This window comes from Bos indicus x Bos taurus, chromosome 15 (assembly GCF_003369695.1).
Source record: "Bos indicus x Bos taurus breed Angus x Brahman F1 hybrid chromosome 15, Bos_hybrid_MaternalHap_v2.0, whole genome shotgun sequence".
Classification (NCBI taxonomy): Eukaryota; Metazoa; Chordata; class Mammalia; order Artiodactyla; family Bovidae; genus Bos; species Bos indicus x Bos taurus.
Window position 1 is genome coordinate 40,142,921 of NC_040090.1, and position 537,033 is coordinate 40,679,953.

General features: G+C 42.7%; 8 protein-coding genes, 1 long non-coding RNA gene, 2 other non-coding genes and 1 pseudogene across 22 annotated transcripts; 4 read left to right on the forward strand and 8 right to left on the reverse strand.

Annotated features, from left to right (window-relative positions):
- Window positions 1-215: 215 nt before the first annotated feature.
- STK33 (serine/threonine kinase 33) lies at window positions 216-193,318 on the reverse strand. Of its 7 annotated transcripts, none has more exons than XM_027563209.1 (13): window positions 193,185-193,318; window positions 90,380-90,774; window positions 89,178-89,291; window positions 86,366-86,479; window positions 79,250-79,354; window positions 60,442-60,580; window positions 57,709-57,797; window positions 55,781-55,865; window positions 43,232-43,307; window positions 38,467-38,579; window positions 37,936-38,021; window positions 16,675-16,872; window positions 216-1,038 (listed from the first exon to the last, which is right to left on the reverse strand). In XM_027563209.1, exons 2-13 carry the CDS (start codon window positions 90,602-90,604, stop codon window positions 829-831), a joined length of 1,554 nt encoding a protein of 517 aa, XP_027419010.1. In that variant the 5' UTR covers window positions 90,605-90,774; window positions 193,185-193,318; the 3' UTR covers window positions 216-828. The 7 variants fall into 7 exon arrangements, with proteins under 7 accessions (XP_027419010.1, XP_027419008.1, XP_027419007.1 ...); XM_027563207.1 differs by lacking the exon at window positions 193,185-193,318 and adding an exon at window positions 188,703-188,995; XM_027563206.1 differs by lacking the exon at window positions 193,185-193,318 and adding an exon at window positions 188,377-188,598.
- A 12,261-nt stretch (window positions 193,319-205,579) lies between these two features.
- TRIM66 (tripartite motif containing 66) lies at window positions 205,580-249,120 on the reverse strand. 2 transcript variants are annotated; one of them, XM_027563214.1, is made up of 21 exons: window positions 248,068-249,120; window positions 247,366-247,534; window positions 240,997-241,100; window positions 239,143-239,290; window positions 238,067-238,199; window positions 237,628-237,744; window positions 235,851-235,965; window positions 235,167-235,313; window positions 232,643-232,760; window positions 230,284-231,197; window positions 228,427-228,588; window positions 216,737-217,270; window positions 216,385-216,577; window positions 214,918-214,978; window positions 214,303-214,477; window positions 213,700-213,989; window positions 213,102-213,228; window positions 212,710-212,784; window positions 212,196-212,348; window positions 211,563-211,781; window positions 205,580-210,847 (listed from the first exon to the last, which is right to left on the reverse strand). In XM_027563214.1, exons 3-21 carry the CDS (start codon window positions 241,003-241,005, stop codon window positions 210,788-210,790), a joined length of 3,750 nt encoding a protein of 1,249 aa, XP_027419015.1. In that variant the 5' UTR covers window positions 241,006-241,100; window positions 247,366-247,534; window positions 248,068-249,120; the 3' UTR covers window positions 205,580-210,787. The 2 variants fall into 2 exon arrangements, with proteins under 2 accessions (XP_027419015.1, XP_027419016.1); XM_027563215.1 differs by lacking the exon at window positions 248,068-249,120 and adding an exon at window positions 247,109-247,143 and having other exon boundaries at window positions 247,366-248,061.
- Window positions 249,121-254,128: 5,008 nt separating this feature from the next.
- On the reverse strand, window positions 254,129-269,656 carry LOC113905646. Its single transcript, XR_003514698.1, has 4 exons — window positions 267,130-269,656; window positions 259,302-259,423; window positions 255,978-256,053; window positions 254,129-254,487 (listed from the first exon to the last, which is right to left on the reverse strand). It is a non-coding gene; the product is annotated as an uncharacterized LOC113905646 (long non-coding RNA).
- Window positions 269,657-269,752: 96 nt separating this feature from the next.
- On the forward strand, window positions 269,753-272,587 carry RPL27A (ribosomal protein L27a). The gene is made up of 5 exons (XM_027563216.1): window positions 269,753-269,839; window positions 270,236-270,299; window positions 270,724-270,799; window positions 271,384-271,558; window positions 272,411-272,587. The coding sequence occupies exons 1-5, from the start codon at window positions 269,837-269,839 to the stop codon at window positions 272,537-272,539; spliced, it is 447 nt and encodes a 148-aa protein (XP_027419017.1). The 5' UTR covers window positions 269,753-269,836; the 3' UTR covers window positions 272,540-272,587.
- LOC113906120 lies at window positions 270,970-271,099 on the forward strand. Its single transcript, XR_003514806.1, has one exon. It is a non-coding gene; the product is annotated as a small nucleolar RNA SNORA3/SNORA45 family (small nucleolar RNA).
- LOC113906067 lies at window positions 272,183-272,311 on the forward strand. Its single transcript, XR_003514762.1, has one exon. It is a non-coding gene; the product is annotated as a small nucleolar RNA SNORA3/SNORA45 family (small nucleolar RNA).
- Window positions 272,588-281,536: 8,949 nt separating the features above from the next.
- Window positions 281,537-452,491, reverse strand: ST5 (suppression of tumorigenicity 5). 3 transcript variants are annotated; one of them, XM_027563218.1, is made up of 21 exons: window positions 452,217-452,491; window positions 408,367-408,455; window positions 345,545-345,649; window positions 319,584-320,843; window positions 315,499-315,635; window positions 304,428-304,579; window positions 302,898-303,113; window positions 301,865-301,961; window positions 301,177-301,221; window positions 300,012-300,196; window positions 298,833-298,942; window positions 298,571-298,640; window positions 295,490-295,567; window positions 294,827-294,967; window positions 291,159-291,307; window positions 287,319-287,496; window positions 287,012-287,053; window positions 285,348-285,459; window positions 283,767-284,006; window positions 282,858-282,944; window positions 281,537-282,311 (listed from the first exon to the last, which is right to left on the reverse strand). In XM_027563218.1, the coding sequence occupies exons 3-21, from the start codon at window positions 345,622-345,624 to the stop codon at window positions 282,277-282,279; spliced, it is 3,414 nt and encodes a 1,137-aa protein (XP_027419019.1). In that variant the 5' UTR covers window positions 345,625-345,649; window positions 408,367-408,455; window positions 452,217-452,491; the 3' UTR covers window positions 281,537-282,276. The 3 variants fall into 3 exon arrangements, with proteins under 3 accessions (XP_027419019.1, XP_027419020.1, XP_027419018.1); XM_027563219.1 differs by lacking the exons at window positions 408,367-408,455; window positions 452,217-452,491 and adding an exon at window positions 408,019-408,182; XM_027563217.1 differs by lacking the exons at window positions 408,367-408,455; window positions 452,217-452,491 and adding an exon at window positions 407,584-407,827.
- A 22,720-nt stretch (window positions 452,492-475,211) lies between these two features.
- On the forward strand, window positions 475,212-482,748 carry AKIP1 (A-kinase interacting protein 1). Its single transcript, XM_027563222.1, has 6 exons — window positions 475,212-475,280; window positions 475,492-475,719; window positions 476,193-476,273; window positions 478,546-478,650; window positions 480,518-480,589; window positions 482,321-482,748. Exons 2-6 carry the CDS (start codon window positions 475,498-475,500, stop codon window positions 482,462-482,464), a joined length of 624 nt encoding a protein of 207 aa, XP_027419023.1. The 5' UTR covers window positions 475,212-475,280; window positions 475,492-475,497; the 3' UTR covers window positions 482,465-482,748.
- C15H11orf16 (chromosome 15 C11orf16 homolog) lies at window positions 482,741-492,697 on the reverse strand. 2 transcript variants are annotated; one of them, XM_027563220.1, is made up of 8 exons: window positions 492,589-492,697; window positions 492,078-492,225; window positions 491,769-491,952; window positions 490,258-490,414; window positions 488,044-488,278; window positions 486,756-487,415; window positions 483,577-483,795; window positions 482,741-483,090 (listed from the first exon to the last, which is right to left on the reverse strand). In XM_027563220.1, the coding sequence occupies exons 3-8, from the start codon at window positions 491,933-491,935 to the stop codon at window positions 483,083-483,085; spliced, it is 1,446 nt and encodes a 481-aa protein (XP_027419021.1). In that variant the 5' UTR covers window positions 491,936-491,952; window positions 492,078-492,225; window positions 492,589-492,697; the 3' UTR covers window positions 482,741-483,082. The 2 variants fall into 2 exon arrangements, with proteins under 2 accessions (XP_027419021.1, XP_027419022.1); XM_027563221.1 differs by having other exon boundaries at window positions 492,078-492,238; window positions 492,589-492,673.
- A 2,838-nt stretch (window positions 492,698-495,535) lies between these two features.
- Window positions 495,536-496,148, reverse strand: ASCL3 (achaete-scute family bHLH transcription factor 3). The gene has a single exon (XM_027562145.1). The coding sequence runs from the start codon at window positions 496,146-496,148 to the stop codon at window positions 495,603-495,605; it is 546 nt and encodes a 181-aa protein (XP_027417946.1). The 3' UTR covers window positions 495,536-495,602.
- An 8,797-nt stretch (window positions 496,149-504,945) lies between these two features.
- On the reverse strand, window positions 504,946-505,515 carry LOC113905651 (annotated as a pseudogene).
- Window positions 505,516-508,653: 3,138 nt separating this feature from the next.
- On the reverse strand, window positions 508,654-527,317 carry TMEM9B (TMEM9 domain family member B). Of its 2 annotated transcripts, none has more exons than XM_027563223.1 (6): window positions 527,254-527,317; window positions 526,532-526,761; window positions 523,014-523,105; window positions 516,643-516,751; window positions 514,370-514,504; window positions 508,654-509,946 (listed from the first exon to the last, which is right to left on the reverse strand). In XM_027563223.1, exons 2-6 carry the CDS (start codon window positions 526,634-526,636, stop codon window positions 509,791-509,793), a joined length of 597 nt encoding a protein of 198 aa, XP_027419024.1. In that variant the 5' UTR covers window positions 526,637-526,761; window positions 527,254-527,317; the 3' UTR covers window positions 508,654-509,790. The 2 variants fall into 2 exon arrangements, with proteins under 2 accessions (XP_027419024.1, XP_027419025.1); XM_027563224.1 differs by lacking the exon at window positions 527,254-527,317 and adding an exon at window positions 523,323-523,428 and having other exon boundaries at window positions 526,532-526,732.
- Between the last annotated feature and the right edge of the window lie 9,716 nt (window positions 527,318-537,033).

The following is a 537,033-nucleotide window of genomic DNA, read 5'->3' on the forward strand; positions in this document are numbered from 1 at the left end:
AGGGTTGCAAAGAGTTGAATATGACTGAACAACAGAGCACGCACAGAGAAACCTTTAATACTAAGAGAAATCACGTACCTCCCCCCATGTCCTGCCTCATGACCTTCCTCAAAGATGTGTGCTTACCTTTGCAGCAGCAGATCAAGCTCAAAATATGCTTTTCAGGGCCTAGAGGACCTGATTATAGTTACCTCTTATTAATATAAAAATTAACGTGCACGGTAACATCTGGTTTTTTATTGATTAAATCAATACACTGGGAATTTAGCAGCAAGTTAATGGCAAATAGTTACAAAATCTATTTTTCTACATTTAAAATAAGCTGTCTTAAACAATCTACAGCAATCTAAAATCACAAGGACACACGTGAATGGCTGAAGCACTTCTGCTGTTATGCCTATGGCAAGTTTATTAGTAATTTCCTAACAAATCTCCGAGTGCAAAGTGCACATAATCATTTGGAGCCTCTACTACCATATTTCACTCTCAGTTTCCCCTAAAAATAATTGTGCCTAAACGTACGAATCTTAAGTAAAACTGGGCAAGTGTGCCCACAGCTTTGCTTTGAGGGGATCCCCTCCTCTAAACAACTCTTGAAAACACCTTGAGTTGATTTCAGCCACACTTGCCATCAAGTCTGTTGGTGTCCGTCCTTCAATACCACGCTGCTTTGGAGTTGAGGAGCTTCAATTCTAAACGGGTACAAACACTTGGCAGGGCTCAGTGCAGCTAAAAGGCTAAAAGCTCAGCACAGTACTGTCCTTTCCCCTCCTGCCCCTTCATTCTTAGTGCTAGAAAGAGCAGCTCTGTTTCTGCACTACAGCATTGTTAGGGCTTCTTTTTGGGTCTAGGCAGGGCAATGGATTTAGCAGTGCCTTTGGCTGCTGTTCCTTGGCTTGACGTCACAGGTGGTTTCTCTACTTCTCCCTTGAGCTCAACTGGAGGGAGTCTGCTACCTACAGAACTTGTAAAACTCGTGTCAATGTTGTCTATATTTTCCTTCTTACTGGGCACAGGAGTCTTTTCATAAGCAGTGGGCTAGAAATAAAAGAAAAGGCCTGGATTAATGTTCAGACACAAAGCAATATACATCAGTTCAAAGAAGCAGCGGCTACAAAGTTGCCCAGGATGTACAGGCTGAGCTCTCTTCGGATATGAGGTACAACCTAATCACATTGTGAAACTGTCATTAAATGCCAAAGACAGCTCCAGTAGCTCCTTCAAGAACACTGAATTCTTTAGTGTTTGGGGTAAAACAAACTACGGGCACAACTTCAAATCTACTGCCCTACAAAATGGAAGTAGATACCTGGTACCATTCATACAGGGAAGTCCATCTGATACCATTCAAACAGGGAAGTCACTCCTCTTTACAGACTTCTAGACGAGCCTTCCGTGACCGGCGCGTCGTGACTACCCTAACTTGGTATGAGGTTGCTGCGTGTGGCCCACGCCTCACATGTTCACCCTCTTCTGCCTTGATTCCAGGGCCTGGCTTCTAACCTCAGTCACACCACTTGTGCAGGAATGAAGACTTCTTGGAGTCTTGACACCTCACACTTAAATGAGGAAAATGATATTTGCACATTTACCACATGGGCTTATGATGAGAATGAACTACTGTGGTGGCCATGGAAGTGCTTGGTGAGCTTTAAAGCACGAAACAAGTAAAAGAATTTTAATAGGCAATTGTGTTTTCTCAGGTCACTTCACCCCACAGTAGAGGAAATGGTCTCTAATCCTGCTGTCGTAAGGGAAGCAAAGTCCATTTTCACCTTCGACGCATTTTAAAAGTGATCACTTCTCATTAAAAGAAGTTGGGCATAGAGTTCTTAGAGCAGATGTCTCAGGAGACCTACACAAGCAGAATGGGGGACGAGACACAGGGGTACAGATGCAGCAACCGCTTATGTACATAGAATGATCTGGAAAAGGCTTGTAACCTTAATACTCTGGCTAACTGAAATTATACATAAGAGTTAATAATCAGGTTAACAATTTTCAAAGAATGTGAAAAGGTTACACATAACACAAAACAAATAAACCTCCTGTGTATGTGTTGTTAGATTTTGTTTTTTTTAATCACTCTTATGACACAAGTGACCATGTTCTATACATGGTTGTAGGCACTTCATATATATTTGTCCAGTGAATAAGTGACCTCCCAGGGCTGCAGCAAAACCTCAGGTCGCTTACAGATTTTTGGTACCTATATTTCAAGAAAGAGAAACTTTACCAGATGTTTGCTTGTTGCAGACAGCCCTTAAATATGTGCCTCTTCAGACCATCACTCATGTATGACTTTAATAATAGTACATGTTAATCCTTAAGTTGGTAATTTTTGCACATTGAAAAAGTAATTTGTATAAATTTGGACATGTAAAAAGGTCCTTTTCTGTTTAGATTCATTTTCTCAAGAAAATTTCTGGATTACTTCTCTGTGTAATCTTTCACAGAGAAGGCAATGGCACCCACTCCAGTACTCTTGCCTGGAAAATCCCATGGACGGAGGAGCCTGGTGGGCTGCAGTCCATGGGGTCGCTAAGAGTCGGACACGACTGAGCAACTTCACTTTCACTTTCCACTTTCATGCCTTGGAGAAGGAAATGGCAACCCACTCCAGTGTTCTTGCCTGGAGAATCCCAGGGATGGGGGAGCCTGGTGGGCTGCCGTCTATGGGGTCGCACAGAGTCGGACACGACTGAAGCGACTTAGCAGCAGCAGCAGCGTTCAGTAATACAGGTTGTGTCTTCTCCTTGAAAACTCCTTACGCTTGGGAACAGGCTAAGAGTATAACACCCATGATGTTCTAGGGACAGGCTGAAGAAAAGTTGCTTTGTTTAAAAAATACAGAACTGGTCCCTAGCTTGGGCATTAAATTCATAAAATTTTAAGTCACTTGGACATACAAATCCTTTTAAAAGGTGAGTCTGAGTTTAACCTCTTTTTGACATTTCCACCTCTTGAGTTATCATCTAAGTAGTTGAAGAAATGCTTTTCAATGTGTCCACTGCAACTAATAATCTACAGAACAGAAATAGAGACAGTCATTTTCCCTTTAATGTGTTCATACTCATATCTGGTTTAACATTTTCATCCTTCTTCATTTTCCATTTGTTAATGTACTCGAGTCATTAAAGTAGACTCAGAAGCTGAAGTCATCAGGAAGAAATACTCAGAAACAGCCTCCATGGGCAGGATTAGTGATATAAATATTGTCTCTCTCTTTTTTTTTTTTCAGAAACACTAGAGGTTCTGGTTTCTTTGGATAAGATATCTTAAGATAATTCCCAGAATTTCCTGGCAAAGTGGAAGGAAAAAGGAAACTAAACCAAAATGTTTGGTTGCTTCAGGGTAGGAACATGGTATGTCTCAATTTCATTTAGAGCAAGATGAGAAAATGATATTACTCAGCCACCTTTATCTATTTTACTTATATATAATTTTAGTAAATTATTTTTTTAAAAGGTGGTACATCCCCATGATTTAATATCCATAGCATTCAAAATCTCCTCCTTGCTCCCCAGTTAACTCAGCTCTGCCTCCCACTGGAGACAATGAATAACTGTCAATTTACAGTGCACATTCCCAAAGAAATTTTATGGAACTTCAAGCAAGTATTAGGTGGAACCAAATGGAATTGGTCGTTATTTTTTCAGTCAAAACAGCTTAATAAAGGAGATTTTATATGGTTTAATCTAATCTGTATATCAATGTACTTTCTTCTCACTCTTTAAAACAAATGGGTAGCCCACTGTAGACAGTCTTTAAACCTCGATATTTTTAAACTAACAATAGTCTTGAACATCATTCCATGTCAATACATAAAAGAGTGCTCACTCTTCTTTCAGCACATGCGGTGTCCTCATGTTTGAATGCACCATAGTGTATTTAGCCAGCTTCTTGCTAATGGACATTCAGGTTGTTTCTAATCTTAACTGGTAAAAAGAATGCTTCTCTGAATAATCTGGCACTTGCATCATTGTGCACATGTAAGGATATCTACAGGATATATATTTTAGAAGTAGAACTTCTGGGTCAAAAGTTGTATGGATTTGTAATTTTAAGAGACATAATCATATTGCCTTCTGTTGTAGTTGTACCAACATATACACTTACAGAAACATTATGAGTACCTACTTTCTTATTTCTTTTTCAATTTGGTATCAAAAACTGATGAAAACTAATACAGTCAACCATAATTTGGGGTTATTATGACCCTATTTTTATGTTTTTGTTTTGCTTGGTTTTTTAATTGAAGTGTAGTTAATTTGGGCTTCCCTGGTGGCTCAGTGGTAAAGAACTGCTTGCAATAGAGGAGATGTGGGTTCGATCCCTGGGTCAGGAAGATCCTCTGGAGAAGGAACTGGCAAGCCACTCCAGTATTCTTGCCTGGGAAATCCCATGGACAGAGGAGCCTGGTGGGCTGCAGTCCATGGGGTCACAAACAGAGTCAGACACAAATTAGCAATTAAACAATAGTTAATTTACAATGCTAGGTTAGTTTCACATATACAGCAAAGTGATTCAGTTCTATATATATTCTTTTTCAGATTCTTTTCCTTTATAGGTTACTATAAGATATTGAGAACAGTTTCCAGTACTATACAATAGGTACTTTTTGCTTACCTATTAGTATGAATATATTAATCAAAACCTCCTAATTTATCTCTTCCCCTGCTCCTGGTATCCCCTTTGGTAACCCCAAGTTTGTTTTCTATGTCTGTGAGTTTATTTGTGTTTTGTAAATAAGTCCATCTGTATCATTTTGTAGATTCCACATATAAAAAATATTATATTATGATATTTGTCTTTCTCTGATTTACTTCATTTAATATGATAATCTCTAGGTTCATCCATATTGCTACAAATGGTATTATTTCATTTTTTATAGCTGAGTAATATTCCATTATATACATATATATATATATATATATGCCACATCTTATTTATTCATTCATCTGCTGATGGACGTTTAGGTTGCTTCCATGTGTTGGCTATTTTAAATCATGCTGTTATGAACAAAGGGTGCATGTATCTTTTTTAATTACTGTTTTCTCCGCAAATATGCCCAGGAGTGGGATTGCAGGATCATATGGTAACTCTAGTTTTTTAAGAAACCTCCATAGTGGCTACACCAATTTACATTCCCACAAACTGGGAAGGTTCCTTTTTATCCACATTGTCTCCAGCATTTATTGTTTGTAGATTTTTAAATGATGGCCATCTGACTAGTGTGTTTTTGTAGCTTTAATTTGCATTTCTCTAACAATTAGTGATACTGAGTATCTTTTCATGTGACTTTGGTCATCTATATGTCTTCTTTGGAGAAATGTCTACTTTTTGATTAGGTTCTTTGATTTTTGGATATTAAGCTGTATGAGCTGTTTGTATATTTTGGAAGTTAATCCCTTGTTGGTAGCATTATTTGAAAATATTTTTATTCAACCATATTTTAACTGAGCTTCAAAATCAGCCTGAAACTGGCTACATGGAAACAAATCACAATGTTTGTTTATTCTTTACTCCCTGGTAACATCAATGCAAATCTATTACCTTTATGCAAATATTTATTGCAAATGCTTAAAAGCTTTTGTGTGGTTTGTGTGTACCTTGTAAAATGTAATGTGTGTATGTACTTTACCATTTCTCTTTGCTAATCTGAAGTTACATTAAATTTAGGATGCCATTGTTTAGGAATCAGAATCATTAGAGCTTTCCTAAAGACTGAGCCTTCCTTCTTAAACATCCCTTCACTGAAACTGTTCTCTGATGCTAACAAAAACATGATGCAAGCTGGTCCACATGGTGCTCTTCAGGCCAAGCTATAGATTTCTTCACCAAAAGCCAAGCCTCTCATCTCCTTGGAATATAAATAACCAGGGCAAATTCCAACTTCCATGCTTTTCTCTAGGATTTTTTGAAGGTTTCTTTTGTAGGTTATAGGTTATCTAAAATTTAAGTTTCTCTTTTTCTTCTCTCATAGTTGATGGGATTCTTCAGGAATCTATGCTGTAACTGATGCAATTTTATAGTTTTGTATGTTTTGTAAATAATAGAACAGAGAAATGGAAAGTGAAATTTCTATAGCCAAGGCCAGAAGTTACTAAGATCTTCCAGGTCGTGAAAGGTGCATAGAAGGTGATGAGCTCCCATAAGATTATACAAAGGGGGAGAAAGATGAGAGAGGAATCTCCATATTCATTTCTAGGGGGAAAGAGTCTATCTAAATGATCATTATTAGATTGTTGGTCATAATTATTAGTCCAAAAGAACATCTAAAAAGCACTATAGATTGTTCTCCAAGAGAGGATCTAAAATTCATTGCAAACTGCTCTAAAGATACTAGTGTGCCATACCACTGCACAGTGACCAAAAGAACCTGGCTATCATCAGAAAGTATCTTAGAAATCAAAGAAAAAATTCTTCTATCCTTAGTTATCATGAAGAATTCACACCTGAAATTCTGCAACCAGTCTGAATAGATACAAAGGGACCAGAGAAGGTTTACATACAGGCTATTGATGTGATAATGGATGGAAGTTTCTTTATAAGTTATTCAATCTAAATTCATAATGAATAAGAGGAAATATGCTGTCTAGCACTGTGGAGCTAGACAGCGTCTCGAGTGCTACAGTCAGGATGGTTACAACAGGAGCTCATCTAAGCAGCATTTCAATTGTTCCTCATCTTTGGTGAACTCTCACTGTTCAGGACTGCTGAAGAACAGTCATTCCTACTCGAGGTAGAATGATGGATAAGATAACCTTATATGGTTCCCCCCACCCAAGTTCCATTTTTCAGTAATCCAGCACCAAGGGCCCGATTTCTCCAGATCATATTATTAAACTTGAAAAGGGGGCTCCATGTGTGCAAAGTGACATACATAACAAGAAAACTGGGCTAAGTGCACGTATTTCATTATTCACTGGCATAACTTTAACCTGATAAACTCATCTGGTTATAATACATGCAAAACCTGTAAGCTCTAGGCATATCCTTGAAGTTAATACCAGTACACGATTACTAGAAACTGTTACCATTTCACTGAATTTTGAGTAAAATACATGCTATTTAAGTAAAGTGGTTTATCACCATAGCAACCATTTCTAGAGTCACACATTCAAATTATAGGCCTGCTCAAGGTCCAAGTGACAGAATATTTTGATATACGTTTTCAGCTATACTTTTACTCTCTCTCACGTTCCTGTGCTTTTCAAAAGGAAGAAGGAAGGGAAAGAAAAGCAAAGGGAAGAAGAGAAATTGAATTCCAAATGTGTGTCAATATATTTCTTATATAAGGCTACTCACGTAAATAGCAAAGCTAGTGGAGGTGATGGAATTCTAGCTGAGCTATGTCTAATCCTAAAAGATGATGCTGTTAAATGCTCTACTCCGTATGCCAGCAAATGTGAAAACTCAGCAGTGGCCACAGGACTGGAAAAGGTGAGTTTTCATTCCAATCCCAAAGAAGAGCAATGCTAAAGAATGTTCAAACTACAGTACAACTGAGCTCATTTCACATGCTAGCAAGGTAATGCTCAAAATCCTTCAAGCAAGGCCTCAGTAGTATGTGAACCAGGAATTTCCAGATGTACAAGTTGGATTTAGAAAAGACAGAGGAACCAGAGATCAAACTGCCAACATCTGATGGATCATAGAAAAAGCAAAGGAATTCCAGAAAAGCATTTACTTCTTCATTGACTACACTAAAGCCTTTGACTGTGTGGATCACAACAAACTGTGGAAAATTTTTAAAGAGGCGGGAATACCAGACTATCTTACCTATCTCCTGAGAAACCTGTATGCAGATCAAGAAGCAACAGTTAGAACCAGACATGGAACAACAGCCTGGTTTAAAATTAGGAAAGAAGTGTGTCAAGGCTGTATATTGTCACCCTGCTTTTTTAACTTCTATGCAGAGTACATCATGCAAAGTGCTGGGCTGGATGAAGCACAAGCTAGAATTGAGACTGCCAGGAGAAATATCAATAACCTAGATATGCAGATGACATAACACTAATAGTAGAAAGCAAAGAGGAACTAAAGAGCTTCTTGATGAACATGAAAGAGGAGAGTGAAAAAGCTAGCTTAAAACTCAGCATTCAAAAAACTAAGACCATGGCACCCAGTCCCATCACTTCATGGCAAATAGATGGGGAAACAATGGAAACAGTGACAGACTATTTTCTTGGGCTCCAAAATCACTGCAGATGGTGGCTGCAACCATGAAATTAAAAAATGCTTGCTCCTTGGAAGAAAGGCTATGACCAACCTAGACAGCCTATTAAAAAGTAGAGACATCATTTTGCTGACAAAGGTCCGTCTAGTCAAAGCCATGGTTTTTTCAGTAGTCATGTATGGATGTGAGAGCTGGTCCATAAAGAAGGCTGAGTGCCAAAGAACTGATGTTTTCGAATTGTGGTGTTAGAGAAGACTCTTAAGAGTCCCTTGGACAGCAAAGAGATCAAACCAGTCAATCCCAAAGCAAATCAACCCTGAATATTTATTAGAAGTACTGATGCTGAAGCTAAAGCTCCAATACTCTGGCCACCTGACACAAAGAACCAACTCACAGGAAAAGACCCTGATTCTGGGAAAGATTGAGGGCAGGAGGAGAAAGGGATGACAAAGGACGAGATGGTTGGATAGCATCACTGACTCAATGGACATGAGTTTGAGCAAACTCCAGAAAACAGTGAAGGACAGGGAAGCCTGGTCTGTTACAGTTCGTGGGATTGCAAAGTGTGAGACACAACCGAGCAACTAACACTTTCACTTTTCATAGTAAGATATGCTGGTAAAAATGTTCTCATCTTTTACACAGTTGAAAACTTTTTAAAATTTTATGTTTATCGTTGAAGGAAAATATCACCAGATATAGAATTCCAAGTTGACAGGTTTCTTGTTTTATATTATTTTCCACTTAGCAGTTTAACAATGTTCCATTATTTTCTCGCTTCCGTTATTTCTGTTGATATGTCAAAATTGCTCCTTTGATGGCAATGTGCCTCCTCCCTCTACTCCAGATGCTTTCACAATTTTCTCTCTCTGATCTAAAGAACTAATGGGCAGCATTCAAAGCAACCACAGACGCCAAAGAGTAGTGAGGGAATTCCTAAAGCAGATAGCCAGAGAAAGAGAATCTTATATTCCATTCACCTAAGATAAATGAACCAACCTAAGATTTGGACTGCTAAGAAACAATTTTCAGTTTTTATCCAATCAACTAATTACCTGCTAAAACAGAAATTTCAACACTTTTTGAAGGAACACAGTTGAATTCAGAGTTAATACAACACAACATTTCCAATGTCCAGGATACAATCCAAAATTCTTAACAGAAATAACAATCAATAGAGACAGATTCTGAGATGAACCCAAATATTGGAATTAGCAAACAAGTGATTATCATTACTATTATCAATGATGTAAAGTGAAAAATTATATGATAAATAAAATAGGTCTCCATAGAAAAACAGAAATAATAATAAAAAATACCCAAATAAGAATTTTAGGACAAAATATGGTATCTGAAATTAAGTGTCAAACCAGACAGATTTAACAGGGAAATGGACACAACTGAGAAAAGAGAAAACCTGAAGATAGATCAATAGAATGCATCCAATTTAAAGAACAGATTGAGAAAAATGAACACAGCCTTGGAGGCTTACTGAACAATATCAAATGCTCTAACTAACATATGAGCAATTAAGAGTATCAGAAAAAAGAGATTACAAAATTTCCCAAACTTAGCAAAAGACAGAAATACAGATCCAAGAAGTTCAGCAAATCCCAAGCAAGATAAATGTGAAGAACATGTCTAAGCAATATGACTGTCAAACTGCTGAAAACCAAAGATAAAGAGAGAATCCTGAAAACATTCAGAGAAAAGCGACACATTACATACAGGAAAAGAACACTTCAAATTACCAGTGACTTCTTATCAGAGAATCCGACGCCAGAAGGCAGAAGAATAACATCTTTAAAGTGTGGACCAAAATTACCTGTCAAACCAGAACTCTGTAAACAGAGAAAATGTCCTTCAAAAATTAAGACAAAATAAAGACATCTTTAGATAAAAGAAAACTGAGAGCAGACATTCAATACAAGAAATGCAAAGGAAGTTCATCAGGTTGAAGAGAAACAATATTAGATGGAAGCACAGCTTTTCTTAAAGGAAAGAAGATCATCAGAAATGGTAAGTATGTGGGTAAATATAAAAGACAACTTTCCTTTTAATTTCTTGGAAATAAGACTATTCAAAGCAAAAGTTAAAACACTGTTTTGTAGGGTTGATAATTACATGTATGTAATACATGAGACAATTATAGCACAAAGGTAGGATAAGAGATGAATGGATCCAAATGAATACATTTGAAATTGAAGCAGTGTTTTTACAACCCAACCCAATGGGTTCGTTCTCCATTGGGAAAAATATACATAGCATATACTAACAGTTATAATCTCTAAGGGGAGCTGAGCAAAAGCCAGGTTTGGGAGAGCAGGGAAATGATTTGAAAAGATTCACTAATATGTCCCTTCAATCATGGAAGTCTGGCTAAATCCGTTGTGAAACCCAAGCCTTACACAGGAGATTCTAATGGGAAGAGAAGTAGGGACAAAAGCCTTTTTGTTTATGGAAGCCTATGAATCCAAAATAGCAAGTGGCTTTGCTAGCAGCATTAGATCAAAGAACAACAGGCCAAAATTCATGTTAGCACAATTAATTATTTGTACCTATATTAGTCAGCTATTGCTACAGCTATGCTACTGTGTTTGGGAGGTCTCTAGGTCCTATGCTTCACTATGAAGACCCCAAAACCAGCATAGAGCTTATTCATTGCTATGATTATTACAGTGAAAGGATGCAGAGCACTATTAGGAAGTGAAAGACCCTTGAGAAGTCCAGGGGAAACTATGTTCAAGCTTCTAAGAGTCCTCTCCCAGGAGTCACACAGGATGCACTTAATTACCCCAGCAACAAGTTGTGACAACACATGTGAAAGGCTGCCAACCAAGGAAGCTCAGAGACTCAACACCCAGCGTTTTTATTGTGAGCTGGCCATGGGGGCATTCTCTGCCTAGCACCTACCAAAATCCCAGACTTCCAGAGGGAAAGCACGTCGGCATTAACTGTATTGTTTGTAAGGTTTAGGCACAATTAATCATTCTTATCAGTTAATAGTAGCTGTCCCAAAATCTAAGTTCCCAAAAGCCAGCCAAGGGCCAACCTTGAAAGCAGGCCTTTTCAAGGCTAGCAGCTTAGGCTTGCTATGTTAACTCTTTTCTATACAACTACATAACAAAGAACTAGAAAAGTCTCAGTATGTTAAAACAATGAACATTAATTTTCACTTGGTGGTGCTAGGCTGGACTTCAGGTTTTGTATTGAGTTCCAAGTCTGTTCCACAGACCTTCATAATTCCAAGAACTGTGGCTTCTGTAGTCATGTTCTTCTCATGGCAGTGGCTGAAATAAGAGCAAGCTAAATCATGCAAACACTTTTATGGTCTCTGCTTATATCACAACTCAACATTCTGTTTGCTAAAGTCAGTAATATAGCCAAGACCAACATTAGTGAGATGAGAAAATACCCATCTACTCTAATAGGGAGAAAAGGGTAGGAATGTACATATTCCTTACAGAGAGGTTTTAAATAATTGGGAAAAACAATCCAATCTACCACAGTACCTTAGGGATCTTGCCAAACTGAGAGGGCAAGTGAGGCTGGAAGCATCACCTGATCACCTTTGAAAATGATATTTCTTAGTTTGTTCATTAGTTTAGGCCCACACCTCTGCCCAAAGGAGCCTTAAAGCAGACAAGAAAGAACAGGCGATTTTAGCAATATTCTATGCAAGCTCTTTAAAGTGAAGTGAGAGTGTCCGTCTCTCAGTCACGTCCAGCTCTTTAAGACCCCATGGATTGCAGCCTGTCAGTCCATGGGATTCTCCAGACAAAAATACTGGAGTGGGTTGCCATTCTCTTCTGCAGGGGATCTTCTCAACCTAGGATCAAACCTAGGTCTCCTGCATTGCAGGCAGATTCTTTACCATCTGAGCCACATGGAAGCCATGCACGCTCTTTAGCAAAATAATAATAAAATTAATAATAGCTAACATTAATGCATGCTTACCATATGTCAAGAGTATTATATGCATGATTTCATTTACCCCTTGGTTGATGTCATTATTATTCCCATGTTAGATATGAGGAAACAGAGGCCAAGAGACTTGCCCAAGGTCCTAAAGCTTGTAGGTGGTGAAGCCAGGATTTGAATCCAGGCAGCCCAGATCTAGAGCCTGTGCTTTAACCAGTAGGACACTGTAAATGGGATGCTTTGGCACACACGCCAGATTACAGTGCTTCAGCAATGGAGTACAAAAGTGTGCCCAAACATGGAAGCACCACAAAACTTGTACATGATTCACAGGGGTTCAGGGAACTAAGATTTAATTTGTAAGAACAGAAATTTTTATCCTACACTACTAAAATACTAAGAAAACTTGACTTTTTCCTCACAGCAACAGGTCAATATAACACAAAGTTCAACTGTTTAATTTCAATTTTATTTAAATTCAAATATTCTTTGTCTTTGAAGAACTGCTAATGAACACATTGCATTGCTCAAAATAACCTTTCAAAGTTGCTAAAACACCTTGCCTTTCTATTTTCTAGACTGGATTTAAAAAAATCTGAAACATGTACCATTTCCTTGATTTTATAAAGTCCATGTTTTCAGTCAAGAAAAATGATCACAAAAATTTTCCGTTTTCACTAAATAAGTATATTCAAGACTGTGTTCAATAAACAAATTAACAGCTAAGAAGTTTCTTCTTTATTAAGCGAGAACTCTATAATGCAAATATACTTTTGTTACATGCAGAGTTGCTAGTCACTCCCTCTATGGTTGTGGGGCTGTGCATTTTAATTACAGACCTTCATTTCTCTTCGATTGTGTTTTGAGCTTAATGAACAATGAAAGTAGTGTACTGCTTATCAGAAATCACTAAGGACTGAATGCGAAAAGGCGTGTTCCTGCAATAAGCAATAGTCTGCCAAGTGTCTCATTTGAAGATGAGTCAATGCTGCTATAGGAGTTAGACTCTTGGGTCTGCCTGATAGAGTAGATTAAGAACCCATTGTGGGGAATTTAGAGGGTTCCCAATAACACAAAACACTTCCTAGATGTACTCAGACTGTAAAATACAAGATATATAAGAGAGAACATTTCTATCTTCAAAAAAATACACCTACCAAAAACAAACTAAAGGTTGAAAATGAAAATTAAAAAATGGACATTGCCAAATGCCAACTATTTGAAAATAAGTTTGAGATGGTAAAGTATAATATCTTCACCCAAACATGAACAATGAGGAGACACACACTGTATTTTTCCATAATGCCCGGGGCATTTGGAACTAAGGAAGAGTTACCCAGAGAAAGAGGAAGGTGCTTAGTTCAAGTGTTTTTGTTTTTGTTTTTAAATAATTCCTCACTTTTTCTGCTAGTTTTCCAAGTACTTTGCCACTTTTCTAAAAAGTGTTATTACTCTCATTTGTGAGAATTACAAAATCAGGAGCTCTAAATGGATTTACCAGATTCTCCAGAAGAGAAAACAGTGATACAATGGAAAGAAGGATCTGTGGCAATCTGCATTTACAGTAGAGCCAAATTTCAAATATTTTAATGGAAAAAGAATCATATACATCTCTTTATAGTAAGTATAAATATTTATCATATCAAATTATCCATATAATCTAACTTTAACAAATGAATTTTTCCCATGGGAAATATTTCAATATTATTAGAATGCTTTTTAATAAAATTAAAGTTTCACTCTTAAGGATATTAGTTACTATATGAATCCTGCATGGACTCAAGACTAAATGGCCAATGCTATTTTCAGTTATCACTTTAGATCTTATACTCTACTATTTGCTGTTAATGAAGATTTGGGGGGGAAAAGAAGTAATTTCTTAAACTCAACTTCAATGTAATTAACAAAGTGCATATTTATTCATAAAAATCCATGAAAAAACTTAATATACAAGAGAAGACTTTCTTTTAAGGGGTAACACTCTTCAGAAAAATTCCCAAATAAGGTGTAAGGTATTCCTCCCAAGATGTCACAGCCAAAACCTAAGCACAGGAAAGTCCTTAAAGGACGTCCGGGGCAGACTCCTACCCATTTATGTAGAAATTCCTGGCACAGCATTTATGCTGCTGCTGCTGCTAAGTCGCCTCAGTCGTGTCCGATTCTGTGCGACCCCAGAGGGCAGCCCACTAGGCTCCTCTGTCCCTGGGATTCTCCAGGCCAAGAACACTGGAGTGGGTTGCCATTTCCTTCTCCAATGCATGAAAGTGAAAAGTGAAAGTGAAGTCACTCAGTCGTGCCCGACTCAGCGACCCCATGGACTGGAGCCTACCAGACTCCTCCATCCATGGGATTTTCCAGGCAAGAGTACTGGAGTGGGGTGCCACTGCCTTCTCCACAGCATTTATAACAAGTAGTTTTCCAGAGTCTGCATGAATGCTTTCAATGGCTGAAAGGTGAGGTTTACTATCCACAGTCCCGCCTGTGCTACTGCAGGTGAGCTCTGATTGTGGAAAAGTTCTTGATGATAAGTAGAAATGTATATTCTTAAATTTTCAATTCACTGAGTCTAGTTCTAGCATCCATAAGCACCTCAAATTCCAGTCCTTCTGTTGCCTAATTGGAAGTAGCTGAGAACACCACATTGAGAACATTACGACAAGTGTTATCCCTCTACTCTGACTCAAAGAGAGCGTAGGAGGAGGGCAGAGCCGTGACAGAGCAATGAAAAAGGAGATGGAAGACAACCAAACATTTGGTTTACAAGGATATTTTATGTTCAGATTCAGTGAACATTGATATAATCCAAGACTACAAAAGATAATGTGTGTATGCATGTGTATGTATGAATGTGTTTGTATATATGTGAGTGTGTGTGTATATACATATATATATATATATATATATATATATATACACACACTTTTATACATGCATATATGTAGATATATACACATATACAAGCTTCCCTGGTGGCTCAGTTGGTAAAGAATCCATCTGCAATACAGGAGACTGCCTGCAAGAGACCTGGGTTTGATCCCTGGGTCAGGAAGATCCTCTGGAGAAGGAAAAGGCAACCCACTCCAGTAATCTTGGTTGGGGTATCCCATGGACAACGGAGCCTGGTGGTTCCATGGGGTCACAAGAGTCAGACATGACTTAGCAACTAAAACATCACTACCATGTGTGAGTATATTGTTGATGCACATGTGTAATACGCAATGTATGCGTATGAGAGTGTGTGAGTGTACGTGTGTATGTATATATGTGTGAGTATGTTTGTGTGTGTGCACATGTATGTATGTATAAAATTCCAAGTCAGCTAACAAGAAATTTTTCAAATTATGTTCAATGAGGAAATGCAAACATGGCTTTTAGGATATTATTTTTAACAAGAATACCAAATACACACAGCTGCTAAGCACTGCAGGAGTTGTTGACAGACGGGAGAGGGTGAAAGGGATTTAGTAACCTTATGTTTACATTACATAAAAATATGGCTATTTCAAAATGTCTAAATAATTAAATGTTAAGCCTATTATCTAGACATTTGCTATCAACTAGATGAAGAAATTCCCAATGAGTAAATAAAAATCAACCAGATCACTCTCCTGGGCCTCTTTCCTCAAGTTTCTGACAGAATTCGTGGCAGGACAGGTACAGGCAGCCATGCAGTACCTTCCTGACTGTGGGTCAGGATTCACCCTCCAGGCCCTCTCTCCACTCTGCCCGTCTCTAGGTCTCAGAGAACTGAAAAGCAGCAACTCCTCATAAGAAGTGGGGTGCCCGGTCGTAAATCTGGCCCCCAGTGGCAAGATGTTCCATCATTAAAGAAGAGCTCAAACATGCTGATTAGACTTCAAGACGAGAATGAGAACAAACACAGAAAATTTTCCTCAAACACAGAAACAAGAGAAAAGAGGATGTGGGTAAATTGTCAGGATATTGAGTTGGTAGAATGCAATCTAGAATTAACCAAATGTTACTAGATTTTATTCACCAAAAAGAATAAAACTATATCTAATAAAGTAAAATAATAAGCCTATAAAACAATTTTAGGTATCATAAAATTGGAAATGACTAACTAATGTAATAGTAATTTTTGAAGTAATACATAAACCCATTCCAAATTGTATAGCCTGGTAAAATACATACATAATCCATTGTGACCCATTAGCCAACTCTGGCACACCACCTGTCTCTGTAAAGTTTCGCTGGAACACTCATTTGCTGTCTATGCCTGTGTTCATGCTACAACATCAGCGTTGAGAAGTTGTGACAGAGACTACTATGGCCTACAAAGCCTAAAATATTCACTATTTGTTATAGGAAAAGTTTGCAGACCCCTCCCCTATATAATCACGGCTCTTAAAATAAGCATCTAGGCCACATCACTAAATCATGCTAGTTTTAAGCTTTACTTTCTTTATCATGCAGGTCTCTTTTGTTACAAACCATTACAATCCAACAACAAAAAAAGAGTTGCAAAAATGTTCCAAGTGTTGTGAAGGTATTTCACAGTTTGGAGAAATGAAACAATTGTTTTTCCTACATGTTTTGTTGGTTCTTCCTACCTGTTTTCCTTCCTCTTCATCTGAAGAGTTACTGACATCAGGGACATTTCGGCTGGGTTGGTAAACTTTCGACTCCTCTTGTCCAGACCTGCTGTCTCTTTGGTCTGTTGTGCTTTCCTCATCACTTTCTGGGTTATTTTTCCATTCTTTCATCATTTCTAACACATTGGTTGGTCTCGCTGAAGAAACTGTATTGCCCTAATATTAAATGATGAAGTTTTGGTGTTATAAACAGTTTAAAAAATTGAAGACTCTTACATATTTTAGTAATATAATCTCACAAATTCACTAAGTCACACAGAAAAATTATAATGTTGAATAAATAGCAAAACTTCTGATGCCCTGCTCCTTGAACTGACATGTCTCAAACCTCTTCATTAATACTTTTTACAATATACCAAAATTTAGGGGTGGGAGAATATTCAGTTTTAAAAGAATAATACAGCATGCTTGTGCAAAAGAACACTAGATAGGGCAAGTCCCTGGAATCCAAAGACCCCCTTACAGCTCTGTTCTTAGAAAATTAATAGAGAAACTGAAAGAATGAAAGAAGTTGTCCAAAGTCTACGAGATCCAACACTAAGCATAAGCCTGTGTGTACGTGTGTGTGAGTCGCTCAGTCATGTCCGACTCTGCGACCCCATAGACTGTAGCCCACCAGACTCCTCTGACCATGGAACTCTCCAGGCCAGAATACTGGAATGGGTTGCCATTTCCTTCTCTAGGGGATCTTCCCTACCCAGGGATTGAACCTGGGTCTCCTGCATTGCAGGCAGATTCTTTACCCTCTGAGTTACCAGGGAAGCCCTAAGGGTAAGTCTATATAACATCAAAATGTCTAGGTAAAAAAATCTAAGTTCAGCTGATTAGTCTGGTATTGTATCCAAGAATAAAGATGTTTGACTTGAAAGCTCTTAGTTGACTGGAAGATTTAGATATAATGTGATCATTTGATTATAATGTAGTCTATGCACTGTTTAATTCCAGATGTGAGTAGCTCATACCAAAATTAACCATTTAGTATTAGCTATATTTTTCTCAAATAAAATATTCCATCTAATGCCAGGAAATGCATGAATGTAGTCTCACAGGGCTCCTGCTGGACTAGGTATGCCTTAAATATTTTTGCTCCTAATGCAGACTAGTAGAGAAAGTCTGGACAAGAAGTTTGGATCACATTTAGATTAAAAACAGGAAGTTTAGGCATGAGCACGACTATGGCGTGATTCTAAATTAATTTGACATGTGAATGGACTGAAGCATTAAGCAACAGGGATACAGAGTAGTATACAGCCAAGCACTTTAAGGGCAGCCATCTGAGTACACTGTGGAGGATTTGCAGAGCTTAATAAATTCAGGGTTAAAGACACAGACAAATACAAAGCATGGAATAGTAGTAACTAAATGCGGATCATTATGCAATTCACTCCCTGTAGTTCTTCAACGTTATCCTTTTTAAAGAAGATCTATATTCTTACCACTTTCACGGCATCCTACTTTTGGTTGCACTTCTGCAGCCTCTACCCATTTACTCCCAGAATACCCTTACCATGCCTTCTGCCAACTCCTAGCCTACACTTCTTTCGAGGCTTAAGTTCTCTTAATATCCCAGAACTTCCAAAGGTGTCATCAACTTAAATGAAGCACAGATGAAGACTCAGACCAAAAAGGAATTGAAATTGTTTAGAACAGTAGATAGTCTCAGAGCTCTCATCTGAATGATTTCTGATTTCCAGGGTTCTGTCAACAGCCCTGCTTTACCCCAATGATTCATCTGGCCTCTATTATAACTTCCTGGCTTCACTGCAACCTTGAACACTAATCACAGTGTCCAGGCTCCTAGAATACCGGTACACACAACTTTGCCTTGAACGTCAGTCTCTCATTAGAAAACAGAGATAATCTCACACATCTAGGTCTGTAATCCTAGTCCTCAACTGCCCTTCCCTGATAAACTCTCCACAAGTTAACTCTCTGGATCCACAATAGTTATTGATGGTGCTTACCCAACATTCCTGTCTTCAAGGCACATATTAGAATCTTGCCTCTCTACTTCTTTTGGGACATGACAATATGACTTGTTTTGACCAGTGAAAACGTGATTTGAAATAGTGCATATCACTTCTAGATAGAAACTCTGAAAGCTTGTGGTTTAATACCTGCATTAGTAACAATAGAAGCACAGAGAGAGTTCCCTCAGCCTGGGTCCCTGGGTGAAGACAAAGTGAAACAGAACTTGCTTCCCTCATCCAAGCCAATGTGCCATGGAAGGCGTCAAGAACACTGAGATTTGGGAGTCATTTGTTACCACAGCATAATCTAGCCTGTCTTGATATAGGTAGATAGAAGATTAAAATTTACATTCTGTGAGTCACCTCCAAAAAGCCCAAAAGAATGAGCTCACTGTACAATCAGCATACCCAACAAAACTGTAATTACTACAGAAATCATATGCAATCAGTACCATGTGATAGCCAATTTATTTAGGCAGTATTGGCTTTGCACAGCCCTGATATGCATGAATTTCAGTCATCATTAATTAAATAGTGTCAGTCACCCAGCAACACAGTTCACATTTTAGTCACTATGGTATAATAACTATCATTGCATAAAGTTCAAACTTCACTGCGAGCTCTTCAATACACAATCACCATGTAAATTACAGATATGTACAGTCATGTAAATTACATGATATTTACACCATGTAAATTACAGATATGTACAGTCATGTCTATTGGTGACTGGACACCATCCATCTGTTCACACACAGACAGCAATCCGTGCAGTTGTGTTGCCTCCTTGTCTCCCAGGTAATTTGCCAACAAAGATGAAATTGCAACAAAGAAACTAAAGTGATAATACTGGAAGTAAAATCTGAATCAAATGTAAATGGAGTAATAGAAGAAATAGCTGACCATGAGAATGTTGACACTGTCACTGAAAGAATCCAAGTGTGCAACCAAAGGAACTTAGTAAGGCAAACTTAGCAGCATAAATGAGGAAGGATGAAGATACTTCAGAGAATATGGTGCCCACAAAAAACAAATTTAAAGAATTTTCAGAGATATTTCATGACATTGGAAAGACAAAGGATACCATGTTACAAGCTAATCCAAGCTTGTAAAACACTATGACAATTTGCCAAGGCATAAAAAAGATATTTCCCTCTGTATTATAAGAAGGTAAGCATTCTTTAAACTAATCTTGATAAGTTTTTAACTAAAAAATAAGATACTTTAATTCTCAATATTTCTAATGTTTTAAATTACAGTGCAAAATAATAGCTTTACTTTTGTCTCATTCCCTATATTTATTTATAACTAACAGGGAGTTTTTTAATATTTAACAAAAAATTTAAAGGGTATGGATCATAATTTTTCTGATTATTAAAATCATTTTTCACAGCTTCAATATACACTATTTTTATGGTTCTGCACTACTGTGCAAAGCAAGAACTACCTGTACTATCTTGAACCTGCATTTCTAGCAATCTTTCAAATGCTTGGTCTACATATATATACACACACACACACACCCCGCCCCGCCAAGAGCTTGGTGACTGACACGCTACAAGTCTAAAGTAGAGCACCTTTGTATTCAAAGAAATGATCCTATTTCTTATTTCAAAGAGACTGGGGAGAAGAGCAAAAGATTCAGAATAGGAACATTATCCCCTCATAAACACTCTACTATTTATAAAATTTTAACTATTTGCTTCCTATATTTGCTTGTGATAGCAAACAGGGCACAAACAGTGGTTTGGACTCCACACTTTCCCTCTTGCCTAAAGTCCATCCAATAACTTACTAGACTGCCTGCTTCCTGCTTGCTAGCAGTTGAAGGAAAAATTGCATCAAATATTTGCACTGATCAGATGAATAAGTGGCCCAGGGCTGCGTGTCATGAGCCTTCTAGGCTGAAGAGAAACTATATATGAATCAACCAAATAAAAATCGGTATGATTTTAGGCTAGACACTGCAGATTGGGGAGATACCTCACCATCAGAACAGTAACTTCTGAACTCCCTTTATTGGCTGTGTTCGGGAGTCACGCCCCGAACTCATCAACCATGAAACAGCGAATGGCAGGAACGCAGCAGTAATAGGCTGATAATCTGAGGCTATCATTAGTAGAAAACCAACCTTTTGGTTAACAAATTTCTACTTGTTTAGCTAACAGCTTGAGATTATTTTATTTTGAAAAGCTAGAAAGCTGAACACTCATAGAGGAGAAATTTGGTCAAATACCAATATTTGGACTTAATACCTGAGGAGGCAGGTCCTACAGATACAGACCCAGGCATACATCCTCATCTAACAAAATCTGCCTTTTCAAGGATAGAGCCTATTAGTATTTTGTAAATAATAAAGATTTAACATGTATTTTTAAATGAATGAATATTATGTATGAGTTGGGTTAAGATGGTATAAAACATAAAATAAGCTAAGCTAAAAGGAAACATTCTGGGACTTCATAGTCTTTATTTTCTACTTTTCATCAATAGCTAGAACACTTTACTTCGTAATGTTCTGAGGGATAAAATCTTTTCAGGAGGAAAATGGAATGCTGCTGCCGCTGCTTAGTTGCTCAGTCGTGTCTGACTCCTTGCACTCCTGTGCACTGCACACTGCGAGGCTCCTCCGTCCATGCGATTCTCCAGGCAAGAATACTGGAGCAGACTGCCATTCCCTTCTCCAGGAGACCTTCCCAAGCCAGGGATTGAGCCCAGGTCCTCCCACATTTCAGGCATATTCTTTACCACCAGGAAAATGGAATAGTCACTTTATAAAAAAGCACATAAAAGGGATGCTCAACTTTACAAAATTAATAAAGTCCAAATAAAAACAATGAGTTACCAATTTATACCTAATAGATGGACATAAATTTAAGTTTGATGATTCTCTTGGTGAGGGTGTGGGGAAACAGGTTTCTCATTTACTTGCTTTTTATGGGAGGATTAGTCAGTAATAAACCATCAAAATGTGTAAAGCACACTCTCACAGATCAGTAGTTCAAGTTTTAAGAATTTATCCTATATGCTGACATAGTATACAAACATATATTTACAAGAACATTTGTTGCACCGTTGTTTGTAATAGAAAAGACCTGAAACAGTTTAAATATTTCATATTCAGAAGAGAAAAATAATAGTGTATCCATGGTTTTGGATACAATGCTGCTTTTAAAAAATAAGGAAATCGTCCCAAAATACATTCAATGAAAAAGAAAAGTTCGCGTAATATAAATCCATTTGTGAAAAGTGGATACAAAAAAATATACAGAATGTATTTAAAAGAACACATAAGAGATTTAACAATGGTTATCTTTAATAAGAGGGAATGAGGGAATAGAGGGAGGAAGTTATTTTTCCTGCTTTGTTTACCATTTAAATCATTTACCAAGGGTAATGGCAACTATTATATGACTAATAATTAATATAAATTATATAAGAAAAGAAATACTGTAAGTCATAGGACTCACAGCACCCAATCAAATCACTGAACATGCCCTAATGGGTCTCAGTAAGTCCAAGGCAGCAGTGGAGAAAGGTAATAATGGATCATTAAAGTCAGCAAGTGCACCACTGAAAAGTTTTCCTAACAGTCACCTCAGTGATTTTGTTTTTACAAGTAGAACAAATAATGAAAATAGACAAGGTTGGTGTTGATACTCCTGCTCTTTAAGAGGAAACAGCCTGAGAAATTGAGTGAGTGGGTGAGTGAGTGAAGTCGCTCAGTCGTGTCCGACTCTTTGCGACCCCGTGGACTGTAGCCCCCCAGGCTCCTCCGTCCGTGGGATTCTCCAGGCAAGAATACTGGAGTGGGTTGCCATACCAAAAGTGCATTTCCAATTGTCTGCCAAGAATTTCTAGCTAGAGGTGCTGCTGAGCCTTTAATACTGTAATGTATACTTGAAAGCTGCTAAAAGGATAGATCTTTAAAGTTTCTATCACAATAAAAATATTAATCTATGCAAGGTGATGGATGTATTAACTAAACTTATTGTGATAATCATTTCATAATATATATATAAAATCATTGTTGTACATCTTAAATTTATATAATGTTATATGTCAATTATATCTCAATAAAGCTAGAAAAATGAAAACAGACTCAACATATTCCAAACCAACATTCTTCAGACTGGAGTATGTAGTGTGTAAGAAGACTTCATATGGCCTGTGGGGGCAGGGATAGTTTGCAGGGAATCAGTTTCAAGACCCTCAATTTCTTTTTTTTAATTTTATTTTACTTTTTAACTTTACAATATTGTACTGGATGCCTGGGGCTGGTGCACTGGGAAGACCCTCAATTTCTAATGATCTCTTTTTTTTCATAAGACACCTGCTTGAGTAAGGATATGCAGTAATTCTTTTCATAAGTCACCTTCTTATAATGCTTGTTACTATACGTACATTTATTTGTGTGTGTATGTGACAAAGACTTACATCTAAAATATGTAACCAACTTCTATAAATCAATACATTTAAAAAAGAAATAGAAAATGGGAGAGAGACTTGAATAGACATTTTGTAAAAAAAAAAAAAAAAGATATTCAAAAGGAAAATTAGCATAAATAAATTAGCATAAACATGAAACATGACCAATTTCATTTGTCATTTGGGAAACACAGATTAAAACTACAATGAGATACCATTATATATCTACCAAAGTATCTAAATTAAAAATACTAACAATACCAAGCACTGGAGACGATGGGGAGCAACACTAGAACTCTCACACTATTGCTGGTGAGTGGCACAAAGTGAACTTAGGAAAAAGGAACAAAAGAACTTTCTGGTGGGGGTAGAAATGTTCTGTATTTTGTTCTGGGCAGTGGTTACACAAAAGTATACATATAAAAAAATTCATCAGCTAAACTCTTAAAATCTGTCTATTCTATAGTAAGTAAATTATATCTTAACAAAACTATGATTATTTTAAAAGTAAATTTCATAGCTTCATAGATATTATTACATGTGGCTCAACCATTTCACAGTTGTAAAATATTCCATTGTCAGACTATACCACAATTTATTCATTTTCTAGGAAGAGGGAATTTGGGGTGACTCTGGGGTTTTGCTCCTATAAACACTTCTACAAACATTACCGTGTATGTCTCCAAGGGTATATATGTAGAAGAACTCCTTGGGTATATTCTTAGAAATTAAATTTATTGGTATAGAGTATGTGAATGGTTAACTTTAATAGATAATGTTTTTCAAAACATTTTCAAACCGTTTTCCTAAGTAGTTGTACCAGTGTACTCTCACCAGCAATGATTTAGAGAGACTCTTTACCTGCATCTCTTCCAAACCCTATTACTGTCAGACTTTTTAATTTTTAGTTTTATCTCACTGAAGTCCTGATTTGTATTTCCCTGATCACAAATGTAACTGAGCATCTTGTTGCTCGTTCATCAGCCAAATGCAGGTCCTTGTTTGTAAAGATGTCTGGTCCTGTCCAGTTGCTTGTCCATTTCCTACTAGGCGGTTGGTCTACTTTGTATTGATTTGTAAGAAACACTGAGATTTCATGATATTGATTTTTTCTTGGTTATTTGGGTTACAAAAGCCTTCTCCTAGTCTATAATCTATCAGTTTTCCCTAAAAGGCTGTTTTATGAATAGAAGTTCTAAAGATTAATATAAGTCAAGTTTATTCCTCATTCCTTTTATGTTAATGACTTTGGTATCTTGTTTATAAAATCCTTTTCTACACACTCCAAGTTCCAAAAGGGTTTCACCTATATTTACACTAAAAGTTAAATATAAATTTGTATTATTTAAGTCCTTGACTGATTAGAAGTTGACTTTTGTCTACCATGTGAGATAGGAACCCAATTTCTTTTTCTTCATATGGACAGCCATTTATCTGAACTCCAGTTGTTGAATAATCTCTCCTTTTTTCCACTGACGCATCATACTACCACTGTCATAAATGTTCCAGACGTGTATGGATATGTTTCCACACTTTCTATTTTATTCTACTGGTCAATTTGTTTACTACTATATCATTATCACACTGTGCTAACTAAATAGTCTTAATTTCTGTTACAGCAAAATACTCAAAAAAGCCTTGGCTATTTTTGACCCTTTATACTTCACTATAAATTTTAGGGTTGCAAAAAGAGGAATTTTGATTGGATTTGCTTTGTATATGTACATCAATATGAGGAAATAAATTTTTATGATATTTAGTCTCCTGATGTAAATAATGGTATATATTTACACTTGAATTTTTCTTCAATGTTTTCCCATAAAATTTCATAACTTTCCTCAAAGAAGTCTTACAAATCTAATGCTGCATTTCTAGAAATTATAAATTTGTGAATACAGTTTTACATGTCTTCATTTTTTTTGCATTTTATATTGTTGGTTGCTAGTGAAAATAAGTGCAGTTGACTTTGTATATCAATCTCATTTTCCCCAGTTTTACTGAGGTATGATTAGTATATAGAGCTTCCAGGTGGCACACTGGTAAAGAATCCTCATGCCAATGCAGGAAGCGCAAGAGATGTGGGTTTGATCCCTGGGTCAGGATGATTCCCTGGAGTAGGAAATGGCAACCTGCTCCAGTATTCTTGCCTGCAGGATTCCATGGACAAAGGAGCCTGGTGGGCCACCGCCCATGGGTCACAAAGAGCTGGACATGACTGAATGAGTACACACACACAGTTGGTATACAACACTGTGTACGTTTAAGGTGTACAATGTATTGATTTGACACTCCTATTTATTGATGTATATCAGACTTAAAGAAGAAAGTAGGGAAAACCACTAGACCATTCAGGTATAACCTAAATCAAATCCCTTATGATTATACAGTGGAAGTGACAAATAGATTTAAGGGCCTAGATCTGATAGATAGAGTGCCTGATGAACTATGGAATGAGGTTCGTGACATTGCACAGGAGACAGGGATCAAACCCATCCCCACGGAAAAGAAATGCAAAAAAGCAAAATGGCTGTCTGGGGAGGCCTTACAAATAGCTGTGAAAAGAAGAGAAGAGAAAAGCAAAGGAGAAAAGGAAAGATATAAACATCTGAATGCAGAGTTCCAAAGAATAGCAAGAAGAGATTAAGAAAGCCTTCTTCAGTGATCAATGTAAAGAAATAGAGGAAAAACAACAGAATGGGAAAGACTAGGGATCTCTTCAAGAAAATCAGAGATACCAAAGGAACATTTCCTGCAAAGATGGGCTCGATAAAGGACAGAAATGGTATGGACCTAACAGAAGCAGAAGATATTAAGAAGAGATGGCAAGAATACACAGAAAAACTGTACAAAAAAGATCTTCACGACCCAGATAATCACGATGGTGTGATCACTGACCTACAGCCAGACATCCTGGAATGTGAAGTCAAGTGGGCCTTAGGAAGCATCACTACGAACAAAGCTAGTGGAGGTGATAGAATTACAGTAGAGCTATTCCAAATCCTGAAAGATGATGCTGTGAAAGTGCTGCACTCAATATGCCAGCAAATTTGGAAAACTCAGCAGTGGCCACAGGACTGGAAAAGGTCAGTTTTCATTCCAATCCCAAAGAAAGGCAATGCCAAAGAATGCTCAAACTACCGCACAATTGCACTCATCTCACACACTAGTAAAGTAATGCTCAAAATTCTCCAAGCCAGGCTTCAGCAATATGTGAACCGTGAACTTCCTGATGTTCAAGCTGGTTTTAGAAAAGGCAGAGGTACCAGAGATCAAATTGCCAACATCCGCTGGATCATGGAAAAAGCAAGAGAGTTCCATAAAAGCATCTATTTCTGCTTTATTGACTATGCCAACGCCTTTGACTGTGTGGATCACAGTAAACTGTGGAAAATTCTGAAAGAGATGGGAATACCAGACCACCTGATCCGCCTCTTGAGAAATTTGTATGCAGGTCAGGAAGCAACAGTTAGAACTGGACATGGAACAACAGACTGGTTCCAAATAGGAAAAGGAATACTCCTTTTCCTGTATATTGTCACCCTGCTTATTTAACTTCTATGCAGAGTACATCATGAGAAATGCTGGACTTGAAGAAACACAAGCTGGAATCAAGATTGCCGGGAGAAATATCAATAACCTCAGATATGCAAATGACACCACCCTTATGGCAGAAAGTGAAGAGGAACTAAAAAGCCTCTTGATGAAAGTGAATGTGGAGAGTGAAAAAGTTGGCTTAAAGCTCAACATTCAGAAAACGAAGATCATGGCATCCAGTCCCATCACTTCATGGGAAATAGATGGGGAAACAATGGAAACAGTGGCTGACTTTATTTTTTGGGGCTCCAAAATCACTGCAGATGGTGACTGCAGCCATGAAATTAAAAGACGCTTACTCCTTGGAAGGAAAGTTATGACCAACCTAGATGGCATATTCAAAAGCAGAGACATTACTTTGCCAGCAAAGGTCCATTTAGTCAAGGCTATGGTTTTTCCTGTGGTCACGTATGGATGTGTGAGTTGGACTGTGAAGAAGGCTGAGCACCAAAGAATTGATGCTTTTGAACTTTGGTGTTGGAGAAGACTCTTGAGAGTCCCTTGGACTGCAAGGAGATCCAACCAGTCCATTCTGAAGGAGATCAGCCCTGGGATTTCTTTGGAGGGAATGATGCTAAAGCTGAAACTCCAGTACTTTGGCCACCTCATGCGAAGAGTTGACTCATTGGAAAAGACTGATGCTGGGAGGGATTGGGGGCAAGAGAAGGGGACAACAGAAGATGGGATGGCTGGATGGCATCACTGACTCGATGGACGTGGGTCTCAGTGAACTCCGGGAGTTGGTGATGGACAGGGAGGCCTGGCGTGCTGCGATTCATGGGGTCGCAAGGAGTCGGACACGACTGAGCGACTGATCTGATCTGATCTGATCTGACCACCCTTAAATCCAGCTATCTTTCTCAGCTCTCTTATTATTATAAGAGTTTGTCTAGTCATTTGTATATTACTGCAAATAATAAAAGTTTTATCTCTGCTTTCCAATTCTCATGACTTTATTTTCCTTGTCTTAGACAAAGATCAACAATATTCAAAAAACTACTAGAAGCTGACTTCCTTGACTTAGCTCTTTATTTAAAGAAAATGCTTCTCCCATTTCCCATTTAAAATATTTGCTGTAATCTTTTATCAGGTTAAGGACATTTTCTTTCATTCCTAATTATGAATGTATGTTGGGTCTTACTTCAAGACAAGTGCTTTCTTTGAAATGATGATATCTTTTCTCCTTTAATATATTAATGTAGGAATTTATATTTATAGATTTTTTTTTCTGAAATTAAACCATCATTGTATTTTAGGGAAAATCCAACATGATTATGACCTATTTATAAGCACAGTTGAATCCAATTTCCTAATATTTTGTTTAAGGTTTTAGATCTATATAAATAAACAAAATGGATCTTTTTCATAGGCTTGCTTTTCACTGGTCTAATTTTGTTATACTAGAATATACAGAATTAATACGCTGCCTAAGTTTTTAGATTTATTAATAAACAGTTGGTGGTGCTATTCTTGTATCTTTTTAATCTTTATCCTTTAAATTTTTGCCTTATCTGCAGCTGTATTCCTTTTTTCCTGTGAAATATTATTTCTGATTTCTTTCTTTCTTTTTTTTGCCAAAGGTTTATCTATTTGTTGATTCTATTGGTGTCAAAGAAAAAAAAGAGAGAAAGACCAAAGAAGAGGACACAGTATATTCATAATAACCCAGATTTAAAATGTGAGATCATATACACATGATAAGCATTGAGAAAGGAGAGAGAACATTGGTACATGAGAGGGGGCTAAACTGGAAGATGCAGACAACAGATTTTCAAAGCCGTAAAGGATTAAAGAAAAATGTATAGAGTGGGACAAGTTGTAATAAACTTCAAAGTTTATTACAAACTTATTCTATTTCAAAGAATCAAATGTTGGTCTTAGTGATCTTCTCTTTTCTACCTTTGCTTTCTATTTATTTTCAACCTTAGGTTTATTTTTCCTACTATTTATTTGTATATATTCTGTTGGGATATTTTCCCAAAATTTTAAGTTGGATATGTAGTTCCCTTTTAGCCTTTCTTCTTCCCAATATACATACATTAGGTGATATTAATAAATTTCTGCTGAAACTTTTTTACTGTATCCACAGGTTTTGATATGCTGTGTTTTCATTACCATTCAGTTCTAGAAATTAAAAACTTTTTCTCATTAGGATCTATTTTTTTAACCCATGACTTATCTAGAAGCATGTGATTTAATTTCCAAATATATGCAGTATTTAATCTCATTTTGATTAACTTTCAACTTAATTGTATATTGTTAGAGAACATAATCTATGAAATTTATGAAGGCTTGCTTCCTTCCTGGTTAGATTAATCTTGGTAAATGTTCCTTCCATGTGTGGTTAAGAAAAATGTATATTCCCTAATTGTTAGATGCAGAATTGTATGTGTCCACCAAAATAAGCTTGTTAATTGTATTGTTAAATATCCTTACTTCTGTTTTCATATGCTTCACATATTAGTAATTGAGAGAAGTGCATTAAAATCTCCCACTATGGTGGTGAATTTGCCAATTTCTCCATTGAATTTTGTCAATTTTTGATATATATTTTTGAGGTTACCTTATTAGTTGCATGTGTTTAAACTTCTACATTTTGTTTGGATTGAACTGTTATCATTATACAGTAATCTTCATTATCTCTAATGATGATGATTTGTTTGTTGCAAGGTAGATTTAATTGATATTAATTCAGTTACTCAGGCTTTTTTTGGTTAGTGTTTGCCTAGTGTGTTCTTTTCCACTCTTTTTCTTTCAATATTTCTGTGCCCTTATGCTTCAAATGTGCTTCCTGTAAATAGCACTTAGCTAGAAATTTAAAACTTCAACCTGACATTATGTCTTTTAACAGGTACTTCTAACCCATTAACTTATTTGAAGTTGTTTCTACTATTCAAGTTTATTACAACTTGTCCCACTCTATACATTTTTCTTTAATCCTTTACGGCTTTGAAAATCTGTTATCTACATCTTCCAGTTTAGCCCCCTCTCATGTACCAATGTTCTCTCTCCTTTCTCAATGCTTATCATGTGTATATGATCTCACATTTTAAATCTGGGTTATTATGAATATACTGTGTCCTCTTCTTTGGTCTTTCTCTCTTTTTTTTCTTTGACACCAACAGACTTTACCAAGGTATTTAAAGACTCTTGGTACACACAGCTCTTACAGTGTCTACTGAGTTTCTTTGACCTTTTTAACTATTTCTACAAGTGTTTTAAATCTATGACTTATGTGGCAAACCTGAGGCTTTGTATACTTAACAATATTTTTTATCATTGCCTTTCACTTGAATGACAATGTCAAAGGATATAAAATTCTAAGTTTAAATGTTTTTCCTTTAATACATTTAGAATTATTACTCCATTTACACGTGCATCCAATAATGCTGCTAAAAAGTAAGGTGTCAAGGTTATTCTTGTTCTTTTTATGATATTGCTCTTCCTCTCTGGGAACATTGAGAATTTTCTGTTTTTGATGTTCTTAGATCTTATTACATCTATTTTGTCAGTTTTTCCTTCTCTCTCCTATCTGGTGGTCTATCATTATTTAAAGCTGAAGTCTTTTTTCTTTAATTCTGATGAATTATCTCTATTATTTCTAAAAGATTTCCTTCTCCCCATTTTCACTTTTTTGCCTGAGATTACTATTATATGAATCTTGTAACTTTTACTTTCAACTCCACATAGCTTCATTTTTGCTAAAGTTTTCAGTATGTTTATCTTCATCTGTTCCCATCTATAAAGTTCCATTAAAGTTACATAATCTGATCATCTAGTTTTTTAAATTCACTCTTCATTTGCACCCACTTCACTACTTATCCTACATAACTGTATGTCTGTCAACTATTACACCTAAATGGTTCTGTTTTACCATTTCATTTCTTGCTTCATATTATTAACATCTTCACTTATCTCTTTTGGCATGTGCACTTTGTTGACTTCTAAAGTCTGGGTCTGCCTATTCTAAACTCTCCTAATGGTGTGTGAAATATGGCCTGTGAGCTCACACTCCTTGGGGTGTACTAGCTCCTCAGGAAAACAGACCAGAACCAGATCTTCAGCCCCAGGAGCTCAAAATTCTAGGGACTAAAAATCTGCCCCCACCAAGCAACTCAACTTAGGATTTCATAATCAACCTTCTCTTCCAAGGAGAAGTCACCTTAGGAGGAGGCACTTCTAAAACTATAATCTACCTATCCTAGGGGGTGGAGGCCAACAGGTAAGTCATTGGTTTAGATCCAGTAATTCCCACCCATTTTCCTTAGCTTCTCACTCAAGCAGGGCATCAGCACTGCTCTGATTTTATTACTTCTGATCCCTGTGAGAGAACAGGCACCAGTGTCCCAAGGCAAAGAGCGAGGCAAAGGGGGAACTTGGGTTGTCTTTGTCTTCCTATTTTTACTTCCTGTCCTGGTTGTAGTCTCACCCACCATACATGCCATCTCAAAATAGCCCTTTATCTTCCTAGGGGTATCCCTATTCTCTGAATCCTGTTACCATGAGGTTTCTCTCTAAAGTTACTCTAGGTTTAATCCTCAGAAAAGATGCAGTTGTTCAGTCGCTCAGCTGTGTCCAACTCTTTGCAACCCCATGGACTGCAGCATGCCAAGCTTCCCTGTCCTTCACCATCTCCTGGAGCTTGCTCAAACTCATGTCCATTGAGTTGGTGATGCCATCCAACCATCTTGTCCTCTGTTGTCCCCTTCTCCTCTTGCCTTCAATCTTTCCCAGGATCAGGGTCTTTTCAAATGAGTTAGTTCTTCGCATCAGAAGGCCAAAGGATTGGAGCTTCAGCTTCAGCACCAATCCTTCCAATGAATATTCAGCACTGATTTCCTTTAGGATTGACTGGTTTGATTTCCTTGCAGTCCAAGGGACTCTCAAGAGTCTTCTCTAACAACACAGTTCAAAAGCATCAATTCTTTGGCACTCAGCTTTCTTTATAGTCCAACTCTCACATCCATACATGACTACTGGAAAAACCATAGCTTTGACTAGATAGATCTTTGTCAGCAAAGTAACGTCTCTGCTTTTGAATACGCTGTCTAGGTTTGTCACAGCTTTTCTTCCAAGGAGCAAGTGTCTTTTAATTTCATGGTTGCAGTCACCACCATCTGCAGTGATTTTGGAGCCCAAGAAAATAAAGTCTGTCAATGTTTTCACTGTTTTCCCATCTGTTTTCCATGAACTGATGGGACTGGATGCCATGATCTTAGTTTTCTGAATGCTGAGTTTTAAGCCAGCTTTTACACTCTCCTCTTTCACCTTCATCAAGAGGCTCTTTAGTTCCTCTTCACTTTCTGCCATTAAAGTGTTAAAGTGGTATCATGTACATTTCTAAGACTGTTACTATTTCCCCCAGCAATCTTGATTCCAGTTTGTGATTCATCCAGCCTGGCATTTCACATGATGTACTCTGCACAGAAGTTAAATAATCTGGGTGACAATTTACGGCCTTAATGTACTCCTTTCCCAATTTTGAACCAGTCTATTGTTCCAAATCCATTTCTAACTGTTGCTCCTTGTCCTACATACAAGTTTCTCACTTAAGCAGTTTTTATAATCCACTAAAAGGAATAATAGCTCTCTTCTTAAAAACCTAATAGTACTACTACTACACTACTTACTTTATATAAATACATGTTTTATATATTAAATATAGTATATAATATACATATAATATAAATAAAAGTATATAATAATATTTAGAGAACATTTATATATTTTATAGTATATAATTTATTACATACCACATATCATATAGAGAGTACATTTTTATATGCTTATTTTAAATATATATATATTAAGTGAAGTGAAACTTTCTTAGTCATGTCCAACTCTTTGTGACCCCCATAGACTGTAGCCCACCAGGCTTCTCTATCCATGAGGTTTCCCAGGCAAGAATACTGGAGTGGGTTGCCATTTCCTTCTCCAGGGGATCTTCATGACCCAGGGATTGAACCCAGGTCTCCTGTATTGCAGGCGGACTTTTGCACACACACATATCAAATACGCATTCTCTGCCTGTGTTTTTTCTTCAATCCCTCCACTAGAGTGTGGGTAACCTATAGGAAAGGACTACGTCAGACTCATTCTTGTGTCCTCCACAGTACATAGTAGTTATTCAATAAATATTTGTTTGAATTATTAAGTATGTACCAATCATTGAATATTGAGTAAATGCCCAAGGTTCCTGGTTCATGAGCTTCTTTTTAACATAATTTTTTTTTAAAAAAACTTCATTAAAGAGGGCTTCAAAATCATATTCATATACATAAGATAATTCATAATTTAAGAGTAACTAAATATATAATATAAAGTTTAGAGCCTTAATATATTTAGGATGAAAATATATGGTAGCAAAAAAAATACCCAATAATTAGGTATCAGAAAATTTCAATTCTTTTCCATAAAGTGTAGGCTAAAGGTCAAAAACTAATGACTAAAACCTGAATAACAGTTTGTAAATTAGTGAACGAAGACCTGTTCATACATAGGAAAGAGTGTTCTGAAATTAGACCCTACACTTCATTATAAGAGCTTTGTAAAGTCTGACTATAAAGCAAAGCACACTGTAATTCATGGTGAATTACTCAAGGGAGAGACTGTTTTAATCATCTTTGTACCCTTATAGTACCTTATGAATTAAAATAAAAAAGCACTTGTTAAAATCAACATAGACATTTAAATGACGCCCTAGAAAAAGTGCTCCACAAGAGAAGCCAGCATATGAGAAGCACCACACCACAACAGAGTACCCCCTGCCCTCCACAGCTAGACGAATCCCTCGTGGAGCAGCAGAGACCCAGCACCGCCAAAAAGAATAAATAAATAAATGGTATTCATATAGTTGCAAAATAAATGAGTACGAAATGGGTAAGGAAGGCACAGTGTGGGGAATATAGTCAGTAACTATGTAATATCTTTGTACGGTGATGTATCGTAACTAACTTATCATTTTGAAATGTGAGGAAATATCCAATCAGTATGTTGTGTAACAGGAACTAACATAGCATCGTAGGTCAATTATACTTCAAAAACAAATTCATAGAAAGAGAGAGATTAAACTTGTGGTTACACGAGGCCAGGAATACGGAAGTAGGAATTGGATAGCTACAGTCAAAGACACAAATTCCCTGTTATAAGGTAAATAAGTACTAGGCAAGTAAAATTCCCAGTTTTAAGATACATAAGTACTAGGAATGTAATATACAGCATGATAAATATAATTAATACAGCTCTATGTTATATATGAAAGTTGATAGAGTAAATCCTGGGTTCTAATCACCAGGAAATACATTTTTTTCCAATTTCTTTCATTTTGTACCTATGTGGCTTCATTAAATTTATTGTGATGACCATTTCATGACACATGTAAGGCAAGTCACTATGCTATGCCCCTCAAACTTAAAAAACTGAAGGAAAAAAAAAAAGAATGGACTAAGGTTAACATCCATGTGTCAATATTGGCTCACTAGTTATGATAAACGTACTATAGTAATACAAGATCTCAACATTAGGGGAAACAAGGTGAGTGGTATATTGGAAGTCTTTGTATTATCTTCGCAGCTTTTTCATAAACCTAAAACTATTCTAAAATAAAAGGTTTATATAAAAAAATATAAATGACTGTTGTCCCATTTAAAATGAGCCACTCTGCAAGACTGATACACTATAATGATAATTTCCTTCTTTCAAAGAGCATGCAATTGTTCTCTACTATCTATGGCAGGAAGTTAAAACTCTTTAGTCTGGGATTCAAGGGCCCTCACAATTTTCCTTCCTTTTCTAAAAGTCTCATTTCCCACTTGTTTCCTGTAGGCGTCTTATCTGCCAGTCAAATTAAACTTCCTGATTTCACACTCGCTTGCCTCTGTACCTCTCTGGTCATTTGGCAATCTCTTATGCCATTTATCATTTTCTTCCTTGCATTATATCTTATACATAGCTTGTTTCCCTTATTATATTGTAAATTCCTCATGTCAGAGACTGGGTCCTATATGTCTTTAACTGAATTTTATTACCTAGCACAAGGCATGGTACATGGCAGGCACCAAAAAAAAAAAAAAAAAATCTGTTGAAGGAATCATTGAATAATACCAACAGAGCTCAATCTGGAAACCGCTTTTTGACAAGCCATAGAAGAAAAATGTTTCATTAATTTATAGCAAGGTTCTTAAATATAAGCAGGCATTGAAAGTACCAGGGAAACGTTAAATGTGCAAATTCTTGGTGTTAGTCGTTATCAGGGGATTGAATACCAAGGGGCAACTGTAACTATCTAACAAGGAATGAACTCCTGAACTACTGTTGAGAATAAAGAGGGCAAAAAGGTAGAAAAAGATAAAGAGGATAGCAGGCATACTCCTGGCAATGGGGTCATCATCAAACTCTCCCTTTGTAGGAAAGTCACTTATTGGCTGTTTTTCCTTGCATCTGACCTTGGACTTTTGAAATCAGGATGACAATATCTGTTTAAGACCCACTGACTTAAATGTACATAGGGAAGCAATGATTATTTTTCTCAGAATACTTTTCAGATGTGTACCGTATTTCAAAACGCACAATATATAGAGTAAACCATGGAAACTTTTTATCCAATAAAGCTCTTTGAAAAGAATGTCACTGTTTGTCCGGTATTGGAAGACAAGCTCTGGTTATAAAGTGGTAAGGCACTGAGAGAACTAACATGTCCTCTTTAGATTATTTCAAACAGAGGACACGAATTATAGGAAGCAAGACTTCAAGTGGTTAAGAAGAAAAGAGTTTTGCCTTTCAGAAGTTTACAAAATGCCAGTATTCTAAACTTCATATACTGAACTCCTCAGGATAGTCCGATATAGTACACGCTATCTGTCACTTCTCTATCCATTTGGCAAAGACTACATAGAGACAAATTGTTACAGAGGCTCAAAAATGGAGACTTCTGGAAAAATGACCAAAGCCAGAAATAAAGTTTCACTAATTAGAAAACAAATAATTAAATGGCCAAACCCGAATGTTGTGTGATGCTGAAAAGAGATAGATTTCTAAAGCACACCATCTGTTTTACAGTTTTTTATTTTGCTCTACTACAAATCTACTCAGCTGTTTTGCAATGATCTAGCTGCTAACTCATTTGCACAATTACTTTAGGCCAGAAATACTTATTGCACAGAATCATTTGAGAGTTCAACACATTCATAGAAGAGGGCAGTTATAAACCATTTTTGAGTGAAGGCAATTTTTTAGCCCTTAAAGACAACAAATTATTCCAATAAATGATTAGAAATTCCCAAAGGAAAATCACAGTGGTATCACTATAAATTTATGGTATCTAAAATCTATCAAGGACTCCAGGGTCACCATCAATCCCTCTGTTGGCTATTCTAATGAAAACTCATTCTCATCTTTACCTCTAGGCAGCATTTATCTGGGGGCTGACTGTTCTTGCTTTCTCAAACACTTTTCTTACTCAACTTTCTTGGCAGTACCCTCCTAACTTTCCTCTTTCCTCATTAGCTATTCCTTTTCAGCCTCCATTGCTAGCTTCTACTCTTCTAAATGTTGCAGTGTCTAAAAGCAGACTGCTGAGGCCTCTTGTCCTTTCTAACCGCATTTTCTTCCTAATTCATCTCTTCAACACAATGGCTTTATATGGCATCTGTATACTCAGGATTCACAGATTTATATCTCCAGTTCATTCTTCTCCAGTTCCAGGCTCATACTTTCGATGATCTATTGGAAATCGCATCTCAAATTTATCATGGCCAATGTGGAACTCTTGACTCACCACTCTTCCCCCAGGAAAAAAATGTTTCTCCTGCAGTCTTCCACATCTCGGTAAATGGCACTACCATCCAACCAGCTGTTAAAGCAAAATCTAAAATTCATCCTTGATTCCTCCCTTATCCTCATCCCTTATCTAATCCATCACCAAATATTAACAAATATATCTAAAAATATATCACATTTATTTCTCTTCAATTCTATTGCTACCACCTTGTCTAAGCCACCATCATTTCTCAACAATACTACTGTAATATAAGCATATCATGTATTATCTCCAATATCTAACACAGTGTCTAATAAGTAAAAGATGTAAAATATTCCTATGTCTCTGGAATCCCAGTTTCCATTTTCAGGCATTTTCTGACATACCTACAGACTTATTCATTCACTGAATCATCTACTCATTCAGCCATTATTTACTGAGTACTGTACTAATTGGCATTAGGCTTAACTGCACATTTCACAGTATCTCAAATATGACAGTCATTTGTTTCCTGTTCATCTAAAAATGTCTGGAGGTAGGCAGTCAAGGGCTGGTGTGGCAGCTCTATACGCTAAGAGCCCTGGTTCCTAGAATCATGTTGCTCTCGTATCCTGTTTATATTCCACTTTATTATCTAATATGGCTACTCAAACTCCATCCATCGCAGCTGCACTGCAGTCACTAGAAAAGAAGATGGATGTGAGGAATGCCATACTCCCTCCATTTAAGGGCACTTCCCAGAGATTACTCTTACCTGCACTTAGATCTCATTGACCAGCACTGTAACTAGCAAAGATAGGGGATAACTAGTAAAGAAGACTAGATAAGAATGTTACCAGTGAAAAGTCAGGATCCTCATGACCACAGAAGAAAGAGAGAATAATTATTGAGAGGTAATAGCATCCTCTTCCAAAGTTCCTGTTGTGACCAGGTAATGTTCTGGGTAACAGGGATACGAAGATCACTTAAGACAGGGTTACTGCTCGAGGCATTAGTGTAATGGGGGAAAGCAATATGCAAATGAATAATGACTCAAGATTTCAAGCCAGGCAACAGCCACTGTTAGGAGACCTTGGCTTTTCTGAGTCCCTGTAGATTCTCTGCATCCAAAGAGCTGAAAGAGAAGTAGACAGTTCCAGGGCTTTACATCACTAAACTATACAGACTGCGTCAACAGTCCACATCTTTAACAAAGGAAATTTCTCAGCTCTATTCTACTGGACTTGATACAATAGAAAAGTTCATTTAAACCTCTATAAACACATATAAACAACTGTGGTAGTAATTTTAACAGTTTGAAAATACCCATTTCAGAAATGTGTCAGCACTCAATAACTTTTTTAACTTGTCAGAAGATGAAACTAAATGACTGTTTTAAGACTATATATAGACTATAAGGCCAGATGAAAAGAAATAAGCAATGGTAGCGTGCCAACATTTTTTTAAAAAGGCAGTAGTATTGAAACTTACTGTTAACCACTGGTTATCTAGTAGTTCCTTAGCTGTGATTCTGTGAGCAGGGTCTACTTTCATAAGTTGTTTCAAAACACTTTTAGCTGCAAATAAAGGAAAAAATCCTATCTTATATATCTTAACTATAATTAATATCACATATTTTCCAATTTTAGGATTAAGTCTGTATGACACGAAGGAAACATATCAGTTATAGAATAAATATCATCAGTACATATGGCTAATACTAAACAAAGTTTAAGGCTGAAAGTGAGGTTTTATTGCCTGGATAACCTGGTTTATAGTCTTCAGTAAAAATTAGCTATTTGATCAGAAAATTTCCTCTTCAGTGTTTAGTATACATTTTCTGTTTTTAAGTTTCAACTATAAAAGTCACAGTGAAGATAGCACTATTTCCACAAGTAAATGGTTTTTATTTCTACAAGTAAATTTAATGGCTACTCAGAGATTTAAAGTATCTAAATTACTGGCTGGCTTTCTTATATTATGCATATTTGCTTTAATAAATAATAGCACATCTATACTTACCACAATCACTTATGGAATTCCAGATTGAATTTTTAAAATGTAGTTCTCCCTTTTTTATCAATTCAAAAAGCTTCTCTTCTGAGCTTGCCATAAAGGGTGCTTTCCCACATAATCTACAGCAAAGGCAATCATTCTGTTTAGATTCTTTTAAACAATCAAAATAAGGCTATTAAAAATTAAGTTTCCATAGAACTTGAAAGCAGTGGTGCTTCATATTTAAGTAAAGGAGAGGAAGAGGTGGGAACTTCTCTGGATTTAGAAATGGAAAAAAAGGGGTTTTGGGAGATTAGTGCTAGGCTCTTCTATCCATTGGAACTTCCACATGTGCAAAGCTCTTTCAGGTGGGAAAACACTAAGCTTAAATGGGGTTAAAATACAAAAAGGTGTGTGAGTTTAGGTGCACAGTAATAGTGGTGGAGAACAGAGGAGAGACACTTCAATGTGAGGAAGGGTAAGGCTATGCCTTAAGGTACACTGGACTTAACAGGAAGATACACTGAGTCATCACAGTCTAATGAGATTACTTCTTCTAGTGACAGTGGAAGACTTTTATCCATGGTAAAATGTTACACAAAGACTGGTGATGACGGTAAGAATGATCCTGAGGCCTACTGGCTCTGAGTCAAAATAAAAAAATCCATTAAAATAGCCACAACTCTTCAAAAATTATATACAAAATGAAGAAAATCTGAAGGAGGAAAACCAGATGATGAATTTGACCCATGAGTAGCGTGCATAAACATGGACTTATTGTAAATTTCATAGTACAGGACTATGAGTCTTTAGAACCTTTTAAAGGAAGTACTATGCTATACTTTTGGAGAAGGAAATGGCAACCCACTCCAGTATTCTTGCCTGGAAAATACCATGGATGGAGGAACCTGGTAGGCTACAGTCCATGGGATCGCAAAGTCGGACACAACTGAGCAACTTCACAGTCACATGCTATACTTTACAAAGAGCACGGCAAGCCTATGCGTCAATAGGTGATCCAGTCCAAAACTATGTGCTTAAAAGTTGCAAATGTTAGCCATCATCTTTATTGTCAATCCCAACATCTGAGGGACATCCTGTAGACAACAACCAGATTCTCCCAATGACAACCAGACAGAAGTTGGACCTGGACTCATCACAGAGGCAATTCTAACTCTCTATGTCTATTCTTTAGCTCTCAGGATTATATTTTTCCACTTTATTACTGAAAGAATAAAATGGTATAATTCCATTACACTTTCCAAATGCTGGTCTTTTATGTACATAAGTATAATGATTTCTAGGTCTCTTAACAGATTTTTACTGATTTTTTAGTTACATTTTTCTTAAGTTTCTTTAAAAATCTTTCCCATTAATATTTTTCAAATAAGTCTGAAAGTGAAGTCGCTCAGTCATGCCCGACTCTTTGCAACCCCATGGACAGTAGCCTGCACCAAGCTCCTCCATCCACGGGATTTTCAAGGCAAGAGTACTGGAGTGGGTTGCCATTTCCTTCTCCGGGGAATCTTCCCAACCCAGGGATCAAACCCAGGTCTCTCGCATTGTAGACAGAGGCTTTACCTTCTGAGCCATCAGGGAAGTCAAATAAGTCTAAATTTAATAAATATTCTACATGATAATGATTATGATAATAAGGATTTTTCCAGTGTGGAGGGTGAGTCATTTTCATGTAGCTTATCAAACTAGGCTGGACAACAGAGCTTTTCATTTACCAATAGGTTCTTGTTAAGCGATAAATATTAAATTGTTCCGCAAACTCTCATTTTAATACTTTCTCTTTCTCCAGCTCATTCTAACCCTTTTCTCTGTGATTCAATTTGCTTTACTATTATTTAGTTTTTAAATGCCATTCAAAAAAAGTCAGAAAAATGGTCTTATGGGCAATTACTATCTATTATAACAAGTACAGGCCAACAAAAGCCCAGCTCATTGAGTCTGTTAACAACCAGTGGTATGTACATTCACCGATTTCTTAGCTGCTCCTACACTGCCTAACATGCAACTATAGCTCAAGGGCTATGTTTTAAAAATTTCACTTTTTTCTGTCCTTTACAATTTTACTTACACAAAATGTATCTAATGGTTGGTCAATCAGCAGCACATGAAATTTTATGACAGCAATTTTCTGCACATCCAGAAAAGAGAATCCAAGACATGAAAAATGCCTCTTAAGGCCTTCCGATTATTTTCTGTTTCACAGGAATCAAAACAGCAAAAGATGGTGCCCATAAAGAGCATTTATATTAATTTCACCTTGAGAAAGTATGCTATCATTGTCCAATTAAGTAGCAATGAATCAGGGGTAACTGATAAACAAGAAACCCCTCCCCGCCCCCAGAGAAGGTAATATGTTTGTGCCCTTGGTGAAGGAAATGATCTATAAGACCATTGGGCTCAGGTAGATTAATGAACAGGCACAGATTAAGTAAGAGTCTGCTGCTGCTGCTGCTGCTGCTAAGTTGCTTCATTCGTGTCTGACTCTGTGCGACCCCATAAACGGCAGCCCACCAGGCTCCGCCGTCCCTGGGATTCTCCAGGCAAGAACACTGGAGTGGGTTGCCATTTCCTTCTCCAATGCATGAAAGTGAAAAGTGAAAGTGAAGTTGCTCAGTCGTGTCGGACTCTTAGCGACCCCATGGACTGCAGCCCACCAGGCTCCTCCCTCCATGGGATTTTCCAGACAAGAGTACTGGTGTGGGGTGCCACTGCCTTCTCTGAAGTAAGAATCTACTGTAAAGGAAAAAAAGATGTCTTTATTATGATATGCAGTCATGCTCAGAAGCAGAAAAATTAAAATTACATCTTTAAGTAGGAGGAAAAAATTTAAGACATGTAATACACCAAGTTCAAATCAAGAAGGCAGCAAAACCCACGATTGGTATAATAATAGATTACATATATATGTTATATTTGACTTGTGTTGTCTAGAAGTCATGAGAGAATAAAATACTAATTTTAAATAGCTATATTTTAATTTAAAACTAAGGCTCAGAGTTTTAATATAATCCTAAGCAGCACAAAACAATGATCAAAAATTTTGTGAATACATTTATACTTTATGCAGTCTAAGCAGTGATGTGTTGAGTATCTGAGTTACAGCTACAATCACAACATCCAATTTCTACTGCCTGTGTATTTCATTTCACAGGACTGTGAAAATGTAACTACTGTGATGTCAATATTTAGAAACGATCTGGAAGAGGTAGTGCACAGTGAAATCTTCAATGTGACCATAAAACTAATGCTGCATCAACATAAAAATGTTCATACTCACCAAGAAGCAGAACAATGACCACTAACTTTTCAGAACACTCTCAGACAATTCACTTTAATTCAATATAAAAAACGTATATTGAGCACTGACTACATGTCTACTATGGTGCCAGATACCAGGGATGCAAAGATGAATCAGATCTCTGTCCTTCATGGAATTTAGAGCAAGAAAAACAGAGACAATACATATAATACAATAATTGTATTACATTATAATATAGATTTTAGAAGTATAATGAGAACACAGAAAAGTGAAAAATTAATTCTATCAAACTTATACATGTGCAAACTTGCCTGATTAAATATTATTGTCTTGTTTTTCTTTCAATGTTACTGTTTTGCATGCACCTTTGTATTAATATGTTGCCTTAAATCTCATGGAGTAAGGGGAAGTATATACATAATGAACATACTAACTCTGCTGGGGCAGAGTAGGACTCAGGGAAATAGAAGTTGCTAATGTATGAGCTGGACACACCCAGGAAAGAGGTTAGTACAGAAGAAAAATGAACACTGAGGCAGAATGGATTACATGAGCAAAGACCCAGAGGCATGAAACGCAGGGCACCTGAGTCATAAGGAGCAGCCTCGAGTGGATACCAGAAGAGGGTAAGTGCTTGGGGACACACATGCAGACCAAGGTTGGAAAGGCACGCTGGAGCCAGGCTGTGAAAGCTTTGCATCACGCCATGTGGGGATGCGCTGACAGTTTCCTATAGCAAGGGAGAATCAACGGAGGCTGTTAGTCAGGAAAGCAGTATAACCAGATTTGTGATTTAGAAAGACAACCCTGACAACTGTATGAAGGATGAACCACAAGAAGGAGAACAGACAAAAAGACACTATAATCTTCTAGAAAGGGGTCATAAGGAGAAATTATACAAGTGAAGAGAAATTGAATAATATGTGAGGACGCCTCAAAGGAAAAATACAGGCCATGGGGTCTGACTGAATCTTGGGAGAGAGACAAAAGAGAGAACAAGAAAGACCAATGTTTTCAGTAGCATGAAGAGAAGTAGGAATCACAGAATACTCCCTAGACCCTGGACTGAACCTTTATCTGGTTACTGCCTGCTGCCTGAACATGCCCTGTCCACAGGGGAGCCCGAGTGCCAAGTCCACGACCTTCCCTCTACCTGATGCTCTATGTTAATCTACCTGATACTCTATAAGTGAATCTCAAGAAAAGACGAACAAGCTTTTGGTTTGTAGCAAAGGATCAGAGAGGTGTTGAGGCAAGTTTTTCACTTTGCTCAGTGCATTGCAGCATTTATAGATCAATGAAAAGCAAAGTTGAAACTTACAAGTTGATTGTATTAAAAAAATACCTAATAGATGGACCTGGCAATGGATAAGACAGCTTTTATAATAACTTCCCAGTTGTTTCTTCCGTTGCTTTCTTGACATCATACTGTTTCACTGTAAATTAAAATCTATGTAATTCCATTGTTAGGGGACATCCATTCATTTTAAATTGTACATTTAGCAGGCTACTTACAAAATGTACATTATGACACCTATGCTCCAAATGTCACACTGCTGGCTATAGTCGTGGGCATTGATAACTTCAGGGGCTGCCAAAGAAGCAGAAATAAAATAATATTAATAATACAATAAATGACTTTTAAATGCTTAAACACAAAGCATGAAAAATGTGCTGATGTGATGTAATTTATTCCCCCATAGGGAAAAAGAGAACCAACAGCAGATGTTGAATGAATAATGTACAGGCCTTAACAATTGATGTCGCTGTAGCCTCCCTCCTGTCATTTAGCTTCTAACGGAATGACGGCACACACTGCACAGCGACACGTACAACTTTTTATCTCTTTCAAATTGTTAAGAAATGATCTTGCAAAGATCATGGAGTTATAGTAGAAGGCAACAATATCTTAGTCTTTGCCAAAAATAGCTTTGAAAACATGCCTGAAGTAGATACAATTTAAAGCAAGCCCAAAATGTGGAAATCTGGGTTTACAGAGAAACTAAGATAAACAGCTATAAATCACTTCAGCAAAATAACAGTAGTGATAGTAACTTCATAGCACTCCTATGACAGTATGAGTTATCTTCCGCATTTTCTAAATGAGAAAACTAAGACAAAGAGAGCACGCCTATAATATAACTCAATCAAAGAGCCAATTGGTCACAGGGGAGGCCTAGGGTCCAGGTATTTCTGCCTCCTCAACCCTGAGCTTCTTACTTACAATGTGCCCATGATTGCCGTTACTGTTGTTCAGTTGCTCAGTGATGTCTGTCTCTTTTGTGACCCCATGGACTGTAGCCCACCAGGCTTCTCTGACCATGGGATTTCCCAGGCAGAATACTGGAATGGGTTGCCATTTCCTTCTCCAGGGGATTTTCCTGACCCAGGGATGGAACTCAAGTCTCCTGTATTACACGTGGTTTCTTTATTTCTAAACCACCTGGGAAGCCCTATGAAAGGATGTTGCATGTTGTCAAACACTTTTTCCGCATCTATTGAGATGATAGGGTCCCTTTAAACAATCTTCGCAAAGTAGAACTTTATTTTATTTTGAGGTAGCACATCTTTTAATGATTCAGTTCAGTTCAGTCGCTCAGTCATGTCTGACTCTTTGTGACCCCATGAAGTGCAGCACGCCAGGCCTCCCTGTCCATCACCAACTCCCGGAGTCCACCAAACCTATGTCCATTGAGTCGGTGATGCCATCCAACCATCTTATCCTCTGTAGTCCCCTTCTCCTCCTTCCCTCAATCTTTCCCAGCATCAGGGTCTTTTCAAATGAGTCAACTCTTTGCATGAGATGGCCAAAGTATTGGAGTTTCAGCTTCAATATCAGTCCTTCCAATGAACACCCAGGACTGATCTCCTTTAGGATGGATTGGTTGGATCTCCTTGCAGTCCAAGGGACTCTCAAGAGTCTTCTCCAACACCACAGGTCAAAAGCATCAATTCTTCGGCGCTTAGCTTTCTTTATAGTCCAACTCTCACATCCATACATGACTACTCGAAAAACCATAGCCTTGACTAGATGGACCTTTGTTGGCAAAGTAATGTGTCTGCTTTTTTAATATGCTGTCTAGGTTGGTCATAACTTTCCTTCCAAGGAGTAAGTGTCTTTTAATTTCATGGCTGCAGTCACCATCTGCAGTGATTTTTGAGCCCAAAAAAATAAAGTCAGCCACTGTTTCCACTGTTTTCCCATCTATTTCCCATGAAGTGATGGGACCAGATGCCAAGATCTTAGTTTTCTGAATGCTGAGCTTTAAGCCAACTTTTTCACTCTCCTCTTTCACTTTCATCAAGAGGCTCTTTACTTCTTCACTTTTTGCCATAAGGCTGGTGTCATCTGCATATCTGAGGTTATTGATATTTCTCCCGTAAATCTTGATTCCAGCTTGTGTTTCTTCCAGCCCAGCGTTTCTCATGATGTACTCTGCATATAAGTTAAATAAGCAGGGTGACAATATACAGCCTTGACGTACTCCTTTTCCTATTTGGAACCAGTCTGTTGTTCCATGTCCAGTTCTAACTGTTGCTTCCTGACCTGCATATAGGTTTCTCAAGAGGTAGGTCAGGTGGTCTGGTATTCCCATCTCTTGCAGAATTTTCCAGTTTATTGTGATCCACACAGTCAAAGGCTTTGGCATAGTCAATAAAGCAGAAATAGATGTTTTTCTGGAACTCTCTTGCTTTTTCGATGATCCAGTGGATGTTGGCAATTTGATCTCTGGTTCCTCTGCCTTTTCTAAAACCAGCTTGAACATTAGGAAGTTCATGGTTCACGTATTGCTGAAGCCTGACTTGGAGAATTTTCAGCATCACTTTACTAGCGTGTGAGATGAGTGCAATTGTTGCAGTAGTGAGCATTCATTGGCATTGCCTTTCTTTGGGATTGGAATGAAAACTGACCTTTTCCAGTCCTGTAGCCACTGCTGAGTTTTCCAAATTTGCTGGCATATTGAGTGCAGCACTTTCACAGCATCATCTTTCAGGATTTGAAATAGCTCAACTGGAATTCCATCACCTCCACTAGCTTTGTTCGTAGTGATGCTTCCTAAGGCCCACTTGACTTCACATTCCAGGATGTCTGGCTCTAGGTAAGTGATTACAGCATCGTGATTATCTGGGTCGTGATGGTCTTTTAATGATTAGATTTTTAAATAATGGCTGGGTTTTTAAAAAGTTGAATATGCTTGTTATTCCAGGAATATGTCTATTACACCTCTACAGTTAGGGAGCACCCCGGAGGGCCAACAGTAAGTTAATATGTAGCTTCACTCCCACATTGTTTAAGGGTCAACTGTGTGTATTTGAATAGAAATTTAAAATTTACAAAGTACTTTTGCATCAATGATGCTATTCGTATAAATTATGTTAAGAATCATGTGAGATGGGTATCAGGCATTTGACTCACTTTGCCAGTGAGGAAATTAAGGTCCAGATACACATATTAAGTGACTCACCTAAAGTAACACAGTTACAGAGCATCTCCCATGCAAAAGGTGTTTTCACTTTAGAAAACCGTTTCAATCACCCCTCCCAACACACACACACACACAATGTGTCTGTAACCAGTAAAAGCAAATGAAATTTCATTTCCTCTAACTATTTTAAAGGAACTAAAAAGCAACAACAAAAAAAAAAGGAGCTGAAAGGTAAATAGAAGAATGAGAAAAGACTCAACTATAGATAATTAACAAACTAAGTAATTTGTCTTCAAATCACTTAAAATTAACTAATTAACATTTTCCTTTAAGCAATTACTTGTATTCTTTAAGCCTCCTTAAACTTTTAAAATACTGAATCATAAACATTCAAGTTGCTCTATGGCCATGTGTCTATGACAAGGGCCGATTCCATGATCTAATTCCCTGACAGATTTCCACATAGCTCTACCACTCAGTGGGGGCCTGGAATTCAGAGCCCTCATCGTTCCAGAGTCATCTTAATTACCAGGGGCATTTCTACGGGCACTGTCATCACAGCTCTCACAGGGAGGCAGAGGCCAGAGCAACTGTGCCAAAGAGCCACTTAGGAAGTCAGCAAAGCCCCACAAACCATCTGTCTTCTCTCTTGTTCTCTCACTTGTTATCAGTGTAGACAACTAATAAGCAGGCATAAAACTCAGGACGCTTGGATATATTTTCCCCATGTAACTACAGACCAGATGTCTTTTGCCAACAGGAGGATATGAACAGAATCTAAAGTAGCCTCCTCCCAAATAAGATAAAACAACTTAGAAACTTTATGCATCAAATAGACAAACAATGAACCAGGCATACTCCTCAGGAATAAAAATGAATAAACTACTGATATAACAACATGGCTAAGTCTCAAAATCATTACATGGAACAGAAGAAGATAGACACAAAAGAATATATACTTATGATTCAATTTTTATAAATTCTAGACAAGCAAAACTAATCTAAGGCAATGGAAATCCTCAGTGGTTGCTAAGGTTTGGGTGGGGGATTGACTGAGAGGGACACAAAGGAAATTTCTGGGGTGATGGAAATATTCTATATCTTCACTGAGATGGTAATTGTACAAGTATATATATTTGTCAAAACTCATTAAACTTTACACTTAAAATCTGTGTATTTTATTATATACAAATTATGTTTCCATAAAGAATATTTTTATGAAATCTACTAAAAGTACAAAAAAAATCTACTAAAGCCCTACATTAGTGAGTGACTTTAATAACTCTCTTAGAAATCAACAGAGGAAGCAAGCAAAATTAATAATATGGACTAGTGGCTGAGATGACAGAACTGAAGACTATGAGCTCATCACCTCCCACGAACATACCAAAATTACTACTTACAGAGCAACTATCTATAGGGATGACCTGAAAACTAGCAGAAAAGAATTTTCCACAATTAAGACATAAAGTAGGAAGTACAAGAATATGGGAAGGAGAGGAGGAGACATCCTACAGTTAGAACCTACATTTCCAGGTCACTGAAACACTAACAGGAGGAATGTCACAATCTCAGAATTCCTCCACAAGGAGTGAGGACTCTTAGCCCCACATCAGGCTCCCCAGTCTAGGGGTTCTGCACCAGGAATATAAGCCCCCAGAACACCTGGCTTTGACAACCAGCAAGGCTTATATCCAGGAGAGCTGGAGTGCTAGAGGAAACAACAGACTTTGCTCTTCAAGAGTGCACACAATATCTCACACTCCGAAACCCAGCTCAGAGGCAGTAGTTTGAAAAACAGGTCAGACCCAGTTGCTGATCTTGGAAAACCTCCCAGGAAGGGAGGAAGCAGCTAGGACTCCCCCAGGGGACTGGCAGCAGCCATTGTGGGGAGTTCATTCTATCACATGGACACTGGTGCTGGTAAGCATCATTTTGGTTTCCTCCCTCTAGCTTATTAGTGCCAGGACCTGCCCCACCCACCAGCAGGCACAAACCAGCCCTACGCCCCCTAGTAGACAGTTGCCAAGACCTGGCCCACCCACCAGCAAACTAGCACTGCCCTTTACCATGCAGCCATATAGGCACCAAGCCTTGTACACCAGCAGGCCAATAGCGGGTGCAAGTATGGCCTACACAGGCCATGCAGTTAACCCCGCAGTAAGCCTACCTCACCTTCTAGCAAGCCCAGAGTCACTATGTGGCACAGCCTCAAAGCCAAGCAGGTTGGGGGCCAGTCCCATCTACCAGTGTGTCCACAGTAGTCAGCCCCACCAAAAAAGGGTGCATGCAGCCCACAAAGGGGACACCCCTAGAACATACAACTCCAGTGATCAGAGGGGAGCCCCTGGTGGTCCCCACAGGACATCGCCTATATAAGGCACCATTTCTCCAAGATCAGAAGATACAACCAACATACCTAACACATAGAAATTAGACACAAAGAATTGGGCAAAACGAAAAGAAAAGAAACTGAAAAAGCACAAAGACATGAAGTATAAATAACATACTACTAAACAACCAATGGGCCACTGAAGAAATGAAAGAGGAAATCAAAAATACCTAAAGAGAAATAAAAATGGAAACACAATGATCTATAATTTATGGGACACAGCAAAAGTAGTTCTAATAGAGAAGTTTATAGAGATACAAGCCTTACCTCAGCAAACAAGAAAAACTTCAAATAAACAATCTAACATTATATCTAAAGGAACTAGAAAAAGAAGAACAAAGAAAACCTGAAATTAATAGAAGGAAAGAGAAAAAAAAAGATCAGATCAGAAATAAAAGAGACAGAGACTAAAAAGATATTGAAAAGATCACTGAAAGAGACAGACTTAGAGCTAAGAGCTAGTTCTTTAAAAAGATAAGCAAAATTGATAAACCTTTAGCAAGACTCATTAAGAAAAAAGACACAAAATCAGAATGAAATAGAAATTACAACCAATACCACAGAAATACAAAGGATCATAAGAGATTACTATGACCAATTATATACCAATGAAATGGACAATTTAGAGGGAAGAGATAAATTTCTTGAAATACACAATCTCCTAAGACTGAATCAGGAAAAAACAGAAACAGATCAATTACCAGTGATAAAACTGGATCAGTAACTTAAAAATTCCCAAAAAATAAAAGTCCAATACCAGATAGCTCCACAGGTAAATTCTAAAAAGCATTTAAGAAAAGTTAACACCTATCCTTATCAAACTATTACAAAAAGTTAAAAAGGAAGGAATACTTCCAAACTCATTTTACAAGGCCAGCATCAGCCTGTTATCAAAACTAGATAAAGATACCACAAAAAAAGAAAATTATAAGCCAATATCACTGATGAACACAGATGCAAAAAACTTCAAAAAAATCTTAGCAAACTAAAAGAACCACACACCATGATTAAGTAGAATTTAGTCCAGTAACTCAAGGATGGTTCAATATCTTCAAATCAATGAATGTGATACACTACATTAACAAATGAAGGGTAACAATCGTATGATCATCCCTATAGATGCAGAAAAAGCTTTTGACAAAATTTGACATCCATTTATGACAAAAACTCTCCAGAAAGTTGGTATAGAGGGAACATACCTCAACATAATAAAGGCCATAATGACAAACCCACAGTGAACATCATACTCAATGGTAAAGAACCAAAAGCATTTATCTGTTCCTTCTACATGGTAAAAATTCTTATCCTCTGTGAACAGGAACAAGATAAGGATATCTACTCTTTTCACTCAACAAAGTAGTGGAAGTCCTAGCCATAGCAATTAGATAAGAAAAAGTAAAAAGAATCCAAATTGGAAAGGAAGAAGTAAAACTGTCACTGTTCGCAGATGACATGATATTATATACAAAAAATCCTAAAGATGCCAACAGAGAACTATTAGAATAAATGAATACAGTAAAATAGCAAGATATAGAATATGTAGATATTTATTCTATATACTAACAACAAATTTCCAGAAAAAAATTAAGAAAACAATCCCACATATGGATCAATGCAACAGAACAGGGAGCCCAGAAATAAACCTACATACCTATGGTCAATTAACTGTCAACAAAGTGGGCAAGAACACACAATAGAAAAAAGACAATCTCTTCAACAGTGGTGCTGGGAAAGTTGGACAGCCACATGCAAATCAATGAATTTATAACACATCTTCACACCATACAAAAAAAAAATAAATAAACTCAAAATGGCTTAAAGTCTGAAATATAAGACACAACACCATAAAATTCCTAGAAGAGAACATAAGCAAAACATTCTCTAACATAAATCATACCAATGTGTTCTTAGGTCAATTTCCCAAGGCAATAGAAATAAAAGGAAAAATAAACATATGAGATCTGCTGCTGCTGCTGCTGCTGCTAAGTCACTTCAGTCATGTCCGACTCTGTGCGATCCTATAGATGGCAGCCCACCAGGCTCCCCCGTCCCTGGGATTCTCCAGGCAAGAACACTGGAGTGGGTTGCCATTTCCTCCTCCAATGCATGAAAGTGAAAAGTGAAAGGGAAGTCGCTCGGTCGTGTCTGACTCTTCACGACCCCATGGACTGCAGCCTACCAGGCTCCTCCGTCCATGGGATTTTCCAGGCAAAAGTACTGGAGTGGGGTGCCATCGCCTTCTCCCATATGAGATCTACTCAAACTTAAAAGTTCCCGTACAGCAAACAAAATGAAAAGATAACCTACAGACTGGGAGGAAAAAACTGAAGACAACACAAACAAATGGAAAGATAAATTTTGCTAATGGGCTTGAAGAATTAAAATTATTTAAATGACCATACATATCAACTATATTTCAATAAAATTAATAAAATAAAAAGTTTGAATCACAAAAGTCTCATGTTTGGTTTTATAAACACACACATACAAACACTTTTATGCTTGACAAACCAGGAGTATATAGTCGTCCCTCGGCTTCTGTAGTGGACTGGTTTCAGGATTCAGCCCCTAACCCTTTAGCGCCCAGGCTGTCAGATACCAAAATTCATGGATGCATAAGTCCCTTATAAAAATTGGCTTAATATTTGAATGTAACCTACCCATATAGTCCCATATACTTTAAATCATCTCTAGATTAACATATAATACCTAACACAATATAAATGCTATGTAAATAGTTGCCACTGTGTAATAAATTCAAGTTTTGCTTTTTAGAGCTTTCTGGAAATTTTTTCCTCAAATACTTTGGATCATTGGTTAGTTGAATCTGCAGGTGTAGAACCCACAGATAAAGAGGGCTGAGGGTACATGCTTTCAAAATATCCAAACTAATGTTTGCAAAAATGAACCTTGTGTTCAACCACAGAGAAAATTCCTTGAAGTTGAAATCTTTTAACTCACAATTACCTAATAAAATGAAGAAAATCAGATAGAAAACCAAAAGGTTAGATAAATTAACACAATCATATAAGTATCAAACACATTCCACAGAAAATTCTAAAAGCACTTCAAAGTAATTTTTGGATTAAAGAAGAAGACTAAAATCATAGACTATTAAGAAATTAATAACAATTAGAACACTGTATAATAAAAGAAACAGTTAAAGGAGTACTCAGAGGAAAATATACAGCCTTAAATGCATTTATTAGAAAATAAGACTGAAAATAAACATTTAACTTAGGAAGTTTAAAAATAAACCAAAAGTAAGTGGAAAGAAGGAATTAAGAAAAATAAAAGCAGAAATCAATGAAAATCAAATACCACTAGACTTAAGCTGGAGTTTTGAAAGCTCAATAAATAGTCCTGCCACTAATAAATTTGATCAAGAAAAAATGGTTAGTATTATTACAAGAACTAAAATTGAGCATAAGTGCCATGTACTGTGCTAAGCACTTTACATTTAATTCTATGCCAATCTAATAAAAAGATATTATTATTACCATCCTAAAGTACATCTTCTACCCTTTTCTGTTTTATTTTTCTTCCTTAGCACTTCTCGCTAACATACCAGATATTTTTTTAATCTTTTTTATTAATGTTTGCACCAACACACATTTTCTTGTTTTGTTCACTATTATATTTCCAACCCCTAGAACAGTGTCTGACACAAAATAGATCCTTCATTTTTTTTTTATAGAAGGGTGGCATAATCCCTATTATACAAAAGTAGAAACCATGACAAAGTTGTTTGTACAGGGCTAACCAGAAAGCAAGTGGCAGAGTTAGAGTCCCAAGTTAGCCAGTGATGTCAGAGGCCATACTGCTAATATTAAATTATATTGCCTTCTTAATAAATATTAAGAATTAATATGGAGCCAAAACCACAGATCTAAGAATTACAAGTGAATGTAATATGCATCTTTATACCAATAAAATTTAAAATCACAATGAACAATTTTCTGAAAAATATAAATTATCAAAATGATTCAAAATGTGAAAAACTTAAATAACCTAATATAAATTAAAAATAATAGGGATTTCCCTGGTGGTCTAGCGGTTAGAAAGTCACCTGCCAATGCAGTGGCGCAAGTTTGATTCTTGGTCTGGGAAGGTCCCACATGCTGTGGAGCAACTTGGCTCACAAGCTGAGTGCCTGCAGCCCATGTTCTGCAATAAGAGAAGCCCATACACTGCAACAAAGAGTAACTCCTGCTCGCTGCAACTAGAGAAAGTTTGCGTGCAGCAACAAAGAACCAGAACAGCCAAAATAAATAAATAAACAAAAACTTAAAAAAAGAAAATAATAGAAATTTTATCCCCACAGGGTACCATGACCAAAAATTTTAAGGGGAAATCTCATCAAATAATTAATGAGTAGGTAATTTCTATTATTTAAATGGTTCATGAACATACAAAAAATGAAAATATTTTATTTTTAAAATGAGGATAGTATAATCCTAACATCAAAAAACATAAGGGCAGCAGGAAAGAAAGCTACACTCAAAGTTCTGAACTAAAGTGGTAACAAACTGAATTATTTGTTGTCGTTCAGTTACTTAGTCCTGTCCAACTCTTTGCCACCCCAAGGACTGCAGCACACCAGGCTTCCCTGTCCTTCACTATCTCCCAGAATTTGTTCAAACTCATGTCCACTGAGTTGATGACACCACCCAACCATCTCATCCTCTGTCACTTCCTTCCTCTTCTGCCCTCAATCTTTCCCAGCATCAGGATCTTTGCCAATGAGTTGCCTCTTCCCATCAGGTGGCCAAAGTATGGAGCTTCAGCTTCAGCATGACTCCTTCCAGTGAAAATTCAGGATTGATTTCCTTTAGGATAGACTGGTTGGATTTCCTTGAAGTCCAAGGGAATCTCAAGAGTCTTCTCCAACACCACAGTTCTAAAGCATCAATTCTTTGGCACTCAGCTTTCTTTATGGTCCAGCTCTCACATCCTTACATGACTACTGGAAAAACCATAGCCTTGACTAGACAGACCTTTGTTGGCAAAGTAATGTCTCTGCTTTTGAATATGCTATCTAGGTTGGTCATAACTTTCCTTGCAAGGAGTAAGCGTCTTTTAATTTCATGGCTGTAGTCACCATCTGCAGTGATTTTGGAGCCCCCAAAAATAAAGTCTGACACTGTTTCTACTGTTTCCCCATCTATTTCCCATGGAGTGATGGGACCAGATGCCACGATCTTCATTTTCTGAATGTTGAGTTTTAAACCAACTCTTTCACTCTCCTCTTTCACCTTCATTAAGAGACTTTTTAGTTCCTCTTCACCTTCTGCCATAAGGGTGGTGCATCTGAATATCTGAGGTTATTGATATTTCTCCCAGCAATCTTAATTCCAGCTTGAGCTTCATCCAGCCTGGCGTTTCACATGATGCACTCCGCATTTAAGTTAAATACGCAAGATGACAATATACAGTGTTGATGTACTCCTTTCCTGATTTTGAACCAGTCTGTTGTTTCATGTCCAGTTCTAACTATTGCTTCTTGACCTGCATACAGATTTCTCAGGAGGCAGGTAAGGCGGTCTGGTATTCCCATCTCTTTAAGAATTTTCCACAGTTTGTTGTGATCCATACTGTTATGATCAAACTGAATATAGCAGTATATCAAACCAAGTGAGGTTTAATCCAAAGGTACAAGGATGGTTCAACATTTCTATTAATGCAATTATTTCTTTAATAAATTTAAAAAGTATATGATCATCTCAATAGATACAAATTTGAATAGGCATTTCATCTATGTCTATTGTAAGATATATGAATGACTAATAAGTACATGAAAAGATGTTCAACATCATTGGTCGTTAAGGTAATGAAAATTAAAAATCACAATGAGATGCTACTTCCTACCCATCAGAATGGCTATAATTACAAAGATAAGTAATACAGTTAGAAAGGATGTGAAGAAACTGGAACTCTTACACATTGCTAGTGGGAAGGTAAAATCTTATAGTACTTTGGAAAATTGTTTGGTAATTTCTTAAAAAGTATAAACATAAATAATATATGATTCATCAATTTCACTTCTTTGTAGCTACCCAGGGAAAATGAAACCATGAGTTCAGTTCAGTCACTCAGTCGTGTCTGACTCTTTGCGACCCCACGAATCGCAGCATGCCAGGCCTCCCTGTCCATCACCAACTCCTGGAGTTCACTCAGACTCACGTCCATCGAGTCAGTGATGCCATCCAGCCATCTCATCCTCTGTCGTCCCCCTCTCCTCCTGCCCCCAATCCCTCCCAGCATCAGAGTCTTTTCCAATGAGTCAACTCTTCGCATGAGGTGGCCAAAGTACTGGAGTTTCAGCTTGAGCATCATTCCTTCCAAAGAAATATATGCCCACATAAAAACTTGAACACAAATGTCCATAAGCAGGATTATTCATAATAGCTCCAAACTGGAAACAATCTACATGTGCATCAACTAATAAACAGATAAACAAAGCATTGCATATCTATACAATGGACAACTGTTTACTAACGGAACAGACTACACATATGTGCTGCAATAGGGATGTACCTCAAAAACATCATGCTAAGTGAAAAAAAACCAGGTGTATAAGCCTAGATGTTGTATGATTCCATTTATATGAAATATCCAGAAACAGAAAACCTAGAGAGACAAAGATCAGTGGTTACCTGGGATTGGGATGGGAATGAGATTGAGAGCAAATGGGCATGAGGCAACTGCTAGAGGCAGAACTGCTTAAATTGGACTGTGGAGGTGCTGTAAAACTCTGTGAATGTATGAAAAATCACCCAATGGCACATTTTTTTGGGTATCTAAATTATACTTCAAGAATGCTGTTAAAAATCACATTTACAAAAATGAGAAACTGTTGGTTTATGAAATATATTTAATCAGGACTCTATGAAAAACTACTGGATGGCAATGAAATTGGATAAAAAATGGAAAGAAGCAAAACACATGCATTATTTTAGCATGAATTAACAAAATGATAATTAGGTTTGGGTGTATGATTACCTAAGAGACATAAACAGTTATAAGAAGAGCCCAGAGAAATGATGAACACTATAATCTCCAAAGATAAGAACTATGAAAAATTTGTGACAACAACTAAAATACTTTCACTTTCAAGAAAAGAAAAGGTAGCTTGATCAGGGCCATTAGTTATGATGCAGAATCAAACTGCTCAAATTTTAATCCACACAAGTTGTTCTACTTTTCTCTATAGGAAAAAAAATCATTTAAAGCCTCCTAACTTACCCATATAGATGGGTGTCCCACATGTGGTTTGCAGCATGACCTCACTCCTTCCATGCTTCTTCACTGCTAGGCCAAAATCGGTCACCTTCAAGAAGAAATTCACAGAGTCACCAGTTTTCCAGACCCAAAGTTCACACATTCTGCCAACAGGATTTTCACTACACTGTATTGCATTTAATTCAGGAATTCTTGAGGACAGAGGGGCTTTCCTTGCATTACTAATAAGGACCTTGCTTCCCCTTCCCACCCACCCCTCCTTGTGAAAAAGAAACCTAGTCAAGAGAAACTTGGTTTTTCAAATTTTGAAAAAACACCCATAATGTTGATTATTCACTCCTTCTAATTTAAATTCAACAGTTCAACATAGGGAGTTACTCTTCCAAGAAGGCATTTAACATTTTTTAAAATGAAATTTATCTTTATAAAGTTATTTCATTGTAAAACACATTCTGGCCTTGGTAAGTTTATTATCTATTTTTCTGATGCTCAAGCTATGTTTCAGTTTAAAGCACTGTTATAAATGCAAATCATTATTCTTGTCAGCACTCACAGAAACTCCTCCTTTTTATAATTATTTATAAAATATTTTCTCTAGTCAATGCTATCTTTTCTTTACTATTATTTCCTCTGTGTTTCTAGAGTATACTAATTTAAAAATTATTACACTATTAAAAACTACGAGAAGCAAATTAACAGGAAAAAAAAATACACACTATAACTACAAATACACGGGAGGCCTACTGCTGCAACTGCAGGCTTTCTGCTCAAGTCTAAGTCTTGTCATTAAACATTTGCTTATTAAATATTCAGTGTGTGCCCTTTGGTATTGTCTCCCACGTTGGAACAGCCTTGGGCTGAAAGCAGAAAAAACAGGCACATTTACTGACCACACAACCAAAGATGAGATTGTGGTCCACAGACACTGAATGTAAAGTTTTCAGTACCTTACAGAGTAAGAAAATGTTCCTATCAACAATGTGATATCACTATTTCTCTAAAGAGACTAATAAATTTCTCCAGGAGTGTTCACAATGACCCTACTTGGAGCATCATGCTACATTATCTTTCTCCACAGAAAATGTATACAGGTATCAAATATATAAAAGTTCTCATGACCCAATTCAGTTCTTTGGAGGGCATTTATTCCTTCATGCACCAAATATTAATTGAGCACGTATTATATTTTAGGCATTATTCCTGGTACCAACAGTGAATAAGACACACACAGAATTCCTGCACTCATAGACCTTATAATAGAAACATCTAAGAATATTTATTTGAGTATAACAACAATACTGTTAATCCTATTTATGTTATAAATGCAACAGAGCAAGTTATTCAAAGACAACATTTTATTCCCAAATTAATACATTCATATATTTTGAAAGCAACCACTTTTAAAATGCTAATAAATAATGTATTCGATCATTTATTTGACATTAAAGAACACTTAATTTGAATAAAGTCTTCAAGAATAAATACTTGGCATACTAACTGTGCTTAGAACATAAATATTAATACCCAAGAAAATTTTAAATGAGAAACACAGACTTTAGCATTAATTTAGTATCAAAGGCACAGCCAAGGTGTACTTTTTCTCTAAATTTGTAACACATTTACATCAAATTACCAGGCATAGTTTTGAAATTAATTAGAATTCAGAGCATCTGTTTGTTTGCTATTAACTAATGATTCAGAACTATCCAAATGAATATCTACTTTAAAAAATTCAGTAGCACTACTTAACTTGTAAAATTATTCTTGTCAGTCACAACCTCTTTTGTGAAATTTTAATTTTTTTAGCACAGGCTGCTTATTTTTGGCTGTTAAAAAGCTTCTGAAATGTATCTAAAAAAGAGGATGTACGTTGCCACTTTGATATCAAACTATTTATAGGCAAACATTTACCACAATTTCTAATATCTTACCTTTATGTTTAAGTTCATTTCATTGTTAGCATCAATAAAGCTGCTTTTAACCATTATGTTCTCCAGTTTCAGATCTCTATGTACTATATCTACCAAGAAAATAAACAACAAATCAAATGAAATGGATAATGAAAAAATAATTAGAGTGGACACAAATAGAACTTGACCAGTTAACATCTACTGTTGAAAAAGGAGATCACTCCTGGGTGTTCATTGGAGGGACTGATGTTGAAGCTGAAACTCCAATCCTTTGGCCATCTGATGCGGAGAGCTGACTCATTTGAAAAGACCCTGATGCTGGGAAAGATTGATCCCTTTTCTCCACGTTTCTAACCTTAAGGAGCCACTTTCTTTGACTCCCTGACCTCTTCCCCAACCCCCTGCTGCTCCAGCTGGCCACTCTTCATGAATGGCCTGGTGAGTGTGAAAGAGGATCATGTCCAAGGTTAGCTATTTCCTGTAGGAGGAAGCTTTCCCATGTCCTTGACTCTTCAAAGAGAGGATTACCTCTTTACTTCTATTCATATGTTATTGTCAGCATAAACATTTAACATACTGCAACTTGGCTACGTGTATACAAACTATATTTTTTTCAATATATTTTCTGCACCATCAGTCCCACTTTTCTACTCTTTATACATTAAAGTTAAAAATAAAAACCCGTGAGACACAAAATCTCCAGTTGAACATGTCAGGGCTCAGGCAGGACTTTTATGTACATGCAAATACTCTCATGTACCAAATATTTCCTTTGCAAATAACTGATCCAGTCCATATCCATTGTAATCATTCCCCTAAACTTAAAAAGCTATAGGTATAATTTCCGGGGAAACGTGGCTGGATGAGCCCTGGACTGTCTACTACTCCTAGTTGTTTACAGTTCTCTTCCACACCCAACCTGTGTTTGGAATTTCTATTGTTCTCCTTATCTCTTCTTACATAAACACCACAAAACTTTAACTAATATATCTTCATAATGTGGTTTGACACTTGGCAGGGCAAGTCTCTCTGCTGCCTCCACTGTTCTTTTTAATTGTTTTTTTTACTATTCTCATCACTCTCAAAATAATTTTATCAAGTTCCATGATAAATCCTGTTAAGATTTAGTTTGAAATATACTGACTTTATATATTAGAACTGAAATTAGCAAAATATCAAGTCTTTGGTTTTCTGCTCTTGCAAAAATCCTCGCTCTCTGCGGAAAGCCCTCCCTTTTCCACCTGAGTTTGTATTCCTCAGCTCAAGTTTTGCTTCCTCTGTGAATTCTTGCTTGACTTTCCGAATCAAATGAGGCACTTAGTACACCTGTGCTCCATGCTCTCTATATGGCTCTCAGAAATCATCATATTGTTTTCTGTACTCCATTTGAAAACAAATCATCAATTTCTTTTCTGTACTCCAGCAGGTGCCTTGTGTTTGAACCTCTGTAAACTCTAGGACCAACCTCAATGCTGTAGGTGCTTAAGGAACATCTGTTGAATGAGCCCCTAGGTTCCAGCACTAGCTCTGCACACCCAACCATGTCCCCTGACCTCTCTGGAACAAAGTTTTTTTTATCTCTTTTGAACTGTGGTGTTGGAGAAGACTCTTGAGAGTCCCTTGGGCTGCAAAGAGATCTAACCAGTCAATCCTAAAGGAAATCAGTCTTGGGTGTTCATTGTAAGGACTGATGCTGAAGCTGAAACTCCAATACTTTGGCCACCTGATGCGATGAATCTACTCTTTGGAAAAGACTCTGATGCTGGGAAAGATTGAGGGCAGGAGGAGAAGGGGATGACAGAGGATGAGATGGTTGGATGGCATCACCAATGCAATGGACGCGAGTTTGAGTAAGCTCCTGGAGTTGGTGATGGACAGGGAAGCCTGGTGTGCTGCAGTCCATGGGGTTGCAAAGAATCAGACATGACTGAGCAATTGAACTGAACCGAACTGATAAAATGAGAAGCTTCTAAAGTCACATGTAAGCCAAACTAACACTGAAGGGGGAAAAAAAAAAAAAAAGCAGGAGCATGAGGAAAAACAGTAGCAATAATACCAAAGAATAGTAAAGCAATTAGAAGAATTAGAATGATATTTAAATGTGGATATTAAAGTAGTGAAACAACTCCCCTGTGGTACTCTACTGGTGGATCATACATTTGTCAAAACCCATAGAATGTACAATACCAAGAGCGAACACCAATGTAAACTACGGACTTTGGGTGATAACGATGTGTCAGTGCAAGTTTATCAACTGTAACAAGTGTAACCCCTCTGATAGGGGATGCTAATAATGGGGAAGGATCTGCATGCATGGACAGAGGTATTTGGGAATCTCTGTAACTTCTCAATTTTGCTGTGAACCTAAAACTGCTCTAATAATTAAGTCTAAAAATTTGTTAAATGCCTAGTATATGCAGGTTTTTAACATTATTATTAATATATGAGTTTTAAGAAATTTCACTTCTATTGATTTTCTATTTTGGATTTAATAATATTAGCTTCTTTTCAAGTTGTTGAATAGAAATGTTCATAATTTCCTTCTTATCCATGGACAATGTAATTGCATACCTGTCTTGTTTCTAATTAAATTATATCAATAAAGTTACAAGGGAAAAAATTTAATTTTTAAAATCAAATTTTCTGTATCAGTAGGCATTACTTCTGTGACTATGAATCCTGGATACAATCACCCTTAAACAAAAGTGCTATCTGCCTGCATGGAGTCAACGAGCTGGGTGATCCTCTTCTTACCCTTGTTGTGAAGATAGGCTATAGCTGAGGCGAGACTTTGAATGATCCACCTTGTCTCATTCTCTGAGAAATGACCTTTCCTTTCCAGAATTTCTTTGAGTTCTCCATCCTCACAAAGCTCCATCACAAGATACATTTTCTGACATAAATATAAAGAGAGAGATCACAAATTATTTAGTTGGGTATGTTTAAATGTTATATACTGTAAACAGAGAGTAGAAATATCATTATAATCTTAATCACTCTATTCATTTAACATAGTTGCTATCTGTCATGTACAAGGTACTCTGTAAGATACCAGAGGGGACAAAAGTGGAAGTATTAGTCACTCAGTCATGTCTGACTCTTTCCAACCCCATGGACTGTAGCTCGTCAGGCTACTCTGTCCATGAAATTCTCCAGGCAAGAATACTGAAGTGGGTAGCCATTCCCTTCTCCAGGGGATCTTCTTGACCCAACAATCAAACCCGGGTCTCCTACATTGCAGAAGCCACCAGGGAAGCTCTACTAGAGGAAAAAGCAAGCATAAAACATACTCTTTATCTCCAAGGAGCTCAGAGTATGGTTCTAATCACAATGTCATGTGATAAGTGCTAACAGAAGAGGACTGTCCAAAATGTGATGAGGTTACAGAGGAGGGAGCGAGCCTAAAGAATGCTCACTGTGAAGAGGCACCATTTCAGGCAGGTCTGGATGATTGAACAGGGATTTATGGGTAGAAAATATGGGCAAGAACAGGCATAGCACACAGCATTTGCAGACTCCAAAGCTGGAAAAAACACTGGCAGTTAAAGAATAACACATATCTCAGTGTTAATAGCATTTTGGTAAGTCAGAGAAGACTGGAGTGGTGAGGGGTGAGGCCAGAAAGAACAGGTTGGTGCCAGGCTGTAAAGAGTCCTGGATGTCACACAAAGGAGCTTGGATTTTTTCCCCCATATGCAATAAGTAGCCACTGAAGATTTTTTTTTTTTTAATTTTTACCCACTCTGTGATCTCCAACCAGGGATCGAACCTGTACCCCCTACAGTGGGATCTCAGTGTCTTAACCACTGGACAACCAGGGAAGTCCCACCATTGAAGATTTTGAAGCTTATGTTTGGAGTGGAGGAAGTGTATGTGCTATTATCAATTCTGCATTTCTAAATGAACACTCCACTCCAGCAGCAATGCAGAGAAGAACTCAACAAACTTCTTTTCTGTGAAAGCCAGATACAGATAGTAAGTATTTTTGGCTTCACAGGCCATACAACCTCTTCCGTAGCCACTCAGCTCTGCTGTCACAGCATAAAAGCACCCATAAACAATACAACAAAACTTTATTTATGGACTTTGAAATTTAGTTTCATATAATTTTCACATGTCATGAAATACTACTATTTTAACCTTTCTTTCCAACCATTAAAAAATGTAAAAAACCTAACTTACAGGCTATAAAAAAAAAACAGGCTGCACTCCAGACTGGCTCACATGCTGTGTATACTGACCTCTGTTCATAAAAGGGTAGATGTGAGGAGCAGAAAGAAGAAAAGAAGAAAACAATGTGAAAATACGCAGAGGGAGAAATAGTGGAACTTAGTGACTAATGGGGTATAAATGGCAAAAGCCACAAATGAAATGCCTCTTCCATATTTGCTGTATCTGTGGATGTTTCTTATACTCACTTTAAGTATTCCAATAGTCAGGTCATCTATTGAGTCAGAAAGATTCCCAGTCAACTAAAATGCATGCCTTTTTCATACCTGTGGGCAGCTGCTATTCAGACACAGACCAGCCTCCATGTCTCCATTTCGTCCTGTGCCACTACATTTTCATTGTTGTTTGTAAGATTCTGGGACCTGATCCTATTCTATTACCACTCCTGATGCAACTTCAGTTCAGTCAGCAAGCAGGAAAGCAAGAGGAAAAGGCTAACAACCTTTCTTCCTATAGTCAAAATTCTGACTCACTAAACCTTAGGATGCTTTAGAATTTCAAAAGTAACTACAGAATTCTGTAAAGTCTAACGCAAAAATAAGCTTTTGAACTAGGCCATAGTTTTTCCACTGACAGCGTGGCAGAGATCATGAAATGAAACGGTAAGTGAATTATTTGGAAGGCAAAGTTACATTAGCAGTGCTTACAATACAAATTGATCAATTTAAAACAGGTAAGCTGATAAAAGTTATTATCAATAAAGGTTTTTCAGAAGTCTTTCTGTAACTATTAAAAAATAATTGTGTAGGCCTGGAGAATATGTGGACTCACAAGAAACGCTACATAGTTAACGGATGATCAGTATTACTACCTTAGCCTAACCAGTCAGTTAACAATTTCCTTTAATCTTTAAGATAGCTTCAACTGGAAGTCTAGGCATTTGTGTGAGCTGGGAAGATGGGGAGACAGATCTGACTTTTGTGAATCAAAGGCAAACAGTAGGTAAAAAATAAAATCACAGATGATGGTTTCCTGTGCCTTCGAATTATTCTACATTTGGACTCCCACTTATGTTCCAAAATGAAGGAACAGACCAGACTTGTCCTCCCTCCTGAAACAACCTAAAAAATGGATAAAATAAATGAAATAACAATTTTCAGACATTAGTCATCAGGCAGCACAAGGCAGTGATCCCTGACAGAGGGGAAACCTATGAGACAAGCCCCACGATTATCCTAGCTTACTGTCTAGACAGAGTTTCCAAGCTACAGAGAAGGGAAAGAAAACCCAAGCAGAGCTCAACAGTCTACATGAACTGAGGAGATGGTGCTGAGAGTCCAGGAAGGCCAAGACAACTAAACTCCACAGGCGAGATTGCCAAAGAGGGGAAGGCTGTACACAGAGAAAGCACTATAGATTTGCAGGTGGCTGCCGATCCCACCCTCAACTCTTCAGCAAAGTACTAACTAGCACATACGTATCAAGAATCTAACCAGAGGAAAACAAGATGGTGGAGGAGTAGGTGGACGTGGAGTACATTTCTCTCCACAGATACATCAGGAATACACCTTCAGACACAGAAGTGCATGCAGAACACCAGCTGAGATTGGACAGGAGTACCTGACCAGCGACCCATGTAAAACTCGGTAGAATGAAGGAACCAAGGGGAAAAACAGGAGTGTTAGTAGGACCGGACCTGCCTTTGGCGGGTGGGGGAATTGAAGCAGGGGTCCGATCCCCACATTGGGGCAATTGTCTGAGTCAGAGGAGAAACATTTAAGGCTGAGTGAAACATCTGATCTGTGGCAGCCTAAATGGAATGAGAATCAGACAGTTCTTGCTGCAACCATACCTGCCCTGGACAGGGATGCAGACCCCCTGGAAGGTGCACTGGCTGGGAGATGGAGTTTAAGAATTGTGGAGCAATCCCTGGGTGAGGGCAGCTGTTGACTGTGGAGAGACAGATCAGGGGATGTGAGGGAGGAGACTGTGCTGGAAAATGCCTGCAGAGTAAAGCTGGGCAGCCATGGAAGCAAGGCGATACTGCTGAGTCATGCATAGGGGGTGGAGCCATCACCATAGCCTCTCTTCCCCTACAGGCCAGCACTGGCAGCTGAACAACAGAGGGGCTGGCCCAGCAAATGCCTGAGGCACTGAACTACAGAGTAGGGCCCCACTCAGGATGCCCCTTTAAGTTCCCGACGTGGTGATCTACAGAGTAGGACCCCAACCACGAGGGCCCCTCTATGTGCCTGATGCGTGAACAACAGAGAAGGACCCCAGGCAAGGAAGCCCTCTAAGTGCCTGAACCGGAAGAGGCCTTCTGATTGCCGCCCACAAGAGGCACAAAAAAAGATTCTGATAGGGCTGTAACTGCTGCAGAGGAAGCAGTCCGTGTCCCTGCACACTCGGTGCCTCCAGGGTCCCCCCAAGCCAAGCAGTTGTGTCACCTTCACGCTCAGCTCTCACTGGGGCAGAGCTGCCACAGGCAAAAAATGTCTCGCGCCTATGCATGCAGGGTCGCTTCAGTAATGTCCGACTTTTTGCAACCCTGTAGACTGTGGCTTACCAGGCTTCTCTGTCAGGAAGGTGGGTTCTCCAGGCAAGAATACTGGAGCTATTGGCCAATACTGGTTGCCATAACCTTCTAGAGCACTATATTTCCTGCTGCCCTAGCCACCAACTCCCCTGAGTACCTGGTGCTGCCAGAATCCTTGCGATGCTGCAGGGAGCTGCACCATCTCCACATGTGGCCCTCACAGGGGCAAACCCAAGTCCTCCAGGGCAGCCTCAGGAGCAAACCCCAGTGGATGGCCCATATGCAGAGGTGGAAATAAAACCACAATTGAAACTAAGAAAGAAGACCCAAAGCTTTCCCACCAGCTGTACAAGCTACAGATTAAATCCACATGATCAACTAGACAGACTGTCTCTATGGAATATATAAAAGGTCATTGAGAGCTCCCACAAAAGAAAACACACCAGTTCTGATAGCTGTGGACATTGGAGGCAAGAACAGAGGAGGAGAACCCAATTAGAATCTGAGCTGCCCCCGCAGCAGGTCCAGAGATCAGCAGTGTTAGAGGGCATCCTAGGGAGGTGAGGTAGACTGTGACTCCCAGCGAGGGAAAGGAATCTGACAGCAGTGACTCAAGAAAAACATTTATTATTCTTATGTTTTGACTTGTTCTGTAGATTCTTCTGGGGTTTTTTTCCTTTTTCCCCCCCTCCTCTGTTGTAGTTGTCGATTTTATTGGCACTATGAAATCTAATTAAGCTTTTGCGCTTTTTCTTTTTATTCTTTTTTTTTTTCTCAGTCACATTTTTTCTTGTTATAAACCTCTGCCTCTACGTTGGGCTTTTGCAGTTCTGGGGAGTTTTCTTCTTTTTTTTTCTTTTCTTTTCTCTTCTTTTAATTTTTTAAACCTATTATTAAAAAAATAGATAAAAAATTTAAAAAAACCTATTATTATTTTTTCTACATTTATTCCTTTGTTTGCTTTTCCTGTTCTTTTCCCCCTGCAGTTAATCTTTAATATATATAAATCTTCTATATCTACCTGTATTTAACTTTGCATATCTATTCTTTCTTTTCGTTCTTTCCTTTCCTCTCAACATATTTGTTAGTTTTATTTTCATTACTTTATTTCCCAGTTGGCACCTTGCTTTAGTTTTGTTTTCCACTTTGTACTTTAGTTAGTTTTGTTCAGGTAGACATAATTTTTGGTTCCCTTTGTTCGCCAGGTCAATCTATTATACTTTACTTTTGTTGGACTGTTTTGATTTTGCTTATGGGTGTATATGTATTTGTGTATATTCAGTCACACTTTTTATTGTTGTTATAAACCTCTGCATCTTTGTCGGGCTTTTGCAGTTCTGTGGGGTTTTCCTTTTTTTTTTTCTTCTGTTTTTTTTTTTTTTTTTCCCTCTCTTTTTTATAATTTTAACTTTTAATTTTTTTAAACCCATTATATTTTTTCTACATTTATTCCTTTGTTTGCCTTTCCTACTGTTCTTTTCCCCTTGCAGTTAATCTTTAATGTATATAAATCTTCTTCATCTACCTCTATTTAACTTTGTATATCTATTCTTTCTTTCTTTTCTTCTTTCCTTTCCTCTCAATATATTTATTAGTTTTGTTTTCATTGCTTTATTCCCCACTTGGCACCTTGCTTTAGTTTTGTTTTCCAGTTTGTGCTTTAGTTAGTTTTGTTCTTAACTGGTAAATATAATTTTTGGTTTCTTTTGTTCACCGGGTCAATCTATTGTATTTTATTTTTGTGGACTGTTTTCACTTTGTTCATGGGTATATATGTATATGTGTATATTTCATTATTTTAATTATTATTTGCCTGAATTTGTAACTGCCATTTGTCTGAGGCTCATCTTTGGTTTCTCATTTTTTGGATATTTGTTTCAATCTCACTTGATGCCATAACAAACCACTTGTGAAACCTTCGCTCCTGACCAGAGATCAAGACCTGAGCCTCTGCAGTGGGAGCACTGACTCCAAGACCCTAGACTACCAGAGAACTAACCCTACTAGCGGGTATCAAATAGTGAGAACTCACACAAAGGAAACCACTGGAATACAAGACCCAGCATCACCGAACCACCAGTAGCACCCTGTGCAGGATACCTCATGTAAACAACAAACAAAACAAAAATACAAACCCATAAATCAGCAGACAGGATTACCACCTCACTCAGCCTTGCCCATTAGAGGAAAAACAAACAAGCAAAAACTTAGCACAAATCTGATCCTATAGGAAGCTTACACAAACCACTGGACCAACCTTAAGTGTTCGTGTTAGTTGCTCAGACATGCCCGACTCTTTGCGACCCCATGGACTACAGCCCACCAGGCTCCTCTGTCCATGAGATTTTCCAGGCAAGGATAGTGGAGTGGGTTGTCATTTCTTTCTCCAGGGGATCTTCCCAACCCAGGGATCGAACCTGGATTTCCTGCACTGCAGGGAGATTCTTTACCGACTGAACTACAAGGGAAGCCCCTTAAAAGGGCAGAAACCAAAAGGAAGAAAGAATTCAATCTTGAAGCCTGGGAAAAAGAGAACTCAAACACAATAAGTTAAAAAATAATAATAATGATGAAAAGGAAATACTAAGGACTTCCCTGTAGCTCAAACGGTAAAGAATCTGCCTGCAATGCAGGAGAACAAGGTTCGATTCCTGGGTCAGGAAGATCCTGCCTTGCGGGCTACAGTTCATGGGGTTGCAAAGAGTCAGACACGACTGAGTGACTAACACACACACACAGAGAAATACTACCCAAATGAAGGAACAAACTAGAAACACAGAAGTCCAAATAAATGAAGAGGAAAGAAGCAACCTACCTGAAAAAGAATTCAGAATAATGATAGTAAATATGATAAAAATCGTTGAAAATAAAATGGAGACAATGCAAGAATTAATTAACAAAGACCTAGAAGAATTAAAGAATAAACATGCAGAGACAAACAACCAATTACTGAAATTAACAATACTCTATGGGACTAACAGGAAAACTTGGCCTTGGAGCACAGAATGAAGCAGGGCAAAGGCTAGTAGAGTTTTGCCAAGAGAACACACTGGTCATAGCAAACACTCTCTTCCAACAACATAAGAGAAGAGTCTACACATGGACATCACCCAGTGGTCAACACTGAAATCAGATTGATTATATTCTTTGCAGCCAAAGATGGAGAAGCTCTATACAGTCAGCAAAAATAAGACTGGGAGCTGACTGTGGCTCAGATCATAACTCCTTATGGCCAAATCCAGACTTAAATTGAAGAAAGTAGGGAAAACCACTAGACCATTCAGGTATGACCTAAATCAAATCCCTTATGATTATACAGTGGAAGTGAGAAATAGATTTAAGGGATAAGATCTGATAGACAGAGTGCCTGAAGAACTATGGACAGAGGTTCGTGACATTGTACAGGAGACAGGGATCAAACCCATCCCCAAGGAAAAAAATGCAAAAAAGCAATCTGGCTGTCTGAGGAGGCCTTACAAATAACAGTGAAAATAAGAGAAGCGAAAAGCAAAGGAGAAAAGGAAAGATATAAACATCTGAATACAGAGTTCCAAAGAATAGCAAGGAGAGATAAGAAAGCCCTGCTCAGTGATCAATGCAAAGAAATAGAGGAAAACAATAGAATGGGAAAGACTAGATCTCTTTAAGAAAATTAGAGATGCCAAGGGAACATTTCATGCAAAGATGGGCTCGATAAAGGACAGAAATGGTATGGACCTAACAGAAGCAGAAGATATTAAGAAGAGGTGGCAAGAATACACAGAAGAACTGTATAAAAAAAGATCTTCATGACCAAGATAATCACGATAGTATGATCACTCACCTAGAGCCAGACATCCTGGAATGTGAAGTCAAGTGGGCCTTAGAAAGCATCACTATGAACAAAGCTAATGGAGATGATGGAATTCCAGTTGAGCTATTTCAAATCCTGGAAGATGATGCTGTGAAAGTGCTACACTCAATATGCCAGCAAATTTGGAAAACTCAGCAGTGGCCATAGGACTGGAAAAGGTCAGTTTTCATTCCAATCCCAAAGAAAGACAATGCCAAAGAATGCTCAAACTATCGCACAATTGCACTCATCTCACATGCTAGTAAAGTAATGCTCAAAATTCTCCAAGCCAGGCTTCAGCAATATGTGAACTGTGAACTTCCAGATGTTCAAGCTGGCGTTAGGAAAGACAAAGGAACCAGAGATCAAATTGCCAACATCTGCTGGATCATCTAAAAAGCAAGAGAGTTCCAGAAAAACATCTATTTCTGCTTTATTGACTATGCCAAAGCCTTTGACTGTGTGGATCACAATAAACTGTGGAAAATGCTGAAAGAGATGGGAATACCAGACCACCTGACCTGCCTCTTGAGAAACCTATATGCAGGTCAGGAAGCAACAGTTAGAACTGGACATGGAACAACAGACTGGTTCCAAATAGGAAAAGGAGCATGTGAAGGCTGTATATTGTCACCCTGCTTATTTAACTTATATGCAGAGTACATCATGAGAAACACTGGGCTGGAAGAAGCACAAGCTGGAATCAAGATTGCTGGGAGAAATACCAATAACCTCAGATATGCAGATGACACCACCCTTATGGCAGAAAGTGAAGAGGAACTAAAAAGTCTCTTGATGAAAGTGAAAGTGGAGAGTGAAAAAGTTGGCTTAAAGCTCAACATTCAGAAAACTAAGATCATGGTATCTGGTCCTATCACTTCATGGGAAATAGATGGGGAAACAGTGGAAACAGTGTCAGACTTTATTTTTTTGGGCTCCAAAATCACTGCAGATGGTGATTGCAGCCATGAAATGAAAAGACGCTTACTCCTTGGAAGGAAAGTTATGACCAACCTCGATAGCATATTGAAAAGCAGAGATATTACTTTGCCAACAAAGGTCTGTCTAGTCAAGGTTATGGTTTTTCTGGTGGTCATGTATGGATGTGAGAGTTGGACTGTGAAGAAAGCTGAGCACCAAAGAATTGATGCTTTTGACCTGTGGTGTTGGAGAAGACTCTTGAGAGTCCCTTGGACTGCAAGGAGATCCAACCAGTCCATCCTAAAGGAGATCAGTCCTGGATGTTTATTGGAAGGACTGATGCTGAAGCTGAAACTCCAATACTTTGGCCACCTCATGCAAATAATTGACTCATTGGAAAAGACCCTGATGTTGGGAGGGACTGGGGGCAGGAGGAGAAGGGGACGACAGAGGATGAGATGGCTGGATGGCATCACTGACTCAATGGACATGAGTTTGAGTGAACTCCAGGAGTTGGTGATGGACAGGGAGGTCTGGCATGCTGAGATTCATAGGGTCAGAAAGAGTCAGACACAACTGAACAACTGAACTGAACTGAGAAGGAATCAATAGCAGAATCTGAAGCAGAAGAACGAATCAGTGAGCTGGAAGATAAAATGGTGGAAATAACTTCTGAGGAGCAGAATAAAATGACAAGAATGAAAAGAACTGAGGATAGTCTCAGAGACCTTTGGGACAATATCAAATACAGCAATATTCAAATTATAGGGGTCCCAGAAGAAGAACAGAGAAGGCAATGGCACCCCACTCTAGTACTCTTGCCTGGAAAATCCCATGGACAGAGGAGCCTGGTGGGCTGCAGTCCATGGGGTCGCTAAGAGTCGGACACGACGGAGCGACTTTGCTTTCACTTTTCACTTTCATGCATTGGAGAAGGAAATGGCAACCCACTCCAGTGTTCCTGCCTGGAGAATCCCAGGGACAGGGGAGCCTGGTGGGCTGCTGTCTATAGGGTCGCACAGAGTCGGATACGACTGAAGTGACTTTGCAGCAGCAGAAGAAGCAGAGAAAAATAAAGGGTATGAGAAAATTATTGAAGAGATTATAATTGAAAATCTCCCCAACATGGAAAAGGAAATAGCCAATCAAGTCCAAGAAGCACAAAGAGTCCCATACAGGATAAACCCAAGGAGAAACATGCCAAGACACATACTAATCAAATTAACAAAGACTAAACACAAAGAAGGAATATTAAAAGCAGCAAGGGAAAAGCAAAAAGTAACATACAAAGGAAACCCCATATGCTTAATAGCTGATCTTTTCAGCAGAAACTCTGCAGGCCAGAAGGGAATGGCAGGATATATTTAAAATACTGAAAGGGAAAAATCTACATCCAAGGTTACTGTACCCCGCAAGGATCTCATTCAAAATTGATGGAGAAATAAAAAGCTTTTCAGACAAGCAAAAGTTAAGAGAACTCAGTACCACCAAACCAGCTTTATAAAAAACATTAAATGGACTTATATAGTCAAGAAATACAAAAGAAGAAAAAAGATCTACAAAATCACCCCCAAACAATTAAGAAAATGCAATACGAACATATATATCAATAATTACTTTAAATGTAAATAGATTAAATGCTCCAACCAAAAGACACAGACTGGCTGAATGAATACAAAAACAAGAACCATATATATGCTGTCTACAAGAAACCCACTTTAGCCCTCAAGACACATAAGGACTGAAAATGTGAGGATGGAAAAATATATTTCATGCAAATAGGAAGCAAAAGAAAGCTGGAGTAGCAATCCTCATATCAGACAAAATAGACCTTAAAATAAAGAAGATTACAAGAGATAAGGAAGAACACTACATAATGATCAAGGGATCAATCCAAGAGGAAGACATAACAATTGTAAATATCTATGCATCCAACATAGGAGCACCTCAATACATAAGACAAACACATAAAAGGAGAAATTGACAGTAACACAATAACAGTAGGAGACTTTAACACCCCACTTACACCAATGGACAGATCATCAAAACAGAAAATTAATAAGGAAACACAAGTCTTTTTTTTTTTTTTTAATTTTAATTGGAGGCTAATTACATTACAATTTTGTAGTTTTTTTTTTCCATACATTGACATGAATCAGCCATGGGTTTACATGTGTTCCCCATCCTGAACCCCCCTCCCACCTCCCTCCCCATCCCATCCCTTAGGTCATCCCAGTGCACCAGCCCTGAGCACCCCGTCTCGTGCATCGAACCTGGACTGGCGATCTGTTTCACATATGATCATATACACATTTCAATGCTATTCTCTCAGATCATCCCACCCTTGCCTTCTCCCACAGAGTCAAAAAAAACTGTTCTATACATCTGTGTCTCTTTTGCTGTCTTGCATATAGGGTTATCGATAACCATTTTTCTAAATTCCATATATATGCATTAGTATGGCATCTGGTCCCATCACTTCATGGGAAATAGATGGGGAAACAGTGGAAACAGTGTCAGACTTTATTTTGGGGGGCTCCAAAATCACTGCAGATAGTGATTGCAGCCATGAAATTAAAAGACGCTTACTCCTTGGAAGGAAAGTTATGACCAACCTAGATAGCATATTCAAAAAACAGAGACATTACTTTGCCAACAAAGGTCCGTCTAGTCAAGGCTATGGTTTTTCCAGTAGTCGTATATGGATGTGAGAGTTGGACTGTGAAGAAAGCTGAGTGCTGAAGAATTGATGCTTTTGAACTGTGGTGTTGGAGAGGACTCTAGAGAGTCCCTTGGACTGCAAGGAGATCCAACCAGTCCATTATAAAGATCAGTCCTGGGTGTTCTTTGGAAGGAATGATGCTAAAGCTGAAACTCCAGTCCTTTGGCCACCTCATGCAAAGAGTTGACTCATTGGAAAAGACTCTGATGCTGGGAGGGATGGGGGGCAGGAGGAGAAGGGGACGACAGAGGATGAGATGGCTGGATGGCATCACTGACTCGATGGACATGAGTCTGAGTGAACTCTGGGAGTTGGTGATGGACAGGGAGGCCTGGTGTGCTCCAATTCATGGGGTCGCAGAGTCGGACACGACTGAGCAACTGAACTGAACTGAACTGAATACTGTATTGGTGTTTTTCTTTCTGACTTACTTCACTCTTACTTCCAGTTTCATCCACCTCATTAGAACTGATTCAAATGTGTTCTTTTTAATGGCTGAGCAATATTCCATTGTGTATATGTACCACACTTTTCTTATCCATTTGTCTGTGATAGACATCTAGGTTGCTTCCATGTCCTGGCTATTATAAACAGTGCTGCGATGAACATTGGGGTACACGTGTCTCTTTCAATTCTGGTTTCCTCAGTGTGTATGCCCAGCAGTGGGATTGCTGGGTCATTTGGCAGTTCTATTTCAAGCTTTTTAAGAAATCTCCACACTGTTCTCCATAGTGGTTGTACTAGTTTGCATTCCCACCAACAGTGTAAGAGGGTTCCCTTTTCTCCACACCCTCTCCAGCATTTATTCTTTGTAGATTTTTGGATCGCAGCCATTCTGACCGGCATGAGATGGTACTTCATTGTGGTGTTGATTTGCATTTCTCTGATAATGAGTGATGTTGAGCATCTTTTCATGTGTTTGTTAGCCATCTGTATGTCTTCTTTGGAGAAATGTCTGTTTAATTCTTTGGCCCAACTTTTGATTGGGTCATTTATTTTTCTGGAATTGAGCTACAGGAGTTGCTTGTGTATTTTTGAGATTAATTCTTTGTCAGTTGCTTCGTTTGCTATTATTTTCTCCCATTCTGAAGGCTTATAGTTTCCTTCATTATGCAAAAGCTTTTAAGTTTAATTAGGTCCCATTTATGTATTTTTGCTTTTATTTCCATTACTCTGGGAGGTGGGTCATAGAGGATCCTACTGTGATTTATGTCGGACAGTGTTTTGCCTATGTTTTCCTAGAGGAGTTTTATAGTTTCTGGTCTTATGTTTAGATCTTTAATCCATTTTGAGTTTATTTTTGTGTATGGTGTTAGAAAGTGTTATAGTTTCATTCTTTTACAAGTGGTTGACCAGTTTTCCCAGGAAACACAAGTCTTAGATGATACATTAGATGAGATGGATCTCATTGATACCTTCAGGACATTCCATCCAAATGCAGAAGAATACACGTTCTTCTCAGGTGCACATGGAACATTCTCCAGGATAGACCGCATCCTGGGTCACAAATCAAGCCTCAGTAAATTTAAGAAAATTGAAATCATATCAAGCATCTTCTCCAACCACAACACTATGAGACTAGATATCAACTACAAGAAAAAAACTGTAAGAAACACAAACACATGGAGATTAAACAACATATTTCTAAATAACCAACAGATTACTGGAGAAATCAAAAGGAAAATCAAAAAATTTCTAGAAACAAATGACAATGAAAACACAACAACTCAAAATCTACGGGATGCAGCAAAAGCAGTCCTAAGAGGGAAGGTTATAGCAATACAGTCCTACCTCAAGAAACAAGAAAAACATCAATAGACAACCTAACTTTATATCTAAAACAAGTGGAAAAAAGTAAACAAAAAAAAAACTCCTAAATTAGTAGAAAGAAAGAAATCATAAAAATCCAAGCAGAAATAAATGAAAAAGAAATGAAAGAAACAATGGTAAAGATTAATGAAACTAAAAGCTGGTTCTTTGTGAAGATAAACAAAATTGACAAACCTTTAGCCAGACTCATCAAGAAAAAAAGAAGAATCAAATCAACAAAATTAGAAGTGAAAAAGGAGAGGTTACAACAGACAATGCAGAAATACAAAGGATTATAAGAGACTATTATGAACAACTATATGGCAATAAAATGGATAACCTGGAAGACATGGACAGATTCTTAGAAAAGTTCAACCCTCTAAGACTGAACCAGGAAGAAATAGAAATTATGAACAACCCAATTACAAGCACTGAAACTGAAGCTGTGATCAAAATCTCCCCAAAAAAACAAAAGCCCAGAACCAGATGGCTTCACATGAGAATTCTATCAAACATTTAGAGAGGAGCTAACGCCTATCCTTCTAAAACTCTTTGAAAAAGTTGCAGAGGAAGGAACACTTCCAAACTCATTCTACGAGGCCACCATTACCCTGATACCAAAACCAGACAAAGACAACACAAAAAAAGAAACCTACTGGCCAATATCACTGATGAACACAGGTGCAAAAATCCTCAACAAAATTTTAGCAAACAGAATTCAGCAACACATCTAAAAGCTCATACACCATGATCAAGTTGGGTTTATTCCAGGGATACAAGGATTCTTCAATATACGCAAATCAATCAGTATGATACACCATATTAACAAATTAAAAGATAAAAACCATAGGATAATCTCAATAGATGAAGAAAAAGCCTTGGACAAAATTCAGCACCCATTATGTTTAAAACTCTTCAAAAAATGGGTATAGAAGGAACCTACCTCAACATAGTAAAGGCCATATATGATAAGCCTACAGCAAACATTATTCTCAGTGGTGAAAAGCTGAAAGCATCCCCCTAAGAGCAGGAACAAGACAGGGTGTCCACTTTTGCCACTGTTATTCAACATAGTTCTGGAAGCCCTAGCTACAGCAACCAGAGAGGAAAAAGAAATAAAAGGAATCCAACCAGAAAAGAAGAAGTAAAGCTCTCACTGTTTGCAGATGACAAGATACTGTACATGGAAAACCCTAAAGATAGTATCAGAAAATTACTGGAGCTAATCAGTTAATTTAGCAAAATTTACAGGATACAAAATCAATACATAGAAATCACTTGCATTTCTATAAACTAACAATGAAAAATCAGAAAGAGAAATTAAGGAATCAATCTCATGTACCACTGCAACAAAAAGAATTAAACATCTAGGAATAAACTTACCTACGGAGACAAAAGAACTGAACACAGAAGATTATAAGACACTGATGAAAGAAATAAAAGATGACATAAACAGATGGAGAGATATTCCATGTTCCTGGCTAGGAAGAATCAATATTGTGAAAACGGCTATACTATCAAATGCAACCTACAGATTCAATGTGATCCCTATCAAATTACCAATGGTATTTTTCATAGAACTAGAACAAAAAATTTCATAATTCATATGGAAACACAAAAGACCCCAAATAGTGAAAGCAGTCTTGAGAAAGAATGGAATTGGAGGAATCAACCTTCCTGACTTCAGCTACAATCATCAAGACAGTATGGTACCGGCACAAAAACAGAAATATAGACCAATGGAACAAGATAGAAAGCCCAGAAATAAACCCATGCACCTCTGGGTACCTTATTTTTGACAAAAGAGGCAAGAATATACAATGGGGCAAAGACAGCCTCTTCAATAAATGGTGCTGGGAAAACTGGACAGCTACATGTAAAAGAATGAAATTAGAACACTTCCTAATACCATACACAAAGATAAGCTCAAAATGGATTAAAGACATAAACATAAGACCAGAAACTATGAAACTCTTAGAGGAAAACATAGGTAGAACACTCAATGACATAAATCAAAGCAAGATCCTCTACGACCGACCTCCTAGAGTAACAGAAATAAAAACAAAAGTAAATAAGCAGGCTTGATTAAACTTAAAAGCTTTTGCACAGCAAAGGAAACTATAAGCAAGGTAAAAAGACAACCCTCAGAATGGGAGAAAATAATAGCAAACGAAACAAGTGACAAAGGATTAATTTCCAAAATATACAAGCAGAACATACAACTCAATGCCAGAAAAACAAACAACAAAAAGTGGGAAAAAGACCTAAATAGACATTTCTCCAAAGAAGACACACAAATGGCTAACAAACACATGAAAAGATGCTCAACATCACTCATTATTAGAGAAATACAAATCAAAACTACAATGAGAGATCACCTCACACTGGTCAGAATGGCCATCATCAAAAAGTCTACAAACAATAAATGCTGGAGAGGGTGTGGAGAAAAGGGAATGCTCCTATACTGTTGGTGGGAATGTAAATTGATACATCCACTATGGAAAACGGTATGGAGATTCGTTAAAAAACTAGAAATAAAACCACCATATGACCCAGCAATCCCACTCCTGGGCATATACCCTGAGGAAACCAAAACCGAAAAAGACATATGTATCCCCTTGTTCTTTGCAGCACTATTTACAATAGCTAGGACATGCAGACAACCTAGATGTTCATCAACAGATGAATGGATAAAGAAGTTGTGGTACATATACACATGGAATATTACTCAACCATAAAAAGGAACACATCTGAGTCAGTTTTGATAAGGTGGATGAACCTAGAACCTATTACACAGAGTGAAGTGAGTCAGAAAGAGAAAGGTAAATATCATATTCTAATGCACATATACGGAATCTAGAAAAATGGTACTGAAGAATTTATTTACAGGGCAGCAATGGAGAAACAGCCAATAGACTTATGGACATGGGGAGCGGGGAGGAGAGGGATGAGATGCATGGAAAGAGTATCATGGAAACTTACATCAGCATATGTAAAATAGATAGCCAATGGGAATTTGCTGTATGGCTCAGGAAATTCAAACAGGGGCTCTGTATCAACCTAGAGGGGTGGGATGGGGAGATGGGAGGGAGGTTCCAAAGGGAGGGGATATTTCCCTGGAGAAGGAAATGGCAACCCACTCCAGTATTCTTGCCTGGAGAATCCCATGGATGGAGGAGCCTGGTGGGGTACAGTCCACAGGGTCACAAAGAGTCAGACACAACTGAGTGACTTCACTTTCACTTTCACTTTCATGGCTGATTCATGCTGAGGTTTGACAAAAAGCAACAAAAACTCTGTAAAGCAAGTATCCTTCAATAAAAAGTTAATTAAAAAAAAAAAGAATCTACCCAAAGCTGGGGAAAGTACCATGCAAAAATATCAGAGGGAACAACGACTGAAGCCTCCACAAGGCCAGGAAGAGTTCCTATTTCCACTAGCCAGTGTGGAAAATCTCATAATTCATGGGACACTGGGCAGAGTACTTAGAAGGGTCTTACCTCATTACTTAGGGAAAAATTAGCCCAGACCAAAGGCTCTGTGGTGCCACCAAACAGTTTAAATTAAGCTTCAAAAGTATCAAACTATTTCTAAATAACTCTGTCTTGAATAAAGCTCAAGAATAGCTGTAAGAATATAAAAGATTAGCCAGCATCCAATCAAAAATGAACAGGCATAAAAAGAAGCAGGAAAATACAACTCATAATGAAATGGGGGAAATCAATCACTTAAAATGGACCTAAAAATGGCACACATGATATAATTAATAGAAAAGGGCAGTAAAAGTTATTATAACTATATTTAAAGAAGAAGGAGGAAATAGTGAGCACATTATGTAGAAACATGGAAGATACAAAAATGACCCAAATCAAATTTCCACTAGAAAGTATAAACAGCATATATGATGTTACAGAAAAAAAGGTTATAGAATCTGACAATATCACAATAGAAACTCTACTAAATTCAATAAGGAGAGAACAAAGATTGAAAAAAAATGAATAGAGAATCAGTAAGCTTTGGAAAATATCAAACAATCTCATGTGTACTTGAAAGCCCTTCAAGGCAAAAAAAAATAATGGCCAAAATGTTCCTAAATTTTATGAAAACCATAAACTCACAGATCCAAGAAGCTCCATGAACCCCAAGCCAAGAAACATGAACACAGCTACACTAAGGCACAACACAATCAAACTAGTTAAAACCAGTGATAAAGGGCAAAACTATTCTAAGAAGATGTGAGGATAAAATAAGTCACAACTCTAAGACTAAAAAACCAGAGAAGGCTTTTGGCATCATTGCCATTTATGACCTCCTGTAAAGGTAACTGTCATCTCTAATAGTTATCAAGCACTCCTAATGAATCAAGCACAATGCATAACCCAAATTGACTACTGCTGCCTTAGAAACTGGCAAAGGAAACAAAGAACAATAGCTAACATTCAATGAGACATATGCTTTATACTCATTTTCCCACTTAATCCCTCCACAACTAAATGTGGTTGATACTATTAACCCTGAATATTCATTGGAAGGACTGATGCTGAAGCTGAAGCTCCATTACTTTGGCCACCTGATGTGAAGAGCCAACTCACTGAAAAAGGCCCTGATCCTGGGAAAGACTGAAGGCAGGAGGAGAAGGGGGCAACACAGGATGAGACAGTTGAATGGCACCACCAACTCAATGGACGTGACTTTGAGCAAACTCCAGGAAATAGTGAAGGAGAGGCAAGCCTGGCATGCTGCAGTCCATGAGGTTTCAAAGAGTTGGACATGACTTAACTGAAAAACAACTATCGTTAAACCTATCTTACAGATGAGGAAACTCAATTAGAGAGGTTGAGTAATTTGTCCATGGTCTCACAACTAAAAAGTGGTAGATCCAGGATTAAATTGTACAGGCACTCTGACCTAACACACCTAACCGCTATATCATACCACCTCCTAGCAGAGAAACACCCAAGCTCATGGGCAATAAACAACTTTTGCAGAATGGCAAACAACCATACCAACTCTACTATGAACTTAACCTTGCCGAATTATGACACTATTCCAAGGGACTCTAATACAGAGCCAAGGGCCATAGCAAAAAGGAAAGCCACTTCTAAGGAAGCTCTGATCACTCTGGGTTATATCTGAAGTTGTTTCATTTTTTCCCCAACATGCCACCAGAAATATCACTGAAGATGTCAATCTAATCATCAGACACCTAACTATACAATCAACAATAAAACGTCCTCCAGAATGCTTTTCATCAATCTCCACTAGCAGAGTGGTGTAACAGAGTCATGCCAAAGACATGAGCCACTGTGTCCCAAAGAGACTACTTCTCAAGGAGACGATATTAATTTTGTAAAAATAACAACTTTCAGAATGCAGCACCTGATAAAGCTTTGCCTTTAACTATAGTCTGCCAGGCTCCTCTGTTCATGGAATTCTCCAGGTAAGAATATTGCAATGGGTTGCCATTTGCTTCTCCAGGAGATCTTCCCAACCCAGGGATTGAACCCGGGTCTCCCACATTCCAGACAGATTCTTTACCCTCTGAGCCACCAAGGAAGCCCAGCTTTACCTTAGGTGTCTCAAACACTTGTTCCAAATGTATGATGTGTTCATGTTTCACACTTTTTAGGATGTCCACTTCCCGTTCAAGTAACTTCACAGCAGAGCTTCCAGCCTTAGATGATGAGGAAATACAGATTTCATGTAAGAATTTCATTACCGCAAAAGTTAGAGTTATTTTATATTTTTATAAATATATTTTATTTATAAATATAAAAATATTTATATTTTTTCCTATATTTTTTCAGAAAGTTCCTTTTCCAAAAGATAATATGCAACCTATCTGCATGATAAGATTAATATATACCCTTTCTTTCCTTTGCCCAATTTTAAGAGATAATTCAGCCTCAAATCATATCTGTTTCTTGGACGGTTTCTATAAATTAGCTAACAACATGGTCTCTGTCATATCACAAAATTATTGCAGCTCTTAATATGCTTTTTGGTATTTCCTTCAAAATTATGTTGATCTTTTGATGGTAGCATAATAAAAACAAAATCTACTTTCTAGGGATGTCAATTAGAAAATGGATATAAGGCATCTGTCTCATTAAATGTCAGTTATTGATAAAATGCTTTTATCTTGCTTTGTCTCCATTACATTTATATACATATCAAAAGGAAACAATAGGCAACTGAGATTTTATACTTAGTCCTGCATTATATCACTTCCTAGTCCCCCAGCCTCAAAAATTTGATAGCGAGAGAAAGAGAGAGAATGCACAATGAAGATGGAGATGGAGATGGAGATTTTTGCCTTCAGACCAACCTAACTCCAAATTACCTCCTTAGGTGAAATCCTTAACCATACCTGAGCAGACCGTCAGGTGTGGGTACAAGTAACTGATTGTCTACACCATCATCTAGGATACTCCGGAAGCGCTTTCTCCACCTTTGCCAGCACTACCACCACCCCAATCATCATCCCTTTTGATATCTAAATTACCGTAATCATTCAAGAATAAACACTGTCCTCATTCACATAAAAATATCCCTGAAAGGAATAACAAAGCTCTTACTCCTCCCTCCTTCCTTCTAACCCACCCCCTCCCCCAAAGTTAGAAGAGACACAATAGTTCCTGAAGGACTTGGAAAGAGATTGATCGTAAGGCAAATTTTACCTAGTTAAAATTTTACCTACTGTCATCCCTGCTTCTAAGTATCTTTACCCTTTAAACATTACCATCTCAAGAGTGATAGGAAACTGCCCACTACTGTGCTCCACCCATAGAGGATGAATCGTAGAGGAGAAATAACTTTATAGTTATCAAGAGAAATAGTGACGTCGAGGAATAAATTCCTGTCGAGACTAGACATGGACAGATGTCACAATTTCTCCTAATAATTCATCTCAAGCCTATTCCTACTTCCCACCACAAATGGTTTATCTATATTTAATGCAGTAATATATTGTCCAATTCATATACTGACTATATAATTTTATTTTACTATCTTGTTGTCCTGAAAAGTCTCAGCATCAATATCTATGTGCAAGATTATGAATTCCTAGAGTTGCAAGCAACTGACTATATAACCCTGAAACCTAAGCCTAACCCTATCTGACACCAAAGAAACAAAGGAATTCCCATTTAGTTAATCCTAGGGATTTCTGGAAGGACTCTGGATCTCCCCTTATTAAGATTTAATGTTACTTTATTAAACTTTAGGGGGAAATGATATGTAATTTCCTATAGAAAATTAAAGAATACATATAACCTACTATTTCATTTTGTAAATATAATACCACAGACCCAAGAAAAAAACACCATGGTAATGTTGCCTTTTATTTTTCCTCAAGCACAGAAATTGTTTTCAAGTTGATGAAATGATCAGTTATAAAGTTTGAGGACTTAGATTCTCCCTTAAAGAGAAGCCCACTCCATTCTTCACTCCAGTGCAATCTAAAGTGAGAAATACAGTGGATACAAGGTAAACAGTACAGAAGAGAGCTGGAGAGAAACTGATTCAAATGGAAAGAGCTGGTAGGATGAATAAACAGAGCTGGCTATCAATGAGGAAATAATGAATGAAAGGAAAGGAGAGGATCAGTTCAGTTCAGTAGCTCAGTCGTGTCCGATTCTTTGCGACCCCATGAATCGCAGCACGCCAGGCCTCTCTGTCCATCACCAATTCCCGGAGTTCACCCGAACTCATGTCCATAGAGCCGGTGATGCCATCCAGCCATCTCATCCTCTGTCGTCCCCTTCTCCTCCGGCCCCCAATCCCTCCCAGCATCAGGGTCTTTTCCAATGAGTCAACTCTTCACATGAGGTGGCCAAAGTATTGGAGTTTCAGCTTCAGCATCAGTCCTTCCAATGAACACCCAGGACTGATCTCCTTTAGGATGGACTGGTTGGACAGGGCAAAGTATATCAGAACCACATCAGGAGAGACTATCAGGACCTACTACTCACTAAGAAGACAATGCTAGCCCACAACCCTACATCTACATATACTGATAATCAGCCCTCATCTTCAACTGACTCTGGTAAAAGAAAGAAAGTGAAAGTCACTCAGTCATGCCCCACTCTTTGCAACCCCATGGACTATACAGTCCATGGAATTCTCTAGGCCAGAAGACTGGAGTGAGTAGCCTTTCCCTGGAGTGGGTAGCATATCCCTTGGGTATGGCTGGGTGCAGCAGACTTGGGTATTGCATAAGCCCTCTTGGAGGAGGTGGCCATTAACCCCACCAAAGAGCCGCCAGAACTTACACAGGACTGTAGAAATAGACTCTTGGAGGGCACAAAGAGAACCTTGTGCACACCAGGACCAAGGAAAAAGGGGCAGTGACCCCACAAGAGACTGATCCAGACTTGTCCAGGATGTCCAGGACTCTCTGGCAGAGGCGTGGGTTAGTGGTGGCCTGCTGCAGGGTTGGGGGCACTGAGTGTAGCAGTACATGCACAGGACCTTTTGAAGGAAGTTGCCATTATCTTCATTACCTCCACCATGGTTTGGTGCCAGGTAAATAACAGGGAAGTGAAGTTGGACTGTGAAGAAAGCTGAGTGCCAAAGAATTGATGCTTTTGAACTGTGGTGTTGGAGAAGACTCTTGAGAGTCCCTTGGACTGCAAGGAGATCCAACCAGTCCATTCTGAAGGAGATCAGCCCTGGGATTTCTTTGGAAGGAATGATGCTAAAGCTGAAACTCCAGTACTTTGGCCACCTCATGTGAAGAGTTGACTCATTGGAAAAGACTCTGATGCTGGGAGGGATTGGGGGCAGGAGGAGAAGGGGACGACAGAGGATGAGATGGCTGGATGCCATCACCGACTCTACGGACATGAGTTCGGGTGAACTCCGGGAGTTGGTGATGGACAGGGAGGCCTGGCATGCTGCGATTCATGGGGTTGCAAAGAGTTGGACACAACTGAGCAACTGAACTAAACTGAAATGAACTGAAATAACAGGGAGGGAACACAGCTTCACCCATCAATAGAAAATTGGATTAAAGATTTACTGAGCATGGCCTCACCCATCAGAACAAAACCCAGTTTCCCCCTCAGTCAGTCCCTCCCATCAGGAAGCTTCCATAAGCCTCTTAACCTTCTCCATCAGAGGGCAGACAGACTGAAAACCACAATCACAGAAAACTAACCAATCTGATCACATGGACCACAACCTTGTCTAACTCAGTGAAACTATGAGCCATGCCATGTAGGGTCATCCAAGATGGATTGGTCATTGTGGAGAGTTCTAACAAAATGTGGTCCACTGGAGAAGGGAATGGCAAACCACTTCAGTATTCTTGCCTTGAGAACCCCATGAACAGTATGAAAAGGCAAAAAGATAGGACACTGAAAGATGAACTCCCCAGGTCGGTAGATGCCCAATATGCTACTGGAGGTCAGCAGAGAAATAACTCCAGACAGAATGAAGAGATGGAGCCAAAGCAAAAACAACATCCAGTTGTGGATGTGACTGGTGATGGAAGTAAAGTCTGATGCTGTAAAGAGCAATATTGCATAAGAATCTAGAATGTTAGGTCCATGAATCAAGGCAAATTGGAAGTGGTCAAACAGGAGATGGCAAGAGTAAACAGTGACATTTTAAGAATCAGTGAACTAAAATGGACTGGAATGGATGAATTCAACTCAGGTGACCATTATATCTACTTCTGTGGGCAAGAATGCCTTAGAAGAAATGGAGTAGCCATCATAGTCAACAAGAGAGTCCAAAATGCAGTACTTGGATGCAATCTCAAAAATGACAGAATGATCTCTGTTCGTTTCCAAGGCAAACCATTCAATATCACGGTAATCCAAGTCTATGCCCTGACCAGTAACGCTGAAGTTGAATGATTCTATGAAGACCTTTTTAGAACTAACACCCAAAAAAGATGTCCCTTTCCTTATAGGGGACTGGAATGCAAAAGCAGGAAATCAAGAAACACCTGTAGTAACAGGCAAATTTGGCCTTGGAGTACAGAATGAAGCAGAGCAAAGGTTAATAGAGTTTTGCCAAGAGAACACACTAGTCATAGCAAACACCCTCTTCCAACAACACAAGAGAAGACTCTACACCTGGACATCACCAGATGGTCAATACCGAAATCAGATTGATTATAGTCTTTGCAGCCAAAGATGGAGAAGCTCTCTACAGTCAGCAAAAACAAGACTGGGAGCTGACTGGGGCTCAGATCATGAACTCCTTATTGCCAAATTCAGACTTCAATTCAAGCAAGTAGGGAAAACCACTAGACCATTCAGGTATGACCTAAATCAAATCCCTTACAATTATACAGTGGAAGTGAGAAATAGACTCAAGGATTAGAACTGATAGTGCCTGAAGAACTATGGACAGAGGTTCATGACATTGTACAGGAGGCAGGGATGAAGACCATCCGCATGGAAAAGAAATGCAAAAAAGCAAAATGGCTGTCTGAGTAGGCCTTACAAATGGCTGTGAAAAGAAGAGAAGTGAAAAGCAACGGAGAAAAGGAAAGATATAAGCATCTGAATGCAGAGTTCCAAAGAATAGCAAGGAGAGATAAGAAAGCTTTCCTCAGTGATCAGTGCAAAGAAATGAGAAGAAAACAACAGAATGGGAAAGACTAGAGATCTCTTCAAGAAAATCAGAGATACCAAGGGAACATTTCATGCAAAGATGGGCTCAATAAAGGACAGAAATGGTATGGACCTAACAGAACCAGAAGATATTAGGAAGAGGTGGCAAGAACACACAGAAGAACTACACAAAAAAGATCTTCATGACCCAGATAATCACGATGGTGTGATCACTGACCTAGAGCCAGACATCCTGGAATGTGAAGTCAAGTGGGTCTTAGGAAGCATCACTATGAACAAAGCTAGTGGAGGTAATGGAATTCCAGCTGAGCTACTTCAAATCCAAAAAGATGATGCTGTGAAAATGCTGCACTCAATATGCCAGCAAATATGGAAAATGCAGCAGTGGCCACAAGACTGGAAAATGTCAGTTTTCATTCCAATCCCAAAGAAAGGCAATGCCAAAGAACATTCAAACTACCACACAATTACACTCATCTCACAGGCTAGCAAACTAATGCTCAAAATTCTCCATGCAAGGCTTCAGCAGTACGTGAACTGTGAACTTCCAGATGTTCAAGCTGGATTTAGAAAAGACAGAGGAACCACAGATCAAATTGCCAACATCTGTTGGATCATCGAAAAGGCAAGAGAGTTCCAGGAAATCATCTATTTCTGCTGTATTGACTATGCCAAAGCCTTTGACTGTGTGGATCACAACAAACTGTGGAAAATTCTGAAAGAGATGGGAATACCAGACCACCTGACCTGCCTCTTGAGAAATCTTTACACAGGCCAGGAAGCAACAGTTAGAACTAGACATGGAACAACAGACTGGTTCCAAATAGGGAAAGGAGTACATCGAGGCTGAGTATTGTCACCTGCTTATTTAACTTATAGGCAGAGTACATCATGCAAAATGCCGGGCTGGGTAAAGCACATGCTAGAATCAAGATTGCCAGGAGAAATATCAATAACCTCAGATATGCAGATGAAGCCACCCTTATGGCAGAAAGTGAAGAACTAAAGAGCCTCTTGAAAGTGAAAGAGAAGAGTGAAAACGTTGGCTTAAAATTCAACACTCAGAAACTATGATCATGGCATCTGGTCCCATCACTTCATGGCACATAGGTGGGGAAACAATGGAAACAGTGACAGACTTTATTTTTCAGGGCTCCAAAATCACAGCAGATGGTGACTGAAACCATGAAATTAAAAGACTCTTGCTCCTTGGAAGGAAAGTTATGACCAACCTAGACAGCATATTAAAAAGCAGACACATTACTTTGCCAACAAAGGTCCATCTAGTCAAAGCTATGGTTTTTCCAGTAGTCATGTATGCATGTGAGAGTTGGAGTATAGAGAAAGCTGAGTGCCGAAGAATTGATGCTTTTGAACTGTGGTGTTGGAGGAGACTCTTGAGAGTCCCTTGGACTGTATGGCATATCCAACCAGTCCATCCTAAAGGAAATCAGTCCTGAATATTCATTGGAAGGACTGATGCTGAAGCTGAAACTCCAATACTTTGGCTACCTGATACCAAGAGCTGACTCATTTGAAAATACCCTGATGCTGGGAAAGATTGAAGGCGGGAGAAAGGGACAACAGAGGATGAGATGGTTGGATGGTATCACCTACTCAATGGACATGAGTTTGAGTATACTCCAGGAGTTGGTGACGGACAGGGAGGTATGGCATGCTGCAAGCAGCCCATGTGGTCGCAAAGAGTCGGATATGACTGAGTGACTGAACTGAACTGAAGCCTTTCCCTTCTACAAGGGATCTCCCCAATCGAACCCTGGTCTCCCGCATTGCAGGCAGATTCTTTACAAGCTGAGCCACAGGGAAGCCCAGGAATATTGGAATGAGTGGCCTATCCCTTCTCCAGAAGATCTTCCCAACCCAGGAATTGAACGGGGGTCTCCTGCATTGCAGGTGGATTCTTTACCAACTGAGCTATGAGGGAAGCCCAGAAGGCTAGAGAAATACCCACATTTCTCCAGGGCAACAGCCCAGGGTCTGTCCCTAAGGGTCAGATGTATTCGTGTGAAAAATTGTACTACCTACCCGACCTTGCAGTAGAACTGCACCCTCAGTATGATGCTAAGAAGCCTTACCTTTTCTTTGTTCACTTTTTTAATTGCCCACTTAGTTTCTCTTTCCTTGTCTATGGCTTCAATGACCATTCCAAAGCTCCCTTGTCCCAATATTCTTCCAAAGGTATAGATTTCCTAGATTAAAAAATAAGAGTTCTTTTGTCTTTCTCTGCCATTCATCAGGTATGACAAATGAACATATAATACTGACAGGCATCCACCCAAGGGAAGAGTGACTCTGCTCCAGGGTAAAATCAAATAGAAGGCACTGACACCACATATTTACTTCAGTATTAATAAACACATCTTAATTAAGCGAAAATAAGTTTTGATGAGTCTTATTAAATATCCTTTGGAGAAAAACCATAAAAATCCTAATGAGGAAATGTGAAAAACTTCAAATATATAAAAAATGAAACTCTCATAAACTATATTAAAGAAATGTCTTCACAAGAAAAAGAATGGAGTATTAATACATGTATACAAATATATTGATATATACTGTATATTTGTATAAAATAAGTTGTCCAAAAAATTATTGCCAAACTCTGAGAACTATACTATAAAATCAACACATATTAACCATTAGACAACTGCTTTCCTGTTCACCAGGTAACCTTTCTCTTCATTGTTTCTACTAAATAATCATTTTTGTTGTTTTATTTCTTTTTGTTTTAGGAAAGGGATTATATAAATCTTTTTTCATATTTAAAGTTTTTAATATAAATAAGCATTTAGAAAAAAATTAAAACCATCCATAGTAACATTATCCAAACCAAGGATCCTTCTGTTTATTACTTCACTCCTGCTTACAAAGACAGAATGCACTGGTCTTGACAATACCAGCATTCCATTTCACATTGTAAAATAACAAGCAGGTAACTCATTTACACTTTCAGTTCTTGTGAATTTGGTTGGAGAGAGTCAGTCTCCCTGATCTAAATCAACTGCAGGTCACTAACAAGAGTTTCTAGACCCATCATGCCCAGAGATTAGAACAGGAGAGAACCCCTGAGCTAATGTCACTGGGGGAAGTCTCTCTTGGAGACTTCTTAGAGCCTGCCTTAGAGATGCCAGGTTCCCCTGTGTGACCACTCTCATCTGCACCCTGCAACAGATAAACTACTGCTGGACTTCATATTTTCTCCTGCTTACATTCCTTTCTGACTTTTGTAAATGAAGATGGAGTATCCAACTAATTACTTACCTACTTCACAAAGGGCTTTTCTGCCTAACTCTGCACCATGGTGATTGTTCTTTTGACTTTTTTCAACATGTATGCATTGGTCCTCAAACTCTATTGTTACTCTCTTGCTTACAAATATTTGGACTCATTTTTTTCCTTCCAAGATGGTCTAGAAACACCTTATAAAGGTATTTCTTTTTTATCCTTTAAAAAGCCTGCCTGAAACCTTGCAGGCAAAATATTCATGCTTAGTGCATGAGGAAAAAGGAGAAGGAAGAAACGAAAGGGAGGAGAGAGAAGAAGAGAGGAAGCAAGGAGTGGAAAAAGACACAGGGCGAGAAGGGAAGACACAGAAAGGGAAAGAAAAAAGAAGAAAAGAAAAACGTTCAGCTTCAACATGCAGATTTTTCTTAGCTATCTTCTTGTGATACATACTTTGGGGGCTACAAAGATGAATAAAACATAATTCCTGTTTTCTTATCATTTGTCTCATGCCTGGCTCAATGGACATGAATTTGAACAAACTCTGGAAGATAGTGGAAGACAGAGACTGGCATGCTGCAGTCCAGCAGAATCAGACAGGACTTAGTGACTGCACAACAGCAACATCATTTGTAACTCAAGAGATACAATTTTTACTTAAGTCATACAGTCTTAAGTTAAAAGAAAAAATACAAAATGACATTGGGGCCAGAGACCAGAGCTAAAATTCTGGGAACATAAGGGAAAATGGCATGAAAAAGATGGCTCCTGAGAAGCATGTGGGAGAACAAAGGCAAAGAAAAGAAGGAAAATTGAGAATTTTTTCCATAATCCAATAAAGGAATGAATGAGTGAGCTGATAAATGAATACATTTTTCTTTTACAAAATCTCTTATGACTAAATTTAAAACAGTAAATTTGTGGATTTTTTTTTTTAATGCAGGTCTTTTGTAAGATTTTGTAAGACTTAACAAAATCTTTAACAGGGGAAGATTTAAGCTTTCAGGTCAGAATTTCTTAGCAAGTTTTTCTGATCACTTCAAGTAAATTGCTAAATATTTTTTAAAACAATTGTTCAAAGTAATTTAATATCAATGGAATTTTCCTCTTGTAGTTGTTCCTATTGTAGTTCCTTCAATCTAGCATTAAAGGAACACATTTTAATTTCTAAGATGGTATTAAATTTAAGTCATATTTGCATATAAGAACTAGAATCCTGGGAAGAATAACATTGGTATTCACTCAATCACAAGCTGAAGAAAAATGGGCAAGTCCACAAGGGAAATTTTGGCCTCCCTACTGGTCATCAAAGAAGTGAACAGCCAAACCATCTAAGTTATCTGGTCTCTCTCTTTCTCTCAAATAGGTCTATATAAAGATTTCACAACTGCCCTCAGCAACCGGCAAGACTTGGAGACCAAATGCTCTCATTTTATCTAATAAATGTCCTCCACTTAATTATGCAAGTCAAGTTACATCTCTATGAACAGAAAAAATAATTAGTTCACATTTTCTTTAGTAAAGACTTCAACAATCTTAAAAATGGTTGTTTCTTCTTTTCTTTTCTTTCCTTAGAGACTTACTTTTTAAATCACCTTTGTCATGAACATTGACTTAAAAGAAATCTGAAAAATTTCTAGTAGCTTCAGTTTGCCCTCTATATACCTGAATAGCAGCTCCATTGTCCATCCTTATGTGAGGAACTTTTCCTTCTGTGAAGTTGCCCCGACCCCACTGTTGTTGAGATGGTTTTCTCTCTATATTTGAAGATTTTGAGGGCTTGAACCAAAAAGAAATTTTAATATTAACATTAAGATATAATATACTTGTTGACAAAGTAAGAACCCTAATTTAGATAATCTGAAAAATTTTAATATGTGTCAAGATATTTATTGTATACAAGACAGTTTATCACCTTTTTCAAATTCAAAGCCCTATATAATTCATTCACTCATTAGGCTAAAACAAGCCTTAAGAAGTTATTCAATCTAATCTCCTGAATCCAGGCAATTCTACATGATGATCTGCACAGAAGATAAATCAGGACTTAAAATCTTTAAAATCACAAGAGAAGGCAACTTCACAGTTTTCTCAATCACTCTTGTTTCAAGACATAACAATCATCTCAAATAGGTTATACACAAGAAATTACTGACCAGACATTCACAAAATATGCTTTGAATGAAAATAACATAGAAACAATTCACTCAGAGACATCTATATGGCAATAACTATACCATAATACAATTCAGAAATAACAGTTTAGAATGAAAACTTCGAAAAGGTATAAATTTGAGGACTGACAACCTAACTTTTCTTAAACTTACTGCTCTCTGTCTCTAAATTTATGCTCTATCAATGACAATCTTCCAGAGTGCCTCTTCTCTATAAAGACAAACATACCCAAACCAGTCCAACTGGGTATTCACAGATTGTAACTAAGGCAAATCAGTTCTGTAAGGTATATCTGATAGTCCATCTAGATAACCAGGAACTGTCCACCCTGTATTTAACCGTCATAAATCTCATTCTGCATCAGTTGAAGAAAATGCCCCCAAATTCAGGTTTAATTCAATTTGAAAACCAATCAATTTCCATATAAACCACTTTTTAAATAAAAGCTTGAATAACATTCCAAATTATTTATAATCCTGGGAAATTATTAATTTGGGGCAGTGGTTGGTTAACAGAATGAAAGAAATTATCAACCGATTTTTCTTACCTCTTCTGTAAGAAAGAAATTTACCTTAATAGTAAAGAAGGTAATGAATTAGCTGACAAGGGTCCATGAATAAGGATGAATGTAGGGATGGGATTAGGGAATGGGACATCAACTTGTGTTGGGATGTAGAATCTTTAATATTTACCGAATCTTTTCCAGAGGTAACATCTTTGCTGGCTCCTTTTTCTTTTCTTTTTTCTGGTGAGACTATAAATTCTGAGCTACCTGTGCTTGATGTCTGTGACATTTCCACCACTGACATTGGAGAAAGCTTTGTTTTACAAGAACATATACAGAGTGCATTTTTCTGAGAAGCAGATGAGCAGTGGGGGCACTTTGTGGATTTTTTACCACAGCTGCTATCAGCCATTTGCTTAACTCTGCAACAAAAGCAACTTTATTAAAAGAAAGATGTTTCCACTGTTTGAGGAAAAGAACCTGACCAAAAAGGAAAAGGTAGGCTGATGGTGAAAACTCTAACTTCCAAGTGGTGAGGTCCTTAGGTTAATGATGCACTCGACTTCCAGTCACACATGAGAGCTGCAGGAAGAAAAGAAATCTCCATTTAGAAAATTCTTTCTTATCCTATCACTCTCCTAGAAATCAAAGACAAACTAGCAACTGGCACCAAAAGCATCCTGCCTATACGTGAAAAGTTAATATTTACAACAAAATTAGAATACATTTCTACAAACCAATACATTCTCATCTTCCAGAATTGACTCCTTGAACTCCAGAAATTTATTTAACAGCCCAAAGAATCACCCTCTGAACTGCTAAAAAGTGTGGTCTAAGGAAATTTGGTGGGTTGATACAAATTTTTTAAAATAAAGTAGAATAAAATAGATAAATATATGAGAGCATTTTGCATAGCTCCTTGGTAAGGTTTGTGAAACTTTAAAAAAAATTACATAGTTATGAATGTATAGAACATGTGTATGTGTGTACACTTGGTCACAATATAAAATGCATTTCATAAGGTAGGTTGTGGTAAATAAAAAAGGCTTTAAAATACTTGTATAAAACATACATTACTGTGGTTTCAAAAGTAATGAGCCTCTGTCTACATATTATCAGAGTAAATCCATGCTGTTGTGTGCTCAGTCGCTAAGTCATGTCTGACTCTTTACACCCCATGTACTACATAGCCCACAGGCTTCTCTGTCCATGGGATTTCCCAGGCAAGAATACTGGAGTGGGTTGCCATTTCCTCTTCCAGGGGATCTTCTCAACCCAGGGATTGAGAACCTGTGTCTTCTTCATTGGTAGGCAGATTCTTTACCACTGAGTCACCTGGAATGCCCCAAATCCATACTATACACTTCACAAAGGAGTAGATAATTTGATTCTATAAAGCTATCTAGTGCTAAAAGTTCAAAGGCAATATCAGAAGTATCCTTATTTTTACTCTCAAATAGAAAAATAGGAACTAGTGTGTGGTACTTTTCCCTGAGTGAACCGGTATGCCCATCATTCTACCTAACCAGTTCCTGCAGCTATATGTATAGTGGCAAGTTGGAAATATGTGGGTTTAGGAATGAGAGAGGATGTGTTCTGCAGCACATGAAAAAGAAACTGAGAAACTTCCAGAAGTAACTGGGAGTACATCATCATGGTTCTCTGCCATCCTACTTCAGATATTACTTGAAAGTATATTTTGAAATCATAGATTGATAAGGCTGGGGCTATATAGAATATACCTTTGTTCTTTGAACTGGAATAAACTTGACCATAATAGGAGCTAGATATCTTTATTTCATTAAAGAAATACATTTCTAGCTTCAGTTATCTAAGACTGGTTTTCTAATCAGAAATAAGGGTTGACTTTGATCAAATCTTTACCTACCATGATTACCATATTTTTCTTATTTGATTTTTTGGTATGTTTTATGGTATTAAAAGCTTTCTTAATATTAAAGCACTCTTGTATTTTGGGTATGAACCCTACATGATCATGATGGATGATTCTTTCAATGTGCTGAAAAATTGAAATGTTTGTATTCTGACTTTTCACAGTTATATTCATAAGCTAAACTGGTCTCTAATTTTCCTTTTCACTCATCTTTATCAGGTTTTGATACAAGATTCTAGCAGTTTTATAAAATAAATTGGCTATCTTTCCATCTCACGATGCTTTGTAATAGTCTGTATAGCATGGGAATCTATAGGAAAATCTTCCAGGCCCAAAGGATTTTGTGAAAGATATTGCTAGTAGTTTATCCAATATTTATTCCCCCACTCTTCCTTATTAACAAAACCCTGATTCTGTCTGGGATAGCAATTAAAAATCCTCCATTTCTGCATATCCCTTGCAGTTGACTTATGGCCATGAACCTTACAGAATGCAAGCAAAGTTGTACTTAAGGAAAAACTTTTATTCTGAAAACTTTATTAAAAACAGAAAAAGAAAGGACAAAAAGTATACTACATGAGCAGTCAAATCAAAGAAAGAGAAAAACATGATTAAGAAACAAAATTTAAGATGAACAGAAATGAAAAAGAAATGTAGGCTCTGTTGAATTTTGCCTATAAGGCTCCAAATAAACTGAACCTTCACTCCCTCTCAGATTTCTCTCTCCATTCTCTCCCTTGCTCTAAACACACTGGTCTCCTTACTGTTCCTTGCGTATGCCAAGCACAGTGCCTTCTCATGGCTTTGGCCCTTGTTTCCTAGGCTAGGATGCGCCTTCCTCAGACATTTGCAAGGCTTGCTCCCTCACTTCATGGTGATTTCTGCTCATCTGAGAGACCTCTTCTAACCATCTCATCTGAAACAGCAGGCCATTCATTCTGTCCCCTTACTTTGCTTTATTTTTGTTCACAGCATTTATCATTTCACTTCGGAAGTTCTATATCAGAGTTCCTTCCTACTTTTAGGGAACAGATGATTTCCATATATGTAAATTGTTTCATGAGGCTTCCTCGAAGGCTCAGAGGGTAAAGAATCTGCCTGCGGTGCAGGAGAAACATGGTTAGATTCCTGGGTCTGGAAGATCCCCGGAGAAAGAAATGGCAACCTACTTCAGTATTCTTGCCTAAAAATTCCCATGGACAGAGGAGGCTGGCAGGCTACAGTCCAATGAGTCACAAAGGGTAGGACACAACTAAGGGACTAAGTACACAAATTGTTTCATAGCAATGAAAGCCATCCAATTCATTTCATTCAGTTAGAATAACCAAAATCAGATCATGGCAGTGATCTCAAAAAGGGAGGAGCTCTTATACACCAATCTTTTCTGTGAAGAGATGCAAAAATCCTAAATGGTGTGCCTGTATTTATCTTTATCCTAGTTTACAGCATATTCTAAGATTACTAGATAGAAATAAACAGACAGGTCAGCCCAATAAGTATGACCTTTCATCAAAGCAGTACAAAAAATCCTACGGATGTGATGAAAACCCATAGTGGTGAGCACTGGAAAAGATACATCAAGGGTATCCTTCAGACAGGCAGAGGGAAAAAAGAATGCAACTGATGCCAACACACACACACATTTTAACAAATGCTTGACCTTGTTTTCCAAGTATATGTAGCAAGACAAACAAAACTCAGGATGTACCTTTATGCACACTGAAAAATGATTTAACTTTAGGCCTTGGAAGAAAATGCTTTGCATTTCAGGTTAAATATATAAGCCTGTAACCATCAATGACTCAGAGCAGCAGAGTAGATCAGCAAATAACAGCCTTTCTGTTTAGAAAAAAAATAATGCTTTCTCTCTGCAGGTGTAGAAAAGTCCCATATCAGATATGTAAGGCATCATTTTATGCATGCATTAAGAATACTGATTTTATAGTACTTGTTATAAGAAACTGAAAGAAGTGTTCATAATGTAAAGGTTTATTTAAAATGTAGCTAAGTTCCTTCATTATAAACAGTACTCCTAAAAGCATTCTTACTAAATCCCTCAAGTTTTACTATATATATCCACAAACTTTCAAGAGAATCTTTAAATATTAAATTTCCCATTTCTAAGACAGTTTATTTTGTGGATTGAAAAATAGTTGTATTTTTCTTAGCTCAGTTCAGAAAGCATTTCCTTTCGTTTCTCCCTCAGTCTCTCAATGTCAAGTTATCATAGTATCACTGACACTGACATAGACTTCCAGGTACTTTCTCGCTCCACTTCTGACATATCCATTGCCCTAGAAGTATTTGGTAGCTATATTCAGAAAATATAAGAATTCCTGGAATTCACTGACAAGCTCCGTTTCTGCTTCCCAGCTTACCAACTATTACATTTGCCAAAGTAATGTTCTACTTTCTTACCCCAGCAAACGCTGAAACAATAGGTGGAATAGCTGTATGCAAAATTTCTTGAGAAGGATTGGATTTTGAATTTAATTTCTTTTTGGCTGGCTGAATTCTAATTATTTTAACTTAAAAACCAAAATAGAACAAACATTTACTCACGTTTATTTCTTTCTCACTTATGAATTGATCTGAAAGATTTGTTAGTAAAATAAATCTACTGTCCAGTGGGCCAAATGATGTCATTCATATTTTAGGGGCATAAAATGAATCAGGTATTGCAAACCTAGCGTATCTTTATGTAAATACAAAGATGAATAGCTCTTCTTATGTAGAACCATGGAATTACATGTAAACAGGACTTTGGCTAGAAAAACATATTAGGAAACCAAAGAAACTTCTAACATAATAGTTTCTTTGTGTCTCCAAAGACTGGACGTGCATGGGTATTAAACATAATGTAAATAAATACAATAAGGTCAAATAATGTCAGTGTTTAACAAACGTGAGCTTTCCTTTGGCTAAAGATTCTCATTTTATTTTCAAGAGTAAAACAAGTCAATGGAACAACTCTGATATGGAAACTCTCTGAGTTTTTATTTCAGCATAAAAAGGTCTCTTAACACACTGGCCCTAGAAGATACACTTACAGTAATTTCCTCGAAAATGAACACAAGAATGGTTTTATGAGATATAACTAGCTACAATTTTCTTCCCCAAAAGCAATTTTTGGCTTTCTTTGCTAAGACTATGTCTACAAGGAACCTAACAGTCAAGACAATTCAGTAAAAAATGTGTCCTATTCAAGTGAAGAAAAAAACCTTATGGATTGTCTGACATTATGCAGACCAAGCGGAATGACTTGTATATTCACTTTTCAACTACTTGTTTTCATAACATGCTTACAGAACCTAAAGAGGCCCAAATGAGCTTTCTAGGTCATAGTGTTGTTAAATGAGACCCGCACTTGTTTACTATCTCCATTAAGGTCAGAATTAGGGAAATTGGTCTATGTTGTCTTATAAAAGGATTTATGGTATGTTTAGATTTTATTTTATTTCAGACATTTAAAAATTCTGACATTTAACACCTAACGTATGCTATCAGATTTAAAATTTTTAATTTGCATAATAATCCTCATTGATTAAACTATAATCCGGAGGGACAGTCTTAAATGTGGTCCCCATGTTGACAGTTTAAGAACAGAGATTTTACAAAGAAAGTATGGTTTAGAGAAACTGGAGAGATTCCCCCATCCCTGCCAATTCTTTCCTGATGTTTTTCTTGTTGTTATCCAGTGTCTTTTCTCCATGTACATTAAAACTAATCTGAAGTCAGGGACTTTTATGCCAGCACAGCTGATCCTGTAAATAATGGACACTCAATGAAAATCTGTGAGTGTTCATTTTGTGGGGGAAGAGCCATAATCACAAATCACTTAGGCAGAAAATAAGCAGGTGTATAGAAAAGTCATCAAGAAATGAGGGGGTCGTGTGGAGGAGGGAATGTCAGAGCTCTCTTCATAGGTCTGCAGAGGGAATTAGAGTTCTCTGTGACTCAAAACAGTGCAAGCCAATATCAACCTGATACAAAGGGCTTCCTAACATTCAGAACTGTCTAAGTTAACAGGAAAGACTACCTCTGTCACTACAAGTGTCCAAGTAGAGGTTGGAAGGTCACCTGTAAGTAATCATAGATGATATTTAAACATAAACTAGGATGTCATAGAAAAAGCAAGGGAATTCCAGAAAAATATCTACTTCCATTTCATTGACTACACAAAAGCCTTTGACTGTGTGGATCACAACAAACTTGAACATTCTTACAGTGATGGGAATACCAGACCACCTTACCTGTCTCCTGAGAAACCTGAATGCAAGTCAAGGAGCAATAGTTAGAACTAGACATGGAACAACAGACTCGTTCAAAACTGGGAAAGGAGTACGTCCAGGCTGTATATTTTCCCCCTGCTTGTTTATGTGTACTGAGTGTGCTAGGTATACCATGCAGAGTACACCACGCAAAATGCTGGGCTGGATGACACACAAGCTGGAATCAAGACTTCCAGGAGAAATATCAACAACCTCAGATATGCAGACAATACCACTCTAATGACAGAAAGTGAAGAGGAACTAAAGAGCCTTTTGATGAGGGTGAAAGAGGAGAGTGAAAAAGCTAGCTTAAAACTCAACATTCAAAAAACAAAGATCGTGGCATCCAGTCCCATCACTTCATGGCAAATAGAAGGGGGAAAAGTGGAGACAGTGACAGCTTTTATTTTCTTGGGCTCCAAAATCACTGCAGATGGTGACTGAGGTCATGAAATTAAAAGACGCTTGCTCTTTGGAAGAAAAGCTATGACAAACCTAGACAGCATATTAAAAAGCAGAGACATCACTTTGCCAACAAAGGTGTGTATAGTCAAAGCTACGGTTTTTCCGGTAGTCATGTACAGATGTGACAGTTGGACCATAAAGAAGCTGAGTGCCAAAGAATTGATGCTTTTGAACTGTAGTGCTGGAGAAGACTACTGACAGTCCCTTGGACAGCAAGTAGATCAAACCAGTCAATCCTAAAGGAAATCAACCCTGAATATTCATTGGAAGGAGTGATGCTAAAGCTGAAGTTCCAACACTTTGGCCATCTGATGCAAAGAGCAGACTCATTGGAAAAGACCCTGATGCTGGGAAAGATTTAAGGCAAAAGGAGAAGGGGGCAGCAGAGGATGAGATGGTTGGATGGCATCACCGACTCAATGGACTTGAGTTTGAGCAAACTCCAAGAGATAGTGAAGGACAGGGTAGCCTGGCGTGCTGTAGTCCACAGGGTTGCAGAGTTGGACACGACTCAGTAACTGAACAAACAGGCAACCTACTTCTTGTAGCCAGATGTTTGAAGGCAAGAAAACTCCAGTCTATAACAAAATACCAACAATTCCATGATCTCTGTTTTTAAGATTTTTTATAAGTAATGTTAATTTAATAAAACAAAGCAACAACAAAAATACCTCTCTTGACTGTGAAAACATCCAGGGCAGGAACTATATTCTATTCACCTTGTCATCTTATATTCAGTAAAGATCTCCATTATTAAATAAGGATTATTGATTGAAAACTATTCAGTGATCGATAGAAACAGTGTTTCTGAACTCACAAATATAATATGCAATGTAGGTGCCTCGAGTAAGAGAGCCAGTGCTTATCATGTAAAAAAATAATATACCTGAAGACACCTCCTGGCCAAAAAACTAACTGCCAACCCTCACTCTACCTTGAAGCTCTCATTCTAGAGCAAAACACCAAAACCCCAATACCAAGCCTGATCCCAATCCTATACTCTAAATTGCCATCTACTTCTGACAGTTTTCCTATCAGACAAGATGTTACAACTACACTCCCAAATTTATGAATCTTAAGGATACACAGACACAAGTATTTACTTCAATGATATACCATATTGTAAAACTCTAAGGGTTTCAGCTGACTAAGTCCAGTCTTCAACAACTATAAAGCTTTGTTATAGAGAGTGACAAAGTTGGCTTAAAGCTCAACATTCAAAAAAACTAAGATCATGGCATCTGGTCCCATCACTTCATGGGAAATAGATGGGGAAACAGTGTCAGACTTTATTTTTTTGGGCTCCAAAATCACTGCAGATGGTGACTGCAGCCATGAAATGAAAAGACGCTTACTCCTTGGAAGGAAAGTTATGACCAACCTAGATAGCATATTCAAAAGCAGACACATTACTTTGCCAACAAAGGTCCGTCTAGTCAAGGCTATGGTTTTTCCAGTAGTCGTGTATGGATGTGAGAGTTGGACTATAAAGAAAGTTGAGCACCGAAGAAGTGATGCTTTTTTTTTTTTTTTTTTTATTCCTTTATTTCTCATGTGTTCCCCATCCTGAACCCTCCTCCCTCCTCCCTCCCCATACCATACCTCTGGGTCATCCCAGTGCACCAGCCCCAAGCATCCAGCATCATACATTGAACCTGGACTGGCATCTCGTTTCATACATGACATTTCACATGTTTCAATGCCATTCTCCCAAATCTTCCCACCCTCTCCCTCTCCCACAGAGTCCATAAGCCTGTTCTATACATCAGTGTCTCTTTTGCTGCCTCGTATACAGGGTTATCGTTACCATCTTTCTAAATTCCATATATATGCGTTAGTATACTGTATTGGTGTTTTTCCTTCTGGCTTACTTCACTCTGTATAATAGGCTCCAGTTTCATCCACCTCATTAGAACTGATTCAAATGCTTTTGAACTGTGGTGTTGGAGAAGACTCTTGAGAGTCCCTTGGACTGCAAGGAGATCCAACCAGTCCATCTGAAAGGAGACCAGTCCTCAGTGTTCATTGGAACGACTGATGCTGAGGCTGAAACTCCAATACTTTGGCCACCTCATGTGAAGAATTGACTCACTGGAAAAGACCTTGATGCTGGGAGGGACTAGGGGCAGGAGGAGAAGGGGACAACAGAGGATGAGATGGCTGGATGGAATCACCAACTCGATGCACTTGAGTTTGGGTGAACCCCAGGAGTTGGTGATGGGCAGGGAGGCCTGGTGTGCTGTGATTCGTGGGGTCGCAAAGAGTTGGACACAACTCAGTGACTGGACTGAACTGAATAAACCCTATTATTACTCAGATCCTCATATTCAATTTTAAAAAATCACTACTTTTTGACCGATTGTTTAACTAGCAATAACTGGCTTGTGCTTCTTTCATATAAAACATGCACGTCATCAGTTCAGTTCAGTCACTCAGTCATGTCCGACTCTTTGCAACCCCATGGACTGCAGCACACCAGGCTTCCCTGTCCATCATCAACTCCCAGAGCTTGCTCAAACTCATGTCCATTGAGTCAGTGATGCCATCCAACCATCTCATCCTCTGTCGTCCCCTTCTCCTCCTGCCCCCAACCCCTCCCAGCATCAGGATCTTTTCAAATGACTCAACTCTTCACATGAGGTGGCCAAAGTATTGGAGTTTCAGCTTCAACATCAATCCTTCCAATGAACATTCAGACTGATTTCCTTTAGGATGGACTGGTTCAATCTCCTTGTAGTTCAAGGGACTCTCAAGAGTCTTCTTCAACACCACAGTTCAAAAGCATCAATTCTTTGGTGCTCAGCTTTCTTTATAGTCCAACTCTCACATCCATACATGACTACCAGAAAAACCACAGTTTTGACTAGATGGACCTTTGTTAGCAAATTAATTTCTCTGGCTTTTTAGTATGCTATCTAGGTTGGTCATAACTTTTCTTCCAAGGAGCAAGTGTCTTTTGATTTCATGGCTGCAGTCACCATCCAGAGTGATCTTGAAGCCCTGAAAAATAAAGTCTGTTACTATTTCTATTGTTTCCCCATCTATCTGCCATGCCATCAGTTCAGTTCAGTTCAGTGCAGTCGCTCAGTCGTGTCTGACTCTTTGCAACCCCATGGATCGCAGCACGCCAGGCCTCCCTGTCCATCACCAACTCCCGGAGTTCCCTCAAACTCATGTCCAATGAGTCGGTGATGCCATCCAGCCATTTCATCCTCTGTTGTCCCCTTCTCCTCCTGCCCGCAATCCCGCCCAGCATTACAGTCTTTTCCAGTGAGTCAACTCTTTGCATGAGGTGGCCAAAGTAATGGATTTTCAGCTTTAGCATCATTCCTTCCAAAGAACACCCAGGACTACTGATCTCCATTAGAATGGACTGGTTGGATCTCCTTGCAGTCCAAGGGACTCTCAAGTGTCTTCTCCAACACCACAGTTCAAAAGCATCAATTCTTTGGTGCTCAGCTTTCTTCACAGTACAACTCTCACATCCACACATGACCACTGGAAAAACCATAGCCTTGACTAGACAGACCTTTGTTGGCAAAGTAATGTCTCTGCTTTTGAATATACTATCTAGGTTGGTCATAACTTTCCTTCCAAGGAGTAAGCGTCTTTTAATTTCATGGCTGCAATCACCATCTGCAGTGATTTTGGGGCCCCCAAAAATAAAGTCTGACACTGTTTCCACTGTTTCCCCATCTATTTCCCATAAAGTGGTGGGACCAGATGCCATTATCTCAGTTTTCTGAATTTTGAGTTTTAAGCCAACTTTTTCACTCTCCTCTTTCACTTTCATCAAGAGCCATTTTAGTTCCTCTTCACTTTCTGCCATAAGGGTGGTGTCATTTGCATATCTGAGGTTATTGATATTTCTCCCGGCAATCTTGATTCCAGCTTCTGCTTCTTCCAGCCCAGCATTACTCATGATGTACTCTGCATAGAAGTTAAATAAGCAGGGTGACAATATACAGCCTTCACGTGCTCCTTTTCCTATTTGGAACCAGTCTGTTGTTCCATGTCCAGTTCTAACTGTTGCTTCCTGACCTGCATATAGATTTCTCAAGAGGCAGGCCAGGTGGTCTGATATTCCCATCTCTTTCAGCATTTTCCACAGTTTATTGTGATCCACACAGTCAAAGGCTTTGGCATAGTCAATAAAGCAGAAATAGATGTTTTTCTGGAACTCTCTTGCTTTTTCCATGATCCAGCAGATGTTGGCAATTTGATCTCTGGTTCCTCTGCCTTTTCTAAAACCAGCTTGAACATCTGGAAATTCATGGCACACATACTGCTGAAGCCTGGCTTGGAGAATTTTGAGCATTACTTTACTAGCATGTGAGATGAGTGCAATTGTGCGGTAGTTTGAGCATTCTTTGGCATTGCCTTTCTTTGGGACTGGTATCAAAACTGACCTTTTCCAGTGCTGTGGCCACTGCGGAGTTTTCCAAATTTGCTGGCATATTGAGTGCAGTACTTTCACAGCATAATCTTTCAGGATTTGAAATAGCTCAACTGGAATTCCATCACCTCCACTATCTTTGTTCGTAGTGATGCTTTCTAAGGCCCACTTGACTTCACATTCTAGGATGTCTGACTCTAGGTGAGTGATCATACTATCATGATTATCTTGGTCGTGAAGATCTTTTCTGTACAGTTCTTCTGTGTATTCCTGACACCTCTTCTTAATATCTTCTGCTTCTGTTAGGTCCATACCATTTCTGTCCTTTATCAAGCCCATCTTTGCATGAAATGTACCCTTGGTATTTCTAATTTTCTTGAAGAGATCTCTAGTCTTTCCCATTCTGTTGTTTTCCTCTATTTCTTTGCACTGATTGCCGAGGAAGGCTTTCTTATCTTTCCTTGCTATTATTTGGAACTCTGCATTCAGATGCTTATATCTTTCCTTTTCTCCTTTGTTTTCACTTCTCTTCTTTTCACAGTTATTTGTAAGGCCTCCTCAGACAGCCATTTTGCTTTTTTGCATTTCTTTTCCATGCGGATGGTGTTGATCCCTGTCTACTGTACAATGTCATGAACCTCTATCCATAGTTCATCAGGCACTCTATCTATCAGATCTAGCCCCTTAAATCTATTTCTCACTTCCACTGTATAATCATAAGGGATTTTATTTAGGTCATACACCTGAATGGTCTAGTGGTTTTCCCTACTTTCTTCAATTTAAGTCTGAATTTGGCAATAAGGAGTTCATGATCTGAGCCATAGTCAGCTCCTGGTCTTGTTTTTGCTGACTGTATAGAGCTTCTCCATCTTTGGCTGCAAAGAATATAATCAATCTGATTTTGATGTTGACCATCGGGTGATGTCCATGTGTAGAATCTTCTCTTGTGTTGTTGAAAGAAGGTGTTTGCTATGACCAGTGCATTCTCTTGGCAAAACTCTATCAGCCTCTGCTCTGCTTCATTCCGTATTCCAAGGCCAAATTTGCCTGTTACTCCAGGTGTTTCTTGACTTCCTACTTTTGCATTCCAGTCCCCTTTAATGAAAAGGACATCTTTTTTGGGTGTTAGTTCTAAAAGGTCTTGTAGGTCTTCATAGAACCGTTCAACTTTAGCTTCTTCAGCATTACTGGTTGGGGCATAGGCTTGGATTACCGTGATATTGAATGGTTTGCCTTGGAAACGAACAGAGATCATTCTGTCATTTTTGAGGTTGCATCCAAGTACTGCATTTTGGACTCTTTTGTTGACCATGATGGCTACTGTCATAGATGAAACCAAAAAAATTCATGTGATATATATGTTGACTTTCTCAGGCTCCCTAGCCAAATCACCTCAAGTAAGGATACTTATTTTCGAGAAGAGACTGTTCTCTTCACTTCTAATGATGAGTCATTTATCTGCAGCACACAAACCCCAGACTTAGCCAGAACAAAAGCATTTAGAATGTTATATCTTGGTCATCAATGTGGCACGGCTGTTAATTTCAACAAAATAGCAAAGACAGGGGAAATAAGACCTAAAAGGCACTTACTGTTAAGGGTTCTGTAAGCCTAGCCAAGAAGAGTCTTCAGGGAGCAGTAATGAGTTAAGCAGTGAGCAAGAGAGGTCAAAGCAGGAGAACAGAACAACATAGAAGCCAGTCACCTAACCACGTATGCATGTATCCAGCGAACATTTTCTGAATACCTGTTATATACCAAGGATTGTTCTGGGCACAGGGAATAAAGAGATTATCACAGCATGGGCCTTAGTGATAATGATTATGATAAAGATAATGATCAGTATAGGCTTCCCAGGTGGCACAGTGGCAAAGAATCAGCCTGCTAACACAGGAGCCACAAGAAATGCAGGTTCAATCCCCAGGTCAGGAAGATCCCCTGGAGTAAGAACCCACCCCAGTATTCTTGCCTGGAAAATTCCATGGACAGAGGAGACTGGCAGGCTACAGTTCATGTGGTTGCAAAGAGTCAGACATGATTGAGCAGCTGAGCATACACACATACAATCATCAGTATATAAAAAGTACAAAAGTAATATAAAAGAGGGAGTTACCAGGGAAGTAATGTAATCAAGTGGGAAACAAAATTTAGAATGATAGAGATCAGGATTCAAATTTCACCTCTACTACTTACTAGCTCTGTACATATGGGGATATGTAAAGAGGAACTAATAGTAGTAACTCTCTTACATGATTATCGTGACAACTAACTAAATAACATTTGTACAGTGCCTATTAAACATTAAAAAATCTAAGATCATTGCATCTGGTCCCATCACATGGCAAATAGAAGGGGATAAAAGTGGAAGCAGTGACAGATCTTATTTTCTTGGGCTTCAAAATCACTGCAGCCATGAAATTAAAAGATGCTTGCTCCTTGGAAGAAGAGCTATGGACAAACCTAGAAGCATTATTAATAAGCAAAGACATCACTTTGCCAACAAAGATCCATCTAGTTAAAGCTATGATTTTTTCAGTAGTCATGTACAGATGCGAGTTGGACCATAAAGAAGGCTGAGTGCCAAAGAATTGATACTTTCAAATTGTGGTCCTAGGGAAGATTCGTAAGAGTCCCCTGGACTGTAAGGAGATCAAAGCATTCAACCCTAAAGGAAATCAACCCTGAATATTCATTGGAAGGACTGAAGCTGAAGCTCCAATGCTTTGGCCACCAAATACAAAGAGCCAACTCACTGGAAAAGACCCTGATGCTGGGGAAGATTGGTGGCAAAAGAAGTGGACCACAGAGGATGAGATGGTTAGATAGCATCACTGACTCAATGAACATGAGTTTGAGCAAACTCGGGAGATACTGAAGTACAGAGAAGCCTGGTGTGCTATAGTCCATGGGGTCTCAAAGAGTCAGACGTGACTTAGCAACTGAGCGACAACAAACAACATGAAAAGGGATGTATAGCTTTGTATTAACAGTAGAGTCCGACCTCGGGGAACATGATGGCTCCACCTCTATTCCTCTTTCTCAAGATTATTTTGGCTACTTGGGGTCTTCTGTCCTTCCATACAAATTTTTTAATTATTTGTGTAGTTCTGTGAAAAATGTATTTTAATAGAAATCGCACTGGACTTCTAGATTGCCTTGGGTAGTATGCTCATCTTATCAATATTAATTCTTCCAGTCTACGAGCATCTTAACAATATTAATTCTTCCAGTCTTTGAGTATTTCTTTCACTGCGTCATCTTCAATTTTTTTCATCAAAGTGTCTCACAGTTTCCCAAGTACAGGTCTTTTACCTCTTTAGATAGGCTGATTCCTAGGCATTTTATTATTTTTAATATGATGGCAAATTAAACTTCTTCCCTAAATCCTCTGATAGTTTGTTGTTAATATATAGAAACTCAACAGATTTCTATATATTAATTTTGGGTCCTGCAACTTTACCAAATTCATTGATGACCTCTAGTCGTTTTTTTGTGGCATCTTTAGGGTTTTCTGTGTAATATCATGTTATCTGCAAACAGTGACTGTTTTCTTCTTTCTTTCCAATTTGGATTCCTTTTATTTCTTGTTCTTGTCTGACTGCTATGACTAGCACTTCCAATGCTATGTTGAATAAAAGTGGCGACAGTAGGCATATTTGTCTTCCTGACCTTACAGGAAATTCTCTCAGGTATTCACCATTCAGTATGATGGTAAGTTTAATTAATTTTGGCCTTTATTATCTTGAAGTACGTTCCCTCTACACCCACTTTCTGGAGAGTTTTTAATCACAAATAAATGTTGAATTTTGTCAAAAGTTTTTTGCATCTATTAAACTAAGTCTTAAAGACTTAGGATGAACTGGAGAATTGCAATGAGTTGGAGTTCACTTGGTGAACAAGTCAAGGAAAGGCTTTCTAGACAGTGACACCTGCACACGCAAGGGCCCAAAACCTATGGTTCAAGAGGAGTAGAAGAAAGTGGTTTTCCATTTGAAGACAAGAACAATGGGAGACAGAAAGTCAGGCCTGTGCTAAGATAAAAAGAGAGAAGAAGCACTTTCAGGAAATACCAGGTTTAACACGAGTATCCTCACTGAAGAATAGGGGCTCCACTAGGCACAAAAGACAGACGAGGTAGAGCGGAACATGAGGTCCTCACTCTGAGAGAGCTGCCAGAAAGAAAGGACTGCTGCAAACAGCTTTAAGTGAGCACTTCCCACCTTGACACAAATTAGCCACACCAGCTAGTGACACTAATTAGTGACTGCCAACACTAATTTCTCCAGCAACATTTTAAGCACAGTCATGGATGAGACAGAGGACTTCAATGTATGCTATAAAGTTCTAAAGTACGCAGAATAAGTCCTAGATAGTACAATTAACCCAAACTTACTGCCATATGAACAAATAAGAAGCTAGTGACAAATTCACTAGAGTCAATGTTTCAATGTGATAGAATATATGGTTTATTTCTAATTAACTCCAAAGTAACAAAAAATATCAAGGGAAACTTCCCAGTATGACTTCCACAATAGAATATTAAGTTATTTATTTTACAGACATATATATACATCCCTACTCCAAATTCAGCACTATTGCAAACAAAGCTACATCAGTCCCAGAAAATAGAACAGCAGCATTCTACCATCTGGGGTCTAAAGACCCCAAACTTCTGAACTATTTATGAGCATTATCAGGAAACAATGGGAACAGTGACAGACTTTATTTACTTGGGCTCCAAAATCACTGCAGATGGTGACTGCAGCCATGACATTAAAAGATGTTTGCTCCTTAAAAGAAAAGCTATGACAAACCTAGACAGCATATTAAAAAGCAGAGACATTACTTTGCTGACAAAGATCCATCTAGTCAAAGCTATGATTTTTCCAGTAGTCATGTATGGATGTAAGAGTTGGACCATAAAGAAGGCTGAGCTCTGAAGAACTGATGCTTTTGAACTGATGCTTGAGTCTCCTAGACTGCAAGCAGATCAAACCAGTCAATCCTGAAGGAAATCAATCCTGAATATTCATTGGAAGGACTAATGTTGAAGCTGAAGCTCCAATACTTTGGCCTCCTGATGGGAAGAGCTGACTCACTGGGAAAGACCCTGAGGAGGGTCTTGAGGAGACATGGGAAGAAGGGCATGAGGAGAAGGGGACGACAGAGGATGAGATGGTTGGATGGCATCACTGACTCAATGGATATAAGTTTGAACAAGCTCCAGGAGATGGTGAAGAACAGGGAAGCTTAGTGTGCTGCAGTCCATGGATTTGCAAAGAATCAGACATGACTGATCTACTGAACAACAACAAAATCTCAGAAGTTTTCTCAGATAATGGTTCAATTTCACATGTACAGAATATTTCAAATGAAATTTGTTTGCCCTTGGTAATCAGAAAGAACCTGAGCTTTACTGTTAGACCAAGGTTCAAATTCCTCACCAGTGACTTAACCTATGTGGTCTCAACTTCCTTATATGCAAAATATATAGATGGTGTCTATATACCTACATGGCAGAATTGTTACAAGAATAGGATTAATGTATGTAAAGTCCTGACATATTGTAAGCTTTTAATAAGTTGAAGTTTTTATTATTATGAAATTCTGCCAAAACTCAATAGATGGTAGCATCAGAAAATTATTTTATCAGTCATAATTTCTCAATCTAATGCTCCAAATATTGTTCTACACAGTTTCCAATATACAAATGGTCATCTAATTAGCTCATAGCTAGTTTAGAATATAACCTTATGGGAGTTTGCTCTAGATGTGTTCAGCTTTATTGTAGAGGAAATGGCTTGCTGAACTAGCCCACAAGCAGCTTGTTAAATGTTAAATTCTGAATGCTACAGGCACTCAAATATTGCATTTATAAGAATTTTTTTAATATTATAATGTTGGACATCAAGAACATTTTAGCCTAGCCACGACCACAGTCTCTCAAAGTATTACTGCTCTGTTATTCCTTAATGACTGATCAAGAAGGAATAATATGTAATTGGTTAGGTTTTCAGAGAAAAAAGAGGTGTCTGCATCCACAGATTTATTTACTTGGTGAGTTTTCCAAACATTGCAATGGAGCTGTAAAAACAATGTGATTAAAATCGATAGAGCACATCATTTGCTGATACTGTTGCCCAAGAAAAGGCAATAAGCCTTAGGCATGTTATTACTAGATTACACAATTTCACTGACAGGTTCAAGATTTTTAAAAGCAACTGAGAATAAAGAGGATTTCTTTTTTGGAGCCATGGGATTTTTGTCTTCAATTAAAAGGAAACCATCATTTCTCTCTTTTTTTTATGATGAAGACTTAAAATGTCCTCTATAACATTTTAAATATAATATTAATACTAAACTTTTCCTTTGTTTCCTAAAATAAATTCAGATTAATGATCCTGATTAAAGCTAAACTGAGAGCTACTTTTGTTTAACAGTATCATATCCAACCACCCATCCACTTAACAAATACTAGAATAGTTCAGGAAATAGTGGTTATGGGGTTATTATTTCTTCAAAGTCCATACAGAAGTATATGAAAGTCCAAATATATGAACTTGGAAACCTCTTCTACAAAAACAATCAATGATTCTCTTTTCTATCTTGGTGATGAAATGATAAACTTTAAAACAGGCCTTCAAATTCAGAGAATGCTACATTTCAAAGCATGCTTTTTAATCAGATAGCAAAAGGTAGTCATATAGACATACATTCACTAGATAAAAAGTACTTTTACCCTGGTCAGATCTTCTACTATACTACAAACAGAAAATTGCAGAAGTTTTTGGTTGATTTGTAGAGAAAATTCCAAAACAGAAACATTCTTCTGTAGCATGGGAAAACTGATGATATCAACTATGTAGTTTTATCCTTATGATAAAAAAAAGTTGACTAGAAATATTGAGAGGATTTTAATCATGAATCCTGATAGGAAATACAAGGCTAGGTTCACAGAAATAAATAAACTTACCAGGTATTAGGCCCATTCTAGCTTTTACCAAGAAAACATTAAATTTCCAGGGGAGCTTAGATTTTTAGACATATCAAATGTAGATAATTTTTAAAAGAAAATCTATAAAGCACCATATACTTTCTTATCACTAATGTACATACTTACTTACCTACATACATAAATAAAAGCTTTATGTTCTAAAGTACATGAAAAGATGTTCAACATCACTAATCATCAAGGAAATGCAAATCAAAACTATTGATACATTAAGGTATCGCCTCACTCAGCTCCAAATGGTCATCATCAGAAAGCCCACAAATAACAAACGTTGAGAGGGTATGGAGCAACCCTTGTACACTGCTGGTGGGAAGGTAAATTGGTGCAGCCACTACTGAAAACAGTATTGGAGGTTCCTTAAAAAAAAATAAAAATAGAGCTATTATATGATACAGATAGTTCACTCTGGGGCATGTATCCAGAAAAGAAATATTCATGAAAATGAATTCAAAAAGCTGCATATACCCTAATATTCATAGTAGCATTATCTATAATATCCAAAACATAGAAGAAACCTAAATATCCATCAAGAGATGAAAGTATAAAGGATATGTGGCTACATATATACAATGGAATATTACTCAGCCATAAAAAGAATGAAACATTGCCATTTGCAGCAACATGGATGGATCCAGAGAATATCACACTGAGTGAATTAAGTCAAATACAAATATTATACCACTTAAACATGGAATCTAAAAAATAATACAAATGAATTTATTTACAAAATGGAAACAGATTCACAGACATAGAAAACAAACTTATGGTTACCAAAGGAGAAAGGGGGATAGGGAGAAATAAATTAGGAGTATGGGATTAACAGACACACAATACTACAAAAGGAATTGGTTTAAAAAAAAAAAAAACACAAAGATTTACTATAACTATATAGTAAATAGGGGATATTTAAACAAACAGTAAATATATAGGGAACTATATTCAATATAATTTACTATAGAAAAGAATCCTCATAGATAAATAGATAAAGATATCTGAATCACTTTGCTGTACTCCTAAAACTAATACAATATTGTGAATCAACTCTACTTCAATTTTTAAAAACAGCTCTATGTTCTAAACAGATAGCTATTGGAATAGACAGCTTTATTAACGAAATAATACAATTTTCCTTAGTTTCTCCTTCTCTCCTCCACATTCAACAATTCTATTTCTAAAACAGTTCTCAAATCCATTCAATTTTCTCTATTCCAAATGCCTACATCAGTATTATCCATTGCCTGGGTTACTATGCAAGAGCTTCCTAACTGGTCACCTTGATTTCAAATCAATCCTCTCATCCAAAGCATTTGCCATACTCTAGCCAAACTGTTCTTTCTAATATGTAAATCTTACCATGTTTCTTCCTAATAAAAATTGCTTCAGTATGATATGGCCTCAGTTTACCTCTTCAGGCTTAACTCATACTACTTCCTCAATGTAAAGTTTTCTAACATATAGAACTTCTTTCTTGTGATGTTATGCTTTCTCTAGGCCTTTCTACATGTACTCTCAGCCTGGAAATATTCTTTCCCATTCTCCCCTTCATTGTTATAATTTCTCCTCTTCTTGAAGATCTTAGCTTAGGCATCATCTCCTTTGAAATTTTCTTGATATCCTGAATCCCAGCTGAGTGCCTGCCTCTCTTTTGTGCACTGTACTTGCTCCATCATACTCTGAATTCCACATGGTCACTTACTTGTCTGTGTCCTTCACTATATCCAAAGTTCCCTGAAAGCAGGGCTGGTGTCTATATTGTTAGCTATTGTCTACCCAGTGAAGAAGTGACAAAAAGAAATATGCTTTTTATAAGGTGTATTCTACCTGCAGTATAGAAAATGTATGAAAGGCAGAACAATTTTGGGGATGGAAAGACAAGAAGGTATTATAACAGTTTAAGCAGGACAGAAATGAAGTCTTAATTAGGAAAGCAGCATCAGTGATGGGGAAAATAGATTCTACAGATATTTAGGAAGTAGAGTGATAGAACTTTATAACTGCTCTCCTATGACCATGGTGAGAGAAAGAGAAAAGTTAGAGAGGACACTGAGGTGGAGATGTCTAAGATGCAGTGGCTACATAAGTCCAAAGATAAAGAGACATCTAGATTTAAAACTTGTATTTAAGAATTATGTTGTGCAAGAGGCAACTGAAATCACGTATAGGTGAGATCACCCAGAAAGGATGTGTGGAATGAAAACATAAGAGAGTCAAGGACAGAACTTTCAAAAACATCAATATCTAAAGGATAATCAGAGGAAGAGCATCCCCTGAACAATGGAAAAGAATAACCATAGAGGCGAAAAAAAAAAAGTATTTTATGAAGGAAAGACTGTCAAAAGCCAAATGGCTCAAAACTTTTAAGAAAGATGAGGGCTGGAAAATCGTATTTAAAAATTAAGCTATGGGGTACTGTTGGCAAAAATGGCAGATTAGGGAACAAAATCCAAAATTTTGTTCATCCATAAAAGCAATGAAAAAGCTGAAAAAATTTTTAGAATAAACTTTTTCAGAGCTCTGGAAAAGCCTTCCAGCAATACAGGAAGTGTTTATCTTTAAATCAATAAATAGTGTATGTCAGTAAGAATCGCACATTTTGTGACATTTTAACTTCTCTTAGTTCTATCCTCCATTCTCATCTCTGCAATAGTCTTGAAAAATAACAGCCCACATTCCTGGTACATCCTCGTAGTCACTGAGTGGAGAAGAAGGGAACTGGAGCCCTTTTAAATCCTCATTCCCAATAAACTGTCATTATTTGACCTTCCTGTTGGTTCCCTGGAAGACCCCACTTATAAGTTAGTCTGTATTTGGCCTGACTCAAAACTCACCTCATACAGAAAACCTTCTCCCAAAGGGCAATTGTTGAGAACAATTACAAGCAAGTGTTTTAACTTCACAGCTGCCTGAGGAATTGGTTACTATATGGTGCAACAATAGACTAACCAAAAAAGCTTGAAAGGAACAGCTAGTAAATGTTAATCCATATAAGTTTTGAAAAGCTCCAACATAGTCTTGGGAATCTAGGAGACCACAAAGAGCCATGTATAAGGCTGTACCCAAACAAAATAAAGACTTCAGGAGGCCCTAAGCTCTCGTCTCTGGCTGACCTTGAGGTCCTGCATAAGCAGGAAATGAAGGGTAACAGCTGTCCCACACCTTGCTGTGTTGAAGGTACACCCCAATATAAACATAGAGCTCTCAGCAAAGACTGGTGATTTGTTTGTCACAGACATTTATGGAAAACTCTTCCAATCACTGGGTCACCACTAAGCTAAACAAGTAGAGACATCAGTGGCCACACAAAACAAATAACATAGACTTCACATAATTAGTTCTGAAAAATCACTAAACAAACTACTACAACAACAACCAAGGCAGCAAAAACACCCTGGGAATGGGAGAGTGTCTGATTTCTACAGTTGCTACGTTTTTAAAATGTTGAGTTTTCAACAAAAAATTATGAGCCATGCAAAAAAAAACTCTAGAAAGTATGGCCATGCAGAAGAACAAAAGCACTCAATATAAACTGGTCCTGAGGAGGCCATTTGTTATTAAACAAATACTTTAAGTGAGTTAATTTAAATATGTTCAAAGAGCTGAAGGAAACTATGTCTAAAGAACTAAAAGAAAGTATGAGGTTATCTGGCCAAATAGAGATTATCAATGAGATATATGAGTTACTTTTTAAAAACTCAAACAAATTCTGGATTTGAAAAGTACAATAATTGAAATGAATATTTCATTAGAGACACTCAATAGCAGATTTGAGCAGGCAGGAAAAAGAAACAATAAACTCAGCTGAAGATATGTCAATGAAGTTGATCTAGTTTGAGGAACAAAAGTTAAAAGAATAAGGAAAAATAAACATAGCCTCATAAACATGGGGAGATACCATCAACTGTGTCAATATATGCATAACAGGAGTCTCAGAAGAAAAGGAGAAACAGAAATGGGAAGAAAGAATATGTGAGGAAATAATGGTCAAAAACTTCCAAACTTGATTAAAAACATTAACGTCCACATCTAGAGGCTCAAAATACTCCAAATATAACAAACTCAAAAAGATCCACATCTTGACATATGTTAGCCAAACTGTCAAGAGACAAACAGAATTCAGAAAGAGAGAAGTGACTTATCACATTCAAGAAATGTTCAATAAGACTAACAGCTGTATTCTTATCAGAAACAGAATGAAGAAAATGGAATACCTGTGGCGGATTCATTTCGATATTTGGCAAAACTAATACAATATTGTAAAGTTTAAAAATAAAATAAAATTTAAAAAATAAAAAAAAAATAAAAAAGAAATTAATGAACAAGTGTTAATAAGTAGTTTTTCTATTTTTGAATACAATCAGTGTAAAAAAAAAAAAAGAAAATGGAATGACACATTTAAGGTTCTTGGGGAAAAAAAATCTATAAATCAAGAATTCTAAATCCAGCAAAAACTACCCTTCAAAAGTGAAATGAGTAGCCAAAGGCCAGTATTACATTAATAACAAAACAATCAAAGACATCACATACTTGCACATGCATGCACACACACACAACTAGAGATCAATATTCCTTATGATTGATGATAAGTGCAAAAATCTTCAACAAAGGACCAGCAGCATATACCACCAAAATACTAAATCAAACAACATATGAAAAGGATTACACAATACAATGAGAGGAGAGTTGTCCTAGGAATACAAGGTTGGTTTGACATATAAAAATCAATGTAATACACTATATTAATACAATACAGGGAAAATAAACATATGATCATCTCAATTCCTGCAGGAAAAAAAATTAACAAATTCCAATATTCTCTCAAGATAAAAAATTCAACAAATGAGGAACAGAAGGGAATTTTTTCAAACTGACAAAGGGAATCCAAAATACCCATAGCTAACATCATAGTTAATGGTGAAAGACTGAAAACTTGTCTCCCCAAATCAGGAACAAGTCAAGGATGTCTACCCTCACCACCCCTATTTAATACTGTACTGGAAGTTCTAGCCTGCTGCTACTGCCGCTAGGTCACGTCAGTCGTGTCCGACTCTGTGTGACCCCATAGACGGCAGCCCACCAGGCTCCCCTGTCCCTGGGATTCTCCAGGCAAGAACACTGGAGTGGGTTGCCATTTCCTTCTCCAATGCATGAAAGTGAAAAGTGAAAGTAAAGTCGCTCAGTCATGTCTGATTCTTCACGACCCCATGGACTGTAGCCCACCAGGCTCCTCCGTCCATGGGATTTTCCAGGCAAGAGTACTGGAGCGGGGTGCCATTGCCTTCTCCGGGAAGTTCTAGCCTTAAGAGTACTAAACATGAAAATAAAATAAAAAGTATCCAGATTAGAATGGGAAAAGTAAAAAATTATCTCTATTCGCAAATAACATGATCATGTATATAGAACATTCTAAGGAATACACATACACATACTCACTAATAAATGAGGGTAGCAAGGCTTCAGGATTTAAGATCAATATACGTAAATCAGTTGTATTTCTATACACCAAAAGTGAAAAATCAGAAAATAAAATTAAGAAGGTAATTCAATGCAATAATATTAAAAAACACAAGTAAATAACAAAATAAGTACAAGATCTGTATATGAAAACAAACAAACAAAAAAACTCTGTCAAAAGAAATTAAAGAAACAAAGGACACTGTCTATTGTAGACAGTGCTGTGATGAACACTGGGGTACACGTGTCTCTTTCAATTCTGGTTTCCTCGGTGTGTATGCCCAGCAGTGGGATTGCTGGGTCGTATGGCAATTCTATTTCCAGTTTTTTAAAGATGGGGAACATGTGTACACCCGTGGCGGATGCATGTTGATATATGGCAAAACCAATACAATATTGTAAAGTAAAAAAAATAAATAATAAAAATAAATAAATAAATAAAAGAAAGGACACTGTCTTCATGGCTGGAAAAACCTAATATTGTTAACATGGCAATATTCCACAAAACTGATCTGCCAATTCAGTGCAATCACTATCCTTTTCCAAGTGTCTTTTTCTTTTCTGCAGAAATTGACAATCCTAAAATTCATATGGAAATGCAAGGGATACAGAATAGCCAAAATAATCTTGGGAAAAAAGATCCTTTCAATATAAAAGGAAACAAATGGAATATATACAAATAATTTCAGTACAAGGCAGAAAACAAAAGTATAAAGCACAAGATGGAAAGAGCAAGCTTTTCCAACTTGGGTAATCAAAAACTCTAATTTATCAAAGAAGATATACAAATACCAGTAAGGACATGAATAGACACTCAATTTCTTTAGTCATTATTATAATGCAAATGAAAACCACAGTTTTGAGAAATGAAACCACAGTATCACCTCATACTCACCAGGAGGGCTACAGTTAAACAAACAAAACCAGACAATAAATGTTGGAGAGAATATGAAATAACTGAAATGCAAAATGGCATAGCTGGTGGGCATGTATCAACAAAATGGTATAGCCATGGAAAACAATTTAGTCGTTTCTCCAGAATTAAAGAGTTACCATGTTATTGTTGTCCAGTCACCTAGTCATGTCTGACTCTTTGTGACCCCATGGACTGCAGCATGCCAGGCTTCCCTGTCCCTCACCATCTCCTGGAGCTTGCTCAACTCATATCCACTGAGTTGGTGATGCCAGCCAGCCATCTCATCCTCTGATGCCCTTTTCTCCTTCTGCCCTCAATCTTTCCCAGCATCAGGGACTTTTCCAATGAGTTGTTTGTCTGCATCAGATGACCAAAATACTGGAGCTTCAGCATCAGCATCAGTCCTTCCAGTGAATATTCAGGGTTGATTTCCCTTAAGATTGACTGGTTTGATCTCCTTGCTGTTCAAGGGACTTTCAGGAGTCTTCTTCAGCACCACAGTTCGAAGGTATCATTCTTTGGCGTTCTGCCTTCTTTACCGTCCAGCTCTCACAACCATGCATGACCACTGGGGAGGCCATAGCCTTGACTATACGGACCTTTGTCGGCACAGTAATGTCTTTGCTTTTCAACACACTGTCTAGGTTTGTCATCACTTTCCTGCCAAGAAGCAATCGTCTTGTGATTTCATGGCTGCAGTCACCATCTGCAGTGATTTTTCAGCCCAAGAAGAGGAAACCTGTCACTGTTTCCATCTTTTCCCCTTCTATTTGCCATGCAGTAATGGGATCAAAAGCCATGATCTTGGTTTTTTCAATGTTTAGTCTTAAGCTGGCTCTTTCACTCTCCTCCTTCACCCTTATCAAGAGGCTCTTTAGTTCCTCTTTGATTTTTGCCATTAGAGAGTGGTAACATCCACATATCTGAGGTTTTGTTTTTTTTTTTTAATTAATTTTATTTTATTTTATGTCTCTCCTGCCTATCTTGATTCCAGCTTGTAACTCATCCAGCCTGACATTTCTCATGATGTGCTAAGCATACAGATTAAACAGTAACAGCAGACAGCCCTGTCATACTCCTTTCTCAATCTTGAGCCAATCAGTTGTTTCATACAGGGTCCTAACTGTTGCTTCTTGACCTGCATACAGGTTTCTCAGTGGACAGGTAAGATGGTCTGGGTATTCCCATCTCTCTAAGAGCTTTCCAGTTTGTCACAATTCACACAAAGGCTCTAGCATAGTCGATGAAACAGAAATAGATATTTTTCTGAAATTCTCTTGCTTTCTCTATAATCCAGCGAATGTTGGCAATCTGATCTCTGGTTTCTCTTCCTTTTCTAAACCCATTTTGGCCATCTTGAATTTCTTGGTTCACATACTACTGAAGCCTAGCATGCAAAATTTTAAGCATGACCTTATTAGCATGGGAGATGAGTGCAACTGTCCAATGATTAGCACATTCTTTGGTACTGCCCTTCTTGGGAATTGGGATGAGGACTGACCTTTTTCAGTCCTGTGGCCACTGCTGGGTCTTCCAGATTTGCTGACATAATGAATACAAAACTTTGATGGCATCATTCTTTAGGGATCTGAATAGTTCTGCTAGAATTTCGTCACATCCACTAGCTTTATTAACAGCCATGCTAGTTAAGGCCCACTTGACTTCACACTCCAGAATGCCTGGCTCTGGGTGACTAACCACACCATCACAGTAATCCGGTTCATTAAGATCTTTTTATACAATTCTTCCATGTCTTCTTTCCATCTCTTCTTGATCTCTTCAGTGTCTACTAGATCACTACCATTTTTATCCTTTATTGTGCCCATCTTTGGGTGGAATGCTCCCTTGATGTTTCCAATTTTTTTTGTAGCCAAAGATGGAGAAGCTGTATACAGTCAGCAAAAACAGGACCTGCAGCTGACTGTGGCTCAGATCATCAGCTTCTCAGAACAAAATTCAGGCTTACACTAAAGAAAACTGGGAAAAACAAGAGGCCAGCCAGGTATGACTTAAATCAAATCCCATATGAATGCACAGTAGAGGTAACAAACAAATCCAAGGGACTAGATCTACTTAACAGTGTGCCTGAAGAACTACAACAGAAGTTCATGATATTATACAGGAGGCAGCGAACAAAACCATCCCAAAGAAAAAGAAAAGCAAGAAGGAAAAGTGATTATCTGAGGAGGCTTTACAAATAGCAGAACGGAGAGAAGCAAAAAGCGAAGGAAAGAGGGAAAGGTATATCCAATTAAATACAGAATTCCAAAAAATAGCTAGAAGAGACAAGAAGGCCTTCTTCAGTGAATACAGCTTCGTATTAGAAGAAAACAACAAAAGGGGAAAGACCAGAGATCTCTTCAGGGAAGAGTCAGCATATCACCCAGCAACTCCTAGGTATAGATCCAGGAGAACTGAAAACACATTACACAAAAACTTATACATAATGTAACAAAGCAGCACTACTCACAGTGCCAGAAAAGTCAGAAACAATATGAATGTCCATCAACTGATGAATAAACAAAATGTGGTATGTGACATAGATATATAAAATTCAGCCACTGATACGTGTACAATGTGGATTAACCTTGAAAATAAAATGATAAATAAAAGAAGCCAGATTCAAAGACCATATATTAAATGACTCTATTGATAAGAAGTGTCCAGAAGAGGCAAATCCATACAGATAGAAAATAGAATAGTGTATGTCAGGACCCAGGGAAAGGGGAAAAGGTAGCAATGTGATGTGATTACTAATTGGTATGAGGTTCTTTGGGGGGAGAAGACATTCTCAAATTATAAGGTAGTGATGGTTGTACAACCATGGAGTAAAACACTTTAAACTGGTAAATTTTTCAAATATTAAGTTGTCCCTGAAAAGTTGCCTAGATTAAATTAAGTAAATTGATGGGGTCAGACTAAATATGAATTCTTAAAAGGCAAGGCATTTGGCCACTTATCTCAAGCTCTGTCACAAGGCATCAAAATACTAATTGAAAAGCAGGAATTCAGCCTATCTTATAGGTTTATCTAATTTCAGGGCCCAGTCATACAGAAAAAGACTATGTGCAGTCTTTTCTCTAGCAGCCTTACCCCAAGAAAGAGCCTTAGCAAAACCCTAGGCCAACTAGCCCTCTAGCTTAGGTCTCTGCCCATGAACAACGCTGTATTCTTTCATTACATCATGGACTGCCTAGGTTCAAGTCTTGGGCACTTACTAAATTTGTGTTTTTAATCTACTTAATCTACTTTTTTTTTATTTTATTTTATTTTTAAACTTTACAATATTGTATTAGTTTTGCCAAATATCGAAATGAATCCGCCACAGGTATACCTGTGTTGTACTTTAGTTTCCTCATCAGTAACTTGGGATAATAGAGCACATTTCATAGGTTATTATGAGGATTAAATGCTTATACTAGTGCCTAATGAATTATAAGCCCTCAACACACATTGTAGGGTAATGGAACAGGGCATGAGTCTAAATCATGACCAAATGCCTCACATTATGCCCCAGAAAAGATTCTTTGATAAGTTCTATCTATTCATTGGTAAGTTCTGTGGTAAAGAGAAAGGTAAAGGTAACAGTGAAGGAGGAAAAATAATGCATATCCATGTCAAACCCACAGTAGCAAATAATGTTTTTACATTAGGAACTAATACACACACATGTATACATACAATGAAATTAATTATTAATTGAAAATGCCCTTAATATTTATAATATACTCTATTTGTTATTCTTGTCTATCCTATTCCCAATTTTTAAAAACTCTTGTCACATCACCCTATTATCACTCTACTAAATTGATTTTCCCATCCAGTAATGGTCATGGTCCAAAGTTTGACCAAATTGGCATTGAAAAATATGAATCTTGACATGTGACCATCTAATTTTAACACTTTCCAATACTTTGGCCACCTAATGTGAAGAGTTGAGTCATTCGAAAAGACCCTGATGCTGGGAAAGATTGAAGGTGGGAGGAGAAGGGGATGACAGAGGATGAAATGGTTGGATGGCATCACTGACTCAATGGGCATGAGTTTGAGTGAACTCCAGGAGTTGGTGATGGACAGGGAGGCCTGGCGTGCTGTAATTCATGGGGTCTCAAAGAGTCAGACACGACTGAGCAACTGAACTGAATTGAACTGAATTTTAATACAAAGAACAATAAATTAAGGGCTCAATAAAGGTTGGTATTGTGGAAACACAAAAAAATTTAATAATTTGACTGGGTCACCTAGGATCCACTGCATACAACCATGGACTTGAATGGAAATTCAAACACTAGGAATTAAGAATTGGTCATAGTTAGTCTCCTGACTTGCCTCTTGAGAAACCTATATGCAGGTCAGGAAGCAACAGTTAGAACTGGACATGGAACAACAGACTGGTTCCAAATAGGAAAAGGAGCACGTCAAGGCTGTATATTGTCACCCTGCTTATTTAACTTCTATGCAGAGTACATCATGAGAAACGCTGGACTGGAAGAAACACAAGCCAGAATCAAGATTGCTGGGAGAAATACCAATAACCTCAGATATGCAGATGATACCACCCTTACGGCAGAAAGTGAAGAGGAACTAAAAAGCCTCTTGATGAAAGTGAAAGAGGAGACTGAAAATGTTGGCTTAAAGCTCAACATTCAGAAAACTGAGATAATGGCATCTGGTCCCATCACTTCATGGCAAATAGATGGGGAAACAGTGTAAACAGTGTCAGACTTTATTTTTTTGGGCTCCAAAATCACTGCAGATGGTGACTTTTGCCATGAAATGAAAAGACACTTACTCCTTGGAAGGAAAGTTATGACCAACTTAGATAGTATATTCAAAAGCAGAGACATTACTTTGCCAACAGAGGTCTGTCTAGTCAAGGCTATGGTTTTTCCAGTGGTCATGTATGGATGTGGGAGTTGGACTGTGAAGAAAGCTGAGCTCTGAAGAATTGATGCTTTTGAACTGTGGTGTTGGAGAAGACTCTTGAGAGTCCCTTGGACTGCAAGGAGATCCAACCAGTCCATTCTGAAGGAGATCAGCCCTGGGATTTCTTTGGAAGGAATGATGATAAAGCTGAAACTCCAGTACTTTGGCCACCTCATGCGAAGAGTTGACTCATTGGAGAAGACTCTGATGCTGGGAGGGATTGGGGGCAGGAGGAGAAGGGGACGACAGAGGATGAGATGGCTGGATGGCATCACCAACTCGACGGACGTGAGTCTGAGTGAACTCCAGGAGTTGGTGATGGACAGGGAGGCCTGGCGTGCTGTAATTAATGGGGTTGCAAAGAATCGGACACGACTGAGCAACTGAACTCAACTGAACTGAGTCTCCTTTATACTACTATTTTCCCAATGTGGGTGGAAGACAAGCTGCTAAAATATTCAGTACATTAACTAATGGCAAAGCTTAGACATAAACTTGACAGGTGTTATCTGATTTGTTAATTAGACAATGTTGTTGTTTCTCTTGTCCTTTTTCTCTCTTCTTCTAGGATAAGCGCCAAACACCATAGAGTTCTCAATGCCCTGTCACTAGTCCACTCACTGTTCAGAGCACCTGCCTTACCTCTACCCACATTTCCAAGGTCCTCGGGTTTTCTCCAGGCCCCAGTTTTACCTCAAGTCTGCCACACAGTTTCCCCATGACCCCACCACTATATGGCATTGGTGAGCAGCTTCATGGGCTTCCCGAGTGGCTCAGCAATAAAACAATCTGCCTGCAATGCAGGAGCTACAGGAGCCACAGGCTTGCTCCCTGGGTCAGGAGGGTCCCCTGGGGGAGAGCATGGCAACCCATTCCAGTATCCTTGCCTGGAGAATCCCATGCACAGAGGAGCCTGGTAGGCTACTCCATAAGGTCGCAAAGAGTTGGACACGACTGAAGCGACTTAGCACACGCATGCAAAACAGTTTCAAAACTTGGCCCAAATCTGTTCTATATGCTTTGGAAAGGCAAAAGGAGAAGTAGTAATTTATCACAAAAACATGTTTAATCTGCATTGAATGGGTAAATTACTGCTTAAGTCATTGATTTTACCATATCCAGATGCTGAAGGAGCTATCCAGTATCTAAATATGAGATTCACAGATGAATAGGCTTCTCAGAATTCAGCTTTGTATGTACTATATACTATATTTCAATATATCCAAAAATATATAGTCCATATAATAATAAAAAAGATATCATGGTAAATTTATGATCACAACTATAATCACTTTACTATTAATATTATCACAATGGCAATTATATCCATTTATTCAATCATTTATTTAATAATATTGATCAAGTGCTACTACCTGTGAGGAATTATGAGCCTTATAAAAGAAACAAAATAGTAAAGTCCTAGATCCTTTCAATCTTAAAAGAAATAATATGGCATATGTACAAATAGTTTCCATGCAAGATAGAAAACAAAGGTATAAAATACAAGACGGAAAGATATAAAATACAAGATGGCTCTTTCAACTTAGGTAATCAAAAACTAATTTATCAAACCCAAACTATGGTTTACTACAGTTTAGATCACGCTTAACAAATAACAATTAGTTGGTACACCTTTGAAACAAGAAAACAAAACTCTGCTTTTTAATACACTGTCTGGGTTTGTCACAGTTTTTCTTCCAAGGAGCAAGCATCCTTTAATTTCATGGCTGCAGTCACCATCTGCAGTGATTTTGGAGCCCAAGTAAATAAAGTCTGTCACTGTTTCCATTGTTTCCCCATCTATTTAATGTGAAGTGATAGGACTGAATGCCATGATCCTCATTTTTTGAATGTTGAATTTTAAGCCAGCTTTTTTACTCTCCTCTTTCACCTTCATCAAGAGGCTTTTCAGTTACTCTTCACTTTCTGCCATCAGAGTGGTGTCATCTGCATATCTGAGGTTGTTGATATTTCTCCCTGCAATCTTGATTCCAGCTTGTGCTTCATGCAGTCCAGCATTTTGCATGATGTACTCTGCACAGAAGTTAAATAATCAGGGTGACAATATTCAGCCTTGCCATACTCCTTTCCCAATTTTGAACCAGTCCATTGTTCCATGTCCAGTTCTAACTGTTGTTTCTTGACCTGTATACAGGTTTCTCAGGAGGCAGTTAAGGTGGTTTGGTATTCCCATCACTTTAAGAATTTTCTACAGTTTGTTGTGATCCACATAGTCAAAGACTTTAGCGTAGTCAAGGAAGCAGATTTTTTTTTCTGAAATTCTCTTGTTAGCTGCAGTTGATTTCCTTTCTTTATATTTACAGGAATATTTCATTCCAAAATTGTCAATGAAATCAACAGTCTAAACAGAACATTTGAACCATAAAATATACACAATATTGGGACAGAATTAAAATAAGTACATTATTTATTTATTAAGTATTTTCCACTAGGTCCTGAGGCTAGTGAAAGTGGGGACTAGAGAAGTGTGCTATGTCCCTCCTGCTCCCTAGGATGGAAGAAAGCCTTTGCATCCAAGGAGACAAGAACATGGGGAGCATCAAGGTACCGTGAAACACTAAACAAAGAATAAAATACTAATCATGAGCTGAAACAAATTACTAAACTATTTTTTGTTAATGCAACTCAAGTTTGAGAAGGTCAGGCCTGTGGAGACAGTAGAAGGAAAAGTATTTAAACTTCTCATGTGGGGAATCAAGAAGTACAAGCATCCTAAAGGAAAAGACAAACTTACTGGTAAAGAAGAAGAGAGGGTCTTGGTGTGGAAAACAGAATATTATTTTCTTGTAGTAGAGAAATATGTACTATATATGCTGGATAAATGAAAGACCCTTTCCTCCCTTAGCTAAGGAATAAAACTATTTGGAAATTTAGAAATATTTTCCAAAATGCTTTGATAAAAGGAAAAACAAAACTGAAATTACAGACTCTCAAGAAAACTATGAAGAGCAAAATGTTTCCTACCAAATTATGGGGAACAGGGAAAGTTATATTCAGAAGAAATTATATGGCTTCAAATGCTTTTCTTATAAAAGAAGAAAAATGAAAAAGAAAATTAGTGTTCACATTTAGCAACTAGGAAAAGAACAAATAAATAGAAAGTAGAAAGAAAAGATGAAAAGAGTAAAGCTTCAATTAATAAAACAAATATCTCAAATAGAAAATGAATAAATCTAAAAACTGATTCTTTAACATGATTAATAAGATAAAGAAATAAAGAAAAGCAAGATATGTATATGATTCAACTTGATCATGGTGTATGATCTTTTTTATGTGTTGTTGGATTCAATCTGCTAATATTGTGCTAAGGATTTTTGCATCTATAGTCTTCAAAAATATTGACCTGTAATTTCCTTTTTTAATAGTATCTTTGTCTGCTTTAGTATCAAGGTAATGATGGCTTCATAGAATGACTTTGGGTATGTCCCCTCCTCTTCAATCTTCTGGAAGAGTTTGAGAAAGGTATATGTTCTTCTTTCTATATTTGGTAGAATTCCCCTGTGAAAACATATAGTCCTGGACTCCTGTTTGCAGGGAGTTTGTTTTGTTTTGTTTTTCACAAATTATATTTCACTTCTAGTCATTGGTCTGTTCAAATTATCTGTTTCTTCTAGATTCAGTTTTAGCAGACCATATGCTTCCAGAAACATTTCTTCTACATTGTCCACTTTGTTGGCATATAACTGTTCATAATATTTTCTTACAGTATTTTTTTATTTCTGTGATATTGGCTGTAATTTCTCCTCTTTCATTTCTTATTTTATTTGGGTCCACTCTTCTTGGTGAGCCTGGCCAGAGGTTTGTCTATTTCACTTTTCCTTTCAAAAAAACAGCTCTTGGTTTTATTGATTTTTTTTCTATCTTTTTAATCTTTATTTTATTTATTTACTCTCTGATCTTTCTTATTGCCTTCCTTCTGCTAACTTTAGGTTTTGTTTGTTCATCTCAATAGACAAAGAAAAAGCACCTGATAAAATTAGCCATCCATTCATGATAAATATTAATACTCTAGCAAAAGTAGGTATAGAGGGAACATATCTCAAAATAATAGGAGCCATTTCTGACAAACCCACAGCCAACATAACACTCAATAGTGAAAAGCTGAAAGCCTTCCCACTAAATTCTGTAACAAGAAAAGGATGCCCATTCTTACCATTTCTATTCAACATTGTACTGGAAGTCCTAGCCACAGCAATTAGACAAGAAATAAAAGGTATCCAAATTGGAAGAGAAGAGGTAAAATTATCCTTATATGAAGATGACATGATACTCTATCAAAAACTATTAGAACTGATAAATGAATTCAGCAAGGTATCAGGATATGAGATTAATATACAGAAATCTGTTGCATTTCTTTATACTAACAATGAAATATCAGAAAGTATAAAAACAACCCCATTTAAAATCACACAAATACCTCAGAATAAACCTAACCAAGGAGGTGAAAGACTTATACACAGAGAACTAAACATTGATAAAGGACATCAAAGATGATTCAAGGAAGCAGAAAGATATCTCTTGTTCTTGGATTGGAATAATTTAGTTAAAATGGCCACACTACCCAAAGCAATACACAGATTTAACGTGATCCCTATCAAATGATATTTGTCACAGAACCAGAACAAGTAATCCTAAGGTGTATACAGAATGACAAAAGACTAGAATTGCTTTGGCAATTCTGATGAAATGTTTTTTCTAATGAAAAAACAAAGCTGGAGGCATAATGTTTCCAGACTTCAGATAGTACTACAATGCTACGGTAGTCAAAACAGCACAGCACTGTCACAAAAACAGATACATAGATCGATGGAACAGACTAGAGAGCCCAGGAATAAACACACACACCTCTGGTCAATTAATACTCAACAAAGGATGCCATAATATACAAAAGAGATAAGACAGTGGTGTTGGGAAAGTTGGATAGCCACATGTAAATCAATGAAGTTAGATCACTCCCTCACATCATCAGTTCAGTTCATTTCAGTTGCTTAGTTGTGTCCAGCTCTTAGCAGCCCCACGGACTGCAGCATGCCAAGCCTCCCTGTCCATCACCAACATCTGGAGCTTGCTCAAACTCATGTCCATCAAGTCAGTGATACTGTCCAACCATCTCATGCCTCACACCATACACAAAAGTCAGCTAAAATTAGCTTAAAGACGTAAATATAAGCCATGAAACCGTAAAACTCCTAGAAAAGAACATAGGTAAAACATTTTCCAACATAAATCATAGTGATGTTTTCTTAGGTCAGCACCCCAAGGTAATAGAAATAAAAGCAAAAAAAATTTTTAATGAGATCTAATCAAACTTATAAGTTTCTGCACACCAAAGGAAATCATAAACAAAATGAAAAGATAACCTATGGACTGGGAGAAAATATTTTGCAAATGATATGACCAACAAGGGCTTAATTTTTAAAATATACAAATAGCTCATACAGCTCAATAACAATAAAAAAAAATGGGCAGAAGACCTAACTAGATATTTCTCCAAAGAAGACATACAGATGATCAAAAGGCACATGAAAAGATGCCCAACATCACTAATCATTCAGTTCAGTTCAGTTGCTCAGTCGTGTCCGACTCTTTTCAACCCCATGAATTGCAGCACGCCAGGCCTCCTTGTCTATCACCAACTCCCGGAGTTCACTCAGACTCATGTCCATCAAATCAGTGATGCCATTCAGCCATCTCATCCTCTGTCGTCCCCTTCTCCTCCTGCCCCCAATCTTTCCCAGCATCAGGGTCTTTTCCAGTGAGTCAACTCTTCACATGAGGTGGCCAAAGTACTGGCGTTTCAGCCTCAGCATCAGTCCTTCCAATGAACACCCAGACTGGTCTCCTTTAGAATGGACTGGTTGGATCTCCTTGCAGTCCAAGGGACTCGCAAGAGCACTGTGGTGCTCTTCTCCAGAACCACAGTTCAAAAGCATCAATTCTTCGTTGCTCAGCTTTCTTCACAGTCCAACTCTCACATCCATACATGACCACTGGAAAAACCATAGCCTTGACTAGACGGACCTTTGTTGCTAATTATTAGAGAAACGCAAATCAAAACTACAGCAAGTTATCACCTCACTCCAGTCCAAATGGCCATCATCAAAAAGTCTACAAATAACAAATGCTGGAGAGAATATAGAGAAAAGACAACCTTCTTACACTGGTACAGTCACTATGGAAAACAGTATGGAGGTGCCTTGAAAAGCTAAAAATAGAGTTGCCATATGATCCCGCAATCCCACTCCTGGGCATATATCTGGAAAACATGAAAGTTCTAATTCAAAAAGATACATACATACCAATGTTCAAAGTGGAATTATTTACAACAGTCAAGACATGGATGCATCTAAGTGTCCACCAACAGATGAACAGATAAAGAAGATGTGGTACATATATCACAATGGAATATTGCTCAGCCATAAAAAAGAATAAAGTTGCATTTGCAGCAACTTGAATGGATATAGAGATTATTATACTAAGTGACGTAAGTCAGACAAAGACAAATATTATATGAATCACTTATATGTGGAATCTAAAAAAGTGATACAAATGAACTTATTTACAAAATAAACAGACTCACAGGCATAGGAAAAAAATTATGGCTAAGGGGAAGGTGGGGAGGGATATATTGGGAGTATGAGGTTAACAGATGCATGCCACCCTATGTAAAATAGATAAACAGCAAGGACCTACTGTATAGCACAAGGAACTATATTTAATATCTAGTAATAAACTGTAATGGAAAAGAAACAGAGGGAAAATATATATATAAAAGATTCAGAGTATAAAAGAAATCATAAGCACAGATGAGAAAGCCATTAAAATAATTATAAAACAATAATATTTCCAATTCTACAGTAATTTTCTTAGTCACAATTATTGCATAACAAAGTACCCCAAAATCAGTGGCTTAAAGCAATAATTATTTTATTATGCTCACAAATTTTATCAGTCAGGGAAGGCTCATCTAGGCTAGAGTCTTTCATGTGACTGCCTTGATATGCCAGCTGAGTTGTCATCATCTGAAAGTTCAACTAGACTGTGTGTCCAGCATGGCTTACTCAACTGGAGGGCAATAGATGCTGGTTGATAGCTAGGAGTTTACACATGGCCTCTCCCGAACAGTGGGCTCAGAGCAATCAGACTTCTTATTTGGCAGCAGACTTCTCCCAGAGACAGACCCACTGAGAACTGGATAAAAGGTGCATGACCTTTTCTGAACCAGCCTTGGAAGTTACACAGTATCACTTCCATCCTATTCTGTTGGCTGAAGTAACCATGCTGCTGCTGCTGCTGCTGCTAAGTCGCTTCAGTCGTGTCCGACTCTATGCAACCCCATAGAGGGCACCTCACCAGGCTCCTCCGTCCCTGGAATTCTCCAGGCAAGAACACTGCAGTAGGTTGCCATTTCCTTCTCCAATGCGTGAAAGTGAAAAGTGAAAGTGAAGTCGCTCAGTCCTGTCCGACTCTTAGCGGCCCCATGGACTGCAGCCTACCAGGCTCCTCCGTCCATGGGATTTTCCAGGCAAGAGTACTGGAGTGGGGTGCCATTGCCTTCTCATAATCCTACCTAGATCCAAGGGAGTGAACATAAATCCAAGCCTTAATAGAACTGTTTTAAAAATTGCAGAAATGTTTTAGAGCCACCACAGCAAAAAATCTGAACCCTAGAGGAAATCAGTAATTTTCTAGCAGAACATGAATTCCCAGTCATGACCAAAATGAAGTATAAAGCTTGAGTAGATCAAACACCATAGAAAGATAGGAAAAGTAATTAAAGATCAGCCATTAATTAAATGCATCGGGTAGTTTCACACTTGATCCCTATGTAACTTTGAAAGAAGTGCCATATATTTAAACTAGAGGATCTCAAACTTTAATGAGCACCAGAATCACCTTACCAACTAGTAAACATGCAGATTCCTGGGTACCATCTCCAGAGATTCTGATTCAGTAAGTCTTAGAGTGTGGAACAAGAAACTTCATTCCCAAGAAGCATACAGGTGGTGTTCACATCACTTGTCCATAGATGGACTTTGAATAGCAGTGATTTAAAACAGCAACTGGTTTGCTGGCCAAGTCTGGCCTGCCGCCGGTTTTTATAAAGTTTTATTCGAATATAGCCACACTCGCTCATTTACATGGTGCCTATGTCTAGTTCTGTGATCCATAAAGCCTAAAAAAACCTAAAATACCTAAAATCTGGCCCTCTGCCAACAAAGTCTGCCAACCCAGTCTGCCAACCCTTGACTACACCACTATATTATTCTACTTCATTATAGTTTCCCTTTTCCAAACTTCAGAACTTTTGGTAACTCCTGTTGATACTAATGGTTAAAGTGCAAAACAAATATGACAAATAGCTTTCATCTCACAGGCACTCAGTTCACCACCTGTATCACCATGTTGAAGAGGATGTGAAACTGTCCAGGTTCAGTGAGGAAGAATGTTATGATTGATTAGAGATGTTCACCATGGGCATTTACTTGTGGAACCTGACTGCAAAATACACAAGTTTTAAGAATCTTCCCCCCCTCCCCCCCAAAAAAAAAACTGCTGGATAACTGCAACCAAATAGGGATATAATGCACACATTTTTAACTACACCATTAACAATGTATTAGATTTTGTTCCAACTGCTGTGGAAGTTATTGCAAAAATATATAAATATTTCACATTCATAACAAAGTGAAGTAAATAGAATTCTTTTGATATTTTATCAGAGTGTAATACAGACCAGATTTATCATGTTTGTACACAAGATTTCTGAGATTGATGTCTGCTCATGAAAGAATACTAATAATGTTTCAAATGCTGTGAGCCTATATTTTATCAGTTGAAAATGTCCCCATTATTAAGACATCTTTCAAAGATCCTCTTAATATTAGGGATGAGTTTTGCACATTAACACCATTTTCCCATGATGTTAGTTCTAAAATAGTGACTCAGAACATACCAACAGCAGAAATGACATTTTAAAATTTGCATATTTACATTATTATTTAAAAGGAAAGTATGCATTTTTTTGGTGCTAGGCAAAACAAAAAGTGCACAAGAAAATATATGTGTGTGCTTGTAGTTCCAGGCAGAAAAAAAATTGCAGATGAAAATTTCCAGTGTGGGCAAGAAACAGTTAAATACTAAACCCCAATTAATCAGGAAGTCAGCAGCAGGGCTGCCATGAAGCCCAAGGATGGTGGCCTGGGAAAACTGACCACATAGCAGAAGTCCTAGAGGAACAAGGCAAGGGTGGCCAGGCATACACAGACAGGATTTTTTCCTACCACTGTATTACTCCTTGCATTCACAAAGTCTGGAATGTAGGAAAAACTCAATAAACATCTGTGGAAGGAAGGGTCAGTTCAGTTCAGTTCAGTTGCTCAGTCGTGTCCAACTCTTTGCGACCCCATGAATCGCAGCATGCCAGGCCTCCCTGTCCATCACCAACTCCGAAGTTCACTCAGACTCACATCCATCGAGTCAGTGATGCCATCCAGCCATCTCATCCTCTGGCGTCCCCTTCTCCTCCTGCCCCCAATCCCTCCCAGCATTAGAGTCTTTTCCAATGAGTCAGCTCTTCGCATGAGGTGGCTGAAGTATTGGAGTTTCAGCTTTAGCATCAGTCCTTCCAAAGAAATCCCAGGGCTGATCTCCTTCAGAATGGACTGGTTGGATCTCCTTGCAGTCCAAGGGACTCTCAAGAGTCTTCTCCAACACCACAGTTCAAAAGCATCAATTCTTCGGCGCTCAGCCTTCTTCACAGTCCAACTCTCACATCCATACATGACCACAGGAAAAACCATAGCCTTGACTAGACGGACCTTTGTTGGCAAAGTAATGTTTCTGCTTTTGAATATGCTATCTAGGTTGGTCATAACTTTCCTTCCAAGGAGTAAGCGTCTTTTAATTTCATGGCTGCAGTCAGGGTAGAAAGCATGAAAAGTGAAAGCGGCGGGGGCGGGGGGAGCAGAAGTACATACAACAAAGCTGTGGCTCCATCTGAAGTATCAGGTGGTGATTACAAAGAACACTTGGGGAAGGTTCAGTTCAGTTCAGTTGCTCAGTTGTGTCTGACTCTTTGTGACCCGATGGACTGCAGCACACCAGGACTCCCTGTTCATCACCAACTCCTGGAGTTTACTCAAACTTGTGTCCATTGAGTCAGTGATGCCATCCAACCATTTCATCCTCTGTCATCCCCTTCTCTTCCCGCATTCAGTCTTTCCCAGCATCAGGGTCTTTTCAAATGAGTCAGTTCTTCACATCAGGTAGCCAAAGTATTAGAGTTTCAGCTTCAGCATCAGTCCTTCCAATGAATATTCAGGACTGATTTCCTTTAGGATGGACTGGTTGGATTCCCTTGCAGTCAAAAGGACTCTTAAGAGTCTTCTCCAACACCACAATTCAAAAGCATTAATTCTCTGGTGCTCAGCTTACTTTATAGTCCAACTCTCACATCCATACATGACCACTGGAAAAATCATAGCCTTGACTAGACGGACCTTTGTTGGCAAAGTAATGTCTCTGCTTTTTAATATGCTATCTAGGTTTGTTATAACTTTTCTTCCAAGGAGCAAGTGTCTTTTAATTCCATGGCTGCAGCGACAATCTGCAGTAATTTTGGAGCCCCCCAAAATAAAGTCTGTCACTGTTTCCATTGCTTCCCCATCTATTTGTCACCTATTTGGGGAAGGTAACTGGTAATAAATAAGTTTCTCAACTAAAAGTGAAGGTGGGCAGGTAATCAGCCTACAGTTGCTAAGGGTCTGATATGCAGAGACAAGGAGCAGCTCTGCAAAGGACACAACAGCTCCTGACATATTCGAAGCAAGTCTCTCTAGTTCCTGTGCACTATCTCTAAATACCACAAAGACAACTACATGCCCAGAAAGAATATGGATCCTCTGAGACTTTTTATTTATTATGTGGTCTCTCTGGCCTAAAACCCTGTATTAACACCTAGCAACAGAAAAGGAGGAAGGGCAGATGGGACTGTGATATTGATGATATTCGGTATGCTGGGTGAAATGCACTGAAAAGCTAGATAACTCCAAATTTTATGTGAAGTTTTTAGAACTGGGAAGTCCATGTTTGTAACTAAAGACTGTACATCTCCTGAAAACATATACAAAAATTTGTGTCTGAGAGTGTGTGGGCGTTCTTCTGAGAAGGGAGTCCAATACTTTTATCAGGGTGCCAAAAGGTCTACAATCTACCATACCCCCTTCCCCCAACTGTAAGAGCCACAGCTGCCATGATTCACAAACTAGATCATCTGTGGGACACAACATTCTAAATTTAAATGTAAAAGAAGATATGAGAGTATAACACTTGTCATAAAGGTATTATTTCTCCAAACTAGGTTCAGGTACTTGTGTGTGTGTATGCGTGTAGCAAGGTAAATTTTTTCATACTGAGGTCTGGGTCAAAATGTTTGAGAGCCACTGCTCTAAGGCATAAGAAATGGCTATACACAACTTTGTAACATATTAAATCACCATCCATTGAAAACAATTAGGTGAGCTGTGGGTCCAGCGGGTATTCTGCTGTTTTGAGTGACACATGATCCACCAAAATAAAACTGCTATTATTAGATAACTGCAATCTTCAATACTCAGAAATGAACATATATCTTAGAAGGTCCGATTGATCTTAAGGAGACCAAGGACTATAAAGAGGTTGCCTTTGAAAGGACCCTGCACACTGGCTGTCTCTGGGAAAATGTGAAACACTGAATTAAGTGTTTAGGAATGAGAAAAGCACACACTTTTCTCTTAGACAGAATCTTCTCAGCATCTCAGAAGGATATCAGCGAAGGGGAGAGTATGTAAATCCATCCTTAAACCTGGCACAGCAATGAGTTTTAGAAAAATTATTACTTCTTTTACACAAAAGATACAGTAAATTTGCCAAGACCACTTGGGTGTAGGGGTGTCACTTTAGTCCCAATTACCAGTATCTGGTACTGTCCACTATTCTCTTCTAGGCCTCAAGACAAGAAACAAAAATGGCCCAGGCATTGGATTACTTTGTTTATGGCCTAAAATATTATTACTAAAGCAATTTATAGATTTGAGTTGTCCCAATCAATGCAAAATTTTCAAAAGTATCCTAGATTTTGCACAGCCAGACCACTACCTTCCTCAATCTGCAAAAGACTAGAAGTTATCCCTCAGACAGGTTCTGGCTTGGGGTTCAAGTATACCTGAAACCAAAAGTGAAGTACCATACTGAGATACTCCATCCCTCTTGCCCTGCTTATGCCCTATAATGCATGGAACCAGGCTTACATCACCCTGGCTGGAGACCCAAAACTTCCTCACTGGAGAAACTGCCTGATACGCTAAAAGGTGCATAGGTACTGACCTAATGGGGTTCTTCCCCTAATCCCTGGTTGCTGTTGTTTGGTCACTAAATCTTTTCCAACTCTTTTGCAGTCCCATGGACCATCGCCCACCAGGCTCCTCTGCCCATGGGATTTCCCAGGGAAGGATACTGGAATGGGTTGCCATTTCCTTTGCCAGGGAATCTTCCCGACCCAGGGATCAAACCCGCATCTCCTGCATTCGCAGGTGGCTTCTTTACCACTGAGCCACCACAATCACTGCATCCCCTAGTAAAAGAGCTTAGATTGTTACCAGGTCACCTTTACTAGATGACACAGAGCTTGTGACACAATTTTAATACCTCACTCTTAAACAGGAAAACATAGTTAGACATTTTATGAAAGTCTCAAGTGTGAAAGAGAACAAACAAGTGGGGGGAAAGGATCTCAGAGGAAAAAGAGAGAAGGCCAGTAGCAAAATTATACCACATATATAAAAATAGCCTCTGAGAGTTAAAAGATATCATATCCATAAAATAAGAAGCCACAATAAAAGAATATTCAGAAACCAGAGGGAGTCCTGAAAAATCTAAAAAAGTTTTTTAAAAAATTAAATAAAGGAGTTAGAAGATAAATTTGGGAAATATCTTAGAAAACAGACCAAAATGACAAAAAGGTGGAAATGACAGTGAATAGATGGAAAAATTAAGGATCAGCCCAGGAGATCCAACATGTGAATAACGAGAGTTCAAGCAAAAAATATAGAAAATAAAAGAGAAGCAATTATCGAAGAAATAATACAAATAAACTTTCATAGGAGTAAAGAATTTCCAAATTGAAAGAGCCCACAGATTTCACAGCAAAATTAATGAAAAATTATCCACATTGACCATTATGAAATTTCAGAACACCGAGAATAAAGAGAAGAAAGATCTGTAAGGTGCCTTCACCATGAACAGGGGGACCGATGAACATTAATCCCACTAAAAGTGGGACCAGCAGACACCATGTGTCTGATGATGTAATGCGAAGCTTATGACGTGAAACAATAGGAAATACACAACACCACTTATGAAGTATTATTGTTTAATAGTTGAACTAGAACTTAGTCAAACAAATCTAACTACTAGAGAGCTTTTTATTTAAATTGTATTTTTGAGTACTAAAATTTCATTTGAATACTAAAATTTCACTTGGTTATTACTCTTCATATCTTCTATTTCCATGCTGAGATGTTCTGTCAAGGGAAATATTAAGGGTGGACTTTGTCATTTTAGCACTCATAAGGTATATTTTTATATATTACTTTGTTATCACTAACTAAAGACAAAACGCCAATTGCAAGAATTTTTCTGGAAAAACAATATAGTTCGAGAATATAGGCAATTTCCCATTAATTTTGCAGAGTAACCCAAACTAACAAGATGTGTCCTGCACTGATGTCTGGTGCTCAGCAAATGCTTAATGAATGAATGGATGGACACACATGTATGCACGTCTCTACAGAGGCTGAAAGAGAAGCAGAGTGCCTACTCCTTTTAAAAGGTCCTAAAGAGGGGAGAAATCTAAAGCTTTACTTTCCTAACAGAATAGCCCTAAAAGTCAGGGTCAGGAACTGCTTCAGGAGATAAATATAGAACAATGAACCACTACTGTCTGGCCAATTAACCGTTCTCACAAGAGTAAAAGTATATAAAAGCTAAGAGGAATGTTTCCAAACATACCCCTGATATAAACTGGTATGATTAAGTTTGAGTTGTCCAGAATCTGTTCTCCCTTTGATGTTCAGCCATATCCAAGAAGTGTCAGGTCTAGCCAGAGGATTTCACTCCTGAATGATATGGCGAGTTCACAGAAAAGGCATTCTTATACTGTATATCAAGCTCAATCCTCCAGGGGCTTGATGACAATCTCTGGACACTGTGCTGCATCTCACAAGTTGTTCTTTCAGTGGAGGCAATGGATCTCTCTGTCCTGATCTGATGAGGATATGAATAATCTTTTGGGAGACAGTGCATCAGTGAACAGGTGGACTAAGACTGCTGACCAACAAAGTAGAGATTAAAAACTCACCTGGAGACTCACCAAACCACTCTCTCAGCAAAAATAGGTTGTGTGCTTAGTCACTCAGTCGCATCCGACTCTGTGACCCCATGGACTGTGGCCTGGCAGGCTCCTTTGTCCATGGGGATTCTCCAGGCAAGAATACCGGAGTGGGTTGCCATTTCCTTCTCCAAAAACAGGTTACATTCTGCCAAAAGGCAAGGATATTTTCACTTTTAGCCTAAGCAATGGAGAACTCATAAAACATCAATACTAATAAGGGCAAACTACCCTCGTTTTGGATTACAACAGGACAGCAAAAGATTTAAAGAAACTACCTGCAATTGCTTTTTTATGCTAAAGAATGCTCCCTAGCAACTCATGCAATAATTACCTGGCATTAATATAGTCAGGTGATTTATCTGGCATTTAACTAACATGAATATGTGTAAAAGAACTTGGAGAGGGTACCATATCCCTTTAATAGCTAACTCATAATTTAGGTAATACACAGAGGTTAATATAAAATTTAAGCTATAAATTAATAAAGAATATTTGATAAATCATCCTTCAGTGGAGCCATAAACTAAAGATTATATGATCAATTTAGATTCTAAACAACATTTTACAATGGAAAATAGACAAAGCAATTAAGAGTCCCTAAGGAATTCAATTCAGTTTAATACCTTTAAGTTAGGAATTGGATTAAATTATTGGGTTAGTGAAAAAGTTCATTGGGTTTTTCTATAACATGTTAAGAAAAAACCCAAATGAGCTTTTTGGCCAACCCAATATATCAATTACTTGAGACAATGTGTACATTTTTCAATGAGCATATATTTAAAAACTGACAATTTGCTAATGAAAGAACAGAGGCTTTTCATTTAGCCTTTTCCATATAGGGTTTTTTTGGTAAATAGTTCTCAGTTTCTTGACTTGGTAGTGTAACACAATTTTACATTTCCTGCTTTATCTGCTGAAGCAAGATAACTCAGTAGCTAGATTTTCATTTCACCCAGAGCATAGTTTTATACAAAGTAAATTTCCTAACTTCAGAGAACGTAACAACTATTCCCAATGAGAAACTCTTTAGGCAATGCCAGGAATCAGCCCCATGTAAAATTCTGCTCAAGTACAGTGTGAACAACTTACTAAATAGCTTTTTTCACAAATTTCAATGTGTTAGATATGTTCATGCATATCCTTCTATCATTATATATTCTGAAATAAAAATATATATATAATGATACACAGTCCTAAGTCAGTTGCTATTTTACTTTTCAATTGTTTCAAATGTTTCACAACTTAAGTCTGTGATATTACAAGCCCCTCCAGAAGACTTAAACAATATTAAAATACTGCTTTCAATTTAAAGGGCAAAATATCTGGAAAATTAAGGTCACAATGTTAGAGAGTCTAATGGAGTATGGATTTCTGCTTGAAGTACTTCAACCAGAAACCTCAGCAATCTTAAATCTGTCTCTCCTGGATATAATAAGTTTTAAAGCTTTGAATGAATTTTCAGAATATGTTTCATATCTCTCATAACTTCAGAAAAGGATGCTGCAGAGAAGCAAAGAGAACAGTTTCTACAATAATGGAATTTTTATGCAGCACCAATAAGTTACAGAGCCTTTAAAACAAAAGATGAATAGGATCATTCTTAAAAGGAGGAAAAAATAACAAGCATTTAGGTTTCTTTGTAAGAATTTGCTCTTAGGTACAAAGTGTTTTTTAAAAGATCAAGAAATAGATTATTTTATCCCAGATGTCATAAATGCTATCAAATTATGATTAAATCAACAGTTAATATTAAAATATAAGGTATTTCTGTTATTTCTATAGCTAATATGCCTAGTTTCATATCCCATTATAAAACCTAAGTCATTTTTCCCGATAGGGCACTACCCAGGATATACTGAAAGACCAAATCACATGGAACATGTACAACTTTTGAAATAGGGAAACAACACAAAATAAAGTTCAAAAAATTTGCTTTTAAAATGTTCATTTAAAATAGTGGTTCTCAATCACTGGTAATTTCGTCTTCCAGAGAACACTTAGCAATGTATGGGGACATTTTCAAATGTCACAACCAAGGGAGTGCTACTGGCATCTAAAGGTTAAAAGCCAAGGATGCTGCTGAACATCCACAATGCAAGAGAGGCCCACTACAAAGACTTATCCAACCCAAAACCACAGTAGTGCTAAGGCTGAGAAACCTTGATCTAAAGCAACACCAAGCACACAATCAGATGTGCTTGAACAATGAAGAAATACTTGTTGAATGAAAGAATGAACCTTAATAAGTAAAATCACTTCATCTGCACTTTTTATAGCTTCTTGTTATCTCTATCAACCTGATTGTGCCTAATACAGGCTCTATTTCTATCCTCAAGATCTTTAGCTACTCATTCATCTTATTCCCCTATGGTATCAAGTATGACCAAATGAAACCATGTGTCTGTCAAGGATCTCGCCCTATGATATGGTTCCAAGGGAATCCAAAAGAGGAACACTATATTGACCATTTAATTGTCATTCAAATTAGCAAATGAAAATACCTTCAAATGCCTTCAGTTATTAAGAGCTCAAGAATATATAGTTTTTAACTATGGGAGTTAAAACACTATTACTTTATTTGGCCATATTTGTTGATAAATCAGTGTTAAGACTAAATAATTAAAATAAATAGTCTTTAGCAAATACATCATGTGAACAATGTAACAAGGAAAGGTTAAAAGGCCCGCATGATCTTCTTAAATAGTAATGCACAATTTCCAGGTCAAAACAATCTTCAAGAAATTTGGGGGGACTTCCTTGGTGGTTCAGTGGTTAAGAATCTGCCTTCCAACACAGGGGACACAGGTTCAATCTCTGGTCAGGGAACTAAGGTCCCAAGTACTGTGCAGCAACTGAGCCCATGCACCACATCTACTGAGCCCACCCCACAATGAGAGAGAAGCCGTGCAACTCAACAAGGTTCCACAGGCCACAACTAAGACCTGATGCAGCCAAATTAAGGAAAAAATATTTTTTTAAAAAAGAAAGAAAATCATTTTTAAACTCTAGGGTCCCTAATTTAATATGAAAACTGCATCCAGAGAGGAAATTAGATTTTTCTACTTTTTAAATCCAGATTTATGTCTCCTTAATCACTATCTATTTAGAGATTTCTTAAATTAACAAATACCTAGAATCATGATTGCCCCTGAAAGGAATTACAAATATTTTATTTTTTACTTATAACTTAAAAGATTTTATTTGTTTTACTATTAATATTTATACAGTAATTTTAAAAGAAAAGTAAATCACATAGTCAAAGAGAAAGAACCTCTGATAAACTCATCAATTTACAGAGAATCATATATTATTCAAGGGTTAAATTTTAAGAACAATAGCGTTAATCATAAAGATATGAAATTTCTAAATCATTTGTTTTTAAAGAATCTGCTGTTAATATAAAGGGGAACGTGAATAAAACTGAAAAAGACTGACAAAGAGATGCTTCTAGCCAAAACAGTAATGTTAAATGAATTACAAATACTAAATAAATCATAGATACTTACACATTATTCTGCAACTATACTTTGTTTTACTTGTCCTTGGAGAGAAATGTTTCTATCAGAAATCTTGCATATTTAAATATTGCCTTAGATAATGTTCTTTCAATATAAAAAATAAGCTAAGAATTACATCAGCTAAAGCCATGGCATGGTCCTATAGTCATAGATTGAAGAGTAATCTAAAAGCTGTTCAAATGTTTATTCAGGCAGAAATAAAGGGCACCGCTTCTCAAAGAGAAATGGGTTTTAATAAAAACTTATAAAGTTGTCCACCAGAGGTATAGGTCCAGATGCACCAATGAATAAGGAAATTCTGTGTGGGATTGTTCCAAACTCATTTGAAGTCACATGTACTTGGAAAACCCAAAACAATCAAAATAAGTACATTATCTAGACATGCTTTCAAATCTATTTCTCCCCGCTGGGTATCAACAACCGGAGAGGGCTGATTTGTTCTTTTCGTCTTTTTTACAGCTAAACGAGCATGCAAACCTTCAAAAGAGAGGTAAAAATGGAAATGACAGAACCATTTATGAATCTAAAATAATCTCTGTGAATCAGTGTCAGTGAAATGGGCAAAAAGACATACAAACATCCCAAGTGAGTAGTAGCTCTGTAAGAAAATGAGAATTTAGGATGAGCAACATTACAAAAGATATTTTTGTATATTAATCCCTTGATGCATTTTGTTAGAGGCCACTAACAACTTTCTATAAGCAATCTAGCAACCAACAATTAACTTTTAAATCCCTTCCAAAATTTTTTTGTTTAGACCCTACCATATGCAAGAGATTATGTTAGGCACAGTGAGAAAAGCAAAGACTCATCCTTCACAAACTCTGGCCTCAAGAAGCTTACAGGTCTAGTGGGGAAGACATGACTAGAAATAACTTCAAAACAAAATAAGAAGAGTAAAGAGCTTAAAGAGCAGTAAAAATAATGTATCATAAGAAGTCAGAGGGCTTCCCAGGTGGCACTAGTGGTAAAGAACCCACTTGCCAATGGAGGAGATAGAAGAGATCCGAGTTTGATCCCTGGGGTCAGGAAGATCCCCTCAGGGAGGGCATGGCAACCCACTCCAGTATTCTTGCCTGGAGAATCTCATGGACAGAGGAGCCTGGGAGGCTACAGTCCAACGGGTCACATAGAGTCAGACACGACTGAAGCAACTTAGCACGTGTGCATGCAAGAAGTCAGAAGAGGATTTCACCCACGGTCCAGTAAAGACTCCACTTTCTAATGCAGGGGGTGTGGGTTCAGTCTCTGGTTGTGGAACTAAGATCCCACATACTGGAGGGCGCAGCCAAAATAAGTAAAATAAATGAATATTTTATATCATAAGAATTAATGAATGAAATATAGTCATTAAAATAAATGAATAAATAAAACGTGTTTTTTGTCTTTTTAAAAAGTGACTTTCAGCTGGGCTGATCAGAGAAGAACATTGAGATTAAGTGGGGATATCTGTGATGGGCCTGGAAATACATATGTGATTTGGACAATCTCAGGAGGTAAACATAAGGGAAAAGAAACAATACAAGTGAAGGTGGACCTATGAGAAAGCATCCATGGCTCATCCAGAAATTCTACTGGCTAACAGAGAGTACTGAAGAAAGAGAAGTAATTAAAGATGAAGTAGGACACTAAGACCAGGACCAGTGTGGAAGGGCTGAAAAGCGTGGACTTTGTTGGGTAACTGGGGAGCTGGTAAAGGTTTCTGAGCAGGAAAAAGCATCATCAAAATTGTGCTTTAGAAAAATCAATCTAGCTGTAATTGAAGTAACTGAACATCAATCAAAGGCAGATGATATAGCACAGTGAATATAATGTAAGCCTGCAGGAATTCAGGAATTCATTTATAAAAATGTAATTTATATGCATCTTTTCAGTAACACAGCTCTATAAACTGTCTTGCTCATAGACTAGTACCTAATTATATAAGCATCTAAAAAGGTCATAAGTACTATAAAATGATATCACAAAACCTCTTGCCTCTGCCTGGAAATCCTTCCACCCCCTTTCCCTTCCGGTAAACTCCTTATCCTGTAGGTCTAAGTTTAAATGTCACTTCCTCAGAAAGGCCTTTTTTAATCACTTATCCAAATTAGGTCTACCTGTTTTTTTTCCTTTCAAAAGAATATATACTTTTTCTTCACAGCATTTATCACAATTTATAATTATATGTTTTGGTCAATAATTTGATTAAAATCTCTCTCTCCCACTAGATTGTGAGAGGAAGGTCATTACTATTTTTGTTCATCATCACATTCTCCAGAGCCTAAAACAGTACAATACAGGGTAAGTAAAGTGAAAGTCACTCAGTTGTGTCTAACCCTTTGCAACCTCATGGACCATACAGTCCATGGAATTCTCCAGACCAAAATATTGGAGTAGGTAGCCTTTCCCTTCTCCAGGGAATTTTCCCAACCCAGGGATCAAACCCAGGTCTCCCTCATTGCAGGCAGATTCTTTACCAGCTGAGCCACAAGGGAAGCCCAAGAATACTAGAATGGGTAGCCTATCCCTTTTCCAGTGGACCTTCCTGACCCAGGAATTGAACCAGGGTCTCCTGCATTGCCGGTGGATTCTTTACCAACTGAGCTATCAGGGACAACACAGGGTAGGTGCCTGATAAACATGTGGTCTGTGAAGAATGAATGAATGAAGAGGAGAAGAACAGGTTTTTAGGCCACCACTATAATGCCCCTCTCTGCTAAATGTGCTATTGGTAAAAAATACTTTCTTCCAAAGGGAAAATTTAAAGAAATCTTAAATTTCAACTTAGAACAAGGCCAAATTCCTCTCTTCTAAAATCAGAATAAAATGTCTTCTAGAATCATAATAAAAGTCTATACTTCTTACACAGAAAATCTTAAATCAAATATTCCAGCCAGAATATACATTTCTATTCCTCATATTTTTATGAGAAAATTCATAAAGCAACTACTAAATAACTAGAATAAGGAATGGAATCTGAGTACAGAGTAAACATTATGAGTCAGTTGTAAATAGGTGATTATATACTCGTAGTACCTCCTTGATCTATGCATGCCATGTTAGAGCCTCAAAAAGAACTTCAGCATTCAACAGGAAATGTTTTATGTTAACCTAAATCATCATTGGAGTAGACAAAACCCTCAAAGAAAGATGACTAAATTTCTTCACAAACAATTCATTTCCACATAATAAATACAGGGCTTTAAATCACATCCTATTTATACTTTTGACCTCCAGGCCACAAACATGGTACAATGTTTCATTCATATAATAATACATTCATAGGAGATTAGCAAGGATCTTACTCAGTCATTAAAAACAACAAAATAATGTCATTTGCAGCAACATGGGTGGGACCTAGGAGCTTCCCTGGTGGCTCAGTGGCAAAGAATCCACCTGCCGTGCAGGAGACACAGGCTCAATCCTTGGGTTGAGAAGATCCTCTGGAGGAGGACATGGCAACACACGCCAGGATTCTTGCCTGGAGAGTCTCATGGACAGAGGAGCCTGCAGGGCTACAGTCCATAGGTCGCAAGAGTCGGACACAACTGAAGTGACTTAGCACACACGTACTGATGGATTTAGAGATTGTCACGCTGAGTGAAATAAGTCAGACAGAGAAGGAGAAATATCATATGGCATCCCTTATATGTAGAATCTAAAAAAGAAATTATACAAATGAACTTATTTATAAAACAGAAATAGGCTCACAGATTTAGAGTATGAACTTATGGTTCTCAGTGGGGAAGAATGGAGGTTAAGGGATGGGAAGTTTGGGATGGACATGTACACACTGTTTAAAACGGATAACCAATAAGGACTGTATAGCACAGAGAACTCTGTTTAATGTCATGTGGCAAACTGGATGGAAGGGGAGTTGGGGGAGAATGGTATATATATGGCTGGATCCCTCTGCTGTCCACCTGAAACTATCACAACACGGTTAACTGGCTACACTTCAACATAAAATAAAAAGTTTAAAAGAAAAAAAAAGATTAGCAACGTAACGAACTTTGAAAAGTCCAAAGGAGTTCAACATGTGGCATTTAGGACCTTATGACCAGATGCAGCCCTCATAAAAATTTAGAAAAATCACCTAATTCACCAGTATACCTGTACTAAGAAGGCCTAACCACCAGTAAGGAACTAAAGAAGTTGGCTGAACTCGAAATGCTGAGCTAACTTGGTAGACCAGAGTACCTAGAACAAAGGGAAAACACGATTTTCATCATTCATTTGGAGGTCCTTGTGCAGCCCACTCCAGTGTTCTTGCCTGGAGAATCCCAGGGACGGGGGAGCCTGGTGGGCTGCCGTCTATGGGGTCGCACAGAGTCGGACACGACTGAAGTGACTTAGCAGCAGCAGCAGCAGCAGCAGCAGCAGTGCAACTAAATTCTGCAAACCAGATGCACTACAGAAACTGAAAATGAAAAGATCAACATAGATTTGTGCAAGGAGGTAGTTCGTTTTGCTATAAAGAGATATCTGCATTCTCAAAAAAACCAGTACACTGTAAAAATAGCACAATAGAACACATATGCTTTATGAAAAAATGCAGTTAGGGACACAACGTTCAAAAATTCTGGGGAACACATGTACACCCATGGTGGATGCTTGTTGATGTATGGCAAAACCAATACAATATTGTAAAGTAAAAAAGTAATAATAATAAAAAAATAAAAAATAATTTAAAAAGCATCATTATAAAAAAAATTTTTTGTCAAAGACACACACACAAAATATAGGAATCCAATACAACTGGTAGCACAGTTTCACGCATATTAAATGGTTAGGAAAATACATAAATATTGTACTTTATCTTGAAAAAGACCTGAAGCTTGTTTATGGATGTGAGTGCTTGAAAGGTTGTAGCTTGTGAATTAATTGTTAAGTGACAGAAATAAGGTTATCTGAAATTGCAGTGTCCAACTCTTTGCGACCCCATGCCCACCAGGTTCCTCTGTCCATGGAATTCTCCAGGCAAGAATACTGGAGTGGGTACCATTCCCTTCTCCAGGGGATCTTCCTAGGTATCTTGCATTGCAAGCAGATTCTTTACTGTCTGAGCCACCAGGGAAGCCCAAATTGCTTCCTAATATATAATAAACATGCTGAAATAAATTCTCAAGTTTTAATAGCAGAACTGACTGTATGGGTATTTAGAATCAAACAACCAGTGCCAACTGGATACTGCAATCATTTCTCATTGCTCAAATGTCTTGAGTTCACAAGACTTTGACGAATCACAGACTCTCTAATAGGAAAAAAGTCACAATTCCTAAATAGATTTGTGTAAGTCACATGGCCAAACTCTGGAAATATTGGAGCCTGCTAGGCTCCACGAAAGTACAGTCTTCTTCATAAAACCATTGCCTTTAAAGCAATAAGTATATAGTGACATAAAATCTAAATATTACTGGTAAACATAACATTTGATCAAATCTAGTTTTTACGTAGAAATTAGGATCATCTTGTCCTGTCAGAGTCCCTTGGACTGCAAGGAGATCCCACCAGTCCATTCTGAAGGAGATCAGCCCTGGGATTTCTTTGGAAGGAATGATGCTAAAGCTGAAACTCCAGTACTTTGGCCACCTCACGCGAAGAATTGACTCATTGGAAAAGACTCTGATGCTGGGAGGGATTGGCGGCAGGAGGAGAAGGGGACAACAGAGGATGAGATGGCTGGATGGCATCACCGACTCAATGGACGTGAGTCTCAGTTAACTCCAGAAGTTGGTGATGGACAGGGAGGCCTGGCGATTCATGGGGTCACAAAGAGTCGGATGCGACTGAGGGATTGAACTGAACTGAACTGTCTTGTCATCTTCACTATCATCATTAGCACACCTTCTCACATTTTCTCTTCACCCTCAGCAGTCACTACTATGATAACCAAGGCAACGAAGCCAACACACTGGCATACCTGAACTCGTACATCTTTCCAATAGCACTGCTCTTGTCCTTGGCGCTAGGCTGGCATCATAACAATGGTCACATAGTGAAAAGAGCGTCTGTTAACAGATCCCATTTCACCTGTTTTTATTTAGGAAAATTCAACCTCCAGGAGAAATGTCTGAGCCTCTATTTACAGTATTTATCGAGCATTATTTATTCCACAGGCTTGTAGGCATCAAGAGCACTCAGGTCGGTGCTTTATAAAAAATAGGGGCTTCTTTATTTTCATTGAATGAATGTTAGTTGAACTTAACTTGATTCGTTTTGCTATTTATCCAAAATAATTTCAGTACCAAAATACTAAATTCCATTTTCAAAAGCAACACAGTCAGCAGTCACCACTAGTCAAAGATTATTTTTAATTGTTTTTAATGACTATGAAATTAGAAGACGACCGCTGTAAAAAAGTTTGGAAGACTTGAGTCTTGAGGGTACTAGGTCTTGATAGGATCCTAACAGCACCTCGATCCCTCACCTCAAGAGAGAACTAATTTTAATGGCTCTCATGTAGTATTCTAGAAGTTTTCTACACATATATGTAAGAATATATTACGCATTATCTTTAGTAAATAAGATCATACTATATCCTCATACTGGCTTCCCGGGTGGTGCCAGTGATAAAGAACCCTCCTGCCAGTGCCGGAGACGCAAGAGACGCAGCTTCAATCCCTGGGTTGAGAAAATCCCCTGGAGGAGGGAATGGCAACCCATTCCAGTAGTTTTACCTGCAGAATCCCACGGACAGAGGAGCCTGGAGGGCTACTGTCCATAGGGTCGAAAAGAGGTGGATACAACGGAAGGGACTTAGCACACACACACATGTATTCTAAGTTACTTTTTCCCCTAAATTTATAGCGCAGTCATTTTTCATTGTCAATAATATATTCATACAGCCTTTGTTTTAGTGACTATGTAATATTCCAAGGTATATAAGCACCTTAAAATATTTAATAAACTGATATCAATAGTTAAGAAAATTGCTCTCAAATTGTTTCTATTATAAGCAGTGCAATAAAAAACATCCTATTACATATATCTTTGTACCTTAGAATAAATATATTTGTAGAATGTATTCTTAGAAGTAGCACTGCAGAGGTAAAATATATGAATATTTATAATTTTGACAAATGCCAAATAGTCTTCAAGAAAGGATATGAGAATGCCTATTTCATTACATCCTTTTCACCATTAGAAATTTCCAAGTTTTTCATCTTTGTCAAATTGATAAATGAAAAATGGCATCCCAATCTCATTTTACCTCTTTAATTATAAGTGAAACTAAGTAACTTTTCAAATTTTTAATATTTGTATTTTTCTATAAAGTCATATGATTGTCCATTTTTATACTGGGTTGCTCATATTTTCTTGTTGACTTATCAGTGATCCCTGAATATTACCAACATCAATCCTTCTTCTGTCAAATATTTTACAATTCTTCTTCCCCACTTGAGTGTTTGTTCATTGATTCTTATCATGGTGATTTTGCTATGCAAAGGCCCTTGTTTTTTATGAAGTCAAATTATTAATCTTTACCTCAATAGTCTCTGGGTTTAGAGTTATACTTAGGAAGACCTTCTCTGCCCTAAGATTATAAAACTGCTTGCCCAAGTTTTCTCCTTAAAATAATAACAAGTAATTTTTCCTGAATGCTTACTCAGAGCCAAGCACTATTCTAAGCACTTTGTATATATTATTGCACTTAATCCTCACAACAAGCTTAGTAGGTGGGTAATGTTATTATCGCCATGATACAGATGAAGCTTCTGTGACGATGGATAAGGTTTAAACTTATCTGAGGTTACACAGCTGGTATGTAGCAGTGCCAAGATTTCAACTCAGACCAGGAAATTTATCAACTTTAAGCTTTAACTACTCATTTTCTCTGACTCTTAGTGACTCCACTAAGAAAAACAAGCAGTTCACATACTTACACATACCTTTACCTCTTGTTTCTTCCCTATCTTATATTTATTACATAATTCCTTTTTCATTATTAATTGTACAGTCTTTACATTTCTTCTGTTGCAGTTACTCATATTTTAGTTCCATACGTAAATGGATTCCACATACTCTGGGAGTCCTTTAATAGATCTGTTTCTCCACTCCCAAATTCTTTATCTTTATTTATCACTGAGCAGACTAATTTTATTCGTGAGCCAGTTTGGGGGGAACTAGATCCTTGAATGTTTGCGAATATCATTTGCTACCTTTATACGTAAATCACTGCTTGACTAGGCATCAGGTCTGCCCACATACAGAGACACTGCTCCACTGCCTCCTGGCTTTGAGTGTTACCACAATACCTGAGCTTCCCTGGTGGGGCAGTCAGTAAAGAATCCACCTGTAATGCAGGAGACTGACTACAACGCAGGAGAACCCGGTTTGATCCCTGGGTTGGGAAGATCCCCTCAAGAAGGAAATGGCAACCCACTCCAGTCTTCTTGCCTGGGAAATCCCATAGACAGCCACAGAGCCTAGTGGGCTACAGAGGAGCCTAGTGAGCTTCAGTCCATGGGGTTGTACAGTCTGACAAGACTCAATGACTAAACCACCAACCACCACCACCCTGATACCTGAGGCCAGTCTGATTCTCCCCCTTTTAGGTAACTTTTTTTTTCTGCCTGGAAGCCTGTAAGAGCCTTTTCTCAGTCTTGAAGTATACTAACTTTGCTATTATCTGCTTACTTGGTATTGACTGTCCTGTCTCAGTTTTTCCCTTTTGATCTATAGATTACAAATTTCCTTCATCTCTGAAGGCCTTTTCCATTATATACCTAAATAGTTTCTATCCATTTGTCCTGCTCTCTTTATTAGGCACACCAATAATGCCTATGTTGGATCCTCTCTGCCTGTCTTTATTGTCTATAGTATATTAGATAGAACTTTTAGTTGTACATCTACAGCAGAAGGTAAACTTGAACTAGCCTGGACAAAAGGAATGTATTGAAAAGACTCTAGAATACCTCACATAAGTCCAGGAAATGCACAAAGAGCAGCTGGCCCTCAGGGATAACTGGAACCACAGACATGAACACCACCACTGCCAGGACTTGATCTCAACCAGCAATGTTTCCCTCGTCTTTTATTTTTTCTTCTATGTGTTGTCTTGGTTCTTCCCACCACAGGGAGACCAGCTTCCTTCCCAAGGCAGGAAACACAGCAGCCAGCAGCCGAAGTCTCACATCCCATGATTCTCACTGCTAGTGAGTGACTGCCTTGCTTTCCTTAATTCCATTGTTAAAAATCCTACGTTCCCTTCAAATTAATACATATGTATTTTTCTAGAATTTCTGTTTCCCAAAATAATCCTGAATCTGAAATGTATGCTTAGAGCAAAGAAGTTTAGCCAACTTTGGTTTGCTAATTCATTACCTACTCATTTCTGTTCATTTGTTTTGGTCAACATTCTACAAAACTCATTGTCATTTCTTCCTCTCCACTTCATTATAGGTTAGAAGTCCAGTATAAAATGATTCTGTTCCCATAGCCTTATTTCTCCCTCTGTTCTAAGATATGGAACCGGCTCCCTTGGGGATTTTGCAATTTTTCACATGGCCTGCCCCAGTGTGTAAACCTCAAAGGATGAGGCACTCAGGGTCTTCCACTTTGAGTGAAATTTGTGCTGTTTACAATCTAGAGAGGTGTGTATCAAGTCTTAGCATCTTCCCTTGATTTTGTTCATATTTCACTAAACTTCTTAGATACCAGTCCATAACTTAGAACTGAGTCCTTTCCTGGTTTCATTGACTTTTTGTCTTTGCTTTTCATTCTAATTATTGAGTTTTAATTAGTTTAATGATAAAGACTGGTTAACATGCCTTTCAGAGAAGGCAATGGCACCCCACTCCAGTACCTTTGCCTGGAAAATCCCATGGATGGAGGAGCCTGGTAGTCTGTAGTTCATGGGGTCGCGAAGAGTCGGACATGACTGAGCGACTTCACTTTCACGCATTGGAGAAGGAAATGGCAACCCACTCCAGTGTTCTTGGCTGGAGAATCCCAGGGACAAAGGAGCCTGGTGGGCTGCCATCTATGGGGTCACACAGAGTCAGACATGACTGAAGCGACTTAGCAGCAGCAGCAATAGCAACATGCCTTTTCTTTTCTAAAATCTTCTGAATTTTTAGAAATAATAGTTACTATTAAAATTCTACTTTGAAAATCTTACAGTCCATTCACTCAACAAACATGCATAGAATGTTAACTATATGCAAGGCACTTTGAGAGGCACTAAAGATACTCAATGAAGAAAGCAGAAATAGTTCCAACTCTCTTGGAGCTTATATTACAATGACGAAGACAAACATCTAAACAAATAATCACAAGGATAACAGATCAATAAATGAGTAAAAAGGTAGTTGTGTCAGAGGAAAAATTACATAGAGTACCCAAGAGGTATAGATTAAGCTATCTAGCTAGTCCCTTTCAGTATGAGGAGAGTCAAACGTCTCCTTGAAGCTTATTTATTTATTTTGTGACATCACCTAAGTTGCCTCCCTCAGACACAGAATGCAAGATAAGGACATACCCCTATCTGGGTATTAGTAGGACCTTTCTTGATGGTCCAGCCTAAAAATAACTACCATTTTTTCTTGGTGAATGCAAAGCTTATTGGCCTTCTGAGATATTTCTTGGGATTCAAAGTTAAGGAAACCTGTTGACATGGCACTTACCAAAGTCTCTGGCAAGAAGGGATGCAAGCAAGTGTTGGTTGCTCAGTCATGTCCAACTCTTTGCAATCCTATGAACTCTGTACATGGGATTCTCCAGGCAATAATACTTTAGTGGGCTGCCATTTCCTTCTCCAGGGATCTTCCTGACCCAGGGATCAAACCGAGGTCTCCTGCATTGCAGGCAGATTCTTTATCATCTGAGCCACCAAGAAAGCCCTGGTGCAAATTTTTTAGCAAAACAAATGCTTGTTACCAAAAAGATACTGGATACGCAGGAGCTGTCTGAGTTGGTGATCTAAACTCATGCAGGCCCAAAGGTTTATGGAGGAAAAGTGACTTTAGCCCAGCCTAGAACCACCATGATACATGGTTATGCTTTGAGGAATAATGGGTATGTGAGTATAAACTAATGATACATAATTCAGCCTGAGTAGGTCATCACAATGCAAAAGACAATCTGCCCCTTTGGGATCAGGGCTTCTGTGATAGCTCAGTTGGTAAAGAATCCACCGGCAATGCAGGAGACCCCAGTTCGATTCCTGGGTCAGGAAGATCCACTGGAGAATGGGTAGGCTACCCACTCCAGTATTCTTAGGCATCCCTTGTGGCTCAGCTGGTAAAGAATTTGCCTGTAATGTGGGAGACCTGGGTTCAATCCCTGGGTTGGGAAGATCCCCTGGATAAGGGAAAGGCTACTCACTCCAGTATTCTGGCCTAAAGAATTCCATGGACTGTCCATGGAATAGTTCATGGATAGTCCATGAGGTTGCAAAGAGTTGGACACAACTGAGTGACTTTCACTTTCAGTTTCACTCTGGGATGTGCAGGGCCATTTTCAACATCAACAGTCTTTTTTGGCAACAGCTATATTATACTTACCAGATTCCAGTCCACCCCCAACCTGATGCATGAACCTCCAGGTTCTGAGATAACACACAGTGAAGGAAGAGTCCTCAAAAGGAAGATATGAACTTTCTGGCAATAAAAGCATGTGGAAAATAATGCAAATTAACTTGATAAAGAGATATGACTATATTGGGATTTCTCTGAAAAGGTGACATTTCAGCAGAGATCTGAAGAACAACAAAGCAGTTATCTTGTTGTAACGGGTGTATTCCAAAAGGAGGATCCAGGAGAAAATTTGGCAGATTGGAGGAAATTAAAGAGAGTCAGTATGCATGGATTACGAAAAAAAAGGGCTATGCTGCTGACAGTCAAAGATGGTAAGGTAGGCAAGGGACCATCTCCTATTGGGCTTTGTAATCTACATTAAATATTTGAGGCTTTATCCCAAGAGCAATGCAAGGTAATAATTAAGCCTCAAGCATGACATGATCGTATCTGTATTTGTAAAATATGACTCTATTTGTAGGGTGTACGAGAACAAGAGTGGAAACAAGTAGGAAAGCCAGCTGGGAAGTTATCTGAGGAAGAGCAGGGGGTGCAGGTGCAAGTGGGCTTATAGATTTGGTTGTAGGGAATTTCCATCAGCTGTCTTCCTCATCTATGGCAGAGCAGGTAGAAGATAGGATTGACTTGGGGACATTCATGGGTTTCAAAGGATGAGTAAAGTCAATCCCAAAAGCCTCTTGGAAGAAAGTGGACACTTTGGCCTTACAGAATTCTAGTAAAGGCTTAAAAGGGAATTCTGGCACTTGTGGATTCAGTGTTACATTATACTGCTGGGTTAAGAATTCTGTATTATTTTGTCAAAATAAATCAAAGTTTTACCCAAGAGATTAAAAGCTATATAAAGAAAAGAACTTTCCATTTGCTTGCCCTTGTATGGCATGTGAATGTTCTCTTCCTGAGTATCACCTTCAAGCAACTTCAGATAAAAAAAGTGAGAGAACTTGGGAAATACTTTTGCAGTTGACCACAGGTAGACCCTGGCTAGACCACAAGAAAAGAGGGCCTTATTAAAAGCATTCTCAGCTGATGGCCTTTTCACCGTTTACCAGTCACTTAGGTCAAAAAACAAAAGATAAATGCTATTCCCCAGGTCTGGTGCCACCATCAACATGGAGGAAATGATGAAAGCCCTAGATTATAGGGGAAATTCAGCAACGGGTGCCTTTGGGAGAAGAAAGCTGACATTCTGTCCTCATCCCTTCAAAAACATATCCCAAGCAGAAAGAGATCTAGGATCAAAGCTATCTTTAAAGGACTAAAAGGTCTCAGAAGCACTGCTGCCTGCAGGTATAAAAATAAAGTGACAGAAGCACACTGACAGACCAAATTAGTGATCCCTAAACTTCCTTTTAGGTTGGCCCACTGCTCTTCCTATTAAGACTCAAGAAAGTCCTTGACAGGGCACCTCCAGGAGTGTCATTTATGAAAAACCAAAGCCACAGAGAGGACACCTAGTAAGATAATTAGTGGATTTTAGGAGAGGGGAAAAAAACAACAAAGTGGTGAGAAGTACAAGGGAAAGATTCACCACCATCTAATCACTGCCGCGTGAAGAATATAGGTCTTTACTGTGATTTACAGGCAAAGGTTAAAAAACTTCACATTTTGAACAAAAATATCCCCATCCCCATCTCCCTGGAAGTGATAACCCTCTACTTTTGTTGTAAGTGGGGTTTACCTGTGGGGTTAATTTCCCATTGGATGTAAGCCTATGAGTATCCCTACACTGCAGGCAACATAAAACTGGAGCAGGAAAAAAAAAAAACAAAACACACCTTCTGCATCAGGAAGCAGAGTTTCATGGTTGGAGTCCCAAACCCCTGGGTTCAAATCCCAGTTCTACTATTTACAAGCTATAAGACTCCAGGCAGGTTACTGAAACTCTCTGAGACTCAGTCACCTTGTTTGTATAAAAGACGATTATAAAGAGAAAATGAGATAACATATGTAAAGTGTCTTAGCACAGTACCCGACACAAAGCGAGTACATGATAGGGGATATGTATTGCTGGAATTAGAAATCATAAATTCTTACATTAATACTCTTGTTCTCTGTTGCCTTTGAAGAAGTCTCTGGTCTTAGATGTAACTTATCTACCTGGAACCCCAATATTCTCTCTGCTTCTACCTATTTATCTCTATCTACAATGCTTCCTTGGTAGCTCAGCTGGTAAAGAATCTGCCTGCTATGCAAGAGACCCCGGTTTGATTCCTGGGTTGGGAAGATCTCCTGGAGAAGGGATAGGCTACCTATTCCAGTATTCTTAGGCTTCCCTGGTGGCTCAGCTGGATCCGGGTTCAATCCCTAGGTTGGGAAGATCCCCTAGAGAAGGGAACGGCTGGCTACCCACTCCAATGTTCTTGCCTAGAGAATTCCATAGACAGAGGAGCCTGCCGGGCTACAGTCCATGGGGTTGCAAAGAGTTGGACACAACTGAGCAACTTTCACTTTCACAGGACTCACTCTATCATCCCTCACTCTATCAACAATCCCTGGGTTTAACTTATTACGCTGTTGTTGTCATTTAGTCATTCAGCCATGTTCAACTCTATGTGACCCCAAGGACTGTAGCCTGCCAGGCTTCTCTGTCCAAGGGATTTCACAGGCAAGAATCCTGGAGACGATTGCCATTGCCTTCTGCAGGGGATCTTTCCGATCTAGGGAGAGAACTTGCATCTCCTGCGTTGGCAGGCAGATTCATTACTGCTGAGCCACCAGGGAAGCCCAACTTATTACCCATCCAGACCTCTAAACTCTGCTGACTCACTGCTGCTTTGTAACTTCCCTCCCTGCCTCCTCTTCTGTACCCTACCTTTCATCTTCACTGTGACAAATCTGAAGTCAAGTCAGATTGTTTCCATTACTTTGAAGGTTGCCTAAAAGGCTTTATTTAGCCTACAGATAGCCAGAACCATTAACTTACATATAACTAACATTACTGGTCAACTGATAAATCACTCTGTGCTCAGGACCCTTTTATAACCACAAAAGTTGCCTCAAAATGTCACTTCTAAATGAAGACTATTGGTTTCTGCATCTTAACTCAATACATTGTTATTTCGAAAAGTAGAAAGCTGATAAGCAGAAGTCTCTAGGCTACTTAAAAAATCCTTAGACCTATATTGCCTTAAAATTACCAGAGAGTGTCTATTAGGGGACTTCAAATAATTTCACTATTCCATTACTCTCACAGTATATTATAATTCCTTGACTGAATTAAATGAATCAAGAAAGAATCTGGAGTACTAGTAAGCCAAGATTGGTTTAATGCTTAATGTGTGGGTAGTTTAGAGGCAATATAGAAAGGTCAAGGTCATTAGCTTTTTCTATGCTGGATACCATCTCACGGGACATCTTGATTAAATTCTGTAAATACAACTTATTGAGCAAATTACTGGGTCTCATAATAGTCATATATGCTTTTACTATAAAGATGACTTTGATTATATTTATAATTCAAAAGTTACTCTATTGCCCAAGTCTCTTTCAAAGCATACTTCTTTAACTTAGTATGCTTTAAATTTTGCACTTCCAAGAATAGACAGTAGATACTAAACATAAACATTTCTAGGTGATAGACTGACCTCTAGTGGAAAGTAAAGAAATTACTACACAAGCTTTTTGAAGAGATCTCTAATATGTGCAGAGTTAGAGCTGTCTAACTTACAACACTGTTAAAAGGATGTTTAAAACATTCCATAAAATTTATTTATTCAGTGTAAGTAAATTGGGATTTACTTAATTTAAGATAGGCAGAACATAATAGGGTAAAAGCAAAGACTCTGTTTCATAGCTCACCTCTGTTACTTTCTAGCTGTGTAATGTTTGTCTCAGTTTCCTTACCTGTAAAATGGGAAAAATATTACCTACCCCATTGGGCTGACATGAGGAGTAAATGTGTCAATATACAAAAAGTATACAGAACATTGTGATATACAATTCAGTGATATAAAACTATTGGTCATTATTATCTATAGCTATATCTATGTGTGTGTGTGAGTCGCTCAGCTGTGTCCAACTCTGTGACCCCCATGGACTGTAGCCCGTCAGGCTTCTCTGTCCATGGAATTTCTCAGGCAAGAATACTGGAATGGATAGCTTTTCCTTTCTCTGGGGGATCTTCCTGACCTAGGAACTGAACCCAGGTCTCCTGCATTGCAGGCAGATTCTTTACCATCTGAACCATAAGAAGGTATTATGGCTGGAGGCAAATAATAATTTCAGAGGATATGGAGAAAAGTGAAAGAGTCCTGAAGGAACACATCTCTTCAGGGATTAGGCAATAATATACTAGCACAGCAACAGCTCAGGTTGTCCTCCCATTTGCAGAAGTACATGAGCTATGCCTGTATTTAATAGAACACAGGGTGCACTCAGAAGCAAGTGAACTGTGTGTGGGTAATATTCTGTGGGAAATACTGGGAACTATTTTTGCTGTCCCAATACAAGCATGATGAAAAACATCACATACTCTTTTAAACCAAAAACACCTGCAGCTCCAGATCACCTGGATCTATCAGGCTTTGGACTCCTTGTGTACTTAACGTCTATAGCATATGCACACTAAGTCATCAGTCTCAGATTCTCTGAATCATACATGTAGCATTTTTCTACAATCAACTTATCCATTGACTGGGCTTACCTTACAGAATTCTAACTTTTAAAATAATATCTCATCACATTTAGAATACATCTAATTAATGAATCAGATCAGATCAGTCACTCAGTCGTGTCCGACTCTTTGTGACCCCATGAATTGCAGCACCCCAGGCCTCACTGTCCATCACCAACTCCCGGAGTTCACTCAGATTCATGTCCATCGAGTCAGTGATGCCATCCAGCCATCTCATCCTCTGTCATCCCCTTCTCCTCTTGCCCCCAATCCCTCCCAGCATCAGAGTCTTTTCCAATGAGTCAACTCTTCGCATGAGGTGGCCAAAGTACTGGAGTTTCAGCTTTAGCATCATTCCCTCCAAAGAAATCCCAGGGCTGATCTCCTTTAGAATGGAGTGGTTGGATCTCCTTGCAGTCCAAGGGACTCTCAAGAGTCTTTTCCAACACCACAGTTTAAAAGCATCAATTCTTCGGTGCTCAGCCTTCTTCACAGTCCAGCTCTCACATCCATACATGACCACAGGAAAAACCATAGCCTTGACTAGACGAACCTTTGTTGGCAAAGTAATGTCTCTGCTTTTGAATATGCTATCTAGGTTGGTCATAACTTTCCTTCCAAGGAGTAAGCGTCTTTTAATTTCATGGCTGCAGTCACCATCTGCAGTGATTTTGGAGCCCAAAAAAATAAAGTCTGACACTTTCCATTGTTTCCCCCTCTATTTGCCATGAAGTGATGGGACCGGATGCCATGATCTTCGTTTTCTGAATGTTGAGCTTTAAGCCAACTTTTTCACTCTCCACTTTCACCTTCATCAAGAGGTTTTTTAGTTCCTCTTCACCTTCTGCCATAAGGGTGGTGTCATCTGCATATCTGAGGTTATTGATATTTCTCCCGGCAATCTTGATTCCGGCTTGTGTTTCTTCCAGCCCAGCGTTTCTCATTATATAGTCTGCATATAAGTTAAATAAACAGGGTGACAATATACAGCCTTGACGTCCTCCTTTTCCTATTTGGAACCAGTCTGTTGTTCCATGTCCAGTTCTAACTGTTGCTTCCTGACCTGCATACAAATTTCTCAAGAGGCAGATCAGGTGGTCTGGTATTCCCATCTCTTTCAGAATTTTCCACAGTTTACTGTGATCCACACAGTCAAAGGCTTTGGCATAATCAATAAAGCAGAAATAGATGTTTTTCTGGAACTCTCTTGCTTTTTTGATGATCCAGCGGATGTTGGCAATTTGATCTCTGGTTCCTCTGCCTTTTCGAAAACGAGCTTGAACATCAGGAAGTTCACAGTTCACATATTGCTGAAGCCTGGCTTGGAGAATTTTAACCATCACCTTACTAGTGTGTGAGATGAGTGCAATTGTGCGGTAGTTTGAGCATTCTTTGGCATTGCCTTCCTTTGGGATTGGAATGAAAACTGACCTTTTCCAGTCCTGTGGCCACTGTGGAGTTTTCCAAATTTGCTGGCATATTGAGTGCAGCACTTTCACAGCATCATCTTTCAGGACCTGGAAGAGCTCAACTGGAATTCCATCACCTCCACTAGCTTTGTTCGTAGTGATGCTTTCTAAGGCCCACTTGACTTCACATTCCAGGATGTCTGGCTCTAGGTCAGTGATCACACCATCGTGGTTATCTTGGTCGTGAAGATCTTTTTTGTACAGTTCTTCTGTGTAATCTTGCCATCTCTTCTTAATATCTTCTGCTTCTGTTAGGTCCATACCATTTCTGTCCTTTATCGAGCCCATCTTTGCATGAAATGTTTCTTTGGTATCTCTGATTTTCTTGAAGAGATCTCTAGTCTTTCCCATTCTGTTGTTTTCCTCTATTTCTTTGCATTGATCACTGAAGAAGGCTTTCTTATCTCTTCTTGCTATTCTTTGGAACTCTGCATTCAGATGTTTATATTTTTCCTTTTCTCCTTTGCTTTTCACTTCTCTTCTTTTCACAGTTATTTGTAAGGCCTCCCCAGACAGCCATTTTGCTTTTTTGCATTTCTTTTCCATGGGGATGGTCTTGATACCTGTCTCCTGTACAATGTCACAAACCTCATTCCATAGCTCATCAGGCACTCTATCTATCAGATCTAGGCCCTTAAATCTATTTCTCACTTCCACTGTAGAATGATAAGGGATTTGATTTAGGTTATACCTGAATGGTCTAGTGGTTTTCCCTACTTTCTTCAATTTAAGTCTGAATTTGGCAATAAGGAGTTCATGGTCTGAGCCACAGTCAGCTCCTGGTCTTGCTTTTGCTGACTGTATAGAGCTTCTCCATCTTTGGCTGCAAAGAATATAATCAATCTGATTTTGATGTTGACCATCTGGTGATGTCCATGTGTAGAGTCTTCTCTTGTGTTGTTGGAAGAGGGTGTTTGTTATGACCAGTGCATTTTCTTGGCAAAACTCTATTAGTCTTTGCCCTGCTTCATTCCATATTAAAGATTATTTTCTACAAAGTTAATAATAAAATTTCCACCTCTTTTCCCAAAGAAAGCTCAAGTCAATAATTATTTTCAGGTGAAAGAAATGCCCATAAAGTTGAAAAATGATCTATAATTCCCAGGTACTTCATTACAACAAATAATTGTAATCTGGGGCAAAATGGCTTGTTTTCCCTATAAAACAATATGATCTCTCTAATAAAATGAACACGGTTCTTGGTTATTTCCATCACTGTCCTTAGGTGCCCTAGTTTATTTCAGCTAACTCAAATTTTTTATTCTGTGAACACTCCAAATTGAAATTAAAAGTTGCAATTCATTTATTCAATACAAATATGAACCCATTAAAATGACGTAAAAGTTCCTCTAAGATCTTATTCATAACATTTCCATGTATTAATACAAGAGAGTAAAAAGGACCAATTTATGTAATTGGAATCATAAATTGTGGATAATGCTCTATATATGTAAAAACCACAACTCAGAAATAACTGTAAAGATGAATACTACAGTATGGTTAGGTAAATTCTAGAAGGCATCATACATACTGTAATATAATTCTGTCTGTAATTTAAAGTCACTAAAAAATGTAACACTATTAAAACATATAGTGTTTGAGGATAAACGGCCAAAAAATAGGCTGTTTAAAGTTTTTTGAAAATTCAAGTTTATTTGGAAATATAAAAGCAATAAAGCTAAGCACAGTGCCATAAAAACTGTGTTCTGAGTATGTCCCTAATACCTGTCTAGAATATGTAAGGTAGTAGAAGGAAGATTAATTCTGATACTAGAGGAAAAAACCTCATTCTCTTACACATCTTTTGTAGACATACTTAATCAGCGATGTGCCTGCTCTGTTATCTTCTTGTTTTTCTTGTACTAAATCAACACTTGGATTTCTTAAGACAGAAACAGTAACAATTCAATTCTGCCAAAGATGCCAAAACAGACAAGGCAATTATATACTCAGGCAAAGCCCTAAAGATTATTAGCATAAGTCTCCTTTTTAGGAATTAAAAGATATGAAAGTTCAAACAAAATAAAGCCCAGTTCTCCTAGGCAGTGTTTTCTAGAAAAGATCCCAAGATGACTTCTAATCAACATCACAAGGCACGGATTTGCCAACGTCTGTTCTGTGATTCTCAACCTTGCTACACATTTTATAGAAATTGGCTAACTGATTCCAGAATATATTTGTAAATACATACGTCCCAGAAAAATCAAAATAATCTCGAAAAAGAGAAAAGTTGGCTTCAAGAATTGGTATGAAACTACAGTAATCAAGACACTTTAATGCTACTAAAAGGGACTTGTGTGTGTATGTTAGTCACTCAGATGTGTCCAACTCTTTGTGACCCCATGGACTGTAGCCCACCAGGCTCCTCTGTCCATGGAATTCTCCAGGCAAAAATACTGGAGTGGGTTGCCATTCTCTTCTCCAGGGGATCTTCCCAACCCAAGGATCAAGCCCATGTTTCCTATATTACAGATGGATTCTTTACCATGTGAGCCACCAGCGAAGCCCATTAAAAGGAATAAGATTAGAGAAATTGATGGAACAGAACAGAGGGCAACTAATTTTCAACAGGGTGGCAAAGTAACTCAATGAATTAGAAAAGTCTTTTCCACAAATGGTGCTGAAACAACTGTATACTCATATGGAAAAAAATTTTAACTTCAAATCCTATCTTCCACAACATAAAAACATTAACTTGAAATGGATGATATAGGAAATGGATAAAAGGAGAATTTGCAACTAAAAAGTTTTTAGAAGAAAATATAGAATACTTTCATGACTTTAAAATAAGTTAAAGACTTCTTAGAAAGAACATAGAAAATATCAATAACAAAAGAAAATTGATAAATTTTAGTTCATCAAAATTACTTCTGCTCTTCAAAAAGAAAATAAGAAAAAAAAGCAACAATAAGAAAATGAAAATGCAAGCCACAGACTGGAAAAAATACATATATAATACATATATTTAATAGAATCATAAAGAACTCCTACAATTCAATAATAAAAAACGTATATAACCCATCACAAAAATGGGCAACCTTATAAAGGACAAATGAATGGACAATGAGCATAGAAAAAATTCACAAAATCATTAGTCATTAGATAGATGCAAGTCAAAACCACAATGAGATACTCCTAAACACCTTGAGAAAAGTTATAATTACAAAGACTAACAACAAATATTGGAGATGAGGTGGAACAATAGGAACAATCTCATGTGGTTGCTGAGACTATAAAATGGTATAATCACTTTAGGAAATAATTTTATAAACATACACCTATCCTATGAATAAGAAAATCCAATTTGGTACATCCTAGGTATATGCCAAAGGAAAACAAAAACATTAACAAAAAGCCTTATACAAATATATTCATGGCGGCTTTATTTGTAATGGCCAAAAACTGCTAACATCCAAATGTCCACCAACAGGTGAAAAGGTAAATAGACTGCGGTATATCCCTACAACGGAACGCTGCCCAGCAGTAAGAATAAATTACTGACACACACCACGACATGGGTAAATATCAAAGCAAATACACTGAGCAAAAGAAGGCAGACAAAAAAAAAAAGAGAACTGCATGATTCCAATTACAAAAAGCTCTAGAAAATGCAAATTAATCATAGTGACCAAAAAATGATCACGGGTTGCCAAGGGATGGGGAATTGGTATCGAAAGGCAGGAAGAAGTAATTAAAAGGTGCATGAGGGGACTTTTGAGGGTGGGGGATATGTTTATCATCTTGATTGTGATGATGGTTTCACAAGTATACACATACCAAGATAAATCAAACTATAAGCATGTATAGTTTATTGCATGTCAGTTATAAACCAATACAACTGTTAAAAACACACACATACATATACCCACACTGGAGATTTCTACTTCCAGTCAAGATGGAATAACAAGTGGCATATTTACCCTTCTGCCTTAAACTGGACAAAATATGTGATACAACAGTTTTCAGGATTCACACAAAGAGACAACACAGGATTGTGTTAGCTGGGAGAAGCAAAACGGACACAGTGGGTTCTACACTTGTACCAGCTTGCGGCCTAGGAGTAGTTTCCAGAATGCAGCACAGGGAGCAGGATCCTCCCCCCAAAAAAAGCCCTGCAGTCCAAATTAGTTGCAGGAGGAAACTCACAAAGAGAGTTCCAGAGAGTTATAGAAAAGTATACATGAGTCTCTGGCTAAGACCTGATATGCACATGTGTGAGACCAAAGCGATCCAACACAGATAAAGCTGGAAGACATTATGCTATGTGAAAGAAACCAGGTACAAAGCCACACACTGTAGGATTCCACTTATATGAAACACCCAGAATAGGCAAATTCAGAGAGAAAGTAGATTAGAGGTTACCAGGGGCTGGAGGAGGAGATCATGGAAAGTCACTGCTTAATGGTTACAGAGTTTCTTTTGGAGTGATAATAAAGTTCTGGGACTATATGGTGGTAATAGCTGCATGACATTGCAAGTATAATTAATGCCATTTAATTGTATGTCCAAAAATGGTTTAAATGGCAAATGTTATGTTACATGTATTTTATCCCAATAAAAAATTAATTTTTTTAAACTCTACCCAAGACTTGGTGAGGGGCAGGGGGCACAGAGGAGAGGAAAGACAAATTTGAGAAGAAAAAGCAGAACAACTCCCAGAGCTCATACAAGGCTGGTAGCAGTTCCTTCCACACCAGCCAGAAAGCAGAGACCTCAAAACACATAGAGCAACAGACATGATTCTTAGAAGGGGCTCATCTTAATAAAAAAGAGATCAATTGGCCTTACACTAAAGGCTACTCTAGGCTCCCTGGTGGCTCAGTAGTAAAGGACCCTCCCCCAATGCAGGAGACTCGGGTTTGATCCCTGTGTCGGGAAGATCCCCTGCAGAAGGAAAGGGCAACCCACTCTAGTATTCTTGCCTGGAAAATCTCACGGATAGAGGAACCTGGTGGGCTACAGCCCATGGGGTTACAAAAGAGTGGGACACGACTTAGTGACTAAACAACAACAAAGGCTGCTAAGTTTAAAAAGCAAGTCTCAAAAGGCTTCAGCTACATGACTCTGAGTAACTTAACCGAATACCAGAGCAAAATCCAACACTGCGTAAAGAAAGTCAACTAACTTCATCAACCAACAACATGAAAGTCATATGCAGATTCATGTTGATATATGGCAAAACCAATACAATATTGTAAAGTTAAAAAATTAAAAAAAAGAAAGTCATAATGTCTGGTATCCAATTAAAAACTGGCTAACATGCAAAGATTCAGGAAAATATGGCCCCAAGTTGCCAGAGACGATAGAACTAGCAGACAAGGATGTCAAAATTACTATTATAAATATGCTATACATGTTTAAAAGAGAAATGCATAAGCAGGATTAAGAGAGAAATGGAAGATATTGTTTAAATGATCCAAATGGAATCTCTACAGATAAAAAATACAATACCTGAAAAAATACAAAGTGGGTAAGAGTAACAGCAGATTGGGTACTTCTGAAGGAAAAATCAGTGAATTTGAAGACATAGCAAAAGGAACTATCCAAAACAAAACCACAGAGAGGAAAAAAATGCCACAGAAAAAAATAAACAGAGCTTCAGTGATCCGTGGGACAATACCAAACATCTAGTATACATATAAAAGGAAAATCAAAAGGAGGGAAAAGAGGGGAAAAAAATAAAGAAATAATGGCTGAAATTTTTCCAAACATGATGAAAACTATAAATCCACAGATGTAAGAAGTTCAACAAACTCTAAACTGAATATCAGTTTTTTCAAAAGAAAAGAAAAAACTGATAAGTTAACTTCATCGAAATTTCTTAAATTTTGCTCTGTGAAAGACCCTGTTAAAGATTAAAAGAGCAAATTACAGACTAGAAGAAACTATTTGCAAATCACATGTCTGAAAAGGACCTGTATCTCGAATACAAAAAGAACTCTCAACATTAAAAAAACTCCAATTAGAAAATAGAAAAAAAAAACACGAGTAGACATTTTACCAAAGAAGACACACAAGTGGCAAATAAGCACATGAAACGACGATCAACGGTATCAGTCATTAGGGAAATACAAGTTACAGTCATGAGATATCACCCATCAAAACAGCCAAAATAAAAAATAGGGACAATACGAAATATTGGTTAGAATCTGGAAAATCAGACCACTCAGTACTGGCAGAAATGTAAAATGACACAGCTGCTCTAAAACATAGATTGGCAGTTTTTTAAAAAACTAAAATGGACTTACCATACCAAGCAATTGTATTCTTGGGCATTTATCTCAAAGAAATGATAACTTATGTTCACACAGAAAACTTGTACATAAATGTTCCTAGAAGCTTTATGAGTACCAGCCAAAAACTGGAAACCACCCAAAAGATCTTCAATGGGTGAACCACTAAACATACTGTGGTACATCCACACCAAGGAATACTACTCAGCAATACTAAGGAAAGGAACCTCAAGGGAAGTATGCTGAGTAAAAAATGCCAATCCCAAAATGTAACATACTTTATGAATTAATCTCCAAACATGACATACTTTATGATTCTATTTTTATAACACTGATGAAATAACAAAACTATAGAACAAATTACTGGTTGTCAAGGGGTTAACAGACAGCAGGAGAGGTGGGCATAAGAGGAACATAAGGGAGCCTTACGGTGATGGTAGAGCACAGTATCTGACATAGTGATAGTTATACAAAGTTACGCATGTGACAAAATGTTCCACAAAATCATAAACATACAAACACACAGACACACAACCCCAAAAATCATATAGAAATTTCCTGGTACTGATACTACTTTATAGTTATGTAAGATGTTAGTATTGGAGGAGGATGGGTAACAAGTGCATGCTGCTGCTGTTAAGTCGCTTCAGTTGTATCCAGCTCTTTATAACCCTATGAACCATAGTACACAGGCTCCTCTGTCCACAGGATTCTCCAGGCATGAATACTGAACTGGACCCTCCTCTAGGGGATCTTCCTGACCCTGCATTGGTAGGTGGGTCCTTTACCACTAGCGCCACCTGGGAAGCCCATAGAATTCCCTGAACATTTCTATGCAACTTCCTATAAATCTATTATACGGGAGGGAGACATTACAGATGGAGAAGGAAATGGCAACCCACTCCAGTATTCTTGGCTGGAGAATCCCATAGACAGAGGAGTCTGGTGGGCTGCTGTCCTTAGGGTTGCACAGAGTCGGACACGACTGAAGCGACTTAGCAGCAGCAGCAGACATTACAGAAACTAACTTAATCTAACGAGCTAGCCAGAGTTAGCAAATCAACATTTGCAGATAGTGTAGAAAATGTCTGGAGGATGGTATGCCAGAGGGCAGCAAGCAGAAACCAGGCATCTGAGATGAAAGAATGAAGAGAGAGCTCTAAGAGGACTGAAGAGAGCTAAAAACAAACAGCAGTAGATTCCTAATCCTTCTCATTCTCTCACTCTCAGCATTTAACCAATGCCTGGGAAACTCACAGTAGTGATCATAATCTACATGGACAACAAAAGAACAGTCTATACTCTGAACTGATCACTCTCATTCAAAGCAAGAATTACAAGAAACAAACAAGAAAGTATGTTCCTAGGCATTCAAGCTTTGGGATTTTTTAGTACCTTCCAAATTATTTGAAGAAGAAATAAAAAAACCTAGAATCCATTTTCCAATTACAGATAAAACACTTATGATACATCACTATATGATTAAATGTATATCACAAATTGGTGTTATTTCAAGTGCTTGATATGTGAATAAAACAGATAACTTTCTCATACCCAATAATAACAGCTTACATTTATTAAACATCTTTTATGTGGCAGGCGCACGCATGCGTGCTAATTTGCTTCAGTCACATCTGATTCTTTGTAACCTTATGGCCTGTAGCCCACCAGGCACCTCTGTCCAAGGGACTCTCCAGGTAAGAATACTGGAGTGGGTTGCCATGCCCTCCTCAAGGGGATCTTCCCAACCCAGGGATCGAACCTGCGTCTCTTGTGTCTCCTGAACTGGCAGGCGGGTTCTTTACCACTAGTGCCATCTGGGAAGCCCTGTGTGGCAGGAATTTGTCTAAATGCTTCTGGAACGCAGTCTCACTTAATTCTTATAAGAATCCTATAAAATAAGTTCTAATGTTATCCCCATTTTACAGATTTTGAAATCAAGGTACAGAGAGGTAACTAGGTAATTTGCAAAAGGCCACACAGCTAATAATAAATGCCTATCATTTATTCAATCCCAGGCTTCAATCCCAGGAAATCGGCTGCCAGACTGAACTGTTAAGAGTAATACTATAAAATTAACCCAGTGCTAGATGTTCTAGAATTCACAAAAGACTGCTGGGTGACTTTAAAGAACCCTGATTAGGATATGAAAGAACTGCTTTACCTCCCTGAGATTTAATGTTCCAAATACATCACTGGTGGACCAAATTATAATAAAATGATTCAAACATTTCAGCAATATATACCAAACTCAGGCATTGTCAGGGTATCATAAAAAATTAAAATTTATCATCAAAATTTAAAAATTGGCTTAGAATGTATGTTTTTAGGCTCATAAAATACTTTTCACTCAGTAACAGCATTGTACACATAGTTACACTCTGGGCACTGGAAATATGAAGTGGAAAACACAAGTTAAGTCCCTATTCTCATGGAGTTTGTTTTAACAGGGTAAAGAGGGAGAGACAGACCAATAAACAATAAAAATAAAATAATAGGACAATGAGATCAAGAATAACTTGGAGGCTACTTTAGTTTGAGTAATCAAAAGTCTCTCTAAAAAGGTGATATTTAAATGGAAAGTTGAATTAAAAGCATTTTTAGTGTGTCAACTACACAGATTTAGTAACTCAGCATTTTAGTATATGAAAACTATGAGTTATGCCCAGGGAAAGTAATTTACCTAGAAAACATTAAGGTGATAACCTTACCCTCCTAACAAAGAGAACCTTAGACTAGCCAATAATATAGAAGCAAATATTAAGAATTGTTAGCCCTTTTTCTTGTAAGTGTTCTTATTTTCAGACACCATGCATATGAAGGGGAAAAAATAATAAGGGACTTGAATATAACATTATTGAAATGAGAACACCACAGAAACTAGATTAGTGGTTGCCAGGGGTTGGGTGGAGACACACACACACACACACACACACGCTGCTCCTGCTGCAGCTGCGTCGCTTCAGTCGTGTCCAACTCTGTGCGACCCCATAGACGGCAGCCCACCAGGCTCCCCCATCCCTGGGATTCTCCAGGCAAGAACACTGGAGTGGGTTGCCATTTCTTTCTCCAATGCATGAAAGTGAAAAGTGAAAGTGAAGTCGCTCAGTCCTGTCCGACTCTTAGCGACCCCATGGACTACAGCCCACCAGGCTCCTCTGTCCATGGGATTTTCCAGGCAAGAGCACTGGACAGAGGCATGTGAACTGGTTAAATCTGAACAAGGTACACAGATCATATTTATGTCAATTTCCCCATTGTGACACTGTACTATGATTATATAAGATGTTACCATTGTGAGAAACTGGGTGACAATTCCAACAAAATCTCTGTATTATTTCTTACAGTTGCATATGACTCTACAAGTCTCTCAAAATAAATTAAAAAAAATTTTTTAGTATAAGATGAATGTCAGATACGTATTTAGGAAGCATCAAAATATTGCAAAGAAACAGTTTTCAACAAATTTCATGCACTAATCCACTGGTCTAATTTAAGAACTAGTTCTCATTAAAAAGAGTAAAATAGACTTAGAGATTTATAGACCAAAAATTTAGAAAATATGCATTGTTCATATAAGAGGTATCTGTAATCTCAAACTGTGACCTAACTGTAAATATACTTTAACTTCAATCATTTTCAAACCGGGACTCAGAAAATAAACTTATACTCCTAAAAGAAAGAAAGTCAAATGCACTAAGCTGATATAGGCAACAAGAATTTCAACTTTCCTATAATATTCTATAATTAAGCAATGCTAATAATACATTTTGGGGGAAATACATTTTTGAAACCAGAAATTAAAGAGGCTAATTTAATTTTAAAGTGAAAATGTTTCCCAAATTTCAGAACCTAAAAGGTATTACTCTAGATTCTTAAGTATAAAAAACTATTGGGAAAAGAAACAGAAATTAAATAAGCCTTTTTGAAAAAAAAGAATCCTACTAAAGCATTTTGACAAATTTATGAGAAACAATCAAAGCAGAATGCACCATGCAGGATAACGTTAAATAACCAGGCAACTATTTTTAAACAAATCACTATGATCCATTGCCACTCCTTGATTAACAATAAATAACCAAGAACAAAAGAAGAGACTGCAGTAGCTTCCAGAGAAGGCAATGGCACCCCACTCCAGTACTCTTGCCTAGAAAATCCCATGGACAGAGGAGCCTGGTAGGCTGCAGTCCATGGCGTCACTAGGAGTCAGACACGACTGAGCGACTTCACTTTCACTTTCATGCATTGGAGAAGGAAATGGCAACTCACTCCAGTGTTCTTGCCTGGAGAATCCCAGGGACAGGGGAGCCTGGTGGGCTGCCGTCTCTAGGGTCGCACAGAGTCGGACATGACTGCAGCGACTTAGCAGCAGCAGAAGCAGCTTCACCTGCAACTACTTACTCAGAGAGACTCAGAGATATATGATCCCATTGGTAGAATAATACTCAGATCCAACTCCTACTGTGCTATAGAACATTCAGTATTCTTGAGCAAGCTATTTAACCTTTGCATCTCAATCTTCTGAGCTGTAAAATGAGAATCATCATAGCTGCCAGTTCACACACAGGGATGCTAAAGCTGAAAGTAAGATGCTGCACCTAAGCTACCACAACCCAATAGGTTCCAGCAGTTCTTGTTCAAAGCAATACTTCCAAAAGTGCCAGAGTGAACCCCAAACTCTTACTGCTTTCTATTTTATCTCCAAATACCTGGATGAATGTCATGAGAAGTTGAATATTATCACTAGAACATTTAAAAACTAATGCCTGACTCAAAGACATAGTAACTTTATAACAATAGTTGATTTAATAGTTATTTTATAAATGGATTAACTTGTTATATCAGACTAAATATAAATGTAAGCATTCCTCAGAAGTGTCACAACTCATTAAAGAATGAAACAGTAATAAGATATATGTATGATCACATCATAAAATGTGTTGATTCCTATTTTGTTTCTTCCTTCTCTAGCAAAGAGAATGTAATGTACAACACACGCAAAGTGAGAATAGAAGATACAGACAGGTAATGTGAGACAAAAAAAGGGGCATAACCACTCGAGGCGCCCCTGAACTATCTGCTAAAGAAAAGCTGCAGGTGCAACCTCAGAGCCAATATTGACAGACCTTGAAAAATTGTGGGAAATAAGAAGTCCTTAGATTCTGACAGTCAAGTGTTATACAAATGAGAATATCTGATCATTTCACCTTTATATACCAAGGAACCCAGGTCATTAAGTGCAGAAAACCTAAGTATCAATTAGCCAACTCTTGTCTAATCACACGTTGAGTGAAGACAGTTAGCTACAGCAAGAACCCCGATGTGTCGAAACAGAGGGACAGGAAGATTCATTTAGAAAATGCAGGAGGACAGAAGCCCAAAAAATCTAGCAGAGAGTTAACAGAGAGTACTATAATAGCTTATATGATACAACTACCAAAATACGATAGTAATCACTCTGCTACATGCAGTAATTACCTACCAAATACAATACAAATAAGAAGTTATATTTTTGGATGAGAGATTTTAATTTTTTCAACAATTAAAGTGACTTTAGTCTGCATTCAAAAGTTTGTTAATGGATTTCCCTGGTGGTCCAGTGGTTGGGAATCCACCTGTCAGTGCGGCAGACATGGGTTCGATCCCTGAGATAGAAGGATCCCACATGCTGCGGAGCAGCTGGGCCCTTGTGTCACAACTACTAAGCTCAGACTCTAAAGCCCGCGAGCTGCAACTGTCAGAGTCTGCATGCTGCAACCACCAGAGCCCACATGCCTGGAGCCTTGGCTCTGCAATAACAGAAACCACCACAATGAGAAGCCTGTGCACCGCAATGAGGGAGTAGCTCCCACTCACCACAACTAGAGAAAGCCTGCATGCAGCAACAAAGAATCAGCACAGCCACAAATAAATAGTAAATAAATAAAATAATGCTTAATACAGAAAAAATGTTCATTAACTATAGATTCTAGAGCTAATAACTAAGAAACAGAAAATAGCCAGAAAGGAAAATCAACAAAGATATTCCAATGCATAATTAATAAATTAGGATATTATGGAGCAAATCAAACTCAGTCTTTACTCTAATTTCAAAAGCCTATATGACTTTTCCACTGTATAATCATAAGGGATTTGATTTAGGTCATACCTGAATGGTCTAGTGGTTTTCCCTACTTTCTTCAATTTAAGTCTGAATTGGCAATAAGGAGTTCATGATCTGAGCCACAGTCAGCTCCTGGTCTTGTTTTTGCTGACTGTAGAGAGCTTCTCCATCTTTAACTGCAAAGAATATAATCAATCTGATTTTGGTGTTGACCATCTGGTAACGTCCATGTGCAGAGTCTTCTCTTGTGTTGTTGGAAGAGGGTGTTTGCTATGACCAGAGCATTCTCTGGGCAGAACTCTATTAGTCTTTGCCCTGCTTCATTCCGTATTCCAAGGCCAAATTTGCCTGTTACTCCAGGTGTTTCTTGACTTCCTACTTTTGCATTCCACTCCCCTTTAATGAAAAGGACATCTTTTTTGGGTGTTAGTTCTAAAAGGTCTTATAGGTCTTCATAGAACCGTTCAACTTCAGCTTCTTCAGTGTTACTGGTCAGAGCATAGACTTGGATTACTGTGATATTGAATGGTTTGCCTTGGAAACGAACAGAGATCATTCTGTCATTTTTGAGATTACATCCAAGTACTGCATTTCAGACTCTTTTGTTGACTATGATGGCTACTCCATTTCTTCTAAGGGATTCCTGCCCACAGTAGTAGATATAATGGTCATCTGAGTTAAATTCACCCATTCGAGTCCATTTTAGTTTGCTGATTCCTAGAATGTCAATGTTCCCTCTTGCCATCTCCTGTTTGACCACTTCCAATTTGCCTTGATTCATGGACCTAACATTCCAGGTTCCTATGCAATATTGCTCTTTACAGCATCGGACCTTGCTTCTATCACCAGTCACATCCACAGCTGGGTATTCTTTTTGCTTTGGCTCCATCCCTTCATTCTTTCTGGAGTTATTTCTCCACTGATCTCCAGTAGCATATTGGGCACCTACTGACCTGGGGAGTTCCTTTTTCAGTATCCTATCATTTTGCCTTTTCATACTGTTCATGGGGTTCTCAAGGCAAGAATACTGAAGTGGTTTGCCATTCCCTTCTCCAGTGGACCACATTTTGTCAGATTTCCAAAATCATTGCAGATGGTGACTGCAGCCATGAAATTAAAAGATGCTTAGTCCTTGGAAGGAAAGTTATGACCAACCTAGATAGCATATTCAAAAGCAGAGACATTACTTGGCCAACAAAGGTTCATCTAATCAAGGCTATGGTTTTTGCAGTAGTCATATATGGATGTGAGAGTTGGACTGTAAAGAAAGCTGAGTGCCGAAGAATTGATGCTTTTGAACTGTGGTGTTGGAGAAGACTTTTGAGAGTCCCTTGGACTACAAGGAGATCCAACCAGTCCATCCTAAAGGAGATCAGTCCTGGGTGTTCGTTGGAAGGACTGATGTTGAAGCTGAAACTCCAATCCTTTGGCCACCTGATGCGAAGAGCCAACTCATTTGAAAAGACCCTGATGCTAGGAAAGATTGAGGGAAGGAGAAGGCGATGACAGAGGATGAGATGGTTGGATGGCATCACCGACTCAGTGGACATGAGTTTGGATAAACTCCAGGAGTTGATGATGGACAGGGAAGCCTGGTGTGCTCTTGTCCATGGGCTCGCAAACAGTCAGACACGACTGAGTGACTAAACTGAATATGACTTTTCACAAACTTAATTTATTATTTACTATTAATGCAATGTGCTGTAAGCAGAATGATCTTATATATGTTTCCTGATTCTGCCATGTCACCCTCCTTAAGTCTGTTTATCTGGGCATATAAATATATTTCTATATCTTCATGCTTATTTTAAAATATCTAGTACCACTTCTGAAAAATAGTAATTGTCTACTCAGTAACAGATTAAAAAAGTACTGTGCAATATAGATGTTTATCTTCAGCCATTTTATATTCTACCTGCACTGAAGCTAAGAAGATATGAGTATATATTCCACTCTCACTCTTCGCCATTTGACCAGCTCTGCAGCTCTTTCTTTAGTTTTCTTCATTTCACATACAGATCTTAAAAATTTCCTTTTGCCCATTTTCTGGATATATTCAATGGCAACAGAGCCATTATAGCCATTTTCATACGGCAAACTTCTTGAACAAGAATCATACCATAAACCTACTAAAGGTCAAATGTATCAGTGCTTCTCTGGGGAAGTCTTGCTATGCAGTAATGAGCCATTTTTCTTCAGAAATCAAAGTTTAACTTTGTTGAGGAAATGACTGCTCATTTCTCATTAGTCAAATATGCTATAACCCTCTCTTTTCTCATTTTTTTGAAATCCACAAACCTTTATATATATGTGACTGCATTGCTTGATGCAGAGCCCTCCTGACAGAAAAGCGCTCACATATTTGTTGATTTATCACATATCTGTACTTGGGATAAAAAAACCTTCCATGTTAGTAATAAAATAGAGCTATTCCTGCAGTGAATTTCACCATATTCAGAGCAATCTCCTTGGATCTTGTTTACCATCCACAGTGGACTCACAGATGTACTAAACAACCTAAATTCAAAGTTATTTATTAATATTATAGCATTGCTCATGATAATAAAATATTGGGAAACATTCAAATGCCCTTTGATAAAGGATTAGTGATACATTTATACAATGGAATATTATGCAGCAATTGAGAATGAAGACTTTTTTAAAACTAAAACAATCTCCTAGATACTATCAGGCAAAAAAATCAAGGTGAAGACATACAGCATACTACCATTTACATAAAAGAAGGGTGGAATTATATTTGTATATAATGTACTAAATGTTATTATATGTATATTTTATATATTTATACACACAGATCTCTGAAAGGATACTCATTGTAGAAAAATAAGTGTCAAGAAGTCAGGGACAAAAGGAAGACTTTTTCACTGTATACCATTCTATTTTTAAATTATGTACCAAATATAACTATTATCTATTCAAAAAAATAAACTTAAAAGAAAATATAGTGTGGTAGTTACACACAGAGGCTCTGTAGATAAAAAGATCTGAACTAAGTCCCAGCTCTGTCATTTACCAGTATGTGACCTTAGGCAAGTTCTCCAAGCCCCAGTTTCCTAAATCTGTAAAATGGGGATGATAGTGACTATGAAAATCAGAGTGAACCAAGTATATAAATCACTTAGCACAGATCCTGGAAACTATGATTATTCAATATTCTATATAAATGTTACTGTAGGCTTGGAAGTCACAAGTTGCCATCATTATCAATCATTTTTTCCCTTTCTTATTCTCAATGAGCAAATTTTGTTAGTTCCTCTTTTAAAAAGATACAGCATCCAACCATTTATAGCCACTGTATAACCACTAGAGATTGGCCCAGACCCTGGAGTATTAGCTAAAGACTTTGAATTTCATAAGCAAGTCAATTAGGAGCCATTATACATCTGCCATTACATACAGACATATCTATTAATATAAAATCTCTAATAAATAACAAATGCCACCAATTTATAAAGTGTATTCCCATTTTACTGTTTATAAAGTATTTTCAAGCACTTTAGTTCAATTCCTGGAACTGAATCTCGGAAATAGAAAGTCCATTAAAGGACATTCTAAATTTTCAACAACTATGAAACACTCAGAGCAGACATCTTTATTCCTCTTTTGTAGATGAACATTTTTGGTTGAAGAGCAATCTATTAAATATGAATTCACATGATTTTTACATATGAATATACATATGAATTTAAATAATTTAAATAATAAATTAATTAAATGAAAGCCAAAGAAGAGGAGTGACATGCCATAGGCCACATGCTTTACAGGGAAAAAAATGCCTAGAATTGAGATCTTCTCATTTCAATGCTCATTTCATCTACAGTCTTGCCAGGAAGTGTCTATTCTTACCAGGCTGTCATCAAGCACACTCTTCTTCCCTTACCCAGAACTATGCCAACCAAGACATTGTCCGCAGAAGCTGCCTTGAATCTGGTAGCCCTAGGTTTCTGAGTTCCCTCTTAGGCCCACGCTTATTATATCAACAAGCATGACCTACAAGCAACTCAAATTCAACATGTTCACACCGGTAATAACTATCTCGCCTCATCCTCCATCCTCAACCCTTGCCTGGACTTGCTCTTCCACCTTCACCTGCTGAGACCCCTACTTCAGTGAATGGTCCCCCGTCACCCCCAAAGAGTCCCCCCATCACCCTCATAACTCTCCTCCCTCGCCCTAAATCCACCAATCCTGCTTCTACCTCTAAATATCTATAGAATGAATCTACTCCTCTTCAGAATAGATAAAGAATAGGAAAAGAGACAAAGCTGGAGACGAGGGCCCACGCCTAGCCCAGAACTTCCAGGACTGGAGAGCAGTTGACCGAGGGGACTGACCCTGGCACCAAATTAGCAAGGTTCAAATCCCAGCTTGGGCACTTACCAGCATCTGACCTTGGGCATGTTACTGAACCTATGTCTCATTTTTCTCATCTGTCCAATTGAGAAAGTGCTCATAGCTATCTCATAGGATTATTGTAAAGTACAAAAGAATTAATATAATGTAAAGGGCTTAGCATAATGTCTGGTACACTTCATAGTATTCACTACTATTTTTAACAGAAACATGGTATTTGTTAACGTCATAAGACATTTGTTCTATAGTGGTATAAAATCCAAGTTTTCCATCAAGACAGACAATCAAAACATAGTCCAATGCAGGCCTCCATCCCACTTAAAGTTTTAGTCATGTTGTGCCCATGGCTGTCTCCCTACTGTACAACTCCAATATCTCTGACCTAGATTACTATACCAGCCTCCAATTAATTGATTTCTTTATCTCTAGCCCTCTCCAGCATATTCTCCAAACTGCAGCCAAAACGGTTTTTCTAAAATGCAGGCTCCTTCCATCATTCTTTCCATGCATAAAATTCTGTCCGGTCTCACATCTCTCAGGTCCATACCTTTAAATACGTTATGTCCTCTGCTTGAAACACCATGCCCCACCACTCTACCTCTTACCTGGATAATTTCTACCTATGCTTCAGTCTTAATTTAGATGCTGCTTCATCAAAAACACACATCTCCTAGCCCCCAGATCTGGACCAGGTGCCCTTCCTACGGGTCAAGCAGTACCATATACTCTCCCTATCAGAGCCCTTTTCTCTACTGCCTATTTGCTTGTCTGTAGTCCTCCATCTAACTACCAGTTATATGAAGGTAGAGACCACATATTTCTTTTATCCCAACGCTCACCACAATGTCTGTCACATGCTTTTATTAAATATCTGTTGAATGAATTACTTAATATCACAAATAGAGCTTCATAAGATTTATGAATATTTTTCAAACAACATTAAGTGTAAGGATTATTTTAACTAAAGTAAGTCAAGTAAATAAAATACTAATAAATACAGAAGTTGAAAGTTTTAAAAAGACTTTCAATATGACACAGAATCTAATCATTGTGACTCTCCAGTGACAAAGTCAGAATCTTTGGGAAATGGTTAAAAAAAAAAAAAAAAAGGCCTCTCTGAAGAATAGGTAGAAATAGTTTCCAACAGAAAATGAGTTTCTTACAGAAGCAAGAAATCATGAGCAACAATAATGCTCCTGCTAAGAGCTTCTGGAAAACAAGAAAAACGAAAACCTATCATAGGGAATCTCCTGACCAGTTGTAAGTTCCACCACACTGAACTGAAAAATCACTGCCTAAAATCCATGCAGATTAACACACTGACAAGTAACAAATTTAATAAATATTCGATCTTACCTCTACCTTAACAGTCAATTTTCAGTTCTCTTATTTTCCCCATTCCCATACACAAAATAAGCTTCTCCACTTTCTATGCTGCCAAGCTGTGCTTGGTCGCTCAGTCGTATCCAATTCTGTGCGACCCCATGTAGCCTGCCAGGCTCCTCTGTCCATGAGGATTATCCAGGCAAGAATACTGGAGTGGGCTGCCATGCCCTTCTCCAGGGGATCTTCCCAACCCAGGAATTGAACTGGAGTCTCCTGCATTGCAGGCAGATTCTTTACTAGCTGAGCTACCAGGGAAGCCTTCTTTACCCTCTATACTTGGTAGCAATTTATACACAGCTCTGGCATTACTTTCATCACACTCTATCATATTACTTAAGTACCTCTCTGTCACCAGATTCTCATTAAGACAGAGACGGTGTCATTAATTCATCATTATATCTACAGGGCTACCACTGCATATAGTAGGTGTTTGGTGTTTGTGGAAATGAGAAAAAGGAAGGAAGAGAAAGAGCAATCTGTTTATACAAGTAAGTCCCAAGGAAGTAGTTGAAGTGGTAGAGAATTCCCACAGAAATAAGGGGAGAAAAGCTTGAAAGAAGTTAAATTGCTAAAAGTTAACATGTAGATGATCCAGTGAACTTTAATATTAATTAATAAGAGAAATAAGGACTACTCAGTCTCAACCAATGGCACTCTATACAAAAGCTTACAAGTAAGGAGCTCCATGTTGATGTCTTTATATAGCCTATGTAGAAGGACAGAGCATCCCCCTCCCCCCAAAAAAGGAGGGAGAAGAGCAGGGACAGCAAAAGTGGGAAGAGAAAAAGAAAAAAATTGTTCCATACCCTGGTGGTGTGTAAATGATTCAAACACTTCAAAAATGGTTGCCCATGGCCAATATTATTAATATTTTGAGAAAGATGTATGAGGATATTTTACTACTAGAGGGGGAAATGTGAGATACTCTCAACAGAAATTCATTGTCATATTTTCACTTAGCAACATGACTCTAAAATGGTCAAACATGAAGTGATAAATTCATTTGTTCAGTATTTGTAACAGACACCCAAATATTTGAAAAATGATTATTTCAACATTATATATCACTATTCACATTACACAGCGTTCAGACTAGAGTTAGAAGAAAAGACTATCCTATGGAAGATTCATTTTTAGCAGAGTCATACAGTATGTTCGTTCTCCAAGATTGCCAAGGATTTACCTCCCTCCCCAGTAAACTTAAGGACATTCCCCATAAAATACTCTAATACCAATAGCCTGGGCTGTGTAAAGTTCATGGAAGAGAGATGTAATCTGCTATCATCACATACACAGTGAAAAGTATTAAGGAATTCTAAGAGTCCTATAAAACTTGTATCTTTCTCACCAGGGAAATTCTCCTCGCACAATGACTTTCTTTTTCATAATACCAAATCAAATCAAAGCTTTAACAGAACCCACACTGTGCTCAGGTACATCCCAGAAAACAGACTGCTCTAAAGTTCTCTAAAGGCTTTGGAAAAAAAAAAACCCAACACTTAGATGGAGTCTTATCACCTCAGAAGAAAGTCTATTCCAAAAGAGAACCATCTGTCCCTGGAGGTTTAGCCCATTCCAAAGAGAAGACATGCTAACTTCCCCCTTTTTATTAATTTATTGGCGTGATAATTCACATCAATGTAAAGGCATTTCATCCACAATGAGCAAACTGTTTGAAAGCTAAATGCACTAAATCTACTTTCACGGGGCCTGTAAGTATTTTTTGAACTCTTAGTGGTTTGCACTTAATGCTTTATTTTAAAATCAGTTTAATCATTTCATAAAACCAGTATTTCTTCAGGAAGATGGATTTCATTTTACCTCTATATCTATTACCCCAGGTCAGAACTGCAATGAATTGTGATTCCATTTGAAACCACTAATACTGTACTCAAAAGTCCAATTAGTAAGGGAGTCTGAAAACACAATTTTCCAAAATGACTATAGTGCTCATACTTCCTATTCTTAAATATCTAAGACATTAATTGAATGTCCTTACTAGTTTATTTATAGATCTTTCTCAAATATTCTCAAAATAAAATTACCAGTTTTTAATTCCTACTTCCACAAAAGCTCTTTTATCGGCTTTATTTTGAACACTTAACTGTATTTTTTTAAATCAGTGTGATAAATAAATGTTAAAAAATGTTCTTATGAGACTCAGAAGTCTATATAGGTTATAGCTTGATACATTTTAGAACAATAGGAACAAAGGACAAAACTATGAAAGTATAGTAACTCAATTATACAAAATAGATGTATGGATATGTGTATAAATATACATGTGCATGTGGTATATATACACTTTGTTAATTTTCTACGAAAATAATTTAATGTCAGGCAGCTTTTATCTACCATATCACAGCCCTCTTGGCTACAGTATGATCATGAATATAAAATCGATCATTTAAATCACTAAAGTGAAACCTAGAATGGAGAAGTGGTCATATCATAGTATCAGGAGTGGAAAAGCAATCACAGAATCCTAGAATTGGAAAGGATTTCATAGGACATCTGATACAGCATGGAATTTCCTTCACAGAACTGAGAGATGTTGACATGGACACTGTTAAAAGTTTTCCAGCCACAGGGATCCCAGTCTTTACTTTCCCCAAGAAGCTCGTTTTCATCAGACGCCAACAATAGAATATTTTTCCTCATATCAAGCCAAAATCATCACCCTATAAACCCTCCTTTCAGGATGTAACTCGTCTGTCCTTACAGAATTGCCTAATCCATCTTTAACAGGTCTCAGTCTTCTAGATATAAAGGAAATGAACATGTGTCCCCCAGTCACATTTCCTAGAGGATAGCCATCGTTTCTACATCCCCAATACCTTAGCTGTCCTTCATATCATTTAAAGACCTTGCACCATTCCAGGCCCTTCAATCTCCTCTAGGCATAATTCAACTTGCCAATATCTTAACTAAAAAATGGCATCTAGAACTAACAGTCATACTCCACAAGTTATTACCAACATTTATTCACTAGGAATATTTCACTTTTCACTTTCATGCATTGGAGAAGGAAATGGCAGCCCACTTCAGTATTCTTGCCTGGAGAATCCCAGGGACAGAGGAGCCTGGTGGGCTGCCATCTATGGGGTCACACAGAGTTGGACACGACTGAAGTGACTTAGCAGCAGCAGCAGCAGCATTCACTAGGAAATAGTCAAACCAAAGAACCCTGTGCTTCCTAGGGAACAAGTCTTGACATGTACTATGGAAATAGCCAGATAAATAGAAAATATAAGTCAGTTTTAATCAAAGACAGTGATGAGAAAACTGGAGGGGGAGGTAGCTTAAAATATAGTGTCATCTAGCTATTCATTCTGAAAGAAGTTAACCACGCTACATGCTAGTCCACAATCTAAATTACCTGAGATACTGGTAATGAGAAAGTAATATGACCAAAACTTGCTAAATTTGCAATAAGCATAGGCATATATAAAGCAATCGTAGCCTTTAAAATAAATTACTTTTAATCTCATCCAAAGAATCAAATGAAATCAAAATACTGGATGTAATTAAGACTGTTTAGTTTCCCTGGAGATTATACAAATCAGACATGTTAAGCATTCTAGAAACATTTGATACAATTAAGGAAATCCTATTGAAAAAAATTAGTCTGTAAAACAGAGATAATATGGGGTTAAGGAATGGCTTATTAATTACACATTCAATTCTGAGTATAATAAATACAGCTATTACCATTTCAATTCACTAGTGGCTGAGCTCAGAAAGCTAAATCACTGCCATTCAATCTGCCTCAAGAATCTAGATCTAATCAGTATAGTCACTGCCTGCTTCATTTATTGACTCACAGAATTGTTTTAGGCTGAAAGGAATTTAGATGAAAAAAAAAAAACACCATAAGAAGGAGCATTAGAATTAAAGACCAAAATCTGGCACCTTGTCTACTGTGCTTGAACAACCTTTCAAATATTTGAAAACAGCTCTCATATCCCCCCTTCCCACCAATCATCTTTCCAAAGCCAGTTCCTTCAAATGACTTATAATATAGGGCGGATCTCAGAACAAAGTCCTACATTAAGTGACTTCTGGAAATTCAGACATGTTCTTTCACGTCTGAAGGGCCAGCTTAGGCTGTCTTGAGGGGATACGTGAGTAGCTTCCGGGAGGAGGCTGTCCCCAACAAGACGAAGACTCTCGAGCCACTCTTCAACCCTCTGTTCCTCTGCTTCAGGCAAAGCAAGAGGGACCTGAGGGACACAGCCCGGGAGCAGAGCCAATGAGTGAGTGAATGTGGGAGAAGCTCAGAAGGGAGGCTGTGACTGTGCCAACATCACAATCTCCAGCGGATAGCAGCTCCAGGTCAGGGGCCTCCCTTGTACCCAGCCATTCTTCAATAGCCCTCTCTACTAGGGCTCAGCCACCCACCCTGATGGGTCTTTTCTATTTCTGACTAAGCCCTGGGGCAAGGAGGACAGAGATTCCTCCAGAGAAAGCGCATAGCCAGAGGTAGCTCTCCATGAGCTGTAAGGTCATAATACCAAAGTAGATGGGCAAGTAACTTAGGACAATATTCATGCGGCAGAATGCTATCAAAAGAGAAGCAGGAAGGCAAAAGCCTAAAATATTAGATTAGATGCTTGGGGGAAATGCTAAAGACCAAAGGATTTTTTAAACTAGGCTTAGAATAAGAAGAATAAAACCAAGACAGATGTTAACAGATTCTGAACTACAATTAATGCTTCTGTCTCTGCCCAAACTGACCTCAAATCTTGGCCCAGCATAATAGGCTGTTTGTAAGCTGGACACCATTAGCCTGACAGTCAGTGTCTCTGACTGTTCCCCTGGATATCAACTTCCTTAAAGGCCTACACTCTTTCCCACACCAGGCCTTCATCCTGCCTCAGATCCCTTCCCCCTTCTGCTGAGCCTCCCCTGATTGCCCCAGCAGACTCAGGAGACCTCCCCTCCAGTTCCCATGGCACCAAGCCTCATGTTGCTGTGACAGCTCCTATGGGATATGATTGTTTCTTGGTGTGCTTCCCTCCAAAACACACTGTGAGCTCTCAAAAGCGGTATCTTTGTATTCCAAGAGTCCAGCATAGCGTCTGGCTCACAAGTTAGTAAGTGAATGAATCAAATGAGGGAACTAGGATAAGTGAAGTATCAACCACATGCCAGGTCATATGTCTTTCATCTCTTCTCGACTGACTAATGATAGACATACAGAGAACAGTGCCTGAAGCACACTAAGTGATCAATAAAATCAATTGACTGAATAAATCAAGTAAATATACATGAAAAGAGCTTTGACAGGTTCAGCAAGTGATATGGTCATGAGTATGAAGCTCCCTTTCGGTGTCAAGATTCTGTGGAATTTTAAAAAGCTGTATGTACACAAATTTCCCAGAAGATTTGGGGAAAAGAGAAGGGAAACAAGTCTTTATTGAGGGGCTACAATTTTGTTAGGCACTTTATATATGACATTTGATTTGTTTTTCATAATAATTCTGGGAAGTTGGGATTATAATCCTCATTTGATAGATAAAGAAACCAATGATAGACACGCAGAGACAAAATTTGAACTCAGATGAGCCTGACCCCAATCCTAAGCTTTTCCCCCACTGCACACCTGAATCCCTGGGAGGAACACAAGTCTCCCTTCCCTATCACTCCACTCCAAGGAAAAAGAGTTCTGAAACAAGCCAAGGCTCATCTGGGTTATGATTCCAGAAGGTGGAGCTTTCAATGGGAAGCATGAAGAAACGAAAGAGCTCTGCCTTCCCTTGAAAACATCCCCTTTTCTTTGTTGAAAGGTTCACAACTCTTCCCACGTTCCTCCCATGAGTCTGGAAGGATGATTTTAGGGTCTCTCCAGCTTAGAGAAAAGCAATGCCTCTTTTACTTTTCCTGTTCTCTAGGTCAAGGGGCAATCAAGTTATAATTCAGAGGAAAGACGGCAAGGAGGCAACACCACGGGTCTACATGAAAGGCCTTAAATTAGAAGGGGAAGCAGCCCTGAAGCTTCTTGCATCCCCTGCAAACCTACTCACCAGGTTGTAAGCCTACATAGAGATGGTAACCAAAGTACTAATTAGCAATACAGATGTTCCTTTGTCTGGAATGTCTTCTGTGTAGGATGGTGGCATCTAATTGAAGTGACAAGGTATCAGCCAAATGTTTCATCAAAACAACAGGACTTACAAGTTGACTTAAACAAATAATGTGAGGCCTACAACAGATGGTCTTGGGACAACAGGCTATCCTCATGCAAAAGGATGAATCTGGACACTTACTCTACACATATATAAAAACTAACTCAAAATGGATCAAAGGCCTAAATACAAGAGCTAAAACCACAAAACTCTTAGGAAAAAAAAATACAAGTAAATCGTCACGACCATGAATCAGGCAACAATTTTTTACACATGACATCTAAAGCCAAGCAAGTGTTAGTCACTCAGTTGTGTCCGACTCTTTGTGATCCATGGACTGTAGCCCACCAGGCTCCTCTGTCCATGGGATTCTCCAGGCAAGAATACTGGAGTGAGTTGCCATTCCCTTCTCCACTAAAGCCAAGCAATCAAAGTAAAAACATATATATTGAATTTCATAAAATTAAAACCTTTTGTTCCTCAAAAGACGCTACCAGGCAACAAGAAAAAGACAACATACAGAATGGGAGGAAAAGTTTGTAAATCATACATCTGATAAGGGTCTAATATTCAGAATATATAAAGAACTATTACAACTCAAGAATAAAAAAAAAAACAATTCAAAATTTAAAAATAAACAAAGGAGTTAAATAGCTACTTCTCCAAAGAAGATATACAAATAGCCAATGATGTCCAACATCATTAGTCATAAGGGAAATGCAAACCCAAAGTATAATGAGGTATCACCTCACACCTACAGAGATGGCTATAATCAAAAAGATGGATTGGTGATGGTGTGGAAAATGAGATTCCTCACACATTACTGGTGGAAACACAAAATGGTGCAACTATTAAACACTTTGGAGAACAGTTTGGCAGTCTTCAAAAAGTCAGACATAGAAATGACTAGCAATTCTACTCCTGGATATCCTAGATATATACTCAAGAGAAATGAAAAGATGCGTTCACACAAAAACTTATACATAAATATTCACAGTAGCATTATTCATAATAGCAAAAAAAGAAAAAGAAACAACCAAAATCGCCATCTACTGATAAATGGATAAAAACAATGTGGTATATCCATATAGTGGGATTTTACTTGCTTATAGAAAAGAATGAAGGGCGAATACATACTACAACAGAAATGATTCTTTAAAACATCATGCTAAGTGAAAGAAGCCAAATGCAAAAGGGTCCATATTGTATGATTCCATTTATACAAAATGTCCATGATAACAGGCAAATCCATAGAGAAAGTAGATTAGTGCTTGCCAGGGGCTACGGGAAGGGAGAATGGGAAGTGACTGCCAACAGATGTGAGGTTTCTTTAGGGGGTTATGAAACATTCTAGAATTAGATAGTGGTTGATGATTGCAAAACCTTGTGATGTACGAAAAACTTAATTTTACACTTTAAAAACAAATTATATGGTATGTTAATTACATCTCAGTTTTTTAAAAGTGAGCTGCAAGTATAAAAAGGAGCTAGGTGTACACATTATAACATATGTACTATCAAAGAGATATGATAGAAAAGCAATTAAGTTAACTTGAAAATCACTGCTGGACTTTGGTGTTTACTTTCATAATAACAAATATGAAAAGTATTACATTTTATTGTCATAAGTTGCACACCAACATAAAGAAGATTGAGAGGAAAAATTAATTTGATTTCCATGAAAAAACGTCCAAGGATATTTATTTGCTTTCTTCCCAGTATCTCGGCTGGTTGGAAGCTGAACTCCCTGGAGCAGATATAAGAGCCTCTATGTTAGATTTGCTGACAGCAAACAGACTTGAAAGAATTCAAGTATAAGAAACTGAGCCTCAGATGAGCTACCTTTGGTAAATGGTAAATGGATTCTCTCCTAGCAAGCTCTGTTGCTGCAGACAAGCATTCCACCATGATAACGACAAAGTAACAGAGTAGAACTTTTCAATTACCAGCATCTCAACCTTAGAGACTGGATGAACATCTTCTATAGGGCTTTTTCTTTGATTCTCTGAATGAATATGTATGAGTCCAAACGACCAGTTTTTCCAGGTGAACACAGCTCATGTTAAGAACATTGAATTACAAACAAACTCTGCACACATACAATGTAAAAGCAAAAATATAAGACAGTATTCTATTAACTGTACCTGGAACATTGTAGCACCCACTAAATACTTGCTGAATGAAGCTTATATAGTTAAAGTTGTGATTCAATCACTAAGTCGTGTCCAACTCTTTGTGACCCCATGGATTGTAGCCTGCCAGTCTCCTCTGTCCATGGATTTCCCAGGCAAGAATACTGGAGTGGGTTGCCATTTCCTTCTCCAGGGGATATTCCTGACCCAGGGATCAAACCTGGGTCTCCTGCATTGCTGGCAGTCTCCTGCATTGCAGGTGGGCTCTTTACTATCTACTAAATAATTTAGATCAAATAATAAGGCAAACAGAATTTCTAAATCAACCTGTCTTCATCAATAAGGTGTTTTTTACTTGCTTTATTCCTGATGTTATACCACATCCTCACTGATAGTCCAACTGAAAAGTCTGGTTATTAACAAAGATATTTAGTCTATTATAAGTATTAATAGAAAGGACAGTCTGACTTAATTCTAATAATTACTGCCCCTCATCTTACAAAACATCCTGAAATGAAACAACTTTGGGTCAATAAAACTGCAGGAATTTGTGAGGTGATTAGTCATTCACCTCACAATTTATTTTAGTTAACAAACTAAGAAAAGATATATTGATACAGTTGTTAACTCGTCACATTCTGAACCCTAAGACAGATCCAAGCAAAACACAATTCACCTCTGATCCCTACTGGAGCTCCACAGGGAGGGAAATTCTTCCTGAAGCACATCTTAAAGCATACTAATTTACCAATGCCTGGTAGGTCAGCAATTAATTCTACATCGCATTTTCCCTTTTTATATCCTCTGACAAGAACAGGGAAATCATTTCTCAGTATCTAACAACTGTGGGTGCTTGAAATACTATATAGAATCATGAGGTCGATAAAAGAAGTAGAAAATATCTTCAGAGATCACATCTTCTCTTTCAGAACACTTCTAAAAGTCTCTAAGGATACAGTTCTACAAATTCACAATGTACGACAGACACTGGCAGAAAAAGTCTTCATCAGTCTTTTACAGCAGCGTAAGCTCTTTTCTTCTGTCTTCAAGGAGACATAAGATGACATGAATATCAACCTTTATATTATCATCCTTTAGGTTTTTTATTGGAAATCACACTACTCAATTCACTTTCACTTTCATGAACTCTTCCTTGATTTGCTGACATCACAAAATAACATTTTTAAAGAAAGTGTAATTTGTTAACTGGTCTCTGTATGAAAAAGACTTCCTAAGCATAAAAAGCAATGAATCAAAAAGGAAAAGGTTAATGAGTAGACCATATACAATTGTTTTAATTTCTATAAATCAAAAACCACCATAAGTTAAATGAAAAGGCAATTATAAAAAGATTAAAAAAAAAAAAGGCAACTATAGGAGAAACGCCCCAACATGACAAGCAAGGGTTAATATCCTTACTCTATAAAGAGTTTACACAAATCAGTGTCTGGCCTAGAGAGTGCCACCCCCACCCCAACCTCCACATTCCCCTCCTCATCCATACAAGAAATTGCTAGGTCCCTTTTTAAAAAATGTTATAGTTTCTCAGAGTTTCAGGATCACTCTGCCTCTTTCTTCTGCCTTAGTTCCTTGCCTCCTATCTGGATGCTCTCCTTCTCCTAAGGCCTGTTAGCCAGGAGACTCCATAAACAACCTGATTTTGACTTCAGATTTTCCCCAAGATCCAGCCTCTGCAACACAGCTTTCTACATTGCTCTGCTATCTGCAGGCAAGTAACAACTAGCCCCAGGCTCCAGGGATACCAACTAATTCAACTATTCCAACTAATTCCAGCCAAAGTCCAGCATACTGGCTCCTCCTGCCTGGGCCAAAAAGGTGAAATCAAACTAAACAATTAAAAAAAGCTGAAAGAAAAGTGAAAGTGAAGTCGCTCAGTCATGTCTGACTCTTTGTGACCCCATGTGTAGCCTACCAGGCTCCTCTGTCCATGGGATTTTCCAGGCAATAGTACTGGAGTGGATTGCCATTACCTTCTCCAGGGGAATCTTCCCAACCCAGGGATCAAACCCAGGTCTCAGTTATTTTAGACAGACGCTTTACTACCTGAGCCACCAGGGAAAAGCTGAGACTCCATGTAAAACAATCAAAGAACTTGTGCAGGCAATTCACAGAAAAGAAATAGCTAATAGCTAGTAACAAGATTTTTTAAGGCTTCAGGTCAGTTCAGTTGCTCCTTATGACCCCATGAATTACAGCACGCCAGGCCTCCCTGTCCATCACCAACTCCCGGAGTTCCCTCACACTCATGTCCATCGAGTCAGTGATGCCATCCAGCCATCTCATCCTCTGTCGTCCCCTTCTCCTCCTGCCCCTAATCCCTCCCAGCATCAGAGTCTTTTCCAATGAGTCAACTCTTCGCATGAGGTGGCCAAAGTACTGGAGTTTCAGCTTTAGCATCATTCCCTCCAAAGAAATCCCAGGGCCGATCTCCTTCAGAATGGACTGGTTGGATCTCCTTGCAGTCCAAGGGACTCTCAAGAGTCGTCTCCAACACCACAGTTCAAAAGCATCAATTCTTCAGTGCTCAGCCTTCTTCACAGTCCAACTCTCACATCCATACATGACCAAAGGAAAAACCATAGCCTTGACTAAATGGACCTTTGCTGGCAAAATAATGTCTCTGCTTTTGAATATGCTATCTAGGTTGGTCATAACTTTCTTCCAAGGAGTAAGCGTCTTTTAATTTCATGGCTGCAGTCACCATCTGCAGTGATTTTGGAGCCCAAAAAAATAAAGTCTGACACTGTTTCCCCATCTATTTCCCATGAAGTGATGGGACCGGATGCCATGATCTTCATTTTCTGAATGTTGAGCCTTTCACTCTTCTCTTTCACTTTCATCAATAGGCTTTTTAGTTCCTCATCACTTTCTGTCATAAGGGTGGTGTCATCTGTGTATGTGAGGTTATTGATATTTCTCGCGGCAATCTTGATTCCAGCTTGTGCTTCTTCCAGCCCAGCGTTTCTCATGATGTACTCTGCATAGAAGTTAAATAAGCAGGGTGACAATATACAGCCTTGACGTCCTCCTTTTCCTATTTGGAACCAGTCTGTTGTTCCATGTCCAGTTCTAACTGTTGCTTCCTGACCTGCATACAAATTTCTCAAGAGGCAGGTCAGGTGGTCTGGTATTCCCATCTCTTTCAGAATTTTCCACAGTTTATTGTGATCCACACAGTCAAAGGCTTTGGAATAGTCAATAAAGCAGAAATAGATGTTTTTCTGGAACTCTCTTGCTTTTTCCATGACCCAGCAGATGTTGGCAATTTGATCTCTGGTTCCTCTGCCTTTTCTAAAACCAGCTTGAACATCTGGAAGTTCACGGTTCATGTATTGCTGAAGCCTTGCTTGGAGAATTTTGAGCATTACTTTACTAGCATGTGAGATGAGTGCAATTGTGCCGTAGTTTGAGCATTCTTCGGCATTGCCTTTCTTTGGGATTGGAATGAAAACTGACCTTTTCCAGTCCTGTGGCCACTGCGGAGTTTTCCAAATTTGTTGGCATATTGAGTGCAGCACTTTCACAGCATCATCTTTCAGGATTTGAAAGAGCTCAACTGGAATTCCATCACCTCCACTAGCTTTGTTCATAGGATGCTTTCTAAGGCCCACTTGACTTCACATTCCAATGGAAGATATGAGTTAAAATGAGATAGTATTTTTAATCTGTGAAATTTGAAGATTTTTAAAAATAATAATGCTAACACAGATGTCATAAAAGTGATAGCAAGATGGTTAACTGGTATAATCTTTCCAAAGGTAGCAGTATGTTTGAAGAGTATTCATCTTCCTTTGACTCTGTAATTTCATTTTCAGGAACTGATCTTCAGTAATCAAAAATCTACTCGAAAGATTTAACTATAGAGAAATTCATCTCTACATTTCTGTATTTGAAATATAACTATCAAACAATAAGTAAATAACAAATTATGGTTCATCCATAGTGTCATTATGGGGCAAATAAAAATGATATAGTAAGAGCTGATTCTTCTATAGCCCTGATTAAGTAACATTCACTGTCCAAAGCAGTTAACATGTATTAACTCAATTACTCCTCCAACAACATAAACAGAACTTGTAAGGTAAGTAGATACTAGTATCATCTCCTTTTCACAGTTGAGGAATCTGAGGCACAAAGAAGTTAAGCAGTTGGTTTAAAGTTACACTGGCACAGATTCATATGCCCTTATCTGAAATCCTAAAATCCAAAAGCTCTGAATACCACATGCTCTCATAAATTTGTGGCAAATCCATTTCTTGGCAAAACCTGACCTAAACTCATGTAAAAGTATGTATAGTCTTTACTTATCTCACTTAGAGTGAAGTTTTCTTTCTAAAGAAAAATTAATGTGTTTGATTACAGAGTGCTGTCCAAGACCCCACTAGAAGGGATGCAGTTTATAAACCATGTTGTCCTTCTATAATCTAAAAAATTCTGAATCTTAAAGCACAACTAGCCCCCATGGGTTTCAGATAAGGAAGTGTGGCAGAACTGAAATTCAAATCTCTCCATCTGCCTGGCTCTGGAGTTTGTGCTCTTAACCATGATGGTTATTTTGAGATCATTTAATGGAATAGGAAAATCTTTATAATTAAAACATATAGGTATTTTATTAACTACATACTATGTATCAGACACATGGAGAAAATTAAAATTGTGATGATGCTACTAAGGAGATATAATTGGTATCAGAAAAGTTTATACCCCGAGGGGCATTGTTCTAGACAGAGTGGTCAGTGGCAGCTTTTCTGGGAATCATCTGATCTGAGAAGTGAAGGATGAGCAAGAGTTAACAAGATGAGGGAAGAGAATACCTGGAAGGAGAAGAGCATGTGCAAAGGCCCTGTAGTAGGAGGGAAAATGGGAGACAAAGGACTCAGTGTAACTGGAACACAGAGAACAAGGGGAGCCTGGTGTAAGATAAGGAGCTTCCCTGGTGGCTCAGATGGTAAAGAATCCACCTGCAGTGCAGGAGACCTGAGTTCAGTCCCTGGGTTGGTAAGATCCCCTGGAGAAGAGAACGGCTACCCACGCCAATATTCTGGCCTGGAGAATTCCATGGACAGAGGAGCCTGGCAGGCTGCAGTCCAGTTCAGTTCAGTTCAGTCGCTCAGTTGTGTCCAACTCTTTGTGACTCCATGGACTGCAGCACGCCAGGCCTCCCTATCCATCACCAACTCCTGGAGTTTACTCAAACTCATATCCACTGAGTTGGCGATGCCATTCAACCATCTCATTCTCTGTCATCCCCTTCTCTTCCCACCTTCAATCTTTCCCAGCATCAGGGTCTTTTCAAATGAGTCAGTTCTTCGCATGAAGTGGCCAAAGTATTAGAGTTTCAGCTTCAGCATCAGTCCTTCCAATGAATATTCAGGACTGATTTCCTTTAGGATGGACTGGTTGGATCTCCTTGCTGTCCAAAGGACTCTCAAGAGTCTTCTCCAACACCACAGTTCAAAAGCATCAATTCTTCAGGGCTCAGCTTTCTTTATAGTCCAACTCTCACATCCATACATGACTCCTGGAAAAACCATAGCTTTGACTAGATGGACCTTTGTTGAAAAAATAATGTCTCTGCTTTTTAATATGCTGTCTAGGTTGGTCATAACTTTACTTCCAAGGAGCAAGCATCTTTTAATTTCATGGCTGCAGTGACCATCTGCAGTGATTTTGGAGCCCCCAAAAATAAAATCTGTCACTTGGGGCCAAAAATAGTCAGACATGACTGAGAGATTTTCACACTATAGAGGAGGTAGATGCTACAGGACCTTAAAGTGGAATAACATTTGCCCCTATTTGCCTGAGCGACATTCCCAGTGTAATTAGTATTCTCTTTTACTCTCAAAGGTATCTTGGTCCATGTAATAAAATATATGGTCACCCAATTTATAGAGCACATTAAAGAGTGGTACCTTTATCCTAAAAGTAGTAAGAAATCCTGACAGACTTTAAGCAAGGGAGAGGAGAAGGGTATCAAAATGAAATCTTAGTTTTCAAAAGATTACTCCTACTGCAGGGTAAGAATTGATGAGAATATTGAAAGGATAGGTGAATACCTTCAGACTAGTTTGGAGGCCACTATAGGAGATCAGGCAAGAGACCATGACAGCCTGGTCTAGGGTGACAATGATAGAGACTAAAAGAAGTGGATGGAATTCAGTCTGGTTTGAACATAAAATGAACAGAGAACTTGATGATCTGGACATGGAAAGACAGTCCATGACTTTTGGCTTGCAAACTAGATGGATGTTGGTATGATTCACTGAGATAGGAATATGAGAGATTTACATGAGCTAGATCGTTAAATGTGTGAGGCATCTGCATGGCAGTTGAAATGTGAAGTGGGGGAATCTGAAAGAGTGCCTAAAACAAAGAATGTTTAAGTTTGAAACGATGTTTCTTTCCATTGGCAGAGCCCTCTTCTGATGCATGACCATATTTTCCGGTTGGATACTGGAGCAGTTCAGTGGTCAGACAAAAGAGAAGGTTCCCTCCTTGGCTGGTAGTGTGGGACCTGGAGAATCAAACAGCGCGCAGCATGTAAAGATCCCTTCAAACTAAATCACAGTCTGGCTGGACATTTACGGTTCACAAAGCGGTTTCACATACAGGCTCCTTCAAACCCACCACACTTCGTAGAAATTATACACTACATGTACAGATGAAGAAACTGAGGTAGAGCGCTTGAATTACCTGTCCACACAGAGGCTGCTCTTAACGGCATACTATCTCCTTGTACATCCACTGTGTGCAAGGAACTACCCTAAGTGCTGTAAGAAAGAGCTATATCATACAATGAGGTCCTCCTAGGTGCCAGGCTCTAGGAGACTAAAAAAATGAGAGAAGACGGATAGCGGAAGGGAAGCCACAAATTCAGAACTTTTAAGGATGTGCTATACTTACCCTAGAGTATGTATGTTCGCTTTAAATTTCAAAAAGGTTCACGTCCCAAGGTGGGGGTCAAGGTGAAAAGGTGAAGATGAACCAGGGACCAACCCAAACGCCGACCCAGGGGAAATGGGGTCCCAACGGCTGGGCCTCAGGACACACTACGAGAGGACTGCGGGAGCCGCCAGCCGACCGGGCAGCGGAGGCCCAGCGGCCGGTTTGCCGGCGCGTTGCCATAGCAACGGCCGGGCCAGCTTCGGCCTGGGGCCCTCCCGCCCATTCCGCGGGGCCCGCCCATCCCGCGCGGCCCGCCCTGCGCCGCGACGCCAGGGGCCACTCACCCGGGCCCGCGGGAGGGCTGGCTTCCGACTGGCGCGCACACTCCGTCCCGGTGGTCGCCGAGCCCGGAATTCCGCACCTGGAGAAACTTTTCGGCCGGCGGGGCAACCGCACGGAGGTGGACGGGGGCCGCCTGGGGACAAAGTGCGTCGGCCGGCGCGAAGCCCTTCTCCCCGCAGCTGAGCTGTCAAGGAGGGAGACCCCCAGGTGCGCTCAGGGGCGTCCCCGCGAGCAGCTCCTCCTAGAGAGGGACCTGAGAACCCTATGTCAGGGACAGAGGAGCAGACACGTATTACAGGAAATTAAACCTTTATAGCAATGATATCACAGAACTGAGAGGATATCCAGGCCATAGTTCTCGCTCAGGGCCCGAGCCTTTCTGGGGCAGCCAGGTGGAGCTGGTGCTGTAAGCCTCGCGCCGCAGTGGGGGTCAGAGCTGGCCTAAAAGTCAGGAAAATGAATATCGGTGCTGGGGGAAGGCCCCCGAAGTGCATGGTGTTTGTCCCCACAGAGGGGCTGAGAAGGCTCTTGACAGATCAAAAGGCATTTCCCAGGAATATGTGTTAGCTGCAAAGCTCTGTGGACCATTTGAATGCATGCCGCCTGCAATAAAGGCTAGAAACACGGACTCCAGCTGTATGCTAATGTATTTCTGACCTGATCTAGGAATGGCTTCTGTGGACACGGTCCTGCTCTTTAGCAGCTGGGGGGAAAGAAATTCAACTCTCCTGACACTAGCCTAATTATTCAGGCAGATGTCCTCTACAGTTTATTTGATTAATAGCCAAGAACTTGGTACAGAGGTCGATTCATTTTACTTCTTAGAGGTAGAAGTCCACCTTTGGCAATGGGTTCCTCCTGTCAGTTTCACCTGACAACTCATAATGGCTGCTAGTGAGCAACTGGTAACGTCAGTATTACAAATTTTTCAATAATCCCTACCATGTCCTATACCCTAGAACTTTGGGGTACTGGCTATACTTTGTTCTGAGGAAGTACAGAACTGTTGTCTAACAAGGGTCTGGAATGGCCTGCAAGGATTTTCTCTCTGCCTGTCTCCCCCAACCCTGCCTTTATCCAAGCATGAGTGTTGGTGCCACAATGTCCAACAAACGAAGATAAACTGTACCATCTGCTTCACTGAGCTGTAAAGTGTATGAATCTGCCTTTAATCAGCAGCTGTGCAGTCTTACACTCCTCAGCCTTACCAAGAAATAACTTTAAACTGTCCACTTTCTCATGCCTGTGGTGGTGAGAAATAGCAGTTAGAGAATTGACAGGTATGCAGATAACCTCCTCCTCTATCAGTGCATAGTCTCTAGGTCAAGTAAGTCCCAAACCTGCTATAAATCAGAGACATCTGGGGAGTTCTATTTGTTTTGATTTGTATTTAAATACATATTCATAGGACATATTTCCAGGAATTCTGATTAAGTAAATCTCATGAAACCATTTTTAAAAGATCTTCCATGTGAGCTTGATGCAAAACTACAAGGCTAGGTTGGGAAACCACTAGGCTATGTTTTATTCTGAATTAAGCCAGACCATCAAAAAAGCTGTTTGTACCGCTTTTTCTTCACCCTTACAAAATAGTCTCTACTAAGTCGTGCTTTACCCTTATGCCATCTGCTTATGTTAACAGATAAGGTTTAAAAAAATATGCATGATACCTCTGAATTTACTGGAAGGATTATATTTTAAGAATGATGTTTATTACACCCCAGTAGCAGAATCCTCGGAGAAGGCAATTGCACCCCACTCCAGTACTCTTGCCTGGAAAATCCCATGGACGGAGGAGCCTGGTAGGCTGCAGTCCATGGGGTCGCTAAGAGTCGGACACGACTGAGCGACTTCACTTTCACTTTTCACTTTCATGCATTGGAGAAGGAAATGGCAACCCACTCCAGTGTTTTTGCCTGGAGAATCCCAGGGACGGGGGAGCCTGGTGGGCTGCCATCTATGGGTCGCACAGAGTCGGACATGACTGAAGCGACGCAGCAGCAGAATCCTGGGCTTTCCAGGTGGCTCAGCTGGTAAAGAATCTGCCTGCAATGCAGGAGACTCCGGTCCAATTCCTGGGTCAGGAAGTTCCCCTTGAGAAGGGATAGGCTACCCACTCGACTATTCTTGGGTTTCCCCCGTTGCTCAGATGGTAAACAATCTGCCTACGCAGGAGACCTGGGTTCGACCCCTGGGTTGGGAAGATCCCCTGGAGGAGGCCATAGCGACGCACTCCAGTATTCTTGCCTGGAGAATCCCCATGGACAGAGGAGCCTGGTGGGCTACAGTCCATTGGGTCCCAAAGAGTTAGACATGACTGAGTGACTAAGCATGGCACAGCAGAATCCTACCATATTGCCCAGCATGGGGTTTTTCTAATTTTTTTGACCATAATCCACCAAAAGAAATATGTTTTACATTATCACCCAGTACACATGTACCTACATATTTAATAACTGAAACAAGTTTTATGAAATGTTACCCATATCACATGCATTTTATTGCTTTTTAATGTTGGTTTCTACCCATTAAACGATTTCTTGACCCCTAGATGAGTTGTAAGTTGCATTTTAAAAACAACAGTATAGCCAGATATCTTTTTCTGGAAGCTAGCCCTGATCCTCAGACAAACTAGGCCACCTGTCCACTGTCCACTGGCAGTACCAGAGGCAACCCAATCATATCCCTCTCCCAGGAATTTAAAATTAGTACTGAGAGATTTTAGTTTTTCTCTAGGTAGCTAACAGAAACATAAAATGCTGTAATATAGAAAGTCAGAAGCTATTTATGGACATGCTTCCCTACTATGTGGCGTGGAGAAATGCAGAAAACCAGGTTGTAGGAAAAATATGAAAAGAACAGGAAGGATGAAAGAGATTCACAAAGAGAAGAGACCAAAAGAATTCTGACAACTCTCCATCCCTGATCATTGTATTTCCTGAAGTGAGCTGCTTTGCTGCCTTTGAATTCCAAGTAACATTCCAAATCTTTATAATAAGGTGCACTCTTTTGCTTAAGCTAGTTCAGGTGGCTGGGTTTCTGTTATTGTAACCAAGGTGAATCTAATTATATTGGTTTTATATGATTTTTGTAACAAATTACCACAAACTTGGTGATTTAAACAACATAAGTGTATTATCTTGCAGTTCCATAAGTCAGAAGTCTGACACTGCACTCAATGGAATGAAATCAGGGTTAGCAGGCATTTGTTCTTTTCTGGAGGCTCTAGGGGAGAATCTGTTCCCTTGCCTTTTCCAGTTTCTAGGGGTTACCTCATTCCTTGGTTTCATGGCCATCTTCCTGCATCTTCAAAGGCAGCAATGCTGCATCTTTCTGACCATGCTGCTGAGATCACATCTCCCTCTGACTCTAGCTAGGAGAGGTTCTTAGCTTTTAAGGACCCAAATGATTAGATGGGGTCCACCCAGAAAATCCAGAATAATCTCTCCATTCCGAGGTCCTTAACGTAATCACCTCTGCAAAGTGCTTTGTACACATGAAGTAACATTCACAGCTTCCAGAGATGAGGACATGGCCATCTAAGGGACAGGAAGGGTGGATCCACACTAACATACAATCACTCTATGCCCCTTATAGGAAACTCAATGTATTTCAACCCTGAGTGCCAGGGGAAAAAATAGTTTTCTCCTTGAAAAACTGATACCTCATTTCCTTATAAAGAAAATTAACCATGAAATTGATCACTTTTCCCTTTTCACCTTAGCTTCCAGGAAGACAAGAACCAAATTTACAACTCAACCTTAATAAATTTTGTCAAGCTCTACAACTTGCATATCAGTGTTACAATTTTCTTCTGTCCTCTCTCTTCTGTTTTCTCTCATTTCTATGAAATGAAATTTCAATGAAACCTTTTTTCATTGTATTGATGATGTGATTTTAAGCTGCTTCAGATATTTTGACTTGCTATTTCCTCTGCCTTTAAGTCTCTGCCCCCTTACCCCCATAAGGCTGGTTCCTTTTCATCATTTATATCTCAACTCACATGCCATCTCCTCAGAGAAGCCTTCCTTCCCTGATACCCCTGTCTAACACAGTCCCACCCAGTCTATCACATCGCTTTACTTTGTTGTCATAGAGCCCTGAACACCATCTAAGACCATCTAATTTACCTTCTTTCTTTCCTCAGGGGACGTTAAGCTCTAAGACAGGAGGAACCCAGCCTCTGTTTACTGCTTGCTCCCAGTACCTGAGACAATGGCTGGCAATTAGTAGCTCTTTAATAAAAAGCATGGTGTTAGTAAACGAAGGAGTTAGTAAACGAAGGAGTTAGTAAACGAAGGAATAAAGGAAGAAAGAGTAGGAAGAAGTAAGGCAGAGGCTTTGTAGAATATGGTAACATTATAGATGGATAGATAAATAGGTAGATAGACTGACAAATAGACAAATATTAATTTCTTGTGTGCAAATGTCCCTAATAATTATAGGGAAGAATCAGAGAAACCACACAGAGAAGTAACACATACCTTTCTGAAATATATACATAGAGGGACTGGGCTTTCTTGAGGAACCCTTGATGTAAATTCCTTAGACAAAAAAAAGAATTTTTTTTGAGTTTTCAAGTGGCTCAAGGCAGCTACATTAAATATTATGGTTAGTTACCATACGGAAGTCATCAGTTTGTAGTGAGGTAATGGATTGTAACACCATGGCCACTAACATGACAAACTCTTGATACTGCCAAGGGAACTCAGTCTGTGCCAGGGGTCATTACGACACAACAATTTGCTCTCACCCTATTCCTGTAATTATTAATGTCACCACTGGCAACAAGTATTATATACAGTTTACTTAAATACTCTATGGTAACGTCACTGTTACAATGCAATATCAAATTACTTAACATTTAAGGGAGATCAGAATTGAAGTTTGTCAATATAACAAAACATAGAAGCAATTAGTACAGTTTGTTCCAGGGTTTGTTGACCCTGTTAGTAAAAATATCAAAATCTTGGAGGGAAGAGATAGACCAGTTTTCTTAAATCAAGAAGCAGTTGATTTACACACAAATTTCAATTTATCTCTATTATTCAGAAGACTTTAAAAAGACTCTATATCACAAAAAAGATCATCCCATAATTTTTCTATTCTATAATATAAATTAAGAGATGTTTAAATCATTATGTGTTATATTGTGCTCAGTCGTGTCCGACTTTCTGCAGCAACATGAACTGTAGCCCCCCAGGCTCCTCCATCCGTGGAACTATCCAGGCAAGAATACTGGAATGGGTTGCCATTTCCTACTCTATATGTATTATAGTAAGATTGCTTAAATGGGGAACATGCCTTTTAAAAGTGTGTAATATAAAAGGTAACTTTATCTTAATGATATCTCTTTGATTATTGGTAGGCTCTACCAATTTACACAAAGTCTTTCCACTTTTCTCCCACCTTGACAAAAGTAAAACTGTACCTTATCCCCACAACTCGAAATAAACATTTAGCAATTAACTCAATTTTTTGATCAACTGTGGATGTCTGACGCAGGCTCCTTGTCAGATAAAACTAATTAGATTTCAGGTTAGTGAACACCAAAACTAAATTAAGAGTTCACAGATTAGAAGATTTGATATTGTTTAGATGGAAATTCTCCCCAAATTGATCTATAAATTCCTTACAATCATTATCTAAATTCCAGCTGCCTTTTTTTGCATAGAAGTTCACCATCTGATCCTAAAATTCATATGCAAATGCAAGAAACTCAGAGGAGGCAAAGCAATCTAAAAAAGAGCAAAGTTGGAGGACTTACACTTCCCGATTTCAAAACTTACTATAAAACTTCAGTAATCAAGACTGGCATAAGGATAGACAGATTTAAAAATTCCATGGAATAGAACTGAGGGTCCAGAAATAAATCCATGCATCATTGAACAATCGACAAGGGTACCAAGGCAATCAGTGGGTGAAAGAAAAATCTTCAACAAATGATGCTGGGAAAACTGGATATCCACTTGCAAGAGAGTGAATCTGAACCTATACCTCATACCATATGTAAAAGTTAACTCAAAATGAATTAAAGAGCTAAACATAGAAGCTAAAACAATAAAACTCTTTGAAACACATAGTTATAAATCTTCAAGACCTTGGATTAGGCAATGGTTTCTGAGATGTGATATCTAAAACAAAAGAAATCAAAGAGAAAATGGATTAAATTGGATTTCATCGAATTAAAACTTGTGCTTCAAAAGACACTATCAAGAAAAATAAAAGATATTCACAAAATGGGAGAGAAAATATGTGCAAGTCTTATAAGTGATAAAAGTCTAGTATCTAAATATTTTTAAAACTCCTACAACTCAACAGTAAAAAAAAAAACCAAATAACTCAATGTAAAATTTGGCAAAGAATTTGAATAGACATTTTTCCACAGAAGATAAACATGTACCAAATATCCACATGAAAAGGTGCTTAATGGAGAAATGTAAATCAAAACAATGAGACACCACTTCATACCCACTGCTGCTGCTGCTGCTAAGTCACTTCAGTCGTGTCCGACTCTGTGCAACCCCAGAGACGGCAGCCCACCAGGCTCCCCCGTCCCTGGGATTCTCCAGGCAAGAACACTGGAGTGGGTTGTCATTTCCTTCTTCAATGCATGAAAGTGAAAAGTGAAAGTGAAGTTGGTCAGTCATGCCCGACTCTCAGTGACCCCATGGACTGGAGCCTGCCAGGCTCCTCCGTCCATGGGATTTTCCAGGCAAGAGTACTGGAGTGGGGTGCCATTGCCTTCTCCGTCATACCCACCAGGATGGCTATAATAAAGACAGACAGACAATAATATATGCTAATGATGTTATGGAAGAATTAGAACCTTAATATATTCCTGGTGGGCATATAAAATGGTATAGCTGCTTTGGAACATAGTCTGGCACTTTATCAAACAATCAGGCATAGAGTTATCATTTGACCCTACTAGATATACACCGAAGAAAACTGAAATTACATGTCCACAGAAAAAACTTATACACAAATGTTCATAGACATATTATTCATAGTAGCCAAAACCAGAAACAATCCAAATGGCTATTAAATGATGAATAGATAAAAGATGGCATATCCATACAATGGAACTCTATTTGTATATAAACAAGAATGAAGTACTGATACATGCTACAACATGGATAAACCTTGAAAACATGCTAAGTGAAAGGAGCCAGATACAAAAAGCAATATCTTGTATGATTCCATTTATATGAAATGTCCCAAATAGGCAAATCTATAGAGAGAAAAATTATATTGGTGGTTACCAGGAACTGGGAAGAGAGAATGGAGAGAGACTGTTAGCAGGCATAAAATTTCTTTTTGGGGTGATAAAAATGTTCTAAAATTAGACAATGGTAATGGCTGAAAGCCTGGCGAATGTACTAAAAACCATTTAATTGTACACTTTAAAAAAGTGAATATTAGGTATATGGATTGTCTCAATTTAAAGAGTAAAGTTAAAACAAGCAAAGTTAAAACAATACTTCACATTTCATGAATTCTAAAACTCACTTTTTTTTCACTTTTTAAACTTCTTTGAAATTGGGTTGCATGTTATAACTGATTACATATTGCTATTGCTCTCAGCCAGATAGCAGTCCTGACATAAGTAGAAGTCTTCCTGAAGGACCAGGAAAGTCCCAGCATCTTTGTGTCTTAGTTTTCATAAAACACAGGTGACACCAATTCACCTAATAGCATCAGCTCTGATCCTGGTACTGTTCCCAATGCTTTCTCTACTTTAACTTAATCCTCACAACAGCTCTGTGAGATAAGTACTGTCATTATCCATGTTTTACAGAAAAAGAAACAGAAGTACAGTGTGCTGGAGTGACTTGCCCAAGATCACACAGCTGGTACATGTGTGTTGATCCAGGATGTTCTGGTCAAGAGTTTGTGCTCCTAACCATTAGGCTTCACTGCTCACTTACCTATGAGTGCAAGACAGCCACTACCGCCAATGGTCTTCAAGGTTTCCTAACCCAAGTTGGCCAAAAGAGTAATGAAAGCTAATAATGAGTCTTGCAATGGTTTAGTGATTTAAAAAAAACACAATTCATTTGGAAGTTTGACTAGTTCATTCAGATGTTTTTTTGGCCACATCTGAGGGAGCTTAGATTGAAGGCAGAAGGAGAAGAGGGCATCAGAGGATGAGATTGTTGGATGGCATCCCCAATGCAATGGACATGAACTTGAGCAAACTCCGGGAGATGGTAGGAGACAGGGAGGCCTGGCATCCTGCAGTCCATGGGGTCGTGAACAGTTGAACATGACTTGGCGACTGAACATCAAGGGAGCTCATAGTCTAGAACTTTGTTTACCTAGCTCAGATAAGAGGTAGTAATCTCTTCTTGCTTGATTTACAAGGTGAGTAAAGTGAGCTGGCATTTTAGTCTAGACCCTCCTGATTTACCCCAGCTGACTGCAGAGATTGACCTCCTTCTCCTGTCGGTCTGGCTGGGTGAGGGACAGATCAGGTAAGTCCCAGCATGGGGAGAGAAGGGTGAAGTCTCTTTTACTCATACATGAAGGGTATGGAGCCAGAGGAAACCCACCAGAAGCCATCTCAGGAAGAAATGCAGGAGCTAACCTGAGGCAAAATATTCCACCTCCCTATTGCCTGTTATTATCTATTATGATACCTGTTACCTCTACTATCTATATGTTTCCCCATAATAGATGGGGAAACAGTGGAAACAGTGACAAACTTTATTTTGGGAGGCTCCAAAACCACTGCAGATGGTCACTGCAGCCATGAAATTAAAAGACGCTTACTCCTTGGAAGGAAAGTTATGACCAACCTAGACAGCATATTAAAAAGCAGAGACATTACTTTGCCAACAAAGTAATCTAGTCAAAGCTATGGTTTTTCCAGTAGTCATGTATGGATGTGAGAGTTGAACTATAAAGAAAGTAATCTAGTCAAAGTAATCTAGTCAAAACTATGGTTTTTCCAGTAGTCATGTATGGATGTGAGAGTCGGACTATAAAAAAAGCTGAGCGCCAAAGAATTGATGTTTTTGAACTGTGGTGTTGAAGAGGACTCTTGAGAGTCCCTTAGACTGCAAGGAAATCCAACTAGTCCCTCCTAAAGGAAATCAGTCCTGAATATTCATTGGAAAGACTGATGCTGAAGCTGAAACTCAAGTACTTTGGCCACCTGATGCAAAGAACTGACTCATTTGAAAAGACCCTGATGCTGGGAAAGATGGAAGGTGGGAGGAGAAGGGGATGACAGAGGATGAGATGGCTGGATGGCATCACCAACTCAATGGACATGAGTTTGAATAAACTCCAGGAGTTGGTGATAGACAGGGAAGCCTGGCGTGCTGCAGTCCATGGGGTCGCAAAGAGTCGGAGGACATGACTGAGTGACTGAACTGAACTGAACTTTATTACCTGACATTGAATTGTGCTGATTTAATGCAAAGTAAATCACTGGAAGATTGAAAGGACTCCTGAGGATTCAAGGATTCATGTATAGCATGCCAGGCTCAGGAGAGAAGATGCATTGTACTGCTTCCAAGAAACTGTAGGTAGAAGAAAAGGATAACTAAGCCCTCTCTGTCTCCATTCTGCCAAGGCTGTTGCCACAGCCAGCCTCCCTGAGCCCCCTGGATACCAAATGCTTCTCTAGGGAAGCTTCACCTGAACCAGATTGCTTTCAAAAACCTGACCCCACAGATACCATGATTCCTGGAGACCAGAGTGAGGGAGGAGACCAGACTCAAAGCCCTCCACTGCCTCTCCACACCCTCTTACAGAGGCTTCAGTAGCATTTTCCAGCCATGAACAATGGTAATTCCACCTCTTCCAGCTTAGGCCTCAGCCTCAGAATCCAGAAGCCAAATACAGTCCTTTCAGAAGAGAAAAGATTGAAGCAACAGTGACAGCAGAAGACACACACACAAAAGGTAAGGCACCAGCTCTGAACTGCTGCACAGTGGGAAGAGGGATGGCTGGGCAGAGGATGTGCCTGGAACCACCATCCTTTCATTCACTTTTTTTCCTTCTTAAATTTCCACTTGGTAATAATCTCAAACTTACAGAAAAGTTGCAAAAATAAAAATAGTAGAAGGAATACCCACCCACACACCCTCTTTACCCAGATTCTCCTATTAACAGTTTACCCCATTTGCTTTATTTGTATCTTGTATATATTTTTTCTATTTAAATACTTTTCCGATTAAATATATAAATATATATTGCAATATACAATAAGTATATAGTAATATATTAAAATATATTTTACATATTTAAATTATAAAAATATCTTTGCACCATTTGAAGGTCAGTCATATACACTATAGCCTTTTAAATACTTCACCGCATATTCCCTAAAAATAAGGATAATTTCTTATATAACCACAGCACAGTTACCAACATTGATATTTAACATTGATATGATACTGTAATCTACTGTCCATATTCCAATTTTATTGATTGACCCAATGATGTCCTTTAAAGTATTTCCCCCTTTTCATTAAAGGAACCAGTCTAGCCCTGGATATTGTATTTAGTTGCCATGTCGCTTTAGCCTTTTTAATATGCAACATTTTCATAGCTTTTCTTTGTCATTAGTGACATGGCCATTTTTAAAAAATCCTGTCCCCTACTCCCTGACTTTAATATAGCATTTCCCATTTTGGGCTTCTCTGATGCTTCTCCAAAATTATATTCTGAGCATACATTCTAGGCTGCAATATTGGATAGGAGACGTGTCCTTCTCAGGATATCACTTCCGGATGCACAACACATCTATCCGTCCCTCATTGGTGATGTTATTTTGATCACACAGTCAAGGAGTTGTCTGATTTCTCCACTGCAGAATTACTGTGTATGTTTTCTCCCTCACAACTAATGAGCCGTCAGTAGACAGACAATTTAAGACTGCAAATATTCCACTCTTCATCAAAATGTCTCCCTTTCCTGATTTTTCTCCTGAGCTAAAGGAGTGCCGCTGGCGCCACCTATGGGGCTGCTGGCAACACTGCAACAAGGGGAATGCACTTTGGATCCTCCCTCATTCCTGCCACTTGTCTGGTGTCCAGGAGCTGTTTAAGCCTTCAGTTCAGTTCAATTCAGTCGCTCAGTCGTGTCCCACTCTTTGCGACCCCATGAATCGCAGCACGCCAGGCCTCCCTGTCCATCACCAACTCCCGGAGTTCACTCAAACTCACGTCCATCGAGTCCGTGATACCATCCAGCCATCTCATCCTCTGTCGTCCCCTTTTCCTCCTGCCCCCAATCCTTCCCAGCATCAGAGTCTTTTCCAGTGAGTCAACTCTTCGCATGAGGTGGCCAAAAGTTTTAAAAGAAAATACTTTGAGGCTTCAGTGACAAGGCCTGAGTTCTAACTCTGACATTGCCACCAACTGATGAGAAAACCGGGACAAGTTCTTCCGCTTCTCAAGACTTCAGAGTTCCCAGTAAAATGGGAGGTGATTTCATTTATTCATTCAACAAATACTTGTTGAGTAACTACAGGCACTGTTCTAAGGTCTGGCCAAGATTTCTGCTCTCAGGGAGCTTACACCGTATGAGGGGTGACACAGATAATGAACCAGAAGATAAATTAAGGAAAAGGACAAATACAATAGTAGGAAGTGCTAAGGTGACGATAAAGATTGTGAGAGCGAATGCCTGGGATTCACTTTTGACTGGATAGTTAGAAAAAGCTCTCTGAAGAGGGGTTTTGGCTAAGACATAAAGGATTATATTTGAAATATACTATGATGAAAGTTTAAAAATACATATAAGTATTTGTATAAGTACAAAAGTAGTATAACATTTTAATACCAAAGTTTGTAAAAAAGACAAAAATTATGCATAATGCTACCACCCTAATATAGTCTGGTATAATAACAATTTAATATATTTGTATCTTTTTTCTTTTATTTTACATATAATTCTGTTTTGCTTTTTTTAATTTAGCATCATCACCTAACCATTTTCCATGCTGCTATTCTAGGTACAAACATTGCCTGCCTCATGTTTCATTTTTTTAAATTATTTGCCCTTTTCCTCTCCCAAGAACAGTACAATAAACTCTCATGTCCCCTTCATCTAGATTTACCAATTGTTAACTTTTTGCCACACTACTGTACTTCTAATAACATAATACATAGTTTTTTCTGAACCCCTGAGAGTTAGTTACAGACATAATGATCCTCCATCCCTGAACACTTGAGCATGGACCACCTAAAAACAAGGCCTTTTTTCTCTGTAACCACGGTTCAAAGTATCACTCTTGGGAAGCGTAATATTAAGACAAGCTATCAGCTCATATTAAATGTTCCCCACCTGTCTCAGAAATATCTTTTCAACTGGGTTTGTTTGGTTTTTTGATCTAGTATCCAGTCAAGAACCAGATCTTTTATTTAGTTGTTCTTTCCTATATTATACACTTAGAGCTTCGTAAACAGGAAATTTTATCTTAAAGTACACTGACAAGTTCAGTGCTCAGTCTTGAAAATGTAGGCCGTTCTAACTGCTAGTGAATATCAGCCCAGTCTAACTATCACTAAAAATGAGATCACCTCACCCTCCTGTCCAGTGTGGAGACTGCATGAAAATTTACAACAGAAAACAAAACAAGATTTTTCAATGGGCCTTGACAATGTTATTCACCCAAAAGCATTTTTTGAGGACGGAGCTTCTGAGGGGTTGTTATGTTCTATAAAATGTAATCTAATCTGCAAATTTGTTATCTTAAAACCTGATTCTTCTTTTGATCATTATTTTAACTGATACCTCTGATTTCTGAAATACTTGAGAGGTTTCCCAAGCCAGAAGTTTGGAATTTCCTTCTTCCTTTATGCAACTTATGACTTGGCTGGATTCCTAATTCAAAGACTTTGAGAATCTTTGTCTCACTTAAAGTATGCTGTATAGATTCTTGAAATATCATTTTAAAGTATATCATAAAATTATTCAACCATCTCCTATAGTTTTGTTTCCAATATTCTATTATAAATATTCCAATATTCTGCGTTTCTACTATCCTGATCACACCTAAAAAATAACGTAAGAATTAAAGTAAAAGTAACATTAAAAATAATAAATCCTTAAATATTATCAAATATCCTGTCTTTATCTTTTCTCAATTGCTTCATAATATTTTTAGTTTCTTTAAACCAGGATGGAAATAAGTTCCATATTTTGCAATTGGTTTATACTCTTTTTTAAGTCTCTTTCATCTCTAGGTTCCCCCTCCATCTTTTTTTTTTTTCCTTGCAATATACTTGTTGAAGAAACCAGGTTCTATGTTCTATTGCTGCCCCAGACCAGATCTGACTGATTGTGTCCTTGTGATGTCATTTTAGATGTTCCTCTGTTCTGTTGTATTTCCTCTCAATTGGGAGATACATATGTAAGTTTGCAGTTAAATCTAGAGACTTGATTAGATTCGGAGTCTGTTGGTTTGGAAACACTTCGTAGATGATGTTGTGTATCAGGAGACATGTAATGTCTGGATGTCTCTCTGCGTGATATGGGTAACCATGGATGGTCACTGCCTAGATCCATTAATTCACTGAAGGTTGAAACAGTGGTGATATCCCAATTTATCAACTCTTCCATTATTAGCCAGAAAACTTCTGAAAGAGACACTTCCCCTTGCAAACAAAGAACAAGGAGCACTGCTCACCACCCAGCGGGACAAGGATTGTCCGCCACAGCAGGCGCTGACCGACACGCACCTGAGAGGAGTGTCGTATGAAAACCAGGACGAGGCGCTCTGTGTTTGGGAAAACAGGGCCTAGAGAGTTAGATGTTTATCTCAAGAAGAATTTTAACCCAGATTCTTGACTCTCCCCACACACAGAAAAGCACTAAAATCATTGAGATATCTGTTCTCTGTGACTAGCACTAACTAACCTTTCACCAAGATGTGTATTTGACTGTGCATATTCTCTAGCCAAAATCATATATAAGCTGATTTCTCCTCTGCCCCTTTGGTGCAGAGGCTGTCCCCTGAGCTGCAGTCCTCAGTGAAGTCCCTGAAAAAATTACTTAAATGCGCAACTCTTATGTTGTGCATTTTTCCTTAAGTTGACACTCCCATCAACTATTTGGTTGCCCACAGAAGCACTTCATATAGGAAAGAGAAGAATTCTTCATTACACTTATTAAAAAGTCACAGAGGCACTGCCTGGCACAGGCTTTGCCATAAAGTGACATTGGCAGTGGGCCCCATCATACCTGGGACTCACCAGAACAAGTGGGGAGCAGAGTCCTAGATAACACAGCTGCTTTCAGCAGTACCAGGCCTTCGTCCTTAGGCTGGGGCAGGGTTGAGGCTGTGGTGGTTGTTTCCAAGCACGGAGAGATCCTTGTTTTCTCCATGAAATGCTGAGCTTGGCCTCAATAGGTTTTATACCTCTGGAGGCCAGGGTTACAGCAGCTTCCAGGAAGTTGAGGGATATCCTCTCAGCCCAAGGAGCAAAGAAAGCTCTGGTTTTGGCATGTTAGAGTATAGGCTCAGCTGCTATAACAACAAAAAAATAAAGGGGCTTTAAAAGTGAAATGTATTTCTTCCTCAAAGAAAGCAACAGTCCAATGAGGTAAGCAGGTAGATCAAGGTAGGTGGAGACTGTGCTCCATGAGCTTGTCAAATCACCCAGGTTCTTTGTACTTCCTGTTTCACCATTCTCTAGGATGTCATATCCATCAGCAAGATTAAAGTGGATAACCAGTAGGCTTACCTGTGTTCCTGTGTGGAGGAAGGGTAAAGACAGAGGAAGTGGAGGCCAAGCAATTTCATTTAAAACCTGTCTTGGAAGTTTTATACATTATTGCCTTTCATAATTGATTGTCAAGAACTTATTCATAAGACAGCATCCAGCTGCAGAGGAAGCCAGGGAAGGTGGGGAAGTGGATTATTACTAAAATTAAGGAGAATATGGACACTGGCAACAATTAGCAGTCTCTGCCACAGTTCAATAGTAGCCTCTAGGGATTGATGACAGCCTCTCAGTCCTCAAACCATATTGTGGGCAAAGCCTCCAGGAGCTGATATCTGAGAGCCCTTCCCAGCTGATATCTGAGAGCCCTTCCCAGAGCCCAGGCATTCTTATACTAGGAGGCCCTACATCAACTGTTAAAATGCATTCACAGCCTACAGTAAAGAGAGTTTTTACTGCAAAATCTTGAAATTGTTTTCACAGTTTTTCTTTTTGAATTATTTGGCTAAGAGTAATTCATTTAATTTACAATTGGCTTGGCTTTCTTAGCAATCATCTTGCTAACGAAGATAACACACATGATTGTTAAGAACACAGCAATCATTCAGTAAATAGAATTTCTTGTGAAGTGAAGAACTCTAACCAGCAAATTGTTTTTAAGTGTAATAAAATTTTAATGAAATTGTTATAAAATTAACAATTAAGGAGTTTAACATAATGGTATAATTTATAGACATTTAACTAGATATTTATTTATTTAGGTTTTGCCATTTTTAATTCTAATGTGTTTCTGTCATATTTTTGTAGATCCCTGAAAAGCTCTCAGGACCTGGATACTCTGGCTCTACTTTCTAGTGGATAAAGCCGTCCACAGGCCACCTGTGCAGAAAATGTGCTGCAGACCTACCTGCCAGGGCAGGGTGTGCTCTAGCAGGTGCCACAGAACCTGAAGAATGGGAAGCAGAGAGGCCCCCCTGGGACCTAGAGAAGGCTGGTACTAATAAAATTAGGAAGGAAAAAGCACAGCAGAAAGCTCAGAGCAGGTGTGGGGAAAGCTTTCAGGTACTTGGGCCAGTCTGAGGAGGGGTGGGGGAAGGTGGGTTAGACAAAATTTCCAGGTCTCATTGTAAGCATTAAAAGTGATGGTCAGCCTTTCTTGAAACACAAACTTCCTTAGCTCCCCTGACATGTCCCCTGACATTTCTTTCCATGTCCCTGGCTGCTTCGAGGAAGAATGTTAAGGGCACCGAGGGATGGATGACCTATGTGTCAGGTGATGCTGAGACACCCAAGTGAAAGTGTCCACAGACCACAAGGTTTGTGGGTCTGGAGCTCTAAGAGTGGGCCCATAACTTTATCAGATTCCTCAAGATTTCTGCATCTGTTAGGATGCTTAGTTGCAGGTAAAAGGATCGATTTTGGCTAATTTAAGCAGAAAATGAGTTTATTAAAAGATTTTTAAAGCATTTCAGAGAATTATTGGGAAGGCCAGGGAACTGAGCTAAGAGCTAATTGGAGTGCTGGAGAAACTAGCGCTGCCATCAAATACCAGGCCCTTCAGCCTGTGCTGCTGCTACCACCTCGCTGCAGCCAGTGCTGTCACCAGAGGGGTCTCTGTAGTCCCTGCTTTGCTCTGCCTTTCTTTTCTTTCTCTCTCTTTTTAAAAAGTAACTACCACTGGGCCAGTACCCAGGCTGCAAGGGATGCTGGGAAATCAAGTTTTAATGGATTCAGACTCAATAGTGAGAAGTGAGCTCTGCCTCCCAAGACTCCTGGGGTGGGGAATTCCCCAAAAATAGGAAAGAGGTTCAGGTTCCATTCAGTCAGAACGAATGACAAATATTCACTACAGTGTCCTTGCCCCGCATGATGACTGGAAGCCACTGGCAGAGAGGAACGCTCAGGTTAAGTGACTGGGGAATGTTGCTATATAAAGGATATTCCTGAAGTGGCCAGGGTCTAGAAGTGGTGGGCACTTTTCCCCCAGATCTCGCCTCAGACTTGCTGCCTCTATTTCAAAGAACAGGCTGTGTTCACACAGTAAGAAGCAGAGAGTGGAGTTCTTTCCTAGTGAGGAAGCTCCCCAGTCTGCTCTTCCCCACCTTGTGTCTTAAGGATGGTGGAGTCTGGGGGTGAGAAGACCATGAAGTCGGTTCAACCATCTCCACTGAAAAAACACTCCAGGACACAATTACTGGTAAAGAAAAGTGCTCTTTTTTTAATTTGTTCTTGAATGTGTAGGTTCTATTAAGATCAGTGACACTTCCCCTTATAATGGTCCTCCCTCATGCCCCCAACCACCTTGGATCCGATGGCCACTTCTAGAAGAGGCCTAGCAGGAACTTACCCTACACAGCCAACAGAGGGGTGCAGCTTTGAGGAATGAGCACATGGCTCCAGAAGCAGCACCAGCTACTGAAGACTTTCCTCAAGGCAGCTCAGTCTGGCCTGTGAGGCCCTTTGCCCTGGCTTGGTCAAGACTCCCTAGCCATGTCCCACTTCGGTGTTCCCTTGTTCCCTGTGTGGCCTGAGCATTAGAATTAGAATCACCATTAGAATTAGAATCACCATTACCATCTTTAGAGCTGGAGAGCCTCTGAGAGATCACTGTTTTCACATCTCCCTCCCCACTTCCTCCCCAGGACTCTATAGATGGGGAAACTGTACCCCAGGTCACACAGTTCATAACTGGCAGAGTCAAAACTTAGGTATCTAGCATCTCAAATAATACATCTTTCTGTCATACCTTCTTGCCTCCAAGAAAACAATCAGCATCTGCCTCCAGCTCAAGGAACAACTGGAGCAAGCAGGTGGTGGTGGGTACAGAAGGGGACGACCTGGCTCAAGGGGCCAGGCTGACCCTAGTTGAACCCCAAGCAAGTGATGAATCACAGAACTTCCTGATTTCCCTCCAACAGAATGTTATCAGTGGCAGATACCCACCCCAGATGGGATCTTCCTCCTGGCTAGCGCACTGATCCATGCATGGAAGCATGCTTACCATGATCCCATGCTTCTTCCTGGCTAAGGCAGGCTCTAATTGGTGTGAGGATCCTGGTGATGAGCTGCCCACCAGCTGGGGAATCCAGTTTATCAAATTTCTTCTTGGTAAGACCTAATCCACATTCCTGGGCTGATTTATACAGGGCCTCTTAGCACACTAAAATCTGGCTAAAATCTATCTGTGTCTGTGCTGGGAGAGACAGAAAGAATCACAGATACTGTCCTCCCAGCAGAGCTCATACACATGCTTGGCATGAGGAGATCTGAGTCCAGGAGAAGAAATGAAGTCAAAGGAAACAGGCAGACACGAAGGGTAGGGGAAGGAGCAGCCATGCTTCCTCCTGCCCATGGGCTCCTGAAGAGGGGAGACCACAGGATGCTACCGATGGCGTTCCCTGTCTGTATGTCCAGGAAGGCTCAGCCTGTGTGGCTGAGAGGGAAAGAGGATAATCCAGGCAGCTGCGGTGTCACCAAAGCCAAGTAAAGAGGGTTTTTCAAAGAGGAAGTGGTAGATGATGTGAAATGCTGTAGGGAGTTCACAACTGTTGAGGACTGAAAGGTATTCACTTGATTTGGCAACCGGGCAGTCACTGGTGACATTTATGAAAAACTATATAGAGGATGAAAGAGTGACTAGGAAGAATCAATAAAAAATATTTTGTTGAGAGAAATTTGGCTGACAAGGGGAAAATGTAAGTGTAACAGACTCTAAGAAATTTTATTTTAATCTTGGGGAGACCTTTGTTTGTTATCTATGTGGAGGTAACCAGTGGAGAGTGTGGCTGAAGACCCTGGAAAATGGAAGCAGTGAGATAAGCGGTGGAGCACAGTCTTGGAAGATGCAGAGCAGGATTAGAAAAGTAGAGCACCAAGCAGGAATAACTGGCAGGGAGCTAAGGATGGCCACACAGAGGCATGGGAGGCAAGAGGAGCACGTGAACAGCAAAAGTCTTGTTTTAGGGTCTCTCTTCTGTGAAGCAGGCAATGAGGCCAGTCATTTGCTGAGAGAAAAGATAAAGGGCACGCATGGAAAGCAGAGTAATAACAAGTCAAAGAACACCAATCAATACTGAGAGCCCAGCTGAGGCTCTCAACTCTGAATCTGTCATGCTTAGGAGCCCAGAAAGAGGGAGCTAAACACAGGTTGATGCAGAAAGTGGAGGAGGGTTGATAGTTCCAGCAAAAGTTGGAAAGGTGAGGAAGTTCAGGACGCTGAAAAAAGCATCAGTGTGTCATGGGACATGGGTTTAGGCTCAGGAGAGGAGGAAGTCCAGGAGAATACTGAAAGGTTGGGAGAACAGAGAGCTAAGGTCTTGGAAACGGGTTGAAGGAGCAGGCAGTTTAATTAATAGCAGTGGAAGAGTGGGAGAGGAGGAAGCACAGGGGATGTTAATCCAGAAAGGGCAGAGTCTCAGTTAAGGAGTTCAGAAGAGAAGACTGTAGGTGACTCCATGGAGTGAAAGAGAAAGCAGAGAAGAGCCCAGGAACATGTAGGGAGGGGTCTAGGTCTTAGGAGCAAGGCAAAGACCTGTTGCCAGAATTGGGCACAGAGGGCCAGAGTGCACCAGGGTTGATGGCAGGGTTCTCTGTGAAGACCTACAGAGCCTACAGAGGGTGTGGTGGCTGCCACTTGCACAGACAGGCAAGATGTATAGTTGGCAACTGCTGGAAGTTAGGCAGAGTCAACCTACCTAGGTTCTAGAAGAGTGCACTACAGTCTCCTTTGCATCAGCTGAAGCTAGCCCATTCTTCTGTTTCTCAGCATATCCAAGAAAGCCAATTTCTCTTCTAGGACTGCATTCTGTACCTTACCAGAACTCATTGCATTCTCACTTCATGACTTTGTCAACGACCCAAGGACTTAACTGATTCCAAAATGGGACCATTATAGGAATAAGTAAAAAATGGGATTAGCTCAAACGTTAACAAAGAGCCATTAAAGTCAGTCACGCAACCAGTGTTTAATTTCTAAAACACCATGTTGTTTTCTGCATGCAAAAACAAAACAAAACTATGACTTAAAACACTGGTGTTAAGTACACAGGAAAAGCCAGGAGAGGGCAGTGCTGTGAGATAACCAGTGGAGGAATGAGGGGGCCACACACTCTTGGAGGAAAGGATACCCTCCCTCCCACCCTCCCTGCTCAGGTGCCTAAAGGCATGCAGGGTTCTCAGCAGTGGGAAGGGAGCATGTGACTCTCTACCACATCACTAAGATCCCCTGGCCCAGCAGGCTACAAGTGGGAACAACACTGATACAAGGGAAGCCAAGCACTAAACTATATTTCTGCTTTGTATTTGTGGTTTCCCACTGGTCTTGGGGAAAGATGTCAATCAGGTTTGAGACTGTCACAGCCCTCACCCAGCTGCCCAACACAAAGCACCGTGAAGGTGATCCAGAGAAGGTGGGAAGGTGACCCACACAAAGGAAAAATGACCGAGAGGAGGAATTAATGAGGTAATTACAAAGAGAACCTTGCCAAGCCAACTAAATAGAGAAAAAGATTCAAAAATTGAAAGGGAAATGGCCAGAGCCCAAACCATAAAGTCATATGAGCTCCAAAGAGCAGAGGGTTACACCCAAAGATTGCCTGGCTACTGGAGTATTCAAGACTTAGTTACCCCAAACTAGAAAACATGATTATGGAAGCCCATCTGCTTAGGAGAGCTTGGCATGTGCTGGTGAGAGAATGGTAAGTCAGTGGGCATAGTCTGCTTTGAAGTGAAGATGCTCTTTCAGCCTGGGTGGAAAGGAAATGAGCAGTTCCATCCACTCACAAGGAGAGAAGAAATGTTTCTCTGATCAAAATGTCCCCATTAACAAGGGCCCCACAGACAAGAATTTCCTTAAACTTCACCTCTTGGCAAAAATAAAGCCATGACCTGCAGCTCCCTTGAAATTAGCTAAGCCAGGACAGGACCAGGGAGAGCTGCCTCCAGGCCAAGCCAACATCAGCAACAGGTTCCTTCTCAACCAAGCCCTTGCCAATGAGGTGGCCTGACCCCCAGCATCTGTGCATGCCTTTTCCTCCCAAACTCCTTGCATGGACCATGACCATCTATCTGAGATGTAGCCTGGAGCTCTGCTCCTGTGCCCATGACCCCCAGAACACTTCTCTCTGAATTCCTGGAGAAATAACGTTCTGAAGTTGCTTCAGGGTCACCAAAGGACACTGAAGAGACTTCTATAAGTTTTACATCCCTGACAGAACTTCCATGAATGCTGAGGCCTGGCTTCTGCCACTCCCTTTGACCTTCTCCAACCTCCAACAAACACAAGGGGGTGGGGGGCTGTCAGCAGAGTCTTGACTTTTTCTTGGCTATGGACAGCCTGAGGGCAGGCGAGTCAGAGGACTCACTCTGATCTTTGGCTCTATGAAGTGGAGGAGTTGAGAGCTAGGATCTCTAAGCTGGAGGAGAGACCCAGCAGAGGGAGCTGGTTGTGGATCATTCTCCTTGGCCCAGAACCTCTGTATGTGAAGCAGACAGCAGCTTCCTCACGGTTCTCCCAAGCAGAATTCAGGGTCTGGACCTCTGAATGGGCATAATGAAGGGGTGGCCACCAATAATCACTTCTAAGAAGCCAGTTCTGACACCAAAGAAGAGCTCGCAATCCAAGTAAGTGGCACAGAGGGCACACTCTGAAGTTAAAATCTTCTTAAGCCTATAAGTAAGATCTGAGCCTGAAGACCTAAGTGGTCTCTGCACAGCTCCCCAGCCCCATCAAGAATGCTACACTATCCAGAGCTCCACAGTGGCCACCTGCATCAGCATCAGGAGAGGGGACGTGAAGAACAAATACCCTGAAAACCGTGAGAACCTGAATAGGCACCAGTTGAGACCTGTGGCCTCTAGAAGCCTCATTACCACACCCAGCGCAGGTGCCTCTGTCCGACCAGGCCAAACAAAGGCAAACAGTGACAGTCTTTGGCTGTGCTAGGCCAAGGATCACAGGCCTGCGGTAGAAACATCAGAACCTCTCTCCCTTCTTTTACCCTCTTCTGGGCCCAAGAGGAATTCAGATACATACGCTGCTCCTGAGCCCTGCACACTGAAAGGTGAGAAATGTCTGCCTTCGTCAGCAGGAAGAATTCACCAAGGAAGGATGGTCCTCCTGAGCCCGACCAGGCTTGGTCTTGTCAAGTGGACCCTACACATCTGACCGTTCTGCTCACAGGGAACACCCCATCTTTGCTGTATATTACTGAAATCTTCTCTGTAGTGGATGCACTATGGCTCCCAAATAAATGCTGTAAGATGCAAACGGCAAAGAAGGGCAGTACAGGCTCGACAAGAAGCGTCTCACGTCCACGATCCAAGGAGAATGAGCTGAAAGGTGGGGAGGAGGGGTCAACGGGAGGAGGCACCAGCTGCCGGAGTGCTCGGTCTCCTTCCAGCCCTCACACCTGGGAGATGCTGTTGGCCAGGCGGAACGACACTCGTTTCGCTCTTTCATTCTCCTGAAAGAAAAAAAAAAAAAATTAGAATCAGAATGCCCAAATGTAGGGTTCATTAGTGTGAAAAGTCCAGAATGGGATTCCCCAGGGCCAAAGTGTTTTATTCCACCCCAGGGATGCAACTTCAAAACTCAGTGAAGCCACCAAGCACTGTGTGCCAAGTGTCACAGGTGATGGGGGTGGCTAGTGGGACCCTGGCACACAGAGGGCAGGCAGTACATGTCAGTGGGATGAAACAGCATGGAGCTGATGTTTCAGGTCAGGTCTGCACGAGTGAGACCAGACAGAAGGTCAGAGGAGATCTCTTTCCCGCAAGCAACACCTCTCCTTCCTTCTCTACATCAAGGGGCTAAGAAGACTCTCCCTTTCTCCCAACCCAAGTGGAGATCAGGATTGAGATCAGGGCATCACAGTGTGGAATCACCCGCAGGAGTCAGGAGACCTGGTCCTGTTGCAAATTTTCGGGGTGACCCAGGCAGATACATCCACCTCTCTGAGTTCCGAGCCTCAGGGGTCGCTGGAGTTGAAGAGCCCCACACTGCCTTGCCTTCCACTTAGGCTGAGGGGTGGGAAGTGAGGGCTCCTTGTCCCTACTCTCTTGTGCCACCTGAGCTGAAAAGCCTCACTTCAGGTTACCCTGTACCTGCTGCATGGGTGCCCTCCACCTGCCTAATCACCCACTCACCCACCCGCCTGCCAGCTGGCAGCAGCTTCTTACCATATGTCGCCGCCGCCTCTTGGGTTGGATGCCCTCCTGCATGTAGTGGGGCCACGGAAAGCCCTGGGGAGTGGAATACCCACTCTCATTAGACACCTCCTCAGAGTCTGAGTCCTCCTGCTGTGGCTGAGCGAACCGTTTCTCAGGGTAGATCTCCTTCAACCAGCCCTCAAAGAACACTTCCAGGCAGCGGCCTGCCTCTGCAACTTCAGAGTCGGGCTGAAGGGGGAGGAGAGCAGTGATTATCTGGCCCTGATCCACCAGCCCATCCCTTCCAGGCCGCTCAAGAGCTGTACAAAGAGCACAAAGCCTGGCTGGGTCTCCTGGATGGCTCAAATTCTACATTTTCTCAGGACCCAGGATAATCCGTTTAGCATCATCAGCTCTCCAAGTAGAAGTGACCCTGACAGTTACCCACAGATAGCGAGTCACTAACAACCCCCATCTTCCTCCTGAGTTCATGCTGAGGCCCAAATGTGGGAGAGAGTTTATACACAGTCTCTACAGTAGGCCCCTGAAGGTCTGCTCCCAGGACCTCATGGCAGCCCAGGCCCAAACCAGACACCCCTATCCAGCCATGATAGTCCTGGGGGTCACTGGAAATAGAGGAGAGGGAAAACAGGGAAGACGTACGTAATTGAACTTAGCACAGTTCCAGAACATGAGGCGGACGTCTGATACCACCTCCTCCGGGGTGGTGTAGTGAGCTGGGTCCTTCTTTTGCAGCTTCCTCCGGATGATCGACAGGTCCATGGGCCTCTTAATAATCTGGTAGTAATGTCGGGCCTTGGGGGAGGAGAGGAGGGGAAGCAAATAGGAAGAGAGAAGTGGAGGAGAAAAGTGAAGGATAAGAAGGAAGAAGAGATAGAGAATGAGTTGGAGTAGAAGTAAAAGAGCACAAGGAAGAGAAAGGCAGCAGGAAGCAACAGGTGGAGGGAAGAGAGAAAGGGAAACGAGGAGTGGTTTCCATGTCATGAAGGTCTGACGCAACAGCAGCTGTGCAGCGCTGTGGTGGCCAGGCCCCCAGGTCCCAAGATCATGCACAATTACCCCAACTTCCAGCGGCCACGCTCCGAGCCCACCCCGGGCCCCACCGCAATCCGCTCGAGGCCCAGGCCTTCTGCAGAACCAGCGAGGGCTTCCTTACCAGCGGGCTGACAGGTTCATGGAAGGGCAGGCTGAGGCTGTTGCAGCACAAGGACAGCACCAGCTTCTCACACTTCTGCAGAAACCAAAATGGGCAGCCGTGTCAGTCTGCTCTGGCCCCACCTCAGTAGGAATTAACCATGGTGATCCCGATGGCTTTGGCCCACAGGGTACGAGCCGCCAGCCATACCAGGGCACAGTTCAGACTCCCAGGCCAAAGGAAGACAGCTGGCAGAAGAAAAATAATAGCGAAACCCCAGGGGCCAATGTCCAGGCATAGCCCAAAAGAGAGGTACCAGAGAGGCTTCTCATCCCCTCAGAAAAGTCTCAGCCCCCATAGGCACAGGCAGGCTACCCCAGGTGGGAACCTTGTTCCCAGAGACCCCTCCCTACCTTCTGGTCATATATGCTCAGGCCAGGAGGGGCCCGCACTCCAGGCTGGCTGAAGCGGGCATTCTCACAATCGTACTCCATCTCGGGCTGGGTCAGGCTGCGGCACAAAGTACACACCCAGTCTCCCCTGCAGAGGCAAGTGAGGCCACGTGAGGCCTCAGCACGTGTCCACAGCCCCCTCCCTTGTCCCTCTACCCCGAAACAGGATTGGAGTGGGGGTGGCATGAGAAACTAAGTCCCCAGCCCTACAGAGAATGGCTTCTTAGCAATGGGCTTGAAAGAAACTCAGTTAACTCAGGATTAGTGAATCCAGAAAAACAGGAGTTAGCAAGGGTCTGGGAGAGACGTCAAGGGATATATCTGCACAAGAGGAAGCTGGGAACAGAGGAGGAAGCTGGGAACAGAGGAGGAAGGGAAGCATCTGCCTGTCTGTGTGCAGAAGGAGCACAGAGAGAGCCATTGAGTCACAGGCCTGCAGTTTATGCAGGCCAGAGACGGGAGGAAGTCCCCCAGAGAGAGCCCTGTGGGCTGGCCTGGAATAACCTCCCTTGGAAGATCACTGTGCCATCCAGGTCAGGGCCTGGGTTGCATGACTCACCCTGGGAAGCTGAGCAGGGCTGGCAAGTGGCAGGAAAGGTGGTACACTTTGGGGCAGCGGTCACAGCACAGCAGCTCCCCCCCATTGAGGCAGACAGCACAGAAATCCTCATTCTCTATGGGCACTGGGGGCCCCTTCTTGGCTCCAGGGGTTCGAGGAATGAGCCTGTGTTCTTCAGGAGAGGCACTCTCCACCTCTGGGGGCTGCTGCCCAGCCAGAGATGTGACAGTGACCTTTCTTCCCCCCAGATTTGGGGCCTGGATGGCATCAGGCAGGTGGTCCTGGCTGACCTTGGGGAAGAAGTGAGTCTGAGTGGTTAGAGCGAGGTACCACGTTGTTGAGGGAGGGAGAAGAAAGATAACAAGCCCTTGGCACCAACTTATTTCAGGACCCCAAACCAGCCAGCCCTAGGAACACCAGGACAGCTCAGTCCTAGGGTGCCCCTCACAGACCCCAGGCAGCATGGGACAAGGTGTGGCTGAGCAGCAGCCCCACTCTGAGACTTGGAACAAGGCTGGAGCTAGGATTCTGCCAGGAGCAGAGAGGAAAGAGAGGCTCCTGGACTGGGGCAAGTTTCAAGGAGAAAGCAGAGAAAAGCGGTACCTTAATGGACATGCTGGAGGACTCAGCACCACATTCGATGATCAGCAGGAAGCTCCCATCCTGATCATTCTTCTGTGGCTTCAGCTTGAACACTGGCATCTCGCCCGAGGAGGCAGCACAGATCTTGAGCCGCTCCAGGCGCACATAGGGAATCTTGGGCTCATTACTGAAGGGTCTAGAGCAAGAACCACATCCCTGGGTCTCGGATGGGCCACATTCCTCTGGCCCGACTGCTAAGTCAAGCTCATCCACAATCCCACAACTGAACTTCTCAGGAGCTCCTCAGTCCAACCCTCCACAGGCCCCTGTTCCAGCCCACCACCAGCTCTGCCTGGTCAGGTCCCATTGGCCCCTGGGAGTCCTCTGATCAAAGGGGGACCCCTGTAGAGGGGGAACTGCACCCAGAGTGCCTGCCTAACAGCACTGGAGTCAAGACATCCTCCCACAACCATCCCAGACACACAACCACACACCCACTCCAGGGTCTGAGGGCTGAAGAAGACAGAGGCAGACAAGCTCCAGATTAAGTCATCAAGGAGGCTCACTTCCTGTGCCAGTCTCCCAGGACATGAAGTTGGATGGTGGGAGAGGGATGTTGGGCCAAGGGTCTGTTACCTGATACTCTGGTTCCCTTTTGTGTTCAGCCCGAGGGCTCCTTGTTCAAAATTCTCATACTCTAAGACAAAAGACAAATTCATAATACATTTATGATAACACACCCTGTCACCCACACCTTCTACTCTTATCTGCTACTCATACTGCGGTCACACGCCTGTCATACCGTCGTTACTCACACTGTAATCACTCATCATGGTGACAATCCTACCCAGCTCCCTTCCTGAGAGGGGAAGAAGGCTACTTTCTTTTTCAAAGATAACACAGGTAACACTCAGAGGCTACCCAGGAGTGAGTGTTGGGTTAGGTGCTGAGGAGCCAGCATCTCACCTTCAAAATGAGCTCAGAAGTCACTCGTTCCCCATGTATATACTGGTGTAGCCTGCTCTTAGGAGTCATTCTGTGCAGCCCCTTCCTTATCAGCCAAGTGCTGGGATTTCAGCACAGCCTGAGAATCCAGCTCACCTTCCAGGGGCAAGAGGCTCCCAGGAGCCCTCCCCAGAGAAGCGCAGTCGGCGCAGATGGGCAGGGGGCAGTGGGGAGAGAGGAGGACTCTAGCATGTACTGGGCGCCCACTCAGCCCCAGGCGCTGACCGAGGCGCCTTCCATGGACAAGCAGGGTTCAAAATATTTAATTGCTTAAAATTCAGGGTTGCATTATTGTGCAGTTAGGAAGAGCCAATGTGAGGGGACAAGGAGAAAAATTTCTTCATCTATTAAATTTGTAGGTAACATTGATCGTTACAAACTACCCATGCCTCATACACTGAACTAAGAAGGCCCCCAGCACTCACTAGGCAGTTGCTATCTAACTTTCCAGCCAGCCCTCACCTTCCCTGGAAGGAAGGTGCCTTGGCCTAGCCCCATTTGAGAATGCGTGTGGGGAGCTGAGAAGACAATCAGAGTCAAGTCCAACCAGTCCAAATTCCCTTTTCTATGAGACAAAAACCCACATCAAGGCCAGGTGCAAGGCAAATTCTTGTTACTGCAGAATAAGTCATCAAATGATTTCACTGTAGGTATTTTTCCCAGAAGCCTATAAAGTAGCTATGATTAGCTCCATTTACAGGGGAAAAAAATAAGTCAGAAATGTTAGGTATCTTGCACACATTCAAACATAAAGAGAGAGCGGGTCAGCTAACCCAGAGTCAGATGTGTTCTTGTCCCTAAGATGTTTTGCCAAGCCCAGCCCTTCTGGGGTGGTGCTCTTCCTGTGTCCCCCTTCCTATAACCCAGATCCCCAAACTTCTGCCTGGGGAATTTTACAAGGAGGTTAATTCCTGGCCACAGAGAGGGAAACAGAACAGGCATCAAAAGGTCAGTTCTGGACAGAGAAGTGAGGTTAGCCTGAGAGAAACACACTCTTCCCTCAGTCTGATGGCTCTGCTGATCTCCGTTTCATCTGCGGTGCTGAGTCCACCTGCTCAAGCGTGTGGTCAGCATGAAGGGCAGGCTGCTGAGTCTCACCTTTTGGGCTCCGGTACTGCTGCAGGGCCACAGATGTGTTGACCACTGGCACCAGTGCGGGTTTTTTCACAGAGAGGTTAATTGGCTCCTCCAGGTCTGAGGGGATAGATAAGTCCTTGGAAGCATCCAGAGCAGCGGCTGTAGGGCCTTGTCCCAGAGAGTCAGTGAAGCGGGTAGAATCCTCACTTTCCATCTTTCAAAAGTGAAAGGCCAACAAGAATCAAAGAAATCAGACATTTTCCGTGTCGGTGGTCACAGAGCTGTTAAGCTAAGGCCAGAATGAGGCCTCAGGGGCCACCCTTTTGCACAGAGTTAAGCAGAGGACATTAAATGGCATTTCCCCAAGACCTACCTTACACAAGGCATTCCCCAGGGAGGGGTCAGTTCCATCCCCAGGGCACAGGCCCCCTGCAGTTCGGCCAGAACCAGGACTGCAGCCGGACCCGGTCTCCGGCTGCACGTCAGAAGCTGGAAGCACACTTTGCAGAGGACAGGTTGCCAGGCTTGGCACAGTGTGGGTGGGACCAGACATCAGGTTGGGTCCAGCCTGAGAGTGATCACTTGCCAGGCTTGCGATGGCTGGGGAGGGATCACTCATTAGGCTGGGCATGGACTGGGGTGGGCCATGCACGAGGCTGGGCATGGCCGGCAGGTGACTGGCTGTCAGGCTGGGCACAGCCTGGTTTTGACCACTCGCTAGGCTGGACATGGTTGGTGGGGGGCCACTCAGCAGGCTTGGTACCACTTGGGGCATCACTTGGGGTGGGGCAGCTGTCAGGCTGCTTGTGCTCTGCATCTGTGGTTCAAGGGTCCTCGCCAGCCTGGTAGATGACAGCTCCATCTCCAATGTGTTGGAAAAGCCCATGATGCTCAGAGAAGTGGAGTGCTACAGGAGCAAAGACAGGGGAGAGTCCGGCTGTTAGCTAGGAATGGTGGCAGGGAAAGGAGGGAGGCAGCCCGTAAGAGTCCCATGCTCAGATTTCACTCTGCCTCAGAGTCTAGTAGCTTCAGGGAACTCAAGACAGACCATGAAGCCCTGTTCCCATTCCCCTACACCATGGAGGTTCCTGGGCTATGAGCCAGAGAGGTGGGCACAGCTGAAGACACTATTGTGCATGCGTGTGTGTGTGTGTGAGAGAGAGACACAGACTGACAGAGAGAGGGAGAGAGACAGTCTACCACTTGACCTGAGGGTGGTACAAACTCACACACACACACTATCAACCACATCCCTCACCCCCCTCTAGTACCTAAGCAAAGAGTCAGACTGTAGGAATACCTTCCCACATTACATGTCCCCCTGACTAAGCCACCAGTGGCCTCCCCTCCCTTCTGGGAGTCCTACAGGATACTTTCTGCTACATAAGAATGGGAGGAACTTCAGAAGGCTCAACCCTGATCTGCTGCAGACATTCTCTGAGATAATGCCAAGGCTTGGGGAGCCCCTGTCAGTCCTGGGGAACGTCAACCCCACAGCCTTCTCACAGGCTTGTTCAGATCAACTCCAGCACCACCAGCATTAGACTGAAGACTCTGACCAAGAGATGTGAAGGTCTTTTCTAGCCCTACTACACCTGCCAAAGCCATTCTAAACCAGAGGCAGAGAACATCAGAGCAGCTAAATCTTAATATGGACAACTTGGACAATTAATGGATGCAGCAATAATATCCCAACCCCCATAATTCTTTGCTCAGTTCTAACCACTTGGTGACCTAGGCAGAAGAAAGACATACAGATTACTATACTGAACCCATTGCAGTTTTTCAGGTTGGAGAAACAGACAGAGGGCAAGTGGTGGGAAGACTAGTAAAAAGTGCAACCTTCAGTAATTTCTATTTAATACCCAAGTCTTTTTTAAGACAAAAGACATAACCATTTGACACCTTTTGAAAATAAAAGGGGAAACAAGGAGCAAATATCTCAAAGCTTCCAAGTCAGTATCTTAAACCTATCATTCTTTTCCCCCTAAGTCAGACATTCAGATTTCCATAGGAAAAGGAATACTTCAAATACCCTCTCAAGTCTCCATATTATATTAGTAAAGCTAATCGACAAAGACTGTCCTCACCTCAGTGAATGTCACCCTGGTCACCCAGTTCTTTGAGTCGGCTCCTAGGAGGGAGGCATCAGTGGGCACCCCTCCGCCCTCACCCAAGCTAACACCAAACCTCAACTCCACCACTTGAACACCTCTCAGCTCTTCCCACTCTTCCTCTCTCTGCTGCTGGTGCCTGAGCCCGGGTTGCACTTCGTATTTTCCCAGACTACAATAGTAGCCTCTGCAGTGGAGAAATACTTTGACAGCACATATCTGACCACATCAGCGCTCTGCATAAAACCATACTGCTCCCCACTGTGAAAATCCCTAACAAAGCTCCCAAGGCCTTGATGCTCTGGTCTCTGTCCGTCTCTGCAGCCAGAGTTCATATAGTGGCCCTCTCCTCAGTCTTTGAGCTCCAGTCGCTCAGACAATTTTTTTAGGTCCAGAATCATGACATCCTTTCCCTTACCCACTTCAGACAGACTGCTTCCTCTGGAACATTCTCCTAGCCCTGCCCCTGTTCCACTTGCCTTCTGAATTCAGCTCACCTGTGAATTTTCACTCCCCTCTTTTACATTCTCATAACTCCTGTACTTCAGTCTCATAGCACAATCTGTGATACCGTTTGGTTAATACATATGTCCCCTACCAAACTGTAAACTCCATTAGAGTATGTGTGTGTGCAGTCACTCAGTTGTGTCTGACTCTGTGACCCCATGGACTGTAGCCCTCCAGGCTCCTCTGACCATGGGATTCTCCAGGCAAGAATACTGGAGTGGGTTGCCATTTCCTCCTCCAGGGAATCTTCCTGACCCAGGGATGGAACCCTCAACTCTTGTGTCTCCTGCATTGGCAGGCAGGTGGATTCTTTACCAACTACACCACCTGGGAAGCCCCACCCCATTAGAGTATGGATTTTTTTCTGATTTGCTTGTGCAGTGTTTTCCTAGACCCAAGAGCAGTGCCTGGCTGAACAAATGAATTAATGAGCTATTCACAATTTTTTTAAAACAATAATGCATGACTGTTTATTCTACAAATTGCATGCCCAATGAATAGAAGCTTAGTTCTACTAACAACTAAGTCTATGACTTTCTCTGAAACAATGCCCATTTTTATGTAGCTAAAATTTATTGAGAATTTATTATATACACTGCAATTTGCTAAGTGTTTTACATATATTTCCTCATTTAATTCTCACAGCAAACGTTAAAGGGTTGTGAAATTTAAAAGAAATAATCCATGTAAACATTTAGAGCAATGTCTGGCAGTGGGTACTCAACAAACCCTAGCTGCTGCTGTTGCTATTACTGTTAATGTTATTATTGTTGTGGCCCTAGTTTTATAATTGAGAAAAATGAAGCTCAGAGAGGCATCTGAGGTTTTTTATGTAATTGAAAACATAATTTTATAAATCTCAATTTCTATTTGTGTTCACATATAGAAATACAATTGCTGTTTATATATTGAACTTGTACCCAGCGATCTTACTAAAGTCACATTGAGATCTTCTGTGCATACAAATCATGTTGCCTATGACTAGTGAGTTTTATTTTCTCCTTTTGCTTACACTTGTTTCTCTTGCCTTACTCCACTAGTTAAGACCTCCAGTATGCAGCTGAATAGAAGTAGTGACAGTAGCCATCTTACATTCCTAATCTCAGGGGGATCCTTTCACTATTCACCAGTATGATATTTGTCATAGGATTCTTATGGCTTTAGAATCCAGCTCTCTGGCACTGAAGCCAGGCTCCTTTCTGGCCTGCCTGCCTCTGCCCTTCTCTCTGCTCACCCTCTTCCCTGATCTCTCCCACACTCTGTTCTTCCATCTCTTCATCTTTCCATCACCTGCCCTTTGTCTCTCTTGATTTTCTTTTCTCTTTTCTTCTCCTTCAACCTTTTTCCTTATTACTTGTTTAACTGCTTTAGTAAAGCTTATAATTCCTATTCTTAACTTTCAGTTTTAAAAGCAGATGAGCTAAATACCTTTCGTTTCTCTACAGAAAAGTTTACTTTTAATATGTTTCTTCATAGTTCAATGGTCTTCAATAAAAAGGCTTCAATTTGCTGTACAGTCTAAGTCCCAAGATCAGAAAGGTGAGGAGGAGGAGGGATGGGGGGAATGCTCAAACGAAATGGGATAAACTAGGCATAGAGCCCAGCGTAAGGGACTGAGGCCAGAGGCCAAGGGCTATCTCAAACATACCCAGGCCTGCATCCCTTGTGTCCCCTTGTTGTCCTGGTTATGCACTCATACAGCTCTCTGATATTCTGTATTTTCTTATCTTTGGATAAGAATATCCAACGATCATTGTATTTCCTTTTATACATGATTGTCTAATCCTTTGAGCTGGATACTTTGACTGTCTCCCTATTTGACATGTATATTTAATGCAGTCATCTCATCTACCAATGACACAGATAACTTAGTGAAATCCTTGGGGCCAAGCCTCAAGAGTACCAAAATCCATCTGGAACCATTCCAGGTCCCAGATGGTCAGGGGCTGTATGCCCTAAGATACACACGAGATTAAATTCCCAAAGACAAAACCTTCCAGATTAGTAGAGATCACATTTGTAGGATTCAGTTCCCCTTATTACATACCATGAAATGTGAGTCAATATAATGATAAAGGAGAGAGAGCATGCTACTTGAGCCATGGAAGAATTGTGGAAACTCTGTTGTGGTTTATTTTGAGCTGGGCCTGCTGGACTTGCTCCCACAACACCTAGCAGACAGCATGAGGCTAGTAACTTGTCCTGATACTGAAAACTACACTGATCTCTTTCCTGTTGATATCTATAACCAATCTCAAGAAGGCCAAGGCTATCAGGAGTGGAGTGAAGCTCTGGTAACAGTAACAAGGACCTGGGGAACATATATGGGGAAATTCTAAGAAGAGACTCAGAAAAAGTGCTCTGTGGAAGTTGGCCTCAATCCTGTTCTATAGGCTATGCAAATACAGTGGCAGTTCTGGAACCTATTATCTTGTATGTTGCTTATGTTTGATACTTCATTTGGCTCTCTGGAGTGAATAACTACAAAATATTAACACAGAAGGTCCTTATGTCATGTACGGAAAGAAAGAGAGGAGTTGAGATCCTCTATCCCACTCTGCTACAAGGTGAGTAGGGACAAGGGGAGGGCCAACTTTCAGGGCCAGGAAAGCAGGCTGAGTCGCCGGGGCCTGCAAGGAAGGAAGGAAAGGTCTTCTCAGGAACGTGCTACAACTGGAGAAGGGCTTGTGAGTATGGCCAAGCTGTCCGACATTTGGTGTCTCACACACAGGAGAAGCTTATATGTCAGGGGAGAAGGTGCTATCTGCCTTCTCTAGCACCTGGGATTGTTCAGAGGTCAAATGAGAGAAGGTGAAAGTGTATGGCCAGCTGGAACGTCTGTGCAGGGCAATCACTGACACCTCCCAGATTAACTGACACCTTGAATTCATCTTCACATATAAAACCTCAGGCTTCATCAGTGAGCATATGTATTTTGAGGTTTGCAAGTAAAAATAAGCTATTTTCTAGTTCAAGGAGAAAAGTCAAAAATGCAAAAAAAAAACAAGAAACCTCTGGGAATCAGCTCAGGTCACCTCTGACATATGAAGGGCGCTCTCTCTTACCTCCATGACCTAGTATCTCCTTACTTGCCCCTAATTTGGTCTCCTCCCAAATTATATGTCCCCTTCCCTTTGCTTTCCTTGTCTCTTAATCTCTTTATCTCTGCTTGCCACCTGCCTGACCTGTGGCCTATCTAAGTTGTCTGAAATTTCAACCTCTGCTCCCGGTCACCTTTGCAGTCCTTCACCCGTCTAATCCTGTTCATCTGTGCTCTGTCACCTGCTGCCTTTCCTCTCCCCTTTCTCACCACCCAGATCTTTTTCTGGAGTTCAATTTTTTTTCTTTCTTTCTTTCTTTTTTTTTTTTTGCTGAATTCAATTTCTTTTTCTGAAGACCTGGAGTGCCTACATTGCCATTCTAATGATTGCCACAAGATGCTGTCAAAATTCAGGGAAGACATTGTTCTTTCATTTTAACAGGAAGGGAAATTGAGACACAGAGTGAGTACCCAAATTTTCCAAGCTCAATAAAGAATCCAAGACTGGGCCTAGCCTCAGAAACCTGCTGGCTGGTCTTGATTTTGTGCCACTAGGTAGAAAGCTAGTGCTCTAGTACGACGTGATTGAGAAGTCAATAAGCAGACACCTGGTGCACATACCCTGAGTTTAATATAAATTTCAAGTTTGTACAGCAAGATAATATTGCTGGGGATAAAGTAGCACAGATAGAGTAGTGTTTCACAGAAATCAATTTTCCAGATATCTGAAACATACCTCTTTCAATAACAAAATGCAATTGACTTTAAAATATTATTTTGAAGGATAGTACTTCTAAAATGCTTTGCACACTACCCTGTCTTACTAAACAGAGTACCTGAGGCCAAATGAGACCATTTCTTAGTGATGTAAAAGAATTCTGATGAATCTCTATTGCTGGGGTATTCTGTAGTTCATCAGTGCTTTAGGGAACTTCTAAGAATGTAGTAGGGTTTAGCTAGTCCTTTCCGTGAATGACATCACATCATGGCACTTTTCCAGGTGAAGTTTCTTGTCTTCTCTCCTGTTGTTAGTGGCCATTATAGAAGTCCTAATTCCCTGCTTCTACTCTGCTTACTGCTATATATAGAAAAACTAAAAATTTCCAAAGAAAACCATATAACTAAGCTTGCTAGATCAAGTTGACTAAATTGGGCTTATAGTCTCATACAGAGTATAATGTGTGAGGTTTGTGACAACTATTCTTGTTGCTGTTTTGAAGCTTTGCTTGCTTACTTCTGGTTTCAGGTTTTGATCCTAGGAGTTAAATTTGTCAAAGACTGACCACCACGTACAGGTACAGTAGGAGAAGAGACCAATGACTTGTGAGTTGTCTTTTGGAAACACATTGAAGGCCTTCACCTTGGCTGAAGGAAATAGGTAAGGAGACAAGGATGCATGTAAATAGATTTGTGAACTAAATCTTTGGAATATTTGAGTGTTTCAACAGCTTCAGATTAAGTAGACTGCTTTAACAGCGGTAGATCTTGACACAACTGAATCAGATAGCTGAGTGGGGAACTAACTTTTCCTGCCAGTGGTTTCACAAGTTGATTTTTAATAGGAAAGTTGCTCTTGCTGATAGTAAGTGTCCTGCCAGCTTAATGAAAAATTCTTTTATGAAGTAAGGTTGTTGCTACAGATGTAACTTTGTTGATATCCGCTAACCAATGGGTGTCAAATGGGAAAACAATTATGGATGGTGAAGAGAGAAGAACTGAAGAGTACCCAGTGCCCTGATGATCCAAGAAGATGGAAAAAAACAAATAAACAAAACAAAGAGGATCAGGGTCTGAGGCTGAAGGAAGAGCAAAGGAAAAAGCGGAGTCCAGTGAATCAGAAGTGAAGGCTAGAATGAGTGGAACCTTTAAAACCCAAATTTTGGAGATGTGGAAGAACTAGGCCAGAGGTATTTTTCTTGGGCTGGGTTAAGGAAATTTAAAGGTCTATGAGCAAGAACCTATTTTCTCGTGAACCAGGAGACCTAGACAAAGATCTTAGGTTTGGTCTGTGAATGAAATCAGGACAGAAGGAAGGAGATAGGCTTCCTAAAGAGTATAAAATTCACGGAGCCAGACCTGGGGAGTGTTTGGCTCGATTCCTATGTGGGACAGCGTGCACATCTCTATACAGTTCTGCCCTGTTAACGGGTCACAGCCTGGGCCATAAGAAAGCCTTATCAGGCCCTGGAAGCATTCTGAGCAAAAGCTGTCAGTGCCAGGCTGCAAGGAAAAGACAGTTGCTTCTGGAAAAGACATGGATGAGAACCCATGACCTGGTCTATAGCCATGTATTTGGAGACTGTGAAGGCAGGGTGCCTACTTTTTCCTCACTTATGTCAAGGTTTAGAATATGCATTTAAGCAAATTATTTTCCATCTCTGGGCTTGAACTTCCTCCTCTACAGGTGAATGTAAATCTCACTGAGTTTTAAGAATCAAGTCAAGAGCCCAGGCATCAAAATGCTTCGATAAAGGCGTCAATGCTATTCATCAGGTTGATGATCCTCCACTCTTCTGCACCACTCTTAATCCCGACCACAGGAATATCAAATACTTCTGCATCATTTGCTGACAATATATCCCAGACTCCAATGAAGCCGTAAGCAGTAACTTGGTGGCCTCAAAGTCCTCTGAAGATCTGGGGCCCCACTATGAGCAGAACAGAGGCCCCTCTTGCAGGTGAACTGGGGTTCAGCTAGAGCTCTCTGTGATACCTACAGCCTTGATTCCATGAGGGCTGACAAAAGGAGTGTGTGTCTTTTTCAGCAGTCGACTAGTTCAAAAGTATGAAACGAAGCCACTGAAATGTCTTCCAGTTTCCCTTGGTATTTAAAGGGTTCTGTTGTAAAGTTGTCTTTCTTCATCACCTTTTTTCAAAGTGGCTGAACCAAGATTAGAAATCTTAGACAACAGCAGCTGACAGACAAATGTCCAAGTTCACACAAAAACATTCTGCTGGCGGCACGGAAGGTGGTGGGTGCAGAACCCATTCTAGAACTTTCACATCTCATTTGCAGCAGCAATCTGTTTTCACCATCAGCTCATTTAGGACCATCTCCCAGGTACGTGTGCACAGCTGCTCGGCTGTAACAAAAGTCCTCCTTGTAGTGACACGAAGCGGCTCCGAGCAGGAGTGGGTCTCTGTGGAACACACAGAGCTGTGCCCGCTGCCACCGTTTCCTCTCGTCTGTGCACTCAGATGGACTTCTGACTTCCCCTGGCGCTTGCCAGCCAGTACAGACCGAGAAGTGGGCTGGGGGCTAAGTGCCGTTACCAAATAAAGATTAGTCAAGACCCAACTAGGATGGGTCCTAAGACTTCTCCCCAGCAAGGCCTCAGGCTACTTCAGGGAGTATGAAGATAGGAAAATCCAGCAGCGGGTACTACTCCCACTGCAGTGCACAGAGAGGCAATTTAACCTAGTCATTGAACCCAGGGCTGAGGCAGGAAGTGCTCTGGGCCTAACCTTGCCAATAGTTAGCTGTTTAACTTTTAGGCAGTCACTTAATCTCTCTGTGTCTCAGTTTCCACATCTTTCAAAGGGGAATAAGAAAGTGGCTTCCTCATAGTCTTGCTAGGATAAACAAAGAGATAAAATAGAAAAATACATATAAAAATCTATGGAAAAAAAAGTATAAAATGTTATACAAAGTATTATAAATCAATGATAAGATGCTTAGAATGTTGGGTAAACTTGACCTTCATATCCCACACCGTGCCCAGTCCCAGATTCAAGACAATGAATTCCCTCAAAAAGAAAGCCCCTTTCCTTATTTCAGGAGCTTTGTGTATAACCAGTACCTCGCTCAGTCAAGTAGACCCAAAGGTTCCTCTGGACCAGGTTCCCCTGGATGGCAACCTTGAGGATCCTTATTCTGGGAGTACAAGCCTTAAAGAAGCCTATGAAATGTCTGAAAAAAGTCAGGTCACGTGGCCCCTCCACACCTCTGCATAAGTCCATGGTAACAGCCAGAGGCAGCTCCAGATGAAAAGTTAGATATCCTAGGATCTTCATTAACCCCACTGCCACCCTGCAGCCATGCAGGAGCAAAGCAGCCCCTCCCTTTGTGGCTCCGAGCACCCTGCAGGCCACCCACCCAGGTAGCACAGGCTATGCTTGCATGTGGCTTGCCTCCTTTCCTCTCTACTGGGTGGAGGAGCAGAACTGAGACCCATCAAATAAGCAGAAGTATATTCAGTGTGGCTCCCACTACCATTTGGGCACTGGTAATCCCCATGCTCCCTGCTGCCCTCTAGTGTTAGCTGTCTTCCAGTCATCTTATAACGTAGCCTCCAGAGGAGACCACCACCAATTCAAAACTTGACTTTTTCCTCCCCTCAAATGTACTTTTCTTCCCATGCTCCCATCTCAGATGAATGGCAACTCAGTGGACCAAGACACACCCTGGATGTCCTTTCCCCCACTTCCCACTGCCAATCAGACTCCAAGTCCAAAAATCTCCTAGGATCTGATCTCTTGAGGTCCTTGCTGCCTCTTCTTTCCCATCATTACCTGATTTCATTCATCTTCTCCTATTTCTCCTCTGTACTAGTTTGGTCTCCCTTACTGTAACTAAAGTGATCTCTCTATACTTTAATTCAAGCCATGTTAGTAATCCTCCTTGCTAGTAATCCTTCATTCACACCTCGCAACCCCCAAGACTGAATCCCAAATTCAGACCATAATTCACAAAGCTTTCTAACTACTCTGGTTTCAAGCACTCCCATTATCTAGTTCATCTCATGTTCCTACCAAGTCAAATTATCTGAAACCCCCTAAGTAGCCCAGGCTTTCTCTCACTTCTGGACCTTCCTACTAGCCATTCCCTCTATTTATTCTGGCCTTCCCCCTCCATCTCTCCTTCACCAGCCTAATTTTTCAAACAAATCTCAACTTAAAACCATGTTCTCTAGGAAGTAATCTCCAAGAGTTCAATGCCCTTATATACACCCCACTGACTATCACAGCACTTTATCATACTTCATGGTTGCTGCTTGTTTAACTCTCTCCCACTAGACTATACAGTACAAAGTGAGACTACTTATTCATCACTGTGTTCCTGACACCTATAAAAATAGGAGGCACACAGTAGGAGGTTAACATATTTTTTTGATCACTGAGTGAATAAATAAATGGGTGGATAGATGGATGGTTGAACAGATAGGTATCTACCTCAGGTGTAAGAATGTAAACTGCTAAGAGCCGCACAGGTCCAATTTATAACATCTTTTGGGCCTCTAAGCCATTTTCAAAAGGATAGGGCAGACTAGGCACAAACTAAAAGGCCTTTAGCACCAGACTTCAAGGGATTTCTAAGGTAACACTGCAATTTTGCCATCTCTTACTTTTCAAAATTCTCTTCTCAGGTATCACTGAGGTAGACTGATCTATGGCAATGGTGCTGCTGGGAGAAACGTGATGAGGGGTAGTGGGTACAAAGAACCACTAGTGAAACTGGGACTGTAGACCCAAGGGATGCTGCAGTGAGAGTGCAGGCCAGAGGGTGCAGGATAGCTGGCAGAGCTCCCGGTACAGGGCTGAGAGGAAGTACCGGGAGGGTGGAGGGGACGAGACCAGAGAAGGGACAGGATACGGGGAACAGGCCAAGGGACACATGGAGGGCTGGTGGGAAGGCACAGCACTGAGGTTCCAGCTAGGAGGATGACCGGGGTAGAGATGAAAGACAGGAGTAAGAGTAGGTCAACCAGGAGCTGTAGGATTCTGGGTTATTGCCATGAACCGTCCACCAAGCAGACAGGGGGACAGACAGGAAGAGCTTCGTTAGCTTATCTTCAAAACATCCCAGTGTCCTCAGACACTCAGCCACCTCTGCAGGTCAGCCCTGCAGACCACTCACCCACAGAATTCCATTAATTCGAATTCTAAAGCCAGCCAACTCTGGATTACGGGACCACATAAAACACTTTCCCCACTGTCATTCATTGCAGAAAGGAAAAAGCTCAGGCTGTGAGTCTCATTTTACATAAAACCTTAGCCCCTTTTATCTATTAGCTGTAGGCCCCTGGATCTGAGTTTCCTTAGCTATAAAATGGGGATGCCCACCTCACAGAACTATTGGGATGGTTAAGTGAAGTCACCCTGTGGAGCACCAAGCACAGTTCTAGGTACACAGTCAGTGTTCAACAAACTGGCTTTCCTTCCCTTTCCCCTTCCTCTGGAAATGAAGCCCAGCTGCTCCCAATTTAAGTGCAGGGGAGTGCCAATGGGGTGGAGGAGGACCTTGCTCACTCACTAGGACAGAAGGCATGAGTCAGGGCTGTGTAACATCCAGGGACGGGACAGGGACACTCCTCCCCCCGCCCAGACATCCTCAGCCAGGTCCCCAGGGTCTTGACTGGTAGTGGGTCCCATATGATCAGGGAAAGCAGGCTCCAATTGTACCTTTCTCACCACATTCGGAGAGGAGTGCTGGATGGCGCTGTCCAGTGGGGGGACACTGTGAGGGGTTTCCTCCCCAGATGCCTGGGGCAAGTTAGCAGCAGTATTCTTGTCAAGAGGGAGAGTCGGCTTTGGGCCTTCAGGTGCTGGGGGCTCATCTGCAGCCTGGAGGAGAAAATAAGAACTTGGGTGGGTCCTGAAATGGCAACCCACTCCAGTTTTCTTGCCTGGAAAATTCCATGCACAGAGGAGCCTGGCGGGCTACAGTCCACAGGGTCACAAGAGTCGGACACAACTGAGTGACTTTCATTTCCCGCAAAGAGTAGCCGCGGTGGTAAATGCTGAGGCCCACCTGCGCTGCCCACTACTGCCATCACCACCTACACGCTGCGGATGGCCTGAAATCTTTTCAGGAAGATACTCTTATCTAAGCTGTTCCTAATATGACATCTTAGAATAGAACTCAAACCAAGAATCATGAGCTAACTTTGTCATAGTTACCTAAGCAATCACAACAGTTTTGACTTACATTTATAGAGCTGTGGTCCTCTATAAACCCTAGACCCTTCTCTGCCATCGTAAGAGTTATTCTATATAAGGAACTGAGCCTTAGAGGCAGACATTTAAAGCATGATCTGAAGTCAGTGCTTAGGGACTTCCCTGGTGGTCCAGCGGTTAAGAAACTGCCCTTCCATTGCAAGAGACATGGGTTCCATTCCTGGTTGGGGAACTAAGATCCTACATGCTATGCAGCACAGCCAAATAAATAAATATAAAATTGAAGTTGTCAGTGCAGAAGCATAAATGTTAAGCCTTATATTTTGTAATAAAGTAAAAGTCTATAGAGCCGCTTTGAAGGTATAAATGTGGTTACATATATTTCACTATGAAAAAAGTGAAAGGAGAGGAGGAAGGGTCTGGAACAGGAAGCTGTTGGAAACCAAGAAAAGCAAGAATTAAGAATGAAGATGTGGAGTGCTGCAAAGATCCCAGAGGTACGAACTGCACCTCTCCAATTGGCTTTTAGCTGAGAAAAGAGAAGAGCAGCCTTAGTCATCCTCCTAGGGAGAGAACAAGGCCTCCTCCATGGCAATTCAGAGCCAGCTGGCGTGGACCCAAGTCTTGGCACTCCCTGCTGTCACTTCAGTCGTGTCCGACTCTGTGTGACCCCATAGACGGTAGCCCACCAGGCTCCCACTCGATGTTTTATGAGCATACATGTGCCCTTCGGTCATGTCCAACTCTTTGTGACTCTATGAACCACAGACTGCCAGGCTCCTCTGTCCATGTGATTCTCCAGGCAAGAACACTGGAGTGATTTGTCATGCCCTCCTCCAGGGAATCTTCCCAACTCAGGGATCGAACCCGTGGCATTGGCAGGAGGGCTCTTTACCGCTAGTGCCACCTGGGAAGCCCCCAATGTTGTATGATCTCTAGGCAAATGATATGCTTAAGCTCTCCCCTTCCCCCAGCTGGGATTCGTAAGTTACAGTAAAGGAAGTGAGGTCACAAAGGTAAGAGACAGCCTCCCTTCTGCCCTGCACTGACTGGAGTCCTGACAGCTCAGGAGGTGCCATTAACAGACATGGTCCCTAGTGTCACCCAGGAGGACAGGACTAAGCCAGGCCACTCGGGACAGGATTGAGCCTGGATCTGTGTTGGGGCTAAGTACTGTGCTCTCTGGAGTGGAGCCTTCCTGAGATGGAAGGCAGAGTCCAGGACAGTCTTGAATTGGGAGAGCTGAGTTCAAGGCCACCTTAAGAAGAAGAAACTGTTCCTGTGCCACACTGTGAGGGGTAGGCTGTGTCCCTGACGCTCTCCTAGGGAGAATCTAGGGAGGTGGTACCACCCTGACCTCACCTGCACAGTGTCCTCTTGGCTCTGGGACTGGACGGGCGCCGGTTGCCTCACAATGTAATTGATCTGCCCCACGATGGTTTGCTGTAGATGCTGAGGCGATTTGGTCTGACTCAGCTGCAGGCTGGGCTGTTGAGCCTGAAGGAGAAGCTCCAGGTCCTTCTGCATTTCCTCCAGCTCAAACTTGTGGTGCATTATGTCCATGTTCTGGGAACAGGCAGGCCCCGGGGGGCTCTCGTGCTGACTAGAGGCCAGATGCTGAGATGGTGGGAGAGGCGGGGGTGGCTGCTGTTGGGGTGGAGGGGGTGGAGGGGGTGGAGGGGGTGGAAGTGGCAGCTGCTGCTGTGGCGGTGGCTGAAAGTGGCTGAGCTTCAGCTTCTGGTGGTGGCCAAACTGCACCTGGATGGAGGGTGTCTGCAGGGTGGGCGGGGCATGGGCTCCTTGCTGAACATCCTGTGGGGGAACGATGCACACGGGCTGTGAAGTCAGCTGCTGCCCCAGCCGCTGGGGTGTGCTCTCCGGCTCCGCAGGGGGCTGGGTTTCCAGCCAGGGCTGAAGCAGCTTTGGCGGGTGAGGATTGCAGGGCAGTTCCTTCTCCCTGGGCAGCAGCATGGAGCACTGCAGGGAGCCCAGCTGTTGGGGTACCATCTCGGAGGGCTGCCTAAAGCTGTGCACCGGGTGTATGCTGGGTGGGGGGACCTGGCCTTTGAGGGAGGGTGAGACTGGGGAGCAGTGGGAGCAGCACACGGAGGAGGAACAGATTGCTGGAGACTGGAACTTATGCGAAGGATGGCTGAGAGTCTCTTGCTGAGCCACTGGGGACTGGTGGCTTTGGTAAAAAGATGATGGTCCCTGTAAGCCTCCATAAGCAGGAGTATCTGCCCGGGACAGCTGTCCACCCTCAGTAGTTATACAGCCTAAAAATTCAGAATAGAGAGTGTTTCCAAAGGTGATCTGCAGTTGTTCCCCCTACTCCTTCTACCTCCCTCTTCCAGGGCCAAAGGATATCATTCAACAACCTTGTACCAGAGGCAGAGATTAAGAAATTCAATCCCTAACCCCCAAGACTCAGTCTAGAATGATATCAGCAATAGAAACTATACAGACCTGTGCTGGGGGCCTGGAACATTTGAGGAATCAGCTCAGCTTTTACCAGAGGCTCAGTCCTGACTCTGTTTGTATCCCACTAGGGAAACCTGGGCTCCCTCACAGAGTACCTACTTCTTTTTTAACAGAATAGCCCAAGAAAGACTCAGACCAAAACTATCAACACTGAGGGGAGAAGAGGGAGTGTACTAAAAAGTAGCAAAGGAGATTCATCCCCAGGACCAATGGGAAAGTCCCCAAATACAGTTCTGGAGAACTAGATGTTGGGCAAGCAGGGTGGAGGAGAGTGGGGAAGCTCCATCCCCAGGTCAGTGCCAAGAGTCAGTGCTGATGTCTGAGGACCCTAAGGCCCTCATGCATGAGAAGATGATGCTATTGCTGTTTTAGTCTAATGGCTTCTTCAGCTCCTCTGAGGCTTATGTAGGGTAAAACCAAGTGTCCTGAGGGCAGGTGGTCATCTTTGGTCGCTTAGTGGCCAATGTGGGGCCTGACTCAGAGCAGGTGCTCACCAAAGGTCTGTGATAAAATTGTATCAAAAGGGAAAGGGAAGCAGAAAATAAACCTAAATATCATTTATTATTCTGTCAAGTTCAAAACACTTTCAATGAGATTATCAGTCCAGATAAAGGCAGCAGTTGGCCATTAGTTTAACAAACCTACCATTAGGTTGTCAACACAGGCACAACCTCAAATTGTCTACATTCTGCCTAAATATTGAACGCCAGCAAGTTATTGCAGCAGGGAAGAAAAATGTGCAAGGTCATGAATTATCTTCTTACATCTCAACTCCAAAAGATGTATGTGACGTTGCCTGTGTGTCTCCTCTCTCTGTGTCGCTGAAATATCTCTGTTTGTGCCCACACACATGTATACCCTTGTACTCGGAGACACAGGTCCGCCTGCACTGCCATACAGCATTCTGGAGAGGAGGACCACGGTCTTGTCTCCTCCTCTAGCAATGAAACCAACAGAACAGGGACGTTCATGTAAAATAGGAAACTCAGATTTCACCTGGTCCTCTTACAAAAGTCCTATATTGCCATTGCTGTTTAAGCTGTCAGCTCTCCCCACCCCCGCCCCAACCCTACCATCATCATCTCTAGGAAAAGGTTTGCTGAATGACTCCATGACCGCTGGCAGTCTCAGGGAGTGCTTTCTCATGGGCATATGCTGATCTACCCAGTGAGTTAAGCAGATGGTCTAAATGTGTTCTTAGCAATCATGCAAAGGCCCATAGAGTAGGCCCTGGGCTCACCTAGGGAAGCCAGCTGCTTGGTCCAGAAGTTAGGCTCCCAAGTGAATCTGATACTCCAAGGGGAGCCAGGGTCTGTGTTGCAATTTGTCTCCAGCAATCGCTGCATCTGAAACACAATCTGACAACAGCAATGATCAAAGGTCATTTCTTTGGGCATCTTGTGCCAGAGTGAGAACTCCCTCACCCTCACTCAGTGGACAGGCTGAAGGGCCCAGAGTCATGGCTATTTAACCTGTGCTCCTCCCCAGTGTGCTCCCGCATTTCCTTGCACCTTAGTAGCTTCACATTCCTCCCCCTCCCTCTGCCCCTACTGATCCCCTTCCTCTTATTGAGGCTTTTGGAAAGCCTACATTCTTATCTCTTCCAGGCCTCAGATGATTTTAATTCTTCCTCAGGATATCATCTGACAGCACCCTCTCAAGAGTGCTCCCTTCATTCTACCATAATCTCAACTGAAAAGTCCATGGGGGCAGACACTCTCTGAGTTCCCCAGAGCTGTCCTTCCACCCACTTGTAAAACTCCCTTCCATCCTAGTCAACTGCCCTCTGCTTCCCTCATCCTTTTCATCTATCTCTTATTACTAAAACTCTCCTATTTATCTAGGACTTTGGCAAGTATCCAACTACCCTGCTAACATTTAATTAACCAATGTCCTAATCAACATTTTAGCCTCTTACTTCCTTGAGCTCTTTAATGCAAACTACCTTCACTTCTCTTTTCAGTTCAGTCACCAGACCTAGACCACTTTCACCATCTTGAACCATTCTACCTATGAGACCTTAAACTCCAACAACCTACTCCCTGATGACAATAGCTCTTGCTCTTCCTGAGCATACTCTTCCACCTCATTGATCAAGCCCTGCTCCCTTGGCCCAGCTGGCCATCCTAGTTTTCCATCGCTTTAAGTAACCACATCACTAGTGCCCTAATTCCCTTCCCATCAGTGCCTGCCCTTGCATCAACCCAGCCACTCCAAAGCTATGTTACGTGGGGTCGCCTCACTGATCATTATGCTCAGGGCCCCTCCTCAGTCCTTCCTCTGGTCATTTCCTTTCTTGTCAGTTTCCTCTTCCGTGGTCCTTGAAAGTGAAAGTGAAGTCGCTCAGTCATGTCCGACTCTTTGTAACCCCATGGACGGTAGCCTACCAGGTTCCACCGTCCATGGGATTTTCCAGGCAAGAATACTGGAGTGGGTTACCATTGCCTTCTCCAGGAGATCTTCCCGACCCAGGGATTGAACCTGGGTCTCCCACATTGTAGGCAGACGCTTTACTGTCTGAGCCAACAGGGAAGTCCTTAATGACTATTTAAAATCTTTACTTCTCTCCTGAATGTCATTTACCCAATGTCTAACCCTCTGATTATCACTGCTTACTTCATAGAGGGTGAAGGCAAATTCCCTCAAACTTGTATCCCTCCTATCTCCAGACTTAACTACATTATACTGACATCTTCCCATCCTTCAATCTCAGAGAAAAGAAGCACCTCTTGTTTAAAGTCAACCATTTCACTCTAGATCCCACTTCCATCTGCTTTCCCAGTATGCTCCCTCTACCACACATCTCTTCTATCTTCAACTTCTTCTCCCAAATAAACATGTGCAAATGTTTTCCTTATTTTAAAAAAGTATCCCCAACACTGTCTCCTTCTCAAGCTACCTTATTTCTCTGCTTTTCACTAATTCCTCTACTTCCTCACCTCCCATCCTCAATCCCTCATCTAGCTTTTGACCTTTCTACTTTGCTGGAGAGAAAAGCTGCTGGAGTGTCTTTCAAAGTTTATACCAGGGGCCTCCTGATTCTGAGATCTCAAGGTTTCTCTTCACTACTCATCCTCTATCACCTATGTAGCAATGCTAACATTGGTCACTTAAAAATTTGAAGCTCTCTGTTAAGTTTTGTGCACCACATTCTCTTATTTCTCTGCTGACTTCTGATGGTTGCTTCTTATCTCCTTCACTCATCTCCTTCCTCTGTGCTGAAAATGAGGGCATTTCCCTGGGTTCCAGATCTGTTATTTTCTTCTTTCTTCACATACTTTTCCAATACCACCCAAATACCAGGGACTCACACATCTTTCTCTCTCTCTCTCTAACCCTGACTTTTCTTCTGACTTCCAGACCCATCTATCAAAACAGATTTGGGACAGCTCCCTTTAGATGCCCTACAGGCCCCTTAGATTCGCAATATCCAAATACAAACCTCATCAACTCTCTCAAAAGTTCTGCTCCTTTTCCTGGGCATCACCAATCTCTTAAGCCCAACACTTCAATGTCATCCTCCACTCCTCCTTTCCTCTTAGGCCCTATTTAAACCCAACTTCCTAGGGAATGTCCAGCACACTTCTAGTATTAATGTCTGGATCCATGACCTGAGGCAGAACTACAGAATTTCCTAGCTGAGTTGCCTGGAGGAAGGCAGGTCTATTCCAGCACCGGGGTCCTTTGCACTGTGAGGTTTGGTAAAAGATGGTTTTCACTTACTAACCCAAAGTCAGTGATTGAGGAGTTGGAGTTCTTCTTACCAGCTCTTTGCTGAAAAGGAAAGGGATGCTGGTTTTGCTGCAGACAGCCCAGTTAATGAAATTCTGCACGTGCTCAAACTGGCGGTTGAGAACCATGATGCTCTGTAACTGCTGCTCCAGCTTCCGCTTCCTCTCATTAGTGATGCCCTGGGTACAGAGAGAGAAGACAGAGTCCCTGGTCCTATTCTTGGACTGCAAACCACATGCTTGAGAAGTCTAGTGGCCTGTGTGCATTAGTGTAAACACAAATGGAATCAGATGAAACTGCAGCCCTGAGAAGAGGACATGGCTGCTGAGGGACGGAGGGAGGGAGAGAGAAAGGGTAGGTAGATTTTACAGTGCAAATAGGAATAAGCGATAAATGACTGAGGAAATGAATGTCTAGATTTCTTGGGCATAGCTCGTTTCATGACTCGTTCAAGGCCATAAACCTACAAAGTCCAATAAGGCAATTGCCTTACTGCCACAGCATTAATGGGAGTTTGATCTGATTTTCTAAGCCCTTAATGAGCCAACTTCCCAAAATTAGACAGGACATTTTAAGATACAGGGAGTAGCAGAGAGCTGTGGAAATTGCACATCTGAATTCTAGCTCAGGCATCTCTGAGCCATGAGACATATTTGATATGTGCCTGGTTTCTGCCCCAAGGAGAGTACAGAACCTAACCCTCTGTTCACATATACCTCCAACTCCTCTATGAGCCCATTGGCCTGTTTGTTCAGTTCATTCATCAGAACCATCTTGGCCATTTTGATCTGGTTTTCCACCTTCCTGTGCTGGTGCTTCACCTCAAAAATCCTGCAAACAACAGGAGGAAACACAGCATGGTGAGCCCTTCCCTCCAGGCCTACAACAGCCTACAGACAGCAAACGTAAGAGCCTGCAATGTGGACGCTTTCTACTGAAATCAGGGACCAGCAGGCACCAAATGTAAAGAAATAAGAACCTTCCTCCACCATCCATCCTGCCCTTTGTACAACCCAGCGCACTTGATGTAAGTGGGCCAATGGCCCGAAGTTCAACTCATTTTTCTCTCAACAAACTACAGGTCCATCCCCAGGTCAAGTCAATAGCTCATCAGTTCACACAGCACTAGAGGCAGGACAGAGAGAGTGAACACAGGTATGACTTCATGTAATTTCTTATTTTATTAGAAGGGGGAATACTCTACTAAACAGCGTCATGCAGTGAAAAGAGCCTAGGTAGAGACAGAAAGTAGACTAATGGTTGTCAAGGGCTGGGGATGCTGCAAGGTGAATAGGGAGTGACTGCCAATGTGTATGGGTTTCTTTCTAGGGTGATAAAAATGATATTTTAAAAGTAGACAGTTATAATTGTTGTATGACTCTATGAATATACTAAAAACTCACTGAACTGTACATTTTATAAAGGAAATTTTATGGTATAAAAATCATATTTTTTATATCTATATATAAAAATTATATAAAAAATATAAAATTTCCCTTTTAAAATGTACAATTCAATAGGGCTTCCCTGATGGCTCAGTTGGTAAAATATCCACCTGCAATGCAGGGGACTCAGGTTCGATCCTTGGATTGGGAAGATCCCCTGGAGAAGGGGATGGCAACCCACTCCGGTATTCTTGCCTGGAGAATCCCATGGACAGAGAAGCCTGGAGGACTATAGTCCATGGGGTCACAAAGAGGTGGACATGACTGAGTGACTTTCACATCATAATAATGGTTGTACAACTCTATGAATATGCTAAAAAAAAAACCCCACTGAACTGTACGTTTTAAAAGGGCAATTTTATGGTATATAAATTATATCTCAGTAAAACCATTAAAAAAAAAAGAGGCTTTGAAGCCACGCAGACTTAGCTTCTAAACCCAGCTCAGTCTCTGACTAGCTGTGTGATCTCAGATAAGTCACCTAATCTCTCTGAACCTTACCCTCCTCATCAGTAGAATGGAGATAACCCCTGACTCAAAGAATTGTAAGAACTGCTCAAAATGATGCATGCATGATGCCCAATCCAATGCCTGCCATGTGATCCTCTCTCAGTACCTGCTTATTTCTCTTTCTACACAAAATACTGATGATTTCATATCATGTATAGATGTATAAGGAAAACATCAGGAAAGGAGTGATAAAGGATAGACTGCCACTGACTTGTACTCACATAATAAGCAGCCCTCTCTTCTCCAGTATCCACTCTGTGCCCTTGTTCTTAAGTACCTATCTTTGGTCAGTTCATGGTCATGTTCAGAAGGCAGGCACTTTACCCCAGGTTCACTGTGATCATCCTCACCTAGCTTGGCTCCATTCACCAAGAGATGACCCGAAACCCCCTCCCTGGCCCTGAGACCTCTAAGACCAGGACATACGCCTTCTGGGACATATGCCAGTGTCTGCATGTCCACTCCACCCTGGTCCTGGGACCCAGGGTGAGAGGAGGCAGAGCATCTCCAGTGTAGGCAAGGGGCTAGCCGATGCTACCTGTCCTCAATTTGCTTTGCAGATGTCTGTAGACTGGATTTCTTATGTGCCACCTGTGTAGTCACACTTTCCAGAAGCATCCTCTGGTTTTGCAAAACTTCTTCAAGATGTCTGCACCTAGAGGAGGAGGCAGAGAAAAAAATGAGGAAGACCAAGTCTTATTCTGAGCATGCCAGCTAAGCAAGAATCCCCACAATGCATTGCCTCAGTCAGGCCCAGGGAGGCTGGGGTTACATCTAGGGAGTGAGAGACTCTTAGCCCTTCAGGGTTTCTCCAGAGAAGCCCCACACAACAGAAGAGAGAAAACCTTCAGCCAGGCCTGGGGACTGAAGGCTGGCTTAAGCAGGGAGAGGATTTCCATGCACTGGGAACCCAGCACTCTCACAGGTAGAGAGTCCAGAGCCCTCCCAAGTCCCCTTGGGCAGCCACCCTGCCCCACCTGTGTTCTTTGTGTTCCACCATGAGGCAGCTATGGCATGTAAGCACATCACAGGTCTCGCAAAACAGCTTGAGAACTTCCTGCGTGTGTAGAGGACAGTACAAGGCGAAGTCTCCAGAACCACCATTCACTCCTGCCAGAGAAGATGGAGAAAGTGGGCATGTCTTGCTCAGGAAGACCTCTTAAGTTAGCTCCACTGAGCACCCTCAGCCTTCTATGGACACAGGGAAGATCCAGAGCTAGAGGGAAGGTGGTGCAAAAGTGACCCTCTCTCTGGGCCAGTGAAGTTCCAGGAACACAATGAGGAAGGTGGGCTTACACTGGCCAGATTTACACAGTTGTCCAGAAATAACACACCGTCAAGCCCCAGGCGTCTCACCATCTGCTGAGCCTGAGGAAGGTGCCTGCTACTTGCTGCACATGGATCTCCTGCAGAATAGTGAGTCCTTCAGAACTTAACCTACACCTCCTCATTGGCCATGATTCTGTTACGGTGGGGCTGAAACAGCTGCCCAATCCAGACTGAGGCTGAAACCAGCTACCTAGATCAGATCACATGGATCATAAACTTTGGTTCCTGTCTGACGAAGGTAAAACCTTTCCCACAGTTCAAGGGCCTTGAGAAAAGACTTTGAAGAAGATTGTCACTTAAAACAGATGGTGCTGGACAGATAAATGGACAAACCCTGATCCTGGATGTTGAATTAATCAAGTAACTAAACAGAAGCGGGGTCTGATTTTTCTAAACAGAGGTGAAAGACAGTGAACTCAATTAGCTGCCACAGTAATTCAAGACTTTTCCTCCCCGCACCATCTCACTCACAGTCACCTACTCCCCACTCGCCACCTGCCCCGGCCTGGCAACAGGGAGAGCCTGGAGTGAAGGCACACTGTGCTGTGACTCTGGAGGAAACAGCTTTTCTTTCGGAAAGGCTCAGAGACCACCCCTACTCTCACCCCCAGCAGGGAAACAAGGGCAGAGAGCTCTTCTCCAGAGATTTTGTGGTTTGGTACTACTTACGGGGCAGGGTGTAGGGGGCAGGGTGTGTGAGCTAGTGGAGGGGAGGGAGTGATACCTGGAGATCCCTTCTGGGTCCGGGAAAAGAGCGGGCCCCCAGGGGCCGGGCCATGCCGGTGCTCCTCCGTGCAGGAGCTGCAAAGCCAGCGGTTGCAGTAGGTACAGAGGATGTGAGCTGCCCTCTTCTCTTTGCACTCTGAGCAGTTCTAGGAGTAGACAGTTCTGGAGTTACTGACAGCGTCTTCATCATTTGGACCTGCTTTTATGAGTGGTAAACACGCTAGGGACTGGGGAGCCACAGAGCTGTTCCTCCACTATTTTGGAGTGTAGTCCATTCTGGAGAGCTGCCTGGGAGGGACACGTGGGGGTGCATGAGGGAAAGCATGTGACTAAGAGCAGTGGCCTCAAGACCTATTCACACAAATCCTGTGTTGCAGCTGAGGATATGCAGATAAATAAGGCAAGGTTCAGCTCTCAAGGTACACAGCCTGGACAGTGTGGTGAACACTCAGTGGGTTATGCTGTGATGAAAGGATGTACCAAGTGCTAAGGAAGCAAAGCGAGGTTTCCAGGAGTTCCATCTAGGAGAGGCTAGGAAAGGCCCTCCATAAAGAGGTGACATTTGAATTGGATACTGAATGATAAGTAGAAGTTCACCAGGCAGACAAGGGAGGAAAACGTAAAGCACAGGCAAAAGCAAAAATTTCAACATGCTGCAGAGAAGAAACTGTAGCTGTATGAGTGCACAAAAAGATGATCATAAATAGCCAGGAAAGAGTACGACAGACCAACTCTCAGAGCTGTGTTTCCACTACTGGGGTTTGCCAGGACCAAGAATCTCTGGCCTTCTCCTGGTACAAATGTTCATTCATTTGGTCAGAAAATATCATGGAGGGCTGATATGAGAGATGAAAAGATTTCTGAAAAATTAGCCTGTCTGCACTGAATAATACAGGCCACCAAACTGATGTGGATTCTGACAGCTTTGTCCTCACCCTGGGATCTGACAAACCCACAGAAAGAAAAAGAAAAGAGGAGAAATGTAGGTTTTACTAACTAAACTATTAATTCCTTGAGGGTAGATACATGGGTCTCTGTCTCCCTAGTAGTACTCAGAACAGGCCCTGGCATATATGTCAGACATTCAGTAAGAATGTAATACAGGAGCAAGTAAGTAAGATGGCAAATGAATAAAATGCAGTGGCAAGGATACCCCAGTGGAGAAAGAATGAGAAAGGATACTAGTCAGTAAGTGGTGTGAAATTTCAGAAACTCAGGGAAAAGGTATTAGTTGTTAAATACAAGCAAAACTCGGAGAAGGCAATGGCACCCCACTCCAGTACTCTTGCCTGGAAACTCCCATGGATGGAGGAGCCTGGTAGGCTGCAGTCCATGGGGTCGCTAGAGTCAGACCTGACTGAGCGACTTCACTTTCACTTCTCACTTTCATGCATTGGAAAAGGAAATGGCAACCCACTCCAGTGTTCTTGCCTGGAGAATCCCAGGGATGGGGGAGCCTGGTGGGCTGCCATCTATGGGGTCGCACAGAGTCAGACACGACTGAAGTGACTTAGCAGCAGCAGCAGCACAAGCAAAACTGATGAACCTATCTAACCCAGGCTGGTGAATGAGTTTTAGCTTGAGTATTGGGAGGGTGGAGGGAATAAAAGCTTAGTGGTCATAATTTCCAGTAAAAGCTATAAGAGAGAAAAAAACACACTCATTTTGCTTCCCCAACTGAAACATTTTGATTCTCTTCTGGATAGAAGGATGGATGGATGGATGGATGATTAGGTAAACTGGTGGAAGGGTAACAAGTAAGATAGAGTGATGGGTGGACAGACAGACTTATGGACAGGGTCACACAGATTTCTGAAAAGGATTAGCTGCTTCTTTGCTTGTCCTGACTTACCCTCACCATCTTGGATTGCCCAGAAGAAAAGCACTGCAGCAGAAAATGTTCAGTTACATCCCTGGTAATGTATACTCACTCACACCTAGGACAGGAGATGAGCTCTGGGAGAAGAGGGCAAAGACAGCACAGTCAGGGCAACATAGCAGGTTATACATAAGACCTAGACACAAGGCTTTCTAATACACAACACCCAGGTATGTACCAAAACCATCTGTGCCCAAATGAAGTATGTTTGATGCCATAGCCTGCACTTACCATCAGGGTACTCTGGACATGAGCAACCTATTAGAGGCCTGCCCTACAGACCTCCCCACATCCTCAACTTTGCCTGATCCTACATCTCTTTCCTTCCTACAAAACAGAGGCCCAACCCTGCTCCCGTTGTGATAATCAGGTGCCTTCCCGCTGCTCCCACCCTTCATTTCACAGCCCTGAGAGCCCAGTTCCCACTACTGGCTAAGTTCAAAGGGGTCAGTTTAGCCCAGGGCAAAGCTCCAGCCATTTATACTACTGTGTAGGAGAATTTCTTTAGAGATTTCAAAGCTAGAGCTTTCAGAAAGTTCTAGCCAGAGAAAGGCAAGGACTGCCTGCCTGCTCGTCTAGGAGATACTCTTCTCTTGTAACAACCAAGACTAACTGGTCTGCCCCTGGGGCTCAAAGAGGTTTTGCTGCGCCTTCTCCACACAGTCCATGCTGGGTGTACTTTCACCCCTGAACATGAACATCTTGTCCTACCTCCCTCTCTCCAGAGAAATGCAGCAGTCTCCAACACATTCGTCAGCGTTCCTGAACTATATAAGCAGTGTGACACTGCCACCCTGAAGACTGCAGTACTTCAGGTCCACTCCGTAAGTACTTGGCCCACTGAGGACAAGGAGACGAGCTCCTGAGGGCCAGGTGCCTGTGCCCAGGGATGAGGACAACCTGGCTGGCTTGGTTGTGATGTAGGGGCTGGCTCTGCCAGTGATGTAGCAATAACACCACGGTCTTCTCTGTTTCATATCACCAAAATGACACAATGGCAGTTGCTCTAGAGTTGCAGGCAGACAAACAAGTCCAAACACCAGGTTTACCACCCAATGACCTTGGTTGGGCAAGTCACTTAATCTCACTTAGCTCCTCAGTACACCAGTTTCCTTCATATGCAAAATAGAAAGGGAAAACAAGAGTTGCTGGGAGGACTGAACTAAACAATACTTGAGAATTCACATAATCCTCCATGAATGCTGACTTTGAATTCAAAAGATTTCTCATATCCCATTTATGGTAAGACAATAACCTTAATTATCAACTCTCCCACGTGATGAAAGTCAGATAATCTGAGAGACTGAAAAAGTGGCCACAAATTCTTCCCCTCCTTGTGTCCATGCCCTTGCAATCCTATCCATTAAAAGTGGAGTCTTCAAAAAAAACTGTAGTCTATTCTCTCTCTTTTGAAGCTAGGCTGCCCTCATGACCTGTTTTGGCCATCAGAATGCAGCAAAAAGGATACTGAATAAGTTCGAAGCCTAGACCTCAAGTGGCTTTATATGATTCTGCTCTCCGTCTCAGAACGTGAATACTGCCACACGAACAACAACAGGTTAGATAGCTGGGAGATAAGAAACTATGGGCAGCGAGGCCTTAGTTGTCTCAGGTAAGCCACCTGAAGCTAAAACAAGCCAGGGAGCCCCAACACACCCACCAACTGTGCACAGCAGAGATTAGCAGGCCCAGCGCAGCCCAGCAGAACCACCCAGAGTATGCCAGCCCAAACTCTCAGCCTGCAGAATCATAAATAAAGCTTGGTTATTGTTTTAACCACTAAGATTTGGAGTGGCTTTCGATGCAGCAAAAGGTAACTGATATATCCCGGAAAAATCAAATCTACAAAATCATGCAAAGCAATAGTTTACTACTGCTCTTCTCCTCACCTACCACTCCTCCCTGCCAAAAAAAAAAAAAAAAATCCCTCCCCTAGCCTCCGCAGAGCCACGGACTTAATGACAGAGCTGGATCTGCAATCTCCTGGATACTTTTCTGCCCGTCAACAGACGTGAAAAGGATGTTTTGCACAGGGAGCATCATCCAGGGGCATCATGCAACTGTCCCTCCCTTCCACTTGGCTGGTCAGGGAAGACCCTCCTCATTTCCCCCCAGGTCAGAAATGCTGTTCTAATTGTTGAAAATAATTTCCATAAGGCTTCCAACTCCCTGGTAGCAGATGCTCAAACATTAGTCATAGTAACACAGTCTCATTAGCATGATGAGAAAAAGAGAAATAACTGAATAGATCAGACAAGGCCTCATCACATCCTGTACCTCCCATGGCCCCAAAGGCCAAAATCCTTAGCTTGTGGCTCAAGGCCCTTTCCACACTGGCTTCAACTCTTTCTAGTCTCATCTCTAGCTTCACCTGCCACACATCCTACATCCTTGCCATGCCAAATACCTCTGCTATCCCCTAAATGCACCAAATCTTTGCATAACTCTTGTGTTTGTGAAAGTGTTTGTTTCCTCTCCCTAAAATACTCTTCCTTGCTACCCCACTCTTTTTCAGATAAACTCCTTCCTATTCATCCTTCCAAACTGGTTTGAATGTTCTAGCTTTGAGAAGCAAGGTTGATTTCCCTTAGGAAGAATTAATTATTCCCTCTTCAGGGTTCCCACAGTACCCTGAACATCCTTCTAATATAACATATATCACATTGCATTTTAACTATCTGTTCATATGTCTACATACAAAAATAATCCACAATTGACACTAAAAAATATTGCATGATTTTTAGCATATTCAACAATTATGTTTCTTTCCAGTTTGAGTATTCCATGTGTATTCCTTGCACTCGCAGCCAATGAAAGTAGAAAAAAGCCATCTGGAAGTTTTCTGGGTGGTGGAAAAAACCAGCCCAGGAAAATAAAGGAATCAGGTCTGATTCAGAGCAGAGGTGTCGGCCCTAGGAAAGGCTGTGAATTGGGAGATGTAGGTTCCAGGTTCAAGACTGTCACTAACTGTGCAACCTGAAATCAGTGACCCCTTTTCTCTGAATCACACTTTCTACATCCTTAAGTGAGAGAAATGGGAATAGCAGGGAAGTATGGATTACCAGGTTTCCCTGGTAGATCAGACAGTAAAGAATCTGCCTTCAATGCAGGAGACCTGGGTTCGATCCCTGGATCGGGACGATCCCTCTGGAGAAGAGAATGGCAACCCACTCCAGTATTCTTGCCTGGAGAATCTCATAGACAGAGTAGCCTGATGGGCTACAATCCATAGAAGCACAAAGAGTCAGACACAACTGAGTGTGACTAACACACACACACATACACACAGATTTCTCAACCCTCCTCCTCTGCAACTACGCTTCAGAAATAAATTCCCCTGGGCAAGATGGAAAGAGACAGACCACCCTTGCCAGCAAGTCAGAGACAGGCTTGTGGCTGAGGGAGGCCTGGACCGAAGAGCTGCTCCCGTCTGAAGAGGGGCTGCTGCAGCTGATAGCAGAGCTGGAGAACTGCAGCGGCAGCAGCACCCAGGTTCCAGGATAGCTGTAGGGCCCAGAGTAGACATGGAGGACATGGGCTCTCTTTGTGTCATAACTTTTGCCCAGAAATTCTTATCGTCCCTGAGGAGGTCCGTAACCTTCCTAAGCCCCATCAAGCTGTGTCAACCTTGAGCTTTTTGTTTTTTAAAGAAGATTCCCCATTTTTCAATGAGAATACCAAAACAAAGTTCTTTTTTTGACAACCGGAATACATGAACTCCTAGAGCTGTGCATATATATAAAATGACCAAATATCAACTTATAATATTTAACATTTAGTTTTAATACAGTTTATAATATTTAATTTAGTTATTTAAATCACAAATTACATAAAATATTTAGATATATTGCTTTCATTTTTGTACTTGAATTTTTCAAGCGACAGCATTGAGCTTTTATTTCATACAGAGGAACATCCGTTCTGAGAAATGGAGGACCAGGGCCCAAAAGCCACACAACCATCCCCAAAGGAGGTGACGCTTCTGCTTCCAGAGTGAGTGAAGAACTCACAGGTACCAGAGGTCTTCTGAAAACTGAGGCTGTTCAGTCCCTCTGTCACAAGCGTGAGCACTTCTGGGCTCTGGGAGGGTAAAGCATATTATTCTTTTACCACCACTCCCTATATTAGGCACTTTACAGGTTTATTTAACTGTCAATCCACCACACAGAGGTAGGCATTATCCCCATTTCAGAGTTGGATAGACTGAGGCTTCAAGAAGTTGTCACCTACAGAAGATCACAGAAAGTAGGGGCAGAACTACAACTGGAACCCAAGTCTGTCCACCTCTAAAACTCACCCCTGCCCATGTCGCTATACTCCTCTCTAATTCAAGTGTTTGGAGAAGGAAATGGCAATCCAACCCAATATTCTTGCCTAGAGAACGCCATGGATAGAATTCCATGGACAGAAAGTGACTACACTTTCACTTTTCACCGTCAACTCAAGTGTAAACAAGGGAATTTTAATTTTTTAAATTAACCAAAAAATTTGATTGTAAGTAAAATATTCCATAATAATGATCAAACTCTAAAGATGATCTGGACGCAGCTTTGAATTTGAAATCCAGGAAGAGCTGGGAGACAGCCCCCAGCGATGCTTATAGTTTTAATAAATATGATATTTGAGAAAACGCAAATGAAACAGAGTTTTTCTGCCTAGAAAAATAAATCTAGGGGCAGTTTCATTCTGTAGATGAGTGGTTCTCAAGCTCTGTTACGTATTTGAATCATATGAGGCACTTTTAAACATCCTGATGTCAGTCCACAGCCCATGTCAATTAAATCAGTTTCAGGAGATGGGAGCCAGGCAGCAGTATTTTTTTAAATTCCCCAGGAACTTTACAGGTTGATTACAATGTACAACATTACAATGTACAAATTTGAGGACCACTGCCATAGAGTGAGTATCCCTTCCCACTGTGGCTGAGCCTGATAGATCGGCCCCTATATCTCAGCAGCTGAGAAAGACAGGCTCACCAGTCTTAAAGAGGCTCCAACAAGTTAAGAAAGATTCTGAGTGCAGTTGTTATGTATTTCCCCTCTGGCAGAGAAGAGAAAAGGGCAGATGCCCAACAGACAGAAGGGTATCCTGACCCCAGGTCCCTGGAGGACACAACTTGCCTCCCCTAAATCCCAGCTTCACAGAAAGACCCATCAGCAGACTTAGGGTGCAGCCTGAGATCTGGCACTACAACCACTGCTGCTGCCTAGAGAGCACGACAAGCCCAGAACTTAGCGAGGTAGCAAGGAAGGTGGGCCAAGAGTGGGTAGTCTACCTCAGATATGAAGGGCAGTGCCAAGGCAACCTGGGCATGGGGCCGGGATGGGAGAGAATTCCCAAAGAGGTCTCAGAAAACTAGCACTGGGTCAGCCCAGCCCAACAGGCACGTGCACATAAGCCTGAGCTCAGTGCTAAGCAACCCTCTGAGGGTTAAAAAAGCCCGTCATTCTAAAGCTCTTGGCCAGGGCTCCCTGAAACTTTGCAGCTGGGACCCACGCTCTGACTCCAACAGAGCAGTGGCATCGTCTGGAGAAGACTGATGCTCTACTGCCAGCTCTCACCTGTAGAACCAAAGTTGCACAAACCTAGCTTCCAGACCTAGCTTTTTCCACTGTTCACCTAATCAATTCCCTCACCATAAAGATGGTGACACAGAGGCCCAGAGAGAGGGAAGGACATAGCTAAAAAACACCACAGGTCCCTGTAAACCATAGACGGTACCCTGAACCATTGAGCGGTCCCTGATTACATCTGCAGCCACAAGTAAGACATTCTACCTCTCTATACCTCTACCACATGTTATACAAGGAAGAAAAAACTCTCCAGTTGTATCCTCTGGCAGGCTGGCCCTCCTCACTAACCATTCCTGCTCTCCCAACCAAGGCAGCCCCAGGGTACTGGGCATCAGCTAAGGCCCCCACCACATGAGCCCCCCAAAACCTTCCTCTAGCCCAAAGCTCAGAACAGCAGCATCACCTTTAAGAAACATGTTGCACCCACTCCCCAGATGCCCCCTCCCTGCTAGAAAGACAGATTTCGATCCTAAGGTGATTCTTCTCCTGCCCCTGGCTGCCAGCAGGCTTACCTGTGGCGCCTGCTGCCCTGTGACTACAGCAACACCTGGGGGAGAAGTCAGAAGAGCGACAGGTGAGCCCACCACAGGTCCCAAAGGATGGTGCTTACCAAGTGCCCAGGAACACCCACCCTGCACGCTGCAGCCAGCTGGGCTACAGGGCCTAAGCCTCGGGGAGCTGGGTACTGGGTGGGGAAAAGGGAGCAGCCTGAGTCCTTTCCTCCTTTCCCTGATGCATCCTCAGCCAGGGCTGCGTTTCTCCAGCTCACCTGAGACGCTTCTGCAAGAAAGGGCTTGGTTGACTCCTCCTGTTCCTGTTTATCTCGAAGGCTCTGCAGTATTTTTCCCAAACTGAACAGCGAGAGGGAGACCTCAGAGAGGCGACTCTCTTCCTAGCTGCATCTCCTTCCTAATCCTCTGGGTGCCTTGGAACAGAAGCTCAGAAGGAAGAAAACGAGATTTTCAACTTTCAGGAACTAGCTCTGTCGCCCTCTGCATAGCTCAGGAGGCCATCACTCCCAGCCTTTTAGGACTCGATCCAAAAATCCTTCAGCCCTCCATGTTCCCCAAAATGACAGTGCTCATGTGTGGCTGGAACCTGCCCCGATCCGGCAGCTCATTTAAATAGAGCTCATCACAACAACAGTGTTGGTGGAGAAGTGAGTAGCTGCAGGGCCCTGGGGACCCCCTGTTTATACGTAGGAAGAATGATGCAATCTGGGTATCAAAATAGCAATCCAGAATGGAATAACAGGCTCACGCAGCAGCGGTGCCGGCACAGCCAGAGCTCAAGTTGACACACTCTGTCAGCCCCACACTACTGCAGCACGCAGATGCCAGGCACACACTCTCACCGCGGCGTTCTAAAAATCAGCAGGAGCCCAAGATAGCCCTCCATGCCCCCGGCACAGAAGGAGGGTGGGGGTGAGGGGGCTTTGACAGACATTAAAATCTGTCTCCTACACACTCACCTGCTCCTGCCACTTCACCTGAAGTCCTTATCCTGTGACGTCACAGTCAGTTGCCATAGTGACCAAATGTCCGTCACAGCAGAGGATTAGGACTTCAGATGGAGAAGACACACATTTGCAGCGCACAAAGGTCCTGAGAGGTGTCCCTGGCAGCCAACCCTCCCCCTCCCCCCAGGGAGATACAGTCACACACAAGCTGGGAGAGAAACAGAGAGCAAAAAACAGGGTCAAGTTAGAGGGAAGATATGAGGATGGGTCAAGACTACGAGTCCGGGATAATTGCAAAATCCCAGAGTACAGGAAAATTTTCAAGAGCACAGAGGGAAAGTGACAGGAATGAGCTTGGAAAGACTGGCAGGAGAGTATGCTCCTGAAGAGCCCTGCCTGCTGAGCCAAGGAGCCTTTATCCTAAAAGCAGAGGCCACCCAAAAAGGTTCTGAAGACTGACAGACTGGGCTTATGACTGCCTTGATGGACTAGGGCTTCCCTGATGGCTCTGCCTGCAATGTGGGAGACCCGGGTTCGATTCTTGGATGGGGAAGATCCCCTGGAGAAGGTAATGGCTACCCACTCCAGTATTTTTCCTGGAGAATCCCATGAACAGAGGAGGCTGGTGGGTCACAGTCCATGGGGTTGCAAAGAGTCAGACATGACTGAGTAACTAACACTGATGGACTGGAGAGGGGAGTGGGGAGTAGGGAAGAGGTTTAATGGGAGCCTAAATGAGGACAGAAATGGAAAGAAAGGGACAGAAGAGTTGTTTTGAAGAGAACCAATAGAACAAGACCAAAGTGGGATGATGAGCAGAATGGTGGTGTGTGTGACAGAAAACACGGACAGGCAGCCATGAACAGACAAAGGCAGCAGCAGGAGGAAGAAGGACCTGTATTTTACTTCCTCTGGCATCCATAGCCTCTTAAAAAGATCAGGCCTCATTCTGCCTCACTGGACCAATGATTTACAAATCTGGAGGGTTTATTAGAAACACCCTATCGACCAAACCCAAATCTCCTGGGTGTGGGTACGGGACCAGGAATCTATATTTTTAGCAAGTTTCCAAAAATAATTCTTAGGCATCCAGATCAGATATAGATAGATAGATAGATAGATATCTGTATCTATATCTCCCAGGTGGCGCTAGTGGTAAAGGACCTGTCTGCCAATGCAGAAGACATAAGGGATGACGAGGGTTTGATCCCTGGGTCGGGAAGATCCCTGGGTCGGGAAGATCCCTTGGAGAAGGGCATGGCAACCGACTTCAGTATTCTTACCTGGAGAATCCCATGGACAGAAGAGCTTGGTAGCCTATAGTCCAAAGGGCCACAAAGAGTCCGACATAACTGAAGCAACTTAGCACACACATCCAGACCAGCACTGGTTCAGGGGACCAGAAATGCTGAACCCGTTGCCTGGACAACTACAGTAGCCTCCTAGCAGGTCTTTCTATATCCAGCCTTGTTTCCTCTAATCATTCTTCTCAGTAAGCCTGAATGATTTTTCAAAAATACAGATTTGATTATATTCCACTGACCCCAAATCTTCAATGTCTCCATACTGTCTACCGAATAGCCTAAATTGGTTAAGATCCTTTTGTTTGGAAAGGAAATTTGGCCCTAAATTTCCTTTCCAAACAGAGTTCCTACTTCTCTCCTTCAAGTAATCCTATATATGTGCCAAACTCCCTTCTGCTCCTCCTGCTTTCCCCTCCCTACACCTCATCCTAACATAGTGTTAGCATGTTGCCTGTGATTCCCTTCCATATCTTTTGGCCCTGTCTGGCTCCTATGCTGCTGCTGCTGCTGCTAAGTCGCTTCACTCATGCCCAACTCTGTGCGACCCCATAGACGGCAGCCCACCAGGCTCCCCCGTCCCTGGGATTCTCCAGGCAAGAACACTGGAGTGGGTGGCCATTTCCTTCTCCAAGGTATGAAAGTGAAAAGTGAAAGTGAAGTCGCTCAGTCATGTCCGACTCTTAGTGACCCCATGGACTGCAGCCTACCAGGCTCCTCTGTCCATGGGATTTTTCAGGCAAGAGTACTGGAGTGGGGTGCCATTGCTTTCTCCAGCTCCTATGCAGCTATTTCTATTTGATGCCACCCACAGGTTCAAATTCACCCAATTTCCCCAAGCAGAGCCTAAAACAAGGGTCAGAAAACTAATTCATCTGTTTTTGTAAATAAACTTTTATTAGAACACAGTCATGCCCATTTATTTTTATATTGTCTATGACTGCTTTTGTGCTGCAGTGACAGAGTTGAGTAGTTGTAACAGAGCCTCTATGATGTGCAAAGCCCCAAATTATGTCCTGTCTATACAGAAAAGGTTTGCTGATCCCTGACCTAAAGCAACAGCTACCATGTTTCAGTCTCACCCTTTGGGGTTCAATTCCCATAATGGGGAACCTACTTATTCCAAAGCCAACTGCCATCCCTGTGTGCTCTAGTTCTGCTGGGTCACATTTCAGCTAGATCTTCATTTTGGGGGCTTCTGTGTTGGCTCAGATGGTAAAGAATTTGCCTGCAATGCAGGACACTGGGGTTCAATCCCTGGGTCAGGAAGATCCCCTGGAGAAGGGAATGGCTACCCACTCCAGTATTCTTGCCTGGAGAATCCATGGACAGAGGAGCCTGGTGGGCTACAGTCTTCTGGGGCCGCAGATAGATGGAGATGACTAAGCTAGCACTTTCACTTTGGGAGGATGTAACTTAACAAGGAAAGGGCATTTCAGAAGAGGGGGCACTATAAACAGAGGATAACAGATGATAAAGTGTGAGGCCCTGTGGGGAATGAATGCAAAGCCCATGCAGAAGAATGACAGATGAGGCTTTTTGAATAAAATTAGTGCGGGGTCAGATAGGGAAGAGCCTTAAAGGCCATGGCTAAGCTTCTGTTCTGGACTACAAGCAGTTAAGAGCCCTGTAGGTACTAGAAATAGGTACTAGAAACTCAGGCCCAGGATAGGAGAGAGTGGTCAGAGTCGAAGCCAGAGGATTTGGGAGCATAACCCACGGAGGCACTACGTGAAATAAGGTCAGGCAGGGGGATCCAGGGACTGTGAATCAGAGCTAGGTAGCAGATCTGAGCCAAGAGTCGGAACCTGCGTGTAAGAGCTAGGTGACAGATACAGGCTGGAGATGGATGAGCACACACTCCTAGGAACTGCCTGACTGTGAAATAAGGTTTTTGTGTCAAGAAAATACCCGTAGCAGAATGCAGAAAGTACGGGTATGATGAAACTGAGCTCATCTCACCGAGTGGCACCTCTATCTCTTTTCACTCCCTATCTCAAGAGTCAATCCAGGAACTGATGCACGAACACACTCTATGCAAGGCCACTGTCCCAATTTCCAACTGGGCCTGGACTGAGGAATGGTGGGGGAACCAAGGGCAGCACCCTACTCTAGGTCTGTGGTTCCTACTGTCCCTCAAGCCCAGACAAGCCCTAGATTGACAGTCAAGGGAGCTACCTGAATTTTTTTTCTTTGCTCTGTAAGTGACCGATTATGTGACAGCAGAATTCTAGAACTTTCTGGAATTCTGATGTCCCATGTACTCAATGAGGGGTTAGAGATACACTCTTATAGGTCTTTCCTGCTCTCCAGCCATCACAGCAGTCAACAATGACTGGTCTCTCTTAAATGAGAGAGTTCCAGCAGACAAGAGGCCTCTCCAAGACCCTGTCCATCAATCACATCTACCTTGAACTCCCTCTCTAGCTATAGCCTTCCAAGTAGTCCTGGCAGCAGAAATACATCCCCCAAAACACAGCCTGCCTCCTTCCTGTCACCAGGGGAATCGCTCTCCCAGTAACGGTACTGTTCTGAGGTACCAGTGCTACTCCCAGGGCCCTAGAGAGCCAATTAATGTGAGGAAAACTGTTCATGAACTAAAAAAAACTATCCTGCTGATAGGGCTCCAGCACTCCGGGTTCTGCACCTGCTGCACACGCGGCTCAGCAGCCTGCCTTCCACCTGGGAAGCTTGGGTCACTGCCCACACGAGACCCCACAACGGTTGCACACACTGTTCATCACCTGGAGTGAGCAAGCAGCAGTCATCTCACCTGCCAAGCTTCTGTTGCTGAGACCTCACCCCTCCCCTGACTCCCACCTCCCACTCTCACCCCAGGCCATTAGAGCCCCTCCAGCTCATTAAGATAAGTACCATTTCCCTCTCTGACTCTGAGGTTGTAGCATCTTGCATCAGGTCCCTCTCTTTGCATCTTCCCAAAGCCCCAAGGCCTGCCCATGAAGGGACAGAGCTTGCTCCCCCTTTCAGCATTTGCAGTGTTCAGGGGGTATGCTGTTACCTGTCACTAGCTTCAGGAAGCAGGAGGCTGTGGTGATTATTTGGTGTTCCTAGAGCTCTTCAAGTCCAGTCCCAGAGAATACCCAGGATCACCCAGTCAATTAGTGTCTAGACCAAGCTACAGGGCCCATGACTTCCAGACCAGGGTCTCTGTCCCTACCTAGACTGCATCTACCACATTGATACTGGGAAAAGTAAGATACCAAACAAGGAGAGACTGGAATCTAGACCTCAGAATCAAGGTCTCACATCTAGAATTTGTCTTTTATTAGATTTGAAGAGAAAGATTAATGTTCCTTTTACTTACACTGGGAAGGAAATATACACTTAATAGCCTTCCTCTCCTAAAATAACAAATATAATCATAAGTGTGTGTGTGTGTGTGTGTGGGTGCACACACACGTTAGTCACTCAGTTGTATCTGACTCTTTGTGGCCCCATAGACTGTATAGCCCACCAGCCTCCTCTGTCCATGGGGATTCTCCAGGCAAGAATCCTGAAGTGGATTGCCATCCTCCAGGGGATCTTCCTGACTTAGGGATTGAACCCAGGTCTCCTGCATTGCAGGTCTATTCTTTACCATCTGAGCCACCAAGGAGTCCCAGAACCATAGGAGCCCTGAAAATTTTGAAAACAGACCCAGCATATAGTAAAGAGTTTCAGGCATGCCAGCTTCCTTCAGAGCTTGCTACATTTATTTAAAGTATCACTTGGGGACTCAATGGCCAACTTTCCAGGTAGAATTTGATCTGGGACCATTTTCAAACAGATTTAAAAGCAAACAGTCCCAAGTAGATAGTCTCATTGGCTGAGTAGACCCATTTCCAATATCCAGCCTTCCCAGAACCCGCCACACCAGCCATCTCACAGCACAGTTGAGACAGTGTGTGCTCAGCATACTACTGCCTTTGCTTTGGTCCCCATCACTAGCTTTCAAAGACCTGGTCCCCCTGGTTTCCTCAGGGCCTAAGACCTGATGTAGATCCACTTCCTAGTGTGATGGAGTTGCTGGGGAGAATTTCAACTAGGCTGTGACTGCATTGATGGAAGATCTGTACCCAATATCTCAGGCTGCAGGATTGGGTCTTTCCTCAGATTCTCCCTTGAGTCTCTCCATTAGCGCAATAATTCCAGTGGGTGAGGAATCTCCCCCTGAGCAAAGCGCCACAGTGCAGATCACAAGCTCCAAAGGTGGATGAACCTGAGTTTGACTCGACCTGACCTGACACTTAGTAGTTATTCAGTTCAGTTCAGTTCAGTCGTTCAGTCGTGTCCGACTCTTGGAGACCCCATGAATCACAGCACGCCAGGCCTCCCTGTCCATCACCATCTCCTGGAGTTCACTCAAACTCACGTCCATCGAGTTGGTGATGCCATCCAGCCATCTCATCCTCTGTCGTCCCCTTCTCCTCCTGCCCCTAATCCCTCCCAGCATCAAGATCTTTTCCAATGAGTCAACTCTTCACATGAGGTGGCCAAAGTACTGGAGTTTCAGCTTTAGCATCATTCCTTCCAAAGAACACCCAGGGCTGATCTTCTTTAGAATGGACTGGTTGGATCTCCTTGCAGCCCAATGGACTCTCAAGAGTCTTCTCCAACACCACAGTTCAAAAGCATCAATTCTTCGGTGCTCAGCTTTCTTCACAGTCCAACTCTCACATCCATACATGACCACTGGAAAAACCATAGCCTTGACTAGATGGACCTTTGTTGGCAAAGTAATGTCTCTGCTTTTCAATATGCTATCTAGGTTGGTCATAACTTTTCTTCCAAGGAGTAAGCATCTTTTAATTTCATGGCTGCAGTCACCATCTACAGTGGTTTTGGAGCCCCAAAAAATAAAAGTCTGACACTGTTTCCCCATCTATTTCCCATGAAGTGATGGGACCAGATGCCATGATCTTTGTTTTCTGAATGTTGAGCTTTAAGCCAACTTTTTCACTCTCCTCTTTCACTTTCATCAAGAGGCTTTTTAGTTCCTCTTCACTTTCTGCCATAAGGGTGGTTATCATCTGCATATCTGAGGTTATTGATATTTCTCCTGGCAATCTTGATTCCAGCTTATGCTTCTTCCAGCCCATCCTTACATAATCACAATTCCCAGGTTTTTCATCTGTAAAATGGGGATAATACCTATGTTAGAGGGTTGCTGTGAAGTTTTCTAGAAAAGATAATACAGGCATAAATACTCCATATAGCCTCTGCCAACCAGAAGATGCTTGATAAACATGATCTGCACCTCACAACTTGAGGAATAGGAAGGGGCAGTGTCACAACTGGAAAAAGTTTTCCTTTCAGACAAGAGCCATGGATATTTTTGTGGACCCATTGCTTATCATCTGTTAAATAAGTATTCACTTAAGCCCTCAACCGGTGTCAGGTTCTGTGTTGGACGTGGCATTGCAGAGATGCAAGGCACAGTTCAGCTGAATGAGAAGATGCCCACTTCATGCCCTCCCCCTGTGCTGAGCCCCACTACAAACATGCAGGCCTGGGGAGGCTCCACTGAGGGATTAGAGTTGAAAATCAGCTGGTAAGACCCTGAGCTCAGGCATAGTCCTGCTTCCATTCAACACGGCAACTGCTTGGCTGTGCCCAACAACCAGGAGGAATAGATTTATGGAAATGGACTCATCCCCATGCCATGTGGCCCCGTGTGTCTGGAGGCGTTGAAGCTAAGGGCCTATTTAATTCTTCAGCCTCTGTCCATCTCCCCTGCTAACCCTCTACCTATTCCCATATGTGACATTTGAAAATCACAGATTGGCAGAAGTAGGATAAGCCTTTTAGCAAGTCTGTAATCCTACTCTGCTGGATAAAGTGGAGGTGCTAAAAGCTCTTTCCAAAGAATGAGACTCCCAAAGCCTGGCTTCTCAAATTAAGGATCAGAAATCTAAGTTCAGGTATTGGGTATCTCACTGGACTTGCCCGAACTAGGTGACATCTCTGCTTTTCATCAGTCAGCTCATTTGGGTGCCATTTGTTTAGTCCTTCAGAAAACATTTACTGAGCAACTGATATCCACCAGTCCTTGTGCACTGAGAACCTCCCAAAGTTATTGCTCCTTTGCCTAAACTAAAGAGTCTTTCCTTCACATTCCTACAACACTGTATTATTATCTGCCCTTCAATAGAATATGAGTTCCTTGAAGGCAAGGGCCTGGTCTTTTCATCTCAGTGCCCTAAATACCATAAGGCCTGGTACATGAAAGTCAGTAACTACCATATGAACCAACAAATAGCCCACAGCAGAGAATCCTAAAACCTCCAAGTAGCAGAGGAAGCTTATTCCACTCTGACCCACAAATGCAAATATGGAAGGTAACAACAGCCTGGCCAGACCATAGGACATACTAAATAATGAAGATGCAGCATATTCAAGAAATGGCCTGACTCCAAATCAAGCATATTCACATCTAACAGATTTTTCCACTTCAGTTTCACAAGTTCTAAATAATAGCATTTTTTTCACATTTCTTGGTCTCTTACTATATCCAAGGCATATAGTACAGAATGTTTTCTTTTCTGTTCTCACTTACTCTTCATAACAACCCTATAAATTAATTACAATTAGCATCTCCATTTTACAGGCAGGAAAACTTACCAAACTATGCAACTATTAAGTGGCAGGTAGATTAGGACTTGGGTCTTCCCAGGTGACTCAATGGTAAAGAATCCACCTGCCAATGTAGGAGACACAAGAGATGTGGGTTCGAAGATCCTCTGGAGAAAGAAATGACAACTCACTCCAGTACTCTTGCCTGGAAAATTCCATGGACAGAGAAGCCTGTCAGGTTGCAACCCATGGGGTCGCAAAAAGTGGGACACGATGGAGCAACTGAACACACACGCAGACTAGAACTCACACTAAGATGCCCAGATATACTGACACCAAAGCTTATATTTTCATTCTTCCTTGTACTTAGAATAACTTGGCAACAAACACCATGATTCTAATAATTGTCATTAGTATGAATTTAGTTTTGTAACTTTTGTTATTGCTGTTCAGTTGCTCGGTCATGTCCAACTCTTTGAAACCCCATGGACTGCATGCCAGGCTTCCCTGTCCTTCACCATCTCCTGAAGCTTGCTCAAACTCATGTCCATTGAGTTGGTGATGTGATCTATCTATCTCATCCTCTGTCATCCCCTTCTCCTCCTGTCTTCAATCTTTCCTAGCATCAGGGTTTTTTCTAATGAATCAGCACTTCTCATCAGGTGGCCAAAGTATTAGAGCATTCAGTTTCAGCATCAGTCCTTTCAATGAATATTCAAGGTTGATTTCCTTTAGGATTGACTGGTTTGATCTCCTTGCTGTCCAGGGACTCAAGAGTCTTCTTCAACACCACAGTTCAAAAGCATCAATTCTTCAGCACTCAGCCTTCTTTACAATCCAGCTCTTACATCCATACATGACTACTAGAAAAACCATAGCTTTGACTATACAGACCTTTGTCAGCAAAGTAATGTCTCTGCTTTTTAATAAGTTGTCTAGGTTTGTCATAGCTTTTCTTCCAAGGAGCAAGCATCTTTTAATTTCATGGCTGCAGTCACCATCTGCAGTGATTTTGGAGCCCAAGAAAATGAAGTCTGTCACTTGTTTCCACTGTTTCCCCATCTATTTGCCATGAACTGATGGGGCCAGATGCCATGATCTTAGTTTTTGAATGTTTCTGATTTTAGAGTCAAACAGTCTTGAGATATGTATAATTAGTTCATGGTAGAAATCTTAAGTGAGACCAAAGACCTAAACATGAGAGTTAAAACTATAAAGCTCTTGGAAGAAAACACAGGAGGGAAGTTTTATGACAATAATTTCCTGGGTATGACACCAAAAGCGCAGACGACAAAAGACAGCTACATGGGACTTTAAAATTTTAAACTTTCAATGTGTTGATAGCACACTGTCAACAAAACAAAAAGGCAACCCGTGGAAAGGGAGAAGATATTTGCAAGTCATTTATCTGATAAGGGTCTAGTGTCCAGAATATATAAAGCTGTCATACAACTCAACAAAATACTGATTTAAAAATGGGCAAAACTTGAAACTAACAACATTGTAAATCAGCTATGCTCCAATAAAATAATTAAATTTTTTAAAAAACACAAAACTGAAACTCTATATCATTAAACTATTCTCCATCCCCTCCTCCCTGCACCCTTGGCAATCCCCATACTATCTTTGTAAATTTAGCTACTTTACGTACGTCATGTAAGCAGAATCATAGAATATTTGTCTTTTTGTGACTGGCTTATTTAATATAATGTTCTTAAAGGTCATTCATGTTGTAGCATTTGTCAGAATTTCCTTCCTTATTAAGGCTGAATATTTCATTTCATGTAGATACCACATTTGTTTATCCATTCATCTGTCTAGGGACACGTAGGTTCCTTCCACATTTGGTTGTTGCAAAGAATGCTGCTATGAACACGGGCACAAAAATATCTCTTCTAGTCCCTGTTTTTAACTCCAGAAGTGGAATTGCTGGTAATTCTATTTTAAAATTTTTTGAGGAACCACAATACTGTTTTCCAAGGAATCTGCACCATCTTATATTCCCACCAACAGTGCACAGGATTGCAATTTCTCCACATCCTCACAAACACTTGTTATTTCTGTTCTTTATTTTAATAGCAGCCATGCTAAAAAATGTAAGGTCGTATCTCATCATGGTTTTGACTTGTATTTCTCTAAATATTAGTGATATTTGGAGAATGTCTATTCAAGTTCTTTGCCCATTTTTACATTGGTGAGTTGTACGAGCTCTTTACATATTCTGGATAATAATGCAACAGTGCTGGAACTTTTAAGACATATTTGATTCTCCATTTTTATAAATTTAACTTACTGTATTTCCAAGAGTTAAGTTCTTTAGAATGTTTATTTGCTAGACAATTGAATTATTTTTAAAAAAATTAATTTATAAAAGCAAATATTAGCTGTAAATATGTTCAAATATTAATGAAAGGTCCTTTTAAAGTGACTGTTAAATTTTCTATATTAATAAATAGAATAAGATTTGTAAGTTAAAATTAAAAGCTTAGGGGAGAACTAAGTTTAAGTGGTTAAGTTTAAAAATCACATATTAATTTAAAAAATCTAAGTAGACCATATCTTTTCTGTACTCCAAACTCTCAACAGAGAACTAACAGAGGTTAGGTAGCTTGTCCAAGGTTTAAAAATCTCAAAATTCAGATCTCAAAGTACCTGCAATGGTCTAATGCCTCAGATAACCTAGACCTGTGCTACAAATCACTTTTAAAATACTGCAGACAACAAAACAAACAAAAATGATGATGTTTTTAAATGCTGTGAACTGATTTGGCTTTTTCATCGCACAAGTTCATTCAGCAGACACTCAATGCACCAATGCAACATGCCTTGTTCTAGAATAATGAAATGAAGGGACCTGGCTGCTGTCTCCAAGGACTTCACAGTTCTCAATGAGATTGTCTCCTAGGAAACCTGACGTTCAGAAGAAAGGCACAAGCTCCTCCCTGCAGTAGGAGGGGGGTTCACCATAGATGGTGAATGGTTCATTAGTCAGTGCAAGTCTGTTCAAAATCTTTTCCTGACTGACCTGAGGGGCCCACCTATTCTTCCCCTGCTTCAGAAGTTTAGTGGGTCAGGACATATCCTCTCCTTCTGGGGAGGCAGCCAAACCCTGAATCAAACTCTCCAGGTTTCTTAGTCTGCCACCAATTTAAGGAAATCCCAACATGAAAAATCCTAGCCTACAAAACAGATCTATTAAGCAGCAAGAGGATTTGCTTTGTCTCACAGATTCCCTAAAGAGTTGCTTTCAGCAATGAGTATCCCATGGGCTTTTAAATTCTGATTCTTTCTACACCTGAAATTCAATTCCTATGAAATGGGAAAAGAGCTGTTTCAGAGATGGAGGTGAACCTCTGGTGCCTTTGTACTTACCATCTGGGACAGTCCCATTGAACCCCAGCAACGTGCTCTAGCTCCTGGATCAAGCACTGGAAGCAATTCTTACAGAGCAAATGCTAACAGGGTAGAAGCCAGGCACCAACACTGTGCAGGTCCTGTTGGCACAACGAGCAGATCAGTGTCGCCTCCATCTGTCTGCTTCTGTTTTTCTGGTGCATTAGTGACTGCCCCATAAAGCTCATGCCTGTATCTGTGCCCACACATGTGCCTGGAACTGGGGCTTTTCCATTAATATTCTCAAGTGTGAAGTAGCGTATAAAGCAAACCAAGCTCTACTCCCTATAAGTGTAGCACAAAGCAGAGTGATTTACTTCTTTGGGAAAAGGGCTGGAAAGGACACAAAAACCAAGGCCTCAGAAGTCCAGGCTATGTCTGTCCCTAGAACTGGAGGCTCACGTCCCGCAACGGGAACAGTCCGAACTCTCACTTGGGCCCGGATTTCTGCCGGGAAGGCAAAGCATGGAGGGGTCTGCTAGGTTGTGTGTGTCCTACAGGGTTGGTTTGCCTTCAAAAATGTCCCAGATACTTCTGTGCTTCTCTTATCAATGGACAAGCTTGATTCAACATTTCATTTTGGAAAAGAGAAGGAAATTTACTAAATGCCAACTTTATGCCAGGTGCTTTATATACTTTATCTCCATCCTCCCAATTACCCTTGGAAATAGGGACTGTATTTTAAAAAATGAAATAAAATCATCAGAGACAGGCTGAGGAAAATGAGGTTCAGAGAATTTGGCTCCTCATGAGTTCTATCAACTTTTGTAAATTAGTGTTTCATTCTGATGAGCTTTTTAAAGTATAAATACTCTGGGTCATCTATATATCCACCATGATGGGATTTTAGAGGCAGTGTTAAAAAGTTAGGATCTAGTTCATACCAGTATTACTTTGTCTCAGGATAATGAGAAGAAAAAGGAGCAGATAATATGTAAATGACGGATTCTCGCCACAGGAAGCCCAAATGAAATCACAGCGCATGATGATGAATGTTTCACAGAACCTAGAATACAGACAGTAGTGGGGAAACTGGACCACCATCATGTGGCACAAGTTTGCTAAACTTAGCCACAACAGGGTGCACCTCACTTAAGCTGAGGTGACAATTTTGCTTAGCAACACATCATGTGCAAATGATATTAATATTGTTAGTTTGTTTTGGTTTTTTTATCATTTATCAGCTGTTTTAGGTTTTGTAATTATATAAAAGCATAAAGAGTGCACCTAGTTTTATATTTGTACTTATTTGTAAAGAAACAAAACCAAAATTCATTTAATTCAAATTCAGAGCTCTGTAATTATGCAAATTTAAGAGAACTGTCACTTCAATTCCAGTCTTTGGGAGCCAAGCGCATTAAGGACAGAGGAGGCAGGAGGGGCCAGGCTTCTTGGGAGCCCAGCAAGATGCCACTAAATAAAGTAACGGACGGGCTTTTATCTTGAATTCATTCTGAGGCTCTAAGAGCAGTTACTTTCCAGAGCACAGCCACAGTAGCAACCCTGATGGAGGTGAGGACAATGTCTCTTAAAAGATTTAAATGTGGATAAGTTTATTTCGCTAGACTTTTGAGAATATCAAACCTTTTAGTCTTAGAACCACTTTACTTACTTTAAGTGTTGAGGACCCCAAAGAAATTTTACTTATGTGGTTATATCTACTGCCATTTACCATATTATAAGTTAAAAGTGAGATAATTTTAAAATATTAATTCATTAAAACACAATAAACCTATTACAAGTCAACATGAATAACATACTTTTCAGGAAAAAATACTTTCAAATAATAAATTTAGTGAGAAGAGTGACATTGTTTTTGCCTTTTTGCAAACCTCCTAATGTCTGGCTCAGCAGAAGACTTAATAGAAGCTGGCTTTTCCCACACCAGCTTCTTCAGTCAATCTATTACATGTTGTTTTGTTTACAGTATATGAAGAAAATCCAGCCTCAAACAGCTATACAGTTGGAAAAGATAGAAGTATTTTAATAGCCTTATTAGATAATTGTAGATAATCTTCTTTGATAGTACACCAAAATTTAACAAGTGGTAGTGAGTCAGGAGATAGATGGGCCCCAGGCTGGGCAGATGGAGTTCGTCTGCTGTGCACAGATACTCAAAAAGAGCAGGAGGGAGAAGCTAAGCCCTGCCCAATAAGACATAAAAGACCACCTATTCCTCATTCTTGAAGTCAAGGAGACCTTTCTGACTATACATACACAGGAAAGCTCCCTGGAGGTCAAAAGGGAGGGCATCAATTCATAGGAAGCGATGTCAAGCTACCCCATAGGCCTCTTCACTGGAATCCATCTTGGCTAAGACATGCACGTACACACATCAGAGGACACTGAGATAAGCTAAATATGGACTCAGAATAAGGCAGCGATGACTGGCCAAAGGAAATCCAGAAGAAATGCCTCATAAAAGTGATTTAAACTACCATGAGGGCAAGCTCTCTCTCTGAGCCCACTCATGTGTCTATCCACACGTACCCTTTTGCCTCCTAATAAACACTTTACTCGGAGAAGGCAATGGCAACTCACTCCAGTACTCTTGCCTGGAAATTCCCATGCACGGAGGAGCCTCATAGGCTGAAGTCCATGGGGTCACTAAGAGTTGGACACGACTGAGCAACTTCACTTTTCATTTTTCACTTTAATGCATTGGAGAAGGAAATGGCAAGCCACTCCAGTGTTCTTGCCTGGAGAATCCCAGGGACAGCGGAGCCTGGTGGGCTGCCGTCTATGGGGTCGCACAGAGTCAGACATGACTGAAGCGACTTAGCAGCAGCAACAAACACTTTACTTGCTTCACTACTTTCCATCTCTATATGGAAATTCATTTCTACACAACTGACTGGCTAGAACCTTATCACTGACCACTGGTCCCTGGTGGTCTAATGATAGGATTCAGTGATCTCACTGACGTAGCCTGACTTCAATCTCTGGCCAGGAATGGAAGTCCTGCTTCAAGCTACTGTAGGCAGAGGCTATCCAAGAGCAGTAGTTTCTTCAAGGTTGGTGGAAGCTGATACTCCATCAGTGAACTTTTCTTATTCTGTTATATTACCATCCACCGGTCTGCTTTAACACTTTGAAATACTCTTTAACCCAGGCATAATTTTTATAACACCAAGCACTGACTTGGAAAATACCGATTCAATGATTAATGCAAATATTCCAAATATTGACATATTTCATTACAGAAAAAAAGTCACTCTTTAATATCACCTCTAATTGCATCAGAAAATTCTGTAAATGTTATGAAGTTGTCAAATTCACAGAGGCAGCTATAACTTTACCAGAATTCTAATTTTTGCTTGCAAGCCCAAATTTTATCGTTGGCAACAAATAAAGTGTTTTCTTTCTTGAAGTGATAGGCTCTCTTCATTTTTAAAGAAAATATCTGCCAAATTCCCAAGCCTGAATAATCAGTTTGTCTGTCAGTTGTTCAAATAAAACTAGTGTTCTACAAAATAATAATAAAGCTAGTGCAGCATGCAAGTCAAATAGGGATACAACTACAGTTCCTCACTTTGATAAACAGCAGAAGTGCTTTATGCATACTTATTTCTTCACACAGAATATTAAAGAAACTTGTATTCAAGGATTGAATGTTAATAAACATGGACATTCTTCAGCGAAACTGGCTCTTCTCTTTTTATCATCTTTTCTTTTACAAGCAAATGCCTGGCTGTGAAGAATACACATACCAGCAGTTTTACACACCATCTTTGACTTTGGCTTTGGCACCATCAGTGCAAATGTCAACCCAGTAAAAAGGCCAAATAACATCTTAGTATTACTATGAAAATTGTTTCAACCTTGTGGAACCCCTGAAAGGGTCTCAGGGACCCCCTCCATGGGCCTTTAGACTACACTTTGAGAACAGTTGCAATAGACTCTGAATGACCATTCTGGGTATCTGAGGAAGTGGCATGGCTTTCCAAACCAGTGGGCACAACTCGGGGTAAGAATATAAAGTAGTAAGTATTTGATTTCTGTCTTAGAAGAGCAATTGAATTAACTCTGTGAGGGTAAGGTTAAATTAAAGGCACAGCAATGAGTCTCTGGTTTCCCAGGTGGCACAATAGTAAAGAATCCACCTGCCAATGCGGGAGACACAGTAGACATGAGTTCTACCCCTGGATCGTGAAGATCCCCTGAAGTACAAAATGGTATTTGTGCTTGCAGTATTCTTGCCTGGAAAATTCCATGGAGAGAGGAGCCTGGCGGGCTACAGTTTATGGGACTGCAAAGAGTCAGACATGACTGAGCATGCACATGCAATAAGTCTCTGATTTGAAGATAAGCAAGGGAAGGCCAAATGATCCCATTTCTATCCCCTTCTTCCTTTTCACAATTATTTAGCTCTTCTCTCTCCCCCCTATATTCCCTGACCTGGGAAAGTTAAGGGGCTTGCTTGGCAGAACGTACTTAAGCCAGGGGTAGCCAATTCAAATGCCTCCAGGGGTTAGTCATATAAACAGTAAAGAGCCTCACCTAAAAGAATGTGGGTCCAGTGTTGCCAAGTCTTAGTTTTTTCAAAACACCAGAAATCCAAATTTAAAAAAAAATTTTAAATGTTGGCAACCAACTAAATTAAAAAAAAATCATAACAGCATGAGTCAAACAAAGTATACCAGCCATCAGCTTATGACCTCCACTTTAAGTCATGAAGCGACTTGAACTAAATTAAAGTGAAAGATGGCAAGACAGAAGGGAAACCTCAGGTATGTTACCTTGCTTACAAACCATCTCCCTTAAGATCCCACTCCCAGAGGTGAGAGAAGGGAGAGATTAACCGGGTTTCTGTAACCTGGCCAAGGAATAACAAAGCAAGTCACTCTGTACCATACTGGGAGTTAGAATTTCAAAGATTGTTTGCATGGGTAGTACAGAACAAATTATCATCAAAATAGCATACATTTTAGGGGGGTAAATGGGAGGGAGAAACACCAAGTAAAGAGAGAGTGCCTACTCTATGCTAGACTGTGTTGAATCTGATACATTATTTATCTGTGTGCTTGCTCACTGCCTGTTTTAGGCACAGTCCTAGGGCAGGACTTTGTCTTTTGTGTTCACCATGGCGCCTTCCCCTCACTGCCTGGCACCCATACATAGTGTCTGAATACACAGCATGTGCCCAATAAGTATTTCTAAAATGAATGAATGAATCACGGTAGTTTTTCATTATACAGACAAGTAATCTAAGATTGAAAGAGAAAATGCTACTTGTTCAAAATCATTCAGCTAGTGAAAACAGGGGTAGGAAATGAACCAAAACTTTTGTGTTCTTTCCATGAATTTTATCATCTAAAATAAAACTCAAGAGCAATTGAATTCGTTGTGCTATTGGATGAACTGCCCTCGAAGATCCTGGCATTCTTCCCTTCACATTTTGCTATTCTGAGTTTAATGGCAGCAGGGTTTTCCATCCTAGCTTCCAACAAAGCTGTTAGGAATGCATTTGCCACACAGAACAATGAGATTTTTTTAAAAAAATCTATCCAACACAGAAAGGAAGGACTCTTAGTCCTTGAATTATATTTATTTTTACTTTGTAATAAAGAAAACCTTGTGTGGTCCTATGAATTTTCCCCTAAATGCCATATTGTGGGTGTATCAAAAACTACTGATAAAAGCAAAAACAAAATAAAACAAGCAAAAACTCTGAACCTGGTGTAGTTTAAACTGGAAACCACACGTGCTGATGGTGCATAAATTGGTACAATCCATTTGGAAAAAATATACATACATATAGCAACATAAAATGAATCATAAAAATGTTCATACCCTATAATACAGTAATCTCACTCCTGGGAATTTATCCTAGACAAGTTATTCAACAGAAGAAGAAAAAAGCCACACATACACCAGTGTTCATTGCATCATTTTCTTCAATAGCAAAGAACACAATGAGAACAATAAGAAAGGAAAAAAAAAAAAAAAACACGAGAAAATGGCTTAGTAAATTATAGTATGTGCTGAAGATAAACTACTAGCTGTTAAAAATAATAATCATGAATACTGGGTAGTGATACAGAAAAAATGTAATAGTATTAAACCAAAAACAGAATACAAAAAGATTTGTGTACCATGATCATCAGCTTTGCAGACAGCTATGTCTCCATGTGAATAACAACTGAAAGGTAATAATCAGACATGAAAACAGTATTGTAAGGTATTATAATTTGAGATGTTTGTACTTATATTTTTTCAAATTTTTCTTTCATGTATTGTCTTTTCTATGACATGTAAGTTTTAAAATTCTTTCTGAAGTAAATTCGGATCTGAGTTTTTCTCAAATTCTCACTTAGAAAAGACACCCTGACTCGTCCCATCTTAAATTAACAATCCTCTACTTGAAAAAGGAGAAAGAAATGAAAGTGAAGTCGCTCAGTGGTGTCCGACTCTTTGCAACCCCATGAACTGTATGTAGTCTGTCAGGCTCCTCTGCCCATGGAATTTTCCAGGCAAGGATATTGGAGTGGATTGCCATTTCCTTCTCCAGGGGATCTTCCCAACCCAGGAATCGAACCTGGGTCTCCTGCACTGCAGGCAGACTCTTTATCACCTGAGCCACCAGTGAAGCCCCACTTGAAAAAGGAGAGCAACATGTTTCCAAATGTACGACTCTGAAGATGGAGAGCAAGAAAGCAAGGCTGAATGCACCCAGGCTGTTGTTGCTGTCTGAAGAATCGCTGATGAAATCAGGAACCCAGAGAGGAAAGGAAGAGAAAGGGACCACCAGGGCCTTCTTCAGGCGGCAGTGTGTTCACAAGGCCACCTGGAGAGAGGGCTAAGGGAGGAGTAAGGAGGTCAGCACTGCAAATACCTGCCTCACCAGGCTGCTGCCCAGCACTGTCTCCCTTCTGCTCATTTCGCAGGCATTTTCTGAGGCCCTGACTCTCTGAGGAGAGTCCACATGTCTGAGATGTCACAGGCCATGCTCTACTTCAGAAGAGATGTCACAGAGAAAGAGGCCTCTCAGGGGTCATGTCCACGATCATGCCCCCTGTGCCTGGTGACATGAGGTCACCCAGTACCTCATGTCTAGCATCTACTTAACTTTGCATATACAGAATTTAGCTTTGTTAGCTCTCTCAGCAGAGAAGGCAACGGCACCCCACTCCAGTACTCTTGCTTGGAAAATCCCATGGACGGAAGAGCCTGTTAGGCTGCAATCCATGGGGTCGCTAAGAGTCAGACACGAATGAGCGACTTCACTTTCACTTTTCACTTTCATGCATTGGAGAAGGAAATGGACACCCACTCCAGTGTTCTTGCCTGGAGAATCCCAGGGACGGGGGAGCCTGGTGGGCTGCCGTCTATGGGGTCACACAGAGTCGGACATGACTGAAGTGACTTAGCATAGCATAGGATAGCTCTCTCAGAGCTGGCTGACCCAGGGAAACTGACCCACGCTGACAAACCCCACGGGAGCCTTATGTTAAAGTTACATGATTTCCTTGGAAAAAGAGGGAGCTGGCTAGAAAACCAAAAGCAGACAACTGTCCAGGGCACTCTCCCTACCCTGGAGATCAAACTATCAACAGGAAGAATGTCAGGTGAACACAGAACCCAACTTCAGTGCTGGACCGCTCAAGAAGGCCTTCCATTCAGATGGGTGGCCTGAGGGATAAGATGTAGCCCGTTTGTAACCAAGAAACCTGACACAACTGTCCAGAAGCAGTGTCCCACCAACCACTCTCCCTCCACGCCCTGGGCTATCTTGGTCCTTGCTCCAGTTCCTATTTACTAGATACCTGAAGGTAACCTTTCATTCCCCAAACTCTGCCCAGCTTACCTCCATTCACAGACCATCTTACCAAGGGTCGTTTACAGGCCACTTTTGATGTCAAATAGAGGATGATGTCTCTTATGCCTTGCCCCCAACTCTCAAGGCTCTTTCTGCTGGTACAGACAGTGTGTGAATAAGGATTGAAGGAGTGATGAAGACCATAATGTCGTGAGGTCAGAGGGAGTAATTACTGAGGTAAAAGCAGGAGATCCGAAGAAAAAAACCTAAGGCTAGGTCTAGGCTCTGATTAGCAGCTGCTCTGTAGCCTCTGACAAATCAGTCAATCTTCTGTGTCTCAACTCTCTCATTCATACAATGGGGCTAATAGAGCTGCCCACGCAGGCAGACAGACATATTTTGTAAACTGCAAGGTGTATTTGGCTATTCTTACTGTGGACTGGAATATTCTTGAAGCAGCAGAATGTAAGGTAGGACTTCAAGGTTGAAGAAACTTCAGGGCATCTGGTTAGGAAAAAGATAAGTACTCCAGGCATGAGAAATGACACTAGCACAGGAAAAAAGGTAGAAGGGCTGTACGAGGTTTGGCTGCAGCGAAAGCTTGTGTAGGGAAAAAGCTCAGGTTAGTCTGGAAAGGCAAGTGGGCGGTGTTCTGTAGCTAATAGGGCGTCTGTTCCAAACTTTTTTATGAAGTGAAGGGATGAGTCATTTTGGAAAGATTAACCTGACAGAGGTGTGAAGGCCGGAGGGATTGGAGGAGGTTTAGAATGCAGGCAGGGTGATCACAAGAGGGTGCTGAACTCCAGATAAGAGATATGATAAGGGTGTTAATGAAAGCTGTGCTTTTTAGCACAAAGGCTAAAAAAGGAAGCTAGGTATAGAAAAAACGACATGATGACAATGTATTAGAGGAAAAGAATGTTTGGGGACAATTTTCAAGTCTCCCTGACATCACTATATAGGTTGCCAAGGCTGCGCACCAAGATATAGAATAAGGAAGGCACCAGTGAGCTGGAAAAGAGTCAAGTCTTTGGATTTGTCTATCTAGTTTATCTTAGAATGGCTGAGACACTAACCAGAAATTAACCATAAGTGAATGACTGTGGAGCTCAGCAACAGAGATGTGAATTGAAGCCACTCAAGACGAGTTCACCCAAGAAGACTGTGTACTATGAAAACAGGGGGACAGGCAGAAGGCTGAAGAACACCAATATTTAAATGGTGGACAAAGTTAGAAGAACCTGAAGGGAAGACGGAGGAAGGCAAGAGATGAGCTAGAAAAAGAAGTCAAATGGGTAAAGTAAAACGGAAAAACAAGTGATATGAGGAAGGGGCCATTCAGTTTGGTGTTTGGTGAATTGATGACATTGGTAAGAGCAATTTCATTGAAATAATGGGGCTGAGAGCCAGATGGCAGTGGACTGAACAATGAATGGGAAGCTAGCATTAACAGGATTTGTTGACTATTCTTTTGGGGAGCCTGCCTGAAAAGGAAAGAGGAGAGGTAATAAACAGAAACAGGGAGAATTTAGGATACTTTAGCTAAACTATATTTTAGCTGAAGGGAACAAGGAACAGAAAATTCGCACACACAGCCCACACTAGAGTTAACTGAGGAAGGTGATCCTGAACACAGGTTAAGACTTAAAACGGGAAGTCGCCTCTTCCACTTTAATCTACAAAGGGAGGTGAGGGCAGGTGCATTCATTCAGTTAAGGACCATTTGTTGAACGTGTACTTCCTGCCGGGAGCTAGGAGTGCTTGGGTAAAAGAAAACAATCCTCCAGCCTTTAAGGAATTTGGTATGGTAGGAAAGATAAATATGGACTAACAAGTAGAAGAGTTTTGTGGTAGATTTTAAGGTAGCACAGTGGGGAGAAGTAAGCAACAATAACTGAATGAGTCAGAGAAGTTCTACAAGAGAAGACTCTTGCACAGTCCAGATCGAGGAGCGGTTCTCTGGTCCAGAAGACGAGGTCATGAGCATGCCAAGCAGGTTCCAGGGAAAATTAAAATGGACGAGTAGATTTACAGTCTGGAGAACAAAGGACCCCAAAGCAACCTGGTGTAGAGGTCCCTAAAAGGAGTTTGTTTAAAGTGAAATGCCCAGGACAATGGCACAAGGAGAAAAGAACACCTTGAGCCCACTCAAGAGTGTGGGCCGAGCAACTCCCAGAGGGTGGTAGAGACATCTACGAAGACTTGAAAGGGTGCAGACAGAGAGACCGGGTGGGCACACTGAGGGTCAAACAGTCCCTCAATGCAGCCAAGGGACACGCAAGCAACCGCTACCGCCCGGGCCAAGACGACCTCGCTGTGTTCTTACACAGCGAGAAGCGCGGGGTCGCTGAGGTATGGGGCTGTTGGTGAAGAGCTGAGAAACACGGTGGTCCCGGCGGATTCCGGGGCCTTGGCGCTGGGAAAAAAGCCAGGCCCAACAGAGCCACAACCGAATGCACCTTAGGGCGCCAAACCCCGCCTTCCGAGACAGAGAGCCTCTGAGCGCGAGCTCCCGCGGGACATCACAGAAACGATACCCCGCCCACTGCAGCCTCCGGAACAGCCCTGTAATTAACAGGGAGCCCACAGGAAAAGGAAAACGCCAAGACCCGAAGTCGCGCGAGACCCGCGACGCCAAAGAGGCCCCGCCCGCGACCCTGCCTCCCAGACAGGAAGTGAGGCGATAACTCCGCCCCCGTGCTCGGTAGATCGCGAGACTTCGCGGAGGCATTCCTCTTTCGTTTAGGCCGCCGACATGGTAGGTGGTTCCTGAGGATGGTCCGCGTAGTTGTAGTCTCAACCCGCGAGCTTTACTCACCAAGCACCCCAGCCACCTACTCCCGAGCTTGCCCTGGTCTTCCAAGGCTGCGTATGGCCAGCCGCGGGGCGGAGTGGCCGGCATGGGCCCGGAGCAGGGCGGAGAAACTAGGGCCGCGTGTTCATCCAGGAGCTTAGATTCTCGAGACACGCGGGCCGGGGCGCCCGGGATCTTCCCTGATGAGGCCGCACGGCTTCAGGCGTGGCTGTAACCTCAGTTTTGCTGACGGCGCCACAGGGCAAACCCCTTTGCTTGTGGGTCCCTCAAAGACTGGCAAGCTTTGCCCCCTGCCCCGCTTCCCTTCGGCTTTCTCACTAAGTACCTTCTCCCATACAGCCATCCAGACTAAGGAAGACCCGGAAACTTAGGGGCCACGTGAGCCACGGCCACGGCCGCATCGGTAAGTGCTGTTTCCCCGTTCTGGTCGGCCTTGGACTATACCTGCCGGCTGCTTGGTTGTCAGTAGCTAGCTAAGTGAAGTGGGTTTGTCAGAGCTCATGCGGTCGAGTTGGATTGAACTGGATCATTAGATGTTGGCTTTTTATTTGAGAATCGTCTGTGCTTCGGTTGTAGAGAATTTCACATGAGTTGGGGGGTTGGAAATGGAACGAGACCCAGTATTGAATCGGTTGAAGGCATGAAGTACTGTGTTAGTGTTACGTGGAACTCTGCAAAGTGATATTTATCCCAAGAGTCTTGAAGGAGCAACATTGCTGGAAGAGATATAAAGCCAAGGCCCAGAAGTATGGGGAAATGCTTTTGCTACAATAGTATTGACGGGCTGGAGAAGGCTATTTTAGCCATGTAGCTATGTGTTCCTGCAGGCAAACACCGGAAACACCCGGGAGGCAGAGGTAATGCTGGTGGCATGCATCATCACAGGATCAACTTCGACAAATAGTGAGTGGTTTTCTCACTGTCCTTTTACTGACAATACTAGCTTGGGATTTAGGGGTAGAGGGTAGTTAAGAACGTCTTCAGCGGGAAGCAAGTCTCACTACTCACGAACCTTGTCTGTTGCTGGTTTTTCTCTAGTTTATGTTTGATGTGAACTGAACTTGTCATCACTTGTCGAGGCTAGAGTCACGCTTGGGTATCCACTGTTGCCTTAGTGTGCTAGAGTCCTCGAAGAGTAACTGCTGACCTTATTCACTGGCTGTGGCCCTTATGGCATAGTCAGTCACCAGGTTAGTGACATGCATCAGATTGACTTACACAACCTTTAGATCTATTTATGCGGACAACTTAGCGGGGTGGTATTAAAACTACTTGTTTAGGAGTCCGGTGTGATAGGAGGGTGTAGAAGCTCTCAAGTGACCTGAATTCTAGTCTTAAGATTTGTTTTACTCGACAAGTGGAGTTCTGCTAGGTTGCTCTTCTGCACAGGTGAACAGTGTACACTGTCATGGAGGGCGAGGGACTGAAGATGGTAAGCATAGCTCAGTTGGAGTGAGGTAATGAAAATGGTTGCCTTGTTTTCCCAGTCACCCAGGATACTTTGGGAAAGTTGGTATGAGGCATTACCACTTAAAGAGGAACCAGAGTTTCTGCCCGACTGTCAACCTTGATAAATTGTGGACCTTGGTTAGTGAGCAGACACGAGTAAATGCTGCCAAGAACAAGACAGGAGCTGCTCCTATCATTGATGTGGTGCGATCAGTAAGTGACTATTTTTGCCTTTTATGTGCCTTTCAAAATAATGGATAATACACACCCGGCTACCTACTAGACAGTTCATTCAGTAGAACTTCCACGGGTAGGTCACTGAACAGAACTGAACTCTTGTTCAGTTGTGATCATGTAAAACCTTTGAAGAGTGATACTTTACTCCCATTCATTTACTTCATTTTTCACTTGAATTTTTAACTGATCAGATATCTCATTCCAACTGTCAATACCCTGCTTTCTCATCTGAACTTAAGTAGTGATTTACTTTAGCTGGCTCTGGTCTGTTTTACACAAGACTATAATGAGGCACAGCCCTTCACCCTTTATGTTCTAATAAAATACAATCCTAATATGTTCAGTCAGAGATCCCTCCCTGCACCCCAAAAAGGCATTTTTGTATATTATTAGGAGTCTGGTCCTTGTGTTCCTTACCCTCCATGGATATGGAGGTAGAACCCAGAGGAGACTTTCAGGAAAGTTAAAATCCCCTTTCTCAGCCTGTTCTTTGAGCAGTTCTGATGACCCTGGTTTCTTGGAACATGATTGGAAATGTGATTTTTTTCCTTTTTTGCTTATCAAGTGGTAATTGAATAGGAAAGGGGGGTTTGAGCTCTGCCTGAGACTAGAGTCACATCCCGACAGCTTTTGTCCTGGTGTGCTAGAGTACTTGGATAGAACCTGCTGGTCTTGATTCACTGGCGAGGGCAGTTGGTGCCTCCGTGAGTGCCCAGATCAGAAACATGCCTTCCCTGGATCCTAGATGGAGTGGATTGACAAGAATCTTTCTTTATACTCTTGGTGACTGCTGTGGTGCATTATAAACTCTTTTCTCTGTTCTTCTAGGGTTACTACAAAGTTCTGGGGAAAGGAAAGCTCCCAAAGCAGCCTGTCATCGTGAAGGCCAAATTCTTCAGCAGAAGAGCTGAGGAGAAGATTAAGGGTGTAGGTGGGGCTTGTGTCCTGGTGGCTTGAAGCCACATGCTGGGAAATTGATTAAATGTTAAGTGCTTTTCTCTTCTGGTTTGAGTGTAGGTTCTTTGGCATTTCTACCTCCCTACCTGTACAGAAACCCACCTAATGGATTCTAGAATAAGGGTATTAGGACCTGGGTTCCTCTGCCAACTCCCCTCAAAGTACAAAGAGGTAACACCAGCACTTACAGGCCTTGGCTGGTTACATAATTTGAGCCTTCTCACTCAGTGAGGATACCTGTTGATGAGGAAACTTTATCTGATTGTTGAAAGGTCTCTTAGAATTGTATGTTCTGAATTTACAGTGAGTGGGAGAATGTGCCCTTAACTGTTCCTTGGAGCTCAGGAAGCAGAAACTCAGTTTTGATGTGGAACCTTTACATACAAGATCTCTGGGTCACATTGGAAACATGGGACAGTAATAGAGTGGTTTGTGTGTGTGCTCAGTCGTGTCCCACATTTAGTGATCCCATGGACTGTGGCCCTCCTCTGTCCGTGGAATTTTCCAGGCAAGAATACTGGAGTGGGTTGCCGGTTCTACTCCAGGAGATCTTTACAACCCAGGGAAGTTACTCATGTCTCTTGCATTGGCAGGTGGATTCTTTACCACTGTACCACCTGGGAACCCCATCCATGGTTTGGATTCTAGAAATCAGTTGTCAGAACTCAAGGATCCTTGTGCATAGGAATCTGAATGTTTAAAGAGATACATCATGAAATGCTAATGATTTTCCTTGTAGTTTGAAGTGTATCTTATAGATAAATTAGGGGGATGCTAAAGGGCTTCCCTGGTGGCTCAGACAATCTGACTGCAATATAGGAGACCAGGTTTGATCCCTGGGTTGGGAAGATCCCCTGTTGGAGGAAATGGCACTTCACTCCAGTATCTTCTCTGGAGAATCCCACGAACAGAGGAGCCTGGCGGGCTACAGCCATAGGGTCACAAAGAATCAGACACGCCTCAGCAACTAACACTTAAGACCAGAAACCAGAATCAGGTTTTCTAGAGTTTGTATCTCCTGCAAAACCAAGATGACCAATGCTTGTGTGCTGACAGGACCCTCTTAATATTATCGTACGTTATAATTTGCTATAGTTTATCACAAGATTTTGAAGGTGTTTTTGACCCATCATAAAACTTGTGGGGTAGAAACGTGACCAAAAGAATAGTTAGGATGGCACTTAAGCTTACTAAAACTGTACTTACAGGTTTAGTCTGGTACAGGGTTGTTTCTTTATTGCTCTGTGGGGTCATAAATGGGCTGGGAACCATGACTTTCTGTGAGACTAGTGTGTTGTGACAGCCTTTACAGGATATTGGGCATGATCAAGTGTAAAGAAGCACAGTGGAGGAAATGTGATTGATTTATATAATGGAGAGTTAATGGTCAGGAAGGCACTTGGTTGGACAAGCTAGTAACTTACTGACATAACATGTTGGTACTGATGGGGAAAGGTAAAAGTGGGTTTTAATGTCTTTTGGAGTCCTTAAAATATGGAAACTTTGATTTCTACTAGACACTGAAGGTAGAGAAAAGTGTAAATAACAGTGTCTTAAGATTCAGGCTGGATTTGAAATTTGGATCTAAACCTAATACCTATGTGACGTCTTAAAGGGTACTGAGCACACATGCACCTACTTTGGGTACTGTGTGGACTAAGTAAAATGGAAAGTATTTAGTGAACTTCTGTGCTCAGCTCTTGGTAAGGAACATATAAATGAACTATTACTGTCACCCAAGTGACAAGTAGTTAACCTTGGTGTGATTCAGTCATTGGGAAAGTGATCTAAACACAGGGAAGAGCAAATGTGCATTCAGGAAACCCAATTTGGGAAGGTTAGACAAGTTGGGAGATGAGCCTGGAGCGAACAGGTACTCTGGCCAGGCTGTGACTTAGTTGAGGGGTACAGTGGAAGGTAGGAGGCAGGACCATGAGGATGGAAGACAAGTCGGATTCAGAAGACATAAGGAGATAAGACTTGTGACTGATAGGGGTGGGGCTGGCAGCAAAATCTGTTTGGGGAGGACAGATTTGTCAATAATCTTATGGCTGGCTAGCTTTCCCAGTTTCATTGCTAGCATCTTGCAGCATAACTGTCCTGAAACTAGGTGGGATCATGCTCATCCCAGTCCTGTATGGAGGTGCTGCTCCTGTTGGGTATGCTAAATATAAGAATCAGTAGAACAGCCATTCTAAATAGGATTCCTCAAATGCCATGCCATCCCATCTCCAGGCCTGGAGAATACAGCTACTGATGAGTGTGAGTTGCTGTGTGTATCTTGCTCACCATTGTCTGTAGTTACAGTAACCAAGCAGGCCCTTTGATTACTAGTAATACTGCCAAAGGAAGTAGTGTGGCTGGTGAAAAAACAAACATGCCCCAGGATAATGAAGAGTGACCCAGTGCTCTCTGCAAGGAGATCCAACTGGTCGATCCTAAAGTAAATCAGTCCTGAATATTCATTGGAAGGACTGATGCTGAAGCCGAAACTCCAGTACTTTGGCCACCTGATGCGAAGAACCAATTGGAAAAGACCTTGATGCTGGGAAAGACTGAAAGCAGAAGGGGATGACAGAGGATGAGATGGTTGGATGGCATCACCATCTCGATGGATATGAGTTTGAGTAGGCTCCGGGAGTTGGTGATGTGTCCCAACTCCAGGGAAGCTTGGCATGCTGCATTTCATGGGGTCACAGACTCCGACATGACTGAGCACTCTCACACCTAGAACGAGCACTTAGCTTGTTGCATAGCACCAAAGGCAAACCGTATGTTTTGATTTTAAAGGGCAAGTTGCCAAAACAGATACAAAACATAGCCAATGCATAGGAAAAGTTCCTGGACAAGCCTGCCAAACTTGCATTAGCCTGTCCCATAGGCACAGGCCCATACTACCACTACCTCCAGTGGCCACAAGGTGCACGTTGATGAAGTGCACAGGGAGCAGAGCTTTCTAATCAGATATCCCCCGAACTCGGTGGTCCTCAACCTTTTGCCCTTTAAAATAATTGTGGGAAATGTTACATTAAGAGCTAAATACACCATAATTTACAAAAGTCCTCGTCAAAACCTTAGGATTTAAATTGTCAATTCAGGTAAACATTGCTACTAGCCCAGTAGCAGCCAGCCCGTGGGATGAAAACCAACCAAAGGCGTGCACCACGGCGGGGCGGGGAATACCGCGGTTCTGACAACTGCAGCCAGGCAGAGCTTGGCGCTCTAGCCGCGGAGATCCGGGCCGCTTCCGCAGTGTGGGAGGCTCTGGTTCCGGCGTCACTTTGACCTCCCACGCCGTGGCCGGAAGTACGTCCAGAGTCGGTGCCACCATTTCCGGTAGTGGGCGGGGCCGGCCTGTGGCGCCGGGCTAGGCGGGAGGTTTAATTCGACCCAGCACGACGTGAGGCGTGGGCTCAAACCTGAGTTCTCCAACACCCTCGCTGCACTCCGGTTCCTCTTTGGCCGTGCAAAATGGGAACTGGGCTTTCTGTGCGCCTTCAAGATGAGAATTCCAGATTTTTTAGAATTTGCCATTAAAAGATGAGTATTCGAGGTTTATTCGGCTAAAAAAAAAAGTGGTTGTATGCACACAGGAAAGTTCTGGAGGAAGAATATAGAGATTGCCCCATGAGTTCTGGGAGCTTCAAGTGTATGTTTCATTCTGGTTCTGTTTTGCAGCCCAGTTTTTGTTTGATTTCCACTTAAAGTTGGCTTTAAAAAAATACACTATTTACCTAATCTATAAATCAGTCATTTGGGGAACAAGGTGAATTACAAGGCTATTTGCAAAATAAAGGATGTTATTTTTAACAAAATTTAAACTTGAGTTGTGATGTAATTAGTTTTCTTGGCGTCCTAATTCCACAAACCAGTGTGAACTACAGTTACTTTCCAAGGGCATTCCAAATACTGCCTTTAAAAAGAAGCCCAGCCTTCTCATTTCAACACTGTTCACCAAAGCATGTATGGTAATTTTTACTGAAAAAAGCATTTAGAAAGATGTAATAGTGTAACCTGCTCTGGTCTCAAAGTTACCTGATTACAGGAGAAAACCCAGGGGGCCTTTCTTAACTCCAGAATGGAGGTGGGCTTCAACTTCTGGTAAAGGAGACAGCATTGCCCTGTCCCTGAGCAATCTCCCAGAAAGGCACTAAGGACACTTGTTTTCAGTAGTGGTGATACCATCCTCTACAGGGGCATTTTGTAAATGTATGGGAGCATTTGTGGTCACAATCATGGAAAGGAAGCAATCAGAGATGCTTGATGTCATACAATTATAGGTCCAGTTCAGCTCAGTGATCAGTTGTGTCCGACTCTTTGTGACCCCATGAATTGCAGCACGCCAGGCCTCCCTGTCCATCGCCAACTCCCGGAGTTCACCCAAACTTACGTCCATCGAGTCAGTGATGCCATCCAGCCATCTCATCCTCTGTCATCCCCTTCTCCTCCTGCCCCCAATCCCTCCCAGCATCAGAGTCTTTTCCAATGAGTCAGCTCTTCGCATGAGGTGGCCAAAGTATTGGAGTTTCAGCTTCAGCATCAGTCCTTCCAAAGAACACCCAGGACTGACCTCCTTTAGAATGGACTCATTGGGTCTCCTTGCAGTCTAAGGGACTCTCAAGAGTCTTCTCCAACACCACAGTTCAAAAGCATCAATTCTTCGGTGCTCAGCCTTCTTCACAGTCCAACTCTCACATCCATACATGACCACTAGAAAAACAACAGCCTTGACTAGATGGACCTTTGTGGGCAAAGTAATGTCTCTGCTTTTGAATATGCCATCTAGGTTGGTCATAACTTTCCTTCCAAGGAGTAAGCGTCTTTTCATTTCATGGCTGCAATCACCATCTGCAGTGATTTTGGAGCCCCCCAAAATAAAGTCTAACACTGTTTCCAGTGTTTCCCCATCTATTTGCCATGAAGTGATGGGACCAGATGCCATGATCTTCGTTTTCTGAATGTTGAGCTTTAAGCCAGCTCTTTCACTTTCATCAAGAGGCTTTTTAGTTCCTCTTCACTTTCTGCCATAAGGGTGGTGTCATCTGCATATCTGAGGTTATTGATACTGCTCCTGGCAATCTTGATTCCAGCTTGTGTTTCTTCCAGCCCAGCGTTTCTCATGATGTACTCTGCATATTAGTTAAATAAGCAGGGTGACAATATACAGCCTTGACGTCCTCCTTTTCCTATTTGGAATCAGTCTGTTGTTCCATGTCCAGTTCTAACTGTTGCTTCCTGACCTGCATATAGGTTTCTCAAGAGGCAGGTCAGGTGGTCTGGTATTCCCATCTCTTTTGAGAATTTCCCACAGTTTATTGTGATCCACACAGTCAAGGGTTTGGCGTAGTCAATAAAGCAGAAATAGATGTTTTTCTGGAACTCTCTTGCTTTTTCGATGATCCAGCAGATGTTGGCAATTTGATCTGATTCCTCTGCCTTTTCCAAAACCAGCTTGAACATCTGGAAGTTCACAGTTCACATATTGCTGAAGCCTGGCTTGGAGAATTTTGAGCATTACTTTACTAGCATGTGAGATGAGTGCAATTGTGCGGTAGTTTGAGCATTCTTTGGCATTGCCTTTCTTTGGGATTGGAATGAAAACTGACCTTTTCCAGTCCTGTGGCCACTGCTGAGTTTTCCAAATGTGCTGGCATGTTGAGTGCAGCACTTTCACAGCATCATCTTCCAGGATTTGAAATAGCTCAACTGGAATTCCATCACCCCCACTAGCTTTGTTTGTAGTGATGCTTCCTAAGGCCCACTTGACTTCACATTCCAGGATGTCTGGCTCTAGGTGAGTGATCACACCATCATGATTATCTTGGTCATGAAGATCTTTTTTGTACTGTTCTTCTATGTATTCTTGCCACCTCTTCTTAGTATCTTCTGCTTCTGTTAGGTCCATACCATTTCTGTCCTTTATCAAGCCCATCTTTGCATGAAATGTTCCCTTGGTATTCAATGTATAGGTTGATTCAAAACACAAAATCTAGTTTAGAACCCACCTAATTTCATTTCACACAATCAGAAAGATGTTTGTTTTTGTTTTTTGTAGTTTTCATATGCTTAGCAGTTTTTTGGGATTCCAACTATTGTTTAAATCCAGGACACTCATAGTGTGTTCGGTTTAGAATAATGCCCAAAACTGTTCATTTCAGCAAACTCTTACCAGTAGTTAACACCTACTTACTAGTATCTGAGTTGCTAATTCAACACTTTTTGCATGGGTGGCTGTTGCTTTCACAGCAATTCTATGTACAGGTGTAAGTATCTGACTTCATTATACCTTCTAATATGGTTGTCCCCAAGCATCTGCATATGTAAATACATGTTATTTTATGACAAAATAATTTTCCTTTTATTTCTCCCCTTTTATGCTACAGTTAAGACTATATCACAGTTAATATGTTTAGGTAGGTTATATTATCTATGGATTCATTTCAGGATAGTAATGGGGGGAGTTACAGTATTTGCTGTAGAAAAGGAGTATTGATCTGTTAGGATTGAGAACCATCAGTTTAGAGGTCCAGAGATCATGTGAAAACAGAATTTGGGAAGAAACCCAAAACACTTTTTGTCACCCCCAGACCAGGACCCCCAGACACACCTTCCTCTACCTTTCAGATGAGACCTCTGTGCCTTGCCGGTTGCAGTCACTGTATAGGCCCTTGCAACCCATTCCAAGCCATTGTGTGCCAGTATCAGTTTTCCACATTGGGATGAGAGCTGTGGCCACAGGAGGAGGTGGCAGGGGGGGACCCCTAAGGTTAAAATAACACTGTATTTTAAAGCTACATAAAAGGTACAGGTTTTAAGAAATAGTCATTTATACCTATGTATCTTTGGGCGAACAGTGGAAACAGTGTCAGACTTTATTTTTCTGGGCTCCAAAATCACTGCAGATGGTGATTGCAGCCATGAAATGAAAAGACGCTTACTCCTTGGAAGGAAAGTTATGACCAACCTAGATGGCATATTCAAAAGCAGAGACATTACTTTGCCAACAAAGGTCCGTCTAGTCAAGGCTATGGCTTTTCCAGTGGTCATGTATGGATGTGAGAGTTGGACTGTGAAGAAAGCTGAGCACCGAAGAATTGATGCTTTTGAACTGTGGTGTTGGAGAAGACTCTTGAGAGTCCCTTGGACTGCAAGGAGATCCAACCAGTCCATTCTAAAGGAGGTCAGTCCTGGGTGTTCTTTGGAAGGACTGATGCCAAAGCTGAAACTCCAGTACTTTGGCCACCTCGTGCGAAGAGTTGAGTCACTGGAAAAGACTCTGATGCTGGGAGGGATTGGGGGCAGGAGGAGAAGGGGATGACAGAGGATGAGGTGGCTGGATGACATCACCAACTTGATGGACGTGAGTTTGAGTGAACTTCGGGAGTTGGTGATGGACAGGGAGGCCTGGCGTGCTGCAATTCGTGGGGTCACAAAGAGTCGGACGCGACTGAGCAACTGAACTGAACTGAATCTTGTGATCTAATCGCATATCTGGGGATTCTTTGGAGACATATTAAAAAAGAGAGGGAGAGGAAAGGGGGAAGAAATAGGACCTTTGGAAACTATTATTTTATTAAGGACTCCACTTCTGTGATTCATGAAACCAAGTTAAAGTGACAAGTTCTGGAGGTAACAACACCCTACTCTGGACTTTCTGGTTATAGCTGCTATCTTCTCTTTTTACCTCACCTGTAAAACCGGCCTCATGAGGCCTAGTTAGTGTGCCCTCCTATTCTTGGAAGATGCCAAAGCCAACTATGTAAGAGGCTTTTTCAGAGACCAATCTGTCTTCCTAAAAGATAAAACCTCCGCTTTATAAGGCAGACAGCAACGCCCAACCACACACAGACTGGGACCTGTGCAGGAGTCACTGGAGATGGGGAGGAGGAGGAAAGGGGACTGCAGAAGATATGGTCTCCTGTTTTAACAAGTAGGATAGAGTAGAAGGACAGGAAAACTATGATTCAAATCCTGCCAGACCCGAAGCCAATACCAAGGAAGAAAGTTCCAGCTTATTGCCCCACCCTGGAAATTTTCAAGGTCTTGTCTCTGTGAAGGCCTTGGATGGACAGAAACCCTAAGCCACCCGTATTCCCCACCTGACTTCCCTCCTTGCTTTTCCAAAGAATATAGCAAAGTTTTCTGCGTGCACACCTCTAAGGGTTCCAATGGAAAAAAACTTCACAGCGTGACACTGAAGAGCCATAAACAATGGGCCCAAGCTATAAGCAAGCCCTGGGTTGTCTTTAGCTGGGCTTGACTCTACCGATGTTAGGGTACCCAGTGATGTCATAAGGGCTTCATACTGAATAGGAAAATTGTAAGATTAACCTAATAGGGAAGCCAAGAGGCAATAAGCATTCTTTCCATCAGTGGAAACACACAGAATCTGAACACTTGGCTATTGGAGAGGGAAGCTAAGCTAGAACAGTAATTAGGCATCTTCTAAGACCAGTCATCACCGACTCGATGGACATGAGTTTGAGGAAGCTCCGGGAGTTGGTGAAGGATGGGGAAGCCTGGCGTGCTGCAGTCCACGGGGCTGCAAAGAGTCGAACACGACTGAGTGACTGAACTGAACTGAAGACCAGTCATATGGGGCTTCCCAGGTGGCGCTAGTGGTGAAGTCACCAGTGGTCTACCAGTGCAGGAGACACAAGAGAGGAGTTTGATCCCTGGGTCAGGAAGATCCCCTGGAGGAGGAAATGGCAACCCGCTCTAGTATTCTTGCCTGGAAAATGCCATGAACAGAGGAGCCTGGAGGACCACAGTCCATGAGGCCGCGAAGAGTCGGACACAAGTGAGTGACCATGCACACACAAGACCAGCCGCACAGCTCAGGCCAGAGAACTCAATTTCAGGGGAGGTCAGTGACCCACACGAAAGCTAAACTCTTAATCGAGTACTCAGTTCCCTGCATGGAGGTGTTTCATCCTGCCTCAGCCCATTCCCCTGGAGAGAGAACTCTAGATAATGAAGCCAAGAAACACATGGGGCTCTGGGCCCAAACAACTATACACTGTTTATTGAGAACACCCGTAGATGGTGGGAAGGAGGGATGCCCTGTACCGCATCATGGCCACCACTGACTGGGAGCTGGGCCTGGAGGACACTAGCAGAGCTGGAGGGTGGGCTTCCCATGCCTCACTGACCATCACAAAGGTGGGAGAAAGAAGAGAAGGCCAGGCCCGAGAGCCTGGTACCATGCTGCAAATGGGGACTGATTGGCCTTTGCCTTTCAAAACAGACGCTTAGGGGAGGGGGACTACTAGAAAAAAATAGAAACTCTAAGATTTTTTTTAAAAAGTCTCATACATGACAAGACAGCATGTGCTCTCCAGGGCCCGAGACTGGCAGCAGGGGCCGCAGGCAGGCAGGCAGGCAGGCCAGGAGCCTCCAGGGGAAGATCAGTGGTTCGGCTGAGACAGTCAGCTGCACATAATTGGCCAGTCACCAGCACCCAGCAAAACTTCATCCATGCTCAGGCAGGGCAGGAAAGCACCCAGCCCCTTGGGAATATACAAATATTTACCAGATTCTCTTTGCTTGTTACAAAAACATAAGAAAGCTTACAGCAGATTATTTACAAACAGTATCCTGGGATGTCGTGAAGGCAGAGGTGGGCTGGCTTGGAGGGTGGGGTCTGTGGAGGCAGAGCGGCCACAGCAGCCCAAAGGGTCCAAGGCTGGGTCCCCTCCCCAGGCTCTGCAAGGCACTGGACTGTCTGGGGAAGGGGCTTAATTCTTCTTGTGGAGGAACTTCATTTTGTTGCCTGTGGGCCAGAGAGGGTGAGAGTGAGAATGTTTCAGTATCATCGCTTCCAACAGTCCTAACTCTCAGTGAGAGAGAAGGATTCGAGAGACTGGATTGCAGCTAGACCCTGATAGTGAAAACACTCTAGAGCTCTAATTAGGCTCTGGTATTAATCATGAACAGCCTTGGGCAAGCCATTTAACTTCTTTGGTCTCAATTTTCCTTTAAAGTGAGACAAGCTTTGATTCTATGGTTCAGCTGGCTGAGCTCTTTGAAGGGAGGGGAGCTTTTTCAGAGAAGGACACTCTGCTACTTCTTAGTAGACCTCCCCTTATAGACATGAGGAACACTCACTGGTTCTAACGACTCTCATGTTCACTCAGGAAGAAGTGCACCCCAAAAGACCCAATTGAAGTGAATATCTGTCAGATTTCCTGTTCTGTCTACAGCCCTAATATAAATTCCCATTGTCGCTGGTTTATTTAGAGTAGTTTGGGGTACAGATCCGCCAACCACCCCACCCCCTCCTTGCTGAACTTGTCTCATCAGTGACAAGGCTGCTTACCCAAACCACGGAGAAACTTGTTCATTCCACTCTGCTCAGTGTCTGGGAGTTCCTCTAAATATTGTTCCACTCGCTGCTCAAAGAGGCCTGCAGAAGAGGAAGAACAGGGAAGAGAACAGTCCTTGGAGGAAGGGAAGGGAAGGGAAGGCTCCAGTTGAGAGGACCAAAGGGAACAGATCCCAAAAAGGGGGAACCACAGACCTGGGATTGTAACTTATAGGAGCATCCTGTCAGAATCCAGACCGGCTCATCAAAACTATTAGTAATGACACCTCACTGGTGTTCACTGCTGATGGCCTGAGCTGCATTGTGGTGAGGATGCAACGTGGTATCAGAGCTGCCCCTAAGTGGGCATCTTCTCCAGCTCTTTTCAGACACTCTATCATGTTGTTTGAAAAGGTTACACTAAAGGGACAGTACCGGTGGACAGAAGACGCAACAGTCCTGAGGTTAGAAAGGTCTTGATGAGAAGAAAAAGCTCTACAGTGAGCAGAACTGATGAAATAACAGAGATAACCTTTGTGCTTTGAGTGCAGACTGCCACCAACTTAAGACAGAGAACTGGCTCAGTTCTCTTCAACCCTGGATTCTCAGGACTCCCTAAATGGCACAATCTGGCCTTTTTCTCTAAATAAGGACCTATGAAGAGGGGCAAAGTGGAAATAAGCCCCACTCTTTTGCCACAGGGCTCCAGCCTGTGCCCAGCCTAGAGAAGGCACTTTCTGGGGCAGAGGATAAAGTGCCCTTGGCAGTCCCTCTTAGAAGAAAAGGGATATTAGGAGGCCTGCCCTGGCTGATACTGATGGAGGCTCACTGTGCCTGGCTACTCAGCCTGCTGGTAGCAGAAAAGCCGGAGGAGGAGACCTGATACCCCTCAGAACCCCCCAACCCAGGCTCTTCTGGCCTTACCCTTTGCCCGACACTTTCTCAGCTCCCTGTCTTGGATGAAGCCAGCAAACATCTGAGACTCCATAAAAACTTCAAGAAAACGGCGGATGCTTTTGGAGGCCACAGACTTGCGGAAGGCCTCCCGCTGAAAGGCCCTCTCCCCCTTCTCACTCTGTGTCAGGAAGAGGGAGTAATGCCCAACAGTCTCCACAAAGAACCGGATAAACACCTCCGACACCAGCCCATTGAGGGTATTACATTCTGGAAAAGAAAAGAAAACCTTTGAGGTTCAGGTCTAGAGCCTGCAACCGTAGCCTCCAGGGGATCTTGTCTCCATCTCCTCAACTAAACTGTAGCCAAAATCACTTATCTGTTCTTGGAACTTTAGCTCTTGTGCTCCCAGGCTTGTAACTAGCTCATGAGCCAGGAGGTTGGAAACTGTGCTCTGAACATGGAAGCTGGCAGATACTTGCTGAATGAGTGAGAACGGAAATCAGAGACCAGAGCCCCACTCCCCCCTACACCCCTTGCCCTCTGGTGGTTTCCCTGGCTTCACAGGAAGAGGAAGTTGCCTCCACCTCCTGCAGTGGCTCAAGGCAAGGCCTGAGACAGAGGAATAACTAGCATCCTAACAGCAAGAAGAGTCTTTGTGGTTGCCAGCTGTCTTTGGGTTTTTCTTCCCAAACTTCCTGAGGAAGAGAAAAATTAGAGGCAAGAGGGGAGCTTTGTAGCCTGGGCCACCCCTAGAAGCAGCTCTGATGTTATCTAAGTTTCTGAACTCCTTCTGATAAAATACTATACTATTCCTCTCCCCTCAGACCCAATCAAGCCATAACTCCCGGAACCACACTGGGAGCTGTTGTTCAGTTGCTAAGTTGTATCTGACTCTTTGCAACCCCATGAACTGTAGCACACCAGGCTTCCCTGTTTTTCACTATCTCCCAGAGTTTGCTCAAACTTATGTCCATCAATTTGGTGATACCATCCAACCATCTCATTCTCTGTCACCCCCTTCTCCTCCTGCCCTCAATCTTTCCCAGCATCAGGGTCTTTTCCAATGCCTCAGCTCTTCTCATTGGGTGGCCAAAGTACTGAAGCTTCAGCGTCAGCATCAGTCTTTCCAATGAGTATTCAGGGTTGATTTCCCTTAGGATTGACTGGTTGGATCTCCTTGCTGTCCAAGGGACTCTCAAGAGTCTTCTCCAACACAACAGTTTGAAAGCATCAATTGTTTGGTGCTCAGCCTTCTTTATGGTCTAACTCTCATACATCCCCACACGACTGCTGGAAGAACCATAGCTTGGACTATATGGACTTTTGTCAGCAAAGGAGTAGGGCTAGAAAATTCTAGGCTAAAGTGAGACCAAGGTCCTATATCTGAGTTTCATCAGCCAGGTGGGTCTGGCGCACAGAAGCAGGGTCCAGGCCTGATGAGGCCCAGGCCCAGAGTAGAGCAAGTCTAGGACCAGCTCATGAACCAGGAGGTTGGAAATTGTGCTCTCAACATGGAAGCTAGCAGATACCTGCTGGATAAATGAAAATGGAAATCAAAGACCAGAGCACCACTCCCCCCAACCCCTGCGTGGGGCAGGCCTCACTCACCATCATCGGAGTCGCTGTCTGAGTCCTGGGAGATCAGTTCGTTCTTCCTCTCCAGAGCCTGCTCCAGAGCCGCCTGTAACTTCCTAGGTAACAACGTGTCCTCATCATCCATCTGCGGGAGAAGGGGACCACACGGTGAGCACTTCCTTTGTGCCCGTGCTGTCTGAAGAGCTTGAATATATAAGCTCGATTATATAATATAATCTCATTTCATCCTCCCAATAACCCTGATAATTTTACCAACCTCATTTTTTTAAAGATTTTTTTTTTTATGTGGACCATTTGTAAAGTCTTCATTGAATCTGCTACAATACTGTGTGCGAGCTCAGTTGCTTTAGTCTTTTATTTTTAAATTTTATTTATTATTGGCTGTGCTGGGTCTTTGGGGCTGTGGAGGGCTCTGTCTCGTTGAGGGTAGGGGCCACTCTCTACTTGCGGCTTGTGGGCTTCTTGTGTGGTGGCGCTTCTCTGGTTGCAGAGCACAGACTCTAGGGCACTTGAGCTTCCACAGTTGTGGCACATAGGCTCAAGAGTTGCATCTCTCACACGCTAGAGCAAGGGCTCAGTAGTTGTGGCAGACAGGCATAGCTGCCTCAAAGCATGTGGGATCTTCCCGACCCAGAGATCAAACCCATGTCCCCTGCATTAGCAGGCAGATTCTTAACCACTGGACGATGAGGGAAGCCCTCACTTCAGTCTTGTCCGACTCTATGTGACCTTATGGACTACAGCCCACCAGGCTGCTCTGTCCATGGGATTCCCCAGGCAAGAATACTGATCGCCGTGCCCTCCTCCAGGGGATCTTTCTGACCCAGGACTGAACCTGCATCTCTTACGTCTCCCGCACTGGCAGGTGGGTTCTTTACCACAAGCACCACCTGGAAAGTCATGTTACAATATCGCTTCTATTTTATGTTTGGCTTCTTGGCCACAAGGCAGGTGAGATCTTAGCTTCACCACCAGGCATCCAACCCACACCCCCTGCCTTGGAAGGTGAGGTCTTAACACTGGAGCAAGAGGAAAAGTCCCTATCAACTTCATTTTAAGAAGAGAAACTAAGGCATAGAGAGAGGTTAAGAAACTTGCCCAGGGTCACAAAGATAAAAAGTGTGGAGCAGGTGGCATTCACTGCTCAGGACCAGTAGGGGTTCCCACCCCAGCACCACAATGAAGTCTCCCCAGTTCCTCCATCTCTGGCACCAGGTGGGAAGCACGGTTGGCGGGGGGCGGGGGGGGGGGGGACGGGGAAATCCCACGTCTCAGGCGCAAGGTTAGGCTGCCGGGCCTGTCTCTATATTCTGATTCAGTGTCCATATCTTGATGCTTGGTACCCAGGAGATAGAGCTCTGTCAGTGGTGCGTGTAACAGACTACATTCCCAAAGTCTACGGCATGAAGATTATGTTCCTTTATGTGCCCAGCAGAATTTCTACCACTCACAGAGACTCTTTGAAGTTGACAACAATCACAAACCTTTACATTCCTCCACATTCTGTGCATCATGGATAGTCCTCCAGCCACTTTTCAACTGTCTGCTCTGTGAACGTGGAACCCCGAGCTCAGCAGTCAGCTACGAGGGTGGAGTATGTGTGTGCAACAGTGCTAGGTGCTCTGTATCAAACAAGCGCCCACCCTGGGGCAGGCCATGCAATGTCCCACTCTTACCTGTCGGATGAATCGGTCAGACCCCAGATTCACCATCAGTGCCTGGGAAAAAGAGTCATGAAGGGCAGTGATTCAGGATATGAATCCCTGCAATGCCCTGCGCAGATATCCTGGATTCCCAGGGTCAGATAACAGGAAGAACTCCAGCCAGGGAGAGGCCTCCCAGGGAGCAAGGAGAAGAGCTGGAGACAAAAACAAGAAGATCCCAGCAGCCTCCCCCAATCCCTTCCCCTTCTGCCCTTCTCTCCTGGGGGCTTCTGTTCCTTCTGTCCCATCCTCCCCCCAGCTGGTTCCCCAAATGGCCCACCTCTTCCACAGGCAGCTCCTTCAGTTTGGGGAGGGAGCTGGAGAGCAGGCCAACCAGGAAAGGGGTGGGACAGCAGACGATGTCGATCATGGAGGCCGGGAGGACAGGAATGAAGGTGTGCTGCCAGGAGAAGGGGTAGAGCAAAGCCACCACCGCATGGGAGCAGCTGGACAGGGTACTGGTAGACAGACAGACAGACAAACACTGAGCCCAGGCCCAGCACCTTCAGGGAAGGGGAGTTAGTGCCTGCTGGGCTAGGCTCATGACCTCCTTTCATGTTAATCCCAGGGCAACAAAGACGCTAAGGAGGTTCAGCCTGGGTCTGACCTTGCAGACTGATGAAGCCCCCACATCCCCCCTGCTCAGGGCCACAGGGCCAGCAGCGGTGCCCTCCTTGGTGGCTATACCTAGAACAGCCGTGAAGGTACACAGCAACACCTGAACACACACATACACACCCCCCACAAGGGCCACCCAAATGCACAGGTTGGCCTGACCTAGTTGGGGAGGATCAGCTCAGGCCAGGGAATACAAAGGTAAGCTGAGCAAGAGTGATCACAAATTCATAGCGTGTGAGAGCTGGAAGGTCCTACAGAGGTCATCTTACCAAGTCCACATTTTACAGCTGGGCTCACTGATAACCCAGGGTCAGAAGTGGCAGACGTGGGACATGGCCAGTTTTCCTGTCTCCCAGTTCAGTCACGTCTACCGTTCCCTACTCCCCTAACTGGAGAAAGCGGGCTGACTGAGTGAGGCTGGCGCCATTCTCATCCACTTCTGTCTTTCCTCTCAGGCTCCAAAAAAAGGCCAGACTTCTCAGTGGGTCAGCCTTCTCTTGGCCTAGAGGGGACTCCAGCACCATATCACAGGGCTGGCTGTCCAAGCAGAACGACCAATGCGAGGCCAGAAGGAGAATCTCCCCAGGGCTAGCCAGAAGGCATAGAAGTGAGTGCTGAGGGCTAGTATGGGTCACCAGTCACCACAGGAGACATACCTGGCCTGAACCATCTACCTGTCAGGAGAGGAGTCAAGGACACGCCCCTCAGGGCCATATCACAAATGAGACAGTGGCCCAGAGTCATTCTCAAGCCTGCCTTTCCCACCCTGTCTCTCTGCATCTATCGGTCCCACCTACTAGCTATGAAGGCCCTGGGCTCTACCTGATTGGCTCCAACAGGGACTGTCATCCTTTCATGACTAATGACCACCAGTCAGAGAACATGGTTCCAGTCCATGACAGAAACAAACCCTCTTTTCTAGAAGGACCTCTGGATGTTCACAAGTTTTTTGGCAACCCCAGGGACAACTAAAATACTGCTGGGTCCTGAGGCAGAGACACAGGTATTCTGGCCCTGAGAGCCCTTTCCCTGGGGACAGCACTCCCCAAACCCCAAGGGGAGCCACCTGAAAAAGATCTAAAAAAGGGCCATCTCAGGGTCAAAGGAAACACTGATCTCCACAACGCCTTCCAATGGGGCCCGGGGCTTGGCAGTCAGGCTTGTACAACCCTTAGGGTTGATCACTGCAAGCTTGTGTGTGTGCGTGTGTGCACACCCTCCCACTGGCACAGACATCAGAACTAGGCCAGAGGGACCAAGGACTTGTGGACAACTTAAAATGTGAGCAACGGAACAAGAGCTGGCTGGACTCCAGCCCTGTGCGGCCTCACCAGGCTGCCTACTCTGCCCTCTCCAGGCAGAGGCAGCCCCCAAGCAGGGAGGGCATCTTTTCTAGGCCCAGGATTGGCAGGACTTGAACACCAAGCCAGGCCAGAACAGGACCCTGGGGTATTTTCCTCCAGGAACGGTCCAGGAATGTGTTCAGAGGCAGCTGCAGCCACAGGAAACAATCACTGTATTCACAGCCCTGCTGGAGCCAGGCTGGGGGTGGGGTGGGGGGGTCGCAAAGAGGAGGCTCTGTCCTTGGTGAAGGAGTGAAACCTTCAGGGAAAGAAGCCTCGGGCCTGCTCTGCTAGGGGCATCAAGGTCTGACCAGGCCAGAGCCTCAGTCAGAGATGGGCAGCCGGGGCTTTGCTGGCAGACAGTGAGCACGGATGGCAGAGAGGCAGAGATGGGGCCCCAGGGAGCTTCCATAGCTGGCTAGTTCCAGCAGCTGGCTCGGTCCCCTCACAAGGCCTAACGGACATACATATAACTGTGGTATACTGAAACACAGAGCTGTGGCGGGAAGCGGGGTTCAGGGTGGGGGGAAGTAGTCTTCATTTCTAAACCTGGCTCTCTCTGAAAAAGCCAGAAGCTCTGGTTTTTCTTCTTCCTCACTTCTGGGCTGAGGGTGGGCCCAAGTTCCTGCCCCAACACCCTGTGACAGCATTCGGGAGTCCATTTCTCCTACTTTCTAAATGACCTCCTCACACACACAAAACAAAGTTTTTTGGGGGAAAAACCAGGAGGAAGAGTTTTCTGCCCCTCATATCAGCACCTAGCGTATGTTATGGCACATAGCAGATAGCTTAATAAATGCTCTAAAAAACTAAATTAATCCACCACTCTAAAGAAACTACTGCCCCTCTGTAATGACAAAAAAACACACAATATGTTGCTGAGATCTCATCCTCTCCCTGCCTGTCCCACCCACTATATATACTCTTTGCTATGGTCTGAATGTTTGTGTCCCCTCAAACACCCAGTGATATCTGAGGTTCTTAGGTCATGAGAGTGGAGCCCTCATGAATGGGATCAGTGCTCTTACAAAAAAGACCCCTCAGAGATCCCTCGCCCCCTGCCTTCTGCCATGTGAGGACATAATATGAAGCCAGCGGCTATGACTGAGGGAGAGAGCCCTGACCACAGTGTGGCCACGCCGGCACCTGGCTCCTGGACTTTCAGCCTCAAGAAACGTGAGAAGTAAATTTCCATAGTTTATAAGCGACCTAGCCTGTGGTATTTTGTTTACAGCAGCCCAAATGGACTGAGATGATCTTTAAAGAAAAAAAAAAAAAAACCCACCTTGGCTGCCCAGAAGGACTCAGCTTCTACCAGAACACCTCATGTCCAGTGACATTTCCTCCATCCCCTCCCTGACCACAACCAGATCTTGGCATCTGGAATTCCTCTCCCTCCAAAACCATAAATGCCAACACATGTGATTTATTCAGCTCTTTTCTGATTCTTCTTCAACCAGCTCCCCTGCCTCAGTGGCAGCTCCGGTCCCTCGACTTCTTTTGCCCTTTCCTAGTCTGGCCAGCCTCCCTACAAGCACCGTCCTCCCCAGCACCCTCAAGGCCCTCACTTCATCCTTCTCAGCAAATCGCCATGTGCCCGCCTGGGTCACTCCATTTAACTGCCTTTTCCAGGTGACACTCGCTGGACAGCTCAGTACCCCTCATACTATCCCTAGTCAGTGCCCTCACCCCTTCTCATGATGGCTCTCCCCAGAGCTCATCACTCTCTTAAAAAGCAGCACCCCACAGAGATGGCCTTGCGTCCCCCTCCAGGGGAAATGTGGCTGTCTGCTAGGAGTCTCCTTCCTTTCTTACCTCTCTCTATATAAATAGGTTTGCACCTATACAATCTTGGCTGCTACAAAAGAAGCAGCGTCTGTCTTTTTCCCTCCAGCCAAGTCCTCCATCAGGCCCTCATCTCTGCCACCCTGTGTGCGCACAAGCCCTGCTCCCTCAGTCATCCTCTCTGACCATGTTTGCTAACCTGTGCTCTCCATTTGATCCTTCTCTCACCACACACGCAGTCGCACTCCCCCACCACACACACACACTCTCCACATACTAACGCAGTGGCTGGCATATACTAGGACCCATACACACGCTGCATTAATTAGCGGATATGTCTTCCCCACTTCTTCACCTCACCTGCTGGGCCCTACCTGAGCTTATCTGCCACAAAAATGACCCGACGCTCCAACAGCAGCGAGGCGAAGATTCGGATGAGCTGACGCACACTGAGGCAGGTAAAAAGGCACTCGAAGTCCACGTGCTCCAGCCGGGAGTCCGTGGGCCGGCGCAGCTCTAATACCTGCAGGAGAGCGGCGGGGGAAGGGGGTCCAGGCAGATCAGGTGGGTGCCACTCCCAGGTCCTGCACAAAGCGACCTGAAGCTCGCTTCCCTCCCCAGTCTCTCTCCCGAGGCTTCCACTCTACCGCCGGCTATGCAATAAGACCCAGTCTCCTCCTCCACAGTCCTCAGACCCCAGCCTGTGGGCAGGAGGGCTCACTGCAAACAAGGCAGAGGCTCCAGAAGGGGGTGGCCAGGCTCTGGGGGAGGGAGGAGGACCGCTGACCGCTCTTTCAAACCAGGACAGTGAGGGAGTCTCCCCGCACGGTTCTCCCTGACCTTTTGCCTGTCTCAGCCCCCACATGGACGGACCCCCACAACGGATCACGGCCCCCCAGGCGGCTCTGCTCACCCCTCACCCATCTCCAGAAGGACAATGTTAGTGTCCCTGTTGCCATGCCCCCTCCCTTTCCTGCAAGGAACTGTTTCCTTCCAGAGGCTCTGTCCTGGCCTCTCTCAGCGTGTCTCATCCCTGTGACAGGAACAAGGAAAACACTGGGAAATGGCTGGCTATTCCACAGCTTGGCCAGAAGAGGCCTTTCTTGATCAGGACCAGACCTAGCCGTCTTCCCTCCAGTGGGGCGGTAAGACCGCTCCCAAGGTCGGCGATATGGCACAGACAGCACTTTCCTGGGGGCAGGCATGAGGCTGGAGGGTGGCAATGACCCTGGCAATGCGAGCAGGGGGAGCTGATGGCGCTCGGGCCAGGCCAAAATGGCTCTCACCAGGGCCGCCTGGTCCTCCCCTGGTTCCTCAGCGAGGTGGGCAGCATGGACACATAGGCCTCCAGAGAACCAGGAGGGAAAACGAACTCCCTCTCTCAGCCCTGTGGAGTCAGAGCTCTCCCCCACGGGCTTTAACATCATCCCATTTGTTCCTCCTAACTCCGAGCTCAGCGGTCATCCCTCTGGCCCTGGGGAAACAGCACAAGGGGCACAGATTGCCCCGAGGATGTGTCTCTTTTCAGAGGTCTGTTTCCATGCTGTCTCTCCCACCCGATGCTCACGTCCCAGAGGTTCGGCATTAGCAGGATACAGGGGACACCAGAAATGTCAGTGACGTAGGCTGAAGGAATCCCACACCGCCATCACTCTGGGGTCAGAGGCCTCAGCACACCTCCTACTCCTACCCCTGCCCCGGAGGAAGTCACAGCGAGGCTCCCCTAAGCCTCCCTCCTGAGAGCCTGCATGCAGTTGGCGCTCCATGCCTGGAACCCGAGAGTCTGGACTCTCCAGGGAGTGAGCGTTCACACAGGCAGCTTGGAGGACCTGGGCTTCCTTTCACTCACCCGCCCCTCAAGGAGATCATAGTCTGCTGGGGCTAAAGGAGCCTGAACGATCAGCCCATGAGCTTGGTGTTAGGCCAGGGGAAAGGTGTAACTTGCATCTATACAGGAGCTGAGAGGGCTGGGAAGAAGGGTACCCATCCCATCTGGGGTGGGGCGGGGGCAGTGGCTCAGAGCACAGGATGCTTAACTTGGTTGCCCAAGGGGGTAAGAAGGCAAAAGGAAGCAGAGTTTATGGATGTGAGAGGAGGCTGGTGAGTGGGCCGGGCCCTGTCCTAAAGGACTGACTCCCAGGTACTGCTGTTGGACCCTCAGGGCAGGGTCAGAGGTCCTGCCCCTAGGCCACATGCATGAAGCAGAAAGTCCATCCAAGACAGGGTGGGAGAAAAGATGCCACAAGAAAGGCCCTGACTAGTACTCGCCACTCCCAGCAAACCCAGTGCTTCTCTAGTCAGACCCTCTCCGCTGCCTGCAACAATGAATACATTTATTTCTCCCTCTCCTCAAACCCAGCACCCACCTCTCACTCTCAGAGGACAACCTTCTTTCCCATTTGGAGAAAACTGAAGCCATCAGATGAGAATCCAGGATCTATAAGCCATGGCCCTTCCCTGCCATCACACCAGAGAGGACCCCCTCTCCTGTCTCCCCACGGAGCCCACTGCCCACCCCCAGTCTCACTGTCCCCTCCCTCTGCTGCTGTCTTAACCTCTCTCTCCCTTTCTGGGCCATTCCCACCAGTACCCAGACGACCACCTTCAACAAACTGGCTCTACGTTACCGTTCAACCACTGCCCATTCCTTCCCACAGCCAAGCCTCTGGAAAGCTATCTCTGCAGGCCATGTCCCCTTCTCAACCCCATCCACTTCTCAACTCTGTCCACTCAGGCTTCTCGGCCCCCTGACCACCCGAGTTTCTGGAATTCTGTCTTGTCAAGGCAGCCCGCCACACCTGGTCCTGACCTCACCTCATCTCTCCTTCCTTCCTGAGAGGCCCCTTCCTTGGCTCCTGTTGCTGCTCCTCTACTGCCGGAAGCCCTCAGGACTTTCTCCTCCTCCCCATCTACACTCTTTGCTAATGTGCACAAAATCAACTCTTCCTCCTCACAGACCTGCTCCTCCCTGAGGTGCTCCACTGACTACCCTGCTGCTCAAGCCAGAAAGCTGGGAATCAGCCTTAAAGTTTCCCTAACACTATTCCCCATTTCCAGCCACTGCAAAGTGCTATTGATCCTGGTTCTAAAGTACATTTCAAATCCATCTTCCTCCATCTTTCCATCCACACCTTAATCCAAGCTCCACTCATCTCTTGCCTATACGACTGCAACAATACCCAAGCCGGTCTCCCTGTTTTCACACCAGTCCACTATCAACATAGCAGCCAGACTGGGCTTTTAAAATCATTATCTCAGATCCTAGAATCCAGCTTGAGATACACTCCAAAACCCTGAATTTGGCCTACAGCACACTGTGACCGGGCCCTGTGGTCTCTCCACCCTGCTCACTCCCTTTCTCAACCATCTTGGCCTTCAGTTCCTTGACAAGCATACACACTTTCCCACCCTTTGCCTTCGGATGCTGTCCCTCTACCTGGCATAATCCTTTCCCACACACATCCTTCTCTTTCAGTCTCCCTCGCCTCACTTCATCCACTTGACTCCACTCACCCTGGGTCCCTAAGAAAAGGTCATCTTCCTCAGAGGAGGCCTCCCCTGGCCCTTAGTCTGAAGGAGACGCCCTGTCACACACTCTCCCTCCTGTGCTGTCACTCGGCACCTGACACTCTGGGGAGTTATCTGTTTCTATGGGCAAGTATTTATTTAACACTGGTCTCTTCCACTTGTCCGTGAACTCCACAAATGCTCAGCTGTGCCCCTCTTTAACTGTACAACTCTGCCCCGAGGTCCACAGGAACCTGACCGTGAGACAGCACATATTCCATAAACATCTAATCAATGAAGAAGAGACGGCCTGCAGTTTAGTCCGAACAGGTCAGGGAAGGCCCTGGGAGCTGCAGAGAGGTGAGCGACGATCACAGTTCTGTCACTCATTTCTCAGTACCTGTCGGTTAGGTGTACAAACGCACTGAGCTAGGAAGGGGCCGTGTTCCGCACTCTGGAGACTGAGCCGTGGGCTCGCAGGTCCCACCCCAGCCTCAGTCCATGACCCGAGAGAGGAGGCAGCAGAAATCCCTACCTCATTGCCAGCCCCTGGCAGGAAGGTCTTCACTTTGATGGTCTTCCCTGGGGCGGGGAAGGGTGATTCCATGAGACTTCTCATGAAGGGATAGACCAGAGCAGCGGAGATCCCACGCCGGCGCTCCACCTCATCGAGGACCTGTGCCCACCGGCAGCAGCCCAAAGAGGAAGGTGGTCAGGGCCCTGCCCTTCCCCTACCTCCTGGGTAGAGAAGAGGGCACTCTGGCATCTGACTGGTCTGGGCCAAAAGCTGGGAGCCAAGAGCTTCACACCCCACCCTTCCCAAGTCCCTGGCCACTGTGAGGGCTGTGTTCCCTAACTATTTCTTGCTTCAGACCCCAAGAGTGAATAGCTGGGCAAAGGAAACACCTCTTGAGAGTGGAGTTCCTGGGCACTTGGCTTCCCCAGGGTCTCTGTGCCCAAGGACTCAGCTTGCCCACGGCCCAGGGTGGGATGTGACACGAGCAGACGCTGCCGTGTAGGAGCTGGTGGACAGGGAGGGAGTCAGACAGCCTGGCTGCACTTGCCCTTGCATTCTCGCCTTCTCTCACCCTCTCTCTCACACACACATGTGGTTTTCTCATCTAAACCGCCTGTAGATACTCCTGTGGGAGCTTTCAGATGGCGGAAGGGGGCAGGAAGTAAGCCAGAGCCCTCTTACCTTGGAAAACAGGCCGAAGCAGCCAAGGCGGCTGATGACACAGTACACCTCTGGCAACCGAGGCCCTTTCCCGCTTGGCTGGGCGGGGACAAGGAGAGAGACAGACACAGAGAACATGTGGTTACTACACCTGGCTCCTTTTTCTTAGGATCTGAGGACTAAGCACCTCTCTTCTAGTGAAAACCTCTCTTCTAGTGAAAGAAGATTCCAGGCCTCTTCTGAACACCTACTCAACCAGGCCCTCAAAGGAAAAGCGGCCACTCTTTGGGGGTCAGCTTCAGCCTCTTCTGGCCTTCCAGCCCAAGGTGCCAGGCTCCTGCCAAGTGCTACACAGGCTCTGCCCTTCCTCCCAGAGGACCCTGGTGGGGGCTGGCAAAGATGAAGCGGTGTGGCAGAGGCTGTAGGGTGATCTGTGGATTTACATCCCCAAGTCCCCGGGAGCCTGCTGGCAAGGACAGGGGCTTGTGTACATTCTTAGGAATGAGCCGGGTGGTCTTCTGCCCCCACCAGAGACATTCTGCAACACATTCCTTTTCTCAGTTGCACTTCTCTCCCTTTCTGGATCGTCCCCATTCTAGAAAAGCAAACTGACACTATATAAGGTAAGTAAACTACTATTTATTGAATGTTTACCGTTTCTGAGTCCTGGGCTTGGAACTTTCCAAAAACTTGTTAGCTAGGCATTATTATTCCCATTTTATGGATGAGGAAACTGGGTTCAAAATTAGTAAGCCATCACCCAAGGTCAGATATTTAGAAGTCATGGAACCAGGAGTCTGTTTCTGCCTGTGTGTGTGTAACCTCTTTGCTGTGGTACCTCTGAAGTAAGTTGCCTTCTGACAGAAAGGAGAGAAAAGAAACATGAAGATACGGGAGAGAGGCCTGTACAGAGTACAGGAGAACAGAGTCGTAGGGGGATCTGAAAGGTAGGTAGCTCAAGGAGAGGTGGGCCAAGAGCTCCCCAGGCCTGGAGCCCCCAGTGCAGGCTGGAGGGAGTCCACAGGAGCCGGCTTCTCCAGCCAGTGGCTGGCAGGGCTCTGTGGCTGTTTCTGGCTTGGAGGCCTGGAGGGCCTGGCCAGGCCGGGTAGGGAGGGAGCAGAGCAGCAGGTGCTGGCCCCTCATGCAGGCCGCTAAGCAAATGCAGATGGGGCTATTTCAGTCTCCAAACCTGCTGGCCACACGTCACAGATCTAAAGAGAAGGCAGAATCTGTTTTTGTCCATATTAGGCCTGAAACTCACTCCTCTCTTTTTCCCTCTCCCCCGCCTCCCCTAAAACCCCAAGTGATTAAATCAAGTATGTGGGATTTGGGTTAGAATCGTTGTGTCCAATCTGTAGGAATGCCGAGCGAGTGCCAGCCCCCTTGGCAGGGGCCCAGCCCAGGCCCTCTCTGAGCACGCCAGGACAAACACGCTCTTCCCTGGGGGCGGCAGGCCCACTGCAAAGGAGCAGCTCTACTCCATCTCTGCCCCTGCTAAAGCAGCCTTCGCAACAGGCCCCTCCAGTTCCAGGTGAACCTGCCTGGCTCCCCGCCTGGTCTCTACTGCTCCACATTCCCTTGGCCCGACTCACAGGCATTCTATAGCCAAGTATTCCTCTCCCTGGACTACCCTGTGGTGTCATCTGGGAGTTCCAGACTTGGGGTTTTAGAGCTTGGAGTCAACCTGGCTCTAGCGCTCACTGGCTGTATGACCCTGGGCAAGTCATTCCACATCTGAGTCTCAGTTTCCTAATCTACAGAACAGATATAACAATGCCTCATGGACTACTATGAGGAATAAAGAAAATGACATGCCTGGAACATAAAATGGATCCCAAGTAATAGTTCATTCCCCTTGTCCAGCCTTCTACATTGAAAATCCCACCTCCTCTACTAAAGCACCTAGCCCACCCTAGCACTCTCAGTGGCTCAGTCATGTCCGACTATTTGCAACCCCATGGACTATAGCCCACCAGGCTTCTCTGTCCATGGAATTCTCCAGGCAGGATACTGAAGTGGGTTGCCATTTCCTTCTCCAGGGGATCTTCCCGACTCAGGGATCAAACCCAGTCTTCCTGCATTGCAGGCAGATTCTTTACTGTCTGAGCCACCAGGGAAGTCCTACAGCACCTGAAGTTCCTTGAATATAGGATCCAGGTCTAACTCATTTTTATGCACCTTCAGCATGTTGCCTAACCCTCAGTAGGTGTGTGGTACATGTTTTTGAATGAACGAATGAATGAGCCCGAATCCTTCATTTGGGGTCCCTGCTATACACCACCTTTGCCTAAGATCCCCATCATCTGCCCCTTCTCCCACTAAGGCCCAGGAACCTTGAAACACTGTCAACAGCCCAAGCCAACAACATCCCCAGTGAGCCCCAGGGGAGCATGTGACAGGACTTTCTTTACCCCAATCTATTTCCCAGGACTAATGGGAAGAGGGATGGGGTAGTGCTTCTCTACAACATGTCTTATGTTTTTAAAACCCTTCCTTTCCCCTTGAGCTCAAGGCATCTCTCCCAGAATCCCACAGAAAGTTACCGCTCTGTCCCTGTTCAGCTTCCAGTCCTACCAGATCAAGTGCAGGACACACATCAGGCTGGCCAGGGGTCGGGGTGAGGAATATTGTCCTCCATCCCAGTCTGATGCACACACACACACTGATGTGATCCTGCAACCCAGGATCAACGATCTGAGCTCAAAAGCCCAAAGAAAATGAACGAAAAGAAAAAGTATAGAAGAGCTAAAAACATGACATCCCAGTAGAAAGTGATCTAATCTCTTCCCTTATTATAGATTATCTCAGATCCTGGGGCCCAATCAGAGTGGCCACTTTAAGTCCTGCCATCCCAGGAGCGCTGTGTGTGTGTGTGTGTGTGTGTGTGTGTGTGTGTGACAGTGGCCTCAGGGAACATACAAGGCAGCCGAACACAAGAGTTTCTACAAGCTCAAGTTAAAGAAGAGCACACACATACAAACTCTGTGGCCCAGCCTTCTACATTGAAAATCCTACCTCCTCTACTAAAGCACCTAGCCCACCCTAGCACTCTGGACTAGGACCATTCGGTCCTAGTCCCTGAGGACCGAATGGCCTACTTACCAGTAAGCGCCTGCAGTAGCCAAAGCGTCTGCTGCCATCTTCCCCAGTCAACATGAAGGAGAACGTCTCGCTGGAACAGGGAGAAGTCTGGCATCAGGGAAGTACACAGGACCAGGAAACAGCCCCCAAGAAGAACGGGCTGCCATCCCAGGGAGGGGGTGAAGGACCAGGCTGCTACAGGAGAAGAGGCTGGGACTAGAGTGGGCCCAGCCAGCCGCCCGCTATGACAGGGTGGAGGAGATTCTGCCAGACTGGGCCTCACCTGCTGTACTCTGACACAGGGAGCCAGTCCTTGGCATCAGGGAAGCAAAACTGGGGAATGGCCTTGAGCCTCTCCTCTGCCTCCCGCATCTGCTTGGTGGGTCGGTCCAGCTGCAAGGAAGAGGGATATGGGGAGAAACAGATCAGAGAAGACATGAAAGCTGGGGGTCGTGGGGGTAGATGAGAAATACCCCATCCCCAGCCTCGTGAGTCCTAGGTGGCGTTCTACCAACTGGCGTGCTTCTCAGCAGCCTTGACCCCACTCACAATTCTCACAGAGAGGTCTGGGTGTGGGATGAGTCATCATTCATTCATTCATTCAATATATGCCAAAGCAGCACTTTATATGTGGCGCCTGGCACTGTGCCATTGCTGGACTACCAAGAAAGAGACCACAAAGCAGATGGTGTCCCTGTCCTATGCGCGTGCTGGCCAACAGAGTGAAGTAATCAACAACACAGTCTCAGAGGGGCCACAGAGGAAATAAACAGGGTGATACAACAGAGAGAACTGGGCGGAGGGGGCTACTTTAGAGTATCTAGAAAGATCTGGAGGAGGTACTGTTTGAGCAGAGAATGAGAAAGAGCCAGTAGCCAAATGAAGAGCTGGAAAAAAGAAGATTCTGGGCAATGACAGAGACAAAGGGCTTGAGTGTTACAGGAAGTGAAAGGAGGCCAGGCAGCTGGGCTGGCTGGGGATAAGCAGGGAAGGAGTGGTAAGAGCTCAGGGAGGTGGGGGAAAGGGGAGAGAATGCTGATGGGTACAGGGTTTCTTTGGGGAGTAATGAAAATGTTCTAAAATTGGTCAGATAACTGTGAATATATGAAAAGTTATTGAATGGTATGCTTTAAACAGGTGAATTAAATAGTATCTCTTTAATTTAATAGATTAAATTGTATCTCAATAAAGTGGTTCAAAAAGAGAAGAAAGATAGAAGTAGTAGCTGGGGGCCCTTCCTCAGGACCCTCGAAGTCCTGTACACAACGTGGATCTGATTTTAGCCACACTGGGGGCTGCTCTCTCCGCCTTCATCCTCTGAATACTCACTGGCCCAAACCCACCACTTCTCCTGGCTCCAGGGAGCCACACTCAGGGCTGGGGCAGTGAGGTGGGTCGCTATGGCAGGAACAGGATGGGCCAGGCGGAAAGGCAGAGGCCAGGAAGGAGGGAGGGGTCGCACCTTGGGGAACTGGTAGGAGACCTCGGGGAGGTAGGTGTTCCGGGAGGGCTTCTTCTTGAGGGACACGACCACGAAGTACTCGAACAGCTCCCGCTCCTGCCACTCCAGCAGCTCTAGCTCCAGGGTCCGGTAGCTGGGCGCGCGCTTCAGCATGGACTGGATGTGGACCAGGCGCTGTGTGTGGGCTGGGGGCGGGCCACACATCAGGACAAGACCCCGCGTCAGCTCCCGCCCCACCTCACACTCAGGGCTCCATCCCAGTGGGTCACCTCTAAGTGCAGGAGCCTAGCCTGACAGCCTGACCCCCCGAGCTCTGGGCGAGACTTGGCAGGAGCAAGGTGTCTGTCTGTCTGATCTGACACAGGGAGCTACTGGTCTGGGCCTCCCGGAGCCTCTGGAGGCTGGGCTGGGGCCAATAAGACTGCCTGAGCCAGGCAAACCCAGGGAGGCGTCATGGCACCTACACACCCTGGGCCAACAGGGCGAGAAGATACAAACATCCACGAAGCCTTCATCCTGGGGCCCTAGCAACCTTGGCCTTGGACCCTTCCCCCTGTCCCCAGGCCCAAAGTCCACCTGCCCACATGCCTGGGGATGAGAGAAGGAGGGAAGGAGGGAGCTCCCAATATCGAAACTTTATTCATCTAGGAAGGTCTAAACAGGGGTTCTCGGTAGAGAAAGAAGAGAGATTTGTCCAAGGCCCCTGGAATGTGAAGGTCCCAGAAACCTTCCAGGGAGGTGACAGCTCTCCTCTTTAGGGAGGGGAAAGATGAGTGGCCTTAGGGCCTCCCAAGCACCAGGTTCCTCAGACTTCAGCACATTTCTCACAACCAGAAGAGGAACCTTGAACACATCTCTGACCCTCCAGACCCACAACACTTACCAGGCATACCTAGATGGACAATGAATGGCTTAAGAAAGTAGGGCAGGGTCACCAGCCTTAAATTTGGAAAAGGGGAGATGTCTGAATTTAAGCTCACAGGGCTGAGCTCCATGATAGAAGGAATGGACTCCCCTAGAGCTCCTTGCTCTGTTGGCCTCGTATCCTGCCTGCTGATACCCTTCCCAACTGGGCCACTTTGGGACACTGGGACAGCAAAGGCTGATAGATACCCTTCCACCAGGGCTGGGAAGGGGTCCCTGTTCTCTAGGAGCCACGTCTCACCTTTGAACCTGTCATCAGAGTCGCTCTCGCTCTCGCTATTTTCATCTGGAAAAGTCAGAGCAGAGTGCAGGCTGGCTGAGCTGCTGCCCCATGGTAAATGTCTTCTGTGCACCCCCCCACCGACCCCCTCCCCACTCCCCCTCTTCACCTCAGGCCCAGCTCATGAGGGATGGACCTCATCTGGGCTCCAAAGGGCCCCCGGCCAGGAACTGCGTGGCCCAGGGCCAGTGTCCCTCAGAGCTCAACCTGCAGGTGTTAATCTATACACAAACTCCTATCCATCCAGTCCTGATCTGGGGGAAGCTGAGGGCCGAAGCTGGAGGCTGAGCCAGCAGAGAGGCCTGTGGGCCTGGAACACAAGGGTCCTGCCTCCAGGAGGCCAAGATTCAAAATGGGAAACAGACCACAGTGCTCAGTAAGTCTGGCCTTTCCTTTGGCCGGACACAGATTCCCACTCCCACCTCCCCCCTATTCAGGCCTCACAGCCCAGAGTCTCAACTAACCGTTCCCAGGGCTTTTTTCTCTTTTTGGCCCTCCCCTCCTGTGTGGCCACTTTTGGGCAGGGCTCTACCCTCCTAGAAGGCAAGTTGGCCCATGGAAGGGTAAACTGAGGCTAGTCCTTGCATCTTGCCACTTCTAATGCCCAAGGGCCCCAGGAACATGAGCCAGCTCGGGTGTCCAGGCCTACCTCTCAGTGATGATGTCTCAATGCTGGACATAGACAGCTTTTTTAACCTCTTCTTTCCCCTCTTGGCATTGTAGATGGAGTTAATTCTTTGGACAAGCTGGGTGAGAAAAGCAGGGAGGGTGAGGTAACCCTAACGCCATCTGCCCCTGCTCCTAAGAAGGCTGCTGATTTACAGAGGCCATCTGTTCCCCTGCTGGTAGAAGCCTCCCACCCTTCCCCGCGTGGGGCCCAGCGCTGTCTCTCTGCTGCACTGGTCCCAAGGGCAAGCCGTAGCTCTCTACCTATTTGTCCACTTAGTGGTCTCCTGCCCCCAAGACAAGGGTCTTCACTTAGCTCCCCAGAGGAAGGAACTGTGATCAAACCAGACAGGATGGGAGCTCCTGGGTCTCAGGAGTCAGTGAACCAGCTGAGACAAAGAGCTGCTCAGAGGCAATAACAGGAACAAGGACTGAGCCTTTCCCCTCCGGGCTACCACCTGGGGGCCTGGCAGGAAGGAGCTAAATTCCCAATATACCCGAGCATTGTTTGCAGGCTAAAAATACCACTGGGCTAAATCCTGCTGCTCTGAGCTGGGGATCTGGGCCTGGCTGGTGTGGGTGTGCAAATTACTGCTGAAAACTCTCAACTCAGAGAGGTACAGAAAGAAGACCCACCTTTGAGTTCTAGCCTCTCACAGCCTGCAGATGTTTCTGTGTACACAGAGACTTTGCACACCCCACGCGCACACTAATGAGGAGCCTCCTAAGGACTGCCTCCATCCAGCCAGTGGCGTGGAGCACTCCTTGGGGGCCAGCTGGCCTGTTTTCCCCTAATATCTGTGCAATATTAATCACTCAGTGCATCTTTATTGATAAGAAAAGAGAATTAGCCAGATGAAAAAAGAAAAGGCTAGTGCCTGGACCCAAAATTAATTTAAGGAGAATTAAGGAAGCAGGCGCAGATTAGGGAAAGGAGGGAGGGAGGGAGAAAAGAGCCACGGCCGGCCTGCCCACCCACCCGCCCAGTCCTAGCCGGCTCCACCTGCAGAAGCTACCTTGGGGATGCGACGGGCCCGGCGGCTGGACAGCAGCTCACTGGTGGTGCTGAGGCTGTCCTCATTAAGGCTGGAGGGCGAAGACGGCAGGCTCAGCTGAGCCAGCAGTAGCATGTCGTCATGGCTGTGCCTCTTGGGTAACCGTGGCAGCCGGTGGCTCTTCCTTTCCGACCAGTTCCCGCTGCGCAGGGACTGGCTTCCGGGTTTCAGGGAGAGCTGGCGTGGGGCGGGGGACAGGGGAGAGGGCCTCAGCATGGATGCCGTGGCCAGCACCTGTCTGCTGGGAGCTGGACACAGGAGCCACAGGCTGTCCTCCCTGACTTCCCCCGAACCCCACCTGGAATTTCCATTGACCAGGGTTTCCTCTTCTAAGACCTCAGCTGCTAATCAGCAGGTCAGGGCAAGATTAGATACTTGCTTCCACAAAGGAAGCTTGACTTCTGCCAGAAAAAAAGAAAGCAGAGACAAAGAAAACTGGGCTGTCATCTGAGTGGGAAAAGAAGGCCAAGTGAGAATGCTGTGGGCGCTGTCTGAGCTCTGGGACAAGGCTGACTCTGCTCATTACTGGGTGTGGCTCGGATCTGTGTTCTGCCTCGCTCCATCTAGACTGACATCCTTCGCCACAGGGCACCTTACTCAGTGGAATCACTGCTTGCTAAAAAGGGAGCAGCTCTGCACACCTGGCATGCCTTCCACCTGCCACCTGCATCTGGCATCGCCGCTCATCACTCTTCAGCAAGTCCTCCTTCCTTTCCCTCCCCCAACTTCCTCTTCCTACCCAATCGGTCGGAAAACACACATTCAGTGGACGTTTATTTGAACAGAGCACATTAGAAAGGTAAACCTTTTATAAAAACAATCAAGTCACTCCAAGGCCAGAAGAAATAATTTTTATATTCTCTGGCCAGTGTTCTAAAATCTCTAGGAGAATCAGCATTGCTTTGGTAGGTTTAAGATAGGATCTCCATCCTCCAGCCTCCTGTCCATCGTGGACAAAGCCAGAACAAGCTACAGCCTCAGAGCTCCTTTGCCTCTTCACCTTTCTCCCCATTCTGCCTCCATCAGTCCATTGCTCAGAGATTCATCCACTCAGCCATTTATCCAATGGGAGCACTTCTAGGTCCTGGAGATACCTATGTGGCTCTCCAAATCCAGTTACTGGGCCTATCCCTGGCCCCTAAATGCCAGGGCTAAGATCAGTTCTGCAGAATTTTAAGACACCAACCCAGGCCCTGTCTTCCTGCTTCCAGGAAGGGGAGGAGAAATCTTGATTAGACAGGAGACTACAGGAGCTCCTACCTTAGTTTCACAGCTTAGAGCTCCAGCAGTAAAGGGAAGAAGGTGGGACTGGGTGGCCCCTAAGAGCACGTCTCGACTGTCCACAAAGGATGTCGACATGGCAGAGGTCCCTGAACACAGAGCTCCTCCCTGACGTCACCTCTGCCAAGCACTAGTGAGGGAAAAAGCCTGAGCAGAAGCTGGCCCTGGCCTCAAGCTGACCCTACAGGCGCGCTTCAGGGCTGCCATTACCTGAGTGGGTGGGTTGTTGTACTTCCTGTCCTGAGGACTCCACATCCTGTGCAAAGAGTCCAAGGAGTTCTCAGACAGCTGCTGGGGTTTTCGTCCTGCTCTTCGGCTCTTTAAGTCCACATCCTCATACGGATTCTCCTTGGGCAGATCTCCTGCAGAGGAGGAAAAGTTAGAGAAGGAAAGAAGGAGATACACACACACACACACACACACACACAAATAAACAAGCAGAATTCCTGTGAGCCAAAGACAGTGGCTTCTGCCTGGCCCTTCAGCTTATGAGTCACACAGCTGCCTGTCTGCAGTGGGAAGGCTACAAACAGAGCCTGGTTCCGAGTCCAGAAGCCGAACCGTCCCCCCTCCCCAATTCAGCTCAGCCTTGTCTGGCCTCTGCTTTATAAATTCAAAGATTGCACAAGACTGGCTCAGCCACCCGTGCCTGTGCCCAGCCAGAGGACAAAGCCAACAGCAGGCGTCTTTTCTTGGCTCCAGTCCGTCCTCTGCGAAAGCCCCGGAGATATACAGTTTAAGGCAGGAAAGGCCTTCAGAGGTCACGCAGCTGTCTCTTCACCCCCTGCTCCCTGAGGACCACCTCTGGGCGTGGGTGTGGAGGACTCTGTGAACTCCAGGGAGCCGGGTGGCACCAGGCTGCACCAGACCTGCATCTCACCGGCACGCTGTGCAACAGCTCTCTCAGGACATGGCTTTCACCTGGTCCACTGAGGTAACTCTGCACCAGAGCAGTGATTAGCAAGTAGTGAGCGCTCAGTATTACTTGTTCAATGAACTGCTCTGACTAGCGTCACTCCACTTCCTCCACCACGGACCTCAGCAAGAGGACAATGGTCATCAATCCCCTTTTGTGATAAACTCTTCTGCTGGGACACACGAGAGATGTGAAAAGCCTGAAGGGAGTTTGGACTGGAGGGGTGGGGTTGGGGGGAATTCTTGCTTCTCTTCTCAGGATTCATTTCTGACGTCCAGAGCACTGCATTGGCACTACCAGGAAATCACAGAAAATCCAAAAAGCACCGTCCATTCCCGCCCTTGAAGAGCAACCCCTTCCTACAAGCCCTATCCTCCTGCCAACATACACCTGGACTCCTAAAAAGCAAGCAAGGTGAGTCCTGGCTCAGTTATGTGGCAGAACCACAGTGGTGACAAGGGTCACAGGGACTGTGAGTGAATACAGCCTTCCACTCCCCCTTGTCTTGTCTTTCCCCACCTCCACTCTATACCAATACCACTACTTGGGACGCAGGTGCTAGGGGCCAGAATACTGTTTTGCTGGAGGTGCACACCGCAAGAGCAGGGCTCGCCCCACCTTCTCTGTCCAAGCAGCAGGATGAGCCTGGGGGACCACTGGGGCCCCACAGACACCTGCCTGTGCCTCCCACCATAGAGGAGTTCAGCTGCCACTTCTCAGGGAGCAGACAGAAAAAGCAACAGACTCAACACAAGGCCCCTGAGAGTGGACACAGGAGAGCTACCAAATCCTCTATGCCGTCAGAGTTTTCAATTGCCAAAACCAAGATCTCTACCAGATCTCATTTTTATCACTATCATGAGAAACCACCATGAATTTAGGAAATGTCTTTGCCGAGGTGTGGGGGCACAGGGGCTGTGAAGGGGGATTTCAGTCACGGCTAATTAGACTGCCATGGGAGCCGTACAGATCTCTGTAAACGAATGAGTCAAAGACGGGGCAAGGAAGGATTTGGGACTGGATTAAGTGATTCTCAACACCAGGCAGAGTCCCCAGCAACTGCACAGACTTTCCTGTAACACAGTCATGCCATGAAAATGACTTTTCTCCATTCCAGAGCCCTGACTAAGCAGAGCTGACCCAGAAGCCCTGCCTCAAGAAGCCAAATATGAAACCTGACATCCCTTGCATGTTTTCTATAGCCCACCCCATCGCGGGCACTCAGGGAGGAATCAGGATAGACTCTGTATTTCCTGGTCCCTCGCCAACATAGGTCCTGTAGCGGTGAGGCTAGGGGACCAAAGATTGTTGAGTCAGGATACAATCTTCCTTATCCTGTGACACAGGACAGAGCAGATGGGGGCAGGGAGAACATGTATTCCAGGCTCATCAAATCTAAACTGCTTTGGGCTGGATGACCAGCCAGAGTCCTTATCGTCTTCCCCCAGCCTACAGGACGACCCTGTCTCAACTGCTTTAGATCAGAGTTGCTCCAGTTGGGGCTGGATAATTCTTGTTGTGGTGGACTGGACTGTGCATTTGTAGGATGTTCAGTAACAACCCTGGCCTCCATTCACTACACAGAGGACAGTAGTATCCCCTCAACCAAACAACTGAAAATGTCTCCAGACACTGTCAAATGTCCCCTGGGCAGATAGACGGATAAACGGATGATGAGTCGGACAGATGGATGATGGATAGAAGAAAAGAAGGAAGGAAGGAGAAAAGGAGGAACAAAGGAAAAGTGGATGGATGGATGGGTAGATACGGATGGATGGATGGAACTATACCCCAACCCATGCTTGCCCCATTAAGAACCACTGTTTTAGACAGATGTTCCTAAACTCCCTAATGGCTTCTGAGCGCTAAGGCAAACTCTTTTCCTCCCTCCTTCACTCCTCTTCTCTCCCTTCCTTCTTTTCCCTTTGAACATCAATGCAAAAGCCAAAGCTCCAAGAAATAGAAGTAGGAGACGGAGGCCTGGGACAGTCACAGATGCATATCAGTGATCATCTGGGAACTGAAAACAGTTGGGAACACCAGGGTCTCAAGCCCGGTATGGCCTCTGGAAACTAAACTTCAGGAAAGCTTCAAATGCCTGCTCCTCCTGCCTGCCCAGCCTAACAGAAAGAAACAGCCTCTTTCTTCTCCAGCAACATTCAACAGCCTCTCAGATATAACCAGGCCACTAATCATTTCTCCAGGAAATGAAGGTTGGCCCTGGCCCAAGCCCCACCTCCCCAGCCATAGCTTGAGCCCTTCACAGCCTCATTCACTTCTGACACCCCACTTTCTGGATTGTTCTGACGACCCTCCTGGAGCTGCCACACAGAAACCCACGCAGCCACCTGTCCAGATAGTAAGGGTGACAAGGGCATGGGGATGTGCAGAGACCAAGCAGTGCCCAAGGCCTAGAGCCAGTCGGTCCCAAAGCGATGGCTCAGAGCTGGGAGACCAGGAGGGCTAGGGAATCCAGCTTAGAACCTCCTCCCTCCTCCGGGAGAGAGCCACAGTGAGGCTGAAGAAGCTGGAGCTGAGTGGAGAAATCTGGAGAAGACTCTGCAGGGCCTGGATGGGAGGTAGGAAACCTGGCACATCTGAAGACCTTCACCCACTCTCTTGCCCACACAGCTCCCTCAAGGGTGCTCCAGGCTGCCCTGGGAGACAGAGAAGAGGTGGGGCCTCCATCCCCAAGGCCTGGCCCGGAGCAGCCCCATCTCATCAAGCCCAGCTGCAGAAGCCAGAGGTCTCACCCTTTCCCAGCTTTGCTGATGACACAAAGGACAGGGGCATCGCCAAGAATTTCTGCTTTGCACTTTTTTTTATATGGGGCTTGGTCAGAGCCCAAACCTATCACGGGGATCCTCTTGAAGGAAGAACCCAGTCCCACTGAGCCCTGCCCCCCCATGCCTCCCCACGTCTCCTGTGGCCATTAACCACGGATGCCAAACACCCCAGCCCCCAACACACACACAAGTGGAAGAACCAGTTAGAGAAGGGATGCGTGTCTGTGTCAACAACTGAGAATTTCTCCAAATCTTAAGCTTCCCAGACCACACCCATGGTGAGGGCCCTGGGTCTGCAGCTTCCCTCCCCAACCCTCTCTCATGTCCAGCCAGCTGTTTCTCTGGTTCTCGGCCTCTTCCCCTCCCTTGCACTGAGGAGACAGGGCCAGATGAAGGGCCCAGCGCCCCGGCAATGCACAGCACAGATGAGGAGCTCTCAGGGGCCAGCCATTCCCCACCCTCCAAAGCTGGACACCATTTCCCAACTGCCCGGGCACTGTTCCTTGGATGACACCTCTGGGCAGCAGCCTCCATGCTACTAGGTGCCTCTAATCCTCACTGTCCCCCAGCCTTGCGACGCAAGACAGAAGAAGACAGAAAGAGCAGACGCTCGAAAAGCTTTACAGTAAGGCTGACTGGCTCTGTCCCCAGCTCCCACCCCACTCAAGTTCCTGGAAACGCTCCCTCAGCCCCAGCGAGCTGATGGGAGTGGGAATCTCTGCAGGAATGCAGCCTGGGCTCCCTGGTCAGGCGCCGAGGCCACTCCACATAACTCTCTAACAAGCTGCTTCCTTGGCCACATTTTTGAGTGTCAGGCTCAGAATGCCAACGATTATAAGGCTTTGTGGGACAGCAGCATCTTCCAGAGGCAGATGTCAAATTGGACAGGCGAGAAGGAACAGCCCCTAGAAGCGACACAGCAGTCTAACTTTATTTCGGGACCACTCTGTTGCAAATCAGCAGGGTAAAAGTCAGCCTGGTTTGGAGTATCCCACCCTGGTTCCCAAGGCATCAGGCTGGGTCTAGGTGGGAGGCTAGCGCACTCCCCAGGGCCCTGTGTTCAAGTCCAGGGCTCATGGAGAAGACGCATTAGTCTCTGGGCCAACTCGCACTTAGCCTCTTATAGACCAGGAACTCCAGACCGATGGGCTGGCCCCCAAGATAAAGACTCAGCGTGGGTGCTCTCTGCCCACCTCCCGCCTCCTGCCACAGCCCCATTATCACACACCCGAAACAAAGCTCTGTCTGCCCCCAGGCAAGGGAGGCGGCAAAAACTGGATAATCCAAACCAGAGCACCCTCAGCCTCACCAAGCACAGGCTGGGCCAAGGAGAGAGAAGGCTCCCGGGAAGTCAGGCTCTGCTCAGTCCGAGGCAAAAGTGAAAGTGACACTCAAAGTTCAGCAACAAGGGCCCCCTTCGGAAGCCTCAGAGGGGTCCAAATTCTTGGACTGTCTCCAGGGAAGGAGAAAGGGTAAGTCAACCAGAATCTGAGAGAAAGAGACATCCTCCCTTGAATTTCCCTCTGGCCTCCCTGGGCAGGTCTAGAAGTTCAAGGGCTACTGTGATGACAGAAAGGAGGAAAACACACCCAGGGCACCGAACAGCCAGAGATTTGGAAACTCACCCGACCCCCACCACACCAGGGCAGCCAGAACCCCCAGGGGCCCTCCCTGCCATCCCCTCTACACAGCGCTCCAAAGATCCGGAAGCGAGCTCAGCAGCTAGGGAACATGTCCCCGCTCCAGCCTCACCTCAGCCCAGCCCTTACTCAGGCTTCTAGCTCGTCCATCTAAGAGGCATCCAAGCTGCTCTGCTATTTTCTGGCCTTCTCACGCAACACCTCAAAGTGGCAGCAAGTCCCCTCCACTGAGTGAGGAGGCCAAGGCCCAGACACACTTGCCTCCCTCTACCTCTTCTAACTTCTAACCTAAGGAGGGCCTGAGAACAGTTCTGTTGCCCAGAACAGTGCCTCCAAAATTCTCACCTCCCGCCACAGCCCACCCCCCAACACTACATGCACAGCCCCCAAATAACCTCAAACAGAACCCTGTGATTGTGGAGCTCTGGACAGGGAGAAACGGTTGGAGCATCCCTTTCTTTTATTCCAGTTCAGCTGATGCAAAAGCATTCCCAGGTGAGGTCCCTGGGCAGCACAGAAGGGCTGCAGAGCATTCTCACAGAAGAGAGTGCTCAGGCCCCAGTGCCGGCAGCACCTGGGTCCTGAGGGGGACAGCTGAAAGCTGGAGCCTGCCCTGCCCACCGCAGCAGCCACCCCGGCTGCTTCCAGGGCCCCAGGCAGCAGTGACATGTGAGGATTTCTCTCAGAACAGAGCAAACAGGAGTGCACCCTACTCTGGGGTGGGGAGGAAGATGGGGCTGTGCCTCTGTCCCCCACAGCTCCTGACTGAGCTCAGCTCTGGGTGGCCATGCATACAAAGTTTCTCCCAGGTGGTAACCGAAGGGGCCTCTTTCCCCAGGCCCTTTTGCTGTTCTGGGGAATCTCACTCCCACAGACTTTCAGATAGGATTGAGCTTCAGGCAGCCACATCCGATACACCCCAACCCTGGGAAAGCAATGCCTGTGTGGGTCCGAGCACTGCTGCTGGCTCCCCAGAAACGCTGGAGCAGTCAGGCTGTAAGGAGAAAAGTAGGAACCTGACGACTCAGATCAAACAGGGGATTAGATGACTCTCTCTTCCTAGGATCCCACAGTCTTACCTGGCGGGCTCTCCACTAGGGTCATTCCTCTCTGTAACACACTCATTGGGCTTCCGAGGTGGCACTAGTGGTAAAGAACTAGCCTGCCAATGCAGGAGACCTAAGAGACGTGGGTTCAATCCCCGAGTGGGGAAGATCCCCGGAGGAGGGCATGCAACCGACTCCAGTATTCTTGCCTAGAGAATCCCATGGACAGAGGAGCCTGGAGAGCTGTAGTATATAGGGCTGCAAAGAGCTGGACATGACTGAAGTGACTTAGCGCACACATATAGTGTGTAACACCAAGAGTGAAACCTAACATAAACTATGAACTTTGGATGATAATGATATTTTGGTTCATCAATTGTAAACAACTGTACCACTCTGGCAGAAGTGGTACAAATTATCAAAAGTAATTGGGGAAACTATATACGTGGCTCAGAAGGTAAAGAATACACCTGCAATGCAGAAGACCCGGGTTTGATCCCAGGAGAAGGGAATGTCTGCCCACTCCAGTATTCTTGCCTGGAGAATCCTGTGGACAGAGGAGCCTGATGGGCTAGAGTCCATGGGGTCAAAAAGAGTCAGACATGACAGGACGAATGCATGAATACACTCCTTAGGACTATGGTCTTCAGCCCCAAGGCCCAAGGCAGAGAAAAGACAGAGAGGAGGGCAGGAGAGGTCAAGTGCATGGATGCAGACTTCTCCTCAGGGACCTGTGCTGAGACACACACTTCACTTGAACAAAACGGAAACCCTCGCTGAAGAGAATTTGGCCAGAATTAAGATAAAACCCAAAAATAAACTCAACCTAGCCTTGACTAGGGCAATCTTGCATAGAAACCTGGAATGTGAGGTCCATGAATCAAGGCAAATTGGAAGTGATCACACAGGAGATGGCAGAGTGAACATCAACATTTTAGGAATCAGGGAACTAAAATGGATTGGAATGGGTGAACTTAACTCAGATGACCATTATATCTACTACTGTGGGCAAGAATCCTTTAGAAGAAATGGAATAGCCATCATAGTCAACAAAAGAGTCTGAAATGCAGTACTTGGATACAATCTCAAAAACGACAGAATGATCTCTGTTCGTTCCAAGGCAAACCATTCAATATCACAGTAATCCAAGTCTATGCCTTGACCAGTAATGCTGAAGAAGCTGAAGTTGAATGGTTCTATGAAGACCTATAAGAACTTCTAGAACTAACACCAAAAAAAAAAAAAAAACATGTCTTTTTCATTATAGGGGACTGGAATGCAAAAGGAGGAAGTTAAGAAACACCTGGAGTAATAGGCAAATTTGGCCTTGGAGTACAAAATGAAGCAGGTCAAAGCTAACAGAGTTTTGCCAAGAGAATGCACTGGTCATAGCAAACACCCTCTTCCAATAACACAAGAGAAGACTCTACACATGGACATCACCAGATGGTCAATACCAAAATCAAATTGATTATATTCTTTGCAGCCAACGATGGAGCAGTTCTATACAGTCAGCAAAAACAAGACTGGAAGCTGACTGTGGCCTCAGATCATGAACTCCTTATTGCCAAATTCAGACTTAAATTGAAGAAAGCAGAGAAAACCACTGGACTATTCATGTATGACCTAAATCAAATCCCTTACGATTATACAGTGGAAGTGACAAATAGATTCAAGGGATTTAATCTAATAGACAGAGTGCCTGAAGAACTATGGATGGAGGTTCGTGACATTGTAAAAGAAGCAGTGATGAAGACCATCCCCAAGAAAAAGAAATGTAAAAAGGCAAAATGGTTGTCTGAGGAGGCCTTACAACTAGCTGTGAAAAGAAGAGAAACTAAAAGCAAAGGAGGAGAGGAAAGATACACCCATTTGAATGCAGAGTTCCAAAGAATAGCAAGGAGAGATAAGAAAGCCTTCCTCACTGATTAATGCAAAGAAATAGAGAAAAACAACAGAATGAGAAAGACTAGAGATCTCTTCAAGAAAATTAGAGATACCAAGGGAACATTTCATGCAGAGATGAACACAATAAAGGACAGAAATGGTATGGACAGAAGCAGAAGATATTAAGAAGTGGTAAGAATACACAGAAGAACTATACAAAAAAGATGTTTATGACCCAGATAACCACAATGGTGTGATCACTTACCTAGAGCCAGACATCCTGGAGTGCAAACTCAAGTGGGACTTAGGAAGAAGCATCACTACAAACAAAGTTAGTGGTGGTGATGGAATTTCAGTTGAGTTATTTCAAATCCTAAAAGATGATGCTGTGAAAGTGCTGCACTCAATACGCCAGCAAATTTGGAAAACTCAGCAGTGGCCACAGGACTGGAAAAGGTCAGTTTTCATTCCAATCCCAGAGAAAGGCAATGCTAAAGAATGCTCAAACTACTGCACAATTACATTCATCTCACACGCTAGCAAAATAATGCTAAAAATTCTCCAAACCAGGCTTCAACAGTATGTGAACTTCCAGACGTTCAAGCTGGATTTAGAAAAGGCAGAGGAACCAGAGATCAAATTGCCAACATCCATTGGATCATTGAAAAAGTGAAAGAGTTTCAGAAAAACATCTACTTCTGCTTTATTGACTATGCCAAAGCCTCTGACTGCGTGGATCACAACAAACTGTGGAAGATTCTTAAGGAGACGGGAATACAAGACCACCTGACCTGCCTCCTGAGAAATCTATATGCAGCAGTTAGAAGCATCAAGAAGCAACAGTTAGAACTGTACATGGAAAAACAGACTGGTTCCAAATCTGGAAGGGAGTACATGAAGGCTGTAAATCATCACTGTGCTTATTTAACTTATATGCAGAGTACATTATAAGAAATGCTGGGCTGGATGAAGCACAAGCTGGAAACAATGCTGGGAGAAATATCAATAACCTCAGATACGCAGATGACACCACCCTTACGGAGAAAGTGAAGAAGAACTAAAGAGCCTCTTGATGAAAGTGAAAGAAGAGAGTGAAAAAGTTGCCTTAAAACCCAATACTCAGAAAACTAAGATCATGGCATCTAGTCCTATCACTTCATGGCAAATAGATGGGGAAACAATGCAAACAGTGAGAGACTTTATTTTCTTGGGCTCCAAAATCACTGCAGATGGCGATTGCAGCCATGAAATTAAAAGACGCTTGCTCCTTGGAAGGAAAGGTATGACAAACCTAAACAGCCTATTAAAAACCAGAGACGTTACTTTGCTGACAAAGGTCCACCTAGTCAAAGCTATGGTTTTTCTGGTAGTCATGTACAGATGTGAGAGTTGGACTGTAAAGAAATCTGAGCACTGAAGAACTGATGCTTTTGAACTGTGGTGTTGGAGAAACTCTTGAGTCCCTTGGACAGCAAGAAGATCCAATCAGTTAATCCTAAAGGAAATCAGTCCTGAATATTCATTGGAAAGACTGACGCTGAAGCTGAAACTCCAATACTTTGACCACTTGATGCGAAGAAATGACGCATTGGAAAAGACCCTGATGCTGGGAAAGACTGAAGGTGGGAGGAGAAGGGGACGACAGAAGATGAGATGGTTGGACGGCATCACCGACTCAACGTACCTAAGTTTGAGTAAGCTCTGGGAGCTGGTGATGGACAAGGAGACCTGGCGTGCTGCAGTCCATGGGGTTGCAGAGATCGGACACAACTGAGCAACTGAACTGAACTGACTGAGCCTCAACTATTATAATTATTGCTTTTTGTTGACGCTCAGATGCAAGTTTGCCAACACAATATCCTCCCAGTACCTGGAGGACAATTCTCCATGGTATTCTACATTTCCAACCTGAGCAAGACAAATTAATCATTCTTTTCAAAGATGTTTATAGAGCAAACAGCCTTGGGGGATAGAGTCTCCCTCTAGGACACAGGCAGATCTGTTTCCTGACCAGAATAATAAGGATTATGTCTGCTTACGGGGCAAAGGTTGAACAGGTTTGCCAGCAGCCCCTTGAAAAGCTTGGGGTTTCCTAAGCTTGAGGTTCCTCGGCTGGACATAATAGACCCACGATGTGTAGAGCCTCTACCTGGACCTCCTCCACACTGCCCCATGGGGCTGCGGAGCAAGGGGAACCTGTGTGAACAGCAAGCTCATGTGGCCCGTTGTGCATGAGTAGTAAAGTCCTCTGTGATCCAAGCTCCTCTGTCTTCTGCCAGTATCTGTGGACCCGAGCAGGCTAGTGCTAACTTGCAAACAGAGTGAAATCTCAGACACTTCACACTTACTTTAAGGGAAGAGTAGGAGAGATACATATTAAGGACCAGGTATCACGCTAGATACTTTGATATATATTTTATCTCATTTAATCCTAACAGTAATCTTGCATATTACTACTATTATTGTTGTTACCATAAAACTATCATCACCATTTCTGTCAAACATCAACATGAATCAGCCATAGGCATACCTATGTCCCCTCCCTCGTGACCTCCCTCCCCCCTCCCCAAGTATTTCGGCCAGTGTCAATTGTATGTTTCCATCATTTGCTAGTTAGTGACTCTTCTTTTTTAAATATAAACTTAATAGGTATTAAAAATTTTTTAAATCATCATTTCATAAGAGAAAAGGTCGCAAAAAAGTTAAAAGTGATTTGCCTGAGGATACACAGCTACGAAAGGGCACCTATTGGACTCCAGAGACTTTCAAAAATAAAGGGACAGTGTGGTTCCCCCTTTTTGTGGTCCCAGGAGCCCTTTGGGTTCCAATTCATTCAAAGCCAGGCTTTAATCTCTCAGCTGCCCAGTCTTTGGTAAGCCTCTTTCTCTGATGCCCTTTCCTTGAGAAGTTCCAGAAGTCGGGCCACAACTGCCCAGAGAGAATGAAGTGGAGCGCCGGTCCTGCAGCACCACAGATGAGCCAGCCCACCGCTCGGCCCCTGCTCACCCACGATGTCTTCATAGGCATTCTCTTCTAAAGTGCTTTTGGATCCAAACTTGGGTTGGCTCTCAGTACCGTTCTCAGTGGGAGAAGAGGGGTACAGGGACTGGAGACTGGATGCATCCTCAAACTCAAAGGATTTTCTGTGGATGACAAAGAGTATGAGTCATTCTGGCTGAACCACACCCTTGCTGCCCTGGAAGGGAATGGCCAAGGGCAACAGCCAAGACTGGAGGTCCTCCTCGCTAAACCAGCCACTGAGCAAAGCATCAAGATGGATCCAAACTTACCATCCAAATGAAGAGATAAATGGTCCAAAAGGCCCCAGCCTGGGTGCCTGCAACTAATACCAGTAGGAAGTCATGTGTCAGACGCTGTGTCTGATGCTCTACACATGTTCGCCCATTCGTCTTCAGCTTGCTGCTGCTAGGTATCGTGCCACTTTAAGATGGACTAGCCCATGGAGGAGCCTGGAAGGCTGCAGTCCATGGGGTCGCTGAGGGTCGGACATGACTGAGCGATTTCACTTTCACTTTTCACTTTCATGCATTGGAGAAGGAAATGGCAACTGACTCCAGTGTTCTTGCCTGGAGAATCCCAGGGATGGGGCATCCTGGTGGGCTGCCGTCTATGGGGTCGCACAGAGTCAGACACGACTGAAGTGACTCAGCAGCAGCCTGAGGCTCAAGGAGATAAAGTGACAGAGGTAAGACTCGCACAGGCTGTCAGACGGCAGGGTCTGAGGTTTTGACCTGGGCCTCCAAGCCCTGGAGAATATAATTTTTGAGAAGCAACTGCCATGACCACAGGAACTGAGTGCCTCGTCTGGTCTAGAGTCTCACACCATGTCTGCATCTGAGCCAAGGCCTCAGGCACCGAGCAGGCAGGAAGGGCTCAACACTGGACGGGTGATGCTCAGGGCTGTTCAGGGGTCACAGAAGCAGCTGGTGGTAGGTGGTTCGTTGAAATGAGAAGGGCCTGAGCCCTCAAGACAAATCACACCACTTCTGAGAGGACCTGGTAAGGCAATTTGCCGCCAGAAGCTATTTCCAAGACCTACCTTACCTTCGGTTAGTGACCTGCACCTTTCCATCCCCCAAATAACCTTCCCCTCTCCTGCATGGTTCCCAAACCACAGCTAGTTAGCTTCTCGGACATGCTGAGCCCATGCTACCCTCTACTCCTCATCTTCACAGGGAGGCCTGGCCCAGCTGCATGCTCTTGCTCTCCAAGGCTGGTCCCTCTCTGGGAGGGAGAAAAGTACAGGCATTGACTGAATCCCTCCCTCTCACCCACTAACACCTTCCTCATCTTTGGGTACCCTTGATCTTTCAGCTGATGCAGTCCTTTCTCTCATGTTTAATAAACAATACCCCGAGGGCCCTGGGGTACAAGTCTAGGACTAAAAGTGTCCTCAGCTGCGTGGTTACTATGCAGCCTTCATCGCAGCTGAACACTTCACACTGGCCCTGTCCTCCCTGCCCTCCATGACACAGGCCTCCTAGTTTTCAACTGCTTCTCAAGCTCCTGTGAGGGGTCCCCTTTTCCACTTGCCTTTCCAATGCCACAGTCTGAGAGTTCTGTCTTCAGGGCTCTCTTTCTCGCCCTGCACTTTCTGGGAGCCCCATACTGACAACCATCACCGTATCTACCATTGCTACCATGGTAACTCCCCGATCTCTGTCTCTGGCCCAGACTTCTCAACCAGCTAAATACCCAATGGCTGAGCATAGAGGTTTCTGAAAGCTGGCCTGCAAGCCACTGCTGGTGTGACAGCAAGCCTTCAGCAACGTATACAGTGGAGTCAACATCTCATGCAGGCAGTTCTCAGGTCAGCAAATGACACAAGCCATGTTCAGCCAAATAACCCTTGAAAATCCCTCTGGAAGGTACCATATCGAGGACCAGCACAGGGTCTTTCATGATGATGGATACAGTCAGTTTCTCCTCCAGACTTTAAAAAGATTTTTCTTTGGTTGAATAATATAAATATATGGCTTGTATATTTTTTAAAATAAAAAGGTATATTAAATACAAGAATTGTACCAGGCACAACAGATTTAAACTTACTATCTCATCCTCAGCCTGTGCTTTTCAAACAGATTCTTTTTTTTCCCTTAAGAACAGAGATTTAACTTTGCTGTTAATTCTCATTTGAAGTGACTCCACCATATATGGATGTATGTATATATTATGAATGTAATATGTGGGTGTGTGTATGTAAAACCTTCAGGCTGAAGTACTCTCTCCTCTTATCCCCTTTTTCCACTTGGCTATGTACTTCCTGCTCTCCTAAATTTAGCTCAGCAGCTCCCTTTCTGAGGAGGGTTCCCTCACTCCCCAGTTAAGATGTCTCTTCCTCTGGGTTTCAGCAGCACTCTGCCTGCCCATGGATCCAAGTAGGGAGCACAGCATCTATAATTTATTTGTGCATCTATCTCCTGTACCAGGTTACCAACTCCCTGAATGCAACAGCCACATCTTATGCACTCTTGTGTCCCCCTGACCAGCACAAAGGCTTGGTGCACAGCAGGCTCTAGACAGATTTTTCTAGAAATAGATGACTAAAGACAAAGTTGGGAAGTTCCTCTGGAGAAGGGAATGGCAATCCACTCCAGTATTCTTGCCTGGAGAATTCCAAGGACAGAGAAGCCTGGTGGGCTACAGTCCATGGGGTCACAAAGAGTTGGACACGACTGAGTGACTAACACACACACACACACACACACACACAAAGACAAAGCAAACATTTCAGCAGGGTGTTACAGACTTAAAGAGTCAGTGAGCATGCTGAGGTGGGCCAGAACATGGAATTACATTTAGCCAAGGTCTCTTCTAGCTCATGAGTTTGAGCCTTTGTGATGTTTTCCTCTCTGCATATGGCGGGAAAGTTTCTATATGAGTTGGGATATGCTGGGTGGAAGCCTGAAGTATGGTGTCAGGTTGAAGAACCCCCAGAAGTCAAAGAAACCTGAACGCCCACCTGACATTAGGTTAGAAGAGAAAGGCAGTGAGGGGCAGGACAACAGGCCGTGCACAGGAAGCTGGTTCCCAGCCTACTCCTATTCAGAAAACAAGATGCCTATCAACCTGCACCAACTCGAGCTGCTCCGGTTCCCAAGTCACTACAATTGTGGAGATGATCTGGGCAGTCCAGTGTCAGGAATGCTGAGATGGACCAGGAAGTCAATGTGAGAACAGGTCCTTCTGGACATGGCCAGGAAGTAGGTGAAATGTTCTCTCTGTTTCCCATCAGTCTCCCCTTTTAGGATCCAGAGATCCCCTCTTCATATAAGCCCAGGGTTCCTATACACCCAGGCAGCCCTCAGGAAAGAGCAAATCATGTTAAATGCGTCCACCCTACTGCATTAATGGTAACATGCAGTATTTAGATAATGTTTCAGCCAAGGAAATAAATCTCTAGCTGGCATTTCAGGTAGTTAGGAGGCTAAGATCGTACTAGTCCTCAAGGGACTGCCCCATCGATCTAAAAGTAAGATGGCCCTACCATTCCCATTTGGCTCAGCTGGTAAAGAATCCGGCTGCAACACTCAAAACCTGGGTTTGATCCCTGGGTTGGGAAAATCTCCTGGAGGAGGCTACCCACTCCAGTATTCTGGCCTGGAGAATTCCATGGATTGTATAGTCCATACAGTCCATGGGGTCACAAAGATTTGGACACGACTGAGCAACTCTCACTTTCACCTTTGCCATAGAAGAAGTTCCAGTAGGGCTCCACTCCAAAGGCCAAACTAGCCAACATCTTCAGGACGCAACATTTGGAATGTCATGTCACCCTTCCACTCACTTTTAAGCAGGGCCTCCCAGGTGGCACTAGTGGTAAAGAACCTGCCTGCCAATACAGGAGACCTAAGAGACATGCATTCGATCCCTGGGTTAGGAAGATCCCCTGCAAGAGCAGAAGAACCATCAACCTTTTTCGCCTAGCTCATGTTTCACCTAACATCATCTGCTGCTCCAGAATTTACAGAGTACTAACTGTGACCCGCAACCATAGTCTGCTCCTGCATCCTCCATCGAAAACAAAGCCGCTGTGCCCAGCTCTGCATCACTGGAGGGGCATTCGTTACCTGTTCTGGGACTTGCGGTGACCTCGTGTGTCCTTCTTGGGTCTCCGGGTGACGGGTGGGGCTGGGGTGGAGGGCAGGGGGGGTGGAGCAGCAGGTGTGGGTGGAGGAGGTAGACCATTGCTTGGCTTACTCTTGGGGTTCTTGTCAGCCTCATATTCAAAGGTGCGCTTGGGTTTGGGGACAGGGTTCACAGCGGGATCAGGGGAGCTCTTCGGCGGCAGCAGCTGGGAGGTCGGGCTATTTCCAGGGGTCCCTGGCTTAGCGGGGCCACTGCCTTCCCTCTCCGGGGGTGGGCCCGCCTCCCCCCCAACTCCAGCCGCTCCTCCTGCCCGGCTGTCAGTGCTCACACTCGCGTTCCCTGTGGGTTCCTCCAAGGGGCCCAAGGTCCCAGTCTTCCATCTCCCTCGGTCTACGCTGTAGCAGCTGCTGGGGAGCTGGGGGAGCCCCCGGCCTGGCTGCTCCTTCAGGGCCTGTTCAATTTTCTGGATCCGACTCAGCACCGCTGAGCTCTCCTTCCTGCTGCTGTGCCCCCTGAGTAAGGCACTGGGCTCGCTCCGGCCTGGCCGTTTCTCCAGCCGGTGGAAAGAGTCCCGCACAGGGAGCACCTCTCCCTCCTCCTCGGTCTCAGGGTAGGAACACTCAGAGAAGGTCCTGCTCATCCTCCGGAGGCCCCTGAAGTCGAAGGTCTTGTCCGAGCTGCAGGGGGACGGCACCACGCTGGGGCAGCCCACGCTGGGGCAGCCCTCACTGGCCGCCCACTCACCCCCAGAGCCCTCCCGCTTCTCTCCACACACGCTCATCCTGGGCGAAGCCTCTCGGCGACCCTCCCATGCTGAAATCTTCTCCCGAATGCCCAGGCTGTGGGCACGGGGGCCAGTGCGGTTCAGAAAGACACTCCGGGGGCCCACTGCTGACCCCAGGGACGGAGTGCTCTGGGCGAGCGGCGGGGAAGCAACAATGCCCTCTACATTTTGGGCTGCCCCCCGGATGTTCTCCTTCTGGTCCTCTCTCTTGCACACGACAGGGCTTCTGTCCAGATAACCAAAGCTGGTGGCCTTGAGGGGACAGACGGGTGGTGAGGTGTTGGGGGAGGGGGCTTGAGGATGCTGGGGTGAAGGCTCACGGTGATGCCAGTCCTTGAGGAGCAGCCGGGAACCGGAGCGGCTTGGGTACCTGCAGGCTGACGTCTCACTGTCACTGAGCGGGTAGATGGGACTCCTCGGTGGGGAGAGAACCGGAGGTGGAGAGACTGACTGAGACCTAGGAGAAAAAAAGAAAAAGAGAAATGGCAGTGTGTGGACTGAGAACACTGTTTTATTCTTAAAGAGCTCAGCTCACCCCTTTCCTATGGGACTCTCAAGCTCAAAGTACTATATGCAATAATGTACCTTCCAAAGCTGTCCTCAGGAAGAAACATCTTATCCAAAGTGGGCTACAGTCAATGGGTCTCTCTGCCCAGTTCATACCCAGAGGCCCTGGGTACCGTCTGCCATAGAAGCCAGGTCTATGACAGGCCAGAGCATCCCCAAAGTCCACCTCGGCCAATCAGAGAACAGTAAGACCAGAAGTGTGCTGCTAAATGTTTAATAATCAGCTCCTTGCAGGGAGAAAGCATAGATTTGTCACACCTGCCAACTTCCACAATATAAATATTCCTACTATGGCTGAGTTCAGACGACCCATGTGACCTCACTAGATGTGGAGTTGGGAAGAAACACTCATGATCAACTCTCATGAGCTGCTACAAAGCATCTCCAGCACCCACTTCCTAAAGTGGTCCCAAATATGCACTTGACCCCTCTGATCTATTTCCTTGACAAGCCCCATCTCCCCTCAGGCTTCTGCTACCAGACACAAGACACTCCACCTCAGCTTGGGTCTTGATCAGAACTCAGATCCCTGAAGGTCTCAAAAGGATCAGAGGTGTGCATGTGTTAGTCACTTAGTCATGTCGGACTCTTTGCAACCCCATGGACTATAGCCCACCAGGCTTCTCTGTCCTTGGAATTCTCCAGGCAAGAATACTGGAGTGGATTGCCATTTCCTTCTCCAGGGGATCTTCCCAACCCAGGGATTGAACCCTGGTCTCCAGCATTGCAGGCAGATTCTTTACCATTTGAGCTACAGGGAAGTCCCCCAAAAGGATCAGAAGGGCCCTTCAAGAAAGAATCCTTTCCACTGTCTCAAAGGAGGCTAATGGGGAAAGAAGACCAGCTCCTTCACAGCTCTAGCCCCCAGCAGTGGTATCACATCAAACAAGCCACCTCCTAGCTCCAGATCAACACACAGATCTTAGCAAATATTGGCAACAGTTCTAATAAGTGTTTTTACATTGTTGTTGTTCAGTCACCAAGACGTGTCCAACTCTTTGCGACCCCATGGAATGCAGCACACCAGACTTTGCTGTCTTTCACTATCTCCCAGAGCTTGCTCAAACTCATGTCCATTGAATAGGTGATGTCATCCAACCATCTCATTCTCTGTCGCCCCCTTCTCCTCCTGCCCTCAATCTTTCCCAGCATCAAGGTCTTTTCCAATGACTCAGCTCTTCACATCAGGTGGCCAAAGTATTGGAACTTCAGTTTCAGCATCAGTGCTTCCAAAGAATATTCAGGGTTGACTTTCTTTAGGATAGGTCTTAACATATATTTATTCATTCAATCTTCACAAAACTCTGTCATATTATTATACATTATTATTTTCTTCATTTTGCAAATGAAAAACACTGAGGCATACAAAGGTTAAACATCTCATTCAAGGTCTCAGCTGGTACGTGAAGCCATGACTACACTATGTTGCTGCTCTAAAGACGAGGCAGTGGCCTCCACCATCCTTATGAACTGCCCGGGTCCCTAGACATAGATCAGCAGAGACCCCTACAGCTCTGAGCACAGTCCTGTCTCCAGCGTAGTGTTTGTAAGTATCAGGGGACCTCTTGGTCTTCCTTATGAGACCATGATTTCTTCCAGGTGGAGGGACATCTACTCGGTATCTAGGTGCACCATGAACAATGAACAAATAAAGACAAGAAAAGGTACAGGTGAGCTGACTGAAGAGAACCATGGGCATACTTCCTCATTGGCATTCTTTTCTAGTTGTCTACTAGGGCAATCACTGTCAACTTTCAGAAATGTTCCCAGACTGCTTTAGTTCAAAGACAGCAGGGCTTCGCCAACACTGCATGCTCCCAAGGCCCACCTGACTCTAATCCCCAGGCCTTCAGAGTGGGGTGGTCCAGACTCACAGGCTCCAGAGCACCATGCCATCTGGGGAATGCAGCCAGCTGCCCCTGAGCCAGGCTGCTGTCGCTGCTCGATCACACACAGAAAACTGCAGCTCGGGTGAGTCAAGGATTGGCCAACAATTCCCTGTTGGGTCATAGCCTTTGGCTGCCCCCAGTCAACAGGAAACTTCAACATGCTTAAGTTGTTTTTAAAAGGGCAAGTCAAACAACAGCCATCCCACGTGTACATGGGCACAGATGAGAGAAATCCGGTGCCCAGCCAAGCTGATGACCAAAGAGACTGCTCAGCAAGGAGGTGTGAAACGAGTACTCCCCAGGGCGGGCAGGGCTAGGGCAACATGCCAAGCTGGAGCCTGGGGAGAGCCCGACCTACTCACAATCAAGAAAGGCCCAGGTCCCTCACTTCTTTCACAGAACCACAGATCCAAAAGGTCAAAGTCCAGCCCTGTAAGGCAACAAGCGTCTGGGCTACACAAAGGACTCAATGTCTCAGTTACTCTCCACTGGAGGCGAGAGAAGATGCCTTTAACAGAAGATGACTTTGTCATGTGTGTATTCATTCAGTAATAATTAGTGAGCACCTACTTCATGCCAGGCCCTGCTCTAGGCACTAGCTATCAGAATAAACAAGAGACAAAAATTCATGTCCTCATGAAGTTTGAATCCTAGTCAGTGGTGGCCAGTATTTGAGACTCAGAATCTTTCAGGAAGCCCTTTCAAATTATATATACCTCATCTCTCTAGATATTTTGATAAATGCTCCCCTACGAAGTAACTCCTCAACCTTCAAGGTGAGAATTCACCAGTCCATGAAGCCACTGGGGAATAGGGGCCATGGCTCCCACAGGGGGGCAGAAAAACAGCGAGAACCTCTGGTCTGTTAAGATCCCAGCCTGCTTCTGATGCTTTCAGAAAGGATGACTCTGTAAGTTCCCTCAGTAGTTCGAACATGAAGGCAATCCCACAAGTTAAGAAATTCTCTCAGTGCCTAGTTTTAACTGAGGCTTAGTTTTTCTCTCCTAGTGAAGGATAAAACAGAGAAGAGACAGGCCCTTCCTTTAAAGGTCCTGGGCTTCGGATCTTGGCTCATCTGGGGCCCAGAGCCACAAGTGCTCCTCGCCCAGACCCACACACAGGCCAAGCCAATGTGCTCTGGCAACTCGGGGTCAAAAGGAGGCCTGACTCCGTTGACCTGGAGTCCAGGCACCTCCAGGTTCATCACAGAGCAGCAGCGTTCACTCATACCACGTCATCGATAAGGCCCCGCCCCTCATGGGCTCCAATGCTCACCAGAGGGTAGAACTCACTGCATTTCTCTGCACGTTTCCGATTCTACCTTGTATCAGGAATGTGACCATGGACAAAGCCACACAGGCTCTATAAGCTGCCAGTATCAATTCCTCAAAATGTCGTTCTAACTACATCAGACTTGTTGTAATGGGCACATGTGACTATGGATATGAAATGATGCTGAACATTGTAACTCATTATGACAGTTTATTATTAGTAAGCTTTTCAGCAGGTTATCTAGGCTGGTTGTTCTCAGTAGAGGGTAAGAACATCACAGTAGTAGCATTTAAGTTCCAGCACAGCCACTAACAACTTACATGACTGCCACAGATAACTTTCTCTAAGCCTCAGTTTCCATATCTCTGGCAGAAAACAACAAAATTCTGTAAAGCAATTATCCTTCAATTAAAAAATTAATATTTCTTTTTAGAAAGGAAAATGACCAGAAGCGGATCACACAAAATAAATAAATAAATAAAATGGAGGTTAAAAGAACACACATCTCAGCGGACTGCTGTAAGGAATAGAGACAATACGTGTCAAGGGTCGAGCTCAGTTGCTAACACACAGCACTCAATCTTAGCTTAATAATAACTAACATCAACAAGGAGCTGCCTATTCAGAATAATCACTTGATAAACTTACTGTAGCCCACCAGGCTCCTCTGCTCATGGGATTCTCCAGGCAAGAATTCTGGAGTAGGTTGCCATGCCCTTCTCCAGGGGATCTTCCCAACCTAGGGATCAAACCCGGGTCTCCTGCACTGCAGGCACATTCTTTACTGTCTGAGCCAAGAGTCAGACATGACTTAGTGACACACACACACACACACACACACACACACACACATATATATCAGGGAAGCCTGGGAAGGGAAAGGAGTAAATTAAATACAGTCATAAATTCTTTGCAGCTCACGCTATCAAAAGGTAGAGTCTATTCTTCTGCCCCTTGATTCTAGGCTGACCCTGTGATTTGCTTTGATGAACAGAATATGGTAGAAAATAAACGGTCTCAGTTTCAAATTTGAGGCCTCAAGAAGCCTTGATGTTTCCAACTTCACACACTTGGGGTTCTGCCCTGAGACTGTCACATAAGAAAAACCAGTCTGGTGTTTCAGAGGAGGCTATGCACAGTGTCACTGTGGCCCCCCAACCACCACATGGGCCTGACACACGGTGAGGTCATCTTGGAGCCAATGAACCAGCTACATGAGCAAGCCTGGGGGAAGCCAGTAGAGGAACTACTCAGTGAATGCACAAGAAATGTGAGAAATCATTGATTGTTCTAGGCCCCTAAGTCTTAGGGTGATTTGCTACAACAAAATAGCAAAGTGATGTGGTGGGAAAGGCTGGGCTTGTGTGTAGGTGGCCCCCCATCCCCACCCCAGTGCAGGACCACTGTCCTGGGCCTCCCATCCCCATGCCTCTCTCCTGCACTTCCCTAGAGACCAGCTGCCAAGGGCTGCGTGTTCAGACTGCACCTCTCTCTCCCTTTCTCTCACTGCTCAAGGCTCTGGCACTCTTCTGGGGGTCTCCCCCAAGCATTTCCTGGAAATGAAGCTAGCTCTGCAGTCCCAAGAATCAGCTTCCATCAGTGTTTGCTCCCCAGTTGAGGAGGCTTGGGAGAATCTTCACCTAGAGCACAGGATGGATGTGTGTGTCCTTGTGACAATGAGTGCACACAACAGGTGGCAGCTCCGAGGCACAGATGGGAGACTGTGCTCACTCTGGTCCTCAGTTTCATGCTCCAGTTGTTTCCCAATTCCTCACACTGAGGTTGGAAGTGAAAGCCACTCTCCCCTTGTTGCACAAGGAAAGACTACGGTCAAGAGAATGACAGTCCCAGGACCCAGGCTGCCTTAGGAAGCCAAGCACCTGAGAAAAGCCTCTTCTGGGGTCTGGTCTCTCGTTCTGCCATTGACAGGTTCCAGCTTCATGTCTCCAGGGCTCCCAGGGCAGCTCATGGCCAACCTTCCCTGAACCCTGAGCAAGGGGACAAAGGAAGCCACCTAGTTGCCAGAGCACAGTGTGCAAACCGTATCAGGCTTGAGACATGCCTCAGCTCTTCATCCATTCAACCAGCATGTAGGGAGTACCCACTACACACCGGGTACTGTTTTAGGCATCAAGGATCAGTAGAGACTAAAACTAGACAGTCTCTCTCTACGGGTTATAGTCTGGTAGAGGGAGACAGTATGGCTTTATTTGTCTTGAGTGAATAGACAATAAACAAACCCATGCTGTGAGAGGGTTGTGGGGCCAGTGAAGGAGAATAAGGCAGGGTGAAGGGGCAGAGCTTAACAGTGGAGGAGATCAGGGGAGGCCCCTCTGCCAGGGACCACGAGAACAGAACCTTAAGGAAGTAAGCAATGTGTTTATCCAGGGGAGGAATGTTCCAGGCAAGAGGAGCAGAAGGGCAGAGGCTTGGGGCAACTGCATACTTACTGTATTCTGGGGGCAACCAAGGGGCCAGCGTGGCCAGAGTTGAGTGTGAAGAAGAGGAGTGGGCTGGAGATCAGTCAGAGGCACCAGAGAAGCCCACAGACCAATAGGAAGGCTGGGGCTTTACTCTGAGAAAGGAAGCTCTCGAAGGAGTGTGAGCTGAAGAATGACATGCTCTGATCATATCAGAAAATGAAGTGTAGGGAGGCAAGGCGGCCACAGTGAAATCATGTAAAGGCCACTGGAACAATCCACGCAAGAAGCTACTGTGGCCTGAACTGGAACGACAGCACGACAGATGGATTTTTCTCCAGGGCTAGGCCAATCAGATTTGCTGACAGAGTGGATAAGAGGTAAGAGAGACAAAGGAAAGTCAAGGATGAATCACAGTTCTGGGCCTGAGCACCTGTTAGAAAGCAGTTGGGGTTGTAAATTTCCATTTGGGATTTGTCAGTGGTATACAGATATCATTTTAAAACCTCATGGATAGATAAGAAGAGGAACTAAAGAGCCTCTTGATGAAGGTGAAAGAGGAGAGTGAAAAAGCTGGCTTAAAACTCAACATTCAGAAAAAGAAGATCATGGCATCTGGTCCCATCACCTCATGGCAAATAGATGGGGAAACAATGGAAACAATGACAGACTATTTTCTTGGGCTCCAAAATCACTGCAGATGGTGACTGCAGCCATGAAATTAAAAGAAACTTTCTCTTTGGAAGAAAAGCTATGACAAACCTAGACAGCATATTAAAAAGCAGAGACATTACTTTGCTGACAAAAGTCTGCTAGTCAAAGCTATGGTTTTTCCAGTAGTCACGTATGGATGTGAGAGTTGGACTATACAGAAAGCTGAGTGCTGAAGAATTGATGTTTTTGAACTGTGGTGTTGGAGAAAACTCTTGAGAGTCCCTTGGACAGAGAGGAGATCCAACCAGTCAATCCTAAAGGAAATCAGTACTGAATATACACTAGAAGGACTGATGCTGAAGCTGAAGCTCCAATACTTTGACCACCTGATGCGAAGAACCGACTCATTGGAAAAGACCCTGATGCTGGGAAAGATTGAAGGCGGGAGGAGAAGGGGAGGACAGAGAGTGAGATGGTTGAATGGCATCACCAACTCAATGGACATGAGTTTGAGTAAGCTCCGGGAGTTGGTGATGGACAGGGAAGCCTGGTGTGCTGCCACCCTTGGGGTCACAGAGTCGGATACAACTGAGCGTCTGAACTGAACTGAGCGACTGAACTAAACTAAGCAACTGAACTGACTGACATGACTAGATGAACCATCTAGGGAGTCAGTGTACCTAGGGAAGTCCAAGGGTTGAACCCTGGGGCATTCCAGCATTTCCAGCTCAGGTAGAGGAGGAACAACTAGCAAAGCAAAACTGGGAAGAGCACGTAGTGAGGAAGGAAGGAAACCATGAGAAGTGATATCCTGAGACCTTTGAGAAACAAGGAGTGATCAGTTGAGCCAAATCTGCTAACAACTAAGCAAGGAAAAGACTGCAGAGTGACCCCTAGATTTAGGTAGTTACTGTAACCTTGAGAAGAGAGATTCCCGTGGAGTTGTAGGAAGGGAAGCCTGACTGGAAGGAATTCAAGAAATTAAAGAGAGGGAATGGAGACAAGGAGCTCAGACAACTCTTTCAAAGGTTTCCCTAAAGGAGGAACAGGAAATGAGGCGGTAATTGGAGGGGAATGTTGGGTACAGAGTGCATGTTTGTATGACAACCAGAATAATCCAGTGGAGAGTGAAATGCTGTTCAAGTAGGACAAGTGCAGGCAGTGAGACAGTGAGCAGTGAGCGGGCGTGAAGGGCTAGGGATCTCACGCCTGTCTACGGGGTGGGGGCTTACACTGAAGAACCCCACTTGGTCTCATTCCCAGGCACCCAGACGTGAGTGTCTTCTCACACAATCTCATTCCTAGGCTGCTTTCTGCTTCCTTCACCCTAGCTTTGACTCCTGTCAGTTCAGTTCAGTTCAGTTCAGTCACTCAGTCATGTCCGACTCTTAGCGACCCCATGAATCGCAGCACACCAGGCCTCCCTGTGCATCACCAGCTCCCAGAGTTCACTCAGACTCACGTCCATCAACTTGGTGATGCCATCCAGCCATCTCATCCTCTGTCGTCCTCTTCTCCTCCTGCCTCCAATCCCTCCCAGCATCAGAGTCTTTTCCAATGAGCCAACTCTTCGCATGAGGTGGCCAAAGTACTGGAGTTTCAGCTTTAGCATCAGTCCTTCCAAAGAAATCCCAGGGCTGATCTCCTTCAGAATGGACTGGTTGGATCTCCTTGCAGTCCAAGGGACTCTCAAGAGTTTCTTCTCCAACACCACAGTTCCAAAGCATCAATTCTTCGGCGCTCAGCCTTCTTCACAGTCCAACTCTCACATCCATACATGACCACAGGAAAAACCATAGCCTTGACTAGACGGACCTTTGTTGGCAAAGTAATGTCTCTGCTTTTGAATATGCCATCTAGGTTGGTCATAACTTTCCTTCCAAGGAGTAAGCGTCTTTTCATTTCATGGCTGCAGTCACCGTCTGCAGTGGTTTTGGAGCCCAAAAAAATAAAGTCTGACACTGTTTCCACTGTTTCCCCATCTATTTGCCATGAAGTGATGGGACCAGATGCCATAGTCTTCGTTTTCTGAATGTTGAGCTTTAAGCCAACTTTTTCACTCTCCTCTTTCACTTTCATCAAGATGCTCTTTAGTTCCTCTTCACTTTCTGCCATAAGAGTGGTGTCATCTGCATATCTGAGGTTATTGATATTTCTCCTGGCAATCTTGATTCCAGCTTGTGTTTCTTCCAGCCCAGCGTTTCTCATGATGTACTCTGCATATAAGTTAAATAAGCAGGGTGACAATATACAGCCTTGACGTACTCCTTTTCCTATTTGAAACCAGTCTGTTGTTCCATGTCCAGTTCTAACTGTTGCTTCCTGACCTCCATATAGGTTTCTCAAGAGGCAGGTCAGGTGGTCTGGTATTCCCATCTCTTTCAGAATTTTCCACAGTTTATTGTGATCCACACAGTCAAAGGCTTTGGCATAGTCAATAAAGCAGAAATAGATGTTTTTCTGGAACTCTCTTGCTTTTTCCATGATCCAGCGGATGTTGGCAATTTGATCTCTGGTTCCTCTGCCTTTTCCAAAACCAGCTTGAACATTAGGAAGTTCACGGTTCACTTATTGCTGAAGCCTGGCTTGGAGAATTTTGAGCATTACTTTACTAGCATGTGAGATGAGTGCAATTGTGCGGTAGTTTGAGCATTCTTTGGCATTGCCTTTCTTTGGGATTGGAATGAAAACTGAGCTTTTCCAGTCCTGAGGCCACTGCTGAGTTTTCCAAATTTGCTGGCATATTGAGTGCAGCACTTTCACAGCATCATCTTTCAGGATTTGAAAGAGCTCAACTGGAATTCCATCACCTCCACTAGCTTTGTTCATAGTGATGCTTTCTAAGGCCCACTTGACTTAACATTCCAGGATGTCTGGCTCTAGGTCAGTGATCACACCTTTGTGATTATCTGGGTCGTGAAGATCTTTTTTGTACAGTTCTTCTGTGTATTCTTGCCACCTCTTTTTAATATCTTCTGCTTCTGTTAGGTTCATACCATTTCTGTCCTTTATCGAGCCCATCTTTGCATGAAATGTTCCCTTGGGATCTCTAATTTTCTTGAAGAGATCTCTAGTCTTTCCCATTCTGTTGTTTTCCTCTATTTCTTTGCATTGATCGCTGAGGAAGGCTTTCTTATCTCTTCTTGCTATTCTTTGGAACTCTGCATTCAGATGCTTATATCTTTCCTTTTCTCCTTTGCTTTTCACTTCTCTTCTTTTCACAGCTATTTGTAAGGCCTCCCCAGACAGCCATTTTGCTTTTTTGCATTTCTTTTCCATGGGGATGGTCTTGATCCCTGTCTCCTGTACTATGTCACGAACCTCATTCATAGTTCATCAGTTGAAACTCCTGTATATATAGCTGACTCTGGTATATATTCCCAATTCATTCCTCAGAGGGAAGACAAAGTCAGATCTGTTCTTTCTCCCCTCTCCCTGAAGCATCTGATCCAGCTCCCTCCCCAGACACAACGATGTACTCGATGTACTCGATACCTAAGACCTCAGATCTTCCCTCCCCATGCCATCCCCACTGCTACCTGCTGGCACCTTGATTCAGATCTTACCTTTCACTGAGACTGTTAAAATAAGCTCTCCACTTCCCTCTCTGCCTTTGGTCTTAACCCAGTTCCAAGGCCATCTTCTTGCCTCCTGACATCTTTCTAAACTACAAAATTCATCATGCTTCTAACTCCCCACCATCTAAGGAATCAAAGCAAATTCATGGGCATGGATCACAGGGACCTTGTGATCCGGTCCTCATGTGTTCTATCATCTCATACTGTCTTTTCCTCCAAACAAATCTGCATCTCACACTTAGCCACATCAAACTCCTTGCTTTTCACAACTCTAGGCCTTCACATATTCTGTCTCCTTTGCTGCGGTGCTGGCTTGTCCACTTACACATCTCTGTGGCTCCTCCGTGGTATCTCTCTTGACACTACCCCCCTCACCCAGGGGGCGATGTGAGATTTGATGCCTCCACTGTGCCTGGAAAAAGTCTGTCTTGGGACTTTGTAACATTTTATTGGACTGTACGGTTTCATCACCTGCCTCCCTCACTAAACTATGTACCAGTGAACCTACTTGAAGGTGGTGACAGTGTCTTGTTAACCCCAATATCCCTAGCTCTTTGTATGGCATCTAGAATTTAGTAGGAATTAATACATCTGTTCCCAATCCAGGGGTTGAACCAAGGTCTCCTGCATTGCAGGTGGATTCTTTTCCAGCTGAGCCATCAGGGAAGCCCAGGAATACTGAAGTGGATAGCCTATCCCTTCTCCAGCAGATCTTCCCAACCCAGGAATTGAACCAGGGTCTTCTGCATTGCAGTAGGATTCTTTACCAGCTGAGCTACCAGGAAAGCTCAATTCATTTAAAAACCAAAGTTGTTTGTGTTTTCTCCTGTTTTTTATTTCAGTGTGCTTAGAAACTCTTGTTATACTATGTGTCAGATAGTCTTGTTTGTCTAATAATTGTTTTTATTTATTGAGCTTGTATATACTAGGTACTAGTAAGTAATTTTGGAGAAGGCAATGGCACCCCACTCTAGTACTCTTGCCTGGAGAATCCCATGGACAGAGGAGCCTGATAGGCTGCAGTCCATGGGGTCGCTAAGTCAGACAGGACTGAGAGACTTCACTTTCACTTTTCACTTTCATGCATTGGAGAAGGAAATGGCAACCCACTCCAATGTTCTTGCCTGGAGAATCCCAGGGACAGGGGAGCCTGGTGGGCTGCCGTCTATGGGGTCACACAGAGTCGGACATGACTGAAGCGACTTAGCAGCAGCAGCAGCAGCAGCAGCAGAATGACTAAATGAACGAATGAAAAAAAATGATTAAAACCTAGGTCTCCTTATGACTCCCCAGGGTATTGTTCACAAATTTCCTCGCCTCCCTCTTTGAGCCACATGACCCGAAGAACAACATAGAAACGTACAGAAAGCACTTAGTGCAGCCCAGCACAGCTGTCAGTCCCCAAAGCCTTCTCCCGCAAGGCAAAAATCGTACCCTAGGCCAAGAGTCTAGAGACCAGAGATTTGTTCTTGTCCTGGTTCCCTCACTTTCTGGATGTGCTCATGACAAAGTCACCTAAATTCTCTGAGCCTCGGGCTCTTCGTCTATAAAACAGTGGGAAACACTTGCTCTGAGTATCCTCACATACTAGTTGTGTGACTAAGATGATGTAAACTTTAAGTGTTTGAACACCAATAACAGTTCCATGAAGACAGAAGAAATATAAAAGAGAAGTAAATACAAAACAGCTAAAGGACACTTAAGACTCTGATCTTATCACCACTTGCTCTTTATGCTAACATCTTGGAGCCCGTTCCCAGGAAAGCAGACACGGTGAAACTGGGCCCTGGTGCCCAGCCTCACCCGCAGGCGGCCAGCTCTGCTGCTCACCACAGACGTGTCCACCACACTGTGGCACATGACTGGCCACAACCAACATGACGGGAGAGGGAGGAAGATAAACAGATACAAGGAAAGAGAAGAAAGGGGGAGATGCAAAGGAAATTTAACAGAGGAACATAAGCGTGCGCACACACACGCAATTGTGTTAAGACCAGTGAGTAGGACAGAAAGGGCATCAACTAAGGTAGAGAATAAGAAACAAACTTAAAGAGAAAGCAGTGTGTATGTGTGTACACGGACACACATGCACAGACAGAAAGTGAGAGTTAAAAAGTGCAAAATACATGCCCTTCCCTCTGGCGCTGTTTCACAAGAATATGACCCAGCCCTTGGGCTAGTGACCTGGGCCATTCTCCAGTAACACAGCAGGAAGCATTCATGATAAGGGACACAGTATATATTGTCAAGGTCACCCAGGGACTTTTTGGGAGGGAAGGCTGTCTTTAGCCCTTGACGATAAGACTGTTCTCAATTCAGCATGCTCTGGCCACAGAGCTCCTGAAGTATTAGTATCAGGAAGAGGACCAACTTGGGGCCAGTTGGAGAAGGTTCCTGGAGTCCAGGAAATAGCCTCAGAGGCACTGAGACGGGCTGTGGGTACGAGGACGTGGTAAAGAGCCTGTTGATGAAAGTGAAGGAGGAGAGTGGAAAAGCTGGCCTAAAGCTCAACATTCACAAAACTAAGATCATGGTATCTGGTCCCATCACTTCATGGCAAATAGATGGGGAAACAGTGGAAACAGTGTCAGACTTTATTTTTCTGGGCTCCAAAATCACTGCAGATGGTGACTACAGCCATGAAATTAAAAGACACTTACTCCTTGGAAGGAAAGTTATGACCAACCTAGACAGCATATTCAAAAGCAGAGACATTACTTTGCCAACAAAGGTCTGCCTACTCAAGGCTATGGTTTTTCCAGTAGTCATGTATAGATGTGAGAGTTGGACTATAAAGAAAGCTGAACACCGCAGAACTGATGCTTTTGAACTGTGGTGTTGGAGAAGACTCTTGAGAGTCCCTTGGACTGCAAGGAGATCCAACCAGCCCAACTATCAGTCCTGAGTGTTCATTGGAAGGACTGATGTTGAAGTTGAAACTCCAATACTTTGGCCACCTGATGTGAAGAAATGACTCCCCTGATGTTGGGAAAGATTGAAGTTGCAAGGAGAAGGGGACGACAGAGGATGAGATGGTTGGATGGCATCACCGACTCAATGGACATGAGTCTGAGTAACCTCTGGGAGTTGGTAATGAACAGGGAGTCCTGGCGTGCTGCAGTCCATGGGGTCGCAAAGAGTCGGACACGACTGAGCGACTATACTGAACCATGACGTGAGCCTGTCTGCAGGTGAAGGTTACTCAGGGCCCAACTTCCACTATGCCTAGTCTCTACTAAGCAGGTGTCTAACCTGCTCCCAAATGAAACTGCCTTGGAGTTGGTCAACCACCATCCCAGGCCTGCTCAACTAAAGTGGGCCTGTTGGCTCAGCGGGCAATGGCATGCTCCCATCACTATGTGACCACCCAGCTCTGGAGATGGCATGCTCACTGCACTCTCCCAGGACATATTCTGGGGTACCCAGAAGGAGAATAGGGAGGAGGCCTGCCAGAGTCCTTTCTCCAAGTCCAGAAGTTTGTTCCCCAGGCCAGAGCAGGGGCTCAGCTCAGTAACTGACATCCCATTCTGGTACAGAAGTTAGAAAGAGGCTGACACTCACATCTTGACCATCCTGCTCGCAAAGCAGCTTCATCTCAAATGGCTGGAAGACCTCCAGAGGGTCTAGGACAGCCTCATCCTCCAAGTGGGGCTATACTTGGACCACCATGCACAGAGACTCCTATGTCAGCCTTGGTTTGTCGGGGTAAGCAGAACAGTGAAGTGAAGTCGCTCAGTCGTGTCCGACTCTTTGCGACCCCATAGACTGTAGCCCACCAGGCTCCTCCATCCATGGAATTTTCTAGGCCAGAGTACTGGAGTGGGTTGCCACTTCCTTCTTCAGGGGATCTTCCCAACCCAGGGATCAAACTTGGGTCTCCTGCATTGCAGGCAGATGCTTTGCCATCTGAGCCACCAGGGAATCCAGTAGCTGAGCACAAACTGAGTCACCTTTCCATCTCCAGGAAGCACATCTATCTGCCTGTTACCGGGCTCATTTCTGCAGGAGTACAAAGAGGAATGGTGAGCTCTTCTCAGGGAGGGAATCAATCCCTAGTCCTCTGTGAAGTAGCAGCACTGAATAGAGAGTATTTACCAGGTATAAGCCATCTCTGAGACAGGTGAAAAATGATGCCTTATGGGAACGTCCTCAATGCCCTAGTCCAGCAAAAATGGAACTGCCATATAAAGCAGAACCAGGCACCATCCAAAGCCAAGAGGGAGGAAAATGCAGTTCCAGGAAAACCTGCTAAAGATATTTGTGATGGTTTTAAAACACAGTACCCAAATGACATGCCCGCTATCAAAATGACCCCTAATCTTGAATTTGGGCTCTGAGATTGCTTGACCAGTAGAATATGGTAGAAATGAATCTGTGCCACTTTTCAGGCCCAGGCCCCAGGAAACCAACAGCTTCTGCTTCCAGTCTCCCAGGCTGTGAGGAAGCCCAGGTCATGTGGAGAGTGTATTCTGACTGACAATCCCAGCTGGGGTCCCAGCAACAAGCAGCATCAACCCCCGAGACATGTGAGATCAGACGATTCCAGGAGACACCAGCCCCTAGCCACTGAGTCGCCCTAAGTCTTGAAATCTTTCCAGCTGAGGTTCCAGACATGAGCAGCAGCAGACATGCATGTAGTCTCTGTCTGTAACCAGCTAATCTACGGAGTCTGTGGGCATAATAAAATGGCTGTTTGACACTATGAAATCTGCGGTGGTTATGTGGCAATAGACAACAGGCACAAATTTTGGTACCGAGAAGTGGCACGCTGTTGAAACAAAAACCTAAAACACTGACTGTGGGACTGAGGCATGGCTACTGGGGGTGGTGGTTAAAATAAAAGAAAGCAAATGTTAGAAGCTAGAGATAAGGGGACCCTCATAATATTGAAAAGTTTGGTAATTCTGTCACCTGTGGTAACATGGAAAATAAATGAGATGATCTAGCTAAAGACATTTCCAGGCAGAGTGCTGAAGATGCCATTTGACTCCTTTTAACTGTCATTGCACTCAATATGCCAGCAAATTTGGAAAACTCAGCAGTGGCCACAGGACTGGAAAAGCTCAGTTTTCATTCCAATCCCAAAGAAAGGCAATGCCAAAGAATGCTCAAACTACCGCACAATTGCACTCATCTCACATGATAGTAAAGTAATGCTCAAAATTCTCCAAGCCAAGCTTCAGCAATACGTGAACCGTGAACCTCCAGATGTTCAAGCTGGTTTTGGAAAAGGCAGAGGAACCAGAGATCAAATTGCCAACAACCGCTGGATCATGGAAAAAGCAAGAGAGTTCCAGAAAAACATCTATTTCTGCTGTATTGACTATGCCAAAGCCTGTGACTATGTGGATCACAATAAACTGTGGAAAATTCTGAAAGAGATGGGAATACCAGACCACCTGACCTGCCTCTTGAGAAACCTATATGGAGGTCAGGAAGCAACAGTTAGAACTGGACATAGAACAACATACTGGTTCCAAATAGTAAAAGGAGTACATCAAGGCTGTATATTGTCACCCTGCTTATTTAACTTCTATGCAGAGTACATCATGAGAAACGCTGGGCTGGAAGAAGCACAAGCTGGAATCAAGATTGCCAAGAGAAATATCAATAACCTCAGATATGCAGATGACACCACCCTTATGGCAGAAAGCGATGAAGAACTAAAAAGCATCTTTATGAAAGTGAAAGAGGAGAGTGAAAAAGTTGGCTTAAAGTTCGACATTCAGAAAACTAAGATCATGGCATCTGGTCCCATCACTTCATGGCAAATAGATGGGGAAACAGTGGAAACAGTGTCAGACTTTATTTTTTGGGGCTCCAAAATCACTGCAGATGGTGATTGCAGCCATGAAATGAAAAGACGCTTACTCCTTGGAAGGAAGGTTATGACCAACCTAGATGGCATATTCAAAAGCAGAGACATTACTTTGCCAACAAAGATCCATCTAGTCAAGGCTATGGTTTTTCCAGTAGTCATGTATGGATGTTAAAGTTGGACTGTGAAGAAACCTGAGCACTGAAGAATTGATGCTTTTGAACTGTGGTGTTGGAGAAGACTCTTGAGAGTCCCTTGGACTGCAAGGAGATCCAACCAGTCCATTCTAAAGGAAATCAGTCCTGGGTGTTCTTTGGAAGGACTGATGCTAAAGCTGAAACTCCAATACTTTGGCCACCTCATGCAAAGAGTTGGCTCATTGGAAAAGACTCTGATGCTGGGAGGGATTGGGGACAGGAGGAGAAGGGGACAACAGAGGATGAGATGGTTGGATGACATCACCGACTCGATGGACGTGAATTTGAGTGAACTCTGGGAGTTGGTGATGGACAGGGAGGCCTGGCGTGCTGCAGTTCGGGGGGTTGCAAAGAGCCGGACACGACTGAGCGACTGAACTGAAATGAACTGAACTGTCACTAGTGAATAAGAAAAGAGATGAGCTAAACAGGAACTGTTCAGTTTTCCAGCAAAATTTAAAGGAAACATTAATGACAAAGGGCTTTCAGAGTTAGAAAATAAAACTTGTTCCAGTCTCTATCTCTCTGAAAGTGACAGTGACGTTGCTCAGTCATGTCCGACTCTTTGCGACCCCATGGACTGTAGCCTACCAGGCTCCTCCCTCGATGGGATTCTCCAGGCAAGAGTACTGGAGTGGGTTGCCATTTCCTTCTCTAGGCAATAAAAAATTCTCAAATTAGGAAATGGCTTCCAGACTGCGGTGACAGTTATACTCTGTGTGCATGTCTGTAAACTCATCAAACTGAAAACTTTAAATTGGATAGTTTATAATACTTTAATTATCCCTCAATAAATCTTCAGAAAAAAATCTAGAGTGGGACTGCAAGATCCTTTATCAAGACCTAAAAAATATTTAAAGTGCTGCCTCATTGAATCTTTTTGTTTTTTTCCTGTGGATCATTTTTAACTTCTTTATTGAATTTGTTAAAATACTGTTTTTTGTTTGTTTGTTTTTAATGTTTTGGCTTTTTGGTGGTGAGCCATGTGGGGTCTTAGCTCCCTGATCAGGGACTAAACCCATACTTCCTGTACTGGAAGGTGAAGTTTTAACCACTGGACTGCCCGGGAAATCCTAGCCTCATTAACGCTTACAGACAAAAGGCCTTCTAAGGATCTTAAGGGCGAGCCATGCAGATTCTCTAAATAATAAAGCTTCTAAGACTCTTAAGAAACAATTGTCCCATAGCAATCCCACTGGGAAAAATCCACTTATTCACCTTAGGAGGTACTAAAAGTGCCACTCGGAGGCTCTGAACCAAGATGGGGAGGGAAATCCTTCCGAGCGAGTGGTCAGGAAAAGCCCTGCAGGAAGTAACATCTGTATCCAGACTGGCAGAATTGTCAGGTTCATGTAGGAGCGCAGTGAAGGATAAAAGCAGAAACAAACATCAGGGCTTCTAGGAAAGCCTTTCCAACCAGGTCGAGTTTGATGGTGTCACAGATGACAGTGGTTTCTGAGCAGGGAGAGCCCAGTTGTGTTTACAGGGAGATGAATGTGGTGGTAAAATAAAATAATGGAAGGAGCAAGAGAGCTAGGCATGCATTCTTCCCATTAGCTTTGTATCCTTGGGGACTACCTCCTCTTCTCTGGGTTTGTTGCCCAAACTATCAAACAAGTGGTTGAGACCAAATGAGCTCTAAGGTTCCTTTTCTTCTCTTTCTCAGAGTCAGTGGACTAAATGGAAAGGGAATCCAAAGTTAACAAGACCTGCACTGGTCACCCACTTGTTTGATAGTTCGGGCAACAGACACAGAGAAGAGGAGGTACTCCCCAAGGATACAAAACTAATAGGGGCAAGAACGCACACTTCACTCTCCCACTCCTATTGTGGGTGTGTGCGTGCTAAGTTGTTTCGGTCAGGTCCGACTCTTTGTGACCCTATGGACCGCAGGTTGCCAGGTTCCTCTGTCCATGGGATTCTCCAGGTAAGAATACTGGAGTGGGTTGCCATGCCCTCCTCCAGGGGATCTTCCTGACCCAGGGATTGAACTCAAGTCTCTTATGCCTCCTGCATTTGTAGGCAGGTTCTTTATCACTAGCAAGACCAGGGAAGCCCTATTCAGTTCAGTTCAGTCACTCAGTTGTGTCCGACTCTTTGCAACCCCATGGACTGCAGCACGCCAGGCCTCCATGTCCATCATCGGCTCCTGAAGCTGACTCAAACTCATGTCCATTGAGTCAGTAATGCCATCCAACCATCTCATCCTCTGTTGTCCCCTTCTCCTCCTGCCTTCAATCTTTCAAAGCATCAGGGTCTTTTCAAATAAGTCAGTTCTTCCCATCAGGTAGCTAAAATGTTGAAGTTTCAGCTTCAGCATCAGTCCTTCCAATGAATATTCAGGACTGATTTCTTTTAGGATGGACTGGTTGGATTTCCTTGCAGTTCAAGGGACTCTCAAAAGTCTTCTCCAATATCACAATTCAAAAGCATTAATTCTTCAGTGCTTAGATTTCTTTATAGTCCATCTCTCATATCCACACATGACTAATGGAAAAACCAAAGCTTTGACTAGACAGACCTTTGTTGGCAAAGTAATGTCTTTGCTTTCTAACATGCTAAGCTGATCATAACTTTTCTTCCAAGGAGCAAGTTTATTTTAATTTCATGGCTGCAGTCACCATCTGCAATGATTTTGGAGCCCCCCAAAAAATAAAGTCTCTCACTGTTTCTATTGTTTCCCCATTTATTTTTCATGAAGTGATGGGACCAGATGCCATGATCTTCGTTTTTTGAATGTTGAGTTTTAAGCTAACTTTTTCACTCTCCTCTTTCACCTTCATCAAGAGGCTCTTTAGTTCTTCTTCGCTTTCTGCCAGAAGGGTGGTGTCATCTGCATATCTGAGGTTATTGATATTGCTCCTGGCAATCTTGATTCCAGCTTGTGCTTCATCCAGCCCGGCATTTCTCATGTACTCCGCATATAAGTTAAATAAGCAGGGTGACAATATACAGCCTTGACATACTCCTTTCCTGATTTGGAACCAGTCTGTTGTTCCATGTTCAGTTCTAACTGTTGCTTCTTGACCTGCATATAGATTTCTCAGGAGGCAGGTCAGGTGGTCTGGTATTCCCATCTCTTTTAGAATTTTCCACAGTTTGTTGTGATCCACACAGTCAAAGGCTTTGGCATAGTCAATGAAGCAGAAGTAGATGTTTTTCTGGAACTCTCTTGCTTTTTCAATGATCCAACAGATTTTGGCAGTTTGAGCTCTGGTTTCTCTGCCTTTTCTAAATCCAGCTTAAACATCTGAAGGTTCATGGTTCACACACTGTTGAAGCCTGGCTTGGAGAATTTTGAGCATTACTTTGCCAGCGTGTGAGATGAGTGCAATTGTGTGGTAGTTTGAACATTCTTTGGCATTGCCTTTCTTTGGGATTGGAATGAAAACTGACCTTTTCCAGTCCTGTGGCCACTGCTGAGTTTTCCAAATTTGCTGGCATATTGAGTGCAGCACTTTCACAGCATCATCATTTAGGATTTGAAATAGCTCAACTGGAATTCCATCACCTCCACTAGCTTTCTTTGTAGTGATGCTTCCTAAGGCCCACTTGACTTCACACTCCAGGATATCTGGCTCTAGGTGAGTGATCACACCATTATGGTTATCTGGGTCATAAAGATCTTTTTTGTATAGTTCTTCTGTGTATTCTTACCACTTCTTAAATCTTCGGCTTCTGTGCATACCATTTCTGTCCTTTATTGTACCCATCTTTGCATGAAATGTTCCCTTGGTATCTCTAATTTTCTTAAAGAGATCTCTAGTCTTTCCCATTCTATTGTTTTCCTCTATTTCTTTCCATTGATCACTGAGGAAGGCTTTCTTATCTCTCCTTGCTATTCTTTGGAACTCTGCATTCAAATAGGTATATCTTTCCTTTTCTCCTTTGCCTTTCACTTCTCTTCTTTTCACAGCTATTTGTAAGGCATCCTCAGACAGCCATTTTGCCTTTTTGCATTTCTTTTTCTTGGGAATGGTCTTGATCACTGCTTCTTTTACAGTGTCATGAACCTTCATCCATAGTTCATCAGGCACTCTGTCTATCAGATCTGATCCCTTGAATCTATTTGTCACTTCCACTGTATAATCATAAGGGATTTGATTTAGGTCATACCTGAATGGTCTAGTGGTTTTCCCCACTTTCTTCAATTTAAGTCTGAATTTGGCAATAAGGAGTTCATGATCTGAGCCATAGTCAGCTCCAAGTCTTGTTTTTGCTGACTGTATAGAGCTTCTCCACCTTTGCCTGCAAAGAATATAATCAATCTGATTTCGGTGTTGACCATCTGGTGATGTCCATGTGTAGAGTCTTCTCTTGTGTTGTTGGAAGAGGGTGTTTGCTATGACCAGTGTGTTCTCTTGGCAAAACTCTATTAGCCTTTGCCCTGCTTCATTCTGTATTCCAAGGCCAAATTTGCCTATTACTCCAGGTGTTTGTTGACTTCCTACTTTTGCATTCCAGTCCCCTATAATGAAAGGACATCTTTTTTGGGTATTAGTTCTAGAAGGTCTTGTAGGTCTTTATAGAATCGTTCAACTTCAACTTCTTTAGTGTTACTAATTAGGGCATAAACTTGGATTACTGTGATACTGGATGGCTTGCCTTGGAAACAGAGATCATTCTGTTGTTTTTGAGATTGCATCCAAGTACTGCATTTCAGACTCTTTTGTTGACTATGATGGCTACTCTATTTCTTCTAAGGGATTCTTGCCCAAATAGTAGATATAATTAATGATCATCTGAGTTAAATTCACCCATTCCAGTCCATTTTAGTTCCCTGATTCCTAAAATGTCGATGTTCACTCTTGCCATCTCTTGTTTGACTATTTCCAATTTGCCTTGATTCATGGACCTAACATTCCAGGTTCCTACGCAATATTGCTCTTTACAGCATCAGAGTTTTCTTTCATCACCAGTCACATCCACAACTGCGTGTTGTTTTGCTTTGGCTCCATCTCTTCATTCTTCCTGGAGTTATTTCTCCACTGGTCTCCAGGAGGATACTGGGCACCTACCAACCTGGGGAGTGGGAAGCCCTATTACTCGGCCATAAAAAGGAATGCATTTGATTCAATTCTAATAAGGTAGATGAACCTAGAGCCTGCTCTACAGAGTGACGTTAAGTCAGAAAGAGAAAAACAAATATCATATATTAATGCATATATATGGAATCTATAAAGATGGTCTGGGTGAACTTATTTGCAGGGCAGCAGTGGAGATGCAGACACAGAGAACAGACTTGTGGACACAGAGGGGAAGGAGAGGGTGGGATGAATTGAGAGAGTAGCATTGAAACATACACATCACCACATGTAAAATTAGATAAGCAGTGGCAATTTGCTGTATGACACAGGGAGCTCAAATCCAGTGCTCTGTGATGACCTAGGGGGTGGAATAGGGTGGGGTGTGGGAGGGAATTTCAAGAAGTGGGGGGACATATGTATACCTATGGCTGATTTATGTTGATATAGGCAGAAATCAACACAATGATGTAAAACAATTAAAAATAAATTAATTTAAAAAAAAACTAAGTTAATAAGACCTATTATGAAAGAACTATAAGAACTCAAATAGCATGTAGCCTATGCTCTATGAGACTGATCTCACAGCCATCTAGACAACTGGTCAACAAACAGTCTTCTGGATACCGGGTATCGTTCCAGGCTTGGAGGAGACAGAAAGAAGTCAAAGTCCTTGACCCCAAGAAACCTATACTTCTATAGTCACCCAAGTTTCCCACACATTCATCCAGAGGCAAGGTTCCTAAAAAACAATACCAGTAGCTTGTATGTTTAAGTCACAATGACCTGCACGCTGGAGTTTCACAGTAAAGAAGCTGTTGAGGAAATCAGCAGGCGTGACAAGTCTTCTGAGAATAGCCCCTGCTGCCCGCCAAGTCTTATAGCACAAGTGAAATCTCCTGAGAGCACCAAGTGGCAAAGTTTACCCCATCGAGATGGCTGAACTAGCTCTCAATACAACACCTTTTTGTTTGCAAGTCACTGAGCTGCTTCTAGTCTCACCCAGGTCATCAGTACCAACATCATAAAGCCTGACCTCTAGAACTCAGAGGAGCTTTGAGAATCTCACCTCCCACCCCCAGAAATGGATGCAGCCAAATCTAAGCAAGCTGGAGCTGCCTGTGGGGAGGGAAAGCAGCTAAGAGTGAAGCATCACGCCCCTCTGGCCTCACTAACAAACAGAAAGGGAAGCTTGCTCCAGGAGACCCAAACATAGTAAAGAACAGAACTCTGGTGGTCAAATGAAAGGTTGATTTCCTCCTCCTACATATCTTACCAGATCAAGAATGGGCTATAAAGGAAAAGGAAGATAATAAATTAGCAAAACATCCATAAAAAGCTAATAATGCAATGGAATCTAGGATCCTTAACCCAAACTAGCTCAGTGGTGGCACCAGGTGAGATCTTATTCAAATTAAGGATAGAACCTTGAAAATACATATCTCGGCACTTCCTTAGGGTACCATCTGCCCTTCCCCGCCAGTTTTCCATGCCCCAAAGTACCCCTGCCCCCAAAGTTAGATACAAAGTCTTCTCCGTGTCATCAGCTTCCTTTGCCCCCATGTGGATGATGTGGACAGAGATCCCTAAAGCCGCCAGGGCTCCAAGGCCCAGCTTTCCAAGGCCCCAGCACCCCTGTACTCACCAACCAGTCACACCTGGGAATCTTTTCTCACTGGCACTCCTGAATGGGCAATGATTAAAGGGCCCCAGGTCCCAGGCAAATGTCTATTAGAAGGTCCGACTAAGAAATCTGGGTGCCAACATCATCGATCCAAACTGTAAATGCCTTGAAAAAAAGAAAATGGATCCTTCCTTTGTGTCCCTCACTGTCCACCACAGAGCCTGGCACCTAGAAGGAGAGCCCTCGGGGTTGCCTGACAACTTCCTAAATGAACGGGTGACTTACTGCCCTACTCGGCCCAAAGAACAGCCCCAGATGCGGCTGCGGGTGGAGGCAGCCACCAGACGACACCGCCAGACGACTGTGATGTAACAACTACAGCCCAGCAGTAGCCTCTGAGACAAGGCCTGTGACTCCATGCCAAAACCCGAGGAAAGTAGAGAGGGAAGCGGAAATGTGGCAGGAAGGGAGGGAAGTGAAGACTGAGAAGGGAGAAATGCTTTTTTTAGGCACATCAGAGACTCAGATATTTACAAGTACCATCCATCATGTTACAACGGCAAGCATGCTGAGAAGCTAAAGGAAGAGGGATTTCTAAAAATGTGTAAAACATGTAGGGCTGTACTCCAAATAGAAACTAGGGTGCCTGTCAGCAGTTCTGATTCTGCTTTGTGACTTTATGTAAACAATGCATCTCTCATCCCACCCACCCACGAAGCGGAAATTAGAAGAAGAAACAAATACTTAAAGGAGCTGAGGGCTGCTGGGTACGGTAATTTCTAATTCAGGTTCTAAGTATACTATTTCTTTTAACTTAAGAATAAAACAGTAAAATCACAAATAATGCCTATTTCACCCCTACAGTCTCATATAAAAAAGATGGGGACCTTCACTGCCAGTCTCCATCTGCCAATTCACATTCACACTGCAGAGGAAGAAATGCCCCCTGACTGGCCAGAGCCCACCAAGTTGTTCCCAAGAAGCAGATTACGCGGGACAAAAAGTCTAAGACCCAGACCTGTTTCTGCCTCAGCCATCAACATGCCCTGGGAGAGTTCAGTTTTTCTATCCACTTTACCCATGAGGTTGCTGGTCTCTGCCATCCTCAGCCTCACCCTGTTCAGGGAAGCAAGTATGCCAGCAACTGTAGTCCAGGTTAGAGTGGGTGGGCAGAGGGTGTCCTTACTGCTCTTGTTGCTACACAGCAGATAGTTAATTTGTCTGTCTAAGCCCCAAACTCTTATGTATTTAACATGTCAGAACCTACCAGTTTTCATTTAGTTGGTACAGTCCATCCAGACCATTTCCACAGGGACCAAACTCTGCACGTATGGTGTACAGAATTCCTCTTGCCTCCTTCAACTCCAGCCACTCCCCAGGGACTACAGCCTGTGCCCCTCTCTACCAACCATACCTGGATTCCAGCTCTTGAACGAACCAAACATCTACCACAACCTTTGGGCAGACCTGAGTGTGCGCCACTCCACCAGACTCAGTCTGGCGCTGCACAGTCCTGCCCTCCAGGAGGCCATGAGCCCAATCCCCATCTAAGATGAGCATCCTTCTCATAGCTACCCATTCCAGCAGCTGAGGTTCCAAAGCCAAACCCATCCAGCTGAGATTCAGATGAAGGGGCTATGAAACGTATGTGGCTTTAGTAAAAGAGGTTCTTCAAGGAAATCAGCATCTAGCCTAGGCCAAGACCTGAGAAGCCCTGGTGACAGTTGTACCTTTAACTGCCAGCTCTGGAAGCTTCTATCCCATTGCAGAGATGGAGCTAATATTTAATAAGTGTTTTTTTTTTGCTAGGCACTATGCTAAGCACTGACATTATCATCTCATTTAATCCTCAAGGAAACTCTGAGAGACAGGTACTATTATTATGTCACAGATGAGGAAGCAAAATTTTAGAGGGCATAAGAAAATGCCCTGAGATCTCACTGTTTGGTCAGTGGTTGAAGTTTGGCCCAGATGATTCACCTGGATGACTGTCAGAATCATGAAGATAACCACACACACTTGGCAGCAGTCCTATCCAGGACATAGGGCGTTAGGTGTCCTTTGAGTCTACCCTCCACTGAGCTTCACTCCCCCAGGCAATGTTCCCCGACTCACCTGCTCAGAGTCCCTCGAGGGGCCTTAGTGCCTCCAGCTCCGTGGGTGATGCTGGAATTCTTGTTGGCAGTCATGGTCATTTCTGCTCTCTGCAAACACAGAGCCCTGCAAAGAAGACAAGACCAATCAGCCAAGTTTCCATGGGTAGCCCAAAGCACCTCAAACATTCCCAGATGACCTCCAGAACTGCCAGCAGGGTTTCTGTGGTGGAAGTGGAAACCACTTTCCCACATATATTTAATTTCATCTGTTACAGCTTGTGGGCCTCAAGGCTTCCCTGATCTGGGTTGGGGAAAAGTCTGTGAGCTAACAAATAACTTCTCACTTCACAGAAAACGATTTTAAAAATTCCATTCCCATCCAGCTTCTTCTCGTTACTGAAGTTAGAGTTTCCCAACTTTCTGGCAAGCCATATAGCCCTTATGAATTCTGCCATATTTGTATACTTCCTGAACAATTATTTATTCAGTATTTTTCTTGAATCAACTTGAAACTGACGTACTGGTCTTAACTCCATTCTAAACAATTAGCCACTGACAAATATTTGCTGAGTACCCATTTCCTGGACACTGCCATAAGCAAAGAATAAACCCAAGCCTCTGCTCTCAGGGAGCTTACATCCTAGCAGAAGGAAACAGACAATACGCAGGCACATCTCATGTGTGTGACATGTAAGTGTATGCTTGTGTATAATATGTATAGTGGTAAGTGGTGGGAAGGAAAAATGAAGCAAGGTAGAGGAAAAGGAAAGATGTGCCATTTTAAATAGGATGTTCAGGGAAGAACACCCTAATAAAGTGATACCTAAGTCAACACCATAAAATTATGAGCTATCATATTTTTAACACCCATTAAAATAAAATTAATATGCTTTAAAGTATCTAAGCACTACAAAGTGAAAAATGTTGTATATGTACCATATACGATTAGCTAATATCATATAAAGTTGTTTTATGCTAAAATAATGAAGGAAAAGGTTAAAACTTAAGGGTACATCCAGACTGGAAAAGAAAAAGTAAAATTATCTCATATTGCAGATGATACAATCATGCTTGTAGAAAGGCATAACATTTCCACTAAAACACCGTTAAAATAATATATAATGTCAAGCATGCTTGCAGGATATAAGGTAATACTTAAAGAATCAATTTCTTTCTACACACTAGCAATGAACAATCTAAAAACAAAATCAAGAAAAACAATTCCATTAATAATGGCAGCTTCCCAGGTGGCGCTAGTGATAAAGAACCCACCTACCAATTCAAGGCTTCCCTAGTGGCTCAGAGGTTAAAGCGTCTGCCTGCAATGCTGGAGACCAGGGTTCAATCCCTGGGTTAGGAAGATCCCCTGGAGAAGGAAATGGCTACCCACTCCAGTATTCTTGCCTGGAGAATCCCATGGAGGGAAGAGCCTGGAAGGCTACAGTCCACGGGGTCACAAAGAGTTGGACATGGCTGAGTGACTTCACTTTCACTTTTCACTTTACCAATGCAAGTAGACATAAGAGACATGAGTTAAATCTCTGGGTCAGAAAGATCCCCTGAAGGAGGGCATGGCAACTCATTCCAGTATTCTTGCCTGGAGAATCCCACGGACAGAGAAACCTGGCAGGCTACAGTCCATGGCGTCACAAAGAGTCAGACACAACTGAAGCAACTTAGTATGCTGCACAATAATAGCAGCAAAAGGAGTAAAATACTTAGGAAGAGATGTAACAAAAGAAGTGCAAGACTTATACACTGCAAACTGCAAAACATCATTGACAGAAAGTAAAGAAGACATAAACAGAAAGACATCCCATGTTCGCAATCAGAAAACTCAAAGTTGTTAAGATGGCAGTATTTCCCAAATTGATCTATAGGTTGAATCGAATATCCATCAACTGCAGAAATTGACACTGATCCTAAAATTTTATGGCAGTGCCAGTGACCTAGAGCAGTCAAAAGAATCATGGAAATGAAGAATAAACTTAAAAGACTCGGATTTCCCAATTTCAAAATACCACAAAGCCATAATAATCAAGACAGTGTACACAGATATAAGAATAGAAACAGAAATCAACAGAATAGAATTGAGAAATAAACTCATATATTAATGGTCAGCTGATTTCAACAAGGATGATAATAAGATAATTGAAGAGGGAAAGAAGAGTCTTTTTAACAAACGATGCTCAGACAACTGTGTATTTGTATATAGAGAATAAAGTAGGACACTTGCCCTGACACTATACCAAAAAAAAAAGTAAAAATGTATCAAGAACTAAATTTAAGAATTAAAATTACAGAAGAAAAACCTGGAAGAAAACATAGAGGTAAATCTTCGTAACACTGGATTAGGCAATGGTTTCTTAGGTATGACACCAAAAAGCACAAGCAAAAAAAAGAAAAAAGATATAAACTATATCATATTAAATAAAAAATTTCATGCTATAAAAAATATAAGAGTAGAAAGACACCCACAGAATGGGAGAATTATCTGCAAATGATATATATTGGCTAAGCTACTTGTACCTAGAATATATAAAGAACTCTTACAGCTCAATAATAAAAAAGACACATAATCCAATTTAAAAATATGCAAAGGATTTAAACAGACATTTCTCCAAAGATATAAAATTGGCTAATAAGCACATGAAGCAATGCTCAACATCACTAGTCATTAGGGAAATACAAAGTAAAACCACAATAAGGTACTGGGTTGGCCGAAAAGTTCATTCAGGTTTTTTGTAACATCTTACGGGAAACCCCAAATGAACCTTTTGGTTAACCCAGTATTACTTCACACCACCAGGATGACTACAATAAAAAAGACAGATAAAAACAAGCATTAGTTAGACTGTGAGATGGTGGAGAAATGAGAACCTTCATTCACTGGTGGTGGGAAATGTAAAATTGTGCTGCCACTTTGGAAAGCAGTTGGCAGTTCCTCAAAAAGTGATATATAGTTACCACATGACCCAGCATGACCCACTCCTGGATATACAGCCATGAGAAAGGAAATCACGTCCACACAAATACTTGTACTAATGTTCATAACAGCCAAAAAGTGGAAACCCAAATGTCCATCAATGGATGGCTGCATTGGCAAATGTGGGGCTTTCCTATGGTCCAGGAGTTAAGACTCCAAGCTACCAATGCAGGGGGCATGGGTTCCATCCCTGGTGGGGGAAATAAGATCCTACATGCCACATGGAGTGGCCAAAAGATTTTTTTTAATGTGGTATATCCATAAAATGGAATATTATTCAGACATAAAAAGATACATTCTTCATGGATGAACCCTGATGCCAGTTTTATGAAATGTCCAGAATAGACAAGTCTACAGAGATATAAAATTAGTGGTGGCTCAGGATTGGGTTTAGGGTGGCAGAATGGGGAGTGACTCCTATGAATACAGTGTTTCTTTTGGGGTATGAAAAAAAGTTCTGGAATTAGATAGTGGTGATGGTTATATAACTCTACAAATACATAAAAAACAAATGAATTGTACACTTTACAGGGGTGAATTTTATAGCATGTGAATTATATCTCAATGTAGGTGTTAAAAAAAAAATTAAAAATTTTTAAGTACCTTGGAGAGTGGATGTGACACAGCAATAATTGATGTACCAAATATATTTTCAATATGAATGTGCACTCTGTTCTGGGCTAACATCACCTTCAGGGAAAAGTTAAAAGTAAATAGAAACAACAGTTCTCTCACTCTGATCAGCATTCTCATCACATTGACAAAAAGGAAGCATCTTTGGATATGAAAGTTAAACATTCAGGCTTCAGCAATACGTGAACCATGAATTTCCAGATATTCAAGCTGGTTTTAGAAAAGGCAGAGGAACCAGACATCAAATTGCCAACATCCGCTGGATCATGGAAAAAGCAAGAGAGTTCCAGAAAAACATCTATTTCTGCTTTATTGACTATGCCAAAGCCTTTGACTGTGTGGATCACAATAAACTGTGGGAAATTCTCAAAGAGATGGGAATACCAGACCACCTGATCTGCCTCTTGAGAAACCTATATGCAGGTCAGGAAGCAACAGTTAGAACTGGACATGGAACAACAGACTGGTTCCAAATAGGAAAAGGAGTACGTCAAGGCTGTATATTGTCACCCTGCTTATTTAACTTCTATGCAGAGTACATCATGAGAAACGCTGGGCTGGAAGAAGCACAAGCTGGAATCAAGATTGCTGGGAGAAATATCAATAACCTCAGATATGCAGATGACACCACCCTTATGGCAGAAAGTGAAGAGGAACTAAAAAGCATCTTGATGAAAGTGAAAGAGGAGAGTGAAAAAGTTGGCTTAAAGCTCAACATTCAGAAAACGAAGACTATGGCATCTGGTCCCATCACTTCATGGGAAATAGATGGGGAAACAGTGGAAACAGTGTCAGACTTTATTTTTCTGGGCTCCAAAATCACTGCAGATGGTGATTGCAGCCATGAAATTAAAAGACGCTTACTCCTTGGAAGGAAAGTTATGTCCAACCTAGATAGCATATTCAAAAGCAGAGACATTACTTGGCCAACAAAGGTCCATCTAGTCAAGGCTATGGTTTTTCCTGTGGTCATGTATGGATGTGAGAGTTGGACTGTGAAGAAAACTGAGCGCCGAAGAATTGATGCTTTTGAACTGTGGTGTTGGAGAAGACTCTTGAGAGTCCCTTGGACTGCAAGGAGATCCAACCAGTCCATTCTAAAGGAAATCAGTCCTGGGTGTTCTTTGGAAGGAATGATGCTAAAGCTGAAACTCCAGTACTTTGGCCACCTCATGCGAAGAGTTGAGTCATTGGAAAAGACTCTGATGCTGGGAGGGATTGGGGGCAGGAGGAGAAGGGGATGACAGAGGATGAGATGGCTGGATGGCATCACCGACTCGATCAATGGACGTGAGTTTGAGTGAACTCCGGGAGTTGGTGACGGACAGGGAGGCCTGGCGTGCTGCGATTCATGGGGTTGCAAAGAGTCGGACACGACTGAGCGACTGAACTGAACTGAACTGAACTGAATGACCTTAATCCTGGAGAGTATCTTATTTATTACCTTGGTGCAAATAAGTGATTGGTGTCAATGATAAAAACAAGCCAAACCCACATTCTTGATATCATTTATAATTCTTTCCTAGTTTCAACATGAAATGCACTACCTTCACATAAGCTCTCATGGCTGTTGTTCTGGTGATGATGGTAGTGAGTGGAGTGGGAATTAGAAAGGGAGGAAGCAGCTGTAGGTGACAGCAAGCGATGGTGACAGCAGTGAAACATCCCTCCTACAGTGAAAACTACAGAAGCTTTCAGAAAAAGGAAAACCCTGGGCCTCACTTTTATCCTTCATGAAAAGCCTTCCCAACCTACAGGGAGAAAAATTTTTATAAACTTAAGTGGACAGCATATTTGTGATGAGGAGGAGGAGGGGGTTAGACGGTGAGTTAGTCCTGCCACCAGAGCACCTGCACACACGCACTCAAGAGATGTCCTTTACCTGCCCCAGCCCAGGGCCAAGTGAAGAGCATGGTGGATGGCTCTGTGTGTTAAACAGAAAGAAGGGAAAGGAGAGGCAGCCCTGGAAGCTTTCCCAGGCCAGTTCTCGGGGTCCTCAGGGAACTCAGTGCAAAAAGGAATCAACTCACTAAGCATAAGCTTTCAACTGTGCCCATGGTAACGACGGTCACAATAATCATCAGAACCCATCATAACAGCACTGGACGTGCTCTACCAGCTTCAGGGCAGGCCCTCAGGGGGAGGACAGAAGGTCTGTGGGAAGAACAGAAACTACAATACATTAAAAGAACATGATTAAAAATATATTCTTTCCTTCCCTGAATTTCTGATCTAAGAAGGGTGGACCCACTGCTCTGAAAAGCTATAACAGGAGAACCAAGAGCCAACTAGAAAAAAGGTAAAATGTAGATAACTGTGGTATTTGCTGGAGCCAAAAAGAAAAATTCTATGAAGATGCAACCAAGAAAGGAGTGGATCACAACTGCCACCAGGCCCGTGGCAGTGCCCCTTGGTCACATACCTGCAGAAGCACAGCTGCTATTCCCAGCAGTGGCCCAGGAGGTGAGGCATTGTGGGCAGGTACCGCTGAGAGAAAACCCGGAGAGCCCACTCAGTCAGAGGTGCCTGCTCACGGTGCTCCCGCCACCTGCTCTCTCCAGCCAAGTCTCTCAGACTCAGGGAATAATCCAGCGGCTTGAGAAGCTGAGGACCAGGCTAAACCTTTACATGTGAAACATAGACTTGAACAGTCTGCGTGGCTGGCTTCCTGGGGCCTTCTCCCAAGGCCCTGAGAGCCACCCCAGACTCCCATCGACGCTCTCTGCCTGACTCTTTTGGCTGGTCTGGCTGCAAGGAGAGGAGACACTCCCAAGCAAACGAAACACCCACTGGGAATAAGAGCAGAGAAGCCAGGGGGATGAGAGGCTGTTTCACTAAAATTCAGCCAAAAACTACGTTTGGAAAATGAAATTGTTCAGGTAGGATCAACCACCAATCACGAATTGCTCAAAAACCCAGCTCTGACAAGTTATAGACAACTATCTGAAGAGTTACAACCCAAAGACAGGAATACAACAAGGCACCACTAGAACCTTTCTACAATCTCTGCCCTGAGACAGAAATCACAGTTCTGGGATCTCAAGGTGTAGTGGGAAGAACACCTGACTTGGAGTCTAGCTAATGCTAGTCAAGGGTCATTGCACACCTGAGTTTTGAAGACTCAACTTTCTCACCATAAGAGCAATAATAATAACATGACCTACTCATATAATTGTAATTCAGACACACTGAAGCTTGATAAATCACTTTTTCTTCCAGATCATGCTTCTCTGGGTACTTGGAAGTCGCTTTCTCCATTCCCAAGCTAGATTCATCATTTTTCAGACTCCCCGATACTGCCATTCATTCCAGTGACTCTACGCCAGGCACTGTGCAAGGTACTAGGATATAAAAATGGGGGTCTCCCTGGTGGTTCAGTGGCTAAGACTCCATGTTCCCAAGCAGGGCGCCTGGTTCAATCCCTGGCAGGGAACTAGACCCCACATGCCACAACTGAGAGTTTGCACGCCGCAACTAAGACCCAGCACAGCCAAATTAGGAAATACTAAAATTTTAATAAATAAATAAAAACGAACAGATACAACCTTACCCTGGAGGAGCTAACTGTAAAGGGAGAAAAGGGAAGGAAAAAGTGGACTCCAGGAAGGCCCTATAGAGAGGTGACATTTGAAAGTAAGCCTTAACCTATTTGTGACCTAAAAAAAAAAGATGCATTTATTATGAAAGGTGCTGCTAGATTCTTTATAGAATAGCTAAATTTAAAAGCATTTTAAAGGATTAAATAATTTAATCCCTGTGGCAACTCTACAAAGTGGGTGCTATTATTATTTACATGTTACCAAGGAAACCAATGGAGAAGGAAATGGCAACCCACTCCAATGTTCTTGCCCGGAGAATCCCATGGACAGAGGAGCCTGGCAGGCTATAGTCCATCGGGTCACAAGAGTCGGACAAAACTTAGTGACTAAACCACCACCACCACCAAGGAAACCAAGGCACACAGCAGTGAAATCGCTCGTCCCACGTCACACAGCTAGAAAGTGGCAAGGCAGGAGTTGGAGCCCAGGCGACCCACACCAGCGTCACGGCTCTGAGGCAGGTCTACGCATGACCTCCACCCATCTTCTAGTTTAGCTCTCACCATTCTGGAAACAGTGATAACTTTCCAATCAGGAAATGCAGGTTCAGAGAGATTAAAAGATTGGCCCAAGATCACTCACCTGGTGAAGGAACAGGGCAGGAACGTTGACTCAGCTCTGAGTCCACCATTTACTTACTTTCCTTAATATTGACAGGGGTGATTGTTAAAAAAAAAAATGCAGAGTCTCAGGCCCCATCTCTCCCTCTTGAATGGGGCCTAGGAATCTGGATGTTCAGCAAGCATTTCAGGCTGGTCTTATGGACCTGTGTGAAAAACCTGTGTCCTACCACATGCTAAGAGCTTGTAAAGGTTTGAAGGGTCACTACTGACCATCTTCCCAAGAGTCTGCCCAGCTGTTACTAGGTACCCTTTCCTCCTCCCACCCCCAGCTTCTTCCACCTGCAAAGAACCACTGACCCTCAACAGAGAAGCAGGCACATTATGGGATCCAGTAAAAGCATCATCAACATCTGCCCTAAACAGGGTCCTCAGTCTTCAGTGTGCTCTGAGTTCCTGTATCTCAAAGCAGCTCTTCCTGCCACTCGCCCCTGGTAGCTAACAACGGTTTTCCTCACTTCCCCTCCCTTTCAAACTCCTGGGAACAAGAGTTTATAACTGATGGTTTATAAACTGGTGGTTTGCAACAACAAAAGTATGTCTCATTTGGCCTTCCCTTTATTTTTTTTTAAGTTGAATTGGGTGAATATAAACAAAATGCAAATAAAAATTCAGATTCTGGATTCTCTTGAAAAATCTGCTATCATTTCTGTATTTCTATATGGCAACAGCTGGCAGTCCATTTAGATGTAGCAAGCCCTCCCCAATTTACCGCTGTTCCTCCCCACCCAATGGTGACAGGTGGCCAGCTTTGCTCGGCTCTGTGACCTGACTCTCCCAGTCGGCAGGTGAGTGCTGTGTCCCCCATCCCAGCAGGGAAGGCTTGGGGGCACTGCCCTGCGAGCAGCCATGCAAAGCCTCCCGGAGGGTGGGGCTCGTGCAGGGCAGGAAGGAGCTGATTCTGGCCTCCAGAAGCCCTCCATCTATCTATCCCCCGAACTCCACTGGAGGAGAGAGCCTCGGGGCTCCCTGCTGCGGCTCAGGCCAGCCTGCATCCTGCAGTTCTCTGTCCTGCTCCCTTAGGGCTCTCTCTCCCTACAATCCAGTCTCACCACCCGGCCCACAGGTGCTCTCCCCACGGCCCGAGAGGAATCCCTTAGAGGTCAGTCTCTGAAGGGGGCTCCTTCTGAGGGGTGACCAGCCTCTAAGAATGAACCTTCCGATCACCCTGGTTAGGTGACATTTCTAAATGTCTGTGTGGTACTTTTCTGCAGGCCTAGTTTTGGACATGACCATGTGCCTCGTCCCTGAGAAGGAGACGTCTGAACCCCAAGAGCGCTGAGGAACAGATGCACATGTGTGGAGGGAGGCCTCCCAACCTGCTGGGTTCAAGTTGCCATTGAGAGGAAACACAAACATCCACCAGCACTCTGCTCTGCTGGTCCAGGTAAGAAGTCCAGAGCCTCCACAAAGGAAACCTCTAAACCACATGAGGGAATTTCTGCTGAGTTGACATTCCACTAATCTCTTATGCAAACTCTCGTGTGGAAGTAATAGCTTAGGAAGCAGCCCACAGGGAAGGAGAAGGCAGGCAAGGAAATCGCTGTGTGTCCTGAGAACCTGGGTTTAGCCCAATCCAGCTCTGGACAGTTGTGGTCTGACTGCCCTGGGGTCCACCCACTACTCACCCTGCCCAGGGAACACCCACCAGACCACCCTCACCTTCTTACTGACTCCCCCCTGAAGTCCTTCTTCATTCTAGACCGAAAGATAAGGATCAGACTGGCAGCTCCCCCAGAGAAGGGCCTACATCTTTAATTTCTTCCTCCAAGAGTCTCAGCAACCAACATTGGCACTTAAGCTTCAGGAAGGGTCATCATTAGAAAGAGTTCCTTTTAACTACTCAAGCCAGACCTCTCTACAGCGTGAGGTTTTGTAGGTGTCCCTGGAGTAGGCTAAGGTGGGAAGCGCTTTGTTTATTCTGCCCGGATTGACAGCTCAGGCCTTGTTGCAACAGCTCACCTCCACAGCCTTTGTTCCCTGGCCCTCCTAGGACATTCACAGGCATCCCCCAGGTCTCCTGACACCCTGGCTGCCTATGACCCCACACAGTTGAGAAAGCGGTGTGGTGGTGCTTAGGGAGTTCTTCCTCATGTTTTGAACAATCCTCAGTACCGAGCAGAGAGTTCTTCACCTAAAAGGCCCGCAAATGTTAACTGATTTGCTAACTGATGGCAAAAGTGGGCCCCCAAGGAGTCAAAGGCCAGGAAGACAAAGGGCACGAGAAATTCGAGCACTGACCATTATCCTGTAGGGTACACTCCTTCACTCCCCACAGTCCTGGTGGCTGTACAACCAGTGAAAGGGAGTTTTCCAACTGTAGCTGTCACCCAGTTGGGCTGTCACCAACAGGCCTTCCCCCTCCACCCTTCAGCCAGTCACCTCTCCCGAAGGAGTTTCAGTCTCCTCACAAGTGCCCCTGGTACCTTCCGGGATGTTCCTGCGGTAACAGTTCATTCAACACACCCAGGAAGAGAGACTGTTCCTGGGAAACCTGCCTTCATCTCACTCACGCTGTCTTTCTCCTCCTCCACCCCTCTTTTCCTCCCTTTCTTTCCTGACTCATTTCTGACTGGTTATCTGCCCACAATCTTGTTTTCGGCTCTGTTGTACCTAAAATCAAGCAGCTACAAGGGAAAGGGGAGACAGTGGGCTCAGAGATTGGGTGCTGGGCATCAAAAGCTATCACAAGGGAGCCAGCGAGGTTTTTCTCAAGCCGATCCCCTAATTCCCTCCGAAACGCCAGACCCTTTTTCTCCATCAGTACCTCTACATACCTGGTACCTTGGATCTTTTCCATTCCAGCCCCAGGTTCTGGGGTTCTAGGTCCAGAAAGCCCTTCGAGCAAAATTGTCAAGGGGATTATGAGCCTGGTCAAGTGGAGAGGGACCAAGATTTGTTTTGCTGGGAGATCAGAAGAATTGCCGAGTGTTTTTACAGGTCCCTGTGAGGCTGAAATCCTCCTCAACCAGTCACAAAAAAGATTATTTTTGTTGTTGAATAATAACCAAAAAAAAAAAAAAAAATCAAGCTCTCTATCCATCTCCTCACTGTCCACTTATCACTCCCACATCCTCTTTCCCAACTCTCCTCCTCAAAGAGGCTTTTAAGTTGGGGTTTTCAACCTCAACCATTTTCAGTCTCTTTTCCTGCCAGATGGTCCTTCTCCACTTCAGTACTGATTTCGTGGAGGTTTGAAGCTGGGTTTAAATGTTTCCTGAAAGCCTAAAATGGGCTGAGGGCTTGTTAGGCAATTCCAGGCCAAAGGAAATCTGGTTGCTTCCAAGACAGTTTTATAAACCTCGACATAGCTATTTCTGCCAGTCTGGAAACTCAGCTTCTTAGCAAGGACCTTAACCCAGCTCTGCCAGGACGATGGAGCCTGCTCCGTCCAGAGAATGGAGGCCTGCCCCACAAAGGCCTCCCTCTTCCTCCCTGGCAAGAAGAACCTTGTGGGTCCTGTAAACATGTTGGGGATTCCAAGGCCACAGAGCTAGCTCATACCAGAGCCTTCCCTCTGCCAGTCATAGCAGACTAAATGCCATTTCCTGCACATGCCAGGAATGTTTATGCCTCTAAGCTTTTATTCAACCAATTCCTTCCATCGTGAAGTCCTCCACCCCCATTCTTTCTTAAATATTCAGTTCAAATGTCAACTTCTTTCTGAAGCCTTTCCTGATCCTAAATCTTGACCTCATTCTCACCCTTCCCATGCTCTCCAGCCTAGCTGAACTCAACCTGACCGATGGCAAGATGCCTGCCCTGCTCCAGAAAAACACAAAAGCCACAAGTGAACTTTCTCAGAAAGAGACTAGGAAGTGGTAAGGGCTAAAGGGGCTGGGGAAGTCTCAATACCTTCATTTTCCTATCTGTAGTACAGGGAGAATACTCTACCTCTATCATGAGAACATCAAAACCAGTGAGAAGCCATATATAAAATACAAAGAATACTCAGAACCAAGAGGTAACATACTTGAAGTCTCTGGCATTCCCCCAACTCTCAGCCTCAAGGCCTCTTCCCTTGTCCTCACTCTCTTCACTCTTACTCTGTTTCCCATTTCATCAAGAAAACAGAAACAATCAGAACAGACCCTCAATAAGCTACCATCATCAGATGCACCCATCACCAGCAACAGGGCAGATCTTGCCACTTCTCTGGCAAAACCCTAACATGGATCCCAATCACTCAAAGAAAGAGCCAAAATGTTCACAATGATCTACAAGGTCTTCATCATCTAGGTCTCTATGATACTTCCAATCTCATTTCAACTACTCTTTCCCCACCAGCCATATCTTCCTTATTATTTCCTCAAACACACCAGGCACATTCCAACTCCAGGCCTCCACACCCACTGTCCCCTGTAACTACAACATTCTCCCCCAAAAGAGGTTCCTCCCTCACCTCCCAGGTCTTTGGACATCACCTTCTTAGTGAAGATTCCTCTGGATCACACTATAAAATTTAGTATTAAGAAATTACTATATTAAAAAACCTTCCTCCACCCTACTATCCCCTCAGTCCTCCTATTCTCCCTTCTCCTGTTTTACCCTTCTCTATAACATTCATCACCATCCAACACAACTACTCTTCTTTTCCATTTATTTATTATGTCTGTATAAGTTCCATGAGGCTAGGGATTTGGGGGTTTTGTTTATAGCTGTACCCTTAGTGCCTAGGACAGACCCTGGCACACAGTAGGCCCTCAATAAATACTTTTTAAATTATTTGTTTATGGCTATGCTGGGTCTTCATTGCTGCATGCAGGCTTTCTCTAGCGCAGCACGCAGGGGCTACTCTTCAGTTGCCATGCACAGGTTTCTCATTGTGCTGACCTCTCTTGTTGCAGAGCACAGGCTCTAGGGCCTCAGCAGTGGCACATGGACTTAGCTGCTTCGTGGCATGTGGAATCTTCGTGGACCAGGGACTGAACCCATCTACCCTGCAATGGCAGGCAGATTCTTAACCAAAAAATATTTGCCACCAGCTCAGAGTGGCTGTACCAGACAGAGTGAGCAGCTTGGTCAAGGTTTTCCATTATGGTTATTGCTTTTTGCCCTGTTCTTGCTCCAAGGTCTCCTTGGCTTTTGCTCACTGTTTTCCTTCTTCCAGAAAGAAGGCCCATCTGTCCAGGCCCATCTTCCAACACCACCAGCCTTCCCAGTTCAGAGCCTGACCCACCCGCAGCAAGCATGTCCACGCAAAACATTCAGAAGGGGGTCATGTCCTCGGAACACCTCTGAACAGATTCAGACCAGGAATGGCTTCAGCCCCAGAACTGAAGTTGCTCTCTGCAAAGATTACAATGATTTTCCTGTTATAAAACACAAAGATCCTTACTCTGGGGCTTAGTGAATGACAGGACTTTCCTATCCTGATGTCTGCTGCTTGGGACACTGACCAGCCCTCTCTGAAGCACTGTCATGTAGTTAACTTCAATCTGGAGTATGCTCTCTGGGGGTAGCATTTTACCATCTGCCTGGAAGATCTCCATGCTCATCAAAAGAGGGCACAGGTCATGAAAGGCTGGGGAAATATCATAAGAGAAGTAGAAGGAGAGACAGGTGTGGCATCTGAGACTTTCGTGTGTTTACTCACTCGAACCCTTCCAAGGCATCTCTCTGGCCAGGCCCCCCTTGCCACTGTGCTATATCCTGGTCCTTGCCCTTGAGCAGCCCTCCATCCTGCCTGAGACTGTCGAGTAAAGGAAAGATGCTGGTACAATGTAATGAGAGCTCTGACAGAGGTATGGACACAGAGCTCTGAAAGCAAGAAGAAAGACACCTAACCAGGTGGACAGGACAGATGCAGGGGAAGGTTCTGGAGGAGACAGGAAGTGACGCTGGGCTGAGTCTTGTAGGACTTGTGGAAGACAAAGAAAACAGAGGAAGAATATTGCTGCTAGCAGAAGGAAAACCGTGAGCAAAAGCCAAGGAGACCTTGGAGCAAGAACAGGACAAAAAGCAATAACCATAATGGAAAACCTTGATCGATCAGATTACCATAATGGAAAACCTTGATTAATCAGATTACACTAAATAAGAAATCTGTTCATTAAAAAATGCCATTTAGAGAGTGAAAAAGGAATCTTCAGAATGGGTACACAGATTATAGAACTTGGCAGAGTGGGAACATTAGTTACACAAAGCAAAGTTATCTAGGAGAAGTTAAGTCACTCTCAAACTGCAGATCTTGGCCAGATCATTGGGGCTGAATCTCCCTTTGGATAAAAGTCCCGGTCTTAGAAGGGAGTAGAAGAAAGTGTATGTACACAGCCAGGCTCGGCTGTTCTTAGTATGCATTTATCTCATTTAATCTAGCTGTCATTATCTCTATTTTATGGAGGAAGAAACCAAGGCTCAGGCTAAGTAATTTGCCAAGGGTTTTAGAGTAAGTGTAGATCCCAGAGTCCGGAAGAGGTTGGCACTGAGCTCTGTAACAGAAACCAGAGCAGTGAGTCCCTTGGTCTCTGTCATATCTTGTGGCAGGAAGCCATCCTCCATCCCGAGTACACTCCTGCAGCCCAGCTCTATCTGGATAGAGTTAGAAATGGCAGTAGTCTCATGCCCGGCCCCCAAATTCTTGGTGTTAAAATCCCATTTTTCTTTAAGCCATTTAGTTCAGAGGGCCCTGAATCAACAAAACATAAACATAAAAAGGACTTTCCTGGTGGTCCAGTGGTTAAGACTTCACGCTCCCAATGTAGGGCTGGGGGTTTGACCCCTGGTCAGGGAACTAATAAAATCCCACATGCTGTGTGTCATGGCAATGGTAAATACATGAAAGAGATGCTCCTCTTTTGCTGTTCTTCAAGTCTTTTCTCCTTATCATTCTTCCCCACCCAGGGGACAGAGGCACTCACAAACACAGACCCTGGTAAAAGAAAAGCCTTCCCCTATACAGTCTAACAGGAGCTGAGACTGAAGATAAGGGGCATTTGTCCATCCATCTACCCAACGGCTTTAAAGGTTATGATGGGGACAGAACTGGCCTTTTTCCTCCTTTAAATGAAGTAAGTGCTACTTGGCTTCTGTGGTTCTCAAACTGTGTGCAGAGGTGCCCGAGAGTACCACAGGGAACTCAAAGGGGGTGCTGCAAGATATTTTAAATTTTTGAGGGAAACAAGGGCAATATTCAACATTTGTTGGACATGCCGTGAGTTTTAACATGAGATCGCACTACATTCTTTTCGATGATGTCATTTCTTTGTGAAGCTGGGTTTTCAGCAGCTGCTGTGATTAAAAAGCAATAACCGTGTGAAAAGCAATGTGGAACAGGAAATGGGGATGGCAATATCCAATGCAATTCCAACACGTGAGATGTGGTGCAGTGCCAGTACATCCCATTAGCTAGTGCCTATGGCTACTTGAGAATGAAATACAAATATTTGTAATTGAAATGGAAGTACAATATTATGCTAGGTTCAGGTGTACTAGGTAGTGATTCGATATTTGTATATGTTATGATCACCATGATAAATCCAGTCCTATACAAGTTATTACAATATTATTGACAATATGCCTTATCCTGTATATTACATCCTCAAGACTTACTTATCAGGTAACTGGAGATTTGCACCTCTTAATCCCCTGCACCTATTTCACCAATCCCACCAACCCTCCTCTAAAAATATTTTTCCTTTCAATTTATAATGTTTTTCAAATGGCTACTCAGTTATTAGGATGTATAAGCACTTACTACATTGTTTACACTTAAATATTTCATAAAAATATTCCGCCTCTGAGCATTGTGAAAAATGCTCAAAATTCCCACAAACTGAGGGAGTTTGGGAACCTCTGTAGCAGGTGTTTTTAAGTCTCTGCATCAAGGAGCCATGGAGGAGCTCAGGGCGGACCCAACCTGCCCCAGCAGCATGTGGGCAGCTAGCACTCAGGCCTGTGGACGGCACGCTCAGGCTTCCCCCACAGCTGACAGAGCAGCTGCCCCTCTGCCTGGAGAGATGAGGCTGCACACCTCTCAGCTCAGAGGCTGCCTACATCTGCATCAGCTTTACCCCAGGCTCCCGGGCTCCCCTCTGAACTCCCTCCTTGAAAAGTTATATTCAACAGGAACCTCATGAATAAAACCCCAAGCCAGCCCAGAAGCCAGCAGGCCAGCAGGGGACTTCCACACACGCTCAGACTTGAGCAATGCCCACAAACCAAACCATTAATCCACAGAGGGAGGGAGTGATGGGAATCTGGAAGAGGGATTCCACGGGCAGCCCAGCCGCTGAAAGGCCAACTGGGCTTTTGGGTGAAGATTTACATGAAAATTATGTCTTTGTGTCCTGCTAGTCTCCCCCAGCCCTACCACCACCCTGGGGGTCTCTGGTCTGATACATTCCCTCCCTCTATTCTTCCTTGAAGTCATAATCCTCCGTTGGTGACATCACAGCTGTTGATACAACAGCCAACTGTTGTGATGTCACAAGACTCCAACTTTTATCATTTTCAGTAGGGAGTGGGGTTAGAGAATGTGATAAAGGGCTTGTACTGCATAAAGTCATAGAACTGGAATCTGCTTTTTCATGCTAATTTCCCTGGTAATGAAGGGCACTGGCTCAGAAAATGAAAGGCAAGCAAGCCACTGGCAGCAAGGCTGTGTGCAGATTCATCTACACCAAGGGGAGTGGGGTGGGGTAGTGGGGCTAGGACAGAACAGAGACAAAAGTTTTTAATTCCAGGATTAGCCAAATATGAAGATCTTCTCAGTCTGGCCAAGTTTAGAACTTTCTCTTTCCATTATCCGTTGTCTGAGCCCAGGGTGAGCAGAGCAAAGCTGAAATGCAGGAAATGCTCCAGGCTGGAACGTTCCTTGGAAATTAACGTTTGTGAAAAAGCCTTGGGTTCTGGACTCCACACTGTCCGAGGGACAAACTCAGTTTGGACGCATCCTGAGGACCAGGATGGACAGGGCATTCACAGGCATGTCACAGGAGAAACGACTAAAGAACGGAGAATGTTTACCCTGGAGAAGAGAAGACTGAGGATGGGCGAAGCCGAAAATTGCCTTGAGAATTCTGAAAGGCCCTCATGTGAAAAAGGGATTAGATATGTTATCTGTGATCCCCCAAAGAGACCTTAGACAAGGAGAAGATCCAAAATGGCCAAAATGAGAACATTTTATTCTTAAATTTCAATTACAGACAATAAGTTCTGTTTAACTCCTCACTTCTAAATTACAGACTAGGCTCCTGAGGACAAAGACGGTCTGAGTCACTATGGTTTACCCCAGAATTTAAAGTGGCACATACTAAGAGCTTATTAATATTTGTGAAATAAATGAACAAATGAAGCAAGGACAATGGTCTGCTCAAAGTTGGTGCTTACTCATTCACTCGATTAGTATTTTTGAATCCCTACCACATGCCACTCACTCAGTTAAGATGCTGGGGATACAAGGGTGAGAGAAGTAGATAAGGTTAGTCTTCCCCTCCCCCTGCTTTGTAGATTAGCACAGATACCATGTAAGGTCCCTTCCACTCTTGAGACTCCTTCATTTTCAGAGATGACTAAGATATTTTAAACTGAGAGGAAACAGGACCCTAACAGATAAACCCCACCCACCACTACTGCTACTGTTCACAAGCCTGGAAATCTGGACCAAGCTAAGGCTACCTTCAGCCAGGGAGAGCCCCCATGCAGAAATAGCCCGGTGCTGGACCAGACTAGCCCAACCCAGCTGGGCATTTTATCAAAGACCCCCAAGCACCCCAGACAAGACAAAGTAGGCTCCTATGTAAACCAGGGCTCCCTCAGCCCAGCAATAAGTCAGTACAGTCCAGTTAGGTAACCTGGGGTATTTCAGATACCCTCACTTCTCTAAGGAACTTAAAATGTCCCCATCAGCCTCAGACTATTATCTTGCAAGGAAAGAATTCCCAAGATCTTCCAGGTTGTACTGGGGACACAGACTCGGTTCCAACTTCTGAGGGTATGAACTGAAGGTAGTGAAACTAAAGGTAACAAAACATGATTTAACAACTATGATATGCAATACACCAGATACACAATATACACAGACATTCTCCTCTCCAGGGTAGTCCTTCGAGGTCTGAATGTTTATTCCAATACATTCTCAAAACATTCCTAAAATTCCTATTTGGCAATTGCCCTCAGAAACTTTGGAACATTATCTGAATTTCCTCTGAAGGAAAATCTGCATCCATTAAGGATGCTAACTCATTCAGAGCCATAGGACAAAAAGGGTGCAAACCAGAGAAAAGTACCTCGGGTCAGAAGCAGCAGTAACTGTCAAGTAACCTGTGGAGCCTTGATATCAAAAGGGGTGCATACTGAGACTGCCCCAAACTCCTATTTTTTAATATAATTTAATTTAGGTTAATTTATTTTTTTGGCCATGCCACATGGCTTGTGGGATCTTAGATTCCCCGACCAGGGACCGAACCCGCACCCTCAGCAGTGAAAGCATGGACGTTCCCTAGACACTGGACAGCCAAGGAATTCCCGAAATCTCCACTTTTTAAGAATACAACTGTTTGAGGTCCCAGACCCCTCCAAGTATCTAATAAACACCAAGAACCTCCAAAGAAAATTTCTAAGAACAGAAACTTCTGTCTGCCAGTTTAGGAGGTTCAAAAGTGCCCAAAGTTCCTCACACACCCACTCTAAGAATCTTTGTGCTAACCCACTTTACCTGCCCCGCAAGTGCACAGGTAATTGTGAATGCAGGCCTATAGAACTCAGCAGGTGTGCCAACACTGGGCACTGAGAGTGTGCCAACAAGGTGCCCTGCTTCCCTGAGTCCTTGCACAACTGCTTCAAACCTGGATGCCAGCAATTTACAAACTGCTATGCATCACAGGCCTTCAGGAGTAAAGAACAGTCATATCCTGCCATATATGGAATCTAGAAAAATGGCACCGATAAACCTATTTGCAGGAATAGGAATAGAAACACAGACATAGAGAAGAGACTTGAGGTCACAGTGGAGGAAGGAGAGGGCGGGACAGATTGGGGAGCGCCGCTGACATAAATACACTAGCCTGTGTGAAACAGAGGGCTAGCAGAAGCTGCTGTACAGCACAGGGAGCTCGGCTCAGTGCTCTGCGATGACCTAGAGGGGTGGAATGTGGTGGGGGGGTGGGAGGGAGGCTCAGGGGCAGGGGATGCATGTATACTTATGGCTGATTCATGATTTGTACAGCAGAAAGTAATACAACACTGTAAAGCAGTTACACTCCAATTTTTTTAAAAAAAGGAATAGTTGAATGCAAAAACATCAGACACAAATGCCAAAGATCCCAAGACTCAAATGTGACATTTTCTAAAGTGGTTTGTGAACTGGTGCTGAAGACAATTCCTAAAGAGGAATCAAACCTACCTTGAGTAACCGCAGCTTTTTAGCCATGTAAGTGCACAAATGAAGAGCAAGCTGTGGGCACAGCACATATTTCTCCCCCTTCCCTAAGTTCCCAGTCTCCCTAAGGGATGCATGGGGAAGATGCCTCCTCCCTTCTTCTGGGCCAGCCAGCATGCCCACCAAGCAGTTCTTGACACACAAAGAGCCACCCAAGTCACATCTGACTCATGCCAGAGCTCTCTGTAATGAGGTATGACATGTGTCTAAGCTCTTGTATATTTTCACATTTGTAGCCTACAATTAGGCATTTCTGAGGGATGTAGCTGACTATGGTTCTGTTTTGTGACCTATAATTATTCACACAGGCATCACAGCCCATCCAGGCAACTGTCAGGCTAGAGGCACTCTGAGCTCAGACCTCACGGAGGAGGTTGCTCGGCTCTATAGTTAGTGACAGGCCTCCGGGGTCCACACTGCTTTTCCTGGGCTGCACATGCAGACGCTATCCCCTCTGTTCCCTTCACCAATCTTCCTCATCCACTGCCCAGCTCAGCACAGTGCAATCGCAAGCCCAAGGGTTGGCATCTCTGTGGACCCAGTATCCGCAAATATGGACCACTTTGCTGGACATACTCTCCATTACCAAGGCTGTAGTGATTTAAACAACTTCTCAAACTCCCTACAGATCTCTCGCCTGAGGAAAAATGGGTCACATCCACCAGCCCACAGAACCTTGCAGTCCACTGCTGTGGGGCTGGGCTGTGGGAGCCGACATGGGCCACCTCTCTGAGCCAGCCTCTCTGCCACTAGTTGCAGAGGCCTCGCTGCTCCCAAGGGCTCAACAGAATAATTCTCCCCCTTGCAAACACCCACCACCATGCTTCCTCTCTGCCTCCCTGGCTGGGAGGGAAGGCCTGGTTAGCCCTTAAGATCTGTCCCCTAATGATATTTCACATTTATATTTAGTTCCATTGAGAACTAGTTTCTTGATTCTTTAATGGAAGCTCAAGTCTTGATTCTAAATATAATCAATGATGCCACCACTGGCCAGCACAGAGCAGCCGTGAAGTACAACTATGGCCCGCACTCAGAGCAGCACGCACTTTACGTATGAGCCCAATATCTCAACCACAATTACTATGCAAGTTACCCTTCTTCCCCAACTCTAGTTCCAAGTCCTTCAGAGTCTAAAAAGTTTTAGACTTATCAAAACAACATTCATTGCTAGCTCATTTGAGTCTGCCAAACAAACCCCAGTGGTTAAATGCAAAAGGTATTTTCTCCATTTAACAAAGGAGACTAGTTCAGGGAGGCTGTCTTGCCCCTAGGTCACTCAACTCGTAGGTACAGAACCAGGTCTAAAACTACTATGCAGTTCTTCGTATGTTAATAATTAACTACCTCATCTGGCTTACTGTAAGGATCAAAGGGCTAAAATACGAAAAGTACTTGGAATAACGTCTGGTCCAGTGTGAGGACTATGTTATTACTGGTGCTGTTGTTGTTATTATTAAGAATATTATTACCATCACCACCCAGAACCCTCCCATTTCAAACCTAAAGCTCCTTCTTCTCTGTCCTTGTGCAACTTCACAAGGATTACTCAGGGGGCAGCTTCATCTAACCTGAGTGAGTCTAAACCACGCAGTTTGCCTGTGGAATCTGGAACTTACCGGGCTTTCCATCTTACCATTCCACAAACTTCCCCGTGCTTTTGTGCACACTTGCATGCACACATATAACTACTCTTTTTGCAAGTCTAACTCTCTAGTCTCTCAGCCTCCAAGGTCACGTATGCTATGTTAGCCAACATTCTGTGGCTTGCCTTCCCTGCAGTTGCCAACTTTTCACTCATTTGGTTCCTCTCTTCTACAATCAGTTAATGAGTATCTGATTCTTTGGCAGGCACCGGGGAGGGTAATATTCCTTGCCCTCCAATACCAAATGAGAAGTACGGGAAGAGTGGGACACACAAGGGGAGTGAGAGCACAGAGGTACCAGAAAATAACTGTCTGAGAGCAGCACAATGGATTTTAGAAAAGCAACGTCCAAATGAGAGTGACTAGACGTACCTGGGCAAAGGGAGAGAAGGACATTCAGAGCCAAGAGAACAGCATTTAGACAGGATTTCAAGGCTAAATTATACAGAATACGGTCATTTCACGCTGCCAGCATGAAGGGGCTGTATGTGTATACATTTGTATATGTGTGCGCAAGAGAGACAGACAGAGACAAAGAAAAAGAGAAAAAGCAAAGAGCGAAAAATGAGACGTCGGAGGCTGAGCCCACACTGCCTGGGGGCAGCAGGCAGCTGGGACAATACACGTCACCTCCGCCTTTCCATGGTCTGAGTGGCAATCCCGACTCCTTGGTATGCTTACGGTGCACCAATTTTAAATGCAAAATCCTTTAACAACTGTTTTCTCTTTCCTTCTGTCTTCCCTTCCTTCTAAAGGTCTGTTTATCTCAATTCTCATTTCTGCCCCACTCTGAGCCCGGAGTTTTAGTGCCAATGCTTTTACACAAATCCAGCTTCACGTCCTGAGCAAAATATAATTTCATAGGAATGTAACTCTGGAATGATCTCATTGAAAAAGCACATCCAGCAAAGGCCATGAGCAAATTTCAGGCCAGCCCATTCACACCCAGAGCCAAGGAGATCGCAGACCCCTTTCCCTTAAATGGACAACATGCCTGGGACCCAGCAAAGCACACCAGCTGCCCACGGGTATTACCCTGCCCACAGTCAGCCTTCCTGCCTGCACCCTGAGGCCTGGGCCTAGAGCAGCGACCACCACAAACCATTCTGCACCGTACAAGGACAGATTTTCAGGAGAGCATCCAAGCAAACAGGCCTCACTGCCTAGACTCTCCCCATGTCCCTTGGGAGGGCTCTGGCTGCAGGCCAGGAAACGTCAGCTGAAACTCCTAACACCCACGTCACAACCCTGTCAGGCAGAAGGTCCAGAAGCCAAGCTGGTGCGAATGCTCCCCACACCCACCTGCCTTCCCTACCTCTGAGAAGCTCAGCTGCTATCCACCTCTATTGAGACAGTCAAGAGAGTAGGGTGTTTGACTCTGAAACCAGATGGCAAAGCCAGGGCTAGTCCCTTCCAGCAGGACTGAGACAGAGTAGAACTGGAGAAGAAATAATATGTTAGAATGGACTTTCGAAAATTTTAGCTGAAAAATCACTAAGCTGGAATCTTTGGGAAAAAATGTCCTTATTCCAAATCTGTACTTCACCCCCATGAATCCTCATAAAATGGACCAGAAGAGGAAGAAAAAAATGAATGGCTTGCAGGGCCGACAGAAACTCTATATATTATCTTTGCAACTTTTCTGCAAATCTGTAACTCTTCTGATATAGAATGTTTATTAAAATTAGTGGTTAGTCATTGTTTCCTCTGTAAGGAATAATGGGAAAAGAGTAGTCTGGGGTATGAATTCCAACTCTATTTCTACTAGCTACCAAGCTGTGAATAAGCTTTCGAGGCTTGAGCTTCCTTAACTCTGAGGTGGGGATGACAGCTCCAAGCACGAAGTATTCTTGGGCAGATTAAATAAGATACTGCAAGCAAAGCACTTACAACTGCCCAAAGTGCTTTCTTTCTGGGCAGTAGCAGTTCTCCAGTCTGGCCAGCCTTCTGGCCAGCTTTCACCTTGGGTTCTTGGCGACTGCAGTTGGAGGCCCTACCTTCACTCCACAGCCCTACAGTCTCTATGATTTACAGCCTTTTCCACACACGGCATCACAATTTAAGCCCACAGTAATCACCCAAGGGCTGAAAGCCACCTCACAGCGCGTTCCAACTAGCGAGAGCACACCTTTGTTGACAGAAACATGTTGTTCTCCTTCCTGCTTTCCCTTCCTCCAATAGGATCCAATGTCACTGCCAGGAGCTGAATTAGTTCTATGAGGTTCACGGGGGTCAACCAGAAGGAAAGGCAGAAGTTGGCAGAGCTGGGCTTGCAGTACAATCAGCCGTCCATGTTAGGAGGCTGGCAGGGGAAGAAGTATGCTCTCAAAGTTGCCGCAGAAGACTCTTCACCCCTCAGCAGCACCACCATCCCCAGCCCCTCACATGAAGCTGGACTGATAAACTACATTTCTGCCAAGTCAGTGGCCATAGTAAGTTCCCCAAAGCCAAGAGACAAGCCCTCAGGCGGGGCTTGAAGTTGCCCCCCAGCCCTGCAGCCAGGCCACTCCATGACTCTTGGTTCCAGGATGTGCTGTCCATTTTCCTCCTCCAAGACTGAGGTGAGTGGACAGGGGCCCCTTCCCACTCTCCTAAATGGGTGGGCTGGAGGCCAGGGAAAGAAAAAAGGGAGGAAAGGTATGGCTCTGATGTCACATTCTCTCTCTGAAAATCACTCACAGGGATATCAGGTCCTTAAAAACTCTCCTAAAACAAAGGAGAAGTCTAATCTCACCCTGAAAATTTAGTGTCCAAATAAGGGAGCAGTCAGTGCTAGAGAACTGTTAGCTTGTTCCAACTTTGAAAAGCCCTGTGAGAGAAGCAGTTCCCAGGCTTGGGATTCCACTGACAGGTTGTAACCTCTTGAAACACTAATGGGTACATTCTAGTGGCTAATTTCTCTGACCTTCCAGATGGCTGTACTGGGGACACGCCCCAGCTGAGGCCCAAGGACATTAGTTCCTGGCAGCGAGTGTGCAAGCGCTGAGCAGCCCAGCTGAGCCAGACAACAGCCCCAGCTCCAGAGGCTTCAAGGACACACTTTGGGAAGCAGAGTTCAGGAAGAAGATGTCCTTGGAGCTATTTCTTATTTAACCAAATAAGAGCCAAATATAGCCAAATATGAAGGAGCTAACTATGTCATCTGCTGTGCAATTTATCTCCAGCTAATCACCTCATACCAAGCTTACTACAATGGTCTCTGATTACCTAAAGAGCACTTTACCGAGTGCCAGCCATGGATGCAATATATAAATGTGAAGTGTTACCAGTATCATTACTAGTTCCCATTCTTCTTCCATCTCCTCCTGCTCATAAACAACTAAGTATTCTAGAATCTCAGTATCATCATCATGTTGCTCTTTTGGGCTCCTTAACTGCCCTGGGTATTCTCTGGAAGGACTGATGCTAAAGCTGAAACTCCAGTACTTTGGCCACCTCATGCAAAGAGTTGACTTATTGGAAAAGACTCTGATGCTGGGAGGGATTGGGGTCAGGAGGAAAAGGGGATGACAGAGGATGAGATGGCTGGATGGCATCACCGACTCGATGGACGTGAGTTTGAGTGAACTCCAGGAGTTGGTGATGGACAGGGAGGCCTGGCGTACTGCGATTCATGGGATCACAGAGTCGGACATGACTGAGCGACTGAACTGAACTGAACTGAACTGCCAATCACGAGCTTCTCTGCTGGCTCAGATGGTACAGAATCTGCCTGCAATGCAGGAGACCCAGGTTCGATCCCTGGGTCAGGAAGATGCCCTGGAGAAGGGAATCACAACACACTCCAGTATTCTGACCTGGAGAATTCCACGGATCAAACAGCCTGGTGAGCTACAGTCTATGGAGTCTCAAAGAGTTGGACATGACTGAGTGACTAACACACACACACACACACACACACACACACACACACACACACACAAATGCCAATCACACCAAATCCAGACTCCTCTGGGTCCTCCAGAACCTTGTGAAATGCTACCAACCAATCTCGCTTCCCTCTTCTTCCTTCCCTGTTGCTCTTTCAACTACCCTCTTTCCCTACCACCACCACTCCCCTACCATCCTCCATTCCCCTCCATGCAAAGACACACAGACTTGCATACACCCCCTCCACATACACACACACAAATGCACTTCTATCTCCAGGTAGGACACCTCCCTGCTCCATACATGTCCATTTCTGCATCTGCAGCTGTGTTTTTATGCTCAAACCATTTCCAGCCTGGAGTTCTCTCCTTCCTCCCTGTTATCCAGATCCTACCCATGCTCCATAGCCCAGTATAAGGTCCCTCCCAAACTTCAGTTTGGGAGACCATCAGATCCACAAACAACGAGCAACCATGTGTTAGGCACTAGGCCACTCACTAAGGGCAGGGGAAAGAAAACAACACAACCCTCCATGCTCCTAACTGGTGGGAGGGGCCTCACCACGAACCTCCCTTTTCACCTGAACTGTGCAGGTAGGGGAGTCAAGAACCAGACCTCAGAGGCGGCTTGTTGCAACATTTGCAGGGGCAAAGGTGGGGGTGGGAAAAGAATTCCAGTTGGGTGAGGTGGACTTACCTCTCCTTCAGCCTTTCTAAGGAGCTCCCCCTACCCCTCCACTGGGCATGGTGGTTTAGAACATACGCTAGCACAAGAACCATCATTCTTTCTGCCCACCTTGGGGAGCACTGTCTCCTGCCCTGCTTTGGAGTTTTATCAGCTTCAGAGGCCAGCAGAGTCCAATCTCATTCAGTTAAAAACCTTAGTCAACTACTCCTCCCAAGGACCAGATACTCAGCTTCATAGCCCTACCGTAAGTCAGGGAAAAGAAAGCAAGCAACCAACCCTTTCCTTGGGAGTTCCCAGACTTTGCATCACTGTGACTGCATAGCTACTGGGGGCCAGTGGGGGGCAACCCCTTAGGCACTCCAGGGTGGTGTGCGATTCTCAGACCCTAATAATAACTTCACTCCTCTCTCTCCTGTTCTAGAAAGGTTACTGAATGGGAGTGAGATTGCTATCATTATAGGAATAATCCCACATTCCTTCTCAATTATAAAAATAGGTAACTTATTCACATGTACCCTGGTCCTTTAACTTCTGCAGTAACAAATGGAGTAACGCCACATGACATATCATATCAACGCAGCAGCTCTTTCCACCTGAATCAGAAACAGGAGAGGCTCTCCAGACATGCTCTTAGACTCAAGGAGGAAGGAAGAGAGAACACCGAACTGCCCCAATTTACAGTTCCAGCAGGAGAAACTCACAGTCTTCCTCCTCAACCATCCTCATCACAGTCCATCTACACCTCATGTCTCCAAAGAAGCTCCTCTCACATGAGACTCAACTTTTACTTCTTGCAACAGCTAACGATTCAGGCTCCAGCTAGTAAGATCACTCTTCCTAGCCAGGCTGAACTGGCATCAGGAACCATTCTAAGGAAGCTCACTCAAAACACCAGTCATGTGTTTGGGTGTGCAAACCTCAGGGGGCTCTGACAGGTCAGGGCTGCCAGAAAGGCCATGGCTGCTGCTGATCCATGTACACCACTTGTGGGTGCAACAAGGGATTAACGAGCAAAGCCTTTCAGAAAAGGCAGGACGGAAGGAAGAAGCTGCCGTCGTCAGCCCTCGAGGATCACTAGCACCTAGCTCAAAGGCGTGTGTGCCTGAGCAAAGCTATATTCAACTGAAACAAGCAAGTCTCTGAAACCTGTGGCAACCAGAATTATGTCTTCTACTTTCTTGCCTCTAAGACTTTGCTTATATAGTTCTTGACCTCCCAGCCTGCCCTCTAAGGGCAGTCCATTGCTAAAGGCTGAAGGGAGGAGGGTCCAGGGCACACTACACATCTTTAGAGACTTAGCTACACATTTCCAGTCCCCCTTCACTCAGCCCCTCCCCTGTCCTTGACAACTCCAATTTTCAGTCTCCACATATGTGTCTATGTGTCTGCACTTTATTTACACTACCCATGTCTGTTGTTAGCAACAGAAACAAAGTACTTTAAGGCAGAAAAGGCAAGCCAGCCAACTGGCCTGCTGCTCCCCATCCTGCTTCCAGCTCAGGGAAGAGGCTGTAAGGGATCCTTCGAGCTCCAATAGACCACGTGGGCTGACAGCTCCCTCGTACCAGGGGGGCTGGCATGGAGCTTGTTCACCCCCAAGTCAATCACAGCGGTGTGGGGCCCCAACCACCCACCCTCCCTCTTCTCCCCTGGAAGCCATACCCTGAACACCTGACCTGCCTCTATGCTGACTACTGCTGGCAGGCAGACCTTCAAAAGCCAGAATTCAGGAAGCCCACCCTCCTTCCTTGTACACCAGGAGACTGTAAAGATGCACAGGCATTGACTCCCCTGATCCAGACTCTAGAGAAGTGACCCAAGGCTAAGTTTTACCTTCATATCCTTTACCATCTTCAGTTTTTCTGCTACTGATAAACTTCCAAGTTCTAGTATCAACCTCCTCAATAAAATCAACAGTAGTCACTGGTCACTGATCACTGCTTTGTTTTTAGCAGAGAGCAAATAAACATGAGATGTGATTCCTGAACTCAAGGAGCTCACAGTCTAACTCAGGGAAGCAAGACATAATAGGAAATAATTCAAATGTGAGTTCCAGACTAAAAGTGCTCAAAAGTACAGCGGGTGGGAGTGGAGGGGCTCATGAAAGGATTTCTGTGGGAGACGAAAAAAGAGACAAATTTTAAAGGACAAAGAGTAGTTGGACAGAATGAGACAAAAGGTTGTTTGAGATTTAGAGTCAGACTATGACTCAAGGTCCCAAGGCAGGAAGAATGGCAGCCCTGGGAGGTAAGGAGGAAAGAGAATAGCCTGACAACAAAAATAAAACGCTCCCCTCAGGGTCGTCATACCCTGTTGTCCCTCTGCTCCTGCCTCTGCCAAGAGCACGCTCGGTACTTCCTTTTTCTACACTCCTCTGAAATCCTCTTGCCTAGAGTGCACAGAACACAGCCAGCCCAACTCCCTAAAACTGAAAACACCTAGGTGGAATTCTTGGTACTCAAGGATCCTGCCTCCACAACAGGACAAACTTCAATGGGTCAGGAGCTGGGTCTACTGTTCTTCTGGGCCAGGTCAAGCTAAGTCTGATTCTTCACTCCAGAGCAGGAGAAGGGGGATGAAATTTTAAATACAATCTCTGGTTTGCCATGACAACAGTCTCTCCTCTCTCCATTCACACTTACAATCATTCCTACATTCAACTAATATATACTGAAGACTAACCACGTGTTAACTAATGTACTTAATGCTGGCTGGGACACCAAAATCCATCAAGCATGGGGCCATCCACAAAGAGCTGACATTCCAGTAAGGTGGATACAAAAGACACATAAATCCAACAAATGGCAGGAAGACCACTTTAAGTGCCAGTGGAGACATAAAGGCTGCGGAAATGTAGAGGGGGCTCGTTTCCAGTGAAAGAAGCCGAAAGGGTTCATAGAGAAGGCTGCCCTTGCACTGGTCCTGGAAGATCAAACAGCAAAAGGATAGAGGGGCGACCCTGGGCAGATGGGACTATATAAGCAAAGTCTTAGAGGGAGCAAAGTGGAAGACATACAAAGGACAATAAGATGTTCAGTCTGATGGGAACTTACCGGCAAGTATACCAGGGAGGAGAGCTGGAAAGAGGGAAATCCCAGATCTCAGAGGCCTTTGAGAACCAAATTAAGGGTATTTTCTCTGGGAAATCAAGGAACTATTCTGAGAAAGGAATAATGGGTCAGGAACTGCTTCTGAATGATGAAGCCACATGCAGAAATCTAGGGGCTATGCATCTGCTGCAACATGGATGGATCTAGAGTTTTGAGTTATTTCTTTAATTTTGCTGTTCAAAGCTGTGTTGGGGTTTCCCCTGTGGCTCAGTGTATTTAAAACGGATAACCAAGAAGGACCTACTGAATAGCATAAGAAGCTCTGCTCAATGGGAAAATGTACAACTAATCACTTTGCTATAAACCTGAAACTATCACAATATTGCTAATCCATTTATACTCCAATATAAAATAAAACGTTAAAAAAAAAGAAAGAAATCAAGAGGCTATAGCAGAAGTCTGTTTTTGTAGTCCACCAGGACTGAAGGCTGTAGTGAGGATAAGAGGGAGGAGGCTCAGGTAATCAATTACATGCCTGGAATTCTTGTCTTTGAGGTTCAGGCTGACAGAACAATAAGCGGGCAGTCCTAAGGGTGGGGCAAGGGCCAGAGGGAGCCCCGAAAGAGCTGTAAGTATTCAGGGGCTTGGGGAGGAACAGGAATTTCAGAGTTTAGGATCCTGAAAGTGGAATAGCTCCAAGTGATGAGGCCAGGGCTATGAGCACCTTAAGAGGAATGAAAATACAGTCTTTAGAGTTGAAAAGACTGAGGGACTCTGAGGCCAGAGCACTGAAGGATTCTCAGCATGAAGTCCCAAGTCCTATTATAGCAGACAGGAGACCTGTGAAGAAGGTTGTAAGCAACTAATGTGGAAGGCAAGAGGCAGTCAGCACCAAGGAGGAGGACAGGAGATATGTGTGAAGGGAGAGACTGACTTCCAGTGGAAAAGGTTGCCAGGCAGGGCTGGAAGCAAGGTCAGGGAGTAGACAGTGAAAGTCAGTGGAGGAGAGGAAGCTGCTTCATTAGAGAGGGTCACAAAGGAAGTGACATCTTCAGGGAAAAGCCAGGTTTCAAGTGGGAAGGCTCAAAGAAAAGGTAGAAAACAAGAGGCAATACCACTTTTTGCCTATCAGATCAGGCAATCAAATGATAAAAGTAATCCCAGAGTCAGGCAGAGGGTGGCGAACGGGAGCACTCTCAGAACCTGGTGGAGGTACTGGAAACCAGCACAACCTTTCTGGAGGACAATTTAGGATCACATAAACTCTGATAAATATACGCTCACAATGATACCCTACATAAAGTTAAAAGACAAGCCATAGCCAGGAAGAAATTACTGAAAAGCATACAAAAGACTAAAAATGAGAACACATTAACTTCGAAAATCAATAGGAAAAAGGTAAATAACCCAACTGAAAAACAGGTATTAAAGATATGAATAGACAATTCAAAGGAAAGGAAACCTAAATAACCAATAAAATATGGAACAATGCTCAATCTCTCTGAAGTCAGGAAAATGCATATTAAAGCAATGTGATATTATTTCATATTAATTAAACTGGAAAATACTGAGAAGTACAGAATCTCCAAGTGTTAGCAAAAATTTAGGGAAATGAAAATCTGCATACATTGCTGGAAATGCATACAATCACTATCGACAGCAATCTGGTACAACCTAACAACGCTGAAGAATCACATACCCACTACAGGTGGCTGCTATACATAAACTCTTGTGCATTCTTTGTATAAGGCTGCTCATCACAGCCTTGTTTGTAACACACAAAAAATGGAAAGACTTTACTCATCTCTCACTATCATGCAATGGCACATCATATACCAATTAAACAATCATTTTATACATGCATACTTTTCAAAAACAATAGTAAATGAAATAAACCAGGCTGCCAAAGGCTGCATGCTGGAATGGTGTCATGTGTATAAAATGTTAAAACACGCCATACTATACATTAATTATGAACATATATATACATATAAAGGATAAGATGCACATGGGAATGAGGCATATCAATTTCTGAGAGAAAAGGACTGGGGAAAGCTTAATCGTATCTGTCATATTAAAATTTTTTAAATAAGAGACCTGAAGCAAATATGATAAAATGTTAAATCTATTAAATTTGGGTGATGGGTGCACACAGGTTTTTATTATATCAACTTTTTTCTTTTGCTTAAAATATACTTAAAATTTTAAAGATGTTATTAAATAGTTCATGTACATTATATACTATTTGATATAGCAATTCCATTTCTAGAAATTTATCCTGAAATTATACAAACAGGGATAGATATTTAGACATTTACTACCACATAGCTTTTTAAAAAATAATTCTACTTCTTTATGTCTTATTTTTGGCTGTGCTGGGTCTTCACTGCTACGCGGGCTCTTCTCTAGTTGCAGTACATGGGCTCCTCATTGTGGTGGCTTCTGCTGTTGTAGAGCGCAGGCTCTAGGGCGCTCAGGCTTCGGTAGCTGCGGCACGTGGGCTCAAAGAGTTGCAGTTCCCAGGCTCTAGAGCACAGGCTCAGGAGTTGGGGCGCACAGTCTCAGTTGCTCCAAGACGTGTGGGATCATCCCGAACCAGGGACTGACCCATGCCTCCTGCAAATTCTTTACCACTGAGCCCCAGGGGAAGCCCCAGCGTAGCTTTGAACAGCAAAATAAAAGAAATAGCCCCAAAGTCCACTGTCAGGAGATTAAATAAATACTGATTCATCCATACAATGGAATTCTCTATGGAGCATTAAACATTACAAAGTAGCTCTATCTATGTCCCTGGAAGATACCCACGTGATATTATTAGTCGAGTGTTAGTTGCTCAGTTGTGTCCGACTCTTTGCGATCCCCTGCCAGGCTCCTCTGTCCATGAGATTCTCCAGGCAAGAATACTGGAGTGGCATGCCATTTCCTTCTCCAATTATTAGTCAAAGAAGGAAGCAAATAACAATGCTATGTTTATATTTTGAAAAAGTGTATCTAGAACATGTAAGAAAAAAGATCCAAAAGGATATATACCAAAAAATTAAATTATGCTATCTCTGGTAAAGGGATGATATGTGATTTTTACTTTCTTCCTAATATTTTTTGTTATGTAAAATATTCTGCAATGAACATGCATTTCTTTTATTATTTTAAAAAATCAATAAAGTTAATTAATTTTGCACAAAAGAATAGAAAAAGGAGGAAGGAGTTGGGTCTGTCAATAGAAGGGGGATTTTACCTGGAATAATTCAAGAGGCTAGGAGAAAAAGAAGGAGATATTGAAGACAGAAGTGTAACAAAAGCTCTACAAAAGTGAACGTGTTGAGAGAGCAGGCCTCAGATGTTTTCATCCAGGGTAAGAATCTTTAGTAAGAAGAGGAAGAAGGTAAGAGGGAGGTGGGCAGCTGGGGATAGCTCTTTGTAACCAAAGGGCAGAGAGTATGTGTCACAGAAAACTAACAGTTCCCAAATTCTACACAAAATGTTGATAATTATTCATTCTCTATTTCACAGTTTCTGAATCTGGTATGGAGACTAGCTTCTTTTGGTGTAGCTCGATTAATGGAAAGAAGATTCTTGGTTAAGCTTCCTGTGTATAAAGTCCATCATAAGAACAGATCCCCAGGGACTTGCCTGATGATCCAGTGGCTAAGACTCTGCACTCCGAATGCAGGGGGCCTGGGTTCAATTCCTGGTCAGAGAACTAGATCCCACATACAACAACCAAGACACAGCACAGCTAAATAAATAATTAAAAAAAAAAAAAGAACAGATCCCTGAAGAGTGGAGTTTTCAGCCCAAACTATCTTTCCTTTATTCAACTCACGCACACTCCCACCCCTCATACCCCCTCAGCTTTAAGGACATACCCAGTCATGACTGAATTATCTGTGATGAGGAGGCTGACTGAGGCAACAAAAGCAATGGCCTCACAGTGGCCTGACCTTGGTCTTGTCTGCACAACCAGGAATTCTATTTCTCTAAAATTAGTGAGAAAGGCAAGGAAGCCTCAAGGAACAGAATGAGAAAAGCGGGCTGGTGGGCAAGGTGGGTAATCACAAGCCAGGCTTGCATATAGGCAAACGTGAACCATCTACACCCTAAACCAACCAAAAAGGGACTGGCCACAGAGCACCTACAAACCAACACAGACGTTCTCTTGCTATGTGTATCTTCCTTCTGGGTGCAGTACCTCTGTCACATAAGCCCCCAGAGGGTCAAGTCACTGTTAAGAAAGCATGGCATGGCAAGGTACAACCTCTGAGACTCCAGGAGTATATGGTGAAACAAAGCCACTCTTTGCGCTGGCACACGCTGTGGGTTTCATTCAAGGAGTCAGCTGCCTGCATTTCCACAGCAGTCAAGCTTTCCACCCAGTCCCCAAATCCTGAATTTGGGCTATGCCAATGAAAAACCATCATCAGAATGTCTTTCCATTAAGAACTGACTGTATACAACTACAATGAGGTACCAACTCACACCGATCAGAATGGCTATCATTTAAAAGTCTACAAATTAAAATGCTGGAAAGGATGTGGAGGAAAGGAAATCCTCCTATACAATTGGTGAGAATGTAAATTAGTGCAGCCACTATGGAGAACAGTATAGAGGTTCCTTAAAAAACTAAAAATAGAGTTGCCATATGATCCAGCAATCCCACTCCTGGGCATATATTCAGAGAAAACTGTAATTCAAAAAGATACACGCATCCCAATGTTCACAGCAGCACTATACACAATAGGTAAGAAGGACTGACGCTGAGGCTGAAGCTCCAATGCTCTGGCCACCTGATGCGAAGAGCTGACTCATTTGAAAAGACCCTGATGCAGGGAAAGACTGAAGGCGAGAGGAGAAGGGGACGACAGAGGATAAGACGGTTGGATGACATCACTGACTCAATGGACATGAGTTTGAGTGAACTCCAGGAGTTGGTGATGGACAGGGAGGCCTGATGTGCTGCAATCCATGGGGTCGCAAAGAATTGGACACAACTGAGCGACTGAACTGAACTGAAGACACAGAAACAACCTAAGGGTCCATCAACAGACAAATGGATAAAGAAGATGTGGCATATACATGTATATATAATGGAATATTACTCAGTCATAAAAAACAATGAAATAATGCCATTTGTTGCAATATGGATGGATCTAGAGATGATCATACTAAGTGAAGTAAGTCAGACAGAGAAATACAAATACCATATGGTATCACTGACATGTGGAATCTAAAATACAGCACAAACCAACACACCTACAAAACAAACTCACAGATATACAGAGAACAGGCTTGTGTTTGCCAAGGAGCATGAGAGGCTGGGGAGGGAAGGACACGCATTGGGACCAGCAGAGGCAAACTACTATACACAGGAGGGATAAACAACAAGGTTCTACTGTGCAGCACAGGGAACTACATTCAACATCCTATAATAAACCATAAGGAAGAGAACACAAAAAAGACGACATAATATATGAAGTCTCAATCACTCTGAACCACTTTTCAGTAGGTATATACTCACTTTTCTGTACCCCAGAAACTAACACAACATTGTAAATCAATTGCACTTCAATAAAAATAAATATATAAATAAATAATTGATGGTGATCACAGCTGTTTTTCCTGGTTTCTAGGATCACCGCTGCAAAGAGGAAAAGATACACAAGGATAAAAGAACACACACGCAAAATCTTCTGTGGTTCAATTTCCCCTCTTTCTACCTCTAACCAACAAGGATGACACAGAGCAAGGGGTACTTCCTGCATGCGGAAGGCAGTCACCTGTCTGCCCTGGTGGTGTTTTTCAGCTTCTGCAAAAGTCACCCACTCCCAGCTAGAATCTCTCCCTGGTCACGATAACCCCATGATTTGTTGTGATTTGAGCTTCATTCCGCAACTTCCCAGTACTATCTAAAAATGATGACAGTCATTTCCAGGTCAGCAATAGTCACAGAGATAAAGCAAAGGACAATCCCCTATCTAGCATTTATGACTCAGGAGATGAGGAAGAGAAGGGAAAAAGACAATGGGCTTGTTCACCTGATCTCTCAAGACTTTGAGTCAGCCTCTCATTTGTAAATAGAGGAAAAGCCCAAGACCTGGTACTTCAGAGGGAATTAAACATTTGGTCAGTCCCATTCCCTCCCGGGGCTATTATAAAAGTCAAACGAAATAATATCTTAATACAGGCAAGAGTGTAAGTTGTATGGCTCTGTCTTATAGGAAGTCAACTCTTGCATCTGTTTTCCAAACACCACACATCTGCTTCCATTTGGAAGTAAGTCAAGAATATAGAAGTCAGGGGCTTGAATTGATTCCTGTCCAACTCTTAGAAACTCTTAAAAAGTGATATTTAAAGACCATCTAAGGAGGTGTGATGAATAGCCACACCCCTGGGTATTTTAAGCTCCATGTTTCTATCAAATCATTGGAAAGCTATATACATACACAATTAGCTCAGCTCCTTACAGGGTGGTTTTCACTGAGCTGCAATCTCATGTAACCCATTTGTATTTTATCAGCAGTCACTATATGAGAATTATTGGAAACTGAAATCACATAAGTATTTGTTATACAAACAGTAAAAAAAAAAATTGCCTGTGGTTGTAAAAACAAGGAAAAAAAATAAAAACATACCTCTCAATTTAAAAATGGTAACGATCATTATCTTTTGTATCATTCAGCATCTCCAACAAATATATCCACATACAAAATTTCTCTATAAATTAAAAAAAACATTTCACTAAAATATAAGACTTTGTCTGCCTCTTACTTTATAGTAAGATGTCAAAAGGTCAGTTTCCCAGACTGCCAAAGAACGAGGAGTCAAACTGCAAGGCCATTCATAGCAACGATCTTAATTAACAAGATTAGGACTTTCAAGATTAGGATGCTCTTCTTTTCTTTGATGTTGATGATCTGTTTCCACGTTACAGAAACCTCCCTTCATCCATCATCCACTGTGTGCCAAGCACCGTCCCCAAGCGTTAACTATGTTCATTAATTTAAGGTGCAAAAGCAACCCTAGGAGGTAAATGTTATCAATTCTGTTTTACCAACAAGAAAACTACAGCCCAGGGTCATACAGCTAGTCAAAGGAAAACCCAGAATTCAAACTAGGTCTAACTAAAGTTCCTGTTTCTCCCACTATCTCATGAAAAGTACAGTCAAGTGCTGTTTTTATTATGTCTTCTGTAGCTAGCCACCTCAATTCCTCTTGTGAAAGACAGAATATAAAACCAATGAAAGAGAGTACATAAAAATATTTTATATGCTGTAAGTTATTATTTAAATGTAAATAACTATCCTTATCCTCCAGGAGATGTAGAAAGCCAGGCTGACATCTCTGCTGATATGTGCGCACACACGCACACACATGCACACCAGTAGTCAGCAGGAAGTGAACTCCAAGAACACTCCAACAGGAAAACTTTTCTTTCAACATTAAAACTCATTAAGCCAAGGAAGCATGTGGTCCAATTACTCCCTTAAACATAGGTGTTTGGCAAGATAGTGAGAAGTCATCCCACTTTTAGCCTCCCCTGGGGACACACTCGGCTTGTTTTGGAATTAAGGAGATGCTGGTATTAAGTCAGCTAGGCCTTCTTTCAGAGAAGGAAATGGCAACCCACTCCAGTGTTCTTGCCTGGAGAATCCCAGGGACGGGGGAGCCTGGTGGGCTGCCGTCTCTGGGGTCACACAGAGTCGGACACGACTGAAGTGACTTAGCAGCAGCAGCAGCAGGCCTTCTTTTCTTCCATTTCCTCCCAAACTTCTCTCCTGTGATGACCTTCCTAAAAGCACAATTTCAAGATACATTATCTTTGCCAAGAGGAATCATGGTGTTGAGTTTTCATTTCTGACTCCTCCGCAAATCCATGACTCTTTTTTATTTTTAAGCCTTTATTGAATTTGTTACAATACTGCTTCTTTTTTATGTTTTGGATTTTTGGCCACAAGGCTCCCCAACCAGGGACCAAACCCACACCCCTGCAAGGAAGGCGAAATATTAACCACTGTACTGCCAGGGAGGTCCCCACAAGTCCATGACTTTAGCTCAAAGTTCTTCAAAACTCTTGAAACTCACAATTCGGTTCTTTCCTATAACCTTGATGGCCATGACCTAGGGGAGATAAATGTGCTCTCCCTGGTATATCAGAGACAAAGTTCAGAATAGCCAAGGACAGAAAAAAGGACCCTCCACCTCTAGTCCTCAGGCATGAATGGCTTTCTAGAAGTTTAAGAAACTGGTGGTCACCAGCAGCAAGAAAACACATCCCCTCTACCTGCTCCCACCCAAATTCTATAAGCAAAATGTAACAGACGGCATCACCGACACACTGGACATGAGTTTGAGCAAGCTCTGGGAGTTGGTGATGGACAGGGAAGTCTGGCGTGCTGCAGTCGATGGGGTCGCAAAGAGTCAGACACGACTGAGCAAGTGCACTGAACTGAAAGCATGCAACACAAATCTTCACAAAGACTAGCTAAGTAAGACTCAATCAAAAGGCACCAAGGGCTACTTCACAAAGGGATCTGTTAGGGATAAACCAGAGCAGGGACTCAGTGGACAACTGCCCTAATATCAGCACTGCTTTGGTGATCAAGAGTGTCTCCTCTGGAGGGCTCCTGCTTCAACCGCCACCCACATATCATAATTCTTTTCCTGTTCGTTATTAATTCCCCACCCCATTGGTTTCCTTCCACCTCAACCAGTGGACAGCAATGTCTACTAGAGCAGCAGGCCCCAAGCTCTTTGTCAAGAGGGATGGAGGATGGTTCAGGCAGTAATGCGAGCGATGGGGAACAGCAGATGAAGCTTTGCTCGCTGGCCAGCCACTCACCACCAGCAGTACAGCCCGGTTCCTAACAGGCTGTGGACTGGTACCAGTCCGCAGCCCTGAGGACTGGGGACCCCTGTACTAGATCACACAAACTTAAACACTGTTTAAAATGAGGTTTTGCCTTCTGCTAACTGTGCCTCCAATCTGCTCTATAGACTGCTGTTCAGCTAACAACTATCCCATAACCTCCAACTCTTCATAGATCTATGCACCATCTCCTGCCCTAACAAAGACCAGGCTCTCCCTAACAGCACTTTCTTCACCCTGGCAACATCAATACTGATGTGGATGGAGCCACTCAAAACCCCTGTCTCATGACCAACCCCCTGACTTTGATTTTACTTTCGTTACCCATCCCTAGGGACAAACCTCAGACCTTGGCATCATCTGAGACAACGCATCTCAATCTTGTCCTCCAAAATCCTACTCCCTGACCACAGTTCCCCTTCCTGCCTATCTCTGAGTCTTCCTACTATTCAGCAACTGCTCTTTGACCTTGGTCAGGTCTTTCTTCCCTTGAGCCCTTCTCCTGTTTCCGAATTTACCTTCTGTCCTTCCAGGCAAGAATCCATGATCCATCACACCCTCAAACTCTGGCCCCAGTGAGAGAGGGACCCACCACAGATACAAAATCCACAGATGCTCAAGTCTCTCATGTGGCCGATGTAGTACTTACATATAACCTATACATACCCTCCCATGTACTTTAAATCATCTCTAGATTACTTACAATACCCCAGTACTATGTTAATGATGTGTAAATAATTGTAAATACAATGTGAATGCTATGTAAACAATTGCCTGTGTGTGGCAAATTCAAGTTTTGCTTTTTGAAACTTTCTAGAATTTTTCTCCTAATATTTTCCATCTGTGGTTGAATGAATCCATGGATGCAGAACCCATGAATACAAAGGACCGAGTTTAAAGCCTAATTCTGGATCAATTCAATCATCGGTATTCCTTGATCTTTTGTGAAGGCAACTAAAAACTGCTGGCCAGAAATCAATACAGCTAAACATGTCTGAAAGGTCTCTTGAGACAGGTATGTTCTGAAGTGTTTATGGATGAAACGGTATAATCCTTGGAATTCACTTGCAAAAATCCACAGGCGAAAAAAGAAGGGTAGTGGACAAGGACAGAGGAAAAACAAGTTAGCCCAAGTGCTGATAACAGTTGAAGATGGATGATGGATACATGGGTGTTTGTCTTCTGTTTTCTCCACTTTTGGTATGTTTGACATTTTCTATAATAAAAGTTCCAAAAATAAAACCACTTAAGTTGAAGATTGATGGGGAGTAGTGCCAAAGGTCACCCACAGATTATCCGCTAGTTATAAAATAAAAGCTATAATTTTACAATGGAGAAATTTGGCTGCCCCTACCTTAAGCGGTGACCAAATTTAGAATCAATAATAGTGAGGAAACCAGAAGTTATATGCCTCTGATTTGCTTCATCATTTATAGTTTTTTCCCCAAAAACGCTTACCCTAAATCTAACCAAACCTCTATATCTAATTTACAGTTTACAGAAAATACAGGGGAAAGAGGAACAAATCCATAAAGTGGCAAGAAAATTCATGTTAAAAATACTTAAGAAAAAGGAATACCTAAAACTGGACTCATTTCCCACTCTACCTCTAATAAAAACACTTCCCCCTCCTGTACTTTTTTCCACAATGCCACCCATTTCTACACGTCATCCTTGACGTTACATTCTCCTTCTTACTCTAGTTCAATCTATCACCAAGTCCTCCAGATTCCATCTCCTTAATGTCTTATATTCACCTCCTCTATTCCCCCACCATTCTCTGACTCAGATTTTACTACTGATTGTTTGACTTACTGCAATAATTTTCCAAAAACCATCTCCCTGCTCCCAACTTTACTTTCTTCAAATCTCCTCTCTATGATTCAGCCAAAGTGACCTTGCTAAAATGCAAATTTAGCAGCTATATTGCTCCAGTGCTCAAATTCTTTTAGCAGCTCCACTGTTCACAGCAATGCTTCCCAAAATGTGGTAAGGAACTACATGGCAGGAACTCAACATCATATTACGCAGAAGTAAATGGCATGAAATCACAAGGTGATCGAGTCGTTCACTCTGTAAGTCTTTCAGAGCTCACTAGATTAAGAAGCAAGTCTCCACTTGCTTCTTTAACAGCAAGCAGGGTTGGGGGGTGGGGGGAGGGAGAGGAGACATTCACAGCCAGCAGTATCTGGCAAAATTTTTTCAACGTTGTTTTTTGCTTCCATATATTTACTTTAAAACTTATCTGCTGTGCATGGCAAGTTATATTGATTTTCCACTTTACAAAAGTGAGATAACTTTTCCTCTTAAATTTAAGTTTGAAAGTTAGCTGACTTAAATATGTAAATAATAGTTTGGAGAGGTCATGATAATACTGTGAAGATGGTAAGCAATGAATTAAATCTGGGGAAAACTGCCCTACAGCATAAAATTCAAATTAATCTGTATGATTGTGGTGACTTCAGAAGAAGCTAACCAGTTGTTTGCTATTTCTCTCCTTGAACCAGAAGGGCCTCAATAACTACCTCAAGGAACAGAATGGGCCCATGTGAAGGTACTGATCTTCCAAGGCTAGCTTGGATGGGGCCAGTGACCCCTACCAGTCTCTCAAGACACTGGCTTCCCAGTCCTGAGCCACCATGCTGGAGGGACCACAGAGAGCAGGAATGGAAATGGGGTGGTAGGAGCCAGAGAGCTGAGTGGCCCCAGCTGTTAGTTTTCCCCTCTCAGACACCACACATAGGAGTGACTGAGTCTTCTGAATAAATCCAGCCCAACCACCTTCTGAAAAAAAATTACATGAGAAGACCCCAAGCAAGACCCTTAAAAACATGAAAGAGAATAATAAAATTATTGCTTAAACATTCACAGTGTTTTGGGGTGATCTGGTGCACAGAGGTAGGTCTAGCCTTCCAAGAGCTATTCCCCGAGGCCTATCTCCATAGTCTCATCTTTTCCTTTCAGTACTTTATGTCTCTATAGTTTCATCTTCTCCTTTCAGTACATTAACTATATCCAGCCATTCCCTTCTGGCCTGCAGAGTTTCTGCGGAAAGATCAGCTGTTGATCATATGGGGTTTCCTTTGTATATTACTTGTTGCTTTTCTCTTGCTGCTTTTAATATTCTTTGTGTTCAGTCTTTGCTAGTCTGAGTAGTATGTGTCTTGGCATGTTTCTCCTTAGGTTTATCCTGTATGGGACTCTCTGCACTTCTTGGACTTGATTGACTATTTCCCTTCCCATGTTGGGGAAGTTTTCGACTATAATCACCTCAAAATTTTTCTCCATTCCTTTTTCTCTTCTTCTTCTGGGACCCCTAAAATTCAAATGTTGGTGTGTTTAATATTGTCCCAGAGGTCTCTAAGACTATCCTTAATTCTTTTCCCTTTATTCTGCTCTTCAGCAGTTATTTCCACCATTCTATCTTCTAGCTCACTTATCCATTCTTTGGCCCTATAGCCTCATCTTAACGCTGCTCACTCTCCCTACTGTGTACAGAAAAATGACCAATTAGTAGCTTTGGCACATAGACTCTGCATATACTGCTTCACTCTTCTGTCTTTGCACATGCTAACCCTTTACCTGGAATGCCCCTCCTTGACTTGGCCAGTTAAATAATAACTATTCATAGTGTCAAAAAGCAACAAACTTTAAAAAAAAAAGTATATTCATACTTTAAAATGTGAAGCTTTGTGAAACTTTACCTGTATATTCCTCACTGTCTTCCCACCAGTGACTGAATTAATCCTTTCTTCCCAGAGCCACTTGGCTGGTGGCGTAAATCTCACTGTAGTATTCGGACCTTGTGTATGTCTTATGTGGTAAACTATTAAGTTTCTTAGGGGTAGGGAGTGTATGTCTGTGTGCAGCTGGTCCTGCAGGGCTAAGGAGTGTTTGCTGGTCTGAAGTAGTTTATCCTTCTGCTTCCTTATTAGTCTACTTCACTAAAAACATTTCCATCTAAGCTTCTGGCTGACAAGAGCAGAGGTGATGCCGGCTCAATGCTGTTCTCGCTGTCTTGCACTCTAACTTCCCTTCCCAGGATTTTCCTTTGAATAAGGCTTTCTTTCCTGGGTTCACGACCCTGAGGAGCAGCAAGCCTAAACTGCTAAAAGCTGACTTTTAAAACACAACTGGGGGGAACTACTAGTTGAATATCTGGGACATAAGTTTACTGAGGAATAAACATTATTCCTCTTCCTTCTTTCACTTCAAAACTCTTCCTTAATCTGTCTTCTAAGCAGTCAAGTTTCTTCACACTACTTCTTATCGCTTCCCTCCAGCAGTCGCATGGTTCCTGGGTCTCAACATCCCTTCTGACTTTGGCCCTGAATCTCCTCAGCGCCAACCTGCACTTCTTTAACAGGCAATTGCCTCCCGGCCCCCACCTGAGCCAGGCTAAGCTCATCACACCAGCTATAATTTAAGAGAGAGGCTTTCACGCCATACCACCCTGGTCTATCATGTCAAATTCAATTGCATGTAAGATTCACTGTCAAGTTTTCAGAAGTGGGGTGAGGCAATTATTTCAAAACATAATGAAAAGGAATCTGGATATTTTATATAAGGATAATAGAAAACAAACAGACAGGATTGAGAATCAGAAGTGCTTCGTTGCTTAGTCATATCAGACTCTTTGTGACCTTATGGACTATAGCCCACCAGGCTCCTCTAGTCCATGGGGATTCTCCAGGCAAGAATACTGGCGTGGGTTGACATACCCTCCTCCAGGGGATCTTCCCAACCCAGGGATCGAACCCATGTCTCCCGCACTGCAGGTGGATTCTTTACCATCTGAGTCACCAGGGAATCAGAAGACCTGGGTACAAGTTATTGATCTGAGTCTCCCACTAAAGGCTTTTCTTTTGGTAAACTGAATCAGAAATGTTCCTCTATAAATGGTGCAGAAAAACGTTTTCAATGGCTATGGTACATAATAAATAAGAAATACAAGATTTGAATATAGGTAGCCCCACTCACTAAACACACTAAAGTGAACAGAAGTCTACAAAAATAATAGGAAAAATTTTATTTTAGGTTTTTTATTATACTACAAACTTAATTACAATCTAAATGTAAAAGCTGGAACCATAAAAACACTAGGAAAAAAATAAATTATGTTTATAATTTTAATGAGTGAAGAAAAATTTTCAAAGCATGACACAAAATTCAACTCAAAAGCCATGAAGGGGGGAAAAAGTCATGAAGGAAAAGATCATACATTGACCTACACAAAAATTTAAAACATGTGAAAGACAAATTAGCACAAAGTCAAAAATTAAAATAAAACAAACCGAGAGTGAAAAATATCAGCAATACATACGGCAAGTAGTTCTAATGTAATATGTATGTAAAAGTTCTTACAAATCTATAAGGAAAAAATAATGACCAAACACAAAAGTGAACCAAGTATTTGAAAAGAAAATTTACATAAGAATAAGTACCACTGCCAGTGAGCATAAAAGGTGTTCAATTTCACTAAAAATTAAAGAAACCCTAAATAAAGCAACAATAAGAAATCTTTTTTCACCTATCAAATTGGCAAAGATTGAAATACTCTACAACACCCACTTGGCAAAGGCATGGTGGAAACAGGCATCATGATATACTTTTTTTTTTTTCCATGATATACTTTTGATGAGAACTAAACTGACACAACTTGTCTGGAAAGCAGTTTGGCAATACTTATTAACAGTATAAACGAGCATAACCTTTGATCAGTGAATCTTCCCTTCCAGGAATTTTGCTTAGGGTAATACAAATACTAGCCCACCGGGGCAAAGTCAGCTATATTCAGCTGTTTATTGCAGCACTGTTTATAATAGGAAAAACTGGAAATAACTCAAATGTCCATCAACAGAGGTTTGGTTAAATAAATTATGATACATCCACCTGAAGAAACACAGCACTGCTATTAAAATTAATGTACAGACATGGAAAAAAATAGCCTAGGTAAATTATCAAGAGAGGAAATTTCAACCATTTTTATTGGGTTAAAATATATGTAACATTTGCCATTTTAAGCATTTTTGAAGTTTAAAATTCAGTGGTATTAATTAAACCACAGCATTGTGCAACCATCACCACCATTTCCAAAACTCTTTCAAAACTCTCTCAAACAGAAACGCTGTAACCACTAAGCAACACCTCCCAATTCTCCACCTCCAATCTGCTTTTGGTCTCTATTAATTTGCCTATTATAGGTATTTTATATATACTCTTTCAAAACTCTCTCAAACAGAAACGCTGTAACCACTAAGCAACACCTCCCAATTCTCCACCTCCAATCTGCTTTTGGTCTCTATTAATTTGCCTATTATAGGTATTTTATATATACAGACTCATACAATATCTGTCCTATTATATCTTGATTTATTTCACCTAGCACGGTGTTTCAGAGAAGGCAATGGCACCCCACTCCAGTACTCTTGCCTGGGAAATCCCATGGACGGAGGAGCCTGGTAGGCTGCAGTCCATGGGGTCGCTAAGAGTGGGACACGACTGAGCGACTTCACTTTCACTTTCATGCATTGGAGAAGGAAATGGCAACTCACTCCAGTGTTCTTGCCTGGAGAATCCCAGGGACAGAGGAGCCTGGTGGGCTGCCGTCTATGGGGTCGCACAGAGTTGGACACCACTGACGTGACTTGGCAGCAGCAGCAGCAGCACAGTGTTTTACAGGTTCATCCATGTTGTAGCATGTATCAGAATTCCACGCCTCTCATGGCTGATTAATATTCCACTGTATGGATATACCACATTTTGTTCATTCATTAATGTGTGGATGAACATGGTTGTTTCTACCTTTGAGGCAGTGAATAATGCTGATACAAACACTGGCATAAAGTACCTGAGTTTCTGTTTTCATTTCTGTTGGGTTTATACCTGGGAGGAATTGCTAGGTCATTAGGCAAGTTTTTGCTTTTTGAGGAACCAAAAGAATTCAGTCCCTTGACAACTACACCATTTACATTCTCACCAGTAATATATAAGGGTTCTAACTTTCTCCACACTGTCATCAATGCTTTTTATTTTTATTACAGTATCATCGTTCTTTGAAAGATGAAATAAGTGTATATGCAAATGTAGAAAAAAATCCATTGTTACTCAACTGTTAACAATGATTATATTTTTTGGTGCATGGGTTTAAAGGATGGGTTCCTATTCAGATTTATATATTTTTCTGTTTTGTAAAAGTTTTTAGAATAAATATATTACTTTTGCTACCAAAAAAAGGAGGGGGAAACAAACAAATCTTACACAAAAATTAGGCTGAGAGAGACTTTCGTGCATGCTTGCTAATCTGAAATGTTAACACTTCACAGTTCTTGTCTTGTATAGACAGCAATGCCCTGAATCAGCAGCAGTGGAGATCTGAGTCCAGTCCTAGTTCGGCCACCTCGGGCGCTCAGTTTTCTCACTTCTACCCTATTGCACCTGGGACTGGATCTGAGTTCCCGATCAGTATGCCAAGGATGGGTTACAGCTCAGCAGACCTCTTCAACCCTCAGGGCAGCACCAGGGCTCAGGGCTACCAGCAGCCTTCTTCCTCTATCCCAGAGCGTCTTACAAAATTCATCATCTTCCATGTCTATAGCGATATGACAAAGGTTGGGCAGAGGAAAATCAGGTAACCTTTAAACATCCCTTCCCACACCGAAACAGAATCCTGGAATAACGAGGCAAGCTAAACAAAGAAGAGTCCTGGGAAAATCGAAGAGTCACTGACCATGCAAGAGAGATGAAGATCCTCCCTCCAGGGGAGAGGCAAGCACAGACAAGGAATCAAGGGGAACAGAACTCCACAGAAGAGAAGGCAGCTCGTGTTTATTTACTAAGTCGAGTGTCTCACCTAGAGCTGCAGGCCCTTGAAGAGATAGCAAGGGGCAATGCCTGAAACCATGAGGCTCTGGGAGAAGCATTCTGAAGTCACCTGCCTGGGCAGCAAACAAGCAGAAAACCTGACCTCTGTAGGAAGAGGCACAGAGGCCTGGCTGAGTGAAAGCCACGTAAAATCCTCCTGTCCAGGTGTTCTCAGCCTATCAGGTGCCAACTGTGGACTTTGCCCTTGAAATTCAACTCCTGGGCTAAAGAGATAATCTCCCAGGCATGTCCTGTGTAAACTTGGCTAATCAACAGAACACAGGCAGTGTAGAGCCTGCCTGCAGTCCCTGAAAACAGTCCTGCCAGCCAGCAGGCCGTGCTGAAGGGCAGGGGAGACTTTACCCTGGCATAAAGGTCACCTGCCCAAAAAGAGTGCCCGAGAAGGGCATTCTCCAAAAATCAGTCAACAGTTGTTTACAGACGAGCACACAGCTGGAAACCTCATGTGGAGGTGACAGGGATATTGCAAGAAGAATTCTAGAGACTGGGGACAGGAACCTTGACCAGGCTTTGCTGATGTTATGGGGTTAGCGACCCAGGAGACTGTAAAGTATAGACATGAAATTCCAAGTAAATGAAGGAAGTGGAAGTGTGGAAGTGTTAGCCGTTCAGTCATGTCTGACTCTTTGCGACCCCCATGGACTGCAGCCCACTAGGCTCCTCTGTCCATGGTATTCTCCAGGCACTTATATTGGAATGGGTAGCCAATTTATTTCTTCAGGGCATCTTCCTGATCCAAGCCTCGAACCCAGGTCGTCTGAGCCACCAGGGAAGCCCAAGTTTAGAAAGGAAGGCACACCTATTTAGATCTGGCCCTCTCACCGACATCAGACTCTCAGCTGCTGAACCTGGGAAGCAATGCCTCCCAGGCAGTGGTGGCAGCAGCAATTTAGAAACCTGTTAAAAATGCAAATTCTCAGGCCCCACTTCAGACCTACTGAACTGGAAACAAGCTTCCTTGGTGAGTTTGGGAGCAGCTCAAGTCTGAAAACCACTGCTAAAGGCCCTAGAGAACTCTGTCATCTGGAGGTCAGACCCTCCCTCCCTACCACCCAGACTTCCCTTATAGTCTCCTTTAAATGAATTTTGAGGGACCAAAATATTACCTCTCTGTGCTGTGCTCAGTCATGTCTGACTCTTTGCAGCCCATGGACTGCAGCCCATCAGGCTCTCCAGTTACACCCAATAAGACAGACATGTTTCTTCCCCCTCTAATTCTATCTTCCATGTGGTCTCATAGGTTTCTTTGCATGCCTGTGTGCATCCATGCATGCTAAGTCACTTCAGTCACGTCCAACTCTTTGCGACCCTATGGACTGTAGCCCACTGGTCTCCTCTATCCATGAGATTCTCCACGCAAGAATACTGGAGTGGGTTGCCATGCCCTCCTCCAGGGGATCTTCCCAACCCAGGGATCAAACCCACATCTCTTACATCTCCTGTATTAGCAGCCGGGTTCTTTACCACTTTATTCTTTTTTACCAACTAATTCCAGGTATGTTCCTTTCCTGCTTTCAGAAGAACAATTTCCAGAGGGTTCAAGCACTTCAAGTTCTGACCTCAACCAAGCTCTTTCCTGTTATCCACTAGATCATCTGTGTGTCCCAGCTCATGGTGGTGACCATCTAGTGCAAACTCAGTGAAGAGGTCCTGGAGATGAAAGCACCCTCTCAAGGAGTCTTTCCTAATCACAGAGCTTTTCCTTCAGAAGCCAAATAGTCTAAAACAGACAGTGGTAGGGCAAGCAGAAAAGTAGAGTCCCATTACTTACCAAAGAAATTCCTCTGTGTGTCAGGAATCTATGTTAAACCTGAAATTCAATCTCACCTTCTCTGCCTTTCACAGACCATTCCATCTAGCTGGCGGACCAAGGCTGAACACAGATCTCATGAACACCAAGGACTGGAAGTTGATACACCCTGTACATTTTCATTTCAGAACCCTAACCCCTGACTTACAGAATCCAAACAGGATCAGTCCCACAAAAAAGAAGTATCTATCAACAGAAACTAGCCAATGTTCCATTTCCAGCGAGTGAAAGTTATGGCCTAATAAATTTCTTTCCTCAAACATTGCCAACAAACTTGAAGACTCCAAAAGAGACCTGTGGACTAAAAAATCAGAATTTACTTACAAATGCTAATTTACTGACATATTACTTAAATCTTCCAAAAACAAATTCTATCTTCTTACTGTAAAATGAGAGGGAATCATAATATAACATTTAATTAACTACTTGTCTCCACAAGTAGTTAATGAGTTTAATGAGAAAGATGATCACTCCTCCTAACCAGATAAAGAGAGGTGATTCAGACTATCTGTTTCCAAGTCTTGCCACACACCCTTACCCTGCCCAATTTTTGATATGGACTGGTATTCTCAACATTCAACCAGATACACCTTTCAGAAAAAGATGAAACCCACAAATATCCAAAATCTTATCCTAATTTCCAGTGGATAGAAAGGAGAACAGGATGGGAAACAACACAGAACAATTCAGGGGGAAAATGCTCATTAACTGTTTTAGATAAGAGGGCATAGAAAGAGCACATCCTTTGGAATGGTACAGACTTAGATCTGGATTTTAAGCAAGTTCGCCAGTCTACGTTCCTCAACTGGAGACACCAGAGCATCAACAAATTCACTCACAGTCGTCGTGACAATTTGCTAAAATGATGCAAGTGAAAATGCCTAGTAAAACACAATACGTAGAAGAAAGTAAGCATGCATTCTGCTAATGATGCACCACAAATCTAAAATCTACAGGGATCTTTAAAACATATTGCTTGATCCCAAGAACTATGCAGAATTGAGTTGCATTTATTCAACTTCCTTTAGTTAATTAGCTATGTGCCAACCCCCACTCCAGAGCCCTTCTCTTTCCCCTTGTTTTTTTTTTTCTTGATTCTTTTCAAATTCAATCTTCCTCTCAGCCAATCATCCCTCTCAAATTTTGACAACTTAGCCCTAGTTGCGCCACAGACCTAGAATATGGACACCTCATACTAGTTTTCCAAGCTCCTTACCATGGCCAAAAGGCTGCACTTGAACTAGCCTCCACCATCTACTTCCAATCTACTTGCCCCCTGAATTCTAACAATGACGACTTTCCTTCTGTTCTCTCAACAAGCCGACCTCTTTTCTACCCCCAAAGACTTTGCTCTGCTGTTCTCTCTTCCAGGAAGGTGAAAGAAAGTGAAGTCGCTCAGTCGTTGTAGCCCACCAGGCTCCTCCGTCTACGGGATTCTCCAGGCAAGAATACTGGAGTGGGTTGCCATTTCCTTCTCCAGGCGATCTTTCCGACCCAGGGGTGGAACCCGGGTCTCCCAAATTGCAGGCAAACACTTTAACCTCTGAGCCACCAGGGATGTCCAGGAAGGTACCTTCCCCAAATCTGCACATTCACAGCTTTTTCTTGTCCTTGAAGCTTCAATGTCATCTTCTCCGAGAGGCCTTCTCGAACTTCTTTTTTGAAAATAGTTCTCAAGTTCCTGTGCCTCTCTTTTACATCACCATTATTTCCTTCATAGCTCATATCACTATCTTTATCTTATTTGTGATTTGTTTGCTTATTTACTGCCTGCCCCTACCCCTGCTCTACTTAAAGCTCCACCACACAAGGACTTTGATGTGTCAGTAGTTATCTCTACGTTTGCAGCATAGACAGGGGCTTCCCTGGTGGCTCAGAGGTTAAAGCATCTGCCTGCAATGCGGGAGACCCAGGTTCGATCCCTGGGTTTGATACCTAGGTTGGGAAGATCCCCTGGAGAAGGAAATGGCAACCCACTCCAGTGTTCTTGCCTGGAGAATCCCATGAACGGAGGAGCCTGGTAGACTACAGTCCACGGGGTCGCAAAGAGTCTAACACGACTGAGCAACTTCACTTTCACTTTTCACTTTCTGCAGCATAGAGAATGGTGCCTAGAACGGGATAAAAGTGAAAGTGAAAGTCACTCAGTGGCCTCTGACTCTTTGCGATCCCATGGAATAGTCCATGGAAATCTCCAGGAGCCGGGTGCTGCTCAAGCCATCTCAAAAACAGCAATTTATCTGGCATTTCCCTATTTTCCAACCCAGGTATCAAGCTCAGGTCTCTGACATTGCAGGAGAATTCTTTACCAGCTGAGCCACAAGGGAAGCCCAAGAATACTGGAGTGGGTAGCCTATCCCTTCTCCAGCGGATCTTCCCAACCCAGGAATCGAACTGGGGTCTCCTGCATTGCAGGCGGATTCTTTACCAACTGAGCTATCAGGGAAGCCCAAGAAACGAAGAACAGGATGGACACTTAATAAAGACATATTGAATGAATGAATGAATAAATAACATTTCTAAACAAGAGAGGCACATTTGGACACCCTTCCTGCCCTCCATGGGATCTCAGGGAAAGACTGCAAATTAAAAAGAGAAAAGGCTGAGGAGAAATAAACTCTAAGGGAACACAAACAGATAAAGCCATCCCAGCTCCCCCACTGACATTAACTGCTATGGCTGGCCAGGACTATGTCACAGGTATTGCAATCTTCACAGCTTGCCTTCTCCCTCCACTAACTTTTCTTATCATGGTAGAATGCACACAACTCCACGGTCTTATCCTTTAGTTTCTACAGCTTCCCAGGGCTCAACTTTTTCTAGCAGAGCTATGTAGACATCTGACCTTGGGTATTTTTCAGGTGAAAAGGAGTCTGGGTAGCATTGCATATAAAACCCACCTGGTTTACCAAACAGATGTGGGTTTCAAGAAGAAACTTGTCTATTTGTATTTAATGAGGTCTAAATACAACACAATTTTCTAGCTGTGCCTCACTGTTTTCTTTTTAACTTGGCCCCTGCCACTTCCCTTTGGGCACTTATTCAGCGTTAAGAGAACCCACAGTCCTTCTTACCACTAGCACCCTCACAGCCGGCTCTCCCAGCACATCTGAGCAGTGACCCTACCCTGAGTAGCAGTGATGATCCACCCAAAGAGCCCGGACCCAGAGAGGACAGTGCTGCTCAAGCCATCTCAAAAACAGCAATTTATCTGGCATTTCCATTTATGTCTGAAGCCAAAGTGGTGAATAAATCTGGAGGTGAGAGAGGAACAAAGAAAATAAACTCCAGGGCTCTCTTTCTGGATTCCAAAGTCTCATTTCTCTGAGTGAGTCAAGTCACAGACTGCAAACCAAGGCCACTGCCATTGCCAAGTTCAACTCAGCTATCCCAGGTATTTTCCTTTCGCATTCAAACACCACACTTCTTGAGAGTTGCCAGGGTCAGTCAGGTTCTTTCACTTCCTTTCCCTATTTGCATCCATTTGCCAAGAGACAAAGTCTAGGCACACATGCATCTGACTTTCTTATTCTCAGATCTCTACAAATGAGTATGAAACCTCACGTGTGGTTTCTATGCCCTCTGGTCTTCACTTCTTTTAATCACTCCTTCATAACACACGGGAGGTCAAAAATTGCCAATAAACTAAAAGAGGTAGGGAAGTCTGGCACAAAATCTGCACCAAGAAAACTTACCTCCGGTAAGGAGAGTCGGGCATAGTGTAGGCAGCTGAAAATACTATCAAGACTGAGCTTCCCCTGAGTGTATATAGGGAGCTACTGCAGAGTTTGAGTTCCTGCCTCTGGGAGCCTACAGAAGTAAGACTGCGGAAGAAATAAGATGTTTGACCCTAATCCGCAGTTTGGTCTTCTGAAGCAAAAGGAACCTTAAATTATAAACAGCCTCACTCAAAGGGAAAATTTGTGAAGCACCTACTCCCAGGAACTCCCCATTCTGCCCCAGGCCAGCCTGGGTTCAGCAGGCCCATAAATTGGCACTGTTGATGTGACCTTCCCAGACTGTTTCAACAAGAGATAACAACAAAGCTGAGAGCTTTGGTAGCACTCAAAGGAGATTTGAGGGACTTAAAACATGCTGCTAAATTTGGCAGCAAAAGTTCCCATTTCTTGCCGTTGAAAAAGGCAATCTCTTTATAATTACACTTGTAGATAAGATGCACCAAGCTACTGGAACTACTCATTCTTGTGAGGAACAGGTTAGAACCTCCTGGATCCAACCCACCGCTCCTCTGAGACTGGTCTCAGAGTCCAGTGCGGGAACAAGTGTCACCTTGGGGCTGGGGAGGCAACCTGTCTCCTGGAAGACAAAGTGCCAAGAGCCTCTCCTACAACTCAGTGTCTCGACCACAACCACCTGCCCGGGGATATTCACCACTCACAAGCTCTCTCTGCCCCTGAATTTACATTCTCCCTCAGCCCACTTCCCATCTTACTCTTTCACCCAGGGCTCTGCTACAGAACACGCATGACTCGTCAGAGAGGGTCCTTTCAACCTAGATGCTCCTTTGTTTAGCCAGATTCCCCCTCTAGCTTACATATTTCTTTACAAAAGCAAGGTAAAGGAGCTATGACCCATGCACTGATATGAGCGCATGTGCTAAGTCACCTCCATCGTGTCTGATTCTTTGCAGCCCTATGGACTACTTTGTCCATAGGATTCTCCAGGCAAGAATACTGGAGTGGGTCGCCATGCCCTCCTTCTGGGGATCTTCCTGACCCAGGGATCAAACCCACGTCTCTTAAGCCTCCTGCATTGGCAGGCGGGTTCTTTACCACTACCGCCACCTGGGAAGTCCATGCACTGATAGGGGACACGTGTCACTGCCCTGCTGATACTAGATATCTGTCCAAGACATAGAGGAAGTGGGTAGCACCTCACATTTCTCAGCAGAACAAACCAGAGAGACTAGGCACTCAGAATCAAACTCTGCTTGACTTACGAGAGAATAATAAATATAACAGTCATTGCTCACACTGCATGAAGTGCTAGATACGAGGTGCTATTCTCAGCCCTTGACATTTAGACCTCACCATGACCCTATGAAAATAGTACTATTACCACATCCATTCTACAGACAAGGGACTGGGTCCTAGGAGGCTGAGTGCCTTACCCACGGTGACCGAGCTGGGATGCAGCAGAGCCTGAATGTGAACCACAACAGCCTGACCTGGCTCTGGACATCACTCTTTCATTGGAGGGCTCTTCCCCTAACACTCAGGTTTGTCTCTGAGCACAAGCGGCTCACTCCAGGATCTACAGGAGAGAGGATCCATCAGAAAACACTTGCCAGTTTTCTCCACTGACAGAGGGAAACAGCGTGGACAGAATTTATTCACAGAGCTGGTCTAAGTCTTTGCAGCACAGGAGTACCCCAAACATCTAATGACCAAAATTGTTCCAGAGGCACTAAGTGAAACCACCACCTCTATTTCTTACTGACCTGGGAGACCTTCTAGCTGACTGACAGCTAGAGCCTCTTCGCAAGTTGTTGCAACCAAGCCCTGTGCAGCTGAGAACACGTTCCCAGTCTCCAAGTTAAAAGAACCAACTCGGAATGTTTCCCAGAATCCAGCTGATGGGGTTTTTTTAAAAAGTTAACTCAAATATGTTTTAAAGCATAAACTACATATGTAGGTCAATTTGAGGAAATAAAATATATCAACTACTATACTCAGTTTCATAAGACTTTAGGGAATCTCCAGTTGGAAAGATAAGATGCATTTCAAGTGTCAAGTCATGAATGTGTCAAGAATGTCAACGAAAACACCCAATCCCAATCCCCCCTTGCTAGAAGAAGTTTCGAAGCCTAGGACTAACACTCAGATCTGCTTACTACGAGGCCAGGGCTCTTTCTTCTGCTGCATGCAGCCAGAGACGCTCCTAGGAGGGAGAGATCTCCAATAACAGCAGCAGTTAGCACTTACTGAGAGCATGTGTGTGCCAGAAACTAAGTGCTTTATACAAATTAACTCCTGCAACAGATCGTTGGGATGGGTAATATTACTCCCAATTCACGGATGAAGACACTAAGGTTTTATAGAGGTTAACTGCAGGGGTCCACAGGTAGGAAGAGGAAGTGCCAGACTGTGAACCTCCAGAGGCAGCCTCAAAGCCCGTGTTCTAAGCTGAGTTTTGAAGGACACAGAGAATTCACGGAAGAGAGGTGAGCAGTGCCAGGGTAGCCAGTGTCCAGAGCACTGGAGGCAGCAGATAGGACAGGGCCTCCAGGGCTGGGTTAAAGAGGACCTCAAGGTCCCACCTGGGCTGGCCTATAGGAGAGGGGCGGGCAAAAAAGCAGTTCTAGACTCCTCTGGCTGTGAAGGTAAGCCTCCTTCAGAAGGATAAAGCTGAGCCTGTGAAGCTGGGTCAAGAGGATCACTTCAGCAACTCTCCTGAGGTCTTGACAGAAAGAGGAAGAAAATGCAAAGTCTACACTCCTTCTAAAAAAAAAAGGATCTGATTTGACTTTCCTAACACAGTAACCCCAACCTGATTAAGAGATGCCAGCCACAGTCTCTTCAAAGTGCTGCTCTAAACTGATGATAATAATGGAAAGCGTTGAACATTTACTGTGGGCCAGGCACTGGGCTGAGAGCTTTACATGCATCATTTCATTCAATCCTCACCACAACGCTAACCAGCTAAGAACTATCATTACAGGAAGTCCCCTATGTACAAACCTTCAAGGTGCAAACTTTCGAAGATGGGAATGTGCGTTCACATGTCCAGTCATATAAGTTTGTTCACGTGTCTGGTGTTCACTGTCACATGTGTGCATCCTTTACAAGTGGTTATACTTCTGTATACTTTACAGTACTGTGTAGAGTACAGTTCAGTTCAGTCGCTGAGTCTTGTCCAACTCTTTGCGACCCCATGAATCGCAGCATGCCAGGCCTCCCTGTCCATCACCAACTCCCGGAGTTCACTGAGACTCACGTCCATCGAGTCAGCGATGCCATCCAGCCATCTCATCTTCTGTCATCCCCTTCACCTCCTGCCCCCAATCCCTCCCAGCATCAGAGTCTTTTCCAATGAGTCAACTCTTCACATGAGGTGGCCAAAGTATTGGAGTTTCAGCTTTAGCATCAGTCCTTCCAAAGAAATCCCAGGGCTGATCTCCTTCACAATGGACTGGTTGGATTTCCTTGCAGTCCAAGGGACTCTCAAGAGTTTCTTCTCCAACACCACAGTTCAAAAGCATCAATTCTTCAGCGCTCAGCCTTCTTCACAGTCCAACTCTCACATCCATACATGACTACAGGAAAAACCACAGCCTTGACTAGACGGACCTTTGTTGGCAAAGTAATGTCTCTGCTTTTGAATATGCCATCTAGGTTGGTCATAACTTTCCTTCCAAGGAGTAAGCGTCTTTTAATTTCATGGCCGCAGTCACCATCTGCAGTGATTTTGGAGCCCAGAAAAATAAAGTCTGACACTGTTTCCACTGTTTCCCCATCTATTTGCCATGAAGTGATGGGACCAGATGCCATGATCTTCGTTTTCTGAATGTTGAACTTTAAGCCAACTTTTTCACTCTCCACTTTCACTTTCATCAAGAGGCTTTTTAGTTCCTCCTCACTTTCTGCCATAAGGGTGGTGTCATTTGCATATCTGAGGTTATTGATATTTCTCCTGGCAATCTTGATTCCAGCTTGTGCTTCTTCCAGTCCAGCGTTTCTCACGATGTACTCTGCATATAAGTTAAATAAGCAGGGTGACAATATACTCCTTTTCCTATTTGGAACCAGTCTGTTGTTCCATGTCCAGTTCTAACTGTTGCTTCCTGACCTGCATACAGATTTCTCAAGAGGCAAGTCAGATGGTCTGGTATTCCCATCTCTTTCAGAATTTTCCACAGTTTATTGTGATCCACACAGTCAAAGGCTTCGGCATAGTCAATAAAGCAGAAATAGATGTTTTTCTGGAACTCTCTTGCTTTTTCTATGATCCAGCGGATGTTGGCAATTTGATCTCTGGTTCCTCTGCCTTTTCGAAAACCAGCTTGAACATTAGGAAGTTCATGGTTCACGTATTGCTGAAGCCTGGCTTGGAGAATTTTGAGCATTACTTTACTAGCATGTGAGATGAGTGCAATTGTGTAGTAGTTTGAGCGTTCTTTGGCATTGCCTTTCTTTGGGATTGGAATGAAAACTGAGCTTTTCCAGTCCTGAGGCCACTGCTGAGTTTTCCAAATTTGCTGGCATATTGAGTGCAGCACTTTCACGGCATCATCTTTCAGAATTTGAAAGAGCTCAACTGGAATTCCATCACCTCCACTAGCTTTGTTCGTAGTGATGCTTTCTAAGACCCACTTGACATCACATTCCAGGATGTCTGGCTCTAGGTGAGTGATCACACCATCGTGATTATCTGGGTCGTGAAGATCTTTTTTGTACAGTTCTTCTGTGTATTCTTGCCACCTCTTCTTAATATCTTCTGCTTCTGTTAGGTCCATATCATTTCTGTCCCTTATTGAGCCCATCTTTGCATGAAATGTTCCCTTGGTATCTCTAATTTTCTTGAAAAGATCTCTAGTCTTTCCCATTCTGTTGTTTTCCTCTATTTCTTTGCATTGATCACTGAAGAAGGCTTTCTTATCTCTTCTTGCTATTCTTTGGAACTCTGCATTCAGATGCTTATATCTTAGTACAGTATATTTATTTCAAGCTAGATCTACAAGAGGATGACTTCACTGAAGTCCTTGTGAAGACCTGATGGAATTGTAGGCCAGCCCCTGGATTCCAGCTACTGTACTGTACTTTTCAAGGTACTATACAGTAAGATTAAAAATGTTTACTTTCTGTTTGTCTTTCATGTATTATTTGTGTGAAAAGTACTATAAACCTATATAAATATAGGTTTATATATATATATAAACCTATGCGGTACTATCAGAGAAGGCAATGGCACCCCACTCCAGTACTCTTGCCTGGAAAATCCCATGGACAGAGGAGCCTGGTGGGCTGCAGTCAAGGGGGTTGCTGAGGGTTGGACACGACTGAGCAGCTTCACTTTCACTTTCATCCATTGGAGAAGGAAATGGCAACTCACTTCAGTGTTCTTGCCTGGAGAATCCCGGGGACGGGGGAGCCTGGTGGGCTGCCGTCTACGGGGTTGCCCAGAGTCGGACACGACTGAAGTGACTTAGCAGCAGCAGCAGCATGCGGTACTATGCAGCCAATTATGTTAGTTGAGTACCTAGGCTAACTTTGTTGGACTTTGAACAAATCGGGCTTACAAATGCACTCTCAGAATGGAATTCATTCATATACAGGGGACTTACTGTATATCCATTTTACAGATGCCTCACAGAAAACTGAGGCTCAGAGAGATTAGATAAATTACCCAAGGTCACACAGATAACAAATAGTAATATCAAGTTCTAAATCTAGATTTATTTACGATCCCTGGGTTCCAACCCTTAGTCACTTCACCAGACTGCCTATAAGATACTCTCGTATTATATGTAAATAGCTCCATCAGAGCTGCTCAAAGGCAGCACCATACCCTCACTGGGCGCGTAATAGTCACTGAGAGTTGAACATACACAGTACAGGTTGACTCACTTAAAAGCAATCTATAAAACTCAGTTGTTAGAACTCAATAAGGGAGCCTCTGTTCCAAGACACAAATGAGCACACAAAGCTAAAGAGTTCTAGAAACTAGCTGACTTTGTAGTTTTCTTTCCAATTTTCCCATTTCCCTCTTCCCATTCCCCACCCCCTGCACACATACCCCGTCGTCCGACACTCCCAGAGTGCCACCCAGGCCTAGAACCCTCACCCTCCTCCTATTTCCAGTCCTTAGTTGGCTCTCTTCCATCACTCAAATAGTGCTTCAAATCAGAGTCTAAGAGTTGGACCCTCTTCCTTTTGCCCAGTCTAAAGCATGAGCTAGTCATTAATCCTACCATCAAAACCTAAAACTTTAGTAGGTCAGTGTTCCTTCTCAGTCACATGGACAGAGGCTCACACTGGGGAGGAAATAAGCATAATAAATCATGTAACACAGTGTGTGTGTGTGTGTGTGTGTGTGTGTGTATGATAAATCTCACACTTGATTTTTTTTTTTATATCTTTCCCAGGTCTTGGCCCAGACCCTCTAGACTCACTGACTAAATGAGTGAACAGACCAAGAGAACATGTGGAGACCAGGGATGTCTCCGAGTCCAAGAGCAAATGAACAGGGGTGTCGACCCCAGTGCCAGCCACCCCCACCCACTCCTGCCCTCCCAGTGCCTGTTAGGACCTACACAAAGCTGTCTCCTTGACCCCCCGGGGGCAAACCAGCCTTCTGCTAAGTCGTGAGGGCCTTCTAGGTTAGTCCAGGTCCCCCCTCTACCACCTGAGAACTACCTTTTCCCCAGTCCGCTTCACAGGGCCTCTCTCCTGTTTCCTTCCAGTAGTCTTCCTACTGCTTCAGAGCTTGTCTCCATAACCCTATGTCCATCTCATTTTACCCAGGTCAAACAGTCCTTCATTCACTGTGATGTTTCCTATTAGCCAACCGCCAACTCACACACAAATCCCCTTCAGTGACGACAAGTCACACAGAAATATAGTCTGGATCTTTGAGAAACAAGTAGTTTCATGACAAACTCTCAGGGACAAGTCAGCTTTGGTTAAGAAGGCTTCATATCCTGATTGCATATAATTCACCCTTGATATAGACAGTGCAGCTTTCAGATGAGAAGAGTACTGTGATCATTTCCACACCCCCTCAACAACAGTATACCAGTTTACCAGGGTCAAAAAAAATAAGACAATGGATCTTTGGAGAAATCCTTCAATAAGGTAGTCTCGACTCATTTGGCATCCTCCTCTCTGCTCAACACACACCCAGGCCAGTCTTTCTAGGGCCTATGGCTAAAAACAGAGACCTTGGATTTTTTTTTTTTTTGGGAATAGAGTCGCTTTACAATGTTGTGTTAGTTTCTGCTGTACAGTGGAGTGAATCAGCTATATGTATGCATATACCCCCTTCCTCTTGGACCTCCATCCCAACCTCGATATTTTCTATCAGACAATATCACTTGGCATGTTTTCCCTAGACAGACTTACCCAGCATTTCACCCCCAACACCTACCGGGACAGGTGCACAGAGCACCTCCGCCCCAGCAGAGCACAGGGTCTCCCTCCCCACCCCTAGAAGAAGCCACTCACTAAAGCATATTTTCCCACAGAGAGAGCGATCTCTGCAGACCATGCCAGATGGTCATTTTTTTCCCCTTCTCTCATGCCCTCCTGGCCCCTTCTCCACTTTCCATGGTTCCTCTAAATCAAAGAACTCACTCATCTGTCAGCAGATGTGCCCTCCCACCACCCGCAGCCCGTTCTCCCCAGTGAAGGTGGAGGCACAGAAGGCAGACAAGCCAAAGCCCTGGGGGCTGCTGCCTGCCCTCTGCCTCCTCCAGGCTCCACACGCCTCCTCCAGGCTCCACACGCTTTCCCTCTGCTTGGCTGTCTCAGCAAACCCTCCTGGGCCCCACACAAAACATCAGGAGCCTCCAGGGCACTGACAGGTAACAGCTAAGAGAAGCAACAGACCACATGCTCTCAGCCTCTCAGTCCCACGAGCCCACAGGGAGGCGCTTTGGAAGGCCCAGGACTCAGACCCTCCACCTCACTCCGGTGACCAGTGGGTCTCCCGGAAATAGTTCATTGAATCCCATGAGGTGGGGAGTGGGGCACACCCCTCCTAGTTCCTGGCCAGCAGAATGGCCATGATATCTGGAGTCAGGGCACCACTCCAAACGGTACCCCCAAGCCCTTCATTCCAGGGACAGGGCAGAGCCAGCAGAACTGAGGATGGCCTTGGTCGGTCTTCCAGGGTATTTCAAAGTTTCAACTTCCCCGAGTTACTGATAATTCTAATTTTGTAGACAGAAGGAGCCCAGGGCCGGAGAGCGCAGGAAGAGTAGTAGAAGAAGTGGGAGAGAGAGAGCGAGAACAGAAATGTTCCTTTTTAATCCTTAAGGAACATGGAGGGGTCCAATTTGTGACTCAGCTCTGGGAAGCTGGACTGAAGGAGCGGGAAACAGCTGCAGACCCGCGCTAAGCTGTGGACAGCTTCCCCCAGGCTAGAGAGGCTGCTGTGACAAGACTCACCTGGAAAAAAAGGCTCTGTTGTTTTTGTTTGTTTGTTGTTATTTTTTTAATCTGTTCAGGGGCTTCTTCCTAGGCACCACTCCAGGGCCTGGCTGCCAGGGGTGCCCCTGCCCTACAACAAGAGCTGCGGCTGCAGGTGGGGTACCAGCGCCCCCTCTGTGTTCCTGCCTGGTACCCAGGAGCCTCCCGGTGTCCCCGAGGACAGAGCTGGCACGCCCTCGCCCAGAGGCTTCCCGCTCCCCTGCGATTCTGCTCCCTGGCACAGTCCCAGGGCATATCGAGTATCTCTGCCCTTGGAATTCCCACTTCCTCATTTCTTTCTTTCTTTCTGGTTTCCCTCTAAGCTGTAGCCACAGGTTCCTAAGAGAGCTGCCCAGCCCCCAAGGACTTTTCAGAGCAATAACTCTTCCTGCCAGTTAGAACCCTGCCTTTAAAACCCAGGACAGAGGAGGAAGGCCTCTGGGCTCCCTCGAAACAGTTTTCCCAGCACAACCTAACAGGATGAGGAATGGGCCCTAGCAACCAGTAGCTTCCCTTCCAGCTCCTAAAACCTGACTCTGTAAATGCCAGGCAGCTAGCTGTGGGACACTGGAAAAGCCAAGGGGTCTCTTGAAATCCCTCTCCTCTGAACGAAAACACGTCAATCAGGGGACACCAGGAAAGCTTCATCTCTCAAGGATCATTTACGAGGCTCCAAGCCTACAGTGAACATCACTCTTACTAAACTTGCCTGTATGCTTCCTTTAACATCTTGAAGTTTTCAAAGGTTTTTCTCATTTTTATTTATAAATGCAAAAAAGAAGAGGGGCCTTTATAAATGGGATAACCAGAACAGAGAGCAAAGTGACTTTCCAGAACAGAGAGAGACCATTCTTCAAGGGTCAACTCATAACATCTTACATTATATAGATCTTGACTGGTTTAAATTTCTTCTGTGGAAGTTGTTTCATTTGCTCCTCCCAACACTACTGTGGAGGAACTATTATCATTACTTCCATCTCACCAGCCAATAAATCTGAAGGTTGTAGAAGTTGAGAGTCTTGCCAATGGCTACCTGAATGGTGAGTAGCATGACCTAGCCACAATTCAAGTCTCCTAAACCCCAAGCTATTATCATTCTGCTATACCAGAAGAAAGAGCATCTGCTGACCCTCTTCACATGAGCTGCTGCTGCTGCTAAGCCACATCAGTCGTGTCCGACTCTTAGCAACCCCATAGACGGCAGCCTACCAGGCTCCTCCGTCCATGGGATTTTCCAGGCAAGAGTACTGGAGTGGGTCGCCAGTGCCTTCTCTGCTTCACATGAGCAAGGGACGTAAAATTGAAGGAGCTGCCCAACTACATCCACACAAATAGAGGAGAACTGAGATCCTGGATTTGTGTTGCCCACAGAAGGGCCCACTGACTCCTCTTCATATCCCCTGACTTGAGTCCCAGCCAACAGCACCAAGCCACATCCCCCCAGTTAATCAAGGTGTCAACCAAGCAGAAGAGCCCTAGAATGGAATAAAAGGAAACACTACTTTATAAGTGGCCCATCCAAGGTCCGGGGCCATTGAGTTCACCCTTGTGGAGCCTCAGGCCACAACACTGATGCACTCATGTACACGTTCAGGGAGCCCAATTCGAGACACGGCCAGTGCTTTCATTGGCAAGCTGACCCGAAGTTAATCAGAAGGCCCCCTCATTGTGTGCCAGAGTACAAAAGACATTCTGTTCAGAAAGTTCAAGAAGAAAAACCAAAGAGCTAGGACCGCAGCTGTTCCCTCATCCCACAGGGAAACCAAAAGCAGCCACCGAGCCTCCTGAGGCCCAGGAGTAAGTTTAAGACATAACATGGCTGAAGCGGAAGCACATCTCCTGAGGGGTCTCCACTGCAGGGAGTGTCCACCGCATGAAACCTCCTGCTGAGATCACTGACAACCTTAGCGATCTCAACACCTATACAAGTGCCTTTCTGGAATGATCTCCTCTCCAAGGCCATACTGAGTTCACCACACACCGGTCCTCTAGGTCAGGATAAGTTTTACCGAAACACAGGACTACAGTGTAGGAGTACATGGCATAGACACCGCATGCCCTGAGACTTGATTCAAACGTTAACCAGGGAATCCATTCAGCAAACCACAGTACTTCAGGTCTCCTCAGGTAAGCCAGCTCTTAGCAGCAATCTACTCAGAGATACCGGGATAAGGAACCTTGACAGGTCCCACCCTTCTCCAGACGCCCCCTGCCTCCACCCCATACATTTGTTTAGGAAAACCTGCGATGGATTTTATTAATAATAAAGGAGGACAGCTTGCTTCTTACCAGGCTACCTGGGGGACAGAGAGAGAAGAGAGACTGACCCTGGTTCAGACATCCGTAGGACAGCCCCTCTCTCCTAATAACTACCCCAGAGAGACTTGGAGCTCACTGCAGCTCCCAGCTGAGTTAATTAGCTTTTATTTTTTTCATTAGGTCAGACATAGCAGCACCAAAAGACAACAGTGTTCCCTAGAACAAACCCAGCCACTCAAAAGACACTGGAGTTTCCATGTAAGAACTACAAACACATTGCAGGAGTGATGATAATTCTTTTTTTTTTCCCCTACATGAAAGACTCTTCCCGTAAAATTTCCTGAGCCTTTGTGCTAAATAAAAGTAAGATGATGATTCCTGTAGTGAAGTCTGAACACCTCAGGTTCAGCAAGAGTGAGATCAGCTAGATTTGCAAAGTCAAGAAAACCGGCTGCTTCCCTCCTCCGTAAGCTAATAGAATCCAACTGTTGGAGCATGACATCATTCCTGAGCCCCAAACCCTGAGCAGAGCAGAGCATACAGACACTCGCCGGCCTCCCAGAAAACAGCCCGAGACTACGGCCAGGAAAGGAGGAAAAACAATCCCAGCCGGGAGCTGACTTACCTGAAAGTCCCGGTGCTTTCCTGCCCACTCCATTCTCGGCAGAGTCTGGCTCACACCACAGTCTATTAGGGAGCCCAGGGCCCCCAAATCCACTCGCTCCGGCTCCGATACCTGCTGCGAGCTTCCCACAGCTCCTTCCTCTGACCTTTCGTGGCGCTCCTTCCAGCCAAATAAGCGGAGCACTGCTGGCCGGCCAGGCCAGTCGTCATGGAGACCCTGTTCTCGCCGGCGCTTGCTCCGATCTCCCTCCCTCCCTCCCTCCCTCTCTGCCTCCCTCCCTCCCTCCCTCTCTCCCTCCCTCCCTCTCCTCCCCCCACCCCCCCCCCCACCCCAACCCCGCGGTCTCCCCCTCTCTCCCTCAGTTCTGGGAGGCTTTCACGGAACAGCACTGTCTTTTGATCAGCTCGGGCTCCGCACGCATTCCACTCCTCCTACCTCCCTTCCAGCCAGACAAGGGCTCTGGGCTGCTCCTGGGAACTGGCTTCAGCAGCTCAGAAGGGAGAAGGGAGAAGACAGTGAGTGGACTTGTTTTGTTCCCCTCCAGTGTCTCATTTTTTATAACTTGGAAGAGTCCAGGCTGGGGAGGGGGGTGAGGAGGGGAGGGAGTCAGCTTGAACGCTTGGAGGGGAAGCCAGCCCTTCCTCTGGGTCCTGGAGCGAGGGTAGGGAGGACCCAGATGCCCTGCCTTGACTTGTTTGTGCACTTGGGGTTTTCCGGGCAGCGGGCTGAGGCGGAAATGCACTCACGTCTCAGGAGCTCGCCTGGACGGGCCCCTCTGCTTACCTTGCTGCCTGCCCAGGTTGGGGCGACGACTTCAACCAGTGCAGGGACACATGCTGCTAGCGCCGGTGCCAAAGCAGCCTCTCATCTCCCTGCGATGGAGAGGAAAGGCTCAGTCAGCACCAGGAAGCATCCTGGGCAATCCAGAGAGCAGCAGATGCGACACAGATCCAGAAAGCCCGGGCTTTCTGCAAGCTGCTGTCAAAGTCAGAAATGGTATCGGTCCTGACCAAGAGCTAGCACAGTGCCTGGAACCACAAGTCCTCAAAGTTTAATTCCCTGGTACATATTTCTATTGTGTAATATTCTTTTACAGGATCTATCTTGTTTGATCCTCAAAACCTTTTGAAACATATTGTCATATTGTGTTAGTCGCTCAGTCGTGTCCAACTCTTTTGAGATCCTGTGGACTGTAGCCCACCAGGCTCCTCTGTCCACAGAATTCTCCAGGCAAGAATACCAGAGTGGGTTCCATTCCATTCTCCAGGCATCTTCCCTATCCAAGGATTGAAGCCAGGTCTCCCGCATTGTGGGCAGATTCTTTATCATCTGAACCACCATTATTATCACCATTTCATAGATGGGAAAACTGAGGCTCGAGGGGATCAAATGTTTAGACCACAGTAACAAAGTTAGTTTGGCAGTCGAAGTACTAACAGTAGAGATCAATCTGCTGCCCCCTAGCCTGGTACTTTCCTCTAAAGTACACTGCCATCTGATCTTACAAACAACTTTTTTGACAGCCAGTCATGAGATACAAGGCTGGATTCCCTGGGGAAGATAAAGACTCCTTCTGAGTCATGATAAGATAGGCTCAATTATCATCCTTTCAGCCTTGAAGACTCGGAGATAACCTCTATGAGATGTGAAACATACTGGTGCACAGATTACCTTACAATTTTCAAAAAAAACTCTCACAAATCTTGGCTCATCTCTCAAACCCAAAAGACCTGGAGTTAGGATTCCTGTAATCATACTAATTTAACAGATTTTTTTTTTAATCTAAAAGAGAGGTTAAATAACTTGCCCCAGGTCACAGAACCAGAAGATATCTGATCTAGAAATAATACCCAAGCCTCTCAGCTCTCTTTGTGTACTAAGTAGAGCAGTTCCAAGGGCACCAGACAAAGCCAGGGTCAGAAGACCAGGCAGTGCTGGGCTCCGTGGCAGCCATATGCCCTTGGGAAGTCACCAAGCCTTCCAGCTTTTACCCATAAAACCCCTCCCCTGAGCAAGTGACAGGTCTGGGATAAGCATGAAAAGATGTGTGTGAAGGCATTCTCCTTAAATCAGGCACTGAGCTAAGAATGTCATTCATCTCAGCTGCTCTTCATCACAGACAAAAACCTGGGGCAGTAGGTATGCCCCCCAGAAAAGGACACAGAGCCTCAAGTAAGAAAGTTTTCAATATGTGTTAGCTGCTCAGTCATGTCCGACTCTTTGTGACCCCATGGGCTGTAACTTGCCAGTCTCCTCTGTCCATGGAATTCTCCAGGCAAGAATACTAGAGTGGGTTGCCATTTCCTTCTCCAGGGGATCTTCCCAACCCAGAGATCGAACCTGGGTCTCCTGTCTTGCAGGAAATTCTTCACCATCTAAACCACCAAGGAAGCCCCGTATTTTTCAATGTTGTTTCCTCAAGCAGTGCTAGAGAGATCCTGATGGAATCTTTAATGCAGAGACCCCATGCAGAATCTTTGTGTTTTTGACTAACCTTCAGTATTATAGCAAATTTCTTAAAACAAGATTTTAATTCACTCTAGTTTAAAAGGTATATATATGCAGGAGATAAGGTAGGAGGAGCATCACAAAATCCAGCAGGAAATAACAGGGTGGCACCAACCCTACGGGGGGGACACTGCTGCTTCAGTGGAGCAACCGGAGTGTCAAAGAGGGCACACTCAACCAGCCACTAAAAATACCCAATCCAACACCCCGACCCAAGTACCAACTCAGGAATTCCTCAAAGGAATTCCTAGTGTCCCTAGTGTTCCCCGTCCGTGGAGGACAGGATGAAAGAGCAAGGGCAACACCATCAAATCACTCACCTTCCCTCTTGTCCCGTTCCCAACAGGCAGTTTTCTGTTCTTCTCCTGATCCCTAAATTGCACATTCCACCTGCCCAGTCTCCATACTGAGAAACAAGAGGCAATACCCATTCATTTCTACAATAAGACACTAATCACAGTTATAATACCAACTCATGTTTATTGAGTGGGCTTCCTTGGTGGCTCAGCAGTAAAGAATCCACCTGCAATGCAGCAGACTTGGGTTTGATCTCTGGGTCAGGAAGATCCCGTGGAGAAGGAAATGGCAACCCACTCCAGTATTCTTGCCTGGGAAATCCTATGGACAGAGGAGCCTGGCGGGCTACAGTCCATGAGGTGGCAAAGAGTCAGACGCAACTTAGCGACTAAACAACAAATACCATATACCAGGCATTCTTCTAAGGAGCATGAAGGGTCAGGGGAGGTGGATTACTAAAGCTGATACAATTCAGTCTCTCTCTAATGCAAACTTCAAAAAGCCCTCCAGACCAGACCTGACACAGAATGCAGGCCATGCGCCCCCTAGTGGCACACTGGGGTTATACTGGTTCCTTAGAGCCTTGCCCTGAGTCGGGGGAGGGGCCCAGATAGGGACACAGTAAGTGCCCTACTCCTGGGAGAACTGGAATCTCTGCTGGGTGCTGCTATTGTGTGTAAGTTCCTTGAACTGGGCAGAGCAAGAGGTCAGCTGAATCCTGATGCCTCTGCAAGGCTGGATTCAGATCAATCCTACCTGACCTTTCCCGAAAGACAGGAACCTGTAACCTGTGTGGTCTGCTGGGAGTCCCCGTGCAGGCTTGTACTGACAAGGAGATACCTTTGTGCATCCCTACCTCTTTCTGGCCCGCAGCCAATCCACTTACCGACTCCAGACAATGCTACTTCCTAGATATATCTTTCATCTGTTCATTTTTCTGCACCTCATCGCCACCCTAATCTCTCCCCTTAACTGTGACGAAAACCTCCTGACCACCCCAGCTTTCACTCTTGCCCTCACAGCTCCATTCTCCACGGAGGTGTCTGAATCACCCTTTTACACTAGATCATGTCATTTCCTGCTTAACACACTTCAATGGCTCCCCAACATTCAGGGTAAAATCTAAAATCTTCCCATGTCCCTATAAGGCCCTGTATGACTCTTCTCCAGCCTCCTCTCCTGCCCTCCCCCTCTGGGTGCCAGCTCCGTGGGCCTCTTTTTAGTTCCCCAAAGTGTCAGAGTTTCTCCAGGCTGTTCCCCTTTGCCTTGGATGCCCCCCTACGCCATAGTCTTTGCCTGGCTCAACTTGCCTCTCACTTCCTAAGAGAAGTCTGCGACCCTCCAGTCTGAATGAGGACTTACCCTCCATGGCACTCACCATAATCTGTAATTGCTCCCTTGTGCCATCATGTGCTTCCCCCCAGGTTCCTTAGGAGCAGGAACCTTGACTGTTTTGCTAGCCACCTATTCTCTGCATTTAGTATAGGGCCCAGCTTACAGCTGGCGCGCAGTAAAAATCTGCTGAATGAATGCATAAAACCCCATTCCTCCCTGTCCAACAGGAAGAAGAAACTTAGAACGGCTATTTCATGTCACTCATTGCATCTTTTCATAGACTTACAAACTATAATTACATCTCTTTTCCTCATGTGCCTTGCTTGTGGGCTCAACCAAAAATTCCTGTAAAGTCTCCCTGCGGTTTGTTTCCCAGAACTTCTCTTGTAAGGTCAGTCTTCTGGGGACGCACTCCAGGGTTTTACAGTCTTTCCCATTCCCAGAGAGCCCACTCACAGGCACTCCACCACCGCAGTCACTGCCAGACCGTGCAGGATTCGGGAACGGCCCAGCGCCCACAGAGGAGAAGGTTCTCTCGGGTCAGCTCCATTCAAGCCCAAAAATGCTTTCTCTCACCTCCACTGTGCAGCTCACTATGCTTACTGAAAATACACATTTGCTTTAAAAAGCCATCCTATGTTTTATATCATTTGGAGATGGGTATAAATACTGTTTTGAAAAAAAAAAATGTTTTTCCATTACTAAAAAGAAACTGAAAACTACTCTCTGGGGGAAAAATAATTAAGACCTAACTAACGGCAACAGCGGTGTGACTAAGTCCAAACCCCTCCCATGACAGACGTCACCACCAAAACTTGAAATCCCTTTGGCTTCATCTGCCATACTCCCCTACCACTACCACTCCAATACAGGCGTAAGCACAGCACACTGCCTGCTGCTCTGAAAACTGTATTTTTTTTCTCTTCCTCCCCCGACTGCTCACACTGTTACCTTTTTTCTGAGTGCCTCTCATTGCCCAACTACCTTCAAGGCCCAACTCAGTTACTACCTCCTCTGTGAAACAGTTCTTGATCTCCTGGCGGGATCTGTTTGTCTACTCTGGAAGCCCACCGCAGTCTGAAGATGCCTTTATCATGGTATTTATATAATTTTATCACTGTTACTTGCACTCCTGTCTCCCCCACAGTCGTGAGCCCCTTGAAATCTACCCACTTTCATATTTCATTCAGAGTAGGCAATGAATTAAAGTGTCAAATAAATAATTTAAAAAGACTCCTGGGGAAACAAAAAGAAGAAACAGCTGTCCCCTCGATAAGATGAAAGAATTTGAGAGAAGAATTCGAGAGGAGAAAAAAAAAGTATATATATATATATGTATATGAGCATTAGATTCTAGATTTGGTCACTATAAGAGATGATATTCTATTCTTGTCCCTTTATAAACTGAAACGCCAAATGTGAAAACACAGGAGCAGAATAAATCTTTTAAAGTCAGTCTTTACTTTGGGAGCATTGGAATTTAAGAAAAGAAAGCTGCTGTTATCTCAATATTGGTCTTCCTTGGTGGCTCAACAGTAAAGAATCTTGCCTGCCAATGCAGGAGACATGGGTTCGATCACTGTGTTGGGAAGATCCCCTGGAGAAGGGAATGGCAACCCACTCCGTTATTCTTGTCTAGGAAGTCCCATGGACAGAGGAGCCTGGCGGGCTATAATCCACAGGGTCACAAAAGAGTCAGACACGACTTAGCAACTAAACAACAACAATCTCAACATTACTAGTTGGATCCTAGAATGCCTAAGAGATGCAGTATAACTTCAGATGCCTCTAGGGAGCCTAGCTCCCAATGCCCACCAGACAGCTCCAGCAGCATGTCCACAGAGGACACCCCGTTCTACCCACGTGTCCTACCCATTCTCCGACATTGGGCTGTGGCTGCCACGTGAGTAGGCAGGTTTCCACAAGCCTTTACAATTATCCTTTTCTAACTCTGAGTGGCAATGTGATTAAGAAGGGAAAAACTAAAAATCCAGGAGCAGAGAGAGTCATCAGGTCCTGGTTACAGGGCGGTGAGACCGTGAGCAAGTCCTTGTGCCCCACAGGACCTCTGCCTTTTCCTGCATATAGTGAGACGGCTGTCGGGCTGTTGGAACTAGCGCTTCTCCAGTGGGCCCTTCTAGTGTCAATGTTCTACCGTATTGTTCTTTGGCAGTCACCCAGACCTGTTGTTCTATCCTAGTCACCCAGTCCCCTCGCTTCCTGAATGAGTCCAAAGCAGCAGAAAGACTTCTTGTTTCAGGGGCTACAAAGTCTTCATCTAATCCTTTTAGCAGAGTCATCTGCCTGGGATCAGACAGAAGACCACCAACAAAAAAAGGCGACCTTTCCTGGAGGGAAAGATGGGATATTCAGGCTTCCTCCCTAAGAAGAGCTGGAGAGAGAAGAAAGACACCAAACATCCGATGGGGAAATTAGGAAAGGGCCTGGGAAATGCTTTGAGGAAAACTGTAGCTCTGCCAGGGACTCACTCCTAGCCACCAGTCTGAGACAAAGCAGCCTTTACAAAGCAGAAGAACTGGCAATATCTAATTTCTCTTGGAAGGCAATCTGCTTACTGCCAATCGAGCAGTCTGTTCATGAGCTCTACCAGGGCTTTGAATTGACAAAACAAATGTCTCCCTCCAGACGGCAACCCCAGCCCTCCTCTGCTTAAGAACCATAGCTGGCAGGATGTTTCGTGTGCAAGCCACTGCTGCACATACTTTGCTTCACAGCCTTCCTGGGGAAACAGAAATATCCATTCTTTGCTCAAGTCCTGCATTTTATGTAAAGAAATTCTTCCAGGTCCTTCAGTTCAGTTCAGTTCAGTCGCTCAGTCATATCTGACCCTTTGCAACCCCATGAATCACAGCACTCCCAGAGTTTACTCAAACTCATGTCCATCGAGTCGGTGATGCCATCTCATCCTCTGTCATCCCCTTCTCCTCCTGCCCCCAATCCCTCCCAGCATCACAGTCTTTTCCAATGACTCAACTCTTCGCATGAGGTGGCCAAAATACTGGAGTTTCAGCTTCAACATCAGTCCTTCCAATGAACACCCAGGATTGATCTCCTTTAGGATGGACTGGTTGGATCTCCTTGCAGTCCAAGGGACTCTCAAGAGTCTTCTCCAACACCACAGTTCAAAAGCATCAATTCTTTGGTGCTCAGCTTTCTTCACAGTCCAATTCTCACATCCATATGTGACCCCTGGAAAAACCATAGCCTTGACTAGACGGACCTTTGTTGGCAAAGTAATACTTCTGCTTTTGAATATGTTATCTAGGTTGGTCATAACTTTCCTTCCAAGGAGTAAGCATCTTTTAATTTCATGGCTGCAGTCACCATCTGCAGTGATTTTGGAGCCCCAAAAATAAAGTCTGACACTGTTTCCACTGTTTCCCCATCTATTTCCCATGAAGTGATGGGACCAGATGCCATGATCTTAGTTTTCTGAATGTTGAGCTTTAAGCCAACTTTTTCACTCTCCTCTTTCACTTTCATCAAGAGGCTTTTTAGTTCCTCTTCACTTTCTGCCATAAGGGTCCTTATTCCTGCTCTAATCCCACCAGCCTCTGACCCATTGCCTACCCACACCCCTCTAACCCCAAGGCTCTGAACTAGGAAAGTGTGGGTGCAGTCTATAGTGACCCTAGATTCCACTACCCTGTGGTGAAGTGGCTACTGGACCTCTTCATGCTGGATTGAGGTCCACGCGCCAGCTTTCCAGCCCTCGTCCATCTCCACTCAGCTCACAATCCTCAACATGAAGCTCAAGGTTCAGATCCCCAGGACACAAAGGACTCAAGTGCGTTGATCCAGTCTTTTGGAATATCTCTTAGTCTCTTGGAGAGCCTATACATGGGCTAATTTCTGGAATCTCTCAAATTCACAGGCCCCTGAACACTGCCCCTTAAGTCCCAGCACTTTAACACTGGGCCACATAAACACAGTCTTGGGGCCAAGAACGACCAAGGAGGCAATATCCTTCACCCACTCTGGAAGAAACATTTACCCTTCCAGAATGGGCTTCCCGTGTTTACTTGGCTCAGAACTCCAAGCTCAACCAAGATCTTATCTGTCATGACTGAAATGTCAGGATGGGAGAGGCAGGGTACAAAGTTAGGAAAAAAGAGATAGAGGAATAAGAAGAATGTGGACTCAAATGGCTTTTCCACGATGTAGCCAAGGAAAACCTTTGAGTCTCAGAAAGGAGTATCCCTCAGAATAAGATCTGGGCAAAGCAGTGGGAAACGTGGGTCCAGACCATATCACCTCCTCCAGGCTGTCTCCCCTGATTTTCCCAGATTCGACTGGATTCTCTACTCCACCCACTGTACTCCTTAGAACAGTCTACAGCTCCAGTGCCTGCTGTGTTCACTGCCTTGTATTTTAGTGCACCAAGGTTCATTCAGCTCGTTTCTCCTACTAGCCTATGTCTTAACCTAAGCCTAGTTTAGGGTTCTGTACATTGTACAATTAATAAATTGTTAACATATGAACTAAAGAAACCAACCAACTAAAGTAACCAATGACGATGCTATAACTACATGATCCTAATAAGGGATCAACAATATCACCATAGAACCTAAACCACGTACTCATTAGCACCTTAGAGCGGTCCAAGGTTTTTATGCTGTGTCTATAAGATGATTATAAGTGGTATAAGTGGTATTTTTTAAAAAATTTTAATGCTTTTATATTTATCATAATGTGTATTAAAAAAAAAAAAAGATAGCCAGCTATTAACCTCCTTTTCACTGATCTCATTGACTAGGCCAATGCTTATGAAAGTATAGTTTTTTTGTTTGCTTTTAGTTTTGTCTTGCTAAAATTAGTGGGTAACAACTTAAAAGAGAAAGGGATACTTGCACAATTTCAAAGTATCTCTCTCAGAAATATGTACCAATTACAAAGAACTTGTCAATGGAGAAACCTGGCAGACATATCTAACCAAGTGATCAAAGTTAACATTACTAGTAATTAAACACATCAGCATCACGTATCCTTGACATGAAGCACTAAGAAGGGCATTGCACCTCTGTGGTGTTCTTCCCTCAAATCCATAAGCTTAATCTGATTCTGAGAAAACACTAAACAAACCATCTGGAGGGACAGTCTACAAAACACCTGCCCAGTACTCCTCAAAAATTTCAAGGTCATAAAAGATAAGGACAAACTGAAGGACTGCCGTAGACTGGAGGAGACTAAGACACAACATCTAAATGTAACGTGGTATCCTACGTTCCACCGCGGAACAGAAATAGACCTTAATGGGAAAGACAAATGAAATCCAAATTAAGTCTATAGTTTACATTATACCAATGTTAATTTCTTAGGTGGTAATTGTACCAGAACTATGTTAAGTTAGGGAACTTGTATTATCTTTGCAGCTTTTCTGCAAATCTAAAATTATTTTTAAATTAAAAGTTTTTTAAAAGTCAATTTAAAGATAAATAAGTAAAAGTTTATATGGTACAAATCATAAAGATGGTTAAGAATGACTCAAGTCTGAGAAGCAAGAGTGGTCACTCTTTACACCTACATCCAAGGAAGGCTGCCCCAGAATAAAAATCAGGGCTGCAGAAGAATATTTAGTAAAACTGGGAAGCGTTCAGTTTATATTAGATTAAAAGTAATCATCCCATTTTTGTTATAAAAAATACATACATATATCACATATGTGCTGCACAGGAAAAAAATGTCTGTACTGAAATAAAAATATCTTATCCTGAACCAAGTAAAGAAGGCATTTATTAAATAGTAAATGGGATATGGTTTTTGGAAAGCATCTTGGCTAGATCAATTAAATCTTCATATCCTTTGACTCAGTGGCCTCACTTCTGCCAAGCTGTCTTAAAAAAATTTCAAAGTATGAGGGAAAAAAAACGCATGTTCCCAAATTATATATAATAATGAAAATGAGAAACAAATTCCACTTCAGCCATTACTAGATTGGTAAATTTCAAGTGTTTTTTGACAATTTGTTGTTCAGTGGCTAAGTTGTATCCAACTCTGTGATCCCACGGACTGCAGCACACCAGGCTTCCCTGTTCTTCACTATCTCCTGGAGTTTGCTCAAACACATGTCTGTTGATTCAATGAAGCCATCTAACCATCTCATTCTCTGCTGCTGGTGTCTGCTGCCGGCGTCTCCTGCCCTCAATTTTTTCCAGCATCACAGTCTTCTCCAGTGAGTTGGCTCTCCACATCAGGTGGCCGTGCTTCATTTTTGACCATGACCCACAGTAAAAAAAAAATTACATTTTACGTGGTAAAACAGCATGTGCATGTATGAGAGTGTGGGCGCACATGTGTATGTATACAAAACCAAACCAAGTTTCTTCAAACAATATTTATCTTTACTATGTGTGAGGCTCTCTGTTGTTTTCTATCCTAATTTATTTCATTAAAAAAACAAGCAAGGCTTGTGGAGCCCCACTAAATTAATTGTGCATTTCACCAATTATGACCTGAAGTCAGAAAAACATTGCACTAAATGGACAGTTGTGCAGCCATTAAAAGAAAGACTATAATCCACAAACCTATAAAAAACAAGCAGGTCAAGGGAAAGAAAAGAGAAAAGAAGGTAGGAGGAAGATTTGCTTTTCACTGTATACCTTTTTGTACCTTTTGAATTTGCAATACATACATGTATTACTTATTTAAAGACTGTGAAGACTTTAACAGTATCAGATAATGCTAATTATGCATGCTGCTGCTGCTGCTAAGTCACTTCGGTCGTGTCCGACTCTGTGCAACCCCATAGACGGCAGGCCACCAGCCTCCCCTATCCCTGGGATTCTCCAGGCAAGAACACCGGAGTGGGTTGCCATTTCCTTCTACAATGCATGAAAGTGAAAAGTGAAAGTGAAGTCGCTCAGTCGTAGCGACCTCATGGACTGCAGCCTACCAGGCTCCTCCATCCATGGGATTTTCCAGGCAATAGTACTGGGGTGGGGTGCCATTGCCTTCTCCAAATTATGCATGAGAAAGCTATAACCACATTAAAATGTAAAAACACATACAAGTAAAAAAGGAAATTATGCCAAAACAATAATCACATATTAGCAATTTTTTCCTCCTTACAAAGTTCTAAATGTGGGCTTCCCTTGTGGCTCACTAGCAAAGAATAGCCTGCAAATGAAGGAGATGCAGGTTTGATCCCTGGGTCGGGAAGATCCCCTGGAGAAGGAAATGGCAACCCACTCCAGTGTTCTTGCCCTGGGAAATCCCATGGACAGAGAAGCCTGATGGGCTACAGTCTATGGGGTAGCAAAAGAGTCAGACACGATTTAGTGACTAAACAACAACAGCAAAGTTCTAAATACTCCACACTGTTGCTATTCTACAATTTAAGGCAAAAATTTACTTTCTAAAATTAATGCAACTACTGGAAAGGTCACGTAGGAGATTTCAAAGCTAACGGTACTGTTTTCTTTATTAAGCTGAGTGGTAGATACATGAATATTCACATTTAAAGTGTACACATAAAAATCATATACTCTATATTTTTAATAGCATTTTTTAAATAAATGATTGCAAAAGTGGACCCTCTCTATAGGTCTGCCTCTCCTCACCCTCAAATTCAAGAAGACATTCCTCAAAGTGTTGGGCTAGGATTTAAAATGGATACCTTCGATTTTTGTAAACAAGTTGTAACATGTTAGAACCTGGCTTCTAAAGATTTCCATTTAGAACTTTGTAGGTGGGCTGGTTTCAGTGTTCCATTCACACTCAGGACTCTTTTTTGGTATGTTCTTTGCTTTCCCTTTCCCCCCCACTAAGCCATTGTTTATTCTTTCATATTTTTAATCACATATAAGCTCTTCTGAGCCCAGGGGCCATTTCTTATTCATCTTTGAATTTCCAACAGGCTGTAATACAGTGTTTTCTTTGCACACAGCAAATGCTTAATAAGTATTTAATAAATAGGCAATATCACATGCAAAACTCCAGAACAGAGTATACGAAACATGAAAAGTAGCAAGGACACAGAGATGGAAGCACTGATCACTGGGAATTACATAAGGTCATGCTAAAAAAAAGTATTTTTTATCTAAGTGGAGTTAACATAGAATTATGAGCCTGGCGGCTCAGATGGCAAAGAATCCACCTGCAATGCAGGAGACCCGGGTTTCATCCATGGGTCAGGAAGATCCACTAGAGAAGGGATAGGCTACCCACTCCAGTATTCTTGGGCTTCCCTGGTGGCTCAAACAGTAAAGAATATGCCTGCAATGAGGGAGACCTGGGTTCAATCCATGGGTTGGGAAGATCCCCTGGAGAAAAGAATGGCTACCCACTCCAGTATTCTGGCCTGCAGAATTCCATGGACAGAGGAGCCTGGCAGGCGACAGTTCATGGGGTCGAAAAGAGTCAGACAGAACTGAGCGACTTTCACTTCACTTTATAATAGAGAATAATGGAGATAATGTATGTAAAACTCTCAGCAATAGAAAGCAAGTGCTCTATAAAAATAGGCTAGGAGTTTAAAAAATAATATGCACACATACTTACATGATAAATATTTGTATATGGTATATATATTATGTATCACATAAATAAACATATACAAATCCGCACACATATGGAAGAATGCTGGGACACAATTTATTTGGACTTCAGAAAAATCCCTCTTGATGTGATGGATAAAACAGATAGGCACTGGCAGCAGCTCAATCTGGTAACTCAGGAGAGCTGGGTCCAAATGGATGTGCAAGATGGATCAGTATCAACGAAGAAGGAGTGTTCTGGAACTTCTAGAAGTCTGGACATTCCCATCTGTTCTAGACGCTCTCTTGGTCACTCTTTTTTTTTTTATAAAAGACTCAGACGAGGCACAATAATAAAAAATGCATGTAACAAGTTAATTGGGAGAGAAAATTAATATTTAGAGGTTAATTATTTTTTAAAGGCCTCCACAAACTTAGAACTATAGGTTAAGTATGACAAGATGAAATTTTAAAAGGACAAAAGATATAAGTTTACACAAGTTTATAAAAAAACACCTGCATGACAACAGGATGAAAATGGTATAAGTGAAAGATACTTAAGGAATGGTTCAGTATGAGTCAACTAATGAGTCAATGTGATTTTGAGTTTACTGACGGGAATACAGAGCCTCAGGTCAAACAAGGTCCAAGTCTTCGTTTGCTTCATTCTGGTTAGAAAAGTAGTGTATCTAGGGGACACACACGTATTTGCAGTGCGCACCTTCGTGCTCACTTGCTCAGTCGTGTCTGACTCTTTGCAACCTCATGGACTATAGCCCGCCAGAGGACTATAATCCTCTGTCCATGGGATGTTATAGGTAAGAATACTGGAGTGGGTTGCCATTCCCTTCTTCAGGGGATCTTCCTGACTCGGGGATCCTGCGGCTCCTACATTAGCAGGCAGATTCTTTACCTCTGAGTCACCTGGGAAGCCCTATATTTGCAGGCCCATGGGTAAATGGAGTCAGTACTCTTGCCTGGAAAATCCCATGGATGGAGGAGCCCTGTAGGCTGCAGTCCATGGGGTCGCTAAGAGTCGGACACAACTGACCGACTTCACTTTCACTTTTCACTTTGATGCATTGGAGAAGGAAATGGCAACCTACTCCAGTTTTCTTGCCTGGAAAATCCCAGGGACAGCACAGCCTGGTGGGCTGCCGTCTATGGGGTCGCACAGAGTCAGACACGACTGAAGCGATGCAGCAGCAGCAGCAGCAGCAGTAATATCACAGGCAATTAATTATGCTGAAGGGAACAAAGAAAATCAAGTCTGTGGAGCCTCTTAAATAGAAAAATAAGATAACATGTCTGGTTTATGAAGCTGTTAAGTCCTCCTACAGGAAGATACAAAACTATGCCATGACTTATCGTCATGGAGTCATCTCTGGGAACTAGTGGTGAGATGAGATTTAAAAAACTCACAGAAAGAAAAGATAGCTGAGGTCTATCTCATCTGCCCTATGGCCCTTCCGCGACTCGTATCAGAGCCTCTCATCTGGGTCTCTGACCATCCAGGCTCTAGTGAGGACACAGAGAAACTCAGGAATCCAATTTTTACCTGTCATTTCCCCAAATCAAGGTTCACCATGATCAAAATTACAAAGTGATATTTTTAACTATCAGTGTGAATTCTTGTGAATCTTTAACCTGCCATAGTGAGCTGTTGTTGAGCAAGGACTCGGTTCTAATTGTTGTAACTGAAACATTAGACAGGAGGACTGTAGCAGCTCAGCTCCATCAGGCACTGCTGGGTATATACATAACAGCGTTACCTCCCATAACGAGAAACTACGATGCTTCTAAGGACTGAAGAAGAATGAGGAGGAGAGACGAGCAAAATTCAGTTCTTATCCTAGAAACATGCATGGATGGCGGCCCTGGTCCATGGGTGAGTATCATACTAAATAAACTTCAGTGTCCTATAGTAGAAGGACCCTTCCTTCTCTTCTGCCCCAAGGACAGGAACCTAGAAGTTTTCTAATTTATACAATGATTAGCTCTTTCCTTAATGATGCATGCACTAGGTATATCCCATTTTTTATGTAAAACAGACAGAGCTAGCTTGCCTTTTGTATAAAAAGAGGTGCTTATAAACATTCATTGACTTAGAGATCAACATAGAGAAACCTACTCAATAGGGAAAAAAATCAGACCCAGGTTTCAAGAAAGGGAAGACGGGTGAGATGATGAGAGGAAAAACAGGAATGTGGAGGGAAAGGAGAGTGCAGTTTAAGATCCTAAAGGACAGAAACAGGAGGAAGCTTGTTTGGAAGTATGAGAATAGCAAATCTTTGGGGAATTCCTGAGTATTACTCGCTGGGATGTCAAAGAACACATCTGAGTATCACTTAGCCTGTGAAGGAAAGAAAAAAATTCAGAAAACCTATTTTCCTTACATGGGTGAATCTGATTGCCTATACCCCTTGGATAAAGGGTTAGCTAACACTGCTAATGACAGCATTGTTAGGGAGAGGAAGGCAGAGTGAAACCCAAAAACACACAAAAGGTCAGGGATTACTGTTCCCAGAATAGCAGATACCAGCAAGAGACTTTCTCACAAGCTGTGGGACTCCCCAAGCTATAACTGGGAGTCAACCATGTGAGCGTCCTCAAGGTGACAGACTGCACCACTTCTCATAGATGCAGATAACATCTGCAGTCAGTAACGCATGGACACACCTCCTCCAAGGAAGAGGCCCACAGGAGTGAGGAGGGGAAGTCTACTTAGGGAAGATCCGCCAAGAAAATGAGGCATGGCTGCGTCCGTGTGCTTCCAAGAGAGTGAAAGCGAAGTGAAAGTCGCTCAGTCGCGTCTGACTCTTTACGACCCCATGGACTATACAGTCCTTGGAATTCTCCTCAACCCAGGGATCAAACCCAGGTCTCCCGCATGGCAGGTGGATTCTTTACCAGCTGAGCCACAAGGGAAGCCCAAGAATACTGGAGTGGGTAGCCTATCCCTTCTCCAGCAGATCTTCCTGACCCAGGAATCGAACTGGGGTCTCCTGCGTTGCAGGCAGATTCTTTACCAACTGAGCTATCAGGGAAGCCCTTTCCAAGAGAGCAACCACTGCTTATTAAGTCAGTGTTCCGCTTCAGACTTGGGATTTCTCCAAACAAGCCAGCAGAAGGATTTCTCCAAACAAGCCAGCAGAAACAGAGTCACCAGCTAATCACCGAGGGTCAGAGACCCAGAGACAGCTGTGAGCGCTGTGAGACGGAGACTCTACATTGGGCTTTAAGGGTTTACAAAATCTTTTTGAGGACAATGAAGGTGACCCTCAATTCTGTTTTTCTTTTTTCAACCATGATCTCTCTCTCTCTCTGTGCTCTGTCTCCTGCTGTGTGGGGCAGTGAGAATGAACACTGGAAGGGAGAGCAAGAGCTCTTTGAATAGAAAGTAAAAACTTGAGGGGTGACTTGACTGTGGAAGTGAAGGACAGGCCAGAGTGACTCCCAGATTCTGGCTCGACCCCTGAGCGCCTGCCACCACATCAGGGAATACAGATAAAATGAATATCCCAAGGTGCTTTGCTGCAGTCACGTCTCAGTTTAACTGAAAGGAAGCTGCTCCAACATAGGGAGCTATTTAGACAACAAGGCAGACAAGAGTGGAGAGAACAGAGATGGAGGAAGGTGAATGAGACAAGAAAAACAGTGAAGGAGACAATAAAAAATGAAAGGTCGGAGAAAGAAGAAGGGGTATGGAAGAAGAAGTCCGTGCATGTGTGAGTGTGTGTATTTTAAGACGAGGTGAGGAGACAACATGGAAGACACAAACAGCCTTGAGTGTAACGACTCTGCAAATACTGAGTTCAAATACTGGCCACAGCCTACTAACGGCAGAGTGTGTCCTCCTCGGTGGTTAGGCTCTGGGGTCAGCACTTAAGGTGAAAATCACGTGGAATCAAATTACTCTAGAAATTCCCTTAGAGAGGCACCACACTGGAAACCAGCCACTGTCTCTGAGGAAACCCAATACTTTTCAACTCTATTACTTTTGTATACTCTTAAGAATCTCAGACTAGGAGAACCAAAGAAACCCATCTTCCTTGCCTAGTGATTCTCTAAAAGAATTCTAGTAGTAGGACCACTGATCTAGTCTGAATCTTCTTGACTGAAGCCTCATTTTGCTGAGAGAGACTGGTAATCACCTAAAGTCACCCAACAAGACAGGACTTTTCTCTGACCCCACACTCCTTCTTCCATGGTTCTCTTGTCTCAAAATTCCCCTTGGAGATAGAAGGCCAAGATGGGAGGTCCTGCTCGACATTAAACAGTTGTGTGAGCTGGGAATAGTACCCACTCCTTTTTTGATCCTCATCTCCCCATCTGGAAAATTAAACCAGTCTTTAGACGAACTCTAAGAGCCCAGACAACTCTGAGATACTTACTGAATGGGGGGAAAAAGTGCTTTGAAAAGCACTTCATGAACACAAAGCATCGTAATGGTCAGCTCTCACAGGGCAGAAATGCGGCATCCTCTGTCGTACCCCTCAACTTTACTCTTAGTATTCTATGTCCAGGTCCTGCTTATTCTACTTTTGCATCTTCTCTAGGATTCACCCCCTTCCTCTCTATTCCAGTCACAGACGACCCATATCTCTTTGGTGGGTTTCCTTACTGCCCATCTCTGTCCTTTTCAAACTTAGCCTACTCTCTTCTCTAAGAGTTCTTTTCACAAAATTCTACTTTCACTGCTTCATTTCTCATCTCCTGAGCACCAAGGCAGAACTTGCAGAATCCAGACCCACCACTCCTGAGGCCAATCATCACAGGGACCCTGGAAACTCACACTCTCTCTATGTTCCTACTGTTCTCACAACCAGAACACTCCCCACCTCTCCTGTGCTTATATGAAGTCCATCCAACTTTCAGAGATCAGAAAAGATCCTGCCTCTCCCAAGAAAGTTTTCCTCTAGTTTTAAGACACAATCTTCTATTTCTGAACTCTAAACACATTCACAGTTAGTAACCAAACACAGCTAAGTTCTCCACATTTTCTATTTGCTTAACAAAATTTGTGTCTCCCATTATCAAATTCCCTCACTGAGGGAAAAAAAAAGCTTTACATAATATTTGAATCGCAATGTTGGTTAAACTGAAAATGTTAGCTAGTACTATGGACTGACTGATGGCTGAAAAGCAATATCTTTTGCTCTTGACCATTCACAGGAAATGGTGGGGGAAGGGAAGACGGGAAAAGGTGGAACCAATACTCCCCCAACTTCAAAAGTACCTTCCCACCTTTTCCTCCCAACTTTCACCTATTCTGCTTGGGGTGGAAAGGCTCTCTCTATCACAGGTTCAAATCAACCTCCTTCCCTGAGGACAAGTCTGAACACATCAGAGCAGTATGTTCTGTAATATTTAGTTATATTTAGCTCCATCCTTAACCCTGATCCATCTTGATTAGCCTGTATGATAGCAGCAGCTGCTTACAATCCCTGACAGCGGGAATGTAAAGGCAAGAAAGAAATGCAGGAGGAAGAAGAGCCAAAACTAGCAGTGATTTTTGTAATATACGTTTCAGATTTGGGCCCTTGAGGGAGGTCTGCTTCTAACTAAGACCCATCTGTTCTCAAGCCCCCAAGAGGCAGGACAATCATGGGAAGGCTCTGAAACCTGGCCGGGCAGAGACACCTCTACAGGCCACGCCACTGAGGACTGCAAACATCCTCAGGGAGCCAGCAAACTGGAGGTGGGAGCTCTGACTGGCCATCCCTGCCAGGGGATGCTAACATGCGTTGTCACCACCCAGAGTGTCAACACAGCCAGACTAGAAAGACACCCAGAGGACAGGTGATCTCCTCTAAGTTCCTTCTTCACAAATGGCTGCATCCATCCCCAGAGCCAAAGAGAGATCACAAGAAACTGAGCCCTGATCTCCCTCCTCACCCGCTTCCTTCCAGAGTGGCAAGGAGACAGGGAAGCGAGTCAGAGAAGGTTTTGAGAAGAATCAATACACACCACATCCCATGGAAAGCTAACTCCTGGTCCCAGGATTGCAAGAAAGGGCAACTCCACATTCAAGCTCCTGGTTATCTCCAAGGGCTGGTATCCATGGAACTGCCCTAGCATTCTGTACTACAGAGGCACGATGCAACCGCACCCCACAGAGCCCCAGAGGCAGAGAGCTGGGCAGAAAGGAATGCAGACAGCTTCCCAGAAGTGCCCAGCAGAGGAGGAAACCCAGAGCTTCCCACAGTTTCCTGGGTCCAGAGGGGAGGAACGAGGCTCTCAGCAGCTCAGAGAGCCTGATGGTCCTCGCATCTGAGAGCCCAAAAGGAGAGAAAAGCACCATGGTGGGAAGACGCCTGGACAGAACAAGCCTGGGCAGGCCCCAGATGGCTTCCAGTAAGCAGTGGCTCTGCTGAATGTGAGCAAGAGTCTTAGAGAAACCCGAAGCTACTGATAGCCTCAAAGAAACCCAAGGCAGGCCTAAGATGGGGAATGTCTGAACCACTTAGTATAAGCTTTTGCTGGTGGCCTTACCACCTGCCTTCCATGCAGAGGCTTCATTTTTTTCCACATCTTGGGGAAGGAGGGTGAACCAGAGCAGGTCCCCAACATCTGAAAACAAAGCTTGTAAGCAGATGGGCTCTGTGGGCTCCAATGCCTCCCAGCTCTGGTTCTCTTTGTCATGCTACGGAGGATACAAAGTTTTTTCCATTCCTACTGTGAGGTGTGGGCTTCCCAAGGAGCCCCACCACAGTTCCCAGAAGCCCATACAAAGGCAAAGCTGAGCAAAAATGAAGCTGTTCCATACACAAGTGCTTTCTCCAACTGTCACACATTACGGCTCTGTCTCCAATGTGTCACATATTACGGCTTTGTGAGGCTCTGCTCTAGGAGGCTCTGCTCTAGGCTCTGCTCTTCTCATCGGAGAAGGCAATGGCACCCCACTCCAGTACTCTTGCCTGGCAAATCCCATGGACGGAGGAGCCTGGTAGGCTGCAGTCCATGGGGTCGCAAAGAGTCAGACATGACTGTCAGACACGACTGAGCTACTTCGCTTTCACTTTTCACTTTCATGCATTGGAGAAGGAAATGGCAACCCACTTTAGTGTTCTTACCTGGAGAACCCCAGGGACGGGGGAGCCTGGTGGGCTGCCGTCTATGGGGTCACACAGAGTCGGACACGACGGAAATGACCTAGCAGCTCTAGGACAAGCATGGAGGAAGCAGCAGAACACAGAAAGGAAATTATCCATAATTTCCTTTTGTACACTAAGCATCCACATTAAATATATCAAAAGAAAAGAATCAAATGATTTTTTTAAAATGGGTTAAATCATAAACTGCTTTCCCTTCCAAGAAAATTCCAAGGCAATTCCTAATCCAGATTCCCCAAAACCTAGACAACGCTCCCCCTTCTCCTCTCATATAAAACCCCCAGTTTGGAAACCCTCATCAGTTTTCAGCATTAACACAGAATACACACAGATATACAGAGACACACATGCCTGCCCATTCCTCAAAGCTTTGTTCCCAGAGCCAAGGTTACGAAAGCCTTTCCAATTTCAGGTCCCCATGGGACAGCAGGAGGCAAGAGTTAGACAATGGCTGTTCCCAAGGGAAGATCCTGGCTGCCAGGAGGACTGGGGGTGGCTGCAGATATCCCCACATGTAGGAAGGAGGCTGAGTACCTGGAATCCCCCCTTCCTCCTCAGCACCAGTAAACCAGCTGACGTCACCACTCTGGTAGCCGCATGTCTGCCTCCTGGCCTCTGGGATCTTGCCCATCCTCACCTCAAAATTGCACAATAAGCGTCTGGAGCTAGTTAGTTCAGTGACTTACAGCTTGGTACCAGAGAGACAAAGGTGAAAGGTATGCCACTTACACAAACCATTAGTTTCACCCTGCCCTGTGGCCATAGGATTTACTCTCATAGCTTGATCAAAATACACGCTACTTTTTTTGCAAAGAGACGAGACCAAAGATGAGCTCAAACCATCTCTGGGCACCATGGAAAGAAAAGACAAAGAAAGAGATAATCCACTACGGACGTACTTCTTCAAAACTACATGACACATACTATCCCCAGGCAAAAACATATGGATAAACTTTCCTACTCTAACAGGAAATTCTCAGGCACTTGGAACCTAGTACAGAGTGGAATTTTATTCAAAAAAATTGTTCCATTTTTCCTGAATCGTTCATTCCACAAAAAGATGCTACAGTTTACACACACAGCACAGAGATCGCATCAGTTTTTGTAAATTGGCAGCAGACTGCTCCCACTGGAAACAGACATGGCTTCAAACTAGCAGCTTTCCATTTAAGACCTGACACAGCATCACAACAAGAATGTATTATTTCCTACTCAAAACTAGGAGATAATTCAATTAACTCCACTACACAACATGCTTAAAGAATGAGGTCCTGTCATAATCGGATCACGAGTTTCCAAGTGGAGGATGTCTTCAGGCTTTAAGCTAAAGTATTTCCTGAAGTTACACAGAGCGGGATGGGGGTGCGGGGGAGGGGAGAGGGAGAGGGAGGGAGAGAAGCTTAATCAGGCATGGCACACTCCAGCATCTCCACTCAGAGACTCAGACAAAAGGAAGGACCCAGCTTTCCCGACTGAGCTCCAGTCATCCCTGGGAAGCACTCCTCTTCCTCGCCATATGACAGGAATGAAGTCAGGCCTTCTACAGCAACATCACCACTGCGGGCCGCAAGGCGAGACTGTTTTTGCACTGAACACTCCTCTGTCAGTCAGTCACCTTTATAAGCTGAAGATGTTTTCCTGAAGAAACAATACTAGATATGGTAGCTGTATGTTCGAATGGGCTCATTACTGAACAACATGGCTAAAATTTGGTGTTTCTATAAAGACACCGAAAAAATTACCAGGGTAAACAAATACTTGCAATAAAACAAAACATAAGACAAGTAAAATTAAATAATTTTTACATATTCCAAAATGTGGTCCTTGGTTCAAAGATAGGTATTTTTAAGGATTTCAAAAGGTACTCAACAAGGAAAAGACAGATAGCAGTGATTCGTCACATCACCTCATTTCACTCCCAAATGAGTGAAGTATTCATAGTGTCACGCTCATCAGCTATGCCAGGCGCTAGCTTTCACACCACAATCAAAAGAGGGATGGGGACAGGGTGGGTATTTCTTGAGACATGTAAGAAAAGTGGGTAGAAGAGAATGATAACAGAGAAAGAAGGTTAAAGAGGATGTGAGTAGGATTTGATAGACACCTACCTGCGGGAGAACTCACGAGAGACACAGAAGGTAGCTCATTCGCTACTATCCAGGGCTGGAGTGTGAGGGAGAACACGACAGGCATTACGTGACTGCTCCCAGTTGGGTCATCTTCCTGAACAACTTGGTTTAAGAACAAGTGGGATGGCAGTGACAGGAGAACAAACTCTGTATGACTTCAATGCCTTTGTGTGTGCATGCTCAGGCATGTCCAACTCTTTGTGACCCCATGGACTGGAGCCCACCAGGCTCCTCTTACCATGGAATTTTCCAGGCAAGAATACTGGAGTGGGTTGCCATTTCCTACTCCAGGGATTTTCTCAACCCAGGGATTAAACCTGAGTCTCTTGTGCTGGCAGGTAGATTCTTTTACCACTGAGCCACCTGGGAAGCCCTAAACCATGAAATTTTTGCACCTTGTTTTATGTCCTTGGATATGTTCCAGTGTCTAGGGATTTATAGTCTATGGGAACTTGAATAGAATTTGTATCCTGCTGTTGTGTGAAAATTGTATAAATCTTAATTACGTTGAATTGGTTCACAGTGCTAAAAATCTTAATTGATCTACTTACAAAAATAATTGTAATACATAGTGGAACTACATGTAACTTTGACCCATATTTTCCAAGTCTCCTGTAAATGTGTTATGCTTTCATAATTAAAAAAAAAGAAATCAATAAACATTTGACATTTACCTTTTTTAAAATAAACATTTACTTACTTAAAAAAAAATAAATAGAACAAGTGGGATGGGGGAAAGTACCAAATAGCCAGACATGGGCTCACAACTCTTACTGAGTCCGTAATCAAACCATCCTTTCACCCAGCTGATGCTGGCATCCACAAGAAACACATTCATAGCACCGACAGGAAATGCTTATGCCTGTCTTCTTGGAGCAGGATGAATTGGAGCAGTTTTCTTGGAGCAGTACCTAACTCTTGAATGGAGAAGGCAATCGAACCCCACTCCAGTACTCTTGCCTGGAAAATCCCACAGACGGAGGAGCCTGGTAGGCTGTAGTCCATGGGGTTGCTAGAGTCAGACACAACTGAGCGACTTCACTTTCAGTTTTCACTTTCCTGCATTGGAGAAGGAAATGGCAACCCACTCCAGTGTTCTTGCCTGGAGAATCCCAGGGATGGGGGAGCCTGGTGGGCTGCCATCTGTGGGGTTGCACAGAGTCAGACACGACTGAAGCAACTTAGCAGCAGCAGCAGCTCTTGAAAGAAAAGGAACTATCTCAGAGTATCATGTCACCTAGCTCTAAGAGTCCCAGTAAAGTAGAAGGCATGCTCACTGCTGATATAGGGTGAGAACGGAGTCAGAGCTTATAGAGTACAAAATAAGAGAGAGAGAGAAAGAAGGAAGGGAAGGAGGAAGGAAGAAAAGCACTGTGGTGTATTTCACAGAGACTTAAGATAAACTAAAGGATTGCAGAATAATAAAGAAGGCCCAGTTGAAAGTATGCAGAGTCAATTATGAAACTCTTCTCCCCAGAACTAGTCTCGGTTCCATTACTTTCTCTAGCAATTTTCAGCAGCAGGAGAGCCTCCAGAAGTTGGGTGTGGTGACAGTGAGTACAGGTCCTCATCACTAACCCTGCAGGGACAGGTATCCCTCTGCACTCTTTTACCAAAGTTTCTTTTCTGCTGACTATGCCTGACAAAGGACCACAGGGCAGCAAAAGACTTTGGAGACTGCCTTCCAAATCCACATTGGAGGAAACCAATGCAAATCTTTAACTAGAAAGAAAAAGTATAAACGAAGCAAGACCTGAGTAAACCCCCAGAATCATTTCAGAAGGGAGAGATCAGGAAGAAATGTAGTTCTGCCTATTTGAGTATGTGTGTGAGGGCTATGCTTTACACAGGCAGATGTTAAACCACTTTGTTCTTCAAAGAGTTGTCTCTCACGACAGCAGGGTGTATCTCTGAGTTCTTTAGTCTACTTTTATTTCCCAGTTCCTGGTGATAGGATCCCCCAAATATCCCCCGCTTTCCTTGCTGGAACCAAACCTTCAGGGCACAAGACCTGGAACGCAGCCATGCACAGAAGGAGTGATCAACAAATGCAGAAGTTGGACATGTTAGCAAACATTTCAGGTTTCTGGAAACTACAACTTCCAAGGCCCATTCTCCACATGATGGGGAAATCAAAGCCAGGTGAAGATCTGGGCTGAGTTTCAAATATGTCTGGGTTTATGAAGGAGGTGGAAGGTGGGAGGCAGAATTCTGGAATGGAACTCGCAAAAGGCCAAGCCTCCCACGTCCCAAGGGTGACAGCAAGCAGGTATGCACCTACAGCAGGCCCAGCAGTGGACAAGACAGGCCTCTCCTGAAGTCATCCTTGTCACAGAATTTCCACCACTTCTTTAGCACAGTTTATACTTTTTCAAAGTAACCAGACATATTAATTTTATCTGTGTTTGGACGTGAGTTTCCTCTTGGTTCCACTAACGACAGTTACGGTCATGGTTCTCTGCCTCTAGCCTGTCTACTTTACTAGCTCCCCTGGGATGACTCTCTGGGTCCCGATCGCCATAGATTTCTGTGTCTTCTTCATCATCAAGTCCCTTTTGACAAAGGAAATTGAGACATAGAAATGTGGCTTGCGCAAGTCTGTACCGCAAATTAGTAGCAGAGCAGAGATTAGAATCCAATTCTCCAAACTCTGGTCCAGCACTCTTTCCAACTGACCACAATACCTCCGTTATAGGAGGAACATCTGCCCCCGAGCACCAAGACCAAGAATCAAAACAGTTTATCTGCATGTCTTCTTAAGCAAAACAACACAGCCAGAATGTTTGGCAGAGACTAACTAAATATTTCCTCTGTGATCTGTGCCGGAGGGGAAGACTGTGGGAGTGAGGTAGGCACAGAACACAGGGAAGCTGAAGAGAAAACCACTGCAAAGGCCAGCAGATGGGTGACAAAGGAGGGAAAATGCAGTCTTAAGCGGAGGACAAGCTAGGAGCAAAGGAATCGGATTATTTTTCTTTAATGTTGAGGTTTAAAAGTAGGGTTCTAAATGTGAATGTAAATAGACTGTCATCTAAGAACTAAGGATATTGTGATACACAGGAATCTGGGGGAATGACATGGGGGCACCTCAAAACTCAAGGGGAGGACAGACAGGTAGGTGATGCTCCTATCATGGAAGGGAGGTCAAGGCACCTAGGCAAGGTTCTTCCAAGATCAAGCAGCTGAAGGAAGGCTGGAGGAACTGAAGAAGTTGCTATACAGAACTAGGTCCACTGGTTTAAAATAAAAAGAAAGAAAAGAAATCTACCTGATTATCCAAAAGAGAAATTCTCCAAAGAGTGTGAAAGCTGTGGAATGGGAACATTTTTACCCAAGGAAACGTCACGTGAGCTTTCCGGAACCTCTAACAAAGAAAAGGCTTTAAAGGGCAGACAGGATCACTCGACAGTGTCAAATGAACACAAAGAAAAGGGAAGCTTCCATAAAAGAATAAAGAGGGCTGACTCAGGCTTTCTACCACTGCCCCTGGGGCAAAAAGGTTTTCTCTAGCACTTCTGTGAGCCATGCGCTTCCCAGGTGGCTCAGTCAGTAAAGAATCCACCTGCAATGCAGGAGGCCTGCTTTCAATCTCTGGGTTGTGAAGATCCCCTGGAGAAGGGAATGGCAACCCACTCCAGTATTCTTGCCTGGAGAATTTCAAAGACAGAAACCTGGCGGGCTACAGTCCATGGGGTCACAAAGAGTCAAACACGACTGACTAACAGTGTTGGACTCTTTCTATGAGCTATTATCCTATTTTTTATTATTATTACTATTTTGGTCACACTGTGAGGCATGTGGAACTTCTCCAGCCAGGGGACCAGGGATTGAACCTATGCCCCCTGAAGCGGCTGCATGAGTCTTCACCACTGGACCGCCAGGGAAGTCCTGTGAGCCGTCATCTTAGCACAGAGTGAGGTCCACCTCAGAGACGCTGTGGCTGTGCCGGCATGCTCAGTAGGCAGGATGACATCGGAGCAAGGATGAAGTAATCTCACCAGCAAATTTAGTCACTGGTGGTTACCCTCCCTGCTGGAAGAAAGAGAAAGAACCTAGAGCTCCTAACCTTAACAGGTTTACATTCTATTTGAGCAGCCAAGACACACATTCCAAAGAACTAAGAAATACTGCATCAACATTTTAGCTCAGCAAGCTCCAATAAGCAGCCGAGCCTCTGGGTATGAAAGACCATTACTCCCTTTCTTAGAGGACAGTACTGACAACTAAGGCAGTGATGGGCAAATGAGAAAAAGTCTGATTGTCACAGAATACAGCAAAAGAGAATTTTAGGAGTCAGAGGAATTGCTTCCTGATTATGAACTGATTCACTCATTAGGCAAAGTCTATGAAACAAGGAGTTAAGTCAAGGGCAGCTCTTCCCCATGTGGAAAAATTGACAAGGCAGACAAAAGGAAGGAGTGAGCTCCACGGAAGCAGGGAAATCCCCCACCCAAGGCTTCATGTGAAATCAAAGGCAGAAAGGACCAAACTAATGTAAACAGGCCAAGGGAAGCTAACGTGCCCTTCTCCAGAGAGGCCAAAACACACACTTCCCCAGCATGGCCCTGGAAATGCAGAAGGTAGGTATTCCCTTGGACGAGAGAGGCAGCCTAGGGGCACTGGGGAATTCCCAGGCTGCACTCAGGCTTTTTTCCTCTGAGTTCCCAGGCACTCAGAGAGTTCACAAACCACCCACCCCACCCCCCCAACCCCTAGGGCACAGGGACCAAGCAGAAGGTAAAGCTAACACTTAACTGCTTGGAGGAAAAATGCAGCCTGCCCAAAGTTCCCACAGGAGAGAGTAAGGAGAAAATAACCAGAGGGAACAGCAGAACCACTTCCAAGTCTGAGCACCTAGGCCGCAGGCCGGCGGGCTCCCCATCTCTTCCTTAGCACCAATGCAATAAACAGCTGCCCAGGAGAAAACAATGGGCCTTTGTCTGTGTCTCTGCCTTTAGATTATTTTGGAGAACCAAACAGGATTATTCCTTTAGAGGAGTGGTTCTCTTAAATACTGGCCCAGGCCATGATGCAAGTCTTTATCATGTTCAGCAACCCTCTCAAATTCATACCTGAACCACAGTGGGCAGCAAGGCTCCTGTGCAACCGTGTCCCGTACCTGGTACGTGAGCCATGGCAGACAGGTGCTGGCAGCGCTCTTCCGGGAGCCCTCACCAGTCAGACACCAGAGCTATGACTTCTGCTTCTCCTTGGCCTGGCCACAGGATTAAACGCCTAACGACTTACCCCCTTCTCTCCATTCACCAGAATATTCCATATTCAATATTCCATTGATAGCTGATGCTGTTTTCATCAACAAGCCTGCTGAAATGCACTATCAACTGTAGCTGTGATAAAGTGTGAAACAAGCTGGACTGTCAAGCTTGAGGTTGCTATCAAATAAAACTTTCCAAACTGACAAACATATCAATAAAGTTTATGTTGTCATTTTTTCTTGATTCAAAATCGTTTGTGTAAGTGCTAAGTTGCTTCAGTTGTGTCTGATTCTGTGCGACCCTATGGACTGTAGCCTGCCAGGCTCCTCTGTGCACGGGATTCTCCAGGCAAGAATACTGGAGTGGGCTGCCATGCTCTTCTCCAGACGATCTTCCTGACCCAGGGATTGAATCAAGTCTCTTAAGTCTCCGGCAGTGGCAGGTGGGTTCTTTACCACCAGCGCCACCTGGAAAGCCCTCAAAATAGTTTAAATCTAACAAACTATTATAAGGTGCTTTCTTACAAAGAGCTGTTCTATTATCCTATTTTATTGTTTTTTTAAATTTATTTATTATTCCAGATTTCACATGTCCCTTCTTATATGACGTGATGATGACAGACTTGGGGACTTTGTTTATTTTTGGCCTCCTTTCCTGGGAAAAAAATCTTAAAATCTAGGAATTCTATGTTGGCCTCATGAAAACAAAACAAAAACATGTTTTATGAAGTTCAATAAGCTATAGTATGCTAGTCTTTTCCCATTTTCCTCCACAAAGACAACTGGTTGCAAATGAATCTAGCAGCCATTTCTTTCCAACCACCAAGGACGAGATGCCACACAGCACAGCACAAGATCCCATCACATGAAACAGAGACAGTCTGAAGAGCTCCTAGCATCTTCCCCTTCAATACATCTCTCCTCACCAGCACTACTCCTCTCCCCAAACACCTCTAAATAAAACACACTCAGAGTTTTTCAGAACAGTTAGCTGGATACCATGAGTTCCCCAATTCAGTCCAGAAGATCGCTCATTTTCCATGATTTGAGCACAAAGAAGCATCACAATGTAGTGGAAAGGGCTTTGGAATCTAATGAACCTGGGTTCAAATTCGGGACCCCGGGAAAGTTCCTTAATTTCTCTGCATCATCATTTCCTTGTCTTTGTGACAATTAGCAGAATTTATGAAAGTATCCAGTAGTGACTGGCACAGAGTAGGTCTTCGCACTGACTCAGTTCTTCCTTGACGCATTCCCTCTTAATATCCCCCGAGAGCAAGGCTTTTCAGAGAGTTTTTTGAAAACTCTGAATTGGAAATAATGAAGACAAGTCCAATCTTTTCCCACAAGAACTCAAAAGTCATGAGGCTTTCCCTATCTTCCCTTGCTAGTTACATTCCATCTCTTCCACAATTCCTTTCCAGGCTCTTTTGGAAAGGTCTGGGCACCTATTTAATAGTATAAATCTCCCACTTCTCCTTCTCAAGAGCCTAGAAGAATTATTAACTGGCTCAGGGTTCTCTAAGGGCAAGGCATTCAGTGTCATCCTGGAAAATATTAAAATGTGGAAAAACCGCTCATCTCACAGCCTCGTGTTTCTGTACAGGGTCGAATCAACCCTTTTGGAGTTTGTTCAATCTGCTCTAAGCAAAAGCTGAATCAGGTCTCTAGTATAGCACTTTGCTGAACAAATGCTCCAAACAAGCAACAAAAAACTGTAATCAACTTTTTTAAGACCACATACAGTTTCATTTCATAGTACTATTTTGATCCCTATTAATAGAAGCCCTGTCATCATGAAAGCAAAAGAATTCCCAGCACCAGATGCGCCAGAAGAGTGACCTTACATGCTACTTTTTCCAGGACCATAGAATTTTACACAGTTGAATTCTTTATAACAAGGGTCATTGTGTAAATGTGTTGTTTGACATAATTTGCAAAAACCTGTAAAAGCTTTTCATATAAACAAATCACAAACCAGAAAAAAAAATTGTTTATTGGCCCAAGGATCTCAAATTTTAATTCCAAAACTGGAGTCACCCTTTCAAGTCACAAGCTGAAGGCTTCAACCAAGGAGGTGAATGAACTTCCTCTCAAGAGGGGAAAAGAACCTTTGGACCCCAGCACTAATCTCAGTCTGCCCATTGCTGCTGCTGCTGCTGCTGCTGCTGCTGCTAAGTCGCTTCAGTCGTGTCCGACTCTGTGGGACCCCATAGACGCCAGCCCACCAGGCTCCCCTGTCCCTGGGATTCTCCAGGCAAGAACACTGGAGTGGGTTGCCATTTCCTTCTCCAATTCATGAAAGTGAAAAGTGAAAGTGAAGTCACTCAGTCGTGTCTGACTCTTAGCGACCCCATGGACTGCAGCCCACCAGGCTCCTCCATCCATGGGACTTTCCAGGCAAGAGTACTGGAGTGGGGTGCCATTGCCTTCTCCGTTCCTTCTCCTACTAAGGTACAAAACTTGTATGAGGAATAGACCCTGGGTGGGCCTCATTTTACTACCCTAGGAAAATGTAAATAAGGATATCTACACTTGTAAGAACTGAATTTGCCAGGGAATGAAGCCAGAAGACCAAAAGAATATCTAGTGCAAAAATGAAGGGCAACAAGAGCCTGTGTTGGCAAACCACAGGCCATTTCAGCGCGGCAGGAAGGGGAAGCCATGTGTGGAGGACGTGAAGTAAAAGCCAGATGACAAAGATTTTTTAATGTCACATTAAATGAGTTTGGAATTATCCTGTCAAAGAAGATTCAATAAAGAACATTTGTGATGCACTTACATGAAGATTAAGAAAAGATTTTTTTTAAATGGTCACAGAAGAATGGTTAGGGCTAAGGATGCAGATATTCCCTGGGAAGACACAAAAAGCAACCTTCCCTGAAAATGTTCTTGATCTGAGTAGTAGTTACTTGAGCAAACACAAATGTTAAAGATCATTAAGCTACACACTTCTTATTTGTGCACTTTTTGTTGTTGTTGGCTCACTAAGTTGTGTCTGACTCTTTGCGACCCCATGGACTACAGAACACCTGTCCTTGACTATCTCCTCGAGTTTGCTCAAATTCACATCCATTGAGTCAGTAATGCTACCTAACCATCTCATCTCTGCCACACTCTTCTCCTTTTGCCTTCAATCTTTCCCAGTATCAAGGCCTTTCCAGTGAGTCTGCTCTTCACATCAGTTCAGTTCAGTTCAGTCGCTCAGTCATGTCCGACTCTTTTCGACCCCATGAATCGCAGCACACCAGGCCTCCCTGTCCATCACCAACTCCCGGAGTTCACCCAGACTCACGTCCATCGAGTCAGTGATGCCATCCAGCCATCTCATCCTCTGTCGTCCCCTTCTCCTCCTGCCCCCAATCCCTCCCAGCATCACAGTCTTTTCCAATGAGTCAACTCTTCACATGAGGTGGCCAAAGTACTGGAGGTTCAGCTTTAGCATCATTCCTTCCAAAGAAATCCCAGGGCTAATCTCCTTCAGAATGGACTGGTTGGATTTCCTTGCAGTCCAAGGGACTCTCAAGAGTTTCTTCTCCAACACCACAGTTCCAAAGCATCAATTCTTCGGCACTCAGCCTTCTTCACAGTCCAACTCTCACATCCATACATGACCACTGGAAAAACCATAGCCTTGACTAGATGAACCTTTGTTGGCAAAGTAACGTCTCTGCTTTTGAATACGCTATCTAGGTTGGTCATAACTTTCCTTCCAAGGAGTAAGCGTCTTTTAATTTCAGGTGGCCAAATTAATGCAGCTTCAGCTTCAGTGTAAGTCCTTCCAATGAATATTCCTTCCAAATGATTTCCTTTAGGATTGACTGGCTTGATCTCCTTGCTGTCCAACGATTCTCAAGAGTCTTCTCCAGCACCACAATTTGAAAGCATCAATTCTTCAGCTCTCAGCCTTCTTTATGGTCCAATCTGTACAAGACTGGAAAAACCATAACTTGACTATAAAGACCTCTGTTGTTAAAGTGATGTCCCCACTTTTTAAAACGCTATCTAGGTTTGTCATAGCTTTACTTCCAAGGAGCAAGCCATGTCACCCTGTTAATTTAACATTTATGCAGAGTACATCATGTGAAATGCTGGGCTGGATGAATCACAAGCTGGAATCAAGACTGCCAGGAGAAATATCAACAACCTCAGATATGCAGAGGATACCACCCTAACGGCAGAAAGTGAAGAGGAACTAAAGAGCCTCTTGATGACGGTGAGAAAGGAGAGTGAAAAAGCTGGCTTAAAATTCGTTGTGCACTTTACAGTATGTTATTTCTTATGAAAAACGAAGAGTTTTTAGCAAGGAAATATGGTAATTGACCTGTATTTCAGAAAGCTCACTCTGGGAGCAGCTTGGGAGATTGACTGAAGAACATCCAGGGGCAGGCATTCTGAGACATTAAAACTGCATTCCAGGAAAAAGATGGTCAAGACTTTAAATGGATTGGAGGCAGCAAGAGAGCAAGGAAGACTTTTGGGAAATGGACTGACAAGACTTTATGAGTGTGATTACTGAGAGAGGAGAAATCAAGAGACAACTCTGTGAAGGCGCTGGTGAAAACAGGAGAACAAAGCGCAGCTTTCCGGAGATATGTATTGAAATGTCAGCTTAAAAAACAGTCACAACCTTAAAGTTGAGAGTAAGAGTTTTATTTGGTGGGAATTTTAGGACTTTCGAGACGGGGAGACAGCATTTCAAGTAAGCCTGACAGAACTCTTCTGAGGAGGTGAGGGGGGAGCTAGGTTAGACAGAAGTTTTGCAACACAGTGAAGATAGTCTGAACATCAAAAGATTATTGTTAATTAAAGAAAACCAGAAATCCCAAATTAAGGAATTCAGCACTTTTCTTTGTATGGGAGGACGCACGAGTCTGGACTCACTGAAATCATTCCTTTCGTATGCATTTCAGCTACCCTGGGCCAGAATCCGGTGTTTTTCACCTAGGGCTCACCATAGGGGATGGCGGCTAAATCTGTGGTATTCTTCTCCTTCCTGAGTGCCCTTAGGGCTTACCAGATCACTTTGGAGGGCTGCAATCTCTGATGACTGTGACATCCTTGTTTACTGATATGGCAGGAAATACTCCATTTCTCAAAACATGAAGTCTGAGGTGCTTGTGGGTCACCCAGCTGTCCAAAAGCAATAATTATATACACTAACTATATGTCAGGTAGTTCTGAATACTTTACATATATTAACGCATCTAACTTCACAAAAACCTTATGAGGTAGGCACTATTAGTAGCCCATTTTACAGATGAGGAAACTGAGGCATGAAGAAGTTAAATGACTTGTCCAGGACCAGATATAATAAGCAGTAGAAAAAGGATATGAACCCAGACCATTTGGCTCAAGAGTTCAGGCTCTTAAGGTGACCACTGAGATATAGGTGATACAGTCTCTGACGTAAAGGAAATAGTCGAATCCCTGGGGAATAGCTGAGATCTCACAGGAAGAGAGTATGCAAAAACAAGCAATAACAAAACATGCTTCTTAGTGTTGTCACAAGAATTAAACAAGATATTTGCAAGCCTCTTGGCGATACGCAAGTCACAGAGTCAGGAACCTATTAAGGACAATTCTTCAACAAGACTGACTGGGTTAGATTAAAAGAACCTTAAAGGATATAACAACCAGATACAGTGTGAGGTTACAGGTTCAATGTCAGTATGGAAAAAATGATAGGATACTTGGGGGTCAACAGGGGGATCTGAAACATGGACGGGGTGTTAGTTAAAATACAAATCCACAGAACATGAAAAGTAGAGATATTAAAAACATAAAACAATGAATTATAGTATGTCTAGTATGATCTTGCTTTGGTAAAAAGCAAAGAATACAAACATGTACATAGATATACATAGAGAAGGATCTAGAAGAGGGTGCACAAAGATATTAATAGTGGTGATCTCTGGGTGTCGGGAAAGTGAAACTTAATTTTTTACAGTGACTACAATGCACACATTGCATTTTTTAAAGAACCAATTTAAAGTTGAAGGTAATTTCATATTTTGTAGTTTTCTATTAAAGAAGTCCACAGACATGAAGAAAGCAGAGCAAACCTCATACAGTATACAAGCTGGCTCCAGATGCCAAGAAAAAGAGGGGAAAACAACTTCACTCTGGAGAGCAATCCAAGGGCTCAATAAAACACCCCTCTTAAAAAACAAAAAACACTCCTCTTCTACATCTGTCTTCTTTTGTTCTGAGCAGCTGCTTTTTTCCAAACGATGGGAAAAATTAGCATGATTGCCTCCCTCTCATTTTTGTCATTCGTTCTCAGAAAACAACACACCATGCCCTTCTCAGCATCCCCAAAGAGCCATGGAAGCAGGCAGAAGTAAAGAGCCTGAAAAACAACACATGCCGTGTGCCCTGTGTCCATACTGCAGGCAAAGGAACTTTCAGAGGAAGGGACAAAGCCCCCGTGGAGAACGCTCTTCTCTGGGCTTACACAAGCAGGAGAAATTCTTCTGGAAAGACTTCAAACTTAGAGGGTTTCATCAGGAAGTGCTGCTCCAATGGAACTTCCCACACTTCATGCAAGAAGCTAATTTTCATTGCTCTTAAATTTAAAGTCAGGCCAGGGACAGAGGTCAGGGAGAGAGGGGAGGGCCCAGTGGGGGCAGAACAAGTGAAGGGGTACACTGCTGCTGAGAGCACTCTCCTCCTGGCCAGCAATCCCAGCAAACTGGAAGGTGCCAGATCTACCCAACAAATTCCAGTCAACCAGTTCAGGACCCTTACCAATTCTTAGTTTTCTTCAAAACTGCCTCAGTATTCAGTATATTGCCTACTACACAGTACACATTTAGCAAGTGAATGCAAGCTTAAGTGAGTAGTCTGAACTAACTGAGGGCTTATGGACCGAGCTCTATAACTTCTGGGGCTTCCCTGGTAGTTTAGACGGCAAAGAATCCACCCGCAATGCAGGAGAACTGGGTTTGATCCCTGGGCTGGGAAGATCCCCTGGAAGTGGGCATGGCAACCCACTCCAGTATTCTTGCCTGGAGAGTCGCCATGGGGCTTAAAGAACTTAATGTAAAATAGAACTAAATGTTAATATTCTGTATCAACAACATTTGATGCAATATGATCAAAAGATTAAAGCTCCAACATTTAGCATAGCATCTGGTACTTAACAGGTCCTGCTCAGTAAGTATTTGTTGAATACTCTAGGACCAGATCTTTTTCTGCAACCCAAACTCTCAGATCCAGTATGAGATATTATCTGAAGGTCTGTGTTCTCACTTTCTTGCTGACTTTTAAAGTTTTTCCTTAAAGATGGAAAAAGATTCCTGAGGATGGAAAAAACTTTTAAAGTATCATACCCTGTGCCAATTCACTGGCCTGGTAAGGACTGTATCAATCTATTCTCATCAGCCCTGGCTGAAAATCTATGTGGATACATGTATGGGCCCGGGGTTTAGCACAACCCATTCACCCAAAGCATTTGTGGGTCCAGCAGGCAGATCTTACTTCCATTGGCCTCTTGAGTCCTAAAACGACAGTGTGAGGCTGCGGTCCCTGGAGGCCTGACTCCCAGCCACAACATAGCTCCTCAGACACAGATGTCCAGGCCCTCCTTGGAAGCTGATCCCATTCACTGTCCATCTGCTCCTTCTGCCCTTCCCCCTCCCTCCATCACTATTTCACACTAGTATAGTGTTATCTTCTACCTCTACGTTCCAGGCTCGGCTGCCTGAAGAGGAATCATCACTTAGATCCTAAAATGTCATTTACAACCATATACAGAATTAAGGGAAAAGGCCAGTTCTCCAGGCTTTTTACTCCCATGCTCTAAGAATTCTGGGTACACTCATCTTACCAAAGAATTGAGTGTCATCTTCAAAACCCCCTACAAATTTCTAAAAGCAAACTGAAATGCAACTAGGCCCCTAACTGCACTAACAGCTGACTGTTACAAGGCCTCCAAACTCCTCAAGGTTCCACTTCCTTCCTCAACTCCAATCTATTCTCCATACTTACATATCTACATCACCTTCACTAGAGCGAAAAGACAGAACAAGACTTAAAGCATTTTGTATGCCTCCCTGTCATTCTGAATTTAAAGTCTTCAAGATAACGTTCAAGATCCTCCAGGACCTGGTCTTCACCTTATTCAGCTCATCATATCTCCCATGGATCTCTTGTACAAACCTGTTGCTTCAATTAGGCCTAATTTCCATCCTAATGTCTATCCCACACAAGCCAAAATCACTGTGTAGAGGAAAGAGAATTGACCTAATAATCAAAATATCTGGATTCCATACATTTTTGGCATACATTAGCTGTGTACCTTTGGACACGTCCTTTGCTTCTGTAGGCTCGGTTTCCCTATCCATGAGCAGAAAGATTGAACCAGATCATCTTAACAATCCTCCTAGTTTAAGAAAAATTACTCTATGATTCCTATATGACCAACCAAATCCATCTCTTCCTCAAAAGTCTGTAAGTCCTCCATGGATTCTTTCTAAGCACTCCAGACCACACTACTCTCTCCCTTCATGAACTCCTATGTCTGGAATTCAAAACAAATCAAACAGTGCATTCATTCAGCTAAGATTTTCTGAGCATTTTTTTGGCCAGATATTATGGCAAATCTTTGGCAATAAATATAAAGCCAAGTAAGACCCAGTCAGTTCAGTCACTCAGTCGTGTCCAACCCTTTGTGACCCTATGGACTGCAGCACGCCAGGTTTCCCAAGTAAGACCCAGACCTGTGTATATCACCTGTACACCCCTTCCTGCTTCACTTTTTATCCAAGTTATGTTAAACGTGCACATCAAATGCATATGACACCATTTATTCATTTAACAAATATTTATAGAAAACTTTCCATGTCCTGTTTTGAAAAGTAAAGATACCAGTAAACAGATGGACCAACTCCCTAACCTCATGGCATCTGTTTATTTTTGTAAAAGCAGACAGGAAAAACACACAAACACGTAATGCAATTTTAGGAATAAAAACAAAGCACAGATTAAAGACTGACTAAGATTAGCTTTCTTTGGATGATCAGGTCAAGTCTCCTAGAGGTGGCACGTTTGAGCCAACACCTGAATGAAGTGAGAGTACAAACTGGCAGTATTCAAGAAGAGCACGTCAGCTGCAGGGCAAAGGCTCTGAGACAGAAGACGCAGAGAGGAAGGCAGAGAGTAGGTGGGAGGGCAGGGACTAGAGCACATAAGGACTTGGTTGCAAGCGTGAATTCTGAGTGTAACGGGCAGGATTCCTTATGAAGGCTAAAGTAGGGGACAAACATAACAGCTTGGTTGCTATGTGGAGAAGGGATGGGATAGAGGGGTTCACGACCAATTAGAAGGTTAAACAGAACCAGTTAAGGGCTTGGCATCCAGTCTCCAACTAAGCTCACATCTTGACTCTTCGGTTTATGAACTGTGTGATCTCAAGGAAGTTCATCTCTCTGACCTCAGTTTCCACACCTTTAAGTGAGGATGACAGTACCTACATCACAAAGCTATCTGAAGATTACACTAATGCGTGTAAAGCCCTTGGAACAGAGTCTGGCACAAAGTAAACATTCTATGAACGCCAGTGCTTTAAAGCCATGGGATCACCTGGGGAAAGGGCAGATAAAGAAGAAAAGGGGGCTGGAGTGACCCTTGGGGCTCTCCAACATCTCCAAAGTCCTCCATTCAACCCAAGGCTTTTCCATAAACCTGCATATCCTAAGCCTCATCCAGGGCCACAAACCCCCTGTTTGTGACTCACGATTTAAAGCTTGATAATTTAATACTTTATAGAGATCTTTGGGCAACAGTTATACGTTCTAAGTTCAGGACTGGTTTGGTTTCTTTTTTTTTTTCATATACTTGTATACCCACTACCATGCCTGGCATAGAGTCAGACACATACCAGGGTGTTGGAAACTTACTTGTGGACACATCACATAAACTAAAAATTTTAAAGTCAACGAACTGTACTTTCTCTTAAGGAAAAAAAAAATCTTCAAGGAATGATGTGGATCACATGATATCTTTAGCACTATCCCATCATCCAACCATCAGGCCCACCTTAGCTGAGATAGTCACAATGGCCCAAAGCACCTGCCAGGCCATTTTCCCTTCTGACTTCCAATCCTTGTGCTCTATGTGGAAATTTTTCTGTCTCTTCTTTCCTGGAGATTTGTCTAGGTGTAAAAGCCTCTCCTGTCTGGCAACATGTCACACTCTGGCCCCCAGCCCCTAGTCTCCATAAGCCAAAAAAACAAAAAACAAAAACCTGGATATTGAAGCCAAATTTTATTCCTTAAAAACAAAACAAATCAAAAACAGAAGCATCAAAACTTAGGTGAAAAAGAGGGAAAGAAAATGGACCAAACACACATCCAGAGAACCATCTAGGAGGGCTCCTCGCACACTGTGTAGGCGTCACAGAGCTTTCGGCTAGTGACTACGAGTATTTACAGAATGACCTCAAGTGACAAGAGTTTCCAACAGAACAAAAGTACAAGTCAATGAGGGGGAAAAGAAGTCCTAAGAGGTTATTGCTTTGCTTAGTTTCCAAGGAACTACATGCCCTTCTGTTTGTCCTCCCTGTCCCACCCACCTTCCTCCCCACACCCTCAGCCCTGATGATAACCACAGAAAATAAGGCTGACCCACCAGGACCAGCTGTTGATGTGGCTTCAACCACGTCTGAGCCTCAGATCCTGAGATCTGCCCCTGGCCCCCCAGGGACCAGTACCAGAGACAAGGATATGGGAACCACGTAGGCGACTTGAATGTGGGCAGAGCGGAGCACATGAAATTGCTCCCAAACTGGCTTTCTCACTCATATCTAAACCGGGAACAGACAAAAGGCTGCTAGATGTTATTTTACCAATACCTTTCAGCAAAGCTACTGCTAACTAATGCGGACTGCTGAGCTGCTTATGGGGGTTTGAAAAATGGTCCACCTGAAATAAGACACAAAGTGGCCTCTGTCCATCTCCCAAGACTGCTATCACTTTCTGTATAAACACTTTGGTCCTAAATCCTATTCTAATTCAAGGCCATGATCTGTCAAAACACAGATGTAGAGGGGAAAAAAAAGCAGCAAAACAAAACCCTCACAGTGGTTTCTCTCTGATAAATTGGACATTAAAGACTCAAATGAACACTTTGACCTTAAATCCTGTTTTTCCATCCTCTTCCTAAGCCTATATAGCACTATATAGTCATTTGTTTTTTTGTTTTTTTTTCCCACCTCCCAGAATCCCCGTCTATATAGTCATTTGTAAGTTGGTTTTCTTCATCCCGAGATCAGTGTGTATAGATTCTAACATCTACTGAGAAGCAAAAAGCTTTGATCCCCCTCCTATAGTGGTACAAAGTTTCAGGGGAGCTTCTATTCCCTTTGGATCCCAGTGTTAGGATCATTCTGGTTGCGTACAAGCCCCTTGGGTCTAAGCACCTAGCATCCATCCCTGGCTCAAGTGCCAAGACCAGACTTTTAGGAAAAACTTCTCCAGGCAATCCTTGCTACTAACCCAGTGGGTACCTCCTAATACAGGAGCTACTGCATTTAAGTGGAGCTCCCAGCAACTGTAAACGTAACCAAACATGACTAGCAGCAAAAATAACTGACTGAACCCTGTTCACTTACTAGAAAATATATGCTCACGTGTTGAAACTCTATCAGGAGTAATCTCAGCATCTAGATCAGATCCCCATAGCAATACTCCAACCAGGGTTATCCAAAAATTACTTCCCATCTAACTTCTTTACTCTACCCACTCCTCAATTCAAACTCCTTGTATCAAGCGTGTTTACTGAAGAAAAGCAGTAAGAGAAGAGAGAGATGCTTGAAAGCACTAGCCAATGTGCTATGTCCATAAGCAGATATTCAGTAATGTTGAACACCAGAGTGGATGAATAATGCTTCCTGAAGATGCTGCTGCTGCTGCTGCTAAGTCACTTCAGTCGTGTCCGACTCTGTGCGACCCCATAGATGGCAGCCAACCAGGCTCCCCCGTCCCTGGGATTCTCCAGGCAAGAACGCTGGAGTGGGTTGCCATTTCCTTCTCCAATGCATGAAAGTGAAAAGTGAAAGTCAAATCGCTCAGTCACGTCGGACTCTTCGCGACCCCATGGACTGCTGCCTACCAGGCTCCTCTGCCCATGGGATTTTCCAGGCAAGAGTACTGGAGTGGGGTGTCCTGAAGACTAGCGTCTGACAAAATATCCTCAGACATTGACTCCTTCATTAAAAGCTATATCTACTCCAATCTAGCCTTCAAGAAAGGAAAGAATAGGGAGAGGGGATAAAAAAATTCACAAATATTCTATATTCAAACTTCAAACTATATTCAAATTAACACCCAAGATCCCAAATTCACATCAAAGGAAGACAGAAAGTCACCAACAGTGACACTGGCCCACTCAAAGCCGTTTTCACAACACTGACAACCAGGACTCTCGGCATGCGCTCACTACGGCCCTCTATCATAAGAGGCCCGTGAGAAGAGGTTTTCTTTCTTATGCTGTTATAAAGGGTTAAGCAGATTCTTTCTATCATATTTACTCAGGGGTCCTAGATTCTGGTTTGAACAAATGATTCCCACACTTCTAGAAAGGCCTTAATTGGGTTAGTCTGTTACTTTTACTACAATCTTACAAAGGCTGGATTCTTTTTAAGTCCTTAAAAGACTTGGGTAAAATTCTTTTGGTGATAATTTTTTTTTTTTAAAGATCCTCTCCAGTGTTTACATATGTTCCACAACCACTCATGCTGATAAGGGAGGAAAAAAGCACATTTTATTTCCAAAAAGCATCCTTCAATTTGAAAGCTCTAATTGCCAACATATTGGATACTGACTTACTACATAAAACAACACACAAAACAACACATATAAGCACAGGTCTAAAAAGCAACTCAGCTTGTTTAGCCAGAGAAAGGGAAGGAAAAGATGGGTACAGAAGGAGCAATCTACATTTCTGGTAGCTGACATTAGGGTCCAAGAAAGACAATATGCCCACTCTGTGAACAATTGTGCATTAAGAGGCATGAGAAAAGGGTAAAAGCAAGAAACACTAAGAGAAAAAAAAAAAGCTCAGGCTAACTACAAAGAGATAATCTGTGATCATCAGTCTGGAAAGCTCAGGAAACATTTCCTGGAGAGATTGTGAAGTCTCTTGAGAAAGAGCAAATCTCTTGAGAAAGACTTAAGAATATTTGGAGGTGGAGATTTAAGGATAATTGGAGGTGGAGTTGGAGTGGGTTAAAACAGTCAAATGGTTCTACTATTCTAGGAGATTACATCTGACTATCCAAAGGATATTCTAGTCCTCTTTTTCTAAGCTTTTAGCTATCTTGGAAAATGTAAATCATTCCTTTAATAAATTATAAAAATGATAGATGCTTACCAAATATAAAAACACTAACAACTGTGTAAGCAATGAGCCAAAAATGCAACCAAAACATCTCTGACATTTAAACAAGAGCACTGCCAAAGTCTCTTTTTGAGACCCCCAACTGTCAAAACTAACCTCAAGAGCATTCTCACAGAAATCCATACCAAAAGATCTGCCATATTCTGGAGAAAAATCCTAGTTTTCCTTTCTCGTCTATAACCACAGGCCACAGATAAAACAAAATGGCTTTCAAGTGATACAAGATACAAAATGCGAGAAGGAGCCAAGGACCCATAGTTCAGGGCATGAACTATGGGTTCATCCTGGGAGATTACTCTGATCTAGAAGAACTAGATAAACTGAGCTAAGAAACATCGAATTCCAGACACTTCTGAACAAATGGCAAAGCTGGAACCTCACCCATATCTTTGGACTCTAAATTCCCTACTTCAAGAGGGCACATTCCTCGGAGGTCCGAACCCAAACTGAGTCATATCCTGACACATTTAGAGCTGCTGGTGAGAATTTCACAAACCAAAGCCTCATTCAATAGGGCAAGCTCTCCAGTTAGAGGCTCTTAAAGGTAAAAATGAATTTGGAGAACTGAGATGAAATTTTAGCTTTGCAACTTTTTAAAAAAATTTTTGCTGTACTGGGTCTTCGTTGCTGCGAAGGCTTTTCTCTAGTTGCAATGAGCAGGGACTACTCTCTACTTGGAATACACGGGCCTCTCATTGCGGTGGCCTCTCTTGTGGAGCACAGGCTCTAGTGAGTGTGGCCTTTAGCAGTTGCGGCGAGTGGGCTCAGTAGTTGTGACTCCCGGGCTCTAGAGCACAGGCTCAGCAGTTGTGATGCACAGGCTTAGTTGCTCTGTGGCAAGTGGGATCTTCCCAGATGGAGGATCGAACCCATGTCTCCTATATTTGCAGGTAGATTCTTCACCCCTGAGCCACCAGGGAAGCCCATTTTGCATCTTTTTATTTTACCAAAAAACGTGGTTGACTCTAACATGAGTTTATTAATAAAACAAAACTTCTCCAGTTGACAAGCGATTTTTCTGTTAGTTGCCCTTTTCTGTCTCATCGCCTGTTACCTGATCTCCCTTGGCCTAAGAACCAAGTCTTCAGAGCCCTGACACATTCAGAGGAAAGGCCTAGAGGTTGACAAGGAAGAGTAAGAAATCGAGATTGCATTCAAAGTGGGAGACAATTCTAGCAAAATGGCTCCACCCACTGCTGCCCTTCCTGTGCCCATTATCTGCAGAGAATCAAAGGGCCTGGTTATAAACTTGGGTAGTGGATGGCCCTGCAAGCTCCCAAGCTGAACAAGTGAACAACACAATTAACTGGTAGGAAATGTGGCAGGGTAGAAAGAGCTTTGCACATCTCAAAATCCTGGCTTTCCAATCCCTTCTAAATTCCTACACAGTAACTACCCAAATGCAACCTATTGCTCCTCCATAACAAAAAAGTGAAATAAATCTACATTTTTTCTTAACTGGTCTTATTAATAAGAAAGGTAATTTCAATTCATTTTCACCTTGCTGGTGCCAAGTTTTAAATTTTGGCATTTTTAAGAAGCAAGGGAATGTTGAAAGGAAAGGGCATCTCAACTTAAACAACATTTTAGGGCAGAGGCCCTAGTTTGGGGGTTCAACTTTGCAACCTAAGCTCTTAAACAAATTACAACATTGATCTATACCCCAGGGTAGCCAGGAAAGGAAAACCTTTTCACCGGAGCACTGTGAACCACGTGGGAACATAAAGGACAAACCAGCAGTCGTGGAGCTCCACATACACATTCCATGCCAACGCTCACCTGCTCAGATCCAGCGCTTCCCTGATCCCTGGCAGCCCTGTGGTCTGTGCAATCAACTGGTTCTCACCCAGTGAACGAAGCCATCAAAGGGTAGGGGGAACGGGGCAGGAAGTTACACACCGAGATATCCTGACCACACTCACTCTCTTTAGGCTGCCAATTAAGAACTACATCTTGCAGGTTACCTAAGATAAGCATGTTACATTCCTATACACAGATGTCATAATAATCTTCTAAAAACTCTGCTTTACCCATCATTTCCTTTCTCAAAAATCTTTAAAAACCAGACAGAGTAATAGGATGAAGTTCCAACTCCTAAGCCAGAATTCAAGCTGACCCGTCTGCTTCAGCTGAACCTGCCACTGTCCCTGGGGAAGGACAACCTTCAGAGTCAGATCACAGGGAGCAGGAATTCCAGCTCCACCACTTACCACTTGTGCGATCCTGAACAGGTTACTTATCTGTGTGGTCACTTCTCTTTAAAACAAGAAGAGCAATACCTATGCCATAGCCCTAGAGGATGGAAGACAGAACATGGCATACGGCACAGAGGCGATGATGCTCAGTAAGCACCACTTCTCTCCCTAGCTCCAATCCAAAAGGTCTACTCTCTTCCCTCTTGAAAATTCTCCCCAGCAACTTTCCACTGATTTCAGAACCATGCTTTGCTTCAATGCCTAACTGAAATCTTTTCTATAAAGTTACCCTGGCTCATGATCATTTTCTCCTCTGAGCTTCTTACATTTTAGGCCAATGGATCTAAACTTTTTGTTCTTCTCTATGTGTTGCTCCTCTTTCCCGGACACGTCCACAAACCCAAAAGCAAAGTTTTTAATCAATCATCAAGCCAATAACAATTTAAGTGGTCAATAAAAAATACTTTGAAGAAACAGTTGCCTTGGGGTTGTCTACCAATGATGGGAGCCTTTCTGGCCCAATGAGGGGATAATACCACTTTCCATATACGCTTGAGAAAATCTCCCACATATCTTGGGGAGTTTTTCCAAGGGTAATATTTATTGGGTAAATGAAAATGAAGCCTTAATCTATGTAGTCACAAGGGAACCCTCAGCCAAGCCGGCAGAGTCCAAGAAGCTTTAATTCACTCCATGCATTCAATAGGTTCTTTTTAGCTTTTGCTTTGTGCTGTCCCTAATTCACCATGGGAGACAGACTGAGCAATCTGGTCTCTATCTTTGATTAGCTTTCTGAAATTAGACTATTTCTGATCCCTTAGAAACCCCTATTTCTGAAAAACCTCATCAACGAAGGGATTCACCTTCTGAAAATATTACCTGGGAGGAAAAAAAACAAACAAACAGTAATACAGTTACTGGGGTTTTAACTTGGTGACCCTATCCTAAGATGGCCAACTGAGGAACTTGAACATAAGCCCTAGCTCAAAACAGCCCTGCAGAAGGAATAATGACCCCTTCACCATTCCCAAGACCCTGCCGTCCAAACAGAAGAAACAACCGCATCAGGATAAGGCAAGAGGTGGACTGAGGCAGCATTTCGCGAAATTCTCTTAGTGAAGCTGTTTCACACAGGTTCAATTGTAAACCACATTCTCATAAAGACCACAGGAAAATGCAATAATCTCTCTTTATAAACACTTGAAAACGTTCAGTCTCTTGAATTCTACAAACTACTAAATTCTTTAATCAGGGAGCAGAAACGTTGGCTAAAGTGTGTTCCTTTGGTCTTGGGTCACTTAAAAATGCACTTTCAATACTTAGTGCACTTCAAAAGAACAGCAAAAAAAAAAAAGTAAAGGTAATCATAAAGTGATAGAGAGCAAAATTAATTTTCCTTTGTTTGAGTTCCGTGTGTGTGCGTGCGTGTGTGTGTGTGTGTGTGTGTTCTGGAAGAAGTGCACACAAACTACCACAGCTGCAGGTAAGAGCTGCCGAGCAGCTAGGGCGCATCCAGGGGCTCACAGAGAGCCCACTACCAGGACCGCCCAGACCTCGGGCTCCTCCTCGCACACCAACCAGCTCTTCGCTTCCCCAGACCCTCGGCTCCATGTTCCCCACCCCCAACTGCGCGCCCCAGCGGAGCCGGGAAGCAAGGCTCGCCAGGACCGCCCGGAGGGCAGCCCCCACCAACCCTACTCCTCTGCGCTTTCCGAGGCCTGGGATCGCTAATACTCACCGAACTGGAACACCTCCCGGTCAGAGTGGTGACTAGCGGGGAAAGGGCTCAGACTGCAGCCGCAGGGCAGGGCGCGGCGGAGCCGGAACCGGCGCCCCTTTTGCCCGCCACCCGGCCTGTGGAGCAAGAGCACTGAGGCCAGCAAGCAACCTCCTGGAGGGAAGACGGGCAGGGAAAGCCTGGGCGGCGGCCGGGACGCACTTACCTCTGAGCCCCCCAGCCGGGCTGGGTGCTCGCAAGGATGGGGGCTTGTCTGCAGCCGCGCAGCCCGGAGGAGGAGCCGCTCCGGGAGAGAGGGCGGTCGTCGGGCGGGCATCCGCGCCCGGGGCTGCGGCCGGGCTGAAGCGAGAGAGAAGGGAGGGAGCACAGATTTGAGTGGAGAGGGGCGTGGAAGAGGTGTGCCTCCACCCGAGACTGGGAGGGTGGGCTGCTGGAGCCCGGCGGAGGGGTATGCTCGGAGGCTCTGGAGGGAACAAGAAAACCGCGCTGAGTGCGCGCAAAGCGGGGGAGGGAGGGCGCTGCGGATGGGAAGATGGGGGTGGAGAACAGGATGAGGAGTTGGTCCTCAAACTGGACCGGCCCTCACCTCGGACCATCCGACCAAGAATTGTCTGGGTCTGGAGCAAAACACAAGAGGGTCTGAAACTTTATGTCATTTTCTCACACACACGTGACGCCCCTGCAGTCCAGATGGTTTCAATCACTGGAGGAAAAAAGCGGCTCTGCTGGTATGCATGAAAAACCGGAGCTGGGAGAGTCTGGGAAAAGCTGCCTGTACAGCCTGCCTGCCTTCAAACTAACCGATGAGCTCTTTCCGCTCTCCCAGCCCGAGGCCAGGGGAGCCCTGGAAAACCCTAAAAGACACTAAAGGAAGCTACATTTGGTATTGCGGGAGTGGCGGAAGAACTCTGAAAGCGCTGTAGTTCCAAGGCATCTGGTCTGAACCGAGTGTTCTGAGGGCATTCTGAGAATTTGTTTTTAAATACTCCATGAGCTTGCAAAACCAACTAGAAAGGGGTGTCATTAAGGAATAAGCAATGGAATACTAGCAGTGAAAATCTGTGATTTATTAGTGGAATTCTGAAAGAAATTGTTAATGCAGTATGACAGTTCCACTTGGGAAAGAATAATGTAAATCACTTAAAATCAAAAGCCATACATACTTAGCGGGATGTTGGGATGCCATGTAACCCAATTTCTCATCCCATAAATCACAATAAATAGAACTTAATGTTGAAATGCACAAAATTGACTCTCACAAGCCTAGTTACATTTTGAAGGAACAAACGTGTATGAATGACCATAAACAGTCTCTAAGGGCAAGACATGCTTCAAAGTTCAAGCCAAGAGAATTGTCACAAATCCCAAAAAAAGTCTTTATTCAGCTGTAGAGCAAGCATAAAAAATAATGGGGAGTTTAAGATGCAAATTGGAAATAATTTGTTCTTGATGGAATAGAAAAAAATAGAAGCACCCAACTGATAGTCTGTTGTTCCTTTGCTTAGAAAACATATTAACATGAACTAATAGTATTTATACTTTATCTCAATAAAATTGATGCCAGAGTATTTTGGTCTTTCCAGCAGAAAGCCTTACATACAGTGTGACTCAGTTGTCCATGTGTGAAAATTGTGTCAGTCTTTGGTAAAATGAATTGGTTCTACATTAGGAAAACCCAAGATTTTCATTTTTCTACTGGAAAGCACAGGTTACAACATGAAATCAGGCAAATCAAAACTCCAAATTCAAAATCTTACAGTGAGTTTCCACTCTAGTTCACTGCCATGCGTGAACTCTTCAGGAGACTGAGGCTATCTGGGCGGACAGAGCCTTCTCCAAGCTTCTCCAATTTCAAATTAGAGTGGTTCTGCTCTCCACAAACAAGAGAAATCGGGCAAAAGAATCCTCAGAGAACACAAGTCACAAAATTTAACAATGCTCCAGGCAAATTCCACCCGTAGCTCCCAAGCTCTATACAGAGGTTCTTAAGTTTCCTAATTCCCAAACTATTAAAACTCCTATTAAAGTGTTATTCTTCTTGTGTATGACACCTGTAAAGAAAGCCAACTCAATGGAAAGCAACAAGATTTTCTCTATTCAGGCCCAGGACAGTAATTGTTTTCACCTGTGGCAGTTGCAGCTGCTGCCTCTTACATGTTCTAAAGACAGCAATAATGAGATACAAATAGTTGTTCTTTTCCTTTGCCAGTACTTTGCAAATTATGCATCAAACTTTTTTAATTACTAAAGAAAAACCATAATCAGATATTCTCTTTCAGAAAGAAAAGTAACATCTTTTAACTTTTCTAAATATAGTCTTGAGTCTAAACTCCACTGATGTCAGTGTTACTCAGTCTGTCCTAATAATAGCCAAATATTTATTAGAGACACTGGAACCTGAAATGTTTTAATGCTATCTTAAATGGTGTTAATTTAGTGATTTCTGTTAATCTAATGTCCACATCACTTGACAAACAAGGCCAACTGTGTATAAGATGCTAAGGGAGGTAAAAGCTCTATGAGGACAGGGACTGTCTATCTCGTGAAAAACTATACCCTCCGTGCCTAGCACAGTGCCCAGCATGAAAGAGCTGCACAATAAATATATGCTGTTTGAACAAATGAAAGATAAGTAAAAACACTCCTCCTAAGATTACAGTCTTGTGGAGGCGTGTGACTTCTAAAGAACAGAATGAAAGAACAGCTTCAGAAGGGATACCAGCAACAACAAAAAGGTACGGATAATTAGCATTAGCTGGCTTTGGATTCTAATCACAATATTCAAAAATGTGCAGAGAATGCTGCAAATAAGAGGCATTTATAAGAGGAATTTGGTGTATTTCATGCCTCATTTAGGGATCTCAGAGATACACTTTCCCATGTCCCCATTATTCAGTCCCCTCGACACAGAGCCAAGACAAGATTTGAGCATAAACATCCTGGCTCTAATTTGGATAGTATGAGTGCTGTTCCTTTCATCCTCTCTCATACATCTCCTCCACCCCCAAGCCATTTCCTCTGTACTGTCTTCTGTCAGTCTACTGAAAGTTTCCTAATCTTTAGAAGCAGTAGCTTTGGTTCTCTTTGTGTGGAGAAGTACAATACAGTCTGATTACACAGTTCTATTCCATACAGATGCCTGGCAACACATCTTATAGCTAAGGGTCTGGTTAATATTTTAACTTTGAGGGACTTATAATTCAACTCTTTTGCTATCTACCAAAATAGCGCTTGACATCACAGAGATGGGCTTTACTTCCTTTTGCTATTTTAAATCCTCCACTTGAGCCTGGTGAATAATTTGGGTTTTCTGGTTCATGGATTTTGCCTTGGCGTGGTTTTTTGTTTTTTTTTGTTTGTTTGTTTTTCTTTTGAGGAACAAAATGGATAAGATTTTCAAGGAAGTCTTTCAGGTGTACAGACAGGTCTACTGCTCAGGAAGCAGTTATTTCTTCCTAGGTATTCTGCCTATAATATTCTATGTGGCCGTTAAAAGGGCAAGGGGGGCTTATTCATGCCACATGATCCAAATAACCAGGTTTCTCTAAGGCAGGCAACTGGGAAAGATGGTTGGCCCAGATGACCTTTAAGTTTTCTAGGTCATGCTTTTCCACATATCACTTCCTTTTTCAATTTTTTTTTTTTTTTAATAAAAATAGTACATTTTGTTGAAACAGCTAAACTTAAAAGGTAAAAATTGAAATCATCCTAAAACATTTTTAAAGAAAATAATTAGTAATCACTAATCCATAACCTCAACACATACTACTTAATCCCATCCTGCTTTCCATTCTCCCTAAATTTAAGTAGAGCCTCATTTCTAAAGCAACCCATATTCAGTTTGGGGGAGAACAGATACATGTCTACGTATGGCTAGGTCCCTTTGCTGTCTACCACTACGTGGTTAATTGGCTGTAATCCAATGTAAAATAAAAAGTTTTTTAAAAAATAAAGCACCCCATATCCACCCTGGAAGTTTTTCCATAAGCTTTAAGACTTTGGGTCAATTTGGACATAAAACAACCTCTGATTTGTAATCTCCAGGGACCCAGCACACCTCAGAAATAGCTATTGGGAATGCAAAGGGATGAGCTTGTAACTCCCTTTGGCTTTTTACTTTCCTCTTTTCCAAGCCCTCAAAAGGCAAACGGGACTTACATTCACACACTAAGTAACTAAGTCAGCAGTACAAATCCTCATGACTAGTCTCGGCAATCAGTAAAGCATAATAGTGTGTCCCAGGATCACTAATTCCTACATCTCCTAATACTCAGAATCATAGAAGAAGCTTGTCCAAAATAGAGATTCTGGCTCCAGTACCAGATCTACTGAATTAGAACCTCCAAAGTTAGGAGACACTAGGCTAAACTAGTTATCTTCATCACTTCTTCTAAGGGCAATTTTTCTTAGGAAAAGCCCCTCTGTCACCACACATTCATACAGACTTTTAGAAAGGAATAAAGCAAAATATTGTATGAACTGAAATAGAATATAATTCTTTCCTTCACAGTAAACAACTTACTTGGGCAGAACTACCTTTATTGCCTACCTTTGAAAGAAAAAAAAAATCCTTAAACTGAATGCTTTAAATAATTATTATTACCATATAGTGTTTTTAAAAGTTTAAGAAGATTTTAAAATTGAGAAACTCACAATGTTTTATTATAGAAACATTATAACACCACTAGGCCACTGAAACTATTTATTTACATTTCTAATTTTTTGTAATAGAGTAAAATATTCTACAATAATAACTGACTAAATACATATTCTATTAAAAGCTTTAATTTTTTAAATTGTAGGGGAGAAGAATCACAGATCCCAAAATTGTGTACAAAAATTTTTAACATTGTGACTTTAAAATGCACATTAAAAAAAAAAAAATATATATATATATATAGGTAAGATAGATACCAGAGTTAAAAACTTCAAAGCAGTATAAAGTAATATATAAAAAAGTCTTCCTTCCCACTCTTGTCTTCTAGTTACTCTCTCTTCAGACAATCACTGTAATTTCTTATATATTTTTTCAGAAATGTTCAAAAGGAATGCAAAATTATTTATGTGTGCATAATACATTTTTGATAGGAGAGGTATCAAAAATATTTTGATATCCTGTATTAAGATTTTCAAAGAGGTTCATAATCTCAAAAAAGGTAAAAATCACCATTCTACAACAAGGCTAAGGGTTTAAGCTCTATCCTAATCTGTTGGTAAGATTAGCAGAATTCAACTTTCAGTCTGTTTGTGACTATTACTATGCACAATTCCAGAGTACAAAACAGCTTCAGCAAGCAATGTTGGTTAACATACAGATGTGGTTTAAAAATACCACATCTGTTTGTAAATAACCTCCTGATGTTTATGTTTTTTTCAAACAACCCCTCCAATAAATAGTTTCTTCTGTTGAATGACTGACAATGAAAATCTGTAGGAAATTTCTGGGATACATACACAAAGACAATAGATATTTTTCTCTAACAACCTGAAAGTTTTCAACTGGGATAAAATAAAGGTTTTATTTAAATCTACATAGAATTTAAGGGGGAAAATTAACTTAGTACTCATAATTAACATACGTTATGTTTTGATTTATTAATAAAGATCTTAAGAACCTATCCTTTAAGATATAAATTAATTTTGTCAAGATAGTAAAGCTTATTTGGATTTCAGTGATTATGACTTTCTTTTTTTAACTAGGATTTTAACATAAAATTACAAGTTACTAGTTTGTTAAAGTATTTAAGGGATAATGGAACTGACCTACTCCACTTATCACTTCACTTAGCCCCTTTTTCATACTAGAATCTATTTCCCTGGCCTGAATAATGCTTGTCACTCTCACTTCCCATAGTACATGAAAGATATAGTACATAAAAGCAAGGTTCTTTTTCTATAATCAGCTTACAAATAGGTGCACTCAGACCTCGGTTCATGTCTTTACTTGTTTTGTAATGTTGTTTGGGGTTTTATTCCAAATACCAGGCTATTTAGTATTTATTTAAAGAAAGTATTAGGACAGCTTGACTGATGATGCTGGGTGGGCTCGAGCTAAGAGAGAATAAGATGAGATGCCATGTGCTCGTTAGATGGATGAAAGACAAGAGCAGGCTCAGAAAGGCTCACTAAGCCAGAAGGTCTCCACACTCGTCTGCTTTACTGAGTGGTTCTTTTTCCTTTTCTCGGGTTCTTGAAGGTAATTTTTGATTGGGAGATATTAAAGTCTAAGGGGGCTTTCCTGGTAGCTTAATCAGTAAAGAATCCACCTGCAGTGCAGGAGATGGGGTTCAATCCCTGGATCAGGAAGATCCCCTGGAGAAGGAAATGGCAACCCACTCCAGTATTCTTGCCTGGAAAATCCCATGGACAGAGAAGCCTGGTGGGCTACAGTCCAGGGGTCACAAGATTTGGATACGAATTAGTGACTAAACTACCACCAAAGTCTAAGAACTTAGTGATTTGAAACGCTAGTTATCAGTCTTTCTTCCAATGGTATCAGCCTCAGATCTAAGCAAATACCTCTAGATTAAAGAATGATTTGCCCTTTTCACTAAGTTCACTGAATTTTGCCCAACAAGCACCCCTGAAATAAGAAATGTAAGAATATAATATCTTCTAGTCCATATTACTTGCAAAAAATAAAGCTATAGTAAATGAGAAAAAATGATTATATAAATATAGCTATTTATTCATTTATTCACTCAACAAGCATTTATTAAATATCTATAATAAACTGATTTTTATCATGGGGAATAAAAGAGAAACAACTGTACAAGCAAGTTTATAATCTAGTGAGGAAGATATATATAAACAACTAGTTAGAATAAAATAAGTGATATAAAAGAGACAAAGAAGAGGAAATATAGGAATTTGCAGAAGTGGTTGAGATTCTTATTGACAGTTGAGGGAGACAGGGCTGGAACTTAAATGTTTGTTAGGATTTCTATTTCAATAAAGAGAAAAGAAGGGGAAATAATTCAAAACCGAAGAAATTGCCTGAGCTGTGGATGTGAAATAGTAGCTTTAGGAACAATGACTGGTCCTCATTGGACTAGAGTCAGTTCAGTTCAGTTCAGTCGCTCAGTCGTGTCTGACTCTTTGCGACCCCATGAATCGCAGCACGCCAGGCCTCCCTGTCCATCACCAACTCCCAGAGTTCACTCAGACTCATGTCCATCCAGTCGGTGATGCCATCCAGCCATCTCATCCTCTGTCTAGAGTCACACAGGCTGAAAACGTAGACTTGGTGGAAAACAGTTTGGCAGTTCCTCAAAAACTTAAACACAACCCATGGCTGATTCATGTCAATGTATTGGCAAAAACCGCTACAATAGTGTAAAGTAATTAGCCTCCAATTAAAATTAATTAATTAATTAATTGTTTTAAAATGTTAAACACAAAATTACCATATGACCCAGCAATTCCACCCCAAAGATTGAAAACAGATGTTTAATACTTGTACACTAATGTTCTCAGCAGCACTATTCACAGTAATCAAAAGGTAGAAATAGCCCAAGTGTCCATCAACAGAAGAATGGACAAACAAAATGTAGTTTACTTATAGAATGGAATACTATTTGGCCACAGAGAGGAATGGGTTCTGATGCATGCTACAATATGGGTGAACATTCAAAACCTGGCTTAAGTGAAAGAAGCCGGACACCAAGGTCACCATAGTGTGTGATTCCATTTATATGAACTATCCAAAATAGGTAAATCTATAAAGACAGAAAGAAGACTAGATGTCGCCAGAGGCCAGAGTGAGGGAGAAATGAGCAAAAGGACTCCTTTAGGGGTGCTGAAAATGTTTTGGAACTAGATAGAAGTGATGGTCTTACGACACTGTCAATCTATATAATTAATGCCACTGAAATACTTTGAACTGACTCCTTGGAAAAGACTCTGATGCTGGGAAGGATTGAAGGCAGGAAGAGAAGGGGACAACAGACGATGAGATGGTTTTTTGGCATCACCAACTCGACGGACATGAGTTTGAGCAAGCTCCAGGAGTTGGTGATGGACAGGAAAGCCTGGCGTTCTGCAATTCATGGGGTCACAAAGAGTTGGACACAACTGAGCAACTGAACTGAACTGAATTGCACATTTTAAAATGATTAAATTTTATGTTGCATGAATTTCACCTCAATTTTTTTAAAAGGTAGGTTAAGTGTCCGTGGTACATACTCCAGTGATTACTAATACAGCTCCCTGTCCCCAGAAGTTTATAACATCCACTCACCCTGAAGTTTGGCAGAGCCATATTACTGTTTCAGTAAACAGGCTGTGAGCAGAAGCAGTACATGTCACTTCCTGGCCAAAGTATTGAAGAATGGGCAAAAGATGCCATGCTTCCCTTCTCTGCCACATGGACCCAAAAACCATGTAAGACAATGGAGAAGACTGTGCCCTGAGTAAACTTGCCTGGAGAATTCCAGCCCTACTGACCCATGTTGGACATGTCGTCTTAGTAAGAAATACGGTTTTGCTATCTTGCTGCTGCTAAGTCGCTTCAGTTGTGTCCGACTCTGTGTGACCCCGTAGATGGCAGCCCACCAGGCTCCCCCGTCCCTGGGATTCTCCAGGCAAGAACACTGGAGTGGGTTGCCATTTCCTTCTCCAATGCATGAAAGTGAAAAGTGAAAGTGAAGTCACTCAGTTGTGTCCGACTCTTAGTGACCCCAAGGACTGCAGCCTACCAGGCTCCTCCGTCCATAGAAGCTTCCAGGCAAGAGTACTGGAGTGGGGTGCCATTGTTATCTTAAGTCACTGAAATTTTAGGGCCTGCAATACAGGAGACCTGGGTTCGATCCCTGGGTTGGGAAGATTCTCTGGACGGTTTGGGCATGGCAACCCATTCCAGTATTCTGACCTGGAGAATCCCCATGGACAGAGGAGCCTGGTGGGCTATAGTCCATGGGGTCGCAAAGAGTCGGACACAACTGAGCGACTAAGCGCAAGTACTGAAGCATAAGCTAATCCTACTCTGACTAACATAGGGTCAGATCCAGGAAGGCCATGAGAACAATATTAAGAAATTTGAAGCTTATTCTGAAGGGTGTAGAGAGATAATATTTTCAAGGACAAGAGTGCATTTGGGGAAAATAATTCTAGATGCAATGTGCTGAGTAATCCAGAAAGAAAAGCAGTCCCGGTCTCTGGCACACATCAGAAATCACCTGCAGATAGTGAAAATCACTCAGTCATGTCCGACTGTACAGTCCATGAGAGTCTCCAGGCCACAATACTGGAGTGGGTAGCTGTTCCCTTCTCCAGTGGATCTTCCCAACCCAGAGATCAAACCCAGGTCTCCCACATTGCAGGAGGATTCTTTACCAGCTGAGCCACCAGGGAAGCCCAAGAATACTGGAATGTGTAGCCTATTCCTTCTCCAGTGGATCTTCCTGACCCAGGAATTAAACTGGGGTCTCCTGCATCGCAGGCGGATTCTCTACCAATGAGCTATGAGGGAAGCATTTGAGGAAAATAACTCTGGATGCAATGTGCTGAATACTCCAGAAACAAAAGCAGACCCACATTCTGGCGCACATCAGAAATCAGCTGAGAGAACTGTAGTCATTTCCTAATTTCTTTATACGTCTGTAAAGAATAAAATATTTGTCCTCTAGAGGAAAAAAATCATCTGAGGAGCTTTTCAAAATGCGATTCTTTGGTCCAGGATATCTCTAGATATTCTAAACCCAGAATCCCTAGAGGTAAGGTCTAAGCACTTATAATTGAAAAATATTATATGAGAAATTCTAGACTAGAGACTACAGATTAAGAATCAAGGATGAGGTGTTTAGCTCTGAGATGACCATATTTACATGTTTAGTGAATTCAAATAAACAGAATAATAAAATAACTTTTCTTGACAAATGGAATGATAAATGTTCAGGGAATTTCTGTTAAAATACTAAATTATCAAAAGGTTACTCACATTAACATTTGTATACTGCTACTAGGAGCTGAATAAAGAATGTTCATTCAGTATGCAGGGACTTAAGATTTGAGGGCTTTTTGTTTACTTTAGCTTTGGCTTGATTTTTCTTTTTAAAACTATGCCATAAAGCCAAATCTTACATTTTTTTTCTTTTTCCTGTTGAACTGATGTTACATTAAGATATAGGCACAAACATCTCATAAGTGTTTTAAATCCATCCAATTGTTTGAGAAGGCATACGTGCTGGGCCAAAGAAGCCAAAACATTAGAGCTAGGAATTTTGATGAAGATAATAATTGCTTACAGACCAGCTTGTTTTAACTTGCTGAACAAAGAACACAATTTTATACCACATTTTCATCACAGGTTTTTTTTTTTTCTGCATAATCACTACTATGCGTAATGAACACTTTGAAAAGGAGATTATTTACAGGTTAAAGAGTAAGGAAGTTATCAATTAGATTCCATCATCTTCAAAATTTCACTTACTCAAACTTTATATTAATTTTTAAAAATTTTTTTGCTCTCCTAAGCACTGTTTTAAATCTTTACAACCCATTTGTTTAGTGTGCACAGCATAAATCTAGGAATGAAGACACTGTTATTTTCCAGCTCTTCCCTGAGTGCTTCTATAGCCTTGAGCAGGTCAGTAGTTTCTTTGTGATTTAGCTATTTCTAGGACATTCGTATATAGAAATACATTTCCATCTTTCTCACATCTGAAAGCTGCTTTTGGGTTCTGTGCCTGTGTCAGGAGTTACACCCTCACCCTTCTCGATTCAGTTACTTCCATCACTCGCAGACCCCATAATTCAATATTCAACCGCTATTTATTAAACACTTACTCCATGACAGGCAATGCAGTAAGGGTGGGGATGAGTTCAGTCCACAAGAGGATATCGATGCTAGTTTCCTGACTAATAGAAAGGATGTCTCAGTCATTTTGCCTCTTTCATCCTGATTTTGGATTTCCTCTTCATTTCCTATGGAGTATATCGCTTCAAGTCCTAAAAATTAAGGTGGTATAAATTCTCAGAATTGGGTTGTCAGTCACTTGGTGATCAGATAGGGCCACACAGTCCAGGAATCAACATCATTTCAAGACAGAGATAAGAAATCATGCAAGGGACCAAGGTCACTAATTCACAAGACCAAGATAACTCTTTGTTCGTGGTACCAGTGGTAACTCTAGGTTTGCTCAATCTTTTTGCCCTTACAGCCTCAGCCTCTAAGGCAGAACTGTGTGGACCTCAGCAAGCAATGTTGATTTCTGATTTCCTTAAAGCAGGAAGCCATTTATCTCAGCCCCTAAGCCTTCAGTATCAGGGTGCGAAAGCAGGGTCATGACTTCCAACTAAAGAACCTTGTAAATGACAGAGAGAAAGGGAGAGTGGGAAGTGAGAAACCTATGTTGTGCGGAGTTTTAAGGGGTCAGATTCTAATGGCAGACCTCACGTTTGAGACTCCAGATCCTGGACGTGTGCTCATGCCCCCATACCATTGTGTTTGTATGTCAATCTCTTATAGTCTGATCTGTTGCCTGCCCTGAGCCATCTGATTCTGACCCATGGCCTTGTTCTGATCTTGGATCATGGATATGCTGCAGTCTCAAACGCATATCTTGCTATGGACCCCTGGCCCAGGCCTAATCACAAACTATTTTCTGGTCACCTGTGCTCGTGCCGTTTATTTCAGTCTCACTACACTTTTTGTGCTACTTCCTCATTCATTGTTGCCTATAGTTTGGGGCTAGAATTTTAGAATCCTTTCTAACTCCTTCTGCCAGGACAAAGGAAGTAAGTAATGGTTAGTTTGTTTAACAACAGTATACAGAGCGGACCTAAATTTGCTCACATTTAACTGTAGTATGTACATCAAGTTATTATACCTTTCTGTAGCTCAAGTTTCTCATCTTTAAATTAATACATTTACCACCACATTCCCTCAAAGATATATTTATACTTAATTAAAATAACATGCATTCTGGGGTTACAATAAAGCTGTATATAATACGCTCCTGCATTCCTAACTGTATAATGAGCATTTAAAACATTCTGAAACAAATTGGCTCCCTAAAAGGAAAAAAATGCCGGGTAATTTATTTTAAATATAGTACACCCAGCTTTACAAAATATTTCTGAACTGTTATGTAAAAAAAAATATTATAAATGAATTAAGTAGAGCATACTCTTCAGAAGAAACTCAATGGTGGGTTTTTCTTAGTGAAGAAAGATTTTGAAAATGTTAACAATTTTTCCATAATTTAATAAGCTTTACGAATTCAGACATAATTTCATTGAGTTTTCTGACAGAGATTTATCTTAAGGATCTTATAGGAAAGGAACATTCTAAGTACATTTTATTGGGCTAATTCAGTTTAAGACTTTGACTTTTCTACTAGGGAATTACTAAAACAGATGCATTTTTTTTTTTTTTAAGGCACAAGAATTCTCATTGTGCTAGTTTTATAAAGGGTAGATTCTAAAGTGTCATTAAAAAGTATGCTTCTAAAATGTTAAAGAGTTAAAGGAGATTCCTCATATCAATTCCTGGGAGATGCTGTATCTGGAAAGGGTAAACAGAAGCGAATAGTTTCCTGAAATTGTGCCAAGGCTACATGTCAACTGCCTGGCAGGAAATGCTTTTGGAGGGCCTAGATAAACAGACTATCATCTTTTTTTGGAAAAATCTTCTCCTTTGACTTTTTACAAAGCAAATGTACTGAGTCTAGAATCACGAATACAATAAGCAGAAAAGGGCGTAGAGGATTTTTAAATGATGACACCTTTAGGATCTCCAACAAGTGATTTGTCATTAACTTTTTAAAAAATATTTATTTTTATTCATTTATTTAGCGGTGCCAGGTCTTAGTTGCAGCGCTCATTGCAGGGGGCAGGATCTTCAGTTGTGGCATACAGGATCTAGTTGTCAGACCCAGGATCGGACCCTGGACCCTCCCTGCACTGGGAGCTCAGAGACAGAACTACTGGACAATGAGGGACGTCCCCGACTTTCACTTTTAACACACGTGAACCTCATTGCTCAACAAGCATATGCTCAACACGTGGTTGTTGAAATTTTGTGGTAAATTAAATCTTACCTTTTCATTAATTTTCTTTTTTTCCATTAATTTTCATCATGATTTTGGTGAAGTTTTATAAGAAATTTTCATTTAGCAACGGCTCTTAATATTTTAGCATTATACAATATTATTTTCTTGCATTTACATAGCAATTTTTCATAATATTTTACATCCATTATCTTAATTTTTGTTTTAACATTTCATTTTATATGTGCTAGCATTGATGCTAAGCTACCATTTAGCATCTAACTAAAGTCTCATGAGATGTCAGTACAAAAATTAAAGATTAAGTTAGTCAGACCTAAAACCTATTTGTCTGAAATATTTTCTAGTACAATTCCTTGTGTCCCCATTATGTATCAGATAATTGATCCAAAAATCCTACTATCACATCTACTAAAATAATCCTTCGACCTCACCTCACTTTCTTAAACGGAAAAAAGGATGATGAGGATCTAGGTGTTGACTCAGAACACCTAATATCAGCTGGAGAAAACTCCTACCTTGTGTACAGCCTAGTCAACTTTTGTGTACCTCCTCTCTCCACCAGCCTACCTGTTCTATTTTGCTATAATCTCATCACCCATCTTCTCGTCCCTTTTTCTCATACTGAAAGCATCCTCTGCCCCACTCATCTTATGCCCAATCTTAAAATGCAAAGCAAAGTTTCCCTGGCCCAAGGAACAAAGCAGTATGAAATGCGGCATATTTCTCTACCTGCCTGCCTCATCCTCTATTCATGGCACTTCAGATAGCAGTCTGAGCCACTGCAACGATGGGTCCTCTCCATATTCCACAGCCACCAGCCGTTACTTCCAATATCCACCCAGTCTGCTCCTTCCTTCCCAAACAAAACATCTTTGCCTTAATTGCTATTGGATCTCACGGGGAAAAAAAGAAAAGCAAAACTTTGTGTGTAGACTACTTTATGGTCTCTCCACAAAAAAGAAGGAGATGGTATATGACTGGAAAAAAAGAGTTACAAAACTGAAAGATATAAATATTTGAGTGTAAATAGTATATTTTAAATGATATAATCACCTATTATTTCTTTAAAATTTTAATTTATTTCTACTTCTTAAAATAGGGTATACCTATAATCATAATTAGGTAAACTTAGTACAGACCAGGAAATATAAATCAAGTTTTCTCCAGGACTGGTATACTTCTAACCCTAGAAATTTGGTTTCCTACTCCACTTCTTAGAGATTCCGGGAATGGAAATAAATCCAAACATCAATACAAAACACAGTCTTCATAAATGACTACTGAATAAAGAGATATTGATGAAAATATATATATAAATTTCATCTTCAAGAATATGTAAATCTTGAGAGTTAAGGGTTTAGGATTAACATAAACACACTACTACATATCAAGTAGATAACCAAGGACCTACTGTATAGCACAGGGAACTATACTGTAATTTTAAAATAACCTATAAGGGAAAAGAAATAGATATATATGTGTATATGTGACTGAACCACTTTGCTGTATACCTGAAACTAACTCATCCTTGTAAATCAACTATACTTCAATTTTTAAAAAAGAGAGAGTTAAGAGTTATATTTTTAAAAGTTAGGAGGTTTACAAAATTGGAAGGGAACAGGAAGATCAATAATTATTTAAAAAGCAGCTGGGACTATGAAGATATACACTGTGTCAGTCTTTAGGACATGAAATCTCCACACTGGGAACACTCTCAGAATGAGTGAGAAGATTGACAAACCATCTATCCAAAAAGCCACAGAAAAATTATCAGCACAATTATCTCAAGATATGGGGGGAGAAATCAACCAGAGGTACACAACAAATTGAAAAGCATTAATTAAAACAACAACTACCAAAACTCCGTAAGGAAAGTAGGAATCTGGGGCATCAGAGGCCGGTCTCCATTCCCTACCCTCAACTCCAGCATGGTGGTTCTATCAGGACAGGATAAGCTATGATGATGGCTTGATTTGATGTCCAGAGTACTGTCGGAAACAAGTGATCTTAGAAAATAAGTGGTAAATGATCACAGAAAATTTATATTACAGCTGACAGACTGCAGTAGTACTGTTTGGGGCAAGCAACAGACCAGCCAGAAACTTAAGTGAGATCCAGGCAACAGTTGTATGTTGATAAACTCTCACATATAACTGGAGGTCTGAAAGGTGAGTCCAAGGTTATGCACTGGCTGAATGGGAAGCCTTGCATATACAGAAAATAAAAGTCATAGCAGACTTGACTGAACTTAAAATGTGTTCCCCAAGTCATATACAGATACTCAGCCAAAGGTAAAGCCATAATGTGTGTGTGTGTGTGTGTGTGCTCAAGTCATGTCTGGTTCTTTGCCACCCCTTGGACTGTAGCCCATCAGGCTCCTTGCCCCATGGAATTTTCCAGGCAAGAATACTGGAGTGGGTTGTCATTTCCTTCTCCAGGGGATCTTCCCAACCCAGGAATCAAACCTGCATCTTCTGCCCTACAGGGCAGATCCTTTACCACTGAGCCACCAGGGAACCTCACACTAGGCTCAAGATATTTAAGTACAACCTGTTGCCAATCAATTAGCTGAAAATCCCTAGAATTCAGACTTAAAAAGAAAAATAAGAAGTATAAGAAAAACAGTAGCAGATCCAAATCAGGAGTTGCTATGTTATCTAAAACAGAGGTCAGCAAATTATAGCCCATGGCCCAGTGATGGCCCATTGCCTGTTTGACATAAAGGGTTTGGGGGAAGACATTTACCCTCATTCATTTACATATTGCCTATGTCTGCTTTCCCACTACAACAGCAGAGTTAAGTAGTTACAACAGAGACCACATAGCTTGCAAAGCTGAAAATATTTACTGTATGGCCCTTTACAGAAAAAAAATTTGTTGGCCCCTGATCTGAAATGTTCAGTTTTCAACAAAAAATTATGAGACATACAAATACAATGGCAAAGGAAGCCCAAATACAGAAAGAGAACACACTTAATAGAAACTAGCTCTGAGGGGACCTAAATATTAGACTTAGCAAACAAAGACTTCAAGGCAGCTGTTACAAATATGCTCAAAGAACTGAAAAAAATAAACAAGTTTTTAAAGTACGACACTCAATAGTAAATATCAGTAAAAGATAGTGATTATAAAACAAAACAAAAAAACAAATACCAGAGTTGAAAAGCATCATAACTGAAAAGAAAATTCACTAAGGGACTCACCAGCAGATTTGAGATTGCACAAAAAAAGAATTAATGACCTTACAGATTAGATCAATAGAGATTATTCCCTTTTAAGAAAAAGAAAGGGAAAGGATGAAGGAAAATAACACAGACTACCATATTGTAAGGGGAGCCCCAGAAGGAGGAAAGAGGGAGAAAGGGGTAGAAACAAAGGCCCCAAACTTTCCAAATTTGAGGAAAAACAATCTACATATTCAATGAATTCCAGGTACAATGAACACAAGAATCCACAAAAAGCCTACCAATACCAGCAAATGAGTTCAGCAAACCCACAGGACACAATATCAATATGCAAAAATCAACTATATTTCTATATACTAGCACACAACCCACTCCAGTGTGCTTGCCTGGAGAATCCCAGGGGCGGGGGAGCCTGGTGGGCTGCCGTCTCTGGGGTCGCACAGAGTCGGACACGACTGAAGTGACGCAGCAGCAACAGCACATAATGTACGAGCAAAACCAGGAAAACAATTCTATAATCAATGACATAAAAAACTGAATATTTAATACATTTGTTAAAAGTGTAAGAGTACACTAGTAACTATACAACACTCCTGAGAAAAACTGAAAAAAAAAAAAACAACTAAATAGAAAGATGTTTCATTTTCATGAATTCAAAAACTCAATGTTGTAAGATTACAATTCTTCTCAAATTGATCTATAGATTCAATACAATCTCTATCAAAATCCTAATAATCATTTTCCATAAGGTGATAAACTGAACATAAATTTTATAGAAATACAAAATGACCTAGAACACCAAAATAAGTTTGAAAATTAAGAACATAGTTAATGGATTTATAGTTCCCAATTTCCAAACTTACTAGAAAGCTATAATAATCAAAACACTGTGATACAGATTTAAAAATCCATAAGCTGATTCTTTTATTTACAGTCAATTGATATTTGACAAAAGTGCCAAAGCAACTTAACGAGAAAAGGATAATCTTTTCAGCAAATGGTACTAAGATAATCAGACAAGACTGTAACTTGTAACACATACAAATGAATGCAAAATGGCACAAACCTAAAAGTAAAAACTAAAATATAAAACTTTTAGAAGAAAACATAGGGAAAAATTTTTCATGACCTTGTGTTAGGCAAAAATATACTTAGATATGATACCAAAAGTACAATCTATAAAAGAAAAAAATTAATAAGCTGGGCTTCATCAAAATTTAAATTGTTTGTGCTTCAAAAGACACTGTGATGAAAATGAAAGCCATGACATAGACTGGGAGAAAATACTTATAAATCAAATAATTGATAAAGAATTCTTGTTAAGAATAAGAACCCTTATAACTTGATTTAAAAAAATTTTTTTCTAATGGAGAACTTTGAATAGACATTTCATGAAAGAAGAAATAGGAACGGCTAATAACCACAGGAAAATATGTTCAACATCATTAGCCATTAAGGAAATGCAAAGTAAAAATCACAGTGAGATACTACTTCACATACATTAGAATGACTCTAATCAAAAAGACAATAATGAGACTGAGGAAGATGTAGAAAAACTGGAACCTTAAAACATGATATGTAGAAATGTAAAATGGTACAGCCACTCTGGAAAACAATTGATGGTGGTGGTGGTTTAGTCGCTAAGTCGTGTCCAACTCTTGCGACCCTATGGACAGAGGAGCCTGACAGGCTACACTCCATGAGATTCTCCAGGCAAGAATACTGGAGTGGGTTGCCATTTTCTTCTCCAATCCCTTAAAATGTTAAAACAGAAATTTACCATAAGTTCAGTTGCTCAGTCGTGTCTAACTCTTTGAGGTCCCATGGACGTCTCAAAGCACGGCAAGCTTCTCTGTCTATCACCAGCTCCAGAGCCTGCTCAAACTCATATCCATCCAGTTGGCGATACCATCCAACCATCTCATCCTGTTGTCGCCTTCTCCTCCTGCCTTCAGTCTTTCCCAGCATCAGGGTATTTCCAATGAGTCAGTTCTTCGCATCAGGTAGCCAAAGTATTGGAGTTTCAGCATCAGTCTTTCCAGTAAATATTCAGGACTGATTTCCTTTAGGATTGACTGGTTTGATCTCCTTGCAGTCCAAGGGACTCTCAAGACTCTTCTCCAACACCACAGTGCAAAAGCATCAATTCTTTGGTGCTCAGCTTTCTTTATACTCCAACTATCACATCCATACAAGACTGCTGGAAAAACCATAGCTTTGATTAGACGGACCTTTGTTGGCAAAGTAATGTCTCTTCTTTTTAATATTCTATAGCAATTTAACTCCTAAGTATCTCCCCAACAGAAATGAAAACCTGTACCCATACAAAGTCTTATACCCAATCTTTCATAGCACTATTATTCATAATAGCCCCAAACTGGAAAACAACTGGAGAATGGATAAAATGTAGTACATTAATATAGTGGTGAAATATTCAGTCATAAAAAGGAATGAAATACTAATACATGTTACAATATGGATCAACCTCAAAAACATCATGCTAAACGAAAAAAGCCAGACAAAAAGGTCACATATTGTGTAATTGGTTTATATGAACTGGATTGAAAAGGCAAATTTATAGAAATGGCAAGCAGAATAGTGTTTGCCTGGGTCTAGGGGTGGGAGCTAAGACTGCCTGCCTATGGTGGGCACTAGGGATCTTTTTCAGGTCATAAAAATGTTCCAAAACTGGATTGTGGTGATGATTACATAATTCCATGTTGTTGTTGTTGTTTAGTGGCTCAGTCATGTCTGATTTTCTGTGACTCCGTGCATTATAGCCCACCAGGCTCCTCTGTCCATGGGATTCTCCAGGCAAGAGTAGTGGACTGGGATGACATTTCCTTCTCCAGGAGGATCTTCCCTACCCAGGGATTGAACCCAGTTCTCCTTGCCACATCTTCCACATTGCAGGCAGATTATTTACCACTGAGCCACCTGGGAAGCATAATTCCATAAGTTAACTAAAATGTATTACATTGTATAGTTCAATAAAGTGAATTTTATAACATGTAAATTATGCCTCAAAGTAGTTTTTAAAAAACTGTAACTGGATTCCAACTATTTATATCTTCCAAATTACTATTCCTTTAATCTCTGATAGTTTTTAAATGACAAAACTTTTCACTAGTCATTCCTGCTCTGCAACCAAGTTTTTTAACTTCCAGTCAATTTTTAACATTTTGTGAAAGGTAATTCTCAGAAGTTGGATTCATTTTCTTTAATCTATATAATCAAGATGACAATTTTGATAATGAGTTTCTTTTATTCCCCAATAACCCAATGAGTTGATGTAATCAGGCAAAATGAATGATCTAATGACTCACTCAGTCATGATCTAATGACTAATACTACTTTACAAAGCTATAATGATTCTAAAGCTCTCTAAGTCGGCTGAAGGATTAAAAATACCACCTGTCAGACAAAATGATTTATACATTCTTTGGTATGTGCAGTATAACTCATTGTCTAACTGGCATGCTACCCACTTTTGCATCCTGTTTTTAACCCTTTTTTGTCCCCTCCCCATAGAGAAAAGGAATTTACACAAAGAATTTACACTGTTCTTCACTAGATTTGTTTTTTCTCAAAAGGTCCCAAGTACAACATCAATCTCTTTCCTCAGATCTCAGGAATAAAGGCTTCCTCCAACTCGTCTATTCCCCCAAATATAACCTAGACAAATAACTTCTATGTGTTATCTGCAGTGAATTTATTTTATGAAGGGAGACATCATGACTTATACCAACTGTTTCTTTCTTCATCAATGACCATATATACGCTCCCCCGATTAGTTCCATTTCCACATCTCCACCAGTGGCTTTCAGGAGTACCTGGCTTGGACTGTGTTTGATCAACAAGGGTCCTGAAGGCAGGCCATGGTCCACAATTTTTTTCCATCCAATCTCAAAAAAGAGAAGAATGATTCTCTTAATCTGTGGCCTACAGTATATATATATAATTGTGTTGTTTAGTTGCTAAGTCATGTCCAACTCTTTTGCAACCTCACAGACTGTAGCATGCCAGGCTCCTCTGTCCATGGGATTTCCCAGGCAAGAATGGGTAGCCATTCCCTTCTCCAGGGGATCTTCCTGACCCAAGGATTGAACCTGCATCTCCTGCACTGGAAGGCAGATTCTTTATTGCTGAGCCACCAGGGAAGAAGAATATATCTATATATGTTTATATATTCATAAGAGTTGGACTATAAAGAAAGCTGAGCGCAGAAGAATTGATGCTTTTGAACTGTGGTGTTGGAGAAGACTCTTGAGAGTCCCTTGGACTGCAAGGAGATCCAACCAGTCCATCCTAAAGATCAGTGCTGGGTGTTCATTGGAAGGACTGATGTTGAAGCTGAAACTCCAATACTTTGGCCACCTGATGTGAGGAGCTGACTCACTGGAAAAGACCCTGATGCTGGGAAAGACTGAGGGCAGGAGGAGAAGGGGACGACAGAAGATGAAATGGTTGGATGGCATCACCGACTCGATAGACATGGGTTTGTGTGGACTCCGGGAGTTGGTGATGGACAGGGAGGCCGGGCGTGCTATGGTTCATGGGGTTGCAAAGAGTCGAACACAACTGAGCGACTGAACTGAACTGATATATAATTTAGATTGGACTAAGTACCGCAATATTTTTTTTTAAATCATGAAAATATAGGTTGTTTCTGGGAATTGTATCTCATCCCTAACTACAGTCATTATGAGAACAGATAACAGGTATCTTAACTACCCCTTCCCATTAATTCCTAGGTCATCCTTCAAGGCTCAGCTCAAATGCTTCCTTCCTATGAACCCTTTCTTGATCCTCCAGCTGAACAATATTTATTCGTTCACTTTATCTGGATCAATCTTTTGGCAAACAGCTTATGAACAAAATCTTAATATTTTGTTTCTAGCCTTACAGATTTTATGTGCATCTCTTTTTAATTCTCCTTTGTATTTTGTATTCTCAGCCACTCCTAGGATGGCACCTGGCACATAATGCTACATCGATGGAGTACTTATTCTTGACAAGGCATTGTGCTTAGCATTATATAGGAATTTTCTCACAAAATCCTTACAGCAGCCCTATTTATGCATTCAATCTTATTTTCAGCCTCTTCTGTGAGGGAGAAATACTAGATTCACTATAAACTTAGTAAACAAGACAGATACGTTCCCTGTCCTCAAGCTCACAGTCTATGGCAATTGGTACTGTTGCTGTTCTCTAGTATAGAGATGAGGAAAAGTGAAGCTCAAAGAAGTTATCAATAATTTGTTTGCCCCAAATCACACAACAAAAAAGTGGCAGAGTCTGAATTCAAACTCAGCTCTACAGACTGGATAGTAAAGACCCTGTGCATATAACCACTATGTCCTAAAAGAGGTACCTGATAAACACTTACTGAGATAAAGTTTCAGAAAACTCCCACAATGAAACCTATCCCATGGATAATGCAGATTTCCATTCAATTTTGTTCTGGAAGAGGAAACCAGGAAATGAACAAAAGGGCAGATGGGGGTTGTAGTAAAAGCCTCATACACACCTGGTAACTCAGAACTGCTAAACTAGCCATCTGCTGAGGATGCTCAGCACTGCTTTGCTCAGCACTGAGAATGTCCTGTCTCCTAAATTGGTCCCTCCTCAGAGGCAGCGATTTGCTGCGTGCCAGGGTGGTGTAGCCAAGTCATTAATTAGCAATGAGACCTTGTATCTCCTACCAGATAACCGGCAGCGTGGAGTGGAAGGTAAGGATGAATAGCTCCTTACTTAAACGTGGCGGGCGGGGCGGAGGTGGGGGTGGAGGAGGTGGGGCTGGTGGATATTCTTGAAAGGTGAATTCCCATGCCTAGAAACGGCCTTCAAAAAGGTGTGAGTTGGGGGCAGCTAAGCCTGGGAGCCAGCCACCACTACTAAGCCCACGTGCCATAGAGCCCAAGCTCTGCAACAAAGAGAAGCCACCACAATAAGAAGCCCCCATAGGCAACGAAGAGTAGCCCCCGCTGGCCACAACTAGAGAAAAGCTCGTGCATAACCACAAAGACCCAGCGAAGCCAAAAATAAATAAATAAATTTTAAAGAGAAGAAAATGGTGTGAGTGTGTACTTTTCACCGGAGGAGTGAGGAAGCTACCACGAGGGGATTGCTGCTGCTGCTAAGTCACTTCAGTCGTGTCCGACTCTGTGCGACCCCATAGACGGCAGCCCACCAGGCTCCCCCGTCACGATACCCTAAACACAATGCATGGCGTGCTGGAGTCCATGGGTCACAAAGACTTGGACACAACTTGGCGACTGAACAACAACACACAATGCAGGTGCCCCTGGCCCTGTGGGCCGCCCATCCCAGAGCCCACAGCCTGCTGGATTCCCTTCTCCAAATGCCACTGTGGCACCAGCAATGTTTGGCCTATCCTGGTCATCTCCTCAACCAAACGAGGTTTCAGAGTAGCGATATCCCAAAATATAGACACGGTGCCTGGAAGCACGCATCTTATTCCCCACAATTTATTAGCCCAACAAGGGACCACCTGGCTTTACATCAGGTTCCCCGCTAGAACGTATTTGGCTCAGACGATAAAAAGTCTGCCTGCAATGCAGGAGACTTGGGTTCGATCCCTGGGTCAGGAAGATCCCCTGGAGAAGGAAATGGCACCCACTCCAATATTCTTGCCTGGAAAATCCCATGAAAGGAGGAGCATGGCGGGCTACAGCCCATGGGGTCGCAAAGAGTGGGACACGACAGAGCTACTAACACTTTCCCCGCGTTAATCGGTGGAGACAGTTTCTAAGGGCCAGGCCCTGACCCAGAGGTTCCTGCAACAAGGTGGACAGACAGCTTCCGCCACCGGTCCCCTCGACTCGCCCGCCGCCAGACCCCTCCCCCTGCATTCAGGCAGTTAACCGGACAACCGGCTCGCAGAGGCTGCAAGTCAGTCGCAAGAAGGCATGTGGGTCGCAGGCTACACACTCCTTCGCACCGGCCACGCCCCTCACCACCACCCGGCCAATGGCCTGCTGCGCCGGCGCAGGGTGTTTCAGAACCAGTCCGCCCGCGGACTGAGCGCATGCGCCTTGAGAGGCCGACTGGGTGAGGGCTCTCTAGCGAGGGGAGGGGGCCACGGAAATGGAGGGGCTGAGAGCGCACGCCTTAGGCCCTGACTGGGCGCCGGCTGGAGAGCGCGTTGGGCTAGCCGGGGGCAGTGGTCGGCAGGGAGGTTGAGGCTCTGGGTCCGACCGAAATGGAGCGGGGTCCGGCGCTCCGCTGACTCGCCCGTGTTTGTGTGTATGTTCCCTCTCAGGGAGACATGGAGAACTGTTTGGTGGCCGCGGCGCTGAACGGGGTGGACCGACGTTCCCTGCAGCGTTCGGCTAGGCTGGGTCAGGAAGTGCTGGAGCGGGCCAAGAGGAGGGCGGTGGACTGGCCTTCGGTGGAGCTTCCCAAAGGCAGCGTGGGGATCGTTTCCCGGGTGCGGCACTATGGAGAAAGAGGGCCGGCAGCCAGCCCCCAGCGCCTTCTGCCAGGAAAGGTGAGGAGGGCCTCTGCTGTGGACCAGCCCATTCATTCCCTCAGCAGCGGCTTGCTGAGAACCAGGGCACGCCACACACCGGGACCCGAGGGATCCTGTGCTTGGCGGAAGCTGCTGTGTATCCGGACAGTGAACCGGAAAGTCTTGAAAACTTGACATTTGACAGATTCTTACTGGGTAGCTTTAGGACACCGCTAGGTACCGCTCGTGCTCGGCCCTGATTGGTTACTTTTTAACGCAATTCTTAGAGGCTATCATCTGATACTCGAGGAAAGCCAACAAACGTTTGTCCTGGAAAAATTGCATGTCTGTGTATTCCTTTTAGAGATGGAATTCTTTCTCAATAAGATCATTTTACTAATTTAAACTTGCAGAGGCCTTTCAAAAAGTAAAAAGGAAGGTATTTCCAAAATGACTTCCTTCTCCAGTAGGGAATACAGATCTCACCTGTGATTTGCCGTTTATTCAAATAGAGAGAAGACAGACACCCGACCCTCAGTGCTTCCTTCAGAACAATGGCTGAATACATGAACTATACTTCAAGTCAGTGTGGGGTAAGTTGGTGTAAGCCAAAGCATGCTCCTGATCTGCCTGCTGATGGATCACAAAGTGGATTTTTGTGGAATTTAGGAAGAATCTGCACACTATCTGCTCACCCGGTCCTGCCTTCGTGGGCAGGTTGTAATTAGCCAAGGGTTTACAACAGGTGATAAATCCAGGTTACAGTTCATTCAACAAATACAGACCGCCTAGCTTTAGCTGTCGGAGAAGGCAATGGCACCCCACTCCAGTACTCTTGCCTGGAAAATCCCATGGATGGAGGATCCTGGTAGGCTGCAGTCCATGGGGTCGCTAAGAGTCAGACACGACTGAGCGACTAAACTTTTACTTTTCACTTTCATGCATTGGAGAAGGAAATGGCAACTCACTCCAGTGTTCTTGCCTGGAGAATCCCAGGGACGGGGGAGCCTGGTGGGCTGCCGTCTATGGGGTCGCACAGAGTCGGACACGACTGAAGTGACGCAGCAGCAGCAGCTTTAGCTGTTAGGAGATTACAGCAATGAACAAGGCAGAAAAGTTCTGCCCTCACTATTTTTAGATGGGGAGGTCGGTGCTTATTTGCTGAATTCCAAAGTAAGACCAAACATAAGGAGTTTTTAAAACTTTGAACTAAACTAAAAATTTTTTAATCTGTAGAATCACTCTAAATTGGAACTTAGTCTGTTTTCAAAGCAAAAATTGAAGCAAAATCCCTCCATTAGATTTTAATCTCTTTTCCAAGTCCCTGATAATGTAGTTTTTAAGTACGTCCCTTTGGGTCCATATCACTTGTTGGCCACAAAGCCGATTTTTGTGGCACAGACGCAGTGCCCTCATCAGAGGTAATGTGGCTTAATGGCAGGGGTGGCCTCCCAGGAATCCAACCTGTATTCTGCCACTTCCTGGCTCTAATGCCTTAGGCCAGTTAGTTTCTCTCAGCCTTACCTTCCCCATGGTAAATTGACAATGTTCAAGTCCTTTCCAGCCCTTTTAGTCTGTTTCTTCAGTTTCCACTGAGAGATGAACACCAGGAAATTGCTATAAACTGTAGCATAGAGGACCTACATGAGATTTTTCGGTACCATTCATTAAAATGGGTGAACAAAGGTTTTAAAGATACTCTTCTCAAAAGCATACACTAAGGTCATCTCTAAGTACTTTAAGGGAAAGTTGAAGGTGGACCAGCCAACATTGAAGAAAATCACCTGCGTGGAAGGTACTCTGTGTCTTCTAGGACTTAAAACAGACTCTGTGGTCTTGTCCAGCCTAACATTTTATGATTCTTATGTGGGTGTAAGGGTGCTGGTCTCTATGGCAGAAGGAAGAAAATGCCTTATTTCTGTCCTGCTTTTCAATTTCATAATGAATATTAAAATTAAAAAAAAACCCTCTGTTTCTACATCTTTTATAAAATCCTTATGACTCCAAGAATAGGATTCCAACCAACAAGATACGGTTCAGAGAGTATTTTTATGTTCTTATTCTGTGAAATGGTTTTACAAAACTCCCTAACTTTGGCTCTACAATAAAGTGATGAAGTTAAACACTTTGGTTCATGGTTCAGTAAAAGGAATAATATTTGCCTTTGGTTTGAGGTTTAGCAAATTGGTATTCTTCACTTTGGTTTTCAGTTCATGCTTCAGTTCAAGTCTCCATTAAAGAATGGAGCCTCAGAACTCCTTGGCTCTCTAGAGATAGAATCAAGAACAGTGTTCTGAGTTCATTTTCAGAACTTTGAAGCAGCCCCTAAGTTACATCATTAGCTTCATGTCCTGATGTGCTTTTCCCAGCTTCTCATTCTTTTGGTCTCTTGACTTAAACATTGTCCCTACCCTTTGTTCCAAACAGGCAAGCTTATGATGTCCTCGACATTAGTAACTATCAAGGGCAAGTCTAAGGTTAACCTTGAGCGGGAGGAAGGAAGTAGACAAGGAAAAAACTGCTTTCTGATCCTTTGGATGATTTTGCCTAAATCAGAGTGAGGATGTTGTGAAAACTATTTAACCTGGCAGAGAGCATGGGCCTACCTAGCTTGAGTTGCCAGAGTTCTTGCCCTGCAGAGGCAGCAGATGGCAGCAAAGTAATGCCAACTGCAGTTTCCTTCTCTGCAACCACTTTACACGGGCTAAGATTTGTTACATGACTTTAGAGGCTTCTTGAGAGGGCAGCTAATTTACCTTTGCTCTCTTGCCTCTCTTCTTAACCATAATTTTCCCAAGTAACAGGGTGCTTTTTGAAAATCTGACCAGACTCTTGGGTTACCCAATGTCTTCCACGTTACTTTAGAAATATTACTCATCTGCACCAGAGGAAGGAGGGGCAACCCACGTCTACCGCTATCACAGAGGGACATCGGAGCTGCACCTGTGCTCTGATGCGGGGAGTGGTCAGGTATGTACCCTCAGCTGTGCTGTGCCCTCAGCCTCCCAAACTGGGAGGCCCCACATCCTGGGGCTTCTGCTGGATCATGTTATTGGGTGGTTGGGTGACTCTACAGCACTTTGTGGAAATGTTTCTCCTCAGAGAACTTACAGCAATGAACATGAAATAGGAGTTTTTGTCCAAAATACAAGATGGATGCCACTGTAGGATCTTCAGTGACAATCCTGGGCCAAGGGATTCTTGAGCAGGCTTAACAAAAAGCACTTCAAATATCCTTTTACATCTAGGGATATGAAAGAGACTTTTAATCATCATGTATTTTACTCTAAAGTAGTGATAAGTATCACGTCTTTGGTAATTTTAAAAAAGGAAGTGCGAGGAGGGGGTCTCTTAACAACATCCTTTTCCTAAAGATAACAGTTACAGGCTTCTCACTATGAATTCTCTGTCTTACCACATGTCACTCTGGGAAGTCTAAAAGACTACTTGTTGAACTAATTCAACAGAAGTCCTTTGTTATTGTTTCTGAGAAGAGCAGGTTTTTCTTGTTTTTGTTTTTCAGCTCCCCTAGTTATACTCAAAGGTAGCAAACTTAAGTCCAGAGTCTAATCCACAGGTTGGATTCCTGACTCCCTTGTTTTGAGAAGGGACAAGAGAGTGGCCACAGGGATATGAGCAAGGACTGGCTGCGTGCCAGAAGTCCCTCCCGTTTCCCTGGCCTGGGGTGCGAGTGGCAGCACCAAGGCCTGGATCCAGGGCTCCCATTTCTGGCCCCACCCAGGCCCCCGTAAGAGCTTACACATGGGTAAGAGTCATTTGTATCCCTCCCCTCCCTTCCTATCTGGAGCAGGAAATGGCACCCCACTCCAGTACTCTTGGCTGGAAAACCCCATGGATGGTGGCGCCTGGTAGGCTACAATCCATGGGGTCACTAAGAGTCGGACACGACTGAGCCACTTCATTTTCACTTTTCACTTTCATGCATTGGAGAAGGAAATGGCAACCCACTCCAGTGTTCTTGCCTGGAGAATCCCAGGGACGGGGGAGCCTGGTGGGCTGCCATCTATGGGGTCGCACAGAATCAGACACGACTGAAGCGACTTAGCAGCAGCCTCCCTTCCTATAAAATGTAAGTTGATGACTCTAAGAGAAATTGACTTTCTCAGTTCAGTCTCTTCCTCTCTAATACTCCCACTGCTGGGAGAAGCACAGAAGAGAATTCTGTTTTCTGAAAGCCTGTTAAACGTCAATCACTTTTGCACTTTAAATCTTCCTACAGTCTAGTGTCCCCAGGTTATAGGCTGGAAATCAAGACTTAAGAGATATTAATCTGTCCCTCTCAATAAATGGCAGGTATAGGAGAAGGCAATGGCAACCCACTCCAGTACTCTCGCCTGGAAAATCCCATGGACAGAGGAGCCTGGAAGGCTGCAGTCCATGGGGTCGATAAGAGTCGGACACGACTGAGTGACTTCACTTTCACTTTTCACTTTCATGCCTTGGAGAAGGAAATGGCAACCCACTCCAGTGTTCTTGCCTGGAGAATCCCAGGGACGGGGGAGCCTGGTGGGCTGCCGTCTATGGGGTCGCACGGGGTCGCACAGAGTCGGACACGACTGAAGCGACTTAGCAGCAGCAGCATAGGATTCAAACTCAGGTCTGTCTTTCTCCAAAGCCCATGTAAGGATAAAAGGTAATGATGGTAAACATCTGACTAAAAGTACATGACAGAAATCACTAAAAGCCTTAAGATCTTAGTGACAACTTGGAAAACAGTGACAGCACAATTGTTAGTTCCTCATTAAGCTGGAAAAAATTTCTACCATCCAGAAGTCGAAGTTCGGGCCCTCATCAGTGTTTCTACCTCTCTCTTCAGAGAAAAGACGCAGGCCTTAGTGTTGGAGGCATGCATCGGGCGTCAGAGTGTGTGCTGAAGGCACCCCAGTCTGTGAGTACCGAACTTCCAGGGCACCGGCTTCCCCACCACTGCCGTCCATGAATCAGCTGACTGGGTTACAACAGGGTTCTTTGTGTTAGATCCATATTATTTTTAAGTTGGGATATTTTTATCTTAGGGGAAAGTGTGCAGCATTTTAGTTCACTGTAAAATTATATTTTCTTGGTATCCTTCCTTCCCTTGAAATCTCAGAGATAGCGTTTGTGCCTCAACTCATAGTTGTGGTTGGAAAGAATGCAGAGCATTCATAACTCCATTCCTACAGCTCAGCTGGGCCCTGCTGGAATGTCACCATCTGTTTAAGCAGCGGGAGGGGCCTGGCCCCCTGCTTATGAAGTGAAAACCATGGCTGAAATTCTGAAACATACACATTCAGCTAGATCGGGTTCCAAAACATTTAAAGGAGTTTGTGCCTATTTTCCACAAATGTTTCTATGTGAAAACATACAGTGATGAGTTTTTCAGGGTAAAATACTCATTTGTTCATGAACCCAGGGAATCTTCTGGAACTTGGAAGGGCTGAATTCTGAGGAGTGGAACCCCTGTATGTTGTAGTAATAGTTTAATTTTTGTTGGTCTACAGTGTACTCCTAGCCTGGATTCAGAATATACTAGACTTAGTAGCAACTAAGACTATTCTGCTTCTAGTACAAGTTGTTAGGCTTAGATGCCTCCAACACTGGCTGGTTTTGATAAATCCATAAGTTGAAAATACTATAATCGAAAGTGTACTTAATATCCCTAAGCTGCTGAAAGTCATAGTTTCGCCTTGCCTTCCTTAAACATGCACAGAACACTTATATACCCTTGGTATATAAGTGTATATACAAAATATACACTTATATACCCAACTTATATACCCTCAGTTGGGCAAAATCATCTAACACAAAACCTACTTTATAGTTAAGTTTTGAATAATTCATGTAATTTATCAAATGCTGCACTGAAAGTGAAAAGGAGACTGGTTGTATGGGTACAGAATGGTTATAAGTGTATCAGTTGTTTACTCTCGGATTGCACAGCTGACTGGGAGATCTCTCACTGCTGGCACAGCATCACACTAGCCTGCAAAAAGATCAAAATTGGAAGTACGGTTTCTGCTGAATGCATATCACATTCACATTATGGTAAAAAAAAAAAAAAAAAGAATGAGTCAGATTGTTGTAAGTCAAGGACCATCTGTATGGGAGAACCAGCCCTCCAAGGGAGGACATTAGCCAGCCAGCTGACTTGCTGCATGACAAAATGGAATCTATTCATAGTCTCAGCTTTAGGAGAAATGTTTCATCCTAATAATGAATTTAGCAAAGCACACCTAAAAAGAATGCTTTGCATCATCCTGCAGTGCCTCGCCATTGCTGCTGTTCTGTGCTAACAGGTGCCACTGCCTACTTTTGAGCCCCAAAGCAATGGTCATTAGCCTTTCCCTCCACCTGATTCTTAACTTTACACTCCAGCCAGTGTGTCCTTTTATGACTCTTCATGTTCCTGCAACAACTCAGCATTTTCATATACATTCTTGTGAGCTAATTTTAGAAATAAAAGCATAAAGAGCGGGTGAGACTGGCCTGAAGGGCAGTCCTGTTATGTGGCCAAGTCAGGTGTAGAAAGCAGAACCTCCGTCTCCCACCTTAGCGCCTCTCACTGCATCACACACAGGGTGCTCTGACAGCAGCAGGACCTCTAAAACCTCTAAACTGGTACATCTGCTTTTCCTTCCAGGCTGAGAACATCTCTAAGGACCTCTACATAGAAGTCTATCCAGGGACCTATTCCGTCACTGTGGGTGCAGATGACTTGACCAAAAAGACTCACATTGTAGCAGTTGATTCCGGACAAAGTGTGGACTTGGTCTTCCCCATATGATGTGGACCGTCACAGGCATCACATCACCTTTTTCTGAGTATCAAGAAGAATAAAGCTACTGTATATTCTTAATATGTACACATTAATCCTGCCTTTAGTGCTGACTGTGAGGGTCAGCCTTCCTAGGAACTGGACTGTGTCTCTTTCAGTGCCTATTTTAACTTGAAAGTCCCTTCACCCTCTTCTGCCTGAAAGTAATAATGTAATGATACTGTCTGAATAGTTTTTACAGCTTGCTTTCCAAGCAAAGGTTAATTATGACAATAAAGGGAGAGATTTGAAAATGAAGAAAATTCCTTTTTATTGGCATTAAGAAGGGAAACAAAACGTCGCTCTTGTACAGTTGAGGCTTTATGAAAAGATAACAGAGAGGCTGTGGACACGTTTGCCCAAAGCAGGCCAACCATGTTCTGTAGCTTCTGTGGAAGAGGCATCCTTAAGCAGGTCTTACCCGGCCCCTGGCAGGGAGCCCTGGGCTCCTCACTCCTGTGCTCCTCAGGACAGGTGAAGATGCTGCTGCTTACTGGACTGTGATCTGTGGGCTCACTGTGCCATTTCCGTTGAAGAGTGCCTTGTCAGCCACTCTGTAGCTCCTCCTCAGGTTACCACCTCTACTCTTTAGCTTCCTATAACACGAAAAAAAAACCAACACTGAGAGTCTTATGCTGACTTTAAAAATCAGTGACTTTTGATCCTTAAAATTATGAAGTCACTGCTGTGTCCTAAGCGTCTTTAAGCTAGCACGCCAACAGTATCATTGCATTTCAGTTTAACTGCCTAGGACTTCACCTCGTTTTGAATGTAAGTTTTGCCTCAGAAAAAAGGCCAGTATTTCATATGATGAAAACAAAGTTTTAAGTAGCGCTGTCTTAGCATTCCTAGTGAAGAGCAGACTCATGGACAGAGGCCTAGTAAAGCAGACCCATACCCACCATCACCAGGTAGAGGGTCACTTAAACAGGGATCCTTACACACCCAAGAAGCCAGTGAGGAAATCTGTGGGTTCTGCAAGCCTTCTGAAATCATATGCAAGATTGTGGGTATGACTCCAAAAGATCAAAGAACCCTGGAGAGAGCCCTTCAGAAGCCCCTTTGCAGCCATTCTGCTCTACCTTGATCCTTGGGGCTTTTAGTCTCGGAGTTCTGGCCCCGCTGATGTGCAGCAGTACCCTGACTCAGTTTTCTGTGTCCGGCTTCTTTGGGCAGGATCTGCAGCGGCTTCATGCCAGTGACGTTCAGGGCCAGCTCTCTAGGACTCCCCGCTGCAGCAGGTTTCTCTCTCTGTTGTCTGTTGCTCTTCTCATCTTTCTGGGTGCTGCAAAGTCTTATTCCTGAACCCAAAATTCAGTTAGTTGAATATGCTACCATTTTGATAGGGTTAGTCTTGACGACTTGGGTAGGACTAAATCATGGATCACAGAATCTCTTAACTCTCTGAACCCTGTTTCAGTTGTAAGCAAGGGTGGAGAGCAGCATGTCTGCTGGCAGGAATCCTGCCCCCAGGTTTGTTAGGATCAGACAGTAACCTCTCAGCCTGTAACTAAAAGGAGCCAAAAGTGTGGCAGGTGGGGACCCATACAAGAGGATCCTTAGTGGGCAGAGCCTCAGACCAGACTGGCAAGCATCAGTTCTTGGTGGCACTCAAGCACAATTAGGAGAAGCAAAGCAGCACATTTTCTTAGAAGGGAACAAGATCTGGAAGGGAGAAAAGAAAACCTCTGGTGTTTGCCATGGTTTCCAGCCCGGCACACGTGTCCTTTTACACGCTTCATCTCACTGGTTAGTGAGGCACAGCGTCTGTCTGGGACAAGGGCTGGTGATGGGCCCTTTCTCCACACCCCATCCAGGCTTATTCTCCGTAGCTTTGAGTGCAGGTGTGGGACTTGGCAGAGGGCAGGCTCACTGATTATCATGGTTCCACTCCAAGAATTAACCTTTGCCTGGAGCATAACAAATGGTCCAATAACCTAGAGGAAAGCCAGGCCAAGTACCTGAAGATACTCTCTTTATGGCCAATCATTAGACTTTATTTGGGGATGCAGAGTACTTTAGAGAGGATCTGTTTAAATATGGTAATGGGGAGAGAGGCTGAACGTAGGTGTAGCCCGTTGGGTGGGAGATAAAAGCAGTGTACCTTGGGGCCAGGAAAGATTGGTCTGGACTCAGTTGGGTTTGGAACAGTCTGGATAGAATGCCATGGAGCAGGCCATGGGAATGCAGGCCTGGAGCCAGGGCAGGTCTGCGCACCATGGCCCTCTGGTTACCCCACTGGCCTGCCTCTCCATGAGGCAGGGCCTCATCCTATCTCAGTCGCTCCCCACAGGCTACTCCCTCTGGATAGATAAAGCTTTTCTTTCCCTAGTCTGTGCTGAAGCAGGAGGCAGTGGAAGCCATGGAGAATTTAACTTGAAAACTCTAGATTTGGGCACTATTTTGTTTATATTATTACTTGTTAGAGGACACACCTGTAGAAACCTGTTTCCAAGCACTTCTGCCAAGGCCTTTCACTGCGATGAAAGACATCCAGGAAGCTCTCCCCGCCCTATCTTGACATTTTCTATACAAAGTGTCCTCTTAGAGAGTGGAGGAAAAGCTCCACTGGTCATAGCTAGATTCCTGTCCCTCTAGTTACTCCCTCTCAGACATGGGGGAAAGGTCCCACACCTTGAAATCTAAGGAAGAAACCATCATATAAAATACAACCGCAGTTGGGACTTCTCTGGTGGTCCAGTGGTTACGAATCCATCTTGCAATGCAGGGGGTCTGAGTTCAATCCCTGGTTGGGGAACTAAGATCCCACATGCTGCAGGGTGCCCATGTACCACAACTAGAGTCCATGTGCTGCACCAGGAAAGATCCTACATGACACGATGAAGACCCTGGGTGCCACAACTAAGACCCAACACAGCCAAACAAAAACAAATCAGCAACTAATATATCTATCCCTGCCCACTCCAAAGGCCAGGGACCCAGAGGAGTCACCAAGAAAGTTTCTCACTGTGGAAACAATTTCTCAGCTTCCTGGAACGAAAGACTAATAAAGTCCTTATGCCTGGAGCAAGACTGAAATCCCTGTGGGTTGAGAGGTCCTGACTAAGCAGATATCCTGGCAATGGCTTCAAATGGGGACTCAGTGAGTCCCCGAGTGGGCAGTGTCTACAGATCCTTATACCCTTAGCAGTGGTATTCTTTAACCCTCAGTATCCCTGCCCCAGGTTCAATGTTCATTTAGTTCACTGAAGGTTGAATTAGGGTTAGACTAGTCTAGGGCTGGCTGCTGCTGCTGCTAAGTCGCTTCAGTCGTGTCTGACTCTGTGCGACCCCATAGACGGCAGCCCACCAGGCTCCTCTGTCCCTGGGATTCTCCAGACAAGAACACTGGAGTGGGTTGCCATTTCCTTCTCCAGTGCATGAAAGTGAAAAGTAAAAGTGAAGTGGCTCAGTTGTATCCAACTCTTAGCAACCCCATGGACTGCAGCCCATCAGGCTCCTCTGTCCATGGGATTTTCCAGGCAAGAGTACTGGAGTGGGGTGCCATTGCCTTCTCCGAGGGCTGGCTAGGGCAAGCCATCTCCTTCATAAAGCTCTGCCAGCTGCCTTAGGTATCTGCTCTTTCTGGGCCACATTGGGAATTTAGATCACATGGCACGAGGCATTATCAGTGACACGCTACCCTAAGCCTACGAGGGCATGTCACACAGGTCTTTGCTGGGGTAAAGAAGTTCGGGAGTGGCTGCAGATTGCCAACAGTGACCCTGCCTCCCCTTTCCATGGCAGAGTGAGATGATTAAGGCTGCGCCCGGTTCTTCCCACTCTGACTTCCTCAGGGGCTCATATGAAGAGTAGGGTCTGATGACCAATGTTTAAAGACGTTTCTGAGTTCTCAGGGTCTTGAAGACTCTAATCAATACGTGGAGGCATTCTGACTGCACGTGTAGAGAAAAATCACAGCCTCCAAGGAAAGTGAAGGAGGGGAGGGTAGAAACGGACAATGGCAGTGTCCTCCCAGTAGACTAGTGAAGAAAGAAAGGACAGTTGTCAAATAGGGATGCAAAGCTTAGCACCAAGATCGGCTCATCCTTTCTTGTTAGGTTTCCATTTAATCAATAAAGCCCACTACTTCCCTCTTATCACAGCCCCCCTTCAACATGACCACACCCCCCAGTGTTACTTCCAGTTCCATCACAGCAGACAAGTGTATTGGATTCCTGAGAGACCACCCCCACCCAAGGAGGGGGTTGCAGAGGGGAAGGGAGCAGGGGCCTCAGCCCCACCCTAGGAAAAGGCCTACCTGGCTTCCCTGGGTACGGCTCAGGCCCGTTTCTCCTCCAGTACCTCCACTCGGGCTGGCAGAGGCCACCCTGCTTCCTCGGAGACTTCTCGAGAAGGATGGGGTCCGTGTTGACTGTGCTGTCCACCAGCAGCCTCTGAGGGGGGCCCATCTCCAGCTCATTCTCCAAATCCTCGTCTTCAGAAGAGGAGGAGGTGGAGGAGGAGGAAACAGCCGCGGGAGCCTGCACTGCCACTTCTTCCTCCTCAGGATTCTCCAGGGGCAAAAGCTGGGCTGTGGGCTTCAGCTCCGCTTCTGGAGGTTCTCTGGCTGCAACCCCTGAGGTCCTGATTGGAGGCCACCATGTGGGTCCAGCCAGGGGGCAGCAGCAGAGGCAGCCCTGGACCGGCAGCCGGCAGCCGGCATGTGGGTAGCAGGGAGCACACAGGAATGGAGGGCTCAAAGGAAGCCCGCTGGTGACAAATCCAGTGACCGGCCCCACCAGAGAGCAGCAAGGGGCCCAGAGGAGGGGCCTGGGGTGCTGCCTGGCGAAAGGCTTATGCAGCCCGTCCACAGCCTTCTTCCAGACAGCTGGGGGCACCCACTGGACCCCTCTGAGAGGCACTGGAGCTGTCCTGCCATTCCAGAAATGAACAGTAATTTCTTCTTCTTTCCTGGATGCTATGTAACAGAGAAGGGCAACATTTTGTTACAACCGCCTCTTCTACATCAAGGGTAAAGGTTCTCCTCTCCCCAGAAGCAAAGCCTCAGCACAGCCCCTCAGCTTTGCCTGCTGTCTCACGCACACCTCTCCCTGCAAAGCCTGCCAGGGACGTCCCTCACCTGCCCCATGTTTACCTCCCCGTCCTGTGCCTCCATGTCTCAGTTTTCTCATCAAAACCCAATGCCTCCTCAGGTAGGGGGAGGGGAGGAGAAGCCTCCTTTGTGGTTTGAATTACAATGATGCTGCCTGGCGGGCCCCACACAAGGGGACACTGTATCCGTGCCTGGATGACATGGTGGGGGACCGAGTACAGGTGTGACCTCTGGACAACCTCACCACACCATAGGTCAGGTAACCAACATAGACATAGTAGCCTTGGGTGATTTTGCCCGGATAACAAATATTTTATAATCGGAAAAATATGATTTGTCTATCTGTGGCCACCCTCGGGATGAAGCTGCAAGTGAAAGGGTAAGGATTTCCTCAAGCCCCTAAGACCCCTAAGCTGTAGAGACAGCCGCTTTGCTCTTTCCTCAGCCTGATCACCAGCCTGGCTCCCGGGGAGCCCCAGAGCAGCTCCCTTACCTCTCTGGAGGTCTCCCGCCTCCAAGCCCAACAGAACAGTGCCAGGGCCATAGCGTTGTTGGTCAGGGCCCCAGGGTGCCAGCACCTTGTCCCCAGGTCGCAGTGAGAATTCCATGGTTGGCGAGAACTGAATGACATCTTCCTCTAAGACCACGCTCTGCCGCTGGGCTGGCAGCTCTGGGCCTGTCGCAAGGGGAGCCTCAAATTCCACCAGCAGGACCCCTTGCCTCTCCAGCTGTGGGAAGGAAAATATTCAGAATAATACCTGGCCTTAGGAAGTACTACAGGGAGCTTCATGGTTTCCTACAATGCCCAAAGCCAGGCTGAGGGGCTCCCTCCCACACAGCAGGGGTCAGCTAGGGAAGGGGCCAGGCCAGGTACTGCTGGAGCCCATTACGGTAGGGACAGGCCGGCTATGAGGCAGAGGCTCTCCCTCTGCTTCTTGCTGTGGCAACTCTTGTTTATCACTTCCTGCCTTTCCCTTCCCGTGCTCTTTCTTTTCCTGTTTTTCTTTTCTCCTATCTTTATTTTTGGTCTGCAATTCACAGGAGTAAACTGGGTCCTCTCCATCTTTCCCAAAGCACCCCAGGAAGAGTTCTCCCAGCCCTCCCAGGAAGCGTTGTCCCCGTGTCCTGGACCAGCCGCGGGTAGGGTATCAATCACAGGCCCTGCCAGGCAAAGGCAGCCCTGTGCACTGCCTGCATGTCCATGAGGGGAGGCGGGGCCGAGGAAGGAACGAGCGGCCTGACAGGGAGGGCAGGAGGAATACTGAGCTAATTAAAAGAACAAGCTGTTTGGAGAACTCAGTATGATTTTTGAAGAGCGATAAAGTGTGGTTACAAATTAACTTTTATCTAGTCACTAGACTCCAGTGTTCTTGCCTGGAGAATCCCAGGGACGGGGGAGCCTGGTGGGCTGCCATCTATGGGGTCGCACAGAGTCGGACACGACTGATGCAACTTAGCAGCAGCAGCAGCAGCAGACAGAATCTATATTTGAGCAAACTCCTGCTGATATTTCATTTGAACTCACATATTAGTTACTGGAAAATGACAAAATGACTTTTGATTGGAAATTCTATAACATATTTTTTTTTATAAATCACAACAGTTTTCCCTCTATGGACCCACAAAGTCTGACTCTGAAAAGAAAGAGGAAAATCCCAATGAAGCAAGCAGTCAGCAAAGTAAAGCCCAGGCCTCCCAGCACACAGGGACTGTGCTCCTATGCGGAAGGACACAGGCGCACATGAGGTATACAGGGTTGGTTCCTCTTTCCCTTAGGCTGGTGCTCATAACTCCACACACCGAATCTTCCTGAACAAAGTGCTTTTACTGTACATTTTCTTCACGGTTACGGGTTGAATTATGTCCCCCCAAAATTCATGTTGATGTCCTAGCCCCTAGGACCTCAAAATGTGTCACACTTTAGTCTAAATGACTTAAGACAAAGTCACACTGAGGATGACTGAGTAGAGTGGGCCCCTAACCCAATGACTGGTGTCCTTATAAAAAGGGGAAATTTGAACACAGACATGAGCCCAGGGAGAACAGCAAGTGAAGATGAAGACCAAGTGCGGGGGGATGCTTCTACAAGCCAAGGGACTTCAAAGATTGCCAGCAAACCACCAGAAGCTGGGAGAGGTGCACAGAACAGATCCTCCCCCAGAGCCCTCAGAATCACCACCCCTGCCCACACCTGGTTCTCTCCAGAACTGAAAGAATCAATTTCTATTGTTAAAGCCACTCAGTTTGTGCCACTTTGTTATGTAGCCCTAGCAAACTGATTGGAGAAGGCAATGGCACCCCACTCCAGTACTCTTGCCTGGAAAATCCCATGGATGGAGGAGCCTGGAAGGCTGCAGTCCATGGGGTCGCAGAGGATCAGACACGACTGAGCAACTTCACTTTCACTTTCCACTTTCATGCACTGGAGAAGGAAATGGCAACCCACTCCAGTGTTCTTGCCTGGAGAATCCCAGGGACGGGGGAGTCTGGTGGGCTGCCGTCTATGGGGTCGCACAGAGTCGGACACGACTGAAGTGACTCAGCAGCAGCAGCAAACTGATGCACTCACTGACATGACATTTTCACCTCCACATCCTGGCCATGGAAGATCTGTGCTTATTTAAGACACTGAACAGCTGAGGCATATCAGGTATGACAGGGCCACCCAGAGGAGCATATGGGGAGACATGGGGACTGAGGGACTTGCCTCTGGAGCAGCCTTTATCTGAGCCCTGTAATAAAAGCCATCTGGTTCCCTTCTTGCCAGGACCCATGTGTCAGCAGCCTCTCCAACTCTTCCCAGCCAGCCAGGCCCCTGCCATGCTGGGTCAGCAATGTGGAGACAAGGGTAGTAAGATGCATATCTGGGGGAAAACAAATGGAATTAGGGAAGCAGAGAAAAGCAAGCCCTAAAACCATCAAGAAACACATTTCAAAGTTAGGTCTGAGCAGAACCATGGGGTGAACTTGACAGTTAAGGCAATATGGAACAGAAGCCCGTGTTAAGAGTGGCAATCTGTGACTTCCGATAAGGTAAATTGCTGGAAGAGGAAGGAGAGGAGAGTGAAGGGAATCGCTGTTTAAGGCCTGGGAATTGTTTCAAGGTAATCAGAATGGGATCAGCCTTGATATATAACGGGACGGCCAGATTAACTGGTTCTGAGACTAGATAGCAGGCCAGGAAAGTGTTCTTCCAGGAAGGGAGATCCTGAGGTGGTGTGCGGGATTCCAGGATGAGGTGTGGAGGCTTGGATGGTGATGACAAAGGAGCAAAACTGCAAAGAGGCTGAGCACCATGGAGTCGGAAGAGAGGAGGAAGTGTCTGAGCGGGGGAAGCACAGGGGCTGAGTAAGAGGCTGAGGGACAGAAAAAAGGAGAAGCTGGTTCTGGGAACTCTGGTAGACAAAACCAAGCCATAGGGAATTGTTGAGTCAGGTTTTGGTTTTCCGGAAAAAAAAAAAAAACGTATTTATTTTGTGGGCAAGCCAGGATACAGGACTGTTTAAACTCTGGCTTTGAAGGGAAATGGTCCACATGGGTGAAACAAGAAAGGGGGCTATAGGGTTCCGGCCTGGGCAGACTGACTTGAATAGCATGCGACTTACACGATTTGTATGTGCTTATCGGCTGAGGTTCCCTTCCCCTCTAGTATTCACACTGTAGATAGCTAACTTTGGGTACCATTCACAAAAAGCTAGGACAACTGAGGGAACCTGAGGAAGGATCGGGCGACCTCACCTAATTCCCTCATATAGTGCCAGGGCAAGTTGCAGAGAAGATGATAAAATGAGCCAGCACTTTTATAACTGGTGATGCCTGCCTTCTCCCACACATATCAACTCTGACATCAGCCCCTCCACTACAAGGCAGGACAAAAGCCAGGTCAGCCCTTGTCACTGGGGTTAGAGTTTATTTATATTTTGGCTGTACATGGAGGCATGCAGGATCTTAGTTCCCCAACCACGGATCGAACCTGTGTTCCCTGCAGTAGAATCCTGGAGTCCTAAACACTGGACCTCCAGGCAAGTCTCTATGTATTTACTTATTTATTTATTGTGAGTAGAGTTGGGGGGATTATAATAACCCAAGGAACTCAGCCCACACCAGTAAGGAACCCTTTCGGCCTTCCCAGGAAGCAGTCCTCTCCATCCTGGGCCATCATGTCTCCCACCATTTTGAGCCAAGAACAGAGAGGAAAAAGGAAGCATAGATGGGTACCTGGTGAGGAGGCTGTGCCGGGTCAGCCAGGGTGCTCTGCAGGCGAGGGGGCAGGTGAAGGAGAGGTCCCAGGGAGGAGCAGTGCCGGCCCAGGCAGGGGCCTTCAGGGTCGTGGCCACGCTGCAGTATTTGGGCAAAGGCGTCCCAGGCCGCGCGGAGGAGTCCATAGACCTCGCGAAAACACCTGAGAACCAGCGGCTCTATTACCTGAATTGCAGCCCACAGCCCAGCAGAGGCCGCCTGGCTCGCGGCCGCCTCTCCGCGGCCCCACCGCTCCCACCACGCGCAGGGTGTCCCCAGAATCATCACCTGCCCGGGGAGACTCCGCCCAGGAAATAGGGGAGGGTTGAAAGAGCAAGAGCTGTGACTTCAGAGAAACCCAGCTGGAAGTCCTTCACCGCCTGCTGGCTGCGCGCTCACTTCACCTGGGTGCGTCAGTTCACGCCCTGGAGATGATCTGTGGAAAGCACCTGGCATCTTTAAGTAGCTCAATCAATATACGTTAGTTTTGTTTACCCACCCCCCACCTCCACCCCAGTTGTTGGGACTTCGGGGGTTTACATACTTCCTTTTACAAATCCCAGCCCTTGATGACAAACTGACCCCTAACCCAAGCCACAGACTTCCCTCCTCCTAACCTGGTCACCTGGGGGACTAACTCGACCGAGCTGAGAGCCCAGGGCGGTGGCCTCCGAAGATGTGCTCAGAGGCGACAGCTGCTACCCAGGGCCCGAGATCACACTCGGCTGGCCCAGCCCAGCTTGGCCCTGTTGGGTGTGCTCTTGCCCAAGCCCATGCTTCTGACCCCAAGAGTACTCACCACAGCCCCAGCCAGACTCCTCCACCTCAGCCTCTGTCCCTTCAGACGGTTAGGAGTTCACGGCCTCAGCCCAACCGACTCCTGGTTGCCAAGCATGTTGCCATGGATACAGCCAGCTGGGCCAGAGGGAGTGTACTGAGCATGTGCGGAGGGGTGACTGGGGCCCTGGGCAGCATGGGCGGGAAGAGAGGGTAGGGAGTTGGTTATTCACTGCCTTTCTGGGGAGTGGTGTTGACAGGTGGTGTTGAGGAGAAGGGCCAGTGTAGCATCAGTTCCCAAAAGCTATGCTTCTCCACTGCTGAAAGAGTCAGTGGCGGTGGGACACCCTCCTGGATCTAGGAGAGTCTTGGGAAGGAGGGGTCTGACCCCACAGAGTCTCAAGGCTGTTGATCTGCCTTTCTCCACTGTGGGCAGGAGGCTGGAGTGGAGGGAACCCACCGGTTGGCTTAAGGACTCTAAGATAGAATTTGTAGTTTAAAATGAAATAACCAAAACTGTGAGCACGTTTGTCTGAAGGAGACAGGACTGCTGAGAAACAGGTGTGTGGTGATAACTTTGGGTGGTGGGAGTGGACAGTGGGACCAAAGGAACAGAAGTCCAGAGTTCGCTCTCATTTGAACATCCAGAGGATGGTATTCGAGGCATCTGACAGCCATTTTGCAGATCTGTGAGTGTCTCTACCACATCTACTCCCCCCTTCCACCAGTTCCTGTTTCTGTTGTGAATCTGAGTGGCAGGGAGAGGCTGGCTGTACCCCTGGTTGCTGTGTGTCCATCAGCACATTCCATCCCCTGTCCTCTAAGGCATCGGCATGTCCCGTGCCTCTCCAGTCAGCGTGAATCTCAAGACTTTTGTTAGAAATCTTGGTTATAGAATTTATATTTCCTCCTATACAGAAATAAGAAAGCTTATAATTCTGGGAGCTCCCGACAGTCTTTCTGGGACACTGAAGCTGTTCCCAGAGAGGATAGATCTAAAGAACACAGATTTTTGGTGACAGTGTTGAGCCCTGCCTGAACCTGTACCCCTTGCAGTGGGAGTAAGTGCAAAGTCTTAACTTCTGGACCACCAGGGAAATCCTCCCTTTTTTGATTATACCAATTTTTGTTAGATTTTTGTATTGCTCACAGCCAAAAGCATCCTAACTGATGTCTACCCTCACAGAGCTTAACTGCAGCCAGGAGAATGACTGTTGCCCAAAAGGCTGAGTGATTTGGTGCACAAAGCTAGAGTCTAAGAAAGACTAGTTAGATCTCTGGCTATGAGAAAAGGATTTCTGAAGATAGGTGGGATTTCAATGGTGAAAGGAAAAAGGAGATTATTCCATTCCCTCTTGGTAGGAAGCAAGAGCTAAGAGAGAAGGATGCATTTGCAACACCTGATTTTCTTTTTGGAGTGGGGGAATGGAGTGTCATAGGAAAATCAATGGGAAGGGGCCAAACTGGTGGGAGCTTTGAAAATCAAGCAGATGAATGTCCAACAAGGTCACAGTCAAAAGGAAGTTGTCATGAGGTTTGAGCAGTGAAGTGACATGACATATTAGTTTGGCAAAAAAATTCGTTTGTTTTTTTCTGTAGCATCGTATGAGAAAAGTCAGACAAACTTTTTGGCCAACACAATACTTTAAGAAAGAGTATTAAAGTGAAAATAGAACCAGTTGAGGACAGAGCCTGAGAGGCCAGGGAGTTAACAGTGATCCAGACACAAAGTGACAGAATAGAAATAGGAAAATAATACCACCAAATATTTCTTGACACCTACCTGATGTGAGCTCTTCTCTGGGTGCTGGACATACAGGATTGACTAAGACTTGTCCTTATCTTCAAGGAGCTCACAGTCTACTGAAGACAGAGACAAGTGTGCAAGCAGAGTCAAAATAGCAGGATGGGAATGGCAAGGAAATATGTGTGCAAAATAAAGGAACAAGTAATGGCTGCGACGGAAAGACTTCATAAAAGAGTTGACAGTAGAAATGAATGTGACAGTGTGTTGGAAGCCCTGCCTGGGCTTGGTGAGACGGGACCTGGGGGTTAAGGAAGACCGAAGAGTTGAAGCTCATCATGGGAAGAGAAATAGACATTTTGAAGGAAGACTCCAAAACAGGTGGGATCACTGTCCTTCCCACATTATCTGGCCTAGAGAACCTGAAGCATGATGATGCTATGGACAAAAAAAGGATAATAATAATTTTTAAAAATAATGATTATTAAAACATTATGTGTCAGGTGCTGGTGATCCTCGTAATAAACATATGGGGTGGTTGCTATTACTCTTATTCTTATTCTGTGGATGAAGAACTGAAAAGACACAGGGAGAGGCAGCAAAGTCAGAATGTAAACGGAGCAATATGACTGCAGAGCCTGCCCGCTTAGGCCCTACACTAAGTTACCAGAGGATGTCTGCCTCATGCAGGACAAAGATGACTCTGAATTAATTTCAAATGACAACAAGGTTTTGTTAATTACTTTTGCTTTAGCCCCCAAATACTTCCCCATCATGTTAAGGGTAAGTGTAAATTTCTTGCTAACCCCAAATAATAAAACCCATCAAATTTTGACAAATCAAGGAAGGCTCATTGTGCTGCTTAGCATGAAACATCTGCAAAGTGCAGTAGAGGTATTGACTAGGCATTAATTATGCTTTACATTACTTTTGTGAGTTTCTCACACCTGAGACTCTGGCCAAGTGTGGGAGAAGGGCAAGTTGAGAGGCATAGAGAATTTTTAGGACTTCCGATTCCCTAATGTTCTTGAAATAAATCACCAAAGCTTAAGAAGCATTTTCTCAATCTATATAATATAATGTTTCAATTCAGTTCAGGTCAGGCGCTCTGTCGTGTCCGACTCTTTGCGACCCCATGAATCGCAGCATACATCTGAAATCCAAGTAAGACATATCCAGCATCTGTTAGCATTTAAACTATTATCTGCCCACACAAAAATGACATTAGGAAAACTACTGAATGATGTAGGGGACCACATTTTGTGAAACTGTTTCTATTTGGAAACATGGAATCAAATGATTCTAAAAATGGAGTCAGAGTGGTGGGTGGTGGTTGCCATTATGGAGGAAACTTTGCTGGGGCTGTTCTTGGTCTCAGCCTCATCAGGATACAGCAGGGACTGGAGATAATTAATGTACTTGATGGCGGCTCTGAGGGTTTCCACTTTGCTGAGGCGTTTCTCCAAGTACTCCTCTGGCAGATGATGTCGGAGCTGGGCATAGCCTTCATTGACACATTTCACCCGCTGCCTTTCCCGCTCATTCCTTTTCCGGATAAAGGCTGGCCCGTAGGAATATTCGCACCTTCTGTAATTTGGATAAGGCATTGGGAAGGAGAAGGCGCAGGGTTCACCATAATTTTCCATAATCAGGGAGTCACTGGAAAAAGGCAGCAATGGCAAGTTTTCCGAGTAAGGGGATGGCACTGGGCCCTCTGGGTAGAGGTGGAACGTGACCATGGGGTCCAGATAGAAGGACCTGGTCAGTGGCAAGTGGGAGGAATCAGTGAAGACAGGCAGTTGGTCTGGCATGTTAGAGTAGCTTCTACCGTCCATCATTTCCTCTTTAGCCTGGAAACAGAACCAAGTTTATGAATTTGGCCAGATCAAAAGAGAGCAGATACCGACTTTCTCAGAGATCAGAGACTTTGCTGCTTTCATGAATAGTTTTTGAGCTCATTCTGAAAACTTGATGGGATTACAATATTTTGTGGGTAGTAAGAGGATTTTTGATGGTACACAGAAACAGCCTGAAATAACATTGACTTGCCTTGTGAGAAAGTCATTTCAATTCTCTGTCAGTCCTTATGATTACAAGGTTATATCTTTAGTCTGGTGAGAACATGTCTTCCACACTATCAAAATGCTTTCTAATCCTCCTCCGGTGGAAGCCTGCAACAGGAATGGTATCTAGCTAGAATCTAATGGTATTTTACTACTAATTTCTATTTATTGTGAATTATGCTGATTTCACATTTACAGTAGTGATACAAAGTCTCTTTTAAAAATAAATCTACTTGAGTTAAAAATATGAACCAATTCACAGAAAAAGAGTAAGTAAACAGCAATACAGGTGCTGTAGAGCAGTAATGTAATGAAGATTGTGAAAGTGTATGCAAATACTAACATTTGGGAAACAATGAAACACCCCAATATTCAAATATATGTTGGAGAAATTACAAACTAGTTAATGATCATGCAACCTCACAGGCATAGCCTTCTTAAATGATAACTGGTATGCCAGAGGCAAAACTGAAATCAAAATAAGAAGGGATGATTTGCTCTTAAAAATTCACTGTAAGATGGCCTAAATGAGAAACTCCCCTAACTCATTTATAACATAGTCAGTTTACATATTTACTTAGAACTTCAAACATATTGAGTAAAGTGCAACTCTATTTAAGATTTTTTTTCATGGAACTTGAAGTATTATATTCCAAAAGGTCCCATATCAACATATTCCCCCTTTCTGAATAGATCTGTATCCAGCTCATTTATTACACTACCATTACTTTTCACCCTTAACTGTAGTAATGTGGTCATAACAGATTTCACATAGACATTACACTTTAGTTGATGGGAAATCAGGGAAGTGCTGAAAAAGAACATTTTTCTTTCAGTCATTAACTTTCTCAAGTTCAATCTTGGCTTTGCATCTTCTTAGCTGTGTGTCCTTTGGCAAGTTTGTCTGAAGCACATTTGTTGAGAGATGGAGAATGTACCCAAAGTGGAAAATGAAAAGCCACGTGAAATTTAACTGTGGCTTTCAGAAGAGAAGGAAATCTGGCTTTCTTTCTCCTAAAAAAACCAGCCCTAATGTTTATGGGCAAGAGTAGGTAACACTGGCACTTGTTTCTCTACCTGAGTATAATGAAACTGCAGGCTGCACTATGTAATGGCAGGAGCAGCCTCTAAGCACCAGAATTCACGTGCAATACAGGATATTACAACTCTTGTGAAGAAAACCTATCCTATCATGTATGGCTACTGAAAAGACAAATGACTCTCGAACCAGAAAGGGCAAGAAGGGATGGGGATTGGGGGATGAGAGGTGGGGAGTGTGAGTGGTGGGGAGAGTTTAATAAGTCATGGTGAAACAGGCTGGAAAAGGAATGTCAGGAAGAGCTCTTCCTAATAGAGGGATGGGGATGAAGGAATGAGATAAGTGCCATGCTGCTGCTGCTGCTAAGTCACTTCAGTCGTGTCCAATTCTGTGCGACCCCATAGACGGCAGCCCACCAGGCTCCCCCATCCCTGGGATTCTCCAGGCAAGAACACCAGAGTGGGTTGCCATTTCCTTCTCCAATGCATGAAAGTGAAAAGTGAAAGTGAAGTCGTGTCCGACCCTTCACGACCCCATAGACTACAGCCTACCAGGCTCCTCCATCCATGGCATTTTCCAGGCCAAGAGTACTGGAGTGGGTTGCCATTGCCTTCTCCAGATAAGTGCCTTAGGTTCAATTAAAAAGCAAAACAGAGGAACAGAAAATGAAAGATGCCAAATTACTGATCCAATGGCCTAAAATAACTAACATACAATAAAAATTTCTGGATTACAAACTAGCCAGGATCCTGTCAAAAAGAAAAATTTGCTGAAAGAAAAAGAGTTAGGAAATTCCTGAGCTAGGAATTCTAGAGGGTAAGAGGTAAAAAATGTGCATGGTAGAAACTATGAAATTATGGCACAGTGAGTGTGGAGCCCCCATTTCTACATTCCTGAGAGCATCAGAACCTTCTTTCTACCTGTAGCTAACAAGCCAGAACTGCTCCAATAGGGTACCAAAAAGTAGAACAACTGTCATCAAAGCTAATTCACAAGAATTCTTTGGGTATAGTCATCTTGACTGATAATTTTCATAATATCTTAAGCCTTGATCCAGATGAAATCTGAGTAGTTTGTATATGCTACGAGTAGTTAAAAGTCTCTAGGTTTTTTCCTTTCTTTTTTTATTTTTTAAGTTATGAAAGTATGATAATGCATTTACAGGAGACAGAAGATACAGAACAAACTTACATATAGTTCCATTATATGTCACAATTATTTTTTAAGTAGATGAATTAAGATTTTTAGTTGGAGTTTTAATATCAAACTCTCAAATATTAGTAGAATGAATGGACAGAAAAGTAGAAGGATATCATAGACCTTAAAAGCACTATGAATCTGTTCAACATAATTAAGATTTCACACCACAGCAGGACACAATTCTATTCAAGTTCCCATAGACTATAAACCAGGAGACCCTGGAATATATCCAGAGACATACACTTTCTAGATTTTAACAAAACCTTGCATAATTCTTGGGAAATGAGCCTGGTATCTTTAGAGACACACTGAGGGGGGAGCTTTTTCTATTGAGCATTTCCAAAAGGTTAACCAATTAATGTAGTAGCATTTATCTTTTATTCAAAGAAAAAAAAAATTAACCACAACAGCAACAGAATGAAAAATGCAGCAGTGAGGATCAAGATAAGAAGGCTCATGGAAAACGGACACATTTGTAGAAACTGAGTAAAGTTTTTAAAAGAGAGGAACACAGGGACTTCCCTGGTGGTCCAGTGGTTAAGACTTTGCCTTCAGATGTAGGGCCCTGGGGGTTTGATCCCTGGTCGTGGAGGTAAGATCCCACGTGCCTCATGGCCAAAAAACAGAAGCAATATTGTAACAAATTCAATAATGACTTTGCAAATAGTCCATATTAAAAAAAAAGTCTTAGAAAGGAGAGAGAGAAAGAGGGAACAGCACAAACTGTAAGTGCTGGGACTCTGAAGCCAAATATACACATAGCTAAAAACAAATGCACCTATCTTTTAGTGAAAGTCTCAGGTTTCTGACTTAGAGCTATTCTGGGAAATAAAGGGTAAGGTCTTGATAAAATCCTAAGAAATTCTGGATTGCTCTGCTTAGCATTAAAGTTTCAACTTTCTGATACGTTATAAATATCTAGCATGTAGAAAACAAAAAGCTACTACTGTACATTATGAATTATGGAATTATGAATTATGTTATATTCATAACATATGGAATGTTAGGGATGGAGAAACCTTAGGAAAGCCTCTTATCCAATCCCTCATAAATTGTTGCAGTTATGAGGTCAGAGGTCAGAACCTAGGTCTCCTGATTTTCAAACCCCTAAATCCTTTCCACTCCTCCAGATGATTTAATCAACAGCAAAACTGAATCTTTCAACACAGAAGCATATTGTTAGCTTAAGATAATGGAATAATCAGCTGAAAATAATCATCATTTTTCAACTGTGCCTAGGGATTTTCTTAAAAACCATGTTCTTATTCTCTCCCATGGGCCACTCTGGAGAAGAGTCTCTTACCTGAATTTTGTTGCCAAGATTCTGTATTTGGGGCTGAGTTAGACTTAACCTGATTTATATGTGATCATTTAGTAACAACATGCAAAATAGCTTACAGTTAAACAGAACTGCTCAGGCTGGTTTAGCGATTTTCTCTACCTAATATGTAGTTAAGATAACATGCAACAATACTAAATAGAAAGTTTGCTTACAAAACTGGACTCTTGTAACAAATTCTTTTCAAGAAGAATGTTTCCTCCACTCACCTGGCTTATATAATTTTATATCAAAATTGCTTATGGAAAATATCTTTACGTAATAATCTTATAATGTGAAAATATTGTCAATATTTTTAAAATAGAGATTAAGATGCTAACCACGAAGGTCAATATGAACCTTCAGTTCAGTTCAGTTCAGTTCAGTTCAGTCGCTCAGTCGTGTCTGGCTCTTTGCAACCCCATGAATCACAGCACGCCAGGCCTCCTTGTCCATCACCAACTCCCGGAGTTCACTCAAACTCATGTCCATAGAGTTGGTGATGCCATCCAGCCATCTCATCCTCTGTCATCCCCTTCTCCTCCTGCCCCCCAATCCCTCCCAGCATCAGGGTCTTTTCCAATAAGTCAACTCTTCGCATGAGGTGGCCAAAGTATTGGAATTTCAGCTTTAGCATCAGTCCTTCCAATGAACACCCAGGACTGATTTCCTTTGGGATGGACTGGTTGGATCTCCTTGCAGTCCAAGGGACTCTCAAGAGTCGTCTCCAACACCACAGTTCAAAAGCATCAATTCTTCAGCACTCAGCTTTCTTCACAGTCCAACTCTCACATCCATACATGACCACTGGAAAAACCATAGCCTTGACTAGACGGACCTTTGTTGGCAAAGTAATGTCTCTGCTTTTGAATATGCTATCTAGGTTGGTCATAACTTTCCTTCCAAGGAGTAAGCATCTTTTAATTTCATGGCTGCAATCACCATTGCAGTGATTTTGGAGCCCCCAAAAATAAAGTCTGTCACTGTTTCCACTGTTTCCCCATCTATTTGCCATGAAGTGATGGGACCAGATGCCATGATCTTCGTTTTCTGAATGTTGAGTTTTAAGCCAACTTTTTCAGTCTCCTCTTTCACTTTCATCAAGAGGCTTTTTAGTTCCTGTTCACTTTCTGCCATAAGATTGGTGTCATCTGCATATCTGAGGTTATTGATATTTCTCCCAGCAATCTTGATTCCAGCTTGTGCTTCTTCCAGCCCAGCGTTTCTCATGATGTACTCTGCATAGAAGTTAAATAAGCAGGGTGACAATATACAGCCTTGACGTACTCCTTTTCCTATTTGGAACCAGTCTGTTGTTCCATGTCCAGTTCTAACTGTTGCTTCCTGACCTGCATATAGGTTTCTCAAGAGGCAGGTCAGGTGGTCTGGTATTCCCATCTCTTTCAGAATTTTCCACAGTTTATTGTAATCCACACAAAGGCTTTGGCATAGTCAATAAAGCAGAAATAGATGTTTTTCCGGAACTCACTTGCTTTTTCGATGATCCAGTGGATGTTGGCAATTTGATCTCTGGTTCCTCTGCCTTTTCTAAAACCAGCCTGAACATCTGTAAGTTCGTGGTTCACGTGTTGCTGAAGCCTGGCTTGGAGAATTTTGAGCATTAGTTTACTAGCATGTGAGATGAGTGCAATTGTGTGGTAGTTTGAGCATTCTTTGGCATTGCCTTTCTTTGGGATTGGAATGAAAACTGACCTTTTCCAGTCCTGTGGCCACTGCTGAGTTTTCCAAATTTGCTGGCATATTGAGTGCAGCACTTTCACGGCATCATCTTTCAGGATTTGAAATAGCTCAGCTGGAATTCCATCACCTCCACTAGCTTCATTCATAGTGATGCTTTCTAAGACCCACTTGACTTCACATTCCAGGATGTCTGGCTCTAGGTGAATGATCATACCATCATGATTATCTTGGTTGTGAAGGTCTTTTTTGTACAGTTCTGCTGTGTATTCTTGCCACCTCTTCTTAATATCTTCTGCTTCTGTTAGGTCCATACCATTTCTGTCCTTTATCGAGCCCATCTTTGCATGAAATATTCTCTTGGTATCTCTAATTTTCTTGAAGAGATCTCTAGTCTTTCCCATTCTGTTGTTTTCCTCTATTTCTTTGCATTGATTGCTGAGGAAGGCTTTCTTATCTCTCCTTGCTATTCTTTGGAACTCTGCATTCAGATGCTTATATCTTTCATTTTCTCCTTTGCTTTTTGCTTTTCTTCTTTTCACAGCTATTTATAAGGCCTCCCCAGACAGCCATTTTCCTTTTTTGCATTTCTTTTCCATGGGGATGGGCTTGATCCCTGTCTCCTGTACAATGTCACGAACCTCCGTCCATAGTTCATCAGGCACTGTGTCTATCAGATCTAGTCCCTTAAATCATTTCTCACTTTTTTTTAGTTTCTGTATGTAGGATCTAGTTCCCTGTCCAGGGATCGAACCTGAGCCCCCTGCATTGGGAGCATGGGCAGAGTCTTAGGCACTGGACCACCAGGGAAGTCCCCAGGGTTCACTCTTGCGTTGTACATCCTATGCAACTTTACAAATGTATAAAGATACATATCTACCATGATAGCGTCATATGGAATAGTTTCACTGCTCTAAAGTGTCTGGTACACCTATTCATTCCTCCCTCCCCCCAGAACCTGACAATACCTGATTTTTTGTTTTACTCCATAGTTTTTCCTTTTCCAGAATGTTGTATACTTGGACTCATATAGTATACAGCTTTTCCAAATTGGCTTCTTTCAATTAGTAATATTCATTTAAGTCTCCTCCACATATTTTTGACTTGATAGCTCCTTTCTTTTTAGCATTGAACAATATTCCATTGTCTGAATAACATATATCATTTATATGGAGAAGGCAATGGCAACCCACTCCAGTACTCTTGCCTGGAAAACCCCATGGGTGGAGGAGCCTGGTAGGCTGCAGTCCATGGGGTCGCGAAGAGTCGGACACGACTGAGCAACTTCACTTTCACTTTTCACTTTCATGCATTGGAGAAGGAAATGGCAACCCACTCCAGTGTTCTTGCCTGGAGAATCCCAGGGACGGGGGAGCCTGGTGGGCTGCCATCTACGGGGTCGCACAGAATTGGACACGACTGAAGTGACTTAGCAGCAGCATATGTAGAATCTAAATTATGACACAAAGGAACTTATCCATGAAACAGACACAGACACACAGACATAGAGAACAGACTTACTGTTGCCAAGGGAGAGGAGGGTGGGGGAAGAATGGATTGGGATTTGAGGATTAGCAGATGCAAACTAATATATTTAGAATAGATAAACAACAAGGTCCTACTGTACAGCAGCGGGAACTATATTCAATATCCTGTGATAAGCCATAATAGAAGAGAATGTGAAAAAGTATATATTAATATAGACACACACATATCTGAATCACTTTGTTATACAGTAGAAATTAACACAACATTGTAAATCAACTATATTTCAATAAAATGAATTTTAAAAATATTCCATTGAATGCACCACAGTTTACTGTCTATTCACCTACTAGAGGACTTCTTGATTGCTTCCAAGTTTTGGCAATTAAGACTAAAGCTGCTATAAAAACCCACAATCAAAGTTTTCATATGCATATAATATTTTAACTAACTTACATATTAAATGGGCTTCCCTGGTGGCTCAGACTGTAAAGAATCCACCCTCAGTGCAGAAGACCTTGGTTCAGTCCCTGGGTTGGGAAGATCCCTTGGAGAAGGGAAAGGCTACCCACTCCAGTATTCTTGCCTAGAGAATTCCATGGACAGAGGAGCCTGGCAGGCTATAGTCCATGGGGTTGCAGATATTAAATACTGAAGTATAACTGCTGGGTCACATAGTAAGTGTATGTTTAGTTTTATAGGTAACTATCAAACTGTTTTCTAAAGTGGCCATACCGTTTTTATGTCCTCATCAGCAATGAATGAGCGTTCCTGTTGCTGCACATCCACACCAAGATTTGGTGTCAGTGCGCTGAATTTTGGCCATTCTAATAGGTGTGTAGTGGTATCTCATCGTTTTTTTTTTTTTTTTTTTTTGACAGAATACCAAACTATATTTACTGTTGACAGTAGTAAAGGACAACAAATAATGTACAAATTGGGGAATAAACACAGCAGAGCCACAGACCTCCCGCCTGTGCCCGAACAGCAAGGTACAAAGGAAGTGCAGACTTCTCCAGCAAGGTCTCAGGCGAGCAGGAGATGATGGTGGTTATCCTGCCCAGGTGACCAAAGCAGGCAGCTAGGGGCCATCAGACAAGAGTGAGTCCACACGGAATGGCAACAGGACAACCATTGGAGGTTAACCAAAACAGACCCCAAAATGCACAGAACTGAAATCACACATAACGTGTAAGCTCCATACCAACTTGGGGAGCAGAGCACGGTCCTCGGGGAGAACCTGGGGGCATCTCTCACTTGTAGCCACACTCTGAAGCAGCTCTTTTACACAAAAACAAACCAGCAAAATCAGCAATATTCTATCTTCCTTGTTTACATACAGACCATTGTTAGTCATCAGAAGCAAATACTGGAGGAAATCTGAGGCCCTGGCACTGTGACCACAGCAGACGTGTGGGACTTACTTTCTTCTCTGTTAAGAAAAGGGAAAAAGCCCATTTCTGTTGTGTCAGAGCAGCATCACCTGCAGTTGGTGGCAATGGGTCCAGGGCCCAAGACCCTGCCCAGGGCTGTGTTACTGAAGAATTTCTTACGTTTTAAGAAACATTCCAGTATTTTCCCTTCAACTTTACTATGTTCTGGCAAAGCTTACATTTCTAATATTTAGCATTAAAAAACCTGTGCCTGCAAGAAACAGTAAGTGAAAGTGTATCTCTCATACCAACCATGACCCCAAAACTCGCCCCACAGAAGCACCCCCAGAGTAGTGACATTTCTCTCCATGATTGGAATGAGGGGGGTCAACACCTGGAGTGAGATCCCAGTCTAGACAGAAAGCAGGCATTCAGGCCACAAGCTTGGAGAAATGTCATAGGAGGGAGAAAAAAATGAAAAAGTAAAAACAAAGCCCAAGTCCCTCACCACGCATTTTACCCAAACACAGGTACCAGGTGATGGGCCTCAGGAGGTGGCACTCAAGTGCACCAGAGCAAAGTCCTTCTGGGGAATGTCCTCGGTGTCCAAGCCTCCCTGCTGATGGGTTTGGCCACACGTCCACTGTTCAATAGCAAACACAGCACGGTGCCACGAGGGGATGGGGGCTCTAGAGGCCGCTCCCCAAGAGGCAGCTGGCCACCCTGGAGCCCCCCGTCTGCTGCTGAAACATGTCGATGGTGTCCTCGTTTTCCATCTCCAGCTGGGCTGGGGTGTCTGTTTCATTAATTGGTTGTCCATCAAACCTGAATCGAATCTGTCTCATTGACAAGCCCTGGCGCTCGCAGTAGGCCTTCATCAGCTTGCTGAGCGGTGTATGTCTCTTGATCTTGAACTGGACCACGGAGCCGTCCTGCCCGGCCACCTTCAGGTTGATGTGGTCATTCTCTGTCTTCACTCCCTCCTTGGGCTTCTCCTCGGACATGGCTGCACTCGGAGGGCAGCGGGACGGGTGAGCGACTCATGCTCTTGGCCCGCCGCTCTCCCCTATCTCATCGTTTTACTTTGCATTTCCCTGTGGACAGGCTAGGGGCAGGCTTCCCTGGTGGCTCAGACGGTAAAGCATCTGCCTGCAGTGTGGGAGACCTGGGTTTGATCCCTGGGTCGGGAAGATCCCCTGGAGAAGGAAATGGCAACCTACTCCAGTACTCTTGCCTGGAAAATTCCATGGATGGAGGAGCCTGGTAGGCTATAGTCCATGGGATCGCAAAAGTCGGACATGACTGAGCAACTTCACTGGTGGACATGTGTTATGGAGCATTTTTTTGACTACTTATCTGCCATCTGTATATCTTCTTTGATGAGGTGTCTGTTCAGGTCTTTGGCCCATTTTAAAATCGAATTTTTTGTCTTATTGTTGAGTTTTAAGAATTCTTTATATGCTTTGGAAGATAGTACTTTGTCAGGTATGTCTTTTACAAATATTTTCTCCCAGTTGGTGGCTTGTATTCTTTTTCTCGACAGAGTCTTTCACCAGAAGTTTTTCATTTTAATAAAGTCCAGCGTCTCGGTGATTTCTTTCTTAATTTGTGCTTTTGATATTGTATCTAGTAAGTCATTACCAACCAAAAGTAAACTAGATTTCCTCCTATGTTGTCTTCGAGTAGTGTAGGTTTTTGTTTTACATTTAGGTCTATGATCCATTTTTAATTAATTTTTTGAAGGTTGTAAGGCTTGTGTCTAGCTTAACTTTTTTTGCATGCGACTGTCCAGTTGCTCTAAAACCATTCTTTGAAAAGACTTGGCTTCACGGTGTTCCTATTGTTGCTTTGTCAAAGGTCAGTTAACTATATTTATTGAGTCTGTTTCTGGGCTCTCTATTCTGTTCTATTGATCTGTTTGTCTATTCTTTTGCCAATCCACACTGATACTGACTTTATTACTGTAGCTGTACAGTAAGTCTTGAAAATAGGTTGTGTCAGTCTTTCCACTTTGTTCTTCTTAATTAGCATTGTGCTTACTTTCTGGGTCTTTTGCTTATAACTTGCTGGGATTTTGACTGGGATTGTATTGAATCAAGTTGAAAAGACTGACATCTTGATAATATTGTCTTCTAATCCATGAACATGGAATATCTCTCCTATTTAGTTCTAGTTCTTTGATTTCTTTAATCAGTTTTGTAGTTGTCCTCATATACATTTTATCCGTATTTTGTTAAGATTTATACATATTTCATTTGGAGGGATACCAATGTAAATGGTAATTGTGCTTTTAATGTCATTTGTTCATTATTAGTAGAAGCAACATTTAGAACTGGACATGGAACAATAGACTGATTCCAAATCGGGAAAGGAGTACGTCAAGGCTGTATATTGTCACCCTGCTTATTTAACTTATATGCAGAGTACATTATGATAAATTCTGGACTGGATGAAGCACAAGCTGGAATCAAGATTGCTGGGAGAAATATCAATAACCTCAGATATGCAGATGACATCACCCTTATGGCAGAAAGCAATGAAGAACTAAAGAGCATCTTGATGAAAGCGAAAGAGGCGAGTGATAAAGTTGGCTTAAAACTCAACATTCAGAAAACTAAGATCATGGCATCTGATCCCATCACTTAATGGCAAATAGATGGGTAAACAGTGGAAACAGTGGCAGACTATACTTTTTGGTGCTCCAAAATCACTGCAGATGGTGACTGCAGCCATGAAATAAAAAGATGCTTACTCCTTGGAAGGAAAGTTATGACCAACCTAGACAGCTTATTTAAAAAAAGCAGAGACATTACTTTGCCAACAAAGCCAACAAAGGTCCACCTAGTCAAAGCTATGGTTTTTCCAGTAGTCATGTATGGATGTGAGAGTTGGACTATAAAGAAAGCTGAGTGCCGAAGAATTGATGCTTTTGAACTGTGGTGTTGAAGAAGACTCTTAAGAGTTCCTTGGACAGCAAGGAGATCTATCCAGTCCATCATAAAGGAAATCACTCCTGAATATTCATTGGAAGGACTGATGCTGAAGCTGAAACTCCAATACTTTGGCCACCTGATGTGAAGAACTGACACATTTGAAAAGACCCTGATACTAGGAAAGACTGAAGGTGGGAGGAGAAGGGGATGACAGAGGATGAGATGGTTGGATGGCATCACCAACTCAATGGACATGGGTCTGAGTAAACTCCGGGAGTTGATGATGGACAGGGAGACCTGGCGTGCTGCAGTCCACGGGGTCGCAAAGTCAGACACGACTGAGCAACTGAAGTGAACTGAACCGAAGGATAGCAATTGACTTTTGTAAATTAACCTTCTATCCCAAAACCTTGCTATAAATCAAATCAGGTATTAGTATCAGAAGTGTTTTTTTGCTTTTTAACAAATTCTTTTGGATCTCCTACATGTTTACAATCATGTCATCTCTAAACAATGGTAGTCCTTCATCTTCTTTCCCTATGTATCTTTTGTCTTACTGCATTAGCTAGGGTTTACAGTATGATGTTGAAAATGAGTAGTAAGAAAGAACATCCTTATCTTGTTCTCCTCTATTTCTAGTTTACTGAGAGTTTTTGTCATGAATGGGTGTTGGATTTTGTCAAATGCTGTTTCTGAATCTATTGATAAGACATGTCATTTTTCTTCTTTAGTCTGTTGATGTGGTGGATTTCATTAATTTTCAAATGTTCAAAGTCTTGCAAAACTGGAATAAATTTCATTTGGTTGTAGTTAAACTTACATCTTTTAATATTAACAATAAAATCAATAATTTTAGGTTCAATTTTGGAGTTTAAAAAGTTTTTCACTAACCAAAAACCCCATATATAGCTCCTAAAATCTCACCCTTATGAAATTAATGTTCTAATAGTAAATACTAATCTTTGCCAAGAATTTCTTAAAACAAGCACTCCTTCATGCATCTTAAATCCCTCAATTTATCCAAATAATATGTGTACTTTCAGAGACCCATCTAAGTACCCATATGTTCTCTCTCTCCCCACAGACACACGCACATAGAGATAATTTAGTACCACTGTTTTATGATTAGACTGTATAAAACAAGTCTTTCAACAGGGTATAATTTGTCTTTATATCTTCAAGTTCATCATACAGCAAAAGAGGGAGGAGAGAAAAGTTGGGATAGATACACTGGTAGATGTTTCAAAAATTATTTTTATTGTTACATTTCAAAGAGGATATAGGAAGAAAAGAGCCAGTTATCCAATAACTGCTACACCTTTCAGAGGGAGGCAACCGGAACTCCAGTCCTAGTTCAAAGCCGCACACACCAGAGCCCAAACAGCTGCCTCTCAACCTGACTGGAGGTGCCGACAAATATGTGTATGTCATCAATCCAGGGAGGCTTGGGTTTAAAAGAAACTTTCTTCATCCAAGTGTCCAAGTCCTTAGGGTTTATCCTTAAAGATACTAGAAGATGAGAAAGATCACACGCCAAGACCATGTTTAGTCATTAGACTAGCGAGCAGCCAGTCTGTTCTAGGATGCATTGCATCAGACATCACAGTACATAAAGAAAATCTGTTTTTTGTGAAGGGCCACTGTGCATTTTCAGATCTAATTTACCATAAAGTGCAGCCACAGGCCAACCAGATGTCTAGATAATACAGTCAGTGCAAAAATTCAAATAGGTAAGTTAGCGCTTTGATGAGGCTCAGTTCAGTTCAGTCGCTCAGTCGTGTCCGACTCTTTGCGACCCCATGGACTGCAGCACGCCAGGCCTCCCTATCTATCACCAACTCCCGGATGAGGCTGGCATACTGCAAAATATAAATGAATCTTGAAAATAAAAAGCAAAGTCTATCTCCAAAAGTTTGTTTAGTAAGGTGACTTGAGAAAAGTTTTGTTAAGCACTTCCCACACATCCCTCCCCTCCTCTGCCAAAAACAAAAAATACCACACAAAAACCCTACCTGAAAATTATCTTGAAAACCAAGTCAAAAAATGTGTGGTAAAAAAAGAGAGTGCTTTTTCCAGGTAAAGGACTTCAAGATAATTTACAGGCAGACATATTTTTATTAGTAAAAGTCACAAATAGGAAAAGATTTATTGGCTGACACTGTCTGAGGTGTGTGCTTAAAAAAAAAATGCCTTGATTAATACATAAATGAGAAAAGAAAACAACAAGCGTGTTTTTGTTTCCAGTTTTGAATTTTCTAGCAAGAGTTGGCAAAATCAACAGGGTATTAAAACAAAACCCAGGAAAACTCAGTCAATCTTTTTCCCATTGTCTGCCTCATTTCTTTCTAGTCACCGTGAATTCAATTCCCAATTAGCTGAGGACAACATGACGGTCAAAGACGGATTTTCGCTGCTCTTGAACTTGAAGCTTCCAACGCTGCTGGGCATATTCGACCTTATTTAGTACGTTGGCTCGACTGCGGGAGCGGGCCAGCACATCATGGGCATTTGCAAAAGGCTGGTGATCCTGAAAGTGCAGGAATGGAGAACATCAGACGGCATGATCCATGTAAAACACACACGTACAATTGCAGTTATCAGCCACAGAGACTGGAGCAGCTGGACTGTTACACAGACCATCTAATTTAGCCAAGCCTTCTTAGGCACTCAATACCAGAAGCAAGATGAACTCAACTACAGAAATAGGTGATTCAAATAAAACAAGCAATGAGGAGGTATCTGTGCAATGTTCCCATGAGTCACCATTTCCAAAGACATTTCCCTTAAGAAAGAGGAACCAATATAAAGACAGTGGTCATTTATGTTAGAGAAGCCTTTCTTGATGAGCTATGGAAAGAAAATCTATTTGCATGTTAATATCCACAAGTTACAGATAGACAGAGTAGGGCTTTGCCTTGCTTTATTCAATACCATCCAGCTAATCTGTGACTGAGGAAAGACCTGTCTTTTTAATATCCTATCCTGACTCTCATATATATTAGAATTGTTACTTGCCAGCTTGGGACCACATTCATCCCGGGAGATGAGTTGACTGGATCCTATCTTGGTTGGTTTTTTTTTTTATATATATATTTACTTACTTTGTTTTATTATTTGTCTGTCCCAGGTCTTATTTGCAGCATGCAAGATCTTTAGTTGCAGCCTGTGGGATCTAATTCCTTGATCAGGGATTGAACTCAGATACCCTGCATTGGGAGTGCAGTCTTAGCCACTGGACCACCAGGAAGTCCCAACTGGGGTGGTTTTAATTTCTTCTTATGCTCTCAACACATACACTTAAAACTTTTTCATTCTCCCCATCCCCTTCCCCAATCTGTAATGGACAGAGAGATAGCTCAAGTCAAGTGCTACAATTACCCTCGATTGCTAAGGACAGTAAAGGATTATTACTTCAGCATTTCTGTTTGATAAAGTCTTGAATCTTTCATTGCTGAACACGTAGTAGCTTCCATGTTGGCTGCTGCCTGAGAAGAGAGACTACTGCAGGGTCACCCAGGTATCGGGTAGAAAACCAACCTATCCTGGTCAAAATGAGCCAATACCACTGATGTTTGTCGTCATTACACAGGAAACCACCATGCTAATCTATCTATGAATAAGATATAAACACAGCTGCCCAAATGACAAAAGGCATTCAGTACTAATTTATTGCTTTTGTTTGTCTTTTCCTTGATCTCTTTTTCCTGAACTTGAATAAGCAAAGCTTCTAAATGTTCCAACACAGGAGATAAGTCACAAGTCAGTGCTGTTAAACTTGGCCTCTCGAAAAGAATATTGTTTTGCTTGTGCATGTTTGCCAAAGCTCTATTATATACCCAGGGCAGGAGACAGCATGTCTATGGAAAGCTATAGATAACTGGATAACTATACATATATATAACACTATATATAAAACTATATATAGAACTACATATATAACTATATATAAACAGTGTTTTAACACTTGGTCTTCTTTTTATAGCAAGATATTTATATAATGTCAACATTTCAAAGACAGCAAAGAGCTTTCTATAAAGAATCTACCCCTGCCTTCTTTACCAAAATTGCTTCAACTTATCGCTTCATTTAAGTAATATCTTGTACAAACCCCATTCTTTTTTTAACCTTACAAATGAAAATAACAAAAACAATTCCATAAAGTTCAACTGTTTCAAAGATGTAAGAAAAGAGGTTAGGAAAAAGGAAGACGGATTACTTTATTCTGTTGTTGGATTATTGTATTTCCCATGAAAAAGTAAACCAATCCAAGGTCATCTAATAAATAAGCACAAACACAAGTCTTAGCTCCCTTAACCTTGACCTGGTGTCATATCTTGTCAACATACAGAGTTTGTTCAGGGAGATTAAAATGGCACTATACTATATGAACACAGTGCTTTAATGAACTTGTATATAAAACATTATTACCGTTACTGTTGGTTTGTTTTGGCATAAACAGGACTGGGAAGAGGGATGTGCTTTACCAGCAGAGTACTTCTCAATTTCATAGTCTTTTTATCTACTCTTCAAGGTAAGGGGAGAAACATCTTCTTAAGAAACAAATTAAAGGACTAAACAAACCAGTTAATCCTTTTGGTCTATTCTCCATCAGAACAAGATTGAACTAGCTGCTCGTGCTCATGTATGCCGGGAGAACACACACAGAGGTTTACCCTTTATATATATTTGCTCTTTTTACACCGGATAAAATTACAATAAATTCAAAACATGTTTTAACGTAATGCTTTGATAACAGTAATGGTGTGTCATGGATATATGATACAGTAAATATTGTGACGACTTGCAGTGAACGTCTTAACTATTTGTGCTCTCTGATTCAAAGTGCTCTACACCCAACAAACATGGAAAAAAATAAAACAGAATTTAACTGAGGATTTAACAAAAGCATGTTTAAAGGCACAGCAAGAGTGAAGAACTCTCATCTTGGATTAGCAACAATTGTAGGAATTTAAATTCAACTTCTTATTGTACAGAGTTGTTATCATACATTCATTGCTCTGTTTAGAAAACCTCTCTCTATGCAGAATCAATTTAACAGATATCCAAAAGTCAGCCAGGCCTCTAAAGACAATGTTCTTATATGGTTGACATGTACGTAGGATCAATCCCCGGTGAACAAAATGGTTACTAAGCATAAGGCCCCATCAATCAAATGCCTTTCCTACATGTTTTCATCTACACATTTGTGTGTCCATTTATTTTATGTTCTGTGTATTAAATTAATATTGACAGTGACAGTGTTAGTCACTCAGTCATGTCCAGCTCTTTGCAACTCCATGAACTATATACCTTGCCAGACTCCTCTGTCCATGGAATTCTCCAGGCAAGAATACTGGAGTGGGTTGCCATTCCCTTCTCCAGGGGATCTTCCCGACCCAGGGATCAAACCTAGGTCTCCTGCATTGCAGACAGACTCTTTACCATCTAAGCCACCAAGGAAGCCCTAATATTGTCTATTCCTAAAATCAGGAACCTGATATTTAATGCTATAAGCAATGTATATAAGTCAGAGCTTTTATCTATGCACCTATAATGAAGTGGTTTGTGTGGTCTTGGACATAACATTTTTATATGTTAGTTCTCAACTGAGGGTGATTTTGACCCCCAGGAACATCTGGCACTGTCTGTGAACATTTTTGATTGTCAGGATTGGGATAAGGGGTGATACTTGTTTCTAGTGGGTAGAGGTCAGCGATGCCATTAGATATCATACAGTGAATACAACATTCATCTGACCCAAAATGTCAATGGGAAACATCATATGTGAATGAAAATTATATGAGAACAGTATTTGAGACTCTAATGCTTCCTGATACGGAAAAGTTACTCATTATGTATTGGCTGAATTAATAAAGGATGCAAGGGGGAAAAGAGGCAAACAGAGGTGTTTCTATGAAAGCTCTTCACAAAACAAAAATGAAATCTTGCTCAAATAAATTGAGTATTCATGATTGATATTCATGAAACAAGCAGGCTCTGTTTGTAGTTATAACTTGAGCCATTCAGTTGGGATCTCCTTTCTCATCTTTTACCAATGGGCCCACAAGCTGTTTCAGAGTAAAAGGACTTTTGACTGTGGTTGGCAAGGGTTCACTCTGGCTTTGGCTTTTGAAATTGATTCCTGAAACTCTACTAAATTTTATCCACTTTAAGAAACATAGTTTAATAAAGTAATCCAAAATACAACATAATTTTCTAAAAAATATTACATATATAAATATAATGATGGAATAGTGGAAAATTTGGAAACAAACCCAAATAATGATAAAGACATACTAAATAACAAATTATGGACTATGTCAATTTCTCAGTAGTTTTGAGTGATATAATATTAATTATATATACAAATCTGAATGTGCTTTAAAGATAGGAAGAGAATCAGGAGTGATGGTTTTATTTTTCTCTAGAGTTCAAGACCACAGATTATTTAAAGAACGAGTAAAATAGGAAATACAAAACATCAGCAAGTTATCAAGCTGCTCTTCATTAAGTAAAGAACATCATGGTTTTCATGCTTCCCTAAACTAAAGCTTCTTTGCCTTTCAAAATATTTGGTGATGTTGACAGGAAAGGTGGTAGTTTAGGTTGGAGCCTGGGGAGAAAACTATCTCAGATGCTTTCCTCAACATAAACAGGAAAAGGTGATGAAAACTGTGCCCCTGATACAGAAAACAAAGCCTTGTACAGTGCACTCACCAAGGATCATCTGTCCAAGCCACCATATTTACGGCTTTACAGAACAATTTCCTCGTAGAGACACATTCATATTAGACCCACCTTTGGTTTCTCTGGTTGAGGATGTGCTCCAGCACATGGACGTTTATACGGAACTACTCTTCACCTGCACTTTACATCAGGTGATGACAGAGCCTGGCATGAGACTTAACAGATGACAGAGACTTAACAGTGAGGGCACGCTAAGAACTTACCCCAACATCATCATCGCTCTGTATCAACTGTGAGTGTCCAAACAGGCGTCTCTTCAGTATGGGCTCAACCAGAGTAAGATATACCATGTACAGAAGTAGAAGGCCCAAAATGGAGAGATAAATTATAATGGTAACCTAAAGGAAATTCAAAATAAGTTGCATCTCTATTCAAGCCAAGAAATCAGAATTTTGTATAATAATACTAAAGCCATAGTCAAGACTGACCCATCTGTTAAGCACACAGGATTTCTATACAGACCAGATTCCAACATAAGAAACAAACTCAACTCTTCACCAAAGTATTCTTTATACAAAAAGAGGGAAAAAGCATTTTTTTGTCTTTGAGGCCTCTCCATCTTCACCTACTACTAATCACTGCTACCACCGCCAGCAAAGCAGTTTTCCTTTTTCACCTGAATACAGTGTCCTAGATCCAACAGCACTGCAGTACAGACCATTGCATTAGGAACCCTAACAGAAAATGCAACTTAGATGAATTTCAACAGCATACCAGCATACTGTTTTAGATCAATTCAGACATACAAAAGTACATTTTAGGCACAAGATTTTCTTGCGATCTTAATTTGTGGGGTGTCAAGCAGCAGAGTGTGACACCTCCCACTAGAACGGCTACAGTTAAAGACAGACAATACCAAATGTTAGTGAGGATGTACAGAAACTGAACCCTCATACATCGCTGGTTAAGAATGTAAAATGGTACAGCTATTTTAGAATACAATCTGGCAGACTCTTAAAAAGTTAAATATAAACTTACCTCTTTTAGGAATCTACCTGAGGGAAAGGAAAACATATATCCAAAGCATATACACTGATATTCATAACAGCATTATTCCTAAGAATAAAAACCTGGAAATAATCTAAATGTCCATCAACTGATGAATGGAAAAAGAAAAAGAAAATGTGGTATATTCATGTAGCAGAATGCTATTCAGTAATAAGAAGTAATTAAGTACTGATACATGCTATAGCATGAATAAACCTCAAAAACATTATGCTGTGTGAAAGAAACCAGTCGTAGAAAAGCACACATTTTCTGATTCTATTTATATGAAATGTCCAGATCTAGACATACAAAGCAGAACAGTAATTATCCAGGGCTGAGGGTGGGCTTCTCTGGTGGCTCAGATGGTAAAGAATCAACCGGCAATGCAAGAGACCCAGGTTGAATCCTTAGGTCGGGAAGATCTCCTGGAGAAGGGAACCCGCTCCAGTATTCCTGCCTAGAGAATCACGTGGACTGAGGAGCCTGGAGGGCTACAGTCCACAGAGACGCAGAGTCAGACACAACTGAGGGACTAACACTTTCACTTCAATTTCAGGGCTGGAGGTAGGCATGGGATCAATGATAAATGGGCATCAGGGATCTTTTGGGGGTAATGGGAATGTTCTAAAACTGGATTTTAAAAAATGGATTTCAATTTGCTAAAATTTATAAAACTGTACACTTAATATGAGTGACATTTGAGGATGCAAATTATACATTAAAATTTTGTTAAAAAATAATAAAGTTTATGATGATTTCTCTACAGGGAGGCATCCTGCTGGAGTAGAAGCTGGATGGTCTACTGGCATCCATATGGCATGGTCAACCACAACAGGAATTCTGCAACTGGCACAGCTGGCCACTCCAGACTCCCCTGAAGCCTTTTTTGTGGAACAGAAATGGGGACCCCATATTAAAACTGGGGAAAAGAACTACTAGCTACCATAATAGAGTAATTGAACTCATTAGAGGTCCAAATTGAGGTAAAAGTGATCTACATTCCATTTCCTATAAGAGATAGAGAAAGAAAATCTTAAAATCCAGCCATGATGTTTCTAGGATAGTGTAGTCATTAAAATATGTAACTTTTTCTAAGAGTTGAGAGGGCAGGAAGAAGGTCTAATTATGCTGCTTTCTCACTAATCTTTGGCATTCGTGGACCAAGGAGAAGCTGGAATGTCTTTTTGGGAAATGCTAATTACACACAGGGCTTCTTTGTGCCATTTCACATTATCACAACCATCTAAGGTGTCTTAATTAATCTACAAAGCATCTCAATGAGACAGGTAGAGAGTAGGCTTATTACTCCTTTCAAAGTGGGGGCTGGGGATAAGGAAGAAGTAGGTAAGAGGGTATTGGAGAAGAGGATGGAAGAGCAATAGTTTAGATAACTAAATAGAATTCCAATGTCCAACATTTTCTTTCCTGTTTAGATACCATCAAAAACTGTTTCAGAAGCAGAAAAGATGGATTTTTTTTCTTTTCTTACCTTGATCGTAACAGAACTTCTTTCTTCATATTTGCATTCACAGCGTAGACAGTATGCTTCTACGTCAGGACCCCGCACAGGCATGGGATCCACAACATGAAGGCAATCACTGAAAAAAAAGAAAGATAAAATACGGTCTAAATCTAACTGGATTTTCTACTCACACTGATCAAAACTTTCCTGAAATCCAGGATAATCACTGAGCTTACCCAATGAAATAAATAAGGAACACATAATCGGTAAGGGAAGTGAAATAATTTCCTCTCAATATTAGCAATTTGGTAAGATCTAACAGTCCAAGATGGAGAAGGAAATGGCAACCCACTCTAGTATTCTTGCCTGGAGAATCCCATGGACAGAGAAGCCCGGCAGGCTCTGGTCTATGGGGTCACAAAGAGTCAGACATGACTGAGCACACAACAGTCGAATAAACCGTTCGGTTCAGTTGCTCAGTCGTGTCTGACTCTTTGTGACCCCATGGACTGCAGCACCGCAGGCCTCCCTGTCCATCACCAATTCCTGGAGCTTACTCAAACTCATGTCCATTGAGTCGGTGGTGCCATCCAACCATCTCATCCTCTGTCATCCCCTTCTCCTCCCGCCTTCAATCTTTCCCAGCATCAGGGTCTTTTCCAATGAGTCAGTTCTTCACAACAGGTGACCAAAGTATTAAGAGTTTCAGCTTCAACATCAGTCCTTCCAATGAATATTCAGGACTGATTTCCTTTAGGATGAACTGGTTGGATCTCCTTACAGTCCAAGGGACTCTCAAGAGTCTTCTCCAACACCACAGTTCAAAAGCATCAATCCTTTGGTGCTCAGCTTTATGGTCCAACTCTCACATCCATACTGACTACTGAAAAACCAAAGCTTTGACTAGATGGATCTTTGTTGGCAAAGTAACATCTCTGCTTTTTACTATGCTTTTTAGATTGGTCATAGCTTTTCTTCCAAGGAGCAAGCATCTTTTAATTTCATGGCTGCAGTCACCATCTGTAGTGATTTTGGAGCCCCCTCAAAACAAAGTCTGTCACTGTTTCCATTGTCTCCCCATTTATTTGCCATGAAGTGATGGTACCAGATGCCTTGAATTTAAGTTTTCTGAATGTGAGTTTTAAGCCAACTATTTCACTCTCCTCTTTCACTTTCATCAAGAGGCTCTTTAGCAAAGCAGAGAGGGTCTTCTTTGCTTTCTGCCATAAGGGTGGTGTCATCTGCATATCTGAGGTTATTGATATTTCTCCTGGCAATCTTGATTCCGGCTTGTGCTTCATCCAGCCCGCCATTTTGCACGATGTACTCTGCACAGAAGTTAAATAAGCAGGGTGACAATATACAGCCTTGACGTACTCCTTTACCAATTTGGAACTGTTGTTCCATGTCCAGTTCTAACTGTTGCTTCCTGATCTGCACACATATTTCTCAGGAGGCAGGTCAGGTGTTCTGGTATTCCCATCTCTTGAAGAATTTTTCCACAGTTTGTTGTGATCACACAGTCAGAGGCTTTGGCATAGTCAATAAAGCAGAAGTAGATGTTTTTCTGGAACTCTCTTGCTTTTTCAATGATCCAACCATGCTATGCTATGCTAAGTCACTTCAGCTGTGTCTGATTCTGTGCGACCCCATAGACAGCAGCCCACCAGGCTCCCCTGTCCCTGGGATTCTCCAGGCAAGAACACTGGAGTGGGTTGCCATTTCCTTCTCCAATGCATGAAAGTGAAAAGTGAAAGTGAAGTCGCTCAGTCGTGTCTGACCCTCAGCAACCCAAGGACTGCAGCCTACCAGGCTCCTCCGTCCATGGGATTTTCCAGGCAAGAGTACTGGAGTTGCGTGCCATCAACCATAAAGACACATATGCAGCAGCTATTTTTCAAAAGTGCTATTCACAGTTAAAAAAATGCACTTAAAAATCCCAAATGGGACTGAAAGCTACTTAGCAGATAAAGTCATATTTAGACTTGTTCATTTAGCAAGTAAAACTGCTAAACTGATTTAAGGTGATCTGGAGCATTATTCAAACATGATTACCTCTTTTACGAATTAACTAACATTATTTGAACTGCCACATATGGTATATGAATGGCTAATCACACCTAACAGATGGTAAATTATGAAACTCTGAAAACTGAACACTAGAGTAAGAAACAATTACTTTTCTTAAGGAGTCTATTTAAAAAGCATGAAGAAGTAGGTTTAGGACAACAAAAATATTTAAAAATGAAAACATTACCTGGCAACAGTACATAAATAATCATAAAAGGCTGAGTGTTTTTGTTGTTGGATGTTGTTTATCTTCTCCCCATTTGCCTTTATGGCTTATGAAAAAGCAATTCTACTCAGAAAATCTTATTTTCTAGAAGTCTGTCAATTCTAGGAAATAATTAAATTCTTACTCTTCACAGCTATTAAGAGCCCACTACTCTGATCCCCTTCAGCAAAGGTAGGCAAAGCTCTCCCGTCCTCCTGCCGGCCCCTCTCGTCATCTGTCCCTTAGGCAATTTTGGCTGCCTTAAGAACCACTACAGCATCCTGTCTCATTCAGGCTTCCTGTCTGTCTCACTCTACCCACCTTCTTGGCAGCACCCAATGCTCCAGGCTGATTCTTTCCTTTTGCCCTATCAGAACATACTTTTTGTGTTCTGTTCCCTGTGAACTGTGGTAGAAGAAAGAAAACTCAAAACGGCATAACTGATAAAAGTTCCGTCAGTTTTCCTTAACAGGTAATTTAATTTTAACAAAGGTAGTAATGAAAAAGTAAGTCTCAACTGGCAGAATTTCAAACAAGAGTAAGGTCCCAAACTTATACCATACAGGTGTGTCGTATCTGTTCCAAACGTACTGAAGACCAGAAATGCATCCAGCTGGATGCAGGCATAAAACAGACAGAGGAAGCTAAATCCCACTGCAGGGGTATCTAGCTCAGAACCACGGAGGGCACGTAGCCCAGAACTCTCAGAGGGCTCACCTGCATGAGGTCAGACTACATGAACAGCTAAAAGGACTGGAATAAAAGGCTCCTGCCTCCTAGGACAGCTATATTTCTGTCTTGCTTTAAATGATTTAAGGTGACCTGGACTATTATTCAGGCTTCCCTGGTGGCTCAGATGGTAAAGCATCTGTCTGCAATGCAGGACACCTGGGTTCGATCCCTGGGTTGGGAAGATCCCCTGGAGAAGGAAATGGCAGCCCACTCCAGTATTCTTGCATACGAGATTAATTCTTTTATGAATTAACCAACAATAATAAACTGCCACAGTGTGGTATATGAATAGCTAATTACACCTAACAGTTCCCCCCACCTCACCCCACCCATATTTCTTTGAACCTCAGGAAAATGAGATTTATCTCCTATTTAGTTTCCTAGATCAGCTTCAGAAGCCTTAGTCACAATACTTAAGAATTACTTGGGAATCTAAGTATTGAGTATTTCTTTGGAAGTACAAATACAGTTAATAACAAAGAGATTCTGAGTGCTGTGGAGGATGGGAAAGGAAACAGGAAGTTTGGTTCTGTCTAGCCAGTCATTGTAAACACAGAACCCAAATACATAACTCTTATTACTCTTAACTACAGCCACTTTAGGAACTAGGCAACACCTCCCCCTAGTGCCAAAAGGAGGACATTATCAGCTTCGAATCACACCCCAACATAAACCAGGGATCTCAAACTTTTCTTAAGCTAGACAGTGTAGGTCAGTGATGGAGAAGGCAATGTCAACCCACTCCAGTACTCTTGCCTGGAAAATCCCATGGGTGGGGGAGGCTGGTAGGCTGCAGTCCATGGGGTCGCTAACAGTCGGACACGACTGATCAACTTCACTTTCATGCATTGGAGAAGGAAATGGCAACCCACTCCAGTGTTCTTGCCTGGAGAATCCCAGGGATGGCGGAGCCTGGTGGGCTGCCGTCTATAGGGTCGCACAAAGTCAGACACGACTGAAGCGACTTAGCAGCAGCAGCAGCATAGGTCAATGAAAAATTAAAGCTGACAACTGGACAAAATGGAGGCCAGGAGGTAAATATATATAGGTATATTTACCAGGAAGTAAATACATTACATTTACCAGGAGGGAAATACTGGTATTTCCTGGTGGCTCAGTGGTAAACCTAACTGCTTGCAATGCAGGAGACCTGGGTTCGATCCCTGGGTTGGGAAGATACCCTGAAGAAGGGAATGGCAAGGCACTCCAGTATTCTTGCCTGGAGAATTCCATGGACAGAGGAGCCTGGCAGGCTACAGTCCATGGGGTCACAAAGAGTCAGGCATGACTGAGCTATTAACACTTTCACCTATATATATATGTGTGTGTATGTGTGTGTATATATATATATAGTGTCAGATAAGATGCCCATATATATATATATATATATACATACACATATATATACACACACATACACATACATACATACATACACACACATACATACATATAAAGTCACATAAAATACTGGAAGCCTCGGAAGACTATAACATCTTGATTAATCATAACTTGTGTACCCTTCTAAAGCCAGTTAAAAACTTTCAGTGACATCTGTGAACCCAATCAGAGTAAAAGGCTAAGCTGCAGACAGGAAACAAGAGTGAGAAGGAAGAAAAATTCCAAAGCAAGCCTTGTTTTTAGCTGTTTATTTTCAAAGCTCCCTATTTTCACCAGTGAAGTGAAGTCGCTCAGTCATGTCCGACTCTTTGAGACCCCATGGACTGCAGCCTACCAGGCTCCTCCCTCCATGGGATTCTCCAGGCAAGAGTATTGGAGTGGGTTGCCATTTCCTTCCCCAGGGGATCTTCCTGATCCAGGGATCGAACCCGGGTCTCCTGCATTCCAGGCAGACACTTTAACCTCTGAGCCACCAGGGAACTGGTTTTCACCAGTAACCAGGGATAAATGACATGTGAGAGTGAGTGAGTGAAGTCACTCAGTCGTGTCCAACTCTTTGCGACCCCATGGACTGTAGCCCACTAGGCTTCTCCATCCATGGAATTTTCTAGGCAAGAGTACTGGAGTGGGTTGCCATTTCCTTCTCCAGGGGAATCTTCCCGACCCGGGGATCGAACCCGGTTCTCCCGCATCGCAGGCAGACGCTTTACTCTCTGTAAACCTGGAGTAACAAAAAGTCCGTGAAAAGATTAGAGCTAAACACTTGAACAGTGAGTTCATTTGCCGCTCAAGTAACAAGTGTCATACTCTATTACTGATAACAGAGTAAACTGATTGTAAGTGCTCAATACATTTGGGAAATTTACAGGAATAACTTATGTGAGTTTTCTTTTCATATAAAATAACTTGCAGATATAAAACTTAAAAGAACAGCCATCATCACTTTGTAATACAAGACAGTTTAAAGTGGAACACAGAAGTTCTCAAGAACACACTTACCAAATGTCAGATTAAACTTAAATGGGAACTTACGGACTGAATTTCATGGGAAAAATAGACAACGGTATCAAAAAAGCTAAACATGTTCAAAGTCTGCATTTTCTTATTCAAAGTCAGCTTGGAATATTGTAACCGAATGAATTTAATTCTGCTTTCAAACTTTTTGGTCTATTTCACTGTGAAATCAGGTACATGTTACCAGTATTGTAACATCTGGAGCTATTTTTCTTCTATGCCTATCCTGGCAGTCTTCCATTGCAAACCATAAAATGTCCCAGTCCAGGGTAAGGAGCCCACCTATCCTTAAATGATTGCTTCCCAATCATTTTACAGCACGTGTAGAAAAAGCTATCATTTGTAAGGTTCACTGGGATAAACAGAGAAGACTGCTGGTGACAAACCAGTCAGGATCCCAGTCCTTGCCAGATTATATACCAAGGGTTGAAGGGATCAATGACTTGGCATGTCTATAACCTATTGGCCCACCAATTGGTAAACTCTGGTATCTATGGCTCATTCCCACTCCTTCCTGAGCCTTCTGACACTTTTAAACATAGTCTCCTATATCTGACAATATAGCATCAAAACCTACAAGTTATAAAAACTTATATTATATTGTATTATATCTTGTATATATCTGTATTATAACCCAGATAAATGAGGCTTGCTTACATTCAACTGAGAAGCAAGAAGGGCCTAAATTTAAGGGCACACAGAAAGAAGGATAGCTATGGGGAGTTCAGGTGCCACAAACTCAGCCCCACCCCAATGTAAAACCCTCCCTGCCTGGGGCTTTTGGCTACATTCGTTTAGACTTACTTGATACACTCAGGGTCTTACTCTCATTTTTTCAAATGGAAATGGAATTCAACACTTTTGCTTAAAAATAAATACTTAAAAAGAAAACAATACATTGGATGAATATCCAGTGCTAACAGTGACAACCAAAGAAAGAAATGCAACAGGTAATTCAGTAACACAGAATACTTACCAGTCTTTTTGGGATATATTCTTATTATAAATATGCCCAGAATTATCTTTATAGGGAGGACAGATACATTTACATCGGACATCCTCAGAATTCTGTAACAAAATAGAAACTTAGTATAGCTTGTTGACAGTTTATCATCAATATTTTTAGAAACTGCAACTTACACATTTTGTTAAGCATCCCCTGTCAAGTATTCTAAAACTATTCATTTAAATTTTTCAATAACTTTAAGAGATACAAATTTTTTAAAAACCATTGGCAATGCTCATGAATAATTATATAATACATAAAATTATTTTGAAATAATACCTAGTATCTGTGGTTTAATCACATTTTTCAGTCACGTGACAAAATTGTGCTAACATTATCATCATCTATCTGCCAGTAGGAAGACACAATAGATGGACAGCTGTGCCTGCAAATAAGAATGTTGATTACTGAAGGATTAGGAAATATCAAACTAAAAATTGCAGAACAAGTCACAATTCTACCCATCATCCTTCCACCCTTTGGTATAAAGGCACTGATATGCATAAAGTGAGTTGGGCCAGACTTCTAAAGAAGGGATGAAGTTTTAGAGGCACTCAGCTACAACAAAAAAGGAAGTACATAAAGGAAGTAGCTTGAATGTAGCTGAGACCAGTTTGGTATACTCTTCCCAGGAAACTTTGCTTCTAATCCCTGGGAGACAGAGGACAACTACTGAAAAAGCAAATTTGAAGAAGTGAAGAAGAGGTGACTACATTTATGAATAGAAGGAGTAGGAGATGCTTTCTCAGCAAAGGGGAACTAATCTCAGAAGGAAGGCAGTGGCTCATTAGTCTCCAGAGGACCCAGCCCAGAACTCCTATATATAGTGGTATGTCTGGCAGAGTTGTTAAGTCATTTACTCATTCAGCAGCTACTTAGCATTTGTCCTATGCCAGAACTTGAGCGAAATGAGGTGGATTCAGATAAGTCTAAGACATGGTTCCTGCCCACAATTAGGACACACCCAAGTAAAGAAGACTGACAAATACATGGTTACAGTAATATACCACTTAAAGCGATGACAGCAGATATGCAGAAGGTGCCATCAGTGTTTTGAAAATCAGGAGACTTGATGCTGTCCCTTTTTCTGAAGGGAACTGGGGAAGATTTCAAAAAGAAACCTTGACATAAACAACAAGGATCTGCTATAATAACCTATAATGAAAATGAACCTGAGTTATTTTCTGTACACTTGAAACTAACACAGCATTATAAATATTTCAATAAAAAAACAGAATCCCTGACCAAACCTCCCCATCTGTATGCCTGTCACTCATCTTTCCTAGCCCCTGTATTTAAAGGTATTATAGAGTAAAGCTCCAATTTAAAAAATGCAAGTATCATTCTCTTTTCCCATCATATTAATGTGAATGCCTTCTGTTTCCTCCAGTAATGAGCCATCTCATCAAGGAAGAAGCACAGGGCAGGTCTGGAGGGTATGGGCATGAAGGGGACTAGAGAGCAGCATGAGGGTAAAGTAAGAGATAGATGGGTTCCAGGTTGGAAATTTACTATTAGTCACCTCCTCAGATGGTGACTGCAGCCATGAAACTAAAAGACACTTGCTCCTTGGAAGAAAAGCTATGACAAACCTAAATAGCGTATTAAAAAGCAGAGACATAACTTTGCCGACAAAGGTCTGTCTAGTCAAGGCTATGGTTTTTCCAGTAGTCATGTATGGATGTGAGAGTTGGACCATAGAGAAGGCTGAATGCTGAAGAATTGATGCTTCTGAACTGTGGTGTTGGAGAAGACTCTTGAGAGTCCTTTGGACTGTAAGGAGATCAAACTAGTTAATCCTAAAGGAAATAAATCCTGAATATTCATTGGAGAGACTGATGCTGAAGCTGAAGCTCTAATACTTTGGCCACCTGATGCAAAGAACTGACTCATTAGAAAAGACCCTGATGCTGGGAAAGATTGAAGGCAGGAAATGAAGGGGAGGACAGAGGATGAGATGGTTGGATGGCATCAATGGATAAGAGTTTGAGTAAGCTCCGGGAGATGGTGAAGGACAAGGAAGCCTGGTGTGCTGTAGTCCATGAGGTGGCAGAGTCAGACATGACTGAGCGACTCAACAACAACCGTCCTCTTTGCATTTTTTGAGATAAGATACAAGTGGGCTCCAGTTGAGGAATTTACAGCCAACAAAAACAGGGTAAATAGCCAGTCTTTGTCTCTTACCTGAAGGGACTAATCATGGCAAGGACAAAGTAAGGAAAAAATCCTGTCTGATAAGGGAGATACTACACATGCACAGAAAGGCTCCTTGGAATCAAAAGTCAGAGGATAATTTCAGGCCATAATCAGTCTTGCTCCTCCCAGAAGCCATCACTTTCAGATCCATCTTGGCTATGGTATGCGTGCACACCCCAAGTGAGGGTCCTGAGACAAATTAACCGGGGGTGGGGGTGGGCCAACAAAGCAAGGTGGCTGGCCGAGGGAAGAAGACCCGGAAAACTGCCCCTTTACAAAGGATTTAAATTTCCCAAAAGCTCGACTCTCTGAGCTTGCCCATGAGCCTTTCCGCATGTACTTTTCTTTTCAATAAACTTTTTACTTTACTCTTTACCTTCTGCCTCCTTGCCTGCTTTCGTTCTTGACTAGACAGGTATGACTAGGGACCCTAGCCCTAACTGTTGGCTCCTGTGGTCCAGTGGTTAGGACTCCCCATCTGTGAAACTAAGATCTGGCTTCCAGCCACTGCTGCTGCCGCTTACTGCCATGAGCGTCAGAAACCAAGGGGATGAGAAGGGCCAAGAAATGGAGCAGAGAAGAAGGCCACAACTTCACCTCTCCTATAGTTTGGATCCTCCCTTACCCACTAAATTATCAAGAAAAGAGAAGGCAAAAAAGGGGCTAGGAGATCCTGGAGGGAGTGAGGTGAGGATATGAGGCCGGTGAGAGACTCTGTAGGTCCTTCCTTTTGAGAAAGAAGGCTGCCAGGAGAGGCAAGTTCCTACAGTGGGAAGGGAATCTGTTCAGGGATGAGTTGAGAGGAGTTAGTTCCTAAGAGGTAAGACACCTGTGAGCTGGGGGCTTCCTATACGGGCTTGGGGAATTTCGGAGGGTGGTCCGTGAGGCTGGTGAAGGGGGACAGTAGACTGTCAGAGCTTAAGTGTAAAGCTCAAGTTAAAAGCTCTCAGAGTTGGAAAGGCTGTAAAGTTGGAGGTGGGTCCTGTCGGGGCTGGGAAGGGAAATTTAAGGAGCCGGACATGCTGTCCGGGCCCCGTCTGGACCAATGGGGCGGGGTCGGGTGTCAGCGCCGGAGGTGGGAGGGGGTGGGGGCGGGGGCTGTCCGGCTGTCAGGGCTGGAGGGCGGGAATGCCATCCGGCTGTCCGGAGTGTTTCGGGCGGGGGTCTGCCAGGGCTGTGACGCCAGGGATCGGGCTGGCAGGGCTGGCGGAGGACTGGGGTGGGGCTCAGGTGGACAAGGCCGGAGGCAGCGGAGGAGCGCCAGTCTGAAGCAAAGGCTGGGAGGGACTCACCTTGGCGGCGTCTGACAACTGCACCAGCAGCAGCACCGAGAGCGCCAGGCAGGACAAGCTGAGCATGGAGGCGAGACGAAGGAGGCCGGCCCACAGAGTCGCCATCGCGGCCAGGCCCAGCAGTCGCCACAGCCGGAGCCCCCGAGACCAGCTCCCGGCCGGGCTCCGGCTCGGGCTCCTCCGCCCGCACTTCCGTCTGGGCCCTCGCGTCACGGGCCGCGCCGGGTCAGCTACAAAAAGCATTCGACCCGGAAACGGTTCCCGGTGCGGAGGCCGGGAGGCTGCAGCGTGCCCTAGAAGCTTAGGCGGCCTGTCGCGGGCACAACCTGCGCTCGGCGGAGCTTCGAGGCGCTAGGATGTCTTTCCCCGGCACAGAGGCAGCCGGGCCGCGGACCACCAGTGAGCTGGGAGGTCCTCCCATCCAGGGAGACCCCCCCTCTCGCGCCCACCCCCCGCAGAAAGCCCGGGCTGTCAGATCCCCTAGCAAGCCCGGGGTTCACCGGAGTGACCCCTGCGAGGCCGGAGCCGTTCGTTGCCAGCCTTAGGAGGACGGAGTGAGCCCCAGCCTCAGAAATTGCTGAGAGGCGGCCCGTCCCGGCCGGCGCAGGCGGGGTGGGTGCTAAGCTTGAAAACAGGTATGATACCGACCGAGCCATCCCTTCCCCAGAAGCCCACCCGCAGTTAGAGGGTCGAGGGGTCCTCTCCGGCACTTTGGTACTGACCTGCGGCCCACTCGCCTCCCGGGGGCTGCTAACAATCTGTGAGCTGCCTTCGTGGGTGTGGCCTCCATTGGGGGCTCCTCGCTGCCCTTCCGCTGGGGGCTGACCGCTTAGGCCCGGCCTGCCGCCAGGAACTGGGCAACAGCAGAGGGGCTGGGCCGGGCCAGGCCAGGCTCCGGAAGGTGTGGAGTTGGCGAAAGAATTACCCTAGTAGCCGCCTCCGCCCAAGATTTCAGAAGATAGGGGATCACGGTACTACAATCCTGTTCAGGGCGGCTGGCTCCTAACTCAAAACTGGGGGACCGCTGATGATCTTTCCCAGAGCGGGTCATCCTGAAGGATAATTTGGGAGAACCCTGGAGATGGTACAGTCTCTCCAATTAAAATATTTTTCAGTTAGTAGTGGAAAGGGCATAGTAAAGATCTTGGGCCAAACACTTCCTTTTTCTGGGCTTAGTATGAGGGGATTGAACTCTTATATGTTGATTTCAAATTTTGCTTTCATGGAATACCCGTGTTTCTTTCTCTAAGCAAAACTTAAAAGTGGTCTTTTCCTAGTTTGTGGAAATGCTTTAATAGATTGAATTTTCTCAGTATTTTTTCTCACATGTGATTCTTGTTGCTGCTAGACTAACACAAGAAGGTGTCTGATATTATGCCAAGTATTTTTAGACCCTTTCAGTCCCAAATGGCAGGACTAGATGACCTTTCACCAAGGCCCCTCCAGGCTGCCCTGTCAGTTTCGTTGTCAGATTTTCTTAGTGGGTAGCCTACTGGCCAGTGTCAAATGTGTCTGACTGTAATGCACTTATGGATTCGTGATTGCTAAAAGCAATCTCATCAGCAAGTTTGGGATCAGTTTAGGGTTAGCTGTCTAGGTCTGGATCTGAAGGAGTGCTTTTACTCTTTTCTGAAACCTCAGAGGCCTTCCCGTCTTCAAATTTGTTCTCAGGGCCCTGACTGGGGGCACAGAGATCTAGAGGAATATATAGTACTGCCTCAGCAAGTACACTCAGTCTGGGCAGAATTTTAGAGTTACAATGACTGACATTGTAGCCACTAGCCCCAGGTGGCGACTGAGCACCTGAAGTGTGACTGACTGGAATTGGGATACACTATAAGTGTAAAAATGTACTGAATTTCAAAGATTTAACATAAAAACCATATTAAAATATCTCATGTTAACCATAAAGCCAATGTTTTTATATTTAGGTTGAAATATTTTAGATGCATTAGGTTAAATAAAACATTAAAACAATTTCACTTTTTATTTTTACTTCTTAAATGTAGCTACTAGGAAATTTAATGTTTATATTAGACATACCTGTTCTAGAATGTAAGATGTGGCTGCCCAGAGTAGAGTGACTGTACAATGATTGGTTGCCTGGCTAGAGTCTGAATGAAGGCTCAGACCTGGGTAAGGAGAAGGGCGACAGCTGAACTGGCACAGCGAGAGCCCAGAACTGGCGGGGGTGGGGGGGATGGGGGCGTATATGGCACGAAACATACGATTCCAGTGATCCAGTGGAAGTGAAGGAGTTGGTTCTTATTCTGCCCTGCTCATACCTAGATAACTCCTGCTTTCCCCTTAGGTCAGAGGTCTTCTCAACTAGAAAGCCTTCCCTAACTTACATGCATTTCCATCTGTATTTGTGCAGATTTGTTTCCTAACCTAATCTGTTATGAATCTGTTTTCATATCTGCCTCTGAACTCCCAACCTCCACCCAAACTTGGCAGTCTTTGAGGGCAAGGCTTTTCATTATCTTTGTACCTGGAGACTGCTGCTGCTGTTGCTAAGTCGCTTCAGTTGTGTCCGACTCTGTGCAACCCCATAGACGGCAGCCCACCAGGCTCCCCTGTCCCTGGGATTCTCCAGGCAAGAACACTGGAGTGGGTTGCCATTTCCTTCTCCAATGCATGAAAGTGAAAAGTAAAGTGAAGTCACTCAGTCGTGTCCAACTCTTAGTGACCCCATGGACTGCAGCCTACCTGGAGACTGGGATAGAGTAAAAACCAATAAATGTTTGTGGGGACCTGGAAAAGGGAAAAAGGAATAGAAGAGGCTCCTCTGGTCAGTCTCCAAGAACTAGGTGCCTACAGTACTTGAATCCCTACTTCCTTTGTGACCATGAGAGGGTGATGCTGAGATGCCCTAAGAAGTGCATGTGGGATCTGGGCACCATAGTAGGTCAGTCAGTCAGTTCTGTCGCTCATTCGTGCCTGACTCTTTGCAACCCATGGGAGGTAGGAGAGGGAAGATTTCTGACCTAGGATCTTCCTAGACCTTCAAGTCACATCAGGGTTGTTCTGTTTACAGACAAGACTGGCCTCAGTGAGTACGCACTCTTTTTCCTGCTTCCATGTGACTAGGTTTCCTTCAGTTCAGTCGCTCAGTCATGTCCGACTTTTTGCGACCCCATGTATCGCAGCACGCCAGGCGTCCCTGTCCATCACCAACTCCCGGAGTTCACGCAGACTCACGTCCATCGAGTCAGTGATGCCATCCAGCCATCTCATCCTCTGTCATCCCCTTCTCCTCCTGCCCCCAATCCCTCCCAGCATCAGAGTCTTTTTCCAATGAGTCAACTCTTCACATGAGGTGCCAAAGTACTGGAGTTTCAGCTTCAGCATCAGTCCTTCCAAAGAAATCCCAGGGCTGATCTTTAGAATGGACTGGTTGGATCTTGCAGTCCAAGGGAATCTCAAGAGTCTTCTCCAACACCACAGTTCAAAAGCATCAATTCTTTGGTGCTCAGCTTTCTTCACAGTTCAACTCTCACATCCACACATGACCACTGGAAAAACCATAGCCTTGACTAGACGGACCTTTATTGGCAAAGTAATGTCTCTGCTTTTCAATATGCTATCTAGGTTGGTCATAACTTTTCTTCCAAGGAGTAAGCATCTTTTAATTTCATGGCTGCAGTCACCATCTGCAGTGATTTTGGAGCCCCAAAAAATAAAGTCTGATACTGTTTACACTGTTTCCCCATCTATTTCCCATGAAGTGATGGGACCGGATGCCATGATCTTTGTTTTCTGAATGTTGAGCTTTAAGCCAACTTTTTCACTCTCCACTTTCACTTTCTTACTCTAATCCATTTAAGGAGTGAAAAGTCCAAGTTCACCTTCCTACCAGGCATGGGCCCTCTCACTTTGTAAAACCTAAAAAATGCCCTGGTGGGGGATAGTCAGAAGAGTAAGAAGAGTCTTCTCTAAATTTTAAGTGTGGAAGTCAGAAGGTTAGGAAGCAGACGTGACAATTTATGGATCTGGGACAGATGGATCTGGGACTAAGGTTTTGCTAGCTCTGTCTGCAGTCCCCTCACCCCCTTTCCCCTCCAGTGCTCAATAGCTCTCTGGCCACCCCAGTCTTATTTCTCCACATCATCCTTTCTCATCTACTCAGCACTCTCCCAGGCTGTGCAGCACAGAACAAATGGAGTCATGCAGAGTCAATATGATGGTTTCCATGGACTGTCTCCAGTGGTTACAGCAGGACACACACACACCCCCAGAAGTTCTGAACGTACCCTAGGAATGTCTTATATGAGCCCTCTCCTTTACCATGTGCATCACCGGGGTGCTGCCTCCCACTTAAGCCCTTTAGTGAGATTGTCTGCTGCCTGCCATGTGTAAAGCCACATAAGTGTACCATGCTGTCATTTGCTGGCTCCCACCACTGTAACAACAATATATGAGGCCAGGATTATATCTGTTCCTAAGGCGATGGCACCCCACTCCAGTACTCTTGCCTGGAAAATCCCATGGACGGAGGAGCCTGGTAGGCTGCAGTCCATGGGGTTGCTAAGGGTCAGACACGACTGAGCGACTTCACTTTCACTTTTCACTTTCATGCATCAGAGAGGGAAATGGCAACCCACTCCAGTGTTCTTGCCTGGAGAATCCCAGGGACGGGGGAGCCTGGTGGGCTGCCGTCTATGGGGTCACACAGAGTCGGACACGACTGAAGTGACTCAGCAGAGATGCTGTTATCAGCAACAGTTGACAAGTTACTTGGGTCTGAAATAATAACACAGCAACAGAAGGTTTAGTACCAAAGTAAGGAGAATTTTTAAAGTTTCTTTGAGAAGGGTGCTAAATCAGTATTCCTGGTTTCCCAGTATCTTGCTGCTGCTGCTGCTAAGTCGCTTCAGTCATGTCCGACTGTGCGACCACACTGACGGCAGCCCACCAGGCTCCCCCGACCCTGGGATTCTCCAGGCAAGAACACTGGAGTGGGTTGCCATTTCCCTCTCCAATGCATGAAAGTGAAAAGTGAAAGTGAAGTCGCTCAGTTGTGTCTGACTCTTAGCGACCCCATGGACTGCAACCCACCAGGCTCCTCCATCCATGGGATTTTCCAGGCAAGAGTACTGGAGTGGGGTGCTGTTGCCTTCTCCTCCCAGTATCTTACATCTTAACAATACCCGAGGGAAATAGTTCCTCCTTTCTGACTACTAGTATTTTCAAATAAATGAAACACTATATTGTATTCATTTTTATTTTTACCAATAGAGTACATTAATTTTTTTGGCCATGCAGAACTTTGACCAGGGATCCATCCTATGCCTCCTGCAGTGGAAGCACAAAGTCCTAACCACTGGTCATCCAGGGAAGTTCCCAGTATAGTACATTTTAAAAAACCAAATGGTACTTCACAGCTGACCCTACCCCAGCCCTCTGCCCGCTGAATTTCTACTCCCCAGAGGTAACCTTATCTTTTATAATGCTCTTTTGGGATTTATCTCCATTTCTTAATAGCATCCCTATACTACTAGTTCTCAGTTCTTCAGTTTGGACTATTATTTTGCTTCTTGATATAGGAAATAAGCTATGTATTTACACTCCAATTCCCTCTCATAAACACATGTATTATTTCTTCATCCTCCATCATGCCTCAATATCTATGTTATCTTACTTAGGTAAAATAACAATTCCTTATATTATTATGACTGTGTACATATTTATTCATAGTTGATCCAATTACCATAATTTCATTTACTTTTTTTGATTGAAGTTAGCCATTGCCTCTTTTCCCAATTTATCCCAAACTCTCAACACTTTCAAACACATCATATTGCCTATCAGTTTATATTTTTTTAATTGAAGACAACCATCCAGGGGTCCATCATCCTTTTTCATACTGGACTAGTTATTCTTTAAGCCTACCACCCATGTTTTGCCCTAGAATAATTTAATCATTTCTTCTCAATTTCTACCCCTTTTTATTCTTCTGAAAGATTTCTATCTTCCAACTCTTCCTTGGAATTTTCACATTTCTGTTACTGTGTTTTAAATTTACTACTTTCTTGACCACCCATTCCCCTCCTAAATAGCAATCTGTTCCATCTGGGAATATACCTTACTTCTCTGAGGATATTTCTAATGTTTTGAGTTTGTCAGTCTTTGTTTCTGGTTTGTTTTTTCCTATTAGAAGCTTTTTTCTTTGGCCACGGTGTGCAGCTTGCAGGCTTTTAGTTCCCTGACCAAGGATTGAACCCAGGTCCCTGGCAGTGAAAGCAGAGTCCTAACCACTGGACTGCTGGGGAACTTCCAGAAGCTTTTCTTAAATGGTTGGAGAACTTTGTCTATCCATTCCTATGAAGAGTGAGACATTAGAAAACGGGTTGGAAGCTCTGTGTACACAGACAAGGCTTGTAATTAGTAGAACACACTACAGTATTTCTCAGACTTCTGGTTGCAAACCCATTAATGGTTTGTAAAATCCACTTAATCACTTGCAACCAAATTTTTTTCCCCAAATGACAGATTAGAGTAGAAAATACTATATCAGAATACATCATAGGAAAAAAATTGTTTTGTGAAACTTTGGTTTCAAACACATACACATATATACATCATATACACATATAATGTACTGAGTCAATTCCATAGAATGGGAATTTCTTATTGTGGGTGTTTTTTCAAAGAAGTTGGAAAAAATACCACTTAAGCTGGTCAAGGAGATCTCCAGCTGCTAAGATGCATTCTTTTACTTGGAAAGAGGTAAGTTTCTCTGGAGAAAAATTCTCTAAACTCCTGCCTGCTGGTCTGGTAGCCAATGTTCAATCAAGTATTTGTTGAGCACTTTCTATCTGCTAAACGCTCTTCTAGGTGCTTGGTATATAACGATGTGTAAAACATAAAACTTTCTGCCCTCCTGGAAACTAACATTCTAGTCAGGGGAACAAACAATAAACACAGTTAAGTTATACAGTATTTAGGTGTCATGCTATGAAAAGACAGTAACAAGGGGAAACTGAAAGAGGCTAGATGTGGTAGGAGTGGTGAATGTTCTGATTATGTCGTGAATGAAGTATGAAAGCAAGGCCATCGTCTGAGAAGGCAATGTTAGAGACGAGAAGAAAGGAGAAGGTGTGAAATAATTCAGGAACATAGCCCATCAAACTAGAGTGAAGTTGCTCAGTCGTGTCCGACTCTTTGCGACCCCCGTGGACTGTAGCCCACCAGGCTCCTCCGTCCATGGGATTCTCCAGGCAAGAATTCTGGAGTGGGTTGCCATTTCCTTCTCCAGGGGATCTTCCCAACCCATCAAACTAGAGCCCATGGCCAAATCCTGTTTTTGTACAGTCTCCTAGCTAAGAATAATTTTTATACTTTAAATGGCTGGGGGAAAAAAAAACTAAAGATGAATACTAAATTGTGACATGTAAAAATTACATAAACTTCAGATTTCATTTACTTACATATTGCCTTTGGCTACTTTCTTGTTACAACGGCAAAGTAGAGTAGTTGTAAAAGAGATTGTATGACTCGAAAAGCCTAAAATACTTATCTGGCCTCTTGCAGAAAAAGGTTACATCTAGCATAAGAAAGAATGACTAGCAAAATACGATTGTTGGGCAGTGTTAAGGGCCTGAGAGTTATGGACATGAATTCAAAATGAGGCCAGTCAGCATGGCTGCTGCATAAAAGTAGGCAAAGAGCTGGCTCTGACTAAAATTGTAGTTTTGCGAAGTGAGTGTAACAAAAAGAGGGTAAACCGAGTTTAAAGTATTTGCAAGTGGGGAAAAAAAAAAGGAATTTCATAAAGAGGCTAGTTACAGGTCCAGTAGTGCATCCGATACAGCCACATATGTCATTATATTCAAATTCTACTTCTCAAAACAGTGGCTTTCAAACTGAACACCATTCTTCCTCTTACTGTTAACTAGTAGAGAAATCATAAAAATTATCTTTTCATCTATGCAATGCAAAATGGATATACTTAAAAACTGAATATAATTGATCATGCTTTTAATACTTGTTCTAAAAAAATGTATGTTTAATCCCCAAACATTGTACAATATTAAACATTCTGTATGGTTAAAACACGACAAACAGTTTTGAGTTAATGTCAGATAAGAATTTTCTTATTCAATAGCAAATATTTAAACAAAGGTTTTGCAAAATTCTCATTGGTCTTTGTTTTCTGATCAGGTCACATTTTTAGCCTGGTCTACAAAGTCTGTAATATTTTTCTCATATTATCACAAAGAAATCACCTCCAAACCAACCAAATTAATTTAAAAATAGAGAATGCCTCTCTTTTAATCAAGAATAGTCAGTTCCTTAAAAAAAAAAAAAAGGCATATTTAAATGAATCATAACCAGTGACTCAGGGATTTAAGTTGCTTATGAACAGAGGAGAGAAACTCAGGGAAGTTAGGGACAATGAAAGGTGATAATCAAGGGAGTATTGCAATCAAGCTGCTAGAAGAAGTCTGGAAGATAGAGTTGGTGGTCAGAGAGTCGGATACCTGAGCCTAAGATCACAGAGGGGTTACAGTCTGGGATAATAAACAAGATCTAGGTATGACCATGAAAATGAATGGCAAGGAATAGTGGAGGATAAAATCAGTGGAAGACTGTTTATTCAAGGAACCAGTATATCAGAGTGTTGAAAAAATCATCCATATATGTAATTAAATCACCAAGAATTAAATCTGGAGTAGTGTTGGGGGTAGTGAAATGAACCAAGAGCTGAACTTACTGAAAAAGGAGGGGCAATGACCCAGGGGCTTGTAGACTTTGTGGATGATTAACAACAATGAAGGGACCTAAGTGATATAATTTGATGGCATGAGACTCAAAGCTGGGGAGTTTTAAGGGAAAGCATAGGAAGAAGTGTCTGCAAGAATAGGGTACAAAGAGACCATCTACCCCATCTTTATGACCACTAATAGAACTGTGGGAGAAAAAACTACCTTGAGAGGGCTGCAGCAAAAGCACTGGCCTAAGAGAACAACCACATTTCAGGGTTTGGGGACCCAAGTAAAGGAAAGGGGAATCTGATGCTCCACAACGCTGAACCTTAAACCTCCATTTTCAGTAGGATGCCTCTCCTGTCAGCTACCAGTTGTTCTTTTTTCTTTTTTGGTGTAGAATACCAGTCCTGCTTATTTAACTTATATGCAGAGTACATCATGAGAAACGCTGGGCCGGAAGAAGAACAAGCTGGAATCAAGATTGCCGGGAGAAATATCAATAACCTCAGATATGCAGATGATACCACCCTTATGGCAGAAAGTGAAGAGGAACTAAAAAGCCTCTTGATGAAAGTGAAAGAGGAGAGTGGAAAAGTTGGCTTAAAGCTCAACATTCAGAAAACAAAGATCATGGCATCTGGTCCCATCACTTCATGAGAAATAGATGGGGAAACAGTGTAAACAGTGTCGGACTTTATTTTTGGGAGTTTCAAAATCACTGCAGATGGTGATTGCAGCCATGAAATTAAAAGACACTTACTCCTTGGAAGGAAAGTTATGATCAACCTAGATAGCATATTGAAAAGCAGAGACATTACTTGGCCAACAAAGGTCCATCTAGTCAAGGCTGTGGTTTTTCCAGTAGTCATGTATGGATGTGAGAGTTAGACTGTGAAGAAAGCTGAGCGCCAAAGAATTGATGCTTTTGAACTGTGGTGTTGGAGAAGACTCTTGAGAGTCCCTTGGACTGCAAGGAGATCCAACCAGTCCATTCTGAAGGAGATCAGCCCTGGGATTTCTTTGGAAGGAATGATGCTAAAGCTGAAACTCCAATACTTTGGCCACCGCATGCAAAGAGTTGACTCATTGGAAAAGACTCTGATACTGGGAGGGATTGGGGGCAGGAGGAGAAGGGGATGACAGAGGATGAGATGGCTGGATGGCATCACTGACTTGATGGATGTGAGTTTGAGTGAACTCCGGGAGTTGGTGATACACAGGGAGGCCTGGCGTGCTGCGATTCATGGAGTCACAAAGAGTAGGACATGACTGAGCGACTGAACTGAACTGAACTAAACCAGTTGTTCTTGGTGGCTCCAACTAGTTCAGTTTCTCCAGAGAATAAACAAATGAATGGAATGACTAAGGGGTGAGGGTCTCAGGTCTAACTTTATAGTCTTTTAAGTAATCATCTTGTTTTTTAGTGGCTCATGCAATCTTTGGTGATAGATATTTTACCACTATAAAAGAGAGCAAATTAAAAATTTTATGAGATGTTATACATCAGATATTAGTTATATAGTATACCTTGTTAATTTAGGTACATGGTGTATATAGGTGTACTTCAGTATTGGTGTCCCTTATTAACTGATGCTGGGATTCCCACCCATTTTCCCTTTCCTTTAATTATTACTCTTTTCAATTCCTGGCCTTCCTCTTAGGCCTTACCTGCTGATACTGAGCGTCTATTTATGAAATTCTACCCTCCGTGGGGCACACCAAGCTGGATCTTCCTCCTGGCTGCCCTTCCTCAGAACAGGCCCTCTTCATACACCCCTGTGACTGAATTGA

Excerpts from the sequence above, each read along its gene's own strand:
- STK33 (XM_027563209.1), bottom strand. The coding sequence starts at position 90,604 with ATGGCTGATAGCAGCTGTGGTAAAAAATCCACAAAGTGCCCCCACTGC. Across the intron at positions 57,798-60,441 it reads AGCCTATCTTCACAACAAGG|ATATAGTACATAGAGATCTG; the intron begins GTAAGAAGAGGA and ends TTTTCTTGGTAG. Across the intron at positions 16,873-37,935 it reads TAGATAACCAGTGGTTAACA|GGCAATACAGTTTCTTCAGC; the intron begins GTAAGTTTCAAT and ends ATTTAATATTAG.
- TMEM9B (XM_027563223.1), bottom strand. The coding sequence starts at position 526,636 with ATGGCGACTCTGTGGGCCGGCCTCCTTCGTCTCGCCTCCATGCTCAGC. Across the intron at positions 516,752-523,013 it reads AATATATCCCAAAAAGACTG|TGATTGCCTTCATGTTGTGG; the intron begins GTAAGTATTCTG and ends CTTTTTTTTCAG. Across the intron at positions 509,947-514,369 it reads AGAGCGATGATGATGTTGGG|GATCACCAGCCTTTTGCAAA; the intron begins GTAAGTTCTTAG and ends CTGCACTTTCAG.
- ASCL3 (XM_027562145.1), bottom strand. The coding sequence starts at position 496,148 with ATGATGGACGGTAGAAGCTACTCTAACATGCCAGACCAACTGCCTGTC.
- C15H11orf16 (XM_027563220.1), bottom strand. The coding sequence starts at position 491,935 with ATGGACTCCTCCGCGCGGCCTGGGACGCCTTTGCCCAAATACTGCAGC. Across the intron at positions 490,415-491,768 it reads CGGCACAGCCTCCTCACCAG|ATATGCATCTTACTACCCTT; the intron begins GTACCCATCTAT and ends GTTTTCCCCCAG. Across the intron at positions 487,416-488,043 it reads GGCGGGAGACCTCCAGAGAG|CATCCAGGAAAGAAGAAGAA; the intron begins GTAAGGGAGCTG and ends TCTGTTACATAG.
- RPL27A (XM_027563216.1), top strand. Across the intron at positions 270,300-270,723 it reads CCACGGCCACGGCCGCATCG|GCAAACACCGGAAACACCCG; the intron begins GTAAGTGCTGTT and ends GTGTTCCTGCAG. Across the intron at positions 270,800-271,383 it reads AGGATCAACTTCGACAAATA|TCACCCAGGATACTTTGGGA; the intron begins GTGAGTGGTTTT and ends TTGTTTTCCCAG.
- TRIM66 (XM_027563214.1), bottom strand. Across the intron at positions 235,966-237,627 it reads GCAAAGCAAATTGAGGACAG|GATTTTTGAGGTGAAGCACC; the intron begins GTAGCATCGGCT and ends TGTTGTTTGCAG. Across the intron at positions 231,198-232,642 it reads CAAGCAGCTGGCTTCCCTAG|GCTGTATAACTACTGAGGGT; the intron begins GTGAGCCCAGGG and ends CTGAATTTTTAG.
- ST5 (XM_027563218.1), bottom strand. The coding sequence starts at position 345,624 with ATGACCATGACTGCCAACAAGAATTCCAGCATCACCCACGGAGCTGGA. Across the intron at positions 304,580-315,498 it reads TGCCTATGAAGACATCGTGG|GAGATCTGCCCAAGGAGAAT; the intron begins GTGAGCAGGGGC and ends CCTCCTCTGCAG. Across the intron at positions 298,641-298,832 it reads CCTGTGTCAGAGTACAGCAG|CGAGACGTTCTCCTTCATGT; the intron begins GTGAGGCCCAGT and ends TCCCTGTTCCAG.
- AKIP1 (XM_027563222.1), top strand. The coding sequence starts at position 475,498 with ATGGAGAACTGTTTGGTGGCCGCGGCGCTGAACGGGGTGGACCGACGT. Across the intron at positions 478,651-480,517 it reads CTGATGCGGGGAGTGGTCAG|AGAAAAGACGCAGGCCTTAG; the intron begins GTATGTACCCTC and ends CTCTCTCTTCAG. Across the intron at positions 480,590-482,320 it reads TGCTGAAGGCACCCCAGTCT|GCTGAGAACATCTCTAAGGA; the intron begins GTGAGTACCGAA and ends TTTTCCTTCCAG.